The following is a 536,023-nucleotide window of genomic DNA, read 5'->3' on the forward strand; positions in this document are numbered from 1 at the left end:
TTGTGTTCTGGTCTGGACATTTTTTTTCTAGAATATCGGCTTTGCAGTCAGCGTAATTTCCTTGAAAACGTGGTCACTAATTTGTAACTCATCGAACGAAAATAGGTAGGACCATAACTTGGAATTTTGCTGTATCTGGTTAGCGCTGTAGCGTTCTGACACGTTACCTTTCTAACCTGTTTTTTTGCGTTTATTTAGGAAAACTCCATTCTTATGTCAAAATAACATCAATTTTCGTGATGACCGTTTGATTGCAAGTCTGAATCATGTATTTTTGACTAGACCTAGATTTTTGCGAAAAATGAAAAAGTTGGAAGGCTATAACCCTTCTCATTTTTCTCAAAAACGGCAAAAAACGGTATCTCTTAGAATTGATTAAAAATTACACACTATACTCGTAATTGAGTGCTGATTTCAAGGCAGTGATTTATTTTCTCGTCAAATCAGCCATTTTTGAAATATATCGAATTATTTTGCTGTATCACGTTAGCGCTGTAGCGTTCTGGCGCGCGCCTAGTTAACCTGTTTTATACGTTTATTTGAGAAAATTCCACTTTTACGTAAAAAAAATGTAATTTTTTGTGACCAAAGGTCAATTGCAAGTCTGAATCATGTATTTTTTATTTTATAGATCTAGATTTGTGCGAAAAATGAAATACAGGATTCTCCTAATCACAATGCCATCTAGTGGCGAAAAACTCGGATCAAATGAATGAATACAGCGATTCCGTTTCCGTCTCGACGTCTCCGGTTGTTATTTCTGAGTAACACCTTGGATAGATAGAAGGTCATACCAATTGCTCCGTGAATTCCACGGGGCGTAAGGTGTGACTATCATAGAATGGAATTGAATGGAAGTATGGTTCGTGATCTTAATCTTTATAGCTTGGTGTTCTCGAATTTTGACTTTTGAATTTTTATAGTTCGAGTATTCGTTTCAATTTTGCCTAGCCGTTATCATGAGAAACTGATATCCTGTTTTTTGATTTGACAGGTATACATAAGGACTCCTACAGATTTCAAATTAGCTGTCATATGCAGCTGGATACCTAAAAGGTTTATTTACAAGGATAGTTATGGTAACACAAATTCTCAACCATCATTTCATCAACTTTTAATTAGAGGATAAGAAATTTCCTGTTAGGCAACATTGGTGTAGTGAGTAAACATTAAAATGGTAAGTGAGTAGTAGGAAAGTGATATTTTTTCTTTAAAATGTTTTTAAAGCTGGTGAAGAATTGTGATAAGCCTTAATTGATTTTGAGGCAAACCATCATTAGGCAGCGGAATTTGCTTGAGTAAACATTTGGGTTTCTCATCGTTACCAAGCGTTAGTGCTGATGTGAACTGTATCTGCATTGGTGAGTGAAGACACAATCACATTTACAGTGTAGCGCATGTGGGTATATGTTGTTCTGTCTGAATTTACTTTATGGTAGACACTAGCCACTGCGTTTTTGCAATTTTAGAGTTAGTCTATTTCCTTTTTCAATTTCATTTTTTCACCTGTGCAGGAATATCAGTTTTTTTTATTAGTTTAAACCCCATACTGTGTGTTGGTTTAAAAGTCTTACACAGGCTGACGTTACAAGAGCAATTTATGGCATTCAGCTACCTGTCCCAGGACAGCAAAATGTTGACCTTTGTTCCTGATGTAAAAAGTGCCATCTGAAACATATCAGGCAGCCTAGGCTCCCATATGAAACCAAAACCAAGTAAGTTACGGCTTTACTTAACGATGGCTCCTGTATTCAAATTTTTCTATTCACTATTTAGGTAACGTCCATCTAGAAGGCAAACATACACATACAGTAAGTTAACCCGTTGGACGTTGGCTCCTACGCCACGAAAGTTTCTATTATTTTTTTTTTTGCCTTAAGGTATTTTCTTAGCTGTAGTGAGCGGTAAAAGTGACCGAAAAGGTTTAGGAAGGAAATGGTGTTGTGCCTGATATGTGATATCACAACTGACAAGGTAATTTGTTATTTTGAATAAGTGCATCACCAAGAATTTTTTTCTCATTAATGTTTCATTTCTTTCACTTAGACAAAATAATCGTAATGAATCAGGAGAGAATATCGATGGAGACTTATTGGGAAAAAAAATTATATTAGGTAAGGGTTACTGAAGATTTCCAGATTCTTTTGTATTCTCGTATATTATGATATTTTTACACAAAAAAATGAAGTGGGGCAAAAAGACTCCCTTCTTTATCGTGTCCCCGTTTCCCCTTGACTTGTAATAAACCCGTAGTCATGCCGCTAATATGATCAGCAGCAAAGGTTGTGCGTGCGCTGTCCGAAAAGCGCAATGATATTAATGGAGGACTAGTCGCTACCCAAAAATTCCAATCAAAGGTTTACCGCTAGATGTCTATGCATTTTAATGGCAATGGGGGCCATGGCTTTGGCCTTGGTCAGCTGTTTTTGTTCTGTTATTCCTTGCGTGGTAACGTTAACAGGTGGTCTTTCATCGCAAATTGATGGTAATATTGCATCTGTATTAAAATAATCGTAGCGTTTACAAAGTTTTAGTTGCCAAAAGGTTTTAAAAAAAAATGTGCAGTGTGATGAGTGGCGTACAGGTGCGATCACATTAAATACACCATCACTTGGAATTCGTTTATATTACGCGTCGCGCTCAAAGTCAAACGCTGATTTCATTACAAATAATATTTTTCTCCGTCAGTCGACCTGTTTTCTAAATGAAAAATGATCCAAAGCGCTGCTGGCACGCCAGCATTGCCCATCCGTTTCTAAAGTTGTTTCGAAAACTATAAAATCAATGCAAATACTAAATTGATTTTCGTGAATGCTGTTTAATTTATAATGTTAGTTAAGCCTGATTATCTGTATTTCGATTTTAACAAAAAACGAAACATGTTCGAGTTTACTTTTTGATTTACATTTCAATAAAACGTAATCGTCTATACTCTAAATTAAACACTGATTTAAAAAAATAATTCCTTTCCTCGTTAAACCAATTCTTTTTTAAATAAACGGAAGCAAAGAGCTGCTGACGACGCGCCATCATTGTTCATCAGTTTTCTATGTTTATTTCAAAAACTGTAAGCTTTTTGTGAAAACAAACTTGATTTTCGGGATTTTCTTTTAATTTTGAATCGAAATCATGTATTTTTAACTAAATTTAGAATTTTGACAAAAATGAAAAAGTGAGAAGGCTATACCCTTCCCACTTTTGTCAAAATCCGTAAAAAACGACATCTCATGGAATTCGATAAAAATTACCAAGTACACTCAAAATTAAACGTTGATCTCGAACAAAGAATTAGTTTTCTCGTCAACCGAGCCGTTTCTGAATTTAGCGCAATGAAAATGCTATCAGCGAAATAGCTTTGTTCTTCAGTTTTCCGTGATTATTTCAAAAAATTTAAACTCTGGTCTACACAGCTTAACATTGCATTTACTTAAACAATTTAACAATCAACGGTGTATTCTTAAACGTTTGAATTTGTGACCGCTAGACTGCGTTACTGGTTGTTGATTATTTTCAGCAAAAAATAAATAAATGGCCTTACCCGAGGTGCTGAAGAAAAGGGGGTAATTTGAAGATGCGTACCCCATAACAGATGAAAAACAACAGCTATATTAGATCAGTAGGTTAGCGCGCAGTGTTAGAAACGCAGGGGTCATGAGTTCGATGCTGTGAAAATGTATTATTTTCATTAATTCGGACTAAAATCCATAGAATTGAAAAACACCTTCGTCTGCTATGGCTGCAATGGCGGACTAAACGTTACAACAGCTTTTGCTTTGTTAATTTTGTGCATTTTATCGTTGTTTTTGTACGTTTCCAGCTCAAGTAAGTTGAAAATGACCATAACTATAAGGCTGGCATTATTTTTTTTAGCTTAATAGTTAGAAAAACTTAGATGCAGCTTGTTAACAAGGCATAGTAAAGTTGGGCTTAGATTGCAACCAAGAAAAAGTATTCATGTTATTGTAAAATTTAGTCTTTTGTTTCAGTTTTACTTTAAACGTCTCTTTATTCCTCCCCAGAGCATGGAAGTCAAATATAAATGATTGGTAATTTTACCATTGGAGCATTGCTTTCAAATGAGTCCCTCGCAACAGATTGTCAATAGACTCAAAAGGGTTTAGTGAGCTGTTTGCAAACTCAAACTCACTTGGTGTTCTCTAATTATTTAAGACATCTGATAGTTGCACATTTACATGGAGAAGCCCTAGTAGAATTAGTAATATTTTTCACTTTTTAATTCCCCATATGACTAATCTCTAGTAGACTTTCCCTCTAGACGTTCAGAATCTTTATTCAATTAAAAAAGCTCTCAATAACATGATTGTTTGTTAAATGTTAGTTTTACAAGTAGATTGTGAATGGGAAACTGACCGATTTCCATGTAGTTAATTTTTTTTTTCTTTCTTCTCTTTAGCTAATTTTATTTCTTTTCTTTTTTGTAAGAGTTTGTCAGTGTCGGTGACCATGATTATGCTATTTTTCTTTCGTCTGATTTCTTTCCTTTTTTTTCTTATACAGATTGGAAATGACAAAGAAATGAGTTCTGTTCTTTGCCTCTTTTTTGCCTCATCGTCGTCAAGCTGATCGTCTTCGCCGTCTTCGCCTCGTCGTCTTCGTCGTCTTCGCCTCGCCGTCTTCGCCTCACCGTCTTCGTCGTCCTCGCCGTCTTCGCCTCGCCGTCTTCGTCGTCCTCGCCGTCTTCGCCTCGCCGTCTTCGTCGTCCTCGCCGTCTTCGCCTCGCCGTCTTCGTCGTCCTCGCCGTCTTCGCCTCGCCGTCTTCGTCGTCCTCGCCGTCTTCGCCTCGCCGTCCTCGTCGTCCTCGCCGTCTTCGCCTCGTCGTCCTCGTCGTCCTCGCCGTCTTCGCCTCGTCGTCCTCGTCGTCCTCGCCGTCTTCGCCTCGTCGTCCTCGTCGTCCTCGCCGTCTTCGCCTCGTCGTCCTCGTCGTCCTCGCCGTCTTCGCCTCGTCGTCCTCGTCGTCCTCGCCGTCTTCGCCTCGTCGTCCTCGCCGTCTTCGCCTCGTCGTCCTCGCCGTCTTCGCCTCGTCGTCCTCGTCGTCCTCGCCGTCTTCGCCTCGTCGTCCTCGTCGTCCTCGCCGTCTTCGCCTCGTCGTCCTCGTCGTCCTCGCCTCGTCGTCCTCGCCGTCTTCGCCTCGTCGTCCTCGTCGTCCTCGCCGTCTTCGCCTCGTCGTCCTCGTCGTCCTCGCCGTCTTCGCCTCGTCGTCCTCGTCGTCCTCCTCTTCGCCTCGTCGTCCTCGTCGTCCTCGCCGTCTTCGCCTCGTCGTCCTCGTCGTCCTCGCCGTCTTCGCCTCGTCGTCCTCGTCGTCCTCGCCGTCTTCGCCTCGTCGTCCCGTCCTCGTCGTCCTCGCCGTCTTCGCCTCGTCGTCCTCGTCGTCCTCGCCGTCTTCGCCTCGTCGTCCTCGCCGTCTTCGCCTCGTCGTCCTCGTCGTCCTCGTCGTCCTCGCCGTCTTCGCCTCGTCGTCCTCGCCGTCTTCGCCTCGTCGTCCTCGTCGTCCTCGCCGTCTTCGCCTCGTCGTCCTCGCCGTCTTCGCCTCGTCGTCCTCGCCGTCTTCGCCTCGTCGTCCTCGTCGTCCTCGCCGTCTTCGCCTCGTCGTCCTCGTCGTCCTCGCCTCGTCGTCCTCGCCGTCTTCGCCTCGTCGTCCTCGTCGTCCTCGCCGTCTTCGCCTCGTCGTCCTCGTCGTCCTCGCCTCGTCGTCCTCGCCGTCTTCGCCTCGTCGTCCTCGTCGTCCTCGCCGTCTTCGCCTCGTCGTCCTCGTCGTCCTCGCCGTCTTCGCCTCGTCGTCCTCGTCGTCCTCGCCGTCTTCGCCTCGTCGTCCTCGTCGTCCTCGCCGTCTTCGCCTCGTCGTCCTCGTCGTCCTCGCCGTCTTCGCCTCGTCGTCCTCGTCGTCTTCGCCTCGTCGTCCTCGTCGTCCTCGCCGTCTTCGCCTCGTCGTCCTCGTCGTCCTCGTCGTCCTCAGCGTCCTCGCCTCACCGTCCTCGCCTCACCGTCCTCGCCTCGCCTTCTTCGTCCTCGTCGTCTTTTCCTCATCGTCGTTGGTCGTGCCAGTCTTCGCCTCATCGCCGTCAGCGTGGAACATCGCATTTTTGGTATTTTGAATTTTTTGTATTGTTGTATAGTGTATATTTAAAGTTAACCCGTTGGCTGCCACCCATTTTGCTCCCCTTTTTTTTTTAGTTGTAGGGACCGGCGGCGCTGTTCTGCCCCATGGTTGATCACCCATGGGGTGGGGCAGTCGCCTTGCGCCTTAGGGCGCCGTAGGCAATGCACCAGTAGGGACTTTCCCTTGTCGATGCGATGGTGGAGTACCTGGGGTGTGCATTCCCGTAAAGGTCTCCATCGTCAAGTCAGCCCGGACTTGTCTTTGGACAAGTCCCTCTTTAGCGACTGTAGTAGAACAACCTACGGGTTGTAATGGCTTGGCAGCCAACGGGTTAACTTAAGTTTTTGTATGCATTTATGTATTGCATTTATTGTATAACGTGTGATATATTGTATAACATGTAAAACAGTGGTGGAATTGTGGGTGGAGGTGGGACAATACAAAACCAATTTCATTTATATCTTTGTGTATTGAATTTTAGTATCTAAGAAACCAATGTCAAACAAATTAAATTATCATTTAATAATCTATAGTCAACAAGTACTTAACGCAGAATTAAGATTTGCAATTTAAATTCTCAACATCGATATCCATTATCCTGCCACAAACTTTAAATTTCTGCCACTGCAAACTCAATGTTCCAAATACAAACTCAAAGTAATTTTGTCAAATTCAATCCAAGTTTTGCAAATTGCTCTGTTCACACATTTCAGCAACTCTTCACATATGCTTTCTCACCAGTAGGCAAATAGCTTCAAAAACTTTTAAATTTCAATGTAATTCAATTTCACCATCAATGCAAGAAAACAAAGTTAAACAATCTAAATTGTGTTGACAGCCTGTAAACTAAATTCTTGCTCTTGGAATGCTGCCTTCTGGAACCTCACTAAAGAACCAAGGAGTGTTCTGCAATAACAGCTAACATCCCAGAATTCCCATAAAGAGTGTGGGAATAAAATTTTTGGTCCTGGTAAATAGACAAAATAACAAGAGTTAAAGTGTTAATGATGCTTTCTTCCTGTTCTTACCAATGTCTGTTTTTCCACCTTGACCAACTGTTACACAATTAGAAAACATAACATTGAATTAGAAATTAAATTGATTTTTGTAAATACCCTCTGCTTCGTTTTGTCTTTCGTGACGCTATTGATAAGATTGTTGATCAAATGTACCCTGTTGCCTGACACATGCCAGAATGCTTGTATGAGATACGTTTAAATGGAAAGATGCAAAATTTGACGACAAGGCTTCGGCCAGTGGCAAGAACGGATTAGCATGATGACAGGATCAGATCAGACTAAGGCATTCGTGTGAATGGTAAGATTTTTTCTATAATCAACTAAATGTACGAGTACTTAAAAATTGGTAGAAGTAACGTGAAAAGGGCAGTTTCTTTGTTGGTTACAAAGTGCCAAGACCAAGGAATTACAAAAAGACATATTAAAGTAATAAAGCAATTTTAAAAAACCGGACAACGTACAGTGAACCACGCGTAGTTCACAATGGGAGGCGCACTTCAGACGAATAATTATTGCAGTAACGTTGCCAGATTGGGACGAAAAAACTTTAGATGTACTGCCATCTGCTGATCTGCATCTGCACTGCCATCTATCGAAATCTATTTCAGGCCCCAGTGCCCTCAAAATAACAAACTTACTGAAAGGCCACACACCTTTCACTTGAGGACTTGGTTGGCAGCCCACGTTGCTTGGATGATGCAAGTTGTTGCTATGGATGAGGACACATAACAACTTGGTTACTTGCCAGATTTATCAAGTAGTAGAGAGAAAGTGGCATAGTGTTTGCACCCTATCTGGTTTGAGTGTAGGTACTCAGCCATAACAAATTGTCTGGTCCCCATTTTGATTCTGTGTTCTACTTAGTGCCGTTAAGCTCCTTCCCCCCCTTTTTTTTTTTTTTTTTTTTATTTTTAAGTTGTTAGGCGATGTTGATTAGGGCGGATTGTGTTAAGAATTTGGCCATGAGATTTCGGATTTTAAGCTGCGTGTGCGTATCAGCTGTTGGGTTAAGGCCGAGCATTGTGTTCGCGTTAAATTCTAGTTTTTTCTCCAGGCAAAACCGGCGGATTTTTTGGCGGTATACTTCATTTTTTGGGCATGCCGTGCGTTTTCGATGGCTTCGCATCCGAAGCGGCAGTTAGGGTCGGCTTCCGGGTTAATTCTATGGATGAAAGAGTTTAGGTGGTGGTGCCCCGAGCGGAGTCTATGTAGGATGATGCTATTCAATTTCATTTTTGGATTACCTTTTGTGTTTGTTTCCAATTTTACCTAGCGAGGCTGGCTAAGGATTGATACTGCGATACAGGCTTCATGTAAATTTTGGTTGGCAGTATTTTAAAGATCAACTAAATTAAATTCAGCGGGAAATCGAACCATAGACCCAGAAGACCCAGAGAAATCAAACATATGGCCACATTATATACAAACACTAACGTGGATGTCGGGCTTATTTTGTTTTTCTGCTAAAATCTAAATATAGCAACCCCATAGATGATTACGTTGCAAAATTAAATGAGAACCACGAATATCGACTTCGCTTTCACAGGGGACTTGCAGCTAAAATCCCTTTGATTACGTTGGGTCAGCAGCACTATAACACCATCAGTGTAAAACGAATTAGGAACCTATTAATATTTTTTAAGGGAAAAAAGGAATAGTAATACAGCATTTATTTCCTTGTTCATAAAAACGATTATCTAAGTTTTTCATTGTATGGCTATCACGTTGGCAAATTTTACTTAGAATATGAGTGAGTGCTTATAGAACCTCCAAAAAAATATAACGTGACTGCAAAAAACTCTTGGTCATCCTAATTAATACCTTACGGTCTTAAATTTGTGCAAATATAATGGAAGACAAACTCACTCAGAATCGCCGTCGTTCTCAACTAAAAAAACTTTTGGTCCGATCAAAGGTGAATTCCCTTCGAATGACTCGTCTGCTCCAAGAAATGTCTTTCTATACCGTTATCACGACCTGAAACAAATAATGGGTCAATGATAACTTTCCCTCCTCTTAAATAGCGTTAAATGTCGCTTGAAATTATTATGAAATTACAATACCGACAAAATGGTTTTGAGCTTCCCTCCTTTCTCCTGCACTTCATTCTTTATCTTCTTGATCTCTCATTGTCTGCTTATCCAAAACATTCTCGAAAATCTTAAAGAACAGTTCTTCATTGGTTTCATCACAAACGCTTTCTTCTTTGGGACGTGGATTTTCATCCAATAGAAAAAAACTTGCAGCTATCCTATTAGGAAGTGGAATTTTCGTGTCACGCACCACAGTTCCTTGGCTATCCTTACTCCCTGAATTGTTCCCTTCTTTTGATGGAGAGGCTTTCTTTTTCTGTGAATGAGCGACTGCTTGTTTACTAGCCTGGATTTTTTTCCGATTTTGCACCACGTTTGATCCCTTTGCAATTGTTACCCCTTTTTCAACCGGTGGCTTGCATGGAACACATGGAACTTCCCTTAATCGGGCAGCATTTAAGCTTTTCTTCAGATTTTCAATGTTCTTCAGTGTCTTTTTTAATTCTCCGTTTGGGATCTGTGTATGCTGAGCTTTTACATAAAATTTTTTTTTTGCAAGCTTTAACTCCTTAGCTATCTCTTCTGCAGTTTTCTCAAGATTTGAAGACTCGGAAATATTTGGAACAATATTTGTACCGGCCTCTTTTACTAAGGCCTCAGTTCGCAGTTTCTTGACACAGCGCCCAACCATAGTTTTCTTTCCACGATTTTCGGGTGTAGTAATCAATGGAGACTCTTTCTCCTGGGTTTTTGTTCTAGAGCTTTGGATAGTACACAGGGCGGAAGGGGTTGGTGAACTTTTTACAGTAGTCGTAGTTGGAATCTTCTTCGTACAATACTTTGCTGGAGCACTTTTTGCAGGGTTCTGTGCTGAAGGCTTTTTTTCAATGGTAATAATAGGAATCTCATTCGCCGGGATCTTTACTGGAGCCTCTTCCAGACTGGTCTTCACTGGGATTATTTTCTCAGGCGTCTTTACGGCTGTAGTTGTGGTGGGATCCTTTGTTGGAGTTCCTTTGTTGGTAGTTTTAACCGATTTTTTTTTATTGCGAGATTTTTTTTTATTGCGAGATTTTTTTGCATTCCCCGCCGCACTTCCACCTTCAGAAACGTTTGGTTTAAGTTCGATAGTTGGCGACTTTTTATTTTTCTTAGCTAGAACATCTTTAGTGACAATCTTCGTTGTAAGGTTTATCGACGAGGCGTCTCCGGAAGAAATATTTGATAACGCACCATCTATGCGAGTATTTTCAACCTCGTTTTTAGGTATTTGAGCAGGTTTAGGCACCGTCTTTCCCGATTTCACTGCTGGAACCTTTTTGGTAGCAGTCTCCAATGTCTTCTCTCCCAGGATTTCCCCATGCAACATGGCACTGTTTGTGCATGATTTTTTGGCAGCCTCATTCACGGAAGACTTTAGCAAAATATTTGTCGGACAATTTATGGTGGGAAAATTTGACTTAAGCGCGGCCTTGATGATTTCGAATTCTGGTTGGAGTACCGGTAGAGAAAACGTTCGCTTTCCGTTCTGTTCCTCTGCAGTTTCTTCCGGCAACTTTTCATTGAATATTATTGACGCTCCGTCTTTCAGCAGGACTTGAACAATGCACGCAATGTTTCGAGCATCGTCTAAACCTGAATGGGCGCGGCCTTTAAATTCGTATTCCATCTCCTTCATCATTGCAGTTAAGACCGTCTCATTGATAAGATGGGCTCGGTGCACCATATCACCAACTTTGTAAAAATTGCTGAAGATTTTTCGAATATTGACCCAATATTTTCCATATTCCGGGAAGAGAATGTTCGACAACTAAAACAGAATCTGTAAAAACAGCTGCATTTTTGGTGCAAATTGAGAGAGCTCCTTACCACACATTGCCTTTTCAGGAAGTGACCCATATCCTTTGATCCATCAGTGACAATCGCAAAAGAAAATTTTGAACCCAAATTCTTCTTTTGTAACCATTCATTAAAAGAGGCAAAAGTTTCAGGAAAGGAAGGTGCTTGATCCACAATGTCCTGAAGGAGGAAGTTGTCATTTCAATTCAAATAGTTTCCATTTGTAATTTTAAATCAATTAATTAATAATATAATATTTTCTTCATAGATATAAAAAAGTTTACCTGTGTGATTCCTGTAAGCTTGGTGCAATAGTCTGTTAGTAACGGATGCAGTACTGGGCGGCAATAGGATTGAAATTCATCCTCCACTTTCCCATTTTTGCAATTTAACAAAACTGCTGGAAACTCAATTATTTCTTGGTTTTCTGGCCTGGAAACAAAGATCTGAACAATGAATGCAAGATTACTGATATATATATATATACTTACTTGATAATCTTATGCCCGTCACATGTTGCTTCGAAGTCAATGACAACATAGAAATCAAAGATGTTTTCTTTTGGATAATCTCCATGTGCATTTTGTTTTGTTAGACTCTGGCACATGTTTAATCGTTTAACTAGAACTTTTCTGCTCCCTCTAGTGTCCAATTTCAACCTTTTCAGCTCTAGAATAAGCTTTTTTTTTGAGACTGCTTGACTATGATGTTTTACTGAAACACTTTTAAGTGTTTTAACCATGGTTTTACCACTTTGAAGTGTTTTAACCATGGTTCTACCACTTTGAAGTGTTTTAACCATGGTTTTACCACTTTGAAGTGTTTTAACACTTTGTGCTAAATGGCCAAAATCTGTTTCTTTTTTATCTGTCTGGCTTAGGCTGTTTGGATTTCTAATATCATCACTATACACATGCATTGTTTAATCTTTCTGTAGGAGTCCTTGTGCAGTGACTATAAACACAAAAATGAAACTGATGACACTCTAACTCAATTTTAAAAGATTTAAATGTACAAACCTACGGTACAAAAATGCAGGTATGTTTAGTACTCGAACTACGCCGGTCTGATGATGAAACAGTCTTTCGTATTCATACATTAGTCAGCAAGATAGGGAAAAGCTAGAGATTTCGGTAGGCGGAATTGCACAAGGAATCCGACTTCCGACCTTAGTCCAATCGATTCAAATTACAACACCATTTGGCAGGGCTTCCACATTACCATTGACGAAAACGCTGTGGCGTTGCAAGAAAACCTAAACTAGGGTGTTTGTTTTTTTTTTGTAAAAAACCCTAAAAAAAAAAACTGACATTTTTCTTAAAAAACCCTTGAAAGTTGTTTCCAATCTACATGATGTTTTTTGTTTGTTTGTTTGTTTAGGTGCTGCAGCTGCTGAACGCAATGCTGCCTTAAGCTCCGTTGGAGATCATATAGACCACCAAGTGAAGTCTACATGAGTCATGATGTAAAACTGTAAACATATTTTGGTAACACCTATTACCCCCCCCCCCCGAATTCTGGAGGCCTCTAGTGACCTAAAATGCTATTACCCCTAGAATTCTGGGGGTCTCCAGTGTATATTTTTCATCCCCACATATTTTCCGTGATCAGAGCCATATTCTGTGCATGTTGCCGGATGGGAAACATTTTGATTAAGTTTAACTTAATCCAGAAACAAAGTCGCGGTAGGTAGGCGGTAGACCGGTAGTGGCGAACTCTGTTTTAAGGTTCTATGATTTTGATACAACGAAATAATAAGAAATAAATACAAAGCTTAAAATTACAAACTTTGTCACCGATTGGCCATTACTGTTAACGTGTTAACTTAACATTGTTAAGTTATTCTTACGTTGAAAAGTAAACAGTAAGAAAATTGAACTTCGAGTTTCCAAATAATTGATGATTAGGAATGATTGATATTTCTGACATAAATTCAGCCTTCTATAATACTGTGAAATATTTTCAGTTTATCACTTTATCTCATACAAAAACAAAATAAAACTTCCAGCAGACGACGTCTAGTTGTCAATCGATCTAAAGGGCAGCTCAAGGTGAACGTGAACTTCACACGACATTAATTTTCGTCAGACTCGTACCGGTACAGATTCAGTCTCTTCCAACATCTCTGTAAGGACAGTTACGTATATCCGTTGAATTCATAATGGCACCCGAACGCAAATTCTTTGTTGGCGGAAACTGGAAAATGAATGGCAACAAGAAAGAAATTGATGGAATCATCGCCTTTCTAACTGCTGGCCCTCTTGATCCTAATACAGGTAAATTAATAAATTAATTGCAATACTTGTGTTATTGCAGATGGATTGATTCTCTCATAGAATTGGTGTGTGGTGTCCCATCTTGTTACTTGGAGTACTGTCACCAGAAACTTCCAGGCACAATTGGAGTTGCTGCCCAGAATTGTTACAAGGTTCCTAAGGGTGCTTTCACTGGTATTTTTCTGTTTCATTATTCTAAGTATTGTATAAATACTATTATTAAAACTTGCCTAGGTGAAATTTCACCTGCTATGATCAAGGATGTTGGTGTAGAATGGGTCATCCTAGGCCACTCAGAAAGAAGAAATGTATTTGGTGAATCTGATGCTGTAAGATCCCAGCTTAAATTAAGAGAATCTACTTGTTTTTAATCTTAATGTGAATGTCTGGATATTGTAGCTTATTGCAGAAAAAGTTGGCCATGCGCTAAGTGAAGGCCTGAAAGTTATTCCTTGCATTGGAGAGAAACTGGAAGAGCGTGAGTCTGGTAAAACTGAGGAAGTTGTTTTCTCCCAACTGAAAGCAATTGTTCAAAAGATTCCCCTAGATAAATGGGAAAATGTGGTTATTGCATATGAGCCTGTTTGGGTAAAGATATCAATTATTGATTGCACCTACAACTCACATATAATTGTTGCCTTTTTGTTAACAATTTAGGCTATTGGAACAGGGAAGACAGCTTCTCCTCAGCAAGTATGTAATTTGTTTCTGTAGGTTATGTATTCTCCTTCTAAATTATTTTCTCGTTTTTAAGGCTCAAGAAGTCCATGGAAAATTGCGGCAATGGTTGTCTGAAAACGTGAATGCCGAGGTTGCCCAAAAGGTTCGAATTATTTATGGAGGATCTGTTACGGCTGAGAATTGCCGTGAACTGGCCAAAGAAGCAGATATTGATGGTTCGCTCGTAGGAGGAGCTTCACTGAAACCTGATTTCATTCACATAGTCAATGCCAGCCAGTGAAACCTGAAGTCAAGAAATCGTTTAAAAGATTTCTATTGTGTTTTTTTTTTCTCCAGGTAGTGGAATGCTTGATAAACTCCTTAACTTGATTTCTTCTTTCATGGCTTTCCCTAATCGTGTTGGTGTTCCTTTTTTATGTGTTCGTTAATAGAAATATAGGATATGAAAAATAACTACCTGCCACTAGTCCTTCATTTTGGTAGCAGAAATTTAAGAAACTGTTAACAAATTGCATCATTAATCACATTCTTCCTAATTATTTACATGGTAAGAAATTCTCGCCGTTGAAACTAAGTTAAAAAGAAAAAATTTAGATTTCGGCCTGTGTTTGAGGACGAAACAGAATCCTATTAGTTCTGTCTAGACATTAGGTTTGTTTTTCACTCCTGTAGGCAAAACAATAAAAAATGTACGGTTTTTCAAAAACAATTAAATGAAAAATCTTCAGAAAGTGCAAAGATTCGAATCTAAGCTTGTCTGCAAACTAAGAACAATTTCATTCGTATTAAACTGTACAAACGGTAAACGGACAGATAGGAAATCAACCGCCATACATTTAAAATCGTCGGTAACGGACATGGTTTTAACACCTTGAGTGTAAAAGGGATGCAAAAAAATTTCGTTACTACAAAAATTTGATCGTGAATCACGTCTAGAGGATGTAGCTCAAGGCTGATTATCAAGAAGAGAATTTTCAACAGGAGCATTAACATTGCTTTTTGAAATATTAGTTTCAACTGTTCCCGTACCACGAGAGAGAGACAGTTGCCGTAAAAACTTAACATGTCGCGGAGTCAACGTAGGTGTTTCTGGGTCAGGTTTTTCATTTTCTGAATGATGCGATTCTGTCAAGTGAAGTAGAACAATGTTATGCTTATATTTACAAGTCTTTGTGTCATAAATACCTGTCTCGCTATCCTTCTCGGTAGTACTTTGCAACAATTCGTCGCTGCTCGTATCATCCAGCACATTTCCTACGCGGGCACTAGCGCCTAGAAGCACACCCGAGTTGACGTCTTCAATCGCTTTGCGCAACTAATGAGATGAGATATTGAATTATAACCAAACTTCTTTACCTCGTTTAATTATCAATTAGATTCTACAGTAAAAGAGTAATTACCTCTGTAAGAGAAACAATACCAACCAATTTCCCTAGAGTAGTAACATAAGCGTGATGGACTCCAAGCAGTGAAAATATGGAATGAACTTTTAGTAATGAGGTCCGTTCAACCAACTGGAATGGGGCAGGATCGACTGAGCACTTTTTGAAGTCTACCGGCTTCAGCATTTCATTTTTCTCCCATTCCGCTTGTTCGTCAGGAGACATGTCAGCACCGTGCTCTTTGGCTTTTAACGAATAACTTACCTGTAGATGCCACAAGTTTCGAATCATTTAAAATCAGTTTTTTTTTTCTACCCAAGTGAACAAAAATTCCAAATGAAAAACAAACTTTTCGTTTGAAGTGAGGTGGAATAGGTGGCACCGCCGTCATGCTGCTAAGGAAACTGAAATTATCACTGTCTCCAGAATTTGATTGCTTTGATCGGAGAACGGTCTCAATGGCGTTGCGGAATTTGCTATGGAAAGCAGGGATATGAGTTCAAATAGATAATAGAAACCCATCAAATACGATACCTTCCCTCAACCCCAGTCACGGTGGAGTAGGTTGTGGGTGTTGGGAGCTCAACGGAAGAGGAATGTTTGCGTTCTCCGTTAGGGAAGGTAAATGAGCTAGTCCTCTTGAGAATAGATTTGATAAGTCTCTGAGGTGGCGTCTTGAGATTCTATCCGATACGCAGCGTTGCAGAAAGTCATGGAAAAACAAATTAAAACAGCAACATTAGATGAGTAAAGCGTGCTAGCAACATTTTTGTCCTACCGTTGTCGCCTCTTCTTTATCATCGGGTTCGACAGTAATTCGAGTCATTGCCAACGGGTCAAAAGATAAAGAACATGCACTGGCTTGTCGCTGTGGGCGCTCTGACGGCTGCGCCGTTTCGATATTGGAAACAACGGCTGTAGCTACGTTAGGCGATGTGATTATCTCAAAACGTGATATTTTTCGCCGGACAGGCACGGTAGGCTGCTGGGACACAAGTTCGGATTGAGGCATCAGCTGTGTTGGAGGGACAATAACAGACTCGGTGGATAGCAGAGCCATTTTAGCTTTTCGACGAAGTTCTTTTTTCCTAAAAAATTAAACGATGAATTTGAGAAGGCGCGTTATTTGCTGTCGTCCTAGCACAAGGGTTTGGCCGACCAATCATAGCCAAATACTGGGCCAGTCATATGTGAAAGTACAGAGGACTAGTTGCTGACGATTAGTAAAGTGAAATTTTAAAAGAAACTTTAACTGTGCTGTTTCCAACATTACTTTGCTTCTACAAAACGCTTGGCAGCGACCTCTGCACGACGCTCGGGCCCGATCTGACGTTCTAATAACGCTAGTAGTTCTAAGCGTTGAACAGAGCCAAACAAAATTTTTTGTTCTGCATTAGAGAAGAAAAAAAGAAGACAGTTAGAATACAGTGCTCGATGAAAAAGTAGCTGATTACCTGTGTCGCCCAGCAGAGGGAACGAGCGGATTCCTTGACTGTTTCCAATTATATTCTTCAGCTCACCGTATGTAATTCCATGCCAGATATACTTGACATTCCGGTTCATAAAGTCCTCAACGCAGATGCTGTGAATAGCTATATAACGTTCAATAAAAGCATTTAAGTTGAATTTAGAAAAAGAGTAACGGAGAGGCATGTTGCAATACCGCTTCTGGATGGAAGAATATTAGGAAGATAAGGCAGCTTCTTGATCATGATAATTGACTCGTAAAGTGATGGTTGGAGGAGAGTGGATATGGCATTGGACACTATAACGGCTACAAGGACGGGAATGATATGCTGGATTTGCCCAGTCATCTCTGCGACGACCACGCTAATCGAAACCGTATGAGTAACGCCGGCCGAGAAAGCTGCCGCACCAACAATAGCGTAGCCTCCTAAATTGGGATATTGTGGATCAAGTCCTATCATTGAGCTGAATACAAGATCCTACCTGGTAAAATAGGATGTAAGACTCCAGCAGTGCGGATACCCTCCGGAAACCATAGATACATAGCTTCACCTATGATCCTTCCAAACGCTGCCCCCACTTTAAAAATAGGAATAAGGCTGCCCGTAGGAACAGGCAATGTTGATGCGAGAATACTCAGAAAAAACTGCAAGTTAAAAAGACGTCGTTCTTTGTTATCAGCTTTCTTTGAATGATTCCAAAACAAATTGAAACTTACGTTGGCCGCCATGAAAATTCCAAGAGCTACAAAGAGGTTCGTGTTTGCCACATCCCAGTGCGAGAGTCTATCAACCTGCTCTACCGACAGGTCATCGCTTAGCCAAGTGAAATTGGCAAACAAGGCACCGACCTGCTGTTTCGTCGATAATGTCGTGGCCAAATAACGCCCAAAACCCGAAGGGTAAAACAGCGATGCAATAAAGACAGACACCAGACTCGGATAAATGAAGCGGCTGCAAAGGATAACAATGGATGTGAAGAGAACAATGAGACTTTGAAATGAATAAAGACGAATGGAAAACACTTACTTGAATTTGAGGAATGTGCTAATCTTTTTATTGTTGCGCATAAAAAGAACATAACGTCGATGAAATAAAACAAAAACGGCTCCAGACAGGCCGCCAAACACCCTTTTGATTGAAATTGATGATTATTTCGAACTGTAACAAGTGCGGCAACTAGTTGGCTAGAATTGTAAAAGGTCACTTCTGAAAACTTACCCAACAAGTGCAAAAATAAATAATTCATGAGGGTCATATGGGAAATCGACTTGAAAACTGGTAGGAAAGACTGTCGTAAGAGTTTCTAAAATCGCAATAAAATTGTGTTATGAAAAACCAGTTAAGCATTAGGGGGGCAAATAATGATTATTGATTTTTACGGTACCTTCTGAATTGGACCAATAAGCCTACATAAAAAATCAGATAAAGTAGATTATAAGGGTCGTTAAATAACGGATCATCATGAAAGAAAATCAAGATGCTCACCAAAAGCCGAAACATGAGGGCGCTAAAGACGGCAGAGAAGAACCCGCGCCTTATCAATAGAATTTTAAATTAGTTCGTTTACCTTTCCAGGTTAGTCATTAGTATTCTATAAAATTTACCAGTAATTTCGGATTGCAAAATACACGGAAGTGACTTCAATGCTAAACAGCACCCCTATCATTTCAATCAGGAATTATTTTCAAACCGGTGAATTGATTATGGCGCAACAAATGGACAAAACACATTTCGCCAATCGATTTCCTTACCTCCTATGGGAGCACCAAGGCTGCAGGACACGCCCACGGCACAAGCAGCAGCTAACATATCAGTCTTTCGTGACTCGTTCTCGTAAATTCCTTTAAAAGAAGACAGTAGTTGCGACAAAAGTGTACCAACGATACTGCCGATATGGACAAGTGGACCCTGTTTAAACCGTTATAATTTCGTATTCTGTGAAATCTGGTTCAACTGCAAGCAAAAAAATGATATACCTCTTTTCCTAAGGGCATACCAGAACCCAAGGCAGCAGTGAGGCCAACAGTTTTGGCAACAAGAGTGCGAAATGTCAAATATTCTTTAAGGACCACGCCTCGCATGATAGTCTTCATTTCGGGAATCCCTGAGCCTGAAAGAGTTCAATAAATGCCGCCATGAGAATCAGAGGTTGTAAAATTTCGCGGACTTCCATCCAAAGATGAATGATCAAGATGAAAAAAAGCGTAAATACCGACAGCCTGGGGTGAAACTATAAATACGAAGCCAGCCGCAAATAGAACGAGGGAGATGGGCAACGTGATCCAGGCCAGGTATTGAACAGCGGGATGAATTGTAAATTCATTATACATCCAAAGGCGAGCTTTGGACGTCCATAAAAATGAGCGTTGTCATAAAACAGACGGTGAGTAAGCAATTTTTTGTTTTAGCTGAACCTACCAGTAAAACACATGTAGATGCCCAAGTCCATGGTAAAACTGAGCAGAGCCATTATTATGCCAAGTAGGGCAAGGAAAGCCCAATCTTCTCCTACTTTTGCGAACGTTTTGCTCCAAATGTATTTGAGCACTTGGAGAAAACGTGCAAACCACTTGCCATAATGAGCTTGCAGTTCCTTACTTCGTATCTTGGCTCCGGTGACGCTCTTTTTTTCACGCCGGCGGATCTGTTGCGCCTGTTCCTTGGCGTAGTCGGCGAGGCTCCTCGAATATTGGCCATACATCTTTTTGAACAATATGCAACAAAAAAACAAACACGTTATTCATGACACCCTACGGCTCTTTTTACTTTTTCTTAGAAAGGATCATAATCAAAAGAAAAGGGCTAATATAACTGTATTCTTTCCGCCAAATTTGATTTCACCGGTCAACGGTAAAATCATTTCTGCTGTTAGCCTAGATATATGATGATTAAGTCGAAAGTCGGGCGCATGCGAGAGTTCATAATTGACGGTGAAGCCATGAAGGAAAGCGTTTGAAATTGAATATAACAGAAGATAAAGTAAGATCAAACCAAACAAAAAGAACTGTATGAAAGCGCATTGTAAAGGTTCCCGGAAATCGTGGTTTATCATTTGTGAGCGATTCGGTATCACACCACCTCCACCACCAGGAAGGGAAACTCGACGCCGTCGTGTGCATGAACGCAAACCGCTTAAAAAAATGATTCACAATTGATGACGAAGAGTGGCGTGTCGTTCACTAGACGAAGGCCAAAACAAATTATGCCTGGTCACAAAATTGTTCCTATACACCATTCATTTCGCAACTCCTTGTATTGTTCGATGTCGTGTTGTCACATTACAGCCCACGTACCCAAAGGAATCGATTAATTGTATAACTGCCACCCGGTTATTTATGATAACCTTCAGTAGTTCCAGTATCAAGTTCGAATAAATGGGGCGTTGTCCCTAGGTTTTCTTTTCGTCCTATCCCTCTTCACTTTCATTCTTTTAGTAGACAGGTAAATCAGAACAAGGTTATCTTGATCTAAATATCTTGGTATTGTTTTGTAATGCTTACAACGCCTGTTAAGGCATTTGTTTTAAGCTTCTGGTTTTAAATTCAGATAGAGGAAGCGATGAAGGGGAAACCTGAAATCCACGGTCCAGATCTTCTGGAAACTTCATAAATATTTTTCTTTGTACTTTTCCCGATTCAAGGAAGGTCGGATCCTGGTACGAGAAACAGGAAAACACCTTGCATTGCGGTTCATGGGTTTCGATTACAAGATATACATTTTTGGAAATTCCATTATAATGAGTAAGTGTACTGTGACGGACAAAACCCGAAATCTTCACCGCTCGTCATCTTCGCATTACGGGCTTCCAACGCAAACAGTAATCCCAAAAATTATGGGTTTAATGTCCACGCGAGCCGCAGGTATTGAAATGAGCAAGCCAGAAAGTCAATAGATTTAGATTGTGTCGGCTCTCTTTTCGAAAGGAACGTAACGAGCAGTTGCTTATCAGTAGAATGATAGATATCAGTCTAGTTTGCCAGTGGGAAAAACGTGTAACGAAATAGTTTCATTGCACCAAAACAATGGGGATGCAGCAGTACAACGGATTAGCGTCTGCAACGGGTTCGCTGTTCTCTCATTTCGATACAAGAATCATCTTGGCCTTCAATTTTTATCTTATTGAATTACTTTGCAGGAAATGTCAGCCTTACAGAAACACCCGGCATTGAAAATTCAACACACACAATACAGAATATCCGCCATTAGGGTGATAACCTCTATATTGTGGTTGTGGTTTTCTATCGAAGTATCTAGGACAAATTTCGAAAAAACGTCTAAACTTACCAAAGTTGTCTGGTAGCCCATCTCCAGTACATTTTTATTGTCGTTGCTTGCCACTTCTGCTGACGCCATTTTCATGTGTTTATTTTTTTTTTTTTTTAAGAGATTATTTTCACTGTTTATTTATTTTCCCCCCAAATTCTATGGCGTATGCACTGCTATTAGAACGCGAGGTGTATATGTTGTGATAGACGATTTTTGGCCGTGAAAAATGCTCGGAAAAACCACAAGATTTTGTTTTTCACTGACAGTCAACAAAGGAACAAAAAACCAAGGTCAACAACCTTTCAATAGCACTCTAGTACTTTATTAAACCCCCTAAGCAATTTTGTATTTACTTACTAATGATGCTAGAAATTGAGAACGAGGTGGGCACAACCCACCAACTAGAGCGCTCGGGCTCGACTGACGAAAGACGCCTGAGTCACTTGGGTCCAACGACATGCACATGGGCCCCCCCTTTCGGGCAGCCGCACATTTATTTCCTTGAATTGCACCTATGGCCAGACATTTGACCACCCCTGGATAATGAGCGATCAACGGCCAGGGGTCGGGAAGTATCAAAGGTGAAAAAGTCTCGTCTATCACGAAAGATTTTCCAGATATCGAATTTTTCTGACCGATTTCTATTATCGTCTGCTGAAAACATTTAGACTTTGCTGCCTTTTTACGCTAATAAATTACGAGAAAAACATGTCAGGTGCAAAGATAAAATGGCACATAAAGGACTGATAAACATAAAAGAAAAATCTATTCGTTTCGTGAATACAAATAAAACAAGGAATGAGACATGAAAGACAATATAAATGGTACGAACTTGACATACCAAAACAGCTTGCTCGTGAAACGAGAGGTCAACTCTTGGTAGTAAACAAGTGGTTTAGCTTTCAGGTCAGGGAACAAAAGAAATTGAAAATGACAAAAATCAAAAACGGAATGAAAGCGTGTTGGTCATTTTTAAATTCTACTATGACGAGTTCTGGTAGAATAACTGAACTCTTTGCATTACGAAATGGCGGCTGTTGAGATTTCAATCAACAAACGTTTAGAAGGGGGAAAATGAGGTATTCATTGAAAGAGGACTCTAAAGCAATCTACACTTTGAGCAAAAAGGGAACACACAATGGTATTTACGTTTTAGAAAAAGGCGAAATTAAATGCAATTAGCTTCAGATGGTCCATTAAGAACACAGTCCATAACACATGTTAATACTGATCCACGCCTTTTTAGTCCTGTTGCAATCTTCATTGCAATCAAAAATATGAAAGTTTGGTTTCATTTTACAACTGGTTTAATTACTATTAGTGTTAGAAAATTCTCCAGTCCTACTGGGGCATGCAAATCCACTGGGCACAATCAATTTGATGCTGTTGTCCTGCGGCAGGATCGTTGATGCAGTGTTCTCTACGTTGACCGACACAGCTGGCAGTTGATGAACATCAAATTGCACCGGAATCACAAAGGCAGATGAAGGTGATTCGTCTTGGTCCGTCTCGGAATCAGAATCCGATACTCCGGGCAAATCGGGACCTGTGCGTACCAAAATAACGTTTTTGTGGTAAGAATTTTTCCTTTTCTTTTGCAATTTTCCCAAAATAAAAAAAACAACAATACGGTTGTTCGCCTTGTACCTGTTTCAAGATCTTTCGGAGCGCCCGGGGAGACACCTTGAAGATCGAATTCGCTGTTGTCCCCTTGGCTACTAAAACTATAGCGGTGAAATGCTAGAGACACACCTGAATTCACGTCTTCTATAGCTTTACGTAACTAGAATAAAAACCAGAAAAAGCAGGCTTTAACAAATAGCAATTTTGGCTTGAATCAAACAAAAGACTCACTTCTGATAAGGATACTATGCCAATGAGCCGGCCAATCGTCGTAACATAAGCGCGGTTGACGCCCAATAATGAGAACATTGAATGGACTTTGAGCAGTGAGGTTCGTTCAACTAGTTGGAAGGGAGCAGGGTCGACGTGGCACATGTGGAAGTCTACTGGTTTGAGCATTTCGCTTTCTTCCCATTCTTTCTTCTCTTCGGGTGTCATGTCAATCGATTTATTCTGCATAGACCAACAATTTATAAAATACTGTCTCTGTAATATGAAACAACAACAAAAAGTCTCACCGTTGCACCAGCGTTTTTGAACAAATTTGGACTATTTGGTGCGGATGTGGCAGCAATAGAAAAATTAAATATGCCTCCATTTGCAGTCGATTTGCGGATGAAAGCGCCTATGGCTTGTCGGAATTTGCTGCGCGATGAAAAATTCATGAGAATCAGCTTTCGGCGATGAATAATGTAAGCATACTGACCTTCCTTCGGCCTCGGTTATCGTTGAAGTAGGAGTTGTATGGATCGCTTGTTGAGACAATGTTGGCCGACCGGAACCGAACCGATTAATTTTTTTCAGAATTGATTTCCTCGGTTGCGTTTCCTACAATGAAAATGGGGGAGACATTTTAGCGACGCTTAAATAGAGCAAATCAATGGGTCGATGCTACTTCATCTGTTTCAGTGGACTGAATGGAAACGGGAGTTTGCGGCTCGGGTAACGGCAATAACGTGATCAGCTGGAGTTGCTGAAGTTGGTGCGATGAACGCTGAATTGCAATTTCGGTTGAACCACTACCCAAATCATCCGTCGCTTTCACAACTTCGAACCGAGAAGTTTGTTGCTTGGTGCAATCCTGCGTTGGCGATTCTTTCTTTTTATCCAGACGACATGGTGGGGGATCAAGGTTTATCGGGATAACATGACCGCAGCTCCTGCACGAAATTACAACATTACTCCGTGCTTTCTTTTAAATTGGACTTGTTCCAGCACGATCTCACCTCGCCTGAATTTCAATTTGTCGTTGCGCGGCCACTTTCATGCGGCGTTCATGCCCAACGTGACGCTTTACAAGCTCGATCAGCTCACCGCGTTGAATTGATCCAAGGAGAACCATGTTTCCTGCAGAGTTGAAGGAATCATGATTATGGGAAAATTGCTAAATATTCAGGAAGTAACAAACTTGGGTTGTCCACAAGCGGAAAAGAGCGGATTTTCTGTCTTTCCCTTATAACGGCTTTCAGCTCTGCGAAAGTCATGCCATTCCAAATGTACTTGATGTTACGATTCATAAAATCTTCGACGAAAATCTCGTAAGCAGCTGTTAAGGAAAATCAGCTGTTATTTTGATCGAATTTTCAACTTTTCTGAACGAAAAATACCACTGCTGGAGGATATGATGCCCGGCAAGTAGGGCAGTTTCTTGATCATGATAATTGAATCGTAAAGAGATGGTTGTAACAGAGTAGAAATGGCATTAGAAACCAAGACAGCCACTAGGACAGGGATGATGTGTTGGATCTGGCCAGTCATTTCGGAGACAACAACGCAAATCGAGATGGAATGGGTCACGCCAGCCGAAAATGCAGCAGCTCCTACAATAGCGTATCCTCCTGAAACGGGTGAAAAGCCAACGGTTTAATCTCCATTTTGCATACAATTCTCGAACAGGCGAATACTGGACTATCTCATTACCTGGGAGGACAGGTGATATGATGGATCCTATACGGATACCTTCGGGAAACCAGAGATGCATAGCCTCGCCAATGATACGCCCGAAAGCTGCTCCTATCTTAAAAATTGGGATGAGACTGCCGGATGGGACTGGAAGGGTAGAAGCTAAAACTGTCAGAAAAAACTATGAAAACAAACAACCGTTAGTTTCCTGTAAATTATTCGTGTGTAGTGTTTAACGCGAATACCGTTGTGGCCATGTAGATCCCAAGCGTAACAAAAAGATTGCTGTACTCATTTGTCCAGTGAGAAACAATTTCAGATTGCTCTGCCGTCAAATCATCGCCCATCCAGGTGAAGTTGGAGAACAAGCTCATAATCTGTTGTCTCGTCGTCAAGGTTGATACCAAGAACTGTCCCAAGCCCGGCGGAAAGTACAAGGTTGCGATGAAAAGCGAAACCACAGCCGGATAGATAAAACGACTAGTGGGATCGAATGAAACAAAAAGGGTAAGTCCAAAGGAAAGGCGAGTTGTTTGTTGTTGATTTTGGCAATCAGAGACCAAACGTAAAATAAGACGATTCAAAAAATAATGCGACTTACTTCTTTTGAAGAAACGCACTGATCCTTTTATTTTTCCGCATGAATAGGACGTACTTCCTGTGACATAACACAAAAAGGGCTCCCGATAAGCCACCAAAAGCCCTAATGTCAAAATGCCAAAGAGGTCGATAAAATTATGTGCAATGAGATGATAATGAGGTGTTGACTATAGCAATAAACATCAATTATCTCACCCAATCAATGCATAGATAAAAAGCTCGTGGGGATCATAAGGAAAATCAACTCGAAAGTCAGTCCGAAACATTGCCGTCAAGGTTTCTGTTTGTTAAAAATAACAAATTAGATAGGAGATTATTCATTAATGTTAATATGGGGGAAAATTGAAGGAAATCATGGACAAATTTTTTTTTACCTTCTGTCTCAAACCAGTAAGCCTGTATACAAATAAGGAAAATAAAACCAGATTTTAGTGAACGAGCCAATTAGAAAGAATTTTAATATGAAATGCATCGTACCAAGAGCCGAAACATGAGAGCGCCAAACACTGCGGAAAAGAAGCCGCGCCAATAATTACGAATGGCGAAATAAACGGACGTGACTTCAATACTAAACAGTACCCCTATGAGAGAAATAAAAAAAAAATTTATGAATAGGAAAAAAACTAACCTGACCCAACAAAGTTAATTACCTCCAATTGGTGCAGCAAAATTACAGGACACACCTACAGCGCATGCAGCCGCCAACATTTCGCTGTTTCTCGACTCGTTTTCGTAGATTCCCTTGAAAGACGTCACAAGTTTTGACATGAGTGTAGCCACGATACTGGCAATATGTACTAGCGGGCCCTAAAAAAAAATATCAACGATTATTCTAACGGTAAAATGTTTAAACTACTAAAAAATAATTATACCTCTTTGCCTAATGGCATGCCACTACCTAGCGCGGCCGTTAAAGCTACAATTTTCGCCACTCCAGTGCGGAATGTCAAATATTCTTTGAGAACGACACCTCGCAGAATAGTTTTCATCTCTGGAATTCCGGAACCTGAAATAAATTAAACAAAATAATTTGCTTTTAGCAAATGAATCGTAAGTTAAGAGAAAGTAAAAATTACCTATAGCTTGTGGAGCTACCAAGTAGACAAATCCAGCGGAAAAGAGGACGAGGAAGACGGGCAAACAAATCCAAGCTAGATAGCGTTCGGTTGGATGCGTAGCCAGTTCAAAATACATCCACATGCGCGCTAAAAATTAAAAAATTTAGTAGCCCTGGTTAAACATTTTTTTGGAAGAGAATTAACTTACCCGTGTTGCATAGACTGACTCCGTAATCCATGATGTAGCTCAGCAAAGCCATGATGCTACCGAGGAGCGCCAAAAAGACCCAATCTTCGCCGATTTTGGCGAACGTGTGTCGCCATAAAAAGGATATTAAACGGAAGAATCGCGAAGTCCATTTGCCTTGATAAGAACGTAGCTCCTTATTTCTTATCTTTTCCTCCCTTTTGTGATTCTTTTGCATTTGGCGCAATTCTGCAGCTTGTTCGCGGGCGTATTCACCCAAACTCCTAGTGTATCGACCATACATCTTGGCATAGCACCAAACGCCACGATCAATTAAATAAAAAAACGAAAACGAAAAAAATTACGGTTTAAATGACTAGGCAGCAATCAGTGCGAATCACAAAAGTTTAACAATCTTCGTACTGATGTTCAACTTCAAATCAACTCTTGCATTTATTCAGTTTTCCCTAGACGACTCGTCTTCACTTTCGTCCAATCAGACGAAGAGTCACGATGATCTGTGACAAGTGTTGATGGCCTCATCGTGTAGGAGGATGTGAAGTCATCATTCAAAGCCCAAGGACTTGTAAACTGCAATCGATCTGAGCTGCTCTACTAGCTGTCCAATCGGAGAGCAGCGTAAACACAACTCATCTTCCAAACGCCCTCCCTCTTTGCTTCCATCAGCAGGAAGACGGAGGAAGAAGGATCCACGCATACCCCATAACACCGATACCAAAAGTCATTAGCCCTCAAAAAAAAAATAGACTGGGGAAAAGAAAAGGGTGTTTTGACCGCATTATCGGGCAATTGCAGTCAATTGATTATGTAATAGCCAGGAAGTAGCTTGGTTTTCAATAACGATGGACAATAACCTGGTTAATGATGAAGTAATAATGGATGAAATGTCCAGCCAGTTTAATGAACAAAGTCGCCTCTGTGTGATTTACGAGCGGACGGTAACACGAGGAGAGAATGAAAGTTATTAATGTCTAATGTGGTAATCAATTTGTCCAATTATATGGGTTTGCTTTTCCTTTCGCTGTGAAGATAGTCACTTTGCTTGTTCTGGTTTGTACCGGCTTTTTTCAATTTCTTTCAATGGGAACTGAGAAAAGTGCATCATGCATGATGAGATCTCGAGAATATGGTTACTGTTTGTAAACCAGCTTCTACGAGAGCAGTGTACGAGAGAGAGACTATCATCCGAGATCTTGTTTTGGGATAACGCGTTCATTCATCATTTCTATGGCCTTTCGTTCCACAACAGACTGAGATACACGTGTATCTGAATCGGATTGAACCGGTCAAACTTCATTCTTTGTCTACTTCCCATGCGATCGGCGTTGGTAATAAGATGACACACAATACCCCGTATCGTCTGGCCAACTGCTTGGCCACCCAACAAAGCATCTCTCTCTAGCTTACAGACTGGGCAAAGTATGTGGGTAGAACAAAGATTTCTTTTACACTGTTTGTTAAGTGTGACCCCAGGCTAATGGGAAATAGGCCGAAGTAAAAAGAGGGGTTTCACGAAAGGGTTTTCCCCATGTGTTTTTTATTTCCTTTCTTTGACCGCAAGGACGTGTATAGTTTGAGGTTAACAATAGCTTCTGCCACACCGTTGGATGCCCTTAGTTATACAAGAAAATGGGGTCGTTTTCACTTCTAGCTTGCGGCTAAGAGGGGAAAGCAGCTAAGCCTTTAAACTGGCGGTGACGGCTAAATAACTAACGCATAGATGTGGAGTATCAATGAACAAAGAGATAACTGGAAGAAATAAACCAATCGTGAGATTAAATAATTCCCTGAAGACAAATGCTGTAAAGTTCAATGAACTAAGGCAATGGGCGTTATTTGGAACCTGTCAGATTTCTCTGCCTGCATTCCCTGCACAAAAAAAACAACACAAAAGGCTATGACAGTCAAGCAAGGTCGAGCCGATCACTGTCCTCGAGCATCTTTGTGTTCTTCGTTTGGCAAGGCCAAAACTAAAAATAAAAGCACCTCGACGAGAGGGTCATCGAGAGGATTGGGGGAGTTCGACACTGAGCTATCGCTATGTTTTACCCTTAAACTTCTAGGAAACAATGAAACCGCTACTTCAGATTAACATGCGAAAATACATCTAAAGGCAATTAACTACGAAGCTATTTAAGCTTGGTAAGCTTTTTGTTCTCGATGACAGTTGACAAGTTCAGACCCTACATTATCAACGTTTGTTGTCCTAGCCGACAAAAACAGTCTTACTTCATTCGCAATTGTAAGTAGTACGGGCCCAGTGTAACATAACAATTAAGAATTTCCAACTTACCACAGTTGTTTGGTATCCCATTTCGAGTTCACATGTTTGTGGTTTGTCGTCGGTCGCCATGTTTTGAAAACCAATGTCCTTGATTAATTGTTTTTCTTTTCGTTAACAGGCTAAATGAAGAAACAGTCGAAACAATTGAATTTCAGTATTTGCTTTAAAGTGCAAACACTTATTGAGTTTCAACCTTTTCCCCACAGCTGTATCCAAAGCGAGACTGAGGGTTAGAGACTGTTGCTTAGCCACTATACACTACTAGTCTACTACCCTCTTTTCTTTTTAAAAGAATTTGTCTGGGCGAGTTCAAGTGCCATGGAGAGGGGGGGAGGAATGGAAGGTGCAGGGCGCCACCTTTACCCCACCAACAGGAATGACCCGTCTACGATAACAAACTCAAATCTAAATATACAATACACAAGACCTACCTCCCCACTTACGTACACAGCTCCAGGGCTAGAGATCTCAATCCATTTTAGTATACATCAGACATCGACATTGACGAATTTATTGAGCCTCCCTAACAGCTTTTTTTTCACAGTGTTGTCTGCTATTTAATGTTTTGAAATGTAGGGGTGGTAAGAAACGCAAGTTCAGCGAACTTACCAGAAATATATGGGCGTAATTTTCGAGTTTATCACCTTGTATACAATTTCCTGTTATTAGCTGACCTAGTAATTGAAATCCTAGCAAAGTTCACATCATAATGGCATTGTGGCTTTAAAAACTGCTAAAAAGCGAAAGATCGACCTAATTTTTCGTCTGCCGACCTATTGAAAAACGATCCTCTCCAGCTCGTATGTTATGCAACTCGTTTGTTTTACGAAACAACACCACGATGTGGAGAAGAATGCACCACATCCAGCACTTTTGTTTTTGTTTACGAACACGTCTTGAGAGCGCAACGTAACACATATGGTGTTCTAGTGTAATCCAATATCCTTCACATTTCCGAATAACATGCTGCATGTCCATTCGGAAACAAAACATCTGCTGATGGGGTTTCTCGGTTGAAAAAGAACAATCCCTTTGCCGAGCACATTGGAAGGATGATTTATTTGCCAAAATTTTACACCGGTGGCGTACATAATTTGTATAACACAACTGGAAATCGGTTATTGGAGAAAGGAAAATCGTTAAATGCCAGACGGCAGACGTTAGAAGAGGAAAAAAAGACATTTCTTTATTTCGTGAAAGGCGCGGTCTATTTAATATATGTGTATGGGTTGTTATTGCGTTGTTAAAATCATTTGTATACAATCACTCTATACCAATCACATGTACAAGAAAGGTCTAAATCCTTTTCGACAAAAATTCTACCATACTCACAAATAGCTAAACTGTAGGGGCAGAAGAAACGGATTCGAGGTTCAGAAAAGATCAGGGAATGAATTATGAGATGCGTCCCCATAGAAATTTTAAAAAAGGCTCTTGTTTCGTATGGGTAAATCCATATACGAGCATGCTGCTGGTCTTTTCTTTTCGAATCGAGCATGTATAACGTTCTACACTACTAAAATGATACAAATTTAATACAATTGTGATACATCTTTTAAAATTTGCGAGGAAACAGCCAGAAAATATTAAAAAAGACTTTTGTTTGGAGTCTATGTGGGATGGGTTGGTCGAGGGAAAGATTAAAACATTGAAGAATAACAGAGACAAAATACAAGCACACGTTCCAGTTTCACGAGGTTCAAAACGAATACGCACCTACATAAACACACACACACACACACATCTATCGGGAATAAAGTTTTGTTTTTTAAAAACAATTAAATTGGCTACGCCGCATTGATTTCGTTTGGATTTTCTGAAAACTGGGCGCATGGTATTTTTTAAGACACAAAAGGCAAGGCACTGTATCTTTCTTCGTTGATTCAGTCATCTAATTCGCTTCTGGCTATTCGCTAGGAATAATACCGATACACCTTATTACTGCTGCTTCTATAGCTAATCAGTTGACAAACATTACAAAAAGGTGTTTGGTAATTTAAAAAATGAAAAAAAAACGAGTTTTTTAAGACTTTCTTTCGGTTTCATCAGCACCATCATCCGAAGAGCTAGCACTAGTCACCCGCAGTTTGATGCTGTTATCTTGCGAATCGCTTGTAATGTAAATGCCAGTTGATCCATTATCAGATGAGGTGTCTGTGACCATAGAAGAACAAGTAGCCGTGGATGGCACTACCGCAATTGAATTGCCTGGACCGACAACGTAATCTGTATCATCAGAATCCGAGTCGGAATCGTCGAAACCAGGAGGCTCAGGTCCTAAAATTTTACAAGAAAAACGTTGAAAATGAGAACTCGATGATGTGCTTCACATGCATACCATGTTCAATATCGATAGGAGCACCAGGTGAAACGTCTCTTCCGTGATGAATGGGTTGACTTGGCAAGTTGTGGCTGTGTGGGACGATACCTGAGTTGACATCTTCAATGGCTTTGCGTAACTTTTGGGACAGGACAAATAAATAAAATGAATTCCAAAATTAAAGTCAAACGCCTGATTTTCTATGGAGTTTGTCGTACCTCTTTAAGTGAAACGATTCCCATAAGCCTGCCAGTAGTGGTGACATAGGCGTGATTCACGCCCAACAACGAGAACATGGAGTGAACTTTGAGCAGCGAAGTACGTTCGACCAACTGGAAGGGAGCAGGATCGACGTGCAATTTCGTGAAATCCACTGGCTGCAACATTTCGCTTTCTTCCCATTGTTTTTGCTCTTCCGGAGTCATGTCGATCACCCTCTCTCTCGGCTAATGCGAAACAATCCAATACTTATTAGAACACTATGTCAGCATTAAAATGTTGAACTTGGTATTACCAGCGTGACCTTCTTGTAAGGCGTGGGGCTGGTTGGCAATGATGTTCCACTACTGTTGATGCCACTGAAATCGAATTTAGACGTATCCAACATGGTCGATGATTTTCGAATGAAAGCTCCAATAGCCGCACGGAATTTACTACTCCCCCAAAAAAAACGGAATCAATTAATTTTTCTTTGGAGAATAAATTTCAAATAAAAGTACTAACCTTCCTTCAGCTCCGGTGACGGTCGAATAAGGTGTTAACGTAGGGGTGGCCATCGGTCCAGCAAACTTCAAAGTTTGAGAATTCGTTCTCTTCAGAATGGACTTTTGGGGACGACTGCCCAAGGAGGCTCTCTGTAAATCATAGCACATTCAATTAAGTATATCATAATCATCTTCCCGATTATGTTTAAACAGAGAAAAATTCTAACGTACATCCTCAATGTCAGCCGATTGGATGGAACTGGGCGTCATGGGTTCCGTTCCAGGCGATTGGTTATCGGCAGCGTTTGCCATTTCTGTTGCCTTGACTACTTCGAATCGAGACGGCCGTCTTTCGGCGAGTTTCTTCGTTGGATCTTCGACGGCTGAAGAATCTGCGGGTGGTGCTGGAAGTGCCAAGCTGACTCTGCTGAACGGTGGGGGATCGAGTTGCAACGAGGTCATGGCTTCCTCGTACATTCTGATTATTTATCGAAAATGAACAGACGTTCCAGCTAACAAAACACAACAATCTAGACTACCTGACTCGTGCTTCTTTTTGTCTTTTAGCAGCAACTTGCAATCGTCGGTCACGACCGATATGTCTCTCGATAAGGCCAATCAACTCTGTTCGCTGGATAGAACCGAGCAAGATCATGTTGGCTAGGAGAACGTAAAAAGAAATTAAAATCCTCATTATTGCTGCCGATATTCTGAAACAAGAGTGTATAGCATACTTGGGTTATCGACTAGAGGGAAGGCGCGGACGCGGCGGCTTTCTCTTATGTTGTTCTTCAGTTCTTTGTACGACATGCCGTTGTAGATGTACTTGATATTTCCAACCATGAAATCCTCGACAAAAATGTTGTAGGCAGCTGTTGAGAGAGTCAGAGCAGATTAGGGCATTCTGCGCCATGTAATTCAATAGAAAATGCATACCACTGCTGGAGGAGATAATGTCTGGCAAGTAGGGCAGTTTCTTAATCATGATGATGGAATCGTAGAGAGATGGTTGCAGTAGCGTCGAAATGGCGTTGGCAACCAAGACGGCAATCATGACGGGAATTATGTGGCGAATCTGGCCAGTCATTTCTGAAATGACGACGCAAATCGAAATGGAATGGGTCAAACCGGCAGAGAAAGCTGCAGCTCCTACGATGGCGTAGCCTCCTGCAACGATTGAAAGTATTTCGTCAGATTGGCCATCATCATTGATTACAACCGTTGGCTACACGTACCCGGCAAAATGGGCGACAAGGCGCCTCCGATACGCACACCTTCCGGAAACCAAAGATGCATAGCTTCACCAATCATTCGACCAAAAGCCGCTCCCATTTTGAAAATGGGAATCACGGTACCGGAGGGAACGGGCAACGTGGAAGCCCAGATGGTGGTAAAGAACTAAAAAAAAAACAAACAAACAAAAGACAAAAAAAAAATAGTCGTTTTATAATAACCACAAAATGATTGGCAAATAACTGCGAAAACACTTACGGTGACCAACATGTAAAGACTCAAGTTGACAAAGATGCTGCAACTTTCCGTGACCCAATGGGAAACGATTTCGGCTTGTTCTACGGTCAGGTCATCACTGACCCAAGTGAAATTGGAAAATAAATGCAGAATTTGCGTGCGAGTGGATAGCGTCGAAGCGAGGAACTGGCCCATACCCAAAGGGAAGTACAAGGTGGTAATGAAGAGCGACATCAGACCAGGATAGATGAAACGGCTGCAATAATTGAAACGACGAACGTTTGCGTTAGATCCTCAAGAGCCGAAAAAAGAATGGCTTACTTTTTCTGCAAGAATGAACTGATTCTCTTGTTCTTTCGCATAAACAGGACATATCGTCGATGGAACAAGATAAATGCTGCTCCACTCAATCCACCAAATGCACTAGAATCATGAAATTAAGTTTGTTAACAACTGCATCGAGTCAAAGTAAAATGAATCATTTTTTTTTACCCGACGAGAGCGTAGATGAACAGTTCCTGAGGATCGTAGGGGAAGTCAACATGGTAATCGGTTCCGAAAATGGCAGTTAAAGTTTCTGTGAAACGGATGATTCTTCATTATACAAAGAAAATCGTGGAAACTCTTAATAAAACTTTTACCTTCATTAGAGAACCAATAAGCCTGTTTAGAACATGGGAAATTTAAAAAAAAAACTCGTTAAAATAATGTAACGCTTGCAGCAATAAAAATGTGTTACCATCAGCCTGAACATGAGAGCGCCGAAAACAGCGGAGAAGAATCCACGCCAGTAATTACGGATGGCAAAGTAGACGGAAGTTACTTCAATGCTGAACAGTACACCTGTTGTCATTCAATTAAATCGTCAGCTATCGAAACTGGATGATACTACGTATGCAGACTGACCTCCAATGGGAGCGCCGAAATTGCACGACACACCCACAGCGCAAGCAGCGGCCAACATTTCGCTGTTTCTCGATTCATTTTCATAAATTCCTTTGAACGACGTGACCATTTTGGACATGAGGGTGGCTACAATACTGGCAATATGCACCAGCGGACCCTGTGCGATCCCGAATAAAACATTGATAAGCATCACTTTCATCTGAGAGGGTCTACGAAGCCGTTTATTACCTCTTTACCCAACGGCATTCCAGAGCCCAGCGCAGCTGTGAGTGCTACTACTTTAGCGACTCCAGTGCGGAAGGTTAAATATTCTTTCAAAACAACGCCTCGCAAAATGGTTTTCATCTCAGGAATCCCCGAACCTAGAACAGAAAAAAGAAAGAAGGAAAGATATGTAAAACAATTTTCAAAATATGGGCCAGGAATAACCGATGGGGATTGAGCTGCACGAAAGGCATTGTAAAGTACGTATATAGACACCCCACATCACAGATGGAGGAAAATCGAGTGCATCATCAAACATTGAAGATTGACGTGACAATCGGGGCTCTCATTTTTTTTTCCTTGTGCGAATTACCGTACAACACCCCGAGATACAAGCTGATAAACGATGCCGACACTACATAGTACACGCTACCGTATCCCGTTGTAGATCCAGTTTGAAGCGGAAACACAAAACAGACCCGTTATTCATTTTAGTGTAAATATTCCGCGTCGGCCAGGATGTGAAGAAAGACAAGATAAAGAGGAGAGTAAAAGAGTGTGTGTGTGCAGCACAATAACATACCGATGGCTTGCGGTGCCAGGATGTGAACGAAGCCGGCCGAAAACAGGACGAGAAAGACGGGCAAACAGATCCAGGCCAGGTACTGCAAAAACGGATGCGTCGTCAAATCGCGATACATCCAAACGCGCGCTATCAAATTGAAACGTTTTTGATTAATTTATTGACATCGATTTGAATTGACAAAAGAAGGAAATGATGAACTTACCATTGTTGCACATGACGATACCGTAGTCCATGATGTAGCTCAACATGGCCACAATAATGCCGAGCAATGCGAGGAAAACCCAATCTTCTCCTATTTTGGCAAAGGTATTTCGCCAAATGAAGGAAATGAGCCGAAGGAAGCGTGAAGTCCATTTGCCGCGGTAGGTGCGCAACTCTTTGCTCCGCTGCTTTTCCTCCTTTTTGCGTGTCTTCTCGGCTTCGCGAAGCTCGGCCGCTTGTTGTCGCGCGTATTCTCCAAGACTCCGCGAATAGCGTCCGTACATCTTGTTTTAATTTGACGCATCGTATCAAAATAAAAGTATACAAGCAAAAGATGCGTTATAAGTCAAATGACGACAGCAGGGCTCAAATAATTCACTGGGTATGAACAAAAAGAAACACTTTTTGCACGCGGGCCAATTGCAGGTTAGGACGTGAGTAACATTCCAAATGCAGGTCATCGTCATCGAGGGGGGAGGGATAAAATGCGACCACTAGTGAACACACAATCACCACACGATTGAGGGGAAAGCATAATCAACCGAGTTCCAGCAACTGCACATCGTACTGGTGTTGCATAAAACTTTCTCAACAGCAGCACGAATCACGAATGGTCTGCTAGCACAGTTCAACGTCCGGTGAAAATGTTTTTGTCATCAGGAAGACGAAAACGAGTCCTCCATTCAGGCAGAGCCAAAAAAAAAAAAAAGGGACATAAAAACGATAGCAATTCATCAGGGGAGGGCATTGTCATGCAGAAAGTACCAGCGTAAAAACGTAGTTAAAGTTGGAGTCGATATCAATGAGTTCGGGATTCCGATTCATTACGTCGCACCTCGGACTAGGCCACATCGTCTCTTTAGACGATGATCGGCCTCGAAGCAAAAAAAAGAGCCGGACGATTGAACTTCTTAGCCGCGTGACACACGTACTCAGACTGCCTAACTCGCAAGTTCCAGTGAAGAGACCCCCCCTCGTTTCTCGCACATTAAAAAACAAGACAACAACACACACACACACAAAAAAGTTCGCCAACATCCGAAAAATCAAACGCGCGATCTATGGACACACGACACGCCATGCTAAAAACCTCAGTGTGTGACGGGCGTCGAGCCAGCGCGGTTTAAAATTAGGTTTTGGAACTCCCGCAAGACCTTCGAACGCGAAAACACACACACACACACATCCTCGGAAATGTAAGCTATAGGATTTTAACCAAAAAGATGGCCGATTTCGTCACACAGAAAAACATTGCGGGACTAAATGGACTAAATCAAGAACCTCTCGCGATCGTTCAAATGTGTGACGCAACGCACCGGCCAACGACCGTTTTATTATTCATATTTACCCAAGTACAAACAACTTTTCTATATGGGAATCTTTTTTTACATTTTTTTTCGGGTTAATTTAGAACTACTAGTCGGCAAAACGTCTTTTCACGCCACGATCGATCACATGTGAAGCGTAGCGGGATGGAATTTGACGACAGATTTTGGCGACATATCATTTGAATCGAAAGAGATGATAGCCAATATTATTTATCCTTGGCTAAAATTAAAATCTCAAGACATTTGGGTTAAAATAAATTGAAAAAAAAAAAATTAGCGTAGACCTTGTCCTATGAGACTTTATTCCACTAGTAAAAAGTACTAAGCGGATGCTGTTTATTTCTGATCATGGAGCTGATACACATTCAGCTTTAGGAGCTAGGCCAAGCCCCAATGACTAATTAAACAACAACTATTAGTGAAAGGTGAACCCCCCCAGGTAAATTGCCTTTTTTTTTTGCGTGTGTGCGTCCCAGACAGGTAAGTTCACCTCGATATTTGGATTGACCCTCGCTATAATTTCTGCACGGCCATTAAAACTAATTTTACGGGTAGCAATACTTTCACTTTTTTTTTTTTTTTTACTTGCGAATCATCGTATAAAAATAAAATTCCTTCGATGACGTTTTTCCACCTTGGTTCTATTTACACGCGAATGGCACATAGTTTTTATGCAGTCACTTGCAAAGCAGCCTTGATAGCTGCCAGCTAGTGCAGTGTACCCTGCACTCTCTTCTAAATAAGGATTTGTTTCTAATCTTTCAAAGGGCTTGAAAAACAACAGAGAAACTAGTTTTTAGGCAAGAAAAAAAATGTTCCGATTGTTTTCTTCAGAATTGTTAATATAAGGTATCGATGTCAGGGAAAGATGTCTGAAAAATTCGAAACTAGAAAGAGAAAAAAAAAAAGATGCAAATTTTTGTCCTGGCCCACTAGTCAGCGGGACATTTTTCTCGAGATCTTAACTGTCAAATTTGGCATCGACTTCTTTAAACCATCCAACGGTACACGCAATAAAAACGGTGCCAACCCCAAAAAGCCAGATGGGCGCATATAGAAAGGCCTCGGTCATTTATATGGGACAAGGTTAGGCCATTCGTACTACGTGGAAAAACACAACAACCTTACGAACAAGCAGATGGTTTCAAAATATACTAACAATATTCCTTGACCAATTGATGATGGCTCTCAGAATTCTATAGCTCTTGTATAACAAGAAAAAAACTTTTTAAAAATAGAGTTGGGGGAAACCTTGACGCTATTCATTAAAAAAGAGTTATTCCAAAGCCCCAAAATGGTGCCGTGTGTTCGTGAATCTGTTTAAGACATCCTTCTTTTTCCTTTTGTGGTAAAATACATATTTTCTAGGGTAGACTGAAAAGAGCCTGAATTGAGAAGCGTGCCGTTTTATCCCACAAAAAGATGGACTGCTGGTGTTGTTTTCCGCTTTCAGTCAATTATAAATCATGCTCAACCACGTCTTCACCTCTCAGCAGATTATTTAAATAAATAAACTAGATCACAGTTTTGAATACATGACGTCAATGCACTCGAACCGCATTCATCGTCCGGGTCGGAAAAACAAAAACAAGAAACGGAAACACTCGACCGCAATGACTCAAGAACGGGGAGAGGAAGTTCGATAGACGATGTGGACAAATATGTACACGGAGTGCCCTACACACACACACACACACACACACTGAATAAGGAGCCTTCCTGCTAGCGGAATCATTTCTGTCTTAATGCCAAGCAAAACACAAGTATATGATTGGTTGCCCGCCCATATATCCTGATTAACTTGACTATGGGAATTTCAAACGTCGGGATGTTGTTCATTGAATTAAAAAAGGGCTGTCTGTTCACGAACGAACGAAAAAGACTAACGGCTTGAGGCGATGGGGCGGAGTGCTTTCTTCTTTAGGATTTCCCACATGTTGCTCGTACAAACACGAGCGCTCGTCTCTTGTTTCGTCACCTGCTTTATGGGGGAAAACCTCTTTTGTTAGCAGGTCGAATGAGAGCACGCCAAGGTCTTTTGGGTTTTTTGCTACATTCTATACAAGGTTGCCGCAGTTCGAACAAACCGGTTCTTAGGACGTACAGAGAGACTTGCAATTACTGGTTTAAATTTTAAAATGCAAAAACCTTCTATAATTTACGTAAGGTAGATAATATCGGCCGTGGTTAAGGACTCGATAGCAAAGTTGAATCAAGAACAAGGTAAACCTTGACGTCTCCCGCGTGACAATCGCGAGACTTTTACAATGGCCATTCACGTTATTTTACGTTTTGTGAAATGTAATTGAAAGCTCGGGAAGGATGCAAAAAAAAACAACAACAAAATATTGGAACCAAGGCTGGTGGGAAGAGGAAGCTTGACGAAAATGGAAATCGAAATGTTTGGCTAGGCTAAGAAAACCTGAATGTTTGTCGACATCCAAATAAAGGGGCCTTACTAATTCCTTGTAGAGAAGAAAAAGCCTCGGAGAAAATGTTGGCAGAAAAGACACATGTCAATCGTGCTATTCAGATTCCTTTCTGTTTTTTTCTTTGGGTCTCGTGAATCGGCGGATATTCGTATTTGAATACTTGGAATTAGAAATTCATGCCAGAAATAAAAGCGTCAAGAGTCCTGCCCAGACCTTGACTCAAGACTGTTGTTCTTTAAAAAAAAACCCGCCAAGATACAAGACAATCTAAAAAGCCCTGCTTTCCTTTTATTGCGTTTGCAGTTGCGGGAGGGGGGGTGAAAGGCAAAGAGACAAGTCGTTTAAAGAATGGAATTATCTCCGGATATCCCATTGAGATATTGGTAGGTCCGGTTTGAATCTACACAGTGGGATGCGTTAAAAGTTCACGGTCAACTTGCACGCATTTGAGCTTTAATAAAATATCCTTCAGGAAATGTGCCATTACGTCGTCGGGAAATTCCATCAACCACAACATGAAAAAAGATAATTCCATGGCCGCCAGTCGTTTTTCCGCTAGTGTCTCTTCCACGTATTACATACCCACCAGCGGTTTCTTCTCGAAGAAATTACAACTAAAACTACTCGACTGAATACACGCAGAACGATAATAATGTAGAAACATTGTAAAGCAACAAAAAGAAAAGGATATAATCCCAGAAAAAAATATATGTAAATAAAAAAAACTACCCACAAAAAAAAAAGGGCCAATTCAAAGTAGGTCTTCACCAGCGGGATTCCGCGCGTTCATGGCACCGACTGGTACGCCGACTCCCGCAAACACGCACAGTCATACAAAGAAACGGGTTTTTTCTTTCCAAAAGGGAGAGGTTAGACGCTTAATCAAACGGACAGAAAAATAAATGATGAATGTACCTCGACGCTTTGATTTGTAAAGTAATACTTAAAGAAAAACCCCATAGATAAGATTCTGATCCGGTTTCGTCAGCACCTCGTGATGTGTTTTATTTACTGTCTGCTATCAGAACGATGGCGATTTTCTAAAGCTGTAAACAAAAACAACCGTGATTGTGCTTTTTTCCTCGGTTCGGCAATTTGCTTCGTGTAGAGCACATCTCCTATTGGGACCTGCGCATAATCAGCGCCCGACCTGCAGCAGCTTTTGAATAAACATCAAGAATCGTCCATTTCACAGACAACGACTGAACAAAATAAAATAGTGACCTTAATTTACTATGACAGTGTTAACAAAAATGTGGGATAATAGTCCACTTTAAGAAAAAATAAAGGGCGCTTTCTCCTTCCAGTCCAACTTGTTTCTCTATAAAGATTACACGTTTTGAAAAAATTCACGACTTTCCGTTTCTAAAAGAGAAAAAAAAACACAGTTGATCAGGAGAAAATGGTGAACTTTCTCTCCTATTCCTTTAAATAGATTAATAACATTTTTTTCTGTATGGCGGACATTCGCAACATCTCGAAAAAAAAAACTTTCCTTCCCCAGGAAAAGGTTCCGCATGGCTGGTCATCCATCAGAGAGAGAGCCGACATTATGCCCAACAGATAAAAATTTACCAGTGGGCCCGACTGCTGTAGTGATGAGAAAGTTTATATTTTTGCACAAACATCTTTTCCCTCCTGCCATGTAATCAACCAGAACCCATCCCGTTTCATTTGAATAATGCATTACGCAATAGCCTTCCGCTTGCAACAAAACTGACGCAACGCCGAAAAAACCTAAAGAAATTGAAACCCTTTGGCTAGGCCGTCTTCATAGCAACGAGTGAAAGTAAGTGTTCTCTGATTGCCCCCCAAAAAGGATGTGAAAAATAAGGTGTCGGCATCCGCGAGGCGTCTGCCTATACATGTGTAGAAAAGTTGTTTCAGGCGAGTCACTGCCCCCAAAGCGTGAATCAATGCAACAGCACGCGTGTAAAGTGCTGAAAAATGTTTTTTAAGTTTTAAAAAATTCTAATAGAAAAGCAAAGGCATCACAGTGAAAAACATTTCGATTGGTTGAAGAGAGAAAAAACATCCGAGTGAGGACATTTAACGATGACGTAACTCTTGAAATTGTTTGATATCTACGATTTAAAAAACGCCCAATAATGGGAAAATGTCCTTAAAGAGCTGACGGCCGCCCGTTAGCGGCATGTGTCCGAACGTCACGCGCACAAGTGATAAGAGTTCATCATCACATGATCTAAGATTATTGTTTTGATTACACAGTCTGTTCAGACTGAAAAATAAAAGAATCAGGTGTCTCCCGTTCGTGTGATGCTCGCTTACAATTTTTATCGCATCGTGCTTTAGCGTGGCCGCGTCACGCGCCCAATCGAATTCTGTGCAAGAAATGATGAAGGGATTAAGCGTACACGGTGACCCCGCCCCCTACCCTATCTACTTTTGATAAATCAGGTCAATCTTAAGACTCTCACATGTTTAATTTGAATCACGCGCTACGTGATTACTCGTGATAATTGGGACAGAAAAAGTGCAATTTCTCCTCGCAAAAAAAAAAGGAAGATTGAATTCACTCAACTCCATTATCTGGTCATGACTAAGGAAAACTGTGTTATAGAATTTTAAAAGCTGTTTAACACATAAAAGAATTTTTAAAAATAAAAAAAAGGAAGGCGTTTTTGACTTGGCAACAACACGATCACGACGTAAAACTTCACCCACCTTCAACCCTGCGGCATCTACCCCAAAATGTGACCACTCCTGTTAGCTGCGAAGCCCTGCGGCTGTTGTGAACGTCAACAAGGTGGCCGCCACTTTGCTTTTCTGTACCTTTCTTTCTATTTTGCATAGTCGTACCTGGCACGTCTAACTCCTTTTGGCCGTGAAATAAAAAATTCTTAATTGCAGGTCATCGGCACCCGAAAGGAAGCAAATGTTTCCACCCCAAAAAAGGATTCTTTTCTGAATACATAAGGTCAAGTTATAAACGGAATACAATAAAAGTTGGTTCAACTTTCATGTTTATAACGGGCCTTTTTGTTAAACACCTGTTAAAGTTTACATAGCGACATGCAAAGTCACTCGTTTAGCAATTTCCGCATTCGCAATCGAAACGCAGCAAGGACTTTCTAAAACGATAAATACTTGGAAAAAAAGAGCATTTAAATCAAACTGCTTTTGAAATAGTCTCAAGGTCGACTTGTTGATCGAATGGCATTGCCTTCGAGATTTACATAATACACAATAACCAGGACTTGTACTATTCACAGACAAAGACTCGATAAAAAAAACCAACTGAATAAACAATCCGTCTTGCACTCACCAGCGTGTGTTGATAGCCAAGTTCCAGCTCTCCTTGAATCTGGTCGGACGTCGCCATTTTTGGAGGTTGCCTGTTATCGTCGTTCGCCTTTCAACTTTTCTTCTCGGGAAATTTCAACTTCCTGATGTGTTTTTGAGGCTACGTAACTCAATCGACGAGATGACAACACATCAGCAACACACAGAATCGTCAGATACGCCCGATCAAAGGCGTCTATCTCAGGATTATCAAACGGGATACCAAACACAGATGGCGACTATAGTTGACCAAAAAAAAATGAAATAAAAATAGAAAACGGGGACAAAAGGAAGCACACAATTAAAACATCGACTTTTTTTTCTTTTCTTTGTTCCTAATTGTCTTTATTGCGGAATGGTCGTACGTGTGTGTGTGTGTGTGTGTGTGTGTCTGCGAGCAGTGAAGGAGAGCAACCAACTCCTCTGACGGTTCCCAGCTGACTGCCAGGGTACACGCGAGACACTGTGTTTCATATCGCAAACACCCAACTCGGCAACTCCCGAACCGGCTTTTTATTTTATTTTATTTTTGTTCTATCAAGAAAAGACCTCTTGTCGTCACCCAACCACCCTCTTTTTCTTTTGTTCTAGACCCGGGATTTATCTCCCCCCTCCCCAAGTTTTTCCGTTTCAATCACACTTTTCCACAGACAAATGACAAACAGCAGATTTCACTTTTACGATGAATTCATCACCAGGTACAGCACCTGACCTACTCTAGTCAGCCGACTATCAAATGTTTTCCACTTTGTCGCCATTTCTTTTTATTTTTTTCGTCACAGCTGACCCACCTCTCTTTTCTATTTTTCTCTGTAATTCAATCGCATCTGGTGTCATTTCACGACAAAACCACGTTGGGCTTGCATCGAAAGCCGAGTTCAAAACACGAATCCAAAGCAGATAGAAAAGCACAAAACTCGTGATTATGTGACAACGAACTCAAAGGCGTACACATTTTTTAAAGAAAACGAATCACGATACGTTCAAACCTCAGATGGCTTTTCACTACATTATGTTTTGTTCCTGGAAGGCAAGTCGGAATGGCGCCGAAAAGCAGAACATACGTAGGCAAAAAAACGTGGCTTTTTCTTTGTTCCAACATTCACGTTTAGAAATGAAACCTGGGGCATTTTTCTTTCTGATTTCAAGAGGAAGAGTTCGCACACGGGTGCTTCGAAAGAAATTTCTAGAACTTCGACCTTGCCTTAGTGTCTCTGTAGTCAAACGAAAAATTGAGAAAAATCAGCGAAAAAAACAAGTTTGTTTTCTTTCCATCAGTCAGTCAGCACATTACGCTGCTGCTGTTATCGCACGTTCGATATAACACGATCGTCTTCCATTTTTGGCCGTGACTAAGAGGCGTATTAAATACCACGTGATTGTTTGTGAGTTGGGGTCAAATTTCAATTGATATACGTTTTGCTTGGAGTTTGGGAATGTTTTCAACTATTCGGTCAATATACCATGGCAGACAATGCGTTCGGGATTTTCCTGGTTGCAAGTTCGTGTATTCTGAGGTAGAGCAAAAGATTGGAAAGAAGGCCAATTTTGACAGAGTGTTACTACGTTTGATTTTAGTAGTTGTGGCTGGCCTTGAGCGGGGCGTAATTCAATAGACCATAATAGCTTTAATTACATCGCCTCAGGTAATAATTCCTCGGTATTTCTATTGTGCTACGCCAGCTGAAAAACCTGCACATCAGTTGCTTAACAAACCAAAAGAGAACCGAGAAGTAGAGGAGACTTATCGTCCGTGTTGTTTGTTTACCAAGAGTATATCTCCGTGGTCTAACAACCTGTTTCGCCACCTGTTGAATCACGACGAGAGTTACCATGTGCATCGAGTTATTTGAATCTGAGGAAAACTGACAGAACTGACCCTGTAAGCCTAATGAATAAATAGGCAGCCAAAAGAAGGATGACGGGCTTCTCAATTACGACATCTTGTCGTTGAGTTCCATAGGTTCAAGGCCAGAACTGACGTCACGATCAAAAGGCGCGAGAGCTCGAAGATTTCATACCACAAGAGTACACGGCCACACGTGTGAAGGCCACGAAAGTGAGGTGGTGATTAATTACTTTCAGTCTGCTACTGGGTAACTCAGATGAAAGGGAGACATGTAAAAGGACAGCAGCGACTTCAACCTTTTGGTTTCAGGTCGCAAATTACAAAATCGTTGGAATACTTTCCATTTTCACGGAGGAGGTCAACAAAAAAAAAAGACAAAAAACATTGAAATGGTTTTGAACAGTTTTTTCGCATGATGTCACAGGAGCAACAACATGTTTCTTCAAACAAGTTGCATCACGAAGCATCAGCTGAGTGTACGTAAAAAAAAAATCAAACATAAAATGTCTTTTCCATATCTCAAATCATACTAATATTTGACAAGAGAAATGTTGTCGTTCTTGAAAAATCCGTTTTCACCATTCAACTTGGATAGATTTCCGGGACTGTCAATATACCGAATCACTTGAATCAACAATTTACTTACAAGGATTTTTTTTCCTGCATTGCCAGCCTTCAATCTGTCTTTTGAATGTCTTTTCTAGCGAAAAACATTGATCTCGAACGGTTTTGTCATTCCTTTTGTCAAACCACGTGATTTATTTTTAGGAGACCCCATTTCGGTTCTGACCTATTTTCGTTGGAATTTAATGGAACTGTAGACTTTACTAGACCTTATATTGTCTAGTTGCCATTCGGGACGACTGTCCTTTGATAACACGCGACTACCGTTTAACATTATGTAACGATGGATCGAAACACGAGTGATACATGGCAATTTTACATGTGGGAAAACAGCAATGACTTTTGTCAAAGTTGGACCCGATCGAATAGAAGACGAGGACATTAAATTTCTTTCAAATATGAACCCTCGGTTTCGAGATAAGCTACCGACACAAGCTCTGACCTTTAGCACAGAAGTACCACAACGTTCCCAATGTCCCCTCGAATATGAATATGGCTGATTTAGGATAATACGCAGCTTGTTTATCATATAGAGATTTACACGGGTCAACCAGTTACCAACCTCCACTGTGGAAACTGAAAGAAAGTTTGTTTTGAAAAGCTGCTGAACCAATTTTCTTTGCTTTGAAATGTTCCAAACTGAAAAGCTATTTTGTTCCAAGAAAAGAATAAAGAGCAAATAATACTATAGTCTAGCTGATTGCCCCATGTTGGCTACTATATCCATAAATATCCGGATAGATGAGACTGGGATTAAATATTAGTGCTTTTAAGGATAAAGGCAAATTGGCTAGGCTCTAACGAAGATGTAACAATTGATACCATAGGAATAAGAGTAAATCCAGTCAGCGATTACATCTGATACGCTGCGTTGGTGTAGATAGTATTTGTAGAGATAGCCGCTTCTGACAAACAAGGCGCACAGATAAGGCAAATGCGCAAGACGTTTAGTAAATAATATATTCCGTGCTGATGTCCGGTTGATATTTGATATACCGTTATCCATAATACAAAAAATGGAAATCAAAGAAAGTCCTGTATGTAGTTGCAACTAGCGTAGATGTTTTTTAAAGGCTTCGCGGAAAATTGCAAAAACTATGGTATGGTATCCGTTGTCGTTAATGATTTTTTCCGCTTTACTTGAAAAGATTATGAAAGTGTTAAGGGGAAAAAAGATACATAGAATTTACAGCAAATTCAACGAAGATCCCCAGCAGAATAGACGTGGTGTGCTTGTAATTAAAAAAAATTATTGATCCCATCGTTCGTTCGCATCTTCTCCATCACTGAATAACGATTTAAAGTTGCATCAGTTAGCCACCATTGATTTTAAAACAATAGGATACCAGAAGATTACCTTCTTAGCCGATTTCTGTGGTGATTTTTGGGGCGATTTTGTTGTTACCTTTGTTGCTTCCTTCTTGGGTTCAACAACAGGTGGAAGGGCCTCCTCCCAGTCATCCTCATTGCTACTCTCTGCTTAAGGAATAATTAACGATCTACGGGTTGCAGTTAGTTAAACCCACTTACCTTTCCCAGGCGATGTACTCCCACTTTCACCTGATCTTGAGACCAATACCATATCACCCTTCTCCTTGCATTTCAGTTCGCCTTTATCGTCATTCGACAGTCGACCTTGACATTCTTTCTCATATTCCGCCAGTAATTTACTTTGAACTTCTTCCGGAATTTCTTCCGGGGATGTCAAGGTTTCATCTGGTTGAATCAAGATATCGACTTTTAATTGTGAGTTACGGGGATGGTATCTTGGGTGTTGTACCGTCATCCCAGTTCAAATCATTGCCCTTGATGTCGGCTTGGGCACGCACTTGAGCCTCTTTTCTTATGATTTGTCTCTTGGTTTCTTCCTCCCTCACAACGTGAATACGGAACAAGTATCGAGCCCAAAACATGGCCTCAGACACCTATGTAAAACAATAACATGTATTCTGACTACATTACTTTTGGCTATAGCTTTACCTTAGAAGGGACGAGAGTTTCAAAGTTGTGACGTAGTTTTTCATTATTAGCCAATAAGGCGGCAATGTCTGCTTGTTGCGATTCGAGGTTCAAAGACTCTTGCCATGCCTCAAACTCGGTGGCATCAGGATCTACCAAAAATGTCGCAGGGTCGCTACCCAATGTATAAATGATGGCTGTTAGACGGTCTAGAAATATAGGTTCATCATCATCTTCTGGAGGAATATAGAATACATCAGAAACTTGGTTGAGGAAAGAAGTGACACTGCGCTTTACAGTTGCAGCAGTTCCGCTTGAATCATCAATCTGAAAACAAAGGAATTGTAGAGGCAATGTGTGTACAGTAAATGACAACAATACCTTTAGTTTCTCTTTTAACGCAGAAGCTGTGGTGCTTACTTCTTCTGATACAGTTTGGGTGAATTCGTCAAAATCTTTTCGGACATAGTCATACACCTCGACAGACTGCAAAAAGTGTACATTAGCCATTGCATAACATGAACTATATTAAATAATACCTTATCCTTTGCAGTCTGAGCCAATTCATTTACATCTTTTCTCACTGTGTCAAATACTTCTGCTGACTATATTATTAAAAATAAGTTCAAGAAATAAATATTACATGTGATAAAATCTTAACAAAGAAGGCATGAAAATCAGATAACCTTATTTTTTGCAGCCTGCAGCCAACTGGATCCCCACCATGAATCACTTTGGGGGGTAGCTTCAACAGGTTCTTCTCTGAAATCACGCAAAGTAATAAAAATTCAATAGGAAAATGAAGGAACTTTGCGTCAAATAGTACAATAACACAGTTAAAGGTTGTTTACTTGGGTATGTCTGGTGCTTCAGCCATTTCCTTTGCCACGTTCGTACTTCTGTGTCTATGTTTTTTTCCGAGACGAAACAGAAAAAAGAAAAACTACCGCCAACGCCACCTGTCGTGCTAATTTATCTTTAACAAAAAAAAAGTCGTTTTTCAAATCAATCCATTTTCCACAAACAGTGAAAAAAGAAAAGAAAAAACAGAAAGAAAGCTAGTAAACTAAGGAGCACCTTCAAACTTGACAATTAGCTCAAGTTTAAGTGGCAAAATGCTGAAATTTTCCTGACAAAGTTTCTCAAAGTTTGTAGCACCAGAGAAGAAGGGATTCTGATTCCCTTCATCTCTGTGTACTGTGTAGCACTAAAAACTAAAATGTTTCGTCGCATTGTCGAGTGATATTCGTTATATTCATGGGGATTAAAAGCGATTTTGAATAAAAATTTGTCAGAATTTGAAGTTGGTTTCCTTACACTATCACAATTTTTGCAGCTGGACTGCTTGACCCAACTTTGAGAATTTCATAGCGAACTTTGGCGTAAAGTTTTTGGTCCAAACCTTCGATGCAGTTCACATTCATCGTGAGAATCGATATATATCACTAACAATGTAGTACGTATGTATTTTCCCCGATGTTTACTGTTACTCGTTAGTATATTCGAGAATATATGACCAGTACAACAGACAACGGCCGCTAACCTCTTGCATCCATTAAATGTTCATAAAGAACTAAAACATTCAAGTTGAGGTGCCCAAATGCAATATGTCGCAGTTGTTGCAACTGTTATAACGTTCCACATTGTAAAAAGTAATAATCTAAGTATACGTTCCGTCTCTCATGTTAAATATATTTAAAAGTTATGAACAAGAATTGCCTAATTTCATTAGAGTCGCACACGACAGGGTAACGAAGAACTGTTAAATTATGTAAAGGAGAACCATCAGCTCAAACAATGCCACGTGTAGTATAGTTCACCTAGCGCAAGTGTTTTGTACCTTCTACCAGCATTCGTTAGCACCACTTTCATTTTGAAAGAATATCCAATTCTATTTCTACAGAAAAGTAAAAAGATTATTTTCAATCCAATTTTGCAGGCAATGGACACTTTGGCGTTCGTACGAAAAACAGGGGACATATCGAAATCGACGCAAAATGTTCAAACTTTTAGAAACGAAATTGCGCACCGATTCCACGTCATTGCGCAAGACTACCGGGCCGTTTGCTAAAAAGCGGAGAAGACGGACAACGAGCTGCCAGTTCGACGCTAGGCGAGCGTCGAGACACACTTCACTGGTGGTTTAGAGCTGACTTCCGAACCTATAGTGCATCACCAAATGATGGCAGATACAAACATTGTTACTCCAAGTTCCAGTTCACTTTATTCTACACGGCTTCCGTGAACTTTTTAACGGACGGCTAAAATCCCCCCCCCCACAGAAAGTTTCTCGAAAACGCCTACATAAACTTTTCTTTGCTGCAAAGAACTTGAATTGTATCGCAAGTAAACAACAGTAAGTATGTGTTATTTTCGGGTTTACCGGCTTTACTTATTTAAGCATCGCATGTATACCAGTTGCATACTGAAAACAACTGTTTGCCAGTTTAAATGTTCATGACCAAAGAAAGAAGGTATGCGTCAAGATGCTGTTGCTTGCCACCGAGAGGACTGGATGATTTCCAAGGATCCAAGACCAATAATTTGTATTGACAACAAAGTGGAAAACTCGAAGATCGAGTATCTCTTTTTTGCACCGGCCAAGTTATGGCAAGAAGTCGATCGAATAGCACTTTTTGGTAATCGATAAGAACCGGTTACATGACTGTCGGCCATAAAAAACCGCTCAAGAAAAAATGTGGAAGACCACAACTTTCCAATTGGCTTGCGGCATCCTAGATGAGGGTCCAGCTACTATTGATGCGCAGAGTAGAAAGCAATCCACATCAATAACAAAATTATCTAAGTGATCAAATTGTCATAATAAAATATCTTGTAAATTTCTGATGGCGTTCATCATTCAGCGGCGACATCCGTTGGCCAATCGAGCGATTGAACACGTTCTTTAAATGGAATGCGAAATGCGACAAAACTTGCGGGAAAATTTGAAACTGCGTTTATCTCCTTAAAAAGATGTAGAAAAGACAGTTGGCTCTTTTCGTTAATGAGAACGAAAAGCTACACGGGGCGTTGTCGTGTCTGTCTTATACGACTTTGTGGGGTGAGTCAAGGACAAGATCACTGTCTTGTTGTATAAAAGAAAACCATCCGACACCAAACAGTACGGATCCTAACCGATACGAAGATGCTGACTCGAGCCAATATCATGAGCTGTTTCTTCGAACACTGCATCTGTTTGCTTTGGTGCATCAGTAAGCGATTAAAATCAAACGATTCCGTCGGCGTGCAAATTTACTGTACATTTCTTCATTGTCCTCTTTTTTTTTATTGCTCCTGTTGCGTTCGTGATCCACGCGTAAACAGGACAACGCCTTCGGCTTTTTATCACTGGCTGTATTGCTTGTTGGCCACGAAAAGATTCATATGAAGGTACTCTGCTGTGCCGTCGTGATCTCAAGAGAAACGATGTCAGCGTCCTGTGTATTCTATTACGCTTCCCCCGAATTCAATCAACGCGCTTTCCGTCACATTCCATTTGCCCATACAATAAACAGTCGGTGCGTCAGAGGCTGATATCACAACTTTCTTTTCAGCATATCATGCGTATTATGTCTGAAAAACAGCATACGGTAGGTCATAATGGATATCTATTGTAGCCAAATGTACGCGTCAACAAATTCAGTTATATATATAGTGTGAGAATAACAAGTAGACGAAGAGAAGGTTGTGAATAATCTAATATATAGAGGGAAATGTTAAGTTAAATTGCAATCCTATTTCCTTTGCACGTAGACTATACATCTCGCTGGAGAATTGGTCGGACATCAGACGCATGATAAATGTGATGTGGTATTATATACAAGTTAGAGTCAAACGACACAAAGTTTATATATTTACAATTTCCTTTTTGTTCTGTTCGGTTGCAGAATGAAATGAAAACTTGTTTGTTGGCGAGAAACTTTGGCAGAAATTAGACGTGAATTTCAAACTTGTGGCGCAATTTAGTAAACCCTTGACCAAAATATGTTTTGTTTCGTTATCAGTCTTTTCAGTGTCGTTATCAGAAAGAAGCATAGTAACTATGCAAAAGCAATTTGAATACGTGCCAACTGCAGTCTATTCTGCATCTGCCGATAAAAACGAACGCGCAAGACACAATGCAACCAGCTGTTCCCTCAAAATAAAACGCCCATAATTACCAATTTTCCATTTCTTCATTTACTAGAATGAGAAAAGAATGCAACTTGCATTTATGTAGGCAAGTCTTTCCTACTATATACATAACTTAATCTTGTTGCTGACGTGCGCTAGAGTCTCACCATCTTGAATGATGACCTTGCCTTAAATTAGAGGTATTCACGTCAACTGCGTGAAAAGAAAAACTGATGAGAACATGACGTAGTTTTATCAATTTCATAACTCGGTTACTGGTGGTATCGTTTTCAGCATCACAAGTTGACTGATAACCCCCAATTTCAACTAGTTGGCTCTTTCAGCGAACGGTTTTGCGGTCCTTTCCAACATTCTAAGAAATAGAAAAATTAAACGGATAGAAAAACAGGTTTTCCTCAAACAAGAATGCGTAAACAGATAAAATAGCCATTTAACCACTTGACTAAGTTAGCGCGCAACGCGTGCTGACATAAGCTGCGCGTCCGTATATATGCCAGGACGTTGAATGACAACGTTTGAAAAATGCGTTAGTTTACTTCTACCAGCTCGTAAAAAAATGCTCTTCTATTTTCTAGAACTCCTTCAAAACAGTAAAATGTCTTTTAATTCTTTTTTTCTCCAAGCAATTTTTGATATTTATGCACAGCCGCTAAGCGGAACGAATGGCCACGTTTATTGTGAGGCATGGACTCTGCAATGTCGAGGCGGCGGGACCTTAACGGTGCGTGAGTTTGCTCGGCAACAGCACCGTCGATATAATCGCGCACAAGCCTTCAGTCGTCACTCTTTGCTTCACTGCATTTTTATATATTTAAAAAAAAAAACCGTATGTTTTTGTTTTGGATTTTCTTTTTTCCCATTCCGGACGTGGATGGATCCTAGTGGGCGTGGCTTGATGGAAAGAGGCCTTCTCATCTCGATCGTTTCCACATTTTCCCTCTGCTTTCTTGGAAGCAATATACCGATCTGGCAAAGCACACCAGAGTTAACGGATCATGAAGTTGGCGGAAGTCACACTAGCTTTCGATCGTCGAGCAACGTCTCCCATACCCAGTTTGGCTTTGATATAGACACTACGATCGTAAGCTCAACTCGTAGCCTTTACAGTTCCACAACGCGTGCGATACTGGACGAGACGTTATGGCTCGTGGCGTTATTCTCTCTGTATTTCCACATTTGATTCTTCGTACAGAATAGCCGTTTCATGTTACACGTTGTAGTTTAGTAGTTACCAGATGTCGCTGGTTCGTCAAAGTGATCAGAACTTCTGTCAACGTAACTAATACCACACAGACCTTGTCAGACGGCCTAATTATGCAACCAGTACGAGTAATTCATCTTTTAGCTATAAGTCTTGAGTAAAGATGCCCAAGGTTACATTTTTTTTGAAGAGTCACATGACAGTCGTACGTATGTGATTATGACGTAGACGTGGTAGATTTTTATAGTGATTCGAGAATGACTGAAATAATGAGCTCGTAATTAGCATCCAGACGGCCACATTTTTCAAACAAACTCCAATAAAAAGAGAACAGATCAATTGATGATTATAAGAATGCCAGACAGTTACGCCAATGGCGAACTGTGGCATAAATGGGGAAACACCTGTTCGCGAAAAGCGACCCAAAAAACTGCTAGAAAAAAAAAGAATGTCGTCGACAGCTTGTTAACAAGTTATTGACATTTGCAGACATAATGCAGGAATATGTAAAAAGTTTCACGAGGCTTTAAAAAAAACTGTCGCTTCGATAAAAGATACAGACTTTGTGAAATAAAAATATTTTCGCAATATGGACCGCACCTGGCGCCAGTATAAGGTGGACATTTAGTTGGCAAAGCTTTTTCCACGGATAAGTTTTTCGCAGTTTGTGGTTGGTTTTACAGTAGTGTGGTGCTGCACTGCCGCATAAAAGAAGGACATCAACATCTATCGTAATGAGTGAGAAAGTTCATTCGAGCACAGGTTATGTAACACATCGAGCACCTACGATGAACGAAAGCGTTCGTGCCCGATCGTTTGGGGCACAACGATCACGCAGTCGAGCGTACATTGAACCAGATGCGAGGACCTGATGCACTCACCGGTACATATTGAAGCTATGAATACTATAGTTGTACTCCAATGACGTCACCTCTAGCCAATAATCCGCGAACAATGAAAATAATAAACAATCCGCTACTTTTCAAATATCCGTCATAGTGAAATGCATTAGATTCCAAGAAACGAATGCATGAGTTGCTTAGATCGATACGGTGCGCTATCCGGTAGAAAAAGAGAAATGCGGATCCCCCCATGTGTCCGGAAGTTTTCGCGCTCGCAACGTGAGTTTCCTATATACTCACGTATTTATTTACGGGGAAACCAGCAGTGCTATGCCAAATAAACACTTAGTTCTTAGAAGATTTTTTTGTATCAAGCACAATTCTTTTTAATATTAATGTGTAAAGCCAAATCAGATATAAGTGTATAAAATATTAATTAAACGCAATGCCGTAATCTCCTCGTAATACTCACCATGATTATTTTTTTAAACGTGTTTTATTTGATTTTAATTATTTCAGTTGGGGAGGGTTAAGTCAAGGGAATCGCAAACAAACATAAAGCCATCAGATTAAAAGCGAGATAGCAAACTATAAATATTTTGTGAACGCCCAATAAAATGCGAGAAAACGACGCAATTGCGTGAAATTCCAGCATCTCGTTTCTTCGTGTTATCAGCCGAAACAGAAATTGAACCAAGCGCAATAACGTCTTGATTAATGCTCGTTTTTGTAAGTGCCTGTACAAGAAAGAGGGTCAGAGTATTTCCTTGTGAAGGAATTCATAAAAAAAAAGTACATTATCTGCTAGAAATGTTTCGTCATTCATTAACACATTTACCGTATTACGAAATAGGGACTACTTCTCTCCTTTCGGGCAACTACTGGCTTTTTCGCGTGAAGTTGGCGATCAAAAATCGGCAACACTATGCTGCCCGAAATACTTCATGTGGTGATGATTGCAGCCAGCGTGACCTCGACAATGTCGATCCAAGTAGAAGGATCGGTTTGGACGCCATCGACCGGCAAATGTCTCACTGACGAACAACTAGGTAAGCTCCACCTAGAAACAATATTTTGTGTTACGCGAATATAATTGGTGCCCAGCCAACTTTTACACACGGTCGATTCAACTCTGTTTCGACAGCCTGTTTTCAACAGCGTCGTGCCCTAACTGATCGAATCAAAAGTTGCCTACATTTCTTAATCCAATAAAATTCCAAACCTATTTTTATAGCCCGGTATTTAAAGTTAAGCCATATTTTATCAGAAACATGAGAAGCTTGCAAAAAATAAATATTATCTTGAGCTGCTCGACAAACGTTGCGAAGGATATATTAGCCCAGTTGATTTATTGCGGATGGCCGCTGCCAAACAAAAAAAATAGTGCGGCTCCGCTGGCAAAACAAAAATAATAATAAAGAAAAGGGGGGGATGCAGAGGATCGAATAAATGTCAGCAATCGTTAAAAAAAGATTTATGATTGATATACTTGTTCTTAATGACCTCTCTGCGCTATTCATATGTATACAGCGGCGGTAGGGCTCAACACGGCGCAAAAACCAGCCCGTTCATTTTTGCACGACAATAAAGCACTGGAACTGAGACTGGAAGCATCGGACAGAGTCACTCACCAACTATCGACTGCCGTGTTTGCCATATTCATCCGGGAAGTGCTCGGCTACCGGAGCGTCACCATAACTAAGCGGCGCGACGCTTTCAATGTGTCGGCCGTGCTGACACGTATGACAGGATGCTCCAATCCTATCAAGTTTGTTCCCTCTCTTTATTAATTCAAATTTTACATTGATTTTGCATGATAAGCAGAATGATGACGTTATTTCTACGCGGGGGAATCCAAACACTGACGATTTCCCATACGTTGAAAGGGACATAACATAACATTCTATGATATCGAAAAGGTCACAAGTGAAGCCATAATACATCCATAGCTTACAATTTGCGTAATTGACACACGGTAATGGATCTTCTTTCACTATGCTCCGTCAACTACTATAACATTCCCGCCTATAAGCTTTGAGGAGGAAGAAAGGGATTCACGAAAGAGCTAATAGATCACAGTAGACAATGAAACGATAAAAGAACAGCGAAAAAAGACGTAAAAGACACCCTATATCCACTCCTGTGCGTGTAAAAATAAGCAAGAAACAAAAAAGAATGTAGTTTTTAAGCTCAAGCTTAATGGCAATAAAAAGAAGTAAATAAGTGAGTATTCACCTTGACATTTCTCGGTGAGACAACTCCCACTGAAAAGCTGGTTAGAACTGGAACCCCAAAAGTATCTACCGTAGGTTATGCCTTCACTTATAGATAATATGGGCTCTATTATGGTAACCATCAGCGGAGAGACGCTTGATAATCAGGAAATAGGCCCAACCAATTAAATACGCCCCTTTCTTTTTCCTTGTTCACATCTTTCGTAGCGGCAAATAAATTTAGTGCAACAAGAAGTCAACGGGTAGGATAGCGTCCTAATCGCATTAAAAAGTTTCTACGTATGGATCATTAACGTGTCCTTTCTAAACGGGGTCCATTCAACGGATCAATGCGACGATCTTTCCTACAAGTCACACGTGTCTCTAATGGTAGCGACTCACTCATGTATGGCGCATCTAATGGAAAAATGCGATGGCACATGCTTTACACTGATGGAAGACGCTGATGCAAGTGAGAATGTTGAAACTGATTGATTGACGATCGGTTAGGAGTTCAGATGTCAATTAGGCTGGCACAGCTCGGCGTCGGTGGAGCGTAATATTGCGGAATGGGAAACCACGTCCAGCTGATGCTCTTATTCCACCAGTTTTGTGTTTAAAGGGGATTTACTTTTAACGGCACATTGAAATCGAAAAAGAAATAGATTTAGCTGAACCCTAACGTTTTATTATTCGCTCGGAATGGAAGAATAACAATAACAATTCGACTGTAGTTGCGATTCGGCCGAGTTGCAGTCGGAATCGTTCGTGCCGGAGACAATGATCAACCTGGAAGTGTGGGTACCACTCGGATACAATATGGAACAATGGTCGGATACCGGAAACTTGGAAGAATGCGGTCTATTGGGACCTGGTGGAAGGTATAAGCTAATATTTACTACTTCTATAGTTGTATAGGGAAGATAAAGGTTTTTGATCTGTTTTTGTTTTCAACATTTTCATTCGATGTTTAAACACTTTTTCAAAAATTGGGAAAACGCAGTTGTCAGGCGAAATAGCGTATGTGACTTGTAACAGAAATAGAACGGCTGCTTGCGCTATTACATAAACTATCGAGAAAAAAGATGATTCCCCCTTATTCGAACAAGATTCCAATGTTTGACGTCATTCGATCAACTCTTCTCCGACGTGTTTACCAATGCAATGTTGGAACACTTTTGATGTGTTTGTTTAGGTTCGGTTGGTTCATGCCCGAGTGGACGAGCCATCGTATTCCGATTGCCGATCACTGGCGAAGTCTTCAAGATCCGGAGATCGCATCGCATTTTGACGTCGACATCCAAGAGATGAGCCAATTGGCCGAGTTCACAAAGGATCCTTCCACCGGAAGGTTCTTTCATTTTTAATTTTTTTAAATTCAAAGCTGCAAAGTATCAAAAAAATAAATACTTGAACTCGTTCATGATCGAATTTGAAGGTACTATTGCGATGCCAATTATTGCGACAACGGCGTTTTCTATCCCGATTATTGTCGACCCGACATTTACGGAAATATTCCACCTTGCGCCGTCCTTCTAGCTGAATATCCAGGTACAAAATCTGAACACGCTTATCGCACAATTGAAAAATAAGCAGCATAAATCCTTTTAATAGATTACATGGGCTTTTTGATCAAGCAAATTCCCTCGCTCAAACTGCTAGTCAAAGTCGTTTGGCTGGGACCCAACGCCGATCGAGTTGTTCGTGATTTCGTCAGTGACGTCAAACGACGCAAATCCGGACGTTCCATTCTGTTTTTCGCGTGGCGTCCGAGCACCATTACCGAGAGCGATGATTTCCTCAGCTTGTCTTTCCCACAGTGTGAAACTTTGTCAACCCCCGATAGCGGTAAATTGAATAGTGGCATTACTTATGGAGGCAAGCGTAGGTTTCCAACCTTTCTGACTAAATGATGATTCTATTCTTATTGATTAGACATGAAATGTGCCTACGAGTTCCAGCGCTTCGAAAAGGTTGCCTGGTCCTACCTAAAGAAGGGAGCCAAACTCGTCTTCGAGGTAAGAAATCGAAATTTTGTATCGAATTTTTACGTGCCATAGTCCTCCAAAGACTTCCATGATCAGACAGACAGGCATCAGACGATAATAATTTGTGATCGACAAAAAAGAAGCGAATTTCATGCGCGTGTCAAGGTGAACGAGTGAAAGCGATATACACGATGCAGCCTTGCACTGTTTAGGTATTAGCGCCCTATTCAGTTCAGCTAATATTGAGCCTCGCATCACAAATTCGGGCTATTTAGTTCCCGGAATAAATCAATAGAGCACTTGACGTTAAAGTGCACCTTACCGAGAGAACAAAAAGTTTATTACGCCACCAATCCAGGAAAAACACTGAATTTTCGAAATTGAATTACGGGCAGAAGCGAAACTGAACGAAATTCTTTTAACTTTTACGTTGGTAGGGTAAAATGGAACGGCCCATTTGTCATTTTGTCAATCGTCTAGCAACTTTTCTGTCAACAGTTGTAGTTCTTTCCTATCTACCCACACAATAAATCCACTTACTTTTTTATTTTGTTACATTATTTCTATATTATTTGAGAGGAAATAGAGTGAGGCGCGGGAAGAATCTTTCATACGCCATTGACCGGCGTTCCGATTTTTTTTTTCTTTCTTTCCAGAAAACAAAAAGTTAATGCTTGTTAATATTGACACAGCTGCGAGATTGCTGGTGTGGTCCGTACTTTTTTAGACAAGATAATCAAGTTGGCGCTGTATTTTTGACCCTTTCTTTCGCTGCCAGCAGCACAGTGGAAGTATACTGTCAAGCAAGCTCCAACAGCTGCAACTCTCTCTTTGTATGTTGAGCGGCTAGTTGAAGAATGGGATTATATCTCAAAAAGAAATACTAAAGATAACAAAGGTACAACAACAACGACGATAAAGCTTTTCACTAGAACGGCATAAAGAAAGCGGGCAGCCCAGAGGCGGCCATAAGAAAACAGGATCAATGATATTCTGCATTACTGCGATTCTTGGTTTAGGTCCCCCCGACCCAAGTGAGGAAGATTGTAAAACTTTGTGAACCACTTCGTTAGAGAAGGTTTTATTCTTAAAGCCTATAGAACCGTTTCAGGCCCGACCTCGGAAGATGGCCGCTTCTCTGTTGAATAATCCAACAGCGGTAAACATTCTGCGCTAGCGACGCGTCCCACGTCAGCAACTTCTCAGCCCATATCCCTCATTGTTCAGCCTAGACAGCGTATACACGTACAAGATTTTTTTTATCGCTCTTTTCAGTCACATTCGCCATTTTTTTTTGCGCAAAATAATTACAAAGAAATCATTATTCCGTTTTTGTAGCCATCGACACGGTCGGTTTAGCACGTCCTCTGTGAAGGCCATAACTTTCATGAAAGAGTTGACTGGGTTTGCTTACTAAATTTTCTTCGTTCAGCACGGTCAAATTTGAAAGATTCAGAACGCTGATAGTGCACGAATGGGTTTATTCGCTTGGGATTGGCAGAATGCAATAACAAATCATAAAATTAACATCGATGTTTACATACATTTGGACAACGACGCAGACACTCTAGGGCACCCTATCTGATCCACAGATCGATAACATTCTCAGTTGATTAAGCTAGTTTACTTGATGAGTAAGATTACCCAATTAGAAGCGGGTAATCGTAAATCTTATTTTTGTTTGTTAACAAACAAAAGAACAAAAACAAAAAAGGGCATTTATAGAAGTATGTTACTGCGTAATTCCCGGATTAAGTGCGCTTGTGCCAATGTCATGACAAAGTCGTTATGGAAAGGGCGTTCTCTAGGATATGAAACACCAAATTCTAATGGTAAAAAAAAAAAAAAAAATTCACGACCTTTCTCTTCCGTCGTTCAAAAACATTGGCACTAAACAATTACAAAGCAATCGAAAATTAATCCAGATTTTTCTTTTCTTGGCATCATTAAACGCGGAACTCTCATGGAAGTTATCGAACAATGACAGTGTTCACGAAGCCAGACTTTAAATTGGCTCGAAACAAACTGAAACAAAAATTAAATTGCCCTTTAACGATGCAAAGATCCCCGCCCTCTTTGCCCAGAAATCTGGAAGTGATCCCAAACTATTAATCTCTTGGCTTGTCTTCTCTGAGTGCTGAGAATAAAAACAATCTATTGTATATCACCAGTTTCATGTAGAACAACCTCTACTCTTTTGTCCAACCGTAAATCAAGCTAAACAATTAAAATAAATAAGTGCACTTGTCAGCGAGTATCGTCCGAATGCTGTTGGCTACCACCTCGATTTTTTTTTAAATTGCCCACTGTCATTTTCTCCAAACAAGAGAGAATGTTAACGAGCTCTTTTGATCTTGTCGCTTCCCATCCGTTTTTTGACAACAAAAGGCTCTTCAACGGGTCTTCTTCACCCAGGAAGAGTACACGGCCATGTTGCGATTGTACAATAAAAAACAGGAAGAAGAATCGCAAGTGGACAAAATTGCTTGCGACTGGATGAAAGACAATCCGCAAGTTTGGTCACAATGGAAACCCTCCGATTTAAATGTCAAAATGGAGCTCTACATCGGTGGGATCTTCCCTATCAGCGGACCGTCGTACAAGAGCGGACCCGGGATGGTGCCAGGTACATAGCTATCGATATATAAAAACTTTGCCATTACGCGAAAACCGTTTCGCTTGGTCCGTTGCAACTAACGAGTCCTTGCGGTCCCATCTAGCTGCCCAAATGGCCGTTGACGCCATCAATCGGAACGAGACCATCCTGAGGGACTACGATCTGAAATTGCTCGTCGCCGATGGCCAGTGCTCAGCCGACATGGTCATGAAGAGTTTCATTGATTATCTGCGCTTCAAACACTTTAACCGCATGGTTGGCATTCTCGGTATCGTCAAAATCCTTCGCAATTTTTAGTTTTTCCATACAATCGTTCGGACGTTTTGCTGGGGGGGTGGCATAATAAATTTTCCAACGGGATTTCAGGTCCGGCGTGTTCCGAAACGGTGGAATCCGTGGCGGGAGTTTCAAAACGTTTCAAAACGATCGCCATCAGTTACAGCGCTCAAGGATCGAGTTTCTCGGATCGGGACAAGTTTCCTTATTTCTTCCGCACGATCGGCGAGACGGGCCAATTCAAGTTTGTTTCCTTTCTTGATTAGTTTAATTAAAGGTGTTTTGACGACACCGAATCCAATCGCGTGGACAAATCGATAACAAGAAATCAGTCGTCAGCAAAAATCTTTTTCTCTTTTAATTCTAACGGCCTGCAGATACGTCTTTTTAACTCTACTCCAACAACTTGGCTGGAAACGGGTGGGCGCATTGATGAGCGACGGCAAAAAGTACTCCGATTACGTGACCACTGTACAAGATTACGCAGAAAGTAACAAAATCACGTTTGTTACCACACGTAAAATAACGAGCAGCTCTTCACTCGAAGTAACAAATCGATTATTACGAACAACAAAAAATGGGGATAAAGAAATAAAAAAATAAAAAACGAAACGTTTTGATTTCTTTGGGTGCAGTATTTAAAGGATCTCAAAGCAAAAAGAGTCAAGATCATCGTCGGTGAGTTCAATGAAGAACGGGCTTGCGAAGTCATGTGTCAGGCATACAGACTCAACATGACGGCCAGGGAGGGCTACATCTGGTTTTTACCAAATTTCAATTCTGAACTCCTTCAGGTATAACAGTGCGAAATTTCACCCAATCTCAATGTCAATATAATCCAACTTGGCTTTTTCTTTTCTTTTTTTTTTAGAGTTTCAAGCCTCTTTGGTACGATGTCGACCGACGTGTCAATCAATCAAATCGCAGTTTGGAAGCTATTCCGTGTTCTACCGAGCAAATCATTCGGGTACGTGTCTTGAAATGATTGCATTAACGTTGATAGAAAATGTAACTGTGGGGAATCGGATGTCAGGCAATTGATGGTCATTTCTACATGACGTATTCGAGTTATGCACCAAACGAAAGTCTCATGCAAGAAGGGACGAACGTCAGTGACTGGCGAAGGCGCTACGAGTTCCAGTGCGCCCGATTCAACACATCGACTTCGGAGTATGCCAGTTACATCTACGATTCCGTATGGACCTACGCCTTGGCCCTGGATAAATTACTGAAAGGCAACGAGTCGCTAGCTGCAGACTTCCATACCGATCACACCACAGAGTTAGTACACAAGCAAGCACATAAGTTATGATAATGTTATGGGCTTCTTGCAATCGTAGACCTTTTTTCCCCGTCCATGTGACATGTTATCAAACACTCCTGCCCCTCCCATGTTTTGCGTGGTTTTCATCCGTCACAAATGTTTGACCCATTTTTCTGGGTCTAACCACAAATTCCGGTGACAGTTGAAGAATGGAGAAAGCCTGCAAACAAACAATTCGGGAATGGCTGTTTCTTAGTACAAAATACAATACCCGTCGGAGCCGGTGATTTACGGGATCCAACCCACCCCCTTTTTTACAGCTCTATTCTATTTCTTTCGACTGGCAAAGTGAAGACGTTTTAAACAAATTAAAACAACAATTTTACAACAACTTGATGCAAGTTACATTTTACTTAAACGTATAGACAAAGACATATTTCTTGCGGTTTCTTATATTCCCACGACGTATCTTTCATTAAATCCTACATGCTTTCCATATATTGTGCAGGAAAAAGTAATACCCTAACCCTCTGTCTGGTTACTTTTTTCGTTGAGGCTTGTCACGATCGTCGAGAACAAAGAGCTCTTGAGCCCCTGTTGGGCTTTTTCGCATTGACTTTCAAGAGGGACGCTACTCTTCTGATCCCCAGGCTGAACTAAGATAAATACGGCGACTCGAATAGCATAGATCCTTTTTGTTTTCCTACGATGGCACATGTCATCATACATGATTACAATAACGCACCTTATTTTATTAGCCCACACAATTAGGAATTAATGGGAACTTCGCATAACAATCATTTATCGACCTGTTTTTCATATTTTTTTTATTCAATTTTTTTTTCATACAAAAATTCAATGGATTATTTGAATGGAAGGAGTCTGAGAAGAATCATCAATGAGACGGATTTCATTGGTGTTTCCGGAAGACTGAGATTTACTGGCGGGCTGTCTCGCCATTCTGATATCAAAGTCTTCCAATGGATCAACAAGTCAAGTGAACTTTTAGGCAGATTCCTGCCCGTCGTGCGTTCAAAATCATCAAAGTTAAATACGGGGCATTCGTGAGTACATCACTCCGCATGAGTTCATCCATGGTCAAAATTCCACACAACATAATCGGCTTGATAAATTTAGAAACTTCAATAAATCGCTCATCAAGTGGCTGACATGGGACGGAAAGCAGCCGGTAGACGACCCGGAACCTGGAACCAATGTTTGCGTTTTGGAAGGATTGGCACATTTGTTAAATGTCGAATGCGAAGCCGCAATTGTCGTCGCCAACATTTTAGGTTTCGGGGTGTTCGCCGGCTGCCTCGTCGGTTTCTTCTTCGTTTTCAAGAGACGCTACGAACGAAAAGTGGAACAGACGGAAGAAAGAATGCGCGCGCTCGGACTTCTTTCTTCCGGCACCCTTCTAACACTCGACGAATGGGAAATACCGCGCGAACGGATCGTCATTAACCGCAAGTTGGGCGAAGGCGCTTTCGGGACTGTCTACGGTGGCGAAGCATTCTTCGATGACAAAGGATGGGTTAGCGTAAAATCTAAAATTTTTCGTCCGTTCTGCTTCTTTAAATCGATTGATAAAAAATTCATTTAAAAACAGGTTGCCGTGGCCGTCAAAACACTCAAAGTGGGTTCAACTGTCGAAGAGAAACTGGACTTTCTTAGTGAAGCCGAAATGATGAAGCGCTTCAATCACAAAAATATCGTGCGCTTATTGGGTGTTTGTACGCGTAACGAACCCGTTTACACAGTCATGGAATTCATTCTCTACGGTAAGTTTTTTTTTTTACGTTATCTATTTCAAAAAAATAGGATCGATTCTTTAACGCGATAACGCAGGCGATTTAAAAACGTATTTGCTGGCGCGACGTCACTTGGTGTACGAAAAAAGCCGCGAAGATTCAGACGAAATCTCCGGTCGTCGGTTGACGGCCATCGCCCTAGACGTGGCTAAAGCTTTGAGCTATTTGGCCGAACTCAAATACGTCCATCGGTTGGTGTCTATCATTGCGTCCGATATAATTCGATCGTCTTTAATACCGTTGTTTCACTGCAGGGACGTCGCATGTCGAAATTGCCTAGTGAACTCGAATCGCGTTGCAAAGCTTGCTGATTTCGGGATGGCACGTCCCATGTAAGTCATAACAATATTTGATTGGGAAAAAAAAAAATACGTGTTTATTAATCTCCAATGCTCCCTATTGGTCAGGTACGAAAACGATTACTACCGCTTCCATCGCAAAGGTCCGTACCATCCATTTCGTTTTGTTTGCTACTCGGAAAGGCTACGTATCCTCAGCAAGAGTCGGTGGTTTTAGCTCTTTGCTGAGGATTCGTGATATCTCAATCAACAAAGCAATAAGCTTGCGTCCCTGTACATATGACTTTTAGCTTTGCTTTGGCAGATATCCGTGTCGGAAAGAGAAAGGCACGTCTTTTCCACATGAGATTGGAAATGGTCGAGTCGCTTACAACTTTGGTCAAAATAACATTGCGTGACTCGCATTCGGTGCCGTGCCAACTTCTTTGTTTGCGCTACTGTTCTTGACATTCAAAACCTTAAATTTTTTTTTTTTACGGACGTGTATGACAGGCATGTTACCCGTGAGGTGGATGGCGCCAGAAAGCTTGGTAGACGGCCTCTTCACGCCAATGACTGACATTTGGTCTTACGGTGTTCTTCTCTACGAGATAATCACATTTGGTAGCTTCCCATTCCAGGGAATGAGCAACAATCAAGTATTGGGGCATATTAAGAATGGATTGACTATCGACATCCCCGATGGAGTTAAACCTCAACTGTAAGATTTGATCTGTAAAAGATAAGAATTGCTACAACAAATTCACGTTGCTTTGTACTTTATAAAACAAGGGAAACTCTATTAAAATCATGTTGGCATCGGACACCATCCCTAAGACCTCAAGCGGCCGAAGTGGTTGAATTGCTGACCAATAACACCCGGTTGATCCAGCCATGTGTAGGCATCCCGTTATCATCAATCCAGATAGAGGGGAGCAATTCTTTAGAATTACAATTACCCGCTGCCGTCACCGTTCATGGCTGTCAAGTGCGTAAATCGAATTCCGGCGGTAATAACAAGTTGGGTTCCAGTAGTTTGGCCAGCAAGCTAGCTTCCTTGGACCTATCTCTGGGCAGTGGGGGTGGTTCTGCCAATAACAGCGATAGCCTACTCTGCGATCCACTCTTGATGAATCCGTATCCTGCCTCGCATTTCGTTACGCAGTACATCACGCTCCAGCACAGGACTTCGGGCGAACATATATACATAGCGGAAACACGCGAAAATGGGTCCAGTCAGGTTTGAAAGGAATTTAATAAACAGCAAGGGTTTAACTGATTATTTAATACCTTTCAAGTCATGTCTAAATTTGTATACTCCGTAAGCTCGCCTAAAGCAGCAAATTATCGAATGTATATGTGATGCACGTCTATTATTCTTGTTTCTTTTCAATGTTTGCAACACATTAAAATTGGGGCGCAATCCGCGAATCGATATACAAGCCCCAGCAATGTCTACGTAATAATTGTTGCTGATGAATATACGCATTGTTCAAACGATGTACTTGGTATGACTTCCTGAAAGACAAGAAGAAAAGAGTGTGAAGAAAAGTAGTGGTACTTGACGAGAAAAAACCCAAAGACACGAACCTTGAGCAAGAATAGCACCGCTTTGTTTGTTGATAATCTGCACGTTTAAAAAGGCCAAATTCTTTCCCACTTTATCGGTGGCCGCCTTTACTAGGATGTGATCACCGATTTTGGCTGCATTCAAATACCTGGCGATATCAATCGTACATCACAAAATATTTTTTAATTTCATGTGATTCGACTATTGAATAGGAAACTCCTCGAAAGTACTTCTTACAATATCGTGCTATCGAAAAAGAAAGCTTCAATGCTACGCAAGTGTGTAACGCGTTTTCATCTTAGAACCACAGACTTAGAACCTTGATCACCCAATTGATGATTAGCAACCACCGCATTTCTGAAGGGAAAACAAAATCACACAGTCCAAAAATACGATTACCACAGTTCAAGCATGCGCTGGAGTTTTTAGAGGATAATATAAAAACGACGTCCGAACGAAGCTTGCAAAAAAAAATAAAAGCGTGGTGCAAAACATATAGACCACTGACTAACTTTGCAGAGAACACAGCTACGAGTAGCGATGGACAGTAACGGTTAAGTTTGAGTGATAACATATGTTTGTTGTTGCATAGTTGAGAAAAAGAAAGTTCTGTGAAGAAAAATTTGTGAGGCAGAACATCTGACTGAAAATGAGATGTAAGGCTTTGCCTGATAACTTACGTCATGTTGAGGTTGACAGACACACCAGGGACTTGTCTTGGATGGGTTAGAAGAGCCAATGTGGAAACAGAATCAACAAGACAAGCTGAAAAGCCCCCATGAAGCAGGCCCGCTGGATTTGTATGTTCATCTTCAACTTGAAATTCTACTTCACATGTTCCTTCACCTCCAGCTACAATTTTGACCTATACATTTAAATTCATAATTCAATTTAAACAATTTTTACCACACAATTTAGCAAATTTTTAAAACCTTTTGATAGATCTTTTGATCAAAACCTTGTCCACTTTTCACCCGCTGTAGCCAAATATTTCGAAGTAGTTGCAACGTATTCTTCTGACACATTGTGGTATTTGATATAATTGATAGGTATGTTTTTTTTTCAACTATTGTTCTGTTTTAAAACTTTAGACACTGTTTATCTGATGTTTTCTGTGTCTTGTGTCAATCTTTATCACTATAATTTTTGTTTTTCGTCCCGTGGAAAGTCAGGAGCCTTATTGTTCTAACACTAACCCAGATAAATTCAGAAATGGAAAACCATACGTCGAAACTACTGCTCGGGATTTGAAAAAAAATTTTCCACTAATCACCACGTCACAACCAACCACGCCATCGATAATGGAGAATGGAGGCGGGAGAAATTTCACGCTGGCGTCTGCTACAGTCTAAAATAGTTCTATTTTGCGGAACGTTCTGCGGGCGCGGAAACTAATTTGTAAATAAGCTTAAACCTAGAATTGGACTTTTCTTACATGGCACTTATTACGAATTTACGATGTGGCCCATCAGAGTGGGGCATACCCTTTCAAGTTTGTGATTTTATAAATATACACCGAGATGACTATGATAGTGCGATGCGCACTAACAATGCAAAATTTATTTACAATTTTCGTTATTAAGTCAGACGTAAGATTTACATAGGGCTACGCAATGATCGACGCCGAAACAAAATTTCTTTACGTATCCTGGAATATTTACCTAGAAAAACAGTCCCAGTTTAAACAAGAAGTTTGATACTTGATCATAAGCAGTCAGCTGATGAAAAAACAATTACCTTAATTGGGAAAAATTGATTATCTAGATGACCAAGACCAAGGGATCCGAACCTATTCCGTCCCCAGATGTAAAGATCACCGTTATTTGTCACGGCAGCGAATTGACTTAGTCCTCCATATATGGATACTACTTTGCCGTCTGGATTGAATTCATTGCAGCCAAAAAGTGTTAATGGGATGGCAGTCGGTTCCTGACTTTTATCTACCACAGGTCCCTTACCAAGGATACCATAGCCCCAAACAAATACTTCCCCAGCATCTATTAACGGGAAATCTGTTATGGCTTCTAAACAGAAAAAAGTTATGGGTTCGCCATTTCATACCGTTTAGTATTAAACACGCAGTGCCAGAAGCCGCAACATCTACAATTTTCCCAAAGATCTGGGGGAGCGGTAAATAACGTGGGGTATGCAACTGCATTTCAGATGTGGCTAGCCGTAACTGGCCGTATTCAGAATTTCCCCATCCGAAAACCTGTCCCTTATCTAAAATAAAATAGTAAAAATACCATAACCAGCTGAGGCAAGAAAAAAGTTGTCAAAAGAATAATTTACCATTAAGTGCTAGTACGCAGTCGGCACTACATGCCAGCTTAATTATGTTTTCTCCAACAATATCTCCGACGCACTTGGTAATTCGATCCGTATTGTTGTAATGACCTACGCCGGTTTGACCGTCTGCGCTCCAGCCGCATGACCACACTGAACCCTGATCTGTAACAAACATTCTGAAAAAAACAGGAGAAAAAAAAAATAAAATGTACGTATATATCTTTAATGAGGTGAACGAATAAATGGAAAAAAGATGAAAAGAAGATTTACGAGTGATCTTGCCCACAATAGACTTGAGAAATTTTGTCATTGATCACAATTTGATGTACTGTTGACTGCCGTTGATAATCTTCGTCTTCTATTATATGCCGACCACATTGCCCATAAGCATTATTTCCTAGGGTTAGAACACCGGCTTTCTCCGTTAGAACAAGTGTATGGGCCCTCCCGCATGCAATTCCAGTGATGGATGATTTTATGTTGGGCAGGTGAATTGGTACGGGTTCTACAACCAGTTCTAAAGGGTGGTCTTTCCTTACCGCGTGATAGCCTGAAACGATAATCGGAGGTCGAGTGTAACTTGTATACACAAATGAGGATCCATCTGGATTACTAACCGATTTGTGAATCTGTATTAAGGCCAGTTCCAAAAACTTGGGAGGAAGTCGTCTTCTTTCCTTTTGTGATAAAAACTGTAAATCCATACCCAGCAGCAATATCTGTAACCTTAACAGGGCGGTCAACAGAAAATGTTTTGCTAAATTGCAGAAAATAAAATTTTGTTTGTTGGGGACTTACGTCATTTTCTTCAGCAAATCCTAATCTATAAGGTCTATGCATGTACTCAACTGGCCTCCGAGCCTTGTGAATTGGTTTCAAAAACTGCCTCTCACCTAAGGCACCATGTTCAGCCAAACCCCAAGTGAAAACTCTGTTTCTCTTGTCGCTTTTGGCAGATGCATACTGATAAACTGTACATCAAAATACTAATAATGACCAAAGTCACATTCTTCGAAAGCGTCTTTCTCTTTAAATTATTATTTACCTGGCAATGATTCCTCATTGTTTTTGTTTAAAACTCTCTTGGTAGCTTTTGTTCTGCAAAACCTAAGAACGGAACTACCCGTAAGTGTGAGCACCGTTCGGGATGATATTCCTATCATGTCAAAAATTCTTCTTTTATTATATGGCAAAAATCACGGGATGTATCTACTTTTTTAATGATTCTGGAGGATGGACTACAAGCATGTAAATGTAAAAAACGCACAAGTAAACAGCATGAAAAAAAATTTTCCTAGCAGTCGACACTTCCGTTTGGCGCAACTGCAACATCAACATCAACACAGAAAAGCATGCAAACACCATTATCTACTATCTAGCGGTAATCACATGTCTTATATTATATGTAGTACTGAGGTCGTTGTGAGTGATATCCAACGGAAATAGAAATACGGTTATATTAATAGCAACAAATACCTTCTATACAGACATATAATCGTGTATTCTACATAAATATACCACCATGGCAGTGTCAAGACAAAGCCAGGTAACTAAACCTTCTTAACAACCGTTGTGTAACCAAGTTTGAGAAAAATCTAATTTTTTATGAGTCACCAGATAGACGCTGTCGAATTAGACTCAGAATGTTACCAACTTTTCCAAACACAGCTAAACCAGTCTTTTACACATTTACCGGTATAAAAGGCACTTTTATTGTGTTCCCTACTATAATATGGAATATAATTTTTTTTTTCTTCCATCTGTTAGATAAACATCCTAAAGAGAATTGAACCAGAGATTTCAGCATTGCTGAACCTTGCTGTTTATGTGGTAAATTTATGTTACTTCCTTTCCTTGTGAATCTCTCATCCTTTGTGCATCTTTATGTAGGTCCCCCTTTATACAACTTCTAGGCTTGTGAGCCATAAGCTATTGGGCATTGAATATAGTGAAAAAACAGCTAGTCCACTATTACAAAATAAATGGTATGCTTACAGCTTTGCCATAGTTGGAATGAAGTGGATATCCCAAAGATGGAGTACATTATCACCACACATTTTAAATGAGAGCATGATGCAACCAGTAAGTGAATAGCTGTATACTGTCTACTTTACAGTTCAATTTAATTTAAATAGTTGCTGAATACCACACATGCTGCCCAGTTCCTAAGTTGGTTGCATTTGTCTGCAAAAATAGCCAACCTACTTAACAGCTTAGTGTTCCTGAAGCAAGGGCTGTACCCTACAGTTTTACACAGGGTTTTAAACCTTAGAACCAAACTGACTGATCCAAACCAGCCAAGGTCTACAGACCTTTCTACTTTAACAAGGGAGTTACTGTGGCATTCATTTGCTGTAAATAACTAGTTTTTTATACAATACCAATATAAATAAGTTTAATAAACCATGTATTCTCTTAGGAAACGTTGATGTTTGTATTGCCCTTAGTTAATGTCCATCGAGTTAAAAGCTGGTTCTCGCGAGTGGTTAGGCTGAGAGATGACACTCAGGCAAACATGGAAGTGGGAAAGAATTCACTGTGTGCTGTGTGCAACGAAGTGCCCATTATTCCTCAAGAAGCTGAATGTCACCATACATTTTGCTACTACTGCTTGACGGTAAATCTTAAAATAAATTTTCTGATCCGAGAGTAACGTTTGGATGTAATGCAGGCAAATTTAGAAGCTATACCTGAATATACTTGCCCCCTTTGTTCGTGCTTTATCGGTAAGGGGCAGAAGGATGTTTAGCAAGCGCAGTTCAAGAAAAACTAATGGTTGCTGCAACTTATTATGCACGGAAATGAATGTGATACAGAAAAACTGGGTTTACGAAAATGATAGGCATTACCAAAATTTATTTTACTACGATCACATGGGCGGCAAACACTTCTATTACGTTGCCTATATGTTTAATTTTTTTTCAAAACGAATACAACAAATTAAGTACAAAAATGTAAAATGTTACGAGGAATTTATACACGTTAAGATAGAAAACGAACGGAATGAAAATCTGTGCATTAATTTATTGATTAACGACTAACACAGCAATGACTATGTAAATGACGGTTTTGAAACGTGATTCAAACGAAGAATTGGGAATGTGTGTGTGCTGAATGCGAAATTTTTACGCCGCATACAACTAGACGTCAGAAAGTTATTACGGTTTAAATAACGATCCTAAATAAACTAAAAACGATCCTAAAAATAAACGAAAAGATTACGAAGACATATAGTTTTCTACGATCAAAGACGAAGAAAAATTTACCTTCCTTAATTATCACAGAGAACGCTTTTTTTTATCTCTGTTCTCCATGCATTTGACAACAATCCGGTCAAATTTGAACAGGTAAAAAGCGGAAACTAGACGAACAAGTCCCATTGAAAACACCTAAATGAAGTGCCAGTAAAATTAAGATTGTTTTAAATTAAAAAAAATTAATTAATCGATGAATCATTACATCTTTTTTGGTTTATGCCTACCTGTATGAGTAAATCAACGAATGAAGTAACAGGTGACATTCCAGCGCAAACTGTTGACTGCAGAAATCCTTCCAACCCAACCGTGCTGATAAATTTTCCTTTCTGTGTGGGATATAAAAAATCTCGTTTAGAAAATCAAGTACGTTAACGTTCACATGGCTTACCAAACTGTGATCCAGTAAAAGTTTTGCGACAGTTTCAGGCGAAAATAGCCCAGCCGATTCTGAAATAAGGCGAGTCTCTTCGGGCTTATCTTTGTTTTCTTCGGCAAAGCCAGGCGTGTCCGTATCAGGTGGGAAACTGACAGTAACCGTCAAATTATAAGGTTTCAACTAAATTTATATAGGCAAAGATTCTGTTTGTTATTCAAGCTATGAAAATGCTCTGCACTACTTAGAGCAATCACCTCCATGGCAAGCGCTTCCGCCAAACCACGTAATGCAAATTTCGATGCCGCGTAAGCAGCAAATCCATAAATGCCGCACAAACCACCTTGGGATGACACAAATACAATGGACCCTTCTCTTCTCCCTTTCATTCCACTAATGACAGCTCGTGAAAATTGAGCTGCTCCAAGGTAGTTGACAGCCATTAATTTCTAGAGAACAAGTTTAGATTTTAATTAAGTTTCTCAATGGCAGAAATGGTGTTGATGGCTACCTTCATTTCTTCTACAGAAGTATCTTCAAAGCGTGCTGCTTTAGCATAGCCAGCACAATTAGCTAATAGAAATAGGGGTCCTAGTTCCTCTTCTGCCTGTAGTACTGTGCGTTCAACTTGTTCATATGGCCCACTCACATCAGCTAGGTAGTAAGACCATTAGTTACAGCAAATATTTAGTTAATATGTTAGATTACTGGAAAAACATGACACTTTTTGTTCAGCAGCAGAAGCAAACTTTAAGATTTCAGCTCTGGCTTCTTCAAGAAGGGCTGGGTTTCTTGCAACTAAGGACACGTGAGCCCCATTCTTCGCACATTCTATCGCTAAATATTTTCCAATACCACTTGAACCTCCAGTTATCTGTTGAGAGAAAAATGTGTATTGCCCATCAAAACGATAATGGACAGATCTTTACCATAACATGTTTTCCTTTAAGACTTCTAGGTTTGGCAGCATAAAATCCAACCCAAGTCCCAAATATTAGGGCAATACCGGTCACTATAACGAACTCAATCGTCATAAGATCCCAAATAATATGTAGCATTTTTCTTGTATAACTACCAGAACAGAACAGAATTAACCGCTGAATCAACGATTTTATGAGGAATTAAATAAATAAACTCGGAAGTGGTTAAGAGTAGACAGATGCCCCTTCTGCCCGTTTTGCCCTTGCGCAGTAAAATATTTAATTAGTATTTAAGCAAGATGCAAATTTCATTTTGCGCGATTTCTTTTTTAATGGATGTAATTGAACCCGTATCATTTTCTAAATCATTCTGTTAATCTAAGCGATTTTCAAAAATTCAGAAAATTCCTGATATCTTTGAATACTTTCTACAAGATGTCACTTTCAACAAGGCTTTTTTCGTCCGTCATGGTGAGTGGTGTTGGTTTATTGATAACGTGATAACGTAATCAAACGCAAATGAACCGAACTCGCAAGTGTGGATAGCTCCCAATGGATCATAACAGCCTGTTCTTCTAATTAATCACAATGAAGAAACTTAATTGGAGTGGTTTAGACTTTCTACGAAGGGATCGAGGAGCGATCGCTCGCGAATCGAGCTCTAATACATCAACCCAATTAGTGACCAATCGATGGAGCTCTGAGTCAAAACTTCACATGACGGACACAGTTTCTCAGAGCAGTGGTGATCTAAATCAAGAGAAACCTCTCTCTAATAAAGGCAGGTTAAGTTTCAGTGATCTTCTTAGGCTAAAAAGAAATCCAACTGCACAGGGATACTCAGAACCCAAAACTAAATCCAGCTTACTTGACACATTGAAACGCAAGTTCAAGATTGCACGAAGTGAACACTCTCGCATCAGACAAATGAACAAGAGACACAGTTTCTCCCTTTCTATTTCATCCATTGCAGAAGAATCAAGTGAGCGTGATTCATTACAGAAGAGCAAAACATTACCCACTGTTCAACAAAATTGTCGGCTATGTGCTCTGCCTAACTCTGTGAGAAGTGCAAGAGACAATTATTGTGCTATTCATAATCTTGATCCACTCTCAGAAAATCAAGATGATAATAATGACAACAGCTTATCAGTAGCTGTACAAGTAAGGTTCTTTTTCCATTAAAATAAAATACCTCATCAATGATTGCATCATATATATCTACAGGAAGCAAGGCCACCTCCTGTCAATGGCTCAGAATCTTTATATCCCATTAGTACTGCAGAAACCGAAATGTCCTCACATAGTCCTAGAAGCGCGGTGGCACTAACCACAGCTGCCTCCAATAATAGTAACTTAGCCTGGGAACTCTTCAAATTGGTCAAATATGGATGGTATTGGGGGCGAATGACTCGGGGAGAAGCAGAGCGGAAGTTGATAGATCAGCCCGATGGAGCCTTTCTGGTGCGTGATTCGTCCGACGATTGTCACCTGTTGAGCTTGAGTTTTCGTTCTTATGGGCGAACGTTGCATACACGGATTGAGCACACTAACGGCTACTTCAGCTTTTATGCCTACCCAGAGGCCGAACAGCACAGTAGTGTCGGCCAACTTATCGAGCACTTGATGGATACGTCTCGTTCTGGCATCTTTTGCTATTCTAGGTAATTAGTAACAAACAAATTATAAATGTTTTTTGCAAGCTTCATCAGAGTGATTCAATTGATTAAGGTCGCGTTCTCCTGGATCTCCCTCCTACCCCGTCCGATTGACCAAGCCTGTATCGCGTTTCTCAGAAGTGCTACCATTGCAGTACATGTGTCGCTTCGTCATTCGCCAGTACGTCCGGATGGATCATATTGAAGCTCTGCCTCTGCCCGAGTCCCTCAAATCTTTCATCGTTCGGGGCAATTCGTAAATATGAAATTCTCTCACAAATGTCAAAGGAGTGCCTCTCCATTATTGGAGAGCGGGAACTAAACATGCTGTTGATCGCATTTCGTGGATCTATGCGTGAACCGGATAATCAGTATAAAATATATATATATATATATATTCTAATACAGTGTTTTATGCTGAAAACCACAGCGTTTTATTGGAGATTTCTAGTTCTGCAGTTAAAGTCAGAAAGCGTCAAAAGTTAACCCTCTAAATAAGTTTGGATAGAAAGCAATACTGGGTCACCATCAAGCCTGCTAAATGAAGACATTGGAGATGGAAAAATTGTGAGAGAACACCCTCGTGCTGATAGCGTCGTACACCTTCTTTTGTACACAACTACACAATGACATTGACTATAAAACGGTCAACTTAAGGCTGAATCGAGAATAAAATTCTGATAGAAAGAAAGGGAGGAATGATCTGTTTCTCGGAGTGCAACGTTAAACGCGCCTAGCATTTGACGGAAGTGTGGAGATCCCACAATTTACTCAAACTCTCTCAGGCCCGATACTGAGTTTTAGCAAATAGCCTTTTAAGATACTGTGAACACGACGAAAAGACATCACAGCTGGACCAGGGTCAGGTATAGCGACGCACCATCGAGCGTCGAATGGTGGTGGTGATCGTGCAGAGGCAAAGAGCATGTTTTCCTTTTTATGGCACTATCGGCCAGCTCCGCCTCATCGGCCAGCAAATATTCGCAATAGAGGCAATTCACATCGCGGTTTCGCGTGTCAATTGTTTCGATGTCCGCCATTTTCTCTGGTTGTTTATGTCATGTTTTGCGTTGTTTGTATTGGCTGAAAGTGCTATTTCCCAATACAAAGTGGATTTTGTGAATCAGTGTTTAATTTTTTTCAATTTTTTTTTGTGTCAGTTAATTGCTACGTATCTTGGTTAGTATGTCTAGCAATTTCTGTTTCCAGATCACATTTCTTGTATTTTTAAAAAAATCTTTTCTGTAGGGCTGTCATGGGTTTTCAATATTGTTGTGCCCCGGGTTGCAAAAACAAATAGCATTAGAGTTTGTAATGCACATTTTGTTCTAGGTAAGTCTCGACAAATTTATTAATAGTGAATGTGTCTATCTAATTCTTCTATTTGAAATCACACAGGAAAACCTTTTTAGTACACTGGAGAAACACACCCAGACTGGGCCCCATCCCTGAATCTTGACAAAGTGTATGTTAACGCTAAGTCAGCCATGGATAGAGAGTCAAGAAGAGTAATTTTAAATTTTAAAGAGGTAATACAAATTATGAAGTATAATTTATTCATACGTTATGACAACAAAAAGTTATGTGTTATAGTAATGTTACAAATAAACAAATGAAGAGTAATAACCTTCGCTTTCATCAACAAATTTTTGTTTTAAACACTGATTGCACAAAATGATCCAATTCCCCCATCGATAAATCTCTTGTAGGTCTCAAGGCCCTTGTAAGCCTTTAAATCTTCATGCGTGTATGGAGACTTGGAACATAGCAGGTAATTTACAAAATCAAGATTGGTTACCAGTGGCATTTTTCCTGCGATGCTAAGTCCATTGCACCAATACTCTTCGTGAATTGTATAGGGGCAATCACAACCTACTATGAATAGTTTTGCTGCATACTTACGTTTATCTTCTGACAGCCCTATAGAAAAAATTTTTTTAAAAATACAAGAAATGTGATCTGGAAACAGAAATTGCTACACATACTAACTAAGATACGTAGCAATTAACTGACACAAAAAAAAATTGAAAAAAATTAAACACTGATTCACAAAATCCACTTTGTATTGGGAAATAACACTTTCAGCCAATACAGACAACGCAAAACATGACATAAACAACCAGAGAAAATGGCGGACATCGAAACAATTGACACGCGAAACCGCGATGTGAATTGCCTCTATATAGCAAACCGTCCGACTCAACGTCATCGGCCGGTTCAGCCTCCTCGGCCGGGCCAGCCTCACCAGCAGCCTTCCGTCAACGAGATTCCCTACGATAAATAAATAAATAATAATTAAGAAACAAAAAACAATGAATGGAATATTTTTGGACGTAAGTATTTTATACTACTAATAATTTTATAACATAGTTTTATTAATGAATTTTCTTTTCTTCACTTTTTTTTTATGGGTTTAGGTTCCATGCGATTTCCGGATTTTCTTTTTTTCTTCTTCTTCTTTTCTTTATGATTCAAATAAATTCAAAAATTATTTTATCCCTTTTCTAGTCCATTCTGTTGTTTACCCTAACACGTCACACTCAGTAGCATGGTATAAGAGCTTAATGGTAGGGACACTCCTATCCCTGAAAAGTGTCGTCGTTTTCAGGAATGTAGTTGGCGCTGCTAAACAACGTAGTCGAGATTGTTAGGGAGGTATAGGAAAAAAACATGTTTTTCGATTTTTTTTTTAGTTGTAATGTTTTCATAGCTACCGAAATTTTATTCCTATAGAAAATAGCTTAGTCTTCCAACCAACACTTCAATTCCATCTTCAACATGAATGTTTTCAAAACTGTGAGTATTTCAAGTTTCCTGTCATTTTTCTTGACTCTTTCTCACTGCGTTTCCTTTTTTCTGAACAAAAAAGCTTGTGATTTCTCTTGGGTTATCTTTAATCTTTATTGACTGGCCCAATATAAAATATATCTGTATCATGCAGCTTCATTTAGTACGTGGACGGACCAAATATCACGTTTTACGTTGTTAATTTCGTTTCTTTTTTTAGATGTTCGTGATCTGCGCTGTGCTCGGTGTGTCTGCCTCCTGCTCAAACTCGTACACGTCGCAGTAAGTCAAATAATTCTCCATTTTTACTAGTAAATTTCACAATTTTAATAAATTTTTCTCTTTAAAAATGTTTTTAAGATCTTCCCCTGGCCAGGGATTGCAGGCTGATGAGAACAGCGCTGGTCACGGCGGAATGACCAGTGAAATGTCATCATTCGCCAGCCAAATTCAACAAGCAATGACGAACAGCCAATTGTTATCAGCTGACCAGCCGGAAGCAAGTCCAGTCGTTGGACAACAGAGACCTGGAGCCATGTTTGCTCCTGCTGCTCCAACAACTACTCAATATCTGTGTTCTTGCATCACCATTAACCCAGTAGCATCAGTTCATCATGCCCCAGCATCGACCGATTCGTTTAACTCCGGCGAAGCTTCCGCTGCTCAGTCTGCTCCTGTCCATTCCTGTTCTTCCGGGTCGGCCGGCCCCCATAGCAGTGACGATTGTCCTCATCAACATACTGCCCAATCATCGCCAGCACAAGAACAGTATGCTGCGAATAATGGAGGCTATTAAGATGTTTATTTTGAGATCCCGACATTTAAGTTTGTAGCGTCCCTGTTTTTTATCTTTGTACTTTTCTATACGATTACCATAATAAATTTATACCTTTAACATTTGCGTGTGGGTCTCCACGCCTTGCAACAAGCATTATAGTTATTAAGTGTAGACGTAAACTTTATACGCTGAAGAGGGGATGAAATAATTGAACACAACGAAATGGGTATGGTTTAAAAATTTAGTGTATAAACGGGAATTTCATTAACTCATGTCCGAAAAAAAAAATTTACCTTTTACAAGCCAAATGTTAAAAAAAAAAAAAAAAAAAACACACAAAGAAAAAAAAGCTCAACCAACACTCAGGAAATTCCTTGCTATGCCCAGCTCTGTAAAAAAAATCCCCATAAAGGCAACCCGTTCAGAGTAGTGAGTTGACCACATATTTCAGTGGCCATCTCACCGCTCTTGATACTTAGCCAATACAGGTTAGCAAGGTCCCTTGTAAAAATAATCCCCCATAAAGGCAATCCGTTCAGAGTAGTAGGTTGACCACATATTTCAGTGGCCATCTCACCGCTCTTGATACTTAGCCAATACAGGTTAGCAAGGTCCCTTGTAAAAATAATCCCCCATAAAGGCAATCCGTTCAGAGTAGTGAGTTGACCACATATTTCAGTGGTCACCTCACCGCTCTTGATACTTAGCCAATACAGGTTAGCAAGGTCCCTGTTTGTTGTGTTGACTTTTAACTTCTCCCATCGTTGTGTTACCATCTGTTGTTGGACTTCATGTTTCCACGAGCCGACTGGGATCTGACACCTGAAGCTTGATGGTATGGTTTCATCCCGTGTTTCCATCGACTAGGTCGTTCTCGATCAAAGCCCTGAGAAGGTCTTTCTCCCAAGCGCTGAAAGACAGTCGGCTTGGCATGATCCAGCACGATGGGTGTTCTATCCACGCCTTTCTCTCCCAAACGGTCGAAGACAGAGGTCCGTTTCACAGACACTGGGTGTTCATCGAGTCTGTTATTCCGTACCTTCACCGTTCGTACGTTTGAGTCACTGGGAGTCGCTCCGATTTGTACCGAGAGCTCAACGGACAGAAGCTGTTGGGGTTGCTTCTGCTTGATTGTGACTTCAATGTTCGGTACTGGCTGAGACTGCTTGTTGACGTTCTTACGGTGGACGGAATCACAGCCAATCTCAGCGCCTCCCGTGTTGGGTGGCAAGCGGGTTGGAGGGATTGCAATTACCGTCCGACAAACTCTTTTGCTCGAACCATGGTCGGAGGACTCGTCGTTCTCGGAGGCAGACCTTTTGCGTGGTGGTTCAGCTGGGCGAGATTCTGGAATAAATGCAGACATCTTTTGATCCCTTTCACATGTTCCAGAATGGACGCTGCCCAGGCTCGTTAAACACCTCCGCTTTCCTCTCCTCATCATCCTAACGGCTACAAATGCTGACTCTTCAGTTCGTTTGCGCTTAAGGCAGACAGGAACGAGCGAAAGTCGCTCAAACAATAGACACAAGAAGTCCATTTTGAAAGTACTTGAAAAGGACAGTTCAAACTGAATATTTTTATTTCAAGTTTCGGATCGACTATATGGGGGGAGACCTGAGGGATCCTGATTGGAAAGTACGATTTCGCCACTTTTCCCATTATTTTTAAACAAATCTGATTTTGAAGACATATCCTATTACGAAATAATTGTAATTTAACTAATAACGCATATAGTTCAATAATATTTATGGTTGGCGGAGATATAGGCCCGGTCGAAATAGGCCCCGACGAAATAGGCCCGGCAAATAGGCCCGGACGAAATAGGCCCCTACGAAATAGGCCCACTTTAAAAATATTTTTAAAGTGGGCCTATTTCTCCGTCAAAGTGGGCCTATTTCTCCCAATTATTTCTAAGTTCCATTAGGTACTCTGAAATATTTTCATAAAAAAATTCGACCTACTCTACATGAGCGAGAAGGCGGAATAATCTGCGAGAGATCCGCCACCGTATATATTCATTGCCGTAGCTCAAACCACGATGAGTGATTTCACACATTGCCGTTTCGTTTTTCACATGTTAGGCAGCTGATTCCCGTCTTTATTTTTTGATGAACGTATTCCCCTTGATCTTAACTGTAAAACTCATTTGTTCAAACGTCGTTTTCACTTATTAACTATCGCTAATTTAAAAAAATTAACAAATTTCCGTGTTTTCTTCGCCATTTATTTGTTCCGTAGCTCGATCCCCCCTTCAGCGGCTCAGCCTTGAACGCGTCTCTCCCCTTCAGCGGCTCAGCCTTGAACGCATCTCCCCCCTCTACCTATGCCAATGCCAGTACTCAGGTGAAGTAGGAAATGAAAATGTTTGATGAAATAAATCTTATAAATCTTACGGATTGATTTCAAACATATCCATAACAATTTCATGTTTTTTAAAGCAACAAACGCATATCACTTTTAAGTTTCTTGTTTTATGGGGCTGACGCGAGGTGCTGCTCAAGCCGGCCAGAAGGGTGGTCGAGCGGGGGAGGCTGCACGCACTCATGGGAGAGGGGTGAGTGAAGGGGGGTTTACCTGGGCCATACCATACACTCCCATGTTTTCCCTTCTCCGTACATGTCAACGGGTGGTCTAGTGGTTAGCAACTCGGGGTAATAATCTCAAGTGCCGGTGTTCGAATCTCGGCCATGTCGGAATAGAATTTAATTTACAAAATATTTTAAAAAAATTAATAGCTCAACAGCATAAAGCGGTGTGGAACTACCCTGGCGAAATTGATCGTTTTTGGTTTTTTTAATTGATAAAGAAGAAAGAAATATACAGCACGAAAAGAAAATTTCTATTATAGTTGAATACCAAATGTGGTTTTGAAGATTTCCATCTATCGGTGATAGTGGCGTCAGTAGCGTGGTTCAATAGCGTCATGAAGATGGCGTCATCTGCTCATCGTCAACTTCAGCGTTTAATTTACAAATAAGCAATAGAAATCTTATAAAAAAATAAAAATAGCTTCAACATGTGTACATTTTATTTTTAATCATTTTAAAATTTGAATTACAATTTTCGTTACATTTGATCTGTAAGAATTCAATTTTGAATCATTTTCATTTCAAATTGATTCACACACATAGCAGACGCCAACACATCAAGCGTCATCCATAGCGTGGTCTATGGTGCAATGCTATCGCTGGAGTAAGTTGTTTACCTTCAATTCGGGTATGTTAGAGAATTATATCATGTTATTTTCAATCTTAAGTTGCTACTATTGTAATTATCAACTTGTGTGAATAGGTAGCGTCATGATTGGACTACCCTGATGGCGTCATGATCGCTGCTGATTGCCTTTCAAATAGGTTTTCAGCATTCTACTTACAACTTTGGCATAGAGTCACATATTTCACAATCCAACATCAATTGGTAGCAACAGCAGCCCTTCTCTCCATCATCCAGAAGGGTCTGAGATCAGTGTTGGAGATGTGAGTGACAATTTTAATATGATGAAATTTATCTACCACCAAATTTTTACTCGTGTATGTTTTTGTTTTTCAGGATGGTTCGGAACAACCCATGGAAAGCTTATCACTCATTGATGCTGTGATGCCTGATGTTGTTGCAAGTCGTCAACAGCAAACACAGAACAATCAGAAACCACAAGTGGTAAAGACAGAACCACCAAATTCCAATGGAGATGAACCCATGCATTCCTATCGTAAGATGGTCAATACTTTTCTTTGATCCCCTGAACTACTTACTTATTTTCCCTTCAACTATTTAATGAAGGCTGGGAAGAGGAAACAGGAGTAGAGATACCTGCCAGCAAATCAACTGTACTACGTGGCCATGAATCTGAAGTTTTCATCTGCGCCTGAACCCAACAACTGATTTATTGGCTTCCCGCTCAGATTGGGAACCTGAATGCTATTCAGGTAACCAGTGCCAATACATTTTATACATCAATAAAAATAAGATAATATGTTTTAAAAATCAGTTGAATGTTAAATTTACATTTCATCATCGCTCACAAATGACATGTCATAATTATCTATGTTTTCATCATTGGGTCTTGTCAAAATACTATCAAATCAAATGTGTCCGATCCTTTTCCTGATGATGAGACTGACGATGAGCAGATGACGCCATCTTCATGACGCTATTGAACCACGCTACTGACGCCACTATCACCGATAGATGGAAATCTTCAAAACCACATTTGGTATTCAACTATAATAGAAATTTTCTTTTCGTGCTGTATATTTCTTTCTTCTTTATCAATTAAAAAAAACCAAAAACGATCAATTTCGCCAGGGTAGTTCCACACCGCTTTATGCTGTTGAGCTATTAATTTTTTTAAAATATTTTGTAAATTAAATTCTATTCCGACATGGCCGAGATTCGAACACCGGCACTTGAGATTATTACCCCGAGTTGCTAACCACTAGACCACCCGTTGACATGTACGGAGAAGGGAAAACATGGGAGTGTATGGTATGGCCCAGGTAAACCCCCCTTCACTCACCCCTCTCCCATGAGTGCGTGCAGCCTCCCCCGCTCGACCACCCTTCTGGCCGGCTTGAGCAGCACCTCGCGTCAGCCCCATAAAACAAGAAACTTAAAAGTGATATGCGTTTGTTGCTTTAAAAAACATGAAATTGTTATGGATATGTTTGAAATCAATCCGTAAGATTTATAAGATTTATTTCATCAAACATTTTCATTTCCTACTTCACCTGAGTACTGGCATTGGCATAGGTAGAGGGGGAGATGCGTTCAAGGCTGAGCCGCTGAAGGGGAGAGACGCGTTCAAGGCTGAGCCGCTGAAGGGGGGATCGAGCTACGGAACAAATAAATGGCGAAGAAAACACGGAAATTTGTTAATTTTTTTTAAATTAGCGATAGTTAATAAGTGAAAACGACGTTTGAACAAATGAGTTTTACAGTTAAGATCAAGGGGAATACGTTCATCAAAAAATAAAGACGGGAATCAGCTGCCTAACATGTGAAAAACGAAACGGCAATGTGTGAAATCACTCATCGTGGTTTGAGCTACGGCAATGAATATATACGGTGGCGGATCTCTCGCAAATTATTCCGCCTTCTCGCTCATGTAGAGTAGGTCGAATTTTTTTATGAAAATATTTCAGAGTACCTAATGGAACTTAGAAATAATTGGGAGAAATAGGCTCACTTTATAAATATTTTTAAAGTGGGCCTATTTCGTCCGGGCCTATTTGCCGGGCCTATTTCGTCGGGGCCTATTTCGACCGGGCCTATTTCTCCGGCTTCCATATTTATTCATTTTCACTAAGATTTGAAAGAATTAATAACAAATGAAAATGCCACAGTACTCTTAACAAATGTTGAAACGACCGGTTAGAAAACAGAGGGCGTAACGCTCATTGCTTTCGTGCGAAGCAAGACCCAGATAAAGAAAAAGAGAACATTGATGACAATTTCAACTGTTTATTTCGTGGCAAGATAAAACATTTCAGTCTCAAAATATGCCTCTTCAAAAATACACCTGGTTTTATGGCCGATGGGTGTAGTACAATACAAGGTCATTGCAAATAATTAGATATAAAAAAACAATTTACTTACCATTCCTGCGGAGTCTTTATGGTTGTGCAATAAAGACAAAGATCCTTTCCTTCGAACTATACAGATAGCCAATCTTGGCACAGCAAACGAAACACAAGTTCTAACAAACAGCAATAACAATTCGTCGCGAATTTGTTCAAGTAAATGTCAACAAATTAAAAAAGGACTGGAAAGAACCATAGATTTAAAACATGAGTTTTTGTTGGCGTAGAGCTTACAGTGCTTATCGGGGTTACATGTTCTCAAAAAAGAATAGTACGCGGTTCTTATTTCTCTAAATGAAATGCCAAATCCAATGGCATTTTAAATAAGGGTTTCGCAAAATCGTTTCGCTATTTAGGTTGCCTTTAGGCGATATTTGAGTGTTTCGCAACCCATTGCCTGGGGGCTGTTTCGCACAGCGTTCCGCGTTTTAGTCGCTGTTCGTTTCGCGTTTCGTTTTCGCGTTTTAGGGATGCCCGCTTACCGCTCCAAGGATACGGCGTAATACTCAGCCGCCAGCCCCTACCTCAGTTGTTAGTTTACAGTAGTTGTTGTTGTTGTATGTTTCAGCTTACAGTTCTGTTGAATGACAGGTAAACCAGATTAAATAATAAGGAAACAAGTAAAACCAGGCTGTAAACAATGGCTGGGAATTTCTGGCAGAGCTCACACTGGTTAGTATAATGCTTTACAAATTTCTTCGTGAATATTTGTCTGGTAATTCATTTTGAAAAATCACAGTCAACAGTGGTTACTAGATCCTTCTGACCTGGTTCGAGAACGGCAAGTGGATTTTGCTGTCGTAACAGAAGAAGATTATCAAAAATTATTCATATTCTTCAGTAACTGTAGGTTATTTTACTGACCATAACATTACCAATGCTAAGTAGTTCCATTTCAAAATTAGTCATCCAGGTTCTCGGAGAGCATTTGAAACTGAAACAGCAAGTGATTGCAACTGCCACTGTGTACTTTAAACGTTTTTATGCAAGAAATTCTTTGAAATGTATTGATCCACTATTGCTTGCACCTACTTGCATATTATTGGCTTCAAAAGTGGAAGAATTTGGGGTAATTTCAAACAACAGGCTCATCACTACATGTCAATCAGTTGGTATGTGAATCACAATTTAAATAAAACAAACACTACATTTTAATTTTTTGCCAATTAAATAGTCAAATCTAAATTCAACTATGCCTATCCTCAAGAATTTCCTTACAGAGCAAATCACATTCTTGAGTGTGAATTCTATTTATTGGAAAATATGGATTGCTGCCTTGTTGTCTACCAACCTTATAGGTACCAGATAGCCTTGTATTACTGCTAAATTATTTCTTTTATTTTTGTTTCTTTGAACAAATGTTCTCAATGAACTCAACAAAACTGTTTCAAATGAATCTGCAGGCCACTTGTCCAGTTTGTTCAAGATATTGGGCAAGAAGACCTTCTTGGATTGTCCTGGAAAATAGTCAATGATAGTCTAAGAACTGATATTTCACTCTTGTATCCCCCATACCAAATTGCACTAGGTTAGTTTGATTCTTTTGCATTGCGTGTTCCGTTCTGTCCTTGATCTTCATTTTTTTTTTCTAATAATTTAGCCGCCATGCAAATGGCATGTGTAGTGCTTCAAAAAGACGGCAAAAATTGGTTTGCGGAAATTGCGGTTGATACAGATAAAATTCAGGAAATAACTCGCCAAATACTGGCGTTGTATGATCTTTACAAGACGTATGACGAGAAAAAAGAAATTCAGGGATTGTTGGCGAAGATGCCAAAGCCGAAATCACAGCCAAGTCGGTAGGGTATTTTTTTTTTAATATGCTAGTTCCAAATTTTTCCCACTTATCACATTGCAAAAAATAAAAATTCAAAATGTTTAATACACTGTGATAACTATGTAGGCCTCCCTCGTCAGCACAATCACAGGATGGAATACAGGGCACAAATGACCAATCCATGGGTGTGAACAACTGATAGTATTCTAAATTTTTTTAATATTGCAACACAAAAATTGTGTTATGAACAATTATTTAATACATGTTTTTTTTAACAAAATGAGAATGCAATTTCTCTACCCTAGTTAACAGACAACAACAAGGCAGGGAAGATGCACAAAAGTAACTGAACTGAAGAAACTTTGTAACTCACAGCGCTGTTACTTTGTTGAATTTTCCAGCGTGCTACATTTTCATTAGGGTTGCCTTGACTACCATCAAACCAGATACGCATGCAGGGTTCAGAATTATCGGTATACTTCCAGGAATGATCCCAAACCTTGTGCAAAAAATTTGTTTGAATACAGCGGTAACAGGAAAACAAAACCTTATTCCTTACCCGTTCACAGAAATTAGACGAATTTTGAAAGATTTCTGAGAACGTGCGACATTCTGATTCAGGTCGGCAACGATTGGTCCCATTTATCCATTCGAAATTCAGTGTCCAGTTGTCTGTACAAGTAAAATCATCCTTGCAAGCTTTAAACCAATCATCACAGTCGGTAGCACAGAGAGGCACGCCTAAAAATCTTTCTCGGCGCATTTTCATGCTTGATACCTAGATCCGTAAAATACAAGACTTTTTTCTTAGATGTTTGACATTAAAAAAAAAATTATTTGGAAAATTAGTATTCAGAATGGTATCTCAGAATTGTTAAATTCTGGTGAGATCCATGGGAATTTCCTACAGTCTATTGTTTTTCAATATATTTGATGTGCTGTTGAATAATCATCAGTATGAACAACTTTCTACTTTGAACTAGTCAAATACCTTAGAAGAAGGTATTGTATATATTACTACTGGTAGTATTTATTTCATCTATTTATATCTCAACCTACCATCTGAACCCATGGACCAACGTTAGGGGAACATTCGTAAAAGCACAGGTCTTGTACAAAATGTTCCAAACATTTGTTTGACATTTTCTTGTTTGGACAGTGGTTGTAGTTAAAGCCGTACATTTTCCCTCCGTGAGCATGAACAGTCGTATTTCCCGTGCAACAAGAATTGTTTTTCCATGGTGAACACTGAAAACAAAATGTAAGAATGTGCTAGTAAGAACAGTAGCAAAATGACGAAAACTTGGGTTACCTGTTGGTGTAAAGAATCTTCCGGTCCAGGCTCTCGTTTGTGATTATTGCCATCGATACAGGAATTCACCAATTGCCTCTTATCTTTTATGCTGATTTGACTAAAAACTGAACTAAGCAATCCTAATATAAGAAAAAAGGTGACGAAATAGTGTCCGGCAGTTCTTTTTTTATGGGAGCGCATGGCCAAAGCCAATTGTCTTCTGCTAGAACAGCACGTCGTGAATGGCGGTCCGTCCACAGTCCTCTTCTCAATGCGAATGATCGTTTTCACTTTTCGTGCTACACTACGAACAAAGGGAAGGGTTGTGGCCTTCGGCTCATTTCAAAACGCATCGGCTAGGATGTATGTTAATTGAGATAATAATGAAATCACGCCAATGTCATCACATCAGCACCGCTTCAAGTATCAAGTCACGTTTCATCGTATGCGCCTTTTGGTTTCCCTTTTGGTTTTGTTTCTGCATTTGTTAGTCACATCAAAGTTTTTTTTCGTTAGTGAAAAAAAAATTACAGAATAGAGCGTTAAATGAATATTCTTAAGGTAAGTGTGCAATGAAACCTATTATAAAATAAATTTCGAACTTTGGAAAGCTGATTCTTTAGTTGGTCTGGTTAGAACACATGTAATCGGATGACATACCTATGCATGTCAAAACAATAAATGCATTCTTTTATACAAATCCGTGATCAAAAGTGTTAAAATAAACTAAATTAAATGAGGGTAACGATGGTTTTTTCTAAAGAAAACGGCAAACTTGAAAAACTTGAATCGTCGAAAGTCAAAGATTCAGTCAGTAGATGGCATGCTGGTCGTTTTTCGACGTCACAATATGGCCGTGGTTTTCTAGAGAATGTTTTCCCATTCATCAGAAGAGAAGACATTTTCTGGTTTACGGTTTGTTTGCGTGATTATCCAATGCAGATTTGCTTATCTGCTTGGTACTCATTAATTGTCTCTAGATTGAATCCCGGTCGCCGGAGTCCCTCACGACCCATAAATATCGATTTTCGAAAAATCCTATATTCAGCTAACACTGACTAGTGTAAAATTAGGGAGTGCGTTTCTCTTGTGAAATCAATCAAAAACCTGGTTGCTTTCTCCGGAGAATTCGATTTGAAAAGTACCCTGAAAAAAAGAAATGTCTAGGCATGAAGGTAAGTTCAATAATAAATAAACCAAACCTTTTTGTCTTTGTCAGAAATTTCATAAAGAACAAATTATTTTAAATACTATTCTGATTATCAGTTTTTCATACATAACAATTCTTAGTTAACAGCATACTTGAGGTAATAATTTTCTCCATTTCTATTTAGGTGTCAGCTGTGATTCTTGTATCAAAGGAAATTTTAGGGGTTTACGGTTCAAATGTTTGATATGCTATGACTATGATCTGTGTGCAACTTGTTATGAAGCAGGAGCAACGAACACACGCCACACTGCAGATCATCCCATGCAATGCATACTCACTAGATCAGACTATGGTGTGCTATTTTAGTTTAATGCATTATTTATTTTTAGTTATTCCAATCATGTTTTTAAACAGATACTTTTTATGGAGGGGAGTCAATCAGCTCAGATACAACCCAGTCTTTCACATGTCCTTATTGTGGCAAGCTTGGATACACTGAAACAGGGTTGTATGATCATGTAACAGCAGACCATACAGAGACCCCTTATGAAGTGGTAAGTCATTTTCTAAACAAGGTTTTAGCATTTACCTTCAATATGGGAAACTAAAATTTGGATTAGGTATGTCCCATATGTGCGTCTTTACCGGGTGGAGAGCCAAATCAGGTTACCGAAGATTTTGCTGCCCATCTTACCATGGAACATCGTGGTAAAATTTTCGCCCACAATAAACTTTAAACCCATTTATGTTACCGATTTTTACATTGCCAAAGGTGGCATTATTGGCAATAATGGTGTTTTACGAGAAGAAGAACCAGGAGGAATCGGTCGAGGTGTACGTCGTATTCCGCATCCAGCTCGTGGATCATCTGGCCCCAGAACACGAAGACCTAACATGCACTTTACGTAATTAATATTAGAATATGGTGTAGAATGTTCCCTTTGTTATCTGTAGCTTTTCTTTCCTTCAAATTTTTTTCTTAGTTCTACAGGGTCTGTTCTGACATCGTCGGGAAGTACGCCTGGATCTAACTCCAGTTCATCGAGAGAGCGGGATCGGGAACGCGAAAGAGAGGCGATGGATCCGATAGCCGAACTTCTCTCTCAACTGAGTGGGGTACGACGAGGACTTAGTGGTGTATCTGGTGCTTCCGGACTAGGTAGCGTTCTCGGTTTGGGCGCGCTAGGATCATTAGGTGGAGCTCTGGGCTCACTAGGAGGTAAGAGGTCTATTGTAGGTTTGTCCCTATATATTTTTTAAATATTTCAAATGATTTTTTCTTCAGCCAATTTAAGTGGTCCGTCGCCTGGGTCCTCCAGTTCTGGCTTGCCAACACCTTCCGGCAGAGGAAGACTATTAGGATTAGTTGGAAGAGACAATGCGGGTACGCGCATCTCACGCATTCTAATTGCAACAGTTTTTTTTTTTTTATGTTTGATTTTCTAATATCTTATTGATTACTTTCACCAAATCATATTTAATTAGCATTATTATTATTATGCTTTATGATGTAGGAGCGTTTAGTGAATTAGTCAGTAACGGAGCAAGTGGACAGTCCCAGCCGCAGTTAGAACGACATCAGGTATGAATTCTTCCATATTATTGATGATGGTGATGAAGATTCACGGTTTGTTACTTACTTGTTTGGATGGTTGTAAATAGGCGCTGAGACTGCCACGGCGACAGACACAAGTCATATCAGCACCATCAACGTTCTCATCAACGAATGTTAATACCGGTGCGGCACCTAATGGTTCCGGTTCTGTTGTACCCACCAACATTTCAGTCGGTAGCCGCGATTCTACGAGCAATTCCCATTTACTCTTATCAAGGTGTGTTTATTGTGCAATGTAGCTTCACAGGGTGTGCATTATATATGTGTTAATTTAGGTTGGGAAATGTACTAAAAGACGATAGGAAGGAGTCGAACAGTAAAACCTGTCAGGATCGAAGTCTCTTTATACAGGATCTAATCCTTTCAACTCTAGCTGCTGGATTTGAATTGGACATTGACAGAGATCTGACCACTCCTTTGTCTAGTGTCGACCTATCTCGGGATGTTTTGCCTACTGATCCTCCTCCTAAGAATGACCTTACATCGACAAGGGGTAGCCCTATTTTGAAACCCCACCAAAAAAGAGATTCTTATTAACGTTTTAATATTATTTAGCGAATCATGTTGGTGGGGCACCTGTGACATCGACCACAAGTACTACACTGGGCACAGTGGGAATCTCTGCCGCCGATACTATGGTTGTCTCACCCTCAACGTCAGTTACTGCTGCGTCCGCTTTCCCAGAAGGTTCATCCAACAGTCGACCTGCAACTGTTATTAGTAGCTCTCCATTGTCAACAAGACCCAAGCAAACGGTTCATCACAACGAACCGAAAGGTAACAGATTCATTGATAAACAGCGTACACAAAGGTATTCATAAAATAGTTTTTTTTTTATTAAACAGGTTCTGGTAACTCAACGTCCACTGTAACTGGACGACGAGTAACTCATCACCAGGCGCCAACTTCGAGTATGCGCGTCTCCAGTGCCTCTTCTTCAAACTCGTTATCGTCATCGTCTCGGCCGCCTGTTCACAGCTCGACTGGTGGGGTCGGTAGTGGGTCCGTCGGCTCTATGGTTCGATCTAGAAGTCATGGCACCAACGGAGCTAGTGGGGCGACTGGGTCTAGCACTGGAGCGCCCAGTGGATTGTTAAGAAAGCCTGTCCGGCCGCAGACCAGTCATCCCCCGCCTCCCCCTTCCTCTCACTAATGTATTGTTTTCCGATATTTGCTTTTGTCTTCGTCTGAGAATCGTGGGCGAGGGTAAAACGGATGACCAAGAAAGTGTCCAAGAAGATATCCGTCGCCCTATTTGGTTGGTAATCTTTAAACCCTGTCCGCTACCCTTCGCACTCCTCTGGAAGTGCCTGACTGGAACAAACACAAACTGACGCTAGACTTCTACTGTGCGAATAGAGGAAAATGGAGACAGAAATAAGCAAATAATTAAAGTTAAAGAATGATGATTGTTTGGATCTTTTAAACTACGGAAAAACTGTTAGGGCCATTATTATTCAGTGTGATGGCTGCCAAATGTAAGAAAATGCCCTATCCCACCTTCCGATAAACCTGTGAAGGATTTGGATTGCAGCAGCCGTGTAGCATATATATATTCACAAATAAGAAAGGAAAAAAAAAAAAAAAAAAACGACAGCTTTCAAGATTTTTTCTTTTTCTCCTTTCATTTCTTTACTTTATTGATAAAGAAACTTCTTGATTTCTTATGTTACTAATTTTACTGCGCTAAGCTGAATGTTGATTTGCTTTGTAGGTAACGCACTCTAAGTTTTGTATCTGGCTGTTTTCCCTTTTTTTTTTTTTTTTTTTCTTTCAATTTTTGCTCCCATTTCACTTATGCATAAATATTATATTATACAATAGGGAATTTTCCGGGCCTTAATGTCTTCTTTCACAACCAGCTGCTGGCTAGTCGAAGTGTAGAGAGATTGAAGGAGGCGAGAGACAGAGGAAAGTTCTATGAACTGATATTTTGGAAAATGAAATGTTTGTTAATCACAGATACACACGCAAACACGTGCCCAACTTAGCCGTCAGACGCTGGTCTTTTACACCTGGCATTGTTATTATTATTAATTTTTTTTAATAAATATGATTCCCAGGATGACACGTCGGACTGCCATCGATTCGAATCGACAATTGAGTTACTGAATTCTGATTGACCGATTCTTTTCTTTTTGAATTCGTCTCCTCTTTTAAATTGTATATCCAGCAGATCATTGGCATTAAATTATGAAAACTCTGTTTCCCAACGTCATCAAAACGGTCTTTCTGTGTTGATCATTTCTCCATCCTTTGAGCCTTTTTACTGAGTTTGTTCCCTGGCGACCGCCTCCCCATTTTTCTCCTTCCCTTCCTTTTTTTATAGTGGAAATAATTTGTTTCATTGAATCGATTGTATTTGCAGTCCATGGCGCGCATAAATGTAATTTCTTTAAATAGTGGTCACATGATGGATTGCCTATAACAATAAATTCATTCATCTAACACTTGATGGCTACAGTAAGTGGAGTGCGAGGTGCGAACTAGAAGAACGACAAAATTATTCATGATCCTCTCAGTTTCTTTGTTTCATTGAGTGAAATTTTTTTCGCCACTGGAGAACTACACAAATGGCGGTTTCAAATGGCAAATGCACTAGAAACGTCACCCAGCATTACACTTTCGGACAAACTTTTGATATAGTGACTGGTGTGGTTCTTGTCCAGTTCAGCTAGCATAGCCACGTTGAAGTAACTCGACTTCTCTATTTCTGAATTTGTACTTCTCATTAATATGGCGTGAAATGACTTTCTATTATCCCTGATTTACTTACACGCCGTACTGTATCTTCTGATGCAATTGCAAAACTTCTGTTGGACCATGGTATGTTGGTATGAGGCTGTCCCACTGCCGTCATCAGAAGAAAAAATGGCAAAATAAACGACTTACTTTAAGTATTTTTAAGAGTAAATGTTGTCACCTTCAATTCCTTCCAATGGGAGCCCATCCTTGAATAGGATAAATAATTTTTACCTTGAAGGAGGCTTATTAATTTATATATACGTAAAAAAAAAGAAAGTGTCGGGCTTGTTTTTTAAGTCCGACTTTTTTGTGTTAAACTGGCTTCAAATGTTGAATTCGATTAAATTTGTTATAACCCAATTTGAAAGCTGTTTTTGTTAAAATATAAATTTTTCTGTTAGTTGAATAGTAACGTGAATACTTAGCAATCGATGTAAAACAAACAAGTATTTCTGCAAAATCAATTCGTACACGTCGGGTGTTTTATTTCTTTCTTTTTTTTTTTTTTTTACATCCGTCCCGAGAATCATCACATACTGATTGCAATGACGACTAGCACGTTAAACAAAACGTTTCATAAAAGTTAAGTTCAAAACCATAATACAATTCCGTGAAAAAAGATCGGCGCAGGCTAGATTTCAGTTAGAAGACCGGGATTCTATCGCGAGGAGTGTAGGCCAGGTCATCATCCAAGGTAAGAAGGGTCTTGAAAAGAAAAACATTATGCAGTATGTGTTCAGAGGAAATCATGGCATATCTTGTATCCAAATCTGATTGTTACCATGAAAGAGAAAAACAAGCTGGCAGCCGACAAGAAATGCCAAATGTCATGGAAATCGTAGAAATTGAGAATCGCACATTCCTGATTGAAAACTCGCGATTCAGCAGCACGTTTCTGTGAAGCAAAACATTCAGTGAAATGAAAGCTATTAGTTCAAGAGGAACCGACGATAAGTAGCGGTGAAATTACCCTCCATGTAATAGCCTTGTTGATGAAAAAATACATTGCAGCACCCCACGAAAGTGAAGCTAAGCAAATGTAAAATACCGCCTGACACAGAATTTTCTCCCCATGACGCAATTTCATGATAATGTAGAACAAGGTGTACAGCATCAGATTGGTGATGAAAATCGCCAACATGTACGAAGCGAAATCCGGTGGACGTTCCATCAATCCATAAACCGCCAACCCGACGTTAGTTAAATTTCCTATAACCAATAGGAACATGCGATCGACGTACATTGGTCGAAACCACTACAATCGAAATGAAGTTAGTAGAGCCTAAAACGATAACTCAAATTCAATAAAAACTTTTTACATTCGATGGCCCTGCTTGGAAATCGTTCCAAAAGATCACGTAGATTCGTTTGAAAACGCCTAAGTCTGTGAAAGAAAAAAAATATTACACAACAACTTTCGTAAAGTTAGAGACACGTTTACATACTTAATTTCCATCTTCCCATATAATATACTTGGGCAGATAACGCTACGCAAGCCAGTAGATGAATTGCAGAGAATATAATTCGGAATGCCAAATTGTCTTCAAAAACAGAGACGACACCGAGAAGCACAACGAAAGCAAGAACGGAAAAAGCTGCATGAGCTTCGGCGTTGATGTCTGGATGTCGAGTTTGGTAGATTTTCAACATACACAGCATGCTTATAACATACATGAAAGTGGTATCTATTTAAAAAAATTTTATAAAATCAACATTTGCCTAAGCATTAGGAATACAGTCGGGGGTATTACCAAATTGATAGTTGGCATGCGTCGGACAGATGTGGTAACAGGCACTTAGTACGCCTTCGACCTTTTCAAAATGTAATACCAAGTAAAAGTTATAAGAGCATTATCACACAGGTTTGTTGAAATATGACATTGCTGCCACTAAATTTGATAAAGGACAAGGAAATCAATACCATTAATGCTGTTCCCATGGCATAAAAAAGGCCGTAATGTTGAGGGATTCCATAAAACTGTGGGATAAAACACGATACAATAGGAAAGCTAATTTGATATCAACAAACATTATTTACCTTTTCTAGCCGATCGTGATTTGCTTGTGCTTGTCGCCTGAGAACATCTCGGCGAGCGGTATTAATGATGAAAAGAAGGCCTAGTAGGACGTAGCCAAGATTTGAATACACATGGTTAAAATCCGTCAAATCTCCCAAAGGATGAGCGCAGAGGAAGTTAAAGTAGCACAGGTCTTGATCACCCGTATCGTTTAAAACCTGGATTTAAAAAAAAAAGGGTAAATGAAATGGATGGTCATGGAAATGGTAGGCTCATAAAATGGTAGTACTTTTTGGTAAATGATGACAAGCTGCAAAACTGGCAGAGCATAAAATACCGCCACCTGTTCAAATTATATGAGAAATACATAAAATGTAGAGAGTCATTCTTACATCATTGAAATTATGGAAACCCACAATCAGCAAATTCCACATGTAGAGCTGAGACTTTTTGCCGTGGAATCGAGACCCTTTGTGAGATAGGTCGGCCACGAAGAGAAAGGTTTTGGTCCGTACAACATTTTTATCACTGTACGCATCAGGCATAAGATCAATATCAGTAATGTCCAGTGACGAAGATGAGCGCGAAAGATTTTCCGATTCCAAATCTCTTACAACAGGAGCCTGACCGACGATCGCTATGAGATAAAACAGTTGAGATTGATAAAGCTACAGAAACCAATTCGAATTTTGAACTGGAAATTCAAAATGCTTACGAGTAGAAATGGACCCATAACGCGAAGGCCTATTTCGTGCTTCAAGCAAACTTGGTTCCAACACATCGGGTATAGTGCTAAACAAGATAGACCACGAAAAAGTATAAAGGATTACCATAACCGATAACATAACCACAGAAATGAATTACTTTCTGCACGTGAAACAAAAGGCAACAAAAGCCCCAACGTAGAAGAGAGCGAATATCCCCAGGACTCCTATAACGGCGGCCATGAAATCAATGTAGCTAACCTGACATCCGACGGAGAATGAACGAAAAGTCTGCTGAATATTATTAGAATTTAATTTTTTGTTTTACCTTTTCATGAATGACAAAATGAACAGTTTTCTGTCTCAATGGCGGTGGGCGGTTCCGTTTGCCAGTACATTCATAGTCGTCAGCTTTAGCGACAAAGACAAAGAAAAAGCCGAAAGGAAATCTTTCGCGCTGGAATAAAATATTAAAATTAGCTTTCTCCATTCTATTTTAAACTTGATTGCAATAGATACGTCTTTGAAACACCACTTACGCTTATAGTCATTCCGGTTTTGTTCATAAGTGTCTGCCAAATTCCATCATACTTTAGATCATGGTCCATGTCGAACACGGGACACTACATTTAAAAATACGATACGTTTGCAATTCAGCTAGACTATTGACCAATGAGGAGAAACTTTTAATACCGTTAAGTTTTGGACCGAGACTGACATACAATAATCATCGTCTGACGTAACCGTAAGTAGTACATTCGTAACACCTTCAGGAAATAGGAACTGGTAATACTTCGGCTCAGAGGCCGTCAACGCAACTGTGTGATTTTCGTCCAACCTGAAAACACAAATAATTTGGTGTGAGTTTTCATTGGTGAGGTCACGGCCATTTTCCTAAGGAACACATAGACCTACCCGACAACGAAGTCTGCGATAGGAGAAACAGAAGCAACAAAGCTCAAGTTTTTCGGATCTGACGTGGATACTCCGAGGAAAAATTCGTGTTGTACACTTACGTTATGTTTTAATGGCTCAGTGCAGAGCTGACGGCTCACGCTGCTGTACTCTTGCCTAGGGGAAGATATTGTTTATGCCTTAACAAAAACATCAGACTAGTACCATATTGTGTGACATACCATCCACTTGCGGTTTCAAGCAAAAGCGGGAGTTGCCAGGATAGAACTGCTTTTTGTTGTCTAACAACTACAAGAATAGGGTTTTCTCTGAAAGCAGCTTGGCTAGTAACTTGAACAGATAAGGCTTGGTTTTCCAAAAGCTGAAAATGTGTCAATGAGAATTATCTGTAACTATAAGGTTATTTTTGATAAAACATGTTTCATACATACATCTTGTGTGTAGGAATACTGGAAAATGTATTCCAGCGTGGAGTTGACAGCAAAGCTGTATTTTTGATTGAGTTTTGCATCTATGACTCTGGTATGAACCTTTTGCTGATACCTTGAGACCGAGTTTGTCTCGTACCTCAAGTCTTTTCTGACAACAGAATGACTGTTTCCTTGTTTAAAATAAAAGTATCTCATGTGGTGATTCTATTTCTACTACGAATAAAATATTTTAAGAAATAACCTACGTTTGAAGGCGTATTTCGCCCTTGCAAGACTGTCGATTTGGAGTGCAGCCAAGTAAGTGCCTAACAAAGCGGCAACCAAAGCTGTTATCGACAACAATTTAATTTTTGTGGTTATGTCCATGCTTTAATTCTTTAAAACACCGAGCAGTACTCGATGAATGACAGGGACCACAAATGAATCATACTATTTAAAACGTCCGATAAGACTGACGATTTGGACATGAAAAATACCTAGAAACTGCAGACTGCAAAACTCTGGAACTGTTTCCGTAAACAACGGCATCTAACGGTGAAAGTGCTTACTGCTCTTTGGTCAAAAAAGAAGGGATTTTCGAACAGAATTTGATGTGTATTGGTGTGGATACTTGAGAACAAAAAAAAAAAAAAAAACACAAGAAAAACCAAACTCATTTATAAAACTCGTGCTCAGCTTCATCTTTCTTAATGTTATTTTTGTATCCCTTTTCAAAGTCTTTCGCCAATACGATGTAGCGGTTTTCGCGAACTGCATGCATACCGGCCTCTTGACAGATTGCGTTAATATCTGCACCAGAAATCTTGTCCGGCCTGGCAACGAAGTCTTCTAAATCCACCTCGTCGCTCAGATTCATCTTGGCTGTAATCGTTGCGAAAACTAACCGCTTTTGACGTCTATCAGGCAATGGAAATTCTATTTTGCGATCAAGACGGCCAGGACGGAGAAGTGCAGGATCCAGTGTATCTGCTCGGTTGGTTGCCATAATGACCTAAAATTTGTCATGGAATTTAGTTTAACTTGATGAAGTTCGAGCAGGTGGTCTTACTTTGACGTTAGTGGTCTGGTCAAATCCGTCCATTTGATTAAGTAATTCCAATAGAATACGTTGAACCTCCCGATCGGCACCGGTCTGAGCATCAAAACGCTTCGTGGCAATGGCGTCGATCTCATCAATAAAAATAATAGCTGGTGCATTCTCTTTTGCAAGGCGGAAGACATCACGGACCATACGGGGTCCTTCACCCAGATACTTTTGAACAAACTCTGAGCCAACCACACGGATGAAGGCCGCTGTTGTATGATGTGCCACTGCTTTGGCCAACATAGTTTTCCCACATCCTATGTAAAGCAATAACAATCTTGTGTATAATGAACATTTATACACACTACGGTTCTACTTGTTACCTGGGGGCCCATACATCAAAACACCTCTTGGAGGATCAATACCGATTTGCTTGTAAAGCTCAAAGTGTGTTAATGGGAGCTCAACTGCTTCCCTCATCTCTTGTTTTTGCATGTCCATTCCACCAATGTCAGCATAAGACACATCAGGTTTTTCATCTGGAAAAAGAGAACAGAATTTGTAAAAAAAAAATTGCCTAGGAGGAGATGAAAACAATGTAGGACAAACCTGCTCCCAGCATAGAAATAGATGAATCTGCTTCTGGTGGAAGTACATCGACAAGAGCATTGCTGTGCTTGTGCAATGCAACACTTGCTGATGGTTTTAACAGTTCCCTATCAATAGTTGAAAGAATTCTGACAAAGTAATTGGACCCAGTTGTGCTGCCTACAATCCCAGTGTTCTGATCAACAGCTTCAAGAAACTGTCCAATAACTAAAGGTACACTTTGAATTCGTTTCACTTCCTCTTGAGCGTGTAGGTATTCCTTCTTCAAATTTCTTTGTTCATCTTTAATGTAGGCTTCTTGCACAGTCAATGACTCTAGTTGCATTTGCAATTTCTATATATGTACATATATATGTCAATTTGAATGAAAATGTCAAAGTGTGGGCTGTAAGATCTAATACCTTGTATTTAGTGTAAAGATCATCGATGTCAAGTGCTTCATTGATGGTTGGAATTAATAAATTGACGTTCGGTTTCAAATCAGGAATAGCTTCTTCCTACATTGAATATATTCGTACGTGAGTAGCAATCGTTTGTGATATTACTATATCTTTTTAATTCAACTAAATTGAATATTTACCGTTCGCTCGGGTACTATTACACACATATCCTCCATGACGATGACAAGATGTTTCTGCAGCGCTTTACAGAAACAGAAAAAAGCCGAATAACTACCACCACTGCATTGCCAGATCGAGTTAAAAACATTACGCAGTTTACTCGATCAATCGCGCAGTCCAGACGCCAGAGCGCGCCCAGTGCCAGCCAGCCAATTGCCACATAAATAACTTAAATTTAAAATAAGAGCACAACTGGCATAAGAATTATTACGCTGTTTAAGAGTTTAACAATATATCATTTATAAAGCTGATCGTGCGAATAACGTTCGGATTAACTGCAATTTCGTATTCCATGTCACAAAAATGTTCAACGTTCTGTTTATTTTATAAAGTTCTTTTTAAAATGTATTTTTTGGTTCAAAAATCAGACCTAGAATTTCTTTTAAAATATGTCAAATCAATTCCGAAAACTAGAACGCTGTAAAATCGTCAATCTTATTAATACAAATTACGTAAGGCGAAATAATTCTTGATTATATAAGGCAACATAAATTATTGTAATATAACTCTTCATTTGTCTTGCAATCTTATATGGTCACTCGGTAATTTTTTAGGCATTAAAGTAAGACCCAGTCTTCATCTAAATGTAGAACTTCATAGCGTTGTCCTTCGTCGCTTTTCAAAGGGGATGATGTCAATAATTGGTAAACCTCCCCGTTGGAGTCCAAAACCCATAATTTGTCATCGATAGTAACTAAAATAGAAAGTAATCGACATTATTGATCTCTGAATACGCAAGGTAAACGACCACCTACCAGAAATGTATCTGAATGAGCCGGGTATCAAACACCATTTGTTTCCAAAGTGATTTTGCTGTGAAATACCGCTTCGGCGAAAAATAGAACCGTCGTTCGTCAATGCCCAGATGGCGTTCCCACTATATAAGAATACATTTTTTAAAGAAAAAAAACGATAGACATTATATTTTAAAAAATGATTTGCAAAACTAATCGAATTTAGTTTGTAACAAGAGATGTTAGCAACCATTAGACATGAAATTACCTGACAGCGAGCTGAGTAGCCTCGACACCATTGACAAGGTTCCATCCCGTGCCGATGGGTAACTGGCGTGTTACACCTTGTCTGACGTAGACGCAGCCGTTGTTGTCCAAAGCCCACACGGCCAGACTGGAAGAAACATGGATCTAAAAGGCGAATATCAGCAAGCGATTTCTTTTTAACTTTAAAGCTCTATCTACCACCTCTTTAAAAGATATATCAAGTTCATCAACAGCAATCCAAGCAGGTGCCAGAAGAGTGGGAGGTCCATTATCACCGGATCGAAAATAGATTTGCCCGTGTTGATCACAGGCCCAAGCTAATTCAGGGCCTAACGACACGTAACGCAGTTTGTTGCTCGATTGGAATTGGGCGGTGGATAAATTGACCCAGCCGCTGCCGACGGGATTCAAATTCTTCACACGAACGAATATTTCTCCGTCAGTAGTCAACAACCAAAGTTGATTGCCTATAACGGAAAGGTGACGGATAGGGCTATCTGTCGGCAGAGACACCTGTTCTAATTGTTCATCGCCGTAAAAGCAATACAGCCGTTGCTTGTCATCGATTAGCCAAACGACGCCCACTTTATCTTCATGGTTGAACCCGTTCGCGCTTATTTTATGCCATGATTGAACATCGTTGTAATAAAGCCCATTGGCCCAGGCGAATTTTTCCCAAGAGTATCCTATTTGAGGAAGAATGTCAGATATACCCGTAAGTTGGTGAAAACTCAAATTTCGGTTTTGTTTACCTATTAAATTTTGAGCTGTTATCAAGAGAGAAGATCCAAGAAGCGCCAAGCAAATCCGTGAATTGGTCAAGGCCAGTTCAAAGCGAGAGCTTTGACGTTTGAAAATGGACGAAACGTTGAGCCGATAGGCACTTTTAAGCTGCCATTCAGGTGGTAAGACGGAAGACACCTGCCACCATCGCTTGTCATGTGCAGTTCTGAAGAACATTTGCTCCGACTGATTAAGAGCCCATAAATAACGATCGGGACTCAGCGCCATGGTTACTAATTCTCCAGGAGTATCTTGACGTTGCCAACCGACTCCCATAGGTGATTCATTGCTAATTCTTGATCGACAGTATAGAGCTCCGTTGGTCAAGAGGATCAAAACAAGGTCGTTGTGACAACGAAGCTGCGAAACGGTACCCGGCACATCAACTAAAACCATTTTTTTAGGAGACTTGACGGATCGGTAACTAACCGATCCATTAGTATGTAGCATCCAAATATAATCATCCACGGTGTCCGAGGAAACCTACAAGACACAGAATTTGACGAACTTTATGAATGTTTAAATATATTCGTAAAATGCTAACATTTTTACCAGCTGAACTATGCCAATGGAGGAAATGTAGCTGTCTAGCGCGTTCCAGTGCTGTGCAACTGGACAGTGTGGATTGACAATCAGGCCTTGGTAAGCGGTACCTTTATAAAGTCTCCAAAGCTGCTGGCCAGAACTAGAAACCGCAATTTGGCTAGCGGGTGTTTCAATGGGTAACCAATCCCTAGCCTGAAAGGAGGACTCTGTTGACTGGTAATAAACATATTTGTGGCTGTAGACGATGACGACATAGTGCTGACTTGCCGACACACTTGTCACTTTTCGCTTAGCATCTATTGGACAAATAATCCATTCTGACAGTTCTTCCTGTTAGGAAATAAAAATAATGTTAAATTACGGGAATTCTTTCGTATCAGCAATTAAGGTCTTTCTTACGACTGAAATATTTTCATAATCTCCACTCGAAACAGCCAGATGACTGGGTGTTGATTCTGTGCTAGTAGGTATTGAATGCGGGTTGCTCTTGTCGAGTGGATCTTCATTGGCGTAGATACTACAGACATTATCTTTTGAATCACTCTCGAGCTCTTCATCAATAGAGGAGGTATCCTCTGAAACGGGGGCTGCGACTTCCATTTCAGAATCAGTAGGTTGGCCCATTTGTTCAGTCTCCACAACCTGTTCTTCATCAAGTGGAGCTGGTTCGTTTGGACTGTTGATCACCTGATCCAAATGTAACAACTGAGCAAGAAGTTCATCTTTCCTTTTCAGCTCTTCAAGAAAATCATCTTTGACAACAGGAGGAGAGGATGCATTCTCCAACCAAGTCTCCACTCCATTCACAGGCGTAGTTTCACATGGTTCTACGAAAGGCATCACTTCATCTTGAGCGTAAAATTTTCGGTTAAGTTTCAGCTTTCGTTTCCGACCAATGTACGACCCATAGACCAATTGTTCCTCCTCTGGACAAATAGATCTTTCCATCGGTGAGGCTTGGCCAGACGACCCGTTTGAAAGTGGAGAATCAAACTGATTCGATTCCGAACGATTCATTCCTTCCGTTTGTGACATGGGTGAGGATCGTTCTACCGATGAAGTTGGACTCGGAGTTCGCGTACGATTTAAGAAATGAGGTTGGATCGGTTTAGGTGGTGCGCATCTGCTGATTGGTACCGTTTTCATGTCATTGAAAAGTGGAGCTAACGCATTGGATAGCGACTCTATGATGTACGGGGCTGTGTTTGTTACGGGAACGGACAACGGTTTGATCTCGACATCGGATATTCTGTTGGCTAACTTGGTAATGGTTGACTGGAACGTCGGTTTGGTCAACGGCAATTTATCTCTCCAGCCAGAAAGTAGGGATCGGTCGAGCGTGGCAGACGAAGACGAAACAGTGGGGGATCGGTCGGGCCGGTCGGAAATGCGGATCAAAATGCGGTTTTCTAGCAAAAGAAATATCTCGTTGTGGAAAATGGCTGCATGCCGCAGACTTTTGGGATTGAAACGACTAGAACAAAGGACGGACACTTGTCCCGATTCGTCACCCATTCGACCGGTGTCTAAAATGAAAAGGCTAGAGGGGCTGTGAGTTAAAACAAAACCATTGCTTAGACAATAAACGGGTCCGAAGTGGGGGTCTTCCACGTTGCGATACTCTTCGTGAATGGATAATAAAATTAGTTTGGAACGCGGTTTCGACAGGGATTCTTTGAATATCAAAGTCTGGCGGACGGACCCTTGACAATCGGAGAGCCAAAGGCGAGTTCCTGGGCGGGCACTGTAGATTACCGTTTCGTTTCCAAAATAGCCAAAATCAGCTCCAAATGGCGCTGGATTTTTACGATCTTGAAGACCCACTTGACTTTGTTTCGTGTCGTGGGCAACAATCTCTGCAACCAGCGTTCTTTTCATAGAAGAAACTAGGACAATGTTGTTTTCTAGTGGGTGAAATCGGAGTTGGACAATAGAAGATGGTTCAAGCAGAACTTGTTTGATTGGACGAATGATGTTGTGCTCAAATTTGCTAAGAAAAACTCTTCCTTCTTCATCACCCGATAGTAGATGAATTCCACTTCCATCCCAACAGAGCGTAGTAACAGAGGATTTATGTTCACCACTGAAAGCTGTTATCTGCATTACATAAGTACAAATTTTAAAAAATGACTGCAAGCAACATACACATATGATACTTACAGGGCTTGACTGCACAGCACTTGTGGAAAATATGGCAACTGTTCCTGCAAGATTGCCAGTTGCCAGGATTTCTCCATATTGACAAAGGGTAATAGCTAAGGCTGTAATAGGTATGAATTTGTCATCAACACTTCTTCTGTTTACACTATGATTGCTGCGACCAAACCAAAACAGAACTCCCGCATTAGAGCCCAATACTATCGAATCACAACTTATGGTGACACAGGTCAGAACAAGTTCTTTGGACACAAACCCTTGGTGAAACCTGGGAGGAATCTTTTCAATTAAATGAGAAAGAGGAGCCCATTCTCTATAAACAGGGTGATCGGTCGGTCCCTCTTTATGTTGATTTTGCGATGCACGTTGTGTAATACCGACGATTGTTCCACTCATGCTGTAGTCTTCGCTGTTCCTAAGTGAACAGCCTAAAACCAACCTTGTAATCAGGAATCTTCAGTAATCTTGAAATCTGTTTTCAGCAAGTCAATTTTTAGCACTGATAAATTTTTCCGTGCCAAACTGTATGAGTCATTTCTAGATTGCGGTTCTTTTTACACTACGTAATATATAAACACCTGTCAAAAAGAAAAGTAGTCTGCTAGAATAGTTACAGTTTTTGACGTTGAAATCGAAATCTACTTGTGTGATATAACGTCTGAAACAAAATTTAAAAAAGCAGACCTAGCGAAAACCTTTCAATTTTAATTTTACTTGAATTCTTCTTTACGTTATTGTGAAATTGTTGTAGTGTAAATATGGGCATCTGTACTTGATCAAGAATTCCGCATGTTCCGTGAACTTTTAAAAGGAAAATAACGTTGGAAATGCGAAGTGTTCATTTGTTCGAGCCCGAGTGAGAACGGCTTGATGGATGGCATTAATTAATAAAGCAACAAAAACAGTTTCCTGATAAATGGAAGAACATGTGAAGGCAGGAAAGCTTAAAAGAAAGATAAAGAAGTGGGCGGTGCATATGCGACGACGAAGAAAGGGTCCGAACGTTGTATATGCAGTGCAGTTGGGTTTTTTTTCTTTTTGTGCGAGCGGATCGCACATGCTCGATGACCCAGACAAAAGCTGCTGCTGAGGGGTTTCAACTTGAAAAATGAGAAGGGGGTGGGGGCTGTAACTTCCTCTTTTTTTTCTCGTTCCCTGGAATATATGCAGTACCACCAGTGACTTCGATCCGATCTAGTCGACACTCTTGTTGACTCTCGGTTTGAAAATAGTTGATTTTCCTCCTCCACGCACAAAAGGTAAAGCCACAAAACAATCTACTTTGAAAATTTGCATTTTAAACATTTTTAAAAATTGACATTGAATTTAATTAAACCGGTTTAGTTGCACATAATGGAACAAAACTATTTCACCGACGATCCTCTGGTTGCTTACAAGGCCAACTTAGCCCAAGTTCTACATTGTTTACTCTGGACGGATGAAGGGGAGGAGAACAGAAGAGGAAACGATTCCGGTGTTGTTGAGTTGTTGGCTTCCACCCTACGGCTGCATCTGCGCAAACAGCAAGCATTCAACGAATACGTGCAGCAAACATCTGCCCGGCTCGTGGCCGTTGACGTTCGTGATAATGACAACAACTTGCCTACCATTACGACTAACACAGCAATCCAGCGCCAGATTGCCGCCGTGACTGATGATGATGACGACTTGATCCGACGTCGTCGGTTGCTGATGGAATGCTTTCAGGGCGTCAATCTCCATTACTCGAGTTACACCCAACAACGTCCCACGCCTCCACCGTCTCCTACACTCAGTCAAATTGGGCCTAGTCTTTGATTAACATTGTTCTAAAATTCACGACGTGTGTATACGAGTGCAATTATTTACGTTTACTTTCATCATTTTGAATGTCATCGAGTACCCTAGTCGTTGTCTGCCATCTTTGCCATTATCGAATAATCGATTTGGCAAAGTCTCCAATAACTCAGTTGAAACTGTTCAGTATTTTTAAAAATCGTGAAATGCACTAAAACGAGAAAAATAAAACACAAATGATTTGTATTGCCAGTTTGGAAGAAGGTAGGGTTTGAAAAATGACTAGAAAAGGCTGTCGGTCACAAAAGATTTCAAAATTAGGTAATTAAAAGTGAAACGAAATTAAACGTTCAAAATAAGGAACAATTGTTTCAATTCTTTTTTCCTGCTTTTTTCTTTTCGTTGTAAAAATTGCACTGGTCGTCGTCAGCGACGTATGACATTTCCGAAAAAGATCTGCAACTGAACTGAAACTCTGCAGATCTTTCCTGATACCCATACAAGTCATGGAAGAGAGTCAGCCATGATGGTGTTCACGGAATCACGTTATTCGACGACGGGCCGGGATTACTAGCGACGTGAGATCGGCGGCTGTCCAGGTGCTGCTGCAATTGCTGGATAACTGGATGGTCGGCATTCAGTTTTTCTTCTTCCATGAGATAGCGGATCGCCTCTTTGCTGCAATACTCGTAACCTGCCAAAGTGGCGTCACCATGACCAATCTCATCATCTTCCGAATCGTCTTCTTCGTCGGAATTGTCACTGCTGCAATCGGATTCCGGTGGTGATGGAGGACGATGAAGCCGACTAGTCTCTTCGCAAGCGAATGGACGAACCAAAGCCACAGCTAAAGCCCCTGGTCCCTGCTGTCCACCTGGAGCTGCCTGATAAGCGGTTCGATGAGGGTTCAATCCGTGATCAGCTACCTCTGTGTTAGTTACAATTGATGATTTTGAAATCAGATGATGACATCTGCTATGGCTTAATATCTAGAAACCAACAGAGCAGATGGTTGCCTTTCGAGGAAATCAAAACACTTACCTAAAAGAGATCGAACTCGACGTGTGTCTTGCTGACCAGAAATGTCTTCTCCTTCCTTTGGTCAGGTTATTTGGAAAAGAAGAAAACATTGAATAGGGTTGACGTGTTATTATACTGAATTAAAAACGATGAATAAGAAGACGATTGTATATTTACAGACAAATGGCGTTTGCGACTTTCCACTGTGGGTGCGTTATCCATGTTGACTTGAAAGTCTGTCGCCAGTGAGTTCCGAGCGTCGTTTGACCACACGATGAAAAGTTACAGACGGTCTATAGTATGTCCAGTGAGAAATGGAGACAAGTCAAATTGGGGGCTACGGAGCGGCAGCAGCGCAGTATCGCAGGGCACAATCACATGATTCGTTTAAAGATGGGCATCACGTACGTTTACTATTGCCCGAACTTCCGGTAGGACAATATCACTTGCTACACGCGCGCTCGAGTTTCACTCAACATTCACTTCAATTCGATTCATTAATTGTGAAACTTTTAAAGCTTTGATCTTGCAGTAATCCTTGATAATATTAAAACGGGAGACACGGAGTTTCAGTTCTAGTTGGGATCGGACAACATAAGCTACTGGTTCTTCGGCTGTTGTTGAAGTAGGGGAAATCGTTTGAATTGCTCCCCGAAAAAGAAAAAAAAAACAGATGGGGGGGAGTCGAAGGGGGCCAAAGAGGATGGGGCAGACGGCAGGTGTCTCGTGCTAGAGGGGAGGCCGCAACTCCCTCTCGGTATATAATCTCTTCTTTCCCCTCTCCATCCACCCACGGTACTACACTTCAACCTACACCGGTCTGGGAAAAAAAAAAAAAGAGAGCCCTTCCCCCCGGATGGCTCGGATCTTTATTCATCGACACGAGCTGCGTTATCGATTCGCTCACGATCTTCTCATTCCAACATAAACTTTGATGTCCTTAAAAAGTGCTGTGAGTTTTCTAACAAAGTTTCTTTTTCAAAATACCAGGAATGATCTTCCAACTGTTGAACGCCCTTCCAAAAGTTCGCTGTGGTGGGCTGCGTTGGATAACGAGTCTGAATTGGACATAACAATAAGCCAACAACTTCAGCAACGCGTAGACAAGGCAAGTCAAACTTTAGAACACGAATTGCCCTCCACTCAAAGTTACACTGCAGTACCATAAGCGTTTTGTAGAACTTTTGCTTTGTTTGGAATGACATATACACACACTATAGGTATCATACAGTATACCTCCGTCAGTAGTGTATACGTTTATGTTTATATGTGTAAGTGTTAGTTCCATATAAATATCCTTCCGTCCATCTGATGAGCCATAATGAGGGCCGGGTGGTTTTTGCCAGTAAAGAGCCGCAGTCCTCCTTTCGGTCTTGCGAGAGCAACCAAGCTTGCAGGTTCGGAGCAGCTGCCACTGACAATTGTTCCGTGAGCAGAAAGGCAGGCAGCAAGCTAAAAAAGAGAAAAAGGGGGGGAGGACTTCATAATAAAAACGAATAGGGGGGGGGAGGCATTCCATTGAGTAGCAGCTGCCTGCCACGCGTTGCATTTGATTGGAGGGTACAGGGGCGTAAAATGGAGGAGAAAGACCCCCAAAAAAATAACAATAAACGAAAAAAAGGTTTAAAAAAAAAAACAGTGGCATTGAGGAGGGGTCAAGTCGAACCTCCTACGCTAGTCTACTGTCTAGCGTTTTGATATTTAGATGCGGTGTATATCCTTTTAACAATCCAGCGTTCGTGCATAGATCAAAGCAGCACGCGGACTGCACGGCTCAGCGCGCATCCAAAGTCTTCGTGCGGTCGAGCGCATTGTAGCTGGCGCGCCAAAAAAGAAACAAATGAACTTTCTGTCTTTTTTTTTTTTCAAAGTAAAAACAACTTTCAATGCTTCATTTTTATTTTATTTTTTTTAATGGTTTCACCGAAAATTCTAGTGAACAAGAACCGTGAATTTTATAGAATCATTATGGTAGACCGTCGTCAAAAGACCTTGGCTGCCATTAAAATACCAGCACCGAGGACCATTTGTCTTTATTCAACAGCCGTGAAGTTTATCTGGGTTTTCTTTAAAAAAAGGGATATAATAATTTGAAAAAAAGGCGACTGACCGGATCGATGGTATTGATTAAATTGCCATAAACTTAATCGTACCGATAGTTTTATTCAATGATACAGCATATTGATTGTCGTCGAAACATTACGCCATAAAACGGCCTTCCTTTTAAAAGGGAAAAAGATAAATAAGTGGGTAAGATAACAAGGTAAAATACTGTGCCTAATAAAATGGAGATGGGCTTATATACTTGGCCGCCATTTTGCAGCCACGGGAGATATAACAAGGATATCCAATTACCCATCATACAGCTCTAGCTTATATAGATAAATGTGGCAGTCGGTATATACAGTCAAGTAGAGATGTATAGTGATGGACGTGAGCAGTGGTAAGTAGGCTGGCTTGATTGAGGTAACGAACAAAACTGAGTCAAAGGAGGTAAAATATATAGCGTGAGTGCCAGCGTATTTTACTCGGACAAACAATAATCATAGATCTGTAGACTATATTAGAGGAATTAAGGTCAATGACGTTATGCTCTTGTGTATGTAGAAAACGATGTTTAGACTATATATAGTTATTCTTTGTCATTTTTAAACAGTTCACTTATGTACTTTGGTGCATCAGGATAGGCTACGAAAATAAACATCCAAATGGAGGGGACGACACAGAGCTCGATTGCGTGAATAAAAGGAGTCGATGGACCCTGTCGGTTGTTGTTGAATGTCATGGACACAATGAAACCTAACAACCTATACGAGAGAAATAGAGACAAATTAAAGTTTGTGTGGAAAAGAGATCGAGAAAACGGGGGAAAGAGAGAGTCGGGATCGGATGGATTTCCATAGGGACTTTGGGGGAAGGAAATATATGGAGCGAGAGAGATCTATTGTTATTTAGACTGATGTCATTCACTATATATAGTGAAATATTGATCCGCTAAATACGAGGTTCCAACGGAGAATATCAGCTGTGTAATTAAAGGAGATCAACATAATTATACGGCTCCCTCATCACGGGCGGAGAATCATTTCTCTATTCAACGACGAAGAAGACAATATCGCGCCTGTCGTTTATGTAGATCCGAGTACTGCGCCTATCGTCTTTGTATACGCATCTACCTCACTTATTTTTCATTCCATCATTCCAAGACTTTGAAAGGTCAATCAATACGAAAGTAGCCAAACATGGAAATGAAATTCACGCTCTGCACTCATGTTACAGTCTATAAATGTAGACTGCGTCATGATGGGAAGTAGCCAGGCAAGATTTCGATGACGTTAGTCTTTCTGTCGTAATGGATTCTGCTTTCTAAATGTCAGTATACTCTACATATCGGTTTTTACCTTTTAACAATCCACTTGCAGCAATGGAAATGAGGGTAGATAGATGAAACAAGCCAAGTGCAAAGTAACTAGGTCGAGCTCTTTAATCATCACGTCCGGTTCGAAGAACTTTTGCTGAGCAACAATCGAGTCCTCTTCTTAATGAAATCTTCTGACTTTTAACCTTGTTCAGTTCATTAGTAGAATTTTATTTAAAAGGATTTGTATCTTCTTACAAAGATCCAAAAGCGGAACCTTTACGACAATCTTGTTTATATGTTTGATACACTTTACATCGGTGATATCGCATCTATCGCCCTGATGGGGTTTGAATTAAAAATCAACGACACCCGCCGTAGTTGTTCATGATCAACGGCAGAATTAAGTGTCACTTATTCCTTTATTTCTGTCTTCCTTCCGGCTACGCTTGAGAAATTTATGAGCGGGGACCACGTCGAGCAAGTAAATCATTCAGAACGCCACTGGTGCTGCGGCTCTAAATTTACAATAAGCCCCGCTAGTGCGACACACTACGTGTTGCAGAGGAAATAGAGGCTCCAGGAGGAACAAAAAAAACAAACAAAAAAAACAAAAAAATGCGTAGTGATAATCAAGAACAGGTTGAACAGACACGAACACAAGCCACGAAGGCATATGTGTTTTGCATGGAAATTGGTTTCAATATTAAGTATAGTGAATTCTATAGGCCACCGTAAAGTAGTAGCTGTAGTATTACCGCTCCCGAAATAGATGTAACAAACTATCGGGAGCGAAACTGAATCCATTTGGACAGTTCTGGCCGTTCGGGATGTCAGGAAAAAGTTTTAGAGAGCACACACGATATCCTCTTATTCATCTAATGGATCTATAGTTTTCACTCAGGTAAGTCTTCCTTTATCTTTTTTTTTTTCTTTTGTACTCTTTTGATGATATCGAATTTTTTCCTCTTTTTGTTGTTTTCAATTCCATCATCTGTTAAAAAAGAAACTTAAAGCACACCACCTAGCGGCGAGAGTTAATATCTTTTGCTTAAACTGTCATGCGCAAAGCAGACGAACAACCTTTCTTCCGGAGACGTCCCACCCCCATTGCACACAACACACGGATGAATTCACATAGGACTGTAGTTGTCGTGTAGAAAAGATAGAAGAAGGGCGTCGTGTCTATTTTGCGTGATCAGAGTGGTGATGCAAAGCTGAAGCTTCGTGTGAAAAGGTGTTGAGCTTCTCATTATCGTATTGGACCAAGACTTAACCCTCTTGTCACGAGGAATCGAAACCCAACAAGATAAAGAAACCTACGATAAACCACACTGCCCAAAAGCAGTGATGGCGAATTTTGCTTACACTTGTGTTTTGGCTTCATTCGTACAAACATTAACCCATGACTGTGTAGCTAGAAATCAACAGTAGATTTCTGCTCTCCTGGCAGCTTCAGCTTCTCAGCTTGGACCCAGCGACCACATCCAGCCTGGCTCCCATCGCTTCCCCTCCCTGGGTGGTTTTGTCCTGTGTGAACTCTGGAGGGGGAAGTTCTTTTCCTTGTTCTGATTTTGAGCAGCAAACTTCCTGCTGTCAATATTTCATCCACGAATGCCCTGAAAGGTTGCCTGTGAGTGTGTGTTGCATATTCGCAGCACTGCAGAACAAACATAGGGGCATCCCCCATTTCGTAAAGCTGGTTCAGCCACTGTGCAGGCCTTTTATCACGCACATCAACTTGGAGTGAAAGTGAAAGTGCGGTTGTGGTCGGGGCCGTTCATCCTTACTGTAATTTCACTCCTTTTTTTGGTTTTTTTTTCTTTTCTTTTGCATTTTACTGTTGTCGTCGACCAGTGCTGCCATTCGTCTTTCTATCGTGGCCAAAGCAAAACGATCAAATAGAAGGAGGAAATCGTAAAATAGGTTTATCAACAGTTCGGTTTTCCTTTTGCGGTTGCTTGAGAATCGGCGTGAAAAGATTCCGTCCGAGAAAACGGAAACCAACCAAGGCTTTAATCGCAGCCGTCAAGTATCCGGACGGATCCAACAAAGTCTACGGGTTGCCACTGGCCGGAGATTCCACAGCACAAAATCGGTCGTGAAAATAGAAAAAAAAAAAGAATTGGGCGAGAAAGAAAGAAAGAAGAGACGTCGAAATCAGTCGAGGCGGATTGGATCGACCAAATCTGCGGTCATCCTAATTGCGCGTCAGCTGCATGTTTTTCCAGCACGGCGCCGCCATGAAGAGGTTCACATTCAAAGGAGTTTTGGACAATTTTCGGCAATCGGTGAGCCAGCCGACCAAATCTGAGCAGCCCGAGCTGATCGAGACCCTTAAAACTGAGCACTGTCAACTTGCTAGAGTGAGTTGTTTCTTTTGTTTTTCTGCATTTCTTCTTTTTCCAATCTTCATCTCGTACATTTTCATTTGAAATGCCTTTCCCTCACGCGTTTGTTGTTGTCGTTATTTGTTACTGTCATTGCCAACTCGCCTGTCACTCGGAAGCAGCATTTTTTGTGTGTGTTGTCCTCGTAACGTTTTGCGATCCCTCCTCTCGTCTGGCCACGGAAAACTTTGCTTCCAAGTTTTCAAAGAAGCAAGTGACGATCGACTCGACCCGTGATTGAAACGATTCATCCAGGCAGGGCTTGCTCACGGCCCATCTCTTTCTCTGTCTAGCTGCTTCGATCTGATGCCTTTGGCCGTTTTCTTTTTTCTTCAGGCCCGTCCCAAGTGTGAGATCAGTTGCGTCGGAAGGCCGAATAATCGATGAAAAGACTAGCCATGTGGCGAAGTCAAGTCACATCCCTCTCCATAAAGTCGAAAGAAAAGTAAAAGATTTCTCATGTCCGTTTCTATCTTCATCTCGCACTCATTCGCTCGTACCATTTTTTCCCCTTCATTCATTTTCTTTTGTTTCGACTTCCTTCCCGTTAAAAAAAAAATTTAGCCCTTCCGTTCCCATCGTTTCGAGCCATTTTCTCTCTGTCTTTCCGGAATTAGACGAAACAAACGGATTTTTGTTGGTTTCACGCACGTCAAAAAAGCTGTCGATCCGGGGGATTTTTAACGCGCAACATATCCGCAGAGTTTGAGCGGCGTGAGTGGGTAGGATTCCCGTTCCCGTCGCACACAATCGGAAATTACCAGCAAAACGCTCCTTGGTCCGCTCGCCTTTTCTTTTTATCCGGCACGCCATCGCGTGACGCCACAAACGCCGTGCCACTGCCGCAAGTTTTCCAATCGATTTGCTTGAATTAAAATCAATTGTTCAACTTTGGCCTGATGTCAATTGGCAGTTAAATGTTTCTCATTGAAATTCAGAGTCGTCGTTGAAGAGGGAATGTTGAAGGTGGTTCGTGGTTTTAAAAAAAAAACAAAACAAAAAAACAAGATGTGTGGCTCCAGGCCACGGAATCGATTGAATCATCTGGTTGTTTGACGAGTGGCAGAAGGAGGGGGTGGGAATTCAAGGAGGCCGTTCGGAACGGTAGTTGACGTAAGCAATTGACGGCAGTCAGGTCAATTGCCTTTTGTTTGTTTTTATACAATCAATTGGAAAGGTTAAGAGCTTTTGGCGGCTGGGAAAAATGTCGTGCAACAAATCAAGTTGTCCCATTTTTGTTTTCCCCGAATTTTTTATGGCAGGTTTGACCTCATTTTTCTTCTCTTTTTGTTTTGTTTTGCGGAAATGAGAATCGTTTCCGGTCTATACACCATTCTGTTCAGTCATTTTCGCAGCATACAAAGAGAGAAAGTCATTGAAAGCTGGTCGTACTTCTTCTCGTTGATGGCCGACACCTCGCAGTATAACTTATAGGATCGAAGCCAATAAGAAAAAAAAGCTTTGGGCTGGGCCTTTGGTTCGGCGTTCGAGAATCGACCATTTCGTGTCGAAAATGTAGTCGATCGACGCTATAAATCGGCAACACGTCAACTGTTATCGTTGGACTTTTCCTCTCGAAATGGGCGCAAAACCTTTGAAAACAATCGGCGTGTGTACGCACCCGACTTTGTACGTGTTGCAACGTTCTGGCGGCTACTCTGACTTTGATCTCTGACATGATTTTTGTTTATTTTTGGTTTGCGAAAATGTAAACATATTTTTCTTGTGTATGGGCCCACCGTGTCTAGCGACGCTCTATGGCCATACACACAGACATCTAAATCGAAGAGAAAGAAAAGAAACGTAGTCGATGTTCTTCTTCTTTTCATCCCGCCCTCCTTTTTTTTGGATTCCGAATCATAACCTTGGCTACGTCTTCTCCTTCGCCTGCCAGCGATCCTTATTGATTTCTGCGCGTTCACCATGTCACATGCGCTTGTTGGGCGTTCTCTACGGTGTTGTTGTTGACAATGTTTCTTATTTGTTTTGTTTGTTTCTTTTCTTTCTTTGCTTTCCTCTCCTCCTTACACACATCTCTTGTCTAATTTATGGTGTATACAAACATTATTCGCAGACGGCCCGTCATGGCTTCCCGCATCAACCAACCGCCTTGGCTTACGATCCTATTCAACGGCTCGTCGCTATTGGAACCAAATCCGGCGCCATTCGAATGTAAGTCTTTTTCATTTGTTATTTTTTTGTTGATTGGTCACCGACTTTGTTGTTGTTCTTGTTGTATCTAACGTAAGAGAAAAGAGAGGGCAGGGGATCAAACAAATGATGGAAGAGAAAATCTTGAAATCCACGGCCCTTCACCTCGCGTTTCTCGTTTTAGGGGCTAGCCAACAAGATCAATTGATTACCGGTGATGGCCTCCTTTGACATTCACTACATCATATGGATATAGTCAAGTCCAGCGCAAGTGTTGGGCAATTTTTTTTTTGCTCAGCTTTAATCGATTGAGTTTTCTTGTCGAATCAGCTCGTTCGGCCCTTTTTTTTTTTTTTTCTTCTTTTCTTCTCCCTTTTTGTTTGTATTTATCTGGTGCGTGTGTGACTCGCTGGTCTGAGGACGTGTCTAGCAAGTTTCCGGAACCCTAGAGTGGAGACGGGAAGTATCCGTGTCTTGATTTGATCAGGATCACGTCAACTCTCTTCCGTCCCTCCTCACACCCTCCTTCGTTTTCTTTTAGCCTATCAATCACGTTCTATTGCCCCCTCCATCTTTTCTTATTGTTGATGGTGATAACGAGGCCGATTTTCATATCAAATAGAAAATTCCCTTTTTTTTTAATTTTTTTGTCTATTCAAGAACACGTCCATGGTCGTGAGATTAGCGCGAATCAAGTTTGTCTTCCATCACCCCGTTTGGGTTGCCATCTTTGTTTGAAAGGAGCGAAGACGAGCGTCAAGAATGTGGCCCCTCATCTTCTCCTTTACGATCTTTTTTTGTTGGCCTGTTGCATATCTTTTTGAAAGCCCAACTCGGCTGGCCGTACAGACAGACTCGGCTGCACAGCGAGACTATAGTCTAAACTCGATCGATACGTGGTCGATCTCTTGTCGTGTGTCCTCTTGGGTTGTGCTTCTGGCTCTTTTGACAAGAAGCTGGTGGCTAGAGTTGAAAGTCCTGTCGTCTTCCTTCGATGTTGGCGACGGCTCTTTGTGTCTGTGTGTATAATGCGACAAGTTGCCTGATCGATCCTCTAACGGCAAGCAGAAGGAGCACACGCACGCCGGCAGTTGTGTGTAGACGAATATAAACGAGGACTTTTGCCTTCAGCTCACTTTTTCTTCTTCTTTTGGTAAGAAGTTCGGCGGTACGAAAACCCCTCGGGTCGATAACTCTCTCCTCTCACGCCAGACCCCCTTCCCCCCCCCAAAAAAAAAGCAGTTTGCGCTCCCGAACTCACCTCCTTTTCTCTACTTGGCAGATCTTTCTCCCGACATCTATCCGGGCCGACCTCGCTTTCTCGTTAATGCCATTCCGCTTTGCTAATTCTCTAGGCTTTGACTTGATTCCCCCCCCCCTTTTTTTTTTCCTTTTTTCTTGATTATGAATGACTATGCCCCTTTGCCGATGGTTCCTCGCGTGCAGCACAAACTTTCTTTTTCCCTTCAACGATATCAACTTAAACCAATTGAATTTTTCTTTTTTTTTAGAAGCGGATACGGTGAGCTTTATTGGCTCTTCAAGAGAGAGAGAGAGAGAGAGAGAGAAAAATTAACATAAAGTAAGACCAAATCAAAAATAACGGGGAGGAGGTTGGTAGAAGTTTTTGTGCGTGCGTGTGTAATTGGTTGCAAAAGCAAAGCGTTCGCTATTCGGCTGGCCCGCTTGATAGGCATCAGGTCTATATCAGGAGGCTTTGTCAATAGTGAAAAGAAGCTCGGGGTGGATCGGCTCAAAGTTTCTGCCTTGGCAGATGGGGATCTATTACGACAGTAAGCCGCTTTCCGTTACAGATGCCAAGATTTTTCTCCCTTTCTCTGTGTGTGTGTGTGCGCATAATGCGAAACGGAGCGATTATAAATTCGATGGATTTATTTAGGCGTGTCACTTGTAATTTAATTTTCGGCTGGATTTCTTTTTAAAAAAATGATTTCAATCATTTAGGACGATCTTTTTGTGTCAAGTTTGGGGACGTCCATGAATGCCTTTCGATGTGTGTGGGCCCGTGTCACGAGACGAGATGCTACGTGCGTTTGTTTGCGCTATTGTCACGCGGCCGCGTGAAAGAAGGGAACCTAGTCGAGTTGAAACGATGTCTTTCTTTCGCTCCTTTTGTTTATGCAACTCGCATATTCCTGCCTCGGAGCGGGCAGGATGTCGATCGATTAAAGGAGGAGCTCCTATAGTTTTACATTAGTACACTACATGGCGAGTATATCAAGGAGCGCGTGCCTTTGCGCTGAAGGCCGCAACAAAAGAAAGTAGATGAGCACCAAGAGGAGAACGGCACTATCAAAAAGAAAGGAAATGGCTATTATGAACGACGGTTTGCATTTATGGCGTACACACACACACAGACACACACGACGGGAGAGACTGAGTGACACGCTCGGCGCGTAGTAGACGTGCATTATGGATTCGCGTGAGCCTCGGGAGCAGTAGAAGAAGCGCAACGCCTTTGTCTTTGACGAGTTGCAGACGTCAATAATTCCTGTGAGCTGTGTTTAGTGCTTTATCTCTCAATCTCGTAACTTATTCCCCTTCCTGTTTTGTTTTTTTTGTGTGTGTGTCTTCCCGCGTGTTCTACGGACGTCAATTACAAAAGGATTGAGCGAGGGGGGGCCAAAGGCAAACGAAACGACGACACGAATATTTTGTTGGATACTTTGAATTGTGTGTCCTTATTTGCTGTTCCCTTGATATCCCTGGGCAACTGAAAGTTTAAGTTTTTTTGGATTTTTGAAAACGTAACGAGCTGCTTGAATATCACCGGGAGATGCACGGCGGGGAGCGAGTAAGACGAGAGAGAAAAACAGTTTTTGATGAAGATCCTCTTTTAAGTAGCCTCTCTTTGCGCAAACTTTTGATTCCGTTGATTTTTGCTGATTGGTTGACGAGCAACTCGTGCGATGGCGTTCCTGCATGTCTCAACGGCAAGAGCCAAAGACGAACGCATCTCAAATAAATGGGTTGGCGACACAGGTTGTTTTGTCTGTTATTCTTTCATCCCTTGCTGTTGTTGTTGTTGTTGTTGGCTTTTGTTTTGCTACGTCCTCTTACTTGGCAATCGAATGGACGATCCATTTGCCATGCGATAAGAGAGAGAGAGAGAGAGAGAAATAAAAAATATAGATATATTCCGCATTCCGGAGCTCTCGTTTTTTTATAGTCAGCATCCATCGTTTCTAGTTTGTTTTTTTTGTGAACAGTTGGCATATATACAACAGTTAGTAAAAGGGATAGACGTCCGTACTTTGGCAGTGGGCGTGCACTCTCCATTCTTCTGCTTGGCTGCGCTTCATCATCCATCAGGATGTTTTCCCGATGCGTTTCTGACTCTCTTTCTTTCTTCCTTTCCGATTCGCAGTCACTCCTATCTATCCCCTTTATTTTATATATATTTTTTTTTTTTTTTACTTTTATTTCTACACATATTCCGCACACAGTTTATTATACCGCCTCCGCTAAATCTTTGGTGGCTCGCACGCCCACCGTAGCGCACGACGAAGGGGCTCTTAAATCTAAACATTCGGATCTTTTTATGATTCGCGTTTTTTTTTTTTTCTTTTCTTCCGTAGCGCCGGAAGAGTATGCAGGAAATAAAAAATGATATCTTTTTGCCAGTTTGATCAACAAGCCCGTTTCTTTTTTTTGTGTGTGTGTGTGTGTGGATGATGTCGCAAAGGAATTGAGACGTTTTTTTAATATTTTTTAGTGGCCGGATTATTGCATATTTTATCCGCTTCTGTTGTCATCTAGGGCCGCTGCCTAAGCGTGTCAGTGCCTTGTTTACTAAGCGGTCACCAATCGATCGACTATAGTCGCTTAGTATTCTGCTGAACGATGGAATAAATATTACCAAAAACGGAGTTGGTGTGTCACGGAGCTCTCGCCCCGCTGGATCAGCTCTCTTGATGCCATCCGAATGGGAAAACAACGCAGGCTGGGCCAAAAAAAAAAGAATGTACAACTCAAATGAAGAAGAGAGGCCAACTCAAAGAAACCCCACAGAAGATTTGTATCGATTAGGCCGACGCGCGTGTGTGTGTGTGTGCAAAGAGACAGCAGCAAAGAAGACACACGTTGACTCTTTTCTTTTAGGGGGGGTCCCTGGATGGCCATAACGGCAGTCCCTGCGCCCGTCTTTCCATTATCTTTTGACTGGTCGTCTGTGTGCTTTCTGTCTATTGCTGCAACCCACTCACAAACCCCCACTGGCCAGCGATCAGAGTCGTTTGGTGCCCCGCCTCCCGTTGTCACCGATCACAATATCTTCGTTGTCTCTTGACCGCACTAATCCCAAAAGCGCCACACCGTCCCTTCCTCCTTTCGGTCAGCAGCGATTCTATTTGATTCTTATTTTATTTCTTTTTTTTTGGGGGGCGTTTGCGTTTGCCGGGCTGAGTTCTTGCGGTGCAAACTTGCACACGCTCTGCTTTATCTCGGCCGATGTATTATGACGTGAGAGGCTTTTGAGCGCAGGAGATTGAAGGGCAACAACTTTGGGGTGCGCACACACACACACGTCACCACGGTTGCCTGCACTAATCAATACTCGTGCCCGTGTGTGGACGTATCGTGTTGATGGGAACGTCAAGTCTATTCCGCGCCCAAGAACAGAGAAAAAAAAGAGGAAAAGTTAGTTGTTGTTGTTGTGGTCTAATGAGACAAACTAGTCCGGCACAGTTTTCAGTTAGGCCTTTTATTTTGTGATTGGGTTTTTCTTTGCTAGCGTCAGGTTTCGTGTTTGCGTAGAAGGAGAATGTAAACGTGTTGGGTTGCAGTTGTTTGATTGGTAAATACTGCACACGACGACGGGTGCTAATCTCGTTTGCTCAACAAGAAAATCCAATCAAATAAAGGAATCAGATTGTTGACAAACACCCAGAAACGACAGAGTGTTGGATTCTCCCCTCTCTTTCGACCCGTTTCCAATTGGCAAATGTCTGTGTGTGTGTGTAGGGGTGGCTGGGCTGTGACATTGTTTATCTAACAGACAGGCACACACGAAAGAATTGTTTTTACTCTCATTCTTTGGGTGTCGTGTGTACTCTTTGACGTTGGCGCTGCAGCTTGGAGGTGAATGTGGAGGATGTGTCCAGCAGCTACGGTCCTCATCGATCCCTTTTCGCCAATAGTTTAGCGCCACGACGAATACATACAGAAGAGCCACGCATGTAACCAGATCTCATCATCGAGTCTGCGGCCATGATGATTGCAACCAGATCTTTTCTCTTCTTCTTTTCTTGTTTATATGCCGTTTCCTCCTTTCTTTTTTTGGTTCTTCTTGTTTTCGTCCTCTTGTTGTCGCAGTTTCGCTACAGAGACATCATTGCCAAGTTGATGAAGAGAGACGACATGCGGTGCACACAATATGTATTGTACAACAAGTTAATTTGATCAAGAGATCCTCTTCAATAAGACGCAGTGTCCTTTGCCTACAAGTCGCCATAACAAAACAAAAATAAGGGGGAGGAGACAGAAATCGTGAATCATCAAAGCTCTTTGATGCCAACACAAAAAAAATGAAAGATGCACATGACACTAGGCAGATGCGCATAATAATCCACATGCGGATCTTGTAGATATTAAAATAGGGAAAATGAAAGGATTACGCATTTGGTTTACAACAGTGCACCGGCAGAACGTTATTACATTGAGCAGTGCAAAATAGACAGTAGACCCACTGTATATGTACATGCCATAGCTACTGCTCGAAAAAAAAAATGAAAATAAAAAGATCGATATTGATCCATTTGCGTATCTAACTGTCCCTACCCCTCCAAAAAAAATGCTGTAAACTGGGCATTTCATTGATTTCTGTTTATGTACTTTGGGGGCACAATCGGATTTGCGTGCGTTGTGCGGTCTGGCTGAAGAGGAAGGTAAAATTCTCCATGTACGTACTACATCGAGTTTTATTATCTAAAAGGTGAGGCTACGAGAGAGATACGAAAAGCCGAACATATAAAGAGAAATATCTTATCGGGAGGTTTCACGGTTCGTTGATTAAGCAATCGAATTATTACGTATAGGGATTTGCGCGTTATTCCAGTCGCTGGACGAGGGGAGGTTCAAAACGAAGGGTTTTTTCACGTGCATCCTTTTGATCGATAAATCATCATCGCTTTCCAATTATGTTGTGTGTTATATTTTGAAATGTTGCGTAGAAATAGCCGGACGGTGTACGAAGCAAAGAGAAAGGAACAAAAAAAAACAAGATGAAAGTGCAACGCATTTGATGGGTTGAGTTTTAACTACACCATCTCGTTATTCCGGCTTTTTGATTTCACGATGATTCTCTCGACAAAAATGGGACACGGCGCGCGGAATTTCGTGAGTGGCCAACTCAACCAACTTCACTCGTCTTTTATCATTTGCAGCTCGTTATTATTCAGCACTTTCTCTCTCGATGCTACGGTTAATGTGTAACAACTGGAACAAGACGAGTCGTCAAGTCTTCAGTGGATTTACTTGCGTCCTACAATGTCCGTTTCGTTGTTGTCCACTATTCCAGACTTGGCAGGCCTGGTGTGAGTGTGCAGGTCCGTCACGATCCGGTTCCTGATCCGTCTGCGGCCGGAAGCGGCACTAGAGGAGGTGATGTCACAGGGGCGGCGGCCGCGTCCGTCAGCGTTGGAGCCAGTGGCGTTACGGAAGTTCCAGGAGGAGGGCCTGGCAGAGGAAGCAATGCCGGACTAGCTTCCGGATGTGCCGGAATCAATCAACACCCGGGTGTTTGTGCGACAGGTCCAACCAGAGACTCGAATACGTCGGCGTCTGTTGGCGGCGGCGGCGGCGGCTCTTCTTCCGTACTGGGCGCTGCAGGTGCCACAGGTGGGCACATTGCCGCGGGCAGTTCAATTCCAGCCGGCCAGTCGGGCAACATTCCATCAAATCATGTATGCAAATTTTTTTCACTATCGTTTCATTACGTTTTGCATTTCAACTGGACATTTATTTATTTATTTTTTTAAAGGCTTCCGGTGGAGGACATCATCCGCCACACGGCGGATTTTCTACGACAGGTCCGGCCGTCATCCAACTGCAGTTTCTAATCAATGAAGGCGCTTTGGTGTCGGCCACGTCTGACGACAGTCTCCACTTGTGGAACATCCGTCAGAAACGTCCGGATATCGTCCACACCTTGAAATTCCAACGTGAAAGGTACGTCCCGCTCGCCGATCAAAACAAAATGTTCTCAAATCGACAACGCCATTTGTTTCGATCGCCGACTCGCCATTCTTGCGTGACGCAATCGAAACGGATGACATTCACGCACGACATTCCCCCTGCGGACTTGTTGACGTCACGGCTCCCGCGCGCGCTCTCTGCGTGTCTTTGGCTCGTGGAGACGCACAGACGGGCAAGACACAAAGTGGACGACGTACACGATCATTGATGAACATTGGATTTTAAAAAAAAGGGAGTCGTGTTGCGGGAATAGAACAACAATTTTCACGACAAATGTTTGGTTTTTTATTAAATTGAATTTAAAAAAAGAAAAAAGACGCGGGTTAAAACGATTGCGTCACTGCCATCACTTTCGACTGGCGCTACTCTCCACCCCGTCCCGTTATTGATCCAACGTACAAAACATTTCTGCTGATTTATTTTGGATTCTTTTGTTGCTCCTTGCTGGCACACAAGAAATCGTTTGATGGTTCAACAAAAAGTAGCGAGAGAAAAGACGTTATGGGGAATGCAAATTGGACGCGCCGGAGGAGAGTGCCACAGTTGATGATTGGCTCCAGTCCTTTGAAATCCCCTTGCATTTTCCTCCTCAAAGTCGGGGTGGGTAGGGGTGGGAGAACACGAATCCCGTCCACCTTTTTCACGTCGTTTCGGCTTCTTTTGATGTTAACGTTGTTTTACCCGCAACCTCTGGAAACCCCTTCCCCCCGCACTCACCTTTGACTCGGATTGGCTGACGCTTTAAAGAAAAAAGAAAAGCCAACCAAGTTCAATCGAAATGTAAACCTAAACCCCACCCCTAGTGAAATGAAAGTTCAAGTTTCTTTAATTGGCGTCATCGACACGTGGCGAAATCGACTAAAGAATCGGATGCCATTTGTTGACGTTCTTTTTCTTGTCGTTACCTTTGACACGACGAACGCGCGTCAAGCCGCAAACGACAAGCGCACGTGTCGTACGCAGCCAAATCGATCGATTCAAAAAAAATTGCTCAAATATCTTTCTTTCTTTCTTTTTTCTTGTGTGTGTGTGTGTGTGTGTGTGTTGTGTGTGTGTGTGTGTTGTTTTCGCGTTAGGATTACCTGTTTCCACCTGCCGTTCCAGAGCAAGTGGCTGTACGTCGGTACGGAACGCGGCAACGTTCACATCGTCAACATTGAAAGCTTCAGCCTATCGGGCTACGTCATCAACTGGAACAAGGCCATCGAATTGTAAGTCATCCCCACCCAATTTTTTTTTTTTTAATTATTTTGGACTGACGTTTTCAGTTGTCGGGCAATGATTGTGAGTGGACCCACCGTCAAAACGGGAGCGACACATCTCGTTTGTTTACGTCCATCTCATGTACTAAATACATGAAACGATTGGCGTTTGGGACGCATTTGAGCTCGCGATAACAACAAGGACATTTTTTTGGCCCTGCATCGCCGGCCCAAGTTTATTGAGGTGGACAAAACGAAAAAAACCGAGCCCATCAAGGGTCGATTCTCGTTTTGCCCGGCTGCAATTCCCTGCCGTTGTGTATGTACCGTAAACTTACGGCAATGAACATCCCAGGGTTCTTTTTATTTATTTTATTTTATTATTTTTTTGGGGGGAGGGGGCCGTCCTCACGATGGCAGCCATAACGGTAAAGGCTAAAGAGAGAAACGAAGGGTGGGTGGGCGGCAGAGAGCCCCTACCATCACCTCAATAGATTCGCCTTATTGATTTTTTTTTTCTTTCCCCGGTTGCCCCCCACCCCAGTTCCCTGCCGCCATTGCTATGGCAGCTCCCGGAGAACAACCCGGGAGCCGCTCTTTAGAAAAAGGGCGAAAGTAACTTTTACATGGCAATAATAAAAAAAAAAATCAAGAAAAAAACAAAAAAATGGGGAAAGAAGGTGGAGAAGTGCCTGACGATGGCGTTTTTTTTTTGGGGCCAACATCAGCTGGATCATATTGGCCTATTTTAATATCATCGTCTTGATCAAGTTTTCCTTCGTCCCACTTTTTTCTATACACATCGTCGAGTGTTTTATTTGATTATTTATGATTTGAAAAAGCTTCGTCGTTAGTGCGAGTCCTCTTTTATTGGCGACAACTTTGAGGCAAGACGTCGTGAAAAGAAGTTCTCACCTCTTTGATGTCGCATTTTTTTTGATTCCGGCGTTATTCTTTTTGCAGTCAATGCGCAATTGCATCCGATCGAAAGTGTTGGACCGTGCCGACGATGCGCCAATGGGACATTTCTCGATGATTGAGATTTGACATGTCAGTTTTTCCTTCGTCTTGCCTCTCGACGTTGTCTGCATTTATTTCGTTTTCAAATGCGACAAGATGTTCACCTTTTGTTCTTTTCATTCTAATTCAGTTTGGTTTTTTATGTCTTTTTAAATTTGGGAAAATTGCATCAAAGACACGTCATAATTCATTCACCTTTTTTTTTTCATTTTTCTGATGTAAGAGGTTAATGGAAGAGGCTATTATTATAATTAATATTGTATTGACTAGTGCGACAGCGTCGAGCAAACTCTAACGGCAATAAATGGCGCAAGTCTGTAGGGAACTGGTGTTGGACTTGGGTTGGCTGTAAGCCGGATCGCTGCCAGCGGCAACGTACGCCCATCATGTCGATGAATAATGATCGATCTTCGCTAATGGATCGAGTCAACTCTTTTTTTTTTTTTATCGTTCGTTCGTTCGTTCGTTCGTTCCACCACCTCCGGAGTGACTCTTGGGAGATTGGGACCGGCCGACGGAGCTGTGCCAACCAAGTCTCTTCTTTGCCCAGTTAGGTTCGGTCGGGGAACTTTCAACGAAAAAAAAAAAGAATCAAATCAAATAAAAGGGAATAGATCCATTTGAGGTTTGGGCGATTCTTTTGCAATCCAATCTTAGGATCCCTAAGACCCTCGGTCATCAATTCTCAGAGTCCATTTGCCACGTCGTCCGCGTCCACCACGGAACCGGACAAGGAACTGCGATTCTCGCCAAACACCTGGCCTTGGCATCCTTCCCCACCTTTTCTTTTTATCTTTTTCTCGTTGCTTTTCCCCCCCATTTCATTACGAACGATCGTATTTGCTGGGACACTGCATAGAGATCCAGTCTTTAATTGGATCGACTGTGGATGGGCTCGGCGGACGGGCAACTTGATTAACTCATTGGTCCAATTGTTTTTTTCCTTTTTTCTCACTTTAACTTGCGAGAGTTTTCTCCGTTTCAAGCTCTTCATCCTATCGACTAATTCGATTGTTTTTTGTTTTTTTGTGTGTTGCGGCCGTGTCCGTTTCTAGATCGTGCAAAACTCATCCGGGGCCCGTCATTCACCTCAGCGACTGTCCTACAGATCCCAGCAAGGTGAGTTGAACAGCAATTTGCATATTTTCGCTTGATTTCTCAGTTCAGTGGATGATTTCTGTACTATGTTTTCGACGAACGAGGAGGAACAAAGTAGACGTGCATCGTCATTTTTGCTTCCCCGCCATTGATTTCACTTCCGTTTTTTACGATTGGCGTTTTCAATTGAACTTGCGAATGCGTTCGCTTCTTTCCCCATTTAAGGCACGCGTTCTTTTTAATTTTATTATTTTTCTTTTAAAATAAAAAGGGCATCCTTACTTGTGTTTAGTTTTTGTTTTTTATAAAAAAAGAAGTAGAAAAATTATTTATGATTCCCGACCCTCCGTTCGGAAAAATTGGGAAAAGAGCGAACATGTCGCCGGTTGTCCGAATCCATCAACTTTCCAACAAAATCTAAGATAAAAAAACCCGAAAATGTCGAGTCTTTTGAAGTCATTTTTCTTAAAAGAATCCAACATTTTCTGTTCGCATGTTTGACGTCATCGCTGTTCTTCACTGGTTTAAGAAATCTTTGAAATCAGCAGAGACGGAAGAGGTTGACAAACGATATCCAAGTATTTACAGTTCAAATCGTTTACCGTTAAATCAATAAAAATTTAAAAATTAGAAATGAAAAATCGTTTTTTCATTTGGTTAAAATGCCGGAAGGGAAAAAGAGAATGGCGTGCAGAATGGCTATTCTCCACGCGGGGAGGAGCCCATTGTTCCACCATCTGCGTGTCGGGCAAGTTTTGTGTTTTTTTTCTTCAACAATATCGATTGACCTACTACAACTGCGTTGATCCATCGTTATATAATTCCAGCTGCCATTCCGTTAGCCTATACACTATCCGTCTTGACCTTCTTTTGTATCGCGTCGCCTCCTTGTTCTCTCTCTGTGTGTGTACTCACTAGAGCACAAGGAGAGAAGCTCATTAATCTCGGCAGAAAGGTACAGTTGGATTGGAACGAAAGAGAGCTTTCCAATAGACGATCGGAACCGGAGAATTCTATTCTCTTTTTGTGTGTGTGGAAGGGGGTAGGGCAGGTTTCCAGTCTCGTATACTGTGCACCGTAAATGGATGGTCGACTATGTAATCCGTCGTGAGATGATGATACGTCCAACGTAGTCGTCGATTGTCATTAGACGCGTGCACAAAAATGAAGCAAGACATTTATGCCACGTCGGTTCGCTTTGTTGATCATTTGTTTTGTTTTTTGTGTTACGTTTTTGATTACACGGAAACGACAGTTGCTGATGGGGTTCGAGTCCGGTCTGGTGGTCTTGTGGGACCTTCGAACCAAAGTGGCCGACGCCCGTTTTTTAGCCAACGAGCCGCTTCGTTCCGTTTCGTGGCTGTCGGACGGCAAGCAGTTGATTAGCGCTCACACTGACGGATCGCTGCACACGTGGAACGTCAGAGCTGGCCCGAGGCCGGCTCCTGTTTCTGTCACCTATCCGCACGGTACGTTGTTTCGCATTCCGTGTTCTCGCTACAAAATGGCCACGCCTTTTTATTGCACTTTTCCCGTTTCATGGAATTCTCCTTCCTTTTTTTTAAATTTATTTTTGTAGCCAAAGGAGGTCGAGAAGGCAAACCGGAATGCAAAGCCATTCAGAAGGTCGAATGGAAATCATCATCGAGCGGGTAAGAATTCATTTGTTTTGTTTCATGTTGTTCGAAAATGTTGAAATCATTGGCCCCAATCGTCCAGGGATCCATTTGTGATTTTTTCGGGTGGTTTGCCCATCGATCGACCGGGCCGGTCGTCCAGCATTACCGTCATTCACGGCCGCAATACGACAGTCTTGGAAATGGAGCACAACGTCGTCGACTTTGTCGCCCTTTGTGACACTCCCTGGACCAGCGGTCAGTTTTTTCCTTCAGTCCAGTACATTGAAAAGCAATCCGAGCATCAGTTCTTTTTTTTCAAATCCCGTTTTGAACAGCAGAAGAACAAGATCCGCACGCCATCATTGTCCTGCTGCAAAATGATCTAGTCATTATAGACTTGCTGAGTCCCGGCTTCCCCTGTTTCGAGAATCCCTATCCGATGGATATCCACGAGTCTGCCGTCACGTGCTGTCTCTACATCGCCGACTGCCCGGGTGACTTGATTCCGGCGCTGTACTCGGTCGGCGCCCAAGGCCACAGCGGTTTCAGCAAACGGGAATGGCCCATCAATGGTGGCCAGTGGGGATCGTTGGCCCCGAGCTACGCAGAGATGATCGTCACCTGGACATGTGGACGGAACGGTCAAATTCTGGGACACGTCGTCGCTGTCGCTTCAAGTCCTTTATCGATTGAAGACGAGCAAAGTCTTTGAAAAATCACGTACCAAAACCCTGCGGCCAGACGGTGAGCTGGCCACGGCCGTTCTGGTTGGCTCCCAGCCGGGCAAACAGCACTTGGCCATCAAACAGTTGGCCATGTGCCCCGAGAATAGATTGCTGGCCATTGCCGGAGCTTCGGGCCACGTCATTCTCTTCAAATTCCGGCGCCAAGAAGTTAGCCAAGAAACAATTGTAAGTCGTCATCAACGCTTTGACTTGACTGCATTTCAATTTTCATTTCTCTTCTTTTGTTTGGATTTTGTTTTTTTTTCTTTCTTGAAGGTTCTGGGCGTGCCACTCTTTTTCGAAAATGCTGAAGAACCTCAGGGGTCGCCGTCGTTTGGTCCAGGAGCGGCTAATTTGGAATTTTGTCTAAGAAAAGTCCGTTTTATTATTTTTTTTCTTTCTCTCTCCAGCCAATGATAATCAAATTTTAAAAAAAATGAATGAAAAATGATTATTGTTTTATAAATGATTTGTGTGCGTGTGCGCGTGTTTAGGAGCAGCCGAATCCTTTGAGCGTCAGGGGAGGCGTCTACCGCCGTCCGCCCGGCTTCCAAGTCGACTTGGTCTGTCTCAGCTCTTGGATGGATGGAGAAGCGCCTGGATCTATCACCGCCCTCTCTGTCAACTCGGCTTACGGCTTGTATAAAACAAACACAAAAACCCCCCCCCAAAAAAATTCATTTGCCACTTTTGCTCACACCCATTAATCCAATCTCCTTCTCTTGTTTTTCCAATTGAATTGCAAATGGGTGGTTTTCCTATTTGCTAGAATGGCCTACGGCAACGACGGCGGACTGGTTCTCGTCGACATCATTCAAAAATCCGTTTTGCTGAGCATGGCGTCGGTGGACCTTTACAGCTCGGCCGATCCGTACACGCGACTTCCGCGATCGCCCAAACGACCCACAGATGGCGTTAGCAGCCGTGCCGGCGAACTGGACGACAATTCGATCCGTTCACCTTCTTGCGATCAGGTAAAATGTGAAAGCCAAATGAGGCAAAGATAAGCAACTTTGTCAAGGACGAACTGCGACGAAGCGTAGCACAACAGCTCGTCTTGACATAGTCATTCGATTTTTAAGCTTGTCGTCAGTCCAGTTGAGAGGATAGCGGATGGTGGGTGGGTGGGTGGGTTTTGGACAGGGCCGGTGACAGTTAATCAGAGTTGTACACCAAACACATTCGCCCCGCCCTGAAATTAGAACCAAGTTGTGGAGCACAGCGTCGATGAAGTGGACGCTGTCAAGAGCGTGGAGTGTCTGGAAACGGAAGTGGATCGCGCCGTTGAAGCGTCGGCCGACGACGAACACAATCAGCCGGAAGCGGCGCTGACGACGGAGGAGGAAGGCAAAACGGAGAATGGCGGCGGTGGCGGTGGCGGTCGTGTCCGCAAGAAGAAAAACTTTAATTTGAAGAAGCAATTGTCGAAGGCGGACACGAAACTGCGCGATCTCTTCGCGCCCGTCAGTCGCCGAGGATCGGGGGCCAGTACCGGAGCCGGAACGGCGTCTGCTGCTGGAGGACTGACGTCCCCGCATTTGGCCGACTCGAAGCCCGTCTCGCCGCAGGAAGAGCAGCAAGCGGCTTTCCATTTCCCTGAGCCGGCCGACGGCAATGCAGCCGTTCCGGCCGAGCCGCTCGATAGCACAGCCGCTGCCAAGGCCAGTCAAGACATTGCGCTCTTCGATCCGGATGGGATTCCGATCCGACCTCCGCGCCGGCTGAAAAAATCGCTCAGCGCCGCGGCCACGCACCAGAAAACGGGCGGCCATCGCGATTGCGGATGGAAGCGGACGTGGTATTCTAGCGATTCAGATTCGACGGCCTTGGCTCCACCCGCGCAGATCCACGTCCTCGATCTGCGTTTCGACGCGGCCGACGATTCCTGCCACGCCGGATTTTTGGATAACCTCGTCAGGAAATTTAGTAAGCTCCTCCTCCTCCTCCTCTTCCTCCTCCTCTCCTCCAGTTCCTATGAAACAAACAAAAGACACGCAATTTTTTGTTTCTCGTCTTGTCCCTCTACCGGTTAATCAGGATCCACTACATTGGCCCCTTTTTAAAAAAACTCAACACAAAACAACACACTTACACTTACAAAGTCTGTTATTTTGTTTTGGAACGCTTTTGTTTCTCGTACACAACTAACCGCGGTGATTTGGCTTCCGGCTTCTCCCCTTTTTTTTTTTTAATTTTTGGGATATATTTTTCCTAAAGGGGGTGATGGTTAAGTAATGCGCTTGTGACGTCATTATTTAGAATTTAAATAGCTGAACCTAGTGAGTTCCCCCCCTTTTTTTAAAAAATTCCTATTGTACGTCGTGTTGTTTTTTTTCCTCATTTTCTGTGATCGGATGCGTGTTTTGTTTTTGTGTGGAAGCATTCCGCCGATTTACTTTGCTGCAGTAGGTCGCTATAGTAGGTAGTTGAAAGGGAGGAAAACAAATGAACGTAGGCAAATGGATAAGATTTAGGTCATTTAAATTTAAATATAAAAAAAGGATTTGAAAAAGAAGAAAAAAGAAAACAAAAAGACTTGGAAACAAAAAAAAACGGTGGCTATTTAACAGAGTCGGAATGGATCGTGCACGTCTCCGACTTCGGCAGCGGGCAACTACCGGGGCAGTCGAGCCGGACTGGAGGGCTCGTCGGGCCTCGGCCACCGAAGTGGCGGCGGTGGTGGTGGCGATGCGACCAGCAGCGGCGGCAACCCTGGTGGTGGCGGTGCGTCGTCGTCGTCCTCGTCTTGCGGCGCTGGCGGAGGGAGCGGCGGAACGGGTCGGAGCGCGCGGCCGGAATGCGTCCGTCGATCCAAGTCTCAAGGTACAGGTTCGCATCAGAGCTACCGCGATCGCTTGGTGCGCAAGATGGCCTTCAATTCCTCTTGCCCGGCTAACGCTAAAGAGGAGGAGGCCACCAGTGTGACTAGTTTGATTTGCGGCGCTCCTCCTCCTCTTGCTCCTCCTCCTCCTCACTTTCAATGCGGGTTTGAATCAGTGGATCATTACTACGGACACAACAACGGCAAGTTGCTGGATCACGGAGGCAGGGACGAGCCTACCCAGCAGCAGCCGGCCACTCGCCGCAGCCTGCTTCTGCTACATCACCGACACCAATCAGCCTCCTACACCAGTTTTGGTACTAACGTCACCTAGCACACCACATACCACATAAACACACATAACTTTGTATACTTTACATCAAGGACATTTTTTCTCATTTTTTTCATTTTTTTTTTTTTATTTTTTCAAAGATAAAAACTTGAATTTCTCTTTGATCTACTTTCGTCATTGAATCACTAACGAAACCAACACTTTTACATTTTTTTTATTTTTTTTTTCAAATTCATTTCATCAGATTTCCTCGATTTATTAAACTTAACTAAAAAAAGTTTTATTCATTTTAGCTTTTGATTTGAAACAGGAACAACATGTTTTGCTCCGTTTAGTTATTTTGATTATTCATTTTTTTCAAATTTTTAAACACACATTTTTCATTTGTTTTTTTCTAATTGAGTTGTTACACCGGTAATATCATCACACTCAACATTACTTTTCTCTCTCTCTCTCTCTTTCTCTCTCTCTCGTTCTCTTTTGGATCTCTCTCACTCATTTTCTTACCAAAACAAACAAAAACAAGAGTTCTCTATCTTTTGGAGTACTCAATTTTCATTGTCACCAACGAACCCCTCTTTTAAAAAAATCATTTAAAAAAAAAAAGAGACGTCGTATTTCTTTTGTTTTTTGTTTTTTTTGGCCTGTCTTTTTCTGGTCATCTTCTATCGTCGTTTGCAGCTTCCCCCCCGTACCCCTTGTGACACACCAGCTCGATAAATCACTTGCCTTTGCCTTGACATCCATTCTGACAGGGGAGAAAACAAAAACAAATGAAAATCCAATTTGCAGCCACCGGTGATGAAGTTCGTGTTCCACGTTTAACCGCTGCACGTATTTCTCAGCATTGCCCCCCACCCCCTCCCCTTCGTCCACCTTTTAATTTTGCCCCCCCTACTACCTCCACAGAATGCATGTGCTATCCTATCCATGAGGATCGTAAATTTTCGAATTTTCAGACAGGATCAATAGGACAGCCTCTTTTTTCTTTCTTTAAATTTCTTTATCGTTTTCGGTTGTTATGTCTTGAAACGATACAAGGTGCATTTCAAAATCGATCTATACAGAAGTTGGTTTTCCTATGACTTTCGAGAGAGAAAGAGAAAAAATGTAAGACAATCGATTTGATTTCAACAATGGGTGACGCTACTGCCTCAAACTGCGTGTCGTGTAGCGAAAATATGCGTTTTCATCTGTACGCCTTTTACTTTGATTTGAACGTTTTGTGGGCCAGGGGATTGGCCATCCGCCCATTTTTTCGTGTTGGAGCTCATTTTCCATCTCAGATTTAGGATGTATTTATTTATCTGCTTCTTCTTCTTCTTCTTCTTCTTCTGTTTGATCCGCCGTTCTACTCGAATGAGGCGGATCTTTCTCTCTTTCAAATGATTTCGATGTTTCTGGCTATTGTCGGCGGCTCAGTTTTCTTTATTTTTCCATATTAGCCTATGCCCATTTTGATCGTTCAGATTCTTGCTACTCGGGCTCTCAGCATCTTTCCTTTTCATTGGTTTTTCATTTCGTTTCTTGCTTCGTCTTTCCTTTCTTGTTAGTTTTTCTGCGTGAATTATAGAGTGCAGGTTGGAATTAATGAGCGCCAGTTGCGTGGGTGGAAAAGTAGTGGATAGAACCTATCGATATCTATAGTTTGAATTGTGGTTTCAACTTTCAACAACAACAACAACATAACGAATTTCGCTATCGTCATTTTCTACATGACAATCGCTGTAATTTGCCTGGCTCCTGGAAATTCTCTACATGTCTAAACCCCATGATGCATCACATTCGCACGCGTAATTCTTAATCAAAAGCCTTTATACGCACATCACTGGAATGAAGCTTTGCTGCATGTCTTTGACTGGCTCGTCTTTCTCTATTTGCAGATTGTTTTGTTTGGTTTTTTTGTTTTGTTTCGTTCCTGGACGATGTTGGCTTTCGTGTGTGCAATGAATCCATCCATTTTAACATTTTCGTGTTGCCATTTAAAAAAGTGTGGGCACTGTGTTCGATTGCTGTGTAAACCAAGGACATTTCTTTCTCTCTTTTTTCTATCTTTTCTGTCCTTCTCTTCTTCACTTCAAAATTGTCGTCTTCTTCGACCTGTTTTCTTCGCTGTTTGACGTTGCAGAAATATCACGAATTTGCGGTTTGATTTTAGACAAATCGGACATGGCGTTCACTCGTTCAAGGAGTTCCAGCACATCCAGTTTGGAGAATCAAACTAACGAGGCCGTCACGACTCTCACCTTTGCCGATACGTTGGCACGCAAATTAGGTTTGACTCTTTCTTTGACTCGTCCCCGACACGAACTTGTTTACATGTTCACACTCTCATTGAATCTCTTGTTGGCTAAAAACAGACACGGCCGTTTCGGCTTCGTTGTGGGTCGGTACCAGTCAGGGTTCTGTTTTGGTTATCGTCATCAATTTGGCCGCACCGGGAGAACCTCGCCTTACTCAACCGGTTATGATTTCGCCTAGCGGTAAAAAAAATTCGTGAAAACCCCCGAATTGAACAACAAAGTCCTATAATAACGAAGCATTTCAATTGAAAACAGGGAGCATCTTCCGAATCAAAGGCTCTATGCTGTGCGTTGCATTCATTGAACCATCGGGCAGCCTCATCTCGAACCCGAGTGAACCGTGGCGGGACGAGACGAAAGAGGCTCGCGATCAACCGTCGCGCACCGGCGCCGCTGGCGGCGTTGCAAACGACGCAATTTCCAGTGACGACCAGTACACGGTCATGGTGTCGGAGAAACAAGCGCGCGTCGTCTCTCTGCCGTCGCAGACGTGTCTCTATCGCGTCAATCTGGCGCCGGCCGAAGGCGCCTTCGCCGTCACGGCCAACGTCGTCAATCTGAAAGGTTTTTTGTTTTTTTTGCATTTTGTTCGTGTTCTCCTAATTCATCCGCGTGTTCCTCACTCGTTTTGGCTTTGCAATTTTATCGTAGATGGTCCGTGTTTGGCCACCTTCTTATCCAATGGCCATATCCAAGTATTTAGCTTGCCCAGCCTTCGACCGCTTATGGATGTCGAATTCACTCCGTTGGTCGAGTTAAGGTACACGCACAAACGCCAGCCACACTCTCAATTTATTGCTGAGTTTGAGTGCGTTTGTTTCTATTTATATTTACGATCGTTTGTCTTTAGCTTCCAGACGAGTCGGCAGAATTTGGTGGATCCCATGTTAAGCATTTGGGCGCATCAACAGTTGTCCGTCAATGAAGATTCCGACAAGTGCGTGACACGTACTGTACATTTATTCATTTAAGTGTTAACCGAGTTCTTTCAATGAGCAGAATCGCAAGAAACTTCCGCTTTTCGTCGCACGGTCACGGCATGTACTTGTGTTCTCCTTCTGAAATTGAAAAATTCACCATCTCGTCGGCATTTGCGTAATTATTGCGCAATTATTATTGTTTATTTTGTTGTTGCCGTCATTGAATATTTCCAATGTCAAACTTTTGATGTTTTAGGTCAACATTGGGGGATTTAATGGGCGAATTGTTTATGCCGTGTGAAATGCCCGAACCACCCAAAGAAGGATTCTTTAAAGGCCTATTCGGTGGAGGAGTCCGTCCGTTGGATCGAGAAGAACTTTGTATGTATTTTGCGAAATCAATTCTTCATTTTCATTTTTTTATTCCCCTCCCTCCAATTCAAGTACATCAGTCATTCTCATCATTTGGTTTCATTTCATTTCCTTTTTTTTTACTTCAAAGTTGGCGAATCGACGGGCAAAGCTGGCCGGGGCGTTGCTCGTCACATCCCTGGACCTGCAGCCAACCTGGAGAATTTGACTTACAAGGCCGGTAGCGTAGCAGCCGAAGTGCAAAAGACACGCCAAGCGCTAAACGAACGTGGCGACAAGCTGGGCATGCTGGAAGATCGCACTCAACGGATGGCCAATGAGGCGGAAAACTTCTCGAATGCAGCCCACCAGTTAATGGTCCGTTGCCGTGAACGCAAATGGTATCAACTGTAATTTTTAGCACACAAACAAACGAGGACTGAAATGAAAAAGAAAAGAAAAAAAAAAAATGGTGAAGAGATGAAAAACGTAGGCCAAAAAGGGGGAAATTGCAAATGTAAAGACGACAAGTCACAGAAGCGGACATCTCCATCGCACAGCGTCCCGTCGGAATCGGATGATGTTTGTTGTTGTTTTCTTTCTTTCTTTCTATCTCTTTCTCTCTCTCTCTCTACCTCTTTCGCTTTCTAAACTTTCTTCGTGATTGGAAATGAATTCATTTGAAGTTGTGAATTCTATAGGAACAAAGCAAAAATTCAAATGAAATCGTACTAAAACCGAAACACGGTAACAGCAATCTGCTTTTCGTGAACTTTTTTTGGCCCTTCCATTGTGCGGGGAATGAACTAATGCGATGTTGCCACTATACACCACTCACTACATGCAACTACTCCTGTTTGAGCAATGGTACATCATTTCAAGAAAACAAGGCAACCCAAATCTTATATCTCTTTCCTTCTCTCTCTCTCTCTGTCTCGCTTTCTTTCACACTTCAAAGCAAAATGATGAGTACTTCTTCCAATGCAACGTCGCGATAGTTACCCCTCGTTTTCTTGTTTGAATGTTGTTGTTCCAGTCTCTTTTCGGAAGCAGAAGAAGGGCAAACTAAGCTGGAAAATATTCTATTTATACATATAGATTTAGAAAAAAAACATATTCGTTATCTACCCCCATTCGCGCTACCCCCATATATATCGATTTGATAGGGAGAGAAGAAGAAGAAAAAAAGATTTGAAAAAAACAAAACAAAAATATTCCCAACCAAACAAATCTTTTAGATTCTTTCGGCACAATAACCTTCCATTCGTTGACTGATGAAAACCAAAACCAAAAAATATAAATATATATTACATGCTCGTGTTGTATTTAGGCAGCCCCTCCTTTTTGGCTACCCTCCATGCCATTGGAAGGCGTAACAAGAGCGTACCAAACAATTCACTAGAAATTTGTTTTTATTCGTTGGTTTGTTTTCGCAGCCCGTCGTTGGATGTAAAGCAACACATTTATCGGGGATCGTATAACCTTGTTGTTGTTTTGTTTCATTATTTTTTTTTTTTGGATTTGATTTGTTTACGTTCCTCCCGCCCCTCTGCCCTCCCCTATTTGTTGGTACACGCTCGGGAGTTAATATTGAAAGTACTTTTTTTTTTTCTGACGCTAGTCTTTCTTCTCCTCTTTCGGTCTTCTTTGCCTCAATACTGTCGGCGATGAAGAGCCGGTCGCGTTGTTGTTGTTCACTTCCTTTCATGACATCCTCTTTCCTCCTTTACTGCTGTCAACACCAGAGACTTAATTGAATGTAGCAGGTCATAACAAAAACTGATGGGTTGTTCAAATTTTCCCCTTGTTTCTAGAAACTTTATAGCGTGTTTAATAAAACGGAAAAAAAAACAAACAATTAATAATCACTAACAATAATCATGACTAACACGCACAATCGTTTCATCGGAGACAATCAATGAAATCACAACGCAATTTGGATTCAAGAGCAAGCACACACTTTAACGCTTATCACAAAGACATAATCATCGAAGCAATTGCGTCGTTTTTGAACGAATTAACTTTGCGCTGTCTCGCTTCGTTTGACTTGCTGGTTAAGCATAACTGTTAATAATACGAATAATCAATTTCGAAAAATGAGTGCAATTTTGTTGTTGTTTTTGAAGATGTGCTAATAATGAGGTAGGAATGGGCGATACTAACCGAACAGTAACATCAATCAAATGTGCAAGTTAATACAAAGTGCCTCCAATATTCAATCGTACGCGATCGGAATTGAAAAGACCACATTACCCAATCAACAGGAACGGATTCGGCAAACGTAAGGTTCTGTTGAATCGAGTCTTGGTTTCTTGTTGGCGCTCACCGTTAATTGATCGAAAATTTCCTGCAATTCAGACGTAATTTCGTTGCTATCCGGCTCGCCTTCTGCGCTTAATTTTTGCAACTGAAACTGGCGGATCCATTCCGTATCGGCAAGTTCAGTCTGCGTCACATTAGGACGCTTACGTTTGGCTGCCAGTCGTTTGGCGTGCGTTACACTGGAATCGCGTCGAACCAGAGATCGTTGTCTGACGCCAGGCAAAATCGCAGCAGCCGGGGCTTCAGATTTGTCTATTGTTGTTGCGTCAGAAGGTTGGGTGAAAACCTTGCGGAGACGAGTGAATGCTTTCTTAAAGTGGCGTTGAATTTGAACCATTCGACCACGTCGTTCAACTGCGACAGGCATCGGAGGCTGCATGACGACATCCTGTCTAACAACGATGACGTCAGACGACGTGCTCTGTCGTCTGGTTAGTTCGGCGCTGAGGTTCGACCAAGGCTCATCGTGGATAGAAAGGGGTCGTATAATAGCCTCTGCCGAACTGAAATCGACTTTCTTCTTTGGCAGTTCGATTAGTGGTAAACAACCTGCAATCATCAACATTTCTGGTAACGTATTTGTTTGATTTTATCTTATCTCTACTTTGTGATGACGCACGTTCAATCTAAAATTAGCAGCTGACGTGAGTTTGTCATTATCGCCAACGGTCTAATGTTCGCTGTGAACTTAAGACATTTAAGGGAGAGGGGGGGAACAGGTTTTCATCAACAGGTCATTTTTAAGTTTGTTTTCGGTTAAGAACTTTATTCAAGGTAAGAAAGTAGTTTGGCTTCTTCAGTCAACATTGTTTCCAAAACTGGCTACATACATAGTCCAGCAAATAGTCAAGATTCGTCGAGTTACGAGCACTTGACTAAATATCAATTTTGACGGGCGAAAAGTGTTTTCTAATCAGCTGTCATATTTGAAAGAAAGCATCGTGTCTATGTCTATCATGTAGAACCAATTCACTGCCTACTCGGGAGATTCAATTAAAAAGCACTTACTGGTGGTTCCACTTGATATGGCGGCCAATCGGTTATAACTGACACCTAGTTTCACACACTCGGTTGTTCCACATTCTCCGAATTTCGGTGATCTTGGAGATAACTTGGGTCGCGATTCGCTCGCAATGTTCGAGTAGCTGCTCATTGCTTGTGCCTCTAGATTGTCCACAAGTAACAAAGACAAAAATAAAGGACAAATGACACCAAGATGTAGTACGTACTTTGTGACGCGTACGGTTCTGGACTAAAGCCGCTCCAAGAATGATGAGATGATGGAGGAGCGCGCCAAGATCTTGTTATTGTGTCGTATACGCCTCCGGGAGACCCGTTAGCCATGAGCTCACGAATATGGTCCTCTGCCCTATACGGTCGGAATTTAATCTGCGACGGTAGCGGTTACCTAGGCGTGTTGATTCGCACCTGGAACCGTTATCTTATTGCATCTGCTTCGATATACAAAGGGGGAAGTAGGGAACTTTTTTTCTGCTTGATTCACTTACCGAAATGTATTACGCAATAACTTTATCAGCTGTTGTGCGTTTTAATTTTCGTGAACGAATGCGCTGCGGCAACGCATCGTTTATTAAAAGATGTGGTTGCGGTATAAATTTATCTTTGTTTTGAACCAAATCAACGGAATTATTTGCTAAAAATCGAGCACAATAGGACAAGTCACGAGTGATGCAATATGGCAAACACGCAAATGTATATACGAGCTTGAATATTAGCTTAATGGAATGCAGGTTAACGCCAGTTTGACAGTTTGACGACAACATCGTAACAGAGACCAAAGACGAGATGTTTGACGTGGCAAATTTCTCATAGAATGGTCACATACACAAAGTCAAAACGTCAAAACCTATTCTACGGGGTACGCAACCTCGTAAAGTCACGTACGTCAACGTTTTATGGTTTCTGATTTGATTCAACCATTGCGATTGAAACACAAGGAGATTGGGATAAGTAACTAGCTCACCTTTGGAATGACTCGCGAACTACAGAAGGTATGGTGGTTAATAATTCTGGAACAAATAAGAATTGAGAACAATGGGAGGGTCAGATACAAATACCTGCAAGGCAGGGAAGGCTTTGTTGCTTTGCTGCTCTTGTAAAAATAGGGGTCTGTTTTTTTTTTTTTTTTATGTATCTTTACCAGTCTCTCATTTATGTAATGGTATATTATAGTTTCACCTTCTTTAGTTATTTGTTTCACTCGATCAACCTGCCCGGTCAGTGGAAAGCACTCGAGTCGAGCGAAGTTTCGGTGCAAAACAAACACCTGTTAACAGTAATAAAGTAGCAGACGTCAACTGAAGTACCTTAGACCTCTGAAGGTCATCGGCCCTAGGTAACGTTATTTTGTCGTACGATTCCTGGATGTATTTTATTGGGCTTCTTTGCAGTAAAACATTCTTACGGCTTCTAGATAGCCTGCTAACGTCGCAATGTCGTTGCTGACGCATATGGTTAACAGTGCACTTTCGGGTAAAACTGCAGTCCAGTTGGGTGTTTCTGTGCGCCTCATTGCGTTTCACCGCCCTTTGCCTCAATCTATCGAATCTGACGGTCGTTTTTGCCTTATCATACCCGGTGTTTGTGGTTAAGGAGATAAACGGCCAGCCGAGATTTCGACATTGTGGTTAAAGAATGAAAATAGAACAGCTTTGGATTTTAGTTTCCCACACAACTATTTATCTTGTCACCTGGAATTAAGTATAAACAACCAGGATTATAAAACTCTTTGTGTTGGTTTATGACTAGTAAATCAGTGTTTTATTATTTCTATAGAAGGCCCTGAAAAGAAGATATGGATGTACCCAAACAGAGAAGTAAAGCAGCGACAAAGGTGAGCTTTGAAAGCTCGGATAGCCAAGAGAGTTCCTCTGCTTCTGAGGATGAGCTCGATTCACCCTTTCAACAAGTATTCGTGTACACCACCTAGCCGACAAAATATTAAAGGAATGCAAAAAAGGAGAGAGCTCAGGATACTGAATTCACCCAAATTGTCACTTGAGAAAATAGAAAAAGATAAAAAGGAGAAGGCAACATCAACTACACACAGATGGCAACAAAGAGAAACCAGCAAACAAAGAGTATCTGAAAGAAGGCTGAAATGGATCACATCCTCTGACAATGAAGGACCCATGAGTATGGGGGAATCGGCATTCTTGGATGGCTATGCAAGTGAAGATGAAGGGAATTCAGATATTAATACTCCCAGCAATCAGGGGATAAAGGTATGTACGAAGGTGTTCATTATCGACATGTAATTATCCAACTTCATTCCAAACAAGGTTGAAAGTCGCAATCGATTCATGAGTTTGTGTTCCCGTCTAATCAAATTGCCGCGCAAAGTGAAGAAAACCGATTCCCTGCAACAGAGCAAGCAAATCATATCATGCCAGAGCCGGACAGAGTTCCAAAATTATTTTACAAATCTTATGAAATCGTCTAGTACCACGGAGAAAACAACCGTTCAGGAAGCTCAAGAAAAAAGTGAAGAAGAACTTTTGTGGCAGAGTGAATTAAAAGGTAAACTTTTCATTACAGTTTAAATAATCCGCTTGTGGAAGGAACTGACGACTGCTCTGGAAATCCTTGATCGGACGGGGCAGATCTCTTGTGGTTGGAATTGCAGGCTTGGATATCTGACAGAACTCCGCAAGAGCAGGATAACTATCTGTATGTTCAACGTAAGAAAATTCCTGATATCTTAAAGAGAATCATGGAATATCGATTCGAACCTTTTTACCCCACTTCGTCGAATAATTCGCGGTTCAGCGCTTCTGGGTCGTTTCAGGAAGCAGTAAGTAACCCAGTTCTCTTCCCAATTTTACCGATCTATTGTTTTTTATTTTTTATTTTGCCTCGTTCAATGTCCACGTAGTTGGAATGCCCTGGCTGTTTGGACGCTTTCTGCGAGACGTGTTCTCTCAACCAGAGCAAAGCATTGTACGAAATTTCAGCGTTGCTAAAAGAACTGGAGATCGTGGAGGAGCTCTACCCTTCTGGCCGCGCATTGGGTCTCGATTATCCGCTTTACAGCAGCACAGAGTTTAATGATCGGCTCAAGGCAATTCTGTGTTGGTACAACGTGACTTGCTTGCTGCAACTGAAGATCGATATCATCGGTCATATGCTCATATCCCTTGGCTCGAAAGGGCTTCCTTGGCCCACGTGGCCAGCATGGCCAATCGACGATGGTATATGCACAAGGGGCTTCTTTTATTTAAAAGATTTCCGCCACCTTAATGCTCGTATTACTATCATTTCCCATTTTGGTTTGCCTTTAGGAGACAGTGCCAAAGAGGAAATCGATATCGACAAGGAAAGACATCAACTTCCTGAATTGGATGGATATAATAGACCAAACAGGGATGAAATGCAAAGCCCACCGATTATTTTAACTAAAAAGAGACCACTCAGAAGAGAAAAATCGCGAGTTCAATTTTTCATTCAACATGATCCGTCTGCCGCCAACCGAATAAATGACCATCATCACATGGAAGATAGCCCAACAGAATCCTGCAAGAGCGAATATTCTGGAAATGACCTGCGTCAGTTACTTTGTTAGGTCTGATTTTCCGCATTATATTAAACTCTACATTGGAATGACAGCGGAAGCCGACGCCGAGCTCAAGCACGAATACATTACGGAACATCATCTTTACAGGGACGATGCATATATTCCCTGTTCCAAGCCGGAGCATTTACGCCTCGACAGTTTTGGTGCAACATCCGAGACAGAGTCAGAATCTTACAAATCTGGAGGACTGGAGACCCCAGATGGCCGTTTACTTTACAGACACTATATCGAGAGAGCTTTGAAAAGCAAAGGGCTACGCAAAATGCTCCGGTATGTTTCGTTGTTGATTTTGAAAGTTAGTTCATTGAGAATGAATCCTACCTGTAATTGCTTTCCAGTTGGATCGTCATCATCCATCGCGTCAGCATGATGAGAGCAAAAGAATCGTTATTGAAACCGGATCATTATAGGGGTAGTAGTTGCTCCACGTCTCCTTACTTGTATGAAGAGTCAGAACCAGCGGGGGGCGATCGTCAAGCAATTTCACTGGAACTCGGGGAACTCCGTCGCTACGGAGCCTGGTCTGAAGAGATCCAGTCGTTAAAATTGCCTCAGTATCGAACCCTCTACCTCTTTCTTTGCCGAATGCCAATGGATGTCATCAGGGAATCTTTATGCATTCGCTTGGAACAGAAACCGGCTGAGCCGTCCGCACTCAGTATTCGCCAATTGATGCAGGAATTCAAGGTATGATTTACAAAGTGCAATGTTCGACGATTCAAAACATTTCTTCTTTTCCCAAACACAGGAAGGACTAAAAGTGGGTGTAATTTGCAAGCAAAAATATCGAAGGGATGTGCATTCGGTTATGCCGACTGATTATGATGTATCACTGCATAATGCCTTAGAAAAGGAATTCAATGATATTCTGAAGTTAACACTAAGCGTGAGTGCAATCCGTTCAAACGCGTTGTAGCCTTGTATTCATTTCTCAGTCAACAATTCTTTATTATCTCAATTAGGTTTATCTAGATTATCTAAAACGATGGGTTTGCATGGGATCACCGACTAAAGCAATACAGAAGAATGTCTTGGAATCAGAATGGAATTTCACACGGTCCGTGTGTTCAGAAATTCCCGGCGGCGAAATGTTGGCTGGCAACTCATTTTGTGCAATCGCTTCCTCGATGTTAAGCTCAACGGGTAAATACTTGCGTGACGGAATCAGTCGCCGTATGGAATTCCAATCAGACACTAGCGGTTCAGAGACAGATGAGCGCTCGGAAAAGTATGATTTCTTTATATGCTGTTTAAATACTTAAGAATAGCGGTGCATTGATATGCTTCTTTAAGGGACATGGCACTCTCTATACTGCGGCGAATTCAACGAGTTCTTTCAGAAGCCCGTGACCAGTGTCTGAAAGCGGTTTCAGTTACGAAAATGATTCGAAGAGATTTGGAAGTAGCAGCTGAATTTGATATCAATGTGCCGATTCCGGAACTCCTGGAACGTCTCGCCATTACTGGCCACGTCCTTCTAGTTTTACCACATAATGACAACTATGCAGTTTTTGTTCCACGTTTGTAGAATCATGAGCTCGTTCCTCTATTGCTTCTAACATTTTCTTTTTTCGATTTCTAGAAAGCCTTCGAAGTCATAGAGAATATTTGCATTGTCTTCTGGATCTTTCCTCTCGATCGGAGCCACCTCCGCGGTCCAGCGACGATAAGGAAGAATCGCTTCCTTGTTATTCTCAAACCAGTGAAGACGATGCAGGTATAAGAAGGTTCATTTTATGCCACTGATACGTAACCTATTCTGATTATGTTTTTGTTAGAAAACGAGGGTTATATGATACTACTTCAGACACAAACTGGCGATGGCGAAACAATTGAGACTCTGTGGAAGGGGGAAACAGTCCGCATTCATGTAACATATGCCTCTTTTCTGAATACTCAGTTCTAGGTGTAACATCCTTTTTACATTTCTTAGAACCTCAGAGACGATGCAATCCTGCGTTCTCATGTCCAGCGAGAAGTGTTACTGCTTATTGTTTTCAACGCTATTCATCTGTCGGCTAGGCGTCGCGAGGTGCAGGAGACACTCGGCCCTGGTCTTGAATTAAGATACGAGAATAGGCCATCGAATTACGTTGTTGCTGAATCCCTCCTTCAACTCAAGGTTGTATAGGGATGCTAATGCTAAATCAACCAAAAGTATTCAGTGACATTATTTTTCATAGAATGAAGTTATCTACTTGAGCCAAACTATTATTCAATCCATCGAAGATGTGATTAATAAGTGCAACATCCAGTTTTTGAACGTACACCTTCTAGACCCAGTAGAACAGGCACCACTAATAAGCCGATGGAAGGAAGTTGTTCGCCATTGTTTCAAATTGGGTTTCGAATTCAACAAAGATGTCTTACGTCTCGTTTCTGGAAAACCAAACGTTGAGCTAGCTCTCAATGTGGTCAAACTGGCTAACCTATGGATGAGTTTTACTGTGAAATATAGTGAACGCGGCCGTGGACTTAGACCCAAATGGGCTACCCAGGTATGTTTTCGTGATGGAGTTCGATGTGCGGGATAAATTAAAAATTTTCTGGAACATCAAGGGACTAGAGTTTCTTGTTACCGCCTGCGAATCGGACATTACTTACCATCTCTCCGATGAAGAGTTTTGCCGACTGAAAGAATCAGTCAGCCAATGTGTGCATCACGTCATTGGCTCACTGGATCATAGTTCCAAAACGCAATCTTTGTCTCCAGCTATCCGTCGGTTTTCCAAAAGCTCGAGTATGCCTAATGAGAAGTAACTTTATGTAAATGTAATGATGTAATCACGTTTCTTTTTTTTTTAACGTAGTGCCGGTCTTCCCAAACAGTTTATCAGCAGACTCCCTTTCGCCTTCTTTAAGCCCCATGATGTCGAGAAAGATGTCGTTGAATATTTCTAGAGAAGAACTGTCTATCTCGTTTTCTACTCTACCTCGAAGGGATTCCGGTAATAAAGGTCGTGTTTCTCAGTAGCTATTTAAATTATATTGACCATTGAATTCGTTGTTTAGCAAATGACATTTTGCCGTGGAAGCAGCGCGTAGGCCGCTCCATAGACCTAATCGAATCAGCGCGTGATGTTGCATTGGAGGAGGCTACATTGATTGGGCGCGTGTCCCGACAAACTAAAGAAGCGAAATGGCATATCCGGCTTAAAAGTGTGCAGTTCTCATGGCAACGTGGGGTCAAAATCGGTAAGCTTTTGATTATTAAACCCTTTCAAACGCGATATGACCTTTCAGGTACTGGCGGGTGCTGTGTATTTTAATGTTAAATTTGGGTTTCCCAGTTAGGTTTGTAAGTAAGAAGACTAGAGGGGGTAGTCGTCTCGCGTTGTCCACCTGGGCCAGCCGGTTGGCAGTTGTAAAGCTTCTGTTTTTATGGCGGATCATTGCTCCATTTCTTTTTTCTTCTTTGACTTCTGGCCTTGCTGATTTGGTAATTTTGGGCCAAAAGTGAGTCTACCTTGGTTACTAGGTGGGGCTGGCACTTGCGGAGATCGAGGTTTCACAGTAGTTCCAGTCACTGCACCGAGTCCCACGGCGTTGAAGTAGGGTCGAATCATCATCTTGGACCTCATCAAAGAGTATTGAGGTCCTTGATAGTCGTACCAGTACATCCCTTTATATTCAAACTCTTGGGGAACTGGGCCGTTCAGATACTGCCCATTTAGATTGCTAAATATTACCGTAGAGTTGTGTTTTTTTAATGTGCCATGTTTAGCATTAAGAATCAAAACTACCTTGTATCGCACCCTCGGTACCACCAACCACCGGTGTGATCACGGGCGCAGTTGCCGTCCAACCATTGATCCTGATCGTTGTCTGCCGTAGAGAACTTCATCGACGTGTGATAGGAAAGCGAATCACCCGCATCGCCCTCGTAAGTTCCCAAAATTCGAATGTCGTAACCTTCGGTGTCAGACCCAATAGCAAAGGCGGTGTAGTGGGCCGTGGCGTGATTCAATCCGAAATCCGTCAGCTCAATCAACAGCTCGTAGACCTTTTGGAAATTAAATGATGTTATCGTGGTAAATGATATCCGTTATTCAGTTGTCAACTCACTCCTTGATTGGTAATCATATGGATTTTCTCGAGACCCAACCAGAATTCGGTAGCCATGTTACCGAATCCATGTTTATAGTCGGACCATCCTCGTAGAAAATTTATTGAGCCGTCAAATCGATTCTGGATGACCTGTTAGAGAAAGAGAGAGAGGGTAGGGGATAAGCCCTTGTCATCAAATAGCCGAAAACGAATGCCATACTGTCCATCCACCTCCACGAGTTTCCATGTCGCATTGAACGAAAAAAGGAGCCGACGAGGAAAATGGTTGAATTCGCTGGATGCCTGACTGTAAATGGCGCCCACCTTTGCTGAGCGCATCCTGGCAATCACGCGGGAAAGTTGATTGCTCTGTAAGTGAGATTGAACGAATTTCAGATAGTTTGGGAATTATCTTCAACGATTGATAGTTATAATTCTACCGGGAGAAAGGCAAACGCCATTAGGTTGTATAAAGTGAGAGAGAGATCTGGCCGGTGCAGAGTCCTGGCTCTTGAGAGTTGTAATTCCACGCTGTATATCCTGTTTTGTGGCGAAATCCTCGCTGCGTCGCTCAAAAGTCCTCAAGAGATTATTGAACATTAGCGAGTGTATTGTTACTATTAATATTTTCTTTTTAATTCATTTTTTAAAGAAGAAACTACTTCGTCAAGTTGGCCAGAACGCTGACGTTCTTGTTAATGAGGGCCAGCTCCTCCCGTAAACCATTGGCCGTCGCTCGAAGGCTGTTCATTCCACCCAAAAGTACTTGAAGACGCGGGGCTGGAACTTCGCTTTCTGTCACTTAAAAAATTGCACATTTGTTAATTCAACTATGTATTTTCCCTTTTTTTTTTTTTTATCGTTGCTTGTTGTCTTGCCCCAACACGAGAATTGTTGCTTACTTCTAGCTGACATATGGGCCCCGCCTGATTTCGTTAGAATATGTTTGAGCTCAGTTTGGCCGGCGCGAACAGCAATCGATTCATCGCGCACGACGTCCAATAGGGTTTCGATTCGCCCAACATCGCTTTCTAACTGCTGTAGTCGTCGGGAAGTGTCGGCCGCCAGGTTGCGCACCGTGTCTCCCCGTTCTTGCATTTGTACTTCGACACGCGTTAAACTGATTTTCCGATAGTTTCGTTTAAGTCATTCTGATCATGGGATAAATATGGAAAGGCACTCACCGATAGTCAATTCCCTCTAGTTTGCGTAATGTCTGTATTTGCAAAGATTCAACCGACGACATCCGTTCAGTAATGCGCTGAAGATGAGCCATTATACGGCCAGTGACGAAGGATGGCCCAGCTTCGTCCGCAGTTCCTCCGCCGGTTACCTGGAAAAGATCCCATATGCAGTTCTCTTGGCTTTGAAAGTTTGAAATTTGGAACAAGTACCGATGGCGGTGTAGCCGTTGGCATTGTCACCGTCGGCCATACTAATCCTGGTTCGTGTTCAACGTCATTCAAGATTCCCCCAGCCAATGTCGGAGTTGTGGGCGTGGCTGAAATTCCTACAACGTTCGCTGTGAGAGACAGTTGTAGCATTTTTTTTGTTTGTTTACGTTATGTGTTTACTCTGAAAACATTTTTATTCTGGAACTCACGAGCCGGTCGCGGAGCGATCAAGTTGAAAGGCCGTAGTCTGCGCACGTCATCCGTATCGAATTCGTGATCCACAACATCAACTCGACTTTCTTCAGAACTTGTCCCGGTTTCATCGTGTTGTGCTTCGATTCCAACGATATTGACACTGAAAAGAAACAATAGCAAAGCTAAATGTATTGCCCCGCTGCTGGTGTGACACGCCAGCGCAGCAGAGGAGCGACCCATCTTGGGGACTGCCGAATCCCAACTAATCGCACACCCTTTTAGCTTCAAGTTTCTCCTTGATGTTGTGGCCAGTCTTCCATGCGTATAGACGCTCATCGCTTATTTTGTCTTGTCATTTGAGTTGATGGTCTGGCGGACTATTTCGAGTATTTTGTTTAAGATTCTCGGTGCCAGTTCAAAGGTTGTCTAGTACGTCAACCAACGGCGAACCAGTCGACAACGCCAGATGTTTGTGTTACTTATTTACGTTTCTTCTGACGAGAATGGGCCTAAACAACACGCTGGGTTGCCAGCCCACAGCCGAGCGTGGCCAGCGGGAAGCTACCGAAAGCGTTCGGTTAGCTATTTGCGTCTCCCTAACAGTTGGGTCCCTCTGTAGAAGAAAGGCTATATTTACCATCACATTATGCTAGAAATAGCTATTTCAGTTACGAGAAATTCAAGTTGATTTCGTGTTTTCTGTATTTTTAAAATTGTCAGGACAAGGCCGTTTTGGAAAGGTGTACGTGGCGGTCAACAACCAAACGGGTGAACTCATGGCTATGAAAGAAATTGCACTACAACCCAATGATCATCGGACCATCCGCAGTGTAGTGGATGAATTGCATATTTTCGAAGGGATACATCACCCGCATCTGGTTCGTTACTATGGCCTGGAAATTCATCGCGAAGAAATGATTATCTTCATGGAATTCTGTCCGGAGGGGACTTTGGAAAATTTGGTTGCTTCGACCGAAACAGGCTTACCTGAAGAACTCATTCGACGTTTCACTCGCCAACTTCTCGAGGCCGTCACCGTCTTGCACGAAAATGGAATCGTGCATAGAGACATTAAAGGTACAATTGCCGACGTTCGCCATGACGAATAAATGCGAGTTAATCTGTAACTTGTATTTAGGAGCCAACATTTTCCTTACTGACGTTGGAAACTGCTTGAAATTGGGCGATTTTGGTTGTGCCGCCAAAATTAAATCACAAACGACTATGTTCGGTGAGCTTCAGGGCTTTGTTGGCACTCAAGGTAAACGAATTTGATACAGCCCTATGAATGGCAAGATTAATCGTTATAATGTGGGTTTGCTTAGCGTTTATGGCTCCAGAGGTTTTTATGCATACGATGACGGAGGGCCACGGGCGTGCAGCAGACATCTGGAGCGTGGGCTGTGTCGTCATAGAAATGGCGACAGGAAAAGTAATACGATTCAACAAGGATATTCGGAAAACCCATCATCGTATATTTTACACATTTGCAGAGACCGTGGTACGAGCTAGAATCCAATTATGCTATTATGTTCAAAGTTGGTATGGGGGAAGTCCCTTCCCGCGCCACCTACGCTTAGTGAGGAAGGCCAAGCGTTTCTTTCCCATGTTCTCCAGCACGATCCAAAGCAGAGAGAAACCGCAGCCAATTTGCTTGAACACAATTTTCTAAAAGTAAGTGAAACATCTTTTGTTAGCGGTGCCTGTTGCCTACCACCATAGTTTTTCTTTTTTATCTTCATAAATTGTTGTTACCAGGTATATCAGGAGGACGACCCTTCCTACTCTGCAGTGACTCATCATCTGGTTTCTAGTTTAGCGAAACGTTAATGGTGCAACCTGCAATTCTTAAAAACAGAGTTGTGATTTTGTGAACAACAGAAGTTCCTTGTTTTGTTTACATTCCTCATATTCTATTCATTCTGACACCTCTTAAATATTTTGTCAGTTATTGGTCATTAAACTTGGATAGCGTATCTGTCCAATCCAATCTCTTACGTAACAAGAGCAATACAAACGAATTAGCTAAACTGCAAGTAATCGTTTAACATTTACCGGTTTTGTTTAATTTTTGGGTTTTGTTTACCGTATTTTAGTTTTGCGACCGCCATACAGTATACATTACTTATAAAGGACAAGTAATTCAGATTTTTACCAACTGGCTGCTCGAGTTGATCGATCGATAGAGATTCTTCTAACGGAGTAGACAATAAACATTGTATATTATTATTATTAATATTTTAATAACCATTCTACTAGCTAACACATCATAATCGGTCCAACTATCTGGGTTCTGAGGTTGTGAACCTGCAAAATTATGAGCGATGGAGTTTTTCCGCGAACAATTCTTATCATGGTGGTGACCATGGGCTGCCCACATAAATGTGCCAACAAACAACGCATTTGGCCGTATCACAACTAAAGTTTTGTCAAAATTCGCACGCAAAAACAATGCGAACCCAAACGTGACATTCACAAAATATTTCACTGGCCAAAGTTTTTGGCTGTTACGTCATCCAATGCCTAATAAGCTAAAACATGAAGTATCCAGGAGTAGTCAGCTAGTCACGCTGCAAAACAAGTTGATCTACGCGTGTTACCGTCCAAAGATGGCGTTGCGGCTATTCGGTACAAAAACGCCAGTACGGTCCGCTATTTGACATGTCAGTAAACTAGCGCTTGTCAAATACCGAAGCATACTGGTGATTTCGTACGAAACAGCCGCAGCTCAAGCTCTCTCGTGCAATGGTCCTGTTATACTTCATTGGCTAAACCAAAAACCATGCAAAAACTGTGAATCTCGCGTTTCGCGCCTCAAAAGAAGCTGCCATCTAGCGTAATTTTATTAACGTGTACCTCTGCAAGCAGTTAGTAGCGTCTGCAAGCACTTGTCCAAACTCCAAACGAACTCTGAACGTGTCTGTTAAAACGTGTTTCCACTTGTTTCTTCACAAAATATCGTCAAATTGGTATCTTCATCTGTAGAAATGTCTAAAAGGCGCATTGAAGTCGATGACAAGCTCAGTAAAAAATCGTAAGTTTTAGTTACCATAGCACGCTTTGGAGAGAAATCCATAATTTTATCATTCTACAATGCACAAGCATGGTGCAGTTTAGCATCTTAAACAGAATCATTTTTCATTTGCTTAAAAACGATTTTCTTTTCGTTGTAGTCGAGCATCTGGTGAAAGGAATAGGGATAATGACGTTGATAAGGAAAAGTAAGCCGTGTGTTTGTATATTTTTTAAGTTTAAGCCATTGTTCTTATGGTTTTTTATTTGTTCATACAAGTCTTTTTGTTGTGTTACAAAATTCTTTTCAACAATCTTTTTTTCTAGGAATGTTATAGAAACAAAGCCCAACATTTCTTCGGCAACAACTGTACCAGCAGCCAAGCCAGGACTAACATTAAATCCACTTACAGGTCTACCCTACACACAGAAGTATGTGTCATCTACAAGATATTTTTTTAAATTTTGTTACTATTTTGTTAATTCTTAAACCTCTGTTAGGTACTATGACATTTATCGGAAACGGATTGCACTTCCTGTGTGGGAATATAGAGACAAGTTTTTCGAGTTGTTGGAAAACAATCAAACTATAGTTTTAGTTGGTGAAACAGGATCAGGAAAAACTACTCAAATTCCTCAATGGTAAGCAACTATTACATTCTAATAGACCCATATTTTAACTAATTTTGATTTCTGACAGGTCTGCTGAGTTTACTCGGAAATTAGGAGTAAAAAAAGGAGTTGCTTGTACTCAACCACGCCGAGTTGCTGCAATGTACTAGATTTTTTTGTTCTGAAGCACCATTTCTGACAATTTTTACCATTTTTGTTTTCATTCTAGGTCCGTGGCTCAACGTGTTGCCGACGAAATGGACGTTGTTTTGGGACAAGAAGTTGGTTACAGCATCCGTTTCGAAGATTGCTCCTCACCTAAAACTATACTCAAGTACTGAAAATTTGTGCGTTCAAAATTTTATTTCTAAACATAATTTTGTGTATTTTTAGGTACATGACCGACGGTATGTTGTTGCGTGAGGCTATGTCAGATCCGCTGTTAGACTCATACCAAATTGTCTTATTGGATGAAGCTCATGAGCGCACACTTGCCACCGACATTCTTATGGGTGTTTTAAAGGAAGTCATTAAACAGCGCCATGATCTAAAATTAGTTATCATGTCTGCAACACTCGACGCGGGAAAGTTTCAGTCTTATTTCGACAACGCCCCACTGATGAATGTTCCCGGTCGGACACATCCCGTTGAAATCTTTTACACACCAGAACCCGAACGGGACTATCTTGAGGCTGCTATTCGCACGGTTATGCAGATTCATATGTGTGAAGATATCGTTGGTGATGTTCTTCTGTTCCTTACTGGTCAAGAGGTTAGCATTTGATGATGTGAGATATTTGATCAATTGTTACATGTGTTTTTATGCCGTGCAGGAAATCGATGAAGCGTGTAAGCGGTTGAAACGTGAAATTGACAACCTGGGACCTGAAGTAGGAGAAATGAAATGTATTCCTTTGTATTCCACGTTGCCCCCAAATTTACAGCAAAGGATTTTCGAGTCAGCTCCACCAGTCAGACCCAATGGTGCCATCGGTCGTAAAGTGGTTATTAGCACGAATATTGCCGAGACCTCTCTTACTATTGATGGCGTTGTTTTCGTTATTGACCCTGGTTTTGCTAAACAGAAGGTAAAATTCAAACTCTTTTAGAATAATTAGTCTTTTTAACACTATATTGGTGGTTGCTTTATCAGGTGTATAATCCTCGCATCCGCGTTGAGTCCCTACTGGTTTCTCCCATCAGCAAAGCATCAGCCCAACAACGTGCCGGTCGTGCCGGTCGTACTCGACCAGGAAAGTGTTTCCGTCTATACACCGAGAAGGCATACAAACAAGAGATGCAAGATAACACATATCCAGAAATTCTACGCTCTAACTTGGGATCCGTCGTGATTAATCTGAAAAAATTGGGCATCGACGATTTAGTCCATTTTGATTTTATGGATCCTCCAGGTGCTATTTTCTAGTTTTAGCACTCTCTATATGGCTCTAACGTTTAAAAATCTACAGCTCCTGAGACTTTGATGAGAGCGCTGGAGTTACTGAATTATCTTGGAGCTTTGGATGACGATGGTAATATGACGGAACTGGGAGCTATCATGGCGGAATTTCCTTTAGATCCTCAACTGGCCAAAATGTTGATTGCCTCTACCGAATTCAATTGCTCCAACGAAATTCTTTCTATTACTGCTATGCTTTCCGGTAAGGCGTAATTGAATTTATGTATCTTTCTATAATTTTATGCCAATTGAACTTTCATAACTGGAGGTCATAGGGTAGCTTGCTTAGCATTATCTGTTGTTTCGTTTTAATCGTGGTGTCAGTGGGTTTGAGTTGTTCCTTCTAGGACGAAGGACACTAACGTACTCTCCCAGTCACCGAGTGTGGACACTTTAGGGGTATAGAAAGGAGTAGAAAGGATAGGCTCTTTTATTGTATCCTCTTGCTAGGTGAACAGAACTAAACATGAAGGCGGGACGCGCGGGCTTCCCATTTTTTGGTCTCCTTGAAATGTGGGGCCCCACTTCCGTCTCTTTCTCTTTTTCTCTCCAATTTTTTGCCATCACTTCACTTTCTGGATTGCTCTACATTGCCGACATCTGGATGCAGTCCCACAAGTCTTCATGCGCCCCCTGGAAGCAAAGAAAGCTGCGGATGAAGCTAAGATGCGCTTTGCGCACATCGACGGTGATCATTTAACTATGTTGAACGTCTATCACGCATTTAAACAGAACATGGAAGACCCACAGGTACTATTTTAGTCCGTTTTCTCAAACCAATTGATAATATAATTCGTTTTTTTCCCCAGTGGTGTTACGATAATTTTGTAAATTACCGTTCAATGAAATCGGCAGACAATGTGCGGCAACAACTTTCCCGCATAATGGATCGTTTCAATCTAAAGCGAACTTCCACGGAGTTCACCTCAAAAGACTACTATGTTCAATATTCGGAAAGCGCTCATTAGCGGTTTTTTCATGCAGGTAGAAAGAAATTTCTATTTTTTCCGATCAACAATGATTTTACTGAAGTTTTGTTCGTTTTACTTAGATTGCCCATTTGGAACGCACAGGACACTACCAGACTATAAAAGATAACCAAGTTGTACAATTACACCCTTCTACGTGTTTAGACCACAAACCGGAGTGGGTTATTTACAACGAATTTGTTTTGACCACTAAAAATTATATACGAACCTGCACCGATGTCAAACGTGAGTCAGAGGACAATGTATTCGTCCAATTTTGACAAAGTTTATAATCATTTTTCCTCACAGCGGAATGGCTGATTAAGGTTGCCCCGTCTTATTACGATATGAGTAACTTTCCGGAAGGTCCGGCAAAAAGACAACTTGAACAGATTATCAACCGCCTCGAGAGTCGGGAATATCGCAATTGAAAGGTAGGTGATGATTTATTTTTTTTTTTTGTGGTTCATAAAACTAAGATCCAGTTATTTTTACAAGGTTTACAAAACTATCTGTAAAATCGACTGGCCATCAGTTTCCATTCACTGAATAGGGGAAGACATTCCGGCTTCTTTCACCAAGATCAGTGACCGCTTATTCTAATAATTAATTTTGAAACAAAGCAGTCGAGTATAATACTTGTAATCTTGAATGAAACATGCCCATGTTGGATTGATGTTAAACCCTGAAATGCTGAAATGACACAATATATGTGGTGTCATTTCTTCCAGTTTAAGTTTTCAGCCCACTGGGCTTTTCGTAAATATTTTATGATTAGTTTTTCGTGAATTGTTCGGTTAGGGCAACTAATTTCGCCATGAACTTAGCTTCTTCTTCTTTTGTTGAGCGCGTCCACGCCAATGGTAAGTGAGTTGGTACAGGATGGCGATCTGTAAGAAAAAAATTACGACATAATTAACAACTGCCTTTAATCGGATTCTTTCTCCATCACAGCGACTTTCACTTGCTTCTAACTACCCAACATATTGTACTGTTAATCCCTTTACGTCCCAAAAGTTTGCATCTCTTTAAGTCTATCATTAATAGACTCACCCTCAAAAAACAAACCAGATGGGAATTGTAAAGCCGCTTCAGATATAGCCAGCCAGCTTGCCGTGTCAGCTCCCTTGCTCTGCGGTGCGAAGACGGTCTTTCATTTTCTCATAGAACTCTGGCATCGAGGATCGAACCGCCGGAGTCTAAGAACATAAAAATATATGAATTAAAATTTTTTTGGATTTGTTAAAAAAATAATAGTGATTACATCAGCCCACCTACATTCGAAAAAAGAAAGAATTAGTAACGTGATTTTTAAAACAACTGGTAAATTTTTATTAAAAAAAGAATACCCTGGATGCATCGCCGAAAAATGAATATTTGGATACTGTTTGGCATACTGCTCCGTCATTACCACCTAAACAATTCCAAAGAGTGATAATAAACCCCATTACAGAAGTACCACACATTCATTGGTTCCAACCTGCTGTCGTTTGTTTTGAGCGTAGGCCATGGTTCCATCAAATTTCTTTTCCTTTTCTAATTGCCAATCATCGACATTCAGCTTTTGAACCAGCATCCCACCACTGGATACAATTATCACTCGGGGTTGCTGAGCTCTAATTGAAACCATAATTATTATACACAAATCTCTTATATTAATGTCTTTTGATTTTATACTTGGATAACAGAGGAATAAGGGATGTTGTTAGCAAATGGGTCCCTAAAGTATTTGTTGCAAAATTTTTTTCATTTCCATTGCTATCTATTTCTCTGTTGTTTATCATACAGCCAGCATTGTTCACCTGTTACCCAAATATGTAAGTACAACAATCTACAAACTACTATTATCATAGCTTACTAAAACATTCAATTCCGTTCCACTTTCAACAAACCTCCTACCAAATTCAACCACACTTTTGGAATCAGAAAGATCAAGTGAATGAATATGGATATTCTGAAAAGAATACATGTTTATGATGTATAAATTTAACTTGATCTTACAAGATGAAAATAACTTACATTGTTCCCTGATGCTTTTTGAATTTCGGTCTGTGCTTCTTGTGCGGTTTTTTTATTACGGCATACAAGATGTATGGTTCCTCCTCTCTTGGCTATGTCTAAAGCAATACATTTTCCAATGCCACTGTTGCCACCGGTAATCATGTACGACTTTCCTGAACAATCAACATTCAGATCGAGGTCTGCAGGGTTAAAATTCTTACTAGCTGACTCATATCCCCCTCTAAAATTAAGTTTAAAAACACATAAATATTATATATACAAACACAAAACACATTTAGGTGTTAGAAAACATTCTTACTTGGTATAATCCCTCAATCCTCTGGCAAACCATACGGCGTTCCTATAGAACGACATTTAAAGAATTTTTCAGATTTTAGTGATGTGAGAGTGAAGATGATTCCTTCCAATTCTGTAGCAAATTCTAAAACTGAGATCCCCTAAAAGATAGCGAGCATTATGTAATGAAATGTCAGCAAGACCCAGATAACAAATAACAACTTGATTACACAAAAAAACAAAAATAAATAATAAAAAACTCCGATCTACCGACCGATAGACGAGTTACAGAAAAGACATCTAGTGGTTGAAAATTCAACTACTTAACGAATTTAGTCATCCTTAATTGCTATGTGATTATGGGCGTGAGTGAGTTTACACATTTGTTACGTTCCCTACATTTTGTATTTCAAAGGATTAAAAAAAAAAAAAAGTGGTATGCTATTTTTAATTGAGTTAATCCATTGTTCTGTCTGTACTGGGTGACAAACATTTCACACTGATTTTTTTCCTTCATGTAACAGTTTACCTTGTCATCATCAAATCAAGTTAGTAATCAGATGATTTTGGGCAAGCTATTTCTGCCACTTGTCATCTTGCTATTGCAAAGTGAGAGGATTAACATACTGCATGCCACTGTGTACTAGACATCATACTTTCATTGCTATCGAGGTCATGATTCTAAACACACAAGGTATACTATAACACAATTTAGTAAACTAAAACACAATTACCTAAATTTTACACTGTTTATTTGTTCGCTCTACAGTGTATCATTATTTTTCATCTGTTGAGTGCAGCATATCCTTATATGTTGGGAAACATCCACTTTTCCATCATCAAACAGTCAACATTCCATACTCAAACATCTACCAATCCATCACTCTTCCAGAAGCTGTCTTCTCAGTTACTTAGCCAGCTATAAATATGCATAGGTTTTGAGACCATCACCACCTTTTGGTATTTTAAGCTTCCATGTTGTGGTTTGTGGAGCATTGCTGTATTGTAACAAAAAATTCTGTGATATGACTGCAAATATTAATATTCCTTCTAAGAAACACTGGTGTTTCGACAGTTTCGACACCAGTGGATCACGTACGTAAGTTAAACTGACTTTATAATCGTTGTATCAGAAAAATTTAATTTTCCACCTAAGAACGCTTACTTCTTTTTGCCTAATTTTATCTGTTTAGAACTGTTTTTGTCTACGCCTCCACCTCATCGCTGTCTTCTTCGACGCCTTTACCACATCGCTGTCTTCATCTACGCTGTAGCCTTCGCCTCATCGCTGTCTTCATCTACGCTGTAGCCTTCGCCTCATCGCTGTCTTCATCTACGCTGTAGCCTTCGCCTCATCGCTGTCTTCATCTACGCTGTAGCCTTCGCCTCATCGCTGTCTTCATCTACGCTGTCGCCTTCGCCTCATCGCCGTCTTCATCTACGCTGTCGCCTTCGCCTCATCGCCGTCTTCATCTACGCTGTCCCCTTCGCCTCATCGCCGTCTTCATCTACGCTGTCGCCTTTGCCTCATCGCTCGCTATCTTCATCTACGCTTTCACCTCCGCCTTCGCCTCATCGCTGTCTTCATCCCATTGCCGTCTTCGATCCATCTATCCGTAAGTTCTATTCTGTATTGCATCGTGAAATTTTAAAATACTAAAATATTTATTTTTTTTATAGAAAAAATCCATGGCTTAGTTACACGGAAAAGAGGACAAAAAAAAGGTGCAGCTCAGCAGACAGCCCACGGCGTCGGAAGGAGGCCTCAGTGGAACGTCGCTCTGGTATTGTTTTGTTTTGCATTGTAGTGTTTAAGTTAACCCGTTGGCTGCCACCCCGTTTGCGTCCCATTTTTTTTGTAGCTTGTAGGGACTGGGCGCTGTTCTGCCTCATGGTCTATACCATGGGGGGAACAGTCGCCAATGCACCTAAAGGCTTTGTGCCTTTAGGTGCTGTAGGCAATGCACCAGTAGGGACTTCTCTTTGTCGGTGTGGTGATAGATTCCTGGGGTGTGCATTCCCGAAATGGTTTCTATCACCGTGCCAGCCCGGACTTGTCTTCGGACAAGTCCCATCTTGGTCGGGGATCCTTAGGACGCGATGTGTAGTAACTGTAGTTTAAGCAACCTACGGGTTGCATGGCCTGGCAGCCAACGGGTTAACTTAGCATATGTGTTTGTATATTTGTGTATGCATGTAATTTTTATGAAATGTGTTATGTAAAATAGTGGTGGAATTGTTGGGTGGAGGTGGGACAATAAAAACAATTCAAATTTAATTTCCTCATTTTATACTTCATTTAACAATAAATATGTTTTTTAATTATAAAAACTTTTAATTTGAAAACTCCTTTTATCAATCTGTTTCACTAAATCTCGACCACTCGATTCAGAATGTCAATAAACATCCCTTTTTTACAATCCAATAAAGAAATTTATTATTTTTCAAAAAATAAACCCAATGAATAAACCCCAATTGTCAAAGGATTTTTACAGATTTAATTTTTTAGTGACTTTCACAATGAGACAAACTCGACTAGTCAGTAAAGAACAATGTCAAGACCAAAATAATCTTGAACTTTTCATTTCTTGCATGTGAGCTAATAATTCACCAATGCAAGAGTAATACTGGAAATCTTGTATTAAACTGACAACAGAACAATGGTGGCATTCCTTTCTGTCACAGAATGATTCTGCTGCCACCACAATACATCAGGTACATCCCGAAGACCTGAAAGTACAATTACAAAAACTTAAACTGTTAACAATAAATTCTAAATCACCTAATGGCACCTCCAAGAACCTAAGAGATCTAGATAGGGAAAAAGATCATAAAGAACTACTTCCTTTATAATCAACTATGGTACCAAATGGGTGCATTAGACTAACGAAGAGGAAAAAACGTGCTAGCAAAGCCAAGCCATGTTCCTTCTTTAAAAATTCAAATTAAATACGGTACAATGTTTTTTTACATGGATTTTTTGTCATAATACCTTTAACAACTCTGCATTGATTGAATTAACAATATCCAGCTCAAAACACACGAAATCGGTGGTGAAATTTCAAGAAGGTTTGCTTTAAGCATCCATCCTCAGTCCGACGCCACGCGAAATAGAACAGCTGACGGAACAGCTGACATGCCCATGAAAATTCTTCGGAGTTGATTATTTCTCCTCTAGATGTCTTAAAAATATGCAGCAGGAGTCGAGGCGCAACCCACTTTGAAAACCCGGCATCAATAAGGATTCCGTTTCTTCACAATATAATTAGTAACCTGCATCGAGAACAGATAATATAAAATTAGAATGGAAGTGTGAATATAATAAAGTAAATAATAAGTCAGGCAATCCCACTTTTGTTCGTTTTGTAGGTGTTTGAACAGGCACCACGCGTCTTTCGTTAACTTCGCTCTGGAATTGAAAGATACTTTTTATTATAATTTTGAAAATATAATACACCAATGTCATGAATTCCAGGTATGGTACAGTGTGATGCCTATGGTTCTGTTTGATGGCTGTTCCATTAACACCACCTTACATTTGTTATCTGTGATAAAAATGAAGATTATAAGCAGCATATATAGAAAAAGAAGAGTTAAATATGCTTCCACATTTACTTATGGCCTGTTCATACTGTGGATGGTGCAGTCCTGAACATCAATTATGCTGGAAACCCATAAGAATTCACCAATCAGATGAAATATCTTAAACACAAATGTGGAAACCCAGTCTGAAAGATGACTGTTGAGCTCACTCCTTGGTACACATGAAAATAATGGAAAAAAACAAAACATTCAAGTAATTCACGTAAATTACAATCGGAATCCCACTACCTTGTGATTAGGCAATCATCATGGCCAATGTGATTCAGCAATATTATGATAATATCTGATAAAAAAACCTGTAACAATGCCTGCTAAGGACTCAATTGGCCCCAGTTCTTGGTTAATAGAAGACAGAAGAAGAGCAGTAGATAAAGAACATTTTTCCAGGAGCAATTAACTTTTGATTCAGATTAGTGGGTAGCATCATCAACTTCCAATGACATCAATGGGCTTTGAGGACCCCCACATCCTCTTTCTGGTCAGAGCCCTATAAATTCACTGTTGATCACAGCAGGGGTATGACCTACTAATTATTATGAGTCAAGGGGAGACAGGCCACATAAAAGAAGGTAGCCCAGTAATACACTTACATCTCTTTATAAGAATACCTCAATGTGACAGAATGTAAATGGTGGTGGCAATTTCTGGACACACTTCCAGTGGTTATCGGTTTCAGAACATCCTTCCTCAACCAACCCAACCCTTTCCAAACAGCTGCCATTATTAAACTATACAAAGAAATATACACTATACACTATACAAGAAAATATACACCAAAACTTTTTATTTGGAAACTTAAAAAAATCTAATTAACTTCCGACAGAAGCTTTCACAAGGGAAATTTGAATGCCAACCTCAGGATTGCACAATTTATAAGATGAATCATTAAATTAATCATAAAAGAAATTTATTTACCTGATAGACATGTTGTTGTTCATGTAAAAAAGTAATACAGCAAAGAACCAACTCAACTTGTTTTCCAAGGCTATATCCACTACCAGCTTGCTTTGTTTGTCTTAAATCAGTAGAATTTTTAGCTTCTCATATGCGCAAACGCGAATCATCCATCCAGTAAAAGAGTTTAAATCATAAGCTTTACTGTGAACATTTTTTAATGTAAACCACCTGAGTTGTGAAAGTGTGATGAATGATGACATGAAAAGCACTAAGCCACGGAACTCTAGTACCAAAACTTGCTACAGGTGGCGCTGAAGCAGTGATAGCGCTGTACAGGTAATTTGAAAAGTAAAATCGCCAATTTAACTAGAAAACTAATAACTTTATCGAAAGTAGCGTTCAATTTTGACTGTACCATTAAACTTCTGTCGAATTTGAAGAGATGTCATTTTTGGCAGATTTTGACAAAAGTGGGAAGGCTATACCCTTCCCACTTTTTCATTTTTGGCCAAATTTCAAATTTTGCTTAAAATACATGATTTCGATTCAGAATTCATTGAAAATAACGAAAATCAGGTTTATTTTTCTATTGGTCTTATAGTTTTTTATTTAAACGTTAAAAACCATAAATTAGGTTGGTGCGCTAACAGCACTGTTTTCGTTAATTCGAAAACCGCTGGTTTAACGAGAAAACCGATGACTAAAATGCAATGCTTAAAATATACGATTTCGATTCAGAATTGAATGAAAATCACGGAAATCAAGTTTATTTTTCCATTGGTCTTGTATTTTTTTAACTAAAGGTAAAAAACAAAAAATAAAGTTGGTGCGCTAACAGCACTTGATTTTCATTTATCTTAAAAACCGCTGGTTTAAAGAGAAAACCAATAACTTAATCGAAATCAGCGTTCAATTTTGACTATACTTTATAATTTTTGTCGAATTTCAAGAGATATTGTTTTTCGCAGATTTTGACAAAAGTGGCTACGCCCTTCCCACTTTTTCATTTTTAGCCAAATTTTAAATTTTAACAATAGACCTTTTATTCCTACCCAAACGCAAAAAAAAAACACCGATTTAACATATGTCAAGCCCAGTCACAAGCTCACAGTCACATTCTATGTTTCCCTCCCATCAGGACTTTGCAGAAATCATAAAAAAACATGTTTTTTTTTAACAGCTTAGTACATGAGAGAACTGCAAGTTTCGTAGGCTTTTTTAAGATTTACAAGAAGAATGGTCGTAATATTTGTGTTTCTAACCGTCACAATAAATAAAAATGAAGAGGTTAACGCAGACGAGAGAAAAAAACACATAAAATAATGGGTATTCATATAAATCTCTTGTTATCAAATCGTACATACTTTTGCTTTACTTCAATTAACTGTGTCTCAAATATGAGGACCACACACGATTGCAAACAGGATCGAAGTGCGGAAACGAGACTTCGTTGACCTAGAAACTATTAGAAAAGTTGACATCCAGTAACCCACCACATACGATCATTTTTTTAAATGACCAAGTGAAAAATACGCATGGCGAATAATAACACAAGTATTCAAATGAGTGCCGATTTCAACAGAAAATTACCAATGACCACCAAATTTCGAATTACTATAGAAAAGATATTAAATGATTAAGATTTGTAGCTGTTGGCTAAAGTCTTTGCTGCTAAAAGCAGGATATCGCGACGAGAGATTCCAGTTAGTGCAATTTGCCACTCTGTAGCAGGGACCTAAACGGACAATAACAGTGACGATTATTAGTCGCTTTTAAGCATTTTAGTGATTAGCTGATTAGACGGACTAAACAAAAAGGTAAATTACATTAAATTCTTCAGCAACCGCTTGTCCGACAGTAACGGCAAATCCAGACTGTCGTAAGGGATAAGAGTCGGTTGTACAGTTACGCATACGTGCAACTGCATTTGCGGGCACCATTAATGGCTGAGAAAACACCTGTATTTAAAAGGTCATCACTGTCTGCTACATGTCATTTTTTCAGCACAACTTTCTATATTACGAACCTGTACGCTAATATTGCGAACAGGATCCTCCAGCAGGAGACAGTTCATTTCGAACCAACTAGAAAAGACAAAACAGTCATGGTAGCAAAAGTAAAGCAAATTATAAAGTTTCGGTTCAATCTTTCATACTTGTCACTGAAGAGTTCAACAACGAATCCCTCAACTGATACAACTGGCTGTTGAGGTGGAACGCTTCCACTACTTCGTAGATTCTGGAAAACATACATGATTTATACTAACTTTTTGAACGACGGTATTGATTTTTAAAATAACATACGGCAATTCTTTCCTGCGCAGCTTGCAACGCACTGGCAAATCCCACTGGCTGTGCTGCTGTGCCAACACTTTGCGATTCATAACCTCTGTAAATGAAAAGAGGTTTACAATCGTTCTAATATCAATGTTTCGGTATTTATTTACTTGACAGTTGCTTTTCCGAAAACTGTCTGGAAAGCTTCTCGGACTGAACTAACTTTCAGTTCCTTTGTGGAGGCTACTGCAATATCAATGTCACCTCCAGAATCTAAAAACAAAAGATTTTGTTATTAAAAGTCACAAAATCTAACCACAAATGTCAAAACTTACATATAAACTCCTTCATTTGAGGGTCTAAAGTGGTAATCATTGTATCTACTGAACTTCTAGCTTTCTCAGCCACTTTAGCAAGAATTGCTTTTCCAGGCATAGCTTCTTTCATCCAGCCAAACAGACCAGAGCCTTTGCTTGGTTGTTCGTTTAGAGGATCAGCAATATTTTTCTCATGTGCCGCCAAAGGGCTTTCTAGGACACAAATTTCCAAATCAGAAGTTGCAGCTGGAACATTATGGTGTGTTTCACCAACTTCTGTGATTGGTGATATGGGAAGCAGAATTGGAAGATTTAAACTCTGAATAGTAAAAAATAAGAAAATAAAAAAAAGTAATGTTTTATGCATTCTGATTATTTAGAACTTACAGTTTGTGACTGAAGTCCAGACTGCCCTGTAAAAAACTGAGAGTTTCCTACAGTCGGGGTGCTTGTTGTGGGAAACAGCTGCCCGGCAGGCAAAACTAAAGGAGGAGGTCCAGCCATCAAGTTAAGAGGAAGACTTGTTGGTGGATTAATCCAAGCAGGTAACGGAGTGGGACCTTCGTTTATGTTGCCTTCCTTTGGTTTGTCAACTAATTCGAATCCATTTTCTCCATCCTCTTGTTGGTTTAATCATGTTTTTAACAGTGTGACGATCGGTCCAGTTTCATAGGAAAATCACTTAAGAAACCTAAAGACCTTCCGAAATCAAGAAAAAAATCGTAGGTAATAAGTTGTATCTAGTTGGTGTGGCAAAATAACATACCTTGCTCCTCCTGACACCAGATAAACAACACGAATACAAATTCGACCAACGTCATGAAATTATTTCAAGCTTAGGTATCGATAGATAAATGCGATACCTCAGGTATCAGGTTATTCGATACAAGGAACCCATTCTTATGCAACGTGTAGCACTGTAGCTTGCGTTTAACTGCCATTTGAAAAGCGATCGTTTAACGAAGTACAGATTATAAATAAGAATTGTTATATGAATGTTAATTGGTCTTTCCAGTTACATGAGGGGTCGTTTCTGCAGGCCTTCACAAAATAACTAGCGTGTAATATTCCGCACGTCCTTTACAATTCAAGAAATGTCATTTGAGGGCAGTTGAGTTCAGACAGGGCTGAATGTAAATTATGGTCCATACATAGGTAAGATCCTTTTCAAATGGCCTCTCTCGTCCCCGAGAGAAAATCAGGTATGAGTCAAAGAAATGACTGAGTTCATGAAATATTGTGCATGGGATTTTGCCTTGAGAACAAACAGTTATATCTTTCTGAATCTGTAAACGATTTTTCTTACATGTTTTCTTAGGAATTGAAAGAGATTACTAGTTAAGCAACGATGTCATTTGAAGACATCGCCAAAATCCGTTCCTCCGCCTGCTACCAAGCTAATAGGATTATTACCTATTCGTCTTTATGCGGAGAATAAAAGATTCTTTTCGTTGGACAAATTAAAGTGTCATCTTTATCATGAGAAGCGCTTTTGTAAAAGGATTCGAAGTAGCTCGAGCAGTAGAAGCAAACCGTCTGAGGACACTGGCGTTTGACTTGAACGATGAAGTCATATAATTACTTTTTTAAAGGACATTGGATCGAATCGGTTTCAGTGGATTTCGTCGTCTTATGACGTTGAAGTCTTTGTGAAACAACACGGGGAAAAGGAAGAAATGAGTAGCTAATACATACAGTGTGTCTCAGCAGTAATCTGGTGTATAATTAACATGTTCTGACTTTGCTTATTTTGTTTGAATGTTGAGGTCACTTACACCCTTTTGTCGTTTACACACATATGCAGGACGTGCCAATAAATGTGTACAAAAATAATGAAACAAAATCTGTTAAAACATAGCACTTGATGTAAAATTAAAATCGACCTCTATTCTGCATTAGTGTAATCCTTAGATGGAGACAGAAATGTTGCTGCTTCCATTGCTCGAATGAATAAATGTAGCAATACATAAAAAGGCTCTGGGAAAGGCACCCTCTAGAGAATAAAAGCGAGGAGTCTAAGGAAAGACATCAAAAATGGACATAGATAAAAAGAGACTGCTGGATGACGATGGAATAGCTATGTGCACAATGTATACAGTAAATATCTAATCGAAAGTTGGTCCTATATATTTTGCATGTATGTTTCCGCTTTGAGATTGCATTTCATATACTTACGGTGAAGTGTTATTTGCATTTCTCTGTCCTGGTGCCGTCCTTGGGAGCCTATAACAACCAGCTGAGCGCACATTTAGAGACGCAGAAGTACGCAGCGTTAATGACACTCGTTTTCGCAGGGAATCAACGCTCAACACTTGCATTTGCTTAAAGCCTTTAGATCATCTAACGCAGCTAAGATAAAATCAGTATACCGGCTTCTATTATTCCGTCCCGATAAAAGGAAAGATTGTCTTGTAAATTTTTCAGAGCATCAAGATCGAATGCCTTTTTCCGCAACCGCTTTGTCGTTTGCCATTCGAAAGCGGATCATTCTGAAGTGAGTGCGAGTGTTTTTGTCTTTACTGGCAATGTAATAAATGATGATGCCACTTTGTGCGTCCATTCATCTCAAAGCGCTTACAGCCATTTAAACAATATGATCGCAAATAAGTAAAGATCTATCAGCACCTGACCATTATGTGATGGTCGATGGATTGGTTTTATTTTCTGGGTTGGTTGTGCATTTTGAGATCACAATATACGGTCACTATCGGTAGACATTTTGCAAGTAGGCTATTGGTTTTCCTCGTCCCATATTATACCGGGATGCTTCTTTAAAGGTTGTGGTTTCTGCTTTCCTCTTCATCCATAAACGAAGCGCAGCATAACTGCCAATATGAAAGATGACGTCGACTTCAACGATGGCCGGATTGAACTTTTATTGGCCTTTTCAAACATCGTTTATCTCCGAAATACGATATATATGCGTATATAGGAAACTGGATTGAGAGCGATTGAGAGCTACATATAGCAAGCGAATACAGAATCTAATTTGAGTGGCACTCATGTCAAGCGACCCGTCAAGAAAACTCGGAAAACTAACTAGATATTATAAGATTAAAAAAAAAAAAAAAGTAAGTGGCATCGATTGGTGGTGGTGGTGGGGGGTGCGTTAGAGACACGTCACTTAGCGAATATTGTCGTTATAAACGAAGAAGAGAGGGGAGCATACATAAAAGGCTTTATAGTGAAGTGCGTCAAAGATCATCGGGAGGAGAGGACAATGGGACTCGTTATGTCAGTTGCTGATGTGATCCCAATATAGGCTACGCAAAGTCAATTTGGATATTTTAAGATGATTTATTCTTATATTTCTATGGTGGACGAAACGTCAGTTTATTGTATTATGTGTCGCTAATACGATTTACATTTGCTGTCTCTACATGTATACACAGCGTCTTTAAATATGTCGTACATATAGAAACGCATTTTGTGGCTTATTTTTTGACCGGTCGCATCGCAGTTTTTCTGTTATCCTATTGACGTGTACGTTTATTGCTTCAGACAGCTCATTTATTCAGTTTTTTTCTCCATATTTTGATGACATGACATACAGCAAAAAATAAATAAAAAGCCTCTAGTCCATTTAGGACTAATGATAAACCGATCAGAAACTTGACGCCTCGCGTCGTTCGATATTTCGATCAGCTCGTCTTTCACTGTTTGCACTTGATGTCTTCATCACTTTGAGCTGCAAATCTATCGCTTAATAACTATAAAAATATATGGATACAGCATGTACATTGCATCAGATTCTATACTTTGCGTTTTGTGAGCTTCAAACGAAATCGCGTCTATGCAAAATAAATGAAGAACGAAGACAAATCAAAGACCAACTTCAAAGAGTGACCCTTTCTTTCTTTTTCGCATCCCATCAAAATGGGTGACTAGAATAATAATGAAGTGGATGCTTTATCCCAAATAATGGCAACCTCAAAAGATCTCTTCCGAATTTGGTTCGAAAAACATTTGTGTAGAAAATGTATAGCTCAGGCTACTAAAGAAAGCGCAGCTATTACTATAAATACACAGCAACAGCACACAAATCGACAATCGGATATTGCGCATCTGCTGAATTAGATGATGATGATGATGAGCGGCAGATTGAATAATAACTTAATAAAACGTTTTCCTATTGAAAATATGCTGTCGTTAATTATAGATCCTTGGTTTTCCTGTCTACGTCATCCGTGACGCATGCATGTATGATTGCATTCTAAGCTGTTGTTTGCAGCACGCATCTAGTCTTGCATAAATAAGTACTTGATGGCTGCCGTTTTTGTTTTCATTTACATTCCCAACATACATCCGTTGGTTGACTGTCAATGGGTGTGCGAATAATCATCTTTTTGTCATTTCCCGTCCGAGAATTCCAGGCAGCAGGGCTCCAGCACTAAATGGAAGTGGATCTCGGAGAATGGCGCAAGAAAACAACGGGAAAAATATAGAAGTATACTTCATATATACGTATAGAGAGCATGTTTGGCTTTTTAGCCAAATATTCGCACGAAAGAACAATGATGAAAAAGTATATTACTGGCTTACGTTAAACTTAAATAAAGTGAAAACAGTTCAGCAAAGCAAGGAACTTGATCAACTTGTTTGCCACTAATCAACAAAAGGTTAAAGGTAGGCATCTGTTACACACAGTTGCGCACTGTAGGCTATATAGGCTACTATATCGCTTAATACAACAGGAACTGCATGGGTTGTTTCAATTGCGTATTTTTTTTTTCTAGCCATAAAAACCAAACGAGCGTGCGGGAAATTCTTTATATTAAAAAAAAAAACAAAAAAACAAAAAAAACGGAGCTTTTTATACTCGCCACGTCTGTATTATAACGAAAGTGAATTGTTAGTGTCATTCACCATATGGAATAGGCTGGCCCGGTATTTTATGGAGCATAACTTGATTTCCCATTTGCTTTGTTTAGATCGTTCATCATTTTTTGCGTCGAGGAGCAGATGTCATCCAACAATTCATATTTTCTCGTGTTGTTAAAAATATAGTTGAAGGAATTATGACGGCAACCAATAAATCTTTGAGCTTGGTAGATGGGCATCGTCTATTAATAAAAAAACAGCAATATACAGCTCTATATATAAGGATATTTCGTCGATTCGCTGGCAATAAAAATAATATCTGATGGTCGTTTTGCAGTGTTACCTCTTATTATATTATCATCTGTAGGGAAAAACGGCGTAGACTGCAATACGAGCGCCGCTAAAGCCATTCGTTCAATTTCGTACATAAATATCCGCGTCTGCTGCTGCGAGGAATTCCAATATCAAAAATTCTCAGATATCTACGTTCACATGTTTTACATGACCAAGAAGGATGGGCGGGGGCGTAATCTTTCTATTGCTGTGCGTGCGCTTGTCGAAACTGCCTCTGCCAGTATTATTATAGACATGCACATGCCTTATACTCGATGTATATAGATATATAATAGCAATGCAGTTTTCCCTTGTTTAAATTCCTTGCATTTTTCATAAAGCTCCATACTTTCTTTTCCCCCCCGTCTATGGTGGTTGGGATCAGTCACAACGAGCATATCCCTTCGTCGGAAGAAGGAAAAGATTGGCTTTTTATTGCATTTCTTAAACGATGTAGTAATCGCAACAACTATATAGCTATTGATACAATTAGACTACTACATGATTTAAGAAAATTCCCCCATCGACGATCGAAGTTAGCAATAGTTAAACTGCAAATACAATCACTGTTTTGAGATAGAGCCAGTGTCTCAGAGTCCGTATCGCGATAGTATAGCTGTAAGTTGACCTAATTGGTCAAGTCAAGTCACGTGCGATGGTGGTCGGTTTGATACGAGTTCGATGCGTGTTTGAAGAGTCCTAAAAATAGTCCATTAAGGAATGAGAAAACCGTGGTTTGTTATAGGGTATACTGAAGACTCTTGTCACGCCAAACATCTTCGTGCGGCCACAAAGAAAGATCAAATTAGGGACATTGGGTACGACACTGAGACAACGTATACCGATTGATACTCTATTGTTGTATACATCATTTCGCGTCTTAGTATATATAGAGGTAAGGATATGAGACACAAAAAGGCTAGACACCATGTCAACGAGTCGAAGAACCCAAAGCCCTATAGAATATCTAATATGCAGACTTGCTGATGGGGCACCACAATTGCGGGGAAAGGTCATACACAGCACGTAGAGACGAACTTTTACTGATGGACAAGAATGAAGGGATATAGTATATCGACTCACTTTCAAGGCAAAGGGCCACAATCTATTTATAATGTGCTGAGATTTAGTCTACACCAATAGACTACTATATGAAGACCATAAAAAATGCTAAAAGTTGTTGTCTCTTCAGTTATCACAATCAATTCAATTGCTTTACAACCTCTTTGAAAGATTTATGATTGGCGCATTAAAGTCGAATTTCACTTCACATCACAGCCACTTTGATAAATGTTGTAGGCTACTATTGGTTTTCTTGTAGGTGCTGGAGCTCATCAATGGAGCCGCGGTCACGCGACAAATGGCAGTCAGTGAAAGAGCAAGAGGATTGATTGATGAGCGCATACCAAAATATATGCAACGCATCTTCGATTATATAGGATTCCTACACATTTAGACTTGCGATGACGATGCACCTGTCTACCATATACTGAACAAGAGCTTTCTATTTTTGAAAGGGACTTTATACGTTTAGCGATGCTATATACCAAATCACGCCATTTAACATTATCTTATATTGTTCTTCAATAGGTTACGCACGTTCGTCATCAAGTTTGACGAATTTGAAGAAACTTGATTTCAAGAATCAAGTGTAAATATTTCAAGAAGTACAAAGCAAATATGAAGCCGATTTTCTTTCATTAATCTCCGTCTACAGTTTATTAAGACGAGGAGTGGCGAAAATGCTACCATTAGACTCGTGTCAATTCTTTTGATTCTTCTGTCGGTGCAATAGATCTGTGATGTCAACCACCGAAGCGTGTCGAACGTGCAGCAGAGGAGTAACTCAACAAACAAAAATGGATTGCGTAACACATAAAGATGAAAAAAAAAAAAAATGAAGATGTAATTTACGTTCCATGAACTCTGGTCGCTCGTTCGTTTTCAACATCGTTTGAAAATGAGTTGATAGTGGAGGACGTGCTCCTGAAGATCAAATGTCTTTGATGCTTCCTGTCATCATGTATAGCTGATGAACTTCATACTCTACAGCATGCAGCAGCTAATGAATATCCACTTTATTGATGCCCTACAACTCCAATCTTTTTCACAATTTTCTTCCTCTTTTCCTTCTCATAAGCAACCCCCTGTATTATGGTCGTCGTCACTCTTAGCGCATCGTCATCCCCCACTTTGAAATTCAAATAGGTCAAGAGAAGGATGGACGTGAATTTCATAACACGCAATAGATTTGACAGCCTGGAATAGATAGCAAACATATTTAATTAGGAACAAGAATAACACTGGACACATATTCACGTGAAAGCTCTCGTCCATTCGGGGTTGAAACGATGTAGTATGAAGTAATCCAAAAAAATTCTATCGGGAACAATGACTTTGAGAGGAAATAGAGGAGATTGCAATCATTTTCTATCTCTCTTCCTCTCTGTATTACGTCCGTATATAATCTATAAACATTTCGTCCGTGACTCTATATTTATTAACGGGCAACGACAAAGTCAGGACGACTGCAAAGATGGCCACCATACGGCTGTTTGTGACAACGATTTGTGACCAAAGCAATAAGGAAATGAATAGGCAGCTATTTCACAGACGGACAATCGCTATCGATGTGAACTGTCTTGCAGAAGAAATAACAACTATAAGTAATCAAAATATATTCGTTGAAAACCGTTCAAGTATTTGATCAGTTTTCGTAGTGAAATGATAGTGGGAACCGGTTGGTCTTTTATTTTATTCTAAAAAAAAAACATGTTAGCATAGCATAGCAATGGGAAATTGAAAAAGAAAAGCGTGTTCATGTCGCAAGCAAAAAACCAATAAAAAATAAAAGTTTTATTGGCTTGTTCTATATTTCTCTGTCTATATATACAAATGAATAACATGGAATCTGTATTCTTTCTTGCCCCCTATATATATATTTGCATTATACGAGCCAGTCATGGCAAACAGATATAGGGAGGGCCAACTCTACACTTCAAAAACTAAAAAAAAAAGAGAGACGGGGTGAACGAAAACGATTTTCGTGGCGTTCAAGTGGATTCGCCCATGTGGAAAAAAAAGGGGGCCAGCATCAGCAGAAAGAATGAGAATCATTTAAAGCGATTGTCTTATATATAAAGTACAGAACAAAAGACAAGCAAAAGAAAATGGTTGTCGTAAAAAATAAACTTGCGGTTTTATGGCCGGGCCTTTTGACTGCGTTGACAAGTGACGGGTAATATCAAATCATTTTTTATTTATTTTTTTTTGTATTACTTAATATTTATGACCTACAACCTATACGACGCACCCGTAATAAACCAAGAAAATGGGATGATTTACTAATATACACTGATGAAATGACGGAAGTATTGAAAGCCAAAACCATTCAACTGCCCCCTATATACGTTTCATAAAAGAGGCAACCGCGCAATTGTACATATGGAAACGTAACCGAAGAAGCAAACAATTTAGCACAAAATCTGATGACATCTCGAAAAGAAAAGAAAATATATTTTATCTTGATAACGTCAGAGATATTGGAACCATACGTCTTTCACGGAGAAGGGCATTTAGGTCCTTCATCTTTGCCCAATCATATACAGCCAGTTGTACGTACTCGTTCGTAGTATATGGACACTGACACCAACTATCAAATAGGGCAAGCCAAACACATATACACTGATCTAGAAAGCGTCAATAAACCGAATCTTGGTCACATTCGTTGCGTTCGATTATGTTGTTTTTTTTCAACCAATGTAGAAAAAGAAATTCTTTCGTGGTATATACGTACACACGTGCAAATAGAAAACTAACAGTCCTTAATCAAACAAAGATGGATTCTATCTCTGAGCTTACCTTGGTTCACGACGCAGGCTCGTTCACCTGGACTGCTTCAGTTTGACGTGAATTTGGCCAGCTGCGACGAGGTGATCAGCTATAAAAAAAACCGTGTCTCTTAACAGCTGGTTAAGTATATAGAACTAATGAATCACAACACTTGGGCTTTTCAATTGTCTGATACTAGGCTCATTGGAGGCACAGAGAAATAAAGAAATTGAACTGATGTTCTCAGCTGTGCGGCACAAGTGTCGGCTCAGTGGAGACTGTTGGACTTTTTAATGTTGGAGGCACAGGCTGTGGAGTGAGGAACATAAAAAAGGGAGGGAAGTGGCCATCATAGATATTTAGTTACCCTTCCCTTCCGTTTTGATATTTTCTTGGAACTGTCGAAACAAACGGTCAATTAAGTACCGGTGAGATAAAGGGATAGACAACTACCTGCAGCAATTGTATACAGGTGGCGCCGAAACACAAAAGCAGCCTGAAATGCTTTACGTCGCTCATTTGTAAAATGCTGTGCATTCAAAAAATCCTTATTTTTTCTTTCATGAAATGCCCCATACGTGCATAGTATATAGACTGACGGGCGGGTATGATTCTATTTCTAAATAAGAAGATAGCGCTGTGTAGGCTACTAACCAATACCGTATCGAAATGTTTAGCTAATGAGCTGAAACAATAAAAAGAGGTCCGCATCAGCCATCAGTATGTCAAGCGCTATTAGATAAACCGCAATAAAACACGAGACTATAACAATGACGTCTTGATTGCTGTTATTTCTTCGAGGTGTTGAGCCCTCTAGCAGCCTGTCGTTTTTTAAGCACATCAGGGGGCTCCATAAATATATCTGGTCCTATTTTTGCCCGTTTTCTGTTCCCACAATAATATGCTCAAGTGTTCTGTCTAATAACGTCAGCACCAAATGTTCACATCCCGGGATAGTCTACTTATACGACTTATTCTAGCTTGAATGGCAGTAAAATTTATCCCGACTTTGTCGGAGTAATCCCTCGCTATATTATAAGCTCGATGTATCAGCCATCTCGTTACCTATATTTAGTTGTATCTATCTTATAGCCTCAATAATACAAAGACATTAATTCTCATACTTTTAGAGCAGATATCAAAATACGACGATGGATTATAGTGTTGAATGTGTGTTGTATATTCTGTTGTAATCAGACCATAATCAGCAAAGGTTATAGAGCCTATACCAGAAACAGCCACATGTCGTCCATATACGCAAGAAGAGTAACACAAAACTTAAAGAACCTAACCCATTTGCTAATACATATACGTTGATTACAAAAAGCTCGGCAATAATCACGCGTCTTATTAGGAGCTTACGTACACGATGAGGCACTGATGCAGCTATAGTATAAATAGCAACAGGGGCATCAAACTCTTAAAGAAAGAAACTATTCAAATATTGATCTTATATAGACTATACTGTATATAATAAGCATTTAGCAAGAGAGAGGCAAAGTATAACGACGAACAACTATATTGTTGTCAACAAACGATGCACGTTGTGCGTTCTGATAAAAGATGGCATGTGAATATATGGGGAGAAGCGGAAAAAATCTATACATCAGCGCATCGTCACACGATGATGATGATGTGCCAAAATAGCCCCCATTGCCTTTTGTTAGATTGCTTAAGCCTTTGGTTAGCAAAAGATTGAATGGGAACATGGAACAGCAGCTTCTGTTGTTGGCATCAGCGAAGACGCTCGTCTATATCCAAAGGTCATAAATAAGGCAGAAAATTTCAATGGAAAAATTTCAAGTTTTCTGCCCGTCTGTCTACACAGAGTCTGTGAAATGACAAGCGCTTGATCAATGAAGTGAATTTCATGAGAAATCGATAAATGACAATCTAATAGACTTCACGATGGTAAACACATTTTTTTTTTCACAATACAGAGAAAATTCAAAAGGAAACTGCAAGTTGGGTACCGTTAGTTATATAACAACGTAATGATCGAAATAAATTTGTTTTTCAAACCCATCATTGAATTTCTCTTCTTTAAAAACTGTCTATAGTCGTCTCTATTGAATTCCATATCGAACAATAGCCAACGTTCGCCTATACATACTATACACCTTATGACCTAACTCTTTCGTGAGCCGCTATAGCGCTATCTAAAAAAAAGAATGGCTCTAAAATTAAACAAAATTGTTTCTGCGTGTGTCATTACAGTTTATCGAACAGGGCAGCCGCTATAGACGATCTGACAGCCGCACAGACATCTTTTTTTTTATTTATACAGTATATACGTATAGGCTGTAGTTGAATGTTAGCCTTGTGCAATCTGATATTTGCTGCTGACATGGCTCTCATTTTATTTCCTTCTCTCTCTCTCTCTACATGTACGCTTCTGGTGTACATGGTCGGTGTAATAGCCAGCATTTATACTGGCTCCACCCTTATATAAACGAGCCTGGACTCGAGCAGATTAGAGATTCAATACCTTATTGCTTCTCGCTGCTATATAGCAAAAGCGAGAGTTGGAATGGCGAGCAGAGAGACCCAGTGACGTTACTTTATTCAAGGCCTATAGACTGCTATACTGGCACCACACAAGCTGTTTCTGCTGAGATGCCCTATATTGGTGTGTATGTACGCCTCTCTGCCAGCGTTTGCTCTATTCACATCTATAACATGACCCATCATATCTATTCTATAAATCCTCCATGTAGACACTGTCTGTCGTCCTATATTTCTCATATAGAGCTTTATGTATTCGATTTATATCAATATAGAATAACCTAGATGGAGTGTTGGCTTGCTCTTGTTTGATACCGCGCGTCTCTCTATATACATAGTATTAAATGATTACATATTTTTATGCGATGTTGCGTGATGGGCTCTTTTCCTCATGTCGTCCTTCAGTTGCTGATGCTGCTGAATAGACAGAACGCGCGCCGTATTTCTATATACTGCGTGGCTTTGCGCGTGTCTATATATCTATTTCTATGATGGACGTACACGAGCAAAACCAAGAGAGAAGAGGCTATCAAGAGTGGGGCAATGACGTCGTATAGAAGAGATTTAAATGGCGAACTCAATGCTCTCACATCAGTCGATGATTCAGATAGCAATGATTAGACTCTTATATTTGTTATTCTATATCCATTCGGTGTTGTGGATCAACTTATTGGATCTGTTTTTCTTTCTTTCTATGTGTGTGCGTTCTCGTCCTTTTGTCTCAGCGTCATGAATATCTACGTCTTTGATTATTTACAATCACTGCCTAGTTTTTTATAAAAAGCAATCTCGCGTCACGCATTTGCCTTTTAAATTTTAAAGGCATCGATTTTGTCGTTGGCGACGACCAATTGAATGAATGGAAAATGGATGGAAATCAGCGAACGCAACAGAGAATCGCAGCACATTTAATTCTACATAGATCAAACGTTTTACCTATATTAAGCACGTCTTGATGCCGAATCCAAAACAGACGAATGAATCTGCTAAATATATAAGCCAACCTGACTGTAATGAACTCTATATATAATCATCTCCAACTTAGATGTGTTTATATACTGAATTTCTATATTTTTAACGATGCCTAGACTTTGTGCATAATATTGACGTTAATCTATGCCGTTAAGCTGATGGCGATGGATGCGTATACAGACCATCACACATCAACTTTGTACTTGAAGCTTTAGGCGAGAACCTGCAGCAATGCACATTTAACTTACAATATATACTCGGAACTAGATGCGTAACGCACAGAAAAGAAAATGGTATAGAGGTATAACTCTTTCATGAAAAGCCAATATGCTATATTATAAGACATCCGCAAAAGATGGAGAAAAAAGGCATCAACCGAACGCCTAGTATCGAAAAATTGCTTTCGTTTGACGAAAGATATATAATAAGATCTATCTAATAAAAAAAAACAAGCTTACTTTTATGAGTAAATTTAAATTCTTGATTGTGTAGAAGCGAATAGTTTCCTTTATTTTCGTCCAAATGAAAGAGAAAAAACACGTCGACATGTATATGATGAATGTCCTGATAAATGATGTGGGATAGTCTTCACCAATCTTAACGCGAATTTGCATACAGCAAAAAGTCAATAATAAAAGCCACCAGCAGAGGTAATATACACGAACACGCAGCATTGTTGATGGCCTCAAATTCTGCGTAAAGTCGCAAAAATAAATGGTTCATCAAAATGTGATGATGGGGCACTACATTGAATGGAGCTGACGCGTTATATACGCACGAGCAGCAGCAGTTGCTTCAATAGATTTAACCATATATGTATCAAGTTTTCTATGCGAACCAACGTAGGGTATATATATATACATATATCAAAGCTTATATTGATGCTCCAAGAGTCTATAATCACTATATACGGACAAGACTACACAAACAGGAGCAGAAGAAGGAAAGCATCAGCAAACAAGAGACGCATCAGAGTGACACTCAAGTGGACCATTAGCTTTTAAAACAGTTAGCTTGTATATAGTGTATATATATAATAGGCTACGCTTAATGAGGTCTGTAGTTGAAAGGTGTTTTTGCATATATATTTGACGAGGCGATAGGGAACAAAAAGATGAGGACAAAGTGAAAAGAATCGATCGATAGATGCGTATGGTGAAGGATATTATTTAGGAGACCCGTATATAATGTCATAACGTGTACAACTGTACGTATATAAGAGAAAAAGTGGCATCAGGAAAAGCACAAATCAATGTTCCTTGTGTTGGCCGGCATCAGAAGAGCCAATTCTTTCCTTAATAAATAAAAAAACGCTCGTCGAATATAAGACACAGGAAAAGAACTGTCATTACTTTACACCGTATACAAAGTATTGGAACAATAATTTATATATACTGTATATATAGGAAGAACATTACGTTGTATAGGAAGATGTAACGTTTATAAAAAGTATGTAGCGCTACAAATGAAATGTGTACCGTAGATAACACACGCATAGATCCTGCAAAATTGGCCGACGTCGTGCTGATATCGATACTTGCTCTGCGCTCTCTGTCCGTATATGTATGGAGCCGTTTAGACTTTTATCTGTTTCTTATATACAGCAGTATACGTATAATACGTAAAGTGCAAACGTTGAATCAAACAGTTGGTGTGTCTGTGTATCTACGCGATGCGAAATGACTTTATTGCGGATTAAGAAAGAATTGATTTGCGTCACCACCATCGCCTTGTCCTGCTGTACAGACGAACAGAGTAGCCTAGTCTATATAGGGGAAAACAAGGTCTATTTTCAAAATGTGGGGCAAAGCCATAAAATACGGATAAATGCTGTCAATCGTATCGATTGTTGACAAAGCCATTCACATCTAGACGGGATTTTTTTTTTTTTTAATAGGGACGAGTGCGTGTTGGGGCGGGGTGTGTACGTTGAAAAACTGCGAAATAGAATCAAGAGGAAAACATAATAGGATTGTTGTTGGCTACAGATAAAAACCTCCTATACGTATATAAGGGATTGCTGTATATGTATATACTACGCTGGATCTCTAAAGCATTTGTTTCTTGTAAATAGAGTCGAATTTGGATCACGAGTTTTTCTGAAGTCGAGTGGAAAGGATTCGACTGATTCTCGTCTTGCTCCACCCCCAGGAAAAACGTCTAGAAGAACAAAAAAGAAGCAACAATGTACACAAGTAACAGCTAAGCTGAAAATAAGCTAAACAAAAAAATACGAAACAAAAACAAGGAATCTTAAGGAAAAAGAAATAAAGAAATCAAAAGCAGATGCTGACGTCATTATATATGCCCATTGGCGAGTCATATGTTATTGTTGGTCGGCATCGGAAGGCAATGAAAGAAATAGATGTCAGCAAATCGCTCCCCTGGCATTGGTAAAGAAGAAAAGCAGATGAACAGGCTCACGAGCTTGACAATTGACACGACGTTTATGCAGCCCTAGATGGCCGTTTATTATTATGTACGTATATAGACTAGATTTTTGCTGATGCCCGGCTGTCACTTATTATATGATGCATGCTGTTCTGTGTATATTAGCTCTATACCGATCAACTGCCTTTCATTTGCGCGGAGCGTGCATAAATGTATTGATGTGTACGCATGCCTGCGAGGTATATCCTATATAATATACAATACATATCTATATATATCGTGATGGAGCCTTTGGTGCTGGACAGCTGACGATGGCCTAATGATGATAGTGTTTTGTTCAGGTTTCTTTCGTATGGAAGGACACGCCCTCGCCCGAACGTCAATTTGACAGGCGTTATTCTTTTCAGATGGTATAACGAGTTGTTTCCGATGAAACGGCAAATATACTTTTACGAGGGTGTGTTTGATTTTATTTCGTTGGATGACAATTGGAAACGAATATCTCTCTATAATAGGTCAGTATTAAAAACACTATATGACATCTCCTGTCTCTAGACGGCCAGGAAATTCATAGCTCTTAATCATGCACATCAGCCTAGAATTCACAATTTCATCCCTTCACCCGTTCAAATATCGAACGACGTTCTTGCCATTTTTGGAAGAAACGACGGAATACGAATGCGAAAAAGTCTGCATATGATGGCTATTCACGTTAGAGGTGTGTTTATGCAAAGCGATGCGTATATAAGAATAGAATAGAGAGCGAGCAGCAGGCGTATTATATTGTACGGGTGTGGTCTATTAGCAAGTCAAGACGAGTCTGCTATGCATCACATTCGAATCCGATTAGGGACATGTACGCGGCATCTACTCACAGAATTGAGAAAAAATTTTTTTTTTCTAATTTTTTAACAAGCTCCTCAAAGAACCGACTCCTACACATAAGACCCTTTTAACAAACTATACATATAGAAAACGATGAATCGAAAATTCATTATTGAGTGAATGTGATGCGTCATACGTATAGCCATTCAACACTATAGCGAATCACTGCCGGATGCGATAAAGACAGCACGTGTATATTTAACAAAAAATATATCTAAATAATTCTGTAGACATGTGACACCTCATGCGGCAATGCTGTTCTGTATTATATACCTTCCTTCTTTTCAACAACATCCGCACAGAGAGAGAGAGAGATTACCAGTATATACCAGAAGAAATACACAAAGAGCAAAGACCCTGCGGTTGCTTTTTCTTTTTTTTTCTATTATGCCGTACTGTACATACAAGTCTGGCGGTGGCTTTAGACATGTTATTTTATATTTTCGGGTGATGCGCACTGGCGTCGCACTCTCTACGCCCTTCCCCCTCACCGAAGAGCCGACAACAATCTCATAAGAAAGCCGAGTTTGAATGCGCTGCGCCGACTAGTCGTCGGTGAATCGCCTTTCGGTCATCATCATCGCTCCTCGTTTGCGTCAGTTCTTTTCCCCCCTCCTTCCGAACGCGGTCACAGTCGCGTTCAACGCTGTCGTTTACAACCGTCTCATTTTGCGTGTGTCGCTCTTAATACATTCATTGTACACTGGACGTGTTTGATGGCTTTCTGCTGATTTGAGTCTCTAATATCAAACAGCCCGTCGCAGACAGAAGAAACGAACTGACTGTATACTAATATCTACATATACACTCGTGCACAGGATATAATGTGGCCGTCGTCCAGCGCAAGTTTTGCTTCGCTCGAAAATTTGGTTTCGTCAATGTCCGTGTAGCTGATAGATGGTTGCGTTGGGCCAGTGACCAGGGCCTTTCTTAATCCCGTTGTTTACTTTGTCGTGTGGCTGATTCGAGTGGTCGACAATTTTTTGCTGGTGATAAGCGGAAAGACATTTCACCCGTTGCGGCTCCAAAAAAAATGCTGTGTACCATCAGTTACGCAGCAGTTGGAAATCGAGTAATGCGCTTTATATATTCGATATGTATAGAGGTTTTCATCATATTTAGCTGCCGATAGATATATCGATCGCATTTCAAGATTTGTTTTGGGGTTGGCAGAGTTTTGGCCGGCAAGGCACGTCGGCAGTATCAAGGCCGGGGAAAAAAGGAAACAAGGCATGTATATAACGGGCAGAACAAGCAAGTCTCGGATTATATAAAGAACAAGAGCATCTGAGCAAGAAAGTGCACTACAGCACAGCCTAAAATATTAAATGAGGAGATTGAAAGAAAAAGAAATCAAAGAGAAATCTATTAGGGATGTGGCCCTTGTTGCCCCCTTGTTTTGGATCTCTAGTCGAAAAAGATCGGAAAGGAAAAAGGGGGGGTGGAGGGGGGTTTTTTTTGCCCGGGGGGGGGGGGGATTTTAAAAAAAAAAGATGCGTAATATGTTATGTTGGGTTGCGTTCTATCTAAGAAACCAGAAAAATTCGCGTGCATTTATGTCGATCGTTTATGCGCGTTTCCCTCTGCTTGTAATAACGGAAAGGCTATCGCGTGCAGCCTTCAGCACATGCGAAAGAATTTGTCTGCCCTAGAATTTCTCTCTTTTTTCTTGACATCGACACTACCGTGGCATTTTTTGCCCCTTCGTCGCTAAACAATATATAGAATTAAATCAAATTTTATTACGATATATTCTACTGCGTGTATGCACAGAGAGAGATCTAGATTTAGTTTAACTTTTACACATGTATAATAGCGAGCGCGTCGCAAGAAGAATATATAGAAAAGGCCGTTGTTTGGATATCTGTCTTTATCTATACATAAATGCATCACCAGTTTCCTTTTACATTTTCTTCTGCAAAAACAGAGAAAAACAAACCGTTTTTATTTTCTGTTGGGCGTGATTTTGTCTCTTAGCCAGGCGAGTTGTATCGCGTATATTGTCCACTATATATACGTGCCAATCGATAAAAGACGCACAAAATAGAGGCTCACGCTAATAATCAAACGTTCGCCTGCGATGCAGACAGTTACGTACATGGCGAGAACTCCATCCAAGCATCCACAAGATTATCTGTTCGGCTACAGCAGGGGCGGAAACACACAGCAACAAAATATAAGACAATCAAATCAGGTCGATGGATTCTTGGAGTTTTTGTACCAACGCAGAACGCACAACCAATACGAAGCATCTGCCTTAGCGGATCAGCTCCGTCTTAATGCGACTATATAATGTATACGTGTTAGTTGATGCCAATTTTCGTGAACTTTGACTATAGAATGAAATGATAAAAACAATTTAAAGTAAAATTCGGCTTCTTCACTCACTCATTTCATTTGCATAGACGTTTAGGGGGGATAATTGAATTCCACGCATAAGGTGAAATGAACAAAATCCGTGTAGCTTTAGACTATATTGAATTGGGTTTTGAATTGGGTCTCATTTCCATGTTTCTTGATAGGTTTGAGGAGCTGGCGGAATTGAGAACAAGTCCCAGCTATCGCTGAAACATCCCGACTGTCCGTTCAGTTCTGTCGCCCGTCAGCTGCTCTTCCGTTCTACCTCGAAAGAAGGTCTCACTTTGACGCTTCTTTTGCATGTTTCTTTTCAGGTATGTTGACTTTCATCTGTTTTGTTTTCTTTCAATCTTTCGACGATTCTTTAATATACGTGTAGTTGAAGACGTTGACTTTAAACATCGTCCCGCTCGTTAAACAAATGAAGAAATGTATACACTGTCTTGCATGATGTAATCTAACAATCAAAAGTCGCCCCAGTAGAAAGATGAAACGTCACCAGAGAGTTTGTGTTGCTGTCGCTTATTATACCAGTGCTGTAGATAATATGTATAGACCTATTATACAGGCGATGCATTTGTCTAAAACACGTATAGCCTACACTATAACACACATAGTGTCAAAGAAGTCAAGAATATTTAGAGGTTATGAACTCTACATGTTGATCCCAGCTGAAAAGTCTTTCATGTTTACAATGAGAAAGGATGCGAAAAATATAGAATGCACAATGCAAAGGCAAATAGGATGCGCAAGGGAACCACGGCGTGTATAACTGTGTCTAATCAGATGGAATAACAAGGCGCATCAGAAGCTGCTGGAAGAAAAAAGTCTACTTTATTCCGTTGCCTGTTCCAGTTTTTTTGCTCGACAATTCACGCGACAGCCGCGACATATAGTCGCTTGCTGATATCGTATATATTAAAAGATGAAAGAAAAATAGAATGGAACGTTGCGAAATCTTGATTCAGCTGCCTATTATAGACTATATATTTATATAAAGGATCCCTTTTTTTGATTTAACATCTACATATTTCTAGAGATTGAACCTATTTTTTGATGCGCATCAATAGCTGCTGGTTGCGGGCCATTCAATCTGGCGCTGTCATCTCGATGGGTTAGCTGTTCTTTGCTATGTATACGTATAGGCTACACAGAATGAAAAAAAAAGGAAATATTTTGTGGAAAGACATAAGAAGAGCCAGGAAAGAAATGACAAGAAGAAAAACTAAAAAATCGAAGAGAATCTGCTGGTCTATATAGCACAGATTTTCATGAAGCAAAAAAGAATAGAGACAGCAGACTGACCGACTATATGGCCCTTACGTATTTATAAGAAGAAGGGGAAAAAAAAGAGCCAAATAAGAAGAGGATGTCGGACACACGCGCGCAAAAGTCCATTTGGGAACGGAGCCAAAAGAAACATATCGTCATAGAATAAACGCGTAGACATCAAGCTCTATTTGCTGTAGTGTATATATAGAAAAAAAGTGTCGCAGATGGATATATACCGTGAGATATCTCGAGTCGCATCTACTGTGATGAGGCCATTCCATTGACAGTCGCAATACATTTCTCTGTGTGGAGGTGCGATTAGGTGCTGTTGCTGGAACCACCTGATTTTGGGGCACAACGTGAACTATATACATCTGGTCGTTGCAAAATATACAAATGTTGTAGGTATAGACATTATTACAAATCATTTATGAATTCTTGCTGGGATTTCTCGCCAGATTACCAGCAGGTGATGCGTATTGGATAATTTGCTTTATATACGCTGGTATTGATGGAGACAAAAACAAATGTTATTTTGGTACATGTCATAGTATAGGAGTTAATAACTGACGAAGATGGCCATGCAAACGTCTTTGAAAGTCTATATAGAATATAGGTATAATTGAGTTCGTCTTGGATTGATGAATAGAACCTTTTCTTTAAGGTATACAGGATATTGAGACATGTCCATCCTATATTATATATAGGACAATAGACTGGGTAGCACACAAGTTAAAGATGAAATGTCTTTCATCAAACATATTGGCCATCACTATACATCAATTCATGTCGGAGGCAAGCCATCTTGTGTATCCTCCCAATTTTTCTTATATTTTATTCAGACGTTTTATGTAATATAACCCATCTGGATCTTTATATACGCTAGTCTATACATACACACAGCTTATATACTGTATATACTATAGATATAGCGTGTATAATAGACAAGATGTGTCTCCATCTATAACAAGCGATCTGTGAGTCTTCGTTGGATCACTGACGATGGCTAGTATATAGACTTAATGGATCTAAATAAACAACGTGAAAGGTTTTTTGGTGACCATTGCCGTCAACCAATGCCAAATATATAGGTAGATTTCAACTGAACCAATTGCTATATTGACATATAGTGTATATGGCTCTTTATATACAGAAGCTTCAAATAATAAAAGGTTTGGCTCATAAAGGAGAAAAAGCTGCAGTACACACAAAAGGGACAAACTGCTGTGACTCATATAATATGCTTGGGCCCTCAATTCCATTTTGATTGAAGCGATACACATGCGAGAGGCTTCCCCGATATAGCTAAATCATTTTTGTTTTATACAATTTACTGCCCGATATCGAAAAGAAAAATGAAACCTCATTGGATTGGTTATTCCCGATGACTTGCCGCTGCAACCCTGACTATACCGACCATCCATGGAAAAAAATCAATTGCGTCTTTGGCGATGCTCATTTCTTTGAGTGTAAATGGATGACCTTTGAGTATCGATATACAGAACACTATAGTCAGATAGCCGTTTTTTTCCACGACAGTTAGATTGGGCGTCGAAAGAACAAAAGAGGATCAAACACCTCGTCCTGTATTTATCGTCTACATAGAAGACAGGTGTTGAAATCCCAGAATGGCGTTCACCATTAATTATCTGTTAGCAGGTCTGACCATTTATAAGCATATTGAATAGACATGTTGCGTATGGGACGGCAAAGAGGGAACCAAAAAGAGCATCATTAAACCTCATTAGCCTATAAGATTTGCTGCTTTTTAGATGGATATTGAATAAGCCTATATAGATCTAATATCAGCCCGTTGCTGTATACAGTCGTGATGGATAGGGCAGATCTTATACATAATATAGCTGTATAGCCTATAGCACGTCAACACGCTTGCCTTTCTTCGCTTGTATTTTTTCATTTGTGTTTTGTTCCATTGTAGACTGACTATACATGAAAACTAGGGATCGACAAAAAAAGGGAAATAACAGAAAGATCACATCATCCATTTTCACTGTACTCGCGTGATGGTTTTCTATTGCTAATGTAGCCATCGCTGTTGTATGTGCATGTGACATGTGTATACAGCAGTAACAAGGTTACTTGTGCTGTTGGCGTCTCTTTTATCTCAACAGCATCTAGTGATGAATGACAGTTGGGATATGAGAAATTAAAAGGGGCTTTTATTATACGTGGAGTATTTTTAGAGACGACCGGATCGAACGACACAAACCAAAAGCTAACTTTCAAGCAAAATAAGCAAATAAAAAATGGATGAATGAAGGCTTCATCACTCGTTTCGATGAAGATGATATACATCAAATGCCAAAATATAAAGGAATGTTTTGCATCGTCCTCTTGTAATATTTGGGCAGATTGAGAGATTTGGACAGGTTTAGACTAGCTGATGTGCTTATATAGAGCTAATAGTCTAATTGTTTTCTTGTTGCTGCTGTACTATTGGGCTATAGTGCTAGTGTCTTTTATTCCACATAGTTTACGGCTTGGGGAGCTGATAAGAAAGACATTAGCAAACTGAAAAAAATAGGAAACAGTATTAGTTTTTCGATGATGAAAGAAAGTGTGCTGGCTTATATACATGAACACACGGTGAGAAAGGGGCTATATCAATTAGGCCACATACAGACAGATCCACTCTATACTATTCAGGATGGATATGATGAATTACTTTTGTTCTCCTTTGTTGTCGGCGCAGCTGTAAGATGGCGGCTGCATGTTTTCCCATGATGGATTCAAAAGTTTTCAATTGAGGTTGCAATTCGATACATTGAATCAAAGTGAATTTACAGGTTGTATATCGTCAGCACGTTATTTTCAACGTATATTAGATTGCTGCCTTATATCATATTACGTTATATATAGTAGAATGACATTAAAGCAGTACAACCTTAAGTACAAATTGCATTCAAACTAGACCTATACTTCGGATCGTTGTGCATCCTAATACAGCAGCATTTGAGGGATTTAAACTTGATCACCTTCAGACTTTATTCCCGGAAAACAGATGGACGATATATATGTATATAGGCCTATATATACGACGGTATAGACAAGTAACACAATTTTTTCAGTCACTTTGATCATCTCTGAGCGTAGAAAATTGAATGAGAACACAAAATAAAAAAGAGTAGTCTATTGAATGCGGAAAAAAGCTGTCGTTCCATCTTGTCAACAGGCAGGTTTTATCCTCCTATCTAGTTGTTAAACATTTTTACAAAGCATATACATCAGTTCGCCGAAAACACGCGCATGTATATATTCTATAATGTAGACGTATTACACGGCAGTTTTAGCGCGTGAAACAGAAACCTGACACTTTGCCGCGACTCCGTCTAAATGGTTCAGCAAAGAAGACGTGCTGAAACTATAGTTGCTCCCCTATATACGTTTTCACGCTCATGTGGATGTGTGTATATACATTACAACGATGTCAACATCGTCGACAGCTTTACATATACACAGCTCCATACGTAATTGTATATTGATTCAATTATGTGCGTCGAGCCATCAGGCGGCGTGTCTGCGACTCCATGGAAAAACACCGAAAATGGATGACAAGGAAATTGTGTGCAAAAGCCAGCCAAGAAAAGGACGTATCTTCTGTATAGAAAGTAATGACGAAAAAACAAAAATGAAGTGTTCGTCAGCAACCCACTCGTCCAAGATGAAAAAAAAACCTTGCCAGTTAGCAACAGCGCGGGCAAGAGTGGACCAACGAGAAAACAGTGCGCTATATAATAGACTATATAGAGTTGATATAGTCCTGCTGTGTGTATATGTATAAAACAATAGGCTATATATACAATAACATGCAACTACATGTATAGAAAACGCCAGCCGGAAATAATAAGTGTCTCGTCGGGTTGCGGGACAAAAAAAGGGGGAAAATATCACGCTGTATTTGAGAGGGAGATATATTAGCAGTGACTGGAACGCCAAATGGCCAAAAGAAGAAAAGGAGCAAAGACTATAGCACAGGATGTTCGTATATTTATTATCATGTAGAGCCATCCACATTAGCTATACATGCACAGCTCTTAATATTGATGTATATATTAGTGAACAGCCAACTATAAGGGTAGAATTAGCGAAAGTTTCCTTGATGACAGGATTCGAAGACGCTCGAATGGACGGACCAACACTCATTTAAACATTTAACCTTTCAAAAAGGAAATTCCTTTCTTGTCTTACTGGAACGAGTGATGTCTAATCGTTTTGTAATGCAATCAACTCGTTTGATTCTCCAAACGTGTATATGTATATGATGGACTTCCGCGTCAGAAGCGAAAAGGAACTGTTGACTCTGTTGTGCTATTTGCATAAACTAGAGTCTACATTACGTATCCGTATGCACATAGAAACACATGTTTCAATAGAAATACAGATATATTCTAATTCATGTTCTTTTTCGGATTTACAGTTGACAACAAAAAAATGGGTTAAGCGAAGAAACGTTTATGAACGAAGACGAACCCATTTATGAAGTGTCTATACGTTGATTGACTGTCTCTGATTTGTTTGCCGTTCCCTAAACTTATCCACGTCCCTCCTTTAAAAAAAGGGGGGGGGGGGTAACTTACAAACGGAATTTATCACACATTTATGTCTCGGTATGCGTGTATGTAGATTTACAAGGGATTTAAAAAAAAGAGCTTCCTGTTAGCTTATTCCGTGTGTACGTACGTCCATCAAGAGCGTGTGGGGTTGGTGTATACAAATGGTGCTGCTGGGTATGCAGAAGTGTACATATATATCGTTATAAATGTCCAGGGCGCAGTGACAGATGACAACTCGTCGGGCGTGGTGACGTGTTTTTATTGATTTACGATTCTATATAGGAAAAGCGCGAGAGACTGGAATGAGAGTCTCATTCGGCAGTAAATACATTTTCCCTTCTGGGCGACGGCTATTACAGATATAGACCTGAGGCAATAGAGATGCTGCTGATGCGCTCGCTGATGGATAACTCATTGATTTGTCAACTTTTGTCCTTTCTTCTATACCGATCGACGGCGTGATTTAACCAGATTTTTAGAAATGGCTTGTAACAGAATGGTCCCCAAACCGCGTTATTTAGTTTCATGAAATCTAACGAGCGTTGGACATTGTAAACCAATTTATTAGCAACACATAGATTGGAAGTTGTCAGATGTATGATGGACATTTTCTCCGAATACGCTGCAGGCTTACATCATGCGTCATAGAAAACTCCTTTTCATTAAAGATCTTTATGCTCGGTTCTTTTTTTTTTTTGGGAGGGGGCGAATAGTGGATGAAATTTTATTTCAGGAAGTTGATTGAAAAGAAAAGGATTATGTATCAAATTTATCTATAGACTACGTGGGCATTGAGAACAAGTTTATATATGCGCATTAAAGTCTAGAGATATAGAGAACATATTATGAGACTTTTGGCGTAGGCTACATCGGCTCTCGACCAAAGACTCTGCATTGATTTCTTTTTTTCTCCATCTTTCTCTTCGAAACACATCCCTCTTTGTTTGTCTGTACAGTGATATGGCAACATGAAACACACGACTCTTTATTTTACTTGCAGCACCTATTGAAATTCAAGCGAGCAAACATTAAGGAAAAAGTTGCAACCTCCTCGCAACATCCATTCATTGCCTTTACATATATAATCATTTACTGCTGACGTCTTTTGTGCCTAATATGCATATACGTCTTTTATGCGACCATTTACGCACATTTGTCGACTGCTGTATATGTATAGTAGGTCTATCCTATATAACTTCAATTAGAATTACACTTGAAATGTATAAAGGCAGGCGGCTCGTCTGCTCGGTTTTTATATTATAGAACTAGCGTTTAATTCAACTGTTTGTGCGCATGAAACTGCGCGTAAAACTAAGGCATCGTTATTGTTAGCACAGCGTGCACAAAAGTAAACACAGGCAACAACTTTTTAGATGTATTAACAGTTGGTTTGTTGATGCCCTCTTTTGATATCGAGTTTGTTGACATTTAAGGAAAAGTACACGACGTATCGACTGATGTAAGATGTGAGTAGAGGAAAAAGTTTGAGACAATGACAACCAGAGTCGATATAGATTGGCTATAGGTGTATATATATACATGGCATGTCTGCCATCGATGTATAAATGGGAAATGTTCAGCACTCTCGGCACGACAGCAATGCCAAAAGATCGAATTTCATTGGGGCAAAAGGTCTCACGAGCTGCCTTTTATATCGACGCTCGGTGTCAATATATCGACGTTCGTAATGCAATAACGATATGTTGTCTATATAGATTGCTGGAAAGAAAAAAGATCTTTTTATGTGTTATATAAGGCAGCGCTCGGTGTATTTGCGTGTTGTTGTGTTCAATAACGGCGTCTGTGAGAATTGCACGACGTCCTTGACGTTTTTTATTGCTATAGACAAGAGGCCTAAATATAAGTTTAGACTTACGTAAAGATTAACTATAGATTTTGGGTTGGATATTGATTTGGATTTTCGGTTTTTGGCCTTGAAAGTTGCTATACTGCCCATCATCCATTTTCGTTGCTAAGCGACCTACGTTAACAAGACAGTATTGTTTTAATCATACGACTTTTGCTATGGTTAGATTTCCAACAACAACAAAAATGACGAGAAACATCAGTCATGTTTTCTTGCGTAACCTTGTTGTCATTTCCATTGGCATCGGTCCAATGCCCAGAAATGAAAACGTATTGTCCTTTGGCTGCAGATCAAGGTCGGTGTATTAGCGCAATATTGTTGTCGTACTAAGATGATCGCGAAAATAATTGAAAAAAAAAACGGTCGTTAAAAGATTTGCATTTTCTCCGCCCGTTGCTGCCCTTCATCGAGACGGATCCCTGTATACATATGAATGGAACAAATCGTGTAATAACGGCATCCGGACAAACAGCTATTTCATTCAAACAAATTGATGTGGGCCACGATTGTATTAGAAAAGGCGATTCACTCGTGGGAAATGAAAACTATTTAAAATCTTGGACAACACCTTTAAAAAAATATCCAAATCCATCCCGAATCCAACGCGGGATGTATCCCTTTTTTGTCCTTAGCGTTTTGCCTAATTTCTAAAGAGAGAAGAAAAGCTGAAGCAAATGGCTTTATAATGCAGACGCAGCTATCGCGAATAGACGTCTCCTTGTATCGGAGAAAAGCCAAAGAGAAGCCTATGATGTGTAAAATATTCATGTAAAAAGGACGAAGTGTTATCAGGGCTGTTCAGAGACTCGTCGTATACGCCAATCCTGAAAGGCGCTAGGCTACTGTCTTTGTCTAAATGGCATGTCCTTCTTTCCTTTTATATTATTCACAGCAATTCGTTTTCCATTTCAACATTTGCCTGTTTATTCTTTTTTGAAAAATATCTATAGAAATAGGCAGAAGGCAGCGTTTTGTTGGCTATTGCCATGCACTTGTCCAAAATATCTAGTATATAGCTAGCCCTTATATAGCGTCCGTTGCTTTGGATGTAGCCTAGCAACTGTTGGACAGTTATATGTTTCCATCACGCTTGTGTGTCCACCAAGTCCAGCAAAACATATATCTAGGGCTCTCCAATCAGAATAAGTACGAGTGCTTGGATACACGACATCTCTTTTTATTTTAATCCTGCGAAGAAGCTGCTGCTGCTGTGTGTATAACGCACAGCAGCTATACATGATGGACGTCTACCGCAGTAATCAGTTTTCGAGTCAAAGTCTACGAGATGTATATATATGTACGTCTTTCAAAAGAGGCTATTTATAACTGACGAAGTGACGAATTTTTTTTAGGGGGGCAGTCGACTTTTCTGCGGTTATATGTCTGATAACTTTACATACTAGATATAACAAGTTGTAGTCTATATAGACACGGCAATATTCGCGAATAGAGCAAATTGAATTCGGTGGTTTGCGATGAAATCCTTTTGCAATCCATCAAGGATTTTTCTGATGCCCAGTCTGTTGTTGTATGTATAGTTTCTTTTATTGGTCTAAAGTGACTGGTGACAGTGAGAAATATGCGTCGCTCTCACTTTGCGCTATTATTTCAAGTCGGGGTCGAGCTGAGACACAAAGACAAATGCGACACATCAAGTCTCTATAGACTTGACTATATAAATTAACATGGTGCCTTCATAAAGCGTTACGTGACACAGAAGAAGAATTTCCTTCTTCATCTTCATGACTCTTTGAAGAGGTCAGCTACAAATTGTTGCGCATTTTTGGTTTGTTGCAGTAGCCAAACAGTTTTCTTACCCCCTGAAATCGTCTTTAAGTTATATCGACTTTACGTTGACGTATTCATTCCCCGAGGAGGCAAATTTTGGCCTTTTTTCTTTTATTTTTACCGCAATTTTCACGTCATCCGCGCCATCCGATCGGATTACAAACGCAAAAAAGTGAACGGATCGATAGTTCCAGCCTCAAAGATGGCAACTGCACTATTTTGCATGCATATATATGTACTCAGTACGTTGTTGCATGAGCGCACATCTGAGTTACGTCTCAGATTGCATATGTAGATGATGGGCCATCATTGGCCTCACGAATGATGGCGAAAACAAGTCGGCAGTTAAAATATTGTACGATAATTGGAAATGACACGAGTTCGTCATCCCGCGCAAATATCACGCGTGTGCATAGTCGATTTCGTTCGATTTATTATACAGACATGTATATAACGATGGGTTTTCTGATGGCTATATATATATGTATAGATGGTGTCTCTGGTTTGTTATTGCTATTTAAACATGGCCCAGTATTTCCAGGGAAAAATCTTTTAATCCTCCAGTTTATTGCCATCGTCAATGCGGGGGATCTTGCTGTTTTAAAAAGGAAAAAAAAAACTATTTGCGTGTGTGTGTGTGTTTAGGGAAGAAAAGAAAAATTGGGATCTCTTTTCGCGATAGAGACGCAGTGCACACGCAAAGAGAAAAAGCGGAAGGATGTAATGCCGAGTGTGCCGAGTAAACATGTTGTATATATATTTTTTTCTTTTCATTTTCGTTTTTTATTTTTTATTTTTCGCTCTTTTCTCACTGCGGCGCCGATGAGGTAATACGAGGATCGAAAACACATTCACCTACGTCTATATTTGCTCAGTGTTTCTATGTGTGTGTTTGCACAAAAAAGAGGGGACTAAAGTGGATGGCACTTGGATACATGGGCCATGTCAATATACTTTGTGTCTATCGCGATGTGTGTGTGTGTGGAGGGGGAGGTTTCATGAATAATAGCCATCAAATGTGTTGGTCTTTGATGGATCATCACGAACGAAAGTCCAGCAGCCCCTGCATCTGCGTCTATCTCTTATATAGTTGATTTACTTTGGCACGAATCTTTGATTACCCGTAAACGCAAGTATAACTCGCGTATACGTTGGTTCCATCAGCGTGAAACGGCCATTGGAAAAGAATTTGAAAACTGCAAGACTAAGAAGTCTAAGAAGTCTTTTTCATTCATTGTTGCACAGACAGCCAAGAAATGGTCAGTCACTGTTGTTTTGAATACCTCCATTTGCAATATAGCTATTCGTATGATTTATATCTCATATTTAGACTAAATAAAGCGATATACGCGTAATAGCTGTCGACATTATTCACGTATCCGCGACCTGGTTGTGTGCGACCCTTTTTATTGCATCTCATCAGTCCACCGTTGGATCTCTTGCCAAAACATGTAAACAAACAGTTTGCCAGATTTGAAAGCCGCAGGGAATGATGGAATCCGGCGTACACTGCATCGTTTTTCTTTTTTTTTTTTTTTTCAAAACTGCATAATATTGGAAATGGGAAGCATTTAGGATTACCAATACTTTTCTTTTTCCAAGCGCTATATCCTACCTTATAAGCCGTGGACGGAGTCTAAACTTTCTGATACATAATCGAAAATCGGGAAGAAAAGGAGGCATGGCTAAAGTCAGCGGCAGGCTCCTTGTACACTTTCCGATCGCCCATAACAACGTGGATGTTGATGCCGCTTACGTCGACTACATAAGCCCATATAAATATATAAGAAGGTGTAGTATATACAAAGAACGACGTCAGAGTACCGCAGGGAGAACGGATCACAAGGGGACACACCGTATCTATATAAATACAGGATATAAAAGAGTGGAATAAGATTTTGAGAAACATTCGCTACATCATTGCAGCAATGGAGGATATAGAGAAGAAACAGGTACTAAACTAGGAGCGACGTAGTGGGATTGCTCATCCCCCTCTGGGAACGTTGGCGAAAAACAGACGCTTCTATTGCTAATAGGCACAAGTGCGAATCGTGTTGACACAGTTTGTTGCAATTCTTATTGTGTCCTGTACAAGTCCCAACTCCCCCCCCCACCCCCTTCTATTCAACGTGGTAGGAAATCGATTTCTTTAGCTTGTTCATGTTGCCTTTTTTATCGAGCTGTTAAGTGCCAAGTTGCGAGTAAAGTGCCAATTCAACGGGCCATTCACGAAGGGCCGTGTCTGTAATTGGTCATCTATGCAGACCGTAAAAGAAACGAATATAACTTGTTTTATAGTTTGGCCAGCCAAGAAAAGAGAATTTCATTCTATACATTATTATATATAGGCACCAATCACACAAACATGAGAACCAATGTTCTATTGCGAATTCGTAGAAAACATAGTCTATATTGTAGTGAGGCCTAAACCAATTAAACAATTAATGCCAGAGTTGTTCTGCTGTGCGCTGGCGGAATGATGATGCGACCGACTTGATCTCATTTCCGCGTTTTCACACTAGAAAGCCAAAAGAGGCATCGTGAATCATTTCACGAATCACGTGACTTCCTATGTCGCTTCCTCTTTCAAAAAGACGCATTTATTTTCGGTCGTTTCTCCCATCAAAAAAAAAAAAACCAACTTGCGTGCAGCCACAATGATTGACTGTGCGCTACGAATCTACTCATCGAGGCCAAACGTTGAATCCAGCGTATATAGGCCCCTCTTTTCCTTCAACACGTGTAGGTCTATACCTAATGATTGACAGCATGTCTTTTTGACTATGCGTGCGTCGAAACAGAGAGGAAAATGTTGTTTTGTAGCTATTCAAATGATCGTTGAAATGAAAGAGACTCGCCGACTATGCTTTTGAACTTGCAATCAAATCAAAAGATTTTGATTCCAATTGGCAAACGGTGATGCTGACATGGTCTCAACACTGTATATCACACAGTGTAAATAGCACTTGTGATAGATATATATGTATGCTTCAACGTGATTAGCCTCGTCGTCTAGTTTTCATTCCTCTTTCATTTTGTCTGCTGCTATATGAAAATGATGGATTCAACTTTCTTTGATCTATACACTGCGCAAATGTCTGCATAAATAACATATTCAAATCGGCTTTATTTTGCCTTTTTCCCTTTTTTTGTTCAGCCCTTCATTTTTCCATCGAGGGAATGGCGTAATTGATTCGTGGCACACCCTTTAATCTGAGCAATATATCTTGGGAACGCCAGTAAAAAGATTGGAAGCATAATACCTATCTATACTTTTCCCGGCTTATTACGTTATCTAAATTGCGGGAAAATGTGTAAAGCAATTCTGCATGTACAGATTGGTAGTAATGTGGACCATTTTTGATCAGCTCAGATATTATAGTCGATCAAATAAGTTAGTTTAAAATAGACAACAGAACACCAGTCCTTTATAGGATAACAGCTAGTGCATTATGCGAGCCAGTTGCGGATTGCGTGGATACGGAATGATTCGATCGTCTGTCAGTTTCCTTTTGCAAAAAGAAACGTAGTACCTACAAGAAACGGCAAAATTTGTATGTGCCGCATATATATTCAGGCAAGTGAGGGCGAACGAAAAGGAAACAGTCAAAAGCTTTAGCTCCCCTTCGCATGACTTAAAATCAATAAAGTGTCTCACTTCCAAGGAAGAGAAATAAAAAACGATCGATGGCGTCTCTCCTTTCTGACGATATACACTCGCACAGTTTGAAGCGTTTAGATTCTTGTTGCTGTCCGCACTTGATATTCGTTGCCGTTCTTGTTGGTTTTTATTGTTACAAAAATATTCTATTTAAATGTACACAAAGGTGGTTCGTTTTCTCCCTTTTAAAAAGAGGAAACTGCCACATTCGCGAATCCGCTCTATAAGGAACTAACCTATTTAAGCGAATGTAACACAAAGGACATACAGCGTCCAGTTCTATGTAAGCCACATTATGCGTGTGTGTGTGTAAACCGGCGTGTAATACGCGAACACAGCATTTTATCCTCGAGGTATTTTGGCCCATATTTGCGTATTGTGCAAGCGAATAATCTTGCCTTCCTCTTTGTTGACCGTCAGCTGTTTATTTTGGATTTTTTACGGCGCATGTTTTACTGCAGCCGAATCCTTTTCAAGTACAGAGTTCGTTTGATGTTTTCTCTGGCTCGTGTGGGTCACCGAGTATTGTCTTTGATTACGATTTGAATGTTCAATTTCCGTGTCAATGTTTGTGATATATACCATTTCTCGATTTTTGTGTATTCTGGCTGACAGGAATAATGCGCATCCATTCTGCTGTCGGGTAGAGCCATCATCAGTTGCAATCATGAAACCACTACAGCCGCTTAGCACCGTCTTCCTTCTTATCGTGTCCATCGTCACGTTCGCCTCGTCTACCATCCGTAAGTTTAAACTCAAAATATGATTTCCCCTTCAACGTTATTGAATAGCGATTCAGCAACGGCTTTCTTCATTCTATGTATAGTATAGTCTATACCTATAGTAGTTAAGCAGACTCGATTCCATCTCAAATGATCCATGCTTTCGGGCTTGTGCGTATCGTTAAGAAAAACGATATTATTCTGACCCATTTCCAGCATCCGTTGTTTACATCTTTTTTGTGTGCCCCCTTTTTTTCTTTCATCTTCATCAAACAGAACAGTGGCCCGATGATCTATTCACATAAAAATGGTTTTGGGTGGAGCAAATGGTCGACAGAAGATGTTGCCTCGAATATGATGGATGTAACGCGTGAGCTGTACATGCCTAGCTGCTGATGCTCTTTGAATTCATGACTTCTTTCTGATTTTTGTTGTGTGTATGTGTGTGTGTGTGTGGATATAAACGTCCCTTCTTTTGCCGTAGCGTCTGCCAGCGGATTGCGTGTGCCCGATTGACGCGGAATAACGTCGACTTAATGTTGCGGAAAGAAAGGCACAAGAAAGAGAAAAAAAAACCCTCCAATGCGGAATAATAATAATAGTCGTCATTTGCGGCTGTTGCTGGATGAAGAGCATTTCATTTCAAGCGAGAAACGGCTTTTTCTTTATTTATATACACACAGTGAAAAAGAAATATAGAACAAGGCAAAAAAAAGGGCGGACGGCATCACGCACAGTAGCTAAAAGGATACATACATCCAACACACACACACACACACACACAAAAAAGGAATGAGCAACATGAATAACAGCCGAAGAAACCATGCATCTAGAGAGGCTACAGCAATGAAGAACGCAGTGGGTTGGCAACGTTTCAAGAAATGTCGTTGTTGTTTCTTTGCTCGTGTCGCGCAGCATTGACTGGATTGCAGAGGCGGCTGTATCAGGACACTGCCGCATTTATTTTTTTATTTTTAGGGCGGCTGTATAGAACGGGCTGACTTCTCGTAACAGCCCAAGTTCAGCACGATAAAGCAATCCTTCTTTCAAACATGTATATCCACTAGTGTGTATATATATCCCTGTCTGCGGCTTAAACGATGACAAGGTTAACGAGGGGGGCTCTTTTTCTTTTGCGGTAGTAGTCAGTTGTTTGTGAGCACGTCAAAAGTAGGAAAAGAAAAGGCCATGTGGAGTGGCAGAGTTTTCTTTTGAGATGGTCCGTATCGTTTCCAGTTGGCTCCAAAGTGAATTAGGCGAGTCTGCTGGGTCTCAAACAACGAAAAGGGGAGCAGTTCAGACATTATTGCAAATTGTCAGACTGTTTTATCTATTCGCCGAATCAATTTCATTGTGTCTTCTGTACGAATGGCGACCACTCCATCAAATTGGTGCAGTACCAAAATATGGCTGTGTTTTATTATGCAAGTCTGCGTATCCGTTGACCGCTTGAAAATGTCATTTTCCACTGTTTTATATACGTACAAAGAAAGTCTATTGTGTGTGTGCCTGCAGTGTATCGTAACAACCAGCAATTGTAGATATACGTAGACAAATAATGCGATTACAGGCAAACGGGTATGTATACATAAAACGTCAAGTCAATTCATTGGCTTCAAGAATGAAAATGAATGGATCTAATGGCCCTGAAATGCATTCATAATTGTTCGCACAAACAGACTGGCACACACAGCGGGAGGTCGTGCAAAATCATAAAATATAGACGTGAGTTGTCCATATAGAAGACGTATACGTCTAGAACGATGCAGCACGAGCCTTGTCCTGTACACATTGGGGGTCTTCGTGTCCTTCACGTTGCTGGGGAAAGAAAACCAATCGGCCAGCGAGAGAATGGTCCATAGCTAAAGAGAATTTGATTGGGTTGCCATAGCCCATCAGTTTTGACAATACCCTTCTAACTAGAAAAAACTAAGGCTATCATTCTTTTCTGATATATACTAGAACATGCTTATCGATACGTACACTTGAAAGCTATACAGATTGGCTAAGAGATTCGTTTGGCAAATGTGTTTAGATGAAAAAGAAAAAGACATTTCGAGTGAGTTGGGCATTGCTGCTCTCGCACTCACGGCCGAGGATTATGCGTCGAGTGTACAACGTTCAGACGATAACGACGGAGGTGGTACTAGTCGACACACTATGACCGATGCAGCGGCCATTAATTTAGCGGAACGGTCGCCTCGTTTTGAAGATGCATCCGGTCACGCTAACGTCACCGTTCAATTGGGTGACACGGCCTTCCTCAACTGCAAAGTCTTGGATCTTCAGGATAAGACGGTAAAACCGAGCGCATCTCTATTCACGTACATGATTGACTTTTGTTTTTTACAACCTCATTGATTGTACATTTGCAGCAGGTGTCGTGGGTGCGACGTCACGAACAAGAACTTCATTTGCTGACAGTCGGCATGCAAACGTACAGCACCGATTCGCGATTTTCGCTTCATTTCCAACACCCCAACGACTGGCGACTGCAAATCAAGTTCGCTCGGCCTCGTGACGAGGGCATTTATGAATGTCAAGTTTCCATCCACCCACCTCGCATCTACACGGTTCGACTCATCGTCGCAGGTATCGCCATTACCGTTACCGTTTTGCCTTTCTATGGTCTGTGTGTTTATCAGTACTGCTGTATATAATACCCTAATGTGCTTTATGTAACTGGTATATGTACACTGTGTACAGTATATATAAGCTCTTTGGTAACTGTTGACTGGCCATAGAAACGTCGTCCTAGCACGCACGCATTATGTCGCCATGGTGACTCTGCACACGGCAGCAGCCGAGAAAGAGTCCAACTCATTTTCGTGTAACCTGAAAATGAAGTCACGCCCACTGTCTGAGGCCGAAATGCAATAAGGTCGAACTAATGCCTTGCAAAAGTGGCGTGTTCAGAAGGAGAGGCAGACAGTTACTGTAGACTATAGTCTATATTGTAACGGGTTACGACGAAAATGGAGCTTGTGCCAATTAACGAGTCGTGATTGCTACGTGTTGTGCGTAACGAGGGAGATGGCGCCGCGGCGCTTGTCATGATTGCACGCTGCTAATCACCTCGTAACGTATTCAATAATGAGTAAGACTTTGATGCCATTTTCCAGTTCTACCCGACGTGCTGAGACGTTGTTACACGACGCAAGTCAACTGAAAACGGAGAAAAGAAAAGTTTAGATGCTTAATAAAAAAATAAAATGGAGAAGTTGATTGACTCGGTACCGCATGCCCTTTGCGGTGCAACTTTTTGTTGCGTCTCATCATTTGAAATATAAAAGGTGTCCGTATATCCACGTGAATCATTCCGATCGATATAGACGGCATCAATCAATTCTGACATCCATTTCAGCTTCATTGTAGATGTTCTAATAGGGCTGGAAAAGAATGCAAAAAATCAAGTATACATTTTTTGGGGGGGAGGGGGGGGGGGGATGTCACGTGTAATAAAGGCGGACTTGTTAATTTCGTTTTCATTTCCTGGCAATTTCATTATGCGGGGAGAATAAGAGCGTGCAACGTGCGCCATACACATCGCAACCAGTCTGGATATGCCTGTGATTGAAAATTCTTTTGAAGGCACAGTTCGGTTTGTGGCGTCGTTGTGATTTTGAATCGACGACACAATATACGCCGTTTTGCTCGGCTATACTATATGTATTACTGGCGTACACGTGTGGACGAGACTATCCAGCCGTCTACGTATATAGAAACGGGGACATGGAAATCATTCAAAAACAAGAAGAGCAACTTGCTTTTCTTGATATTGTGCAGTCCGCGCCCTGGCGTCGTCTTGCGCTTGGCTTACATTCAATAAGAAGCCATCTCGTTACTTTTGCTTTTCTTGCCTTGTTTCATATAGGTGACGGTTGCTACGTGCTGACTGACTCGCTCTTTCATATACATGTCTTTGATCAACCAGCTTCACTTAGTCTATGAGAAAACTGGGAACGAGTTGTTTAATATGTTTGATTATATGTATTGGGGACAGTCGAAAGCACTTGGCAACGGCTGAATATTTGCTTATGCTGGACGTGAAATTGCGAAACGCTCGTCTAAATCAACGATTCATTGCATTATGGATTGACATTGAAACTCGAGTCACGCGACTCCGCACGACGCAATTCGCCCTTGTCAATTCATCAGCATTCACGCAAAAATGACATCAGATGTATCCAAACAAGCCTTGAATTTGAATTATATTGGGTGCCGATAAAAAGAAAAACCATTGAAAAAACGTAAAGAGCTACATAGTCGGACGATAACATCTTCAATCAAATGTGATTTCGTTGTTGTTATATTTCTCCTATATCCAGCACGTACAGCAGTATAGACAGGGACGAAAAGAAAGGATCAAAGATGTCAACTTTTGTTGTTTATTTTCCCCCTTCGTATCAAGGCGAAAAAAGAGTTATAGTTTGAAAGCTAGTTCTTTATAGATGGTCTTGCGTGTGCCTTTCAAGTTTCAGCCATCAAATAAGCTTCCAACCTCTCGCCTCCTATGTTGCCTATATACTGCACATACTTCCGTCGTCTATAAATATTCCCCTTTTGGATGCCGTGCAACGACATCTTTATTTCTTATTTCCGTCTCCTCTTCTCAATCGTCTTTGAATTCGTTGTTGACTCCATCCAGCGCAAAATAGTCGTCTACTTCTACTTTATTGGCGGCCTAATTGAATTTGCTTCAGGTATCTCGTGAGTTGCAAGTCGTCCTGGCCCGTCATGTGCTTTTCACGAAAGGCAGTGAACATTGTCGCTGGTTCGACAGCCACTTTGGTCCGACTGTTTCCACTTGTCAACCGATTGATTGGATTGACAGTGTGTATAGACAATGCAAAGACATTTCACACTTTTCTTTCTGTACAGCAGCGCACATTTACTTTTGGCAATGACTTTTTCTCGCAGCACTTTGCGTCGCAGTCCCGTTATACTTTATCTTCAGTCATTTCTGTGAATTGTTTTTTTTTTTTCTTTTTGCTTTTTATGCACTAGACGCGGTAGACGAGCGTGATGGCAAAATGTCGACTCGTTTCCTTTCGGGATGGGACAAATGATTCTCAACTTTACACTTAAATAATAAAAAAAAAGGGCCTTGAAAATGAAATTTTTAGTTTGTTCAAGATTGACTTCCGTAAAAGCGTCAATGGTTGCTCCTTCGGAAATCCTCCTCTCTCCCTTCTTGCCTCCATCTTTGTATATATTTGTGTTTGTTTCTTATATTATTTACAGTATATGCTGTGCAAAACACAGCGGCGTTGGTTGCCTCTATACAGATTCCATATCTATATAGAGATTTGCACCACTTGTGACGCAAACATCTGGTGTTATTCAATTTCGCCCGTGTTCCCAGTGTAAAGACTGCAGAGTTTGAGAACGTTCTCAGCCCTTGCCCCGTCTTCCGTATAAGCTCCTTTCGAATCATTTCAATATTGGGGTAGCCACCGAGCTGTATAGGATCCGTCAGAGGAATCAAAACCCAATACGCGATGGCATATCAATTGTTGCGCAACTGGGAAGAGGAGGGAAAAGAGGCGCTTTCAATCAAAAAAATGAAATGGAAACTTGTGATATTGAACAAGTTGCGTGTGCATATTTGATTTTTCACCAAGTAGAACTTTCGTATTATGATTCTTAAAACCATCTAACGACGTATTGATTCCTTGTTTTTTTTACCCTTCGCCAACGCCCCCAATGATTAGTACCGAGTGTGGAGATGGTGGACGATCACGGCCGCGTGATTGAGGAGAAAATCTACAAGACGGGCAGCACGATCGAGCTCAAGTGCGTCGTCAGTAAAGTTCCCGGACCCACTGCCAACATTATGTGGCGTCACGGGCTGCGAATACTCAACTACGACACTTCGCGTGGCGGCATCAGGTGAGCATTTCCCCCTCTGCATTTCGTGCCGCTTTGCGTTCATTCTTCTTTTGACTATGTACTTCATTTGTTTCATTTGTTGTTGATCAAGTGTCAAAACCGACCTGTTGCCCTACGGCGCCGTCAGCCGCCTCTACATCGCCAACGCCAGTCAACGCGACGCCGGCAATTACACGTGCAACATCTCCGAGTCATCGTGGACGACGGTCGTGGTCCACATCCTGAACGGTACGCGCATGTAAAAGACACGCAGCACAAAAGAGCGAGCACAATAATGGGATGATACCTCATAGTGCAATTTGACGTCGAATAACGTATTGTCTGGCGAGCTCTCTGCCTTTGTTTGCTTTCGTCCATATTTCGTGGATCAAAGCAACAGGCAAAATGATAATGGAGAACAAACAACAACAGCTTTTCTAGACACATTATTAATATGTTTGCCCTTGCAGTCTGCTGGAGATATAGAGTCTCTCTGATTATCTGCATCATGCTACAGCCATTTTAATTCTTGCACGAATGTTCATGTCTGGCGCTCTTCCAGTGTAAACGGATGAAAAGAATCAAGTTGTTAGAGGGGGCCAAAAGCGGAAAGAAGAGAAGGATTCGGCAACCCGTCGCCTTGTTGACGCTATTCTACTTTACTGTAACAATCACCGACTGACTCTTTTTTCTTTCTTTTCTGTGGGCTTTTCTTTCTTTGAAATGGCACAGGCGAACATCCAGCGGCAATGCAGCACGGCCAGTCGTCATCGTCGGAGAGGAGACCGCTCGTCATATCTATGCTCGTTGTAGTTATGGCCTCATGGTTCTTCATGTGGAAATGCTCTTTTAGCCGGTAACCGCGTTTCCCCACCAGAAAGAAGAAATGTCCATCGTTTTGGCCGTCAGTGCGTGCCCGACGGTGAAGCAACAACATTAAGCGACATGACAACAAAGAGAGACCACACACAGTGCTAAGAGAAAGGCAATGGAGCTCAACCCCCCAAAAATCGGTTCATAATTCATCGAGGCGGGAGACGCGGCGACGTCAGCCGACCGTAAAACCACCGCTGAACAAAATAAACGAATCACACGTGAAATAAACCAGAAATATGTATACACAAACAAGGCTCCTAATATACCTACAGCCTTGATGATGAAGCCAAAAATTTTGATTTTCTGGTCGGGAAACAGCCATTTCTATTAGTGATTCGAAGAGCTTCAATTGTACGGACTGCACTCGATGTACATATACAACATTCACTAACCCCTTCCCCCCAAAAAGATGAATCCATTCTTTTATCAACGCTTCATTTCGTTCATAGTTTATAGTGGACGTGGCCAGTGAGGTCCGAACGTATGTGCTGATGCTTTTACAAAGTGCGATGTGCGCGATATAAAGACTTGAAAAAAAAGAAAAAACCGAACGCCATCGGGCTGATGATGATCCTCGCGTTCAACTCGAAAACAAATTGGAATTCTGTTTAAGGGTTATGGAGCGTGCGGGCAAAGGCGTATCAGCAGCAAGACTGGGTGCACATCCTCCCCCTCTTCTTTCTTCAGAAAATAAAATAACGTGAACGACGGCCGATCAATAAGCGAGTAGAAGATTTCCTCTCGTCCCGAACGATCGTGTGCGACGTCGTCGCCGTTATCGGAACGAAGCAATGCAACATGCTCGTTATATTCTGTAGGAAAATATTTCAAATAAAAAAGCCGCTAGACAGTGGAGGGAAGAAGCCGCTGTTTGCAAAATCAAATATATTCAGCCGAAGCAAAATCGTGTAACAATCACGTCCTCCGTGTGTGTGTTGGCTACCCAATTGTGACTATCGATGTGACGAGAATGCCAGATCAGCCCATTGGGGAAAGCCCATTTGCCAACATTTTGAAAGGATAGACAACAAAAATGGACCTCGTTTGACGCGATCAATACCGTCACGCAATCAACTGTTTTCTATATCTGCCAGACACACACACACACACGTGTTTACTACGAGTTCATGTCAATTTTTCCTGTCCTTGTTTGATTGTACAGCCGAGAACGATGGCTTCATTGCCTTTTTCAATTGTTTTTGTTTTATTTTCACCGCTGTATTCAGTTGTTTTGAACTCAACGTGGTCCTCATTGCAGCACGTCCTTGTTTTCCGTATAGAACAAGTCCTCCACGTACTTGCTTTCCCCTCCGTTGATTCGCGGTTGCTGTTCTTAGGAACGAGCAAATCACAAACACAGCAGCCGCTTCAGGCTCTTGTACAGCGCTCTACGAGGCCATGCGGATCTGGATGGCCGGATGGCAAACCAGAAGCCTATTATACAGCTCCGTCTAAACTGTGTGTCCATGATGGATTGGCTGGATTGCATCAATTTCGCAGCGGTGACTTCATGCAGCCACTGCACACGACCATACAACAGCATGTCCTCTTCACAATATATTATATTCACCGACATTACACAAGAGCCGCTTGTTTGAAATTCATGTTTCCCCTTCAATTGTTTGCCCTCTTGCAAACCGACATATTTGTGCTGTGGACCTCTTGTCGTCGCTAAGTGGACCTAGCACCAATACATTACAGCACGCCGACTATACATGACGTGCAGACTGTCGCTAAAACAAGATTCGCGTGCGTGCCGTGTTTTAACACACACCCTGCTGGCTCTCTCGGTATATATACATACATTCACTATAATGTGTAACTCACCGTTTTGAAACCAGTTTTTTTTTTCTTTCTTTCTTTATACTCACGATTGGCTCATCAAATTGTCAACATGTAATAATAAAAAAAAAAAAGGTTTTAAAAAAAATTCTATAGACATAATGTAAAGCCGTCCGCTCGCGACGTCGACATCCATTTTTGAATAATGTGTTTGGGTTTGTTGTCTAAACAGTCTTATATTATACTCGTACATATATTACTGTATGCGTATAGGAATAGCAAACTATACGAAATGGCGTCGATATTTGTTTGACACCTTATATACTCAATAAGATAAGAATTTGAAAGAAAAAAACGAATTGTGTATTTTACATTATTCCAAAAGACAAATCGGCCAAAAATTCTTAGAAATTATTCATTTTGATATTATTGTCCCATGTCAACCATTTTTTTTTCTAAAAAAAAAAAAACCAAAAAAAAAAAACATACAAACAAAAAAGCCTTCGTCAGTTTCTGGCAGATGAATGGCGTGGACGAAAAACCGCAGAGACACATCGGATTGAAACGACGAACGGCTGTATTACACAAAACCGTATACTATACAATCTATAAAATCAATTTGATGAATCAGGTTTGATGACGCGTGTGACGCAACCAAATGTAAACCCACAAATCACATTTCGTTTGAGGAGAAACGATAGAAATCAAAGCAAACAAACTGTGGAAAAATACATGGGTCACAGATCTATAAATACCAAACTAGTGCGCACACTTTTCTTTTGCAGCCCCGTTAATGAAATACGCCAAACTTTTGTGTCGCAAGTTTTCAAAAGAAGATGCAGCTCCCCACCGCGTTAACCGAATTTTTGCCCAAGTTGTCGATTCTCTTGGCCGTGCTGGGCAAAAGTGCACGTCGCCACATGACGTATAGTTTATAGTGATGAAAATATCTGCTAAACTCTCATATGGCATGCAAGGCTCGTATAAGGAAGGCCCGAAAGTAAGACGAGAGGCGAAGATTGTGCGTGGGATGTGCATCATTCTTCTCTCTATCGCGCTCTATCGTTACACGCATTAGCTGCAAGTCTATTCATGTCAGACATCCGATGCCTTCGTGTCTTATACTACACCATTTGTTTGAAGTGGAACACCCGTAGAATATAACGTTAGGGAGACATTTAAAATAGACTCGACGATGTTACATCGATCTGATGCGTAGATATACAAGACACATACGAGTATATAGAACGGGTATATAATACGTCATCATCCATCTTTCTTTCCTTACATTTTGGCCACTGTCTGTGTGTGAGAGGCTTTCTCTTGGGTGTTTACGAAAGAGGAAAAACGGCTGATTGTCTCTTTTCTTCTGTCTCTGCAACAAACACAATGCGAGCAAAACAAACAAGTAAACAAAACAAACAAACTATGGCACAAATAAACACACGGTTGTAGAGAGAGACGTTACACGCTCCGATGCGGGCATCTCCAGAGAGAGATGGTCATTCGTGTGGCTCCATGTAATGTTTTGCTCCATTTTCTGCGTGTCAGTCGTTGCATCTCTTCATCCTTTTTTTGTTTTTCTTTATTTTTTTTTTTTTTGTATTTTTGTTCTGGTATTGCCGCTCGATTTTATACAACTTGCACCGTCGTTAAACATTTGAATCGTTCAAGCTGATCGGTTACATAGAAAGAGCAAAAAGAAAAGGTCGTGAATGCAACGAAATGCCGAACGTTGGATGACGACAGTCGAGCCCTAGTCGTCAATTTTCCATTTAAAAAACAAAAGAATGTCCTCGATGTCCTATAAAAGAGTGGAGCCATTTGCATGCCAGCCGAGAATGCTTACTTATTAATACTTCAATAAAAATTCTCCCTCAAAGCCTCTTGATGCCAAAGATTTGAAGGATTCATTTCTGTCTTTATTATCGTACCACTCAAAAGCCTCGATGAATAATTTCTGATGAACGTCATCGTCAAACGCCAAACCGTTGCGAATGTTTACGACCTGAGGGGGATCAAGGCATTATGACGCAACATGGAAATGCAGTATACTGTATATAGATATGTATACTTTACAGCCGTTACCACAAGACCGACGATGGATCGATGCAGCCGTGCGAATGCACTTTACATTGTTCGGCAGAAAAGAGGAGAAACGAGAGTCACGTTCGCCTTATTTCGAATGCAGAAATTCACCTTCGCCGTTGATTGTATCACGCCGCTTGCGACATTGTTTCAACACTAATGATTCTTGACTGTTTGAAGCAGACGATGCGACACACTTATACCGATCAGGTCATCAACTGCCTATGACAGCGCGTCGGAGATTACATTATCCGTATAGAGAGCCAATTCATTTGGTCGCCATGTCTTGATCTGTTCTGTCTTTTATATGAAGCAGTCTATATACTTTGTCGTGAAATTCGATTGCTATACCACCAACTTCTCTATAGTTTATATTATCCTTGGCCAAGGAAACCAAAAAGAAATTGGCATGCCCTCAGTCATCGCTTTAAAAAAAAATAAAACGTTAAGTGAACACACCGAGGCCGAATAAATTTCTTTAAAAAACAAAAAGGGGCAAAAGACGAACGTTTGTTTTGTTTTTTTCATTTCCGAGTGGCTGATGGCCGTTTGCCAAACGAGAAAAAAAAAAAGTCACTATACTATGCATAGAGTTTATTTGTATTTAGACGTGCACCATGTATATACAGTATGTATGTACATAATCAATCACTATGGCAATCGAATGACGTTCTGTTCGGCAAAAGAAAAGGGCCACACACACACACACACGCTGCATTGCTCTTGCTGTTTGACTTGCACGCCACGCAATAAAGTTTTCTTCTAAAGTCGTTACATGCTGCGCGCTAAAGTTGACCGTATATTCGTATAGAAAACAACATGCACTACACGAAGGTAATGGATCATGGCGCTATAACATTTTCATGACCACATATATCGCCATTTATTTTAAAAATATGCATCTAAAGTCTAACGACTTGATGTACAGTATTATATCCTATAGCTCATATATAGTATATAATACGTCTTCGGTGCTGGTGCAAGAGAAAATGACCAACAGGGAAGGATCGACAAGACGAAGGAGGAGGAGGAGGATGGGTTGTCGGAGATGCACACACCCGCAATGCAGTTCGCTCGAGTCCAGGCCAGCCAACTCTCCACTTAACGTTGATTATCTTGACTGTTGGTCTTTAAACTTCTTGATTGGCAATTGCTCTCCGGTTGGAGTGTGTGTCTAAATTATTCTTACATAACCACACAATGTCGGTGCTGGCATATAGACTTTAGGCAATTGAATGCAGCTATATTGACCAAAAGTTTAGACCAAGTCAAGGACATTAGTCTGTATATACAGTTGACTCTTTTAAAAGAATGGCTCTGTAATTTCAAGCTTTATTATCAGTGGCTTCATTTTTGTTTCATTTAAAAAATAATAAATATCCAACGGTGACAGCGACATTGTCCCAATAAAATATTAAAAAAAACAAAAACAAAAAATGAACAATATTTCATTTCCATTTTTTCCAGTTTGTGTAACAGCCGAATGGAAATAGAGCACTGCACGAGGCTGTGTTTATGCTGATATGCATGCTTCGTTACATTGTCGTCTACACGACTCTCCTTATATAGCTGCTGGCCTGTCTATATGGGCTTTGCGTGATAAAACTTTTCAATACGTCTCCCTCTGGTCCGTTAAACTTTAGAGCTGCACCAAGTAACGCGCTCTATGTGAACAGCAAAGATCAAAGAAGAAAATCAACATTTTTTTCCCTTTTGTTGTTGTTGCCGGCCGTTGTGCGTGAGAGTGGATATATAGGGTGCCAATGTCGGGGGTGTCTTGAACAATCGTACATAGATGCCTGTCGTGTGTACTGGTGGTTGATACCAAGGGGTTCGACACTCAAAAAAGGACTAGAAAATGAAAAAATTTGATGCGCGGGAATCAGTTCTACAAATAAAAGAGAAGAAAAAGATGCTTGAAACGCCCCAATATGATATAGTCCAAATGAGAAAAAAAGGGGAAGTGGCGACTAAAAATTTATTTTTCGTCACTTTGAGAAGTAAGAGGTAAAAAAGTGAAAAAAAATTGAAAAAAGTGAAAAAAATGAATCTTTTCGGAAAAAAAGTAGAATTTTCGCATATTTGGTTTGTTTCAGTTGAATGTAGACTACTTTGTCGTGCGGTTCTGAACACCTGTATCTGCGATCTAGTGCCAAGAGTGACGAAAATGGGGGAAAACTGTGTTTTTTCTATTCTGCATACAGAATTTGACATAAATGTTACCCCAAAAATCAAGTGCATATTATTAAAGCTCGGTTATAGTTCTTTTCGTACTTTGGCTCGAATAAATCCCGATTGTGCTGAATTAGAACATTTTGTAAGAACAATCCTTGCTGATGTAGATTACGTTGCTGACTTACCCGAAGCTGAGAAAGTCAGCATTTTTGGAGAAATGTTTGCAAAAATTCCTTCGAAGTTTAGTTTTATGCCAGGAGAAAAAGCTTTAATTGCTGATGTTGTTGACACTGCTCAAAAATAATAACAGCGCGAAGTCAAGAAAACTTTTCCTATGACATTTTACCGTCATCAGGACGCAAAAGAAAGAGAGTGTCTACCTTCAGTTCATCAGAGTCAGGGAGAAAAAAAATAACAGTGCTGATGGCTTGGCTGATATGCCTGTGAATGGAGGATTACAAGAAGTTAGCCCTACTAATGTTCTTCCCATAGATTCTGTGATGCGAGTCGTAAGTCGTGCTGCAAATGTTTCAGAAGGCCAAAGTGATATGACAAACGTTACGTTAGAAGGAACACTTGAAGAAACACAAAATACTACACGCGTGATAAGACGAAAGGGAAAATCGTTACAGGAATACTTATTCAATTGGATTTCAAAAAGCAAACTTCGTGATACGTGGGATTTACCGTCTATTAAATGGACGATTGACAATCATGAAAGCGAACAGCCTAAAATTACTTGTTCTACGTGTAAAATAGCGCCGTTTAACGTAAATGGTGACAAACATGTCGGCTGGAAATTTTCTGCTTATGTGAATCACATCAATAATTTCCACAAAAGGAAGCACGGTCATGATGCTACAAGTCATGGGGCAACCCCAGGAACCAGTGGTCAAAGTAATCAAGCCCAAATTTCACAATCACAACCTAATAGACTTTGCTCCGGAGCATCTTCATCAGAAACTGTCGGGTCGGAACCTTCTAACTTGCCTTCTAATGAGAGCCAGGTTTTCAGTAACGGACAGCAGTAGTGAGTCGTACTCTGTCCAGAAAACGCAATCAAAAGACTCAAGCTCAAGAAGAACATTGCTTCAACGCTTGAACATTCAAGCTAGCGTTCAAATTAAAAAAAACCTGGTGGATATCGTTACGACAAGGATATTGGACTATTACATTTTGCCATGTACAGTTATATTCAGGGTGGTCGTAAATTTTATGAAGTGTTAAGTGCTAATTTTGAAGGAATATTTCCTAGTTGCAGAACTATTGAGAGAAAATTATCCTCGTTTCACAAATCAGTACCCGAAGGAGAAGTAAATGTTGCGTTACTTAAAGAAATTTTGGATAAACATAGACTGCCACCAGTCGTTTCCATTGCGGAAGACGGAACAGCCATCGTCGGACAGAGAGAATACGATAAAAGGACAAACAGAGTCATTGGATTTAGTCTTCCGCTGCGATGCAATGGTATTAATTTTCTGTTCTTTTCTATGTATTATGAATGTTTTCATTAAAACTAAATATTCGCAGGATTTCCCGATTCGCTAGCTTCTTCTGTCAGGACCGCCGAGGATATTGTTAATTTATTCGAAAAATATGAACGTGCAGCTGTGGTTATCACTGTTATGGCGCAAACCATGGATGAGCAAATCCCGGCTATCCGGATTGCTTCTTTCTGTTCAAACAACAGATTTACGGCAGACGATGTTAAGCACAGGGCTAATTATATTGAAGCCGAACTAAACAAGTTGGGAATCCGAATGCTTACATATTCCGCAGACGGAGACAGTAGAGAAATGAAAATGATGCGCCAAGTTTTGAATTTAGGTGCGCTTCCCCCCGTCTCTCACGACAAAAAAAAGGCAGAAGCGGTACGGTATATAAGTAGTTATTTTAAGAAAAGTAAAATAATGTGATGGCAAGTATTTTCTCTTTATGCAGCACAACAAATAGCTGACGAAACGGGTTGGCTACTGAAACGACAATGGGATTTTTTCGCCGCCGATGTAATAAACAGTGCAGTGCCAGTACAAGACACAGTTCACATAGGTACAATTCCGAACGCCGAACATTTTCTTAGTATTTATAATGCAGACGGAGCTTATTTTCAATTGTTCGCATACAGGCGCAAAATTTCGAACGCGGTTACTGAAAAGAGACCGAGCTACATTTCTCACAATAGGTAAAGGGATTGCTTCGGTGTCTGACCTTGAACAACTCTTAACAGAAGTTACCAAAGGGCAGCACCACTTAAAAAATGGTGATCTAAATTTGCACGACAAAATGAATTACGATGCTGTAAGAAGACTGTGTGACCCTTGTGTCACTGATATTCTGTGCGACAAAGTAGCAGGTATAACTTTTTTATAAAATCATAGTTAGAAAATAGAAAATTGTGAATGGTCTGACGTCAACTATATATCTTGTTGTATGTATATTATTTCATCAGGTTCAGAAGTAACGTGCTTCTATCTTAAGCTAATGAGACTAATAACAGCAAGTTATTTGGATAAAAGCTTATCACCACTAGACAGAATATATGGAATATGGTATTCTTGTCTCGCTTTACGGTATTGGCGACATTGGCTTCAAGAAAACGGATACAAACTAGATATTAATTTCATCACCCTCAACGCGTACATGTGTGTTGAGATAAATGCCCACTCCTTAGTCCTCATATCAAGGAGACTAAGAGAGAATGGAACTCCTCATCTGTTTCGGCCGTGGCATTTTGGGAGTCAGAGCTGCGAATCTTTTTTTCGACTTGTCCGGTCGTTGACTTCAACAGAATCGACCCAAGTAAATTTAAGTGGAAAAGGTTTTTTCAGTCGTAGCGAGAGAGCGGATGCCGCAAACCAACTTCTGGGAGAAGGAGAAAACGATGGAGTTTATTTCCCGAGGTTTACTCATGCTTTTGAAGACCAGAGCCAAGACGATGGCAAAAATATTTCTTTCAATCTTCCTTCTCATTTACCCTCCGATGAGGAAATCGAACGTATAATTCGCAAGGCCATGGTAGATGTTGACCATCAGTTTCAATTATTAGGTAAAAAAATTCTCGAGACAATAAAACATTTTGTAATATTCTTATATGATTGGATTTTTAGGTGTGAAAATGAGAGGAAAAAAGAAATTTATGTTCAATCAAGAACTAGTTCAACGAATCAATGTGTCTCGAAAAGATAAGGAACACCCTGCAGCATTGATTGATAGCAACTTGCTGTTGGAGTTGGATGACTCCGGTGCAGAAGAAACAGCGGTCGAGGAAAACGTCCAGCCATGTCCTGACGCGGGTGATGAATATGACATAGATGTACTGAAGTCTCTTGGAATGGCCCAGCTAAGAGATTTTTCTCATTTGGTTTCTCGCCAGCTTGAGTCTAGCGCTTTTGCTAGTATCATTTGTAATAATGGATCGCAAATTGTCGTTAAAAAAAGCGCGGTCGTGTGGTTTTGTGAAAATTCAGTTCGGCGATTAAGCAATGATCGCACTTTACGAGTCATGCAGTTGGCAAATTTTTCCGAAAGAAGAAAATTAAAAATAACTTCTGTTTCAACTCGAAAAGTTGTACAAATTGGAGACTGGTGTCTTTTTCGGAATTTGGAAGGGAATGGTTTTTTTTTGGGGCGAGTTCTCTCTTTTGCATACTTTAACAGCACTAAAAAATCTATTTCCATGTTTGAATGGATAGTTGATCAAAAAGACCATGAGGTTGGGGTACTCTGCATATGGTATAAACTAGATATAAATCAATCTATATTTTCGGGAAAATTAATCGAAGTACATGTCCATCATGGTTTTCACCCTTGTGTTTCGTATATTTGTAGTTGTCCTTCTCCAACATTTACGTTTGATGCCCAAGGTTCAAAACAATTGTTTTTTACCAATGCAACAGTTAACCAACTATCAAATTTTCTCAAGGACATGACATTATCAAGGGACTAAATAAACTATTCCGACTCACTACACTTCAGCTGGTCTCTTATTTTAAAACAAAAAAATTAGAAAAGTGAAAAATAGGGGGAAAAGCGAAAAAAAGTAAAAATGGAGAATAAAAAGTTATTTTCCACTTTTTGGGGAAGAAGCTGGGAATTTGGAAGACAAAAAGTGGTTATGGAAATTTTTGGAGGCAAGAAAACAATAAGAAAATCTGGTAAAAGAGGGAGGAAAAAACCGTTTCGCGCGTTTTTATATTTTTTTTAGGGACATGCGTGTGGGTATTTTTTGAGTGTCGAACCCCTTGGTTGATACTGATGTGGCATTTTTTCCTTGACAAAGACGTAGAAGTGGAATGACAGTGATGCGTTCGCTTGGCTAGAGATCCGTCTTGTGCACAGATGTCGGACGTAAATGTATATATATAGTCGTCACGTATAGACGCAGTGCGATGTGAGAGGGCGGTAACCCTATCTATAGAATAACTCTGTTTGGTGATTGCTAAATCAAAATCAAAAATAGAAAAACGAGAAACGAGATCGAAAATGTTTTCCCCTTCGACACAGTTGAACAATTATATTTCATTTTGAGGCTATATAAAGCATCACGATGCCGTCAGTGGATGTCTCCGCCTTCCGCTGTTGGGATGGTGTCGAAGCGAATCAATCGAATCGGAAGAGAGTTTTCGCAATTTTCCGCCATCACTTGGAAAAGCATCAGAAATAACCGCAACAGCCGGAGCGTTCTCGCTGCAGCAAGGCTTTTCCTGCACATCAAACGATTTATCTACCTCGTCGATTCTATATATATTCGATACGGCAGCCACCCTTCAGACGGAGCCAAAGAAACTCGATCATTATGTTTCTTGATCGTCATCGCGTTGCACGTCCATCACTTTATCGGCCAGCGGAATGTTGCCATTGTATAATTGGAACACAACTATATACGCATCCACTCGCTCGATCAACATTCAGTTTCAACGCATAAGAAAAGATGTAACGCTATAAGCTGTAAAGAGCTGTTTGACGATATCATAGAAATCGTATACACCGTCTGCTCCGATTTCTATTGTGGATCGAGTTGAATTTGACGAGGAATCGGTTGCTAAACGAGTGTCTGAAAATCCAGGCCAAAAAGGATTTAGCGCACAGACGTCACAAGACCCTGAAGGGCGTTTTTCTTTACGCACATCGTGTGAACGTTTGGGACCGTGGTTCGCCCGTAGATTCCGAAACGCCCACCCCAAAGACGTCACACCATAATCTTGACGGTGTGTGCGCGTAACAGCACCGTACTCATTCAATCATTTTCAATTGTTTTCGAGTTTCTCAGAATTGATTTAAATTAAAAGCGAAAAATGTCATTAGCCTATATACCTAATTGCTAAACGGCTTTTGACGCCAGATCGTTAGGTCCCTTCACACGTTCTACCATAATATCTATTCAAACAAAACGTCTTCTTTTTTGGATACACCGACTCGTTCGAATGTTTACGAATCCCAAAGTCAGTTCTTAGTTGGAATAAAAACACGTCATTAATTCGACTTGCTTATATGCCATGTAATTTACTAATGAACGTCAGCTGCCTGAAACTTGTCCTGGTACAAAACGTTTGTCTCCTTTAACGTTGAAATATTCGTGGAATTTATTAATTTTTCGTTCATCATTACTCGTTTCTGACGGTGTAGACAATCAAGTCAATTGACGACTTGCTGTGCGTTATTTTTTTTTAAAAGGACGCCCTTGTTGCATGTGACAACGTTTACATTTTAGAATGAGCCAACCACGGTGCACAATATTCAGTCCCTTTAAATATGTAAAGCGCCAACGATTACGACGCAATAAATGTATTGCGTATAGCTTCCGATTAGTGGTATATACACACGAAGACGTAAAGTAGGCAAAGGGCTGATGTTCTTAACTATATAGAGACAAATAATACAAACGAGGATGGAAAAGCATTAAAAAAAAAGAGGTCCAACTCTATGGAGCGCAGTAGATCAAAACGTATCATTTCAAGTAGCCGTCACTGCCGTCAGTTACACGTTGTACATACATGCATCAGTGCTAAAGTTACAATAAGCCCCAATACATTATACCGTCCGGGAGTCCCGTGCTGCATCGCCCTTGCCCTTGTTGTCCTGTTGTGTACAGTTCCACTGGGACCAACTCTCCACGACCTCCCCCCCTATTTTAAATGACATGTATACAGCAGCACGTTGGCTGCCGTGTGTGTACACACTATATAGTCTATTGGCTGAACGTTGGAAGGTGAACATCAGCCCTAGCGATTTTTGGCTTTCCATTACATCGTCTATTCTTTATAGGATACGACACGCTTGCCCTGGAATACTTGATTCACAGCAGTTATATACACAGCACGTTTCACCATGAGAAACACGGATTTTATATAAGTCTCCTTGCGGACCCGTCGCTTCACATAGGCAAAATAAATCCGCTAGGGGGATTTCAAGGAAACGATGATGCCGTGTAAAAGAGAAGCAAAAATGGATGCAGCCGCGTATATATACACGTTAAGGTGATGACGAACGAGATGAAAAGGCAAACGAAAAAGACCATGTATTGAATAACAGATATACACGCAGCGCATATAAGCCAAATGTGGGTCACACGTTTAGAAATAAAGAAACAAAAACAAACAAACAAGGCAATTGCTGACCATGCGACTGCCAATCGAAACCGTCAACCAGTTTTCCCGGTGGTATACCAGACAAGGAACAATACTGTGAATAACAAGCCCGACTATTTCAAACGTCGAGCGGCGTATAGGCCCCAAATCAAATAATCATAACATTTAGGAGAAGCGCAGTGGATAATAGCAGCATCAACGGTGTAACACAATTCGTTGTTTCCATCACGAAACGACGATTTTGAATTTCGCGCACACATTTCGGTTATTGGCAAATCAATTTCGAAATGTCTTTCCGACGACAACAAGAGAAAAATATTTTTTTTAAAAAAGGAACTTACTTTAGGAAAAATACTTCAAAAAGAAAGGGATAAAAAGAAAGAGAGAGAGAGAGGAAAGAAGGATATCGTGCCATGTTGGCGGCAGCGGAACCGAACTCGTCGAGTTCAATCAAGTTACGCCATCTAATATGCTGATGGATGAAGACGAGCTTTCGGCAACTTTAATCACAAATCGAAAGCTGCTGCACGGCAAATGATGTTGCTGATGCACAATCTTCTCCCTTTTTTTTTTATTCTTCCCTTTCTTTCATTTTTTTTATTATCGTGTCTCTTCATTTTAAGATATAAATAGGAAAGAGAGGGAATCGTTTTGGCTCGATGCGAGCTCCAACTCTTTCCTCGCCTATGCTGGCTTTAACTATCCTTTTTGTTTTTTTGTTTTGTTTTTTTCTGGGGGGTTCTTTCATCGTCATAGTTGCTCAACTCATCAGTCTTCTTCTGATGCTCTCTCTCTCTATCTATACATTGTCTGTGACACGTAAAACTTGTGCGAGCCCAGCAAAGAAACAAAAGAAATGGAGGATACACTTCAATCTGGAGGGCGTGTTATACAATCGAATTCAAAGACAATAATCAAGTGCTGTGTGCCGAGAGCAACTACAGATAAACAGATATCTTTGACTGCGTGCTGCATGTGAACCGTTGGCGGCTATTCACCGTGTTGCTCTTTGCCAAATAATATAAGAAATACACAATAAATAGAAAGAAATGGTGTCGACTCTATTCACAGACGCTCGTCGTCGACTCGACATCCCCCCCTCGTTTTTATCGCGCACTTTGTTCGTTGCAAAGTGGTTAACTATTTGCGACGATGCAAATTTGACGCAACAGAGAAAGGCCATCGTCTTCAAATTCCCGCTCTTCTTTTTTTTTTCTTTTTCTATTATTATTCCATTTCCAACTTCTCGGCGTCGTCTTGACAACTCGCTTCCTTGACGCTTCTTCCGGGAAAGCATGCGTCACTCGAGTGAAATGGAATCAGTCAAAGGCGATGCGAATAAGAAAAAAAAAGGAAAGGCACACATTGTTAACAACTTGTACAAAATGGTCAGGGCTGCGGCAAGACACACGCCAACGAACTTGCCTTCTCTACGCATATCTTTTTTTTTCAAAGATTTGGTTTTTTTTTTAGACATTTTTGCTTCTCCCTGCATACGCGGCACTAAACAGCCAATGGGAAACGAGGAGGGGTTCTATATATGTAAAGAAAGAAATGCTCGTACAATATGCATGAACGGTTCTCTACAAGCGTTCCTCTTATTCCCCATGCAACAAAAAGAAAACATTTAAAGACTACAAAAGTTGTCGATTTTTTTTCATGTTTTATCTGGAAAATGCATTTCGTCTTCTCCTCTGGGGGGGATAGACCTTGACTTTATTGGCCTTTTTTTTAATTTATTCCATCCTCTTTTCTTTCAACAAAAAAAACGACTGCTCGGACGGATGTGACCCGATCTATACACAAAAAGTCGACTCTTTCCTTACCTTACCTACCGTACGTATGTAAAATGGAGGAAATGGGATGAATGCACTTGACGCACCGATCAACTATTGACTGTCAAAATCGGTGGGTTCCTCTGTTCAATTTGCATCCGCAATTAGGCAGGAGCGAATTGTGAATGCTGTTTCATGAAATGGATGCAAAAAAGCTGGAAATGTCCATCACCAGATTTTAAAAAAGAGCGCGATTGTTTAAAAGCCACTGCAAGGCGACAAGGATGAAGTGCGCATCGGCCATTCTTCAAACAGGACCGAGGGATCCGAAAATCATTTGTCCTTGCGACAGGTAGAGAGAAATGACGATGACGACGATGACCAGGACGACGAGGCAAAGCAGAAGGAGAAGGCAGCAGCAAAGTCGACGACGTAGTTTATGGCTATCGGAGCGACGTTGAAGCAGAGCCTCTTCGACGCCATCCAGAGTGAAGTCCACGCACATGGACCTTTCCTGCTTTCCATTCATGGAAGGAAACAAATGAATAAACCTTTAATCAGAATATACTACAGGTATCGTAAAGCAGAATTTACATCGTTGGTTGGCCGCATTCAAACCAACACATCCAAGCCCCCACAACCCCCCAAAAAAGCTCAACACGCAACGTTTCATTTGCTCCGTCAGCTTGAACCACGTCGTGAAATTTATACAATATAGGAGAACGCTGGTTCACCAGCAGTTGAGACTCGAGGCTATTTGCATTATTGCTGACGATATTTGAGCTATATATTGATTCTACACACATCAGTACAAGTCAACTGTTTCTCTTTGTCTCTCTCTCTCCCTCTATACCAGTCTAATTCTATATGCGCAGCTCTAGAGCAGCTTAGAATCAACGTACTCTGTCCAGGGTTACACCCACCGCCCATCACCTTGTACTTATTTATGTATAAGTCGGTAGAAAGCGCAGAGAAATAAGAGCTTTGAGCTTAAGACACAGCAACGTATGGAGCTGCACCAGTGGCTGGGGGCCAAAGCTCTAATCCGATCGAACAGCGAAGACAGCGCCTGAGTAGGTCATTTGGAGCTTCAACTTTGATTGCGGATGCGTGTTCTGATAGCACAGGCAGCCATATTAATGGATTCATCATCACCCCCACTCTCTTATTTGGCCCTATTTATTGAATCAATTTTTTCTATTTTGCTAATAAACGTCACCCTTTTATTTATTTATTTTTTAATTATTATTAGCGATTTACGACCGTAATTAGATTTCTTCTTTTCAATTTAAATTGAATTTTCTCAAAGTGATATACGGAAGAGTATATTATAGTCCCTTTTTTGTTTGCGTGCGGATGCTTGAGTGATGCAACGACCGATCCAGTCCCGTTACGCCATGTCACAAAGTCTATAGTGCAGATTTAACACAAGTTGACATCCACCTAGATGGTTTGCGTCAAGATTTGCGAGACTCTTTGAGGCAGCGTGACGGGTATCACGTGAATCTGACAGTTCCACCCAACAGGATAATATACAGGAAAAGCCAGGGTGACCATAAGGGAACCAGACGTCACATCCTGTTGATTTTGAAACTTTTATTTTTTTGTTTTCATTTCTTTTTGACACCGTACGCGCATTGGGGAATAACGCAACAAAAAATACAAAAAATAAAAAAAGTCGACTTCCCAGATGGCCATTCATCGATTAGGAGCCATTCAGGGAATCAAGTTTTGTACAGGTCGATATATACACAAGTCGTGCAAAACACAAAGTTTCAGTATAGACGACGACCAGTGATGATTCATCGATGGAATCGACAGACGCTGTAACTTTGGATGAGGCGAACAATGGAACAAGCAAAGCATAGTCTTTTTTCTTTTTTCCTATCGTGTTTCCTTTTTTTTCGATGTGTGCAATGTACGTCAGACGCCGGAAACGGACATCAGACAGTACACAGAGTCACAGAAGGCGACTTGATAAGTTGATTGCAAGACGTCTTTTCTTATTATTATTATTCTAGTTTGCCTCCATTTTCAGGGAAAGACGGCAGTAAGGGGTTCGTGAACGAGACCGGCCAAAGCAACAACTGAAAATGACAAAAAATGAGAAGATTTGGTCAAGCGAATCGGCTCAAAGTCGCACGACGTTGCGATGCGTGGCCACCGCCGGCCGCCGCGCGCCTCATCCGACCAGAACGGACATTGTCAGTATTTAAAATAATGGAATATAAAAAGGAATATAACATTTTATTTTTAAATAAAATTTCTGCTGGCGTCGAGCTCAAAGAAAACTCGAGCGACGCAAACAACGGTGTCAATGTGCGCACCTCACTCATGAGGAACCAAGGACGAATACGGCTGGCAATGGACGTCATAAAACCAAAGCTCCCTCACATCATCATTTTTTTTTTGCTCTTTTTTATTCACAACATCTGCTCTGTTGTGAATCTCTTTGTCTCGAATTTTCTTTTACTGCTCGATATAATCATTTATTTTTTTGTTGTTTTTTTTCGTTTTTTTGAATTCCTTCCCAGGTGTGGCCTTCGATTTGATCATTCACGGACATGAAATTCGAGTTGGATGACGATGGAAATTTCCAATTCTGGCGTCGACATTAGGTGACGCTACGTAATAACGATAATTAGAGCACACTATACTTTGAACTAGTTTTCCATTTGAAACGGAGAGAGCGAGACAAAACGGTCGTTGAATACAGGGCTGTGTAACTGCGCGTGTCCTCACCATTCACGGTCACCAGAAATTAAAATTGGTTGGCCAGAAATATGCGGATGGAGAAACAAACATTTTTCAAATTTGGGTTCCCGAAAAAGAAACAAAACCTCAAAGGTCCGCCTTCCGTGTCCGGCCTGCGGTCAGCCTCAGCAACTCGTTTTCTTTTTTCTTTTTTTTTATCTTTTTAGGGACGCATGGCTGATTACGCCAACACCTGTCTACTCTTCACTTTATTTCGTTTTTTTTTTTTAGATGTTTCTAGTGGTGGTAATGTTTGTTTATTACATTCCAAGAAAAGCCACTTGCCTTTTCAAGTGACATCCGGCCAGTCTTCCCTTTTCTCAATTTACCAACTTCGTGTACTATTTGTTCAAAGAAACAAAAGATAACTGTCAATTCCAGTGAGTTTCACTTTCACCCAAACTCGCCGCTTTTATTCCAACGTCAACTTCTTCCCAGCGCATGCTGTTCACTATTCTCAAGCAAAAAAAAACAAACGACGGAAGCTAAGAAAATAAACCTGCCAATCGAACACGTTGAAAGTCTCGTCTTCAAAAACTGAAAGTGGGGAGGTGTCAGAGGCCGCCGATCACCTCCCAATAGATGGCGGCCAGCTATACGCACACAACAGGCAATCACGTCCTACGTGACGCTTTTGCAAGCCAATAATAAGTGCAATCAAGGTCAACTCTAAAGAGTTATTTAAAGGCGATTTTCTTCTGTCAACATCTTTGCAAAAGAAAGAAATGAAAATCATTATTTAGTGCCATCAGCGGGACGAACGCGAGGGGGAAAACGACACACGAGTGTACAGCGTTGAGTAAACACGACACTATAAAGCGGATAAGATGAGCGGGTGCGATGAAGTGAAGCCGACGAGAACCGATTTTCGGCTAGTGCTCTGCAAAGTGTCACTATACCCCGTGTCTACTGGAAACAAGAGAAAAATCTCAAAAGTCTATACCGAAGAAGAAGGACAAAAGCCAAGGAAAAAGATGAAGAGAAGGAGAACAAACGAGACGATAACTCGACGTCTGGCTGATGTCAGGACTAGATGACACCTCGTTATAACCGTATAGTATATATATAGAACGCAGTTATGAAATAATAGGCAGAACGCATGGCGAGAGCTTGTCCCCAGCCGAAGATGCTGCGCTTCCAGCATGTAGTTAAAGAAGTGGGTGCAGATAATAATAGGACAGCCAGGATGAGGAACGAATACAAGAGCGCAATTGTATATATCTAAGGAGAAAAAAAGGAGCCAAAATATCTAAGAAAATAAGAGCGCAGAGATGAAGAAGATGAGTGAGATGTTGGTTGGCTGTCGCACCAATTACAGCCAGTGAGAAAGAGCTGACAATCCGAAGATTTAGTCGATCGTAACGCAACCGAACGCAACCCGAGAGGCGTCGAGTAATTCATCAACTGCGATTGTGTTATCGTCTTGCCGTTTATTAAATGCGACGAGGTTCGACGGCTGGATATAAAATCAAATCTAAACGAACGTAACCAGGAGATGGGGAAAGAAAACAAAATCAAATACAAAAAATACAAAAAAACGGAGGGACAGTGCACTGAAATTGATCGATGGCCAACGGCTTTTGTACTTTGCAACAATAAGCGGACGGGGCGAGAAAAAACTCATCTTCGCCAAGTATAGCTCTTAGGTTCACATGCCTGTCAAGAGCAATTCAATCTGCAACGTTTTTTTCCTACAGTATATTATCTACTAGACTTTCTTCCAAAAATGTACTATTTTCACCCGGCCGCTATACTCTTTGATTCCCTCTCTCTCTTTTTCTCTCTTGAATCCTTCTCAACGCAACAAGGGATAGGCTTCATCAGAGAGGACGAACGAAAGGGATGGGGGGGAAAATGGATCATTTATCCATTGTCCATGGCCCATGGCCACCTTACAAAGGAGCCATCGTCGGCCGCACAAAACCTCGAGAAAATCAATCCACCCGCTAGTTGGTTCGATCGATGCTGGCCGTGTCGTGCAGAAGAAAAAAAGGGGGGAAAATAAAAAGAAAAACATCGATAAGATGCCATAACAAGATACGGGTGCATGAGCACACGTACTGCGAAGAAGAAGAGGAAAAAAGAAAAGATTTGGCAACGAGAAGCCACGCCTTTTATTGTTATGAAAGCGGATGGGAAACTGCACGGTCGGTCGGACGCAGATGGCCAGTGAGTTTAGTGGCAATGAAAGTGAGCAAAATATCACACACGCCCACCCAAAAAAAAACAAAAAGACGGGGACGAGTGAGAATCTGAACTCGTAACTTACTGGACAGGCGGCGCCGTAATTCGGATGCAACTGTAAATTGTTGTAAGGATCCAATCGGATGGCGGCGGCCGACGGTCGACCCGTCGAAGAAGAACTCGCTCTCGTTGTGCTGGCCTCTTGTTGATGGTAGTGCTCCCATGTGGACACTTTCTGGCCTCCGTCGTTGGCACTGCGAAACGAACGTCAAACGGAAACACAACAAAGCAAAAACGAATGAGAAAAAAGGGGGATCGTGAGGCGACGCCAGACGGCCAAAGAAAAAAACAAAAATGAGACACATTGTCCAATCAGTGATGGCAGTGGAAAACAATCTTGCCGAACAGGCTACACATTATATACTGTCTAATTACTTGCGATTGTAGTTGTCTAATTGCGCTTGCAGATTGTACGAGTAATAGCCGGCCAGGCGGCCTGAACGTGCGTCCGCGTTGACCGACGGGGCCGGTTGCTGCTGGTAGCGGTGCGGCAAATAATGCGGATTGAGCTTCAACTCTTCGATGATGTCCGGGCAGCGATGGGCATGTTTTGTCCTTCTCGCTGGCGGTGGTGCTGCCCGACATACTCGCGACGCTGCTGCTGCTGCTGGCGCTTCCGGTGGAGATGGTCGATTTGGTGGACTGCTCGTTGTCAACCGTGTCGGCTGAGAAGGTGACCCGCCTCGATCCGGATCCGGACGAACGAGACGACGAATTAGAAAGTCGATCGTGTTCAAATGGATCGGCGTAGTTGGTCTGACGAGCGTACGGCATGCACATCCGGTTGGGTGTCACGCCGACGAGGACTTCATTATCGTCGCTAGTAGCAGTTCGGCTCTTCGGTGATTGTCGTCGGATGATAGGTGCCGGCCAAATAGGAGAACGGGGACGCGCCAGGGCAAAGTTGGCCGCCGTTGATTCTCCTGTCGTTGATCGTCATCTGCGGCTGCTGATGGCCGACGCAGAAATTGACGTCGCCATTCTCGGGGACGTAGAGCTGATCGAGTCTGCGGTTGAAAAGCGACGCCGCCGCCGCCGCATCGTCGTCGTCGCTTTCGGTCAACAATTGACGACGCGAATGCTTGTCCCATCGTTCCTTCATCATGGAAATGCGTCGCGCGATCGAACTGCCCATCGTGGCCGAGTCGTCCTCGTTTTTGCTGGACGATTTGCTGGATGATTTGCTGGACGAGCTGGCCGGATAGGAGGTGTAGGCTTCGGGCGTCGATCCACCGCACGAAGGCTGGGATGCGTCGCTGTTCTTGTTACTCAAGGCCCGCGACACGGTGGCCACCAGCCGACTTTGGCTCATCGTCTGACTCAGTTGGCCGATTTCCGATAACTCGGCTGGCGTCATCCGGATTTGAATGCGGCAAAGCTCTTCCTTGTTGCATTGCTGCCCGTTAGGACGGGCTGAAGAATCTGAGGCCGTATCGTCGTCTGTCGATTGGCCGTCATAGCTGGTCATGACGAGAAGCGAGTGGGTGACGATGGAATCAAGGCCACGATCTTCATCGTCAGCAGAGGCCACTCGGCCGGCGGCGTCCGCCCTTTCGTCAGTCGGCGCAGCGATCAGAATTTGCGTCACGTAGTTCTCGTTTTGTTGGACGATGGCTGAGGTGGCGGCTTGATGGCAGCCACGACGGCCGCCAATGGCTGCGCTGACGCTCTTGGACGGCCACACCGGATGCGGTACGCTCCTGTGACAAGTGGACGGATGATCGTTGCTGATGGGAGGCTGTTGGCCGTGCTCGTCCCACTCGTCGACAACGGCCATCGGTCTCTGCTTGGACGCTTCATCGGTTCCGGTGCTGCTCGGCTTGTTGTTGTTGGCGCCCGCCACCGATGCCGGCATGCGGATGCTGGTGACATACAGCGAGTCCTGATGCAGCAGATTGGCTTTTCCGATTCGCCGCGGTATCGGTCCGGCAGCTGCGATCACATCCGCCGTCGCTTTCTTCGACGCGGCCGATCGATCCAGTCGCGGCCCTAAGACGAACTGACGTCGGTAATCACTGGCGGCACTCGACTCGACCGAGTTTTGCTGGTAGTGACGACGCTGATTGTCCACTAGGTGACGCTGCTGCTGCTGCTCTTGTTGGCTACTTTGGTTGATGACTTGATGCTTGGGATGAGGCGCGCTGCTGCCGCTGATCTTGGGCCGGCGTTTGTCCGCATCGGCAGCGCTTTCGTAACCCGACGAGCTGGGCGTTTGGCATTGTTCGCTCCGGTTTGACGAGCGACTGTCATCCATCAGCCGTTTGTCACCTTCGCTTAACTTATTGGTCGCCATCGTGTCTTTGGTTGGCGAGTCGACAAATAGCGGGTTCATCCTGTAACACAACGGCCGTTCGTTATCTCCTGAACAATCTGATTCTCTGCTGGGGACGCGTGGCTGCGATCGATGCACAACCAACGCCCAACAAACACACACATTTTCTCTCAGATGTATTACGTACTATATAGTAGATACTATATACTATATACTATGTAACAATCAACACTACAGTTACCTATACAGATGCGCTTATTCAGATGCGCTTATTCAGCATTACCTGGTAACCGAGTAGATTTGCTCCGGTTCAGATTGTCGTCTCAGCGCCGCCGCCGATTTCCTAGTGCGTTTCGTATCCGAGAGGATGGTGTTGACGTTAAGGGTCGCCAGGGGATCGTCCGTAAGCCAAGCAACCGGCCGATTGTCAATGGTATTCGATGTCTTATTAGACCTAGACGCAGTCGGGGGATCGTTCCCCTTTGGTGCTGCAATCCACTTGAGCATGGCGTCCGTCCTTTGATGACTGTCGACTCACAACGGCAGGGCTTAAACCCTACGATAAGCAAAATGAGTTGCAATCAAACAAGGATAAACCAACAATGTCAGGGACGTTGTTTTTTCTTCTGCGGCAACACAATTGAAAGTCAATCATGCACGAAACACGAAATTAATTACAAGGGGTGAAATTGATGTTTTTCCTTTTTTCCCCTTTCAAAAAGGGTGTTTGCTTTTTTAAAAAAAAAAACTATAAATTATATGTATTCATACAGTTTTCGGTCAACTCGTAATAACACTCTGACGTGCAAAGAATCAAAGTAAAAAGAGGTTTGTCGTGAATAATCCTCGTTTATCCGGTGCACAATCAAGTACGTTGGTCTTTCACATTTCTTTAATAAGAAAACTCGTATTCTTCTGAGCTGCACGTGTTGACTCTATGCCATCAGATAATATTTCGGTATCATATTATAGTATAGATTCGGAATGATTCGAGTACATTAGATGTAGCCTATTGTTATTAGATCTGGTTTCAACCTTCTTGCCTTAAGCAAAACTACATTCTTGCAGTCGGTTCTAACCTTCAACGTATCAAGCTCACAGATATACAGTATAGTCTAACTATATGCTGCAGGTTGATTTGAGGAAAGAAGATGAACAAGATCTTCGCATTCCTTGATTCCATCCGATGGAATAAACTGCAGCAAACTTGGCCGGATGCAAGCCAATCAGTAAAACAAGTCCGGAAACCGTCATCGGTCGAGAAATGGCTACAACTGCGACTCGAATCCCAATTGGAATTCCTCGTCAACACAACCACACCCAATCTAATATGGTAGTACATGAATAGAGTTCACGTATATTAGAGAGGGATGAAATAGGAGAGAGAGAGAGAGAGAGAAAATGCTGCTGCCTCACATTCCTTATTTAGACGTCGTTGAGAAACGTCGAACGACGCGATTGAATTTCTAGCGATTCTCATCTCGTCTCTCGTTCTCTGTAGAATGCCCCGTCGTGTATAGCAGCAGGGAAACATAAACCCTATAGACGCTCATTCTTTTCAGATGATTGCATTCCGAATGGACGGTGAAATGATAAAGACGTGGAATTCGCCGTCTCGCAGTCTGCGTTTCTATGGCCACTGGTTGATGTGTTGCCAAGTCTTGCAGGCGAGACGCGCACAGCGGAAGGCAACAGGCATTTTCAAAATCAATAGACGAGAACATTGGCCAACCATTGCATTTATCCTGTTCGTCTACAGCTCGAATTCACTTTCACGCAAGAGTTGCTTTGTCCTTAATCTGCTAGACCCTTTCCTTTCGTTGTCGACCATCTCGCTGTGTTGACGCCATCATCAACTCTGGCTGATAACATAATCAAGCCAGCTGCTACCTATAGCTGCCACCTCAACCCGACAAGACAAAAGGCGCTGTATATTTTACGCGGAAACGAGTGGAACATGGAGCGAAAAGGTGTGTGCAATAAGCGCACCTTTTGTTTTCCCCTGTGTGTATACAGTGTGGTACCGGTACCCCACTGTATACCCGGTCCGGTCAGTCGCTAAAAGAAGAAGAGACACCCCTTTTGCCAGCTGCTTCCTACACCCTAAGGCCATACCTCTTGTTATGGTAGACACCAACTTCACCTGTAGATGCATAGCTGAGTATTATTAGTGTGTGCAGTCTGCCTGTCTATATGGTTAGAGTGCGCACAATATAATTTGGCCGCTTCCTTTCTCTCACAAACCTCTATCCATCCTCCCTGACCCATTCCACGCTCATCCCTAGTAGTCGTCGTCGTCGTCTCTTTCTGGTTAGACTTATTCTTTAAGTCGACCTACTTTTTTTTCCTTCTTTTTTCCCTTTCAATTGTGTTGTCTTGTTCAGTTATCCCAGAACTTACTACCTTTCTCTTGTAGGCCAAAAACTTGTACTTCCTCTCATTGTTTTTTCTTTTCTTTTCTTCTTCTTCCTAACTGTTTGTGATTGATGCCAGTCTCAGTAAATGCATGCACGACAACTGATTCTCCAGCAAAAATAGTCTGCCACTCTATAATCCGTGGAACTAATTAAAAAAAGTAATTGAATAAAAAGTTTTGTTTGCGATGGTTTAAGTATCGGTGGGGGTGACAACAGCCAAACTCTCGAATGTTCGGCAGACGATACATTCCGATGTGCTTTTCTTTACACGTTTCTCACGCCTGTTGACGTCACTGCTGTACAGGTGTGTTTGGAGGTATATGGTGTGCCATTGATCATGTCCGCTGTTTGAATCAGTTTGAAGCAGTTCTCAACCAGGGCGACATCAAGGAGCCGTGAAAGGTAATATATGACATGCACGGCAGACTTATGCTCTCCTTTGCACGGCTGCTGATCTAATCTCGCACGCGAAAATGGTTTCAAAGTCTACGGTAAGTTGTTCTACATTGCCACCATTTCAATTGCTGTGTCGTTCATCGCGGGACTGTATCGCCAAGAAATCAACTCTGAAACGCGCTGGCCGGCACCGAATTAAAGTCTAGCTGCTTCAACAAGCTGATTATTTTTTAAAATCAAGTTGTTTTTGCACATTGTTGACAGCAAAAACCATAAAAATGGGGACTTTTTCTTATGACAAAACAGAGCAGATACACCGGTTTGGGGGCTCAAGAGAAAAGCACGCCGAGTATTTACGTATATAGTTTAGTGGAAGGGCAATCACGTGCAAGAACAAAGACAAATCTCTAGTATTAAAAATCCTTTGATGTCCCTTGTTGTAACCGTCGTGTTTACATTTGTTTTAGGTTTTTTTCTTTTTTTTCCCTTCTATATAAATGCCACTCGGTATCAATTAATCAACCAACTGTCCGCATTGTTCCGCAATCTTGACTTCCCGGAATGATATATGTATACACTCCGGCTGGACGCCATTCCGGCTCCTCGAGTCGTCGTTTCAACGTCACCATCTCGCACACAGTTTACTGTTTGGCTATTAAAAATCAAATTTGAACAAGACTTACCTTCATTCTCTCTATAGCGTATTTCCAATAAGGTATTGTAATAATCCAGGACTTTGGTGAGTCAAACTATTATTTCTTTTTTTTTTTTTCTAAAAGTCAGCCAGCACGAGATTGAAAGAATAATCCACCGGTGGGCGAACAAACAACTTCTGCTCGCACATCCAAATAAAACCCCCAATTATATAGCGGACATCACTGGGCCGGAAAGGCAGACTCCTGCGGCTATGTGGTAAGCGGAAGAGAGGGAGGAGGGGGTGCTATAGTTGTGTGCAGACGAAACGTAGAGACCCGACTGATGTTGTCGACTATATTCACCCGGCTGGTTATAGAAGAAGAAATATATTTAAAAAAAAAAAAGAAAAAACACACCGGACCTTTTTTCTTGAAAAGAAGTAAACAACAAAAAGAGAGGCGGCTGTGTGATTGGTCAGCCCTTGAGCCCGGCCTTAAAGTCTTCCTCTTAATATTCGTGGGCGGAACAGGTGGTTTTTGAGGAAGTTCTTCGTGGAAAGTAGGTTCCCCCGCTGATGGTATTGTCTTTTTCGTTTTTTTTTTTTTTCGCTCGTTTCCCTTTTCCACCTTCCCTTTCCTTCACCCCCAACCCCCTTTTTCTGGATATCGCAACGTGAGCGCGGCTCTCTTTTATAGCAAATCAACACAATCAAGTTTTCCCATCTTTGTTATAGCGAGACGATCGAACAAACGAATCACACAAATCAATGTATATATATACGTATATATAATGCAGGCGATTGTGTTTGCAATTAAATGGAGTGGAACAACAGTCTGATATTGGGCGGGCTGATAGCAACAACTTTGATCCGGTACCTTGAGCCAAAGGTGAACTTTATTATCTTTGACTCCCTTTCGCTTTTCTTTTTTGACATCAAAACATCAAATCTCATTAAAGGGTTCCCTAAAGTCTAGAGAGGATTTACTCCCTTGCCCTCTTTCTACGTTTCCTCAAGAGGGGGGGACCAACTTTTTGAATACGAACATTAAAGAACTAAGGGATCGGCTAAAGTTATACAATACAATTAGACTGCATGAGAGACTATACAACACGATGGATATATAGACAATAGAAACTTGCCAATAATCATGTGATAGACACTGACTCTGTATATTCTACGAAAGATGGTTACCGTGGTTTCCTTATTGTCGTCCTAATCATCAGTTATCAGATGTGCGACGTTGTTCTGTAAACGCTGCGTCAAATCGTCAATGCTAAACACTTTTGCTGCTGATGCATTATTGTCGATCGTTATCGTCAGTGCCGAGGTCCTTCCTGTTTGTTTGTTTGTGGTTCGCCTATATATATAATATAAACAATAACATCACACGAAGCTCGCCTTGCCCGTCAGTCTCTCACGCCAGGGAAGCGTTTTTTCTTTCTTTCGTGCTGGACAATCGTGAACGAAATTTGCGCCTCGAATTCTTCCCGCGCCATCGTTTTTGGGTTTGTTATTTTATCTCATTTTTCCTTCGGAAATGAACGAGTGGGGACGGTTAGACAAACGCGAGAACCAAGTCAAGATCGTCGTTTTCTGATTGTTTGGTCATTTTCAATTGTTCAAACGAAGCGGTGGCAACGCGTTTTGTTTTGTTTTTTTCAAGGTGCATCTGAGTTTCGAGTGTTGCGGTTCGGCCGTTTGACACGTAAACAGATGACATCACGTGTTACCGCCTTTTTGTAGCCTAATGCTAATCGATTTGGCATCAGCCTCGGTGTAAAATCGTAATTCAAGGTCCCACGCACGTTACGTCGTCAAGTTTAAAATAAAAAATACAACAAAAAAACCGCAAAAGGGGGAGGGGAGAAGCCCTTTTGGCAAAGACGACTAGGTCGTCTGATTGTCCACTAACACACTTTTTTATTTGCAGATGAAACAAATATTGTGCTTCGTTCAGAGTTAATGGCGTATTGAAGACCTTCGTGGCCGGCTCAATCGGCCTTACACAACGGTAGCCCGCACTATTATCTGAGGCCGAAACATCCAAATAATTAATAAATATGTACATAATGCAGCCCACAAGCTTATCGTTCGCTTCAGTTATTGTCACTTTAAATGCTCTCCGGTCTCTTTAGTGGGTTTTTCTTTTTCGGTCTACGTTATTCCTTTGCTTTGATGGAGATGATCGAAATGTATAATTGCTTCACGGATCTTAAACTATGAGTCATTCGGTGTGTACATTTTTTTTTTTTCATCAAATTATGTTTAACTGGGGTACAAACAATTCAACAATGTCTTCCAACTGAGGGCAGAAATTAGCGTTGGGCCACAAGCCTCCATCTATAACGACAAGTAAAGCACTCGTGTGTGACCATTGAGAATGCAAATGTGCGGAAGTAAAAAGAAAAAAACTAACAAAACAAAACAATACAACAAACATGGAATATAATTGAAAAAAATAAAAATAAAAATTTTTGGTTCTAAGATCCGGGATAGAGCGACAAATGGAATGACTATCCGTCCTTCGATGCTTTAGTTATCCAATTAGAAAGTAAACGAGCAATGAGACCGAGTAAATGATTTTTCTTTTTTTGTTGTTGTTCTGGCACTCGTTGTTGTTTCAAGCATTTAAAGCCAATCTATATATACTAATACATCCGTATATATCGCGCTAGACCTTTTGTTTCGCAACAATAAAAACTCGCAATAAAAAAACAAAAAGGCCAATAAAACATTTTCTTTTCAATGCCGACGTTTTAAGCTGTGCTGTTCTATATATCGTCGACCCTACAATTGATTGTGCTTGCCATTTGATCAGAGCCGGCAGCTACCGGTGCCGATTGTTGCAATGAAATCGATCAATTCTTTATTCTTCTGCGTCTATATTGCATTTATCTTTTATGCGCACGAACAACAACACGATGTACACAACCGTCTGTCTTGTATCGCATGCGTAACAGCCGACTGATTTTACAGGGCAGGTGCAACTATACGAATAGCTATGCATATGGCGGTGAAGGTGATCGGTCGTGCATGGCTGAAGGCCACAGTGGCGACTTCACAATTTCTCCCCTTTCCTCCGATCTTCCTAAATAGTTTTGACAATCTAGTGCACAAAGTTGCTGTATATCTCTATTCCATCTATATATTTCTGCTGGATTGTGCAGCACATCCAGGGGCTGTAACAGTGACAGTAATAGAGACATTGTTCTACGAATTGGCACGGTAGGGACATTCGAATTTCAGACGATCACATTCAACTTTCAGATGCTGACGAGCGTGCTGTAAAAGAAGGAATGAATTTCGTTTCTCCAAAGTATTTCCACCTGATTAAAGATTTTGACTAACGCCGTCTCTATATTATCGTCATTCATTGCAGTGACTTGCATTCACTGTGCTGACAATTCTTGGCCGAAAAGAAAGAAAAATTCTGAAATTACAATTATACGCACTTCATTGTTAATTCTACTAAAACCGAAGTTATCTGCCAAAATCTTCAGGTCGTGACAGCACCGGATTGCACGAGCTACAATGAAAATTTCGGGATGGATGGGCTTTATCCATTTTTTCTAGTCGAAAATTCTATAATGACAAAGGGCCTGCTTTCATGTCTTGAGTCGTTGTGAAACTTTCTTTAGTTACGGATCTAACAAAAATGTCTTTGATCCTTGAGCGAGAGCTCCTGTCCTTCCAGCGCTGCTGTCGCGCAAGGATCTGAGCTTGACGCACTGCTTGAAAGTGAACGTCAATTCGCGATAGCGCAATCCAAATAAATCGCCAAAGGGACAATATCACAACTTTCAAGTTGCTTGATGACACCAAAAATACGTTTCCATTCGGAAAATGAAAATTTTGCGAACGGCTATTACAACAGCTTTCCAACCTGTGAAACACACGTACATATAGTAGACCTTAATAGCTTAATATAATTTTTGTTTTCTTCGCGAATTTTTGTATGCCAGTGAGGCGTCGCAAACCAACGGAAAAGCAATTGAACAACTCGAACAAGGAACGATGCATAAAAAAAGACAATCAATTGAAATATGTACTGTAGAGTTTCACTTTCACCCTCTCCTCGAGGCTCTTTTCTGTTTTCGTTTCCCTTTACACACCAAGAAAAGGTAAATGACGAGGAAACTACTCTTGCGTAACTAACTTGTATTTGAAACTCAACTGTGCTCGACCACAACGGGGAGAAAATGACAAAGTGAATACAAAACAAAAAGAAAAGCGACCCATAGTTTCTTCTCAAAACGACCATCGGCTTGTTGCAACGAACCAGTTTTCTATACAGTAGATCTACTACTCGCGCTGGCTATATAGATACCAGTTCATGCAACCTGTTCAAAAGCAAATGCGAAAGCAGCTAGAAGAACGGTCTCTGTATAAGGCTAACTAAAACAGAGGCCTCTATCGGCTATACAGCACCATCGCCATCGTTCAACAAAACAATGGCACCAGCTCTAGGTGGCGGAAATAGGCGATATCCTTCTCAAAATCTGATTTCCCTTTCATGTTTTGAGGCGACAAACGAAACTTTTCTTTTTCTCAAACATTTGTTCTTTTGGGGTAAGAAGAAGAAGGAGACTCCATAGGAAATGATTAGGGCAGCTTACCTTGATGTTATCGTTGGAACATGTTGAACGTGAATCACATAGTTTTAGCGCATTGACGAGTCAATGGAAGCAGATAATAGCTCCGAGTTTGAGAAAAAGGAAGGGTCAGTAATCCATGGACAAAGGTGTCCGTTTGCGGGATGGCACTCAGCAGGAGGAGGAAAGTTTTGACTCTGCCATTTCAGTCGAACAGATCTCGAAGACTGGATAACTCTAGCTATATCGAAAGGCTAGCAAGGCAACTAGATCAAACAGGAATGTTGTTCAAGGTATCAAACCCCATCATGCATGCACTCTTGCACAGAGCTATTATATAGTCAAGCACGATGAACGCCTAATGTTTTTCAAATGACCGCAAAAACGAACGACCCTGTACTACTACTGAATATACGAACCCAATGTCAACTATCGGCACTTTGCACACCAACGACATAGAAAAATGTGCGTTAAAAAACAGCTTATCAGACCGTTTCTCACTTGCAAAACGCCATAAAGTATAGGCTGACGACGTGTGCATTCACAAAACAGACGGCAAGGCAGCGAATTTGTTTAGCTTATCAACGATGGTAGACTATATAGACTGCTGGGCAATCTGGCGAGCCAGGTGGTGGCCGGAAACTAGTGCGTCTACAAACCGACTAAACAAACCCATGAGGGTTCAATGTAGGCTACGTGGGGAGCAGGCTGCCGTCACGGGCAGGTGATCGAGAGGTGTGTGTGTACTTGTCGCTGCTATTCGACACCGACAAAACAGAACAACGAAAATCAACCTATCCGTTTCTTCCCATAGCACTGTCTCTTCCGGTAAGTCTGTACTCTATCCAGGTGAACAGCAAACTGACAGAGAAAGAGAAACTTGATGGGCTTTGCTTATTATTCCTTGTCGTTTTCACTTTTTGTTTTTTGTTTGTTTCGGGAATCTGCTGCGTTGGTTGGCGTATTTCCATCACCCTGTATTGCCATTATTTTTTTTTTAATATCCCCCCACCACTTTGGATCATGCTGTGATGCCCAACGGATTCAAGGACGTGCCACAAATGAAGGGGAAAACAAAATAAAGAAAAGAACCAGTTTGGCCCGGTTGGATTGCTCCAGCATCTGCTATTCGCATTTCTTCACATTTATATGGCAAATAATATAGTCGATATAACATGACAAACGATACGCATAGCTCTTCATGGAGTCAGGACATTACCCAGGACAGAAGTGAAAGTTTTTTTTTCCATGGGATTATGCTGGACTTCTGAAATTCACTGTTGTCATTCGGGACTTTACTGTGCGTGTCGTCACGTTTCTCTGACGACCCTTGGCTTGGATCTCACAGCTTGATTTTGAGCTTACGTCATCCCAGACACTATAATTATCCAGACGCCATTAAGGCTATCACTGTGGACGTAACACTTGTGATGCAACACACGTTTAGCATTTTTCAAAGTAAGTTATACCCATTAGACGATGAATACAACTAGTTTAACAAGATGTCTTACTCTCCACGTCATTGCTCATGAAAATGGGAGAATTGTCTTTTGATTACCTGACTGGTTAATTGGTTATGTCGTTAGATTTTTGCAAAGGTATGACAATTATTTTTTGCTTATCATTTTTTAAGCGAAATAAAAGTTGTGCTTAAAATTTTGACTCGGAATTTGATAAAACTTAGTCTATTACAATAAAAATTGAACGCTGGTTTCGGTAAAATCTTTGTTTTCTCATTAGTCGCGTATGACAATTATTTAGTGTCATTTTTTGTCCCCACACCCGCATTTTATCCGTCACTCAACCTTGTAACCCAGCTGTATGATAAATACCCAAGCAATTGCTATTTGCTATTTTCTGATGCTATTTCTAAAAGTTAAAGATATTTTGCTAAAGCTATTTGTTATCGCTATCCTTCCCAGCCATGCTACCATCTAGCGCTAGATGATACAAACTGAATAGGCAACGCCACGTTGAAAACGTCGTATTATTTTCTGAAGTATACCCGACGCCATTATGACTGTTGGATCTCTCTGAAAATGTTGTTCAGGTATTTTTTTTTGTTTTATTAAGATTTTGGTGAGTTGTTTAAATCAATTTTTCAGAATCTTTGTGTTATCTTCTTGACCAAACCACTTTCGTTTTTACAATAATTTTTTTTTCAAAGATGTATTGACACTTCCATATCTTGATAAATGAACAAATTTTGTAATGTGTCTGCAACTGTGCTGTGATCTCGAAAAGAACTGTGAACATTCAATTTCAACGTAAATTAAAATATCCTGTTCTTCAATTTTTAACTGATTTCACCAACATTTAAATGCTCACCTTATTGTTGAATAATTGTTCGTATTTTAAAGGCGTCAGTCAACCTTAGGACAGCCATGTGGTCCTTTCATGTTAAGATTTTGCTTTGCTTGTCTGCTGTTTCCTTACCTGGTAGTAATGGTATCAATTTTTAGCATTTCCTATTTCCGGTGACATATATTTGTGGGAATTTTGATTTTGATCTGTCGAAGTACTTCACCAATGTGCTTGCTAAGGAGTGGGATTTAGATAAGAGTTCTTGAATGATCGGTTTCAGTGTCAAGCTGGATCATTGCTTAATGTGAACATCATTGTAAAAAATTGAATGGGAAAAAATGGGATTATCAAGTAACATGTTTAACCTAACCTAACATGTTTTGCTAGCAAACTTTGTTTAGCATATCCACTCTTAAGTTTTGTTTTAATTATCAGTTGGAACAATTAAACAAAGGTACTTTTAATTTTCAGGTGATGCAAACGGGTATACAAAAGATGAAATATGATATTGGTCAGAAGCTGAACATATTAAGCCAGGCAGGCATTCCCAACTGGAGTTGCGAAAGTCAGTGGAACGATGCTCGTTAGGTGACGGAGAACAGGATAATTGCACTTCTACCGTACGATGAGTAATCAGTTGACGAGAAGGTTTAGGTATCCGAAATGCATTAGCTGCAATTCTTTGATTCACTAAAATTGCCTTCTGCGTATTTTCCTTTGAATCCAAATGTAGAAAGTTGACAATTGTTCACGATGTAATACGTTTTAGAGTTGCATCGGTTTGGTTCATGAATGTAACGTTCTTTTTTTTTTTTTTATAGAACGGGGGGTTTTTGACCCCATCGGGGGTTTGGGGGGAACCCCTGGATGTGAAAGGCCTTGACACCAGTCGACACTGAAGCCTAGAACCATGATTCACCGATGAAATGTGGAATTCCCGGTTTATCAAAAACTTGCACCGGACAGCTATGGTATTTTTCGTCTATTTTCTCTAGTAGTAGTGTAATCCATCAAATCTTTCCCCTCCAACTTGTACTTGATTCGTTTCCCGAGTAGAGAATCGATTAAGCAGCGTCTTGACACTAGATTACTGAACCATTCATTGAAAATGATAGGCAGCTATTCAGGTTTGCCCAGCTCTTGCCATAGAGACTTTTAAATGCACGATAATCTACAAGGTGTATCTGTGGCCAAATCTACGGAATTTTGTTGCTAAGAATCCGAACTCGTTTCGTAACTGGTATGGGAAAGATTTTCCGCGTATCTGCCATTGAAGGGACGATATCTTCCTCAAAATGTTTCGACATTCGGGATAAATCTGGTTTATTCATTTGGGTGGTTTTTACAGCTCGCAACCTTGCCTTCCTTTTCTTCCTTAACGAGTCTTCCCGTTTCTCGGCTAGAGCTGTCTCGTCCTAAAAAATGTGTTCTTGCTCTGCGTTGTTAATAGCAAGGCAGTCTCGCATTTTTCATCGATCGCCCATAATCAGCTCTTTCCTGTTCGCTTTAATTCAGCAATTAACAAATTGCTCTGACTGGGTGGAAATTCGTTGGAATAACGCTTTGATAGTTGAGCTACTCCGTTTGGATTTCAGGATTTGCGGTGGTTATCAAAATTGAACACTGATTTCGATTAAGTTATTGGTTTCCTCGTCGAACGTATGAAACGCCAAATTACCCCTTTTATTTTTAGCACCCCAGGAAGTTCCATTATTTTTTTTGTGCTAGAAATAATCAGGAACAAACAGCGTCATCTAGCGATACGAGAAATTATTATTACTATCGATTCAAATTTTCCTTTAAAGTTTTTTTTATCGATTTAATTGTTTCCAATAGACAAGCAGACAAATTTGTGACAGTAGATTATCGAGAAATTTGTTGGAGAGGTGTTAAGCGGGAAGCTAATAAATGTTAATTGCGTTCCGTTTTTAACATTCTTTTGGCCACTCGTTAATACACTGAAATTTGCAATTTTTTCGTAACAACCTGAGGGACAGTCTTTTTCACGACACACTATTGTTTGGAGGTTTATTTTCACTGGACGTCATTTGAATGGTACAGTACAGTATATTTGCTAATTTACACGTTATTTCTTTCAGTTTTTATTTGCTGTCATACAATGTTTTCATATTTTTAGGTGCAGTTCCTATCCGCAGCCCTACAGTTTCCAAAAATAGGCAGTGGAAAAAATCTGCTCATTGTGCTGATCTGCATAATGATTCATGTAAGCAATCTTGAAATGATCTATCAACAGTAATTCTGGTTTATGTTTGGCTTTCACATGCAAATCTGTGATAAATATTTATAATAGCTGAACTGTTATTGAACCTAGGACTACACATTATTAAAAGATAGCTGTGTAGCTGTGGACTTCCTTTAGATGACGTAAATATTTTCCTGCTTCTTGGAAAAAGGAACATAAGATGTCTTGATGCCAATCAAGTGTTTTTAAAAGATTTTTAAGGTATTTGACAAATCTGTAATCGTGTTAATAAAGTGACTTTTTTGGTATTCTTAAATTAGCAGGATAAACCTAAAGTTGGAGGACAATACATCCGTTTCCTGTTATTAGTTTTGTAAAACAAATGGTAAATTGGTAAAATGAAACAACACATGACCCTATTACTTTAGATGAATTGTTTTTACAAGTGGAGATTGATTCCACAATCTTCATCCTCCCAGGCAGTCACCCATCCGCAAAGCCATGGATGATGGATGATATAAAAATTTATTGATTAAAAAATTTATATTCTAGGTTATTGGTTGCAGAGTCAGAGACTAATGTTTGGAATCTGAAATTCTAGCCCTCAAAATTCCAGCTGCCCTTCTGCTTTAACAAGGGTGTAAAGCAAATATTATTTCAGGAGGTAAACATTGAAATCAAATCAGACATTTTTTTAGTTGGCTTTTTTGCTTAATGTTATTGTTACACTTAACTTTTGAAAACATGGAAGTGTCTACATATGTTCAGGGTCAAGTTAATGAAATGGTTGAGCAAAAAATGAATTTTACATTACTTTTGAACAGGTCCAAACTCAGTTTACGAAGCAGATGCCCCACTATACGACAGAGCAATCTTTACTTGTTATCTTTTAGTGCCGGGAATTTGTTATGCATGCAATTACTCATCAAGGAATTGGGTAACCAATTCTGTTTTATCAAATCTTTGTTATTCAAATTATTTCGCAGCAGTATATAACATGTCGGAAATAACAATTATGTCATAAAATAAGTAGAACGCTTATTATTTTATTTTGTCTGTTTTTTCGTTCTTTTAAGGTGAAACGGTGGAGAGAAAAGGTGTTTGCGAAGAAGGGCAATTCGAGATCCAAGTAGAAACGGAGTGCCCACTGTTAAAAGGGTTAGAGACTCGATAAATGGCATTACTGACCCAGGGTGACGGCGTAGACAAGGTTGCAGAAAAACCTTGGTCATAATATTTCCGCTATTGCTGATACTGAATGCCGTCTTTACGGAATCCAGTTCCATGATTTGACTGAAAACGGTATGTTGGTTTCCTTTCCATTGAGTGCGAAACATTGATCTTAATTGCTGGTGTAAAACTACAGGACGAAAAATTTTGCATAACTTCGTGTTCAACATTTGTGGATTGCAAGGATGTTTCACATTGGAGAAACGCGAGCAACAGTGTATCGATTACATCCGGCGTACGGTTCCTAGGAGGTCGTCATTATTTTATACCAAGTCGGGCTCAATCTTCGGGTAATTTGAGATACTTTTCTGGACCGTTCAGAATCTTATGATTGGCTAAAATTTGAAACGAAATTAATTGATACGTCGTCCTGTCACATCTCAAATTCTATGGTTTATAATTCTTGTTCCATGACCGAGTTCTTTTACAGACAGGGGCTTCTCATTTCTTCTTCATACCAGCAATCAGATTTTATGTTTCGAATGGTTTGAGGTTGTTAAAGCAAGTTTGACTTTCTACGATGCTTCCACCAACGTGCATGCTCGCAAAACTTTGTCGTTGTGTTGGACTGTTAATCCGGAAGAAAAACGTTGAATTATTGGCGATACCCCGATACGTTTGTCAAAGTTGCAGGTAGAACGGCTAACAATTTAAATCTCACTTGGGATAATCAATTTCTCGGACAAGATTTCAACCTTCTGTTTTTTTCATGTATTATATTACCTAATGTTCAGTGTCATCATATATGAAAATATTGCAGGTACTTTGAGACCGGATTTAATTTTAGAAATTTAACTGAATTTTAACATTTTGAAAATGTGGTATATGTTCACAAATATTTAAGATCTATTCAGAGTGATACCATAAAGTATGGCTGTAGAAAAGGGTACTTAGGCTTCTAAAAATGAAGAACAGCTCTGACGTCTTTGGTAATTGAAAAAGGTACTGCAACGAGAAGCGTCACATGACGGTTTTAAGGATGGACTCTTTAGTTTGCTTTACCTAATGATTCTTTGCCTGTCAGTGGCCCCCAATCTTTAATCTTAAAACCCAGAGGTTTTCTTCTTTTTTCAGGGGGATTGATTGGCGATACTTGTTGTTGGAACCATGAAGATTACCAAAAGATGGATAAATCGAGGGTTATAAAAGTATAAAACTGTAATTTCTCATGGCATTTTGATTTACGCATGCGCGACAGTTCGTGAGCAGACGAATCATTGAAAGAGCCTTGCGCAGTATAGCTGCATACAGATACATCTAGATACTAGTAGAACCCGAAAAATTCTTTTGACAAGTACTGCCATATTTTGGTTGCAGGTTTTCACTAAATACCAAGTAAGTAAGGGGTTTAATCGTGTTAAATGTATGATTTTTCGATTCAAGTTTATTTAGGTGTCAGAACTGAAATTGTACTTTTAGAACTTTTAAAATACCGCATAGCTTTTTGCTAACAATAATTTGCTTTTACAACTATCAAAATCTTGTTAACCATTTAAAGGAACAAAGCTCACTTTTTAGATTTCTGAAATTTCAACTTCTGGTTTTACTTCCGGTTTTTAAATGTCAAATAATTCCTTATTTGTTGGTCTGTCAGAAAAAATATTCATATTTTCGTGATCCTCGTCAAATTTGGGATCGACTTCGTGGGTCAGCTCAAAATACCCGAAAATCGTCAAAAATCGCGATTTTGGTCAAATCCGACTTCTGGCTAAAACCACGTCATTTCAACCCCAAATTTGATAAGGATCACGAAAATTCTACTCGTTTTGTTATGGAATCACTATTTTCGGAGATAGTGGCTACTTCCGGTTACTTCCGGAAAATTTTCGTGACAATCTGCAAAAAGTAAAAAATGAGCTGTATTGTTCTAACAATTTCAAACACTTTTCTCGCATGCGTTAGGGTGTGGCTGCTATTATTCCGTGTCTTTCTTGCTTTCAACACTACAGGCTGATCCTACGAGCTACGACAGTTTTACCCATAAAGGTTTAGCGTCTCGTGTTGCATCTTGCATCTAGTAGTTGATAATCTAGGATAAGCAAAATTCAAGCATGTAAAAGCAAGTATTGTAATTATTTCAACATTCAAAGTAAAATATTATTTTTGGTTCTAGGTGGAAACTCTAGATGGCGCTGGTGTGAGTATATTATGAAGATTACGAGTGACAAGTTAAATGGATGTTTCTTACGTTATTACCCTGTTTTGTGTTTCAAAGGATTCTTTGTAAAAAAATTTACCGCATGTTGTTATCTATTCAGTACTCAACGGCTCCCGGTGTTCGCGAAGTTCCCGTTAGCCTTAGAAAACAAAAATCACGCGGTATTATCATAATTGAACACTGATTTCACTTAAGTTATTGGTTTTCTCGTCTAACCAGCCATTTTTTTAAATAAACAAAAATAAGTAGCTGATAGCGCACCAACTTTGTTTTTTATATTTAGTTAAATTGGATTTCTGGAATTCGATGAAAACTGGTTTGTCGCTAGATGGTATTGTGATCAAATACATCTGGTGGACAAATTTTGAACTTTTATCATTGTGATGTATTTTTGCTGCTTGATCATGAAGAATGGATGGTGTGTGTGTGTGGATTATGGTCCGTATTCTTTGTGTTTTCTTAGGATTATTTAGCTCAAATCTTATGGTATGTTATTAGTTTTCAGTATATCCATTGCTGTGTATTGGAATGGAAAGTTTTTCAACTGATTGTATTTTGTGTAACAGAGTTGGAGGAAGATCAATGCCACATATTCTGTAAACTGGAATACCTCCAATGGCTTCAAGTAGTATTTGTAACCACAGCTGACTGTTACAGTTTTGTGATACATCCATTTGACACTGCAAAGTGTTCCTCTTCTTTATGATGCCAATGATCAACATCATCACTTCGGCATCCAATTTGGCTCATCTCCAGTTAGCCAGCCATCGGTTAATTTCATCACCCCATTTTGGTATGGAGTTACTTAGTTGTCCAGTATTGCTTTGCTGTGATAGTAATGATATATTGTAGGATAGGAAAATGTTCATCTATGTATTGCTGTGAAATTGCCGTTCCTAACTTTATCCAGTCTTTACCATCCATAGACTTAATATGTAAGTTGAATTGCCTTTTCTTTGTTCTGATTACATCAGCGGTATTCAATGCACATCTAATAATATTTCATCTCTTTTTCAGTATTTTAAACTCTTCATCCCTGCACTTTCCGTCTTCGTCTGTGTCTTCGGTTCATCGTTGCTTCGCCAGGTCTTCGCATCGTTTCCGTTTCGTCGCCACTTTCTCCATTTTCTCATCGCTGTTTCTTGGTCTTCGCCATTGTCTCATCGCCGTCTTTGTCTTCGCCATCGTCTCATTGCCGTTTTTATATTCGTCGTATCTTCGTCCTTCGCAACGATGGAACAATCAGATCCAGAAAAAAATTCATGGTGATCAAGCGTGACCTCACCGTGGAACTTCTCGGGTATCGTTTTGTTTTGTATTTTTGTATTGTATAGTTAACCCGTTGGCTGCCACCCCGTTTGCTCCCATTTTTTTTTTAGCCGTAGGGACCGAGCGCACTGCTTTGCCCCATGGCCATGGGGTAGGGCAGTGCTCCGCCGCAAGGCGGTTAGGCAATGCACCAGTAGGGAATTCTCTTTGTTCGATGCGGTGATGGTTTCCTGAGGGTGTGCATTCCCTGTAAAGGTTTCCATCGCCGTGTCACCCCGGACTTGTCTTTGGACAAGTCCTCCTTGGTCGGCGATCCTTAAGACGCAAGACGTAGCAACTGTAGTTTAAGCAACCTACGGGTTGCATGGCCTGGCAGCCAACGGGTTAACTAGTTTATTGTATGTGTATGTATGTATGTATTTATATTTGTAATTATATATGTATTGTGTTGTATGTAAAATAGTGGTGGAATTGTGGGTGGAGGAGGGACAATAAAACAATTCTTTCGTCAAATCTTTTATTTGTTATTTATTGGATCCGCTTTACAAGTTATGAAGACAAATTACTTGCATTAATAATGCCTGCTAAATTGTTCTTTTAACCATTATAAGCAAACGAGTGCATTTAAAAAAAAAAATGTGCATAAACTCCCATTCATAACCAGAAAAAAACAAACAAAGAAAAACGAGCGCTTCTAAACATTATTTGGCAAAATAAGCTGCTCCCTTTGGCAAAACAATCCACAAACCGACTGTTGTACGAATAACTATTTAGGTGTTGCAACAGGAATTTTCGCGTTCGGTCGCATTGAAATGGATTCACAAGATACCAACAGTTCCCAAAAGATAAATTTATTTTACATTGTCAATATTATTATTTCAGTAATTTAGTACCAGTGGGACGAATTTCACTTGGTTACAACATCAGCCAGGAACGCCACTAAGACTGGATACGGAATGATGCAACACCTAATAGCGACGAATTTCCTCAAAATAATTTCTTCGGATTGGTAAGTCACCTCACCCCTCCAATTCAACAAGTAAAATGGGAAAAATTAATTAATAAAATAAGAGAAATTTGTCGCCTCGGTTTCGTAAATACTTGATCTACTTTTTACTTTTTAGAATAATCAGACCGAATGGGCATAACTGAAGATTCCATACAGTTGAATAAGAAAAATGATATCTTTTCTTATTAACTTCACCAACTTGCTGTATCTTTGATCAAGTTACAAGAAATTGGATATTGATCAAAAGGGAATACAATTAACTCTCAACCTATACATTACGTAAATGCAGAGAATTGGTAACAGGAAAGAACCTCAGGAGGTGTTCAATGTAAGCACATCCAGCAGAAGTCCTACTGCAACTAGTTAACACACATTCATCTTGCAGCAAAATTATTGATGAATACTAGGATCATTTTGCTATTAAAGACTTCTGTTACAATTCAATTTAAAAAAGAGATCTGGTTCTACTAGATAGTGCTCCAGTAAGGTGAAGCAATTTACTGAAACTTGTTTGATCATCCATCAAGAGAATGAAAAATTTTACCAAAAACATCTAATGTAAAACAAGTTGGGAAAATTTATCCAAATTGAATCACCAAAACCAAGCAATTTTGACACCAATGGTCCACATGCAAGTAGAAAGAGCCCTACAACAAACAGCACTGAAAGGAAATCATGATTAGCTTTTCTGATGTTCATCCCGTTTTGAGGATTGCCTATGATAAGACAAGAAACAGATTGAGGATCGGTACTGCAACAAAAGATATATGTAGTAAAGAAATCACAATGGAAAATGATGTTTTAATTGATAATTCATGTAGTATATTATAAATTAGCACTGGTAAAACCTATTTAATCACGTGCAGAGCATGGCATTTGATGATTCAGTTGGTTCAGCGTGGCAGCCTGGTGGTTTAGCTACTCTCACGGAAGTTTTTATCTACGTTTTGAAGTTAAGGGGAATAAATTAGTGTGATTACAGAAAAACAGTAAAGATGTATTTTTAAAATGCGTAAATGAACTTCTGAAACATACGGAAACCTATGTGGTTAAAATCTTGATACAAATCTTACAACACTACCTTCCCTGACAACGTCAGAAAATGTTCACTTTACATCTGTGGAGTGGCGCCCTCTGGTACAACGCTGTTGCCAACGCCACCTAGTAAGCAAATGGTAACGGCAAATTAAGGCGTTTCGAGAAATAATAACTTTCATTAGGCTTATATCCTTTAATAAACCTGGTGGTAATTAAAAGGTATAATAGAAAAAGCAGGAAAATTGCAAAAGAGAAAAATGTACTGGTAAACATGAAAGGTATGCTGAGAGTAGGACTTGAGACGGTTCCCCAATAGTCCGCAACGAACACCACAAGTAATGTTACCCATATCTATACTCTACTTTGTTGCTATTTGTTTTTGCCGCACCAAAATCACTTCCTCGATTAAGATTATCCTCGCAACGGATTGACTAAAAAGCTCCCCGATTGGCGCGGGGCCGAGCGCTAGACACGAAGAACGAAGAGCCCTATCGGGATTCGGGAAACTTGAAAACAAAAAATTGCTTGAGGTGTTGATTCCTAGATGGCATCGGCGCTTCGCCTATTTTCCCTTTCAAATGAAACAAATTTTGAAATATCTCGTTAATATATCCACTTTAAGTATTGGAATATTTGATTAGTCAAAAATTATTTGTTAATGATTTAATAATTAGTATAATACTCCCGTAAAAAAATCTGACATAGGAAGCGCACCGAACGAGAACGAGTGCGTGTGCCGTCCTTCAGTTCGAGTTGGCTACGTTCAAGCATGCAGTTGCCGATTCAGATTCAGTATCGTTTTCCGTAAGCCAAGCAGACGAATTCCGTGCTAAAGGAAACGTGCTGAGTAGTTTTCTTTGACATCTTATTTTCGAAGACTTAGTGAATTACGTTAATCTCAAAACAATATCAACAGCACAGAAAATGGTACTCGCGTGTTTTCATTTGCAGCACAACAATCTTTCGTATGGTCTGCAGAATACTTTTCAACTTTTAAATATTGACTACTTTTTACAGCCCAAAACAAAGAAATTCATCGACAAGAAAAATGCAGTGACTTTCAATTTGGTACATCGTAGCCAAAAGGATCCACTCGCAGCCGATGAAAAAGCACCACAAAGAGTCCTAGTTCCAATTGGTTTAAAAACAGAAAAGAATGCAGAGAGCTCATCATCCTCAAAATCCATGGTGAATGCCATCCAAACAAAACTTAGGATGTTGTGTTATTTTAACAAGTTAACTGTTCTATTAGGAACCAGGAAATCAGAAAGAAGAATTGGCTAAACTTGGGATATACTTTGATGATGATTACAATTACTTACAACACTTGCGTGATGTTAAACAAACAGCAGAGTGGGAACTTGCAGAAGATAATAAAAATTCTAGAGTTTGGAAAGCACCAGTTGTAAAAGGACTTTCAGTAATTTTATAGACCACTCATTCCCAATTTTTTTTTGTTGTCATCATTATTTTCATGTTCCAGGATCACAAGTACAAATTGACACTGCCCTCTTCAGTTTTTCAATCTGAAGTAGAGGAAACAGTAGGGTTGTTAAACAGGGCAGCTCCACATTCAGGTTTTTTTTTTTTCATCTAAAGCTCAAAATTTTGTAATGAAATTTTGGAGATAACTTCCTCATACTTTTAGGACCAAGGCCAGACTTGGACCCAGACATTGTTGCAGCTATGGATGATGACTTTAATTTTGATGATCCTGACAATGAACTAGAAGATGATTTTGTTGTATGTGCTAATGGTGTACCTTCAGATGCTGAAACAGAGTATTTACTAAAGGCATGCTTTACATGTTCTATTTTTGTTTGATTTCGCAAATTTCTTTGATAGCGAAGATGACGAAGATTCCAACACTGAAGGCGAAGAAGAAGAAGAAGACGATGATGATGTGTTATGTGACATGCGAAGCGACTGTGGACAGCGTTCGCCCGACAATGACGATAATAAATCGCGCTTTACAGAATATTCCATGACCAGTTCTGTTATTAGAAGAAATGCTCAGTTGTCCTTGTTAGATGACCGATTTGAGCAGGTATTCTTTTTCCATATGAATGTTTTTCCACGTATTCTTGCAGACTCAGTCGTTCATGCCCTGCTATTTTGTAGATGATGGCCCAATATGACGACGAGGAAATGGGCGCCTTAGACTGCGAAGAGATCGAAGGACATATCACCTTGCAAGACGAAGAAGTCTTGAAATTGGCAGAAGCATATGAATACGGAAAAACAGAGGGCATTCGGCTAGGTCGCGAAATCGGAAAAGTGGTATGTTTTGAAATCCCTTCGTAATATCTCCAGACAATCTATTACCTTCCATGTTGATTATTGAAAACTAAGTTGAAAGCATTCCGGCTTTTTAAAATTTACTTAATTTTTTGGATTAGGCAAGAGAAGAGGTTGAGGGAGCTGTGGAAAGATATTTGGAAAAGTACCAAAGCGATGAGGACGAAGACAGCAGTTCAAGTGAAGGTGAACAGGAACGTAAATGGGACTGCGAGTCCATCTTGTCCACCTATTCGAACATCTACAATCACCCAAAACTTATTTCGGAGCCACAGAATTCCAAAGTTATAAAAGGTTTAAAAACGTTCGACTATGGTAAAAAAGGCAGATCATTGATTTAGTTGTTTTCTTGACAGTGTGCCCTAAGACGGGTGTTCCACTTAACGTACTCGGTAAACCTGGTTTGACGAAAAAGTTTTTAGATCAGTTTGATCAGGAAACCGGCGTGTCAAAAAAGACCTGTGCTGAAACGCAATCCATTATTAGCACACTGTCGGCCATATCCATTCGGCCCAAAGATGAGACGCCAGAGCAGAGGACCGAAAGGAAGCGGCTCGTGAAAGAGTACCGTCAAGTAAAAACAAACTATCGTAGTTATAGTTTTTACTGTCTATTATGTTAATTTTAATTCAAAATAGGAAAGAAGAAAGGAGAAAAAAGCTAACGCGCTAGCTTTCAAAGAGGAAAAGAAACTACAAGAGAAACAAAACATTAACAATCGTAAAAATGTTAGCGGAATCAGATTGTTGTAGGATTTTGTTAAATACAACATGTCTGATACTGGCATTATTTGTAAACGTTCAATACACTTTTCAGCATACATGTAACGCGTTTGTATTCCACTTGCTCGACCAACCGTGCTAGCGATATACAAAAGAGACGGAATGACATTACCAGCCGTCCAAAACGTTGTTAATGAAGTATGCGGTAATAATTGGTTTAAGGAAGGAAAAGGTTGAAAGGTTTGGAAACATCGAGTGACGACGCTGAAGAGTGGAATGGTTGACAGGTAATAGCATACTAAACGTGACTAGCACAACGCAATCCAATTCTATAAGTAATCTGAACAGCCAGATAAATGACAGGTATCAACGACATCCATAAAATATTCAAGGAATTCGAGTAAATCGAAAATTTTAAAAATTTAACTAAACGTTTAGCCATTACCCGCAACTGCCCATTCCCTTTCATTACACATATAATCTAGTAGAGAGTTGAAACAGCGCTTTCTCTACTCCCAGCGTAGGGCAACTGACGAAGCTTCATTGAACCATCAGAGCCACAAGAAAAGAGACGCCCTGATGTGTCCAAATGTAACTATCGGTAAAAAAAAAAAAACATTAGCCTTTCGAATATCAAAAAGACGATAAAACCTTGATAAAGTCGTACCTGATTCACACCATTTCCTTGACCCATGGATCGGAAAAAGGATGAACGGGAATGCTCAGCAGGAAACGCATAAAGTAAATGTTGGGTGGCAAGGCTCCAGACCTTTGAATCATTAGAGTAATCAAGTTGAATCATTGGATAGATATTCAGAAATATATACCTTGATATCACCGTCAGCAGATCCAGTAGCAAAAAACTCTTCATTGGGGTCCAACGCCATGCATTTGACTGCAACTGAAGATTCGTGCGCCGTGAACTTGTGACGCAGTGTTCGTTGTCTTAGATCCCACAGGCAAACTACCCCTTTACGTCCAGCAGATATCAAGAGTTGATGCTGAGACGCGTAAAGCAAACTAGTGCCCCCATTCTCATGACATACAAATGCTGCAAATGATTTAAACGCAAAATTAGGTTCAAACATTATCCATAAATATCAATTGCTATCGATTTACAATGAATAACTGCCTTGCGTTGGGGCATCAATGTGTCCCATAAAACGACATTGCGGGACTCCGAACTGTGCCCGGTGGTGGCCAATATACTTGATGAACCCAAAAACACAAAATCCGACGTCCCCTTGCTATGACATTGGTGTGACTGAAAACAGACGGTAAAACCCGTTACACAAATACAAACTTAGAGACCAGTTTATCAAGTAATGATTTAAAAATCTTACAAAAAATGGACGATGCGGCGCAGAGCCTCCTCCAAGCCGTAGTGTCCACAAGGCGACATGACCGTCTCCGTCGGCTGCACCAAATTTGTTTCCTTGGCTATTGAAACGAAGACGATTCACTTTTGCATAAGTTCCAGGAGTCCTAGGTTGACATACAACTCCGACATGACCCCATTCCCATATGGACACGGATCCATCCCCTTGACCAGCGATATCTAATTCCAGAGCAAATTATGACATATAACAAGGTCGTTGAATCGTTTAGACAAACTTACATAGTGGAAGTAACGGGTGGGCTGTCATTCTTCGCACACCATCCACCTTGTGTTTCCGCAACTATTGGTAAACAATGTAGGATTTTATTAGCTTATTTTAAAAACTCACTTTGTTCCTGGTCGCTTTAGACAAATTTAATGAAGGCGGCATGTCAGTGCGTCTGTAAGTTGTTTGTTATAAAATTGCACACACACAACCAAGACGAAGAAGGGAAAAAGCACAAAAGAAGGTAAGCTGTTACCGGTGTTAGTAGAAGTTTGCTTCGCCGTAGCACCAGCTGAAAAAATGGCGGATGTTGCGAACCAGGGAATGTTAACCCCTTCGGCTGCGTGAGGGGAAGGAGAGTTTAACCAACATTTGTGGGTAGAATGGGATAGCGACAGATTTAAAAAACCAATCCAAACCAAATCCAAAAACACATAAAGGGAAGAGATGCGTGTCCAGAGGACGAATAGAAAAGATGACAAGGATCAAAGGCAAAGGGATAGAAAAAAGTTGAAAGTAAGCTTTTGTTAGTAAGTACGAAGAGATTTCCGACCAACAATGTGAAGCCAAAGCTAGCCAAGTGACCCTTAAAAGTAATAGACAGTCGATAGCTAATCGAATCTTTTTTTCCTTATGTACTAAACGGTCTTAAAACAACGACTCTTTTGTCACACACGGTATATGTAGTATATCTAGTGCATTAACGCTTTAAGACACACAAAAATGAAGAAAACTACGCCGCCTTGTGAGTTAAATGTGGTTTAGGAAACGGCTGCGTGTCAAGCCATAGAACAGTCTGATTTGATTATTCTTACCAAGGTTGTTCCACGTCCAGTCACTGGTAATGTCGGACCTCCCGGTGGGACCATACTATTCGATGCTGACGGGGCGTAGCTGGGAAAGTGGGCTGTGCTTGCAGATCCAGATATTCCTGTTTGTAACGCACACGCAGGTTAGTACAACGTTTATGACACGACAGCGACAATAGCAAAAACAAACAACCATTCATTTGGTTCAGCAAGTTGCGATCGCCCGGAGTCTGAACAACCAGGTAAGAGGACGCATTACTGTCCGGATCCCTATCGAAGAACAATTCATAAATTAGTTGCATTAAAGCCCGTCATACGGAGATCAGAAGCTGAGAAAAACAAACATACCTATCCAGACCAAGTAGGTCCAATTCGCATTCGTCTTCCAAGACGGCCGATTGCATATCTAACAACGGGGTAATATCCAACTCTTGAATTTCTTTTCCATTTGCCAAAGCAAGGACTCCTCCATTAGTCTAAAAAATATATGGAATTAAAAATGACTTTGTTGTCCTCCGATCTCATACGATACTGCATTTTACGTACAGAATTGATGCAAAACGCACTGATGATGTCTTGATCTTTATGAATGATTCGAACTGGATCCTGTAAGCGATCTGTACCTCCTCCCGAAATGGCTGTTATGGTATCAGTTGTAAGATCATCTGAAGACGAAGAAGAAAAAAAAAAACGAAACTTAAAACTTCGACGATTACGCAATCCCCTTATGCAGCGAACATACCCTGGCAAACCACATCTGAATAAAGAGAAATGGAATCGGCGTTGTTAGCTCCGGAACTATGAGGCGCTCCATGTTTTTTCCCAAAGACTAGACGGATAAAAATATCTTGGACTTTCTCCTGACGAACCAGGAAACACCAAAGACGTCGAATGGGTCGTGCGTTTGCTTCTTTAGTTCTAAAGCAGCAACAAACGTATACAAAAAAAGTGTAAGCAGTTCGAGGACAAAGGACAAAAACTTACAAGAAAGGGGTATTGCTGGGATCCAGTATACTTCGGTACTTCAGAATGGGTGGCCCAGTTGTTGCATTTTCTACAACGCACCCAGGTATATAATTAGGAGGAGGTGGCCCAGCCGCTTCCAGCTGTCTCTGTAGCCATGCACACCATTGGTGCATAGTTCGTGTAACGGCATGACTCAAAGGACTAACGACGGGTAAGTCTGATTTGATTTTAAATAAAAAATCAAGAACAAACAATTATGAGATATAGCACTATACAATTAAGACAATTAAAGAAATCAAATACCTGTAGGCTCAACACCGGCTACCCTTAAGAATTCCTCCATCTTTCCAATACATAAACGGGTCACAGACAAACGTATTGCATGCCAGCTGATTGAGTCGGCTTTGCTGTGCTCGGAATCCCCTTTTCAAACGGAAGAAAACAGATTCAAATAGAACCAAGTGTCCCACCACTAAATGTGGCAATGGTACCTGAGTTAGCGCCTGTTTTTTTGGCAGCTGCCCTCTTGCTGCTATCCAGTTCCTCCCAGAAATCATCGTTGTCGGATTCGTTTTCACCGTCCGCTTCGGCATCCACTTCATCCTGAATCAAAGATTTTTTTTAAATGTGGCTTTATATGGTGATTTTTGCAAATCTTTGTTGATATACCACGTCTGAAGCAGAAGAATCGTAATCATACGAGACTTTCTCGACAGGCAAAGTAGGCTTTTTCATCAAACAAGCCACCAATGACAATTTAGGAGCAACAAAGACTTCTTTATAAGTAGGCATATCTTCGCTGCCCTGTGGAAGAGACGGTTTCCTAGACGACAAGCTTCCCATCGATGTATTTGCAGCAACTACCAAGATCACGAGAAATAGGTTTTTAACGTGCAATAAGTTATTGGCATCAAAATATTTTACCCGAGGTCAGTCCACCTCCCATGGAGGCTGGAGTCCCAATTTGCTGCAACAGTTTGATGTGTAAACGAACTCGCTGCTTGGCAACATCCATCGTTGAAGTCGAGGGGGATCCGGGTGGCTGGGGTGATCCCCCATCACTAGAGGTTCCAAGACCTTGTGAGCCCTGCAGCGTGGACGTCGAGGTTGTAGTGACCCTGACTAGCTGTTTGGCACCCCCTCCGTAAATAGATCCCCACATACTCTCTGTCGGTTGCAAGCCGGCCAATCTATTGAATTATTATCATAAAAGTATAGGTTTTTCTAAATCATTCGTTTCAGTTTAAGTCTTACCGATAAAGGACATGTGAATCGCAGGCCGCCATAGAATAACACAATAACGAAACGTAAATGGCAACAAAAGCTTCACACAACAAAGTCAATAATCTTGGTGCGTCTTCATCCTTTTCGCGGGCCAGGAGGGCACGCAACGACGTCACGCCTTAAAAGACAAGACAAAAAAATGCATTACAATAACTGCTCATCTGAATAAATTATGACTAAATCTTATTTTCCGGAAATTACCTGGCCATTTTGACGGACTACTAGCAGGCTGAAGCTGAGGCTCTTCGCGCTTCACATAATTTTTTACACCAATGTTATGCATTGCACGGAAAACAACAGCCAATCGAGCAAGTGGTCCGACTGAGCCTTGCTGTTGTTCTTGTTGCTGTTGCTGAAGGCTCCATGCATCAGACGAGCAAAGGGCTTGATAGAGACAAGCAGATAAGGCCAGCGCCAGGTCGCGAATAAGACTCATCTAGTATTTCATCTAGAGTCTTTAAAGGCATTCACATTTGAAACGACGAGAACCAAACCTGTCCAAAGCTGATCTTTCCGGGTACTGGGACACAGCTCAATCCAACAATTGATCGTAGCAAATCCCGAATTTGGCTCTGTACATGCAGCAATGAAAAGTCATAACAGGTTGCCGTCAACTGTAAAATTTCATTCAAGAACGTACTTCTAAATGACGAACAGGATCCGTTGTAATGATTTCTGTTCCCGCAACACTAGCAGCTAAAAGCGGAAGACTTGTCGGATACGCCAGAGGAGAAGAAAGTTGGGGCTGATTCAGATTCAAAGCTGAATCGGAGCCTCCTTAAATACAGAAATAATAAGCAAAATATTATCCCAGTCTAAGTCATCAAGTCAAAATATTCTGCTGTACCTGTGGAAAATCTTCTATCTTGTTGCAACTCCTGCAGAAGAAGGATAAGTTCCATGCGGACAGATGCAAGTCCTCCTCCTTGTGATCCATGAATACTGCAATAACTCAATAAGGTCCTCACCAGCAGTTCATTGGCTATAAACGAGTGTAGAAGACGAACTTGCAAATTTGTTGCATGAGAAAATACTAATTGGCTGCATACCTTTTAACCATCGTCTTCTACGGTTGGTTCTTTTCACCTTGGCTTCGAGATCCAATTTTTCTGCTAGCAGTATCTCATGTAAAGTAACTGGTTCATCTGCCGTGGTTGGATTTTTGTAGGAGGACGGAATGGCGGGCAACAAGCTAGGCTCGTCCTCTTCATTTCCACTACCAGATACCGGGATGGGGGCATAATTGCAAAGTTGCTGTAAAGCCTGAAGATTTTGAAATTATAAATCAAGTGAAATCTACGACACCCTGTCAACCGTTGAGTAACCTGTAACTCTCGATCCAACCAAAGGTAAAGTTGAAGCCTCAACTGACCACCATCGACTTCAAAACCAGTGGCAAGTGTTGCCATTTCTCCCATTAAAATCTTTAAACACGCGATGAACTTCAGCTGTTGGGCCATGATGTCTAAGCCACCAGACTCCGAGTCCGCTTCCAGTTTCGGCTCGGAAGGTATCACTGGAATCTCTGCAGTGCTCATTTCTTTCATTGTAATGCCCCCATCAGAGCAGTCTGTATCAGTATCCTCCTCGTCACTCCATTTAAGCTCCAACGTATCGGATTTGTTGCCGATGGGTTGTCCCCAGTCAAAATCACGCGTTTCGGCACTCGGGCTAACAATTAGGAGCGGAGTCGACCAATCCATGCCTTCAGCTTTCTCTTGAACAATCTCGCACGTATTCTCTGCAAATGTAACAGATTTATTGGTAGTTGGGGAAAAAACGAAGATAAAGACCGAATTATACCATCGGCTGCGGCAGCAGAATCGGAATTTTTATCCGCTTCACTATCCGGCTGTTGAACATGATCGGGCAATTTGGATAACACCTCCAGGGCTAGAGCTGGGCAACCCGCGAGGAAGTGGGCATGGGCCGTAGTGAAATACAAACGCCGTTCAAGAGGCGTTATCCACTCTTGTAGAAGGTAAGTCTTGTCGACACTGATGGCACCCACGCCTGCCAAATGCGTCCGTTTATTAGCAGATTGCCCTGAACATTTCAAGATCATAGTTAAGAAACTTGACAGGCAAAAAATGCAACAGTTACCTTTGGCAGACAGTGCCAATTGTTGTCGAATAATAAGGGGATGATTGCGAAGATAGATGTAGAAGTTGAAAACACTTGGACTTGCGATATTTTGTGACTTGGTCAACTCGCCCTTATCACCTCGTCGCTCCAACAGCGTACTTAAACTGTCCGTATACTGGGCCAGTAGCCAATAGGACATGGAACGCAGGAAAGGATCCGATCCTGCCGAAGCGGCAACCGGTTCACTACTCTCATTAAAACCCAGCACATGATCCTGGAGCAGTTTTTTAAGTCCGGGAGGGACGGACTCCATATCCCCTTCATACAGTCGGGTGATAACGATGGCTAACTGAATATCATGCATACGGCTTAAGCAAATGTCAATGGCATCTAAAATGAAGGAAAAACGACGTATTTAAGATTTGTAAATTTGGTTGGTACCAAGTAAATGAACGCTACCTTTTAATGACCCAGCCAAGAGGAAGAAGGCAACAGCATGATCGAATCGTTGTTTTCCCAGTAGGGCATAAGCGTTTTTCAATGCCGCTTTACGCCATCGCTCTTCGGTAAAATTGTTGCTAAAAAACTGCGTCATGCGTTCATTTTGCACCTGTCGGAAAAGACCCCATACCAGATTTTTCTTCTTCATCGCTAAATAGTAAATGGCGGCGTCCAATGGATCTCCTTGGCTTTGATAGGCTGCTTTGGCTAGTTTTTCAATACAGCGACGCAAACTAGCGTTATTTCGCATCCACCATCCGAATCCTAGCTCGCGGTAATCAGCCCACGTGGGATTTGCTACAATAACAAAAAGGAGTCATATATTGTCGTTGGAAATTAGTCAGCTAATTCCTCAATTCCTTACGTTTGGTAAAGGCTGGAAGCAGCTGTAAAAGTTCTTCTTGTGCTTCCGAGTGGAAGGCCCACGTCAGCAATGCACTGCTAATTCCTTGTTTCTTTAGAGCAGCACGTTGGACTGGTGGTAAGAACCGCAAAAGGTACGAATGATGACGGGCAGCCAGTAAAAAGCGTAGTCCACAAGAATCCAAGGATGATTCTGAGCCTGGATGTGACGGACCTGAAGAAACTGAAATTGAAAACTGCACTAGACACAATTTGCTTCAATGCATTTACCACTTTTGGACGGATTCTTCGTCGCTCCAGTTTGGATTGTACTCGTGACTAGATGAGTAGCACTGCATGATGCCAACGTATCTGCCAGAGCCAACAAATGCATCTGGTCAACGCTGCTCAAACCTGGGAGCTGAGTATGTGTTAGAACACTTGTCAGAAGAGCGGCTTGCCGAGTGCCAAATTGAAAATATTGCTGTTGCAAATGCTGGGCACCAGAGTCTCCGCTGGCATTTTTGCGTTTGTTCTTTCGCCTCGGTGGACTTTCGCTTAAAATCGTGTCTAAATCTTCTTCTTCTTCCGCCTAAAGAAATAAACTTTCATTATCACGCAAACTAAGCAAACACACACACACACACACACAAAATAAATAAAAAATAAACGGTTGAAAGTTACATGTGTTTCCAATGAAGGGTGGAACAAAGAGTCGGTGCCAGATGTCGTCGGATCACCTAAATTTGTTGACTGGTCAGCTGCTAGAAGAAGCCACAGGGGAAGTGGTGGTACTGCGCAAATTTCCGTGTAATCCAGAGTCAGCTCTTTAGGGACAGCTGAAATATGTAGATCAGCGGTGATTTTGCACGTCTCGTTGTCCGGACTACTAATGGAAAGTGTTCGAGTTCTAGCCCAGTGTTTGGCCGACTCTTCCACATCTTCGTCGTCTTCATCGTCGCTCTCAGCTCCACGATGACCAGAAATGCATCTCACTAAATGAGCCAAAATAGCTTTGACCCAGCGGATTTTTCCTGTTGTTTTCAAAGGAAATGATTACTCAACTACCACTTGTTCAGTCGCTATGAAAATATTTTACCAGAATTCAGAAGCTCCATGAGTTGCTGTGGGTGGTATTGCGGTAAAACTGGGCAAGCAATTTGGCTGGCTTCAAATAGTCCATAGCTGGGCAAGCAGTCTTGCAGTAATGATACTGTGGGGCTGCTGACTGTCGTACTTTGGTCTTTTTTCTTTTTTGGAGTGTTTACGGTAACCTTCTTCACATTGCTGGACCCTTGGGCAGCTACTAAAGCATGCATTGAACTGGCCCTAGGAAGCTGAGCCATACTTGGCGCATAAGTGACGCGCCCTTCTTTCGCCAATGTATGCAATTCACGATCAAGTACATCACGGTCCTCTCCGACATCGTCGTCATAGCCAACACTACCTGCTTCAGTATCACTGTCCACATCAGTACCACTTTCATCTCCCAGATGTTCTGATGAAAAAAGCAAATCATTTGGTAATTAATGGATTAAACAGGACGGGGAAAAAACGAACAGGAAACGCTGGTATTGCATACCTTGGAGAGAAACAGGGGAGGCCACCGAAGCTCCAGCGGATCCATTAGTGATTCCACTCATTGTGTCTTTCCACTGAGAATAGATTTGCATTTCATTGTCCATTCCGACAACGAAAATGCCATCACGAACCCAAGACAAATGCATTGGCAATGGAGGCAGTCCATCAGCCGTTCGCAGTTCAAGAGAACGTAAACGTAACCATCTGGAATCAGTTGAAAAATGAAAATTATCCTTTCTTTCTCTTTCCTCTACCAATGTATCGAACCTGACGGTAACATCATCCTGGTTGAATGAGGATGTTTGCGATGTTTGCCTTGCTAATTTGTGATTCTTGGCAATTTTCGAATTATTGAATCGCTCCTTAACGGCTGGGCTCGAAACAGACGTATAAAGTAGCACTCGATGTCCAACCTAAAAATGGCCTCGCATGAAGATTTTTAGGTCAGACGCGTGGTTCGAACTTTTCCTTAAACTTATTATATAATATATATTAGGCAAGTAAGAACATACGCCGACAGTAAGGATGTGAGATCCATCTTCTTTCGAAACCCAGTCCAACTGCACTAGATTTTTTTGAGTTAGTGGGCACACATTTCCACGATGTTCGATAGACTTCTTCAACGTCAATATTGTTGCATAGCTAGGTACTGATAAAAGGCCTATTCGAAAAAAAAGAAAAGGAAAAAATAAAATAAAATAAAATCACTTATCATAAAATGATTGTAAAAAAAAACCTTCAGTTCACACTAAAATACCTTGAATCTTAGGCTGGATGCGTTCGAAACAACCGCCATCGTTATCCTGACTTTCTAAATCACTGTGAGACAAATTCTTTGTTAGCGTTTCGATACCAACTTGTCGTTTTTTCAACCAATGGTCGCCTTCTTCTTGCAAATATGCCAAATCAATATTGGGATCAATAGCAGGCAAGCGAGGAAGGCGGATATTCTTCAAGTATATCACATCTTCTTGAACCCATTCAGAACCTTGCCAACAAAAGAATGCGTCAGTTGACTGACTAGACTACTGGCTTCAAATACTCTATCAGAAGACCGAAAAGATGAGTCTTACCTCCAGTTGATTCACATTCGTATATAGCCACCACAAGGTCAAAATACCGGGTATCAACTTCTCGATTCTTACTATCTTTAACAGATTTCCCTTTAAAAGATTTTCCATTCTTATAGGCCACAGCAATACGACCACTGTAGGCTACTGAAACAGACAATGGCCTCCCTGCAAATGATAATGATGCGGTAACACCTAATATTGCATGTCATTTAAGCCACATACCTGAAATTGGGAGCAGTGATGTACCTTCTTTGCTTATCATCTGCCACTCTTCCCAACGAAGATATTCTTCAGGGGATTCTTTTGACTTGTTTTCCGTTACTAACTTACACCGCCAAAATCTAACCGTATTATCCGTGCAAGCGGTGACCATTGCATACGGAGCGAAGCATGCAGGGTAAATGGAAGCGGAACTGCACACAGGACGATTATGTACAAATTATAAACAACAAAACCACCCAAAAATATATTGAAATCACCTTAAATGACCTGCCGCGGGAGCCGCATGAATAATACCCACTCCATCAGGAAGCGGAAGACGTTGGGTGCACATTTTGATCGTCTTCATTGTGACATTCGGACCAGGTGGGCGTTTCTGAAGCGGGCTCGCCAATCCACCTTGTTCTTCGTGGCAAGACGAAATTACGAGTTTCCAAACATGAACGACAGTAGCTCCTATATTTTTAAAAATTTCAAAATTTAAAGAAAAGGATGAAAACTAAAATTACTTCTTATTTATAGAATAGCATGGCGATTGAAAGAAACGCGACAAACCTTCACATGCATCTGAGGAACCACCATGAGACGGCACATCCAGAAAGTCAAACGACTCGTTTTGCTTTGCTTCCATTTCATTTTCTTTTTCAACAACCACAACGTAAAAAGGTTCGTTAAAAGCTAACGACTCTTGAAGGTCTACAACAGCTGATTGCGTCACTTCCATAAGACTCATTCTGGAAGTCAATGGCATCTGAGAAAGTGGTGCTAAAGGTACAGACCGAATCGGCTATTTGAATACAGATCGGTAATGAAAAATCCATTAAAAGTCGAATTTTACTTTTTCGCTGCGAAGTTGGGATGACTTCGGGAATCGTTTGATGGGCAGACTCAGCGACTGGAATGTTTGAAGGAGTAGCAATATTGCTTATCAACTTGTGACCGGTAAGCAGCTGCTGTTGAAAAACATGGAGGAACTGAGTCTGTTTCCAATCATGATCCGCTTCCACCATAGCATCTAGTTCTAAAATGCATCCTGGACGAGAAGTGGACTGTTCGGAAACAAGCCGTACAAGTGTACGATTGCCCAACATGAACTGCCGGACAGGCGACTGAGGATAGAAAAAGAAATCAATCAGGATGATCTTACTAAACTAGTTCAAATTTCCATGTGTTTACCTCTTTATCGAAGGAAGTGTTAAAAGGATTGTTTGGTCCTAAAGTTGGCGTTATTAGAATCTGGGCTAGGAGTGTTCTGGCATCAATAACAGCCTGTGAACGTAATAGAAGTTAGCAGATGCTACGCATATGCCGTTAACAAGCAGTGTTTACTTGATAAATCCGCAAACTCGATCCATCGGATGCAACAAAACAGGCGCTTGCAGAATTCGAATATCCACCTAACGATGAACTGCGACGAAAAAGAACATAAGCACAACTTTCTTTTTTACATATGCATTCTTATCACCTTGGTAAAACTGTTGGTATCCAGGCAACAGATGCAAAGGCAGACATTTCGGGTGAATTAATCCGAGCCAGTTCCTTCACTCCACCAGACTTGCCAAGTGGACCAACCGTTTCTACTTTCCACAATATAAGCTCACTGCAGTAGCCTTGATTTGCCTGTCCGGACTCTCGTCTTTTCTTTTGTGTCGTGCTACCAAAAATTTCTCTGTCTAAATACCAAAACGAAAGTGAACAGAAACTGTAACATCTAAGAATTAAGGAAACATTGCATTTAGGTTTGTTCTTACCATTAGGATTGTTGATGACATTATGATGGGAAGTGGTCAACAGTAAAGGTAGAACGGGATGGCAAGATATGCTGTTAACTCGAAATCGATGACCCGATATTCTCGTCATGTGACTGACGGATAATACTTGCGTGAACTTGGACTGATCACTAAGGGCTAAATGCCAAAGATTAAGAGTTCCATTGGCATGCTTAGTAACCATGGCCACAATTGGCGAAGATGAAGCATGATAAGGATTTATTTCATGTTTTTCCTCGCTGGTGGCTGATGGACCCTCAGCACTCTGAGGGGCTGGACCACAGCTGCTAGAAGCACGATTCGTCGACTGTGACTCTTCGTCGACAGCAGCATCTTCATCTGCCACGTTGGCTGAAGCAACGGGCTGAGGAGATTGTATCGACTGGGGACCTTCAAGGTGCAGCAAATTACGTAAATCCAAAATATGGAACGGGTTGAACAATGCCAAATGGGTGCTCAACGTGGAAGCATCGCCAAGTGGTACGGCGTTGGGTAATCTCGAACTAAACGAGACCTGCGCCTGCCTGAAGGAGCCTGGGTTGTACTCGTCTAACCAGTCAACCAACCTAAAAAGTAGATACGGTCTTATTATTTTCCCAACGCTTACAGCGAAAATAATACGATAATTACCAAACAAGGTACGACCCGTCTAATGGATGTACGGCATACAACAAATCTGGACTATGGTGCCAATCCTTTAACAAGGTTTCAATGCGATGATCTAAGGCATCTCCAAGCGGAACGCCCAGTCCTAAAAGCAAAAGTTATACTTCACCTTGTTTTCATTTTGCCATAATACTAACATGGTACCTGTGACTCCTGTGATGTCGGTGTTCATTGAATATAGAGACGCAGTGTTACTCATGATTTGATCTGGATGGAGTCCGGGGCCAGCATGAGGGCTTGGCAGATCAAGATTTTTTCCCTGATCCGGCTCGGTTCGTAAAAACTTGGCCAAATCACCAGTAGTAGCTCTCAGCTTCTTCCGCCTAAGGAAATCCACTTGTGGTTCAGGATCTTCACCTCGATCATCTTCTGATTCTGCAGCACCTAACCCATTCTGAAAACTCTCTTCACGGCCAACTGCTTTCTTACTAAGTTCCTATTAAACGGCAAAATCAAAATGCGAATAATTAAATAATGTTTTTTGGTTAATTCAGAATCTAAGTTTTTGCCTGTAGGATGTACTCAGCTTGAAGCGTGAAGTGCATTTCTTTATTGTTAAGCCAATGAACTACAAATCCCTTGTCATTAGCTGATCCTCCCAAACTCGGAACTAGTGGGATATCTTTTGAAACCAATACAATAACATATATAAAAACGACAAGTACAATAAGAAAAAAAAAAAATTTATAATAATACCGTACCAGTCTGTGCATTGATTGTGGCCGCAAGATGAAAGTGTAAACCGTTTGCTTGACCAGTGCCATGAATACCATAACTATGATAATCATGCACCGAGTATGTGGAGAATAATGTAGGTATTGTCATGGCTTTATTTCCCTTTTTTGGTGACTTTCCCCCATTTTCCTGTTTCAGTAGCCGCTTAAGTTGAAAGCAATGTCTACAATCAATTGATGAATCAATCAGTCTTCAGAAAAAGATACGGCAGGGAGCGGAAGAAAAAAAAATTATAGTTTTTACCTCATGTGTTTCAAACGTTGCATAAATTTGTGTTTATGGCGATGTGTTCGAAATCGTGGGTTTTGGGATGCCAATGGATCGAAACTGTTCATGTTTACTAGGCCATCATCGGGTAAAACAGTTTCAACCCATACACGGCATATTGAGTCCTCGCAACTAGTGACCAGCATGTTGGCGACACTCCCTCTGCAAATTTGAGTCAGCAACATAGATGGATTAGCTACGTCGAATCACCAACCACTAAACAATAGATTGGCGTACCGTGGCATGTACTTTGATGTCCTCCTCCATTCAATGGAAACTACTGATGCTGGATGACCTAGATACTCGAAAGCATACTTTGTTGAATTGTCGTTGCAGGTGGGTGAAGCTGCTGCCAAATGCTCCATGCTTTTCGACGGGAATAACACTACGATCGAGTGAAAGCAAATTCATTATAGCAACTTACGTGTAAAAAAAAAAGGACTACAGAATAAGTGGATTGATATTTGAAACTTACAAGGCTTATCTTGATACCATACTTTAACCAGGGGATCATTCATTCCAGCGGTGGCAAAAAGAGTTCCATCAGGCGAGAAACACATTAACCGTACAGGTGTAGCGGTGCGCGTTTCCCACGCGAGTTCGTAGCAATCACTCGCGTCTAAACATAATTTTAGAAAATTAGCAAGCGCACAGCGTTTTATGTTTATACCGGATGATCACCTCCCGTTTGAGGGCTTTTAGGCCAAGTTTCTTTTGCTTCAGTAGACCTAGGGTCTCTTTCCTCCTCATCCGAATCCACGTCATTGCCAGCACCCAGTTGAAATGTAGCGCTCCTTGGGATATGTTTTGAATAAATATCTTCTTGACTTTCGTTCGTTTCTTTTGATGCCCATAGCTGCAATAGCCGACCACCAAGTAGGAGGCGAGTTCCCTCGAGGTTAAATGAAATGGCTCGTACAAAATATTCCGTTTGAATATTGCCAGTTTCCACCCAGTGATAGTCCAGCTTCTAGATAATGGTTGTGTATAAAAATCAGTGTAAGTATACCAAACATTTTATTAGCAATGTTAGCCACTTACATGGGTGCTATTGTGATGAACAAGAGGTGTGGGTTCAAATATTTTAACTTTGTTTCCGTACGCAGCAGCTATCTTTCCTGTATCTGTGCTGCAGTCAATACAGCTGATTTGCACATTTTGGTGACAAATCCCAGGAATGATTTGTACCCTCTCAAATGTGACAGATAATACAACTATGTTGGAACCTGCTGCATAGGTAACAAATGGAATGCCCTCAACACTTCCAACGGCAAAACATCTGTCCCCAGCATTGCAGGCTCCGGTTAAAACTTGATGAAGCTTCATTTGAAAACAATCATATCGACGAGCAAGTGGCTCCGAGTGAAAAACTTTACCTAAAATGTCAGAGAAAAAACAAAAAATCACTCCTTGGAATTGGAAAAATAAAGAAGATTGTGAATAAGAAAAATTTAAGGAGGCAAAATTTTAGGCCAGAACAGGGGAAAAAAATGACGTTAGAGTTCAATTATCAGCCACCAAAATGACGTCTGACATTTTCATTGATTTCCTCGAGACTGATTGAACGTCACGATTTCCTCTACACTTACACTACGGGATACGTTAGAAAAAACTGTTTTCTGTGACAACATGTCCTGAAAGGAAAATTACTTACAAACACAAAAATTTTTATATTTAACTCCAAAATATCCTTTAAGTTGCAGACAGTAGATTCTGACTAAAGCACATAAGCAGTCTGCTGGTCTACTCTTTCCCCTAGCGACGAGTCAGATGATCAATGGCAGGAAGCCCAAGGGCTGGAATGAAATTGGTATGTCCTCCTGTATTGGAGAGGATTGCTTGATCCACAAGAAAAGGCAAGGCCGCTAGGGAAGACTATGAAATTATAGCTTTACGTAATAAAGTCTTTGTTTTAAAGAATTTTTTCGGTTGAAATTTAACAAAAGTCTTTCCACTTGCCATGTTGCCAAAATAAATTGTATTTTAATGGGGAGAATCACACGTAGTTGGTGCCTGGTGATAATGAAAGAGGAAAGCAATGCACGAAACGTATTTGGCGCGTCGAGAGGTTTTCAAACCATGTACACCATGGCACCGAAAACTAGTTTGGTTGCACAGATCGGTTGTGTAATCTGCACAACCGGATGGCGCAATTTCCAATACCTTGGAAAACATATCTTTAAAAGTCCCCCTTATGTTTCCGTGTTTCAATGAATTCTTTAGGGAAACAGAATTTCCTACAATGCATTTACCCGTAATTACCTCATTAGCTTTGTTAACAATCAACAAATGTATAGCATAAGTTTGCAGCAATCGCTATTTTCCGGCACAAATGGTAATCCTGTGTCACCGGGGGAAACCTAAATAACTCTAGATAGAAACAGGAATGTCTGACTTTATCTTTACTACTTTTGACCAGTAAATAATAATAAGTCTTTAATTTGGTATCCGTTTTGTCGTTTCTTTTGTTCTGACCGGTTTTTGCCGTTCCTCGTTAATGGTTTTTGCCCTCGTGATTTTGTAAGAGTTACACGACTCAGTAACAACAGTCGACGCTAGATGACGTGAAGATCCATTTTCTTTTTTTTTTGTTACCTTTTTTCATTTTAATCGGACAGGGAGTCACGGACAGCAAAATGATTAAGCACATGCGATTTCGATCTATCGGATCGTGCAATGTGCCATTGCACTCGTTGGAATTCTCCGTAATAAAAATATTTCTTATCAACGGTAGACTTCATTCAGTTAGTGGAAAGGAATTTAGGATTTCGTAGCCCTATCAACCAAGCAAACTGGTCATTTTCTCTTTAAATAACATCTTTGACCTTGTCACGGTTTCAGTGATTGATCCAAGCTTGTCAGAGGAATCATCGATGAAAAGATTAAATTGGCCCTATAAAAACCTTCAAGAAATACCAAGAATTGTAGTACGCGTAAATGCAAACTAATCGTAATAAAAGAAGAAGGATTCTCAGTAGGAATTTTTGTTTCCGGAAAAATTCGTTAATTACGTTTGGATGTGTCTTAATGACCTTGGATAATTCGCTAAGGTACATCTACAACAATCAATCAATCGTTTCATGAGAAAGAAAATGCGTCACTGCGTTTCTTATATTTTTCCCCGGTCGTGAAAATGTAATATCGTTCCAGACATGCATTCCCCCAAAAATACAAAATAATAAGAAATAAAAGAGCTATATAGAGAACAAAAAAATAAATAAATAAATAAATAAAAAAAAAATACGAGCAGCATGGTAGATTTGGCCCTGATTGCGATTCACGGGCGGAATGAGCATTTCATCGATACGATTTCAATGGTCTCGTTCAGCATAGTTCACGCTCGTTGCTGTGGCCAACCATTAGCCAATCACGGTTTGCCAATTTTCTACCACAACTCCATAGGTGGAAAAGGACGAGAATTTCAATGAATAAATCCGCCGTGATTCACTGGAAACGATCGCTTGGTCCAGCGTTTATTCCATAACGTCCTTTGCAGCACGTCCTAATTTGAAACATGCGATGCTGGCGTATTGCCGCTCGAGTGGGGCTCGATCGATGCGCAGCAGTAAAAGAGTGTACAGCATAGCTATTAACAATGGAGACAATAAATCACTATCACCAGGTCGACTTTCAGAGCGATTGTCGACGCACAAATCAGATTCTTCTTCACGAGCGCACGACAGGCTTATTAATGCTCGTGTAGCTTAACGGCACGATGCGCGTATATATATGCGTCTGTAATAAAATGGTCTGTAACTGTGTCGTCTCGGCGGCGCCATCGTGCCATATCGCTGAAGTTATAGACAGTACCGTCTGCAAATGATCTCGCATCACTGAAACTTCCTCTTTCAAAAACATTTTCGATTAAATGACAGCTGGTTTAATCGTAGATACCAAAAATGGATTTATTTTTAAAGCCCCGCCACATCAGAAAAACAACGCGTGCCTCTATATCCTGGTTTTCAACACGTCTGCGTTATTTAAAACAAAAAACAAAACAAAAACAGACAATTTCTTTTAATAAGGTGTCGATTCGGACATGTAAAAATGTTGAGTTGTTCTTCTTTTTATAAATCCGCTGTTCAACAGGGGCTTGTCCGTTGTGGTGAATGGATCATTTGGTTTGCATTTCAACCCGCATTGCGCCATAATTTCCTCGCATAATTTGTATGTGCGAAGATAATGTTTGACGCCAAAACGAAATCAAAAGTCGCCGATTCTAAACGAGATAGGCCGAAAGGGTTCGGGAAGGGCTTCTATGCGAAAATTAACCGTTCAAGAGCTCTTAATAATATGTCTATATAGGAAAGAACACTAACCCATTTAATATAATGATGTATTGTGTAAACGATTGGGTCGCAGAAAGTATTTGTTGCAGATGGCAGAAAATGGAAAAGTTTGTTTCATCCAGCGGATCAACTTTATCGCGTGGATTTGTTGACAGTGGGGGGCTGCGAATGAATTACTGCCCTATAGGTTTTATGGTTATGCCGAGGACGGCGAGGAGGTCATGCTGATTACGGGTACCTATAGAATAATCCCTTTGTGGAACGGGCTCTTGTGGTGACTATACGAAGATCGCCCGGAAGTAGATGTTCAAGAAGCAAATTGTTTTGTCATTACGGTGCGGTCGTGTAGACTATATAGGCTATATACCAACGACATTGCTGCAACCTATAGAGAGTTGTGTGTATACTAGACTATACTCAATTCCGCTAGGATAAAAGGAATTTTATTTTTTTTACGGTCATGGCCTCCAGTTACACCGTAGACAATTACAGCGGGACAAAACGGTTTCGTGCTGTCGTCACCCGTTTCATCGTAACAAACGAAACAAAGGTGAGCCATTTCTACGGAATTTATACCACAATAAGATATGCTTATATATCATCGCCCACATATAGCTATACATTTCTTTTCAAAGGTCCTATCCCTTAGGTTAACAAACTTCCGATACTGATTGTGTGTAGACGTTAAGATTTTAAGATATTCCGCCATCTTACTGAAAAGTGCGTGATGGCTTTTTCCTTGATCTCGGTTTTCCTGTTCCTATACCACTCCTATAAGATTAGCATCCGGATGTGACTATATAACGTTCTCCTCCTACATTCACTGCCGAATTCACTTCAGTGGTGTTTTAAAAAAATGAACCGTGTTCGTGAATGGTTTGTGTTGGGTGAAAGGCACGGTTGGCCAAACCTTTCAGCATCAGGGTTCGTCTCGAACGCGGACATTGCCCAACAATAAGTGACCATCGTATATATCCTCCGACTATAGATCACAGAATCAATTCAAAAATTCTATACGCTGTTTAGTCTCATGATTTAGTCATCGTGTTTTTTGTTTTGTTCTTTTTTCTTTCCTAACGACCAATTTGTGTGATATAAAAATTCTATGCAGATGGGCGGAATAAAGGATTGCGTACCGTTCGACAGGAACTGCGCATTCGAACGCAGCACGCAGTTCCCGTTTGTCGTCGTCACCATGTCTGCTCCTCTCACGCGGAACAAACTTTTGGGCACGGGTTCCCCCGGACTAACGGAGGGACGTCATCGTCTTCTTAGTCGTCTTCAATCAAGTTTCATTGGGCACAATCACGCTTGGAAGGATTCGCCACGACAAAAGACACGGTTGCGTCTTCTTTCTTTTTCTTTCTGCTGACTGACGCAGCGAGGCTTGAACGGCAAGAAACGCACAGACAAAGGCTTTTTGTTATGATACAGGCACATAATATATGAAATGCATGCCTTCATTCGCAGAACGGATCATTAGATGTGGTCATTATATTACAGCTTGACTCGTATTTCTTTTGATTCAAGATTATATACACTGTGGATTCATACAACAGTCGGTGGTCAAGTATATACATGTACCGATGACGTTCGTGGATAAACTATACACTCCATCTTTCAGGTCGGCAAAACATAATGCAACAGGATTTTCCCTCTTGGAAAACCATTGCTGCCTCTCATGGTTCTGTGCTATATTATATAGCCCATTCGTTGAATAGAAATACGGTCTTACCACCAAAACTATACTGAATATTTAATACAGGTTTATGCGTTTACTAATTCCAATGCTTTATTAACCGCGCCTTTTTGCATGTACGACATATTTCATTAGCCATCAAGTTATTCCCATTTGTAATCTGACCTATCAAGAAATTGCTGAGCCGATTTTTAAATATAATTAGTAAATTAACATATACTTGTTTAAACAAGGAAAATCGCTGCCTCGTGTCTGTAGACAAGTTTGTCTTTCAGAGTAAAAACGTGTCGCCTTTCACCGGAATTCCAATAATAAACATCAGCACATAGACATTGTAGCTATACACATTTTACGCACCTGTTACCACAACAATGTTGTCTCGGCTATGGCATACTATATATGCATCATTATTTGAAATTTAGGCGTGGAATTTGAAATTTAGGTCTGACTGTGTTCGTCGTCTAGACTATAGTTGACAGCTTGTGTCAGATTACATTGTCGACGCGACAGTTCAATCAAAAATGGAAACTGTCTGTATACGAGTCGTATACAAATTGAACTTAATCTGATCGAAATTCGGAGAGAATGAGAAATTGAAACAATCTTATGACTGAAGACTTTAACAAGCATCAAAGTATAGAAGTAAATGATGCGACACAAACGGAAATGTGACTATAGTGAGTGTTAACCTGACTATACCTTAATTCGTTTACTTTGCATCCTCCTACCCATATTGCATTCCGTGCTATATACGTTCCGTCGAGCGCTGTATGGATCATTCGACGTGATAATCCATTTAGACGATATAGCATCATTGACGCTATATATATGAAAATGAGATCTATCAGAGACGAATTTGAAATCCCTTTGCCCATCATTTAATCCAAATCGCAATTCGAGTGCTGCTGATATAAACGAGAAGAATAGAGAGTTAATACTCGTCTAATTCATTTTTCCGTTTACTTTGTACCTTCATCTTCTGTATATTCTCCAGCATGACGACGATGAAAAGTTGAAACATTTGATGATTTCGTCTCAATTGGCATTAGGAAATTCATGGCACTTCCCGTGTGTTTGAAGAAGAACTGCTGTGATAGCCTAGATCTATCTACATCGCCTCTATGTATAGTGTATAGCGTAGTCTACAGCTTTTATTCAAATACGTTGAAATAACACGACGAAAGTGCTGCTTGGCAACTCATCTCTTTTGAAATGTTACACACAAGAAGAGCGCGCGTGCCACCTCACTAAGCTGCTTTATCGCAGAACAAGGACATTGTTTCTCAGAACTATTGCATTTTAAATAAAGGTTAAAAGACCACGGGTAAAGCTTTATGCATCAATAGACTTTTGTAAGGGCACATCAGCTGTATATCTACTCTATATAGACTATGTGGCTATGTAAACATTACAGATTATTCATACTAGGCTTCTCTTCTACTTTCGAGATGGAACGAGATTTTGAAAGCCTCCTGTCAAACAACATGCAAGAGACTCTCCAGTTTGGATTTTTTATAATTGAATCGAATATTTCGACGTCGTAAAAACAATCTCACGAATTGGATGTTCAATCCAACTGATGTATTTTTTTCATCTTACTTGTAACCGGTTATTCGTTTGTTGGACACCATAACCTGCTGCGTGCTAACAATAGACTGGGATTCAACTGAAATTAGAGTCATTGAATGCTTAGATTTTCGGTTCTGAATCGCTGGCACAGTTTCGAGCTTTAACCGTTGGTATGGATTCGGTGAACTACTGACGTTGTTTATTTGTCGTTCAGCGTGTAGGGCTAGTATATTAAACCCACGATGGCCGTTAATTGCTTTTTGAAGAGGCGATAGATCCCCTCGACCAGCTGCATCCCGACCCCGTCTGTTTCTTTCTTTCAACACACACGCGTATATACCCAGGAAAACAGCCGCGGAGCAGAGAGAACGGGCCAAAAACATGGCCAGAACAACAGCACCAACTGCATGTGTAAGCTATAGTCAGTTGTTTATATACCGGTATACATGTATATCGGGTGGATGCTGCTCGACGTATAGACTTGCAGCAAACACGTATATAAGACTGACATTCAAGGCCAAAATAGATACACAGTTGCGGAGAAAAAACGAAGCGAACCAAGAGGAATTAAAGGGAATATTTCACAAAGAGAATGCAATCAGTTGGCAAACGTTTAACTCTATACGACGCGCTCGTATTAGACGAAGAAAGACGGGTTCTATTATTATTATTATAGCTGTCCTATCACATGCGTGTATAGACTATACAGCAGTATTTCTTTAAATCAAGTCTTCAGCATGTTGTATGGTCGGAGCGCTTAATGAGCACCGCTTGATGGTATATTCTTTTCTCTTTAGCAAAGCAAACTTTACGGGATGTTTAATATGCTCGTCATGTTGTATTCTTCGTGCCGGCTTGAAAAAGTTAGGACCACATTTACGAGCAAAAATGACGACGGGCCAAAATGCGCAACAGACCAAAAACTAAGCGAAAAAACTGAATTATTATGCACTCAATACCGTTAAGTAATATTCAACCAACATCAGAGGGGGAAAAAAAATGATGCAAATTCAAAGATGTCCAATAAAAGTTTAGACTCTGATGGTTATAAGTTACACTATGAGGGCGGACGAGTCGATGGGCTGATTGTTTTTCCCAAGGTTTTGGCAACCTTTTGTGTTAAAACATGTAAAAACCAAATCTCCAATGCCCACGTTGTCTATATACCCGATGGTATTGAATAGTCCGCGCGTGCTAGAATGACCTCGATTTGTTATGCTCTATAGAAGAGACGCACACGCATAGCCAGCATCACCTGTCTGCCTCTTTTAGGGGGACTTTGCTGCTGTGCTCCTAAGCCTTAACTCTATCATACCAGCGAAAAATCAATAATCCAAGGTGCACGCCTTGCATCAGCTTGAAATAATGCGCCGTTTTTTTGTTTTTTTTGCTCTGTTCATGGGTACATGTTGTATATATTTATAGCCGTCAAGGTATAGCATTGTTACAGGCCATCTCACAACGCCTATGACACACGTAACGAGTCAAAAGTCTATTCGAATGTCAATTGCACGTAGCCGTGCAAAATGTACATCACAGCACAAGAAGGGGGAGCTATAAGTTCAACTCAGCGGTGCATGGAGAAGATCAACAGGTCATGTGCTATTGGGGGTTTTCTGTCTCGAAACATCTGCCGGTCGCGTGCCCAACAGCAGGGAGATGTGGGGGGGTTGATGGTCGAGGTCGAGGGCCAAAAGGTGGTAGATGGACCGATGAGGGAAAGCGACCATCTGCAGCTTTAAAAAGAGAATAAGCTTCGGTTTGGAACACATGCAGCACGTTGCATATGCTCGTTTTACCTATCCCTTTCTTTTTTGAATGTACGTACGTACGTGTATACTTGATGATGGAGAAACGACTCTTGTAGCGGGCTAGATTCGATAGAACATGGCCACATTTTGTGTGTGTGTGTGTGTCCAGTTCAATTAGAAGCGATGGCCCGCAGCTTGCCGCCACGAGCTCTATGCATTCAAATGCCAACAACCACACGAATAGCTTTAGATCGCCATTCCTGTTTGATTTTCTTCCACTTTCTTTTTTCCAGGGCTAAAAATCTAATATTTTCATTTTAAGGTCAATATACTTTGGTTCTATATTGTATGAAGACCTTGTGGGACAGTTGGCCACGTCAGCGAATCAACAGCGATTAGGAATCGACTTTAAATGTGTAGGAGGGGAAACACACAGCAGCAAAACGGCAAAGGAAAACAGGGACGATGAAGAAAAATACGTAGCTATACACCTGGAAAAGAAAAAAAAAGGCCATTTAATGGCCACTAATTGACTTGGCAGCTGCCAGCTCCTTGTGCGCTGCAGCGTTTAGTCTTGCCTCTTTTGCAGCACGTACGATATATACGTAGTAACGTAGAGGATAGTCGATGCAAGCCAATGGTTGGCATCTACCTTCATTACTGTTAATCATTTCGAAATACACATTCACTTGGATTAGGCAGCCGCCTATTTAGAGTGGCCCATAAATGCATCAGCGTTCTTGGAAGATGTCAAAATGCATATTATCAAAGTTGATAATCTTTCATTTTTCCTGCGACACGCCAACCTGAAAAATGAAATGAAAAATGAACGACCAAAGTCACAACAACAATTGTAAGAAGGAGACACGAAGAGAAAGAAAAAAAATAAAGGCTGAGAAGAAAGTTGTTTGTTCCAAGAAAACGGTGCCTCGTCTGTGCCTGTTTTTAAAGGGCATCAAGTGTCAAATGGATGAATCACACGTGAAACACAACTCAACTCTACAGGGGGGAATGCACGCACCAATATTAGGTCGTGATCTCTTTAAGATACTGCACGTATACGGAATAATTGTAGTTTAAAATCAGTGGAGAAGAAGGACGATAGAGTTGACGTGCAACAATGTTGTCCAACCAGTCTATATTAATACGTAGTCTAACAGTTGAGAAATCGATAGAGATAAACGGTGGATATACGGAGAAAATGAAACAAAAGAATAGCGCATTTTGTGCTGGCCACTAGACTGTTGGTCAGAGGTTTAGTTTTTGGTTCAATGTAGAAACAATTTTTAGTTAGTAAGAGTGGCCAATCGGGCCAAGTCTAAAAGCGCAAAGAAATTCAACCGATTGTATACGACGAATAAATATCGTAACTTATTTAGCTATGTAATAGGAAAAGATTTGAACGAGCGTGAATAGTATACGTCTAGATCACATACTTCCATCATCCCAATCGATGGCATAATTTGTTATTCTATGCGGGGGCCCTATAAACAGCTATCTCAATTTAAGGTGCTATTCAATGTTTGTCAAATAAATTCCTATCAAAGCTGGAGCTAATGATTGTTTTTTGGCCGTTGGCCCGCTCCACCACAAGTTTCTTCTTTTCTATAGACCAAACTGCCTGTCTCGGCAGAAGGGATGCAAATGGCTGCATTATACATCCAGCCGGGAAAGAGGCAAACGACGTGCGACAGCTGTTTGGTTCGGCACCAAACTCAACAGACATCAGCACGGAATACAAAAAAAAAGGGGGGAGCTCAGCACACGGGGGCAACAGATCCTGCAGACTGATGTGTGTCGTGTCGGTGTGTGTGCAGTCGAAACGCATAGGGCCCACAACGAAATAGAAGGAAAGATAGGAGTCCTTTATTGAAACTACAATAGGAAAAACTTGAACGTGGAAAGCGAGTGAGGGGACCAATCACAACGAGAGGGGGGTGGGGGAGGTTTTTTTTTTTCTTTTTCTCTCTTTCATAAAGGTAGTGGCATATGTAGTATTGTAGAAGGGTGTGTAGGTGGGTTATGTAGAGAGACACACGTCCTACGTTATCCCATTAGGGTTTAGGTTTGCTGCTTAGTTTGCCCTTCCTTCCAATAGTTAGATATCGGCTACCTTCTCCCTACATATATTTAATGCCACTCTAGAAGTCGAACTCATTTTCGAGTAAAACTTCGAGCTCGACAGACGTGTGTCGTGGGTCGTCACGCTTGTTTAAAATTCAATTTTATTACAGCAGCAGTTCTAGTCAGTTTAGAATCGCCGATTGTGTAGTTTTAATTGCGCCTAACGTCAGCTTTAAAAAAAGACTGTGACTCATCGTTGATGAAAGCAAAAGACAAAATGGATTACCCAACATTTGGTATACCTTGGAGCGTATTCAATCAATATCACATCAGGTAAAATTGAATCTATTGTGATTGATGAGCGACGGCAATTTGAATTGAATGCATCATTCCAACAGGGGCTATGCCGATGATAGCGGGAGCGTGTGCGGCAGCAGCACGACCAGCAGTCCTCCACTTTCGCCAATGTCGCCCAGTCCCAGTTTAGCCTCGTCCAACGATAGTGGTAAGTTTAATTCTTATCAAAATGAGCGTTCAACTTTGAGCTCTTTTCACCCCCTCCCCACACATCAAATAATGAATGCTTAGATCTTCTTTAATACCACAGTGTGACGCTATAAATGAGTTGTGTTGATACATTGATTAACTTGGCTGACGTCAGACAATGCGTTGCTGCTAAGTTTAGAAGAACCAGCCCAGAAAAAAAAAACAAGTCTGAATACATTGGCGCTTCGGACGTTAGTCTTCGTGGGGGCACGTGTTTAATATTTCGCTTTAAACCATCAGGCGGTTGCGGTTAAAACAAATGACTGTAATCAGTTTCCCCTGCAGGGACGCGCTAGGTGCGAGAATGTCTTTGATGAAGCCGAGAAACAGGAGTAGGTCACGGTCGTTTCTTTGACGCAAGGTTGTGCAAAAAGTGGGTATGTCGACATACAGCACGACATGTCGTACATTTTGGCTTGCCAATCTCGTTTGTGTTTTGTTTTTTGTGAGTCTGTCTCATAGACGCCAAACTTTTTCCTTGTTTTTCTGGCATTTTTCTTTTAAAAGGAAAATTGACAAAAAAGGATATGGAGAGTGTAGAAAGACAACGACGCCCCAGTGATGACAAAACAACTGGAATGGATCAATAGAAATGGCCGGAAGTCTTACGACTGCCATTGCTGTTGTAGCTAGTAGATCTATTATAGCTATATAATATAGGACACACGTTTCCATTGGTATTCATTGATTTTTGTTGCATACAACCCAAGAAACGTACACGACTCGCATCGATCAACAAGATTCGTTTCCCACTTTTTCTTTAAAAAATAGGTTTCAATTTTCGCATTTCCAAACACTACCGGAAAATGCGTTTGCGTATCCAGCCCATCGCGTCACGATCCCTTTTCCGCTTGACGTCGTCTTTGTTGTCTTCTCTTGGGGCACTCGTCTTCTCATCACCCTGCCCCGTCTCGAATGCCACGCCCCTTTTACGTCATGTTCTCCTCGTGACCAAGGTTACACGTGTATTAGGTCTTTCTAGCGTGCTGCACCACCTTGTCGTTCTTATAGCGTCAGCTCATCTTCGAATTCGAGCCGGTGATCCTTAACAACGCCCCATCGCCTCTCGCCCCACCCAAGTCACCCAACGTCTAGGAGACAACGGACGTCATTCGAATAGGGAAAAGTGTGGACATGCAGACGAGGACACGCACATCGTATACGAGACGAGCACACAATCATGATCGAAATGCAGTTTGACGCTGACGACATCACGACGCAAACCCCGACGACGTCAATCGATGACGTTCCTTTGCAAATAGTCAACGCTAAAAACGAAATGACGATTCACAATCCGTTGCAATCTCCTATTCCACTACTGTTCATGACATCATCGATCTCGTTTCATGCGCTCCATATTCCATTGGCGGATGACCACGTCTCATTTGCATTCAACTTTAACGGTTGCTGCCTTTTGATGTCGTATTAGGGCGTCTTCTTATTCGTCTATAGTTCAACGGACACACATTTTCCTGTGTGTCGCACACACGCAAATGACGCCGAGCGTCGTGTCTACGTGACATTCGAAGCGTCTAATGCAACAGTTGTGTATCGCTTACGTTTTCGCAGCTGCACGCTCAGATCGTCTGTTTGCATTTTCGTGCGTTACGTCCTCGGCGCTGCTGCTGCTGTGACGTCTGCCGTTGCTGACGTCCTTCTCATCGCGGTGCTTCTTTGTCGCCCGGCCCTAGTAACGTCGTTCACCGACCTTTCCCTTGGCAACAGGTCGTCTCTTATCAACTGATGTGCGGCGGGCATCAACTCTAATGCAGCCCTCTTAAACCTGTGCTTTGTATACAGTGTGTGTGTACGTATACTATATGCATTTTCGGCATGCTGGATCGTGGTGTACGATCGATCGTCTTTCGGCCTCTATTTGATCTCGTATGCACAGCGAACAAAGGCAGAGCGTTATAACACCTAATTGCGATCGATCTTTATGTATAGGGTGAGAAAAAAAATGATCTGAAATGTAGGAAAAGAAGGTGAATTGATATCAACACGTTTCAATTGGCTTAGCCGGAGAAACAGTGTTAGAAAAGAAAACATTCGAGTTGCTGACGGTCGGCGGTGATGGAGGGGATGTTTTCTGCTCATCGACCTTAGACGACGTCGATGAAGACGACGACTCTTGTGCGCTTGTGCAGCCGTCGTCTTGTACGACGCCGACGCCCAGTCTTGTAAATACATGATGCACTGGCTGGAAACGCTATATAAAAGAGCCAGCTGCTGCGATCTTGAATGCGACAGTTTCATTTGGACGTTTGTTCACGATTGTCGTGCATCGCCTTCCAGCAGGAAAAAAGTACACCTATTTCTACGCGAACAACATTTGTCGCTTGTGCGTCTTTGTCGGACGACGTCTCGTAGTCGCCACCGTCTCGATATCGACTGGATTTTCTTTGCTTGGCAGTTTCAAATAGAGAAAAGATGAGAAAGTTTCAGCGTTTGACACCTCGGCGACGATGTGGTACGCAAATCAATACTCACCTATTGCTTTCTCAAGTTAAATTTCATGTTTATTCTTAGTTTTTAAGTGTATGGGAGGGGAAGAGGGGGCTCTTAACTGGTTTAACGCACCATTTAGCAGCTTTTCGAGAGCGTGTCACGCGGAGCATAGACGCTGGAAATGCAAATCTGCCAAGCTAAAACTAGTGGCAAGCGGTCGCTGCGTTTGTTCGTCAAACGCGCGGATCAGAATGTGTTCACGTACGAGTAGAAGGCAAACGGCGTGTGCATCACCTGGCTCAAGTAACTGCCAACTGCAGAGGTTGCCTTTTGAAAGGCGGCCAATGGTAACAGAGATGATGCCGCCAGTTATTGATTGCAAGTGCTGGGGAGTGGCGGCGGTGAACGAGACGCACACGCACGCAAGTGTAGAGGAAAGAAAGCAGAGAGAGAGAGAAAGGGATGTGTGTGGGGCTGGGCTGGGGGCTGGAAACGAAGAAAAAGATGATCCGCTGAGGAAGGATCTGTTTCTACGGTGCAGGACTCTTTGGCGTTTCAGCACCGTTATCGCATAGAAGCCAATTAGCAATTTAGGCCACCTACTTTTAATGAGAAAAAACACGGTGCGTGGGTTTCTGTTTCCCCCAACCGATCGCTTTTACAAATGTACGCCAAAACGATAGACGCGCAAAACTTGTTTGTCGATCGTCCCTTTGCCGTTCATTGCGACTGTCTAATTGCAAAAGTTGATGCTCCAAAATGAATTTGTTTGTTTGTGCATTTGTAGAAGAATCGTCTTCGTCAGGCTCGTCGTTTCATTTCTCGCCGTCGCACCACAATGAGGGCGCCAGTTCGCTGTGCCATCAAGTTCCCGCTCTGCTCGGACTGGACAGCTCGTCGACCGGCCATCAGCAGACGACGCACCGCAATCACCACCAAGTGTTGGTCACGGCTAGTGCAGCATCGACAGCGAGGAGCCGATTGGCCCATTCGGCCGGCGGCCAACGCAACAAGGCGACCAAAGCCAACGCCAACGGTTTCTACAAGCGCTTGATGGAATGGCTGAGCCGCAAGAAAACGAGCCATCGACGCTACTCGGAAGTGGTGGTCGTCGATGGCGTCGCATCGTCGGCAATGCAGCACTGCTGCAGTCAAGAGTCGCTTCACGGTTTCATGGCGGTCGCCACGGCCGGACGCAACCAATCGGCACCGATGATTTTCGACGTGACTCGGCCCGCTCGTCCGGCCGCGGCCAACCCTTTCACGCGTCCGCCCATGGCCAATCCCAGAATCGAAGAAAGATCGTTTTCGTCGTCCTCTTCCATGTCGCCGTCGTCGTCGTCGCTGTCGTCGTCGTCGTCCTTGTCTTCGGCCTTAGCTCCTCCGCCGCCGCCATCTGCCGTCGTCGCATCCTCGTCGCCATGGACGCAACGTGCCGCCAGCTGCGCGGCGGCCAACACGCGCGATCGATTGGAACTGCCGTCTGTTGGCGAATCTCGTCTCGGATTCGAGGCTCCTCCGGCGACGCCTACGTCCAGCTACAGCCAAAGCGGAATCATCACGACCCACTTTGATAAGCAGGAAATGCTGCTGAACGAGACGGACAAGGAGATCGACGCCGAGTGGATCATTCCGTGGAGCGACATCCAATTCGGCCAAGTCATCTGTCAAAGAGGTTCCTGCACCATCAACCGGTAAGCTTGCACCTTTCAGTTGGACTTGGACGTACGTTTGCGTGTATGGTGTCGGCTTCGGTTGATCATTTTCGCATTTTGAAATTCAATTTCGAACGCGGATCGCCAAAAGAGGAAAGTGGCACGGTGACGTCATCATCCACCAATTCAAGTTGCAAAGCGACGTGGAGGTGAGCGCCTTCTGGTCGGACGTGCAGTCCTTGTCGAAGCTGCGTCACGAGAACTTGCTGCTGTTCATGGGCATCGCCATCCCACCGTTGGGCACCAGTTACACGATCGTCAACAGCGCGCCGCGCGGCGTCTCCGTCGCCAACTTTCGTCTCGGCCTCAAAAACGGCAAACCGGAAAGGATCGGGTTAGTGTTTCGCTCGTATACTGCAATGACCAATGACCAATGTTTTGATCTTGTACCTAAAAAATGAACAGGATGCGTGCGGCTGTTAGTATTTCGAGACAGGTGGCGCAAGCGACGGGTTATTTGCACGCCCGCGGCATCATTCACGGCAAGCTCAATCCGCACAACATCTTCCTCGAAGGCGACAATTACAGAGTTAAACTGTCCTTGCTCGATCACGGGCTTGTCGACACCGTTGCCACGCAGTAAGTTTCATTTTGCTTTGTTTGATGGATGACGCGGTCGTTCTTCATTTCAAGTGTCAAATGAATAATCCAATCCAATCCGATTTATCCCATCTGCTGCGCGTTCCCCTTCCATCACGTCCAGAATCAATTACGGCTGTATTCCGAAAACGCAAGTGAGCTACTACAGCCCTGAATTGGTCCGATCGATGGTCGTTCAACCGCCAGAAGTTCATTTCACGATTCAGAGTAGCAAATTCAGTGACGTCTATGCTTTAGGGTAGGTCTCGATTCTCATTCTGCTTGCATTGATGTCAGAACATTTTCTTTAACTCGTCTGCTCTGTCAATTGTGCTGAAAAGTGTACTTGCCACATTCAATTACGTCACACTTTCCTGCATTCAAATAGTAGACTATACTAAGATTTATTCGTTCTCACAACATTATATAAAGCTCTTTTTGCCATCTTCAATTCGACCTAGATTTCTTTTTTTTTTTCTTAAATATTAACATTTATTATTATCATTTTATTTAAATGATGCAGGTCTTTTATGTACGATCTCATTTCCGGTAGTCCTCCGTTCCACCAAGAGCAAGTGGACTCGATCCTGTGGCGGATCGGCACTGGCCACACGACCAGTTTGCAAGACGTCAAATGCAATGCTCGTCTTAAGGTACTATACAAACAAATTCTATTACACGGCCAATAAATAATAAGCTCGTCACTAATAATACCAAAAATCTAAAAACAAAAAAAACAAAAGGCTTTGATGACATGTTGCTGGGCGTACGATGCGGCTGAGCGACCCAGCTGCGTCGAAGTGGTGCGTCGTTTGCAACCGTCAGCCCTCCTGTGCAAATCGCATTCGTGTTCAGAGCCGGAACGATTAAACCGACTCGGCCAGTGCAAACTAGCGTGCTAAACTTCTATTCTCAACATCTATATATTTAATGACACAATCGTACAGCAATTGCCCCCCCCCCCTCTCTGTGTTGTGCATCACACATGCAGGCCTATACGTATTGCGTGCTTGTATATTATCTACGTGTAACCGATGTAAAGTAATCGATTCCTCGCTTTTTTTCCGTTCTTTTGGATGGTAATAATGACAAACGGTAAAGCATCTTTGCGAATTCTATAACCTTATCCGTTATATTTGTACAAGCAGGGTAAATATCTAATAGTGAACTGTTTTCTGTCCTCTGATGCGTGTGCGTGCTGCGTAATACTCTGTGCATTACACCATTTGGATGTAAAATAATTTCTAATGCTGGCTTTCATTTTCTCTCGTGTTTGGATACGTGCGACTGACTCATTAACTATCTTCAATACGAAACGGCATTCGAAGAAAAGGAGGGGAAAGGAAATTTCTGGATTGAGCCCGTCGTCAACGCATCAACCGGACTGAGAACGTTCGCCTTCAAGTTGGCAAAGGGAAACAGCAAACAAAAGAAGACCAAACAATTCCGTTTCAGAATAGGTGAAACGATGTGAGGACGTGACGGCTGTTCACGGTATAAAAAAATGCGAAGAAAAAAATTAAAAAAAAAAGAAAGAGGCGCGCGCGGTCGTGACCCTTTTCTTCGTCGTTCTTCTTCTTCTTGTTTAGAGAGGCGTCTCTCGTCTTCTTCCGCATTTTCTTTTCCTCTTTCCCACGACGATGTCGTTACAACACGATACGTTTTCTTCTTCTCTTTTTCTTCACGCTGCGTCTGCGTCGATCTCTCACCTGGCCCCGATTTGCAACAAAATCGTTTCTTTTTTTTTGGGGGGAGCTCGTTAATAACTCAGCGCTTTGAACCTTATTATATTGTAAGCGCACGGCGAATACATCTGGCGCCCATCGTCTGCCGCAATCATTCAGACCGACTCTATATAGAATGGCTGTAGAGAAAACGATTAAAGTCGATGCAAAGTATTGCCCAATTCGCGCAACAGTTTAAAGATAAAATGCTCTATGGTTTTCTGGGTGAGTTTTTGTGTTCACAATAGAATAGCTGTGAGAAGAAAATGAAAATCATTGGCTCAAATCAAAAAGGGTCTACCAAACTCTTGGATTTCCTTTTCATGTCGCAGTCTACTTGCGTCTTTATTTCGGGAGGGGGACGAATCGGTGTGTATGTATATAGAAAAGTATAACACGTGTGCAATCAGCATCGACTGGGAAAAGAAACACGAAAAAGTGGGGGAAAAGAAACGAGTTTTACCTGGAAAAAATGGGATTTTTTGGGATGCGCGGCTGAAGAGAAAATGTGCCGCTTCTTATGATTGCACAGAAATGAGAAAAAAAGTTGAAAAAGTAGGCGAAGAAAGGGGAGAAATAAAAATGCATTTCGAATTAGGAAATGTTACACACAAGTCTTATTTGCATACGTGAATGATTCTGTTGTTGTTGTTTTTTTGTGCGCTCGCACACATCCAAAAAAGTTGCAAACAATTTTGACAAATCTTGCAAAGATGGAGGCCAATGAGCCAACTGTTTCTCAAAGTTATAATGCAAGGCACAGGAGGAGGTCGTCTCCATATTTGATTAACATACAAGAAAAGGCAATAAGAAATGCGGGACTGGTGATGTCTAATAATCGGGAGACTGCCAACAAAGAAAAAAACCCAAACAAAACAAAGATAGGGAAGGAAGACGTGACGTGGTTTATACCGCCAAATACGAAAAAAGGGCAACAGCAGAGCAGGCGGCAGGTAAAAAATAGTTGCATAATATGTATAATAATACGAGGGGAGGTTCCTTTTGTGCACACACTCATAAAAATTAAGGATATAAAAGGGCAAAAAGAAAAGAATGAAAGCAATAAACTTGAAATTACGAAGAAAAAAAACAAAAATGATGACGAGGCGAAAACATGTCTGACAGTGCAAGTGGAGTTCACGTGTTATTAATAAACGAAATGAGCGATCGCCAAAAATGGGCAAAAGAAGGGGAAAAAAAAAAAGATTTTAGAAAAAAAAAAATGGATAGCGATGAAAAAGCGCATCATTTCGTCGTGGCTGTTGCAATTCAAAAACAATTTGCGCTGCACACAACTGGCCAGTAGACGGACGAAGAAATAGGAATTTTTCTATTCATTTTCATTTGATATTATTTTTGGAAAGTAATTAAATCGTTTTTAGTGAGGGCGAAATTGAAGCAACAAAAAATAGACGGGAAAACAAATCAAGAAACGAAAGCAAAAACCAAAACGAAGAAGCTGCTCAGTGGATATTATTGGATGACACGGTGTAGGCGGAATATACAATTAAACATAACGGGAGATGTCTTTTCTTTTTCTTACTTGCATCGTCGTACACTTCACGCCTTCTCCTCGTTTCCTAATCATTTTCCAGTTTTTGTTTTGTTCTTCTTCTTCTTTCTTTTTTTTTGGGAAGCAATTTCGTTTGAATCTCATTCGAGATGAAAAGGTCAGCTGCTACACGACATCGTACACATCAGTTGGCTTATACTATATATTTATAATATTCATATTTCATGTTTTCCTTTTTATTTATTTATTTTTTTTTTATTTAATTTTTTTTTGTGGTTCTCCTTTTTATTTTTTCCCGGGTACCTTCAAGTTGATTTGTTGTCTTGTTCTCGTTACGTTGCTGCCCCTTTTTGCCTCTTTTCACTTAATGTTTGAAAACAAAAAAAAACAGAAAAAAAAAAAACACTTTTGATACAAGAGTTTTGTGTGTGTCGGCTCGCGCCGGTCACGTGCATGGCCGTCAATCAAATGTTTTCTCATCAAGCCAAGGGCGGAAGATGGGCAGAGTGGATGGGTAGTGGGCGCCTCGTTTCCTCCTCAACGTGCCGTCATCGCTTCGCAGCGGGTACGTGGCCAACATGATGGGTAGCTGCAATTTGATGGGCTTCTCCATGCTGTGCGGCTCGATTTGAAACTATGCAAGTCGTAAAAGCAAGAAAAATATTTTGAAATAATGAATCCCCCCGTCAACGTGTTTCGCTTTGTAACTCAAAATTCATTATTCAACGCGTTTTTTGGCTGTCGGCTTTCCAATTGTTGCATATAGACAAACGAAAACTTACAAAGACGTCGTATTGTATCCGGATGATGTGGCAGCCTCTCAAATTGGTCGGCGGCAAAGGTGGAACGTACAGCTGCTCGTTTCTCCAGTCGTCCGTCTCACCGGCCTTGATTTTGCCTCGGTTCAATGAGGCCAGTTCTCGAGTTTCCGTTTGCACCACTCGGTTTTTCGCCATGTATTGAATAGTCTAGACGTATAGATTAAAATTTCGAATGCGTGATTAGCGTACAGGCCGTTGCAAGACTCTTGCAGCTTGAAAATCTATCAAACATTTGTGGAATCGAATAGTTTGCACTGAATTGTACTGTGCTGTGAACCCGTTTATTGCATTCCGCGTTTCTTTATGAATATTTAATCGGCCCCCTAATAGTTAAAGCCATTGATCTCGTAAGAGAAGCTCTCCGAGGAAAACTCTCTTGCGTCAGTATACGGATGTCATGCCCATTTCATTTTAGAAAAATAAAGAAAAGAAACAAAGAAAATGTACCTCTGTTAACGAGGCTTTGGTCCGTTTAATGGTGACGCGACTCTGATTGTGAACCGAGGCCCAGATGCCGATCGTTTCGCCGGGGACGTAACCGCCGCGATCCAGACGCACGCGGCACGACACGGGACCCGAAGTGAAGCAGTTCAATCCCAATCGGTGCTCGATCTCACAATGGAAAGGTTGCTGAGATGGGGTCGACCAAGCCAATATGCAAACACAGCGGGAAAATGGCACAATAAATCGACGTTAGTCAAGACAGACGAGAATACAACAACTTGCGTCTACATTTATAACAGCACGTAAGGCACGATATAGTGTACTCTGCTTAAGAGTGATCGTGTGTGCGAGAAGAGACTCTAACAGCAGATCCTCGGGTCGGATGAGCAAACCCTGATGTGTTTGCGCTGTTGTTCACGATTTTCGTGAGTCAACCCGTTCCAACTGGGTATGTACAACGTGAAATTTCAAATCGACGAGGCATACAACACGTACGGTGCGCACACACGCCACTGCTATAATTACCGTCAATGCACAGCATTCATTATTGTCCTGTTGAGAATGCCGACCCGTATATTAGCGCCTCGCCCACACCACCATTCCTTTTCCCGCTTGCACAAATGATCAGTACGTACACCATAAAGTCAAAGTGTAACACGACATGTGCGGGTAACGGCTTACTTCCTATATAGTCTCAAAACGCATCATTTTTTTGGTGTGCGCGTATCCCACACCAACTGTCAGTGAACGAAACGAATTGCATTTCGACTCTCATCGTGTCGCATCTCCGCGTAGAGCAGCAGCCACCAACACCGAAATGGATGGCAACCATTGCCGAGTTGGCCGGTCGATGCGCGCTATTTTGGCAACACAAGTGCAGCACCGAAATAGCGACAATAAAGGTACGCTATAGGTTCACCTGAATAAATCTCAAGTCTCGTCGCATTGATTATTGAATTGGTTCGATTCGTCTCCCTGCGTCTGACGCTGTTCGGCAGCGCCTGATTGTGCGCGCGCATCTGACTTTTCTCTTTCTTTTTCTGGATGTTGTCTTTGTCGTTAAACAATGGCGGAAACAGGAAGCGAGCCTCGCAGGACATGGAATAACAGAAGCTTTTTTTGATATTTCCAGCTACGCCATAGCCGTAAGAAGTGAACGCCTACGACATGCGGAAACAAACGGCTGCTATTTGCAGCGTTTTTCGAAACAATTATCGTCGCCAATAATCACATCGTGATGATGGTGGACAAAAGAGGGGACGGTCAGCATCACTCGAATTGCAGCAGTTGATTGAATGATGGCCCCTGCGACGTTCTGCTTTCGTCTATGTACACAACAGCCCAATCGGCACGGCCAAGTGGATTTTTCGGAAACGATACATCGAAAAGAAATACGCCGATCAATAACAGCAGCACCGCTTCATATACAGACGGGGAATATCTTTTCCACACTGCAACGATATAATAACAGACTTTTACGCAAGAGGTCGGTCCATCTTTGCACAACGGAAAAATGGAATTATATAGCAGACAGACAGACACACACAAAAAAGGAATGAACGTCTTTTTGATACACGTTCCTTGCTCTTTCAGGTATTCAATGCCCATAAAAATTGGAATGGATTTATGCCTCATATCACCATGGAGAATTCGATAGATTTAGGAAATAATCTCTTTTTCTTTCTTTCTTTCTTTCCTTTCAAAGTTGACTGACCACTTGGAACAGCAATAGCCACACAAGGAGAGAAACTTGCATTCTCGTTATTGCCTCTATACATTAGAAACCATCATTTGTAATTGAAGGACGACCACGGGTTGTATAAAATCAATGGCTATAATAGTATTCATTAATAAGTGAGAAATAAAGAACCTGTTGCTGGTGTCTTTTTTCTCACATGGAAATGCTAATCGAACTGCTTACGCCAAAGTTTCCTATTGAGCATCTTTGGTGCAATTGAAGCGGGAAAGGGGAAAAGCGAACAACAAAAGACTTGTTTTGTCTTCGTCACGTATGCAGTCGGGATGGTGTCACGCTGCGGCCTTTCTGTGTTCTGTGCGGCGATGCACGCGTGCAATGTCTATATACAGCAGGCGGCCATCGCTTGTGATATTGCCCAGAACTAGACTGGACTGCTCACATTCGTCTTCAGTGATCTCATAATATGTCTGCTGTACACTATTGCCGCTGCATAATACATCAGAAAGCATATGCATATTGCAACACGTCATTATCTCTTTCGTTTTATTCTTTTGTTTTATGCATATACATGGTGTATAATAGTACCATCATCCGACTCGCCATCAATAACTGCGGCTGACTGAACTGTATACAACTGATTGGGCGTTTCTTTGACGGCGACATTAACCGATCTCTTTGCCGAATACCCCCCCAAAAAAAATGGCTGAAAATAAAAAGAAAAGAAATCAAGGCGAAATCTGTAAATAAATGCAGTCGAGTGAACGCAGCAGCAGGAGCTACCGTTGCATAAATAGCGGATTGATACGGCCAGCTGGCAAGAGCAAATGCCTTTAAGAGAAAAAGAAATTAGAAGAAGAAAAAAAGGCTTTCCGACCGACCATTTCATCCGGTAGCAGCAGGAGCTGCAACGGCTCCTCACCGATTCACCGATTCACCATAGCAACAAAAACATGGAGCGACGGATGATAAGAGAGCGTACATGTTTTTATAAAAGATATATAATCACGCACAGATAAAAAGAAGGGAAAAGAAAAAATGCAGAAGAAGAAATAACAGCCGCGCATTGTGCACAGTTCTGCAAAGCGTATTGAAACGACGTCATCACCCACGAGATTTCATCCAACCGATTAACGAGAAGAGATGCAAAAAGAATTTACTCCCTTCCTTAGACAGCAACACAAAAATGGCCAACAGATAAAAATAAGACACGAAAAAAACAGAAATATCTAAACGATTGCTTGTATGGACCTGTAACGGTTAGAATTGGCACAACGTCCGTCAGTCTGGCGTCAAAAAGGAGACAGATGTTGTTGTTTTTTGGCCGTGCCGTTATTACTGTGCGGAACGGATGCGATGCAAAAGGCAGGAATCTGAAAGACCTCGATCGATCCGAATCGAAACTGGCAGTTAACAAAGAGGTAAAACGACATGGCAATTCACGTGCGACGACACGAGAAGGCTCTTACGTAAAGCAAGTTCGGCCAGCCGAGCATCGATGAATAATAAATGAAGCCTATATAAAAGAAGGGGACGCTCGTCTAGCGAGTCGCCTAATATGAAATGGCATTTGCAGAAAGGGCAACGATGCCGCCACCGCAGAAAACATGTGCCGTCCTGCTGCCTATATGTGGCTGCAATTATATTTCAATTGAAAATGTATATAGGCGTTCACGGATCATTGGTTTCTGTGGGTGCCGGAGAACGGACGCTGAGAGGGGGGCGGCAAACAGCTCTCGTTTTCACGGTTAAGTGTACAGTCTACTGTGTTCAGTATATATGTAGTATATATGCAGCATACAGCGTCTGTAACCGACAATTAGGCGATGAGACGAGGGCGTCGCTGGTACGTTGACGCCGACGGGGATACACCTTTTCCTCGGCCCACTCGGCTATATTTTCTTATTATACATTATAGACGTGTAGACTATAGCGTTGGCATATGAGCTGACTTGGTTCTAATCTATTGGCCATTATTAAGTAGAGCCCGGTGGCTGCTTTTTATTTAGACGTCTACATATAAGAAAGCCGAAAGGTGCATTACTTACAGCTAGTATGGGCGGTTCCAAGTTCAGATCGATGGGATTCATCACGATGAACACCTGTTGGTTCTTGTGCAGAAGACCGGCGGGCTCGCGGAACGCCTGTTGATTCACCGTATCACAAACAGATGCACACACACAAAAAAACAGAAAAACAAAATAAAACAAAAAAACAAAATAGGAGAAATGCCATGTTAAAACCAAGTTTTAGTCCATAAACAAAAAGTGTTGTGAAACGACGACGTCCAGCCCAGTAATGGATGACTTTTAAAATGTCGGGCGCATGTTTTCATTTCAAAAACACATGGCTGCATTGATTACAATAATATGATGGATTTCGTGGACTGATATGGAACGCGCCATCATCATCGACTGATAGCTCCCAAAATGCCTTGTCCTAAACGTCGATCCATTGAAATAAATCAATCCAAAATAACTCACCGCTTTGCAATAATACTGGACCCATCCGTGTTTACCGAGGAAGGTGGACGGCAGACCTAGCGGCAATCCAAGTTTGAAGGGGAAACTGTGGATTCCAGGTGAAAGCAGAACAGGTCCTTGTCCTGGTAGAGCAAATGAATCGAGACAATCGAGTTGTTTTGTTATTTGATATGACATCCTATTACGTAATACGTATATACTGCTACGTAGCCTACATTTATATGTCCATCACGTCGCTTTAGCCGACCAAACAGCAAGGCAGACGGCAAACAACTCGGCTAAAGACAAAGCGCGTTTTTTTTCGGGCAACAAAAACACGTCCAACTGTTTGGACGCGTTCAATATAGCCCATTATTCCACGACGTGGACGGGAAATTTTGTTCTTGCGTCGTGCAACTCTTGCGGTCAAAAGATATTTTTTTTATAAATGGCTCATCCGGTGTTGAACTCGATTTCCCCTGGACCCCACTCGTTCGGTTCACTATAACGTCTAAGCCGTAGATAGTCATTGACCAAGTGTTGCGACGTCACTAGCCTACCATCTCATCTTAATATTAAACAACTCGACATCGTCTCTTTTTGTTTGTTTTTTTTTTGTTTGTATGAAATTGTTGAGCTCGCGATTTCTTTTGTTTTTCTAATATCTACTCATTAGAATATTATTCGTATATTACTGCATTTCCTATTAAAAGCCAGCTCTATACGAACGATGCTCTTCGAGTTTCTTTCTTTTTGTGGGCTATGCCCCGATGATGTCTATACTGCATCAGGTATCCATAACGGAACTTAACGGGTAAACTGCCTTGTTCACGTTGCACGTCATCATCTCTGGCATAACTTTTCCGCTATTATTCGTGCTGATGTGCTGTCTCTCGTACATGGACAGGTGCAATGTTTTATACAGACTCCTGTCTGAATCGATATAGTGAAAAATGCCGTTAAATTCACTTGGAGGCGCACGTACGCCACGCTATTCTATTCTTCAATATGGTCAGTCGCAGCCATTTGAAAATCTCATTTGAAATGTGTTTTTATTGTATTTATAGACGGCGTTTTTATAGTGGCTGGTGGTCGGCAAGAGTTCACGATGGCTAAATGTAATGGAGGGGAGAAACTAAGGCAATAAAACCGAACGATTGGAAACGAAATAAAACTAGAACTTTCTCACACGGCAGTTTCCCATTGTTTTCTTACACCTTCGTTCACGAACAGCCAAATACAATCACCAATTCCCGCTGACCACATTACATTATAACCTACGATGGTTGTATTTACTATCCCTTATACGAGTTATACGTATGATGTAGCTACTTGTTCGAAATGATTTTCATTGAGAATTTTCTATTGACCCAATGAGAAAAGAAGAGCAGATGTAGGGGACGTGCTGTGTTTGTGACACACACACGAACTAGACCGACTGTTGTTTTTTCACGTTACAACAATCCGACAGCCGCGTATTATTCCACATGTAGTACGTACAAGAAATCGACTAATGAACTGGTTTTGTTTTCTGCAACAAGAAAAAGAGAACTGATACACCGCAAAGCATTTCGGACGATCCGGATTTTAAGAAGCGACGGGCGGTTGTTATTGTTGCCACTGCTGTTTGATTTATGAATATGACATACATACTGTGTCTATACTCAATTGAGAGACGGACAGTATATACTATAGGCTAATAGGCTACGTGTATCTCGGTTGCAGCAAACAAGAGATAGAGCAGATGCGCTTTGTTTCACACTTGAAAAACGCTCACACACACTATAGGCTATAGTATATGTCATAGTGAAATCAATTGAAAAAAAGGAACATACCTGGCTCGCCTAGAAGTCGCATACGGAAATCGATGTAGTTTTCGCGGTCGCTGATGTGCTGCCGGCCATTCTTCAACAATCTGACCACTCCCTCACCGACGACATGAAAGAACAAACCTGCGAAGAGACAATGCATGAAAACGATTAGACATCCAGAGTTGTACAAGAAAAGCACGAGAAATAGGACGAATGACGACGATACTCTTATCTCTGATGTCGTAGACTATATACATTCATGCAGAGAGAGAGAGAGATATACGTTTTGCGGTGTACAAACAAAAATGCAACGATGACGACACATTCTATTTACGATACCTGACATGAGCATCATCATCGCTTTTGCTCAGTCCCGTTCCTGTCTAATAGCTCATCCTGTTTTTTTTGTATTACAAATGACCCGTCCGACCCGTTCGTTGCGCGTATCTACTCCATCAATTCTCGGCCCGCCATTTGTCAGCCTGGAATTATTTTTTATGCAGTGCCATATTTGCTTGTTCGCTCGCGCCTCTAGCCGTTTGGGCGCAGCCTTTTCTTTACGACATCATATACTCTTTGAAAGAATTTTCAACGAAAGAGTCTGCCCCGACTGGAGGCAATGCATCATCATGTGCCCGCGCGGGTTGGGTTTTCTCTCCATCTGACCACCTATGATTATGGCTGCAAAAAGGGAATGCATCTGAACAACAGAGAGACGGATAGTTTGGTTTGGTCAGTATATCTGCTGTGACAGCTGTGCAAATCGCGGTACATAATACGTTGACAAACGGCAATAACTTTGAACAAAGGACGCCATCAAGATGATGGCGTCAGTTTTGATTCTATCGCGGTGAATCTCGGGACTCTGAGAATATGCTGATTGAATGGATATAAAACGATTGATCTATGCACGTGAGTTCAGCCATGAGTTGTGAAAACGCATTCAAATAAAAACAACACCGATGGCATCCTCATTTGATTGGCAACGAGACAGAGCGTCGTAAATTGAACTAAAAAAAAAGACGGTTGCGTGCGTATGCTGAACTGAAACGGGAATGGGTCCCGAAAAAACGTCGAAAAACTGATGACAGAGAGGAAAAAGGAATCCCGCAATGGCCAAAGACGTGACGTCACCCTTAACAGGAGGAGTCGATCACGCGGCACGTCGGTCATGTACACACGATGTGCATGTGATGATACACGGAGAGAAACCGCTAGCCACGCCACCAGTGGGAAATTATAGCGTCACGAAACGAGGGGAGGCATCAAGCCACACCAAAAACAACGAACCAAAAATAGTTTCGAGCATGCGTCAATGAGGTTCGATCCCACTTTTAAATTACCAGGTAAACAAAAATTGATTTGAAAAGGTAAAATATTTAGACGTAAATAACAAGACGAATTGGGCGATGTTAGGCTCAACACTCCCCACGCGGGTATCAGTTCAAACCAATTTTATAGCAATTTCATTAAGAAATTTTTAAAAAATAAAAAAAAAAAAAAAAGAACTGACTGGCGTGAATTTCAAACGCCCTGCCGGTCTCGGCCCGCTACAAAAAATGACGCCCCATTCTAACCTTTCAATGACGTGCATCTATGTATGCTGTATAGTCTATACTAATAGATAATCCACATAACGGTGGATCATCGCTTTGAGAATGAAAGAAACAAAAAACGACAATTCATTTCTATATCGAGACTCGTCATAATAAGGACGTGCAGACGAGACATTGAAAATCTTGGCCGCGTGAATAAATCCGTTGGACGTGAATTCAATGAGTCGTGCAAGTCGCCGTTACTTGTGTCCGCATCGCGTCATCACCGAAGCATTCCATCCAAACTGTATTAGCTAATGTTCCACGTCTATTGTGTCGTCAACGAATGACGTTATACTTGCCAACGGGATCTATACTTTGTTCTAATAGATTGGCGTCCTCAAAAATGATAGTCTGATCCGTCAAACGTCAATGAATTAATACCATAGTGAGTAGTGAGAGGAGAGGAAAGAAAAGTGCAATCACCTTTCGATTTATTCGTCATTCTTTGTTATGCCGGAGATGCATGACCTGCTGCGTGATTGCATCATTTCGAAATTCAATGAGCCCTTTGGTATTTGTCGATTTACATGAACGACGAGCCCCGTCACAACGAAACGAAATAAAACGCGAAGAGAGAACGGTGTCGAAGAGTTGCCGATATTGTCGTTCATGCCTCGTTAAAATCTTTGTTCGTACCTGTGTATTTTCGTTCAGTTCTTTTCACGTTAGATGCAGAAAAATATTTTAAAAAACGGAGGAGAAATTCATCACCAACACACAAAAAACGAATAAAAAGTTGGTTGTCAACACCTTTTTTTTTCTTCTCTTCTCTTCTCTTTTCACCGGAAAGCTTTATTAGCTAAATATTGTTGTGGCACACCTTATTCAACATTTGCGGGACATTCTTTCGTGTCAAGACATTTATTTTTATTTTTTGTGTGTGTGATGCCTTCAGTCTATCGAGTTATTTTTCGCTTGGTGGTGAAAAGCGGATTGAAATGAGCCGCGGTCAAACCAATCCGGCAGGAAATGGCTTATTGTTTGTCGAGTTTTTCAAATTATCCTCAAGCGACTTCTTTTCTCCAAAAATGTGTTTTTTATTTAAGGGCTATTGAAAAAGAAGATAATAAAAAAAAGCGGTTGCTTATACATATAGAAATACTTTGTTACACATGCCGTGTTCCGATATAGTACAATACCATAAACTATATAGGATATAACTGTTGATAGTGCGCCGCACCGCCGTGACCACTTTTCCACCTAGTTCGTTGAAACAAGAACTTTGGTTTCCTTCATTTTCCATAGTTTGACAATGAATTGATCGATCCAGAGGGCAGCATGGTGTGCATTAAGGAAGGGGGCGGAGTCGTCATCGAAATCAGGTAAATACACCATTTTAAACGGGACTTGCGTTGAACTGCGCCCAGGTGTGTGCGCTTTGCACACACAGCAATCACGTAATAATATACGAAAGGTCCTCTGTTCATCTTTGCCGAACCTCCCTTTTCTCGTCAATCCGTATTGAAATTTTCAATGTTGTTCTTTTCTTGCCGACTTCTCTTTTGCGCTGCCACATGAAAGGACGCACACGGCCGGACATGGGCAGCGACTCAGTAAGGGGTTGAACATTTCTCTTCATTAACCGCTAGGGTCTGTTTTGTGCACAAAAGAATCAGACGCACTGCCCATTGACCATTGGAAAACGAATTTTCAAAAGTCTAAGTTGTTTGAAAATCCCGTTTCAGGTCAGGTGTATCACATGGCAAGCAAAAGAGTTCATTATCAGCTATAATATTTAAGGACATTGTTTTCGACTTCGCGTACCGTTGCGCCGCAAAAGCCAATGAAACGAAGCGGCCAAGACATTGACCAACCATTCGGCACACGCAGCAACGTTAACGACTCGAATAAATCTACAAACAGCTGCAATTATTTGTAAACACATTTAGCCTAGTACATTGTGGTACGACTGTAAAAAAACAAAAACGCCTGTTCTCTTTGTCACGGAAGCGATCATCGTGCTGCAACATCCAAAACGATGTCTTCATTTTTGTGTTGTTTTCTATACTGGTGAAAACGATAAGAAGCGACGGAAGCCAAAGAAACAATGCAACGTGTCGACGAACGGATTGGACTAAATTCGAAAACAAAAAAGGATGTGGTGAGATGCAACGTCTCTTTACACGCTGCGTGATGGATACATCGCATTTCGCTGGTGCTGTCTACATTCGAGATGCAGCTTGTGTCGAGAAAGAGCTGCTGATGAAGCCGCCCTCTTCTTCCGGCCAAAGCAGACGAGTCTTCTTATGAAAAGCTGGGCCGCAATTGACATGCGTGAAACTCGCCGCAAACACGATTTCGCCTTTAGCCTTTTTTTTTTTCTTCAACCCCCAATGCAAAGTATGTCTTGCTTCCTTCCTCCATAGCCGCTAGTGTTTCCGTCCCATTTCAATAGATATATATACTATTTCCACACACACACAAAATGACGTCATAATGAGCGCGGGTGTTATCCGTTTCGTGTTTTAACTAAAACGCACATATTGTGGAATGTTTGCTGGTCTGTGCTAAAAATAATACCGGCGGTGATTGCCCTCGATAATCACGTATAGACTTGATTGATTGTTCCACAGGTGTGTGGTGGCGGATACGGCCAGTCAGCTGTTATATGCCGTGCGTACAGCTGCACACCAGCCTATAGTGTAGGACGATACGTAAACTGTATATAGCGACTAATTACTAAGGAGATGGATTGCAAGTTCAGAAAAAATTTGAGAAACGAAAATAATAGAAAATGTTGGTTGAGCAAAGAATAAAAAGAGTTCCCGGACATTGTGCCTTATTGGCTCTAGTGCCAAACCCGCACATCCGCGTGATTACCGATTCATGCATCACAGGATGAGCCTTTTGCCAACATCTAGACGCACGGCCCGCTATTTTGTATCGAAGCAACTACATGTACGGCACATTTTCTATTTTTATAGATGTACACCATAACATTCCGTGTAAGTATGTACATACACACAAGAATCTTTTTTTGTTTTGTTTTTTTTCCCCTTCTCTTACCCGGACATCCCGGCAGCAGGAGCAACAACTCCTCCCTCCAACCCATCATCGTATGCTCAACTGTCGGCTGTAGAATGGGCACGCAACTATGCATCGAAGAGATCACACGCACGCAAGCATCGCATCATATGGCAGAGAAAATAGGAAGAAATCGAAGGAGAAACAATTTATCGATCATTGTCCCGTCAGCTTTTTCTAAATTGATCGCCAGAATTGAAGAGGGTTAAACAAGCTCCTCGATCGTAGTATACCTAAGACTCCACTTATCCGAGTCTACTCCCGCCGTAGTACTGGCATGAAAATCAAGTCAGCAGCTATTTCGAATAATTTCAGTTTGGGTGTGTCAATTTTTTGTTGTTTTGAACTGCACGTTTTTGCATGGCAAGAGTTTGAAATGCTGTAGGAAGAAAGGGGGTCGCCAAACACGGAATGATTTAATATTTTCTTACTGTCGATATTAAAACGCGTTACCTATTTCCGATGATGATGACAGAACGGAATAATTTGACACACAAAACACATCGACATTTTGGCTGAAAGTTCTTGCGTTCATTGGCGATGATTTCCATCGTGTCTGACGTTATCGAGAAAAATGAAAATAAATAATAAAAAAAAAAACGTGTGGCTAAAGATCGTAAAAAAAAAGAAAAGGCTCGTAATAATAATCGTCGCTTGAAACGCGTTTGGCTCATTTTCGTGTTTATTTGCGGCCAAACTTTTGACGCGTGTCTCTTCAGTTTGGGCCTATATAAAAATCTGTGTTTCTCTTTTGGCTGGCTGATGATAACGTCATGCGCAGACAGCAGTGGTGCCATATAGTTGTGTGTTCGGTGTGGCGACGACAAGCGGCGCATGAAATCATCAGCCGTGAAATCTCTTTGGCCACGGTTCGTGAATTCTTTCAGATGACATGCGATCCGCTGTTCGTAGGCCGTTCTTTCTTTCGAACGAGAAACTTCAATATGATTAAGGTCGGCAATAGAACAAGAGTCCATTGGAGGCTGATGCGCGTTGCTGGATTCATTTTCACCAGCACTTGGGGCAAGAGCTGAAGCAAGGCCGTGCACAATCTCCCCAACAAAAGAGAGACGGACCATCAAGGCAAAGAAGACACGCTATAAAAGGCACCGTCGACGATCATACAGCAAGGCTGAATTTGTTTTTGCTTTCCTAGTTATTTACTTTTTTCGGGGAGGGGGCGAGAGAAGAAAGGGCCAGTTGGCCACTCTTGCCGGACGCGCTTACGGTTCTTTCCCATCGCTGATGGCTGAACGGAAAGACTCTCATCAAACACCATCCATCATAAGAGAGACACAGACAACAGCCACACACGGCCGTGTATGTATATATATACACGCACAGCACAACTAGGAAAGGAAGAGATGGGCTGCTGGCCAACATCAATACGCCACAAAATGTTTGGCCGCCCATCATCTAAAGAAAGACGAGGGAGGCTCACAAAAAAACCTATTACACAACACGTATGGTACACAACTAATAAGATATGCCGGCAATCAAGGCCGTACCTTCAATAATGCAACCAGAAAACCACGCAATACACGATTTTCCGTTTCCTTTTTTTGTGTGTAGGTCAAACGAAGTTGGGCATTTTCGGGGAGAGGTCGGCCAGCAGCAGCAGATTTATATACACAATGGGCGTTCCATTGGGTCCGTGCATATGTAAAGCCAATGGCTTGTTTGTTTCTACACAGCCTCGCATGTGTCTATTTTTCCGCTTTAGAAGAGAACCAGCGGGTGGCATTTTCTTATTCAAAAATGGCGTTCACGATCGCCATCGAAACGAAGAAATCAACAAGACGCTCAGCCCACATTCCTGCCTGATGATTTCCTACCCCTCATCTATCGGATGTGTACGTCAAACGAACGGCTTTTGTATGGATCCAACATGGGCGGCCATGTCGGGGTATTCAAATGACACATAAAGGACCGTATACACCGCCAAACATCACGTCAGTGTGTACCTTTTGCTATGTGAACTTGACGAAACAAATTTCTCTCGATTCCTTTTGTGCCAATGTTCCCAGCTCGTCCTTAATTTTTAAAAAATATTACGTATACCGGAGTCTATACATAACCTTTTGTGTGTGCACGTTGCGTGACTCCCGGTACCATGCAAAACTGTTCAAAGAAGAGGAACCTACTGTGGAAAAAAGGTTGTGTCGGGATGGATGTGTGACTTATGATTGTGGGCCAAAAATGAAAAAAAAAAAAAACAGAAAAATGTGAATAACCTCCCGAACGGAGGAAATGGTGCCTGTGTAAACTGTGATGTATAGAAAGTTACAAAAAGAAGAAAGAACGAAATGTTATGTAGGCAGGCGGCGGGATCTCTTTTTTGTTTTGTTTTCCCCACCTTGAATGAGATGTGTGAAACCGAATCGTTTGACAAGTCGCCCCGCCCACTCGGGTGACCTCCAAGCGTGACCTGTTGGCAATAACTGGCTAAAATAATACAGCAAAGAGGAAGCGTCGAAAGTGGGGGGAGGGTAAGAGAGGCTACCGTGTATAGTTTGATGACATCATCTGCTGGTGATGTCATATTCTTTGTGTGTGTGTGTGTGTGCCTAGCCGTTTATGACTATGTCATTTAGCAATAGCTCACACACACTATTCGCACGTAAGGTTAAACCTAATTACAGCTGTGCTGATGCATATTCCCTCTTAATGATGGCCTTTGAAAACGAGCCCCTCTTTCGCTTGATTACATAGGCTGTATCATATTTGATGCAAGATGCTGCCTGTTGGTTTTCTGGCCAAAAACACAACGTCTAGAATCAGGCGAGTTTCTTTTACTTTTTACGAGTTCTCTTTTACCGTTAGATCCGTTCAAGAATCTTCTTCGCCCCGACACACACACACAAAATAGGTGGGGAATGCATAACTCACTGCCCCGCTCACTGCCTTATAATGTGTTTGGAAGCCTCACCCCTTTAACACACACAGGTAGTATATGTGTGTGTATACGTAGATGTGCTTTATTACAGTCGAATGGGTTTTTTTTTGTTGTTGATAAAAATGGCTTTTGCCACTTTTCCAGGTGAGGAAAATTGAACGATGATGAAATGCTTCACGTTTTGCATCGCCATTTCTTTACATACCGTTGAATAGTTAACGACGTCGTTATATCGTGCCTCTTCTCTCTACTCTTTGTGTGATCGTTATCGCTCAATGTTTAACTGTTTTTTTTTTTACTGTTTTTTTTTAAATTTGATTTGATAAGAGTGAATCGAACAAATGGGAAAAAGAACTCACCTAGGACAGGCGTTTCATCCTCCAATTCGACGAGGACGCGGCCGCTGAGAAATTGTCCAGGGAAAAAGAGGAGCGACGAATTTTCAAAGAGGATCAGAAACTTGAGCAATTTGCGGCCACCGTGAGGCGCCATGGAACCCACTTCACTAAAGCGAGACATTTCTTGCTCGCTGCTCGCTCCTCCTAGTCGTCGAAACGTGTACAAACTACTGGACGACGCCGTTCTTCTTCTGTTTCTCTTCGGCTGCTGCCTTCTGAATTGATGCGAAGGGGAAAATGGAAGGGATGGACGCGTTGGAGATGACGCGGCACAACGAATTCAAATGCGCTTGGGTTGAATTCTTGCTGCTCCTGTTGTTATTTGTCAGCCGTTTGAGACCAGAATGACGATGGGCTTTTTTCTAGAATCGGTTCGATCAAGGCCGCAAACTTGCCGATGCACCTGCAAAAAAGATAAGATAATGAAAAACACTTTCCACTCATTTCGAATTCGTCGCATAGATGAGAGTCACAGTTGGAATCCGATATTCCCGATCTGACGAGAGCCAATCGAAAGCCAACCAACAACAAAAAATGGAAGTCAGAGTCGGAGAGTCAGCCACGATGAAAATGTCTCTTTATTCAGACGCAATTGTCCGACACGACGAGAGACATTCCATTTACGGAGTGCGCATCATCATCAACAACACGGCACGGCCATACGAAACACGGAGAGAGTCTTTCTCTCCCCCCCCCCCCACACAAAAGAAAACTTGTTTACAAGGACGAAACAAGAAGAAGGATGAAACAAAGAAGAAGAGAAAAATTTTTTTTTCGGGTGGACTCTCCGTGAACGAAGAAAGAAAACAAAAACAAAAACCAAAAAGAGAGAGTGGAAAACACTTTTCTTTTGTCGTCGTCATTTATCGTGTTGCCCAAACCAGTTTCCTGCCCTTTCCACCGGCGGTGTGTGCTCGACAATAATGAGCCGCTCTACACTGAAGACGTAGTGAAAATACGTCTCGTATAGGAGATAAGCGCGCACCGAACTTTCTCTTCTGAATTCCGCATCCCCTTAACAGAAAAAAGGTGTTGCAAGTTTCACGGCATTTGTTTCTTTTTGGTTTTTTTAATTCGCGCTCAGTTGTACAGACGCACACATTGATATACGAATTTAAAAAACCCAAAAAAAAACAAACAGAAAGAGACTGGAGCGAAATGAGAAAGAAATAGCTGTGAGAAAACAAGGCAAGGCCTTCACTTATTTCTCTTTCAAACGGTTGGGTGTAGTTCTTTTGGGTTGCCAGTCGTTCACGGCTGCTGGATTCGGGCCAGGTTATCTCGCCCCGTGGCTGCAGGGCACACACACACACACACAAAAAGCAACCAATAGTTTTCATTTCTTTTTTTTACCTTCTTTTCCAGAAAGCGAGGGGGAAAAGCTGTTGAAGAGAAGAAGGACATGATGGCTGCTGGAGAAGATTGAAGGAGCAAGAAAAGGAGGCCATCACCGTGTGCATAGAGTCGACGAGGGTTTTGCTTTCATTGTTTAGATGAGTCAACCAAGGGCTATGATCGACCCCCAGAAGCAAATTCGAATCGACCGAGGAAAAATGGAGCACGCATACGAAAGTGAACACTCTACAGCGACCCACATTGCAAGTGAACGTGCTTTCGTCTACGTTTTCTTCCAGCGCACTACAGAAATTAAATTAGAAAAAAATACAAAAAAAAACACATTTCCAATTCTAAAAGTCTTCCTTTTTGTGTGTTGTTGTTGTATTTCCCAATTTGGTCAGATGCAGCCGGCAAAAGGCCACCCAACGAGGAGGGCCCCAACACATACCGATGCATTTCATCCGCGTGATTTCTCTACTGCGTCTCTCTCTATGACCGTCAATGCCAACATGAAAAGCAAAAAAAAAAGAAAAAGAAAAAGGAAAAAGACTTTGCAATTCTCTCCTTTTTTTTCCGGATAATTACTCTTTGCGCAGAGGCTGACGTCAACACGCCAACAAGGTCACAACATGTTTTGCTTTTGCTCCCGACCTCTTCTGTTTCTTATACAATTTCTTATACGAGTACAGCACCGCGCTCCACCAGCTTATAATTGGCCGAACGCGGTACAAAAGAGTGCGCGAAAGAAAAGGATTTCAGCTGACGAGCATGTCACGGCTTCCCGCTGCTAAAGCTGCACAGGTGAAATATGCGTTGGCCATCAGGCCGACTTGCTCAGAGGATTTTCTGATTCTCAGTGAGCCCATCCTTGTGCAACGCTGTTCACGCGTGAGCGTCCAGCTGAGCTGCGAATAACCCCGTTTCACATTCATAAAAACGCTGTCTGTTTCCATGACTCACGTTTCTCATCTATTTGTCCGTCTCTTTGGCCGCTCGCTGTCACGGTGGTCGCATTTGCGCCATGGCCATGCACAAGTCGATGCCAGCAATGCGAATCAAATATAGACTCAGAATAGGAAGCACGACACGAAACAGAAACGACGTTGTTTGCTTACCCATGGTGATGAGCAGAAAACAAACAAATTTCGGGAGTGAAACGTTTGAAATTCTTCCTCTTGTTGGCCACTAAGCGAAAATCCGATTTTTTATTCCATTTTCTCAGATGGACGTAGAGTCGAGCGTTTCAATCACTTGATGAACCAACGAGCCACACGTGTGTCCAAACGGCCGAAAAATCTCAACAAAGGTATGACAGTGTGAAGAATTCAAATGACGAAAAGAAAAAACCGATGAGAATTCTATAAGCACCACACGTAAGGTAACACGAACGAGAAAAAAGGGGATTGCCTTTTTTAGTTTTTCAATGGAATGTCTGTCTGTGTGTGTGTGTGTGTGCCTTTGGAGGGAGAGACAGAGAGAGAGAGAAAAAAAAAGGAGAAACGAGAAATTCAAATAATACGGGAGACGTAGAGAATGCCGACCGCACTGGCGCACACTTGCAACACAACTGTGGAAGGCTTTCGGGCCAGGCGTCTCAAGAAGAAGAACGTGTAAAAGAAGGTAAATGGAGAGAGGGTGAATAAGAACAGGAGAAGAAGAAGGAGGAATGAAAAACATGGCTTCCAACCCGTCTCTCTCTCTCTCTCTCTCTCTTTCTCTCCGTGTGGAGAACGTACGTAACGCAACAAGTCAGCTGTTTTTTTCTCGGCGGATGGATAGTGTAGTTGTGTTACATAGCAACATCTAGTAGAATAAGAGACCCCCCCCCCTTTTTATAGATATTTTTACCTTCCACCCAATCATTGCGGTACCTGAGGGGCCACCGCCTACGGTTTTTTTTTTCTTTTTCTTTCTCTATCCGTGATGGTCTTTACTGGAAAAAAAACCGATATACCCTCATCCGCCCACGTTTTGTAATGCATATTGCAATTTCTTATTTAGAAAAAGAAATGCCAACAAATGTAGAAAAATCTGTTTTTCCCTCTCGTTCGAACATTTTCTGATGGAACCAGCAGTTTGTTTCGTATCGTTTAGAACGTGTTTTTCGGTTTCTTTTGGCGGCAATGGATGGCCAACGTAGCGAAGACGAGACGGAACAAATGGATAACAACTTTAACTATACAACCAACAACAAAAAAACCCCAACTACTTTGAGGTAAACGAGCTGAGCAGATAAAAATAAAAGGGAAAAATGTCAACATTAATGGAATCAGAAGAAAACAAAAACAGGACAAACTGGGGACAGGGGAAAGTGTCGATTTTGATCCATTAGACGAACATCAGATAATCTCTTTATTCCCAGCCCCTCTCTCTCCGTGTGCACATGCAAATTGACGATAAAAGGGAGAGGTTCGTTTCAGACACGACAACTCCATCGCTATTTCGTTCTGCAATCGATAAAGGTTTTTTTTGGGGGTTGGATTTCATCAACGCTGCGGCAAGTGGCCAAAACAAAGCGTACATTTCAAGGTTGACTTTTTTTTTTTGGCTGCTGTAGACGATGACGTTCGTTTTTTGGATGATGGAAGCCAGCAGACTTGAGGAGGCCAAAAGGTAACTCTGACGAATCAACAGGAAAAAAGGAAAAAAAAACGACGACGAGAAGGAATGAATAAAGGAGGATGAATCCGCGAACCATAATGTACATCATTAATGATTCATTTAAGAAACAAGAGACGCGTACTAGGTGTATAGTAGCCGTGTCCTACGTTGAACTCGAGATGAAAAAGAAGCACACGCTTCCGGGCTAGATTTATGGATTGAAAAAGGCCATCAACTTGAACAGCGTGAAGGAGAGATGCAATATGGAAACGCCAAATTCCTCATCATCATATCTACTACATATGCCGCTTTCATATCTCAGCATGGCGATCAAAGCTGTGCGCAGAACGAAACAAAGAAAAATGACACAGATTTTTACAGCGCTGACTGATGCGATTCCTGAAAATCAAGGCAACATTCATTTCCTTTAGATTTTATTGCGCAATGTTTTATTTATCATCGCCGTCGTGATGCTTGGCTTTCGGTAGCTGAAAAACGCAAGATGCAAATAACACAGCGGTTAAAAAAAAAAAAAAATACCATGGGCGATCGCCATCGGACTGCGCCATCGGCTGCACGCAACCATCAAAAACATTGAAAAGACCAGTTTTGTTTTGTTTCTTTTCGCCGTTTGATCTTTGCTCTTTTCCACCAAACAATTGCAAGTGTGTGCAAGGAGAAAGGCTTTCTTCTTTTTTATTTTTGTAGAGATTTTTTCTTTTTTACTTGTTGCTTTAGCGGAACACAGCTGGCTGAAAACCGCTCAAGACGATAAGCGAGAAAAAGCGTTTAGCATGTGCAATCAAACTGGCCAAGTTACGAGCGTCCCTGTGAATGAAGAGGCTAAATATATATTCATAAGTTTAGGCAAACGGGACAACTATTCAAAACTCTTTTGGAGAAGAACAGCAGAAAGAATTTCATAAATTATTGATTCCTCCCCTCTTTCACAAAGCTCCGGTAGTTACAGCCGCCATTTCGATGGGATATAATTATGGATCTCTCTTCTTCATCTACAACCGATTTTTATTGGACGTTTTTTTTTTCTTGTTTCTTTTTTAGTTGGTCATGGCAGTTCCTTTGCCCGTCCATTCTTCGTGCAGTTGGACTTGGCAGCCCAAGTCACGCAAAGCAGCTTTGATTTCGACAGTTGGTGCTCGTTGTGTTCGTTTCATCGCCGTTTGTAGCAAATCTTCAACGCCAGCCTCTAACAATATGGTCGTCAAATCTTTCCGTCGTGCCACAATGTTCCGGATTGCCATGCTCGCTTGTCTCTATTTATTGTTTTTGTTTTTATCGAGCCAATCGATAGTTTAAAAAATAAAAGAAATGACAAAAAAAAAACGTTTGATAAATTTTTATTACCTCGACGCCCACTTTTAGTTTGTGGATTTTGAGAATGTCCACCACAAGTTGTCCGAAACCATTGGCAACAAAGGCCGCTGCGTTATCTGGCGTCCTAAGACACAGGGCCCCTATGGCGGCACAGCCCATCTCAGCCAATGCTGGAACGCACTAATCAAAATGTCCATATACCATCATTAGCCAGCAAATATCAGTACAATCTGTTTACAATAGAGTGATAAATCTGTCGGCCAAAAAGGGTTCCCATCTACTAATGACTGTTGTTTCACTCTGCAAATCTAATTCAAGTGTGACCGAACGCAACCCACACTAATTCCCATGTAAAATTTCGTGACGTTGAACATGCCCAAATTAGGTAAACAAAAAAGCAGAAAAAACAAAACAAAAACAAAACAAAACAAAAATTACCTGGTGCCGACCCAACGCAGCGGTAATCAACGGTACGGCGTTGCCCTTGCTGACCTCTCTCTTTACATCGTCGTTGCCAGCTAGGGATTTAATTAGGAAGAAGCTGCTCTCAACCAAATCTTTATCGTCGTAATATTTTGAGAGAACGTCCATCACAAATTCCAGGCCACCCAATTCAACAATCTTTTGACAAAATTCATTCCGAACGGCCAAACGCGATAGAGTCGGCAACAGCTCGTTGATTACCGTTTTTTCCGTTTGGAACTCTGGAAATAGTTGGAAAAAAAAAAGGGGGAGAAGGATAGAGAGAAAGGAATAACATGATATTAAAGCGCAATGGGATGTATAAATATAAAATGTGTGATCAGAGATAATATTATTCTGACCCGATCCCTATATTATTATACCCGTTAGGAGCGAAGTCAGCAGCTCTAGTCCTTTTTCTTGTTCTGCTATCATGCACGCGTAGTCATGGGCTCGTCCGAATTCGACACGGACGTCGTCATCCGACACGACAGCACGAATCAACTGGCAGCATTTAACGACCACCTTAGCATATAGATGGTTAAATTATCTCAACTGACGTACACGCATAAAATTCTTTGAGCAACTCGACAATAAACTTGGACAATGAAACTTGTTTTTTTGTTTTGTTTACATTTTACCTCGGCATGGCTGCGAGAAGGAGGCGATTCGAGAAGTTTACGGATTCGAGCCGCCAATTTAAAGTTGGCCATAAACGATTCACGATTATTTTCATGCATTCTACAACTGTGGCACAACACACTCAGCACTAAAGTGACAGTGGTTAATGAAGAATCCTGTAATCAGGGGATGTAAAAGTGAGGTTCAAACAAGAATTAATTTATGACTTTATACCTCTTCCAGGAGATTGCAGAGTAGCTCGATCCCTTCATGAGTTACTAAATCTGGATATCCCTGTATGAGAGATGCCATGCTTTTCAGACACTGCTCTTTCAATGACAAATTATTCTGATTGCGCTTCAAGCACTGAACGATTATGGGAAATGCCCCATTTTTTTCTGCCATAATGCGATGGGCTAAATCAATGTTGCACTGGGTTTCAAGTTCCCTGAGAAATGTCATCACCTCAGCATCATTGGGTGCCTGCCATTTAAAATAAAATCATCACCGTGTTTTCTATTAAGTAAATGTGCTTGTTGCCTGACAGCATTCTCCAACAGCTTGGATAAATTCTGTAGCGCAAGGACTATCGTGTGAGTTTGGTCTCCTTCGGTAGGTCCATCAGTGACAATGTTAGTGAGATCAACACCCTGCAAAAACATTGCATTCCAATTTAAAAAGAGGCCCATAAATTTGTATGCATCAGAAAAAGAAAAATACTTGTGCTATGAACTGTTTGATGGCATCTTTCCTTGCTTCTTCTAATTCTAAACCAAACTCTTCCACATTCTCTTTGACAACTGCATCAAAAGTTTCCTGAGTTATCACTTTAACCATGGCGAATGAAAATAAAATAAATTGGCTTGGAGAAGAAGTACTGCAACACTTGAAATTCCTGTTTATGTTTTGAGTATCTAGGCAGGCTTAAAGTTGATCCGACATTGGCCTTTTGTGATTTTACTGAAATAAGGTTTTCATGGAAAGAAAATAGAAACTTCAGTGCCACCTAGGGTCGTGTTTTAAATTTGATTAAAATACGCTTGACAAAATTTTATCATCCAGATTTGGCAGATTTGGCAACCACCGAATCCAAAATTACGGGAATGGTACGTAAATTTTCGAAACATTTTTCTTTGTTTCCTTCATTGTTACGCAGTAAACGCATACGATTATGTTGCTGCTTCCCTTCTCTGATCCTCCGTGATGGTCTAACGTTTCCCATATCACGGAATCACGAGGTAAATGCATTTGAAATGTTTGCCATTCGCTTAGCACTAAAAACCGAGTCGTTTCTTCAATTGATTGGGTTCGTCAGCTATAAAGCAAGATGGACCACGTGCTTTAGAGCCGACCCTTGCTCATTTCCAACATGAAAAACCACTCGACAAAAGTCGCCATTCTAAAATGCAGCTGCTTGAATTGATGTTTTCTCTATTCTCCTGATAATGGGTCATGATTTCATTTTCTGTGTGGCACAGACAATGAAGTTTATCAGCTTTTACTTAGTTTAGGTTAATGCTGGTTGTAGTGAGTGCATGTTAAACCCCTTTCTTTTCTATGACATGACTCCGAAAATTCTAAATGTTAATGTAGAATTTGCTATTTGACAACTTTTATGGAAGTGCAGAATGGAACCAGTTGGAAAGTGCAAGAAACAAAAAGTAGCAGCCCATTTACAACTGATTTCCACAAGTATGTATTCTTTTTCCATATTTCTTAGTATAACCAGTCCATCAAGTAATCTGTAATCATTTGCTTTTGCACAGGTTCGATTAGATTCACCCTGGCTTTGCTGCAACGATGCTGACCGTAGCAACCCCATTAACGATGAATTCCGGTCATCAACCACCGCGAGGCAAAGTGCATTGGACGCAGTTTTAACTTCAAAGGTAGGAACAAATCTATTAATTTCTTATTTTGCGTCTTTCGTATTCAATTGCTGTCGAAGATTGTGCCCTTATGTAACGCCGAGTCATTGTTGGAAATGAGGCCTATTTTTTCATTTTTGAACGGAAACCGCAGTTTAGTCGAGTGACATTTGGCTATTTCGCGGAATGGGGCAGTTATTTTCCGTGGACATAGAAACTTTCTCGTCGAGATGGTAGATTTGGAATTTACACAGTTTGGCAGGCGAACATAATCAAATTCGCTGCAGTCTGTTTAAAGTCAAGATTGAGGGGAGGCTCGTGCGGATGCCTTTCGAAGATCAAGGCAAAGATGCAGGGGGTTTTCAAATAATAATATGGTTTCCTGTGCGCGTCAATCCTGTCATTCAAATGTTGTCTGGACATGAAAGCCAAAAATCACATTACCCATATGTGATGATGCTTTAGGCTGGGTGAAAATTCTGCACAATATCTTTTTGAGCAACCTCTCCCCATTGTGTGATGGCTGTCGTTCTCCCCTTTTCGCTCTTTTCTCCATTTTCTTTTTCTTGTTTTGAAAGCCTGGCTCATGTGGCTCCCTATCCTTCGCATCAAAGTCGTCGACGTGTCTAATGTCGATGCAAATTTTTTTGTATTTTAATGCGGTTTAGGGAGCAGCATACTATTGGACTTTTTTTTTCTTTTCATTTCAGGCATGTTGTCATTTCCACTTGCCAGACGATTTTTTTTGAATCTGGCGCCATTCCAAACTTCCATTGGGCAATATTGATTTTTTTATTTCGTCTCGCTAAGAATATATAAGGGAATTTAACGTTATCCTTGTATTTCTATGCACAATCGTTTCAATGCCGCCAGTATATGAAACAGGAAAAAATAATTAAATTTGGAAAACCAGCATCGGCTCGTCTCCTGTTCCAATAGTTTTCGACTTGTAGGCCGTAAATTCATCACTGAATTGTGTGCTCTTCTTTCTTAACTCTCCCCTCCTACTTCGAACGGACTAAAAAAAAAAAAAAAAAAAGTCAACCCGCCTTTTTACTTGCCGTGTCTCCTTTTTCTGGCTCGTTTTAGCTTTTGAACGATTTCAATGGGGGGTCTGGTCTTCGCGAAACGCGGCACAGTCTTTGTGTCAAAAAGGCTGGGCCATCAGACTGGACTGCAAGTTTCTTATTCCTTAACGAAGAAAATGGGAAACGAGCCGACCAACGGGTCCGACTTGTATCGCGTGTCGAGATGCTTTTCCGTTTCAAATTCTCTTTCGCTCCATCATCACCTGACTGACTGACCCCAGCAGTGCCAAGCTTATAATGTGTAGACGGCCAAAGTTTTTTTCTTTTTCTAGTTTCCTACAGTTGGTTTTTGCAGGCACACTTTCCGCCCAAAGCAGGAACAAAAAATGAGTTTAAATATATTAAGAAAGAAAAAAAATTCAGCGGCGGTATGTTCTTGCTTGATGACTTCTGACTCCACCCCCCTATTCAATCACTTGGTTGTCTTCACCAAACTGTTGATGTGCCTACCTTTTTCTCTACTTGCAATCGACTGAAACATTGCTAGTGAACCCTATAATTATCTATGGTTCATTTCGTATTCATGAGGCCTCATTTGGCGACTCCTTATGACTCCTGCAGTCTCTACTTGTAACCATTTTTGAATTCAAAATGACGTTGCCTACTGCTGCTCTATACGGTTAAGAGAAAGCGATTTTGAATGCAAAAGGCATTTCTTTTTTTTTCGTTTGTATTTTTACAACAAGAAAACTGTACATGAATTTTCATTTATGGACACACAACAAAGAAAAATATCATAAAAAGTAGCAAATTTTGAGGGGTAAAAATAATGTAAACAGGATTAGGATTAATTGGGCATGTCCCATTTGGGACTGGCGAGGTCGTCGCTTTCAACGTCTTCAATGTCGACGTCGTCGTGTTCGTTTTCCAATTCATTCGACTTGGATGTCGAAACTGCTGCTGCGACGTTGTTTCTTTTGCTCGTTCGTTTGAGTTCGTGCGTTTTTGAATGTTTGGAAAGGTGATCGGATCGCATGAAGCGCTTATTGCAAACGGGGCAAGCGAAGCGCTTCTCGCCCGTGTGAGTGCGCAAATGGCGTTGGAGTTCGTCGGAGCGCGTGAAACTTTTCCCGCAAAAGAGCCACTGGCAGCTGAACGGCCGTTCGCCCGCGTGCCAACGAAGATGCGCTTTCAGGTGCGACGTTTTTCCGTAGACTTTACCGCATCCGGGAACGTGACAGAGATGCTGTTTCTTTTTGTGCTGACTATTGTTGTGGCCAGTGATGATCGCTCCTGTTCCTGGATCCTGAACATTCAATTTGAAATTATTATCGGTTACCTTCAATCCGCGTTCATTTTTTGTTGTTTTCTTTCGAGCTAAAATTAAAAGATTGGACTTTTAAAAATGTACCTGGCAATTTGGGCAGCGGCATCTTCGGCATCGGCGAGAAGCCAGCGTGGCGTGAGTTTTGAGGAGGGCAGCAGCCACCCGTTGCTGGAATTCGCTGGGATTCTGATGATGAGGCGTCGACGCGCAGGAAGTTCTGCTCGTCTCCAGCACGGACGACGGTGTGGTCACTGGCGATTGGTGCAGGCTGTTGGCCGTGTGCTGATGAGCAGCTAACATTTGGTGGTGGTGATGATGATGATGGAAGGCGTAATCCGTGGCGCTGCACTGGCCGGTCGAACTGGAAGCGGTCGGGATTGCACTGTTGGCCGGTGACCACCAAGATCCCAGGGTCGACTCGGCCTGTTGCTGTTGTTCGTGGTGGATGGGGTGGTGGTGGTGGGGATGGTGGAGATTGTGGTGAAGATTCTGATGGTGCACTGTGTGATCCTGTGGCGGGGTCATAGACTTGTCGACGGGAGATTGCGAGTAGTTGCCCATCATCAAGTTGTTGTTGTTGCTGCTGCTGCTCGACGCTGCCAAAGAGGCACCGTGCAACATGTAGTACGAACTGGGCGACGATGAAGAAACTACGGGGACAACTGAAGTTTCACGATCAGCGGGTGGCGTTAGCGGGAGGTCACGAACGGCCGGGACAGTGGTGCTGTTGTTGTTGTTCATGACGGCGTCACTGTTGTTGTTTGAAAACTGTTGTTGATGTGCGGGTAAGGAGACGTTGACCGGCATCGAAACGGGCACGGATGGCCAGGGGTTTGTTGGTTTGTGATGATGCACCATGTTCGATTCATTGATGGAGTAGTTTGGCACGACAGACGCATGATGATGATGATGATGGCCGTTTTGGTGGTAATTGGTGGCCGCAGGATGATGATATTGCATCGGATAGGATTGAACTTGATGGTGAGGATTGAGACCGAATCCGAACCGATTGCACGGGTGATGCTGCATCATTGGTAACGGCGCGGATGTCTTAAAAAAACAAATCAACATTCTGTTAGTTTTTTTTTTTTCTTTTTCCTTTGGAAATGTGTTTTGAAACTTACCGGATACTGGTGGTGAGAAAAGCCGATCGTGTTGGGTAAGATTGAAGTCATGCTAAATGTTTCTGGGGCTCGAAACAAACTTTGACAAATGTTTTGGAGGGAAACTATCGGAGAAGAATTTAACTTAATTTAATAAAAAAAATATTTTTTTTGAAGTGAGCACTTGGAAGGTCGAAGAGCAACTGATCTTTTCGAGAGGTTGACACTGACTTGATGTACTCTGGAACCAGAGCAAAAAAAATCTGTTCGATGACACGCCTTCCAACATTTTGAATGGCCTCTGCCTTCCGATAGGTAGAGGAGGTGTATAGCAGCAGCCCTATATATTGCCATGTAGTGGTATGGTCGATGTTGGGTCGGCCTGAAAGAGGATGGCCGCTGCTGCTGCTGCTGCTGGAAGGAGGAGGGAAAACGTTTAGGCTCCTATTTTCCTTCGCCCTATATCATTCCTCCACTAGAGTCAAAGAGGACCCCCTTTTTTTTTCTTCACCTTGTCAATAAAACGCTCGCCTCTATATCGGCTCTCGGGTCGAGATCCCTCCTCTACCTCCCCTTTGATGTAAATTCCCACTCGGACGTTTGATGACTTTTTGGTCCGCTCATTTCCATCTTTTCAATTACATTGAGATCATCGGCCTTTTCACAAGTAGATGCCAAAACGACATTGTGTTGGAGTCTATAAAAAAAAGAGAATATTGCGGGGACTTTTAATTTTTCTGCGCCTTTTTATGGTTTTCTAGTGTTTTTTTCTAGCGCAATTTAAAAAAAAATGCAAAAGTTGTATCAGAGAAAGGCTAAAAATAGTTTGTTCTTCCTGGTTTGATTGACATTTTCTTTTTGCTGTTTCTTTCGAATCAAATTTCAAAACTTGCTCTGTTGGATTTCTGCTGAAGAAGAAGAAGAAGAGTTTTCTTTTCTCTCTCAAGAGACATCATGGGGTCTTTCTCGTCCCGCCGTGTCATCTGCAGGAAGGATAAGATACGATGTACAGAGTCAATTGTATTTTTTACGCATTGGATCCGTGTGTCTTTGCTGATGGGGGGAAACCTTTAGTCCGAGGGAATCGTTGACACAAAAGAGAATGTTGGAAGAAACAAGCGCGACTGACAGTTCAGGAATGTTGGGCAATGGTCAAACACCCCCCCTCACAGGAGAGGGCAAACGTGTACCTGTTGTACTTGGATCTGCACACAGCATCATGTCTGCCCAAGATCGAACCGCAGTCCACTGCCCGGATTAATCTCATCTACTTTTAGAAATGCAGTTGAAAGGGTGTCCCCCGTTGGTTTTCTTTTCCAGTTGGTTCCCCCACCAACAAGATGGCCGGGCCGTAGAGATGGATGTTCACTTTGTTCCAATTCGAATGCAGCGCAGAATTGTATCAGAGGCCGACATGATCCTTGTGTAGATTGATAAATAAGCTGCTGCTCTGCTCGTCTCTGTAGAGAACTTGTACTACTCGTCGTATATCAAAAGAAAACATAAATCCTATATATACGTTTGCAGAGGAGGGCGGCTTGTTTTGGCGGATTAACCATGCACCAAATATCTTCACTGCTGGTCGTTTTTCTTGGGGTCATTCGTCTTCCTTTTTTTTTGTTTTCTTCTTTTTCTTTTTGTTTTGTTTCCAAATGAAAACAAAAGCCACCAACAAAAAAGAAAAGAAAGAAGGGAAACGAAAATGGCTAACCACAAAAACCTCATTCTCTCTCTCTCTCTCTCTCTAGAAAAAGAGATTATGTCGGCGTTTCTTATTGATGGATCTGTTCAAGTCTCATTACAATTTCATTTGAATTTAATCCTCTTTACAGCGTGCGTACGAAAACGGCCAACATTCGAGTTCCACCTTCTGGGAATCGATCAATCGTGAAGAAGAAATCAAGCGCTCGTTAACGCCGTTTAAAAAACACAGATCGCGCTAGACTCACGATTCGACGAATCGATAAATGTCGTTCTTATTCAATAGGACAAGGTCCGTTTTCTCCGTAGACATTTCTCTTTTCAAATGATTGTTTCTTCGTACAACAGGATCGATGTACAAAGTCCACAAAGGACAAAGTCCACGTCGCCGTGTCGTCTCTGTCCTCTTCTTCCATTTCGTTTCTTGTGTGTATAGACATCAAGTTTTTTTCTTCTATTTTTTTCTTGTAGAATGAATTTCTTCGTCTTTTAGTTGTTTTTTTTTTCTTTTACAAAAAAAGAAAAGAGAATTCCCTCGCCGACAGACGTGCGTATTATTGGCAGATGGATGAGAGAGGTTGGTACTGGCAGTGGCGGTCGAGATGGTGAAGGAAGGCCCCCAGAAGAGAGGGATGCAGGCACATCCCCCGTCGTGTCGGCTCTCTCTGAGGTGCTAGGGGTCACGTTGATTCCAAATGTCCCATCGACATGTTGCGATCGCCCTATACACTGCCTATACACACACACACACACATACACACAGAAACACATAGAAGACATTGAATGAGGAGACAGGGGGGAACCTACTAAAGAAACAAGCTCTTCTGACTGAAAGTAAAAAAAAAAAAAAACTTAAATTTTTAAGGATTAATTTGGTTTTTTCTCTCTCTTTAATTCTTGTCTCTTTTTTAGCTCTTTTTTAGGATGGAGAAATGGTTGTCGAATTCGGGTTAAATAGTCGTATCTTGGCACCTCTTAGCTCTTCTTCTTGTAGGCTACTTTTCTCGGTTTACCTTGTAAATCGCACTGCCCCGATATCGGTTTTATCAGTTTGAAAATCACCGAGGCTTTATTTTGGAGATTACATGAGGATGAAATGGGCAGCGGCTCGCGTAAAACGAGTCAGTCAAAAGACGTAGTCACTATGTGCGTTAAAGGGAGGCCGCACATGTGAAGCGTATATCCTGTTTTGTACTCAAATCGATGCTTTCATGGCTCGTTTTCTTTCACTTCCTTATTGTGAACGTGCCATTCATCCGCGCTCGTTTACAACGCAGAAACGGACATTTCGGATGCAAAAGCCATACGCAGTTTTGTGTGTGTATTCAAGGAAGGCGCAGTCGTGTAGCGAAATCGGAAGTCATTCCAGTTCCTATATAACCATCGATTGAATGCGTCCTGTCGCTTTTGATGCCCCCCTCCGTCCTTGCTTCTTCCGATGCCGACGTTTGATGGATTTCCTTTGCCTAAGTGATTCCCTTTTTTATCTTTTTTAATGCGGCAAACGATGGCCATGAATTGTACATGTTTTTTTTAAAACGTTTACTCCATACAACGTGTGGCTATTGAACATCGTCCGGTTGTGATTGATGGCAATCCTCATTTGAAAGTTGATTAGTCCGTTTGTTATTCACTGCGCTCTTTGATTCATGTTCAAATGACTCCATCAGCTCGTCCATCGCATCGACGTAAAGCCCGTGTACGAGAACAAACTCTCTTTGCATGGGTTTCGTATAATGAAGAAAAGGGAAAAGAAAAAGTGGGAGGGACAGATTTTTTGTGTGTGTGTCTTCGTTTGTTACATTGCGCTGTATAATGTCTATACGCGTAATACTCTACCTGCTAGGGACTGAATAGTGGACAAGCAGGTCACATTCGCTTCTTTATGAGAGTACCTACGTATACCAACTCCCGGCAGGGGTTAAAACAAAGCGAACCAAACGCCGAAAAAGATTGCCCTCCTTTTACTTGTGCTGTTTTTTTTTGTTTCAATCTTGGGTGGAAGAAGGAGAGTTTATTTCTTTTTGACTTTCTTGTTAGTTCTTACACTCCTACTTTTGCTCACATCTCCTCCTACTTGTGTTTTAAACAATCTGGGAATGAGAGGACGTGTTTACCTTCCGTCCTTTTTTTTTTCTTTTCTTTGTTAAAGTCGTTTTTTTTTTTACTGTTTGGAGGTTGATTTTTTTTTAGCCGTTTGTGCTGTGTGTGTGTGTGTGACCCAACCAAGGATCGGTAATTGTGTTAAATGCATTATACACGCTATAACCGTTTTTCCTTCACATTTTTTTATTTATAATGCTGGCACTGCGTTTGTACCTGAGAATGCACCCCATTTATTTGTTCATAGATAGGCCTATATCAACGACCTGTCGGTAGTAGCTCATACTACAACCGTTCGGCCGGGGCCCCTTTCTTTTTATAGAGTTAAAAATATGGTGCGTCCCTATTTTGAGCATTTGATATTGAAGGTCGTCCGTGTGTTGGTTTCGTTCTTCAAGTAGGCTCGCTTATCTGTCTTAGCTCTAGCTATGCATTCTGACATTTGAAATTCTACGTGTATACGCTCGCCAGCGTTTCCATGTTGAATAAGCCTGTAGGCTGTGTATATTGCTGGTCCTTTTCTTTTTAGCTTATGGTTTCCCCATTCGTTCAGCTGTAAAACTGTCGTGTAAACGAATAACGAGCGACACCTTTTGTTCAACAAAGATTTGCCAGATCCTGTGACTAGAACCTACACCGTTTGACAGAGCCATATTCAGCAACGTTAGGAACAAAACAAACGAATAAAAGCAGAAAAGGTGCCTCTTTTTCTTCGCTTGATTCCCATCGTTTCGTGTTATTGCTTTGCCGTTCACGTTGGCTGTTAAAGGTGCCCATTACACTTTTTGTTCTCCCCCCTTTTGTTATCTTGACGGGTGCAGTTATTCTGTTACAAGTCGACTGAATGTTCGTGGCTATTTGTCAACGACCACGGTCATCATTCGATTCGTCTATTATGGAATGGTACATTTCTTTTTTTCATTCAAGTCTTGTGTGATGCAAATAAGGCTGCGTGTCAAAGCAATCGGGAATGAATCGCTGAAACACCTGTAGCTTCCATTACGTCTTTTGCGTTTCCGTTTGGAAATTTGGAATTTCAATTTGTAAATTCGGAATTTCAATTTGTAAAAAACAAAAAGGCAAATGCTGGAAAATCACCTCTGAAACTAGCCAATGCGTGTACTTGATGCAACACGTTTAAAGGGTATACAATAAACACTGGATAGCGCACCGTCCAGCACCATACACAGTACACAGTACGCATCTATCTATACTGACTCTCTCGCTCTACGCTCTATATAAGCCGATAATAAGACAGTAATGTGTCATGGACTCGAGGGATTTCGTCTCGTGATTTACAACTCATCTGTCTTTGTCACCCATGAACTGGTGGAAACAAGCCGGGGTTCAAACGGTTGATCAACTTGTGTCTTTACTTTTTTTTTCCAGGTCATTTTTTCTTTTTTTTTCAAACTTTTGTTGTAAAACAAAAAAAACAAAGAAAAAGGGGAAATCCTTTAATTTCCTTCTTGAATCGTAAAAATAAAAAGGGGGATAGAAAATAGAGCTAGAACAATGGGGGGGAGGAGTAGGTCAGGTTAGGGTCCTTTCGTCGTTTCCCACTTGAGAATCCCCTCCACCCACTACCACTGTCACCTATATGGAGTAGAGTACGAGTGTCACTCGTACTTAGAACAACTAGACTAAAATTCAGAACTGACCAATAAAAAGTGTTGATTTTTCTTTTCTTTTTAAAAGGACGCAAAATGAAATTACGAGTTTTTCAAAAGCAATTTTCAATCTATTAGAAATTGCACTCGTGTTGTGGATTATGTCCACTTTTATCGATGTAGGCCGTTTTGAAAATGTATTGCATTTTTGTTTGTTTTTTTCGTAGCTTGTCCGTGAGCTTTTCACGCAATCGTTTTTTCCTCAATCGTTTTTTTTTTTTATATTTTAATTTCAAAATTTTTAACTTTTCTCCTTCGAAAAAAAGAAAAGAAAAGAAAAACTGACCGGAAGCAAAACGGAAGCTCGAATACGTATTTAACCAGACCCAACGCTAACTATGTCTATAAATTTGGTATAGCCCTGGTATCTCTTGTGTCTATCGTCCCATGCACACACACACACAGGCCTTAAAAGTTCAGCCCATACGGACTACCTCTCTTTTTATTTTTAAGGACGTGTAACGGTGGGTTTGGTTACGCTGGTTCTACATCTACGAAGGCTGCCATACAAAAAGGGACTTGCTTTATTTTTATTTATTGCACTTGGGCTTTTCTTCTTCTTCTTCTTTATTAAGGGACCCAACTGGAACAGACTCTATGTGACACTCTTGTCCTCTGTACTTGTGGAAGGCCCGGTTGAAGGCCTATCAAATGCCGGGGGTATAGTGTTGCCTTTTTCGACAGCATGTTACCCGTCGATTAAATGGTTTTACAGTCTTTAGGAAAATATGGACACTTGAACGTACGAAATACAGGGGTCCAAAGAAGAAGAAGAGCCATCAAGAGTTATATATATATATATCTATATATATAAAGAGTGTTGGATGGTCGTTTTGTTTTCTTCCCCCCTCATTTCCGATCATATCCGTATATGGTTGTTGCATGTGACCATGCATATAGCACCTCCAATAAAATTGCAATTCCACTAGTCGTCATGAAAAATTTTGACTTGCTCGATAGCGTTAGAATACATCGGATTTCACTTTTCATGTTCAATGTGAATGTGACTCCATTTTGAATAGAGCACAGTGGCTGTGGCGGGTGTGGTCTGTCGGTGTAGTGTTACCATCCCACCCAGCCAAACCGGCCTCATGTGCACTGATCCGTGATCGAAAGAGCAAAGGACCGCCGGGCTGTGCGTGTCTGCATGTGTGTAGCACAATGTGTGTATAGAAAAAGCGTCGCTTGCTGTGTGTGGCGCTTTCGTATTGAAAGCAGCAAACGCTTGGCACGATCGTCTTGAATTTCTACAATTCGACATTGACGGATGAGTTTGAATGGATCGGCCTTCATCCAACGAGCAGAAATTGGTTTGTCATTAAAAGGGTCATTCCCCTCGAACGAGTGTTCATTGTGGCCGATACGCAATGAGCAACGCCACATGTTTTTTCATCTTCGATGGCATATCGATTCCTCGCACGCCACACGCACTTTTTCTTGTCATCTGATAAGCGTAGGCTCAGATCTGGTTTCATGCGAAATATTTTGAGCCCCCCTTCCCTTCCCATTTTGTGTGTGTGTGTGTGTGTGTCCCCCCTTTCCAATTGCGGCATTTAGTACAAGCATACAAAATGTATACTGTGCTTTGTACACGCACCCTTTTCATCCTATACTTCAGGTGCCTTAAACTTGCTAAAGGCACTGCGATGGAACTTCCGGAGGCTGGCGAAAAGAGAATTGCCCCACCGCACGCCGTTTTTTTTTTTTTTCGGTCTTTCCATCACAAGAGTGTAGTAAAATAAAAAAAAAAAGGAAAAACTAAAAGAATAGAAAACACGAAAGGGGGGAAGCGCAGTTTGTTAATGAGTCCTCGTCAAGCCCAAGCATTTACAGTATGGGGGGGAGGCCATTGATTAGTACCATACTCGTTAATCATTCATGGTGAAAAAGAAAAAGGTCAACTGCACATCTCTGGTGTTTTGTGGTGGGAAAGTTTTCTTGATAAAAAAGAAAATCGAATGAATGAAGCTTAGCAGCATTAAAAAGCCAACATGATGCGTACTGTTGGTATATGAAAAAAAAACGTACTGCGTACGTCATTGAGCAATTCCATCTGAAGCATCCGACATTTTTTCGTTTTTTTTATTATTTACTTGTAATTCTTTTGACGCCCATTGATCAGGGGGTTAAGAGGATAGAGAGAACATGTTATACTTGGCTGGTCGTCGTTAACACGAGACTTGTCATCGCCGATACGTCTATGTCATCGTCGGTCGTCCGGGTTCGTTTCCTTTTGTGTGTCTGTGTGTGTATTTTTGGAATTGATGAGACACACACAAGAAAAAAGGGGGGAATATGAAAAGATACTTTCTATATCATCGCCTTCTTTCACTAGCAGTTTTTTTCTTTTAAAATGTCAGAGTCAATGTAATGAAATGTGCATTCCCGTGAGGCGGCAAACCGTGGAGACGGCGACGCCTTTCCGTCGTCTGATGGCGATGACGGATCGGTCGGGAGTACAGGGCGGTTCTCGCTTCGCATCTCTCCTTCATTCGTAATATTCAATGTTCTCAAACACGCTTCTGTTGCCGTCTATATACAACGGCGATGACGCAATCTCATCTTTGAATAAATAACCCGCCATTTTTGCTTACTTTCTACGTAATGCACATGGCCGTTGAAATATGTGCCGCATTCATTTTTTTGTGTGTGCTCATGTCAGATGCAGAAGGGCGTTTGATTATTTGCTTGTATGTAGTAACGACAATCGATCAGGAGTACATTATGTGCGACTGGAAATTGAGGGTTTCATTTCAGTAAGAAGAAAAAGGGGAACACGATGATCACTACAATTTTGAAAAATGTTTGTTTAGAAAATAAATGTTGATTAGAAAAGAAAAAAAATTGGCTACAGGACGACGTCAGGTGATGAAGCGAAAACGGGCAAGTGATGTCAAATGTGCGCTAAATCGTCGTGAGAATGTGAAGCGATGCACTCGCTGACAGCTCCATTGACTCGCTTTTGGTGTATAGAAAAACAACATTGAAATCGTTTAGGATGATGAATCTATTTCTAACGACCGTCTTTAGAGGCTTGGGTGCTTGTCTTTAAACAAAAGAACCGACTGCGTTTCATTGACCGTTTTTCTTTTCAACAAAAATGAATACCTTTTTAGGCGTTCCCACACTCTCTTTGTGTGTGCTCTTTTTATTTTATTTTTATTTTATTTTCTTTTTGAAACGCGCCAATTTTTGAATGCCTACTCAATTGCAGCTCAAACCCTCTCCAGGGTTGACGACCTCGCCGGGATTTTGCGACTCTGTTTCGTTCTCCTCAGTTTCCCCGTTGAAAATGCGCCGAGCTTTGATCAAACAGGTTTCGACATTGTCCCAATTGCCGCTCGTCGCTGCGATAGAGAACATAAAAAGCGGTTGGTTGGGACACGCAATCGATCGATCTATTAATCGTGTCATCGTGCAAGTCTGACCTTCTAACGCCGCCATGAGTAGCCAAAGTTGTAGGAGAGCGCCGACATCGGCTGTCCGTTCGGCCAATGCTAAGCCCTGTTGAGCGCAAGTCTTGGACAACTCTTGTTGCCCATCGGCTGTCCATGAATGAATGATAAGGAAAAAGAAAGAAAAGACGGCCAAGTTGTGAGGCTATAGCATAAACGCATCACATCAGAGTAGCGAACTTTGTATAGGCGCCGAGCAAAACTTTGTGTCTCGTCGTGACTTGATATGAGCAAGTTAAGTTAACCGCAAGTGAATTGAAACTTACCCAAGTAGAGGACGGCTATTTCGATGGCCAAATGCATTTTTTCGTTAGTATTGCCATCGTCTTTGCATTGGCTTTGTTGCTGGCCGTGTAGTCGCAGCAAACTCATTTTAGCTTCGATTTCGCCAATCAAATCCTCGTCTCGAGTCGCCCATCCGCAACATTTGGCTAGAAAGATGTCGGCACATTGCCCAATTTGCCGCTTCTCGATGCCTATACATTAGAAATTCATTATCCGTTTTTCTTTTTTTTTTTTTAATTTGAATTTGACTTAAAATTTGAATTTAAATTAAAAAAAACGAAAACAAAAACAATGGAGAGCGCATTACATTCAGTCATGTCGTCGACCACTTGTCGCCATTCTTCCAAATCCTCGTTACCGTCGCAACATTCGTTCTCATCTTCTTCGGCAGCAACGGCTAGAATTCGCGACACTTCGTCCGATGAGCAGCGAGCGTTCGGCGGCTCCTCTCTTTCAGTTGAGGCTCCCGACGATGACGACTCTTCCTCCGCCAAACGGCTAGTGCAATTGCCACTGCTGCTACCACCGCCGCCGCTATCGCGACTGCTACTTGCGTCTCCTGATTGTTTGGTGTCGCTTGTCGAGTCTTCGGTCGATGTCGTGTTGTCATTTGACGAAGGAATGCGTCGTCGTCGTCGATGATGCTGTTCAAAATAGAAACACCTTTTGAATTGCTGTGTTTCGTGGCTCCATCCAGGAGGGTCGGGGGGATCTGATACCGTTTTGATGTTGGTCCGTTCTTTTGTATAAACAATGTGGAACGGTTGCTGTTGTTTCCAAAAATTCTCCCTTCCCTTCAGGTACTCTAGAGTCTCCTTGGCGTGATGGATGATTTTCAGGCTGGACGCGCTCTGATTGTGTAACCCTGCAGTGCACATGGCCATGTATACGTTTATATACAGCGTGACCAGTGTGTGCAAGTGTCACATTGACCGTATATATTGTTATGGGCTTACATTGTACGTGTCCAGCATCACATAACTTATTAACAAGGCTATACTTTATGTGATAGGGGACTAAAACTGTGTCACAAAAAAATCAAATAAAAGCGCCTACCTGGATTTTCGAGTAACCTTTCCAGGTAAATTTTGTCGACGTGAAGATCTCCGAGCAGAGAAGAGTCTCGATGAGTGCCCTGTCCTGCTGGCCATAGTCGCTGCTCCAGTTGTTGACTAAACTGATTCATTTGGTGGCCACCGGCCATTGAATTCTTTCCGAGTGGTGGCAATCGAGACGACGATCCTTTGGCCCACGTTGTATTTCTTTTACTGCTCGAAGTGGTGCTGCGATACTGCTGCTGTTGATGCAGCGTTGGCGGCTTGACTATCGTGGATCAACCATCGAGTCATTCGTGTGTTGTTAAGGACAATTGATTGCTTTATTGGCTTCTTATTATTACTGTGTACAGTCTAGTACCAGTGTACCTCCTAGAGAAATTTCGATGGCTTCTTGGGCCTTGCGAACACCTTGATGGAACAGCTCCATGTCCGGTCGTTGTTTACAGCCTTTGTGATAAAAGACCAACGCCTCTTCGAATCGACCCATTTGGTAGAGAACTTCGGCCTTTTGATACGTAGCTTAAACAGACATGATTGAATTTATCATTTTGTTTTTTCTTGTTTTAAAAATCAAAGGAAAACGATCGACTGACCTCTAACGTAGGAACTGTCGTTAGTCAGAGCTTCCTCTGCATCGTCCAGCGCTCCCTTGGTGTCTCCCATCTGCAATCGGCAACGGGACCGTGAGCACAAGGCATTTTTGTCTCCCGGTTGCAATTCCAATGCCTGTCGATTCATTTGATTTTTTTAATTTTTTAAATTTTTTCAATGGTTAATTAATGCATGAAAACAGACGCTATTAATCAAATGCGAAAACGTGGATTGACGAACCCCTCGTAATCTAAAAATACAAATTAAAAACAGCTGTAGGGGAGACCTTGTTGAGTAAATTCTTTGCCGTAGCCAATCCACCGATCCGCATCTCGAAATCCGCTTGCGCCAAATAAACTTGGGCCGGACTCTCTTTTGGCAACACGTAACGCCCCCTTTCTGAAGACAGAAACTCGTATTTCGTTATGTCGTCTCATTTGATTTCAATTTCAATTATTATTATTATTTGTTTTGTTTTTTTAAAATCAATGCATTTTTTTTGGGGGGGGGGGGAAGGGGGAATAGAAGCAGTACCGCTTTTCAATTGTTTTTCTAACGTCGTTTTAATGTCCGCGTCTCCTAGGAGGACGGCGGCGGCTCGATCCTTGTCCGTGAACGTCTCGTATTTGATGGGGACGCGACTGTCTGCGTTGTTTGTGCGATTGCTGCGCTTGAAAAAGTTGACCAACGTCGGCGGACCTTGGCCACTCGCGTTGTTTGGCGTCGACTGGTTGTGACTGCTCGTATTGATCGGCTTTCGGCGGGCGACGAGTCCGGCCGTTTTGGCCATTTTCATCACTTTTTTGATTTTGAATTTCGTCATCGACGATGTCGACGACTTTGCCGAGAAAGCGACGGCTGCCACGATGGTCGTCTTCGCCTTCTGCTTCTCCATCATCGATTTCAACAGGGGCATCGCTTTGGTTTGGGGGTTGGTGCCCGACGAGTGCGAAGACACGGCCGAATTGAGCGACACGCACGAACCGCCACCGGCCGTGACGGACAAATTTCCCGGCGGTGCCGTTTTCTTGTGTTTACTCATTTTCAGCGACAAACTGTTGAAAGCCTTTTGGGTGGCTGTCATCGATGGCGGCAGCATTGGCAGTTTGGTGTCGCTTTTCGACACGTCTTTATCCGATGCCTTCTGATGCCTTTGGCTCTTTTCTTGTTTAGTTCTTTGCTCGTCTACTTCCGGCTCTTGGGTCGCTTTACCTGTTTGCGGTGCGACCACCTTTTCTCTGCCGTCTGCTTTGCTCGCCGCTTTTTGTGCATTGGCCTGTTGTTTCTGGTTTCGTTTGCTCGTTTCCGCCGGTGCTGCGCGCGCGACCGGCTGGTGGCCGGCTGATTTGACGACCAGTTTAGCGTCTCTCTGATTGTCCGCCTGCTGGCCGGCTTTTTTGCGAAACTTGATCAGCCGGGACTGGGCCGTCTCTTCTTTCTTATCATCTGCTTTAGCCGCCTCGTTCATTTTCATCGATTTGAGCAAACGATTTTGACGATGCTGGTCCGGCTCCTTTTTGATGTCGGGTCTCAGCTGGTAAAAATCGAGGATGTTGGACGCGCAGCCCAGGATGTTGTTGACTTTGGTGTTGAGCGCCTGCAGCGGAGTGGCCATGGATGTGGGAGTGCGGCTGCGAAACAAGTTTCGGCTTCCAGCGCCGTATCTGTTGGCTGAACCGGCTCCCGAGACGGGCGACGGCGAACGGGCCGGCGTCCAAGGTCTCGACAACTTGCCCAGTTGGACTATGGTAGCGGCCGAGGAAGGACGGGACGCGGCGGGATCGAAGGTGGCCGCATCCGCTGCCATGGCGGACGACGGCCTACTGGCCGGCATGTAGAAGCCCTGGATGCTTGAGCCCGTGCTGGAACGACGGCGTCTATTGCGTCGGCTCTGCTGGCCGTCCGCTAAACGCTTGTTGCTTGTGGCCAGTGAACCGTCTTTATTCTTCTTGTGTTTGCCCTTGTCCTTTTCGTTCTCTTCCTTCAGGTCTAAACGCGGCACGGTCGGCACGGAGTTCCTTCGCTCTTTGTGCATACGGATGAGGTTTGCGGCCGTTTCTTGGCCGCTCATTTTCACGTTGGCCGTGCCGTCGGCCGCTTGAACGACGACGATGTGCGGATGGCGGAATTTCGAGGCTGAATGAACAGCTGTGGCCGTTCTTCTGAATCGTAGGAACTCTATGGACAAGCTTTCTTCGCCTATGCGCTGGATGAGATGCGGCAATGGCGAATCCGGTCTCGAAACGGAAATGACGATGCTGGCGGCGCTGCTGCGTCGAGACGAGTCTCTGGAAGACGAGCCCATCGAATATTGATGATGCGCACTGGCAACGGAGATGCTCATGCGGCGACCTCCGTGCCGGGCCGCGGCCGAGGACGCGGCCGACGAGACTTGGCTCTCGCGCTCTCCATCCACATCCGTCACGGACCGCGTTTTGCGCAAAGAATTGCGGCCGCTGGCGCTGGGAGGCTGCCGGTCTGCCTCAACCTCTTCCGCGTCCGCGTGCTTTTGTTGATGTTTTTGTTTGGTCCGTTTCCCCGACGACGTCGACTCGCCAGGTGTCCGTTGTTCGGCTGCTTGTTTGTTCGATACTCGTTTGTCATCCTTGGCTCTCGGTTGGTCCTGTTTTTGCGACGCATCGGCCCATTGTTGCTTTTGCTGGTCCTTCTTCCATGAAAGGTCTTTTTTCGTACGTTGCGCTTCTTCTTCCTGCTGGGCGTGTTTTTGCCTCCAAAGCTCTTGGGTGACGATGGACGTCTTCTCTCCACCGGTTCCTTCTTCGTCGGCGTCGGCTGAGCTCAAGAAAATGGCCTCGACGCCGCCCAATCCAGCCCCACTATTGCTGCGCGTCTTGATTGCTGATGGCCTATTAGACGACACACCGTCTGGATCTTTCATTTCCGGATCGAGTTAACGTCGAACCTTTTGTGCAACCACTACACACACACACACGCACACATACACCCTGCAGCACTGTGACTAATTAGATGAAAATACGCTGCATTGGGGGCGGTGGTGGCGGTGGTGGTGTAGTGACGATAACAATAGTTTTTTTGCGCCAGTAATTTGCGTATGCGGTAATGAAGGTGTGGCACGGAATCACAAAAGACCGGAGACTATGGAAGCGCTCATTCGATGTCGTCGTCGTTACGAAGGCGACTACAACGGCTCCAAAGCGTTGACGGTGTAGGTGGTATGCTATACTATCCGTCCTGTGCACTCACCAACCAAAAACGATTTTATTCCCCCCCCCCCCCTGTTTTATTTTTTGTTCTTATTCTATTCCATCGAGTACGAACTACGAACCGAGAAGGGGGCAATAGGAATCCACCATACGCTATAACCAAATAACCGTCTGGGGGAGTGGGGGACGAGAAATTGTTCAATAGTTCGACTCAACAATCGTTCGGGGGTAACCATGGCGACACACGACACGAGCACAGTCGATGTTCGATGTGACCCTTGACGGAACTGTCTCGTTGTCTTTAAAAGTCAATAGGTCTTGACCCGTTTTAACATTTCAAACTGTGTAATTGAATGCACAAGACTCTCCTCATTAATTCGTCGATTAATGAATATGAGAAACTAATGAGGCATAATTAATTATTACAGAATGTATCGTTTTATTTATTTCTTAAATTTGATCTGTGAAATAAAATGAAAGAAGAAAAAGCTTTGCGTAGTCGTGCCTAGATGACGCGACCAAAATTCACGACTTGATATAAACCGGCGCTTTCTTTTCCCGATTACAGTTGGCCAGCATTTGCAGATTTTCTTGGTATGAATGGAGAAAATGTAACAAAAACGGCTATCGTAAAGATCAAATTCTTTGGTGTTTTTCCTCTAAAATAAAGAGATTTTGTGACAGAAGAAGAAATAAAAGACGAGAGCAAAGAATCTGCTGCGACAGTAGTTACAAATTGATTCCCCCCAAAAAAAAAGACTTTTTAAATCCATTTCCATTCTTTTCGTGTCTCGCGTGATCTCCCTGCAGACCTATTTGTCGGTGCATTTCTTTATTTTATTTTTTGAAAAGTGAATCTGCTAGAAAGAATGGAAGAATCAAACTCAATCAACGATGGGCGCCTGTCTTTGTTCAAGTGGCACGACTTAAAAATTTCCTTTTTGTTAGTTTCCGGTATAGTTTCTCGAAACTCAAGACAAACAAATTGCCTGTTAATTGATAAAGAACAGCAAACTCTTAACGATGGCAAAGACGCTGTGTTTGTACCCTATACGTGTACACAGTCTATAGAGAGGAACGTGTAACCCAGAGGCACTAATGCAGGCGCAGTTTATGTTTTCGCTTGTCTATCGAGCGACGTTGCGTGACGGAGCCGTTTGTCTTTCTTTCTAATCACGACCCGTTTCGCCCACTATGGTGATGGACCCGCATCCATGTTTAGATTGCAGCGTTTCGGGTTACACACATTTGATTGCCTCGTGCCTCGCTTTTGTTTCGATTCTTTTGTCCTTTTGTTCTGTCCTTTTGTAGCACACAAGCTTTCAAATCATTAGTCTAATTGATTGGTGTGCAAGCGAAGCCGAAAGAGAAGAGCTAATTTCATCAGCTAGCCTTATCTCCCGCCTGCCTGCGTGTATAGCTATCGTCTTTTGTTTCTTCTTCTTCTTCTTCTTCTTCTAGATGCAGTACATGTGCTGTGTAATGTAAAACAATTCAGTCAAGTCGACTGTTTGTCTCTTTTCGCTCGACTGGCGACAGAGATGCATGTGCGGCTCTTCATTGCTGTCATCTCGCTAAACTCTTGAAAGAAAACAACTGCCATGCACAAACGGGAGCAACAGCAATTCTTTGGCTTTTCTAGGGCAACGCTATCGTTGTGTGAATGGAGCGCGTTTCGTCGCTTCCTTGTCAGCGTCGCAACAGCGAACACACCGCATTCATCATCCAATGATTTCAGCTCAGTTGAATTTGTCCTAAACAGAACGTCAAAAGCTTCTTCTTCTTCTTTTTGTCCCCGCTCGCGTAATTGCGGCGCTTTATGACGAGTTTTTCTTTTTCGATTACTTGATTAGTCAATCATTTTCTTACTGGCAACTAATGATTTCAAAAAGGAAATTCGACCGTCGATTCAGCTATTCCCGTTTGAAAAGGCAGTGGCACAAATTCAGATGAAAACTGTTGGGTACCGGTACTTGAACGGAGGGGGGGGGACTTGGCCCAAATCCAACTGCGGTTGTTGCGTTACGTGACTGCCCAGCAAAAGGAAAAGACAATAAAGAGGGGGGCAAATAAAAAAAAACAGAAGAAAAGGTCACAACAAAGTAGCCAAGTATAGAGGTCAAAGTTAAAAGGCTATAATAATAATGTACAGAACATCCGCTAGTTGACACCAGTAGATCTACGTCGACGATTACAAGGATACCCACTATATAATCTATAGCAGTTGTAATAAAAGGTAGAAAGCAAAACGCTTTCAGAGCGGGGGGCACGCACGCCATAACTCTTGGTGCTCTTTGATTCGATTCGTTTTCCTTTTTTCGTTTCGTTGTTGTTGCCCTGCACTTTTATCTCTTGTGGTCTCGGTGCGTGGCGTGCGCAAGAGAACGGAACAAGAATCGCCAAGAACCAAAGAGTCGGACCGTGTGAAAGTTTAGCTTCTGGCCGCCGTGCTGGTCTCTAGATTATATGGCGTTCAAGTTGGCAAGTGAAGTAAGCCCGAGCGTATAGTACACCTCCTTTCTGTGGCTGTGTGGGGGGGCGAGGTGGCGGGTGTAGGAGTAGAGGGCGAGCGTCAACCGTTTGCGCCAAGGTTTTTGATGATGGCACGACTATTTCGTGACCACCAAACTTTTCTTAGCGTTGATTCACTGCATTTGCTGCCAGTCGTTTATCCTCTCTCTCTTTCTCTCGCCAAAGTCTAATCGTATGTGGACTTGGCTCACACTCGCTGCCTGATCAATAAACGAGACTCATACTCTGCATGCAGGAATGCGTCTCTAATAATAGGAGAACTGGAAGAAATTGAATTTTCTTTTTTCTTTTCAATCCATGACATTCGGAGACTGCTGTGGGTATTTCTTTTAAATATCCTCGGCGGATTCTTCTCTTGTAGACGCTTCAGACTTGATTGTTTTCTTTCTAAAATGTTGTGTACAACGTCCTCGATGGCTTCGATCTCGAGGAAATCACTTTGTTTGTGTAATTGATTTTGCGGGAACGAGCAAATTCAATAACCGTTGACAGCCAACGATACGACTCGAAACATTTTCGTAGAAAATGCAAAGTTTAACGAACGATTTTGGAATTTAAAATTAAGAATTTCGTACAGCTCTTTTTTTCTTTCTTATTATATTGATTGAATTGAAAACAAAAATTAAAAGCAAGGCATCGTCAAGAAAACCCTCAATTTCATTTCTAAACTAACGGGGTTTATTAGGTAACGATCTGAACAAAACGCGTTTCGAATAAAAAAAATAGAAAATGCGTTCATGGCCGTTGCGTATCAAACAAAAACGAAAATAGAAAATAGAAATAAATCTTGGATCATGGCAATTTTTGAAGCAGCAGCCGGATGTCTGGATGCGCCAGCCCCCCCTCTTTCCCCTAACAACTTGTATCGATTCCCGTGTCACGGAAACCATAGTCGATTCATCAAATCGAGTACGGTACATCTTCCTTCCCCACTGGAACACACACACACACGCACTGAAAAAAGAGAAAGGGGAGGGCGAAGGCAAATAGATAGAAAAAAAAAGGGGGAAGTGGAAGACCATCAAGAGAGAGAGAGCGGGAGGGAGCGGGAGAGAGCGGGAGAGAACGAGACAAACTGGGGAGGAAATGGAGAAAAAAGAAAAGTCGTTCGAGTGTTTGCTATTGGTTTGTATAGCAAACAGGGGAAATGGACGAGAAGCAATCGGATATCCTTAGTGGGATGCATCGGTTTCACCAGCTCATCGAATCACACCTTCAAGCCGTGCGTGTTTTCAAATTAAAAATGACGCTTGCATCCTGAGAACGGGCCATCAATAACATTAGCATCGCCCACAAAAGAAGAAAAGGAAGCGAAAGGACAGGTTTGCATGGGATGGCAAACTGCCATTGAAAGCACATCGTATGTAATGTAAACTTGATTATACATTGTAGTTGATGGGCGTTGCACTGAAACTGAGTATTTGAGTATGGGCTGGAATTCAGAAAGAAAACGAGTCGAGAGAAGAATGATAGAGTTACTTTTCTTTGTTGGGGACTATGGGGAGGAGGTGGGCGTCTCCTTCTATGTTGCCGCGAATGGCACACAGAAACGGCCGAATAGCAGGAGGAGGAGGAGGAACGTCGTAGATATGGTGCAAATGACAGATTATATTCTCTCTTGTTCTCGTTGGCTTTTGGTGCGCTGACGGGCACCGACGTCAACGAGACGGAGAGAAAAGAACCAAAACTAAAAACAAACTCGAGAGGGACTTTTTTTTCTAACTCGATCCAGCAGCTCATGTTTTATTCGTTTGAATTTGGATTCGTATAAAAATACGGAAGGAAAAGTTATAACAACTAAAATGTAAAGCCCATCAAAGCCGATGACGGGCTGCGACGAACCATCAAAAGTTTGGTCTCTTGTCCGATCGTGCCAGTTGTCTTTCGAAATGATTCAACAACAAAAAATAAATACATTTCCTTCTTTGCTCCACCTCGGAATAAGGAGGAGCAAAAAAGCCTTAAAAGGAGCCAAAACATTACCTTGGTCAAGGCGGATTCTGCATCGCGAAATCTGTAGTTATTTTGGAAGGCCTGCGCTTGGGCCATGTTGGCCGCGTACAGCGTCTTCTTTTCGCGCAATTGTTCAGCTGTCTCTTTGATGGGCAATCCGTCGCCGTCCGTCTCGTCCCAGTGGCCACCTCCGCCGCCTCCACCGCCCCCGCCGCTCCCTGACACGTCTCCGTGGCCTCCACCCGCTCCCGCACCGCCGCCTGCCAATCGGCGGGACAGGATTGGACGCGGATCGCGGTACAAAAATGCCAAAGGGATCGGAAAACCATCGCCACTTTTAGTCGTTTTTTTAGCGCCCACGCCGGCCGCAATGTTGGCGTTCACTTTGCGCGTTTTCGGTTTAACTGCCGGCGGCCGGTTGACAATCAGCGGTTTCTTTTTCTTCACCATTTTCGTTTGCGTTGTCGTTTGCGTTGTCGTTTGTGTTGTCGTTTGTGTTGTCGTTTGTGTCGTTTTCGGTGACGACGGCGCTGGCGGTTTGAGCGCAAGACGCACCGAGGATGCAACAGTCTTGGACGACGCGGCCATGTCCACGCGTCACTTGAAAAAGAGAGCAAAGACGAAAGAGGACGAGCGAAGCGATAGATGACGTCACTGCCCTATTAGAAAGGGGCGAAATAAAAAAATAGAGGAACGCACAGGCCGAATTTCAAAAGAGTCTTGATTATATACGTAGATGGCCTTGTGCTGATCGATTGCGCTTTGCTTTTTATCTGTTCGGACGACGCTATTTATGAATCAATGTTTCAATACTTTAGCGTCTCTGTTTCGCGTTCAACGTAGCACGTCTATAGAAAACGGCACCACTGTTGGCTTGACGTTGGCCACGCGACGTCAATGATGACTGGGAACAAAGCGCTCGTCTACATTCGACGAGTAGCTCCTCGAATCTCGTTGGATATGCTAATTGAATTGCAACGGCAATAACGAGCGAGCGCCAAGGATGATGACGATGAAATCGGCAAAAATCTCGTGAATCGGAAAGATGCGATGACGAGTGTGACGATGTCTCGACTGTGTCTTTTTTTCTTTCTTCTCTTCCCTGCCGTTCTTCCGTCGTGATGACTTGATGCTCTGACGCAGAAATGATCCGTTCGCTTCGGCTAGACGGACGTGAGCGATCAAAAGCCCATGATAGCCGCTCGCTTGCTGATGGCGCATTGCCAAGTTGAACGGTTGCACACGATCGACTGTCAGTCCTGCTGATTCAGAATGTGAAACGAAGAGACAAAGAGGCAGAGAGAGAGGGGGAGACAGAGAGGGAGAGAGAGAGAAAAGAGTGGACTGTTTCGACGGACGACGGGCAAGCGAAAACAGACTTGTCCTTCGACTCTCCGTCTCTGTGTACATTTGGACGAGAAATTTTGGGCTGGCCAGTTCCTCCTTACAATAAGCAAAACGGCGCTTGGCTTTATGATGAACGTCGTTTGTGGGGTGCTGTCTGTCTATTCCTCTCGCGTTTTCATTTCGGCTTGTTGGATAGGGGAAGGTGGGATGGAAAGAGTACGGGGCGGGGGGGTCTTCGTTTACCAAATGTTTTATCACCGAATGCAGCGGGACTTGCGCGTTTCTTCCTTGACACGCCTCGTTGCTCTGCTATAAACTGACCGTAGAGAAACAGCTCTGCCCGAGACAAGGTGAGAAGAAGAAGAAGAAGAAAAGCAAAATGTCTATGATGTTCTCTACTTGTACCGTGTCAGTTCAGGTAAATGGCATCCAGTTTGCGCTGTATCTCATTTCCTGACTGTCGGGCTAGTTCTAGTTTAATGACTAAAGATTTGAGACCACCAATAACCTTTTTTTTTCTTTTTCTTTGTGTGTGTTGCTTATACATAAAACGAGCAGCAAAAAGAAATTTTGGAAAAGAGCCCACCCCCCACTGCTTTTACAGTTCATAAAACAAACAAAAAGAAAAAATTGCGTAATATTCGGTGGTGCAGTGGGCCATGCACATCGTAGGTCACACGTATGGCCACCATTGTGTAACTAAAAGGTTTCATCATCACGGCCGATGTCGGTGATGATGGATGGCAACAACGCCTATGCGTGACTCGACGTGATGGAGCACTGCGTCTGCTCCTGTTCACCACGTACGTATACTCGTTTAGTTTCAGACTTACTGCACAATCAAGGCTATTTATAATTTTCCGGCAGCGCTGGCGGTCGTCATCCACTGCTCTGATGCTGCTGCTGGCGCGTTAGTTATTTACGTCTATCGTTCATTAATGTAGCACGACCTTTTGACATTTGAAAGAAAAGGCCGCGCATTGTTGGCGTCGCCAATGTTTCATTGACGAGGAAAATGAAAATGAAAAAAAAAACAAACAACCAAATCCATTCCATTTGCGAAAGCCATTTGACGGTTCAATTTGAAAGTCATCGTTCAATTTCGGGATTTATTTCGGTTGTTGATATCGGCGCGGAGGCTTACGTAGATGTCGGTGGCTTTGTGCCCCACTTGAATTTTGCGTCACGCGTTGGCCATTTTCCCATGGGGCTTTTGTTTTACAGTCGCCAGCGATTGAGTGTCGTGACTGGAAAGATATAATAATATACTAAGTAACTGGATTGAATCACTTTGCCTCCCTTTCTTTTCCTGTCTCTTTTAAGTTTTTTTTTTTTTTTATTATTATTATTATTTGTTTTGTTTTTTTTCCTATTCCACACATTCAACGTGAAAGGCAAAACACAGCACAAACACTTCCGCGTCCAATAATAACTGGAAACTGATCAACTTTGAAATGCATGCGACTTGCCTTACACCTGATGTCAGACAGGGACAAACAACGACACTTTGATTTAAAGAAGAATTCCGTTTTAGACACACTGTCCGTTCGAAACCATTGCAAAGGCAATGCACGCAGTGAATAAAACAAAGTTAGACGATCGTCCAGTGGCCCGTCTCGGCGTCGTGCAGACAAAAAAAAAAGGCATAAATTCGTTGATTGTATAATTATAGTTACAGGAAAGGCTGGCGTTATTCAACTGGCCTTCTTTCACTTCGTCCTCTTTTTTTCTATCCCCAAATAATTTTGAGCAACCACGTCATCGACGTCGTTGTCGGACAGGTGTAAGAAATGCAAGGCTGCGGTTGGTTGCGTTCTTCGACAAAGTTAGACCTTGTAACGCAAGTGCTAAAAAAGCGTCTCTACATATCCTTCACGACATGCAACGTACAATTCTGGCCTGGGGACTGAAGGGCAAGGAACACGATCAACTAAAAAGAAGACAAAAAAGAAACTAGGAAAGAAAGGATACAGGGTCGTGGGAAGCAAGAAAAATGGAACGACGGAACAAGAAAAAAAAAAAAGTGGATGGCGTGAAGGGAAAGAAAGCCAGAGTCGAAATACTCATTCGATTGATTGCGAGTCACGCTCGAGATCTTCTGTTATCATCGTCGAACATCTGAAATTGGATGGCATCGACGGAAATCGAAACTGGCTCCTTCTTTTTGTTGTGCTTTTCCGCTTCCAGGCTACGCCGCGTGTTACAATCCAGCGCTTGATGTTTTCGCTTGCTACCGACCCGATGCCCACCTCTTCTTTCCGCTTTTGTTTGTTGTTCAGTATAAGAAGAAAAATGCCGATGAAATGAAGGAAATGCAGAAATAGCGCCCAACCAAGGAGAAAAGGCAGCGGAGTTGGAGGAAATGGGAAAAATGATTTCCGCGCGTTTGCATTGGTTTTGACGCCGTTATCAATGTGCTACTGCACTACTCGTATGAATAGACTAGGCGCTCTGGTGAATAACGAATTCCTCTTGGCCAGCGCAGCCTCAATCAATCGCTTTTTATTTCAAGGGGGGGTTTTTCAACCGAGGCCAAAAATTACAGAAAGGGAAATGAGCAAAAGGAATGCGTAATAATATAGGCGAATCGAACGTAATAGGTTAACCGTACACAAGACTTATTCACGTGGTGCCGGTGCATTAAACTGTGATGGATTGCCAGTCTGGTCGTTTAGACGGTTACAAGCTCGATTTCGATCCCCCCTTTTTTTCCTTTTTTTTTTGTTGAATTAAAAGCATTTAGTTGATTCCCAACAGATGTGTACGCTACTGTGTGTGTGTGCGCGCACACACCAAAGAGGTTGGTATCGCAGAGACAGCAACGACGTTACACGCGGATATTTAGGAAGGGTTCTCTAATAGGATTTCAGAATAAATAACGAGGCTGCAGAGAAGATTCCGATAGAATGATCCGCGTATAGAGAAAGGTCGTCTAGAAGGGCTCGTGTAAAGAAAGGAAAAAGAAGAGCTTTGTGTCACAATGGCTAGCAAAGACCATTTATCTTCTTCTGCCACGGAGGCCGTCGTCTCGTTCCGTTCAATCAAACTGCGCAGAATCACGAAAGAAAAAAAAAGGGACAGGAGAGACAGGGACAAAGAAACAACAGCGTACACACACACACACACACATACACACACCGCTGGCTATAGGTTGGCAGGGGTTAGCTAGATAGACTATAGACTACAGAGTATACTAGTACAACTTGTACGTTCTCAAGACAGCGAGGCAATAGCCAGCACATATAAATGATGCGCTTGTCTGACGACGCAGACGCGGCCGCTGCTGCAGCATCATCATCATCAGCGTAGCGAAAGAGAAGCTTGCTCTATTAGATAGACAGAGAGAGAGAGAGAGGAGGGAATTTAAAAGAAGAAAGTATCGCACGTATGCGTATGCCTACCGTATGACCTAACGTCTATATAGCCCAGGCTGTTCTAACTCTCAGATGTGGCCTCCCCCCTGCAAAGAGAGAGAAGCGGAGTTGGATCTTGGCTCTCAGCTCTCAGGTCCCTCTCTCTCTGACACACAGTCGTCGGTGAAGGAGCCAAAAAGAAAGTTGGCTCAGTTGGCGTCTGTGCAGCGTCGACTTTGGTTCGTTCATCGCTCTCCTCTTCCGCTTTTGTCGTCGATTTCCTTGGAGCCACGTCTTGTTTCCGTCGCTTGCAACGCAAAGACTTGCATAACCGAGCGTGGCCAATCAAATTCAACAGCTGTGTCTGTCCTGTCTGTTTTGGCTGCCAACGCCATTGTCAAGAGTGGTGGTAACGGCTGTTGCTGCCACAACCAAGTTCTTCTTTCACATTTTTGTTCGCTTTCGTTTTCTCATTGCCCTACGCGCCGCTTTTGCGTGTTTTGCTTTGTTTCCACTCCCCCCTTGTTATTTTGACGCCGCTTTAGTGCGTTCGGGACGCGCGGATGGCGTGACCTCGCCTTTCCTTCCATTTGAATTTGAATTTGAATTCTTTTTGGGTTGGGTGTGTTTTTTGGTCGGGGTGGTGAGAGGCAAGGAGGGGGAGAAGGGCCAGTTATAGATTGTTGTTACACGCACAGTCAGCAAAACCGTTTACTGTTCGTCGACCGTCTTATCGCCATGCAGACACAATTCGATTGGTGAATCCGAAACAACCACCGTGTATCGCAGGTAAGAAAAATATCAATCATTTCGATGGTCACAGAACAGGTGTGATTGACTGGTGTGTGTGTGTGTGTGTGTCGTTCGACGTGCGGACACGATGTCATTAGGACGTCACGAGAAAAACACAAAACGAAGACGGAGAGAATCGGACGGGGGGGTTTGCTGTCTCCGCAGTGTAGACGCATAAATATCACTTTCCATATCGTAGCCCATTTCCGATGGGTGGGTGTTCGGCTGGGGAAATGCGGGGGAAGAGGACAGGCGTCGAGAGGAGTGACGTCGGCACAAAGTGTGTTTCCCCCCCATCATGCGATAGATATATAAATGGGGTTTATGCCTCTTTTGCCTTTTATTCCTTACACACATAGTAGACCTTGTACGTTCTATACATGTCGTGTGTAGTATAGTATGTTGTTGTGGGTTGAGGGTGTCGGTCGGTCATCTCCTCTCGACCGGAAGGCACGCGCTCATGCCAGTAATCAAGAACCGGACAATCGAGATCCATCATCAATCGGTGTGCCAGTGTATCTCGCCTTTCCTTCTTTTCTTGTTGTTTTTCTTGCACTGCACGTGCCCAAAGGATTTATCTATCAAGTCGTGTTCGATTTTTCAGCTAAACGTCTTTAACGATCACAATCTAATAATTATTTTAACAAGGAAAGAAAATAGAAAAAAATACGCTAATGGTGATGTGAGGAATATTGGCTTGTGCCCAACTAGTTTAAACTTAACTACATAATATAGAGGTGATGAGTGAACAGGAGAGGAGCACTCTTTCAAATTCGATTTTCAGCTTATTGTCTGCAGTGTTTTCAGGTTAGCCAATATTTTGATTAGATTGGCCTTTCGACCTGGCCAACTTCAATCTAATAATGGCGACCCTAACAACTGGCTCGAGTGCATTAGCCACGAGCTATTTAAGTTATACACACACACACACTATACGAAATTGGGTGGCATTGCCAGTGGTCAGTGCGTCTCGTAACAAGATGTGTGGCTCTGCTGCGCTAATAGCCGAGAGAAATGTTCCATTATTATGTATACTATATATAATGCGCGAACGATATGTACACACTGTTGGGAAAGCGGAGAAGCCGAGTTGTGCGCGTTAGCGACTCATCGACTGACGAGCGGATGATTGAAATGCACACACACATTGCCAACGTATTATTGTCTTGAATAGCGCCGGATCGTGATGGTGGGGCGTCGGCCAGGCCGCCCAACCAAGTCGTTATTAGGAACGTACGCAACGTTACAACTGATGGCAAGACTTTGTTTCTTGTTTTTTTTTTTTTGTTCTGTCTGTGCAAAAATCATAGAGATACTAGTCCGCCTTTGCAAACTGGCCGTCCGTGTTGCGGTTTATTATTTCGATGATGGTCTAATCACGCTCGCCTACTCGCTGTTATAAATCTCCTATACTGCAGGCTCCGAAGCGCACAAGCCATGTCTTATTGTACTACTAGATACTATTTGTATATATTATTCATGTTGCTCGTGTAAGATGTACGTCCTGTACGTCTCTCTTTCTCTTACAACAAATGTATTACGCCTGACTGTGGTGTCGTTATCGACTATACCCCATTTGATTGGGTCTGCCTCTTTCATCCGTCCTTGTCCCGGCTTTGAATTCATTATGCAGAAATCTAGTCGAAAAAGGTGATTGAGCGCCACTTGTTTCAACTGATGGGCAACACCTTGCACCCATCCATAGCGATTCTCTGCTGTGCAATTCAATGACGCTGCTATAAATGGTTCGAAACTGTCATCTTGCACGGACTGTGACGGAAAACGAAAAAAAAAACCCCTCTTGCTGCAAATAACTCGCAAGGACGTGTGGGTTAAGTTGTGGGGGCGGGGGTAGTAGGTTTAAAGAAAACAAAGATTTGTCCGACCATTGGACTGTTGCTGTACGCCGTTCTTTTGGCAGCGTGCGACGTGACGGAGGCGGTGGAGCGAACTCAACCTCAGATTCTTTCAATGGAAGATGTTGCCAGCCTCTATTGACGGTTCGAGGGTCGTTGGATTTTTATTTCTTTCTTTGTTTCTCTCATTTTATTTAGGTTATTTTATTTATTTCAAAGCTTCAAAGGGCGGCATGTCATCCTTTTGTTTCACTTTTGGCTGTAATCTTGAATAGATTTCGCTACTCCAACTAATAATTTTTTTTTTTTTTTGTTCGTTTTTTCTCTCTTTTGTTTGTTTTTTTTTCGTTTGGTTGTTGCTCTTGTCATAGTCAACGCTCGCAAATCCTTGGTTATTAGCAGATAAGCCACTGATGGGCTTTCACAGCCAACATAGTCGGTCTTTTGTCTTACGTTACCAACTTTTGTTTCCGTGCCGCCCTATTTTCGTCTTTATCTGCCAACAGGACATAATCGCAATCTGACCCGAAAGTGGCCAACTGTTTTGAAAAAAAAAAAAAAAAAAAATGTTTTTTTCTTTCTTTCTCCTTTGAAGTGTGTTGGTTTTTTTTCTTCTTCTTTGGTCTACCGTGTAAACAATGCACGTTGACGATACACAAAGCCGGTCGGTATTGGCCGTTGCACTGAGCTAACAAGAGGGCTAATGATGCCAGCGCATGTCTTTATTAGTCGCGAATGAAACACGACTCTCTGCCTTTGCTGACCATATCATCACAAGGGCACATTCCTCGCCTTGCGGACAACAACACGCGGTGGCTTTATTTTGTGTCTCTTTGCGTTTGGGTCGTGACTATCGAGTTGTTTGGCCTCTCAACACACACACACACACTTCAAAAGAAAGAAGGCGCTTGCCTATCGATAGCGTTCAGTTCAGAGCTTCATTCTTGTTTTAATATCTTGCCAATCGGTGTGTAATAAAGCGACATGATTAGGCCGTGAGTTGGTTTTGGTGGATCCATTGCCATGTCGCTTTTCTGACTGCGGCTAAAGCGAAACTGTATACCCGACGTCGTTCTCATAGATGATGGCTACTCCTCCTACTTCTCTCTATACGATGAGAAATGCGGCACAGAAAAAAAAAATGAAGAAGAAGAACATCGGAATAGCGACGAGGCAGGGGATAATGGTTCTCATCCGCTTCAGCTGCTGCGATTCTTTGCGACATCCGCGCGCACGGCTCGGCTCTGGGGCTGTTGCTACAGATTGCTTTTTATTGATTAGAGGCTTATATTCAATATTTCAACATGACTAGCATAGTATCACAGCAGCGGCAGCAGCAGCAGCAGCAATAGAGTCATGTGAATTCTGAGGCACATGATGATGTCCATACGATTTTATACCATAGACTTGTAGTATTATTATTTTTTTCATTTCATATGGAGCAGTGACCTATAAAGAACAGCCCGAATACCTTACAACGTTGTCGTTTTCCAATGTCGAAATTCGTTTTCGCATTATCCGCTTTTACGTCTCGTTATTTTCCTTGGTCGCCATGGTCAGCATCTCGTTGACTCTACGTCGCTCACACGCAAGAAAAGAAGGTGAATACGGTGAATATTAGATGATGTGAACTACAACAGCTGCCCAGCAGAAAAGCGTTTTGAATCGCATGTGCAATTGGCAGTCGCCATCGCGACATAATATCGGCCCTAGAGGTTATTGAGTTCTCGACAAGTCTCGTAACGACGGCGTATTTTCTGTTGACATATTGATCTCGTCTCTCCAACGTCCCATCTAAATCAAATCAGCAATCCTCTTGTTATTGGCATGCAACGGCCTCATGTCCCTGTTTTTCTTTCCATCCTTTTTTTCTTTTTAAGACGAAGATGGTCATGGCAACGTGCGTATCCCGGCGCCAATCAAATATCCCATCCAATATTGCGCAACGAGGCGACTGTCATCTCAATCGACAGCGACAAGAATCCCATTGACGAGCGATTTCAAATCGAGAGTTTAAAGAGCCGACACGATTCTGAATGACATAAATGTATATCAACCACATCCGGAATCTCTGCCCGTCCCTCCAGGAAAAAACTAATTCGATATAAATGAAGCCGCGTTCATTCAAATGTTGTAGGCGTTGGCCAGCAACTATTGTGTGCTGATGCGCTCGCTAACGTGAGCTGTCATCCATTGCACGTTTTGTTTTTTTTTTTGTTTTTTATATGGGCTGACTGAAAGCTGTTTGCTTTTTATTTGGTTTTAACTCGGGTGTGAAGTGCGCGCAATACGTTCCGGTGACGATGAAAGTTCAAATAAGGGAACGATCGAGTATATAGGAGCTTTTTATGTTCACGTATGGCCGCCCTTTTTATTCTGAACTGTACGTGGCGTCTTGATTAAATAGCGACAGGTTATTAGATATCGTGATAATGACGTAAAGGAAGTAAAGAATCTACGATAGGCGACAAGGAGACGAAAAAAAGAGAGATGGATGGATGGAAGTCGAGTGCTTGTTTTGAATTGGAGCCCAAGAGGCACTTTGGTGGTCTTTTCTTCAACTGCGCATAGACTCTGCGGCCCGTCGTGTTGGGCCCAGCTCTAGCTACCAAGAATCCGTCAAGACTCTTTTCACTTTCTTCATTAGTCAACAGCTCTACGCTTTGCGGTTGAACGTGTCATCGCAGCTTGTTCTTTGTCCGCTATAAGTGCCGTTTTCCATTTTGTTTTTTATTTAGTGCAATCCTCTTCCTTATTATTATCATTTTTTGATTTCGTATTTCATCATTGCACCAACGGAAAAAGTATAGAGCCATACAAACGAATGCGCATTCCATATGTACGGTACGTCTAAAGCTTTAGCTCAAACACAAAGGTCGGGGCGTGTTCACATTTGGTATTCTATATACCAACTAGTTTAGCTGCGCCAATTTTTATTTATATTTTTCATTTTCGTTTGAGCTGCCGACTTGAAATATAAATGGTGTGCGCTTCTGATGTGCGTCTCTCTAGGTAGCATGTAGAGTGTCCTTGTCTTTTCCCTCTGCCGCCGTTGCTGATGCCCAGTCAGCATCGTAAGCCATCGGGATCCTGATACAACCGTTCCCTCGAGTCCCTTCTTTGCAACCAAATAAAATAAAGATTCATGCGAGATGCGGCCAGCAACGACCCCATCCTTGAGCAACATAGCCCTTGGAGGAATTCTTTTTTATTTTATTTTGTTTTAGTAGGATAGCCTTATTCTCTTAGGCTTGTGCTGCACAGTGCACATAAAGGATCGTTCTTATATTCTGCTTGTAAGCGTCTTTTGCTATTAGCCTAATATGGGTGGAGGGCTTTGCATTGTTTCTCGATTATTTGGTAGTGCCGATTCTTATGATTCAAGCCCTCGTCCTTACCTATATACTGCGCAGTTCTAATTTGACTAATAACTTTGAATACGCCTTCGTGTCGCGTCTGTTGACGAGAAACATGTCGAACGTTGGGAAACGGTTGGCTTCAGACAACTAGAAAATGAAGGTTAACCTAATAGTTTTGATGCGCAAAACACGCTAGCATTTCGCCTAGTCCGACGTATCAAGACACGTCGGATGTTGTCACACTTGTCGTCCCCGTGTAAACTGATGGTGTAGAGAGACAAAGGCCCCTCACATTCGATTTACTATAGACCAATAACTAATACCCATGCGTTTTTGGCTGCCGTGTCATTCAATAATAATGAATGCGACAAAGAAGATGGGAATTGTCTATTGGAATTTCACTATTTATTGACGTATTTACTGCCGTTTCTGGCGAAAGTCGGGACGACATGAATACCTCAACAGCCATCTACCATTTTTCTTGGGGGCTTTCGTTAAGCTATAAATGATGCCCAACGTCAATATTAGAATGACAATCAGAAATCACTTTTCTTTGATGTTCGTCTGTAAAGATTGTCAGTGTGTATTTTATGCTGTTTGTCCACTTGCGTTCAATGTCTACAGCAAAAGAAAGAAGCAATTTCGTTGCATTAATAGCCGAAAAGGCTCATTAATGCCGTGCAAATGTGCAGCTCGTGTCAAACGAAAAGGAGTAGACCAACCGTGTCCGTTTTGTTGACACGTTCTCCATCCTTTTCTTTCTTTTTATTTTTTGTTGCGCTTATTATACGAACGTCGTCCATGTTTCCGACTTTCAAAATTAGCAAAGAAATCGATAAAAACAAACATCTGGAGAAAGCAATCTTCTGATTTTCATCCGCAAGATGGAAGAAATCGCGCCCACCTATTTGTCAGCAATACATAGTCTGCTATTCACGCTAGTTTCAATGCAATTTCTTCTTGCTCTCTCCGTCCTTTTTTCCTTTGTCTCTTTTTCTTTTTCCAGCTTCGTTATTCCGTTCCTAGAAAGCGTTTTCTTCCATATTTCCCCGTCCATTACTTTTTTTTTTTTTTGTCTTCTTCTTTAGATCTCTTGATTCGTTTTATTAGATTTTCCCTTTTTTATTCTTGGAAATGGGGCTGATGGGAATTGAAAAGCGAACGGATTGAAAAGGAGAAACAAACACGATGATTGATTTCATTTGCCAGGCAGAGATCGCAGACACAACGAGAAAGAGAGATGGAAAAAACTAGGTTGCAAATAAAGAAAAGGCAAATGATGCAGAGCATCAAAGTGGAATCCTGTATCGACTTTCACTCCATTCCGCCTGGCCTTAGCCCCAAAAGTATAAAGTTTATAGGGGGGGACGTTGCGAGTCGAGTAAATGTGCGCCAATAACAGAGACAAGATCGCCAATTAAAAATAACGAAACGATCGCTTTTAGTTTGAGAAACAAACAGATATATGGATGAGTCCGTTTGTGCTGCCCGTCGAGTAGGCGGTGGCGGATAGGAACACTATATAGTCGTTGATGTAATCGCCTTGCTCATTACTTCATTCGATGCTGCAGCTATATCAAATCTCCTCCATATCTCATTAGATGTAATGCCGAAGTATATGCCCCGCAGATGGCTGGTGACCTACGATTATATTTTCTCCTTTATGTCGACATTGGTTTGTACTTGAAACAGACGAAGCCTTTGGTTGCATCTTATTTGCTAACCCTTTTTCTTTGATCTTTTTTTGTTGATGTTGTTGTCTTTGCTTCACGTTTATTTTTTTATTTTTTTTTGGCTATTCGTTGTGCCTCTGTCGGCCCTTGTTTATTTTGTGTCTAGTCGTGTTTCCTCTTTGTTCGTTTTATATATACCCTGAAGCTGGTCGTTAATACTCTAGTTATTGCTGGTCAGCGTTCTTTATGTAACAATGGCCTCCCTTAGCTGCATTGCACGGATCGCGCTCGATTCCACATTATTTGGATAATATGGAACGAGCGACTCGCTTTAGTCGGAAAGGGCTAAGAAATGTCCCCGAATTTGCCTTTGAACTTTTGATTTAGTCGGTCGTTGATTGCGCCAACCCTGGAGAAACATTTCAATTCGTTTTCCGCTGTATTCTCCCTTCTAAAGCCAAGCGTTTCCTTTCGATTTGATGTCGCCCATTTTTGTTTTGTTTTTTGCCTAGAAACAAAATCGCTGACGCATAAGCGAAAAGAAAGGCAGCAGAATCGTTGGTCTGGCATGAATTCCGGATGCTTGGCGAGTCTCTATCATTTAGGCATTTGAAAATGGTATTATTAATAATGGCATGGGCGAAATCAATTTCTTTCTTCCTGCTCCGTTGCACACACCAACACTAATAACTTGATCGTTTCAGTACAGAGACGGAATAGAACGAATTGTTGGATTCGAATCAACCAGACAGCAAACCGCAGTCTGATGGAATGGAGATGAAAAAGGAATGCCCAGTTGTATAGACTGTACGGAAGACGGAAGGGCAACTGGCAAAAGAAGATAAAGAATCACGTCATAGGATAGGTTTTATTAGGTGGAACTAATATCTAGAATGATGTGCGCTAGTACGCACTCGAACACGCGTTTCGACTCTCTATATATAGGTCTACTAGATCTCTATATAGTGCTGCTAATAGTAATGCACATGTCACTTTGCCGTCAAGGATGTGTGCGTGATGCCAAACTCTATTTCCCCTTTTTTTCTTTTGTCGCCATTTTCTTCCTTATTTTTCGACATCTGAGCGACCGAATCCACTCGCGTTGCTCTTTTGATTTGCTGCCGATTGCCTCGTGTGATGCGGACGTGGCAAAGTACAGATGTGACAGCTCATCGAGATTGGCTAATAGAATAAAAAGCGAACCTTTTTTATTTTATTTATTTTTTAGGGTCTATTGCGGCTTCATCATCAACATCTATTTATGTTTGTGTGTGTGTGTGTGTGTGTGTGTGTGGATGAGATGGAAACAAGCATCGAAGCGATAGAGGGAATCTAACATTAATAAATGTGTAATTGTTGGTGACGGTGTATTGCAACTGGCAGCATTAGCAGTTGGCATTCACATCTATAGACATGTCTTGCAGCGATAACAGAGTCACATGGTACGCTGATGAACTGCTGCGGCGTCATCCGTCCGTTATAACAGGAGACAATTTGATTTCCTCCCTTCATCGGCCCTATCTATTGCCTGTTCCCCCCCCCCCCATCTCTCTCTCTCTCTCTTTCTCTTCTCGTTCTAGTATATACAGTATATATCCACTGACTAGCTGACATTCATGCCGAGGATGGGAATCTGTAGAACAAAGGGCCGACAGTGCCGAAAGAGATTGAACAACCGAACAAGTTATTGTCTAGAAATGAGGTTGTATAGACTAATCCTTTTGTCACAACATTGACGCCTAGAGGTGCTGGAAACCCATTTTGGATGATGCACAGTATACTATGTACTCTTTTTCTATATGCATATAGCTTAACAAACAGGCTAAATATAGACTTTAGATCCACGCACATTGATAGGCTGTCTAGGTCAAAGACTTTGGTTTTTGTTATTTTGCTGTGCCCAGCAGCTCGCAGGTGATCGCTTGTCTACAGTTGAACACGAGAGAGTTAACACGACGAGAATTGCTAAATGTCAAGAGATTATTGCTGAAAACGATGGTAAAAGTAAGTTAGCGCACGGATCATCTACTGATATAGTGTGATACAATGTGCTTTCAAAACATCGTAAATGAAGAGCGGACAAAGACCAATCATTTAGGAACGTGTTTGCCCAACGGTGTTCAGCTCGAGAGAGCGGGAGAGAGAAAAAAAAACAAAAATAAAAAAGTTGTGTTGGGTTTATTATATGATGATGATGGGCGGATCTCTCTCTCCGTCTACGTTTACGTATATATACAGCAACGAACCGTGAAACCGGAGATCAAACGCCCGTTACCACGGACGCTCTAGATTTCTCAATCTCACTGTTGGTTTTTCTTTTGCCCTTCTATATATTTGCGCTGTAATTGCAGTGGTAACCTTTTCTGAAAGTCTTTCTGCATCGAGCCGGTAACTATCACACAAGAAGAGAGGCTAAAGCTGATAGAGGGGGGAGGGAGGGTGACGCAAATGATCGACTTGAAAGGACGGCGGTTGGGAAACGATGTAACACGTAATAGCTACTGGCTATATATGGACGTTGCTCTGTGCAAATGCTGGCGCGTCTAGGCTACTGTGCCATTTCAAGAGTAAAGCCAAACTTTGGCCATTGAGGCAAATGTCTCAAGCGGAATATTACAACGGTTCGAGCTACTTTCAGCAGTCCCCCCCTAAAGTATATAGATCTTATTGCAATTCAAAAGTACGCGACAAACAAAAGTCGTGCGCAGCTTACGCCGATGCGCACCACTGTGGCCTATAGCCGAACTAAAAATTGTTTTATGCTTGACTATAACCATTCGTACGATGCTTTACCACAGACGGATTGCCAGTTATTTTCCAGTTGACATTTCGTCCGTTGTTTCAGTCACTGCAGCGTAAAACCTTGTTATTAAATAACATGAGACGAGTTTGTTGTATTTGTGGTGAATTCGAAACGCAATCAAGAAAAAGTTCTTTCTCTTTTTTTTCAATTCCTAAGAAACATGGATTATTTGTAATAATTTGTAACAGATTTAACCTAATTTGTAACAAAGAAAAGTATCAGTCTATTATATATATATATATATTTGTAATTGAATTAGAATTTGTAACTAACAGGTCCTTTCCCTGGTCTATTCCACTTGCAAGGTAGGGATGTAACTGGAATGATAGGCTTTGGATTTACGATTTGAACATTATTGGAAGAGGTAGAATTTTCCTCTTTGGTATGAGCAATTGCTTGCTGAAGTAAAGCACTCACGTGGATGCAACTGCAACCAAGCCTGTGTTATGGAAATATATTTGTACAAAAATATTGTTAGTTATGTTGTTCAATCCAAAGTAAGATGATTGACTCACCCAGCTACACAGTCACAGAAAGCGGCAAAAATTTTACCATCACTGAGTAAGGCTGCCCATGGTGTGGCTGGCTTAGCAGATAAAGTTTGTGAATGAGTAATGTGACTTCTGATAATAACAGTTCCATTTGTTAACGGGAAGGCCAGAAGTTTATCACTGAAGGTATTGGTCAAGTACTGTTCTGATGCCAATAAGTTGTTAACCGCCTCTACTTTCTCAAAATCACTGCCACGCCGTTCAACGATTAAATAAAGGATAAGATGATCCCTCGTTATTGGAGGGATGAGTTTCTTAAGGTCACTTCCAGATTTGTATAAATGTAGATCAATTACAAGAGGATCATTACATTTCAGTTCTTCAATTTTTTCACAGTATGATTTAAATTCAACCTCAGGTAAACTTTTGGCTAATTCGGATAGTTTATATGACACTCGAGTGACTCGACTGCCGCTCATTATGAAACTACATCACAGTTTACTTTTTAAAATGAAAACAAACTTGCAGATTCCATGACCATGAGTGCGATCTGTCTGCTTAACGGTAAAGCATCGTACGAATGGTTATAGTCAAGCATAAAACAATTTTTAGTTCGGCTATAGGCCACAGTGGTGCGCATCGGCGTAAGCTGCGCACGACTTTTGTTTGTCGCGTACTTTTGAATTGCAATAAGATCTATAGCTATGCGCGTTCCTGTCGCTTATTATTGTTTAATAGCAGCCTGTAACGCAGTTTGATTGCAGCTTACAGTTTAACCAATGTTGCAAGCTTTGATCACAGTTTTAAAAAAACAAAAGGAGGGGAGGATGCTTCTTTTTGACTCCTCTTTTAGAATGGGGAACGGATTGCTATTGTCTCTTTCGTGTCACGAGCTTCATTTCAATAAAGTGGCGACCGCGAGCCACCGTCAACCTTCGTGTTGCTGGCCAATCTGGCCAAACGTACGCACGCTTGGGCTTATTTAAGACCAACGCTTTTGTTGAACTGAAATTAAGAAAATAAAAGCCATCAGACAAGGCTCTTTGTGAAATCAATATTGTAATAGACGTACATGTTAACGATAGCAGTTACTGACTTTCAAGTATTGTCCAGCTAGGTCTATAAGTGAAAGGGAGGTATCAGCAACGATGTCGTAATGGGAGTTTGAAAGAAAGGCTAGGTTCCTTACGTGTACGGTCTCTTGTTTTAAAACTCTTTTTTCTCTACGTGTAAATGGCAATCGATTTTCACGTCCCTTTCTTCTTTTTTTTCATCGAGAAGACGAATTTTTAGGAGCAGACCCTTTTCTTTTTGGGCTATAAATCAAGGAAGCTAACGAAAGGGATGAAAAAGCGGAGGTGGAGACACATGAATTGATGGGCGTGAGGAATAAGAGAAAAAGATGGAAAGCGAAATCGCCCATCCTTTACGAACAACCTGCAAAAGGATATCGAGAAATGATTTGAAGCCGTGAACAAGAGTGGGCAAAAAAAAAAGTGAGAAATGAGGCCAATCTATAAAGACATCGGACCTGTATTTACTATGTACTATACGCTATACTCTCTATCCGTAAGATGAGGGCGAACGGCACTCGATCAGATTTCTTTTCTGAATCACGTTCGCTGACCACTTTACGTCTCTGTCTACGTTCAATATCGTTCGTCTTTCGCCTTGTTTTCAACGAATCTCTTTGCTGTTTTGACATGAATAAAGCCAACGTTTCACAAGTCGAAATTCGTTTTGTACGCAGACCACTCAAAGACGATGTGTCGATTCATAGAGTATTGATCGCGGTCAACGCGCGGCCCTATATATCGCCGTCATCTCTTTGCAAAGATGGAGCTATACACTCGGCTATTACGTGTCAATGACCGGGAGGCAGTTCGGCCAAAGCTTTGCCCCCCTTTTTCTTCCCTCTCCGATGTGTATGTAGTGCTGGATGTATTTATTTCAAATGCTCAGTAAAAAAACATCCCAGCGTCAAACATATTCTTTGGCTCGTTCTTCGATGCTGAATTTTCGTTTTCTACGTAAAAAAAAAACAAAAAAACCCAACAAAAAACCCCGTTTGTTGCTGCCATCCACATCCTTTGGCTGGCGTTGTAGTTTGAAACTCTTTCCTCTGCGCACACTTGAATACGAGAGTAGCCAAAGGAAAAGGAACTATGCAAACGCCATTTAAAATTCTGATGCATTGAAGCCTTGAGCTCAATGGTCCGTGTATAGGTTTAGTGTATAACGCCGACCAACCCGGCTATATACTTCCAATATATAGCCCGTCTTGTATACGTAAAGTTTTGGCACTGGCACACTATTCTTATCTGCTTTGAAGGACGAAACGAAATGTTCAATTATTTTCAGGGTGTTTGCGCATCATGGCCAGGGACTATGTGTGTGTGCGTTAGCTGTGTGATGCCCATCATGACCGCAACTCCGCAAGCATTATGCTAGATTACGCAGGTCTTGCATATATTGTAGGATGACATTGATCCGCTTTTACAGCTTTGGCTTAATGTTTGAATTTGACGTGTTGACTGTACGTGGACAAACTTGTGGCACCCAGGCATTTTATGACTTTGAGCTGCTGCTGCTGCTGCAACTCACAGGCCCTCCGTATATATTTTCGAGCTCTTGAATCGGCCGCCATCTCGTCGCCAACAGTTCCAACTCTTTTTCTATTTACCCCCTATTTTTTGGGGGATGCGTCCTCCATCGTTTGCATGCTTTGTCTTCGTCATCGGGATACAAGACTCGTCAAATATTTTCTCCTCCCTTTTCGTATTTTCGTATTTATTTTGACAAGAAAGAGTTCGGCTCGGTGGAAAGTTGATGGCGTGTTTTATGATTCCGGACAAGGGCGGCGACGTGCGTAGAAACGAAAACGATGAGCGTGAAAAGCAAAAAGGAAAAAGGTGGAGAAAAGTGTGAGTCCTAGTTGTTCGAACGCGTACTTTTGAGGGAAAAGGGGCGAAAAAACTTGGATGATATGGCATCTCCTGATGCCCTCGCCGTGTTTTGATGATGACTATCGATCGACTCTTGCCCACCACACACATGACTCTTATATTATTTAGTTGTGTTTTGAATTATTCGTAGGATCCCCCATTTCCTTGGTGTACGTGTAATAGGCGCAGCAAGCGCTCCTCGTGAAATCGCGTGAAATTGCATGAAATTGCATGAAATCAGACTGGAGATGAACGTTCAATCCATTGAAAATGACCATATTCTGCCGCCATACGCCTTTGAAAGCTGCCTCTTATTTCATTTGACCCAATCATCGTCGCAGTTTCATTACAACGACCGCACCGGCTATAGTGCGCGCCTTTAACCCCACCGCATTCCTGCTGTGCACAGTACACCGCACACATCACCGGCTGACTGCTTCCGGCTGTTGCGATAGCAGCACGAGTCCGATTGTGGAAAGTGGATGGACGTGCAGTGCACTTGTGAACGCCCCATGCCTTTCCTGCTGCTATACATGAGATTAGCGATCTTGCCTTACTCCACCGCTAGCGAAAATAACCAAAATACGACAAGTAATAGCCGTTCTGCACTCTGTTGGTGAACAAAAAGCTGAGCCGTGCAGGCCGTTGCCTTCGGAAACGCTATACAAATTATCCTATAATATTTGGATGCGTATAATAGAGTCTAGACTATACAATGGATTTCTTGTCAGCATGTTGGGTTCGGTGCCTTTTGTCTAATTATTTTGTTTCGTGCCAGCTGCGCGAAATGGAAAATCTTCAGTTGAATTGATACAGACAGAGACTTTCATCGGCTAACGCAATGGCACGCGTTGCGCCCCTGCGCATAGGAATTTTCTTTTACCTGCGTATGTAGTTTATACATGTATACTGCATGGCTGGGCAAGATTTACATCGATCCAGCGTACCATTTTCTGCTGTTTCCCTTGTCTTATCAACGGCGAGCTCTAATGATCTCCTTTCAATTAACCATTCCTCACTAAAGGGCACGTCTAGGGATAATAGATTCACGTGGGTACGCGTTGATTACGCTTTTGCGCATTTGTCATTTGATGAAGATCGCTAGAGAACGAACGTATACGATCTGATGATGTAAAGAAAAGGCCTTCAATGGGACCTCCCCAAAAAATGGAGACGGAAATATTTGAGGATATTTGGTGAGAAATACTCGGCTGTTGTTCGTTTGACGAGTGCGTAATTATACGTGTACGGGTTCAATGTTCGAGCCCAATTAAGATTTTTCGTTTTCTTTTTCGAATTTAGCGGTAACAACAATAAACTCATAGCTTAGGTCGGCTCTCCTATTTACAGATTTTTGTTTGCTGACTCCACACAACGTTCGGTAGCTCCTCTCCATGCGAACGAAAAATATAATTCTTTATAGACGTCAGTGTTCCATTATCCGACTGCACGCGACTATGTTCATAATGGATTGGCTGTATACTTAAGACACCCCCGCCAATATGCATCATGTACTACATTACAGGGCCTTGTGCCCGATGCCTGTGTGAGCTTATTTATATACAAACAGCGGCATCCGCATTATACAGTGCATTATGTATCTGACTCGTACGACTCTTTTATCCGACAACAGCAGCCACGGCTTTGATGTCTTTTGCGGTTGCAAACCGCATCCTTTCCTTATTAGACATCCCCATTTGTATAGAGGGGCAGATGCCGCTGCTGCGGCTGCAAAAATTAAGACCAAACTTGATAATAATGCACTCGTAGCTAAGCATTCTTTTCCGCTCCAACTATACTGTATTTTGTGGATCAAACAGATGCCTATTTCTGAAAAAAATGTTCTTGCAATGCTGCGATTAAAGATTCAATGCATCACGCACCACTGTTGAGTTTCACGCTACTTGTGATAAAATTGTTTTCTGCCTACAACATTCTTCTTGAGGAAGAGGAGAGGAAAAAGGATTGATGCAGAAACAGAATGCATTTCGATCTATTCTTCTTCGCCTTCCGTTTCTTCAAAATTCCATGCCAACAGCTCAACGCTGTTCATCCGTGCTGAAGAATCCTGTCTTTCCCACGTTAAGATGTCCTACTTATCACCTCTACACTCCAGGCTCTTTCACCTAGAAAGTCAAGCCGCTTAGATAGATCCGCCTATCCAATACGGGTGTTGCACGTCGGTCACAATGTTCACATTATTTGCCGTCTTCATCCAATAAGATTCTTTCTCTGCTGCATCTTTTCCGCAGAGTTGCACCATTTTCGTTTTTGTTTGATCGATTCACAGGCTTCCATGGCTATACATTTTAACGCTCTATTCGTAGTCTAAACATCTTGTGCGGCAAATCTGGAAACAATCGAACCATTGTGCTTCTTCTTGTTTGTGTACAACTTCATCGCTTGCCAACAGTCGTAAGCGAATGTAGTACAGGGCGTCCATGTTGGCATCTGCTACTATCGATCTTAGTCTTTCTGATGTGTGTGTTTGTGTATACGACAGTGTATTAGGATGACTCGTATAGTTCTTCTCACCCAGCATTTCACCTCCTCATCAGTCGTCAGGACGCAAAGTCAAAAGGCCAAGTCAGCGTCTTGTTTATTTGATAAGATTGATCCCCGTGAAGGATTCAAAGTTTGCGCCATAACCATCTTAATCAGTAATTAATAAGGTGGGCGAATCGCCGCCAAAGCTAAGCTGCTGGGCTTCGTATGCTGCGAGCAATCGATACTGTATAGTCTGTTATTATATTATATACAGTATATACGTATGTACAGTATACCAAGTATATGGAAGCATACAAGTAAAAACTGACGGCACTCGTTTCTCTATTTTCTCCTGCCCTCTTTGAAAGAACATAGGATTCAAGCGCGTAGGGGGAATAACGCTAAAAAATTTATGGCCGTGCATGGATTCCATTTCCGAGCAGCGTAACGCACTCGATATCAAATGTCAATGGGTTTCAGTGCAATCATGCGAAATCTATTTGCACCAGCACTCTCTCTTTGTATAATTTCAGCCAAAACTGGGCTAAAAGCCAATGCCTACGAAATGCCAATGACATTTCAAAATAAAACCCGAGATCCAGTTGGTCGCATTGACACGCAAAAAAAGGAGGATCTAAGAGACACTGTTCAGCTGATGTAAAAAGAGTGTAAAAAATAGGCTAGAGAGAGCAAAGTCGACTTTGCAGACACGTGTGTTGTCATGGACAGCAATGATGCCAACTGCTGGCATTGCTTTTAATGTCAAAATAAAAACGACGCCAACTGAGACTAAAGCACAGTTTATTTACTGTACGTTACAGGGCCGTCTATCGAATGACGTGATTGCTACGTGGTGATGGAGTCGTCGACGAATTATTCCAGTCAAATGCAACCAGTTTCGGTTCTGTCACCATCTCTCGAACGTGTCACGCATCAAACAAACAAGTAACACAGCCAACGTTGCCATTTTTTGGATTTCTTTGAAGATGTTGTTATGATTTGATTGACTGCTGCGTCCCTGACAGGATAATGATCTCGTGCAACAGCAGCAGCGGGGCGCTGCTCGACGGTTGTTCGCCAATAGCCGCGTCCAACAACAACCATCAACCAGATCAACAACAACAACAACTATACGACCATCTGTTACGGACGATTGCCATCTCTATCCAGGCGGCTTGTATGCTCGTCGCTCTTCTCTTGGCTTTTCTCGTTTTCCGTTACCGCAAATACAAGGTAAATGACACGCACACTAGACAAGAAGTAGACAGGTCAATATGCTCTAGACGATTTCATATATTCGTTGTGGATCATCATCGACGCTCACGTATAACCTTCTCGTGCGTGATGCAGTAGCCTTGGCAACGGGTAGAAACTTGTAGACGATTGACAGCACACAAGACGATTACGCCCTTCCAATTGTTGATCCCCTCCTCTGCCGCACGTCGGTTGATGTCCCGACAATTGTCGGCAACCGTCATCCATCTGAGGGTGCGCTTATTTTCTATATATTTATGTTTGGCTGGATCTATAGAAAGAGACGATGGTGCTTTGTACAGACCACTGAATCCATCTCGGGAAAAAGTAATAATGAAAAAAAAAAAATCAAAATAAAAAGTTCGTGCATTGCAGCAAGTTTCGGGTGTTGTCGTGGCCGCCATTGGAAATGGTTGGTGACGCACGTTCCTCTTGTCCTTGTGTCGATGGCCCTTGGCTCACTTTCTTGTGCCAGTGATCGCTTTCTATATAGTCTAGACATGATGAGATGCGCGTTAAGATTCTATTCTCGTCTGTGTATCGTGTATTTCTGACTATCTTTCATCTAAACGTAGTTTTAGAACGACGTTATTGCGGCAGGGGTAGACATTGGCGCGTAATTCATTTGATTGACGAACGTCACAATCGTTTTTGTTTTGAATGGAACAGGCTATTGCTGGATCAGCTTGGATTCTGCTGGAATTAATGCTCATCGGTGCGCTGCTTCTCTATTCCATCGTACGTAGATTTTAAAATCGTCTTTGGAGCCCCCTTTTTTTTTTAATTATTTTAAAACTGATTTACAATTGAAAATCAGGTAGTGGTACGCTACTTTGAATCGTCAGCCGATCTTTGTCTGCTGGAGCCTTGGCTACGTGAACTCGGATTCACCTGTTGCTATGGCACAATCGTCTTGAAGATATATCGGTAACAATTCAAAGAAAATAAATAATAATAATAAAAATTAATAATAATAATAATGGTTGGTGCAATAAGACTCTTGGTGGAATTCCGGACGCGTAAAGCCCATCGTTGGGTTGTGCGCGAAAAGGACCTGCTCAAATACTGGGCGGTGATGATCACCTGCGTCAGCGTCTATTTGGCTTCCGGTACCATCTCCACATTGGAACACAGCGATCACAACGAGCACTCGATTTGGAAAGTATGGGATCATAGCGCTGCTGCTGCTGCTAGTGCAGATCAATCGGCGATGATGGATGCGGTTGCTTTTCCATCGGCGTCATCGTCGAACCACTCGCGTTCCACTCATCTGCTTTTCCCCAAGAGTATCAAAGGCACCGGAGAGACGAACAGCGGCCGAGTCGGCGTGAGAGTCCGTGTCGACGGCTCCCGCAACAGCAACGCATCGTTTCTCCTACAAAAGGCTCGTGTGCTGAGACGCGGCACGGTGCTGGGCGGATTCATCGATCCATCACACTCGAATGTAGCTGCGACTGGTCACGACGACGTTGACGCTCTTCGTCGTTCGATCCTCACCGATACGACGACCGAGACTTTTGCTCAGACTGATTTCGATGCAGATAACGATACCCGTATCACTGCTAGCGTATCTGCTGAAGCCAATCAGTGGAACAACGCGACGAACAAGACTGACGTCATTCCCAATTGCGATGTCAACGCTACGCCAGACGGTGGCCATACCGGCGGTAACAGTTTGCTCTACACTCGATTTCAAGTCGATTCCGGTTCTTACTTTACCGTTTGTCGCCAATTGTGGTGGCATTACGTCAACATGGCAGGTAAGCGTCACCAGCGATTTAAAAAAAACTAGCCCAGTAGTTTGTTGTCAAGTTGATTAAAAGAGATGTCGTTTTCAGAAAAGTGTAGGAGACCGGATGATGAAATCTCTTTTGTAGTACATTCAGTAGACTTGGTTGAGTAAGAAACTGTTGGGTTCAAGTCAATTTTTGTCTGTTTTAATTGTTCGTCATTTGCGGATGCGGACTACTATACTACGACTACATAAGAACAATACGAAACATAATTGAACAAAGCCTGGCACATAACTAAAACTAAACTTTCTGTACATATTTCACGTTCTTGATGCAGGTGAATTCCTTTTTTTGCTGTGCGGCTTGTACATAAGTTCGAACGCGCGCAACGCCGCCAGCCATCACGGCGAAAAACTCTGGTAGCCTATTAAAAGCCGATCAATATTAAACATAGTATCTTCTTGTACAGAGTTTCTATAAACATTCGATTTCTGTTGTGTTTTCATTTGCTAGTCTTTTCCTGGCAATTTTGGTGGAATTTTGCGCCTCTGTCGCCTACACAGTTCTCAGTCGCATCGCCTGGATCACTGATTATCCAGATCATCTCTTCTTATTGGAATTTGCCCGCAGTCAGTTAGCCACGACCCTTGTTCTCATCATCATTTTCGGACCGAAAGTAAAAATAGGAAACGTGCACAGTTGTGAGCGACGCATTTAAAGCGAGTCTTCTTTAACTGAATTGGCGTAGATCTTCTTCATCTGCCGCCAATCGTCCAACAAGGATCTTCAAAGGATGCAACATCAAACTAGTCAAATAGAATGTGGAATTGGTGTGCCCGGCGACTTGCTCGAACGCGGTCAGTCTGCTCCTTGCGGGGATTCAAACATGTTTAAAAATAATCCAGCCGACGGTGATGGAGCCGGAACTGATGCGCCGGCCATGATCTCGGCCAATGGGGAAGTCGATCTCGGCAATGTTGACCTGTCACAAATGGACCCTGAAGTCATTCGAGTAAATCATTTTTTGGCCTAAATCATTTAGACATAAAGCCTTTTAACAAATGGCTTTCAAAAACGAGCTCACTTGCTGTGATTTATTTTTATCGATTTATACAAATGTATTGATTGATTAACAGGAAGAGCTCAAAAGGGTCTACACTCAATTGCACGTTCTTAAAATGAAGACGCTGCGCAAAGACAATCCGCACATCAGCAAAAGACGGGGTGGCCGCAAACCTCCTCATCGGCGGTTTTCTTTGCAGGTTTTGTATTTCATTTTCCCTTATGAGCTACGTAGAAATCATGGTGACATTTTACGAGGAACAAAGCACAGACGATAGCTTTACCTATAATGGACAACAGTTGTAACGTTTTTCATTTCTTTCTTTGTGCGTGTTGCAACCTGGATCGCGTCTACAGAGAAGTCGAGTTCAACGAGAAAAGGTATACACAGTCAAGTCATTTAAACATTGTATTTCTAACGGATGCTGTGGGTTAAGAGAATTAACGAAATTGCTCAGGTAGCTTTTGGCCAGCTTAAACGTGCAACCTATTGCATTTTGAAAATATTTTCGTGTGACAACCCACGTCTAGACGTCGAATCTGTCTAGAAACCGTCAACTTAATCCGTCAAATGTTCTAGCCATGTTCCTTTGTTTGACGTTAATAGGACGACATGTAAAATGATACTTTGCCTTCAATCCTTGAGCGTCTCATTGAATTCTTTTTCGAGCAAAGTTAAAGCAATTTGGGTTTTTTTAGAACTCTAGGCCAATCGTCACGATGATGCAGACTGGCAATGTCATGTCATCAATATTAATCATGTTATAGGTTACATGTCTACAGTTAATATCAAATGCGCTAGAGAAACGAGACAACATGTCATTGTCGGATCGATCAAGCCTTTGCTTTTGGACAATCTTGATTCATCTTTTCTTTCTTCATCTCCCTTTGACAGAGCAAAAGTAGTAGGACCGTAAGGAAACCGGAAAATGTGGAGGAAACCGGCGTCGAAGAATCCGTTTGTAGCCTCGACGGGCCCAGTGGCGTTCATCCTCTGCAGCTGACACAACAGCAGCCCCATCACGCAACTGAAACTACCGACCTCTTGCCAACCGAAATCCCTCCCGTTTCAACATTAACCGCCAGCAGCAAGACTTTGAAATGAAATGCAATCATTATAATATGCTCGACGTTTTACTATAGACAAGACGCAACCAATTGATTGAAGTTTCACTGGTCCATTTACTTGGGGAAAAAAAAAAAAAATAATACTAGCCAGCATCTTGATTTATATATACTTGACTGGGTTGGCCCATTTTTTTGTTTGTTGTTTCTCATTCGTTCGACACAATTTCCGATGTACATATAAGCGACGCGAATAAGAATGGAATACCTACACGTACTATAGTCAAACATTTGGTATTGGTACGATTGTTGACGCTTCTCGCTTGCCCACATAATCTCATTACTAATCTTTTGTCTTATTCTTCTGGTCTTGATGGTTCTACCTCGTTTTCCCCCCTCCCCCAATTTTCTGATTTCATGTCAAACTTGTTTCGGTGGATGACATACTGTAACTGCTGCATAATACTCAACGTATATACAATTGGGTGACGTACGATACACAGCATACAGCATGACCCTGCCTGTAATTGCTTCTTACATAAGCATGCGTGCAAAACATTCATACGACGAAGATTTAGCTCAGAATATTGTCAGTCTAGATAACCGATGACACAAGTCCATTTCCCTTATTCTATACGCAATTTCTTCTGATCCAGGAAAACTTGGGTTCCCTCCGCAAAAGAAAACGATTCGACGGCAAAGAGCCATAGCGGTACTATCGAATTCTGTGCGTATCGTCAAATCTGGGCTTTTCCTCCTTTTTCGGGCACGGCGATCTCATCCAAGATTGAGGGATACTCTGTGAACAGTAATATAGCCGGCACGAGCGATAAAGTTGTATTGATATCGCCAGCCCACCTCGGAAAAATGGGAAAATGATTCGATTCTGCTTTCGTGAAACTCTTGGACCTAATGGAATAACCAATTTGATGCCGGAAGACATAGACTTCACGCAGCGCGCCACACCATCAGCACGGCTTCGATCATACACGGCATAAAGCTGGATCAATACTCTGACGAGTCAATACTCGGTGTTTACGGAACTTATTCTTCCAGAGATCTCAAACTCTTGCTAAGAGGTGAAGAACACTATGGCGTGCTCATCATATTTGTGAAGACTGGTATTGTTGTAGAAGAAAAAGATTCGCGTGAAAACGATCGAGGTCAAATAGATAAAACGTTGTGGTTTCTATAACCGCTCTAAATGTTCATGAAACGGAAAGCACATCAACCGCCCAGCACCGTTACTCTGGATAACTTAATGTGAAAAATAAAAAAAGTTCAGAATTGGCGTTTAGTGATTTCAGGTTATAATTGTTTAAGTTGAGAATCATTCATCACGCTATGCAACACGGCAACGCTTGAAAGCTTTCGGGACGTGCGGATTTATTCCGTTTCTGGTGAAATGGCTTGGAACTTGAGGAATATATTCCCAGGACAACAATGTAGATTTGGGTCCCTTTAGATGCTGATAATTCAGCTATTTGTATACAAGCAAGCATATTGCCCATGGGTCCTATGTATAAATTCATGCTACCAACTGACATGGTTTATATAGCACGATAAATGTTTACCATGACAATGGCGGGCATGGTGCGTGAGCTCCATCACATTTAACTTTTAACGAAAGACGAAGGTTTTACACCGACTTGAGCAATACTCATCGCTCCTTCTTGTTTGTTTTTTTTTCAAGTAAAAATTTAATTCAATGAGATTAAACAGCCCTAGTACATGTTTACAAAGTACAAGTTGCAATGATTAGCCTAATTTAAAAAAAAGCAATAATAACTCGCTCTTTGAGATCGATATCAGTCGATTACGTGATTGATTCAAGTCACAACAGGTCCCAATGTGGACTGACGCTATTCTCGTTGCGTCATAAGAGGGGACCGTAGCGAAGACGAAGCAAAATAAGCTCCACGACTGCTGTGAATGCAGCTGTGTTTACATCATATCTGTGTACGAGTGTACCGTAACTGTACGTCTAAGATTTGCTTGGTATCTTTGTTGCCGAACCATTGTTGTTTCCTGTGTCATACGTCTGCTAACCGGCGATTTCACTGGTTGAATTGTCTACAGCAGCTGGGTGCCTTAAAGTTGAAGTTGAAGTTGGTTGAATTGTCTGAAGACATTTGCTTAACACGAACAGCTCGCCATGCCGCGAGCAAAAAGAAATGTCAAAACATTATTGGAAACTTGTCTACAAAACGTGACACGCAACATAGAGGAGTGGTGCAAGCATTACGTCGAGACCTACGGCAAAGAAAAGAAACTGTACCTCTATGTCATTGGTCCATTTGATCCATTGCGTGAGTCACCAAGTACATGGTAAAACCAATTTACCCTGTAAGCCTAAAAATTCTCTGTTCTTTGGCCAGCCTCTAGACTATTGGTTCGGATAATTGACATTCTAAGAGATGAGAAGCGATTAAAGAAGCATCACTTGGAGCTCTTAATTACTCAACAACTCAATGCCTTGGATCTTTCCAAGGAGGGAGATGAAATTGCTTGTCATCTCCGTCTTGCATCAATCAGATGCCCAGTAAGTAATGTATTTGATTCTGAGTTATTCTGTAATGAACAATGTTTTTCTCTTGCAGCAACTGAAAACTTTAAAATTAAATGGCTGTCAGAAAATCTCCAAACAAGTTTACCAGAATTTCCTCCCTACTTTCGAAAATTTACAAGTATTAGACATTTCAAACACTAGTTCAGGTGACAGTTGCTTGTATGTCCTTGGGGCTTACTGCAAAGACTTGAGGTAAACTGTTGCTTCAATTACTATTAATAATGTGAAAACATATCCATTTTTGTTTGTTTAGAGAATTGGATGTGACCAGTTGTCCAGTGACAGATGCTGGTATTAAAGGACTGTGTCTCAGCATTGACGATCTTGGAAAGGAAGATAAAAGACTGGGACAATGTAAATTAATTCACAAATTGATGGTCAGCTACACCAAAGTTACTCAAAAGGGCATCATAATTGCTCTTGAAAACCTACCTATTTTAAAGGTCTTTGAATGTTGTTCTTCTGTCCAAGCTTTGGCAGAAATGCACCTAGCACCGTACGAAGACAACATCCCAGACATAAAAAAATATTCGCTGATTGACTTACATTGCACAAACGAATCTTTCTGTACACCATATAAGAGTGGTAGTCTGGGACTAGCTTCGTTACTCTGCTCGTCTGTCATGAAAGTGCGGATTGTGACGCAAGAAGGATTGACTGACATTGATTTACTTGGACTTCTCTCACTGGAAAATATGCGTGAATTCAGCCTCGGAGGAGGTGAAGAGTGTGAAATAACGTTTGACGGTGGTGTGGCGCCCATTCTGGAAGCATTCGGAAACTCTCTAACCTCCCTGACATTGGCGGAACTTCCCTGCGTCAACATTCGAGCCATCACCGAGTATTGCCCTAACCTTCGCTTTCTGTTCCTGGTGATGAATCATTCGTATACGATGGCCTGGCCAGAAGAAGAGCGGAGGCCATTCAGCCCGAAACCGATCAAAACAGAGCCAATATTGATGAAACTCGAGTCATTGCATCTTGTCTGCGTTTCTCATCTTCGGTCAACGTCTGTTATTCCGTCCGAAAGCCTTCCTTCTCTTTTATCATCACCGCAACTTGTGCATCTTTATGTTAAAGACTGCGTTACGCTCACTGACGAGGTTCTCAAAAAGGCAGCCAATCATTTCCAAAACATGGAGCATTTGGAATTAGAGCAATGCAATTCGATAACAAAATTAGGAGTTGATTCAGTCATGAACGACAGCAATCCTCTCAGAGTGATCAAACTATGGGAATGTCGATCTCTGTCGCGTCAAAATGTTTGCGATTGGAACAAAAAAGCTAATAAGAAGAAATGGCAAGTATCGATTGAATGGAGCTAAAAGCTCCGGTGTCGCTTTGCCATCTGTTTAAAATATCGTTTATCTTTTTTTCGTTAACGATGAGCTAAATTTTATAACAAATTGAAATTTATAGTCCCACGCCCCATTATTCCCATGCAAACAGATATAGCCTAATAAACTTACAATCTAGGATCTCCATTGCCAAATTAATATGGAAAAACTCGTTTTTAAGGTACCAAACGATTAAATGGTTATTCCTTTGATATTAATCATTTGATCTAACCTTATCAGTACGAATAATTTTTCTAGGATGCATATCCTCACGTCGTTCTCCCATCTTGTCTGTCGGTTTTATAAGTTTCCCCATTCCATTTAAGCAAAAATTGGATTGTATATGATGAAAGTAATTCCTATTTGTCTTGTCAAAACTTTAAATCTATAGATTTCTTGACTTTCATAGAGATTGCCTTTTGCTATGTGCTATATTGATGGATCAGTGTCGTAGTTAATTAATAATGTCCTCCCAAAATCTCTGGTCGACTTCTCCTTTTCTTTCAATTGTTCCACGGGCTGTGAAAATGAAGAGGAATCGATTGGACACCACTTGACTATTTATTTTGGTCTCTTTTTAATTTTTAGATTTAGGCAAACCACCAGCAGCAGCACGGACGCGGTGAACGATGAGATGAAAGCGTCGAGCACAAAAGTGCACATTACAATAATTGCAGTATTATTAGTATTATTTTAGAATAGTGGATCCTATCCGAGGAGCTGAAGAACCAAGAAGAAAATGTAAACAAAGCAAGAAAAGCGCAAAATAGCTGTGAAAACATTGACTCAATCTTAGTGATGGCGAATTGGAACCAAAAAAAAGACAAGGAAAGCTGCTTGCTGGTTGCTGTAGCTGTACATAATAATAAGTTAATAACGAGAAAGTGAAGGAGGGCTGGATTTAGAAATCAAGCAATTCACACTTATTTTAAACAGGACCAAAAGGCGAACGCCAGCGAGATCATTGATGGAAATAAACACAGATCGACGACCAACCCACACACACATACGTACGGTAGCAAATGCCGTTATTTTCTTTCCCCTCTTGAAGCTAATCATCTCTCTTGTTGCAGTATATAGGAAGCCTTATTACGTCTCGTCTCATGGCATTCAACAAGCCATTGTCTATGAAATTTCAGGCTGAAAGACTGAAACAGGAGACTATTGGCGGATCGGACCTATTAATTGGCTGCTAATGGTAAAGTGGACGCTACTAGTTTATTCGGAGGTGCGACTCCAGGTTGGCAGCGTGCCAATCGAGATCTGTAATCAATATCAACACACATAAAGAAAAAAATAGAGAGAAGAATTAGTTTAGTGGCAAATGTCATTAATAGTGGTAGCCAAAGTCACCTAATTTGGCCCGCCAACAACGGGTTCATGGCGTACAACCAATCGTAAAGCTCCTTATCCGACGGTGTTTGCATTAGATACTGGCGGTGCTTGGTGATGACGCTACAATGGACAGAAATGAGCGCTAAATGAGATAAAAGACAACAAATGCGGAATCATACCTGAAAACATTGACCATTCCAACATCTTCTTGATCTTCCGAATATTCAACAATAGCAGTACTCAGATTGATGACACCGCGCTCGATGCAATCCTTCTCATCCTTGTAAAGAAGGACATAGGGCCGACGGACAACCACCCAACGTCGAACCCAGCCCAAGGCTCCTTTTTCCAACACGCTGAGTAGACCTCGTCGAGACACTACTGGACTGACGCGCACCTCTTCAATATCAGCCACGAAACAATTGTTGTTGCTGGCGGATGACGCTTGCGGATCCACTGTGTAAGAAGCGTTGGGAATAAAGGCCCGACTCTCTTGGCCTGGTGAAGGGATGTAGAGTACGGGACCGTTACCGGACGGCGTCTCAGGCGATAGCGGGTTGCTGTTGTTGGCCATTATATTATTACTTCCATCTAGTGGAGTAAGCGAGAGCAAGGAAGGATCCTTCCGAATGCGTTTCCCTTGGATTAAGTTGATGTATTTGGTGGATATCTCTCGCTCGCGATCCGTCATCTGCCACGGCTGATAAGGATCAATACCATCCGGTCTGTTCCTGAAATCAGAAAAAAAGGGGAAAAAAAAAACAATGACTCGACTCACTTACACATCGACGGACGGACGGACTTACCCAGCAAGAGGAACAGAGGGAGGCGATGGAGGAGCAGACGGTGATTTTATGACTTCGGTTGTGTGCGCTTTGGCCATCATATTGCACATTTCCTTTTCAGATTTGGTAATATCTTGGCCAACAGATCGCAATAATTTGCTGGAAGCCGCAGCATTTGTCTTTCCATCTAAACCAAGTCGTTCACGCAAAAGAAGCCAATAACGGGTCCGACCAACTGCCTCCAAGCGCGACAACTTTTCCAGCTCCCATTGGTGGTCAAAGATGAGCGAGTCACCTCGGGGACGCCATCCATCCAAATTCTCTTCGCCGCGTACGTAGCAGGCGCTAGTGTCCATGACGCGTCTTTGTCTTCTCTGGATACCAGGACTGCCTGCTCCATTGCCGTTGCCGTGGCCGGACACGCGTCTCATCAGGACTTCGTAGATACCCGACATCCGAGTCGACTCAGAGTGCCGATTTCCCCGGAAGAATTGCTTCAATATCGAACGAATCGGAAGCATTGCTTGAACGGAAAGTTTTATCTACTAATACATTGTCATGATTACCTTTATGGTACGGGTTCCTGTGCGGGCATCACGACCCAGAATGGTGACGCAAAGGTCCTTGGTGATGACGGACAGCTGTTCGCAATTATCCAACTGGACATAGGCCGACATGGTCAAGTAAATGTGCTCGCCGGAAGGCGTGACTCGGTTGAGCAGCACCGAGTTGTGCAACGACGAGTCCCAAGCGGCTTCAAACCGATAGAAGTGGCGCGTGTCACCTGGAAATTCGAGAACTTCGCCAGGGAAGAGGCCCAGAGAGACCACCGACATGTCATTCTCGTAAATTTCATCGACGTTGTCGCATTCGGCTCCCGTGCGAATTCTTCCCACAACCAGTTCCCGAACATCGTTCCAGTTCAGCTCTTCGGTGACCTCGTGGACGAGGGTAATGCGGATACGACGTTGTAGACCTTGGCGGAGAATAAATTCGCTGCGGCACGGCAGATCCGGATTACGTTCCACCATCACCGGAAGGTATTCGCCACTGGAAGCCAATTCCAAAATTTCCACCCACACCAAGAGATCGTGTTTGGCATCCACCTTGGAATAACGTCAATAAAAGGCTTGCCATTATTTGAACTATGTGAAACGTTTTTTTTTATTTATTCATAAATTCCCTTACCTGACATGTAGGACTTGGGGGAAGCAAACCAAACTTGGTGGATCGCAAAGGCTGACTGACGGGCAACAGAGGCGGAAGCATCCGTTTTGGAGGCAGACGACTGCCGCTCGATTGGAGGCCAACTGAATTGACGGCCCTGTCGCGAGAAAGCGACTGTTGCAGATGACCGTAGACCTCCAGGACGAGAGGTTGGCTGCGAAGGTAATCGACAAATGTTTTTGTCACTTTGACGGTGATGTTCTGGACGTGGTAGAAACTGAGAGGAGCGCCATTGCCCCGGTTGGCGGAATTGTTGCGGATCGGTTCGGTCGAAAAGGCCTCGTCTTGATGGTGGACAAAGTGAAATTGACAGAAAATGTCGCTGTACTCCGTGGGAATGTTGACGGCGTGCAAAATGGTAATGCGGAATGTAAAATCTCGCCCGACAGACAAATGCCCGGCCAAGACCGACTCGACATCCTTTCCAACGTCATTTTCGCCAGAGTTGAGTTGCTCGTCCTGACTGGAAGATTCTAATCCGCTGGAATCCTCGCCGCGGCCGTGCCCCTCGACGACTCGACGGCATTCCTCCTCTTCGCCTTCAGCCTCTTTGGTTTGTTGGTCATCCAAGTAGTGCGAAAAAGTTTGACTCTTTTCTCTGTTTCTCTCGGCGAAAGAAATCCTAGCCGACTGTTTGACTCCGCTTGAATAGTCGCCATTCTCGTCGTCGAGCACAGCCTGGACGGCTACCCGAAGATATCCCCTCACGTCGCCTTTCTCGTTAACGATGGGCACGTTGTGAACCAACGGAACAGGATAGAGCAAGCTGCCCAGCAAGACAAAGGCTCGTCCAACTAGCCGGAACCAGGGAAAACGGTCGTAGAAGGGATCATTTCCGCTGATGGTCGAGTTGTCGACCGACTGGTTTTGACTCGCTGGAGCCGATCCGGGAGATTGGCTTGGCGATTTTTCCGCTTCATTACGACACATTTCGCGCATCAGCTCCAATCTCTGACGCAGTTTTGTAAGACTCCAATAGTGAACGGCTCCGTTTTGGTTGTCTTGCACTTCAACGGCGACGATAGTGCGTCGGCCAGATTCCTGAGACCAAGGGTCGCAGATCCTGTGAGAAGAAGGAGTGGACGAAGGCGACGAAGCCACCACGTGGTGTTGATCTTGTAGTTCTCTGGGCAACGGCGAATAGGCCGTATCGGTTAACAATATGAACTGAAACGTCACTCTCTTCCTCAACTCTACCGAAATTGCATTAGCCTCTGCAACGAAAAGAAAGGAATGGATCAAGCGCTGGCCACTGGATGCAACAATACAAGCCCAATTACCTTTCAGGAAAACGGCGTTGCCCCACAGATCATCCCGCAGGGAAGTGAACTGATGAAACTTCCATTTGTGATACCCCCAAGCGGCCATTTGATACTGACGGTCTGTCCAGCAACATTCAGCTTCAAACAGCGGATTGACAAAGATGGCATCATCGATGGCGTCGTCTGACGTGCAAGTGCTGTACAACGACATGGTCATAGTTTGTTCTTCGACTTTGCGCTGAAGGGCATCAATCTGAGCCTCGTAATTTTTCCGTTGTTCAGCGAAAAGCTGATCGGCTTCTTCTTTTTCTTTGCGATGGAGTTCCTCTAGGACCATCAGCCGTTGCTCCATTTCCAGTTTCAAATCGATTCCTTGTTTTTCTAGCAGTTCAATTTGGGCGAAATTCCAATCGACATTCTCCAGGAGAACAGGCGTTTCGGCGGGCGATCTACTGGCTGACTTTGCCGATGCCTCTCGAGGCTGACCTGGATGATTGAACCGGAAGACGTGATGCTTTCCCAAGATGACACGATTGCCCGTTCGTAGCAGAACTGGCTCAGTGATGACCCGGCCGTTCACGTAGCACAGGGCGTCTGGAGCCGGCGCCATTAAAACCAATCCTTCGCGATTTTCAAAGATGCAATGCTCGCTCAGGATGTGTGGGCCGCACAGTTGGATATCTTGCGGAATGCTGGCATCCGTCGACCCGACTCTTGTAATTCCATCTTTGATGTAGTAGAGGAGGCATTCGGACATGAAAGGATCCTCGTTCAAGTTGACTAAATGCGGCGTCTATTATTGGATGTACAAGGCAAAGAGAAACGTTAGTTACACGTCACTTCTGTTCCAAAAGACCCACATGCGATGCGAGTATACCTTTTTGGGTGAGAAAACGCCCACAGTGTCTCCATCTTCCTTGACAGCCACACCCATTTCGGCAAAAACAGCTTCACGCTGTAATCGAATCATTTCCGTCCGCTTCAATTTGTCTTCCCACGTCTCGTTCAATTCTACTCACATCGGGCAAGTTGATCCAATTCAAGTAAACTAAGATACACGTCTGTCTTATAAATAAGAAATTCACCGGCAATCAGCTTCTCGTTTTCTTGAAGCTGGTCGACAGCATCTTCGGCTCGTGACGGAACCGACGCCAGTCTAGGACGTTGTGGTTCGCCTACCGAAGCTGTTCCAGTTTGCCCTTGTCCACCATTCTCCGCTCGATTCTCTTGGATTGCGGAGAAACAAAAGACAATGTGATGGCATTCAGTGAGAAGAGCGTTCATCAAAATGAACCCCAATAAACACAAACAATCCCAGAAACGATTGAAAGCCCCCGAAAGAAGAATGCAACTTATTCGTTTGTAAGCAAAACCGTGCCAAAATGAGTTGCCATCAAATGTGGAGTCATCAGCAACTTACGGTCCTTATTTTCCCTGGTGTCGAGCACCCGTATGATTTGTCCGTCGGGACCTATTTTCCACGATTTTACCTCGTCATCATTGGGAAACATTTTTTTGGTTTGTTTCAATTAACATTATCTTTGAGGATTTACCTTCTTCAACGTCGATGCCTTCAACCCGCAAAAGCTCCCGAAGTCGAGAGATTTCCTCTTTCAGTTCTCGGATGAGTTTAGCGTTTGCATCTTCGTTAACCACTGCCTTACAAACGATCTGCTTTGCTCGATCGGCGTACCTGAGCGTAGAAAGCGTCTCTTCGTAATTGATATCCGCTGGAGAGATGGCAGCTATCATGGCGGTCTTTGAATTGCCCCCGAGATTCTCCCGAAGAAGCCAGGTTAAAACTGAATCACGATATGGAATGTGATCGCCTTTTTTCTTCTTTTTCATGGCCTGATTAATTTTTTTTTTTTTTAAGAATTTGTTAGTCTTGTTTCGTTTAATTAACGAACGAAAATTTCAAGCGGGATTTAAGTTTTTTTTTTTTTACCGTCTAGTTTCCATTTAAAGAAGGAAGCAAAAAAGTGAATATAAAAAATTTTAAACGACGATTATTAACTCGGAAAACTAAACATAGCTTACAATTTCTGCTAGAGCTGAGATGACTTTGCCGAGAGTAGTGAGACTTTTGTTGATATTGGCTCCTTCTTTTAAGCGTGTGCCTTTTGCGCCGGTAGCGTCGGCTCTTTCCGAACCGGCCAAATCCACCAAAGATATTTTGCTGACTTTCTCCGTCGACAGACTTGTTGTTTGATCGAAACGCCGCTGCGTGAAAATCAGCGTGAAAACGGCATGGGATCGACTAGAGGTTTCGTTCATGTTCGTGGCTGCCACTGTCCTGTTGGTAACATTATTCAAACATCATTAAGGAGAAGAGGAGAATACTTTTCCCAAAGACAAATGATGACGGGATTAGTCTTTGACCTGGCTTTGTTGCCTTCATCGATAAGCTCGTTGATGTCGTCGAAACAAGTCACAGCCAACTTGGAGAGATCCTCGACGTACGGTCCCAAGAGAGGGTGTTCACGGACGCGCAAGTTGTTTTTATTTTTGGGATTGAGCAAGTCACGAACGCGTTCGCAATAAATCTCCATATAACTAACCTGCAAGGATAGAATCGGAAGCCTTTAAAGTGAATACGTTTGCAACTTTGTAATTTGAGACAATGTACGAAGAGTGCGGACCTCGACCGAGTACTGTATATCTTCGTTAGTGTCGCTATTGATTCGGCCAAAAAGGTCCATGCATAATTGTGGGATGATTCCTTCTTGGCCTTCTTCCTGCTTGCCCATCATTGTAAACGACTTTCCGGCTCCCGTTTGGCCGTAGGCAAAGATGCAAACATTGTAACCTAAGAAGTTAAATGATTCAATTGATGCACGAGAAGCTTCTGAAACGCGATATCGGTCTACATCCATTCGGGACATGACATTACCTTCGAAGGCGTGATCAAGCATCTCCTCGCCAATGTCTTTGTAGACATTGATCTGCGGTGCAAAGTTGGAATCTTGAGGCTAAAAATAGCAAGAGAAAAAAAAATTAACAATAGAAAATCGATCGAAAATGTTGAAGACATAGTCTTTCCCTCTGCTCGACATTTGCCACCGTCACATCAGGTGGGTCGTACGAGGAGGTAACGAACACTTAGCAATAACTGCCTTGAACTGAAACAGTAGAGACATAACTCACGTCATGCGACCAATAAGAGTAATCAAAGTTGAAGCTTTTGGAAGCCTCCTTGGATCCAGCTGGAACCTTCGGGTTGGTAATGACTGTGACAGAATCATAAACAGTTATGATGACAATATAACAGAGACTTATTAAAGGGCACGACGATGTTCATCCAATTACAAGAAAGCCAAGCAGAAAGAAAGGCGCGTGGGTGGAGAAATACGTCACTTGCTGCCTTTCTTTCTGCAAAGCTTATGTTTTGGCCAAGTAGAGCATGTGTTCTTGGCAACAAGTTTTGCGGTTTTAATGAAAACTAAGCTTATCGATAAATTTTCCTAAGCAACCAACATGGCATTATTGCTTACTTGTGGTGTTGTCGACCATCTCGATAATGCATTTCGAATCACGGTTGATTTCCCGGCTATTGAATGGCCGCACACGAACGGCCACTTTAACGGACGACATGTTGGCTTGATTAACGGCTGCAATCAAAGAAGAAACAATCACAGTCCAGGGCTCGACGCAAGTTCCAGCAGCGACCCTGTCAATCAAGCAAGACGGTAATACAATTAATACAGTGATATTCGCACAAAAGCTTTAAAAAAATCCACTTTTTTCTTTTTGTTCTCTATCTTTAAATGGAGGAGAGCCGCTGCCTAGGGAATCAAAACTCACGCCCCTCCGTCTTCTCTTTTACTATTCGATCGACTTAACAATAGGCAACGCCGGAATGTCGTTTCGTGACAATACGAGACGCAATTCAGTCGCGCATAATAAAGGCTACTTCATTTTTCCTCTCGAAAGAACTGCTCTCCATGCGACCCGCTCGTCTTGCAAGGCAACTTAACATTTACAAAAAAAGGTCTATGTTTTATACCTAATGTGTACAAAATAGCCGAATTCTCAATTTCTATCAATTCCATCGTGAGAGGCGTTTCGATCGTGTTCGTGTAAAGTCATAAAAATGAATGATATTATAAAGGCAAATGATGGTGGGAGCTTACCGGGCTTGGAGATAAAAGTGTGACGTTTAGCTAGTCAGAGAGCTCAAAACATTGATCCATGACACAAAGGATCGATTCTTGCTATAGTCCTTACTTTCTTTTTTAATTCGCACGTAAAATAATCAAGAAGATGGTCTCAAAAAATAAAATAAAACTAAAAAAGATCTGAAAAACTCTGGCTGCCGCTTCAACAACAACGATGATGAAACAACTTACTGCGGGCTGAGACCAATACTGACGGTACCACGACTGTATTCAACTCGGAAAAACCGTTCGTCACCGAAGAGCTGCTCTGTGACTCGGCGATATCGATCGTATGCGCCGACCTGCGCCGTCTGTCCCTCCCCGGCCTTCTTCTTTTGGGAAAATAAATAAATAATAATAACTATAAAAAAAGACCCCATTGAGAGTTCTCGCTGGCGGACTGGCGGCTCTCTAAACGGGTAGACAGCTTTCCGCTCGGCAGGTTTGTTTTACCCTCAATTCAATCCTAAGCAACCTCGTTTCTCCTTTCGAATGTCACATATGCCGTAACATGACGTGGAAAGTGACTAATTCTTTACCCTGGATAATACTAGAACTATGTATGATCGATAAAGGATGGCAAAAGCACAACCTCACACAGAAGCAACTATTGCATCACTTGAACTAGCTTAAGACTACACGTTCCACACTTCGTTACCGCGAATCCTGTAACTTACTAACTAAATTTGGCGTACTTAGATAGAAGTTCGGGGTTGCCGAAACCGTTAGTATTCGATTGTTTACTACCGATACGAAAGGAATGGCCGCCAGAGACCAGCTGAGAGCTTGACGGCTGTGTCATACAAACTATTTACAGGACAAACAAACTGCATTGTAAGAAATGGCCAGCCTACATAAAAATCGACGGACAACGCTTGAACGGATTGAGAAATTTGTCTCTAGAGTTTACTTCACGGACGTCAATTTATATGGTCGTATTTATCCACAGCAAGACAATGTCGGTACGAGAAAAGACTTACATTACTTCGGTTACTACTCTTATGATTCCCCTTTAAAAAACTGCAGATATATTTCATTGGCCCTTACCTCAGAATAAACACTGGAAGACAATTTCCTTTGATGAAGTTGTCAAACAAACATTTACCCCTGTCTGTCTTGGTAGCTGTTTTGGTCCTACATTTGCTACTCACTGGTTTAAGGTGTTGCCATTCTTTCAAAACAATTCTTTTGAAAATTTTGCAAATTTATTAATATCATTTCACCTCTCAACCAAAAAAAACTTTGTTAATATTGTAAAGGTTGTTGTAAAGATTCCTGAATCTTGGTCTGGCAAGGAAATTCATCTCCGATGGAATTCCAGCTCAGAGGCACTACTGTTCAATACTCTTGGAGACCCCCTTCAGGTATAAATCACACCTGCACTTGGTTCTGTCACTGATATATTTTTAAAATCTGTATTATTATTACCCATCCATAATTCAGGGTTTTACTGGGAGTCCTGATCATCAGAAACGAGAAGAATTCATCATCTCAAAATCATGGGAAAGGAAAGAGACAGAACAGGAATTGGTTTATTACATCGAAATGGCTTGTAATAGGTATTTGATTTCTACTAGTAGAACAAGTGAATTGGTAAACATAACTTTGCAAAAATATTAATAAGCATGTTTGGAGCTGGCAAAGGAGGGATGATTGGTAATTAAAATGTTGTAATTGAGAAAAGACATTTCCAACGCACGTAACATTGTGTATTGGTCTTCTGTTGCAGACGCTCCTGATCTCGACAAAAAATATGCGTTAGAAATGGCTAACATTGCTGTATGCGATACGGTTGCATATCGTCTTCTGATAGATCTCGAACTGTTGTTTGAAATGGCCAAAGAACTGACAGATGTAGATGGGAAGGGAGACAGTCGTGGCTATCAAGCTTTGTACGCCGGCAATCAAATTGTAAACGCCATCCAAGCCGATGATTGGAAGTAAGTTATGATATTTCAGATAGATTTTAATACTTAAGAATTAACGTTGCGTGAATTCGTTCAGTGAAGCTCAACGCATCTCTAATGATTTCTTCAAGCACCGGAATGGCCAACGTGCACATGTTATAGATGCAATGGGTCATTGTCACATCGATACTGCATGGCTGTGGCCATACGATGAAACGATCCGCAAGTGCGCTCGGAGTTGTGCATCAGTGATAGCACTCATGAAAGACTATCCAGAAATGACGTTTGTTTGCTCGCAAGTACGCTAACGACATCGATATGTGAACAGGCCTTGCTTAAAAAAAAAAAAAAACAAAAAACAAACAAACAAACAAACAAACAAACAAACAAACACGGATTCACCTTAAAGCATGGAGGAGAGCTCCCGATACTCTTGGTTTTCTTAACTTAAGAGGAATAGTAGCAAAAAAACACTTGGTGTAATGATAGAAAGTTAAGGAATATTCCGACAGCGCTTTTAAGTAAAATCACTTTTCAAGCTAGGCCTGGCCATATACATAATTATATCCATAAATTTACATTTGCTTCCAGCTATTAATGTCGTAAAATAGAAAAAATTTTCATTTTTTAATGGTGGCCATGTTGCGGCTTTTGAATTTAGGCTCAACAGTTCAGTTGGGTGAAACAGCACTATCCTTCACTGTATAAGGAGATTAAACATTTCATCGATCTGGGGCGATTTATTCCAGTTGGTGGAACATGGGTGGAAATGGATGGCAACATACCAAGGTCCATTTTTACTTATTCATAGCGAAATGGCCAAGTTAACATCATCCATTCCCTCCAATGTAGCGGCGAATCATTTATTCGGCAATTTTTGTATGGGCAACGATTCTTTATTAAAGAATTTGGTATGCGATCGCAAGAATTTTGGCTACCAGACACCTTCGGTTATTCAGCACAGACTCCGCAAATTCTGAGGGTATTACAATTGTCATAATGCCAAGATTCGTGTTGTGTATTAATTATCGAACCCATTCGTAGCATGTTGGAATTTCGAGATTCTTGACGCAGAAGCTGAGCTGGAGCCTGGTGAATAGATTCCCGCATCACAATTTCTTGTGGGAAGGACTTGACGGGAGCACAGGTGAGAATTCTTTCTTTCAAAGATTCGTTCTTCGTAATCACGCATTTTTCCAGTTCTAGTCCATTTTCCACCGGCTGATTCGTACGAGGCCAGCTGCAAGTAAGGCTATTGATTAATCAATCGCCGTTTTAGACTCTAAGCCGTATTAATTTTGTAGGGTGAGTGAAGCATTGAAAACAGAACGAAACTTGTTGGATAAAGGGCGTGTGACGAAATCTATCATGCTTTACGGCTATGGAGATGGCGGTGGAGGACCTCACAAACCGATGCTGGATCGCATGGAACGATTAAAAGTATGCTTACGTAATACTTTTTTCTAAAGATGCACACTAGGAAACATTTCGGATTTCACGTCAAGGATGTTGATGGCGTGCCCAAACTAATGAATTCTACACCTAATAAATTCTTTGAGAATTTGGAAGCTGAAAGCTCGCAGCTTTGTCGTTGGGTTGGGGAACTTTATTTAGAGCTTCACAACGGCACGTACACATCTCAAGTAAAGAAAAGTCTTAAATCTTGAAAATACCAGATTTTATTAGGATCTATTGCAGGCCGATATGAAGAAATTCAACCGTTGCTGTGAATATAAATTGCGGGATGCTGAACTTCTGCTGGCTGTTTCATTGGCTTTGGATCGGATTCCGCTTGTGGATGTGGTCGGCTTGCGAACCAACATAGATGAAGCTTGGCGACTTCTGCTAGTGAATCAATTTCATGACGTATTACCGGGATCATCTATAGAATTAGTGCATACCGAAGCCAAGCAATGGTTCCGAAAATGCCTCCGGCTAGCAGAAGAAGTTGCTGAACGCTGCATTGCTTATCTTCAAGGCAAAGCCAACCAACAATTAACTACTCCTTCGTTCATAAACACTCTGCCGTGGTCAAGAAACGCTATAATCTACGAGGAAGAGAAACCGGTTCGAGCCGTCAACGTCCAGCCTATGAGCTGGTGTGTTGAAGAACTCGGGGGTGTTACACCTGTTGTTATAGGTATCTTCTTCATAATTTAAGTTTTTTAAATGTTAGCTAAAGTTTGAAACATTTGCGTAACAGATAAAACAGGGGGAATCTATAAGATAGCCAATCAGTGGTTTTCAGTGGAAATTGATTCGTGTGGCCGTATTATATCCATGATCCATCATGCTAGTGGCAACCAGGTCATTCCCGCCGAATCCTTTGGGAATCAACTTGTTCTTTTTGACGATATCCCTCTTTATTGGGATGCATGGGATTGCATGGACTATCATATAGAAACTAGAAATGTGGTGAATCGTCCTTCGTCCACCGAAGAGGAAGTTCACGTGGAATTGCAAACTCCTCTTAAGGTGACTCTAAAGTGGAGCCAGAGTGTGGGCAAGCAGAGTCGCGTTCATCAGAAGATCCATATCACCGCAGTAGATTGTTTCGTTCAATTCGAAACTCGTGTTGAGTGGTCAGAAAACAGGAAGTTTTTAAAAGTCGAGTTCCCTGTTGAAGTCCACGCTAACCAGGTAAAGCATTTCACCGGAAATAGCATAGAAATATTAAGATTAACTAATTGTATCCCGCAATTAACCATTTGAAACGGGAAAAAATGTATATATTCAGGCATCATTTGACACCCAATTTGGCTTCTTGAGTCGGCCTAATCATAAGGTATACAATTTATTATATGCTGTTTACCTAATTATACTACGAGAGATTACCGTATTTCCTCTCTAGAACACTTCGTGGGATTCAGCAAAGTTTGAGGTTTGCGGGCATAAATGGGCAGACCTATCGGAACCGGCGTGGGGAGTAGCTGTTTTGAACGACTCAAAGTACGGATGGAGTGTCCATGGGAAAACAATCACGATGTCCTTGCTACGGTCACCTAAAGCTCCAGACGCTAATTGTGACATGCACGAACACTTCTTCCGCTATGCGTTAATGCCGCATCATGGTATTCATATTTTTCTTCAGAACTTTCATTCATGTTACTAGCTAAATATAAACTATGTCGCCACAGGCCTGAAGTCGAGATTCGACGTAATCAAAGAATCTTATAACTTTAACTGTGAGATGATTTCAACCAAAAGTGTAAACGACATTAGCGTTTCTGGTTCGTGGTTCACTGTGGATTCGTCTTCCATCGTTCTTGAAACGGTGAAACCCTGCGAACCGATGCTCAATAGTGAGGACGCTCCAGTAAAAAAAATCTTACTTCGCCTTTTTGAATCATGTGGTGACCGGACGCAAGCCAGGTTTGATAAATTCTTGTAAATTAATTACTCAGTTTTAACCTGTCTCTTACACCGAAGAATTGAAACAAATCTTCCATTATTGGATTATACATTATGCAATGGCTTGGAAGAACCAATCGGACCCACTTCATCATTAGCAGCGTCTGCAGAAGGAAAGAAGTTCTTCACTGCCTCATTCACGCCATTCCAAGTAAAAAGTTTTTTACTTTCGTTCTGAAAATATAATTCGTTATAACATGGTGAAATTAAAAATAAAAAGGGTGATGGTACTTTATTGGACATTGTATTTTTACAATTTATTCAAATGACTAGGGTAGTTCAGGGTCAAAATTCTTGCAACATTTAGAGGGAAGTACAGTCCAATTGTAATTGTAGGAATATCTGACGCGTAACTCAGACTGACACAATTTACCCGTCTTTACTAGATTGGCGTGTTTTTCTCGCATTTGATTGGCACTTTGTTTGTGTGTAATGAGATACTTGTTGTAACATCCTCGTGATTTAAATTCGGTGTCAAATCGGACATCGTGAACTCGGTGGATTTTAAGCGGTGAGAGCCAGACTCCTACTGAAACGTCTTCGCTTTTATACTGTTGAAGGAACGGTGCGTTCTTTGCAATGAATTCCACCAAGTCCGACGATAAGATGTAGCCGCCCCCTAACGCGTAAGGAAGATAAGTGTCGCACAGGAACCAATCATTTTCTTTCCATTTGCCTTTCTGAAAGACATTACTTCCACCCTTGAAGAATCCCCAGTAAAGATGCTTTTGAGGTTGTTTATGCAATTGTTCAATGAGAGGAGACATTCTTACAAATGAATCATCATCACACTTAAGCAGAAAACTGAAATTATGGTTCGAGTGGAGCCACTGAAATCCAACCAAGATTTTGCCAGTTAAGCTACTATATGATTCATTTATGGATTCAAGAATAACCATATCATGATAAGAAGAATTTTCCTCAAGCACATTTTGTAGGACATCTTGTGCCAATCCTTTGGAACCCACAACAAAGAAATGCTTCACATCCTTGTGAGTGTTGGAAAGCCATGTATCTCGAACTGCTTTTCGAGTGGCTGATTTAGTTGGATCACTCATGATCAGTACAATCAAGTAAAACTGCTTCTGAGGCGAATCGTCGGATTTTTGGCTCGAAAGTTCACTGGGCACAGATAAGTATTCCGCATTTTTGGATTTCGAATACACGACAACTGCTAGTACCAAAAGGGGTAAGACAAATAGACAACCAAAGCAAAACACATTTTTTACAATACGATTTTTGCTTTGTCGCCAAGCTCTAGCCATAATGATAGAGATTCGAAAACGCATGCACTTGTACGTATTCGCTACAGTTTAACAACAGTCATGGTATTTTGGATATTGGTAAATCAATAACAAAACCTGACACAACAAAAAATTATTCTGTTTACTGTTTACCGTGTAGACTTTTACCCCAGAACTGCTGAACTGACAACGCTGAAAGGATCCATTTTAATTTTTTTTTTCTTTTTAAATAAGAACCGTTGGCATCGTCGCCAAAGATCCAAGCTTTACCCAACCTCTTCAATTTCACCACAACGCCACGACTTACTTGTCAATTTTATTCGTATTCGTCACTTCGGCATCGGCATTAAGTTGGTAAGTTATCAGTCGGCATCGCTTACTTAAGCAAAAATTATGTGTAATAAACATTGAAATTTTATTCATACATATATTTACTACTGATGTGATGTTAAAGAAACCATTCATAATTCCGTGGTTTGCGTAAAAAATAGATGAAAAATAGTAGTAGGGATGCTGTCCAAAACTCCTACACACACATAACCATTTTACTAAAGCAAGCTGAATTTTGGGTTTTCAGATATATTACGCTCTTGAATCATGGCTGATAATGAAGATCTTTTGGATTACGAAGATGAAGAGGCGACGGAACAAGTTGCCGTTGAAGGAACTGGTGATGCCCCGGCAAAGAAAGAAGTTAAAGGCACATATGTATCCATTCACAGCTCTGGTTTTCGAGATTTTTTGCTCAAGCCAGAAATTTTGAGGGCTATTGTTGACTGTGGTTTTGAACATCCTTCTGAAGGTATTTTTATCAGCCTTTATACCAAAAATTCTAGCTATTATTGTTAATACCTTAACCTGGGGCAAATTTCAGTACCACGTATAGTTGTGGTCTTGAGCTGAACTCCAGGAACAAAAATCTTGCAACATGTTTTATATTGCTTCATAATATTTTATGCGCAAGCATTATTTTTGCAAAACATTCTAGACTGACATTCAAATGGTACTATTTTTATTTTCTATTTCAGTTCAGCATGAGTGTATTCCACAAGCTGTTTTGGGGATGGATGTTTTGTGCCAAGCTAAATCTGGTATGGGTAAGACAGCTGTTTTCGTATTGGCCACACTCCAGCAACTGGAAATGGTTGAAAATCAGGTTTCGGTTCTTGTTTTGTGCCATACACGAGAGCTAGCTTTCCAGATCTCGAAGGAATATGAACGTTTCTCTAAGTATATGACTACCATCAAGGTAAGACTGTTCTGAAGCAAGTATATGTCCTTGTATTTACTGAAGTTTATTTAGGTTGGTGTATTCTTTGGTGGTTTAAATATTGCCAAAGATGAGCAAACTTTGAAATCAAATTGCCCCCATATTGTGGTGGGAACCCCTGGTCGCATCCTGGCTTTGGTTCGTTCGAAGAAACTTAACCTCCGCACGCTGAAGCATTTCGTTCTTGATGAGTGTGACAAAATGCTTGAAGCTCTAGGTAAGCAGCTTGTCTCTTTTAATGTTACATTTTGTTTAACATACTTTAAATAAGTGTTCATTGGTTTTCCCAGACATGCGTCGAGATGTGCAGGAGATTTTCCGCAATACACCTCATGAAAAGCAAGTTATGATGTTCAGCGCCACGCTGAGTAAGGAGATCCGCCCTGTCTGCAAGAAATTTATGCAAGATGTAATTAGCCCTTTCTCAACTTGGCCTTTTTCGAATGGAAACGATGGATCGAGCTCTTCCTGCACAATCATCTGTGGTCGTTTGCTTGGAGTCTATCTGGAGCAAATCGTCCCTTTAATTTGCTCTAGAAAAAAACTTTCGCGGGGAAGGTCCGGGGGATAATATTGTCTTGCGTCAAGTCGGGGAATTGCAAGTGTCGTCAACACGGCGACGACATCCTTATACACAGTAGATCACATTCTCGAGCGGATGAACCTCCAATCACAACAAACCGCGCTGTACACCTCCGTATCCAATCTATGGGGACACAGCAATACGACCATCAGAAATCAAAGCATCACCAACGTTTTTGTTGAAGGGTGGTTGGGTGGGAAGGGAAAAAGTCTCGGAGTTTATCGACTAATGCGGCGATCGAGTGTTACAACCTCTGAATCGTGAGCTACGAGAGGAACGACGATTTCCCACTGCTGCGGGATTGTTGGCTATCTGCACCATGTACGCTCAGCAACTGCCGACAGTCTTGGAGTTTAGTGTCAAGCGGTCCGGCTCGCAGCTCGATTCGAAGGCTCGTCCATCTTGAATGAATCCTTCACCCTTTACCGACAAATCTTTCGATGACGTGTCTGGTGTCTTATTTCAATCCCTTCAATATTCCGACTCCTGCTTCAAGTCATTTCTTTTTTTAAATTTTATTTTGTTTTTTATCTTTGGCAATTCCACATTCTTCAAGCAACCTTGCATGTAGCGTTTCTTGTGTTTAACAAAATTTGATCTTGGATATAGCCAATGGAAGTATACGTTGACGACGAGTCCAAACTCACTCTTCACGGTCTCCAGCAGCACTATGTCAAACTTAAGGATAACGAGAAGAACCGCAAACTATTTGAGCTTCTCGACGTACTTGAATTTAATCAGGTGTGTAAATGAAATGGACGTATAAAAGCGATTCATATCTTAATTTGTTATCCTTCAATTAGGTTGTTATATTCGTCAAATCCATTCAGCGTTGCATGGCTCTTTGTCAGTTGCTAGGCGAACAAAACTTCCCTGCGATTGCCATTCATCGTAGCATGACGCAAGAGGAGCGTCTGTCTCGTTACCAACAGTTCAAAGACTTCAAAAAGGTATTTCTTTAATATATTAAATTAAATACAAGTCTAACGATTTGTTTGCAGCGTATCCTTGTGGCAACGGATTTATTTGGCCGTGGAATGGACATCGAACGTGTCAATATTGTCTTTAACTACGATATGCCTGAGAATTCAGACTCGTACCTGCATCGTGTAGCTCGCGCTGGTCGTTTCGGGACTAAGGTAAGAAACTTTTTACACATTTTTGCACGGCTAATTAAAATTCAATTTGTATATAGGGTTTGGGTATCACATTTGTTAGCGACGAAAACGACGCCAAAGTTTTGAATGACGTTCAAGAACGCTTCGACGTTAGCATCACGCCGTTGCCAGATGAGATTGATTTATCGTCCTACAGTAAGTTTTTGCCCATGTTTTCTATTGCTGGAAATACTTAACAACATTTATTTCTACAGTCGAGGGACGCTAGATGAACCGGATGGAGACTTGCGAGCAAGTTGTTTTTTCTTGTGACGATTCCAATGTTTTTATTTGTCCTACCCCGATTGGAAACTTTTTTTAGCCCGAAATAATACAAATCAACGATGAAAATCGATGTATGATTAATACTTGTAATTAATTCTCAATTCATCAATAAATATTTTCAATTAGATAAATTTAAACATGTATTATCATAGGTTTGTATTTGGAATTATTAAAAGTAAATTTGATTAGAGCGGATTAATTTATTTAATAAAAAATTTGACCATCTTCCCCGAATATATAAAGGAAAGTGAAAAGTCCGATATCCAAATTGGTTCTTTTCATCGTACAATGAATACAATACCAATGTATGGAAATTAGTTGTAGTCAGCATTTAGAAAAAAAACACGCTTTCGATAAGTCATACGTGTACTTGTATAAGCAACATTCTCTTGAAGATAACCTTAAATCATTTACGTCTTTTTATCTTCTGCGGGCGAATTCCTGGTTTGGATTGTATAATTTCAGCATACTTGCGTTTGTTGTACCTAACAAGACATTAAAATTCAAGATCACAAAACACATTGGTCAAAAAACTTTTACCTCTGAAAATCAGCATCCGCCATCAACTCATCGACAAGATTCTTTTTCCGATCCTTCTTCGGTACTCTGTCGTGATAAAAGTCGGCATGGCTATCAACCACAGTTCCAACCTGTTCAATTCCATTATTAATGAAACATCCAAACACAGTGATAACATCTATAGCCAAAAACCTGGAAATATTTAGGGACAACTTTCAAATCATTTTTCTTATAAAATTGCTTCGGATTTAAGATGGATCTCATTTGAATGACTTCCAGATCTCTAAGCTTTTCTTCAGTCATTTCTGTTGCAGGAAGATTAAACCATTTACCACCTTTGGTTTTGTCAGCCTCTTTTCTTCTTTCTGTTTTCCTTTGTCGTATGTTTGCACTATACTGAGGAACACAATCCAGCTTTTCAAACCCAGGTTTTATCAGAGATTTTTCCATCAGCTTGTCTGCATTATTAACTGGTGAATTCCCTGCCATACTGTGGTTGTTTGAGACAACAGATTCCTCATTTCCTTTTTTTTTTTATGAGGATTGACATCAATATACACACCAATGTCTTTCATCCCAGTTTCAATCTGACTTGCTAGTCCAATCCTAAAAATGCAAAAGTTTAATTATGTTAGAACCACAGTGGTAGATAACGAAGATTTTTACGACTTTTTTTACCTCTGCTTCCAGTTTCTATTTCGTTTCGGAGTTTCATTAGAATTTACCGATTTCGAAGTCAGAGGAAGCTCTTCGTCAGTTTCCAGGTCTTCTTTGTCGATTGTGATGTTAATTGGGAGCCGAGCAATAGACTTTATAGAATTATTTAATGCCATGCTTGGTTCGCAATATACATCTGTGGTGCCTATCTTCCTCTTGTGTGAGTTGACGCCAGGAAACTGCAGACGAAAAAACAGAACCTTTCCAACATTGACAATCTTCAGTAAACGATTTGGTACTAGCAGAGTAATAGAATACTGGTGTAGCCACGCTTATGGCGGGCCCTCCCATAGCCTTTTTGGCCTGAAAGTCTTTCTGTCCCATAACGAAAGCGCCACAGCGGCTGTGTTGTGAACTTGTGATGTATTACGTTTTCGCTATGTTTTCGCTCATTTTCGTCGTCTGTACTTCAGAAAGTAAACAAAAAGTGGCTTAATTAATTAGTGTGAAAAAATGTATGTATAAACATATGGGTTGTTATAACAATAACAACCCTTAAAACTCAATTCATAGGTGGCAGTTACGGTTATGGGACACTTAAATCGATATCTTGCCTCATTTTCTCACAATCGATACGCGAAATTGGCAACAACTTTTGGGAAAAAATCCGAGAGGGGGAGTTAACATGGCCGTGGCTACACCAGTATTCTATTACTCTGGTACTAGTGCGAGATAGGGCTCGGCCCCGGTTCTCAAAAACCTGGGTTACCCGCGGATCGTCGCCAAAAAAAGTCGCCCATGGGCGATCCGGGTAGCCTATTTGCCAAAATGGGTAGACTGGGTGGATTTGATGGGCAAACTGGGTATACCCACCGCCATCTTGGAAAAGGGCGGCTTGCAAAGCGCCAAGTTAAATTAAAAGGGAGATAAGCAAAAAAAAAAGTTTTTGTGGCGGAAATTCAAAGCGCGTGACTTGATTTCAAGGAAATACCCGGGTAATCGGGTAGGAAATCGGGGCTAACCGGGTTTAGAAACCGGGTAATGGAAACGGTTTTCGAAATTGTGTTACCTACTTGAAAACCGGGTAGGTAGTGGGCACAAAGTCTCAAAAACCGTTACCCACCGGATCTAATTTTTTTGCCGAGAAGACCTACCCATTCGCCCAAATACCTACCCATTGGACACAGTGTCGAGCCCTAGTGCGAGATAGGTGCGAATGTGAGTGCCCTCTGGCTACAAATCAAATTTTGAAAATTGAGGCATGTCTGTGTATCAGAAGTTGACCAAACATAACCATTTCAACCGAAATTGATTTGGTTCAGATTGATCTGATTCAGCTCAGATTTGGCATAAGCGAGTCAGTTTTCATTTTATGAGTAGAATGTTGAGCATTTTCGAATTTCAAGATTTCCATTTGGAACATCCTACTGTCGGAAATACAAATTACTAACACACATTCTCAAAGAAATACATTGTGGTTTGAGGGAAGGTGGTTATTGGGAACCACGCGCACATTACGAGCCTTTAACACGTTAAAATATTGGCAGCTGATGATTATGTTACGCATTTATGTCCCGCAAATTTGTTTTATTTTTTTATTTAAGACTGGTATTGATCTGAAACAAAAAAAATCAATAACACCAAACTCCCAGAGATGGCACTGTAAGCTTATGTTGGTCAATGACTCCATGTGGCTGTCAAGCTTCGTTTTTTTTAGTTAAGACGAAATTCGGTCGTAGTAGCAATTTTAAATTTAATTTACTAGCGAAAGTGGGTCCTTTAACCGCCACTACATTTCAAAGCTTTTACTCAATTCCACATTTTAGATGTCGAAAGGTAATTTTTTTTGTATTAATTGCACGTGACTTCTGTTGTCATGGAATAAAAATATTGATAAAATGAGGAAAATAACTCCTTATTATCACTATCACACTGACTTTTATAAATCTGATAACAGTTGTAATAAAGACTAAAGGGCAATATTTTCATGCAGTCTATAACCAGTCTTTTTGTTAGCTGGGACAATTGTGGAATGTAATGAAGTGAGAACATTTTGTTGTTTTTTTTTTGTTTTGTTTTTTTCCGTTTTGTTTACAGATTTAAGCCTCACAACCAAAGATAAGACAACCAAAGGGAAAGGATGCAGTAATGAAAATCATCAAAGATTGTCTGCAGGAGTTGAAGATAAAGAAATGGATAACTTACGAAAATGGTTCTCAGACAAACTTGCCCTGGGACTGGGAAACAAAGATTTAATGGAAAAACCAAAAGTAACGAATTCAACTTGACTTAGGTTGTGTTGAATAAAAAATAAAAAACAACTTTTTTTGTTGTTTTTTGTTGTTTTTTGTTTTCTTTTCTATTTCTTTTTTTTTAGGTACTCCATACATTGGACTTGGATGGAATAGTGGATTATATTAAAAGTGGAAATGTGAGAAACATCATTACAATGGCAGGGGCAGGGATTTCAACATGTAATCACAACAGAGGCCTTATTGGTAAATATGAACTATGCTGGATTTGTAATATGGCTTCTCATTTTTGCAGCTGCTGGTATTCCTGACTTTCGTAGTCCTTCAAGTGGCCTTTATAGCAAACTCTGTGGATTTGACTTACCTTATCCCGAGGCAATATTTGAAATTGAGTATTTTCGAAAACATCCTGAACCTTTTTTTGCCATGGCTAAAGAACTTTATCCAAAGACATTTGAACCTACTCCATGCCATTATTTTCTTAGGTTATTGAATAAAAAAGGTATTACTGATGTGTTTCGTTCCCTAAACCACGACGCAAAGTTAGCTTTCGGCACATTTATCTTTAGGACTCTTATTGAGACATTACACTCAAAATGTGTAAGTTTACGCTGCTTTAGTGCATTTTTTTTTTCTATTTTATAATAATTTTGGTACGAATTTGTTGATTTAGCGATGCCCTGGAGCGAGTAGCTGGGATTCCAGCGGAAAAGTTAGTTGAAGCTCATGGAACACTCCATACCTCACGTTGCATCAATCCAGAATGCCGTGAAGAATACGACCGCAAATGGATGACAGGTATTCCTGATGCTTGGTCATTTAAAAGGTTTCGCTTTTTAGTTTTCCGGGATTTTAAAGTCTATTATTTTGTTAAACAGAAAAAGTTCTTGCGGATGTAGTACCACGGTGTGAACAGTGTAAAGCTGTAGTTAAGCCAGACGCAGTTTTTTTCGGCGAACCGCTTCCAGAACGTTTTCGTTTGGTTGAAGAAGACTTTCCAAATTGTGATCTGCTAATTATTTTAGGAACTTCACTAGTTGTGCAGCCTTTTTCATCTCTCGTTGATCGGTAAGCATAATTAAGCGCCGTTCTTTTAATTCACTGTTAACACTAAACGGTGAATTTTTCTTGGGGTTTAATCATCTGAACGTCCCAATTTATTTTCGATGTTTCACGTAGGGTTCCGCCTAGATGTCCGCGCCTCCTGATTAATCACGAGGAGGCGGGAAACGAAGACCCAGTTATGGTTGTGCTTGGATTTAGCTGCGGCTTGCAGTTTCATGGTGAGATAGTTTACTAATTATAATAATCGACGGTTCCAATAATCTAGTTGTGAGGATTAGGGGCAGACAATTTCCGTGACGTTGCTTGGCTTGGTGATTGCGATGAAGGATGTTATCTTTTTGCTGAGAAACTTGGCTGGAAGGTAATTTTTTTGTCATTGAATGAAATTGGTTTACGTGTACGTACTATTCATAGTTATCTTCTTTTTTTTCTTGCTCAGGAGGACCTGAAATCATTGATTGAAAACGGATGTCAAAGCGAAGCCATTTCTACGGTAGAAACTGGTGCTGCTGGAAGTACCTAATTTATAAAAAGCAAAGTCCTCGAACAGAATGACTTGTAAACGTCTCGTTGAAGTGCCGAATTTATCTGTGTATTATTGAATATGCTTATGAAAATCTCAAGCTCTTCAAACGAATAGTTGAAAATTCCAATGCTTTACAAAGTTTTCAAACCCCAGATATCTGAATAAAGAAAGTTAAGTGTTCTTAACAATGAATATTTTCGAACAAAGGTTATTTAACAATAAAACTGTCAGTTTTTATTAGTTTCTAAATTTTAGTGCAATTTTTCGTCTCTTCACCTACATGTTATCAGTCGCTCAATCGTGTAACCCAGTTACATCATCACCTCTACAGCTTGTGCAATTTGCTGTTTTCCTATGCTATTTCGATTGCCGGAGAAATAGGACCCAGACAAATAGGACCCGGAGAAATAGGACCCAAAAATTGGCCATGGAGAAATAGGACCCGGTGAAATAGGACCTCTCTTTCTGACTTTCTTTTTAGGGTCCTATTTCTCCCTCCTGTCATTCAAGGCTGCCTATGTTTCACAGCGTTGCTAAACTAATTTTTAAAAATATAATTAACTGAATTACCCTAACCTAACCTAACCTAACCTACCCCACCCCGCGAAACCTTTATATTTTAAAAAATTAGTTTAGCAACGCTGTTGTAGAAACATATATTTGAAATTTGGCCAAAAATGAAAAAGTGGGAAGGGTATAGCTTTCCTACTTTTGTCAAAATCTTCAAAAAACGAAATCTCTTTGAATTCGACAAAATTCACACGGCTTGATCAAAATTATGCGCTGATTTCGATTAAGTAATTGATTTTCTGGTCAAACCAGCCGTTTTTTAAATAAAAGAAAATAAAATGCTGTTAGCTCATCAACTTAATTTTTGGTTTGTTACGTTTAGTTAAAAAACTTTAAGGCCAATTGAAAAATGAACTTGATTTCCGTGATTTTCATTCAATTCTGAATCGGAATCATGTATATTAAGCAATATTTGAAATTTGGCCAAAAATGAAAAAGTGGGAAGGGTATAGCCTTCCTACTTTTGTCAAAATCTTCAAAAAGCGAAATCTCTTTGAATTCGACAAAATTCACACGGCTTGATCAAAATTATGCGCTGATTTCGATTAAGTAATTGATTTTCTGGTCAAACCAGCCGTTTTTTAAATAAAAGAAAATAAAGTGCTGTTAGCTCATCAACTTAATTTTTGGTTTGTTACGTTTAGTTAAAAAACTTTAAGGCCAATTGAAAAATGAACTTGATTTCCGTGATTTTCATTCAATTCTGAATCGGAATCATGTATATTAAGCAATATTTGAAATTTGGCCAAAAATGAAAAAGTGGGAAGGGTATAGCCTTCCTACTTTTGTCAAAATCTTCAAAAAACGAAATCTCTTTGAATTCGACAAAATTCACACGGCTTGATCAAAATTATGCGCTGATTTCGATTAAGTAATTGATTTTCTGGTCAAACCAGCCGTTTTTTAAATAAAAGAAAATAAAGTGCTGTTAGCTCATCAACTTAATTTTTGGTTTGTTACGTTTAGTTAAAAAACTTTAAGGCCAATTGAAAAATGAACTTGATTTCCGTGATTTTCATTCAATTCTGAATCGGAATCATGTATATTAAGCAATATTTGAAATTTGGCCAAAAATGAAAAAGTGGGAAGGGTATAGCCTTCCTACTTTTGTCAAAATCTTCAAAAAACGAAATCTCTTTGAATTCGACAAAATTCACACGGCTTGATCAAAATTATGCGCTGATTTCGATTAAGTAATTGATTTTCTGGTCAAACCAGCCGTTTTTTAAATAAAAGAAAATAAAGTGCTGTTAGCTCATCAACTTAATTTTTGGTTTGTTACGTTTAGTTAAAAAACTTTAAGGCCAATTGAAAAATGAACTTGATTTCCGTGATTTTCATTCAATTCTGAATCGGAATCATGTATATTAAGCAATATTTGAAATTTGGCCAAAAATGAAAAAGTGGGAAGGGTATAGCCTTCCTACTTTTGTCAAAATCTTCAAAAAACGAAATCTCTTTGAATTCGACAAAATTCACACGGCTTGATCAAAATTATGCGCTGATTTCGATTAAGTAATTGATTTTCTGGTCAAACCAGCCGTTTTTTAAATAAAAGAAAATAAAGTGCTGTTAGCTCATCAACTTAATTTTTGGTTTGTTACGTTTAGTTAAAAAACTTTAAGGCCAATTGAAAAATGAACTTGATTTCCGTGATTTTCATTCAATTCTGAATCGGAATCATGTATATTAAGCAATATTTGAAATTTGGCCAAAAATGAAAAAGTGGGAAGGGTATAGCCTTCCTACTTTTGTCAAAATCTTCAAAAAACGAAATCTCTTTGAATTCGACAAAATTCACACGGCTTGATCAAAATTATGCGCTGATTTCGATTAAGTAATTGATTTTCTGGTCAAACCAGCCGTTTTTTAAATAAAAGAAAATAAAGTGCTGTTAGCTCATCAACTTAATTTTTGGTTTGTTACGTTTAGTTAAAAAACTTTAAGGCCAATTGAAAAATGAACTTGATTTCCGTGATTTTCATTCAATTCTGAATCGGAATCATGTATATTAAGCAATATTTGAAATTTGGCCAAAAATGAAAAAGTGGGAAGGGTATAGCCTTCCTACTTTTGTCAAAATCTTCAAAAAACGAAATCTCTTTGAATTCGACAAAATTCACACGGCTTGATCAAAATTATGCGCTGATTTCGATTAAGTAATTGATTTTCTGGTCAAACCAGCCGTTTTTTAAATAAAAGAAAATAAAGTGCTGTTAGCTCATCAACTTAATTTTTGGTTTGTTACGTTTAGTTAAAAAACTTTAAGGCCAATTGAAAAATGAACTTGATTTCCGTGATTTTCATTCAATTCTGAATCGGAATCATGTATATTAAGCAATATTTGAAATTTGGCCAAAAATGAAAAAGTGGGAAGGGTATAGCCTTCCTACTTTTGTCAAAATCTTCAAAAAACGAAATCTCTTTGAATTCGACAAAATTCACACGGCTTGATCAAAATTATGCGCTGATTTCGATTAAGTAATTGATTTTCTGGTCAAACCAGCCGTTTTTTAAATAAAAGAAAATAAAGTGCTGTTAGCTCATCAACTTAATTTTTGGTTTGTTACGTTTAGTTAAAAAACTTTAAGGCCAATTGAAAAATGAACTTGATTTCCGTGATTTTCATTCAATTCTGAATCGGAATCATGTATATTAAGCAATATTTGAAATTTGGCCAAAAAATGAAAAAGTGGGAAGGGTATAGCCTTCCTACTTTTGTCAAAATCTTCAAAAACGAAATCTCTTTGAATTCGACAAAATTCACACGGCTTGATCAAAATTATGCGCTGATTTCGATTAAGTAATTGATTTTCTGGTCAAACCAGCCGTTTTTTAAATAAAAGAAAATAAAGTGCTGTTAGCTCATCAACTTAATTTTTGGTTTGTTACGTTTAGTTAAAAACTTTAAGGCCAATTGAAAAATGAACTTGATTTCCGTGATTTTCATTCAATTCTGAATCGGAATCATGTATATTAAGCAATATTTGAAATTTTGCCAAAAATGAAAAAGTGGGAAGGGTATAGCCTTCCTACTTTTGTCAAAATCTTCAAAAAGCGAAATCTCTTTGAATTCGACAAAATTCACACGGCTTGATCAAAATTATGCGCTGATTTCGATTAAGTAATTGATTTTCTGGTCAAACCAGCCGTTTTTTAAATAAAAGAAAATAAAGTGCTGTTAGCTCATCAACTTAATTTTTGGTTTGTTACGTTTAGTTAAAAAACTTTAAGGCCAATTGAAAAATGAACTTGATTTCCGTGATTTTCATTCAATTCTGAATCGGAATCATGTATATTAAGCAATATTTGAAATTTGGCCAAAAATGAAAAAGTGGGAAGGGTATAGCCTTCCTACTTTTGTCAAAATCTTCAAAAAACGAAATCTCTTTGAATTCGACAAAATTCACACGGCTTGATCAAAATTATGCGCTGATTTCGATTAAGTAATTGATTTTCTGGTCAAACCAGCCGTTTTTTAAATAAAAGAAAATAAAGTGCTGTTAGCTCATCAACTTAATTTTTGGTTTGTTACGTTTAGTTAAAAAACTTTAAGGCCAATTGAAAAATGAACTTGATTTCCGTGATTTTCATTCAATTCTGAATCGGAATCATGTATATTAAAGCAATATTTGAAATTTGAAATATTTGAAATATTCCAAAAATGAAAAAGTGGGAAGGGTATAGCCTTCCTACTTTTGTCAAAATCTTCAAAAAACGAAATCTCTTTGAATTCGACAAAATTCACACGGCTTGATCAAAATTATGCGCTGATTTCGATTAAGTAATTGATTTTCTGGTCAAACCAGCCGTTTTTTAAATAAAAGAAAATAAAGTGCTGTTAGCTCATCAACTTAATTTTTGGTTTGTTACGTTTAGTTAAAAAACTTTAAGGCCAATTGAAAAATGAACTTGATTTCCGTGATTTTCATTCAATTCTGAATCGGAGTCATGTATATTAAGCAATATTTGAAATTTGGCCAAAAATGAAAAAGTGGGAAGGGTATAGCCTTCCTACTTTTGTCAAAATCTTCAAAAAACGAAATCTCTTTGAATTCGACAAAATTCACACGGCTTGATCAAAATTATGCGCTGATTTCGATTAAGTAATTGATTTTCTGGTCAAACCAGCCGTTTTTTAAATAAAAGAAAATAAAGTGCTGTTAGCTCATCAACTTAATTTTTGGTTTGTTACGTTTAGTTAAAAAACTTTAAGGCCAATTGAAAAATGAACTTGATTTCCGTGATTTTCATTCAATTCTGAATCGGAATCATGTATATTAAGCAATATTTGAAATTTGGCCAAAAATGAAAAAGTGGGAAGGGTATAGCCTTCCTACTTTTGTCAAAATCTTCAAAAAACGAAATCTCTTTGAATTCGACAAAATTCACACGGCTTGATCAAAATTATGCGCTGATTTCGATTAAGTAATTGATTTTCTGGTCAAACCAGCCGTTTTTTAAATAAAAGAAAATAAAGTGCTGTTAGCTCATCAACTTAATTTTTGGTTTGTTACGTTTAGTTAAAAAACTTTAAGGCCAATTGAAAAATGAACTTGATTTCCGTGATTTTCATTCAATTCTGAATCGGAATCATGTATATTAAGCAATATTTGAAATTTGGCCAAAAATGAAAAAGTGGGAAGGGTATAGCCTTCCTACTTTTGTCAAAATCTTCAAAAAACGAAATCTCTTTGAATTCGACAAAATTCACACGGCTTGATCAAAATTATGCGCTGATTTCGATTAAGTAATTGATTTTCTGGTCAAACCAGCCGTTTTTTAAATAAAAGAAAATAAAGTGCTGTTAGCTCATCAACTTAATTTTTGGTTTGTTACGTTTAGTTAAAAAACTTTAAGGCCAATTGAAAAATGAACTTGATTTCCGTGATTTTCATTCAATTCTGAATCGGAATCATGTATATTAAGCAATATTTGAAATTTGGCCAAAAATGAAAAAGTGGGAAGGGTATAGCCTTCCTACTTTTGTCAAAATCTTCAAAAAACGAAATCTCTTTGAATTCGACAAAATTCACACGGCTTGATCAAAATTATGCGCTGATTTCGATTAAGTAATTGATTTTCTGGTCAAACCAGCCGTTTGTTAAATAAAAGAAAATAAAGTGCTGTTAGCTCATCAACTTAATTTTTGGTTTGTTACGTTTAGTTAAAAAACTTTAAGGCCAATTGAAAAATGAACTTGATTTCCGTGATTTTCATTCAATTCTGAATCGGAATCATGTATATTAAGCAATATTTGAAATTTGGCCAAAAATGAAAAAAGTGGGAAGGGTATAGCCTTCCTACTTTTGTCAAAATCTTCAAAAAACGAAATCTCTTTGAATTCGACAAAATTCACACGGCTTGATCAAAATTATGCGCTGATTTCGATTAAGTAATTGATTTTCTGGTCAAACCAGCCGTTTTTTAAATAAAAGAAAATAAAGTGCTGTTAGCTCATCAACTTAATTTTTGGTTTGTTACGTTTAGTTAAAAAACTTTAAGGCCAATTGAAAAATGAACTTGATTTCCGTGATTTTCATTCAATTCTGAATCGGAATCATGTATATTAAGCAATATTTGAAATTTGGCCAAAAATGAAAAAGTGGGAAGGGTATAGCCTTCCTACTTTTGTCAAAATCTTCAAAAAACGAAATCTCTTTGAATTCGACAAAATTCACACGGCTTGATCAAAATTATGCGCTGATTTCGATTAAGTAATTGATTTTCTGGTCAAACCAGCCGTTTTTTAAATAAAAGAAAATAAAGTGCTGTTAGCTCATCAACTTAATTTTTGGTTTGTTACGTTTAGTTAAAAAACTTTAAGGCCAATTGAAAAATGAACTTGATTTCCGTGATTTTCATTCAATTCTGAATCGGAATCATGTATATTAAGCAATATTTGAAATTTGGCCAAAAATGAAAAAGTGGGAAGGGTATAGCCTTCCTACTTTTGTCAAAATCTTCAAAAAACGAAATCTCTTTGAATTCGACAAAATTCACACGGCTTGATCAAAATTATGCGCTGATTTCGATTAAGTAATTGATTTTCTGGTCAAACCAGCCGTTTTTTAAATAAAAGAAAATAAAGTGCTGTTAGCTCATCAACTTAATTTTTGGTTTGTTACGTTTAGTTAAAAACTTTAAGGCCAATTGAAAAATGAACTTGATTTCCGTGATTTTCATTCAATTCTGAATCGGAATCATGTATATTAAGCAATATTTGAAATTTGGCCAAAAATGAAAAAGTGGGAAGGGTATAGCCTTCCTACTTTTGTCAAAATCTTCAAAAAACGAAATCTCTTTGAATTCGACAAAATTCACACGGCTTGATCAAAATTATGCGCTGATTTCGATTAAGTAATTGATTTTCTGGTCAAACCAGCCGTTTTTTAAATAAAAGAAAATAAAGTGCTGTTAGCTCATCAACTTAATTTTTGGTTTGTTACGTTTAGTTAAAAAACTTTAAGGCCAATTGAAAAATGAACTTGATTTCCGTGATTTTCATTCAATTCTGAATCGGAATCATGTATATTAAGCAATATTTGAAATTTGGCCAAAAATGAAAAAGTGGGAAGGGTATAGCCTTCCTACTTTTGTCAAAATCTTCAAAAAACGAAATCTCTTTGAATTCGACAAAATTCACACGGCTTGATCAAAATTATGCGCTGATTTCGATTAAGTAATTGATTTTCTGGTCAAACCAGCCGTTTTTTAAATAAAAGAAAATAAAGTGCTGTTAGCTCATCAACTTAATTTTTGGTTTGTTACGTTTAGTTAAAAACTTTAAGGCCAATTGAAAAATGAACTTGATTTCCGTGATTTTCATTCAATTCTGAATCGGAATCATGTATATTAAGCAATATTTGAAATTTGGCCAAAAATGAAAAAGTGGGAAGGGTATAGCCTTCCTACTTTTGTCAAAATCTTCAAAAAACGAAATCTCTTTGAATTCGACAAAATTCACACGGCTTGATCAAAATTATGCGCTGATTTCGATTAAGTAATTGATTTTCTGGTCAAACCAGCCGTTTTTTAAATAAAAGAAAATAAAGTGCTGTTAGCTCATCAACTTAATTTTTGGTTTGTTACGTTTAGTTAAAAAACTTTAAGGCCAATTGAAAAATGAACTTGATTTCCGTGATTTTCATTCAATTCTGAATCGGAATCATGTATATAAAGCAATATTTGAAATTTGAAATATTTGAAATATTCCAAAAATGAAAAAGTGGGAAGGGTATAGCCTTCCTACTTTTGTCAAAATCTTCAAAAAACGAAATCTCTTTGAATTCGACAAAATTCACACGGCTTGATCAAAATTATGCGCTGATTTCGATTAAGTAATTGATTTTCTGGTCAAACCAGCCGTTTTTTTAATAAAAGAAAATAAAGTGCTGTTAGCTCATCAACTTAATTTTTGGTTTGTTACGTTTAGTTAAAAAACTTTAAGGCCAATTGAAAAATGAACTTGATTTCCGTGATTTTCATTCAATTCTGAATCGGAATCATGTATATTAAGCAATATTTGAAATTTGGCCAAAAATGAAAAAGTGGGAAGGGCCTTCCTACTTTTGTCAAAATCTTCAAAAAACGAAATCCCTTTGAATTCTACAAAATTCACAAGGCATAATCCTATTTGAACCTTGATTTCGGTTGAATTATTGGTTCTAGGGGTACTAGGTAGGACTCAATCAAAGTTACAAAGTATCAATCATCAAATCAAAAATTCGAAAATTTAGGAATAGTGTCTACTGTGCGGCAATGCTGCGCTGTCTTTTTGCAGACAAAGTTAACATCAACACCTTAGACGTTCGTCATCCAGTAGGGCACCAAGAAAATCAACAACAACAACCTAAGACGTTTTATTTTGCATTTTTTTAAGAATCTTGATTTGTATTTTTGTAGCACTAATGGGATTTTTCAAAAACTTTATCTAATATGGGTAAAGAAAAGAACTCTAGCAAAAGTAATCTGCCCAAAATGAACCATAATTCTATGGTGCAAAAAAAAAGAAAATTGAAGACTACCGTTATTTTGGTCAATAGCAACACAACTAAATCCGATGGTATAAGAAGTATTGTTGCGTCAACGAGCGGAGGGAGATCATCTAAACAACACCACGATGTTACAACATGCACTCAAGAGTGTCAGCCTTCAAAAAATTCAAAGAACCATACACTGCAAGAGATGCATAGAAATGTGAACCAAAAGCTATCTGCATTTAGTGGTGAAGATGTGATGGAATGGGAGCCAACAGAAAAGGAAGTAATGGAAACTCTTCTTGAAATGCGGAAAGATTTTTCTGCTAGAAAAACCTTTAGTTGTATTGAAAATTCAACCAGAAGGTTGGAACCAAATTCTAATGTTGCTGCACACCTAGTTATTGATACCAACATATTCCTGTCACACTTGCCAATTGTGAAAACATTAACAGAGAACAAGGAATTTAGTTCCAGAGTGCAAATTCTAGTACCGTGGATGGTATTACAAGAACTTGATTTCATGAAAAGCAACAGACAGAATAAGATCAATTTGGAAACTGTTGCAAGAAAAGCTGCAGCCTTTATTCTAGAGCAAATAAATAAAAAAAACAACTTCTTCAGAAGTCAAACACTTACTGAGTTCAAAAATTGTATCAATCTGCTACCTGATGAGAATGCTGATGATAAAATCCTTCAGTGGTGCCTTTACCTTAAAAATGAAATGTTGTCTGATATCATTCTTCTTTCAAATGATGTCCTCTTTTGTGCCAAAGCATCTGCCAATGGAATACAGCCAATGCAGTCAGCAAATTTCATTCAAATATTGCGGCAAATGCTTCTGGTGCAAACCACCTGTGGCTCAGGGCAAGGTCTAACTAATTTTGTGAAGGATACAAGACATTTTTCAGAAGATGCCTTAAATGAGACACCTGGTAGAACAAGTAACCACCAACAAGGGCCTTGCAGAGAAAACAAAGATGTGTGTGCAGCATCATTCCTATATCAATTCGAAGAATGCATTGTGGATTCCATAAGCCAGGTATTGACTTAAATATTAATATTTTAAGCTACATGCAATTTGCGACCTTACAATTTAAACAGCTGCTTGAATATGAGATGAAACAAGTTTACGAAGACATTTGGCACCAGATCGTCTTAATAAAGCCGCCTTGGAACCTTCGTGACCTTCTACGTTGCATAGATAAGCATTGTGTGTTCCTCATCCTAAATTGTCTCCCAAGATTAATTGATCCTTGCCGGATGTAATAATGCCCATTAATCTGAATATAGGGATTGCCGTGTTCGGATACATTTATCCTAAAGACATGCACCAGAAACTGAATCATCTTAGCAACATGTGGAAAAATATAAAAACGAAGAATACTGTGAAGCAAGAAGAACGTGAGATGATTCTCCAATCGTGTATATGCATCTTACAGTTGATACAAAGAACAAGAAAGCAGTTCCATTACACTCTGCAAAAGGCAATTGATGGACTTCAAGTATGGCCACTTTTTCCCATAATAAATCACAAAATGAAAATTAATTTATATGTGCTTCATAGGGTTTGCTACAGCAAGATGCAAAGCTAAACGATGCTTTCATTCTAGATCTGTTTACTCGTGTGTGGGGCCGATTCAACTTTATTTGGTAAGTTTCCGTGGAAGAACGTCAAGTCACGGTTAAATTAAACTTGTTTTGGTTACCGTATATCTTCCATAGCGGAACGCTGTCTGATGCTGTTGGTGTAGCCCATCCCGGCATTCAGTATGAACCCGACTCAACTGTTCCAACTTTTCAAGAAGTTAGGGACGGGTTACAGAAGTTAAAACCTCTTTTGCTTAGAACGGAGGGCACCATGTCTAGGTCTGTTTGAAAACGTTTCAACCGAGCATTCCTTTCATATAGATTTTTCGTATGCAGTTTCTTGCAAAACAGCGGAACCTCTCCAATGTGTCGGGTTACGTTAAGGCAGGACAACAGTTTACTAGATTTGTCTCATTGCATTCTGTTGTCCATCAGCGAGCTCGGTTTACAGGTAGAAGAAACCGCTACAGCAGCATCTTCCTTGAGCCGCGCCATGGCTCACTTCGCATCAAATGCACAGCATAAGTAACCTAAGAAAAACATGGGGTGAAAATTAACAACGTCCTACTTTTTTTAATGTTTTTTCTAAACGATTTGTTTCAGACAAAAAATGGAAGTCGGACTGGAGCAGCTACGAGTTTATATTCGCGTGTTGGATTCCGTTGCTTCCAAGTTGCACTGAGCTGCCTTATGTTTCACTCTTGATTCTTGTACAATTTCATTCATGTTTATTCTCAACCCCGCATACATATTACACGGAGGAAAAAATTTGGAGTTGTGTTCTTTTCCACCTCATCACAGGTTTTCATTTGCCAATTTTGCGGCAACGCTAGGATTGTTAATGACTTCCCCAAGACTGTCCAGCAATTCTCTTCGGTAATCGTCGAAGCCACCTTCAATTTCATTTATGGTTTGATCTTCAATAACCCATAGTTGACAGTTGGTTTCACGGATCAGCCGCTCGTCGTGGGAGACTATAATTACACCACCCTTATAGTCATTGATGGCCTCGGCCAAGGCGTCGATAGATTCGATATCCAAATTGTTTGTCGGCTCGTCCAAAATTAATACATCAGGAGCATTCAAGCAAAGTTCAGCCAAAGCAACGCGGGCCTTCTGACCTCCAGATAGATCTTTATTTTTAATGGTATGTGCATGTGAGGCCAGTCCAAATGAGCCCAACTGTTTTCGAGCTTTTTCGTACGGTAAGTTAAACAACCGCATCAAGTATTCGGATGGAGTTTCCTCGGCCGTCAAATGTTCACCAGAATGCTGATCAAATCTGCCAAAAGAAACACGAACGTGTAAAGTATGTAAACTATGAACAACCAAAAAGCCATCGAATAGCTACCTTCCCATTCGCAGACGATGGTTCTTCCTCTGTTCTCCTTGTTGAGGTGTTAGTTCACCAACCAGTAGTTTCAGAAATGTTGATTTACCAACACCATTAGGACCAACAATTGCGACTCGTGATTCCATGTCTATACCGAAATCACATTTCTTAAAAAGTGGCCTGTTAGCATCATAACCGAACTTGACGTTATGAATTCCAAGGACAGGCGGTTGCAACGGCGGGGGCTCGGGAAAGCGAAATTTGACGACGTAATCCCTAGGTCTCTGCATAAGCTCAATCGGCCCTGTTGAATCATCATCGTTCTTCTGTAATTTGGCTCGATTTTTCTCTTGTTTCTTCGTTAGAGCCTCTTTCTGTTTTTTTTCAGCAGCCTTCTTCGATTGACCCTGGGATTTCAACTCCTTTAGTCTCTTTTCCTGTTTTTCGTAATCCTTGATTTGCTCTTTTCGTTTTTGTAAATGCATTTTCTTAAACATGGAATAATTTCCTTTATAATAAAATAGTTTTTCCATGTCCAAGTGAATAATGTCTGTACAGACATTATCTAAGAAAGACTGGTCGTGTGAGACGATGAGCAAAGTTTTTTTCCAGCCTTGGAGGTAATTATCCAACCAAATGACTGCATTCAAATCCAAATGATTGGTCGGCTCGTCTAACATGAGAAGCGTGGGCTCCAAATAAAGTGCTCGGCCTAGAGAGACACGCATTCGCCAACCACCACTAAAGTTTTTAGTAGGCCGATTCTGCATTTCAGCCGTAAACCCGAGACCAGCTAAAATTCGTCGAGCTTTGGGTTCGGCCGCGTCGGCACCTATGGCCCGCAATTCTTCATAGACTTGGTTTAATTGTTCCGTGACCTACATATCAACAGATATGAAGTTAGAAAGAACCAATGTGCATTATAGTATTTTCCGAATTATCAACCTTTAGGTTTCCTTTGCGTTGTTCTTTCTCTAATTTATCAGCTTCTTCAAGCAATGAAGTTCGTTTCACATCGGCTTTCAAAATGGCCTGAACTGCGGGTGTATCATCCGCGACCACTTCTTGCTCACACAACAAGACATCAATGGAAGGAGGAATCTGTAGTGATCGTGATGATATGTGACGGAGCAAAGTTGTCTTTCCATGTCTTCAAATACAGACCAAAAAAATGCACTTTATTGTGAAAAAATTGTAAAATAACTTACATACCCGTTGGGTCCGACAAGTCCATATCTTCTGCCTTGGGCAATAAGAAGACTTGCATTTGTGAATAAACTTTTTCCTTTTGCAGATATGCTGAAATTTTCCACTTTTATGTCTACAGCATTTTCCAATTGTGCCAACTTTTTATCAGATTGTTGAACTTGGGAAATAGTGAAATTGTCTCCCAATTCACTGTGTCCCAGCCCTCCTTTGCGTGTGATGACATCCATTTGTTTGTCATATTCCATTTGCTTCTTTAATTTCTTCTTATCTTTATGAGAAAGTTTCACTTTTTCTTCTTGCTTTTTTTCAGGTTGCTTTTCACTATCACTGTCATCAGAGACACTGAAATTATCTTGATCTTCATCGACTGCAAGTTCTTTCATTTTATGGTTCAATTCTACATCTTCTCCAGCATTTACTTTCTTTTGAGCTTTTTTCTGTTTACTTTTATTTTTGCTTATGGAAGTAGGTTCTTCAATGACTGGAATATCCTCATCTACCTTTGGTTTGATAATTGGGAGCTGGCTACTGGAATCCTCATCAACAACATTATTTTCTATTGAATTATTTTTTTTACTTGTAGGTTTTTCATTGCTGTTGTCAGAATCACTTAAATCTTCTTCAGTTTCATGCTGTACTTTAGTGAACTTATTAGATAAATCTACAATGTCACTACCATTGTCTTCTTTCGAACCCTTCTTTTTCTTGGATTTTTTGCTCTTCGATTGGCTCTTGGGTACAGCTTCTTCATCACTTTGCTGAATTCCTGAAATTTTTGGCTGTTCATGGGAAGATTCCTCTGCTTCACTATCTGTCAGGTTAACCTTCTTTTTCTTGGATTTTTTGCTCTTAACTTGACTCTTGGGTACAGCTTCTTCATCGCTTTGCTGAATTCCTGGAACTTTTGACTGGTCATGGGAAGATTCCTCTGCTTCACTATCTGTCAGGTTAACCTTCTTTTTCTTTGCTTTGACTTTTTTGGCTTTTGGTTTAACATCTTCATACTCGTCAGATTTGATATTTTTTAGGTCAATCACTTTTGCTGCATCATCATCACTGTTCCAATCATCATCTTTCTTTCCCTTCCCTTTCTTTTTGGCAGACGATTTCACAGGCTGTGCTGTTTCTGCTTTCGAGGGCTTAGGTAGTGATGCTCCTTCTTCATCACTCAGTTCCAATTCAGCTCTAAGGTTTCTCATTTTCTTACTCTTTGACTTTGCCTGAGTTTTAGGTTCTTCTATATCACCTCCAGCATTCTTTCCAGCTTTCCCAGCTTTAATCGGGTCAACCACGTCATCGTCACTTGGCCAATCGTCGGCTTTCTTAGTTTTACCTTTCTTTGGAGGCATTCTAAGTTAATATATTCAAAACTTCTTCTTGATCTTTGTTTAGAAAAAGATGTTATTTGATACCGGGAGTAAAAAATTTTAGCAACCAAACCTATTTCTTTTCGATCAAATGTGCTTTCACCGCAAGAAAAAAATTTTACTTCTTTGTCCGACGAAGGGCACTAACCATATGGACTCCTAGTTAGTCCTTAAGTCGTTACAATCCAACATCGCAGACTACACTTTCTCAAAAGAAATACGGGTAGCACCACAACATAGCAAATGCTGGCAAGGAGGGTCTTCCTATAGAGGACAAGGACATATATGGAACATCCAGATTCCAGATTCACAATACATAGATAGATGGGTCATGGGTGTCACAACTCTCAAAAGTGAGCTAACCGAAAAACAAATATTGCATTATGGAGCAGGCTGCCACCCGGTGGTCGATAGAAGTAACTATCCGAATTGTCATTTATGTCGTTCAATTGCGTAAGAAATCGACTTTTTCATCTGTGTTAAAAAGAGATGGAAATTGTGCGTATGGAGTCATCAAGATATGAGAGTCATAAAATAGACCCCTCGGGGTCTATGACTCTGATCAAGCTAAACAAGTAAGATATAAAAAAGTAGATGTAACTGCCATTAGGTGGCGTAGATGGCCTCTCGGAATGGATGGTTTCCTACCTAAAGTGTCTAGGGAATGTAAATTTTCAAGGCCAAAGAGCGAAGACCCGAAGTTTGACTTTCCTTTGTGAATCATCGAGTCACTTTAAGAAAACCTGAACCTTCCCTCTTGATTTAACTTTGTCGCCCTGCAAAGTTGAAAGTAAACAGGATGAAAGAGCTCTACAATACCTTACCGTTACCAGACGATCGCCCTGTTACTGCTCTGTGTGTCGTAGAAGATCCGTCTAAATGTCCCCATGGCTATTCAGTTGTAGCAAAATCGCACGATCAAGATTTAGATGCAGATTTGTGGAAAGATGGATTTTTTGGCAAACGAATCACGAGATATCTATGCTTGTCAAAAACAGAAGGTCCTTCTGGTTTTGTCATTGACTCTCTGTGTGTCATCAACGACAAAGATGCTCCTCCCAATGGTTACGTCTTGTTGTCAAAAACATATGGAACAGGTATGATAATATAAATTGATCACATTTTCTGCTTGTTTAACAACCTATACGTTTGTAGAGCAACGTGCTTGGAGAAAACGTCAATTAACATACAGGCTCAGTGAAACTAGCTCAGTCTTTCTTGCCATCACTGATATTATAATACTCAGCAAATCTAAGAAAGCACCAGAAGGTTTCACTATGGGTGGAGAAATAAATGGACTGGTGTTATGTTACAAGTCAGCACCTTTACCAGCAAATCCAATGTTAACTAGGGTATTGCCATCTCTTCCATCAGTCAACTTGAAATCCATCCCTACCTCAGATTACACACCTTCTGGTTCAATAACTTCACCTACCCCTTATCCTATACATTCTTCCAATGCCAATCCCATCAAATCTCCAGTAAGACCAGCCCCAATTCCACCCCAGGCCAATCCTTCATCTGATGACAACGTTGCTGAGAAAAATCATTTGGTTGTCATATCTACATCTACACTGTCGGGTTTCACAGGTGGGTAGAACTGATACAAGCAAACAATCTGCTTTGTATGATGCTTTATCATAGAAAACAGCTATGTTAATCTTTTTTATTTCCATGTATTGCAGGACTGGAAGGGGTTCCGTTTACATTGGGGCCCAGAGTTCTAAGTGGAGTGAATCCGTCAAGGTCGAATGGTGGCTTCAATCTCCAAAAAACAGCTCAAGAAATTAACGTCGAGTATCAGTATTCTTTTGCTACCGAGAGGGAAGCTTTGTTACGATTGTGATCTAACTTCTTTCAGCCCGTTAGCGATTTCAAATATCTCTTCCAGACTCTCTTTCGCGTATTCCTTGGTTCTATTCGGTGAATGAACACATAAATTTTTGTTTTCATTCGCTATTCGCAAAGAAATAACCGAAACCGTGGAAGGGCTCTAGCTTTCAGATAGCTGGATTTTGACGCAAGTCCACAAGTAGCTCCTATACTTTGTTTCATTGATTTATGAAAACCTTGTTCTGTTTTTCCGCGCTTCTTCTTAAATCCCTATAGTCTCCCGTCTTTGTTTATTTCAAAACTCCCCTTACACATACAAAACGATATGCCTGCGACGAATTCGTAGAACAATTAATTGTGTTATTCGCTATCTATTCTATCTATTTTCGCCAACATGCGTAATTGCCAAATTTTTCTTGCCTCGGTAAGGCATGCATATTTTACCGTATTGCAACCGGCCAAAATAGTGTTGGTTCGTTCACCCGACTTTTGTTGCACTTTGTTAATGTCTAGAAATGTCATGCCACAAGTGTGCAGTCTCAATACAACCCTTATTGGATTGATTATTTCATCGGCTATTCTAATTTATTAGAGCACAACTGGTAACTGGGCACACTACCACTAGGCAAGGCAATTTATCAACCAGTTCAACTATAACAATTTAAACGGCAATGAATGTTTTTTAAGCGTGTTACTAGAAGTCATGATCGCGTTATTTTCCACGAACCACACCCATTAGTCAGTTCCCTGGTTTGCTGTTGCTATACTGTATAAATACGAGTTCAGCAATGCCCTTGCGTTGAACGTTGTTTTACATTCGTGTTATCAATCGAATTCTCGTTTTTCGCAGCGCCAGGGTACTTGCGACGGGATGGCGAAAAGGTGTGGTCCATCCAAAAAAGGACGAAAGAGACAACTACTGTACATGTAAAAATAAATCTCGTCAAACCAGAATTCAAGGTTATTACGATCCTCTTCTGAAGGATTGGCTTTGGCCGTGAATATTGTAAAACAAGAAAAAAATAAACACGCGGAAGTTAAGTGCAACTCGAGTAAAGGGAGTAGCCACTTGCCCACTGGCCTAATTCGAACGATATAAAATGAGGACCGGAATCTCAATCTGGGCACTTGTTCCCCGCATCTTCTGTCGATTGCAAACATTCAACATGAAATTCTTGGTGAGTATTTTTTTGTTGGTTTTCTCTTTTAAATTGTGCTCAAAGCTAAAATACTGCATTATTTACAATGAAAAGATTTTGAGCGTCTTCTTGGCCTGCGCCTCGGCCCAGTACGCCCCGTACAGCCAATGGTCGCCGTACAATCCCCAGTTTGTGAATGACTTGTACTCGAAGAGCGTCGATTTGAACAAGGACGGCCAACCTGACGTCCCAGTCTACTCCGCTGCTCCCGCATTCCTGCCCAGCAGCTACTACCCTTACGCGGATTTGGCTTCTCGCACTGGATACCCTGCATATCCTTACGGCGCTCCCTTCACCTACCCGTTCGTCCAGGCCACCGCTTCCGTTGCCGCCAAGAGCACTCGCACTAAGCGCCAAGTGACTGTTCTTCCCCACAAACCATCGGAATTTCTCAACGATTTCGTGTACAGCAGCGTCGATTTGAACCAAGACGGACAGCCCGATAACGCCGTATTCAAACGCACCGTTGTCCCCTACACTGGCGCCCGATTCACTCATCCGTTCTACCCTGGATTCTACCCGCACGCCTACCCGTTCAACAACAGATTCTTTGCCTAAGCGTGTCACCAACAGTCCACAGAAACCAGCATCCGAATGAAGCGTTTTTATCTCGTTTTTCTCCAATCGATTACTTTGCTGTTGTAATTCTTCTTCTCGCGAATACAAATTGTGATTGCATGTCTGTCGATTCACACTTGTCAAGGCCTAATTAGATTACATTTAAAAAAAAACGCAGCGACGCGTGGATGAATGCCGTGCTAATTGAATCGTTCTTACCGTGTCATGTTGTGCTCGATTATGCCTTCGTGCAGGGTGTTGAACGAAAATTGGATCAACTCCAGCGGAGACCGCCTGCTGGACAACGGGCTGAACACATCCGTTGGCAAATGCAACATCTTTTGGTGATGGTCGTGGTTTCCATTGGCTTTCGATGTTTTTGTATTACCGATGTTTTTGTATTACCGATGTTTTGTATTGCCGATGTTTTAGCAAAGCAATTTCAGAGTTTACTCGTAGAATTTCCTCATCCTGTTCTACCGCTAGATGTGTTAGTCTCTGTCAAGTGAGAGCAAAAGTGAGCCAAAATAAAGGGTATCAGTAAACAATTCGCCCCAAAGCAATTGTGTCCTTTCGGATACACGAGAACTTGAACACCAACAAATAGTTCACTGCACGTCGTAATACAGAAAAAGACTCTCGATGTCAGCTGACGCAGATGCTTGACGTGTTTTGTTGGCAATTACAACATTCATTAGTCATCTGATGCCGAGTACTCTGTCACTACTTTTCGAGCATCACGAACAATAGCGGACGTCTTGTATGGTGCGTCATCATCGCCGTCTGTTTTGGCTGGCAGCATATCGTGAAGAGCGTAGAGGAGCCCTATGTGAAGAGAGATGGACACTATCAAAATCAACGAACTCTAGGATTCATCACGCGTCTTGATATAAATAGAAGAGTGAATTCTGAAGCTATTAAACCCGGTAGCAGTCTCCAATGCGATCCGCAGGTTGGGCCAGAAGATGATCGTCGACTGGTGGGGCCAATTTACTTGAATCCTGCTAGTTGCTGTTCTCCTCGAAGCCCCACCAATCTGCTAGTAGTCTATATACAAATATGCATGTAGAAAAATCGCGCACCTCCAGTCAAAAGAATTGCAGCTTTGCTTCGTCTTTCTATAGTTGTGTACATACATATAATTGGACACGGTTGGCTGTGTATATGTATATACCTTCAGATAAATAAACGCCGTTGGTTCTATACTAGAAACAAAAAGGGAATCGGTATATTGTTTCGCTCTTACAGCAGCTTCGGCTTATTGAAGTTTTTTTTTTGTCTTCTTCCGAAGAAGAAGACTTTGTTTGTATGGCCTTTGCTGCTGCGAGCGCTCCTGTTTCAGTCCTGTCTACGTCTATAGTTTTTCAACTGCCCTGCTGCGCGCTGCGTGATGCTCTTGCTGGCCCATAAACATTCAAACGAGTGATGCCAGACTTGTTGTGACTCGTCCCGTTCTTCTTCTCCGGCCTTTTGTGTCCTTCTTTCTGTTATGGCAGTAGCACAGATGCATCACCAGCCTTTCGCCATTTCACTTCTTCTTGGCTGAATTTTTTGCATTCGCAAGCAAGACTGCGCATATTGATGCGCCTACTATACAGCCAGCCGCATGGCGTACCTGTGTGTTATTAGGACGAGCCATTAGAATTCCTTCACAAGACCCCGCACAGATGGCACGAAATCGTCGACCTATTGTTTTCGTCCCCCATTACAGTTCTCTTTGCTCTTTGGATAAACAGCAGCTCTCTGTCTCGGGCTGGGTGTATAAGAGATAAACTATGTGCGCGTATAAGAGATAAACTATGAGGCTAGAGGCTCGATAAGAAAACGACAAGGAATAAGGTACGAAGATTGAGCCACGAATTCGGCTGGCGTCCAGGTCTTGTTTGGAACAAGGTAGAAACGTGGCTGCAAGCCGCGCTTTTCCAATGCCATACGTTCTGCGTGCCGATGCAACGTGCTGATATTGGGATGAACGAGCTTTAGCAGCGCACTAGTCAGTCAGTTCTCCCGCCACCACCACCGCAGTAGTAATCCTCCAGACTTGAACAGCTTCTGACCTATTTGGTTTTTGCTGCTTATTTGGCCCAATTTTTTCCATTGCATTGGGGCTTTGACATTTGTGCGTTACCACACGATTTGTGTGCGTCTGTGTGTGTGCGTCTGTGTGAAATTGTCAGTTGAATACAATGGAACCGATCGAAGATGCTCAAACGACTGTAACAGTGGCAGAGGACAAGGCTGTGGCCGAGATCGACACGAACGTTGTTGTTGATGTTGTTGTTGCAGCAGCAGCTTCTGTTGATCCTGTGACGACGACGACGGGACACCAACACCCACGACGTCGACAGTCGTCCATCAACGGTGGCGTTTCGTCTACAGCCACCAGCGGCGCGGGAGGCAAGCGTCTCTCGACAAGATCGACGACAGCGTCTGTTACATCGGCCGGATCGGTAATGCGCCGCTCTTCGTCATCTTCGCAGCAAAAGCCAAATCGGAAGAAAAATGCGGCCAACAGGAGCGCCTCAACTGCTGAAATTGGCGACATTTCCGCCAGAGTTCAACTGAGGAATAAGCTGCTAGAGCAGGGACGAAGGCGCTCATCTGGACACCGATCGCAGTCGGAAATCAATGAGCAACGGCAAAAGAAGAAAACAGGCAACCCGTTGGCAGCCACTGTTACTCTCTCCAAACAGTAAGGCTGTCTGTAATAGTTTATAATTATTAACAACTTTCTTCAACTAAAGAATATACTGTACAAGGGGATATAACGAAAATGAAATGGTTGTCCCAACGTTTTACGAACCGCGGTCGTAGCCATAATAATGTTGACATCATCTTAACGACAGTTGCCGAATCCAAGCCTTGCAGCAAAATTGGATAAAGACTTGATCGAACTGGGTATTGAGATCCCAAACCAGGATACAGGACAAATCCATTAATTCATTCATCCAGAACTTTTGGCATGTCCTTCCATCACGATATGATGTACCATTCGACATTATTTGTCATGTCCGGTACTATAACTAGCTAATCGTCGGAAGCGAGGAATGGATGGTCAGATACATTGGCTACGGGTGGAAGAAAAAAAAGATGATAATACCGTGTGACATAACTGCAATTTCTTTCTCTTTTTCTTTTTCCGTTTGTTGCGAATGGCAAATGATGCATTATGACAAAATTCGATGAAGCGTATAACGAACAGCCTATGACTTGGCTTTCGGCTAGCAGCTCAACCAAGTTGTAGTCCGTATCAGGAACAAAAGATACGTCATAGATCGTCAATGACATGATCCCCATTGGGCCTGTGGGGGAAAATCCACCAATGGTGTGCATGGCGAATTCATAAAAAGTTGTTGCACGTCCAGCCTCTGCTCGCAGTTGCAGAGAATATCAAACAATTCCCACATAGTTGCAAATCTTTGTCGCAAGGGCAGGTAGTTATTGGTCCTGTGCCATTTTCTTCCTGAGAAAGTCGAGTGTTTCATATGTCTATCGAATTCATTCCGGGCTGAAAAATCATTCTCCAAGTCACTTGTAGATTAACTGCTAATGAATTCAATTTGCAACAGTTACGAAGAAGAAGGAGGGGCCGAATCGGAGGAAGACGACGAACGCAAGAGGCGGCTGACGTTCATTTTTGGGATTGTCGGGGCTACTCTGTTCGTCTTGGCCGTCTTGATGGTTGGCATCGGACTTAAAATGAGCTCCAACGCAGGCAATGGCAGTAAGTACCACATCACTTCAAAATAATTCATTTACATTACCATAGCAAAAACATGTTGCGGAATTTGGATTTATGAAAAAATGAAAAGAGAAAGAATTAGATAGACGTCTAGGACAGGCGTTTTCGTGAAAAATCGAGCGGTCGCAAACGGGTTCAAAGGGAAGAATCTAGGGGTTGGCAGAGAAGTAGGGTTGCTCCACTCATCGACTGGTATTGAAAATCCATTTCTACAAGGATCCCCTACATCGAGCACAGTAGACACTTGCGTTTTGATAAGGAAAAGGGACTGAAATGACACCCTATTTTCAGTCACGTTTTGCTGCATTGTCTTTGAGAGACCCATCAAGTGAATCATCTGCAAATCAGCGCCAACTTTATACTCTATATGATCATGGCGCAAGTATAGTTAAGTCTAGAGGTTCGACCGAAGGTGATGTAGAAACGGATATCCCCCGTTTCTCCTTGATACGAACGAGCGAGGAAAAGAGCACGAAAAAAGCAAAGATGAAAAAACACGATGCTTTCAGTCATTTTCTCAATTGATTTAGAGTCCAAAAGAGAAGCATCACTCATTCACTGGACGCTTGCCAGTTTGGAGCGAGCTCAAAAGCGAACCCAAGTTGGACACACTCACAAAAAAACGACAGGGTTTGGGTGGGCATGAAAGGACGAAGGTCTATTCGGAATTGAAGCCGAAAAAACATGGTAAAATTCATTTGACAATAGGGCCATCAAGCGAATAGCTGAATTACAGACTTGTAATAGAATCGATATACAAATGACCTAAACGCATTCGAACGCGAGCCATCACAGGACAGAGCCAATTCTTTCTTTTCCTACAGTAGATGTAGAACGGAAAAGGTGATCTCTTTGTCTGATGGCTGCAGCAACCAACTCTTCCGAGTTCAAAGGCTAAAGCTATTTAGCATGCCAAGTCTCACGCATAAATATCAGCTGGGTTAATATTGCCATCGAGAATATGACACCAAAACCACGATTTGGCCAACGCCCATACACATTTGAATACATCAATAAAATAACAAGCGTCATCTTGTTCATGGCGTGAATAGAACGTGAAACTTCGCTGCCGCATAACCACGGATAAATTGTGGAATTCTTTTTCTTTTTTGTGAGGTAGGAAAGGAGCTCTCCAAATGCATAACGTCACTGTTCTTTTACCTTGAAATTCACGCTGGTGTATCGATTTGCTTCTTTGATTTGCATTTCTCCCTTCAACTAAAAAAGCCTACGTTCAATCAATATATGTGACCAATCGTCGTGCTAAAATCTGTTGATGAGCTCGTTGCAACATTTTAAAAATTCAACTTAAATGTTGGCACAGACGTGAAGAAATTCGCAATAGTCACTTACACAATAGCACGATTCATCTCCATTTAAGCCGCCAAAGTCTCGCACTGGCGCCACCGCCGCTCACCTTTTGTTTATGGCCTGCAAATTGCCACACGGTGTTACACCAACCATTGCTGAAATCAACACAAATGTAAAAAAGAACAAAAAAATGTTTGGCCGACAAACGAGAGACAAAGGCAAAATAGTAAACCAAAAAACTGTAATTACCTGGATATTGTTGTCTGGATTTCTGGGAAGAACATCTTGAAACAGTTAAAGTTACGTCAATGTAAACCATCGCGGTGATGTAACGAAATTGTTCCACTTGGCTTCTTGCTGCGCGCACAATTGTGTGTCGGCCTGTCGGCAGATATTCACCAACTAAACGAGCAAACTTGAAACGGAAAGGGGGGCGTTAAACAAGAAAGAAAGGTGAGGGAACGAAAACAAAATGACCCCAAGCAAAAGGAAAAATTAGAAAGGAAAATGATGACGGATTATTTAACAAGCTGGTAAGCGACCCACGTTGCCATTGAAACAGAAACAAGGCCACGTCAAAGAATTCGAGTTACCTTCTGACGTCACATGTAGTTAACGCTTCAGGGTAACCCATCAGACGTAATTGTTCATGTGTTTCTGGAAATATCCACAAAGACGGGCATAAAAATGACAAACTGCTTCAACTCATTGGTTCAGCTGTGCCAACAGTTGGTCGGAATGACTGATACATGACGACGTTGTCCATTGGCCCTAGAATAACAAAGTTGCGTTATTATTTTTCTTTGTTATGATGTACGCGTCTATAGGTCGTATACCGACCTATTGATTACGGTCGTGCCTGTGTTTTTCCTTTGGCATGTATACTCCATCTAATCAAATCTACGCTGTATAGATATACGCGGTAGTGCTGTAGGTAGCCTATATATTAGGTCCCAGTATACCAGTTTGGTATTGCCTGAAACAGGATTTCATCGACATGATTTCATTCGCCCTAATAGATTCACTTATTGTGCGTTGCTTGGATACCTTTCACGTAGATGTACTATACACTGTAAGTATAATATATGGCGGATTCTCAAGCTAGTCTTGTTACTTACGATGTCCTTTAGCTTCTATACTCTGTCTATGCTATATCCTCTCAGATAGTGCGGCTTGATTTATTTCGTTGAAACTAATGTGCTACAACAAGACATAGTGGACTATGCTTGTTGATATCCATTGATCCACACATTGAATCTACTGGTCAGCATATGCTACTCTCAGTTTTCTTACAAGCTCAAATCAAATTTCGTATAATAAGGATTGACTTTGAAAATTTTAGCGACGGCACGCCTTCTGGCCATACGTCGTTGGGAAAGAAAAAGTATATTAAATACTTATTGGCCAAATGCATCTCACAGACTGTCTTGGTTAAAGGACTGAAATTAATGTTTGCATAGGCAATATATGCAAGACTTGATGGATTCTTATTGAATTTGTCGATCAATCGTTTCATTTTGTGTTGTATACATGAAATCGTTTAGGCTGCCGGTAAACAAAACGTTTCAAGCTAATAGACCTCGATGAGTGGAAATGGAATGGCTCCTATTTTTCTTTGTGTTTTTCGTCTCGGTTCGCCTCGGTTCGTCTCTTCTTTGTTCGGCCGAACAAAAAAATCAATATGCATAAGAACGTCATATCTTTTCTTTTCTCTCTGCGCGTCTCCTCTCGACTTGTCCTTTATTCGGTTATTGGCCGAAAGGAAACAAATAAGGTTCCATTATGGATTCAGCAGTTTGCATTTTACACATTCTCAGCTGCGTCACATGTTGCCCAATACTATGCACGACACATCCGTTCGTTTTTAATCAAAAAGTCTAATAAGCACTTGAACAATGTTTCGTTATTGAGACATTGTTCCTTCTTTTGTACTGAAAGGTTACACAGTTATATAAGCCGCGGTTCTTTTCCACTCTCTTTTTCTTGTGTCCTTTTTGTCTCGTCTATCGCCTCCATCGAGGTGGTTCTTTCACCACAAGATTTGTAAAACTTTGCCCCAATACGTAGCAGAAACAGTGACCTAAACGAGCAACGAACCGACAAAATGTCCGATCTATGCTGCTAGAAGTCGATCGCATTTTCGCTCGGCACAGCCATCACATTTCTCGTTGACGAGCGCTGCGTCGATGCTGAGCTTCGTCCTGGTCACGTTTCAACCTGTTGTCAATATCGCAATAACACAAATGATCGTTGGACAATAGGTGACGCAACGAACACGTGTACACTTTGCACATCGAATAGTTTGGGGATTTACATGATGTTGTGCATTTGTTGTTCAAACTGGTAGCATCAGGCGCGCCATCACTCGGCATCGAATGATATTCTTTCCCCATATTGTCTTGACGAGGCGCCTTCGTGTTATGTTGTGTCAGACGGGACGCAAACACAATGGGTTATATGACACAATAAAATGGCGTAGTTTGTTCAGGATGTGGCGGCTGGTTTCTGAACGTAGACACATCGGAAAGCCAAACATCAGTGAGTAGATGTAGAGGAATCGTCAAACAACAACTCTCGTATCGTACATGGGCTTGCCCATAAAATTCTTTATACCAAACGGGCATAAAGATGTTGTTGTTGAGCTGCGCTGTACGCGGGAATAAAGATCAAATGAAGGAACGACAGATGAAGTGAAAGTATACATGTAGACACGCATAAGGATGTTGTTGTTGTATTGCATTATGCAGCGCAGGGCAGGACCGGAAGGAAGACGAATATCAATGATGGCAGTCGCGACGTTGCTGTTACAACAAACATGGAGATATTGGCGCTTGTGTGTATCCACATTTTCCGTTTGCGTGCCATAAATGTCGCGTCGGCAGCCTCGCGTGCCTCCTAGGCGAATTGTGACGCAATATTTCGCGTGTCTTTGCATTCAATGTTTAGGACGTGTATGATCGACACTCGATTATAAACATGCACCAAGCGACTGTCGACCAACGCCAAACGAATCGCCTTCCTTTCGGCCGCCTATAAAACAACCCCGCGCAGACTGCGAAACGCAAAAATTATTCACGCACATGAGGCAATTTGTATTCACCGCAGAATTGCTGCATGTCATGCATCCTGCCGAGCTATTCGTTTCGGGACATGGCCGTGACACGTATACACCCTGCGCTAAGCTCATGCGCGCGTTTGTACGTACGGCCCAACTGCCCCTTCTTGCTCTTAATGCCTATGGCCTATACTAGATTGGATCTGTACATATAGGTCTTTATGTCCGATATAGAAAATGCTGCATTAACTCATATAGAGGGACGCAAACATTATTAGGTTTTTCTTAGATGGTCCATTGCGATGCTTGCCCTTGCCAGAGAATGAAAACAGACCCCTTCCAACAACAAAAAAAGAGAGAAATAAAAGGCTGGTAGATTGACTTTACCTCGTTTTCTTTTTGTGCAGCCTATATACAGACCTATATACAGAGCCTATATACAGAGCCTATAGACATGAGCGATGCTTCAATACGAAGCGATCCGTCACTGTCACTCTGTCCGTTCGTATAAATCTTTGGCTGACCGTCTGCCTGTTTTGCCTTTGGAATCTTTTCGGTCCATCAGCGTCGTGTATTGGCCCTTTCAGCTTGCAAGATAAACTCCGTCTCCTATCTGACTCCTTCAATTCTCCTTCAATAGAAACGGGAAGAAAAGAGCCGTGTCTGAATTCCCGTCCGCTTTCACTCCATGTGTGTGTGGCATAGACATGCATAAAGAGATAGAAGGCCATGTGGGTGTGATGGACTGCGCCCCAGCTCTTACCCCGAATAAGTGCGCGCTGTGTGTGTGTGTGTGTGTATGCATCGTCTTGTGCGGTGTATGTGTATGTAGTGGCTGCCGATGTATACGCAGTCCACTACAATTGGCACCGACTGGCTGCCAGAAAACGTTTTTTTCTCCCTTCTTCTTCTTCTTCTTCTTCTTCGTTTAGTCTTCTTCTTTCTCTTCTTCTGTTTCGCTCTTTTCTCCGCTTTATCCGTATATCCCCTCCCCAAGTTTCTCCCCATCGGGCGTCGTCGTCGTCGTCGTCTACTATATTTGGTTCTACAACCGACTATGGCAGTCGCGCCTCTGAGACGGTGGTCTTCAGTTTGAAGTCTCGACCGCTGCGCCGACCGGCACCGTGTCGAGGAGCACCGTGCAGACGAAACAACATCATCGTGTTGGAACTACAGGACAGTAGTGGGGTGTCCAGTCTCAGCCGCCGCATTGTTAGACGGTTGACCCCTGCGCTGCTCTCAACTCTTGTCCTTAATTGGTTTTTTCCTGCGTCATCATCATCAGCTGCTCGTGTTCCGTGTCGCTTCATTTAGTGAACAACAATTCAGAGGGGAGGATATTGCGGCATCGCTCTTGATCTCACCGAATGATTTGATTACCTTCTGGCTTCGACACCCCGAAAGATATGCATGTCGAATTGTTAGCGGCTGCAGTGTTCCATTTCGTTGTTTTCTCGTTCCGCTGCTGCGGCCATTGATTGATTGTCTGCACCGAGACGAACAGGAAAAAGACGCGTCATACCAAAACAAAACAACAAAAGAAAAAACAACAACAAAAACACACGCACAGATTACACTTAGTCAACGATGGAAGGCTCGGTGGTAAACGATGCGCAAGTGACGGCCAACGACGCAAAGCTGACGGACGATGACGTCAACCGTCTCCATAAAGAGGAGGCGTCGTCGTCGTCGTCGTCGTTGTCATCGTCGTCGTGTTTGGCTGGCAATAACGAGGTGATACTGAACCACGAAAAACAAGAACCGCAGTCGGCTCCATTTATCGAACAAATCCGACAACTTCCAACGGCTCACGAGGACGAGGAAGTTGGTAATAGCCAACAACCGTCGCTCATTTTTGTCGAGTGCAATCGTCGCCAGTCGATCGACGACGGCCAGCGTTCAACAGTTCAAGTTTTGTCGCTGAACGAACAACAACAGCCACCGCCCGAGATCTTGGTTGCCTATTTGTCCGGCGAGCCGGAAGCCGTGGCTGCCATTGAACTTTTGAGAGAAGCCCAACGGATATGGGATCAACGGAAGCGCACTGTCACACCAGGCGAACGAACGCAGCAGCCAGGCGACATCAACCGTCAACAATCGGCGTCTCCTTTGACGGTCGACGTGGTTGACATCCAGCCGCCGTCGGCCAACAATACGACAGCCACTAGACGCTACAGTCACGAGGATCTGCGAATCGCCTACACCAACATCTCGGCCCAGTTGGTGGCCTCGGAACGGAAGATGATGGACACGTTTAGCGACAGTCATCCGACTGCTGCTGCTGCTGCTGCTGCTGCGCCCTTCAAAGCGACCAAACAGCCAAAGAAGGCCGAATCGCAGCAACATTATCGTCGCAGAGCATCGGCCCAGGCCGAGTCGCTGGCTGGCCAAGCTGTGGCTCGCTATCAGCACAAACAGCAGCAGCCGCAGCAGCCGAGCAAGAAGAATTCTATTCCAGGAACCGTTTCAACATCCGGCGGACGCAGTAGCAATCACAAACGAGTGAACGCGACTCCGCGAGGATCTGTAGTCAGCCAACAACACGAATCGGACGGCATCCAGCAGCATCTCCTACGGCCGCGCTCCAGCAGAGGCTCCGTCGACGTAGTCAGTCAAGCCATGACGACGGCCGGAATGGGGGCCATCAGCACTTCGTCGTCGCGTCGCAATTCGTCGCTGACCGATTCGGCCTATTTGAAAGTGATGACCAACGAATCGATGACGTCTACTGGACGACGGCCGTCCAACCAGCGACTGGGAAGCGCGGCAGTCGACGCCGATGTTTTGCTGCCCTTGGGATCGGACGCCGTCAGTTTCCACCGCGAACAGCGTCGTCGGGCGTCGTCCTCCAAAGCTTCTGCCATTTTCCTATTGTCGCCGACGAGCAAAGAAGGAGGCGGCCAACTGGTGCCCGAACCCGAGGATGAAGACGACAACTCGCCAGAAGGTCGGCGACGTCGCCGAACCATTTCCATCATCGCCACCGTCGGCGCCTTTCTCCTCGTCCTCTCCATTTTGATGGTTACCGTCACTCTGCGACTGGCCACACACATCGATGATCTCGGTAAGGCTACGCACCTAAACTCAATCACGTGACGCGCACTGACGCACTGACGCACTGAACCCGAAAGATATTCGAGTTTGCCAGTGCGCTCAGTTGTTCTTAATGTTAATGGCCGCATATTCGTCTCGCGATAACGCGATAACGCGATAACGCGAGGCGGTCAAGTCTTCATTTGAATATCTCGTCCATCATTTCCGTCCTTTTTGCGAGGGGGAGGAAAGAAGAAACGAAAAAGAAAAAAATGCTCGCCACTTTGTTGTTGGCAAGATGTTAGGGCGCCGGAGCCAAGTCGGTCCACTTTGGCGTCAAGTGTTTTGTCCCGATCGCAGTCTATATTATGGCCTATATCGGTCGATCGGATCTATATCCTTTTCCCTCCCTAACCTCACGCCCTGTTTCTCTATTCTTTTTTCGAAAAGACCAGAACGTACTTTAAGAGGATACGACTTTCGTTTGCTCGCTCTCTCTCTGGCGGGTCTTTTTTCTTTTTTGTTTGGCATCAGCAGACATGGAACAGGAGCGGATCTGCCTCTTGCGCTTCTCAGCGAATCCAATCGACCAGCAATTGCCCGTGCGGCCCGCCATTCCTTAAATATAGTCGGCCCTTTTGCCGCTTTTGCTCTTCAACCGGCCAAGTAATCCGTTTTGTCTATACGTTGGCCGGGCTGCAGCAGATGAGAATTTACCGAGTAGCGAAATGCAAGACCCTTCACACAGCCCAGTGTTGTCTAATGTCTATATATGCTCACTTGATTCCTACCCTCGTTTTCTATATTTTCTTTGCTTTCTTTGCTTTCGTTCTTTCGTGCTTTCGTGCTTTCGTGCGTTCTTTTGGCCGCGTCGACTGCATCCGACTTTCGCTCGTTCGCCTTTAATTCAACTAACAAGAATGCGCTCTATGCTTCCTTTTCTGTTTTTCCTCTTTTCCATGTCCATCCGTCTCTTTCGCTCCTCCCTCTCTTTCCGCGTGTGGCCGTCTGCCGCTCTGATGCGGATGTTTAAACACGGCACCATGTACGTACATGCACCGGCCAAGCGAAACATCATTTCCTAAAGATGAAAAAAAAAAAAAACCCAAATAAAATGGACAGAGTACCGGAATAGAAGGCACTAGTGAAAACAAAACGATCCATTTGACCCTTTTGGCCAGTTCTCTCAACAATTTTTCCTCGTAAAGCGATTGCCCTATCCGATACGCGTAATTTCTATCGCAAACATCGGATGGAACAACCAAATATTTGACTTGACTTTCAAGGAATCGATGATGAATCAGGTTGAGCTCGGCAGCGTCATCGATGCGACTAGTTTAATTGCGGCTGCCGAGCGTGTGCTGAAAGTGGGCGATAACAGCACAATGTAACATAAAGAGGAGCCATCGTTACATATAGAGCAGCCTACATTGATAGTTTCCCTGTAAGAAGAACGAATGCCAAATGGATGGCGATATCAATGTGGAACGACTTGGCAACGCCAAACGAAGCGCCATAAATCGGATGAGCGATGAGCGAACGAGAAAGAGACGAGGGCTGACAGGTGATTTCGATCGGCTCCACCAACTCACGTCGTCCCGCGCGAACAAATTCTTTATTCGCGCGTCATTCAGCCCCATCATTTTCTTCGGTCACGATAGACAGCCAAAGAGCATTAGAGCGGACAGAAATGCGAAGACGGCGGGTAGAGCGAAAAAAATGGAAAGGAGTTTGGTAAGAGTATAGAGGGCAAACACGACTCGAATAATCAATACGCCAGTCATCGTTGTGCGGCATTATATTCGGAAAGATATTGCCCACCGATTTAAACTGTCTAAAGCGGGGCAACATCAGCAGATATGTTTATGTGGATATTCGAGTCACGATGACCGTCGATATTGATCGTCTTTTTGTTATTGGCTCGTTTTGGTCAAAGTCGACTCGTTTCTAGTCTATTTCGGTCGGATGGACAATGGCGTGCTCAACTAGCAAGAATTCCCCTGTTGCAGTTCTACGGGCTTTGATTGACGGCCAGCACGAAATATCACATTTCGAGCTGGTTGCAGAAGAAAAGCGCGAATCAACGGCGAAAAAGCGCCAAAAGAGGGAAGAAAAGCTTGAAAGAAAAGCGGATAAATATAAGATGGAGGGGCTTGTGCGATATCGGCCAGACATGCACACGTTTCCACACGGGCAAGAAAGATGTGCACGCTTCTTTTTTTTAAGATTTGTATGCGAGCTACATCCAACGATAAATTGACATCGCAGCATTCTCTATAAGACGCCTCGCTTTATCGCCAGTGTCGGAAGAAGAAAAAGACAAGAAAACGTAATCCTACATGCGCCGATGGTTTCGCATAATCGCCTGCTGTCAAAGCATCAGAACGAGATAAAATAAAACCGAGCAAATCTGATGTATTCGAAGCTATAATACATCGTCTCAGGACCACCAAGTCGATACGATGTCCCCTAAAAGAGAAATGCTAGGCCGAAAAACAGCAAGAAAAAGGTGCAGTTGCATCTAAATGTGTGAGAATAAGATGAACGTCTTTTGAAGTGTCGAGACTTGCCAAAGCATATCGTCTCGTACGGTACGTGTACGTACAAAATATATAGTCGGACGACAAAACGTTCTTTCCAATTGAGAGCCAAATACACAACTTTCATGCCCGTTCAAATGTATTTTTAGAGAAAGAGGGCTGTATATACTTTGAAACTATCCTCGATCTGCACAACCTTGGGGTTCGGATCAGTTTGCTCAACCAATGGATATTTTTTCCCCTTTGTTTAGTTTACTTTTCCGCTTTGAACAAAAAGTTGTGTACCGTGGCGTTTGCAAAAAAGATTGTAAAAATAAAGGATGGATTTTTATAGTTCCCTGATCCACCACATCCTCTGTGTCTCCATCAATAATCTTTAGAAACGTCGCTACGCCTAGCGATGTAATTTACCGTCTGCTGCTTGGAGGCATCTCAATGATAAACGACTGAAATGGAGCCAATCGACGCATCGTGATATAGGATTAGATATGAGACTTTGTAGGCCTTCATATCGATTTGCGCAAAAATGTTTTGAAATAACAGGATCGAATATTCAAAGCTCCTTTCATCGACCGACTTTAAAGCGATCCAACACTCAGTTCAAACCAGTAGTTTGAGCAAGATCAAAGAATTCCGCTCAATGCTTAATTAACCTTTCAGACTCGAAATTGTCTACGCCAAAGCCATTTACATAACGAGAACTGTACAGCTGGATAATGTTATGATAATTAATAAATGTGTCCTTGGTTGGATGTCTTCAATAGACAGTCAAGAAAATCGACAACCAAAGTGCTGCTACATGTCACTTAAAAGTTGGCACCAGCACCAACTGTATGCAAAACGAATCCTCAGCGTCATCTCTTCTGTCTTTGTCGAAGCTTTCACCATCGCCTGCCTCTTCATAACTCGATGTGTCCCACTCTTCATACGCCCCATATTTTCTTCCACAATAGACTTCCATGTCCCATCTCTGTCAGACGCTGGATGCAGCCATTGTGCAATTACACGAAGGGTCTAGGATCTGAAGCGACAACTGCACACCCACGATAATCGATCGAATTTCAACTTGGTTGATATTGCCACTCAGAGTAAGCAAAGATAAAAGAATTAAACTGCGGCATTTGAAATGCAAGTCGCGTAGAGTTGAATCGCACCGCGTTTGCCCGTCTACTCCGCCATCTTGTTATTAGATTTAATGGTCAACGAGACATCACGGTCTATATAGAATTACCTTAGCATTATTAGTCAGCATGCAGCCTAATAATGGATAGGATCCAGGTTCGAGTTTCAGTGCCACTGCGAAGCCCAGCTCACTTTCAATGCCAATCCACGATATATGCAGAGAGGACAGATTCGGGCTCGACTCTGGTTCCTTCCTTTTGATGTCGATGTTGATGTCGACGTCGTCGTCTTCGGTGGCCACGCTCGGGTCGTTTGCCAAAGTCAAGTTTAGAAATGAAACGCTGGTTTAATGTCACATGTCCCAAAAATAATGAGCATTAAGAGCATATACTTGATTTGATCAGCGATGACGTTGACTTGATCTCAAAACAAACAGCGCACGTCTCCCTAACGCGCGTATCAACAACAATCATGGCAGCTGAGCCGTGGCAAATAAGACATGCTGCATAAACAGCAGCTTGCGAAAGAGAAACCAAGTAAGAAATCTGCATCGTTAGCTGTCAAGTAGACTGTGCGTGAGAGACATAATGCAATGGATGCAGCCATCCTTGATACGCACCAGGCCCTTTCCACATGGGCCCTGCTGTACATGTCACACATTCCCATACGAGATACAAAGACTCGACACTCTCAGCCGAGCATCAGTCCCGTTCCCAGCAGCACTTACATTTCACACATCGAACCGGGGGACACGTAGGCGCAGCGGACACACACTCTGCCGTGTAGTTTATACAGTGTGTGTGTGTGAAAGTATAGTTTTGCCCAAGACGTCGATGTCTGTGATGCTGCTGCGTCACGCACACACTGTCAAGGCGCTAGAGGGCAAAAGAAAAAGAAGAAGATAGCAAGGAAAGGGCAGGATTCAAAGAAAAGGAGAAAAGAGGGCAGAGAGAGAAGGAGAGAGAGAGGAAACATCAGCAGAGTGGTGATAGCGTGTGGTGGTGGTTGGCCAGGTGAGCTCTGTCGTTGTAGTAGAGTTTTCAGTCGTTGTAGCAGACTCGTAGACGGTGGTCGTGTCGTTGTCCTTTCTCCAATGGCCGACTCCATTTGAACATTGGTCTCCTATCTTCTATTCATTCGCATAGCGTAGAACGTGCTCAATCACCGCACCATCTCCAAGTCTTCAGTTTTTTTTTTTCGTGTGCTGTGTCTCGAGTAGTTCTTCCTATATTGTCATCCATCGTTCGTCAGAAGACGGAGACACGGGGTCTAGATGAAAGTGATGCGCATCTTCGAGTCCATCGTCCGATAATCCAACAGCGTCGTCTACTCGGTCGATTTATTGACGCACACCTGGTGTCGGGGCTTCCAAGTCCATGCTCGATAATTGGTTTTCCTTTGCCCCATCTGGTTGGAACTGACCCATGTCTATTTTATTCGGAACTTGTGCTCACTAGACCATCGCGCAGCAACAGTTGCAGTTGTCATTTCTTTCATCAACTGCTGACGGGGGCTAAAGAGTCGCCCCCCCGAAAGGGGCGAGTCTATCAGGTCCGACATTTTGGACAAAGACTCGATGATCAAGGAGTAGACCTTGGCGAAAGTGAAAAGAAATGAGTGGCTCACAATTGCTAGTGTCATGTTAATAAATGTCGAAATTACCGTTAGGCTGCACGTTGTGATAGGAAAGATAAGAATCGCCTGCGACTTGGGAAGAGTTTGCGAACGAGGCGGACGACGCAAGCGCGCCGCCGAGAAATCAATGGCCGCGACTGTTGATTGGATCGGGCCGGTAGAATAAATTCTTCTGCTATGTGCGAACGGCCATCACCTTTCTCCTAATGAGTTACCGACGAACACGCCAATAATGCAACACTATTGACTGCCCCAGAATAAAAGGCCAGACTTAATAAATCTGAAAACAGACAGACGAAAATGAACGTTTAAAAGACAAAAAAACAAAAACAAAAAGGGAGCAGGTAAACTCGGATGGATGAGGCCTTAAAGTAGAGCCTCAATCGATGAATTTTGTGTGAAAATTATCGGAAATGACGAATGAAACAGAGCGGAAGAAGGAACTGGTGGGAGAGCCGAGGTTGAGCTACGGGGCAAGCGGAGCATCCGCCACATCCATAGCCACAAGAGCATCCGGTGCGGAACTCATCCGCCAACTCTCCTACCACAAATTGAATCATTATTATCAGTCGGATGAGACGCTCCACCAGTTTTCCGGCACCGCCGCGGGGGGCAAACGCAAATCAGGTAACAACCCATCGGCCACGTCGTCGTCCATCGTCAAACGCTTTTCAGACAATCAATACGACTACCAATATCAAAAGCATCGACAAGCATCAACTGCCACTGCCACCGCAGCAACACGTCCGCGTCTACTCCGCCAGTCGACGACGCATTCAGAATCGGTGGCCGGAACGTCATCCGCCGCTGGTGGACACTGCAATCGTCGACGCCTGCTGGCCGACACCAGAGAGCAACGCAGTTGGCGTTCGTGCGACGCCAGTCATCAGGATGCGCCGCCCGTCGCAACTCATCTGCTAGGCGGCTCGGGTGGAGTCCGCGCTCGCCACGACTCGGTTGCCAAAAGTGATGACATGACGCCGTTCCTCGATTTGTCTTTGTCCTCTAGTTCCATGCATCGACAATCGGTTACGCCGAAACCGTCGCCGGTCGGCAGCCATCAGGGCCGGCTGGACAGACATCAGGCGAAAGCGGATGAACGCGACGATGACGAGCAGCTGCGGAAAGTCGAGCAAGTGCTCGACGAGCGAGTGCGATACACGAAACGGCCGGCAGAAGGTGCCAACGGGCTGGACGAGGATTGCGTCGTGCTGCCACCTCTAGCCGCAATCGGCACGCGTTTGGTGGTGGCCCGCAAAAACGCCAACCCGGAGCTCGTCGTGTTGTCACCTGAGCCAATGCTGGCCCAGGCTGGACTGCACCAAGCGCCCAAATACGAAGTGGTACTAAGCAACGACGTCCCATTCGCTTCGACAGCCAACAAGAAGAAGAAGAAAGTCCGTCGGTCACGGGCAACAGCTGACGGATCAAAAACTGCGTCAGTCAAAGTAGCCGCATCCGCCATCGCCGCCGTGGCTGTGGTCACAGTTGGGGTGGCCAATAAAACTTCATTCTCGTCTTCGGATGAAAGCAATAATCCGCGCCGCCGTGCGCGCGGCATCGTCATCCTCACCTCCGTCTTCCTCCTTTTCACCTGTCTCTTCATGGTCGGCATTACGTTGCGATTAGCTCCACTCATTGACGACCTCGGTAAGAAACGAAATAAAAATTGAACTTGTTCAGTCGCAGATTGAAGATTTTACCTGTCGTCGTTCAAGTCAACAGCATTGGGTTTTTATTTTAGCATTGACGCAACCAACCAAACTTGTACACGTTACGTCATTGCAATTGATTAAGGCATTTCTTGAAATAATGCTTGTCGGATGAACGTCTCCTGGCTATCATTCGCAAACAGCTGAAAACGGTTTCAATTGAAAATTCGTCTACTTGTCGTCATAGCAACTGTCGGGTCGTTTTATGCAACGCCGAATTGATTTCTTAGCAGACTACAGTTGCCTAGCGTTTGTCAAGACAGGTTCATAGTTTGACGTATTGAATCTATATGCATTGATTAATGTCTAGCAAAATCGACTTCCAGAAAAGGGCCATTCTTCCACACAAAGCGTTTGACAATCATATTGTAAAATTGGATACCCTTTCGAGTTGAATACGTCCAAAAACTAGAACAATGGCCGGTTGAAGATGTAGCTACAGGCTTGTTAACACCGGCGCCAGATCGCTGTATGTCGGATGAACATCCCAAGGTGAATTTGTTTGATCTGGAGCAGAAACAATTGCATCTTGAAACTGCATACTATACTGAATGCTCTTAATCTTTTAAGCTTTGAATGAAAACATTCATTAAACTTTCAAATCGAACGTAAATCCAGCACTCTACAGCGATGCGATTTCTTGTCCATGTAGATTAAACAAGTCAGACTATTAGAGTTCCCGTCCAATGCACAAGCCACGAAAATTCGATAGCAGATCTAGTACTTAATTCCAGTTTACTATGAGAGATTCTACGTGCAGAGAAGACAATTTCAAAGCAATGTGCCGTGTTTCCTTGACATTTCAAGTTTTCACGGTCACAAGAAATGAAACGTTACCTTAATTGAAGGGCGTGTCTCTCTCTCTGTGGACGTGACGATCGATTGAGATCTGAAAATTCAGGGTCGACGTCTGGAAACCTTTGGGAGTTCACTAAATGGCAGGATATTCATCAAGTTAGTGTCTAACAAGTGACTGTGCTGTGAATGTTAGTGCACAGAATATTTAAAGTTGACGGTTGAGTCGTTGCCCCAGTTCTGACTCCCAGCTGTTGCGTGTGCTGCACTACCTAGGACTAATCCATCTGGACAGCTTGTGAGCGGCATTTGTTTTTATGCAACCCGAGGCGTTAAATACTTGGAAACGGCAAAGATTTTTTGTGGTGAACGTCCCCCTTCCTCCATTATTGCTTTATAAAATTAGATACCCCATCCTCCGTGCACTCATTACCTACTCTCCTTTCCTCCGACTAGTTTCGTCTTGCATAACCACCAGAGGCACCTGTGGGAATGGCACCTTTTTGCTGCGATAAACTCTTTAAAAGTTTCATTTTAAAGTTTTACATTTTACAAACAACTACCGGTCTGATTTTCACAATTGGATATACACTCGACCTATAAGAAACTCTTCAAAAAATAGTCTGCGCACTGAGACTAGTGATGGTCCATTAGTTTTCACTAACTTTATATTTGTAACGAGTTATTGCTAGGAGGTAGATAGGGGTAAAGTACACTTGATTCGGCAACAGTTGCCATGACTTCCAGTTCAACTACTTTTCATGTCAGCTCGGTTTCAGCTAATAACTTTTGGGAAAACGTTAGGAACATAAATTGAACTATAGAACATGTCTGTATATAACTCGTTGCTATAGGCAAATTGTTTTTGTTTCCTCAGTAAATAGCGACAGCGAGATCACACGAGTGATTCTTGTCACAGCCTCAGTCATGGAAACACGTCACGACGGTAGTACGCGTGAAAGACTGGAGTGGCACTGATGCAGCCCCGTTTTGACTCGCTAATCATCTGGCATTCTAATAATTCAATCGGGAATTTGTCCCGATGCCAGAGGTGAAGGTCAAAGTACTAAGGCAGCACGAATATCATCAGGGTCATTGCCTATTAATCCAAAATGTTTGTTTGTCGTCTAGTGTGTACAAGTGGCTACGTTCATCTTCAAAAACTGATGTGCAAAAACAAAACCCATTGACCTTTAGTTACTGGCCTCTTTCACGCAAACCAAAGAACCTTGAACGTACACGCCCCAATGTTCTAATTGCGCAATATCGACTTTGAAATGCAGCAGGTGGGCTGGACGGTCGCAGCCACGTTGTCAATGACAGTTGTCAGCTATATATTGGTTCAGATTCAATAAATCCAAATTGATGATTTGAAATTCTGACGTCGATCTTGTCAGGAGAATGCCGATCATGCTCTGAATTCGTGTCTGTGTACACCCTGCACGTCAGTTCTTTGTTCGTCATTTCATCGAAGAAAGGATCGATAAAGGTATTGACGAAAGGATTTTTCCATCATGACGTCGATAAAGAAACAATGCACGCTGCCGAACGCCGAAGTTTAAAAGTCCTACGTACACATCTACCCTCGTTTTTTAATATTTTATTCATACGTCCCTATCATAGACATGGAGAGGCTAGACAAAGAGAGACGAAATCAAAAACAAAACCCAACCGTATAACTGAGCAAAAGTTCAGCGTGACTGCGGTACAAGATCGCGACCGTCACAAAGACAGAACTGGAGAGGGCGACGACTATCTTGTCTGATCCTGTGCCGTGCAGAGGAGAAGAGAAAGAAACTGCGAAAGAGGTCGATACGATTCGCCAACGTCAGAGAGATACACTAGCGCGTACAATTTATGAGGGCCCGGTAACCATGGCAACAACGACTCCCGTCGTCAACTTTTCTCGCTTTCCGACATTCCCTTATTCGCGTCGCAGCTGCAACCCTTTATTGAGATTTTCAAAGGAAACGTGAATCGTTGAATCCACTGATGGCCGTGCAATGAAAATCCACGTCCGATGTACACTCAAACGAACCAAAGTTTCAATGACGTTGTAGGCTGTTGTTGGTGACCTTAATGGAACTCTCGATCTGGTCCGAAAAATATGCCGACAAACATGTTTTTGGCGACGTGTTCAACATCACGTCGTTTTCTTGGATTTGGATGGCCGGTGACTAGTGGACCAAACGCGCATCACGTGGGTCGTCTGTCTAAATTTAAATGTCCCATTACAGCGATCGAGTCTGTTTTTTAAATTGCACTCGTGACAGAATAACTCGGGCGCGAGATGCAGCGTTTAAACCTAATGCAATCCACGTAACTCATCGTCAGATTGGCCGACATTATGCCAGGGTTAGAGAGCACATCCCATACGTGACGGTAACAAGTCAGTCCCGGTCGTGACTCTTGCCGACGTGATCTAATGAACGATTGCTGTCGGCAGTATCGAACGCCGTCCTCGCCATTTTCGTGTGTCAAACCAAAGGGATGAGCAATTCATCGGGGAACAGACAAAAGAAGTGGAGCGAAATGTTTTCTAGTGGCAGCGATCGATTCGATTGGAGACGCTGAATTCGAATCTTGTAGCACGAACCAATGGCAAAATCCTTTCAGTGTTATACCTTTCGAAGAGGAGGGCATCTTGAGCTGCTGCCGATGACAAATGATGGCCAGCGTCGTTGCAATGTTGCAAAGGCTAAAGGCGTCGTGATGATAGCTGATTGTCCCTTGGCCTTTCCATCTGTTATTGTTTCACGTGCTGTCACAAAGTCCATTAGGAACTGCTAAAAGCGACGGATCGATGAGAATCCTTACAATGAGGGCAACACTCGCTCAACTGCCGAGTGCGATCATTAACAACAAAATAGGTAGAACAAAGAAGAGCGTGAGGCCTCCTTCAGTAGATATATGTAAACAAGTTGCCTTCCGAAATTCGTTATTCTGTGCACTATAGCCTAATACATATCATATAGCGCATTTATGATTCAGCACAGAAATATGGGGCGTCTGGATGATGCAGTGCTGACGTATAGACAAAACAACAAGATAGTTTCGTAAGACTCGCTGGGATTCAGCATGTCGGAATGAAATGGTGGCAAATCTGAGGCTCTTCATTCCACACGTTCCACTTTATCCATCCGATTGGTGTCTCGTCCCATGCTTTAGCTGCATCCAGCACAGCTGGTGCATCAGCGGTCAAACAAAAGCGGCTAAAAATGAAAATACAAGACCAACCGGATTCCCCCTCCCGTTATTTTGTTGTTGTTGTTGTTGTTGTGTCTTTATTTGTCTAAAATCACGAATCGCCAACTGCAAGGGCACTCGGCACGCCAGCTGATATTATAAGAATAGAACCTGCGTACGTGTTCCTGCACCCGCCGCATCATGGCTAATACAACGAAGGAAAAGAAGAGGAGAAAACGAAACAAAAAATCCCGATGGGCTGTTGTTGTCTGCACGCGCATCCAGCAGTCACGGCAAGCCACTAGCGGTAAAGAATGAAACGAAACTATCCGTATAGCCATCCGAATAGATGGATACGAAGAATAGATGACTATACGGATAGAGAGAAAGTGGGAGGCTAACAAGACCGCCCTGCTCCTGTACTTTATACTGCTGTGTAGCACACACACACACACACACACACAAACGATAGCATCCTGGTCGTCGTTCGGGACCCCCTCCCTCTCTTTTTTTACAGATGGGACTCGCAGTGGTGAATGTAAGAAAGAGGGCGATATGAGGAGAAGAGGTTTTCAGTTGAGCGGCGGCTTTCCATGAGTGCGCACGCGGATTCTCCTCCTCCTCCTCCTGGTGGACGTCGTCTCTTCCCGTCCTCGGTTTCGTGAATTGCATCGGCCATTTGACTTCCATAGAGTGGACGTTTATCCTTTTGCATTGATGTCCTGCCTCTATTTGATCCGCTCGAGTCCGCCGTCGTCAACGAGCAAAGTCCCCCACCAACGGGCCAATAGACCAACAGATTTGTTCGGTCCATCCGTTGGATCCTCACGGGCACTCGGAACTGGTTTATTGCTTTGCAAGCGAGACGTCATAACGACGTTTTCCGATAGTGGTGCTGCTGCCGAGTCTGGTCGGCCACAAGATTGCTGGACGGTGCGACTGGAGAGTTGTTCCGGTCAAGAGGCGAGGCGTGCAGGTGTCGCTCTCGTTGAAGCCACGGCCTGCGACGCTTCAGCTGCCAATGTGTTGGCGAGATCGTCCAACTCGACGGATCGGCTCCTTATCCAGTCAGTCAAGTGGTTCACGTTGGCTCGTTGCCTGTTCACTTTCATGCAGAACTGGAGCAGCCGTGTCGGCGTTTTATTGGTTCCCCATAGCGGCCGTGATTTGTTGGCCTATCCGAGCGACGCTCACCGTCAGACGCGCTTAATGGTGGCCGCTTGCGTGTCTCTTCGCGTCCTATCGTCCCACTGGTCGCATTTGCCAGTCCGTTTGGCCCTCACTCCGACTCCGCGTGTGGAACTACAGAGCTGCTGCGACGGATGACTCCATCCTCCTATAGTATCGTAGAGACTGAGCTGCCTTTAGGGACTCTCTCTTTCATAGCTCGCACTCTATAGTGTATATGCGTAGATTGTACTGGTGCTGATCAAACGAATAAGAGTGACACAGTGCGCAGAGGAAACCGACTCTAAATGACAAACGGACGACAAGAGTCTGCGACTAGCAACGAGATGAGCGATTTCGCCTCCGATTGCAATCAATGGGGTCGTTACAATGTCCATTACCTGGAACCGGATGGCGAACCGGAGAGGACCAACGGCAGTGGCAGCAGCATCAACGTAGCCACTGCTTCTCCAGCACCTGCTGGTGGCAACGCCGTTGATCATAAAAGTCTTCGATCGAAACCGTCCAACGGAGGCCGGCCTCGTGGCGACGACCAGTGGACCGCCGCGCAGCATCAAACGACACGGAAGCGATGCCGGAACGCGTAGCAAAGGCGTGAAGAATCGCAATCGCGTCAGTCGCCGACAATCGGAAGGTCCAGCCGGTCCGATGGCTGCTCGTTGTAAATTGCAACAGTCGTCGGCCATGCAGCAATGCGGTGACGCCGGAGCCATCCGACTTGGTTCCAGCGCGAGTTGCCTCGAGCCATGTTTGCGTCTCTCCATCATCCACAGGCACGAGAACGACCTACGCAAGAAAAGGGTGGCCTTTAGCGACGCGCCGGCCGTCGTGTGGAACGATCCGCCAGTGATCCTCTTCTCGGCTTCGACAGCAGGAAACAACAGTGGCCGTCATCCGGCCACTCACTCTTCCGCGCTGGCCTCTTATCACAGAAGACATTCGTACCCGACCAACAGCTTACTGGCAGCCGGAAACAACGCGGATGGCGACGCTTGTCCGACCGCGCTGAAAGACGGCCACAGCGAAGAATACCAACAGCAAGACCAGGGCGAGGAGGTGTTGACTCCCAAAGAGCGACGTCGCAGGAAAGTGGTCATGGCCGTCGTGTGCACCACGTTCATCTTACTGATGGCCAGCGCCCTTTTCGTCCTCATTTCACTGTTCCATGCGTCGGCCATTGACGAAGCCGGTATTTATCTTTTCTAGCCTCAACCTTGATCTGTTCCGATGAGCAGGTGCTGCACGTTGCAGCGCCACACCAATCGAGTCATGTTGCACAAAATTGGCTGTTGGAAAATAGCGTTGCCGAGTTGACTGAATGTGCCTTCGAACCTCTAAACCAAAGATGCGTTTCCTCGAAGAGATTGCATTTTCCAGTTTGATCTCATTTTCTGTAAACAGCGCGGGTTCGTTTTTATCGTCTCCCCAGTCGAGCTAATGTGAAAGCTACACACACTGCCGACTAATAGATAAAGAGCCATCCACCACCACCACCAAGTTTCGAAAGTTAATTGAACATTTCCCCCCCTCCCCAGAAAAAAAAGACGTTTCAAGATGACGTCACTGTCCTTCACAACATGGGGCAGCCTTTGAATGATAGACGAATGCGTTTGGCCGAAAAACGCGTGGCCACACTGCACGGGAGGGATAAGAGAATAACACGAGAGACGGAAGAAGAGGCTCTTGTATAGAAACGAAACAATAAATTGTTTATTTCTTCTACAAAGTCTTGAGCGTCCACTCGCTGGCCGGCAAACGCACATCTTCATCGTACCACCGAAAATACTTTTAAACTTTTTTGTTTTCTCTGTCCGTCGGGCGCCCTAAAAATAAGAACCTACAGTTCTAAATATACTCGTCATTTATACACATGCTGCTATTACTGCGTGTCTCCTGACCACCACTTTGATGTCGGGTGCACACAGTTTTTACCGACCGGTGCCGCAGCTTCTGTCATCTGTTGGCTTTTTTCTTCTTCTTCTTTTCAGCACTTGACGTGATTAGCAATCCTTTCCTAGTTGGCCTATACGCTATACAAGGATTGCCTTTTGTACTCTATGCAGGGGGAAGACATTATCTAATGGGTTTCCATCAAGTTATTATTAGTGATTCAATTACCCATTTGATAACATCATCCAATTATCTGCGGTCTTGATTCAATTCCAATTGATCAAAAACTTGTTTGATCCAACTTTTGTTGTTAAACATATCCAACTTGGGTTTTTTAAAAAAAGACGGTCTCTGTTACGCGCGCACCATCATTCATGGAGAAATTCAGTATACACTATTATATAAGGCAAGCTAAACTCGTTCGGATGGCTCGATGCACTCAGTGACCGTCATTTATTCTGTCTGGCCGTCTACCAACTTTTTTTTTCCGACGTCGAGTCATTGATTGTACTTGACGGAAACCAAATAGCTGCCCATCTTTCGTCGTGATTGCCCAAGACGTACTACATGGACCTGGCATTCAACGCTGAATACATGGAGCCATGATTGGAAAATTCGCCGATGAACGCGCCTAGTGTCTGTTCCTTATTGACGTGCCCCTGTAGAAATAGGAGGCCCGATGCCGTCCTTTTTGATGCTCTCTTATCGATTGCTCGAAATAGACCATCATTTTCTTTGGTCATGGGAGATGAAGTGACTTTGCGATCGACTAGCCCATTTGAATGCGCTACGGACGATTCGGCGCTCTGCTATGGACCTTATTCCGCACGGCCAACATTCGTTCTTGCCAAAACGGCAGTATGACACCACGATGAAATAGTTTGTGTTTTTACTTTGCTACAACAGACGACGATCTAAATATAAGAAAGACGTCGGCGGTGTTCGCATAGTTGCTAAGCAGATTGGGTTTCAGCGCTCGTACAGCAGACAACTATAACGTTCTAAATTCAACCGTCCGTAAATGGGGAAACGGGCACAGATTGGCCGTGGACAGCAAAAGCGACACGACACCGAAATATTAGAAAAAAAAAAACAAGTTTTTTAAGTGAAAATAATTCAATCTCTTTCACCTCTCACGCTCCATTCACCAGTGAACCGGCGTTTGACGAATGCTGTGTGACGAAGCCGTTTTTAGAATGACGGTATGTGTGCTGCTGCTGCTGCTGCACGAAATGTCTTTCAACGCAAGGCGCCTACGCGATTTCGTGTCCCTTGTCAGGCCATCGATGGCCAAAAGATGACGAATGGGCGATTCCCTGAGAGTTCCATCCACATCAGTTTACACGTTGTGTAAACGGCATGCGTTACGCTCGATGTTTGGCTCATTTCTACGTTGAATTAAAATGTTGCGATTGTGTCTGACATACGCCGAATTCACTACGTCCGTATTCAGTGGGTCGGGCCGGACGTACTCAACCGAGTTGGACCATCCAGTGTGACCTACATGGTTGGCCGTTCCCAGAATAGAGCAGCTGTTTGTTCTCAGGCGACACGGTGCAATGATGTGCCGGACTGCGTGTGATGGGACAGTGCGTCACCGAAACGTTTAGATTGGGACGATGCATTTTATGCAGGCATTGGCGGATGCTGCGTTGCCGTCCTTTCTCTCTGTATGTCCTGGCTGATTCGCTTTAAAAAATATGATGCAAACAATGTCGCCGTGTTCATCAATAACAAAGTAGAAAAACGTATTGCATATTTTACCGGCCATCTCTTTGTTGTTTGTCGACTCGATTCTTCTGTCCAATCCACTTGGCATCCAGCCGAGTGTGCTGCGGTTCAGCCGCGGCATATGAGTGAAAGCAGTACGGTATAAATCAGTCCATCAACTTCCTTCCGTCTCTGCCGTTCGCGGTCTTCGGCGCACTGGAAATCTCATTTCCTCCTACGCCGATGGCCAGCAGATTTTATAACTTAAGACCGTCTCGACGTTTCTCCGATTGTACACACACGGTGCAGCGTGCTGCAAGGGATTATCACACGTGGCCGTTGCCATGTGAAACGGCCTCGCGACTATAAGGCGGGCCATGGCGTGTATCCATCGGTCATCGACTTCTGGTTATCGTCTGCTGACCATTTCCTTTTCTAACCGATACCGGCCATATTGCAGCCGGCAAAATGCCAAATGGACGGCACTAAAGTAGCACGAGACCAATGTCGATTATTTCTATACCTTTCGATGATATAAATATGTATTTGCACTTACAATCGTGGTGACTTGTTTCATCCCTTTTTGTCTCTCTCGTTCTAGTGCGCAAAGAAAATGAATTGCAGACGTTCACTTCCGTTTCAAGTAACGGGGACATGATCCAGATAAACGGGACGGCATCCAGTAACGTTTTCTCGCCGCAACAGACGGGCCAGCTGGGGACAATTTTGAATTCGACGACAACGGCGGCAACACCGGGCATCATCGCTATACTGGCAGCGTCAAATAGTTCGACCATGACTTGAACTACCAACAGTCCAAGATTAGACATAGAATTAACGTCCATTGCTGCCAGGAACGTTCAATGAGAAAAACAAATAAAATCCAGCACTGTCATCGTATTACGTGAATTGAATTATCAAAACAATGAAATGAAGCCAATTCTTAGATAATTGATTGTTAAATTTGTTGATTTCATATAAAATTTACAGAGTGACAAGACTACAGCTAATCCATCAAAAACCGAGTCACGCTATTTTCTTCGTCTCAATTTGTTCTCTTCCATATATGCTGTTATTTATTGAATTGGAAATGCATTTGTCGTAATGGCCCTACTCGTCTCTGACGTAAAAAAAAAAAAAATACCTTCTCTTTGTTGTTATTCTCGTTCCCTTTTCCATCATCCACCATCCGCTGAAGATTTTGCATACTATTGGGGTCAATCGATCAGAAGATTATCGGAGCCAGCCGGGAATGATGGAGCTGCATACACTTTCATCCAGCCACTGAAAAGAATGGAAGAAAATTAGAGGAAAAAAACAAAAATTCGTTATTCGTTTGTCGCAGAGTTCGTTTGTATAACCTAGTCGTTGCCTGACGTTGTTTATTTGTAAAATACAAACCATTTTACCCCCCAGTATATAAAAAGAAAAACGCCTACTGGAACGAAACAAAATGAACGAAGAAGGAAAAGAGGGGCCGAAGACGGAGCTGAGCTTTTACTGTGTTTGTAATCAGTTGGAAGTGATGGCTGTTGGTTTCGGTTTGCCACGCTGTTGAGTTGTGTCTGCCGTTATTCGGGCTCAACATGAAACGCGAGGAGCGGAACAATACGATATACAAAGACTACACGTACTGGCGGCTGGATGTTGTTGCCATAACAAAACAGCACAGACTAACAATTCACTCTCTCTGTGCCGTTTCGACGCGCTTTGAAATAAGAACATGTCGTAACGAACCAAAGACTTTGTACCTTATGTGAAACGGCGCATAAGCGAACAGCAGAAGAGTTCCACAAACCAATTCAATGTCATCTTTAAAGGTGAGTGCTCTACTACGACATCTGGGGAGAATCAATTTAGCATGCACCAATTTTAAGCGTATCGATCGAGACAAGCAAAACCGGCCTTTGAAATAATATCAGACAGTCGGAAAATAAGGTTTCATTGCCCATTTCTCATCATTTCCCTCCAATCCATTCATCCCTCCGGAACCGGAAACGCATCAGCCTCCAACTCAGTTGGGAATATTCACTCATACTTACTAATCAACATCCGGTCTGTCGAGAAACTCTGAAACGAATCAGTGTCACACCGAGATTTATGTCTTATACACATCCAAAAATCGCTATCCTATATACGTCGGTGCGACAAGAACATCTGCGCTTGGATGCCATTTCATTTCCGGCCGATGCTGTGATCAGTCTATAAGCTCCCTCGCTTTCACCTAATGAGGCAGAGCACAGAGCGGAACGGATTGCTTAAAGGCTGTCCCGCTAAATTCCCGCGCGTACGTGACCGCCTCGTGTCCATTTCTCAAGTTTCAAAATTTCCCCTGGGATAACGAAAGACATCAACATAATTTAAGCAATAAAAAAATATCGCCCAAATGACGCGAAGAACTGGAATGAGAAACTAGGTCACCTTCTTCTTGCATCTGCGAAGAAATATTAATGTTTCGAATTTTGCCCGTCGGTTGGTTTTTAGGTCTACCTTGTTGTTGTGCATACTGAAAACAGTGCCGATTCTGTAGAACGACTTGTACGCGTAATGGACGTTGTTCAACCGACTGTTGCACGGCGTGTCGGTCCAGTGGTCTAAATTGTCTTTACAAAATGGGAAATTCGAGGATGAAATTGGAACGGTTGCTTCATGTAGCAACAACCACTTGAAGGACCTTTCTATTTTCCGAACTTATTTATGGGATGTCTAAATATAAACACAAGCATAAAATATATATACCTCGAATATTTGGGTCCGACAGACTACTTGATGACAGCCGTAAAACCACGGCAAATACGGAGATCAAAGTGACTATTCGTCCTCTGGTCTTTCTTTTGCGCAAGGTGGTCAAGCCATTTGGGAGCGTGTTGTCAGTCAGCTGGATTGGCAATTCAGAAACTTCCTGTCAAGACACACACTATTCCCTGAACTGAACAAACTTCCATTATGTCTTCTCAACTCCTCAAAAAGCTTGTTAAATGCAGATATGAAACAACATTTCCAGATTATGCTTAACGAACAACAAAAATTTGACACTTTTAACGAGATTTGGGCCGATTTCATTATTTTGGACTGCTCCAGACTTTTTCAAAAACCCTATAGATGGGTTTTTTTCTTAAGTAGTTGCCTTCATCAATGATGAGGCATTTGCCAACTGGGACACTATGGCTGGCTGCGACCTCAGAATGATCGTTTTTGAACATTCACTGCACCGTGCACGCGAACTGTTTACAACAAAATTTGCTAGGGGGAGGGTATTACCTTATCAGCAAGTACGATTAAGATGGGCCTTCGGTCCCAATAGGCTGAAAGAGATGCGGCGAGAACGTCATCAGGATTGAGTGATGCTTATGGCAGTCTCTTAACAAGACATTTTTACTGTTCGCGAAAGGAATTTTGAGTCTCCACCTTCCTAGGGCGTGTTCCAGAATGAATTACTAATTTGGTTGTCGATGCGAAATAAGCCTACCTTTTTCGATGCTAATGCTGCATCAGTGCAAAAGAACACGACCAGGGATTTGATGACGTTAAAAAGAAAAAGTGGTGTTGTGACTTCGGATGTCAGCTCTGTTAATAGCTCAGCGACAGCCAAAGTCATTTCACCTTCCAATCGCGTACAAAACAGGCCACGGTTAGAACCGCTGAAATCCCTGTCACGCATGGCATTTTGAATAGGCTCAGTTAAAGCTAAGAGTGATCTTATTTTTGAAAGATATAGTATCAAAAGGATTTCTTACACATGATGTTTGTCTGTGTAGATCTTCAGGCTGATTTCAGGAACCTTAAAGGACTAGAGGAAAACCCATTGACCAATGCATCCTTGGAAAAGCACAATCGAGTGTAGAGATGCCTCAACAATCAACAACCACTGAAACATTGTTTGGGTGCATATGTAATACAATTTAGTGGCCCCCAAAGAGACAATCCAGCAGACCCTATATCTTCTTGCATCCATTAATGCAAGAGAAATTTAAGCCAAATTTATTAGAAAAACCAGATGTTTTTTTCTTACGTAGTTTTAGATTTCTTTTTTGCAGAATGCACCAATTGCAAATCTTCCAGGATTAAAACACCCATTTCGTGCTGATGATTTTTACCATCCTGTTTCATCCTAATGCTTCTGTTCAAGAACTTGAGGCATTTTCAGCATGAAACACATTGTGTGTCCTGCATTCAGGTTTAAGAAGGATTACATGTTTAGTTTATTCAAACACCAAACCTGCTCGTTGGAACTCAAAAACTTACCCAGTGGTACAGAGTAATACACACCACTTACAAATTGTACGGTGTGGTTGTATGGAAAAATACAAAAGCAAAAGTGTTCAAGTTGGAAAACCAAACAAACTATGAATTTCCATGTTTCCCTCTGACGCTGCCCTTATCAAGGATTTTTTGCAGCATTCCACATGCCATTTTTGTTTGAACTCTATTAGTCAATGATGATTCTAAATAAATTTGAAAACTTCTGGCATGCAATCGAATCTTAACAGTTCAGACGAGAAACGCAGCCCAACAGATTTTTCAAGATTCAACGAAACCAGAGAAGAATTTCACGTGATGTCTTTCTCTAGGACGCGACAAGAAATATACCGTCGCTCCTTGCGAATTTACAATGGGTGAAGCTTTGCACGCTAGTATACATTATGTGCAGCCACAATTATGAGACCTCTCGAATTGGCGGGAAATTTTTGTGCCGCTATTATTTCTGTTTACGCTTTGATATTCCTGTGTATGGAGAATATCTTCTTTGTTTTTAGTATGCGAGAAAAAGGGGGATGGAGGTGGAAAACAAACTTTTGCAAACAGTGGCACAAGAATTTTCCCGCCATTTGAAGGGGTCAGATATTTATGAAGAGTTGGAGATTGGGACGACAGAGGGCCTCTTGTAGTAGCTGTTAAGAGCCACTGCCAAACTGGCAATGCTGTTAGCAGACAACATAATGAAAATTTGTACACAAAGCAACAAAAACGGAGCAGAATTAATTTTTCGCTTCGTTTTCTGTAAAAGTTTCGATATCGCGTTTCCAGCATGTCTGAAGACACACAATCATTACAATGTTCTCTTCAGCTATACAAAACTCAGGTTCAGACAATATAATTTTATATTCAATATCAACTTAAATTTTAAATTGATTTAAGAATACAGCTCAAGCAAATCCATGATGCATTGCTGGTCGCGTCAGAAGAACAAAAAGCGGATTTGGAACAAGTTGCTAAGGATTTGGAAGAAATCATATTGCTGACGGAAACGAGCCTTTCAACCACAGCAGCTCAAGAGAGTGATGCCTCTGATAGCCAAAATGAGTCAAACTTGGAAGTCAGTTTTCCTCTAAAGTGATACAAATTGAATTTTTAGTTTAAGAGCTTTTCTTTATTTCTTCTTACAGGAGGAGCTTACAGCATTAGAAGGAGTAAAATGTAAAGTCCCCTTCAAATATGAATGGGGTGGAATTGGGTATCATAATGCTATTATCCTTGGCTCAGAGTTAAATGAAGATGGTCTGGTGTATGTAAAAGCAGTTTTCATGCATCCCACTAACAAAAAAATGCAGCCATGTCCTTACTATCTCGAAGGAAATTGTAAATATTCAGATGATAAATGCCATTATTCCCATGGCTATGCTGTCAGGCTTGATGAAGTGCAAGATCTCAGGTATGACTTTTCACTGGAAATACAAAATACTCTAATAGAAATTATTTTATTTGTTTAACAGTGATCCAGATTATAGCCAAATCATTGAGGGATGCATGGTGTTGGCAAAATATAAAGATGACCTATGGTACAAGGGAAGGGTTGAAGATATTATTAAAGGAACCGAATTTTCAGTAAAATTTCTTCATTGCAATGATGTCCTCTTGCTTAATCTGCACTGTGTTTATCCACTTGGTATAACCTTACTATACCCTTGCCACAAAAATATAGTTAACTGGTTTTGATTTCATAAGAGGAGCAAGAAGAAGATTCATCTTCGGAGTTCAGTACGGAAGAGGATGACGATGACTCGCAGTTCACTTCAAAATGCCTAGAAGCGTATAATACCGGATGTGCTAGAGGAGCGGGTGTCGAGTCGTTTGGATTATGGGAACAACACACGCGCGGAATTGGATCTCGGTTGATGGCGAAAATGGGCTATGTCCATGGTTCTGGGCTTGGAAAGGAAGGAGAAGGCCGAATCGAACCAGTCGAAGCCATGGTTTTTCCTCCTGGCCGATCACTCGGTAAAAGGCATTATTTTTTTTCTCTTTTTAGAGATTCCGGAAAATTGATTCGTTATACCAGATCTTGTTTTTGTCTTCTAAAGATCGTTGCATGGAGCTGAGAGAAGAAGCCGGAAGTTTGAATATGCTTTCTGTAGAAAAGCGATTGGAACGCCAGAAAGCCAAAGCCGAGATTCGGTTACGTCAAATAGCAAACGCGTCCGAACGAAAAGCGTCCGTTTTCGATTTCATCAATTCCAAGTTAATCAAAAATAGCGGCCCTCATTCCAAAGAAGGTATATGATTAGTAAGAAAAAACTGTTTTATTGGTCACCCGTCATACTGACCGAAATTATCTAAACATGTGAAGCACCACCTGGCACTTCGTCGTCGCGGCCGAGGACGACAAAGTTGGGTCACTTAACTCGTGAAAAACTAAACGTTCACAGTTTGCAGGTTGGGGAAGAAATCCGCAAGGCTGAACGTGATATCGCCAAATTAAAGCAGTCTCTGCAACGTCAAAGCGACCGAGGTGACCTAGCATCTGTTTCACAAATTCGACTGAGGCTGGTGGACAAAGAAAAGGATTTGGACCAACTTCGAGCCTCTGATCGTCATATAGTGAATGAGCAAAAACAAAGAAAGAGCTCTTCTAAATTAACTATTTTTTAACTAACCCATTGACCGCTTTCGTTATAAATAAGACAGTTTGGATTGCACACCTTGTTGATTCACTTTTACAAGTTGTCTCATTGAACCACATCATGTTCTCAATCGTCTGGTTTAATATTGTGTATTGGTTAAATTCTTTTAACAATCTAGTGTGTAGACGAAACGACTACGTCACAATTCCAGTTTAAAGAGGATATTTTTTCTGTTAATAACACGAGGATTTTAAATCTAAAATGGATTTCACTTGTGAGGCACATTGTTACCGCCGTTTGAATGCAATGTCGTTTAACGTATTGTGGTTGCGATTGTTGATTCGCGTAACAGCCAGTGGTTCAAACGCCCGACGAAAGATGGCAGACGTGGAACCGCTTAATCACATAAAATTTAAAGTTCAGAAATTATTAAAATTTGAACTTGCTCTGGGAAGCTATTCGAGTTTTTGGTTTTCGCTTTAAAAGGAAAGAGTTTTTGCAACCTTGGCGTAATCGCAGTAACCTTGTGTTCATTTTGCATCCAAGACAGACCGCAAAAAAACAAAAAAACAGAACTGAAAAACAACCACTTAAGGAATTATTTACGAATGACAACATAATTTTTAAATATAGCTCTTGTTTTTGCTCTGGCACTGTTGGCATGGAAGAGGAAGAATGTAATAATAGACTAAAAATTTCTGGTATAACGGATGAAACAGCAATAAAAGCAGAAAAGAACAAGAGATGGGTGACAAAGGGGAGAGAGGAAGAGAAGCATGCCATTAATCCATACCCCGGAATGTCGTTCATACTAAGTTATTAATACAGCCTTGAAGAAGGATGTGTTTGGGCATAAATCGGATTGCCATCAACCAACACTCGTAAACATGCATTGTTAAACGCCAATATCCTGATCTCATAAAAACCCTTTGCCAACAACAACTCTGACAAAAAGAGACAAAGTTGTTTCCGCAAATGACGATAATTGTTACTTGGCTTTGTAAACTGCTTGTTATTTTTCTTGAGATCAAAGGGCAATGAGGAGGGGGAAAAAATCCGGTATGCAACTGGTATTTGCTCAATGTGCGTATAATGGCAGTATCAGGTTTAGAAAAGCTCACGTAGGCGTTTTAACAGGACCGACCGCTCCACGTTCGACATCGAGCGCGTTTGATGCGCACGGCACCACCGTACGTCAATTACATCGTCTTCCCATGCCGACTTTGGCCAATCCAAAGATCAGGGTTCTGCGCCCGTTACGACTCGTATACTCCAAAACGACTAATTTCTACCCACCGAATACATGTGAATCGCAGTAGAATTCCTAAAAAACTCACCGACAAAGAAACATGTGTTGCTAACAGTTAGGTCACTTTCACTTCAGTTCTGCGTAATTAGCTTTTTTTAGTAGCACAAACGTTGATCGAAGAAAATTTCATAGTTATCCGAATGCGTTCGATCTCGCGTTACAGTGGCGTTGGTATACTCGTTGTGCGCACGGCACGTCTGTTTTGCGCCCGGCACGTCTCTGACGTCAGCAGCTGTGGGTGCTAGCAGAGTCTTATTATAACAAAACAGAAAATGTGTTAGCGCTGAGATAGTAGGAAAGGGCGGAGAGTGTGCGACGGGTGGTGACTGAGTTGGTGATCGGGAGTGGTTTATCCCCCTCCACCGGACAGACTCGGGGCGTCCGGTGGTAAGGGGGAATCAGCTGATGGGAAATGGTGAACCTTAAACTGCAAAACTATTTTTCGACAAGATTTCGTGTCGCGAAGGGGAATAGAAATCCAGGATATTCACGATAGGCCCATTTTCTACTACATGGAAATACGTGTAACTGATTCTACAAGTTCCACAAATTTTGCATTTTCCAATTGGCTCATATTTTTAGCTAAAGGCATGCAAAATGTCCCTAGTTCAGCCAGCTGTTTTTGAGTTCTTAAGAACATTTTCGTTTTTTCCTATAGCCATGGGGGGATACCAAAAGTTAAATATAGACTCTTTTCCTGTGTCGTGTGTAATCGATCGCTTATTAGGTGTCGATAGCGAGTCATTTGAATGTAATGGGACGCACTGATCCTCTTTCGTCTTGAAAATAAAGGCTCATTAATACGCGTTCGAAAAAGACGAGATGTCCTCTGAGGTAGATTAACCTGTTGTTATTGGGCATGATTAGAGAAAAAAGAGCGATAACGTTACGTCACGTGCGCCGCTACAACACCCAACGATATAAAAGTGCCGCATGGCTCTACCGATGGGCGTCACTACTTGTCTTCTCCTCTCCAGCTGACTGAGAAATCGTTGGTTAGACCGAATTCGGTAGCCAACCGTGCAACATTGAATATTGTGAACTATAAGGTGAGATTGCACTTTTATTAACTTCAGTCTAAACACAATTTCTTGTTTCAAACAGCGTTAAACCCAGGAAATATTACGATGATATTTAAATCGTAGAAAGTGCATCTCTTTCGCGCAATGTTTTCCCATTTGAGCGAAAGTTTAAGAGGGGGGAGGGAGCCCTTTCACTTTAGTCCCCTGCAGCAAAATTTCCACACTGTTGTTTGAAAAGTGAAACGGGGAAAACCATGTTGTTGCGCTGAAGTTGATGTTATTCTTCCTGAATTTCGCATCTACTCTAGTTGTTCTTTTCAGTTCGTTCTCAGCGTTATTCCAACAATTTTTTTATTAGACGTAAGCGATTTCGGTTAAATCACGGTTATGTCATACAAGGTTGAACGGTATTGCGGCTTAGGTAGTAATGTATTTAATGTATGTTATGATTTATTTTTCTTCCTCAGTTGCCAACCAGAAAAAAGAAATGTCACACGATCACCATATGATGGGTCATGATGGACATGATATGCATGCTGCCGGTATTGAGACGACGACCATGCATGATCACGCTGCGATGATGAAGGAAGCTACTACTGTACATAATCACGGTGACGGAAGTGGCGGAATGATGATGATGATGCAGGTATACATTGTTTTGATTTATGGAAATGCTTTGATTTCTACTAGAATGCTAACGATAACTACGTTTATGCAAATTCGCTAGATGTACTTCTATGCCGATTACACAGCTGTTGTCCTATTCAAACAATGGGACATTCAATCTGTTGGTGCCATGGTGGGATCCTGCATCGGAATTTTTCTCATGGCTATCCTTTACGAAGGATTGAAATACTTCCGGTAATCATTATTTGCCGTTTTGGCTCTCGATCAGCCGGATCTTTATCTGACCTTTTTGTTTTTTCCTACTCAACTGTGTAGGGAGTACCTGAGTCGGAAAAATTATGCACCTGTTAATTACAACAATGTTAAAACACCCGAAGGAGGTAGCGAAGCATCTAGTCAAGTGAGAACGCCAATGAGGTACATCAGGCATCAACGTAATTTTATTTCCCTCAATGCTAAATGAATTATGTTTTCTAATGGCGTTTAGCTTCAAGACGAGTGTGACCAGTGCGTCCCATTACATTCAAACGGCCTTACATCTTTTGCAGATGATCATCTCCTATTTCCTCATGTTGATCGTGATGACCTACAACGTCTGGCTCTTTATCTCAGTGATTCTGGGCTGCACCGTGGGCTATTTCTTCTTCGGATGGCGAAAAGGATTTCTTGTTGATATTACAGAACATTGCCATTAGGCATAATTGGCACAAGTTGATGAGAGTTGACCTTTACTCTTTTTCCACGAACCAACGGGATCAAGTGTGTGTACATTTTTTCACGTGGGATTTATTGTGTTCTGTTCCATCGCGTTGGAATTGTGAACGTTGTTACAAATGATTCTATAGTCCGGTGTATGATTTGACATTCAATTCGAATAAATGAGATGTTATAGCAAAATAATGGCTAAGTTGTGTATGTAAATGAAAATCCACATTTCAGAAAAAAAAAGTGATAATAATAAATCCAGGGACACGACAAAATATCATTGCCACAACGTGTCAGTTCTCGCACAATTTTGAACAGGAATTCAGCAAATTTTATTTGTGCTGTTTTTATAAGGTTATTTTTTTTTCTTCGGTTTTCTTTATTTCAAATGAATCATAAGAGGGCAGATAGAGATAGAGGAAAAACATAAGACTTGAAGTAATTTTTGTCATCTTTTCTTTTTCTTCACATTTTTTGTTTGTTTTCTTTTTGTTTTGGATAAGTCTACACTGTCAACGAGTACTCATGACGTTTCCAATGATGACATTCCGTGGTTTCAGACAATTGAGTCCTACGTATTACATAAGTATTTACATTCGATTACACTTAATTATAATAATAATTAAAAAAGGAAGGGAGGTGTAGAGATGAACGGGGTGTGGAGATGTTGGTGGTCAGGGGAGTCCTTGCATTGAATTCCAATTGAATAATAATTAAAAAATTATGGTTAACTTAAATCTATGATGAGGGGGAAGGGGAGGGGTACAGTTGTCTTTCAACATTTGATTCCACTGAAAGAGAAAAGACACGGCGGAGATGAAGAAGGGAAAAAACGAAAATAAGATATAGAAAAGATGTCGCATCATTATTGAGAGGGAAAAAAAAAAAAAAAAAAAATACAAACGAGGACACAAAAAAAGAGGGAAAAAAAAAAAAGAGAGAGAGAACAAAATATGTAACGAAACAAGTTTGTAATGGTTGAATGGCCAGTACACATAACAAAAAGTTCTGAAGGGTAAACTCGGCGATCCGTCTATAGCACTAGACTCGTTCAGATTTTAGAGCAATTCCTCAAACGCTGCCATCAAATCGCTTTGGCGATTCATGTCAATTTGGCCAGCCAACTGCAAAAGAAGGAAAAAACAAAAACAAAACAAGAAGAGTTTAAGTTTAGCTACCCCCGTTACGCAATAGGAAAATGTAGGTTTCTGGACTTACGGCTTCTCGCTTCCTACGCTCTTGCTCCCTCAGTCTCTGCCTTTCACGCTCTTTGTCAGCATTCGTTGAAGCGCCACCCATCGGCGGAGCTGAAGAAGCAGGGCTCGGCGCCGATTGTCCTGAGGAACAGAAATAAAAACAAGAGACCGTTAGAGTGGCTCATCAATAAGCGGTGAAAGTTTGGCCCGAAATTCGGAGAAGAAAAAGGACGAAATAGGATGGATCATATAATGCAGGAAGATAATAGCACACCTTTAGGAGACGGCGAAGGAAGAGGAACTCCTCCACCTACGGCTGCTGCTGGTGAAGGGGCCGATGGGGGTGTAGGGGCGGGTGAAGTACGATGTTGCTGTTGGGCCGACACGTGTGAGTGGTGTGTTTTGTTGACGACCGACGAAGAAAGCTGTGGCGGCGGAGCGACACTCTGCTGAATTGGACTCAATCCCGTCTTTGTTGGAGGTGACGGACGAGCTTCATCTTGCAAACCAATGGCCACTCGCCTGTCAACACATTTAACGGCAAACAAAATTCAGTTAAAGGTTAGTCCAACACTCGAGAATTACTAGCAAAAGACATTGCTTGTTTGGCAATACAGACCTAGCATTCTCTAAAGCCTCTTCTTCTTCACGTTCACGCCTTCGATCAGCTTCGGCCCTCATCCTTTCCCTTTCTGCTTGCTCCTTTTGCTGACGACGCATCTCCTGCTGTTCAATCAGGGCCTTCTGACGAGCCTCTTTCTCCTTGGCTTGTCGTTTAAACATCTGAAACGAATCGCCAATGTTGGACGACTTTGAAGAACCTGGCGGGCCACCTTGGCCGGAAGAGCCAGCTAGAGAGGACCACGAGCTGGCGTTTCGCACTTGAGCCATGGCGGCCGAATGAGACTTTGGTTTGCCACCGGAGACGGGCATCGACATTGACGGACTCGATACATTAGAGGTAAGAGACATCGATTTGACATCACCAAGCGATTGCGAATGGTGAAGCGGCTGTTGCTGTGGCTGCGCCATAGAGTTAAAAAGATTGTCGCTCGGTATTTGCATCATGTCTTTTTGGTGCTGGTCAAAATCGTTCATGGGAAGATCCATCCGAGCCTGGAAGTCATACTGTCCACCCGAAGACGTCTGACCCAGCGTTTCCGACTTGACGTGCACCATACTGTTGTGAGCCGAAGAGCCCGGTATTCCAGCGTAGCCAGCGGCCTGTTGCTGATTGATCTCCGACTGTCCGTTAACGAATAAATTAGGCTGTTGGTGGTGATGGTGTTGCTGTTGCTGCATATCAGCCATAGATGGCAATGACGTGCCAGACGGCGGACTAAAGAGGCTGTTGGAACCTGGAGGCAGGTTGGATCCGGCATTTGCCAGAGGTCGAACTTGTTGCTGTTGCTGCTGATGTGGCAGCGACTGTTGTTGCTGCTGAGTTGGCTGCTGCTGCGGTGTCATCACTGGCGGTAGTGGTGGCTTGAGCGTTCCCTGGCCAGCATGTGAGTTCGACTTTTGAGCTGACGACTCCATGAGTGAGGGCAAATTATTATTGGCAGTAGCAGTAGAGTTATTGGTATGGCCAGCAGCGCCAGTCATGTTGCCGGGACGATTGCCGTGTTGGTGGTGAGCCTGGTGATGAATGTTACCAGTCGATGGATGCGCCCGCTGACTACTATCGCCCCCACCCTGATTGTGAGCACCTTCGTTTGTTGGCCAGCTTCGGCGAGGCGTCACGCTCATTACGTCCACCACCTTTTTTTTAGGGCAGAAAAAGCAAAGAAAAACGAAAACATTAGTTAACAAGACAAATTTCCAAGACAAATACAACGTGTTACCTCGCCCTCGGACTCCTTTCGCTTGGCCTTGCGCTGTTGCTGCTGCTGCTGTGCATTTGTTTCTGAAAAAGGCGGGGTAGGATTGATATCATCGTCACATTTCATTACATCCACATTTTAAAAAAAAAATAAACTTTTCTGTTCTTCCTCTCCCACAACCCCAACCCGCAAAAATTCTGACAGCTCTAAAAGGGAGCCAAAACTTTCAACTACTTAGGGCTGGCGGCAAAAAATAAGTTCTATAATCTACGGATCAGTATCAGAGCGACCGAGTGCAGAATGTGATTCCATCACAGAAAAAAAAAAAAAACCAACAGGAAAAAAGAGCACAATTTTCATCCGCAAACAGGAAGATGATGATGAAGGGCAAAGAAGAAAGTAAAAAGAAAGAAAAAGATCAATCAGCAGTTGTGAGACATGAAAGTAGCGAACGACCTTTTTGTGTGTGTGTGTGTGTGTGTGTGTGAATGTGTCGAGTTCAAAGAGCTCTTTTTTTAAGGGTCGGCATGGATGAGTTATCACGTGTTTGTTTTACACTTCGTTTATTGCAAAAAAATTTTGTCGATGACCTTACACAGTGTTGTACGGTATACATTGTACGATGTACGGTAAACCATGAAACAGAGGAAAGAAGAAAGAAAAAATAGGAGGTGGTTATAGAATTCTTAAAAACCAAAATGAGTTTTTAAAAATGTAAAAAAATTTTTGAATCCGAATAACAAAAGTGGTGTGTGTGTGTGTGAAGACGAGGGAAGAGATGTGTGAACGAGACGATGACAACATTTTACAGGTGAGACGAAAAACTATTCATTGTTACAAAATATGGGCGAATGAACCACAGAATCTTTGAAGCCAGAAAAACAGGCGGGCGGTTCTCTTGGGTTAACGGGAGGAATTTTGTTTCGAGATAGAATTTGCTTTATGTCTCAATCACGCGACGACCACGATTTAAATATTTTTTTTTGCGGCAAATTTTTTATTGTTTAAGTACGAAATTGAGGGAGAGGGGAAACGACGTCTCGCATGAACGTTGGCAACTTTCTACGTCGACGCTAGCGAATCAGATTAGAAATTTCAGAAAAGAAAAAAAAAAAAAAAAGAACAATTATCAAGTCCGGACAAGGGATGGGGATTTTTTCTTCTTCTTAAAGAGTTTTTTAACCCCATTTTAAAATAACGAAATGGTTTTCACTATAGTTTAATTATTCTTAATTGTTCATCTTTTCTCCAAGATGGAGGAGAGGTCAGGAGAGGAATTATGTACAAGTTCAAACGTCGTTACTAACCTCCATGCAAAAACAATCAGACAGGGACAGAGCTGCTAATAATATTCTCGTCCGTGTCTTATTTCACCGTTCAAATCAAGAGGACAGTACAGTCCTCAAATACAATAACTAACAAAAAACGACGGAATTAAATACTCATTTTTTCAGTTACTTTCTGTGGCAGTTTGTCGTTTCAAAGAAGAAGAAGAAAAAAAAGAGCTCCCCGAACGCTTTCTCTTCTTCAAATTTGAGCACTCGAATCTCAAGAATTTTTTTCCGGTAACCTGAGACCCAATTCGAATAGAAAGAAAAGGGAAATTCGGGGAGAGTGTTGAGTGGTACGTGGCAGCCAGAGAGAATGCCTTCCTCTACAAGAGCCAATAGTTTAAGTGAGGTCGTTTGTGAACGCCGTCATCGGAATAGAGAGAATCGTCGAGTGCTGAAAGCGTCTTGGAGGCTCTTGTTTGCGCTTTTTTTAAACCAAAAGAATCGAATTTTTAAAAGAAAAAAAGAAAAACATTCGGAAGAAGTGAGGAGGGAATAGGCCTGACGAACCTCAAGTCACTCTTCTTCATGATGACGCACGCCAGCAAGAATCATACGTCAATCACATGTTTTTCTTTCCCTTTTGTAATTGGTTTCCCCTGAAATTGTAGGAGAGTGATTCTGACCCGACAACTCACGTCACAGGCGTTTCAGGTACCAGACTTTCTTGTGGATTATCAACGTGACAAAGACAAAATCCACTAGTCCCAAAAAAAAAAAAAAAAAAAACGAGTTGCGGAATGGATAATAAAGAATCCGTGTTAACGAAGAGATCGCCGCGATAACAGCAAACAAAACAAAAATAAAAGGGAAACACGTGTTTCACCTTGCGCAACAACGGAGGGGGAAATAATAAAAATAACAGAATGTTTTAAATGTCTATGCGTGATAATGACACAAGGTGAATAAATGGTAATGAAGAATGAGATAGGAATACCGAAAAATTCAAGATCTTTCAGTGTGTGGCCAGTCGAAAGAGAACCCAAAAAGTAGGAAGAACGAAGAAGAGAAGAAAGGAAAAGGAATTAAAGCTCGGATCGAGCCTCCAAAAGACACATTCTGCACTCGCGGCTTTCTTCTTTTTCAGACACACCGTTTACACAACTGCCCTCAATCTCTAGCATGTTTACTGGAGACCTTTAATCTTTAACATTTAGACTGGCTTAAACTTGGTTTCATTGATGATTTAACAAATGAAGAGCTTTGTAAACTTGTGGCAGTTCTTTAAACGCGCGGTCGCTTCTGTGATACTGTGTGCGCAAACCAGAACGAGAAAATGTGAATTATTCTTAAATGTATCACACTTTCACGCGCTTTTCACGCATGCTTACGTTCCAACTGACTACCATGAAAATGGAATAAAGAAATAACGGCTATTGCTTGGTTGAAATGGAGGAAACTACCACAGTAGAACGTAAAGGGGGAAAAAAAAAATAATTAAATAAAAAAAAAAAAAAAAAGGAAAAGAGAGGTATGTGGGAGGGCTGAGAGGAAGAGGATGAGAACGTTCGGTCTTTCAGTTTAAGACGGAGAAGTGGGGCTAACCTGCTTCCGAATCCGATGAATCGGAAGAACTCGAACTCGAACTCGAACTGCTACTGTCGGAATCGGAGCTGCTCGAAGACGAAGACAAACGGGAAGCAGCACCGGCTCCTGCGGCTCCACTACTAGCACCATCGACGGCTCCTTTAGCTTCTTCTATAATAACAGTACATGTGCACAAGATAGAAATGAAAAGAAATAAAAGGAAAAAATGAGTTCCGATGTCAATATTAACCGATATTCATTTATACGGCTAAACGTCAAGAATTAAGCCGCAACATTTTGTCATTCGGTAGAAAGTGGTGATCCCCAACCAACACACAAAAAAAGGCAGCATTTTTAGATCGCTCTAAATGTCATAAAAAAATGAAGAAAAATGAAAAGTTTTAACCTTTGCGATGGACCTTCTTGGCTGATCCCAGTTTTCCAGTCACGTCTTGCAATCTCTCATTTAGCTCCCGTTCTTTCTCTCGCATGGCTTCGTCTTTCGTCTTGCCAGCTTGCTTTTTGTCTGCCAGAATGGATTGCCCATCGATTACATTAAAGATCGAAACGAATTGTTAGCCTTTAACGAAATTAACATACAGTATGGTTTACGCGGCTTCTTGCGTAAACACGAGGCTACGTAGGATTCAAGCTCTCGGAGCGTGGAGGGTTTGAGTGTTTCAAAATCGATTTCAATCTCATCAGGGTTAGAGTCGCGTAACGATGGCTCTCTTGATTGGATAATGTGAACAACCCGACCGAGCTTGTCACCTGCAATCGAGCAAATATAAATTTCACAAAACGTCACTCAGTTTTCAAATAAAAGCATCAAGATTAACAGAGATAGCATAGAGGCACGATCCATACCTGGAAGCTTGTTGATATCCAAGCTGAGCTGTCGCTTCTCGTCATACGACATAGGCTTGGCATTGTCTTCGTCTTCCGAGTCGAAAGCACCTGTGGGTGGAGGGGCAGGTTTCTTCTTGCCAGGCGGTGCCGAAGCAGCCGACTTGGACGTTGAAGACCTCGGTTTCTTGGGTTGACTACCGGCATTAGCACTCACCTGTTGACAAACGTAAGAGTGTGAGCGGTTGAACAAGTAAAATTCTCTGCAGATCTCGAAACGTTAAGGTTGGAAATTACCTTGGACGGTTTCATTTGTTTGCCAGTCGACACCAACTTGGATTCGACCATACCCGGCATTCCTGGCATGGGCATGGTTGGCAGTTTCATGTCTCCCAAAGGCGCCATGGAATTCTGCGATGCCATAGAAGTAGGCGGTCCAGACAAAGGTGCTGCTATGGTGTTACTTTCAGCCACAGAAGCCGTTGGCGGTCCCGCTTTGTCTTTAATGACATCTCGTTTGAGATCCTTTTTGGTCTTTTCTCTCTTCCTTCTCCGTCTGGCACTATCTTCCATAAGCGATCGCAGTTGTTCCTGCATAATTCGAAGCTGCTCTTGGAACTGCATAAGCTTCCGATCTCGTTCGTCGTGTGCGCTATCGTCACTGTCCGAACCGTCAGAGTCGGATTCCGAGCCCGATTCTAAATCAGATCCCGAGGACTTGTCATCACCTCCGATGGATTCTCCTTCCACGTCGGGCCCATCGTCGGGTATTTTGGCGTAGCGCATCTCGAAGACGTCTTGAAGTTTCCTGGCCATAGCTACAACGTCATGGTCTGGCGGGTTGTATTTATAACAATTGGTGAAAATCATTCGGACATCGCTGGCGAATTCCGCCGCCGATCGGTATTCCCTTCCGTCCATTTTGGCCTTGACCGTTCCTAGATCCATTGGCTTCTTGATTATGTCATGATAATCGTGAAGCCCGAGCAACCCAGCGTCAACTGGTTTGTAGAAAGGCCACGCATAGCCAGAATGTTTCTTTGAAAACAGTTCTTTAAGAATCTCGTTGCAGGCCTTTGTCGATTCACGCAGTTTGTCACGCGGCTTCGAATGGTGTTGGGGTAGCGTGTCGGGCAAGTCTTTGACCACTTTCTTGATCTGTCGTCCAGACTCGCGCCGTGAGGAGATCTTGGCGACTTTGCCAGCGCTGTGCAACACCATGCCGCCGGGAGAATCGTAAGGTGTGCTGGAGGTCGGCGTCGTCGTATCGGCCTTTCGTTTCACGCCTTTCTTCACTTTGCTCGGATTGTGGTTACCCAGCACTCCAGCTCCATGTAACGAGGAATCGTGCATGCTCAACTGTCCGCTGTCAACCAAACCTGGGGCTGACGGCCCCTGATTGGAAGGGAACCCCCCAGCGCCCATAGGCGCGCTGGGATGCGCAGACGGCGGATGGACTGGGTTGACCGGACCTCGGACGGGCATCGTCGGAGCCGGGGTTGGAGTAGGTAAGGGGGTCTGTACAGGTGGTAGAGTTGGGGCGGGTAAACTGCGCATAGGAGGTGGATGTGATGGCATTGATGGGACAGAGGACGTTGTTGAGCTGCTGCTTGTATTGTTACTCATCGTCGTTACGATGGGAGGCAAAGGCATTTCAGGACCAGGATAGTACGACCCTCCAACCGAAGGAGCCGAAGAAGGAACTGGTAATGATGGCGGTCCTATCAGTGATGGCCCACCCATTGCATTGTTCATGGTTATACCTATTTGAATAAGGCAACATTCACATCACTACCTTAATTCTAGGAGAAAAGCGGATTCCTTACCTGCAGCTATCTGGTTTAATCCTGGTAATATGATTTTGGTAGACCCTGGTGGTCTTCCCCTGATGGGTGCTTTTTTGAATTTGCTAGCCTTGCCTGGAGTTGATTCAATTTCAATCTCATCCTTGGGCATTTGAGCTACTTTTGTCAGGAAAAGTTTTTCCAGGGTCTGAGCCATCAAAACCACATCTTCTCCAGGTTTATTGTACACGTAACAATTGGTAAACATTGTGTTAAAGTCCTGAATGCACTCTTTGGCACTCCAATAGTAATTATTTTCGAGTCTCTTTTTAACAGTCCCCAGATCCATTGGGTATTTAATGATTTTGAAATAGTCCTGAGAAGTAGTACATTTTTGTAAGTCTAATCAGCATGAGCAAGCGAAAGAAAGAGAAAAACTGTCTTGTTGACTTACGGGTAAGCCAAGTTTCTTGGCATCAACAGGTTGGTGAAAAGGCCAAGCAAAAGAGTGTTTCCACACTGCTTTCATGACAAATTTTTGAATGTACTGGAGCTGATTGGTGCATCTTCCAGGACGATTAGGAGGGGGGACAACAGGAGGCTGTACAATCCCGTTGATGGGTTCAAGAATTGGTTCCTCTCTAGGAGGGGGTTCAGGTCTTGATATTGGTGTAGACATCTAGAGAAATGGAGAATTCTGATCAACCTGTTATAGAGTAAGAATGGGGAAACAAGAGAATCTTACCATTTTGTCATTCTCCTTGGTTGATTCTCCTTCACTCCGATAAGACATGGCAAATCTGGAAAAGGAAATAGTTCCAGGGTTAAGAAAATTTTCACAACTTAATCACTATCACTCATTTCACAGTATGCACATGAACACATCCTGTCAGGCAAACTAAATTCCATCAACATTGACAGTTGTGGAGGCTTGGGGCAAAGTTTTCAACCTGAAGCTTGGGTCACTGATCACATACACAGTCACATACACAGGAGGAGGAGGAGGAGGAGGAGGATGATGAAACACTAGATTTCTTTAAGATTAAAATAAGGCTCTTTCACACCAGAAGAAACTAACGACTCTTTCCTAATAATCACAACTGCAATAGCACTCTTAATAAAGAATACCAAATCGTATGAGTAAACTAGCCCCAAACAACGGTTGGCTTGGACGACGCATACTACGCGAAAGCTTGGGGTCTCTTGTGTGCAGGGGCGGGATAGTATAACGAAATCCACCATCAAGTGAAATTCACGTTTATTGCTATTCGAAAGATACAAAAATTATAATTGTACCCATCAGAGGATTCTGAAGAAGGCCGATCGTACGGGTGGGGATGGCCCTCCTGCTCCATGATACGACCGGATAATGAAACCAATTCAGATTTTTTAACACCAAAGCAATGGCGACGACACAACCGTCATGGCGGTAATGGCCGCCTTATTCCCAAAGAAAAGAAGTAGTTCACCCTTTTGCCGCCAGTCGCCTCCAAGCTGAGAGGTAAAGAGAACGGTGTTGCCAAATAAAGACTAGGAAATGTGTCACATTCCAATTTGTATTTCTTTCTTTGTTTATAAATCCCAGCTCATTCCATTCAGTAAATAAACACGAACTTATATCAAGCTATTATTACAATTCATAACTCAGTCTTTCTAAGTTTGATAATAAACGACTAACACGATAACACATAAGAAAATGAAAATAACAGACGTAAATGTTACCGAGAGAACAAGTCACAAATGCATAAACAGTCAACAGTTCTGGTGTACACAAATCATTGTTATAGATAATCACGAAAAGTTACTCCAAAAATTGCGTTTAGTCGTATCGTCTATGACCCGTTCAACTCGAGAGAAAGGACGATTCTGGGGGCTTCCACTGCCAATTTCAACGTCGGCTCTCCTTCCTGTATAACATGAGCCCTGAAGCTAGTTTTAGGTTCTTTTTGTTGGCTTTCAAAGCGACATCTCTTAACCGATGCAATCAGTGCGATTCAAGAGTTTTATATTTTACGTAGAATGCCTGAAATTAAAACTAACCGAAGATCTTTTAACTAACACTAACTTTTCTTATGATAATGCATGTTTCAAAGAATGCAAATGATTAAATAAAATATATTTACATTTAAGGTGACATCTAGGAATAATAAGGAGGCACTCCATGGAATTGAATAATGGTCCAATTGTCTTCACTCCGCCGGATCATCATGCCCGAAGTACCGATCATGGAAGGACGTAGACGTAATACAATATCGGATAGAATGAACCACGAACTGATAGGTTGCAGGGTAACTTTCGTTGTGTGAAAAACGTCTTAAACAAAAATGACATCAAATGTAACATCTGTTCGCCCCATGTTTGTCATACAATTCTGAAAATGAGATTGGATTACGTTAAAATGCTATGGAAACTGGCAGGTTTGATGTCCATGGATGTATATCCATAGTCAGGCACTTAAGTTCACAAATTACTAAATTAATTTTAGTCAATAATCCCAGTTTAAAATATTGTGTAAAGCCGAGCGAATTCAACAATCGGGAACAGCTCTAGAAAGGTAATGCTTTTGAGAGTTTCAACCTAGAAGAAACTCTTTGCGTCGACGCTATGCAAACAGCAAACTCCAGGTCCATTCTAAGACTGAACAGAAAATGAAACAAAAATCTGCTTATTACAACTCTGTTGATAACAATATCCTTTATCTTTGCGTCTATTCGTTTAGCCCTCTGGTTTAGCTTGTTTTCTTTCTGAATTTTTCTGTTTTTTTTTTTTTACTATTTAGATCGGTTTAGTTGAAATGGCAACACTGAATTTTAAGAAATTTGATAAAACTTGACTGGGTTGTACAACCTCATTCACGCAAAATGGTAGTTTAAATAATCTCCCCGGTAAGATTTGTTTACATGATAACACGAAAAATTGCCCTTTAAGAGTCATACGAGATTTGTATACTGCCTAAATGGCAAAATCTCTCAGTTTTTCTCAGTTTCTCAGCCAGTCAGGCCAAGTTGCAGAACCCAACCAGACCTCTCTTTTTAGTTCTAAGATTTCCCGCCAGAAATTACTCGTTGACAAACGAAACTTCAAATGTGTTATTGTTTCGTGCCTTATGCAAGTGCTTGGATATACTCGTCGTATTTCAAATTCTAAATTCTTACCGCATTGCTTTTCCATCATATATCGCTAAAAAAAAAGCCGGTTGACGTAAAATGAAATTACCTGCTCCTGTTTTCCAATCTTCGATACTACCACAACTTCCTATTCATAGTGATTTCCTTTCAGTGATTAGAAAGAAGGAATGCCTTTTTGTTTACAAGGCAAAAGCAGTACGATCATAATGTGTTTTTTCCCCCATTAGGAACGCTTAGCATAATGATATTTCTAACATAAACAGGTCTCTACACACAAAGATGTTGCTTCACCAAACAGCCCTAAAGTAGAGCCAGAAACACAATCCAAAACTTTACAGTTGCAACAAGAAGTTGATATGGTGGGAACCCCTCTGGAATGCCCATTTGATTTAGATGTGTTGAAAATACAAGATGAAGATTTCTACTCAAAAGAATCAATGGAATGCTCTCATCATTCAGAGCTTAAAACTTGTATTTACAAACCATTTTCATCTTTTGAAGCAAGGTATTAAAAAGCTTTATGTTTTCAGTTCTGGTTCCTTATGTTTTTATCCACTCCTTTTTATTTTTATTGTTATTTATTTGTTTTTCATAGAGGGATACTATCTAACTTCATTTTTGATCCCTCTCTCCAATCTGCTTTACCAGTCTTCTGCTTGGCAGATGCCGAAGATGGGGAAAGAACATCAGTCTTGGGCATTGAGAAGGGAAGAAATAATGAATTAATTCGTTACAAGATAACAGTAGCTGGTCCCATCACATCAACAGATCCTACCATCCAGTTGGATCATTTGAAATCAGAAATGGCCTTCTTAACAAATGTTGAAGAGGTGGGAATATATCATATTTTAACTGAATTGACGTCAACATAATTTCGTCGCTTGTGACAGTTTTCAACACGGGCGGTTGCTACGTACGAAGCCTATCGGGGAGTTAATGTCAATTCCGATACAGATACGAGTGAGGCATTTGTCCGACTGGAGTGTTCTTGGAAGAATCCCTCAAAAGTTCTTGAACTCCCCCACATAGCTTCGCAAGCTAAAGTCGTAAGATGACGGAATAGATAAAAAATTCTTAGCATTAGCAATAAATATAATGTTTTACCTGTTTGAGAGGTGCGTGTCCCAGTTCACTTCATGAATTGTTTCCACCTAAATTCAGATAATCCGCCCATTACCCGGCGAAACCTGCAGCGGAGCCTACGAGATCTGGCGGCAATTGAACACCCTTCAGCACTTGATCAAGGGATTGGAGTCGCTCGAGATCGTTTGGTTTGTCAAAGCATCACAGAAAACGCTAAGAGAAGAAATAGACAAATTGATTGCAGCTTTTTGCAAAGACGATACCTACCAATTGAAAGGTAATTGCTAGTTTTTCTAGAGTCACGAGGCCTTGTGACGAACAATGAATCCCTGTGAATACGTTCGGTCCGATGCACACCAGGAGTCTTAATCCGTGGTTTTCGTAGTTAGTGTTTCTCTGTTAAAGCTAAAAGCAATATTATTTCATAGAAAAAGTTGAAGTCGAGGAACTTTACGACGAACAGCTGATTTACAATCGGACACCGATGGATTTCATAGATCACTTGTGGGAATTACTATCACGTAAGATCAAAAGTCTTTTAATGTCTCTATCAGTTATTTTTGTTGATTGCTCTTGAAACGTCGATGTAGAGAACTGCAGCAGTTTCAACGACTTGTGCCAAAGTTTGCAGTACACGTTGCAGCGCGCCAAAACGGATCACCCAATGGTAGTGTACTGTAACAACAACAACAACAACAACAACAAAATGTCGTTTATCTTCACGTTAACTTGAATTTTGCCAGGTATTTTTCGATAATCCTACGAAATTTGGAAAAATGTTGCGCCAGAACGATGCACCTCCTCAGTTAAGCGGTATGGAACCTGTTTCTCTCCTCATCGAGATGGGCATCGAGAAGTTGAAACGCGATTATCTCTACATCTTTAGTGGTAAGCAGGGCTTAGTAAAGACGTTGTTACATGTAGCAAAGAAAGATGTATCGACAATTGATTGCAGGCAATAACCTGGTAGCCGAGCGTGTGATCTCCATGTTTTTACCACAAGATGGCACCTCATACATCGATCAACTCAACTGCCTAACATCAATCCAGTCGGCTGTTGAGGTTGTTGCGTTGTGCCACAGGGTACTCCAGCTACCTCACTTGGCTCTTCGCGATGTCGTCACCCCCCTACTGGAACACTTTCGCGATCCTCAGAATTTCGGACGAGAATTCTCTTTTCAGCTGGGCGTTTGCCTCCTAAAAGGCTTTTTCCAACGTCAAGAGTAAGAATAAAAATAATAAGTTTATTTATTGAAGAAGAAGAAAAAACAAAAACAGACTAGAACTCCGGGCCTGTTTTTCACGCTCCCTTCTCTGTACTTATCACAAGCAGAAAACTAAGACAAAGACGTTGTTTTTCTCCTGATCAAGGGGTAATAGGGAAGTTTTGGAATTGGATGCAAATCCAGCTGTCTCATTATAGTGCGGCGAGAAAAACGAGATAAGTTCATGGCAGTGCATGCTTGTCTTGTGTCAGGTTGATTGTCTTAGAAACGAGCGGTATTTTTTTTTAAAAAAAGGGTTCACCATACACCTGAAGTGCGCTTGAATTTTGTTTGAAGTACAACGGTTGTGTTTGTGCAGGAGCGGCTCGTCGGTGGAGAAATGGCGCGTGGAATTCACCTCGTCGAACGATTGCCATCCGGTCAAATTGGCTTGTCAACTGACGGCCACTCACCTCCTTGATGCTTCGTCTACAGGTAGATAGGATCATGATGATCTAGACAGCGGATAGAGACGGTTAAACAAAAAGAAAAGAAAATGTGTGGCCATCATCACCATCTCAGCGATGGATTTCTTTGTAGAATCGGAAGCTTTATTTGGTTTGTCACTTATATCTGCGCCCGATTTTGAAATAGGTGACGGGGAACGTGTTGGCGAGCGGCGCTACAATGTCGAGCGCTATCTCTCCAAAAGTGATACGCTGCTCGGCTGATGAATGGAAGAAAGCAATCGAAGAAATGATACGATCGCCGTCGCAATTGAATTGGACCTCTTTTCTTGGCCCCCTTGTATTCAACCCCTGTTTACCTTTTTGTTATTTTTCATGCGTTGCTAAACGCGTATGTTCGAGAGGAAATAAAACGTTCAGTAAAGGAACGAAAAACACAACAGCCAGTGGGAAAAGTGAAGAAAAATAAAAACTCGTCATTTGTCCCTGTCATTTTTTGTATGGGTTGATAAAGCATGGGCGATGTTTTTGCACACATTCAGTAGCGGGACAAGAGCGAAAATGCACCGACCCCAAATGGGCGCGGATGTGTGTAATCCCATCATGAGGATGGTTGGATGCCGGCGCTTGTGTCCACGTTCAAGCTACTGGAAGTGACTCGTCTACTATAACAACAACACAAAAAAAGAAGAGCTTCCACTATGGTTTATTTGAGCTACTGCTTGTTACAATAGTATTAGCATTGTTGTCGTTTCTTCCGACCCCTTTTTTTTTTCGTGTCTTGCCGTTGTCAATGGTGACGATGCCATTGATGAGGGGGAAAGGGTTTAGATACAATAAAAGTTCTGTATCTCGGTGTGTCTTTTATGATTATTATTGATACGGGGTGATGTACAGTAGGTATATGGTGCCAGGTCGATGGAGTATGATGATGAAGCACAGCCGTTCTCTTTTCGTGTTTTTCCTTTTTTTTTCCTTTTATTATTATTAAAGGTACAAATCCTTCCAACCCCCTTTTTTTTTGCCTTTTGCATTCTATTTTCTATACTGTAAAAGTATATTCCTTTTTTTTTATGGTTTTATGATGGAGCGAGAGGCCAAACACGGCCCCTTCCTTATGCGAGTTGCTACCAAGGTTCTATTTGGCTCATTCCCTCGAAAATAGGTGTGCCAAGTCGTTTGTCGTACAACCACCAGCAGCACCTCCGTATCCAGCACCTCCTTCAAACCCCTTTGAAGGCTCGTACCTTTGACGATATTGGCCCAACCGGGGCCATATACCTGGGGTACTTAACATCTAGCTACGTAGCAATCTAGCAAGCACTACAAGGCAGCAGTCTACAAGTTTATGACCTGAGCAGAAGCAGAAGAAGCCGCGTGCCGTTTAATGAGAAAAAGCAAATGATCCACATCGAATCTCTTCTCTCATCCGGAAGAAAGGGCACACAGGATAGGGAGTGCTGGGGCATACTCACAAAAAAAAGCGGCTATCGGCTATATAGTGCTACCGTTATTAGACTACTGCGACGGCTCTACCTGATTTTCTTATTTTTGTATACAAAGTGTATGTACAAAGCCCCAAACACAATCAGCCCAGCATTCCGGAATACCTCCGAGTTAATGAAATATGGACATGCATCTATGGCCAGCGATGAAGTAGAGAATAGGCTGCAAAGAAGAATCGCAGCACATCGGCACAGTTTGTACTTGCGTAGTAGAGCGAGACTTATTTGCGTGGAGGACAGTGCTGGCCAGTCAAATAGAAATCCATCTCATGGGATGGTCGGACGCGTCTTTGTTATCCCCACACTCGAACAACTTGCAGGTCAATTGATCAGTCTAGACAAATCAGAAATCGATAGGTCCTCCATCTAATCCTATTGTTGGAGAAAGAATAAGAGAGAGACTTCATCTTTTATTCGTCGGTATAGCTACACCAGGATAGCCTGTGCAACTGTGTCTTACCAAATGTGCTGGCAAACTGAGGCAAAATAACGTATAGACAATTTCTAGTTCATTAACGAGAGACGACCGGAAAACAAACCAAACAACGTGACGATTTGTTAATCGATTACCCGAGAACCAGCTTACTACCGGAAGGTACTGGCGCTATGCAACAACAAAAACTAAAAAAAAATATATATATTATGTGTGTCGCGCCAGTACATTCCAGTAGTAAGCTGGTTCTCGGGCAATCGTGGCCGAGCTCTAGTGACGATGAAATTTGCTCGCTTTTTCATCCGTTTTGCACGTACAGCTTTTTTTGTTGTTTAAAAACATGCCTCTACGTGTCTAGACACCTATTGTCTGGAAGTAATCCCCGATGTTTATACACCACCAAATGTTTTTCGCCATCTCGCTGTATAATATAGTGATCACCTTACATATCCCAAATGACTTGGACATCCATTTGGGAAGGGGGGAGTGCAGGCCCATCGATAAACAATACGTCCAGCCCAAATGGACAATATAAAGCTCTGAACTGATCGACTTGAATAAAGTCATGGAAGTGGGGGGGAAATGATGAAAGAAAAAAGGTCTGGTCGAACGTCGCGAGCGGTTTGACTCTTTTGTGCTCAATGAGTTATGAAGGCTGTCTGAGACGATCAAATCTGGTGGCAGACAGTTGACCTTTACCTGGTTAACCAAAATCAATAATAATAATAACAATAAAGAGAATTAAAACGGCGCCACGATATCCTGTACATACGGAGATCAAAAATTATATCTTTGTGGTTTATCCTACACGTTTATACACATAGACCTATAGTAGCCTAGACTACTACTATATGTCTATAGATTATTGGGTGGAGCTGACGCTATACACGTTGAGTTAGAAAAACTGCCGGGCGGTCCGTTTGCAGTGACGTCCAACTCTATGTATATCATTCAACAGTATAAATAACATTTTGAGATATTCATAAAACGCTCTTTCTTTTTCTATTTCACTTTCTTGGATAATGTTTCCCTTTACTGCTCTCGGCTGTGCCGTTGATTTAGATTCCATTGAAAACTGAAAATAGACAGCGGCGGTCCGGCGGCCGCAGCGATGAGAAATGAAGAACCTGCTGATGGCGATGATACTCAACCAAACAGATGGTCGTTTCTTCTATTTTTCCCTCGTTTTTTGGACTCGGCAGAGCCGGCCGACGATCGTCGCACCATTTCTTACGAAAAACCATTGCCAGTGCCTCTTATTCTTATCTTTTCATCTTGATTCTTGGCCACAACTTTTTCTTTACGGTTAACACTCTAAACAGCGCAGTGTTTATGTAGACTCGCTATGACATGGAGACCAACTCCATTGGTAGGTCTACATCAACAAGCTGAAAAAGCAAACAATTCGAACAAAAATAAATGCGACCATAAATACATCGATAAAGAAAGGCTCTTGTATAATCTTTGTTGTCCTCTCGACTAGGCTACGTACAGCAAGTCTTTTATGCCATTCAGAAAACCACCGCATCGCACAACACAAGCAGCTCAGTTGAGCATCGAAAGAGCTGAAAATAACTGGCACTGCATAAACAAGTCACCTTTGCCTCTATGTTCAGCAGAGTCAACATGCTGTTCGGTGTTCTCTCGCAGCTGAATGTGCAAGAGGCTCGAATCAAACAAACAAACAAAACCCGTAATCGGCTGATAAAGTTCCACATAAATCGCCGAGTCAAACCATCTACACGCATAACATCGGCTCTCTGAACCTGAACCTCAACGTTCAGGTACACACACACTGTCTACAACTACAAGGGAGCCGACTAAAATATTGTTCTGTATTATAGGACAGGTGTAGGACGGTGTAGAAACGACCATAAGTTAGGCCTATTACAATTGCAACATTTTCAGCTAAAATGATGTACGAGAGATATTTGGTGGATGAAAGGTACACGTATGCCACTAATACAGTGACGGGAACAACTCGAGCGAAAAAACCTTGTCTCGAATGGCACTTGACTTTAAGCCAATTTTATAAAGCTATTTTGGATATGCAAAGAATTTCGTTTCACCTGAACTATGGAGGGAAATCCGAGGGCGTATATATCGGGCCAAGAAACAGGTATAGGGATATAACAAAACGTTTTGATGAAACAAAAGCAATGCATTCGGCCTCTCTTGTTTTTGTTTCATTTGCTCCGACATTCTGACCCAGCCCACTCTAGTTTTTTCTCGGAATTAGACAATTGCCGTTGCTATCCACAAACAGCCAACGAGCATCAAATCGAATTCGACTTGAATTGCATTACTATTCAGTAGATGATGCGCTTGCACAGCCCCAAACAAGTGACGAATCGGCTTTGGAAGTTTCATGACACTGGACGACACTGGACAACATTTGGAAAATCGAACGAGTTTCTTGTTGTGTCACACGAAACAGCAAAAGGCAGAATTGATGAAATGAATTTCAGCAGAGACGGGACACTGTCGTTTATCATCGCTCATCTTGTCTTTGTTCTGTTCTGTTCTATAGATGGGCTACATTTACGGTGCCGAGGGCATGTATATACGTGGGACAAGTGCATCGTCTAATGAACAGACTTTCGGATTGGGCTGAACGGGCCAGCCTTTGGCTCGTAATTCCAATTTTTGTCATCGCAAGTTGACAAGCGTGGAGAAGGAGAAAAACGAAATAGTCTCGCACAATGCCGCCCTTTTTCTTTCCTCTTCCATCCACCACCGTTTTTATACCTGCTGCATTATACCCAAAAAATAAATGTATATATACTTTTCCACTGGTGTCATCTTCTCTCTCTCTCTCTCTTTTATCGGTTTGGTGACCGAAACGAAAGGGATGCAACACCTCTCAGACATTCAGTCTATTCACGAGACGGATAATAGACTGATGTGCTGCTGCTGCTGCTGCTATTGAATAAAAACTATTTATATACGTGTAAGATAGAAGAGGCAACATGAGGTGACCGTTTATGAGGGTCGGACGAGATCAAATGGAATTAAATGCTTTTAAAAAGCAAAGAAAAAAAGGAGTTTTTGGAACACCGGGAGTCGTGGAACGTATTGCGCAGGGAGGGCGCTGACTAGACAAGGTAGTAGATACACGCTGGGGCGCCAATTCAAATAAGATGTCGCACGTATATTATCTTTAGGAACATTGCGCCTCCTCGTTCTTTCATGTGTGTGATGTTGTTTGAATTAGCGTCGCCATAGTTGTGTGCGTGCGGTCTCTCTCCTGGCCATTTATTTCCTATATACTATCGCCGGCTTTTTTTAATTGGATATCACCTGTGTGGCTCTTCCTCTCGCTTGAATACATAATTAGCCATCCTCTCTCTCTACTTCTGAGAGAGATGCACTGAGACGAGATAGACGAGCCAGCAGCCAAGATGTTTGGGTGCGCGCTTCGCTACATGGGCCCACAGCGCCTAAATCTGCGCTGTTGGACAAGTGCCGCATTGTATTGGCCGGCAACGGAATGAGACAGAAAGAGATGGAAGATTTTTTGGAAATAAGAAAGAGAAAAAAGAAGGGAGGCTTATAAAAAGACAAGTTGACCAAAAAGATAAGTGTCGTCTCTTTGCGCCGGCCACTGATGAAAATGCGGCGTATCGAATGCGATGAAATAGACGGCCGCTCGCTATACTTTTACACGCTGCATCACGTGTTATATGGGCAGTGGGAAAGAAAAAAGACGACCAACTCATGTGCTGTTTTTTGTTTTTGTTTTTCCTATTCACCTTTTCGGTGCTTTGCAGATAAGGACAGCAGCACAGCAGCAACAGTTTTCTCTTTTTAAATTAAAAGAGTGCCGACTAAATGAGGTTCGATGCTGGGGGGGCCGGATCATCTTGTCTTTTGACTCGGCTCTTTATTTATTTTATTTTTTGGTTTAGTTTATTTTAGTTTTAGTCTCCAAATCTCTTTAGCTCATCTGTGTGGCCGAAATGTTTGTCCATGTGAAGCGTTTTGCATTTTTGATGCTTCTGCCGCTGTTCTTGCAAATTCGGGGTTTGCAAACGAGTTGCTTTGCTGCTCTCACTCGATAGTTGGTCGTCTTCCTTTCCTCGTATCTAAAAGCCCCGTGCCTCCTCATTATACAGTACAGTAGTACATGCATGTATAGCCGTACCTTAGGATAATTCGCCCGATTATATGATGAGGCGGTGGCGCATCTACCTGTTGGTTTCATCCTTTTATCTTTAAATTTAAAAAAAAAAAAGAACAGTCGTGTACATTTTCGACGATTGTGCACATCATAGGCCTACGTCACGTGGGGCTGATGCAAACTCTTGTACATCTATGCGTCAATGGGCCGTTGTTTTACTCTAGTCCCTATCCATATAATAATGTAGAGCATCAGGAGAGGGAGAAAGGGACTCTTGACGTTTGGTCTTGTTCTCTCGCGGTTTTGCTTCGTTTCATCAAAGGCGTGAAGAGAATCGAGGGGAAGATGTTGGCGACAGGCCAGCACCAAAACAAGAAGAGCAATTGCTTCCCCCATCGACCACGTGATCAAAGGGAGGGAGGGAAACAATGACGAGACGACAAGCAGCAAAGGCATCAGACAGTATACTACTGTATAGAGTCGTTTAATTAGATGTCGTCTAGTCAGTCTGGATTTTCGCTTCTCCAGCCAATAGGAAAGTCCTCCGGGGAGGCGGTCGAGGTGGATTTGCGATTGTTTTCATTCCCCAGTTGATTCGCTCTGTCTGGACGTGCCGCCTTCTACCTTTATTATATATAGCTCTTTAATATTAGATTGTTTTTTTGTTTTTTTTTTTAATAGTTAAGCTTTGCATGGACATGCCTGCGCTTGCATCTATATACATGTACACCTTTATTATTATATCCACTTGACGCATGCACTATTCTAATGGCCTAGCGCAAAGCAATACGTAAAAACCGGTAAAAAGAACAAGCACAACAAATATTGGCTTTCATTTGAAAAGCAAAATGCCCAAATCGACAGAGCCCCTTCCTCTGTACCTATCCTTGGGGCTGTAAATATATATATATAGATATTTAGTGCTTACAATAATAAAAGAATACAACACTGCGGCCTGAAATGTCGACAATCTATTTGGCGAGTTGGCTTCTCCGTTTTTCTTCAAATAGTTTTATAAAGGTATAGATGCTTGTTTGCTGGACAGTATAGACTTTGCATTGGCAGGTTGAATGAAAATGTGGAAAAGAAAAGGGGGGGAAAAAAAGAGAATTAGGGAAAAAGGAAAGCCATGAAAAGAAGAGAAGGAGAATTGTCCCTCAGGTACGCCCTCTCGCTCACAGCAGGAGGCTCTCGTCCTGTCAGATTGAAAAGACATTTATCCTTCTCGCTTTCTTCCATCTTCTCCTCTTTTTCTTCCCTTATTTGCCTCCCCCACCGTCTTTTTTTCCTTTTCTTTTTTTCTGCATTTTCTTATTTTTGCAAAAGGGAGGCCTCAGAAGAGGCTCTTCAAGAGTGTCGCACCTTTTAATTAGACCTGGCTACCATAGCTTATACAGTGAGAGCCCTGGATATATAGTAGCTACCAGCTTCTTTGCCTATATGATATATAGGCTATAGCTATACTATAGAGCAGGGGCACCACTAACAAACGTCTATATAGGACAAACAAGGAGCCCCGTATCACTTTGGCATGGACGATGAGCGATGGCGAGATACACCAAGGAACCAAACGAAGGCAAAACGGGGCCTCTATTGATACCGGAATCTATTCTGCTACAACGGGCTCGATATTTTCATTTTTGGCTTTTCACTTTGTCCGTCTTTTTATATAATAGAGAGCCATTGTCCGGCATTCATTTGTTGCTTGTGTTGGCTTCTTGGGTATATGGTCAATTGCCATTCAGGGCTCGAGTGGCAGAGATGTCAGCCTCTCTTTGATTTTCGATACATGCGGAAATGAGTGACTTTAGTTCACCTGCCTATGTTTAAGAAGCAATTTGAACCTCACTGACATCTATTCAAATTGAAACAAACAGCACATTCCAAAATAAAGATATGCAGTAGATTAGAGTGAAACATTCAGACGTCACCTAACACAGAAAAATGAAATGGCTGTACTATTGTAATCGTTGCGTCATTGCAAATGGGCGAGGTGCACACCGATATACAGGTGACACGTAAAGACATACCGGCCTGTATGTTTTAACGAGAACCTACGTCGCCAGCATTAGGTTATCCAACTGTATCCGTGACATCTATACCTGCTGGATGCGATTCGTTTGAACATTGACAACTCGTGTGAGTTATTGGTTCATTTCCTTTCCAAAGAAGCATCATTAATAATTCGGTCCTCGTGTAATGCTGCTGTGCGCCATTTTTAACGATCATTTGTCGTCATCAGTTCAGCAGTCAGTTCAGCAGTCCGCATGTTTCCGTTTTCCGATTCTTGTGTTCCAGTGCACTTAGGTCTACTAGTAGGCTATACGATTCTTCACCAGCCCAGTAGACCCAATATACGTCGATGGAGGATAATATGAATGTTCCCCAAGACACAATTTAGGTCATACTTTCCTGAATGCTCCATATAATACCGACGCACCAAACCTTCCACCAAATAATACCATCCCAGAGTCAGAGTGGGTGTGAGATCACCTGCTGTTTCGTCGGTGCATTGTGTCATTGTGATCTTTACGATCCACTTCCAGGTCCGTCTAAGTGCTGTCCAAACTGAAAAGCCAAACTGCCAAACGATATTGGCTGTCGTGTCATCGCGCCGTAATGGCCTTCGTCTTCCGCCTATACGCACACTTCAACATTTTTACCTTGGCCCTTTCAATCGTGCTTATGTGCCGTGTAATAATGAACAGTTTTTGGCGGGCCATCGGTTCTCAGGCAGCGGGGGCTTTCACTTTGCTATTACCAATAGATAGGGTCGTTCTTCATCCCCAAACCGGTTTATATACGCATATATATACAATCCATTTGTGCGCAAACGCAAATGCCGAGTAAAAACCCTCTGTTTATAGGCTAATATTCAACGAAAATGAATGGAAACGTAACTCGGCTCGTTTTGTTTTGTTATTTTGTGCATTTCCTTGAGCAAATCATTTCGAAACGTCCAGAAAAAAAAGGGCCTTATACAATTTTTCAATGTACACGATAATTTATAAACAAATTTGTGGTTGAGGTATACTATTAACAGCGTCCAATCAGTCAACGAGGAAGGAGGAGGGAAGACAAAAGAGAAAAACGTTCACTGGAAGCAAAAGGTCGAATGGCTGCTGCCACTGCCCGACGAAGGAAGAGATCCGGCCGATGAAGGCTGTTGAAGGCTGAGACCGCCGTAATGGTACGGAAGCTGCTGGTTGTGCGCATGTGGCGAATGATGATGTTGAAGGTCCTGACTGCAACTGCTCGCGTCCAGGCCGTGCTGCTGCGCGGCCGAATGGGGCGGCCGTTGGTGGATGCGGCTGTGCTTCTTCAGGTGATCGCGACGGCCGAATCGTTTGGAACAGACGGCGCACGCGAACGGCCTCAGTCCGGTGTGGATGCGCTTGTGTCGAGTCAACTCTTCGTTGCGGGTGAACGTCTTGCCGCACGACTCTTCGTCGCATTTGAAGGGTCGTTCACCTTTTTTTTTGTTTTTGACAAATCAGAACAAATTGAAACGGTTAATATCAATCGAAATGAGATGGATCAATCAAGGGCAAAGGCTAGCAGTCAGTGGAGGAGGACTGACGGTGAATGGAGTGATGAATGATACCTGTGTGACTGCGAACGTGTCCTTTGAGTTGGCCGTTGTTGCTGAAGGCCACCTGACAGTGCGGGCATCGGAATCGCTTGGGTCGCTGCTTCTTGCCCGACGGGTTGTGATGCTGGTGGTGAGCGGAGGAGGAAGACGACACGATACCGGCGCCGGCAGCCGACGGATAATGGTGTTGAATCAGCGGCTTGAATCCGGCCAACTGGTAGAGCTCGCCAATTTCATTGGGGCCCATACCCAAAGCGGCCAAACGGCTCGGATGCAAAGCCTCGGGAGAGGCTTCCAACGAGGCCAGGAATCGTTCCATGGACGGAGCAGCTTCCGGCTGCAAGCCGTGCCCAAGCAAATGATGATGGCCGCCATGCTGTCTGTGCAGCTGATGGAACGAGTCGGTCGCAATCCATCCGGGAAGAGCCGAAAGGAAAGGCGACGACGGCAAATGGTGCTGGCCCAGTGACATCATGTGAGCCGAATAGGCCTGGTGGAGGGCCGAGTGAGCCGATGGTGATGAAAAATCCATCCGGTGGATGCTGGATGTGGCTTCTGATTCGTCGCACGACGATGAGCCGGACGAGGACGAAGCGCCGCAAGGCAAAGGCGACGACTCTGGAGAGCAACAGACAACCAAAAGCCGGTCGTGTTGTTCCTCCTTCAAGAGGACGGGCGGTGTAGGCGATGCGCGTTGGCCGCGTGCTCCGCAATCGGAATCCCACGGCCGGAAGATTTTCTCACTTTGCGTGTTGCACGGAATGAGCGTCATCTTTTCTTTTTTTCTCTTGTTCTTTTGGTCTTTTGCTCTTGTCGACTATGTCCCAAACGCAAATTGTTGGCGAAAAAATTGTTGACGAAAAATAAAACAAACGACAATCGAAACAGACGGAGCACGGAAGGAATTCAAGTGGACTGGACTCGACGGCCAGTGGACTGCCAATGTTGATGCGACTGGACGAGATGACCGACTTTATATAGGCGAGGCCAAATGGTCCATCGAGGCCATCCACACCGAGAAAAAGGGAGGGCAGTACTGGAGGCTCAGTAGGAGGGGTGAACCCGAAAAAATGGGAGGAGGCACAAAACGAAACTCGATTTCAGATAATATACGGAGAGAAGACGAGGGGGAAAAGAAAGAATATCACTCTCCCTATTATTTCTATAGGGAGAGCGAGCGAGGTAGAAGGCAGACGGGCTGCATGTTTGGCAAGAGATACAACAACACGTCTAGTGTCACCTTCTCTTTTTGCGCCTCTCGAGCTGGAGGCCCGAGTGGTGGCAACCGAGAGGCGCTGACGGGCCTCCAACCAGAGCCATCCAACGCCCTTCGCCAACAAAACAAAAAAGGGGCTTACGCACGAATGCTCAGCCGAACTTGCCCACCCGACGCTGTCGTCCAACCGGGCCTTCTTTCCTACTGCCGCCATTTTTAGCGCTCCAGCCCAAGACCTTGCGTTTGGGTTGGCCCTTTTCAGCCCCTCCCTCCCCATCATCCAACTCATCCTCCATACAGGGAAGGCAAATCTCGGCCTGTAATAGAACAGAAGGGCCATTTTCGATCGTCGTCTATCTGTTCGCATTTGATCATTGCGGCCCTCTTTTTTGATTGAATGGATGAGCTGCGGATGCGTTTTTGTTGACGACGAGTTATAGCTCTTATAGCTCATGGGGTTGAAATCGATGGATCGTTGACGACCCCTTCTCCCGCGACCTGCAATAATTGAATTATGTTTTTTTTTTTTTTTTTCATTAGAATTGCGAAGGCCAATCCATCAATGTGTCTGTTCGTCAAGCCCCTCGGATCATCGATCGACGGGAAATGGTTTTTAAATAAAACGTGCAGTGGGATGAAGGCTCTTTGTTCATTGATAGTCGTCCAACTACATTAGTTCTCAACATTTAATTAGTCGACATTTTAAAAGTGAATTGAATCCAGTATTGGCCAGTGCTGGCAGCTGGGAATTCGCCTCCAAAAGTAGAGTGAAATTCCAAGAATTTGAAAAAAAACAAAAAAACATGTGGGCCACCATTTTCGGATGAGATGTTGACTGGGAATTGCAGAATGCGCACAGGGAATTATTCTTGTTACCAAGTGTCGATCCGCTTGTGTTCAACGCCATTATGTAAGGCCCTAATACGCGCGCACACATGCAGCACATCATGAATAGCGTATGCCTTTTTGTACTGGCTCTCATTGCATTTGAATCGATTTGAATAAGCCAAGAAGCGAAAATGTATATATCATGCGCTTGGCTATAAGACACGATGCATGGACGCATCAGCTGTTGGGAAACACAGCCGATCCGTTCGTTTGAATCGCTGAGGCGGAATCGGCCGAGGCCAACTCCGCATCGCAATCCATAACACACAAGAATATAGAAAAGTTGATGGACGAGGACGTGGCTTTAGAGAGACACCTCGTGCCGCTCTCGTTATCTGTTTGTTTTCATGTAGATGTTGTATACTACGAATTCGATTGTTGGGTGTATGCAGTGGTTGGAAAACGACGGAGCCAAAAGGTGACCGCGTCTTATCGGAACAATTGCGGCACACGGCCCTCGGGTGGGGTGACCTCTGACGTGTCTAAACGACAAAAGGACTTTTGGTCTATGTGCTCTCCTTTTTTTAAATTTTTTTTCACCCTATAAACAGACGTAAGAATGTCTGGAGTTTTTCTTTGTGTGTGTGTTCAGCGACAAAGGACAAAGACCAAAGAATTTTTGTGTTTAACTTGCAACACTTTCCGACAGAGTCAAGAGAAATGTCAAGACGTTTTGTCCATATGTATAAGGCCTCGTATGAAAAAGAGGTGGTTGACTTATTTGTAGTGCATGAAAATGAACATGGAATAATGGGGATATGACGAAATTCAATTGAAAAAACGATTGAACAAAAAAATAAATGACGAGGAGGGAAGGACGACGTTTGGCGGGATCGATGATGGAATTGAAAAAAAAAAATAGAAATAAATGAGCTAAGGGCTTTGTAGTGCCATCTCTCAATTGATACAAGCCACTGCTGCGAACACGTCCATATGGTGGAGTGCGCCACTGCGATGGCTGGGCGGAGACCGAAACGTCACGATGCGACGCCCAAAGAAACTCCCCTCGCAAAATATATTACACACCTCCCTTGTGCTGTCCTCATCGTTGAAAGGGAAAGAAAGAAACGTGAACGAATAGGGCGAGTGACTGTTGATGCTCCTCTTTTCATTTCGTCAATGGATTTACACAACCGCGAGAATGGATGCAAGGGCGAAATCGAGAGAGACGTTTCTTATATTTCGGTAGAAATGACATTGTTGCGTTTATTCCCCGTGCGTTTCTAGCTGCTCTACTCTATTGGTTGATGTACAGCGCCCGTTTCTCGTTCACCAGCATCACGCTCGTGTGCAATACATAACCGAGAGGGTACAGAGGCCTGTTCCATCAGCGAAACGAGGCGCGTGTACGCGTGTTTTCGATATTTGCTGGTGTTGTGTTATTGATCATTCAGCACCAGCATCCTCCCTCTAGTCCCTATAACATTTTCTATTGATATAATAATACATTAGGGAGCGCTTGCCTCGTCTATCTCTAATAAAGCAAACGTCTATAAGTGTATGCCATGCTCAATGGAAGAGCTCTCCTTTTATTTTCCATGCGGATGCGTTTAACCCCTCAGTCTCCCCCTTTTGATCCCATCCGGCGTCCAATAAGAATCTGTTGCCTTCCTCTATTATTATTATTATTATTATTGCTGAGGGTGGCCACACGAATGGGTGTGTTTCGTCGATGACGAGGGCCCACATCCCATCCCAGCAAACAGCGAGCGACCGCAAACAACATGGCGATGCTCTTTTGTCTGTCATGATGTGCTGGTGGCAGCCGCGAAACCACTCCAACGTTCCTTGTGTTATGGAAATTTTCAGACCCTCCTTATATAGCCAGACAGTTTCCCACTTTGATTCTATTAGAGGACAACAACAACAACAATACAAAGGGATAGGGAGCCCTCTTCCCCCCTCCCCAAAAAAAAATTAAACAGGCGGGAGAATTGCACAAACTCACGGCTGAAAAAGAATAACGTCATCTCGAAAAAGGAGGGAGGGCGACCTATTCTATATGCGTCCTGCTTATATCTCGTATTCAAAAACTCAATACTTGCATTTAGTGTATAGTTTATACGGGATGCCACTATCATATCTTGGATGCACGCAGCTCTGTTGAATCCATCGAATAGTTTCTGGTACATCTATCGTATAAGTCATCGCCACGTCACGCCATTTTGGCTCCCCTCTCTCACGTGATGTTTCATTTTCCTCTTTTTCCCCCTGCACACTGACGTTTTTCGGGTGACTTTGAACCTTTCGCCGTTGCGTATATCTATAGGGTTTTTCATGTGATGATGCGAGCATCTTCATTTCATCGGTTCAAAACTATACGCCATCAATGGTCGTCGAAAAATGGAAACCATCAGGTCAATGGTCAGCCCATTTTCCCCATTCCAAGGGCTTATAGATCGGAAATAATCCACTGTCTACATGTGTGTATGTGTGTCAGAAGACACTTTCTGGAATCAGAGTCAATTTGAAACACTCGAAGAAGAAGAAAAGAGAAAAAGATAAGCCGATTAGCCGACCGCTGCTCAAAGCTACTGCTCTTTATGAACTGGTCCTACATTCACATTGGTCTGCACAGAAAAAGGTCAATAAACACGCGGTTTGACGGGGCATCACATGAATCAAAAAACACGAAAATGAATCGGCTTATCCTGTCTGCGACTGTGTCAATCGTCTTCCGCCGCCAATTGAAATTGGAAAAGAAAATCTGTTGGATTGCATTTGTTAACCGCCGTTTCCTATCGCTGCCAAAGTCAATGCGGCTAATGGCTCGACGAAACGATTTACGGATATCCGTGCAGTCTCCATCGTATATAACAAACAGCAGGTAGGCCTAGATCAAGACATTACAGAGACCGACGGTGCGCCTCCAAATAGCCGAATGCAATCGATGAATGCAATTGTAATTAGCCTTTGTTATGCTCAAACAGCGGTGGGTGCTGTATATACTATACATCACAATATGAGGCTGTAGGCCTATTATGTGTCTACGTTTTTTTGTTTGTTTCTCGCCGAATTGAATAGGCTGTACTCCACTTTTCTTATGTATGTATAATAAAGACGTTGCCTTGGTTGAATTCGGAAAAAAAAGAAAAGAAAGGTGCCGCACCGGAAAGATTTGTTCTCGCTTACCATTCTTCAGCATATTCAACACGAGCATGGCCACATTGACCAAGGCCGACATCGGTTGCAGCACCTTTTTAAGCGCCTTGAAAGGAAAATGACGAATAGTGCTGTACGGACCAAGACCGGCCTTCCATCTATACACTAGTCTAGAAGACTACATACAAGTGGATTGTTTAACGTATGTCGGCACGTCTCTCTCTATTTTTCAATCTGCGCACCTCAGCCCGTGCAGACAAGACGCAAGACAAGACGTTTGAAACGTTTATATATAGGGGGCGAAAAACGCGGCAATCGGCTGCCGGTTGAACAATCTGACCAAGAAACTTTGCCATCATCTACTGTATATTTGGTACAAAAGAGGAGAACAAACGAGCAGTTTGACAAAAGAAGGCAAAAAGCCAAGAGGCAAAGTGCCGTCTTGGTCGACTTTTTTGAAGTGAACAAAAAAAATAAGTTGCTATTCTAAATGGAATGAAATGAAACGAAACGAAAGAAGAAACGTGGCGGGACATGTAGAACACAAACGGAGTACTAACATCGAAATGAGCAACGAAAAGAAAAGGTGGACAACAGTCGTCGGCGTTTTCTAGTGGCTGCACACACACACACACACACACACACACACACAGTGTGTCCTTTTGTGTCACTTTCTTGCTTGCTCTCCTTATTTGGCTTTATCTGCTGTATCATTGTGTGTGTTTCTACAAGTGCGTACCTCGTCCGGCTATCCGCCATATCCGCCAATGGATCTCCCAAATCTTGGCTTCTCATCTCCCTCTCTTTTCTATAAGCTCTGCTTTAAGATCGGACAAGTCCACCCCCACACCCACACCAACCCCCAAAAAAAAAGGAAATTAAAACCAATGCATGTATACGTTTATATTCTCTTCTTAAACTACACACGAAAAGCCAAAAGCCGTCGGCTTCTCTTGTCTTTTTTTTGTCAAAAAAAGGTTAGGCCACAAGAGGCAGGGAGATGAAGCGGAAGCCCCCCTGCCTGCCCTATCCTGGGCCTATAAGCTCATATAGAAAATGTATACGTCGATCTGTACTGTATACAGTTTGTCGTAGAGATGCCGACAAGCTTTTGCTTCTTTCAGGAGGCAATGATTTTCTTTCTTTCTTTCTTTCTTTCTTTTTTATTATTTTACGAGTTTTTTTTTCTTTTTTTGAGCGCGCTTTTCCATACGGAGCCAACAAGTTTGGCCTTTTTTGTTCTGGCTGAATGCGTTAGTCGAACTTTGGCTGAAAGAGTCATACGGACACAATTGTCGGTTTTTCAATTCTCCTCATTTTTTTTGTTGTTGCTCTTTTGATGTTTTGCAAGTTCCGTTTCGGCTTTTTTTTTTTTTTTCACCTTGTTTTTTTAGTGTGTGTGTGTGTAGTTGGTGTTAGTAGTAGCTATTGGGCGGCATTGTGTCCACCGTCGATGAGTGAGCCAGCAGAATACGAGGCTTGTCAGCAGCTTGTGATTATTAGGCCTATAACCGGAGCATTCAGTGGCGGCAGCTGTCAAAAAAAAAAATGAAATAATAAGGTAACGGTAGCACATCGCCGTGTGTTCAACGGAGCGCATGGATTCACAACTAAAACACAACGTTGGAACCGAAGGAAAACGAAAAATATAAGAATGTAGACGTTCTATCGTTTCTCGGCCGTGCCCTTTAAACAGATTGAACGAAACGGAATGTGCAATTGTGCGGGCAATGATGGATTGCATTCCGTACAATCTGTGACTTCTGCCTAAATGCCATCCTCATCACGCATGAGACCCTTCCATCTGCATACGGGGTGCGCAGCACTATTAGGCTATTATCAAGTTTCGAGTCGGCAAGACTGGAATCCGCCGTGTCCAACTCGATCTATATTGTTGTGCGTATTCTTTTATTTGGCGATTGCTGAGCGTTGGCTACTGATGTTTAAAGCATTGAGCCATCGGCCTGACGAGTTGATCTCATCTCCTTTTTTTTTCGTTCTCAACTGCTGCCTTGATGGTTTTCGTTATAATAATAAAAAAAAAAAACAACCACTTTCATTCATCTTTTGTTCACTTTTCCCCCCCTCAATATCCAATCGTCGGTGGTTTGAAAAGATGCGCCTTTTTGATGAGGTCGTCCTTTTTTGAACAGTCAAAGATAACCCCGCCTCTTCGATTCGATGGGCATAATGCACCGTGACCGGCAGCCAACGGCACATCGTCCGTGTCTCTCCATTCAAACGACCAACCATTTTTGTGTAGAGGACGAAGGGGAATCTTTCATCTCTTCATGAGCGACGCAAATGTTGTTAGCACTTGGAAAGTGTCGATAACAAGGAAGATATGAACTGCTTGATGGGGCGTCCGTGTCCAAGTGCCGAGTTGAAGAGTCACACCAGGAATAAAGACGGCACCGTCACTTAACCAATTCCGCACGGTTAATGAATAGTTTGGCGTTGGCATAGACGAGAGGTTCTAAACACACAGAGAGTCCATATCGTCAATCGACGGCCCTGGAATTCCCTTTTTATTTATTTATTTTTTTTCCAGTGGGGGTTTTATCTGATTTTATTCGCTCCCGTCTCTCCTTTGTATGTGTGCCATTCTCCTCGCTCTCGCTCTCGCTCTTTCAGCAAACAGGGACAGAGAGAGAAACGAGAAGCAGAACATCACGCGACTGCGATCCATCAGCCATTACTTATGGATGAATGAAAAGTGTTGGTGTCTCTATCCACTCGTCCTCTTGCGTCGCCGTCGCTCTGTGACCCTGTTCATGATGTGCGTCTCTTGTTCGCCGTCCTACATGGCGGCCAGATGAGCATCAGGCCACATCATTTCAGCTTTTTCTTTTCTCTTGTTCACGCTTTGTTTGATAGATCAATATTGGATCGGCCTCTCTCTTCAACTACATCCATACGGAGAGGCAACACACACAAATCAAGTCTTGTGTCACGTAGAAATGGAGTTGTTCTGTACAACATAATCGATAGACACAAATAAAGAAATGGCGCGACCAGCAGAAGAAAAACCTTTTGGCTTTTGGTGGATGCCGACTTCGGCGGGCGCATTCCTGCGAATTGGCCACCGTGAACATTCCGCTCCTACCTGCTGTTTGCTTTATTGATTGTGCATAGCTTCTGCTTCACACCCTCGCGCCATTACAATAAAGACATCTATATCTGTACAGTCTACTTTTCAACGTGTTTTCACGGCGCTTTTCTAATCCGTCAATCTAGAAAAGTAGCAGCAAAGGTGACAAACTCTAGAGAGAGCAGGGAACAAGAATTCCAATAGCATTCCTGATTGGAGGTGCTTTCCCCATTTTTTGTTTTGTTTTTTATTGTTGTACAGCTCCACAGGCAAGACACGAGTCGATTGCAAATTAGTTTGTAGCCGATGCAAAGTGTGACCGATGTTCACAATCAATCCATCATTTGTGTAGATTATTGCAGATTGCTTGTATATTATGAAACTAGACGGAGACAAACGAAATTCTTTTTCAGCTTTTTTGGGTGTGTGTGTCAAAGTGGGGCCTTTTACGGAGTTAAACAAAAGGTCGGTACGTTTTCCTTCTAAAAATGGGTTGCCAATCCTTTCCGTCGCATTCCGAGAAACAAAACGAAAAGTCCTTGTGTAGATGCAACACAAAAAAAGGGAGGAGAAACAAAACGGCAAAGTAGTCGTGGGAATATCGTAGGATGGGCAGTTTTTTCTTTTCTTTTTTTAGAAATGGAGAGAGAAAAAACGTTTCGTTACCGTTACCCCAGCACACACATCGTCATAACTATAGGAGACATCGTCGATACAATGTCGATTTCTTTGCGTGTTTTTAGACGCTTCATTTGAGTCAATTGACTAGTTCTGTTCTATAGTTCCGTCTTTTTTTGCTCGTCCCAAGAACATAACGACAAGTGGAAGAAAAGACCATCAAACCAACAGCGGCACGTGTCGCATTCGCAAGAGACTCTCTTTGGAAATGCTGAAATGAATGCGGAGAAGAGGGAACGGAAATCGTCCAGGAGCCCCGTTATATCGACATTCATGTTCTGGGGAGGATGTCGTTTAGGCTGGCACACAATGACCTATAAGATGTAAAAGCTCGGCCAAAGCGCATTTAGTGGATTGGCGAAGCCTAAAATATGTGCGCCCTTTTGAAATCGGCTGTTGAATCAACGAGAGAATGCTCCGACGGGCGCGTGATGTCACACGCTTATAAACACAACACACAAAGTCTAAAAGTGCGCTGGCTTTTTCTCGTCACCGGAGAGACGAAACCAATAAGTGACGAAAAAGAACCGGAAAGTAAAAACGGTCGCTGCGCAGTGACACACACTTTTATTATACGAATCACAGGCGCTTTTCTTCAAGTCTAAGTAGCCCGAAATAGGTTGCTAGACTATCTATAAAGATCGATCCTAATAGAGGATGTGGACGTTAGGACAGGGACGATGAGGCAGCTGATGATTTTCTAGGATTGCCCCGACTATCTGTACATAACGCTGACGTCTACTAGACTATTATATATGACATAACCGCATTTACGGCCCCCTTGGCTCCGCAGAGTCAATGCGCGTTATATACAACTAGTCCGGGCTATATAATATATATCTGTGAACGGACGCCTATATCCCACTCGAAAGTTATATTTCTGCTCAAGTGTTGATACCCTCATATACAACTTGCATTAAAAAACACAACAACAGAGGAAAAAAAAAAAGAAAAGGTAAAAATAAAATAAATATATTTTGGATAGAGGGGAAAAATAAAAGAAGCTTTGTAGACATGCACACCTGGTGGTGGTTTTTGCTGTGGTATATTGGACATGTAACAGCCGAGGTGCCCATTCTCTCTTTTCATACTATTTATATTTTCCCTTTTTTCTTCTTGGCTTTAGGGGACCCTATTGGGCTTTTATTTTGCTTGTTGAAAAGAAGAACATCAGGACAGCTCCGATAACGAGGACTAACCAAGCGAAGATGAATAATGATCATCAAAACGTTGCGCAGCACCTCACGGGCGGTGATTAAAACGCCGCCAAAAGACTTTGGCCGCTTGCCGCGCCAGCAATTCAGCACAGACGTTTAGACGTACGAAAATAAAATGAAAAAGACGAGCTTTCTCATTGATTCGGCTGATTCTCTTAAAAAAAAATAAAACGATAAGAATCGGCACGAGCTTTTTAAATTCGACCATCATCGACTATAGCAAACACGAAAAAGGCAAGAGGCTTTGCATCAGAAATGACCGTGGATGGATTTCACCTTTGATACACACCGTTCCGTGACAATTTGTTTAATCGAGCGATTAATAACCGTCGATGAAATCAGAGGTAAGAGCTTAGAGACCCGTCTGTTGGTCGAAAACTATTTTCGAGGGAATCCGCTCAACTGCATGTCCACTCATCGAACATATACGAAAACAAAAACAAAAAAATCAGCTGGAAACGGAACGCGGCAAAGCTATAGACGATTTGGAATGTCATTCATTGTTTTCGACATTGTATGAAGCTGAATTGGATTTTTGTACGCGCGTAGAGGCTTTCGCAGCATGGAGCACATACGTCGGCTCTACGTGTCAGCCCCATACAAACGTAAAAAGTCATTTAGAATCAAGGCGAGTATTGAGACGCGACATCAGGTCAACTGATGGACAATAAGAAGACCTGATTCTATTTTTACCAGCACAAACGCATTTCTAACCAAAAACACCACAGGACCGCAAAGAAACCCTCTGTTTCTCATTCATGAAAAGGAAATCTAAAAAACACAGAATAGGAGATAAGGAGAAAGCCTTTTATTTTCTATATCTTCTTTTCTTTCAGACTTGACCGTTCTACTATAGACACAGCGCCAGACGATCCCGCTTCCGCCATCGACTCATATCGACGTGTGCGCTATTTCACTACCACCTTCGTTTCTTCCTTCGTTTCAAGACACCACCCAATGAAAAGTCGGGCTCGCCACAAGGCCAGTCGCTATTCAAAACTTATGCTGGCCTATAATTGTGGGCCCATAATAAATCTAAATTTTTGTTTTATTTATGGATGCTATACAGTATACACATCTTTTGTATATAAGCAGCCCGCTATGTATAGACTCTATCGTTGCAGCAGATCCTATATAAAAAATGTATATACATATTTCTAAAATAGAAAAATACATTGAAAATCTGCTGGATGTACGCAGCAGGCCCCACCCCATGATGGCCTCCCTTTCCATTTCTGTTTGTCTATACAGTTCCAAGCGTACGTGTAGCGACGCTGCTGAATGGGTGAGAACACAAAATAAACGAAGGACAGGGGGGGTTGATGGATAACAATAGACACCAGCGTTTGATTTCGGTTGGTTGATTTCATCCAATAGCCGACGACGAATAAAAAGTGCCGCGTCGTCGCCTTATTATTTTACTCAATTTTTTTCTACTATTAGATATGATGAAAAAAATAAGAGATGCGCATAAATATAGAATATACAGTAGACGTGTTGTTAAGCACAACGTAAAAAGGCGCATCTCTATCCGGTCCGGCACGGCAATACCATCAGCAGATGAATCCGTGTTCAATCTATATGAACCTATATAGTATGATGATAAACGTACCAGTAGCTACCTCCTACCTCGGACGACTTGGAGTTGGTATACATGTTATCCACCCGTTCCGGTAGAGCCTTATTCGGACTCAGCACAACATTTACAAAATGGATTCAAATTGTATTGTGAAGTAACTAGAACCGAAATGTGTTCATATTTATCTATAATCTTTCAGACTCATTTTTTGTTTTGTTTCTGAAATAATTTCGGTCATTTGCCGGAACTCTTATATAATAACGGAAACTCGTACAATCAATTTGGTGTAACGTCCTGTGCACCTTTCTCCACGAGTTCTCCTATTCTTCCATTGCATTCTAAATCATTTCTTTATAGCAGGCCTATCCGTATCTGTTTTATAGGCTTATAAAATGGACACAACCTAAATAACCTCGGCATAATCAACTGGCAAGACCTTGAGTTATATTTCAGTTGTATGACACGCGAAGTAAACGCGACACTTGGTAAATTTGAATCCGGTAATACATGAAAAGGTAGTATAGCCTAAATAGGGCTTTCGAGATGGAAACTTTGCTTCTTTATATTCTATATAGGCCTAAACTGCGCATCGTCCATTAAAGGCATAGGTATAGGCGCTGTATTGCCCATCTATTGGTATAGCTAGGCATCTAGAGCTTATAGTCTGTATCGACGATATATACGATCAAATTGCTTTCGGGGCTGATCTGGTGAAAAGCTGATGCACTATTGGGATTTTATTGCCAAGTGAGTTCTCTCTTGGGCCCCAACGAACAACTAAAAACCGAAGAAAAAAGGGGTTGACATTCAGATAGCTCCGACATCCGTCCACAGGCTCGAGCACGTCAATAGAGGCGGCAATTCTCATCAGCATTGAAGGCGCCAAGATAAGTCTGCCCATTTCGCTGGAGTAAAAAAAACAAACCTCCAGCAGTAGAGTAGGTCTATACAAGGCCTACGTATATAATAAAGCCCCATCATAAACCGAAGCAAATGGCTCTGCTGCTGGCAAGAATGTACACGTCCGGCCCGCGCTTATACTCCTTTTATTGTTTGACAATATAGCGTTTGGAAAAGTCTTGTCCAGGCACACGGAGAACCTCTCTGAATTAAAAAGCTATTAGCATATGAGGCATCAGGCCTACGTATAGCCTTGGTCCATAGCTGGATCTCTCTCTGGAACGAAAGAGGGGAAGCAAGTTATTGTGGCACGTGAATAACTTGTGTAGGCTTAGATGTACAGAAAAGGATTTGTGTTCAAAATCGGCTTTTCTATTTCATTCTATTATTAGCTACAAATCAATTACCTTTTACGAGTGTTGATGTGCTTACAGGGTATACAAACTGTCGGATCAAACAACTCTGTACATTTTGATGGATCATTAAAATCAGTCAGCAACAGAATCATCACGATCAAGAGATCTGCAATGAAAAAAAAACAAGAAGTGGATAAAACAGCACGCAAACAAAGCGAAAGAAAACGAAAACGTTGTCTGTTGTCAGCGTTTCTCTATTTATAGTCATAAGCAAAAAGGAAAGCTTATAATATTGCAGCTATACTGCTGGTCGTCTCTTGTATTCGACTAGCTAAACTCTATTGGAATTCTCCGAATGAAAAACGAATTTAAAAGCGGTCTTGTACATTAGTCCTGTCAGATGCTGCCATTTAGACATAACTGGCCAAATATATACGAACGAGGGAGAAGCTTTAAAGTGGGACAGAAACCCAACAATGTAGTCCATAGCAACTCTCGTAGCGGTGGGTCTCTGCTGTTGTACTGATCATTTCATTCTTGCTGTTTAAATCATATCCACAATAATCACAAACAATCAATAAGCCAGACGGACCTCATAGGTTCGCTGTTGTTCCGCTGACACAGGCCGTGTGCATAAATATATCAATACACAGCAGCAACATGGCAACGGTAGCGCTTGGAAAAATGTCCTGTGATAACTCAAAGTGGGCCAGCATTATGGATTGTTGGGGACAATGAATAAAGGCAAAAAGGGGGGGAGGACAAGAGCCTGCGAGAGAATTTTGAAGCTGGGCGGAAATAATAGAAGAAGAAAAAAGGAAAAAAAAAAGAGTTTTTCAAGAGGTGTGACAGCAGCAGAGGAGTGGGGCTGAAAAGGATCCACTTTTGTGGTTGTCAACGACAATAGAGGCAGCAAAGATAATATAAGAGCACCCACCTCTCTATGCTGTGTTGTGAGCGTGATCGCGTCAAGAGGCGCCGTAGGGGATCATCTCTCCTCCATTGTAGATCCGCTTCGTCTTGACTCTTTTGGCTTGTCTTGACACACCCCAACGCGTACACGGTAGCCCCCGAGAAGTCAGCCGCAAACTGCATCAGCCATTTTTGAAGAACGGCCTCTGCAGGATTCCTTTTTTTTCTTTCCTGCATTCATGGAAACTCTTGCTTGTTGTTTAGAATACATGGAAATACGACGTGCTCACCTTGCCATGACGATCCTCTGTGGATAAAACCACCCATCACGAATTTCCCCTTTCAACTCTTGGCCACTATTCTTTGCGGCCGTTTTATACGTATGTGAAATATGGACATGTGCAGCAGTCTATCCTTTCTATCTATTTTTCATTCTTCATGGACGATGCTAACTCATTTCGAGATATCAAAACCATAAAGGCAATACATGCCAACTGGCCGTCAAACTGGAGAAGCTGTGGGGTGCACGCGTCTAGTACGTGCGCTGCATGAAATAAAACAGCTGCCGAATCTGAAAAACAAATGTAAATAGTTGTTGAAATGACAACATCATCATGCAAACGTTTATGCAGTGCTAATATAAGAAAAAACCTTGCATTTATTGTTTTCGGTTAGAAAATCTAAAGGTAAACAGTGAGCTTATCGATGGGTAACTTTCAATCAAGTTTATCTCATTTCTACATGTGTATCGCATAGGGATAGATATTTGCTAGTTTCAACCAACCAACCCGCAGACGTTATATCGCTTTGGGCATTGTTGGGACGTTACCTGTTTGCAGGGTGAATGGCTACAGTAAGGTAGACTACACAATTGATTGATGAATCGGTGGATGCAATGTGTTGTCGAGAGGACAAGGCCGCAACGGTGTAGGGAACAAGAGGATGGCCCAGCCGGTGGGCCGTTGGACCTCCCAGAGTATAGCGCCAAATTTTCGGTCGTTTCCTTTTCCTATGACGCAACACATTCGATAACAATAACACGTTCTATACATAAAAAATCCAAATCAAACAAGAGGAAAGGAAACGGCGCTGACGAATTGGCCACTATTGCGAGGCCTATTCAATAAAGAATAAAGAAAGGAAGCCAATTCGATGAACGACCATGGTATCTTACTTGATTTGTAACAGTTGCTGCAGGAAGGATCCCTTGCTGCTGTTGTCTGCCACGGAAAAACTGGCACATCGTTCGTTACTTTTGAATGGCAAACTTTAACATGTTGCGATCAGCAGTCTCCCATTCAACTGCTGCTGGTTTAGGGGCTCTGTCTGATATCAAAAGACGGGCAACGGCTTGCAAACCTCCTCACTGCTATATCAAAGAGTTTTTTCCCAATTGACTGGATTCTGTGGATTCGAAATGGAAAGGAAACTTTCATTTCCTTCCGGACACCCACCAAGTGGCCACGAGGACAAGGTTACTTCCTCCTGTTTACGTCTACAAATATATTATTACCTCCTTTTTTTAGTTTTCTAGACGAAGTATTTTATTAAAAAGAGAATACTGATGTGTTCGTCTTCTCTTTCTTTGTCCAAACGCCAGAAATGGTAGATCAACAGTCGGAACTTCTGAATCAAAGGAGACGTATTCTAAGTGTGATACTCGCGTACAACGTGAATCTCCATTTCGTTTGGCCGAAAAATGAAGAGGAGACGGTACCACCAAAGCCATTGGTGTTGGCGTGACCATCAGCGTATCCAATTTGTTTGGCTGATGAAGGGAACCTAGACGACGACAGAAACGAACGCGTTAAGTTTACGACTCAATGATAATAGTTAAGTGAAAAATTTGCTAGAGTCAGAAGTAACACATCAACATACTGCTCAGAAATAATGACATCACTTTCTGAAATGATGGCTAAATCTTTATATTCCCAACAGTCTCCAGCAAACAGGGCCATCTCATTCCTTTCGACAATGCTATTGAAAATCAAAACTATACAAATATAAGACCTTGCACTTGGTCCCCTACAAATATTCTTGTACTGCATTATAAAAAGATAACAATTAGGTGTACCCCCAAAAAGTATGTAGCCTACATCAACCTTACAAATGACAGTGAGAGTTCAATTCACACCAGTTGTACAAAGATCATGATTATCTCTTGTATGCCATTCAGACCATTGCAGCAAGTGCAGTTCAGACAGTGAGTTAAGTCAAAAACAAGATTCCTAGTACGTCCAACGTAAATGACCGCCATTCAGTATGCACATTGTTTATTTAGCAGTTTACCTGTACGTAGAAGTCCATTTTCAGGGTTCGCGTGTTGCTCGAAAGTTTCATGAAACGACAACAAATAAAACAAAAGATTAAGCACTATTTCAATTTTTTGTTGTGTCATAGAGAATAGGAAAATTTTACATTCACCACGGTCGTATTCTCAGATAATGTCAGAACTCAGAAGTCAAAAAGCGACATTTAAATCATGTTTTAGCACTAACGTCGTCTGCTTATTTTAATAAGTTAAGTTAAATGATTTGCGGTTAACGCCGGTCAGTCGCCCTTGAAGATTTATATCGAATAAAGATTCTTTGGTAATAACAATACTAAATTTCTTTTGGCCAATTAAACATGGGAAACTGCATTTTAAAAAAAGAAAAAATGTCTTAAACATAAGTAAAATTTTTTAATAATTTTACTCGCGGCAATGTTCCGCGGACCGGAAATCCGCGTAGCTTAGTCACACCCTCAAAGTCACCTGACTTAACCTTGCCTCCGTCTCCAGCTCGCCACACGGGCCACAGCGCCAGCAGCCGGTGTCTGACTTTGTTTAGCTTCAGCCGTAGCCACACGGCGTCCATGCTGGCTGATCCTCATTTTGAACAACGTGCTAAAGAAGTTTTCAGGCGCTCGCATAAGTATTAATCTTTTTAACTTTACAAGTTGTCTCTTATAGTCAGGCTACGTTTGGTAAATTCTAGTAGGCAGCACGCTGATTTTTCTGTATCGGAAATTTTGAAGTTTGTGTTCGCTAAATATTTCTAATCGTCACTCTTAGCCTTTCGGTGGTTCATGAAATGCAAGGACTTAGCTATCACCTTAATCTACCTGCAGACCTTGTAGTGGTAGCTTTAGTTGATGTGTTTTATGGGTCCTTATAAATTCTTTTGTGAAACCTGAGGTGTGTTAGCTCAGACGGGGATTGTATGGTTGATTGCTGGTTTGGATGAAATGAAGCCATGTATAACTAATGCTGTTTCACTTAATTTTAAATAGAAACCTACAACCGTCAACTAAATGAAACAGAAAATCATCAATAACCCTCATAGCCTCACCATTATAATGAAAAGGTTACTTGTTAGGTACCAGAAATGAAAGAAAATTTAAAGGCAAATACTCACCTTGTATTTTAAAGGTGACATCTTCAACTCTAGTTACCTATTTTACCGGCATCAAGTGGTAAGTTGTTCCTTCTTTGATACTAGATTTCAACAGCACCAACTTTCTTTTTGAAGTAGAACGTCTTCCGTCTGCTTAAATCGATGGAGGAAGACATTGGCGAAGCAAAAAACGGTATGGCGATTGCGGCATGTGCTGGAGTTGGAGAAGCGCTAGCTCACATCACATATAAGCGAAACTCTGCGCCGACAAGGGTACGTAGGTAGCAGCGAAAGACGTAGTAATAATCCAGATATCTTTTTACGTGCGCCTTTGGTTGCCAATGATTTTTCATTTTCGTTTACAGGGAGGCCAATCAAAGCCAGAGTTTTGCATTGCGGAGCTTTACTGATGAATTTGGTCAGTACCAAAAACTAGCAAATGGCGGTCTCGGTGGTGGCCAACACGTTACCAATTAAACAACAATTGCCCCTTATACAGCGATACATCCAAGCACAGACTGCGTGCATGAAAAAGGTCAGTGGATGCTTTGGACGTTTCGTCATAAATTATATCAGGAGTAGTAACGGGGGTACTATTTTGTATTATCTGGGGAGAGCTTGAGCTACCGTGCGGCTGTTCCATACGAAATCGCTAGTACGCTCCGCTATTTGACTTGTTTAGGAGCGTTAGTGTGCCAACAACTCATCAATTACTAGAGCACTATTGCGGTCCGAAACAATTTTAAATACCGGAGTGTTATAATTTGGTATGGAATAGTCGCAACGCCATCTATGGAGCTTAACACGCGTAGCTCCAGGGGTTTTGCAGACGTTACTACTCTTGGTTCACTTCAAGGTTTCGTCGAAAAAAGTCATTAAAGGAATGTTATGATTTGTTTCCACAATTGAAGGTACGAAACTTTTGCTGAAGTGGTTCCCAAATCGCGTAAAATTTCGGCATTTTTATTAATAAAACTAGCTCAATGTAGCTTCAAGTATTCATTAATTATTATGTTCTAGGTTTATTTATTCTTGCCTCATGATTGTGCACACCGATTGTTTATCTTGATGAGGACAAACTGTACCAAAAACACTCATTTAAGTTCATTCGAGGAGCGATCTGAGGTACTATGTTGCAGGTAGCCTAACAGGATACAATATTGGAAAGGAACATGTTAGAATTAACCATTTAACTAGCAGTCAAAACTACAGGACTACAGAAACAACGGAAACTGGTGGCCGAATTTGTTGGTGTTATTAAACTCATGTTGAAAATGTTTGGCATATCGCTGTTTCTCACTTAGCAGCAACAAACACTAGATGAAGTATCTGAAACGGAATTCTACGTTCCAACGACCTTCTAGATAACGTAGCTGGATCAGCGTCGCAGCGGGTGAGTAGAGGATTTGATGGCTTCAAACAAGTTCAAGAACTCGCCACAGAATTGGAAGCAGGCAGTCTATTTGCCTGGCCAACGTTTTCCCAATGGGCGTGGCCTTCCAAGTTCCCTCTCATACCAGATGCTCACCGAGACTCAGAAGCAGCGCCCGATCGTATCCGCCAACATCTTGCTCAAGTTGCGACTGTCTTGCTGATCTCGGCCAGAGTGTTTTTCGATCGGTAATATTCCGCGCCAATTGTTACCTTTTTCCAAAATTTAGTTATTTTATTTTCATGCAGCATAGAAATGAAAGCATTCTGTGAGGCCAAAACCAAATCGATGGGATAACCTAAACTCCGTCTGATTTTGTTACCTCACGTCGTGTATGGGGATTGGCCCATGGACAAACCACTGGACATTTCCCAATATGCCTTAGTAGGTCGTTACATTGACAATATCCATCCGCATTTTAACAAGAATTATAGTTCTGGATGGGTTACAATCTCTTTTACCCTCATAGCCGATCATGGATTGGGGGGAACTCATAGTGGAGTCATCGTCGATGTTCAAACGAGAATGTCACTCATCCCCGTTGGTCCTGTCCGTTTGCTCTGTCATATCCCTTTGCTGATCCTGGAGTACCTTTGTTACCAGCACATTTTCGAAGTGACGCAGTGTCAAAGGGTAAAGTGATTAAATTTAAACTACTCAGTTTATAGCCAAATAAGTTCTTAGAGAACAAAGTGGATAACAAGTGTGAAAAATTTCATGATTTTTACAGTAAACTGGTGATCTGTACGAGTGGCTGTTATCGTTCTCTTTAATTTCGAACGTGAAACACCCGATATCCTTACGGTTGATGCGGATGTTGACGTGTTTGACTTGGCTTTCAGAATCGTCTATGACCACCAACAATCGGTCCCCGACAAAGCACGGAAGTAATAGTTCTATAGTGCATTTAAGCAACTGTCGTACCAAACGGTGTGCAAGAAATTGGAACATTGCACTCATTTCAAGTATTTGACTTTATAATCTGACTGTCACACATTGTATAACAACTTTAAACGATTTCTGTTCTGAAAAAATAATTATCCAGAGAAATTTATCAACTTGAAAAAACTTTCCTGGGAAAAGAAATGCTGAATGCACACATCATGTGTCCCATGAAATCTCTGAACAACTAGTTTACGTAGGTGATTTGAATCAGCCATCCAAAAGGTAAGCTAACAATTAGAAGTTCATCGAAACAGAAGTTCTAATTATGTTCTTCTTGACTTGTTTTAAATAGGTCAAATCAATAACATTTCTGTAAATGTTATAGTGATCAATTGAGTTCAATTAAGCACCATTTCTCTTATTCATCTTGCAGCTGCAGTCGCCTTAAAGGTGTTTGGATTGCTACCTTCTAAAGGCAATCTAATTTCAACGTCCATCGATTCAAGACCATTATGGAAGGTGAATTTCCATCGGTGGTCAAAGCGATACGTTTACCGTCCATCGTAAGGAAATAGGTGCTAAATTTCCCAATTTCAACTGAAAATGTCAGGTATTTCCCCAATATCGTATTCATTTCGGTATATTGCCTGGCGTTAATTTCTTATGCAGAAAGAATCTGCTTAGTTGGTCTATTCCACGTTGATAAAGGGCTTTGTAAAAGTGCGGTTTTTTTCTTTTTCCATACATTTTCGTCCCCTACAGAGACAGCGTGGCTTCGTAGCAACCACTTATTATCAACTCCTGATGCAAAGGGGGAAAAGTCCAATTCTCAAATGGGTGTGTGGTGTCCAGCCGATTGCAGTCTCTAGACGAAGACGATGTGGTGAATTTCCAGGTTAGTTTTCATATCTGGGTTTTACTCTTTACAAAGCCTTAGAGTTGTGCTCCCTCGTATGAAGTATCCAATTAGTTCCTTTGATTATTGAGCGCTTTCCTTGGCGATTTGACAAACACATATTTTAAGTTAAGGCTTATTCATTATTCAATGGTGACAAAGCACAGATCTATCATTCATGGCGTGATTTCCACCACGCTATTGTCAACTGCGTCTCTCAGTTAATAGCCTACTCGCTTGACATTTATGGTTGGCCATTCGAGGTGATTTTAGTTTTTCGACTTCTGTCGATGTCATGCTTTGGCTAGGATCGCTTTATAACATTTTTTTAAATAAGTCAGCTGCATAAGATTCCCGCACCTTGCCGTCAATTGCTACACACACAAAACTACATCATTAGCGGAAATCTAAATTATTGTAGTAAATTCAGAATTACGTTGCATGTTGATCGGATTGTCTCCGATTACGTTGTTATGAATTTCAAGTGGGTTGGAACCGTAGAGATGTTTTCCATTCATAGCCAAAGACTAGGCCTAGGGAGAACACTTCGCTCTTGACCGTGCATCGAAGCATACATTCCGTTTGCGCGTTTGTCAACTGTTTCAGCTGCTCGGGTGCGAATCAATTTCTTGTTCCTTTTACTCCATCACTCAACGTGTACGTCTTCCTTCGCTTACGGGTCTAGACAGTCCGAAATCAGCCCATTTGATTATTGTCTCTTCATTTCGGCTAGAACTCCGCATAATGAGGGCATGGCTAGGTTTAATATTTCTGTGAATGAGATGTTTTGAATGGATGTGTTCGAGACCTAAAGCTAATTGGCGAAAAACTTCGATTTGACGTGGCACAGGTCTGTTGTATTTTCTGGGATCATTCGACTGTAGAAACAGCTGATCTAGTGAAGCAGCGCACAATTCCAATGCAAAGTACCTTTAACACGCCAACGAAACTGATACAGTTTTACTGTTTAAAATCAGAAAAAATATATTTACCTGAAGTCGTCATCACTTTCACAATGCAAAGTTTGACAACAATTGGGTGGTCTAGCGTCAGCATAGCTTCTTTTTCTATTATGTTGTGATAGATTGCAATTCTTTTTCCTGCGACTGGACGGCTTTTAAACTCGCCTCTGAACACGGAGCTAAAGGCCTCCATTCCTAATTCAGCCCTACGCTCCAACTGAATTTCGAATCCTTGCATATATTTCAAAGCCTTTTCTGGGTTGACGATTGTGTTTTGTTCGGCGTGCACGTCTATTCTGGGACGAATTATGGCTTTGATGTAGTCTTCAAGCTGAACAGAAGAAGATAAGCTCTCATTTTTCATTACACTTTCCAATTGTGTGATGACTTCTGTCGATGTCATCCTTTCTCTGGGTTCGTCTACTAACATTTTTTCTAGTAAGTCATCGGCGTAAGACTTTCGCGATTCTCCGTCAATTTCTATACACATTAAAGCAATGAATTGAACTATTGATCAACAGAAAGCAATGGTTGTAGTACGTGTCTGGAATTACTATGTTATTACTATAACTCCACCGTTGGTCGAGAAGCTTCCCCCTTTATTCACTTCTCTGGACAGCCCAAAGTCTGCCCACTTGATTGTTATCTTGGCGTCTTGGCCGGCGCCTCGCACCGAGATAAGGATGTTTTCCGGTTTAATGTCTCGATGAATTAAGTTCTTCGAATGGATGTACTCGAGACCTAAAGCTAATTGATGGCATGGGCGGTCCTTTGTATCTTTTGGGGTCATCCGGTTTCAGGAATAGCTTTTCTAATGAGGTCACACACAATTCCAATACGTAGTGACTGTTAAACGGGGGTGAAATTCTGGCGTCAAGGTTTTGAAAATAAGAAAAAAAAAATAGCCTTACACGAATTCTCCTACTGTTTCACAATAGAGAAGCTCGACGATGTTTGGATGACCTTTCAAATTTTCCATAACCTTTTCTTCGCATTCTTTGACTTTTTCTCGTTGAACTCTTTTCACTGCGCAATCTTTACTATTACACTTTCCTCGATAAACGCCGGCAGATTTACCTATTCCTAGCAGCTCAGGGCGGTAGAACTCAGTTTTCCACATAGTATCGAAAGACACGAACAAAAATGGAAGTTTCGGAATGTGCAAAATAGCTGACGTCAAATGCCACCAATGTACAGTTTTCGGATAGTGCGATTGCGTTTACCTTCTTCCAGTCCTTGAAGCAGACGGCCAACGCCTTTAGTTGATAACGAGAGAGACTTGGGGATTGGGCATACGACGCGTCAAGGACGTTGCCGTGCGTCAGGGTCGACACCCTAGCCAGAGTAATAGAATACTGGTGTAGTCACGCTTATGGCGGGCCCTCCCATTGCCTTTTTGGCCTGAAAGTCTTTCTGGCCCGTAACGAAAGCGCCACAGCGGCTGTGTTGTGAACTTCTGATGTATTACGTTTTCGCTATGTTTTTGCTCATTTTCGTCGTCTGTACTTCAGAAAGTAAACAAAAAGTGGCTTAATTAATTAGTGTGAAAAAAAGTATGTATAAAAATATGGGTTGTTATAACAATAACAACCCTTAAAACTCAATTCATAGGTGGCGTTACGGTTATGGGACACTTAAATCGATATCTTGCCTCATTTTCTCACAATCGATACGCGAAACTTGCAGCAACTTTTGGGAAAAAATCCGAGAGGGGGAGTTAACATGGTCGTGGCTACACCAGTATTCTATTACTCTGCCCTAGCGGTGTTGTATCAAAGCGCAACAGCCGCTTCGATCCCAACCCTACTCACCCGATAAAGGAGTGAAAAACATCTAAGAGGGGGAGGGGCTTTGATAACATTTTGCATTTTAGCGCCAGAGGGAGCGTGGCACTTCCCAAAAAGACGATTTTGTTTTTTCCTCCTCCTCCTCCTTTCCCTTGTTCTTGTCGTCTGTAACTGTGGACACGTGAGAAGAGAACAAAGAAGACGGGCAAAACTCGGAAGGAGAAAAGTGGGAGAAAAATCCAACCGAAATCACGACATACAGTGCTACCACTACGTGCTACAAGTCTCAAGTCACCACTTTTTTGTGATCTTTTATTGTTTCCAATTTCGCTTCTGGCAACGTGGTCGCTTGTTCGCGCACCACGCTGTTGTCTCTGGTGGCGGTCCAGCCCAGTCCACATTTCCACAAATATCTCAACGATTGTAATGTTAGAGCTTGTGCCCGACGGAGATGTGTATCTGTCCTCTTCGATAGCTCGCGAGACCTTTTCTTATTCTTTTACCAAATAGAAGCAGGTTAGAACCTTTTCTTTTACGCTGCTAATGTCGTAACTTTTAAATATTGCCCACGTTTTATGCTTTATTTTGTTTGATCGCCATGAACTGTTACGAAAGATGTACAAGTCGCAGATGATTTTGGTGAATTGGTGGTCTCCTATACGCTGAGATTAATTGTACCACCCCCTCTTCCATCCAAACCCGACATTTTTGTAGAGCAAGAAACGCCAATTTTTAAGTTCTCTCTTTGAAGTCTATCATATTGAGGGAATATAATTCGTCCGTTTCACCACTCTCCATAATCAATTGAATCTATCAGTCAAATCATTTTACGCTCGCTGTTTGTATTTTCCCAGCAGACTGTTTATATCCTCATATTGGAGCAAAAATGAAGTAAGGTCATGTAAAGGATGACGTGCAGATTCCATGATGTTCAATACGCTGGGCCGGTACTCGGGTCTGACACCAGAGGGGGTGAAACAATTCGTTATAGAATTCTGATTTTAATCACTACGCATAATCTTAGCTTCATGACAAGGCACGGCAGTCGTTTCATTTATTAGTGTAGTCTTTTAAAGTTTGTCGAAAAAAATTGGCTTTGAGGTATTTTTAGAGCTGCCTACTCTGAATTGCCTCTAGGTCTTTGAATAAATAATGTAATTGGTCCATTTCACATCCATTCCGATCCATTCAGTAAGATTGTGACCGCGCAGCTTATAAGTTTCAGCTTGAACGCTTTGGCTACAAAATGAGGAGCGATTTCCGTTTGCCGTTGTCCTCTGAACCAAGTCGTTGGATTAATAAGCGAATTTGAGTTGGTTTCTACTTCATTTGACTCTGACATAATGGCTATGCATAGTAATGACTGAATTGCCGCCCTTACCTTCCCTTTTGTGTCTACATTTCTCGATCATTTTGCGCGTGAAATGTTTTGGCTTTGACTTCAGTGTAGAAATCGCCACGAGTAGCCTAACTGTCACCGTTTCAGAAGGACTTCTCTTGCCTTTTGTTATAATTACCCAAGTTAACAATTGCATCGATCATTTTGTCTGGCTTCCTTTCCGTTTTGCCACTTTTTGGGATTTCAGATTTGTCATTGGTTATTTTTGATTCAATTTGGAAAACGTTTTGTTAACGTTTTTCTATTTTCCACCTTACCAAATGCGGCGACGTTCTAATAGAAAGATATCGCGTACCTTTCTGTTTCGTGTTGCTGATTTTAAACTGGGTCGCTCTTTGATACCCATGCGCATATAACACCCCATTACTCTCCTAACGTCTTTTGTTTCAGCTAATCTCGAATTCTTCATCAACCATAACAGAAATATTACCCTGTGAATTACACTTTGTTTTGTGATGTTGAGTAGGCTTGTTGCTATTATGCTCTGTAACATGTTGGTGGACGTGTTGTCTTTCTTTTTGCAATTAGCCTAGAAAACGAAAGTCTCCCGGCAAGTCGAACCGTTTAAAGCTTAGCCAACTTTTCATAATTCCCTTTATTTGAAAAAAAAAAAACACACGCAAATATATCCAATGATAATTGTAAAGATAGACAAGGGAATGGTCGTAACGGGACGAGGAAGACAACTAGATCTTATCTCATGCAATTGTAAAGGCAGCTCATATGGTTCCAAAGATTTCGTCCACGTTGTGTTCAGAAAGTTTTTCATTTCTCCGACTCAAATCGACTGCACTCGATCCATCGTTGGTTTTTGCGTTCAAGTCGATGCCGAGTTCGATCAAGACTTTAATTGCCTCGATTAAGTGGGGGCCTGAGTTTTCGGAACACAAAACATGAAGCGCATTCCATCCATCGTTGGTTTTTGCGTTCAAGTCGATGCCGAGTTCGATCAAGACTTTAATTGCCTCGATTAAGTGGGGGCCTGAGTTTTCGAAACACAAAAGATGAAGCGCATTCCATCCATATTTCTGCTTTGCGTCCTTGTCGATGCCGAGTTCGATCAAGACTTTAATTGCCTCGATTAATTGTGGGGTTGAATTGTAACGACACAAAAGATGAAGCGCATTCCATCCATCGTTCTTTGGGTTCAAGTCGATGCCGAGTTTGATCAAGACTTTAATTGCCTCGATTAAGTGGGGGCCTGAGTTGTTGTAACACAAAAGATGAAGCGCATTCCATCCATCGTTCTTTGGGTTCAAGTCGATGCTGAGTTTGATCAAGACTTTAATTGCCTCAATTAAGTGGGGGCCTGAGTTATTGTAACACAAAACATGAAGCGCATTCATTCCATCGTTGTTTTTTGCGTCCTTGTCGATGCCGAGTTCGATCAAGACTTTAATTGCCTCGATTAAGTGGGGGGTTGAATTGTAACGACAGAAAAGATGAAGCGCACTCGATCCATCGTTGGTTTTTGCATCCTTGTCGATGCCGAGTTCGATCAAGACTTTAATTGCCTCGATTAAGTGGGGGCCTGAGTTTTCGGAACACAAAACATGAAGCGCATTCCATCCATCGTTGGTTTTTGCGTTCAAGTCGATGCCGAGTTCGATCAAGACTTTAATTGCCTCGATTAAGTGGGGGCCTGAGTTTTCGAAACACAAAAGATGAAGCGCATTCCATCCATATTTCTGCTTTGCGTCCTTGTCGATGCCGAGTTCGATCAAGACTTTAATTGCCTCGATTAATTGTGGGGTTGAATTGTAACGACACAAAAGATGAAGCGCATTCCATCCATCGTTCTTTGGGTTCAAGTCGATGCCGAGTTTGATCAAGACTTTAATTGCCTCGATTAAGTGGGGGCCTGAGTTGTTGTAACACAAAAGATGAAGCGCATTCCATCCATCGTTCTTTGGGTTCAAGTCGATGCTGAGTTTGATCAAGACTTTAATTGCCTCAATTAAGTGGGGGCCTGAGTTATTGTAACACAAAACATGAAGCGCATTCATTCCATCGTTGTTTTTTGCGTCCTTGTCGATGCCGAGTTCGATCAAGACTTTAATTGCCTCGATTAAGTGGGGGTTGAATTGTAACGACAGAAAAGATGAAGCGCACTCGATCCATCGTTGGTTTTTGCATCCTTGTCGATGCCGAGTTCGATCAAGACTTTAATTGCCTCGATTAATTGGGGGCCTGAGTTGTTGCAACACAAAAGATGAAGCGCATTCCATCCATCGTTGGTTTTTGCGTTCAAGTCGATGCCGAGTTCGATCAAGACTTTAATTGCCTCGATTAAGTGGGGGCCTGAGTTTTCGAAACACAAAAGATGAAGCGCATTCCATCCATATTTCTGCTTTGCGTCCTTGTCGATGCCGAGTTCGATCAAGACTTTAATTGCCTCGATTAATTGGGGGCCTGAGTTGTTGCAACACAAAAGATGAAGCGCACTCGATCCAATGTTGGTTTTTGCGTCCTTGTCGATGCCGAGTTCGATCAAGACTTTAATTGCCTCGATTAATTGTGGGGTTGAATTGTAACGACACAAAAGATGAAGCGCATTCCATCCATCGTTCTTTGGGTTCAAGTCGATGCCGAGTTTGATCAAGACTTTAATTGCCTCGATTAAGTGGGGGCCTGAGTTGTTGTAACACAAAAGATGAAGCGCATTCCATCCATCGTTCTTTGGGTTCAAGTCGATGCTGAGTTTGATCAAGACTTTAATTGCCTCAATTAAGTGGGGGCCTGAGTTATTGTAACACAAAACATGAAGCGCATTCATTCCATCGTTGTTTTTGCGTCCTTGTCGATGCCGAGTTCGATCAAGACTTTAATTGCCTCGATTAAGTGGGGGGTTGAATTGTAACGACAGAAAAGATGAAGCGCACTCGATCCATCGTTGGTTTTTGCATCCTTGTCGATGCCGAGTTCGATCAAGACTTTAATTGCCTCGATTAAGTGGGGGCCTGAGTTTTCGGAACACAAAACATGAAGCGCATTCCATCCATCGTTGGTTTTTGCGTTCAAGTCGATGCCGAGTTCGATCAAGACTTTAATTGCCTCGATTAAGTGGGGGCCTGAGTTTTCGAAACACAAAAGATGAAGCGCATTCCATCCATATTTCTGCTTTGCGTCCTTGTCGATGCCGAGTTCGATCAAGACTTTAATTGCCTCGATTAATTGTGGGGTTGAATTGTAACGACACAAAAGATGAAGCGCATTCCATCCATCGTTCTTTGGGTTCAAGTCGATGCCGAGTTTGATCAAGACTTTAATTGCCTCGATTAAGTGGGGGCCTGAGTTGTTGTAACACAAAAGATGAAGCGCATTCCATCCATCGTTCTTTGGGTTCAAGTCGATGCTGAGTTTGATCAAGACTTTAATTGCCTCAATTAAGTGGGGGCCTGAGTTATTGTAACACAAAACATGAAGCGCATTCATTCCATCGTTGTTTTTTGCGTCCTTGTCGATGCCGAGTTCGATCAAGACTTTAATTGCCTCGATTAAGTGGGGGGTTGAATTGTAACGACAGAAAAGATGAAGCGCACTCGATCCATCGTTGGTTTTTGCATCCTTGTCGATGCCGAGTTCGATCAAGACTTTAATTGCCTCGATTAATTGGGGGCCTGAGTTGTTGCAACACAAAAGATGAAGCGCATTCCATCCATCGTTGGTTTTTGCGTTCAAGTCGATGCCGAGTTCGATCAAGACTTTAATTGCCTCGATTAAGTGGGGGCCTGAGTTTTCGAAACACAAAAGATGAAGCGCATTCCATCCATATTTCTGCTTTGCGTCCTTGTCGATGCCGAGTTCGATCAAGACTTTAATTGCCTCGATTAATTGGGGGCCTGAGTTGTTGCAACACAAAAGATGAAGCGCACTCGATCCAATGTTGGTTTTTGCGTCCTTGTCGATGCCGAGTTCGATCAAGACTTTAATTGCCTCGATTAATTGTGGGGTTGAATTGTAACGACACAAAAGATGAAGCGCATTCCATCCATCGTTCTTTGGGTTCAAGTCGATGCCGAGTTTGATCAAGACTTTAATTGCCTCGATTAAGTGGGGGCCTGAGTTGTTGTAACACAAAACATGAAGCGCATTCCATCCAGAGTTGTCTTTTGCGTTCAAGTCGATGCCGAAGTCGATGCCGAGTTCGATCAAGACTTTAATTGCCTCGATTAATTGTGGGGTTGAATTGTTACGACACAAAAGATGAAGCGCATTCCATCCATCTTTGTTCTTTGCGTTCAAGTCGATGCCGAGTCGTATTAAAGTTTTGATTTCATTTATAAAATCCGACGTTGGACTCTTATCTGCACACAGCCGAAGCAGTTTTTGTTCTCCTTCTTTTAGCTAAATGGAAAAAATGTGTTAGAAAACTGAAATTTCATTGACGAAGAAGAACTTAAACTTGTAACGTCATTACTTGAATTTTTATGGATTGAAGTTGAATAACGACTTCTTCAGACGTGATTCTTGTATCAGGTGTCTTGGACAACATTTTCTTTATCAAGTTACGTGCCCAATGCGATTCGTGAATTTCTATTTTTGTTTAAATTGAAACATTCAATTATTTTTCTTATGTAATATATGATCTATTTCAAGAGGTAACTTACGATTCATATTAACAGACTTGTCATTCATGATGTTACTCGTAATTTCTAAATCATTTTCACCGTAGATATGACTTCCTTTCAAAAGAATATAACCGAAGACGAGTCCTTCTGCGTAAACGTCGCTTTTGATGGAGCCTTTAGTTTGTTTAATAATCAGTATGTTTTTTCCGGAGAGTATTTCCAACTCTTCGGGAGAGAACCAAAGTGTAGTCCCTCTGATTCCACTCATTTTATATGTTCCTCGTTCACTCACTTCTCGGGACAATCCAAAATCAGCCCATTTCATCGTTGTCTCATTGCCTTGGTCAGTAGGTTTCACAGAAATTAGAATGTTTTCCGGTTTAATGTCTCGGTGGATTAGATTCTGCGAATGAATATATTTGAGACCAGAGGCTAACTGGGAGAAAACCTCAAAATTATTCGGTAACATAGGTCCTTTATATTCCCGAGGTTCGTCCTGATTAGGGAACACCTGATCCAAGGATGCGTCGCACAATTCTAAAGCAAAGTAACTGAATCGCAAAAATCGTTAAAATCATATGGAAATTCTCTTTTTAATTCAAAATTATCTCGTAATAATCTTACTCGAAGTTGACATCGCTTGCGAAATGAAGGAGTTTAACTATGTTGGGATGGTCTAACTGCTTCAGAATGTTTAACTCTTTGTCAACTAGTGGTTTTCTGTCATCTCTCTTCTCAATTCTTTTGACTGCTATGCTTTGGTCTTTATATTTACCACGAAACACTAAGCCGAAACCACCACTCCCCAATTGATCACTGCTGCGATTGAATTGGATGCCATCTACGTTTACAGGATTAGTCGATGACATTTTAAGCGTAATTGCACACGAGACTAGCAAGACAAAAACTTGTGCGAACTACTATTGAGTATAATATTTTGCACGGGAATACCGTTTGACACTGGACAACCCTCACTTGCAACACGAAATCGCTTTGAATTTATCAGTCAGCTTATCTGTCTGTCATGCATAAAATTTAACTTACGAGTCCAATGCAGATAATGATCTGTTATCGCGTCGTCTACCTGTTGATCCGCGTGAAATGTCAGTGAGGTTGTTTTGTGTGATTCTTATAAAATTTCTTCTGATCATTTTTACGGAAATTTTTTTGGTTGACGAGAGCTTGCCAAATGATTTTACATCGAGTTAATAATTCGCTCAGTGTGCATTTCCAATCGTTTATTCTTTTAATGAGTTCTGTGTATGAAATGTTTTATCTTGGATAGCTTTATACTTGTTGCGCTCTGCACGCGTCATCTGCACGTCTTTTCACTGACGACCTCTATGCCTTATCATATAATTTTCTCATTATCTTTCCTTAAAAAAAACAAAAGAAATAACAGCAGAATGATCAATATAGCCTCATTTAAGCTTTTCCGCCTTCTTTTCTTTTATATCGGCTATACGTCATTTCTATGATGCATATAATTTATTTATCATATTATATTTCAAAATAATGTAAATGTAGTATTGTTTAGTATTGAAATACACGTTGTTCTGAAACAGACCTGCAAAGAAAACGATAATTGCACCAACCGAAATGCAACAGACGAAAAATAGCGGATCGTGCTGCAGTGTCCATCTTTGCAATAGTTGCTGTTGGCGACGCCATTAGGAATAGGTAAATAAACAACTTGATATTACAACTGTTTTATGCACTACGTAGACCCGTTGGAAATGTCGTTGCTTAAAGCCGCGTACGGATTACAAAATAGGCCTATTTGATGCGTTCCAAATAAAACTCATGCATTTTGTTTTGTGACGCTGAATACCTTAGACATACTGCGCATGACAACATATATATTAAAGGTATAGCAATGCTATCGCAGCCCAAATCGTTTTCCCTCGAAATGTTTAACTCTATTTTCGTATTTTATTTTCCCCTTCAGTTTATTCGCCATGATGACCAATATCACTAAATCCTGAATGTCAGAAAGTGATTCGTCTTACTTCGTCTTCCACACGGTTATAGAGCTTATCTGTTTGGCTGAAGCAAACACAAACTTAACGTTCTGTCGGATTGCTACGCGTTGGTTCTTCAATTTGTGTGCATATTGCGCAGTATTTATTGACAAGTTGTTTACCTCAGTAAGTAAAGATAAAATTGGAAATACGTTTCGTTTTCTCTTGTTTTCTTTTCACATTTGTTGGTTTCGTTTCCTATCTTTACTTTAGTCTTCGTTGCAATTGCATCATGGAATAGGATTGTGTTGTCCAAACCTCACCTGGATTACACATGCCTCACAGGTGAAATCATCGTCTTGAACTCTTGACAAACAAATGTTTGTTATCAGTGTCATCGTCAAGTCCACTCGGCCTACAAGTCCTGAACGGCTTTACGAACGTTTCCCAGGCCATCTAGTGTTTGTCAGTGACGCCATGTTGACGCTAAACATTCTGGGATCGGGCAAAAATGGCGTTGTATCGACTTAAGTTACCTCATCACCGAAAAGAACAAACCATGCTTCAATGTTTAGTTTTTCAGTACTCGAACCACCCCCATTTAACCCCCAACGTATGGTGGGATATATCAAAAAGTGTATGAGGGGCAATAGGCGCGACCTATTAAAAATTCATTTTCCTACCGTGTCGTCAGGTAACTGAGGCCAGGTGGAAATTCTGCATCAGTTGCTGTGTGATGCTTTCAGGACCGGACAGCTTGGCTGTCTGTGACTTGTTTCCTAGGTGCCGGAATAGGATTGAACATACGCCGCTGCATGTGGTCGACTGTTGCTGACTCGCCCTTCTCCGTGGTAGTGACGTGGAAAATAATACCGTGTCATCTGTGCTCCTCCCCATTACCTGCCTCGCCCTGCATCGCCATCACGTCCAGCAATCTAAACAAGAAGACCAATTACTCCACTCTCACTATAGTCCAAGCCAAATTTTACTTTGTCCAATTCTGTATGGCGAATCGCAAGCCCAATTGTTTAGCTGTTCTCGGCTAGGCTGTCTTTCGGTCGATTGGTAATATTCCGCACCAAATGATAACCTTTTTCCAAAATTTAATTGAATTTTTGTTTTTCTGAATGCAGCAGGAGCATTCCATGAGGCATTCTGTGAGGCCCAAAACCAAATAGATGGGACAACGTATACTATGCGAGTTTGATATTGGATCTCTCTCGATTATGCTGTTTGCGATGCCGATCTTGTCAGTATTGAAACTATACAGATAATTGCCTTTCAACAACATTTAACATATTCAAAGACGAGGCCTAGTGCAAAGATGTCGCTCTTGACAGAGTATACCTCGGCATTTTTTATTGTCATTACCATCGACATTTTTTCCCTCTTTTATCGTGGCCTCAGTTCTTCGGCAGCTTCCCAGCGTTTCCGTTCCTACGACTCCATTGTTGGTCGAAAAATGTTTTCCCCCTTCCCCCCGTCGTCTTGGCCGGCGCCTCGCATCGAAATCAGGGTGTTTTCCGGTTTGAATGTGTCGATGAATGACATTCTTTCAATGGCTTTGTTCGTGACCTAAAGCTAATTTGAGGGGGAAATGGTGAGATCATGTGGTATGGGCGGTCCGTTGTATCTTTTTGCGCCATCCGGTTTCAGGACCAGCTTTTCCAACGAGGCGACACACAATTTTAATCCAACGTAGTTACTGTAAAAACGGAGGACGGAGGGATGAAATGAGAGCGTTTTGCTTGTGAAAACAAGACAAAATAACTCGACACGAATTGTTCTCCCCTTTCACAGTATAGAGAAGTTTGACAATGTTTCGATGATCCTTCAACCTCTCCATAACTTTTCTCTTCGTATTCTTTGACTTTCTCTCGTGAAACTCTTTTGACTGCACATTGGCGACCGTTCAACTCTCCTCGATAAACACCGGCAGATTTCCCTATTCCCAACAGTGCAGTGCGGTCGAACTGAATTTCCTCCAAAGTATCCAAACAGCACACAAACGAAAAAGGAAGTTTCGGAATGTGTTTAAATAGCTTAAGCCATCAGTGTCCAGTTTTCGAAGAGTGCTGTTGCGTTTGCCTTCTTCCAGTCCTTAGCAAACGGCAAACGCCTTTAGTTGATAACTCTCCTGATTACAATACTTTAATAACTGTTTCTCCTCTCGGCTTGGTTTCCCTCAAGCTCCTTTCCTTTGATAACGTTTCGCATTTTTTCATCCATTTGCCAAACAGACAACTTTTTCTCCTCCTCCTTGTTCTTGTCGTATGTAGACACGTGAAATAAGAACAAAGAAGGCGGGGGAAACTAGAAAGGAGAAAGTGAGAAAACTTTCAGTGCCCCTACGTCCCAAAAAGGCACTACTAAACAGCCCACTACATTCCCTAATAGTCCACAAAAAAAAGACGCCATTGTCTTATTTCGAAGGGCTCGGCTTGTTCCCGTCTATAGTTGTCTTTCGATACAAAAGCATTTCGAATTTCAGTGCGGATGACGTTGAAAAATTGTTGATGGGTTGTTCATATAAGAGTTTCAACACGGAGTAGTCAACCCATTAAATCTATGGCTCTATTTATTTTTATTTCTCTCTTTGGTGCTTTTGTATTGTTTCCAATTTCGCCTCTGGCAACGTAGTCGCTTGTTCGCGCCATCCACACCCACCTTATTGTCCCTGGTGGGGGGTTGCATTTTCAAAAGTATCTCAACGAGCAACGACAGTGAATCAGTGATTTTAGAGCTTGTGCCCAACGAAGATGTTCATCTGTCCTCCTTGCTAGCCTGTGAAAGCTTTTCTTATTCTTGGATGAAATAGAAGCAGGTTAGAGCTTTATTTCACGCTACTAATGTGTGCATTTTCAATGTTGCCCACCTTTTATTTTGTTTGATCGCCAAATTACGAAAGATGTACAAGTCGCACGGGGGTGAATTGGTGGTTTGAACTGTACTGCCTCCTCCCCTCGAATCCCAATTTTAGTAGAGCAAGAAGCGCTAACTTTCCAGTTCTTTCTTTTCAAGTCTATCCTATTGAGGGACTAATCCGTACTTTTTACCACTTTCCATAACCAATTGGATCTATCAGTTCAAAATTATTTTACAATCGCTGTTTGTATTATTTCATTTCCGTACTGTATAGTCGTATATTTGACCAAAAATGAGTCAAGGTTACTTACGTGATGACGTGCAGATTCCATTGTCTTCAATACGCTGGGCGAATACTCGGAAATAACTCGGAACTAACAGGAGGGGTGAAACAATTCGTTATGAAATTATGATTTTAATTAATACGATTTCATCTTAGCTTCATGACAATGCATGGCAATTGCCTTATTGATTATTCTAGTCTTTGAACGTTTGTTAAAAATATGCGTTGATCTATTTCTAGAATCACCTACTGTGAATTGTCTCAAGGTCATTGAATAATTAATGCAATCGGTTCATTTCACATCCATTCAATATATTAAGATTGTGACCGCGCAACTTAAATTTCAGCTTGAACACTTTTGCTAAAAAATGAGGAGCGATTTCCATTCGTCGTTGCCCTCTGAATCAATAAATTGCATTAAATTTCCTTTAAACGTGAGCTTGTTGAATTATTTTGGCCCTCGCCCTCCTTAATTTGACTTTGACAAATCTCAGTTCCAATGATGGCCATGTGGCTATGGCTGAAATCTTCTCTCTTGTGTCTGCATTTCTCGATTATTTTGGGCGTTTAATGTTTTTAATTTGTCTTCAGTGGTAGAAAAAGCCACGAGTTACTGTCAGCGTTTCAAAAAGACTTCTCTGGTCTTGTCATAATTACCTAATTAACAATGCGCACCCCATTACTCTCCTAATGTCTTGTTTTCAGCCAATATGAAAATTTTAAAACCATAATAGAAAATATTTTCCTGTGAATTATCCTTTGATATGTGATGTTTGATAGACTTGTTGCTATCACTGCTCTTTAGCGTGTGGTCCTTCATTTTGCAATATGCAAAGAAAAGGCGGTCTTTCGCCAACAAGTCGAGCAGCTTAATGCTTACATTTGAAAATTCTTTTTATTTGTGAAGAAACAAAACATTTCTAATGATTATTGCAATGATACACAACGGAATAGTCGATAGGGAAGGATAAAGACAACTAGATCTTAGCTCTTGTAATTGTGAATGCAACTCATCTGGTTCCAAAGATTTCATTCACGTTGTGGATAGCAAGATTTTTATTCCCCCGACTCAAATCAAGTGCACTCGATCCAGCATTGGTTTTAGCGTCCTTGTCGATGCCGAGTTTGATCAATTCTTGAATAGCCTCGACTAAGTGTTGACTGGAACTGTTTGATCACAAAAGATGAAGTGCATTCCAGCCCTTGTTATCCTTTGCGTCCTTGTCGATGCCGAGTTTGATCAATTCTTGAACTGCCCCGATTAAGTGTGGACTGGAACTGTTTGAGCACAAAAAATGAAGTGCATTCCCGCCGTTGTTGTGCTTTGCGTCCTTGTCGATGCCGAGTTTGATCAATTCTTGAACTGCCTCGACTAAGTGTGGACTGGAACTGTTTGAGCACAAAAGATGTAGTGCATTGCAACCATCTTTCTGCTTTGCCTCCTTGTCGATGCCGAGTTTGATCAATTCTCTAATTGCCTCGATTAAGTGTTGACTGGAACTGTTTGAGCACAAAAGATGAAGTGCATTCAAACCCTTTTCCGTCTTTGCGTCCTTGTCGATACCGAGTTTGATCAATTCTTGAACTGCCCCGATTAAGTGTGGACTGGAACTGTATGAGCACAAAAGATGAAGTGCATTCCAGCCATCTTTCTGCTTTGCGTCCTTGTCGATTCCGAGTTTGATCAATTCTCTAATTGCCTCGATTAAGTGTTGACTGGAACTTTTTGAGCACAAAAGATGAAGTGCATTCCAACCCTTTTCCGTCTTTGCGTCCTTGTCGATGCCGAGTTTGATCAATTCTTGAACTGCCCCGATTAAGTGTGGACTGGAACTGTTTGAGCACAGAAAATGAAGTGCATTCCCGCCGTTGTTCGCCTTTGCGTCCTTGTCGATGCCGAGTTTGATCAATTCTTGAATAGCCTCGACTAAGTGTGGACTGGAACTGTTTGAGCACAAAAAATGAAGTGCATTCCAACCCTCTTCCGTCTTTGCGTCCTTGTCGATGCCGAGTTTGATCAATTCTTGAATAGCCTCGACTAAGTGTGGACTGGAACTGTTTGAGCACAAAAGATGAAGTGCATTCCTGCCGTTGTTCGCCTTTGCGTCCTTGTCGATGCCGAGTTTGATCAATTCTCGAATGGCCTCGACTAAGTGTGGACTGGAACTGTTTGAGCACAAAAAATGAAGTGCATTCCAACCATCTTCCTCCTTTGCGTCCTTGTCGATACCGAGTTTGATCAATTCTTGAATAGCCTCGACTAAGTGTGGACTGGAACTGTTTGAGCATAAAAGATGAAGTGCATTCCCGCCGTTGTTGTCCTTTGCGTCCTTGTCGATGCCGAGATTGATCAATTCTTGAACTGCCTCGACTAAGTGTGGACTGGAATTCTTAGCGCACAGAAAATGAAGTGCATTCCCGCCGTTGTTCGCCTTTGCGTCCTTGTCGATGCCGAGTTTGATCAATTCTTGAATAGCCTCGACTAAGTGTGGACTGGAACTGTTTGAGCACAAAAGATGAAGTGCACTCGATCCAGCATTGGTTTCTGCGTCCTTGTCGATGCCGAGTTTGATCAATTCTTGAATTGCCTCGATTAAGTGTTGACTGGAACTGTTTGAGCACAAAAAATGAAGTGCATTCCAACCATCTTTGTCCTTTGCGTCCTTGTCGATGCCGAGTTTGATCAATTCTTGAACTGCCTCGACTAAGTGTGGACTGGAATTCTTAGCGCACAGAAAATGAAGTGCATTCCAACCCTCTTCCGTCTTTGCGTCCTTGTCGATGCCGAGTTTGATCAATTCTTGAATAGCCTCGACTAAGTGTGGACTGGAACTGTTTGAGCACAAAAGATGAAGTGCATTCCTGCCGTTGTTCGCCTTTGCGTCCTTGTCGATGCCGAGTTTGATCAATTCTCGAATGGCCTCGATTAAGTGTGGACTGGAACTGTTAGCGCACAAAAGATGAAGTGCATTCCAACCATCTTTCTGCTTTGCGTCCTTGTCGATTCCGAGTTTGATCAATTCTTGAACTGCCTCGACTAAGTGTTGACTGGAACTGTTAGCGCACAAAAAATGAAGTGCATTCCAGCCCTTGTTATCCTTTGCGTCCTTGTCGATGCCGAGTTTGATCAATTCTTGAACTGCCCCGATTAAGTGTGGACTGGAACTGTTTGAGCACAAAAAATGAAGTGCATTCCAACCATCTTCCTCCTTTGCGTCCTTGTCGATACCGAGTTTGATCAATTCTCTAATTGCCTCGATTAAGTGTTGACTGGAACTGTTTGAGCACAAAAGATGAAGTGCATTCCAACCATTTTCCGTCTTTGCGTCCTTGTCGATGCCGAGATTGATCAATTCTTGAACTGCCTCGACTAAGTGTGGACTGGAATTCTTAGCACACAAAAAATGAAGTGCATTCCAGCCCTTTTCCGCCTTTGCGTCCTTGTCGATGCCGAGTTTGATCAATTCTTGAACTGCCCCGATTAAGTGTGGACTGGAACTGTTTGAGCACAAAAGATGAAGTGCATTCCAACCCTTTTCCGTCTTTGCGTCCTTGTCGATGCCGAGTTTGATCAATTCTCGAATGGCCTCGATTAAGTGTTGACTGAAACTGTTTGAGCACAAAAGATGAAGTGCATTCCCGCCGTTGTTGTCCTTTGCGTCCTTGTCGATGCCGAGTTTGATCAATTCTTGAATAGCCTCGACTAAGTGTGGACTGGAACTGTTTGAGCACAAAAGATGAAGTGCATTCCAACCCTTTTCCGTCTTTGCGTCCTTGTCGATGCTGAGTTTGATCAATTCTTGAACTGCCCCGATTAAGTGTGGACTGGAACTGTTTAAGCACAAAATATGAAGTGCATTCAAGCCCTGGTTCTTCTTTGCGTCCTTGTCGATGCCGAGTTTGATCAATTCTTGAATAGCCTCGACTAAGTGTGGACTGGAACTGTTAGCGCACAAAAGATGAAGTGCATTCCCACCGTTGTTCTCCTTTGCGTCCTTGTCGATGCCGAGTTTGATCAATTCTCGAATGGCCTCGATTAAGTGTGGACTGGAACTGTTTGAGCACAAAAAATGAAGTGCATTCCAGCCCATGTTATCCTTTGCGTCCTTGTCGATGCCGAGTTTGATCAATTCTCGAATGGCCTCGATTAAGTGTGGACTGGAACTGTTTGAGCACAAAAAATGAAGTGCATTCCAGCCCATGTTATCCTTTGCGTCCTTGTCGATGCCGAGTTTGATCAATTCTCGAATGGCCTCGATTAAGTGTGGACTGGAACTGTTAGCGCACAAAAGATGAAGTGCATTCCAACCCTTTTCCGTCTTTGCGTCCTTGTCGATGCAGAATTTGATCAATTCTTGAACTGCCTCGACTAAGTGTTGACTGGAACTCTTTGAGCACAAAAGATGAAGTGCATTCCAACCCTTTTCCGTCTTTGCGTCCTTGTCGATGCCGAGTTTGATCAATTCTTGAACTGCCCCGATTAAGTGTGGACTGGAACTGTTTGAGCACAAAAGATGAAGTGCATTTAATCCACATTGGTTCTTTGCATTCACGTCGATTCCAAAGCGAATCAAGTTTTGGATTTCTCTTGTTAAATCCGACCGAGGTTCACGACTTGCACATAGCTGACGCAATTGTTCCTCTCTTTCTGCAAGCTGAATCGAATAAAGGGACATTCATGCAGATGATTGCTTGACTTGCATAAAATTTATAATACCTTGTCCTCGATAGATTTCAGTTGTTCGACTACTTCTGCCGATGTCATCCTTTTGCTAGGATCATTTTCAAACATTTTCTGAAGTAGGTTATTCTGATAAATTTCGAGTAATTCACCGTCAATTTCTGGTAGCAAGAAATAAAATTTTAATTAACAGAGCAACAATGTTTTGCTAATATATTGGGAATTACTCTTCAAGTTGATCGGTTGCTTTGCAATTACGTTGTCGTAAATTTCTCTTTCACTGGAACCATAGACATGTTCTCCTTTCAAGAAAAGAAACCCAAAGACAAGGCCTAGGGCAAATACATCGCTCTTGACTGTTCCTCTAAGCTTTTTTGCCTCTTCTGCCTCTTTTGTGTTATTGCTTATCTTCAGCACCTCGGGGGCGTACCAATTTATGGTTCCTCTTACTCCAGACCACGAGTGATTGCCTTCTTCATCTACGAATTTGGACAATCCAAAATCAGCCCATTTGATTATTACCTCATTGCTTCGGCTGGTAGGTGCCTTTGATATGAGCACGTTTTGCGGTTTTATGTCTCTGTGGATTATTTGCTTCGAATGGATGTGTTTGAGCCCCGAAGCTAATTGAAGAAAAACGTGAATATAACGTGGCATAGGTCCGTCGTATTTCTTGGGGTGATTCGGCTCCAGGAAGAGCTGATCTAAAGAGGCGTCGCATAATTCCAATACATACATCCTGCAACGTGCCAAAGTAACTGATGTAATTTTACTTTTTGAAAATAAGACAAAATAATTTCACCTAAAGTCTTCATCACTGTCACAGTGAAGAAGTTTGACGACGTTTGGATGATCTAACGCTCGCAAAGCTTCTTCTTCTTTTTCGTTGACGAAACGTAGTTCAACTCTTTTTACTGCGACTTCACGGCCTCCATACTTTCCTTTAAGCACATGACCAAAGCCACCTCGCCCTAAGAAAGCCTTACGGTCGAACCAAATTTCCATTTTCTTCTTATTTTTTATATCCAAGTAGTAAAACATATTCCATCCGTAGTCGTCTTCCTCAAACGGATCAATTCCATACTTCCCCAAAATTGTAATTACGCTATTCAAGTCTGATTTTGAATTGTATCGAATCAAATAATGGAGTGCATTTGATCCATCTTTTGTCTTCGCTTTCGGATCGATTCCCAGTTTCATTAAATTCTGAATTGCGTCGATTATGATTCCGCTTGAATTGTATCGACACACGTAATGTAGGGCATTCAACCCATTGTAATCTCTTGCATTCACGTCGATTCCGCTTTGGATTACGAGGTTAATTGCTGCAATTAATTCATAACTTGAATAGTATCGACACAGAAGATGGAGTGCATTACTTCCATCATTGTCCTTTACGTTAATGTTGATTCCAAAGGGAATAAAGTTTTTAATTTTTTCTGATAAATCAAATCGAGAATCATGAGCACATAACTCAAGCAATTCTTTTTCTTTTCCAGAAATCTAAATTGCATAAATTTTGTTTAGATGATTACTTGACTTGCATAAAATCAATCAATACCTTATCCTTGATGGTTTTTAGTTGATTAACAACTGCTGTCGATGTCATCCTTTTATTGGGGTCGTTTTCCAAAATTCTTTTAAAAATCTCATCCTCGTAACAGTCCTTTAATATGCGATTCATTTCTATTATAAAGCAACGAATTCTTCATTTACAGAAAAGGCATTATTGAAGTCGTTAAATAGGAAATTACTTTGCATGTTGATGGGATTTCCGTTCGTTATGTTTTCGGTTATTTCGTCTTCATTTTCCATGGTACCGTAAAGATGTTCCCCATTCAAGAACAGACTACCGAAAATGAGTCCTTGTGCAAAGATGTCGCTTTTGACGGTCCCTTGATACTTGTTTCCGAGCAAGTTGCCACCCAATTTCAGCAACAGCAACTCTGGGGCTAACCATGCATTGTTTCCTCCCACTTGACTTGTTATCTTTGCTCGTTTACTGGCGTATCTGGTCAGTCCAAAGTCTGCCCATTTGAGAGTTATCTCATCTTGGCCAGAAGGTCCCGCCGACATGAGAACATTTTCTGGTTTGATGTGTCCATGAACTAAATTCTTTGAGTGGATGTGTTCGAGACCTGAAGCTAACTGAAGCAAACTATCAATATGATGTGGCATAGGCCCATTATATTTTCGCGGGTCATCCGTCTTCAAAAACAGCTTATCTAACGAGGCGCCACACCATTCAAATGCATAGTACCTTTTAAATGGCAAGAAAACAAAAAAAATCATTATTGCTATCCATTGCTGTTTAAAACAAGACAAAATATTTTCTTACCTTAAGTTGTTGTCATTTCCACAGTGAAGAAGTCTGACGACATTCGGATGTTCTAACTGCTGCAGAGTTTCAAACTCGTTGCCAGATGATTGATCCGTGCCTTTGGTCAACTCGATTCTTCTTTTTATTGCTACCCTTTGACCATTAAATGTGCCACTTTGCACTGAATCAGAGCCACCTTTCCCGAAAAAATCTTGGGGATCGAACTGAATGCCGTTGATATTTCCAGTAAAACTTGAGGAAACAGGCGAGGACATTTTCAGTTAAGTTCCACCTAGCGGATATCAAAATAAGGAATTTGGCAAACTGCTGTGTGGAAAATGTGATTTGACACCTAACAACCCTGACTTCAAAGTTGAATCGCTTTGAGGTTATCTGTAAAGCATCAAATAAATTCAAAGTCTAATGCAGATAACATATTACCGTCTTCTGGTGATCCGTGTGCAATGGCAGTGACGTATTTTCTTGAAGTTTTGCCAAATTCTTTTTTTAGTAGGTCGAATTCGAGGACACGCACAACTTGAGAAATAGAACGAGTTACAACACGACCATATTCGACAGTGACCAAATAAGGAATAACTGTGCAATTTTCTTATCTAATTATTTTGTTTATGAAGGAAGATTCTTTACTTTGGCTATACTTTCCGTTCAATGTTCCTAGATGAAAAACGAAAAAATAATGCGAATTGAGGCCACAATTCACTTTTTGAAATGTTTTTTTTTCTTCCAATTGCTGTGTAAAATGGTGAACGCGATGATAACAACTCGACTGTCTATGAGCTGAGCCACAACTGGAATTTATTTTCGGGGAGCGGAGTATCTTCGTCTCTCAGTTCTTTTTCCTCTAGCTCCTCCCATTTTTAAACATTTTGCATTCTAGCGCCAGAGGCAACAGTGTATATTATTTCAAATGGACTTCGACCCTCTTCTTTTTCTCCTTCTCCTTTATTCGTGTTTTCATTAGTTTTTTGTGTACGAATATCAGAGAAGGGAAAACTTTGGAAGGAGAAACAAGAAAGAAAAAGAAATAAAGACACATGCGAAAAAGCCATAAAGGCTCGGCCCGTTCGCCGTGAAATCGGGGACACCGAAAAGAGGACGACCGGGAACACTCGGTTGCCAAACGCTACGTTCAAATATTCGATAAAAAGGTATCACGCGTTGGCATTTTGTCTAATGCCTTACGTAAAAAACAAACAAAAATCCATGTCACCAAGTTATGACTCTAGTTATCTTTAAATGTTTTGGTTAGTTTTCTCTCTCACGACCGTATAGACCCTACTTCGATGGTGAAATGTCAATTTCATTTTTCTTCTATACCGTGTCTAACATGCGGTTTACTACTTTCCTAGAAAATGCGTGAGTCATTTCCTTTTTAAAATATACGTTGAAAGTGGGTTAGCTTTTACGATATCTCCAAGCAGGAAACGTTAGCTTGTGTTGTCATTACTATATACAAAGCTATTTCCGTTCTGTTTTTTTTTTGTTTTTTTGCGTCTTCACAGATGTGTTGCAACAAAGAGGGCTCATGATTTCTCGTCGTCTGCATTGTATAAAAGGTCTACCGTCGAGGGAAAAAGAAAACACAATAGACAACTTGTAGATGGTTAGAACGGTTTTGCTGAATTATTAACCATCCATATAACATTGGCTGTTTTTTTTATGTAGACTGCCATACAGTGTAGAACAAAGAAATCACCTTCCTTACCGTAATTTGGCTGGCCTGCTATCACCGGCGATACTATCGTTCAGTACGCAGTAAATCCTTATTTCTGACTTTACCCGTCTTAGTCGCAAGATGGCGTTAGAAAGGAATCATCAACCAAAAAAGCAAACTATTTTTTACATCGTTCTAATCTGAGGATAGGTCTGGCCCCGAAACTTCAATCAATCAATCATTTTTATTTCAAACATTGGTTGAATCATAGACTACAAGGTAAAGACTGAACTCCCCTATAACCCTCCACAGGCGATGCTTCTGCATGCCGGTAGGGGTCAGGCCGTACCGGTTAACAAGGCAATTTACTCGTTCCCCGTTTCCCTACTGATTACGTGCTTCACACACACGCATTTTCGGGTATATGGAATTCATATTGATTTTTATATTTTATACTATAATTTTATATAGCCCTTCCACGTGTCTCTTGAATTTTTGCTTAATTTTACTTGCAAATTCGGGTGTAGAAAAAAAGTTTTATGTGACCATCGTTTCTCATGAATATTTGGATTTTTAAATGAAATCTTGAAACACTGTTGTGAATTTGTAGGCGTCATTTACATTGTTTACGTTGTGGTTTTTCAAGGATTATGTTGTTCTGTGGTGTTCAAAATAAAACAAAAGGTATTTAATTAATTTTGGTTATGAATCTCGCTAGGCGATAAATGATAAATATATGTGATAATTCGATTCTTGAGTGATCAGAAGTCAGTGTTTAAAAGGTTGTCAGTCACTGAATAATACATACATCTTGAACATATTTTTAAATTTTTATGTCTTTTTATTTATTTCATATACTAAAATATTAATATAGGGCAGATACAAACGGCGAAATTAGTTGTATCAAATGAGTGTAGTTTGTAGCTCGCGCCTACTACCTTCTGTTGAAATCGAAAAAAACAACAACCAGTGTTTCACGATTTCTTTAAAACGAAATATATTCAAGGGAAAAGGGGGTCACATAAAATTAATTTTTTCTACACCCGAACTTGTAAGTAAAATTGAGCAAAAATTCAAGGGACACGGGGAAGGGCTATTCAAAATCATGGTATAAAGTAGAAAAATCAATATGAATTCCATATACCCGAAAATGCGTGTGTGTGAAGCACGTAATCAGTAGGGAAACGGGGAACGACTAAATTGCCTTGTTAACCGGTACGGCCTGACCCCTACCGGCATGCAGAAGCATCGCTTCGGACGATTCCTCTCGGGCTTATGGAGCCGATCGCTGTCTTTACTTCGTAGTCTATGGTTGAATGACGAAACGCCCCATTGACAAATTTCCGATGACATCTTCGTATTTGTTTTAAATGAACTAGCACCAGTTCTGCATGGAGATGGAAAATTCTAATGCAATCCAAAAACCAGAATGAATCAAAGGTTTATACACCAAAAACCTGTGTAGAACATATGGTATTGATATGAACTGCATTTTACCACAATTCGGGCTTCCTGTAATACAGGTAATGTGTGGAAGAAGATGCACATTTATTTCTGTATATGCTGAATTTTTTCTTAAATTGTGACTAAGAATTTTCTTTTAAGGTATGGCTGGGATAGCGAGACCAGCAAGACTTTCAATGAGAACAGAGAACAAAAAGTGGGAGGAACATGGCTTGTGTCTGCTAAATGTGTGCTAGTAAATGCAACTATTGGACTTCCATGCATATGCATCTTTAACGTTCACTTATCCATCTTTCATCATGTGTGATGAAGCTTTTCCATCTCAATTAACACATCTGGTTGAGCATTGAGAGGTATATATATATATACATGTGTTTGGACACTAATTATTTCTCTAATCATGCAGTTAGTGGTGAATTTTTCTATGGTTTAAGTGAACCAATTATACCATATAGCTGGTCGGGCAAACCAGGCATCTGTCCAATACACATCCAATACCTCTTGGCCTTGCCCCAAGCTGTGGAAATTGTTCTCGTAGGAGCTAGTTTATCCAGCTTTAATACCAACTACTAAGAAATGCACCTGTTACCCGAACCATTGTTCACCGTTCCAATAGATGAAACCGACATTGTAATAACCATCAAGGGTACGACCGGCGGTCGAATCTTGATGGGAGCGAGACATGGTTGCATTTACGAATTCTTTTTATCAGGTATTACTTAAAAGTAAAGATTGTTCTCCTACAATACTAATTAGATTGTAAGTTCGCAGGCCTTTCGCTCGTCTCACGACCGGAAAAGGGAACCATTAAGATGTACGATTTAGATACAGACGGGCAAGCCATGACTCGGGTGACAGCCATCGGTATCAATACCATCGTCCAGTCTGTCGCCAATATTGCAGGTATTGAAGGAAATGCTGCCAATAGAAACGAAATTACTGAGGAAATTTTCCGTCAACAGAACGGCGGATCGTTCCAGTTTCCGACCGTTGGTTGGTATTGAGCCCATCGAGTCGAGCGAATCGACCAATTTGCATTTGGTCGCAAATTAATGCCTCTGTTGTCCGTCTGTACTTAAACACTTTGTCCTGACGTACATTCAGCGGAGCTACGCCTTCTAGCCGCCTGGTGACGATTTAGCTGTTCCAAGTACGTCTACCGCCTGGTTACGCGGCCAATGCGTGGGAATCACGTTTTTAACTACCATCACAGCATCAGGGAACGATGTAGCCAGGACATTGTCCAATTTAAATTTTCCAGCTGCCCAGACATTTTCAGAGACGCAAAACACGCTGGGGTTGGATGGAAAGAGATGGTCATTGGCAGAAGTTACTCCTACCCTCCAAAGACAAATCGATCCGTCAATCTTTGCCCCTCCAGCACCTGAGCCTTCACTAATTGTAACGTAACGTGCTGTGGGACCTCGAAAGTTCATTTTCCTGAAGACGCAATGCTGCCACGTCGTCTCCCAACTTATGCCTGTGGATATTCTCCATCAAATACTGTTTGACGCTTCAGGGCCGGACAACACGGCCGTTCGTGCTTTTTTCCAGGTTTTGCGAGAAGAACAAGCCTGTGCCACTGCCCTGATTTTGGCATGTTCGACGAGCATTCAGGACTCCCAGCTGGCTGACTGGGCTGCTCTCGCCTTCTTTCTACTTGGTGGCGACGTAAAAGTCTCTCCGTCTCATCCGTCTCATCTGGCTCATCCCATTACGTCACCCGCGTCTCCTTTTGTCGTCAACTCGCCCGCTCATCTGAACAGTACACCTAGCAACTTCCACCACCAACAGTCGCATTTTACTTTTAGTTCACCTGATTCTGGAGGAGTGGGGGATTCAACCCAAATGCCATTTTGACTCCCCAAGTGCAACCTCACTCGCCCCATTCGAATAACGTGGTGACTAGCAGTGGTGGCGCAGAATTGACCGACTATCAATTCTCTGGTCGACATAACGGACTTTACCTTTATCTCGGACGCATACTGAGGCCCCTTTGGCTTATGCCGCTGGCCAGAGATGTAGGAAAGCCCCATTAGCCGTTGCTGGACAGTGTCGTCAACAGTGAAGAGTTTTTAACTGTTCTGGGCCAACTGAATGCTCTTAAGGGATTCGTTCATGTCAATATCCATCAAAACGGTCCGCAGAGTTACCAGTCCAGTGAGATGGGCCGCCTTCAGGTAAACTGGACATTTTTCATAGATGTCCAACTGATCAGTTATCATTCCTTTTGTTTAATTATTAATATTTTAATTATTATTTTTATATAAATTAAAATTTGCAGGATGCTCAAATGCAGGAGAGAAAATCCCTATGGCCATGAAACAATTTTTGGATCATACTGTCGAAATACTTGCTCTCTGGAAAGTGTTGTGCGATCACCAGCTCCATTTGCTCGGCTGAAATGCGGATGTCACTCAAGACAACGTTGTTCCGCGACCTCATTCTTTCCGGTTCTGACACCTGCATTGGGCTGATCAACGCTCTGATTCATCGATACTTGGATGATGCGGCCAGTACGGACGCCATCAGTGAAAAATTGAGACAGGTCTGCCCATCTCTCTACCGCAATGAGGTAACTGTTTACTTGCCAATGAAACTGAAGCAAAATTGTTAACTAAATTTTCATTCCTTTTTAAGGATGCTCTATGCACTAAAGTCAACGAGCAACTTCTCAAGGCTCGAACGAACACCATGAGCCGCATGGACAAGGAGCGTCTGCTGCAGCAAACGCTGGAAACGTGCAAGCAGATTCCGGCTCGCATCAATTTGGCGCATGTTTGCCAACAGTTGTCCGCTTGTCAGTACTTCGGAGGCGTGGTGGAGCTCTGCTGCGTCGTCGCTGAGAAGCTCGACCCTCAGCACCGTGCCCAACAATGCTACAGCGGCCAACAAGAAGATCCTGCCGCTGTCGAGGCGCTTTTGGCTCGTAAAAATTGCTACCAGCAATGTGCCTTGTTTTGCAGAAACTCTACACGGCCGCTGCGTGCCATCCTCAGTCGCCCAGCGTGCCCAAATCACCCGGTCCGATGGTACAAACGACTCCACAGGGATACGAGGAGGGACTAAGCCCATTAGAAGCGCAGCGGTTGGCAGATGAAACTCTTTCTCTTGCCTTGCAATCGGATGATGAACTATGTCATGTTGCCATTTTCGATTGGTTGACGGACAACAAGTGGGACGACAAGTTGTTGGAAATTTAGTCGCCCCACTTGGAGAATTACCTCAAGAGGCAAACAGTTGGTCAGGTATGATTGAATTTATTGATGTGTATAAATCGGGCCCAAATAATTAGTTCGAATCCGTTTTTTCTTTTCTTTCTAGGTTGGTCAACAGCAGCAAACAGATTTAGTGGCAAAATACGATCTGTTATGGAAGTTTTACGAAAAAAGTGGCCAGTTTATCGCCGCTGCACGAGTTCTTTCCCGTCTAGCTGATGCCCATAGCACGGCCATAAGTCTTCCGATGAGAATAGAATACCTTTCGCGGGCCATTGTGTGCGCGCGAGCGGCTGAGACGAGCTCCTTCGGTAACGCCGTTCAGGGCCAGTTCCTCTACGAAATGGAGGAGAAAATGGACGTGGCTAAAGTCCAGTCTCAAGTGCTGGAAGCCGTCTCTCGGTTGCCCAGTCGAGATGCCGACACCATCAGCCGTTTACATTCCGACTTGCTTGACGTGACTCAACTATACGAGCAATTCGCTGAGCCATTGGGTCTGTGGGAATGCAAACTGGCTATTTTGCACTGCGCCAATCATTACGACTCGGCTCTGGTGACCAGCATTTGGCAAAATATTATCAATGCTGAAGTCAAGAAACTGAGTAGTGCCGACACTGAAACAAAACTGGCCACCCTGGGTAGCAAAATGAAAACGCTAGGTCGAACTTATGCCCAGTCAGAGCAATTTTTCCCTTTGGAGTTCCTCGTTAAGACCCTGGAAACATATTCAGTTCGCTGGAATGGCCCACCAGGTAAATTTCAATTATTTTTATGTTCTTTGAAATGCATTTTGATCAATATTTTTATGCTTCATTGCTAGGCTGGGCCGTTTCCATCATACTGACAGCTGGAGTATCGTTCCAGCGTCTTTTTGCCGTTTACAATCGCCTGTACGGCGCAAAGGATGTCGTTTGGCAAGCTGAAGGCAAACCCAATCACTTGCTCAAAGTGCTGGCCGACATGTTAAATCGGCTTGTTGATTCATCTACTGGAGGCTTGGCAGCCCTGGTGCCGACAGCCGATCGTCGAGCTCTTATAGGACAGTGTGTCGAGGCCGTTGGTGTCTATTTGACGGATCTATTTTGCACGACTCACGCCACATCACCTGCCCTCATAGCCGAATTCCGTACTTTACAAGGCAAATTAGAACTTTTGTAACGAATATTTTAAATGCTGTTTTTCTCCCCCATAGTTGTCATTCATCCCCTATTCTTTTTTCTTCTTTTCCGATTCTTTGAAGCAACATTTTATTTCTCATTTTCGTGAGCCCTGTATGTGTGAGCGAGGGCGAATTCTTGTTGTCATCTACCATACGCCTCAACTCTTAATCCAATCCACCGATCATATCAATACATACCCAGCATTGGGTGGCCATTCAGACAGAACGTGGTCACTTGGGAGGGAAACATTTTTGTTAGATTAGATATAAATAAACCTTGCAACTCAATAAATCAACTAAAGTAAAATGCAGTGCGCAATGTAATCGACAAAAAGTCAATTTGTTTAAAGAAATGTTTGTCTCTTATATTACCCATTCTTAAAACATGTTCATCCCACAACTTACTCACTTGGCAAAAGTTGGTATTGTCATTGTTGGTATTGTCGCGGGTGAAAAGGGATATTGGTTATCTCTTCGCAGAGATGAGTCATCCGCTCCTTGGACAAAGCTGCGATCGTGGTGAAGAAATTATCGGGAGAAGTCCGCTCCAAGAAAGATACGCAGATATGCAGTCCGGAAGGGGAGTAATTCGCGCGACGGTATAAAACGCTGCCCTGAATCTGCGTTAGATGAGTCTCCATCGGGTGAGCTCCCGGAGCTAGGCTCCGTAGGAGTAGTTCCCTGGAGTCTTCAGACGCTCTCCGAGTTTGGTATGGTCATCCCTTATTGTTATTAGTTAAAAGTGAATAATTGTCTAGATTTAAGGTCATCACTACTTGTATTGATTTATGTTCATGTGACACAATACAAAGCCAGTGTGACAATTGGTGGAGATACAGTCCGTTACCCGTGAGTAACAAAATCGTGCTTTAAGTGGCAATTGTTAAGAACGCAGCTCGTTACCAGTAAGTGACGAAGTCGTGCGGCAGTTGTGGTTAGCTGATGCCGACGAAGAAAAACCCACGACTACCCAGTTGCCCAAGAGACCCCAGCCGACGATTACACCCACTTCAAGAACTGTCAAGCGCTCCCGAAGAGGCTTTACTCACCCCAGACTCATCATCGGAGAGTGGAACTTCCGTTGTTGGTGAAGCCCAAACTCTTGAAGGGACCATTTCAAGAGAGCCCCTAATTGAAGAAGCTGACAGCCAAGGCGAATCAACCGAGGCTGAAGATTTACACTCGGATCCAGAAACCGAGGTCGTGTTGAGAGCCGCAAATCCAGTTGTTCCAGTAGGCGGACAACAAGTTATACTGCCAACAGGGCATATTATACAGCAGCAAAGACAAGCTATGACAGCTGTCAGGAAATTCATCAGCCCGCCCATATTTCGAGGTGGTCCCGATGAAGATGCGCGCCAATGGATGGAGCGTTATGAGACGATTTCTTCCCACAACGGATGGGGCGATGGTGAAAAACGTAACAATTTCAGCATGTACTTGGATGACACGGCAAGGAACTGGTTCCTGTGCGCAAGAGTCCCGAACGACTGGAACGACGTTGCGGCTCAACCTGCGGCAGGAGGAAACCCTGCCACGCCTGCAGTTACCGGTCTTCGTTCGATGTTTTTAAAAGAGTTTCAACCTGATAACTACGGTCTTTTTCAAGAGACAAGGCTAAGGAGCAGAACACAAGGAATGGACGAACCAGCCGTTAGGTACTATTACGAAATCCTCAACCTTTGCAGAATGGTCGATCCAAATATGACGGAAGCACACCGATTGGAACATCTTTTTCGAGGACTTCGACCGGCTCTTCTTAGAAAAATCTATCCGATGAAACCAAAAACATGTGAAGAATTTTTGACACTGGCAAAATCATATACAGAAGCATCGCTCATGTCCGAAGCAAGAGGATGGAAAGACGCAGCAATGGAATCACAGAGACCCCCTGAGCAGTTACCGAACCTTTCCGTCGTCTATCCAGACCAGCAGGCAGAATTTATGAAATCAATGCGCGAATTAATCCAAGAAACCTGTGAGAAATTAATGGCAAAGGAGAAAAACGAGCAAGGAAAAGCAAAAGTATCCTTTAACACTAAGGGACGTACCATTGATGGTAAACCGAACTGCTTCTATTGCAAGAAGTCCGGACATATCGCCCGGCACTGTTTTAAAAATCCGGAATCTCCAAATTACAAAGCTCCGAAACTGGATGGAGCATCGGCAGCGACGCCAACGGCGAACGCAGCAGTTAACCTGGCGACTCAAGATCCTAACGAGCAGGAAGAAAAGCACCTATTAAATTTCGATGGAACAAACTTGATTAAAGAACCTGTGTTTTGTGGTGAGGTAAAGGCAACGGCAGTAATTGACACTGGTGCTGCTGTGACAGTGATCTCTCCCGATTTATTGAAGAAAACACAATTCATTCAGCAGCCATGGGATGGTTCTGGAATTATCCTCGCAAATGGATCACGAGTAATGCCCCTTGGAGCAGCCGAAATTCTCGTGACGCACAAAAACAGATCTGTGAAAGGAAAAGCAATAGTTATGGCAATGTCAGGAATGGAACTGTTAATGGGAAATGATTTCCTCGCACAATTTGGATCGATACGGATTAATTACCAGGCAGAGAAACCTCTTCTCACCATGGGTGATTTTCCGCTTGCGGCTATCTCTCTTCCAGCCGAGGAAGAATCTGAAGCCCCCGTGTTAGTGTCTAATGAACGTCAGGAAATTCCTGCGTATTCAATTAAACCAGTTCCAGCAAAAGTGTCGAGCAAAATGGAAGGTGCTTGTGTCTTGAAACCTTCGAATTCGCTTATGGCAACAACAAGTCTGTCTACGGGACACGCCATCGTGCAGAATGACCTGGAAAATATTCCCGTAGCAAACCTGTCCCCCAAATCAGTATGGCTGGAAAAAGGTGTAACGCTTGGTACATTAGAAGAATTCCAAGAGGGGGAAAACGCCGAAGAATCTAATGAAGCTTCAGGAGAAGTTACGGTGGAGAAAGTAAGTCAAAAAGAAGAAAAATTATTGGATAATTTGAAAAGCAAAATCGGAAAAAACCTGGATGAAAACCAGAAAAGTGAGGTGTTGAAAATCCTTAGAAATTCCATCAGTTGTTTTGCCTTTGATGAAGATGATTTGGGACACTGTACGTTGGTGGAGCATGACATTAACACTGGAGTTAACCCTCCAATTCACCAGCTCCCTTATAAGAGTGCCTGGAAAGAACGAGCAGTGATCCAGACACAGGTGGAGGGAATGCTACGTCAGGGAATAATTGAACACTCGGACAGCCCTTGGTCTTCGCCTGTAGTCCTAGTAAAGAAGAAAGATGGAACTTGGCGTTTTTGTGTGGATTACCGCAAACTCAATGCGGTTACCGTAAAAGATTCCTATCCACTGCCTCGGATAGCTGATACATTGAGCCGCCTGGAGGGCGCTACAATTTTCTCCAGCATGGATCTTCAAGCCGGATATCATCAGGTTCCGGTTACCAGCAGAGATAGACAGAAGACAGCGTTCATAACGGCGGATGGATTGTATCAGTTCCGCGCTCTTCCATTTGGATTGACCAATGCCCCGGGCACCTTTCAGCGGGCAATGGATATTATTTTGGCTGGACTTCGATGGACGACGTGTTTGGTGTACCTAGATGACGTCATCGTCTACTCAGCAACGTTTGAACAACATTTGGAACGACTTCAATCAGTGATGGATTGCCTTGCGAGAGCCAATCTGAAACTGAAATGGTCAAAATGTTCATTTGCCGAGAATAACCTAAAAGTATTAGGACACGTCGTTACCCAGGAAGGTGTTGGCCCGGACCCTGAAAAATTAAAGGCAGTGGAAAAGTTCCCATGCCCGGCAGACGGTCACTCGACAGCAAACAAAATCAAACGAGTGCAAAGTTTTCTAGGATTGTGCTCCTATTATCGACGTCACATCCAAGATTTTGCAGCCATTGCACGCCCGCTCACATCGCTAACAAAGAAAGACATTCCATTCATTTGGGGAGTAGATCAAGTTAAAAGTTTCAACGCTCTAAAAATAGCACTTACATCGGCTCCAGTGCTCGCTCATCCAAACTACGAGTTGCCAATGGAAATTCTACCAGATGCCTGTGGTTTTGGAATAGGAGGTGTGTTAGCCCAACGCATCGATGGAGTCGAAAGACCAGTGGCATACGCAAGCCGATTGCTATCTAAATCAGAAACGAATTATTCAATCACGGAAAAAGAGTGTCTTGCATTAGTGTGGTGTCTTACCAAGTTCAGATGTTTTGTGTGGGGCTGCCAAGTGAAAGTGATCACTGATCATCAAGCATTGTGTTGGCTAATGAGCAAACGGGACCTCGCTGGACGTCTAGCACGTTGGAGTCTTTCACTGCAGGAGTACGATATAACTATCGTATATCGTAGTGGAAAGGTTCACGACAACGCCGACTGCCTATCACGAAACCCACTTCAGCAGGTGGAAGAAATGGAAGATGACCGTTGCTTTATCGTGGCAGCTGTCGGATCGGAGGCATCGGACATCCTTTCTCTCGAAGACGATGATTCAGTCGTCAGCAAACAGAGAGCAAATCGTGAGTGGAACGAAAAAATCTTGAATCTCCAGGAAGGCAAGAAAAGAGTGAAAAACTTTGTGCTGTGCAACGGAAAACTTTACAAAGAAACGTTTAAGGGTGGAAAAAATTACAGAAGATTATGTGTACCCGCGGATTTTCGCGAAAAAATTTTGCAAGCTTTTCACGATGACATTGTTTCCGGCCATCTAGGCATCAATCGAACTCTCCAGAAAATTGGTAATAGATTCTTTTGGCCCAAAATGAATCTTGACATAACCCGCTACGTTCAGAGTTGCGTGAGCTGTCAAGGAAGAAAAGGAGTTCCAGACCGACCTCCAGGATTCCTGCAATGCATAAAAGTAGAAAGACCTTTTGAGAAATTGGGTATGGATCTGCTAGGTCCATTCCCTTTGTCTCATAAGGGTAACAAAATGATAATTGTTGCAGTGGATTACCTTACTAAGTGGGTCGAATTAAAGGCTATGCCAACCGGCAAAGCAGATGACGTCGCTGAATTCTTCGTTAACCAAATTTTCCTACGCCATGGAGCTCCAGAACAAATCATCACCGACCGAGGAAAATGCTTCGTGGCTGAATTAACCCAAGCGGTGGTCAAGAAGTTACACACCAACCACAAGACGACATCCAGTTATCATCCTCAAGCGAATGGGGCTGTGGAAAGAATGAATCATACGTTAGCAGCGATGATTTCTATGTATGTTAGTACAGACCAGCGTGATTGGGACGAGACCCTGCAGTACGTGTGCTTCGCGTACAACACAGCTAGGCAGGAATCCACCGGATACTCTCCATTCTTTCTCCTGTATGGACGCGAGCCGAAATTGCCAATCGACTTGGAGCTGGGTGCTGATGCAAATCCATTACCGTCCGAAGATGACGCCACTTTAGACTACGCTGATCGCCTATTGGTTGAATTATCAACAGCAAGAGAAATAGTGAAAATTAGAATGAAGAAGTAAAAAATAAGCAGAAAGAAAGGTATGACTCTTTTCACCGGGAGTTATCCTTCCGAGCAGGAGATTTAGTGCTAGTCTACAAGCCATTTAGAAAAGTGGGAAAATCCGAAAAACTTCTCCATCGATGGTTAGGACCTTTTAAAGTGTTAAGGAAAACCACACCGGTGAATTATGAAGTAATATCAGCAACGGGACGAGGAAAAACGGATATTGTGCACGTCATCCGTATGAAGCCATTTTTCGAAATTCCCATAGAGTGGCAACGACCACAAGAGATTCCTCCCAGCAATTCAGAGGAAAACGCTGGAAAAGAACAAAAGGATAAAGAAGCCGAATCAGAAGATGTACCTGTTGTGGCCAATCCCCAAACAGTAGCAGACGACGAGGGAACACTTCCCGCACATCCCACAGCAGACGGCGTTACGGTAGTACCTCCTGTCCCGGCCGGAGAAACGCCGGCAACAAGACCCATCCGTAATAGAAGACCACCGGCTAGGTACCTAACTTGCTTGGTCCCATTCCTGATGCTCCTGGTAACAATTACTAGCCCGCCAATGGCCATGGCCCTTATCCTGCGGGAAAATACAATCTTCAAGGAACATGTAGATGTCGCTTTCAGTGAATCAGCATGGACAATTGTTACGGACCTCGATTTAGGACCGGCTGGAGCAGCAATGGCTTATTTGCAGCAGAAAATTCTCCAACAGCAAGCAGTGGCAGAAAAATGGAGGCTGACTGGATCTCGACCTCAGAAAATAGCAGCCAAAAGGATGTTCAGCAAGTTAAGAAGCTTCACAAAGGACCTGGAAAGCGTGACTGAACAATTAACGACCGTGAAAGAAGCCCTAAACACCAACCCGAGAAACCGACGTAGTCTCATCGACGGAGGCGGGTCAGCTCTAAAGTGGCTTTTTGGTGTTTCAACGCAGCAAGACCTAGAAGAATTAAATGGTCAAGTGCAACGGGTTAAGCTAAACCAAAAGGAAATGATACACATTATGGAAAAACAAGCTACTGTGCTGAACGAATCACTGTGGGAATCCAGAGCCAATGCGCAGTTGATCAAGGAACTCCGAGGACAGTTCGCAAACCTGCAAACGGTTACGGCGCAAATTTTAGAATGGAATTCAAAATTGGAAGAACTTGACTTAGACCATTTTGAGTACTTCTTCCAGCTAGATGACACCTTTGAGGCAATGTACCAGATCCTACAATGGTTACACCAACTCGCTGACAGCCTCAATATTGGATTCAGCCTATTAGCAAATGGACATTTAGCACCACAAATCATCGCTCCAGCAAGATTCAATGCAGTTATAAAAAATGTTAACAGACAGTTACCTAGAGGATGGTCCATTTCCAGCGATGAGTTTTGGGTCGCTTATCGAGAAGCCACAGTCACGGTGGCAGCACTGGAACATCAATTCAGAATATTTATCCAAGTTCCTATCTTCGATCACGCTCAACAATACAAACTATTTCAAGTTATAAGCCTGCCAGGAGCGGCAGATAATGGAACGCATAGCGTGAGCTTCAGCAACTTACCCGGCTTTCTTGCAGTGGCCGCCGACCTCGAGACATTTTTGGAGCTGTCCAAAGATGATGTCCGGGAGTGCAGCAAGATCGGCCGGCCGTTGTGTAAATTCCATACGGGCATCAGCAAAAGAAACGCCCGCAAGTCTTGCGCCATAGCGGTCTTCATGAACGACGTCCCACGAATCAAGACGCAGTGCCGGAAGAAATTTGCAGACTGGCGAGGACCCGAAGCGGTGTACATTGGAGCGAACCAATGGGCATTCTCGGCGACGAAATCACACGACATCGTCTTCTCATGCCCAGCCAATGTCGGACAACCGCCCCTACGAACAGTTAAATTACCAGCAGTTGGAATTTTTGAGGTACCTTTGGGATGTACAGCGAGAACGGAGGACTGGGTATTTCCAGCCAGCATGGAGGGAAATATCGAAGCGCCAAATTTACAAGCTGCGGTTCTACCATCGGTCAATGTCTTCTCCCAGGATCCGACGAGCAACAGCAGTAGGCGGCACATCGTCATCGAGATTCCGCGGGGGAATACAAGCTCCATCGACATGATAAGCGAATTACTCCAACGTAACGACCGCGCCAGGTTGGCAGCGGAAATGACGGGAGAACAGATCCATAACCTCGTGGCTGAAGTGGACAAACACACTGATGCATCTTTTGCCCGATATCCCTATGAAATGATAATAGTAATGTTAGTACTAAGTATAGGAATAGTATTTTTGAGTTATAAATATCACTTACTGAGTGAACGCTTAGCCGCTCACGAACAGCTCGATGTGGTCAGTCTACCACCCGGAGACCGCGGGAGGGAAGAACTAGAGATGCAAAACCTATAAAAAACTTGTCCTTTCAACCTATTAATTGTCTAGGGTATAATTAGCTTATTGCCTAGTAGAAAAAACAAAAGTAGAAAAAGTTCTTTCAAAAAACAAAATGTATTAAAGAGTTCATGTAAAATACCAGGATACACAGAATTAGTTAGTGGCGTCTTCCGACCGCAAGGAATTCAGCGCCTCCAGCGCCCCCAAGCGAGCCTCCAGTCGGGATTCCACGCTAGAGTACAGGATCTCGGGGTAAAAATCCGAACGTCGCGAATGAGGATGGTAAACATCCTCACCCGACTCCATCCACCACAGAAGCCGCGCGTAGTTGTGGGAATAGAGATCACGATAACGGGCGTAGCCAGGATACGTGCTAGATGGGGAGAAAAAGAAAATAAAAAGAAAAAAAAAATGTGTCCAAAGCAAATAACAAACTTACCTGTAGTAAAAGTCACCTAGCTCCCAAACTTCTCCAGCAAAGGGAATGAAGTCCAAACAGGCATCCGTTTCCTTGGCATCGATTAGAAGCGCCTCGAAAAGCTTCTGGTCTAACACATCCAGTCGGCAGTGACGGCTCACAGGGTCGCAAAACACAATTTCGGCGAACCGCACAACGGCAACGTCGAAATACCTCCGGTTCTCCAGAATTTCAGAAAAGGTGAACATCTTGGAGGACCTGTATTCAGCAAAGACCAAAAAACTACTGTGCCGGCAGAAGGATGCACCCGAGTTTTATTCAGTTTCAATAACCTTCACGGATCAAATTATTACCTATCAGTTCCAAAATTTTTTTTTTCCCTTTCAATTTTTATCGGGGTTATAGTTAGCGTTAACAAGAGTGACCTTCCAGCCGTTATCACGGGTAGATTAGTACAGTCGGGTCGCCTGTCTTGAAGAAGGGGGACCTGTCGCGGGTGAAAAGGGGTAAACATTATCTCCTAACACAGATGATTCACCCGCTCGTTGGACTATGTTGCGAGCGTGGGAATGATTCATCTTCAGTTATCTGTACTAAAGAAGATACGGAGACATGCGCTCCGGAAAAGGGCGTATATTGTATTTCGGTATAAATACCAGCGTAAAATTCAGTTAAAGTGTAGTTCCCTGGAGTCTTCAGACGCTCTCCGAGTTTGGTATGGTCATCCCTTATTGTTATTAGTTCAAAGTGAATAATTGTCTAGATTTAAGGTCATCACTACTTGTATTGATTTATGTTCATGTGACACAATACAAAGCCAGTGTGACAATTGGTGGAGATACAGTCCGTTACCCGTGAGTAACAAATTTGTGCTGCTTTGTGGCAATTGTTGAAGACGCAGCTCGTTGCCTGAGAGTAAACGAAGTCGTGCTGCAGTCATTGTTAGCCGATGCCGAAGAGGACCAACCCACGGCTACCTAGTTGCCCAAGAGACCCCAGCCGACGATTACATCCGCTTCGAGAACTGTCAAGCGTTCCGGACCATTTGACCGAAGAAGCTGACAGTCGGGGTGAATCAGTCGAGACTGCAAGAGGCTTAGACTCGGATCCAGAAACCGAGATCGATTTGAGAGCGGCGACGAGTCCAGTTGTTCCGGCCGTGGGACAACCATTTGTAGTGCCATCAAGGCATATTGAGCAGCCGCAAAGACAAGCTATGGAAGGTGTCAGAAAATTTATTAGCTCACTGATATTCCGAAAAAGTTCGGAAGAAGTTGCGCACCAATTGATGGAGCGCTTTGAAGAATATTCTACCCACAACAGATGGGGTGATATTGGAAAAAAAAATAATTTTGAAAAGTATTTTGATGACGCCGCCAGGAGCTGGTTCAATTGTGCAAGGCTCCCGAACGAGTAAATGGTAAATCTCAAACGGCCGGAAGATATGCGATTGCAGCGCCTCTTCCATGGCCGAAGGCATTCGGTTAAAATTAAAAAAAAAAAAAAAGGAAAATCCTTAAGACTATCCGGGAAATACAAGAAACATTTAAACAAGTAAGCGCAACCGGAAAGAAGAAAAACGAAGGAGTAAAAGTCCCTTATTTGCCAAGAGGACGCAAGCTGATTTTTAGTCTCATCAACCTTCGTGGATCGCAGAAGATTAGTACAGTCGGGTCGCCTGTCTTGAAGAAGGGGGACCTGTCGCGGGTGAAAAGGGATATTGGTTATCTCTTCGCAGAGATGAGTCATCCGCTCCTTGGACAAAGCTGCGATCGTGGTGAAGAAATTATCGGGAGAAGTCCGCTCCAAGAAAGATACGCAGATATGCAGTCCGGAAGGGGAGTAATTCGCGCGACGGTATAAAACGCTGCCCTGAATCTGCGTTAGATGAGTCTCCATCGGGTGAGCTCCCGGAGCTAGGCTCCGTAGGAGTAGTTCCCTGGAGTCTTCAGACGCTCTCCGAGTTTGGTATGGTCATCCCTTATTGTTATTAGTTAAAAGTGAATAATTGTCTAGATTTAAGGTCATCACTACTTGTATTGATTTATGTTCATGTGACACAATACAAAGCCAGTGTGACAGTATGTTTCTCAACATTGTTGGTGCACTTGAATGGTATACTTCCTAGCATGTTTGGAAGATCCTGTGGAACATAACTGTGAATCTAACCACCGAATTAGGCGTCGGTTGCCATAACATTCTAGCATTGCCTTCCTATATCCTTCCATTGTCGTCTGAGGGACTATTTAACTCGTGCAGTTATGTTAATGTGTCGAAGAAGTAGAAGTGTTACAGGGGTCATTCGTAGCTCAATGGTAGAGCATCGGATCGCTATGGTGGAAGACTTGGGAGCAATTCTAAATTAAATAGGGCATAGGTATCAGTAAAGTTCATGGTTTGTTTGCCAACGAATTTATGTCTTTGAACAATTTTCCTAAATATTGTAGTTATTTAAAAAATGGGGTAGTGCCGGGTCAATTAAGGGTTTAGAACTTCTGGGTTGTTTTGTCCCAAAGGTTGCAAATTATTGTGGTGTTTGCTGTGTGTGGTTGGTTGGTTGGTTGTGCAGCAAATGAACTCATTCATGTGGAGATGGTGGCACAGGTTCAACTTCATTCAGAGTCTACTAGAAAAATAGAAGAGAAAACGATATTTTGTAGCGTAAACATTTAAGATCAACTCAATGAATTTGTTTATTTCTTATAAAAACTTCATAAGCTGCAATACTTTGAGTGTTACTGACTCACCTTTGTCTATAAAAGAAATCAAGTAACTGCAAAGAAAAATAAGCAACATGATATTATTTGACATATTAAGTGAAGAGTTTCGCATTTATCGATTTGTTTTTCATATTTTTCCTTATCATTGCTTACTTTTAGATGTCCCATAACAATTAACGCGTTGAAAAATAAGAACAATTTAAAGGCCATGTCTTTTTTAGTTTTTTCAAGAGAATCGAAAAACATCGCAATTCTCCCTCTGGTGAGGAATCCTGTCTGTCGTCCCTGACGCGTGACGCCTGACATTTACATCTTTGACTGTGATATATCATGGTAATATGTTTATCTAAAAGCAGAGAGATTTTGTGGCATTGCAGAGAGCGAATAAGCGGAATGGAAAAATAGGTACAGTTAAATCCTTAACTTGCTAAAACGTTCAATATTAAGCACTTTTATTTCTTCTGTATTCCTGATGCAAGGTCAGATGACTCTGGCAAGGTATAGCCTAGAATAGATGCTATTATACCATGCCTGATGCATGATTGTTGCAGCCTCTTCAATTGAATGAACAATGACAAAAGTTACAAAGACAACTACAATCCTACAGCATCGAAAGTGTTAGTAAGTAAAATAAAAGCATTAGATTTAAAGTTACAACTTGAAATCTTGATAAAAGAGTATTGTTTTCAGAAAGAAAAATTGCTTACCATTTGCTAGCTGGCAAATATGGAATTGGGATCTTGCTTAAAAGTACTTGATACCTTTTTCATGGGAAACCTCATTTCGCATTCTTCTGCCATTTTGATTTACTTTTATCAAAGTGTCAACCATTTTTTAGTCTGTAGACTGACAAATTCAGGATGAGTTTACTTCCAAGCATTGACACAACATACATCTCCATGTAAAGTCTTAATTAACATCAATCCATTTTATGTAGGAGTTGATTTTTAATTTTTGCTTGACAAACGGATAAGTTGAATGGTTGAGTATGGTTGTTGCCCAGCAGATTAAAACATTATAGTTTTGGTCGCACCTATTGCCCCTCAAAATTTTGAGGGGTAATAGACTTTTCCTATAGTTTTTATTAACATTTACTAGACAGAAAAAAATGTGTTGGTGAATGTCGTCAAGAATGCAAATGATTTAGTTAATTTACTGTGGTATCAACCTAATCAAAATCTTCATGTAAGTTCAAATACTTCCTTCCTCCGAAATTGCCTTTTGATGCACAAAGCATGTAGTGTGATTTGATTTTTTTTTTTTTAGATGTGAAGTGCTTTCAGACTTCATTGGTGCTGAATTTTTGAGTATATTATCACCAGAATGTCATACAAAATAACTTGGGCAGGTAAATCCTTGTATTTTGTGTTTTAATTTTAATCACTTATCTATATTACATGAGCAAAACATATATTGCCGAAAGAAAACAGATACCTTTGGTCAATGGTTACACCAAGGGCAGTGAATGCATTTCTCTTTTCACCATTGGTCAGCTGACTTGCCTTCCCAGTTGCAATGAAGAAGAATGACTAGTCAAAAGTATTAAAAGGTAATAGCTTATTGTGTTTTCCTATTGGTATCTCTTAAAATTCTGATGTTATTGAGTTTTTCTTGTCATGCCAGGTATTGTGATCAATCAGATATTGATTTCCTAGTTGCATGACAACTGTGGAAGTTGTCATACAACTATACAGCTGTATTCACCTGTTTGTTGACAAAGTGTTAAATTTTGTAGGCTGTAGGCCGTACTGATCAAAACAAATTTAAACAAACGATCATTTTTTTAACAATCATAAAGGAAACAAGCAACAGTTATGGTTCGTTTGGTTGGAGCCCTTTGTCAACAAAGGGAGAGAGGACCAAGTCAAACGTATCCGAAAGGTACGGGGTTACAAGATGGAAGCTTAGCCACGGTTTATTGTCAAACAAATAGACACGGCTGTCGGAGCCCTTTGTGCGCAGGGCATTTGACGAACCGGGCACTCAAATGACGCTAAAGACTTTTCACTTGAGGTCTGGTGTGGCTGGTGTGGCACCGATGAACCTCACACAGGTAGTTTCTAGGTATAAAAGGAATTTTCTTCAAAAGATGTTGAGGCTTATGTATCTATTTGCAGGAACTTTCTGGATTAAGGAAATCATTAACGCCCTAAAGGCCTTCAGTACACCTGTTATCTCCACCCAGCTTCTAATTGTTGACGACCCGGAATATGCGCGACAAGTTAAAGGAAGGATCAAAAACAATTTTCGGAGAAATAAATTAAACAATTTTTCGTTATTAATATTTTTCAATTGTCTTTTTAGGTGACGGGATATTTCGATGAAGTATAACTGCCTGATGATGTTTAATGTCGATTAAATTAGACATTAACCGAATCCGCTTGCTAAAACTCGAGGTGGCTGCAAATTCTATCCAGTAGAGGTAAAAAAAGTTACACTTGCAAACTCTGAATTAATTTTTGATTGATTTTTTTCCCCAATTTCCAGCCTCTGTATACATGTAAACTGAAAATAAAGCCTGCTTTCATCGAAGTCATTAGTGAACAATACAAATTGTAAAGCTGTGCTCCATCTGCAAAATCGTCAATGTATCTGTGAGGCAGTACCTCAAAGAACAATTGCCTAGGGACTTCATACAGGTAGGCCTACCATTACAATTTCTGTAACCAAACCAGCCTTTCAATTTGCATCTTGCTTCAGGGTTTGCCAACTGCTAGCCGAGCTGTCATCAACATCGACGATACAAGGAAACCGCATAGATAGTGTGTAGGTTTTGATTTCTATATCAGCTGCAGCAATGACCATGACTAACATGTGGAAATGATAGCAAACGGCGTAAACATTTTTAGAAGAAAACAGAAAGTTTTCAATTTTTTTTAAATTCCCAATGTCAAGGTTTATCTGTTAACTGCTTCAAATTGGCTCAGAATTAGGCAGCAATTTTGGAAGTTGTTGCTTTCTCAGTATGGTAAATATATATATTACTACTGTAACAGTTAAAAACAAACAAAAAAATTGCATGATGCATGTGATGAAAGATCACTAATGAAAGAGCTTGTCTTAACATTTAACTTTAAAGATACCACTTTCACATGCACAACACAGCCAATGTTATCCTTATTCATTCTCAGTTTGATATTTGGCTATCTGTTTTTTGTTTTAGAATGAGCTTCAATGTTGGTGTTGCAGGTGTTACCCATGTTACGTTGACTGTTTGGATTCCTATTCATTAACATTTCAAAACCAAATTCATCTTCTTAAAATTGACTTGTAAGTAAAAAAGAGGCTGTTTTATAACTATGTATTATCTATGTAACACTTTTCTATTCAATAGGAAAGGATTTGGATCATTCTAGGAACATATCTATCAAAGATGCAAAGCTCTAATGGGATTAATTTATCCGTCAAGTACGTTTTCATTTGCAGTCTGTATGTCCTTTCCGAAGGCTCTGCCAGAAGAATATGCTAAATAATGAATTTATGAATCGCGTAAGTTACACGAGCAAGAATTTTTATGCCTAACGATGTTTTATTTTCTTAATATAGATTAATGATAAACTTGGATCTGAAAAGGTTCCTTGGTTGGGGCGAGACACCGAATAAAGTTTAATGATTGGATGCACTACATGGAATTTCCATACTTTATTCACAGTACCGTTTATAACGGTATTTCATACTTAAAAAATTGAAGTGCATATTTGGGCTCCCTTCTTTTCTGTGGCCCCGTTTCCCCTTGACTCATAATAAGCCCGTAGGGGGTCATGCCACTACTGTACGGTATATATAAAAACAACATATATCGAGGTTTGGAGGGCTCTGGCCGGAAAGGGGACGTGGGGGTCCTCATAGTTCGATGAAATGCTTATGGAGGGCTATGTCGCTACCCACAAATCCGAATTAAAGGTTAATCGCTCCTGTAAAAATGTTCCAAATCTTCAGCTCTTCTTCCGGCTTCTCTTAGCCAAACACTGGGTAATCTCCCCGGTGAGTCAATTGAGGCAGTGTCTCCCCCTGCCTTGGTTGACAGCAACTTTTGAAATGGTTATTTTGCCTTTTAAAAGTTGCAAAATATTCCATTATGTAGAGATATGTCAATACAAATTTTGTTATAAATTAATTTTGAAAAACTTGTCTTTCATACTTTCTTTGTGTTCACACTATACATTACTGACCTTAGCAATTTTTTCTTTTAAGGATTGGACTCTCAACATTGCTGAGATCGACACTGATGTGCAGTTCTTGTACTTTGAAATATTGTGTCTTTGAATTATCACCGATTAAATTCCAATCCTGGAGATGGTAGTTTGCTGATTTATTTAATTGCAGAATGATTTTGTATTCAATCTTTATTTATATAGATTTAACAGATGTATTAGAATGTTTTCACAGTGATGAATTTAACTCGTTCGGGTATCGATCCCCAAACTTTCAGCGTTCATTGCCGATGCTCAACCGTTGAGCCATGAGTTACATTTAAATTTGCACTAATATTAGAAGGAAAAAAAAAAATGCAATTTTTATAGGCTAGTAAAACTATATGCTAACCTGAATAACTTGCATTCAAGGATCATAGCTGTTTGGTAGGACGTTGGATAATGGATCTTAAGGTATCGGGTTCAACTCCCGGCAGAAGGTTAATAAATTTAATGTGAATGTCAATTTCATTGCATTTCTATAAGATGGATTTACATGTTAATAAGAAATTATCTTGAATCACGCTGCAAATATTATTCTAAGTCCACATTTGTTGATCTCAATTAACACAAAAATATAGAATACTTATTAATGTGAATTATGGCTCAGTGGTAGAGCATCGGCATGGATCGCCGAAATTTAAGGGTTCAAATCCTACAAGAGCCGAAAGAAGTACTACGATGATTAAAAGATTCAGTTGAGTGACTATATGTTACAATCTTATATACACAAAATATTGATCAAGCAATATGTGTGAGATATCTCGACAGAGGATGCCAATGGCTAAAGTACGTTGTTAAGTGTTCAAGTAATAAAATACGCAATCACACCGATAAATCAAAATAAACAATTTATTAAGATTTTTTATTGGATATTATATTAAACATTGCCAAAATATCCGTCCCATTACTTCGTAATGGGGAAGTTTCTCGACCCGACTGGCAGACGTGGAAGATTGGAAGCCCAGGACATCGGGAACCTCCGTGGAATCGAACCACGGACCTTGGAGCTGCTAGGCGGATGCGATACCTTCCTGGCAACCCCCCCTATATCCCCCCCATTGATATTTGATCCCCTATGTACAACTTTGCACAGTTACCTTAATGTGTTGAAGACTTAGATTTCTCAGTAATATGTCTCATAGCTCAATGGTAGAGCGGTGGACTGGAATTCTCAATACATTGGGTTCGAATCCCATTCAGGTGTTGTGAAATTCAGTGTCCTTGATGGATTACACGTATTGGCATATAAATTCCAAGTATGTCATGGTGAAGAAAACTGTAAGTAAAATTGTTTTTTATTTAAGAGTAAGTTTATAAAGGTAACTTGTTCACACTTGTAATAATAGTTTAAAGTATCCCAAAGTAAATTACTAAAACGCTTATAAACTGACGGTGATAACGTCAATAAAGTCAATCAGTAAACATATTTTGTAATTTTTACCTTTGATGGTATTTGATCCACAAACATCCAGCGGTACAATCCGATGCTCACCCATTAAGCCATGATTCGCTCATAAACATGCACAATACCTTCTTGTTGCTTATAGGCAACACTTTCCCACTTGTAAATTATTGAAGTGTAGTCGATGTAAACGAAATAATTACCACAGCTAAGTATACATTTACATTTTCTTAAATTATTGTTAGAATGAGGAAATTCATTCATTATTGATAAATGGCGCTTTATAGTTTTGTGTTTTACCTTGTCTCAATCGTGGTGGCGTAGTGCTTGTGGGTCATCTTTTGAGTACTGTATAGATCTTTGTTGCGAAACGTATCGCCCCAAGTGTCTTAAAATAGGACTTAATATGTAAATATCACTAGGCGATATCCAACTTCAGGTATTGTTCCCAAACATGAATGCCTAATCAAAACGAAAAAAGTCTCCAACACTTAGAACAATGACACGACACATGCAGATTTCGCTTGCAATCTTCCAGCAGTTACTCGCACTTGAAATTTACTTGACACAAAACTATTAACCTGTTGCAATACCAGCGAGTTGTCAAACGTTCGCAGATCGACATGCAATGCTGTGTTGCCGCATCGCAGAAAGGTAAAACAGAAATCCCTGTTCAAACTTTCAAAGCAGAGTCATGGAAACCGATGGGTTCCATGACTCTGTTTCAAAGTGAAAACATTTTCTTCATACACATATTATTGGCAAACGAATTCATGCATTAAAACTAATTAAGGTTGTTTTTTATCCGCCATACGTCACAATAGAAAATTTGCAATCGCATTTTTAAAATGAAATAATAGAGACAAAACCATGTGAATGGTTCTGTAAAACTGTTTCTAGTTCAGTAATCGAAACTAGGAATGTCAGGATAGTCGTCTCCGCTAATCTTCCTGCATGCCAAATGGCGGATACATGCCAAATTTCGATCATGGGCTCATCACGTTGTTGGAGTACATCATGTCGTAAGGGTTCCTCATCCTGGGATAGCGTGACGGAAGGACATAGGATTCATAGGATGATCCAAATTGAGAAACAAATCGACCTCTTCGAGTGCCATATTCTTCAACGAGGAAATAGCTACTTCGCCTGCAAGGCCCACGTGTGAACGATTTATAACAGCTACCTTCAGAATTTAGTGTTGACTTCCAGTAGATCTGGCGACCGTTGCATTTGCTTACTGGGCAAGGCGAAGGGCGACAGGTGCCATAGTCGTTGGTATCCGGCTCAAGCCATTGGCCATGATCACAAGGACCCTTTGTCATAAGTGACACAATTATTTAAAAAAAAAAAAATTAAACAAGTGTTTTGATAAGACGAGCATCAAGGACATACCACTGGCCATTAAAAGATCTAGACAAGAGAAAAAAACCTTGGCGTAGATACGGTGGCACCTATCATCTACCTTGAATAAGAGCTGATTACGATCGCGGCATTATTACGACAACGTCTAAATTGCGAATCTGTTGTACAGTATATTGCAGAAAAATGTGGCGGTTTTCCCTATGCTTTGTTTGCCATACCCGACACATTTTTCTGCAACCTCCTGTACCTGAACACCGACAGTGCGAATAGGCAGTAGCGTGGCAACATACTGGTTGCGACTAGACAGTTCTCCCAGAACAAGACGTTCTTCTTCCGACGTCACGATTTCAATCCGATTGAGCAAGGCATGTTCCTTGGCTGCTATGTTGGCATAATGGACCATCGAACGAATCATCACTTGCGTCTCATCGAAATTAGCTTCCAAGAACGGCTCTTCGGCGTAAATGATTCAAATTGACAAGCCGGGACCAGGAAACGGGTAACGTTCCAGTAATTGTGCGGGCAAACCCAGCTCACGACCTAAGGCTCTTACTTCATCTTTAAGGAAGTCTGTTGGGAAAAAATGCGAAAAGATTAAAGATCTTACTGGATTGTCATAACGCAGGAAAAACCTTAATGCAAATACCTTTAATAGGTTCTACTACACGGCCGTGAATGCGAAATTGACGAACCATTTCCGGAATCGTTATGACGAGTCTTCATGGCAACCGTGCGCGAAGAAGCCATATGGAAAGCGGACTCAATTAGATCCGGTCTCAAAGTACCTGTAATATTTTCATATGTAATGACATTGAATATTAGGCAATATAATACAAGCAAAAAAAAAAGAAAGAAGGTTGATACCTTGTCCGAGAAGTAGATTATCCCAAGTTAGATTTAAATCGTTAGGCGTTGTATTTGCCATTTTGACAAACGTATCGTCAATAATTCGACGTTTTTATTACCGATTAACAGTGAGACATAACGACAAAGTTTGGCGGCCATGTACATCGTAGAAAGTCAGACTTGCTTAACAACCTAAAACAATTTTAAACCTCAAATCTGCTCGCTGGTATGAAGAAGAAATGAGAATCCACTCTCTGTATAAAAAAAATAATAATAAAATCGGTCATAGAACAAGAATTATAAACCGTAGAATTTGAGGTCTGACAGGACTAAGTATCAATTAATCTCGTATCAAATTTTGGCCAATAATAAGATTCTGAACCGTCCAGAAAAGTATCTCAAATTACCCAAAGGGTGAGCCCGAGTTGCTGTAAACTAGTGCCCTCTGGAATTGAGGGGCAATAGACTTTTCCAATTAAGAAATAATGAGTACTGGAACAATCATACTGCCATAACACATTTAAATTTGGATTATCAAAATACCTAGTTCAGCTCGCCCTTTGCCTCGGATGCTTATCAGTGTAGAACATATTTGTAACTGCTTGGTGATCAGGAATGTAGATAAACGCCCCCTTGCGTATGCTACTCAGGCTACACAGTAGACGCAATAACGCATAAATCCTTGGCGGATTAAAAAACGAAACTGTTGCCTGAACAGGCGCCCTAGAACTACCACCACCAATCTAGATTTCTGGAGAAAAGAAAAAGAAAATGGAGAAATAAAAATAAAAAAAAAAAAAAGAAACAAACAATAAAGAAAATAAAAAAAACAGTTAGAACCTTTAAAATTAAGTATCATAACAAGGACAAATATTTACCATAGGAGTTGTTGAGCTAGGCACCTGCTTAAGTTGTTTGATTTCACAAATTATCATTCACATCCCTGCCATTACTAAAGCAGACGTTAGATGATGTTGGAACCTACTGCTTTGTAAGCTGCTACCAATCCTACATAGACAACCAAATGGGGGTTTCGTGATCGTCATAAAATCGGAGATTGAAATGTCGGGCTGTTACCTAAAAGACATTTTGTCCGCCGATAGAAATTGTGGAAAATGTCAGGCTCCACAGATCAGAAAAATACAACTCCGTAACATGCAAATAAATCAATTTGAAATATTTTCCTTTAAAACATACAGAATAATAAAATCTTTCACAAATAGCACATTAAGATTTGATAGCATTACCCAATGGAACACAAGAGTTCACCAACTTAATGCACAAGGATATTGCCCGTTACGACTCCCGAGCTATGACGCAGCAAAGAATCTACCTATAAAAAGAAGAAAAAATAAGTTATTGGTAGACAAAGTCCTGATTATCGCCTAATCCCCGAAAAAAAAAACAACAAAAAATTCGTGGCAATAAAGAAATGGACGAGTTAAAAAAAAAAGAAGCACGGTTTGCACGATGCATCCTACTAAAAAATAATAAACCATTATAACAAGGATGAAAGACAAACATTACCTATTTCCAAGCGTGCACGAAAAGATTTTTTGTAATGGCAAAAAAAGCTTACCTAAACTATCCCACAATTATTGCCCGAACATCCTCTTATGCCTGTTGATAAACTGTACCAACATACAGACTTCATGTGAATGGACAATCACCATAAGTGAGTTGTAACATTGGCCTATATGTGGTAACATTTCGCCCTTAGTTGATGCAATATGCACAATGGCTTCATTTCCTGGTGTTAAAAATAAAAGGACTATTGAAATATCATGTTGTCTAAGAAAGACGGTAAGTTCAGCTAACAATACTATTTACGATCTGACATACTCAACAAGAAGTTCCAGAGATTTTCCATTTACATGATGTGGAGATATAGCAAAGGCTAATGCTGCTCTAAAGCCTGATAAATATTTCCACCACTTTTTTCTATTGCACTATTGTAACTGAAATTATATATTGGCGGCAGACGTACCATCCACCATGTTGTCCAGTCAACGATTCAATCGTCAACGTGGCTGTGAATTCGTTCACCAAACGGACGCTAGTCGTCGTCGTTGCAGTTGTCGGTGCAATCACTTGGCCATCTTTCGACCAGCTGACGAACAACGGCAATCCACCTTTAACTACGGCGCATTGAAGAGCCAATCGCTCGCCGGCATTCAACATGGCCGAATCGCTCATTGCCATTATATGAGGCGCATCTGTATCCAATATCGTTTTTTTTTCGTGTTTTTTGTTTTGTTTTTTAACAAAATTCCGGCGACCGGAAGCAACAACAAAAAAAACGTCGAGAAATTTCTAAATTTATCCTTCCTACCCACTTAACTCATCTCCTTTTTCTTGTTTTTCATAAAAATAAAAGGGGAAAGACTTAAATTGGCTTCTGGCTGCTGGATCGATATAGTCGGTCTGTCTCATTTGCTTTCATTGCTTCCTTTTTTTAAATTTTTTTCTGCTTCCAGACCGGATAGAAAAGCGCTGTTGACTTTCTCATCATCAAAGAGTATACTCAGCGACCGAGCAAGTTTACAGGGCGGAGGGGGAAAAGAAAAAGGCGCCGAGTCAATATTTTCGCAAAGCTGTGAACAGGAAAAAATCAAACAAAAGGTTATCTTTTAAGTTTAGTTTTTTCTTGCCGAGGGTCTATAATTTTTACTCTTTCTAATCAACTCGAGTGTCATCATTTCTTCTAAGAAAATGCGATAGAAAAAAAGGACTACTCGAATTCTGGTTGATTTTAATTTAGCCTTTGATTATTCATCCCTATTAAAGGAAAAGCCAAAGTTTCCAGATAAAAAGAGGGAAAGAAAAGGACTGAAACTTACCGAGGATGTTGAGTTGAAGTGACTGGCGAGCCGAGAGTCCGTTCTGGCCACGCACCTCGCAACTATAAAGACCGGCGTCGCTGCTCTTATCCAACGGATCGATCGTCAAACTGCCATTGAATTGAAGTAAATATGCAAATTGGCTGAATGCTCTACGCGACCCACTCGATTCTCCGATACACACTGTTCGCACAAACGCCACAAACGCCTTTTAATTGAACAATTACAAGAAAAACGTACGGTACCTATTGCACGAAAACTCACTTTGTAATTGCCTCCGTCTTCGACTCGGACGTGGGTTATGTTGAGATGAGCCACTACAAGATCGTCGTGACCCGTTTGTTGCTGCTGGCCGAGGAAATATCGTTCGGAAACGGGCGATAACGGAAACCCGTCCAGCGTCCAAGTGAAATGAGGCAGCGGAGTGCCAGAGGCCAAACATTTCAACGAGACTGAACTTCCCGGATGTACAACTTGCCGACTGAACGTTTCTTTCAAATGAGGAGGAAATGCTCCAATGGCCAGCTGGGCCGATGCTTGGGCCCAATCTCCTTCGTCATTGGATGCCAGGCATTGGTATATTCCCTCATCTTCACGTTGGACGGACGAAATGGATAACTGGACCATATCGGTGTAGCCGTCGTCGCCGGATGAAGAAGAAACACGACCACTATTACCCACCAAGAAGCGCTGGCCATCTTTGAGCCAACTGACAACCGGCCTAGAATTTTTTTCCAGATTTTCAGTTAAGTTGTTATTCCATTTAACAAGACATGTAAAAATAATTGAGCTGGGACTACCGGAGAAATGACACGTGATGGTGACGGACGTTTCTGGATCGGTGACTTAAATGTGCTGTGCATTCTATGCGGCGACGACGACGTTCAACGATTCTGACTTGTAATTTGACACGAAAAATGAGTTCGGTACGTGATTCGACTAATCCAATGGAACTGTTGACGAATCAAATGTAACGGCCCTGATCTTCGGTGACGACGGAAGCGATGAGTAAAGTGCCACCAATGAGGCGATGACGCCCAAGTCCCAGCACTCCATCACGATGCTCTTGCGTGGCAGCTGATGTCACCAGTGGCAACAACAAATTGCCATACTGAATCGTTAGACTTTTGTACCATCTGCATTGATCAATTTATGGTTACGTACAATTGTTCAGACAAAAGAACTGGAGTGAATAAATAGTTACTTGATTTTATGCGGAAGATATCCATGAAAAACACAAGGTAAAACGGAATCTCGTCCACGCCAAACTTCGAATTCGATTCACAGTTTCTACAATGACTTGTGCCATCTTTGTCCTGGTTTCTAGGATACACGTAAAGGTCATGTTTCTCAACTGGAAAATCAATAATGATCACACAATCAGATACCTTGACTGAGGATGATTCGTCCAGCAGTGAAACTGGTCATTGTTTGCCTGATGGGCTGGACGAGAACTCGACAATGATACAAATGATTCTCGTCGCCTTGATGCGCAGACAAAACTTGCAAGTCGCCATTGGCCAACATCACGTGACGTTAATCTGTTTAACGAAACAAAAAATTTTGAGTTTTTCATGTTGTTTCTAAATCACTTTAATTGCTAGAGGCATGGAAAGTGAACACTGAAAACCAAACTTTTTCGAGGAACTTTTCCAACTTTCACAAACTGTAGTCCATTTGAGCCGTTGCAACCTCCGTCCCATGCCGACGGTTGCCATTTCTGAATAAACGTTGACTCGAAAAGAAAAGAGATTGCCAAATATGCAAAGGCAGCAGATTTGAGTTCAAACAAAAGCCAGGAGTAAAGATATTTTCTACAGAGGAACAATTAAATCTTTTTATTTTAAACAAATATTTACGTATACTAAATCAAACAAAGAGGTCAAAACTTAGAGGATAATTTCATTCTGAGCCTGAGAAGAAGGGTGTTTTTTTTTAAATTGCTCCTTTGGTCAACGTGACCCGTATTACTTCATTTGTCGATCGACAGTTCGCGAGGTGACACACGAAAATGCAATCAGTCATTTATTTCCACTTGGCATAGTCTACCTTCATTGGAAGTAAGAAAAATGTCGTATCGATTATCTTGAATCTAAGAAGTGATTGTAACATAATCACCAACATAATCAGGAATAGAGCAACGAAAAGCAGCCATACTGCCCCGACGAACTCGAGGATTTTCCACGTTGACCTCGAATGGCGTCCAAATTACTTTTGGCACTAAAAAGTAAAGTATGACGATTTTTGTTTGGTTTTTGTTTCGTTTTAAAAGGCGAATGTAATTTTTAGTTTCCCGAGACTAGTCCTGCATGGACGCGCACAGGAGTGGAGAGGATGCGAACAATGAAATTGGCTGCCAAAAGCCTGTAGGGGGCAGCGTGAACGTCTGGTCGGAACTGCTCCGGCCGGAAGGTGTGCAAAGTCAAACTGATGCCATTAGGTGATAACGTGATTAGATTATTTGTCGTTGCAGTTGACACTGCAGACGTAGAAGATGATTCGACTGTATTCCACATGCCTCTGCCTGTCGCGTTGCTGCCTAAACTTTGGTGATAACTTTGCAACCGCCGCTGTTTCAAAGTTCAGTCTTCAACTTATTGCTTCTAATTGTATTATTGTCTAAATAATGCAGCCTATTTAGAATAGACGGCAGCACAATCGGACGCACCAGTTGAGACTGTTTTACACACACATTAGGAAATTTGCCGTTAATTAGGAATGCATTTTCTTTCTGTCGCTGGCTAAATAGACTTGATGAATATGCACGAAAATTTGACGAATCACGTCAATCGAAATAGAGTTGTGACAATCGAGAATGACGAGTGCCATGGTTCTTGGCTGGCAGCTATTGCTGATGCTGGCGATAACGTGAGGTTGACTTCGTCCATGTTGTCGGACGTTCCGCGATACTGACTACACTTTTTCACCGTGTGCGGCTGATGGTTGCTGTTGCAGCAATGTTTGTGGATGAACGTGCCGCTCTCCTTGATGACGATGAGCACTGTTTGGCAATACTATACAATTCTATATTCGTTTTGTTTTGTTTTTTTCTTCTTCTTTCGATACGAAATGCACAGACAAAGCGCATCTACAGATTCAACTCTTATCTCGTGCTGCACTATTTAGTCCTCACAGCACGTGGCACGTTTGTTTCATACATCTAAACGTACAAGCCTGTTTATATTAAGGTGGCCGCCGACGCTGCTGCTCGGCATATTATCGATTAGACTCGCTTCAACGTTCATAGACGGAAGCTGTTGCTGCTCTCTCGGACACGTCCGTTTGCTCGCATATATTGAAAAACTCGGCCAAAATAAAAATAACCAATATACAGTTGCGATATTAATCCCTGCTCGTGCTGCTGTTACTCCAGGCCAATATGTACGAAAACAAGCTGATGGACACAAAGAGCTTAAAAGATTTCGAGACGCGCTTATATTTCCTTGTTCACGTTTACTTAGCTGTCGTTGACAGGTCGTCATCTGTAGAATAGCATGTGCATCGACGAGATTTTCTTTCTAAAAGTACAGCGATTCAAGAAAAGAGAATTACATCGTGAATTATAAATGGCCTGTATACATTTCCGACGGAGCTCGATGCTATGCCTGATAGGATTAGATGTCATACAAAAACATGCGACACTTTTCGGTTTAAAAAAATTGGCAGTTGCATTCACAGCCTTCCATCAGCATCAGTCGAATTTCTTGTTGGACGCACTGGCGATAAAAGGAAGAGGCAAAAAAAAACTTGTATATAAATTCGACTTGACTATTTTATTACCAGGCATTCATAGAGCATTCGACAAGACCGAGATACGGGCTTTACTGTACAATCGATGCGATGCTGTTGTTATCAACTTGGAATAAATATGAAAGAATGGTATCAAGACTTACCAGTGATCAGCATGCCACAATTGAAGATGAGAGTAGTGGTGTTTAATCGATATGGAATAAAGACTAATAGCCTAAAGCCATTGATTTGGTATGGCTGAAAAGAATGAAATGAAAGGGACCTGGGACGTGATCATTGTATTTAAAATGTTGATTTTGCATTTAGTACAGCAGCTACCTGATACATTTTCCTCAAATTTGACGTGACAATTAACAAGTTGTTTCAGTAGTCGAATTTTATTGAAAAAGAATTATTGGAGAGCAGAGTCGTAGCTCGCTACATTGGTATCGCATTGGACTGCGATGCCAAGGGTAAGCTGGCCCCTGGGATCAAATCCGGTGGGCCCGAATTCCGACGACTGGGCCTTAAACAAGAAACCCTGGCGATCAGGGGGTTTCTTTCAACAACTTTTAGTTAAATGGGTTTTGTCTAAAATTTAATTTTAAGAATTTTGAACCTAGCCAGCGATTTTTTGGAGCAAAATCCATTTCTTAAGGAAAGTTTTTGCTTGTTCAGGGGTCGCCGACTGTTTTCCAGGGTGAACCCGTTTGTCTTTTTTTCTATTTGCGTGATTTCCGTAAATCTCTGTAATTTCTAGTTTTTCCCAAAATAACGTAAATTTCCGCAATTCTCGTACTTTTCCCTAAATTTTCGCTAATAATTCCCTTTTTTCCGTGATTTCCCTCTTTTTCCAAAATTTCTACTATTACACTCCGGATAAACCAAGAGAAAATAAAATCAAATTTTTAAAAAATGATTTCATTCTATTTTATTCATAATATCAAGCTACATTTATTGTTAAAAAATGGGGGCAGGTGGGTAGAATAAGTATAGTAGGGGTTGTAATCGGGGCAATCGGGTCGAAATACTCGATTGATTAGTTGTAATTATCGGGTTGCACATACCCCGATTTAGCCCCGAAAGCCCCACCCCATTGCCCCGAAACGTGAATCGCGATTGACACAAAAGCACACCGATATGTTCGTGGTTGATCCTAGTTGTTATATCTTAGTTGTTTAATGATAGGGATCATACGAGACGCCAGATTTAGTCCATTCTTCCTCAAAAGACAGAAAAAGTCCAATTTGAATAAAAAAATAAGCAATTCTAGATTTTTTATAGTGCCCTTTTCAAGTATTTACGTCGTCTGCTATATTTAATGTCTAGCGACCACAGAGTTGCCATATAACTACACAACAAGAGAATGCTCCCAAATAATGTCGTTTTGTAAAAAAAATATACGAATTTACCAACAGTTCACGAGTAATTCACCTGTAATAAATCTGAATTTGTTCAAATGAACTAAATAATCATCCAAAATATTTTATCGGACGTTCTAAGGACACTTAATATTATTTTTGTAATTTCCTTAAATTTCCATGATTTGTACCCTTTTCCCGCTCTTTCTCATGGGGGTGAACCTCATGGTTCATTAGCGTGATGGAATTTGTATGTTATTATTTTATGTTGATTATTACACTAACATAGTATTGTTATTTGCTTACGGTTGAGGATCTAAGGCGGGGTTTGTAAACTCGAAAAAATATTCTTACACCCCAATATTTTAAAGCAAAAATTATGAAAATTACCAAAAAAATGAAAAAATATAAAATATCTTTAAAAATATTTAAAATCCGCAATAATTATACCTAATAAATTGAAATTCTCACACGGGTGCAGTTATGACCCTAACGGAAAAAATTAAAATAGAAGAACCCTACACTCTAAATTTTTGGTTTCTACCTTTTCCTACTTTTCGGCCACCATGCGTAGTAGAACGAAAAAGGTAGAGAAATGGTAGAAAATTTTGTTTACTATCAGCTAGTAGGGAATGGAAGATGATCTACCATATGGTAGACAAAAGCGTGTCTACTATAAAGTAAGAATTAGCAGACGAAAACGCAAAATCACAACAAAAATGGAGGGGCGATTCCCACGTAAATATTGCACTTTTCGTTGGAATATAACATAACAAAACTTGGGAAGCAAACAAAATTTCTTCTGATGACTTACAGATAAATTTTACTTCCCCTTTAAATGTGTCATATTTCATTTGCTTTTATACAACTATTTCCACTTTCGTTTTTTAAATTTGTTATTGAACATTAACATTTTCTTTGTTATTTTGAAATATTTGGATTAAATTAGCGATTAAAAATGAAAAAGATAGAAATTATAGTTTAAAATCAATACATAATTATTAAAAGTAGGATTTAATATTAACACATACTCAAATGTCTTAAATGTAAACATACTTTAGTTTTCAGTCAGAATTTTTCAACTGAAGAAGTTCTTAACTGAATCCTGGAAATAGGAAGAAAATTGTGGAACCAAGTATATATTAAAATAGCTTAGTGGTTAAGGCGGTCGACTGCGAAAATATCAGTGATGTGTGGTCCCGTGTTCAATTCGCACCGAACACTTTTCTTTTTGTCCGTTTTAGTCAATGGTAGACTAGTCTACCATTGCAAATGGTAGGCAGATGGTAGAGGATCTACTTTACCCTACTTTTAAAAAATCGACGGCTTTCCTCTTTCTTTCTTTTTTGTTCTGTTAGTTTTATTTTGTTATTTACGAAACGACTAACATTTTCTGCTACCCCAATATTACATATTATCGAAAGTGGAAGCAAGAGTGCGAAGGCAATTAGAACATGGGGTATCGAGTCTAGAGGTCTGAAGTTCAAGTCCCGGCGCTGATTTGCATTTATTTTACAAATAATTGAATACTGGGCTCTTTTTTAATAAAAAAATATGATAAAATATAAAAAATTCAAAAAATATTTAAAAATACATTTTTTATTTTTTAATGCGAACACGTACGATTACGACGAATCGACAACCCCAAGAGTTAAAACTGATTTTCATATTTAGCTAATCTGGATAATTGCAAACGTGGCAGCGGGCGCTTCGCGCCCGTCTGCCGCAAGACGTCACCGTTGATTATTTTGGTTCAGGTAAATTGTGAATCTGACTCTAGGGCTTCATCGGGAAGGAGGAGGGGAGCTCGGCATGCAAATATTTTCAAAGGGCGGCTAACGGTTGAGGAGTTATAGCTAATTTTCATATTTAACCGCATTTGCTAACTTTTGCATGCATTTTAATATTTAAATATCAAAGATTCGTGAGAAATCAACATTTTACTACAGTGAGAACTTAGGAAACCTTATGCAAAATAGCTAACTTTTGAACCAAAAATCGTAGAGCAACAGGAATGGTCTAGATCGACGCAGAATATCAAAATTAGTCGAAATAACATCATTTTCAAACTTGTTTGTGTAAAATTTTGGAGAAAAAGAGATAAAACCGATAAATATGATTTTTGAGGAGGGCTCGGTTGTGTTGCAATAAGGATAATTGTAAACGCGGCAGCGGGCGCGAAGCGCCCGTCTGCCGCAAGACGTCACCGTTGATTTTTTCGTTCAGGTAAATCGTGAATCTGACTCGAGGGCTTGATCGGGAAGGAGGAGAGGAGCTCGGCGTGCAAATATTTTCATCGGGCGGCTATCGGTTGCGGAGTTTAAGCTAATTTGCATATTTAGCCGTATTTGCTAACTTTGGAACCGTTCCTGCTAGAGCAACGGGAATGGTCTAGATCGGCGCAGAATGTCAAAATTAGTGAGATTCTATGCATTTATTCGATGAACTCTGAATATTCGTCGGCAATAGCCATGTTTCTATGATGAGAACTTGTGAATGCTGCAATGTGTTCTTCAACTTTGAACCTGTTCATCCTAGGACAACGGGAGCGGTCTAGAAAGATGCAGAATTTGTTAGATAATACGTTCCGATGTATTTCGTAAAGATATTAACCGCAGTTTTGGCGTAGTAACGAGTTTTCTCTCGGAAATTCGCAGTGAAATTTTTCGTTCAGGTAGTTCACAATTCCAACACCAGGGTAGTGTGGGCCCATAGAGAAGAGCTTGCCACATAAATATTTCCTCGAAGCGACTTGTAATAGAGCCACAAAATCGATTTTTCTGAAAATTCCGGAGTCAAAATTTTCATTCAGGTAAATCATAAATTTGACGTTAGGAAAATGTGGGGCACATAGGGAGGAGCTTGCCACATAAATATTTCCTCGGGGCGACTTGGTAATTGAGCCACAAAATCGATTTTCTGAAAATTCCGGAGTCAAAATTTTCATTCAGGTAAATCGCAAATTTGACGTTAGAATAATGTGGGCACATAGAGAGGAGCTTGCCACATAAATATTTCCTCGGGGCGACTTGTAATTGAGCCACAAAATCGACTTTTCTGAAAAGTTTCCGGAGTCAAAATTTTCATTCAAGGTAAATCGCAAATTTGACGTTAGGAGAATGTGGGGACATAGAGAGGAGCTTGCCACATAAATATTTCCTCGGGGCGAATTGTAATTGAGCCACAAAATCGACTTTCCTGAAAATTCCGAGCCGAGTCAATTTCATTCAGGTAAATCGGAAATCTGACAGCACCGCACGGTCGGAAAGCAAAAGCAGTTCGGCACATAAATATTTTAATCGTGCGGCTTGCGGTTGAGGAGTTAAAGCGAATTTTCAATTTGAGCCGCATTTGCCAACTTTTGAACCGGTACATGCTAGATCAAAATGGGAATGGTCTAGATCGACGCAGAATCTCAAAATTAGTCGAAAATCTAAAATGCATTTCAATATTTAAATATCAAAGATTCGTGAGAAATCAACATTTTACTACAGTGAGAACTTAGGAAACCTTATGCAAAATAGCTAACTTTTGAACCAAAAATCGTAGAGCAACAGGAATGGTCTAAGATCGACGCAGAATATCAAAATTAGTCGAAATAACATCATTTTCAAACTTGTTTGTGTAAAATTTTGGAGAAAAAGAGATAAAACCGATAAATAGATTTTTAGGAGGAGGGGCCTGGTTGTGTTGCAATAAGGATAATTGTAAACGCGGCAGCGGGGCGCGAAGCGCCCGTCTGCCGCAAGACGTCACCGTTGATTTTTTCGTTCAGGTAAATCGTGAATCTGACTCGAGTGGCTTGATCGGGAAGGAGGAGAGGAGCTCGGCGTGCAAATATTTTCATCGGGCGGCTATCGGTTGCGGAGTTATAGCTAATTTGCATATTTAGCCGTATTTGCTAACTTTGGAACCGTTCCTGCTAGAGCAACGGGAATGGTCTAGATCGGCGCAGAATGTCAAAATTAGTGAGATTCTATGCATTTCATTCGATGAACTCTGAATATTCGTCGGCAATAGCCATGTTTCTATGATGAGAACTTGTGAATGCTGCAATGTGTTCTTCAACTTTTGAACCGTTCATCCTAGGACAACGGGAGCGGTCTAGAAAGATGCAGAATTTGTTAGATAATACGTTCCGATGTTCGTCAAAGATATTAACCGCAGTTTTGGCGTAGTAACGAGTTTTCTCTCGGAAATTCGCAGTGAAATTTTTCGTTCAGGTAGTTCACAATTCCAACACCAGGGTAGTGTGGGGCCCATAGAGAAGAGCTTGCCACATAAATATTTCCTCGAAGCGACTTGTAATAGAGCCACAAAATCGATTTTTCTGAAAATTCCGGAGTCAAAATTTTCATTGAGGTAAATCATAAATTTGACGTTAGGAAAATGTGGGGCACATAGGGAGGAGCTTGCCACATAAATATTTCCCTCGGGGCGACTTGTAATTGAGCCACAAAATCGATTTTTCTGAAAATTCCGGAGTCAAAATTTTCATTCAGGTAAATCGCAACTTTGACGTTAGAATAATGTGGAGCACATAGAGAGGAGCTTGCCACATAAATATTTCCTCGGGGCGACTTGTAATTGAGCCACAAAATCGACTTTTTCTGAAAATTCCGGAGTCAAAATTTTCATTCAGGTAAATCGCAAATTTGACGTTAGGAGAATGTGGGGCACATAGAGAGGAGCTTGCCCAAGTAATTGTAATAAATAGGGGGCACAAAAATCGACTTTCCTGAAAATTCCGGAGTCAAAATTTTCATTCAGGTAAATCAAATCTGACAGCACCGCACGGTCGGAAAGCAAAAAAGCAGTTCGGCACATAAATATTTTAATGGTGCTACCTTGCGGTTGAGGAGTTAAAGCGAATTTTCAATTTGAGCCGCATTTGCCAACTTTTTGAACGCGTACATGCTAGATCAATGGGAATGGTCTAGATCGACGCAGAATCTCAAAATTAGTCGAAATCTATGCATTTCAATATTTAAATATCAAAGATTCGTGAGAAATCAACATTTTACTACAGTGAGAACTTAGGAAACCTTATGCAAAATAGCTAACTTTTGAACCAAAAATCGTAGAGCAACAGGAATGGTCTGGATCAGCGCAGAATATCAAAATTAGTCGAAATAACATCATTTTCAAACTTGTTTGTGTAAGACTTTGGAGAAAAAAGATAAAACCGATAAATATGATTTTTTAGGAGGGGGGCTGCGTTGTGTTGCAATAAGGATAATTGAAAACGCGGCAGCGGGCGCGAAGCGCCCGTCGCAAGACGTCACCGTTGATTTTTTTTCGTTCAGGTAAATCGTGAATCTGACTCGAGGGCTTGATCGGGAAGGAGGAGAGGAGCTCGGCGTGCAAATATTTTCATCGGGCGGCTATCGGTTGCGGAGTTATAGAGCTAATTTGCGCATATTTAGCCGTATTTGCTAACTTTGGAACCGTTCCTGCTAGAGCAACGGAATGGTCTAGATCGGCGCAGAATGTCAAAATTAGTGAGATTCTATGCATTTCATTCGATGAACTCTGAATATTCGTCGGCAATAGCCATGTTTCTACTGATGAGAA

At 41.7% G+C, this 536,023-nt stretch overlaps 60 protein-coding genes, 23 long non-coding RNA genes, 1 other non-coding gene and 1 pseudogene across 179 annotated transcripts in view; 40 read left to right on the forward strand and 45 right to left on the reverse strand.

Moving 5' to 3' along the window:
• LOC116915953 overlaps nt 1–2,617 on the forward strand; it is a 3,214-nt gene extending 597 nt beyond the window's left edge. For 2 of the 4 annotated variants that reach the window (XR_004390349.2, XR_006643149.1), the window contains exons 2-8: nt 1–105; nt 632–857; nt 995–1,177; nt 1,228–1,715; nt 1,777–1,811; nt 1,881–1,974; nt 2,047–2,617. The exon at nt 1–105 is cut by the window's left edge. This is a non-coding gene — a long non-coding RNA (uncharacterized LOC116915953). Of the gene's footprint in view, nt 106–631; nt 863–994; nt 1,178–1,227; nt 1,716–1,776; nt 1,812–1,880; nt 1,975–2,046 lie in introns of all 4 variants that reach the window. The other 2 variants (XR_006643150.1, XR_004390348.2) reach the window with 2 other exon arrangements.
• A 4,260-nt stretch (nt 2,618–6,877) lies between these two features.
• On the reverse strand, nt 6,878–12,501 carry LOC116915955. Of its 10 annotated transcripts, none has more exons than XR_006643562.1 (9): nt 12,029–12,500; nt 11,501–11,963; nt 11,294–11,441; nt 11,040–11,189; nt 9,201–10,980; nt 9,004–9,114; nt 8,382–8,762; nt 7,147–8,299; nt 6,878–7,085 (listed from the first exon to the last, which is right to left on the reverse strand). XR_006643562.1 is itself a non-coding variant. In XM_045169700.1 (7 exons), the coding sequence occupies exons 2-6, from the start codon at nt 11,926–11,928 to the stop codon at nt 9,241–9,243; spliced, it is 2,406 nt and encodes an 801-aa protein (XP_045025635.1). In that variant the 5' UTR covers nt 11,929–11,963; nt 12,029–12,500; the 3' UTR covers nt 8,793–9,114; nt 9,201–9,240. The 10 variants fall into 10 exon arrangements, 3 of the variants coding, with proteins under 3 accessions (XP_045025635.1, XP_045025634.1, XP_045025633.1); XR_006643566.1 differs by having other exon boundaries at nt 7,147–7,415; nt 7,474–8,762; XR_006643563.1 differs by having other exon boundaries at nt 7,147–7,173; nt 7,234–8,762.
• A 538-nt stretch (nt 12,502–13,039) lies between these two features.
• On the forward strand, nt 13,040–14,419 carry LOC116915967 (triosephosphate isomerase). The gene is made up of 6 exons (XM_032921140.2): nt 13,040–13,285; nt 13,346–13,459; nt 13,520–13,614; nt 13,685–13,873; nt 13,943–13,978; nt 14,040–14,419. The coding sequence occupies exons 1-6, from the start codon at nt 13,171–13,173 to the stop codon at nt 14,244–14,246; spliced, it is 756 nt and encodes a 251-aa protein (XP_032777031.2). The 5' UTR covers nt 13,040–13,170; the 3' UTR covers nt 14,247–14,419.
• Nucleotides 14,249–21,489, reverse strand: LOC116915958 (chloride channel protein 2). The gene is made up of 21 exons (XM_032921128.2): nt 21,102–21,489; nt 19,236–19,518; nt 19,030–19,158; nt 18,794–18,927; nt 18,569–18,725; nt 18,422–18,476; nt 18,303–18,351; nt 18,202–18,223; nt 18,036–18,120; nt 17,844–17,945; nt 17,534–17,768; nt 17,299–17,461; nt 17,012–17,242; nt 16,803–16,940; nt 16,622–16,736; nt 16,127–16,436; nt 15,883–16,031; nt 15,698–15,824; nt 15,367–15,612; nt 15,152–15,281; nt 14,249–15,091 (listed from the first exon to the last, which is right to left on the reverse strand). Exons 1-21 carry the CDS (start codon nt 21,174–21,176, stop codon nt 14,913–14,915), a joined length of 3,114 nt encoding a protein of 1,037 aa, XP_032777019.2. The 5' UTR covers nt 21,177–21,489; the 3' UTR covers nt 14,249–14,912.
• A 343-nt stretch (nt 21,490–21,832) lies between these two features.
• Nucleotides 21,833–29,090, reverse strand: LOC116915960 (chloride channel protein 2). Its single transcript, XM_032921132.2, has 21 exons — nt 28,952–29,090; nt 28,768–28,877; nt 26,475–26,757; nt 26,285–26,413; nt 26,081–26,214; nt 25,859–26,015; nt 25,686–25,789; nt 25,583–25,604; nt 25,404–25,488; nt 25,210–25,311; nt 24,854–25,088; nt 24,627–24,789; nt 24,314–24,544; nt 24,115–24,252; nt 23,933–24,053; nt 23,602–23,866; nt 23,413–23,534; nt 23,225–23,351; nt 22,938–23,159; nt 22,731–22,866; nt 21,833–22,629 (listed from the first exon to the last, which is right to left on the reverse strand). Exons 2-21 carry the CDS (start codon nt 28,825–28,827, stop codon nt 22,391–22,393), a joined length of 3,075 nt encoding a protein of 1,024 aa, XP_032777023.2. The 5' UTR covers nt 28,828–28,877; nt 28,952–29,090; the 3' UTR covers nt 21,833–22,390.
• Nucleotides 28,876–29,398, forward strand: LOC116915969. The gene is made up of 2 exons (XR_004390360.2): nt 28,876–28,987; nt 29,051–29,398. It is a non-coding gene; the product is annotated as an uncharacterized LOC116915969 (long non-coding RNA).
• A 400-nt stretch (nt 29,399–29,798) lies between these two features.
• On the reverse strand, nt 29,799–42,696 carry LOC116915959 (chloride channel protein 2). 3 transcript variants are annotated; one of them, XM_045169697.1, is made up of 21 exons: nt 42,578–42,696; nt 42,196–42,451; nt 35,151–35,433; nt 34,946–35,074; nt 34,387–34,520; nt 34,159–34,315; nt 33,992–34,095; nt 33,894–33,915; nt 33,745–33,829; nt 33,574–33,675; nt 33,274–33,508; nt 33,018–33,180; nt 32,719–32,949; nt 32,517–32,654; nt 32,322–32,442; nt 32,014–32,260; nt 31,802–31,932; nt 31,593–31,731; nt 31,297–31,524; nt 31,097–31,217; nt 29,799–31,035 (listed from the first exon to the last, which is right to left on the reverse strand). In XM_045169697.1, exons 2-21 carry the CDS (start codon nt 42,250–42,252, stop codon nt 30,782–30,784), a joined length of 3,081 nt encoding a protein of 1,026 aa, XP_045025632.1. In that variant the 5' UTR covers nt 42,253–42,451; nt 42,578–42,696; the 3' UTR covers nt 29,799–30,781. The 3 variants fall into 3 exon arrangements, with proteins under 3 accessions (XP_045025632.1, XP_045025631.1, XP_045025630.1); XM_045169696.1 differs by having other exon boundaries at nt 42,196–42,669; XM_045169695.1 differs by lacking the exons at nt 42,196–42,451; nt 42,578–42,696 and adding an exon at nt 35,915–36,328.
• Nucleotides 40,693–41,897, forward strand: LOC116933308. Its single transcript, XR_004400033.2, has 2 exons — nt 40,693–41,676; nt 41,781–41,897. It is a non-coding gene; the product is annotated as an uncharacterized LOC116933308 (long non-coding RNA).
• A 756-nt stretch (nt 42,697–43,452) lies between the features above and the next one.
• LOC116915957 (receptor-type guanylate cyclase gcy-5) lies at nt 43,453–64,768 on the forward strand. Of its 5 annotated transcripts, XM_045169693.1 has the most exons (24): nt 43,460–44,537; nt 48,584–49,000; nt 53,675–53,870; nt 54,352–54,589; nt 55,769–55,915; nt 56,230–56,385; nt 56,473–56,585; nt 56,649–56,882; nt 56,970–57,052; nt 59,411–59,648; nt 59,743–59,907; nt 60,006–60,159; nt 60,293–60,461; nt 60,551–60,709; nt 60,787–60,882; nt 60,949–61,196; nt 62,058–62,243; nt 62,317–62,713; nt 62,789–62,960; nt 63,028–63,181; nt 63,245–63,322; nt 63,398–63,432; nt 63,782–63,989; nt 64,061–64,768. In XM_045169693.1, exons 3-24 carry the CDS (start codon nt 53,747–53,749, stop codon nt 64,512–64,514), a joined length of 4,008 nt encoding a protein of 1,335 aa, XP_045025628.1. In that variant the 5' UTR covers nt 43,460–44,537; nt 48,584–49,000; nt 53,675–53,746; the 3' UTR covers nt 64,515–64,768. The 5 variants fall into 5 exon arrangements, 4 of the variants coding, with proteins under 4 accessions (XP_045025629.1, XP_045025626.1, XP_045025627.1 ...); XM_045169691.1 differs by having other exon boundaries at nt 43,454–44,537; nt 62,317–62,719; nt 63,028–63,322; XM_045169692.1 differs by having other exon boundaries at nt 43,456–44,537; nt 63,028–63,322.
• LOC116915963 (BSD domain-containing protein 1) lies at nt 45,632–47,620 on the reverse strand. Of its 2 annotated transcripts, none has more exons than XM_032921136.2 (9): nt 47,496–47,620; nt 47,331–47,406; nt 47,184–47,249; nt 47,026–47,130; nt 46,666–46,971; nt 46,466–46,610; nt 46,216–46,401; nt 46,043–46,161; nt 45,632–45,971 (listed from the first exon to the last, which is right to left on the reverse strand). In XM_032921136.2, exons 1-9 carry the CDS (start codon nt 47,519–47,521, stop codon nt 45,969–45,971), a joined length of 1,032 nt encoding a protein of 343 aa, XP_032777027.2. In that variant the 5' UTR covers nt 47,522–47,620; the 3' UTR covers nt 45,632–45,968. The 2 variants fall into 2 exon arrangements, with proteins under 2 accessions (XP_032777027.2, XP_032777026.2); XM_032921135.2 differs by having other exon boundaries at nt 46,043–46,164.
• LOC116915968 (acyl-coenzyme A thioesterase 13) lies at nt 64,623–66,153 on the reverse strand. Its single transcript, XM_032921141.2, has 4 exons — nt 65,771–66,153; nt 65,519–65,703; nt 64,859–64,986; nt 64,623–64,786 (listed from the first exon to the last, which is right to left on the reverse strand). Exons 1-4 carry the CDS (start codon nt 65,861–65,863, stop codon nt 64,761–64,763), a joined length of 432 nt encoding a protein of 143 aa, XP_032777032.2. The 5' UTR covers nt 65,864–66,153; the 3' UTR covers nt 64,623–64,760.
• Nucleotides 66,154–66,359: 206 nt separating this feature from the next.
• LOC116915961 (RCC1-like G exchanging factor-like protein) lies at nt 66,360–68,315 on the reverse strand. Of its 2 annotated transcripts, none has more exons than XM_032921133.2 (8): nt 68,173–68,315; nt 67,926–68,098; nt 67,745–67,853; nt 67,398–67,677; nt 67,131–67,303; nt 66,900–67,061; nt 66,576–66,835; nt 66,360–66,499 (listed from the first exon to the last, which is right to left on the reverse strand). In XM_032921133.2, the coding sequence occupies exons 1-8, from the start codon at nt 68,288–68,290 to the stop codon at nt 66,422–66,424; spliced, it is 1,353 nt and encodes a 450-aa protein (XP_032777024.2). In that variant the 5' UTR covers nt 68,291–68,315; the 3' UTR covers nt 66,360–66,421. The 2 variants fall into 2 exon arrangements, with proteins under 2 accessions (XP_032777024.2, XP_045025636.1); XM_045169701.1 differs by having other exon boundaries at nt 67,926–68,113; nt 68,173–68,296.
• A 96-nt stretch (nt 68,316–68,411) lies between these two features.
• Nucleotides 68,412–70,126, forward strand: LOC116915965 (peroxisome biogenesis factor 2). 3 transcript variants are annotated; one of them, XM_032921138.2, is made up of 8 exons: nt 68,412–68,508; nt 68,615–68,673; nt 68,745–68,822; nt 68,895–68,957; nt 69,018–69,209; nt 69,263–69,481; nt 69,547–69,744; nt 69,799–70,126. In XM_032921138.2, the coding sequence occupies exons 2-8, from the start codon at nt 68,650–68,652 to the stop codon at nt 69,874–69,876; spliced, it is 852 nt and encodes a 283-aa protein (XP_032777029.1). In that variant the 5' UTR covers nt 68,412–68,508; nt 68,615–68,649; the 3' UTR covers nt 69,877–70,126. The 3 variants fall into 3 exon arrangements, with proteins under 3 accessions (XP_032777029.1, XP_032777030.1, XP_045025641.1); XM_032921139.2 differs by having other exon boundaries at nt 69,290–69,481; XM_045169706.1 differs by lacking the exon at nt 68,412–68,508 and having other exon boundaries at nt 68,515–68,673.
• Nucleotides 70,127–70,136: 10 nt separating this feature from the next.
• Nucleotides 70,137–71,895, reverse strand: LOC116915964 (3-ketodihydrosphingosine reductase). Of its 3 annotated transcripts, none has more exons than XM_045169704.1 (8): nt 71,687–71,895; nt 71,466–71,631; nt 71,269–71,411; nt 71,015–71,206; nt 70,773–70,940; nt 70,609–70,710; nt 70,394–70,516; nt 70,137–70,267 (listed from the first exon to the last, which is right to left on the reverse strand). In XM_045169704.1, exons 1-7 carry the CDS (start codon nt 71,813–71,815, stop codon nt 70,406–70,408), a joined length of 1,011 nt encoding a protein of 336 aa, XP_045025639.1. In that variant the 5' UTR covers nt 71,816–71,895; the 3' UTR covers nt 70,137–70,267; nt 70,394–70,405. The 3 variants fall into 3 exon arrangements, with proteins under 3 accessions (XP_045025639.1, XP_045025638.1, XP_045025637.1); XM_045169703.1 differs by having other exon boundaries at nt 70,137–70,305; XM_045169702.1 differs by having other exon boundaries at nt 70,137–70,326.
• A 231-nt stretch (nt 71,896–72,126) lies between these two features.
• On the forward strand, nt 72,127–73,759 carry LOC116915962 (suppressor of cytokine signaling 6). Its single transcript, XM_032921134.2, has 3 exons — nt 72,127–72,841; nt 72,905–73,341; nt 73,409–73,759. The coding sequence occupies exons 1-3, from the start codon at nt 72,266–72,268 to the stop codon at nt 73,593–73,595; spliced, it is 1,200 nt and encodes a 399-aa protein (XP_032777025.2). The 5' UTR covers nt 72,127–72,265; the 3' UTR covers nt 73,596–73,759.
• Nucleotides 73,760–74,868: 1,109 nt separating this feature from the next.
• LOC123470080 lies at nt 74,869–75,379 on the reverse strand. The gene is made up of 2 exons (XR_006643570.1): nt 75,321–75,379; nt 74,869–75,255 (listed from the first exon to the last, which is right to left on the reverse strand). It is a non-coding gene; the product is annotated as an uncharacterized LOC123470080 (long non-coding RNA).
• Nucleotides 75,380–75,852: 473 nt separating this feature from the next.
• Nucleotides 75,853–77,021, forward strand: LOC123466460. Its single transcript, XM_045169707.1, has 4 exons — nt 75,853–75,990; nt 76,069–76,131; nt 76,343–76,404; nt 76,483–77,021. The coding sequence occupies exons 2-4, from the start codon at nt 76,114–76,116 to the stop codon at nt 76,916–76,918; spliced, it is 516 nt and encodes a 171-aa protein (XP_045025642.1). The 5' UTR covers nt 75,853–75,990; nt 76,069–76,113; the 3' UTR covers nt 76,919–77,021.
• Nucleotides 77,022–80,025: 3,004 nt separating this feature from the next.
• On the forward strand, nt 80,026–80,600 carry LOC123469959. Its single transcript, XR_006643249.1, has 3 exons — nt 80,026–80,119; nt 80,195–80,379; nt 80,453–80,600. It is a non-coding gene; the product is annotated as an uncharacterized LOC123469959 (long non-coding RNA).
• A 103-nt stretch (nt 80,601–80,703) lies between these two features.
• LOC123469960 lies at nt 80,704–81,599 on the forward strand. The gene is made up of 2 exons (XR_006643250.1): nt 80,704–80,829; nt 81,034–81,599. It is a non-coding gene; the product is annotated as an uncharacterized LOC123469960 (long non-coding RNA).
• A 1,386-nt stretch (nt 81,600–82,985) lies between these two features.
• LOC116915973 (cyclin-C) lies at nt 82,986–84,539 on the forward strand. Its single transcript, XM_032921145.2, has 7 exons — nt 82,986–83,154; nt 83,222–83,328; nt 83,388–83,594; nt 83,657–83,780; nt 83,886–84,010; nt 84,083–84,281; nt 84,386–84,539. Exons 1-7 carry the CDS (start codon nt 83,123–83,125, stop codon nt 84,456–84,458), a joined length of 867 nt encoding a protein of 288 aa, XP_032777036.1. The 5' UTR covers nt 82,986–83,122; the 3' UTR covers nt 84,459–84,539.
• LOC123470238 (folate receptor alpha-like) lies at nt 84,459–85,841 on the reverse strand. The gene is made up of 4 exons (XM_045170302.1): nt 85,572–85,841; nt 85,319–85,507; nt 84,819–85,037; nt 84,459–84,758 (listed from the first exon to the last, which is right to left on the reverse strand). Exons 1-4 carry the CDS (start codon nt 85,752–85,754, stop codon nt 84,561–84,563), a joined length of 789 nt encoding a protein of 262 aa, XP_045026237.1. The 5' UTR covers nt 85,755–85,841; the 3' UTR covers nt 84,459–84,560.
• A 548-nt stretch (nt 85,842–86,389) lies between these two features.
• Nucleotides 86,390–90,768, forward strand: LOC116915972 (E3 ubiquitin-protein ligase KCMF1). The gene is made up of 12 exons (XM_032921144.2): nt 86,390–86,728; nt 86,888–87,055; nt 87,118–87,257; nt 87,324–87,411; nt 87,476–87,608; nt 87,687–87,922; nt 87,989–88,087; nt 88,218–88,285; nt 88,366–88,535; nt 88,594–88,811; nt 88,874–89,095; nt 89,164–90,768. Exons 1-12 carry the CDS (start codon nt 86,713–86,715, stop codon nt 89,469–89,471), a joined length of 1,866 nt encoding a protein of 621 aa, XP_032777035.2. The 5' UTR covers nt 86,390–86,712; the 3' UTR covers nt 89,472–90,768.
• Nucleotides 90,769–91,523: 755 nt separating this feature from the next.
• Nucleotides 91,524–95,638, reverse strand: LOC116915971 (SID1 transmembrane family member 1). The gene is made up of 19 exons (XM_032921143.2): nt 95,377–95,638; nt 95,132–95,301; nt 94,922–95,061; nt 94,701–94,856; nt 94,479–94,623; nt 94,325–94,408; nt 94,114–94,242; nt 93,946–94,046; nt 93,797–93,873; nt 93,498–93,718; nt 93,371–93,424; nt 93,102–93,299; nt 92,985–93,041; nt 92,815–92,875; nt 92,509–92,748; nt 92,383–92,447; nt 92,034–92,318; nt 91,845–91,958; nt 91,524–91,768 (listed from the first exon to the last, which is right to left on the reverse strand). The coding sequence occupies exons 1-19, from the start codon at nt 95,495–95,497 to the stop codon at nt 91,706–91,708; spliced, it is 2,481 nt and encodes an 826-aa protein (XP_032777034.2). The 5' UTR covers nt 95,498–95,638; the 3' UTR covers nt 91,524–91,705.
• Nucleotides 95,639–95,704: 66 nt separating this feature from the next.
• Nucleotides 95,705–97,503, reverse strand: LOC116936742 (26S proteasome regulatory subunit 6B). The gene is made up of 6 exons (XM_032943910.2): nt 97,345–97,503; nt 97,166–97,261; nt 96,765–97,098; nt 96,539–96,694; nt 96,180–96,472; nt 95,705–96,122 (listed from the first exon to the last, which is right to left on the reverse strand). Exons 1-6 carry the CDS (start codon nt 97,378–97,380, stop codon nt 95,784–95,786), a joined length of 1,254 nt encoding a protein of 417 aa, XP_032799801.2. The 5' UTR covers nt 97,381–97,503; the 3' UTR covers nt 95,705–95,783.
• A 169-nt stretch (nt 97,504–97,672) lies between these two features.
• Nucleotides 97,673–102,666, reverse strand: LOC116917792 (tectonin beta-propeller repeat-containing protein 2). Its single transcript, XM_032923388.2, has 8 exons — nt 101,875–102,666; nt 100,114–101,811; nt 99,721–100,044; nt 99,138–99,651; nt 98,587–99,071; nt 98,387–98,529; nt 98,140–98,261; nt 97,673–98,078 (listed from the first exon to the last, which is right to left on the reverse strand). The coding sequence occupies exons 1-8, from the start codon at nt 102,265–102,267 to the stop codon at nt 97,942–97,944; spliced, it is 3,816 nt and encodes a 1,271-aa protein (XP_032779279.2). The 5' UTR covers nt 102,268–102,666; the 3' UTR covers nt 97,673–97,941.
• Nucleotides 102,667–103,873: 1,207 nt separating this feature from the next.
• On the reverse strand, nt 103,874–105,284 carry LOC116917793. Its single transcript, XM_032923389.2, has 3 exons — nt 104,845–105,284; nt 104,689–104,743; nt 103,874–104,575 (listed from the first exon to the last, which is right to left on the reverse strand). The coding sequence occupies exons 1-3, from the start codon at nt 104,887–104,889 to the stop codon at nt 104,181–104,183; spliced, it is 495 nt and encodes a 164-aa protein (XP_032779280.1). The 5' UTR covers nt 104,890–105,284; the 3' UTR covers nt 103,874–104,180.
• A 3,833-nt stretch (nt 105,285–109,117) lies between these two features.
• LOC116917027 (syntaxin-binding protein 5) lies at nt 109,118–134,346 on the forward strand. Its single transcript, XM_045169937.1, is given in 23 exon segments — nt 109,118–110,391; nt 112,490–112,587; nt 119,105–119,489; nt 119,567–119,754; nt 120,858–120,992; nt 123,059–123,122; nt 124,357–124,570; nt 124,681–124,753; nt 124,821–124,975; nt 125,056–125,342; nt 125,344–125,631; nt 125,722–125,820; nt 125,940–126,085; nt 126,215–126,419; nt 126,648–127,371; nt 130,717–130,833; nt 130,919–131,041; nt 131,117–131,425; nt 131,513–131,621; nt 131,712–131,798; nt 131,861–131,956; nt 132,038–132,162; nt 132,284–134,346. Coding segments are annotated over 23 exon segments (4,437 nt in total). The 5' UTR covers nt 109,118–110,244; the 3' UTR covers nt 132,547–134,346.
• LOC116917030 lies at nt 133,920–136,096 on the reverse strand. 3 transcript variants are annotated; one of them, XM_032922381.2, is made up of 4 exons: nt 135,963–136,096; nt 135,684–135,882; nt 135,463–135,618; nt 133,920–135,003 (listed from the first exon to the last, which is right to left on the reverse strand). In XM_032922381.2, the coding sequence occupies exons 2-4, from the start codon at nt 135,796–135,798 to the stop codon at nt 134,390–134,392; spliced, it is 885 nt and encodes a 294-aa protein (XP_032778272.2). In that variant the 5' UTR covers nt 135,799–135,882; nt 135,963–136,096; the 3' UTR covers nt 133,920–134,389. The 3 variants fall into 3 exon arrangements, with proteins under 3 accessions (XP_032778272.2, XP_032778273.2, XP_045025875.1); XM_032922382.2 differs by having other exon boundaries at nt 135,698–136,073; XM_045169940.1 differs by having other exon boundaries at nt 135,684–136,073.
• A 231-nt stretch (nt 136,097–136,327) lies between these two features.
• Nucleotides 136,328–146,720, forward strand: LOC116917026 (mitogen-activated protein kinase kinase kinase 4). The gene is given in 26 exon segments (XM_045169936.1): nt 136,328–136,466; nt 136,663–136,810; nt 136,889–137,175; nt 137,232–137,699; nt 137,757–137,994; nt 138,078–138,268; nt 138,350–138,665; nt 138,756–139,019; nt 139,081–139,318; nt 139,387–139,735; nt 139,797–139,934; nt 140,011–140,276; nt 140,342–140,568; nt 140,631–140,765; nt 140,827–140,918; nt 140,982–141,170; nt 141,232–141,546; nt 141,608–141,788; nt 141,859–141,996; nt 142,061–142,243; nt 145,405–145,761; nt 145,823–145,945; nt 146,010–146,116; nt 146,178–146,246; nt 146,248–146,358; nt 146,443–146,720. Coding segments are annotated over 23 exon segments (4,641 nt in total). The 5' UTR covers nt 136,328–136,466; nt 136,663–136,810; nt 136,889–137,175; nt 137,232–137,357; the 3' UTR covers nt 146,515–146,720.
• Nucleotides 142,293–144,967, reverse strand: LOC116917029 (fibrinogen C domain-containing protein 1). 2 transcript variants are annotated; one of them, XM_045169938.1, is made up of 10 exons: nt 144,699–144,967; nt 144,490–144,617; nt 144,280–144,428; nt 143,998–144,215; nt 143,758–143,890; nt 143,536–143,675; nt 143,316–143,464; nt 143,114–143,245; nt 142,792–143,051; nt 142,293–142,726 (listed from the first exon to the last, which is right to left on the reverse strand). In XM_045169938.1, the coding sequence occupies exons 1-10, from the start codon at nt 144,922–144,924 to the stop codon at nt 142,438–142,440; spliced, it is 1,824 nt and encodes a 607-aa protein (XP_045025873.1). In that variant the 5' UTR covers nt 144,925–144,967; the 3' UTR covers nt 142,293–142,437. The 2 variants fall into 2 exon arrangements, with proteins under 2 accessions (XP_045025873.1, XP_032778270.2); XM_032922379.2 differs by having other exon boundaries at nt 143,758–143,896; nt 144,699–144,966.
• Nucleotides 146,139–147,382, reverse strand: LOC123470153. Its single transcript, XR_006643672.1, has 2 exons — nt 146,992–147,382; nt 146,139–146,878 (listed from the first exon to the last, which is right to left on the reverse strand). It is a non-coding gene; the product is annotated as an uncharacterized LOC123470153 (long non-coding RNA).
• A 153-nt stretch (nt 147,383–147,535) lies between these two features.
• On the forward strand, nt 147,536–151,471 carry LOC116917028 (putative pre-mRNA-splicing factor ATP-dependent RNA helicase PRP1). The gene is given in 16 exon segments (XM_032922378.2): nt 147,536–147,718; nt 147,858–147,905; nt 148,024–148,128; nt 148,198–148,338; nt 148,397–148,471; nt 148,538–148,642; nt 148,702–149,080; nt 149,142–149,396; nt 149,462–149,720; nt 149,778–149,969; nt 150,378–150,517; nt 150,577–150,711; nt 150,713–150,751; nt 150,819–150,981; nt 151,045–151,169; nt 151,234–151,471. Coding segments are annotated over 15 exon segments (2,205 nt in total). The 5' UTR covers nt 147,536–147,671; the 3' UTR covers nt 151,167–151,169; nt 151,234–151,471.
• Nucleotides 151,362–153,276, reverse strand: LOC116915322 (dehydrogenase/reductase SDR family member 12). Its single transcript, XM_045169939.1, is given in 10 exon segments — nt 151,362–151,625; nt 151,789–151,861; nt 151,863–151,934; nt 152,000–152,009; nt 152,085–152,149; nt 152,216–152,351; nt 152,413–152,537; nt 152,594–152,689; nt 152,755–152,977; nt 153,056–153,276. Coding segments are annotated over 10 exon segments (972 nt in total). The 5' UTR covers nt 153,112–153,276; the 3' UTR covers nt 151,362–151,509.
• A 782-nt stretch (nt 153,277–154,058) lies between these two features.
• Nucleotides 154,059–155,311, forward strand: LOC116915752. The gene is made up of 4 exons (XM_045169299.1): nt 154,059–154,128; nt 154,227–154,303; nt 154,378–154,649; nt 154,714–155,311. The coding sequence occupies exons 1-4, from the start codon at nt 154,059–154,061 to the stop codon at nt 155,153–155,155; spliced, it is 861 nt and encodes a 286-aa protein (XP_045025234.1). The 3' UTR covers nt 155,156–155,311.
• A 344-nt stretch (nt 155,312–155,655) lies between these two features.
• On the reverse strand, nt 155,656–157,900 carry LOC116915753. 13 transcript variants are annotated; one of them, XR_004390273.2, is made up of 6 exons: nt 157,762–157,896; nt 157,552–157,673; nt 156,865–157,364; nt 156,649–156,787; nt 156,386–156,578; nt 155,656–156,306 (listed from the first exon to the last, which is right to left on the reverse strand). It is a non-coding gene; the product is annotated as an uncharacterized LOC116915753 (long non-coding RNA). The 13 variants fall into 13 exon arrangements; XR_004390276.2 differs by having other exon boundaries at nt 155,656–155,963; nt 156,026–156,306; nt 157,552–157,894; XR_006643667.1 differs by having other exon boundaries at nt 156,865–157,162; nt 157,227–157,364; nt 157,552–157,893.
• Nucleotides 157,901–158,853: 953 nt separating this feature from the next.
• On the reverse strand, nt 158,854–161,004 carry LOC116915754 (protein PRRC1-A). The gene is made up of 9 exons (XM_032920881.2): nt 160,893–161,004; nt 160,514–160,825; nt 160,145–160,445; nt 159,980–160,082; nt 159,837–159,921; nt 159,689–159,771; nt 159,560–159,617; nt 159,360–159,491; nt 158,854–159,268 (listed from the first exon to the last, which is right to left on the reverse strand). The coding sequence occupies exons 2-9, from the start codon at nt 160,628–160,630 to the stop codon at nt 159,170–159,172; spliced, it is 978 nt and encodes a 325-aa protein (XP_032776772.2). The 5' UTR covers nt 160,631–160,825; nt 160,893–161,004; the 3' UTR covers nt 158,854–159,169.
• Nucleotides 161,005–168,134: 7,130 nt separating this feature from the next.
• Nucleotides 168,135–169,395, reverse strand: LOC123469961. Its single transcript, XR_006643252.1, has 2 exons — nt 169,142–169,395; nt 168,135–168,969 (listed from the first exon to the last, which is right to left on the reverse strand). It is a non-coding gene; the product is annotated as an uncharacterized LOC123469961 (long non-coding RNA).
• Nucleotides 169,396–176,419: 7,024 nt separating this feature from the next.
• On the forward strand, nt 176,420–201,394 carry LOC116917982. 4 transcript variants are annotated; one of them, XM_032923610.2, is made up of 8 exons: nt 176,420–176,936; nt 178,387–178,536; nt 192,000–192,127; nt 194,142–194,404; nt 194,482–194,698; nt 197,821–197,998; nt 198,090–198,226; nt 198,710–201,394. In XM_032923610.2, the coding sequence occupies exons 2-8, from the start codon at nt 178,523–178,525 to the stop codon at nt 198,835–198,837; spliced, it is 1,065 nt and encodes a 354-aa protein (XP_032779501.2). In that variant the 5' UTR covers nt 176,420–176,936; nt 178,387–178,522; the 3' UTR covers nt 198,838–201,394. The 4 variants fall into 4 exon arrangements, with proteins under 4 accessions (XP_032779501.2, XP_032779502.2, XP_032779500.2 ...); XM_032923611.2 differs by having other exon boundaries at nt 178,387–178,498; XM_032923609.2 differs by lacking the exons at nt 176,420–176,936; nt 178,387–178,536; nt 192,000–192,127 and adding an exon at nt 193,227–193,497 and having other exon boundaries at nt 194,485–194,698.
• A 3,894-nt stretch (nt 201,395–205,288) lies between these two features.
• On the forward strand, nt 205,289–208,867 carry LOC123470161. The gene is made up of 6 exons (XM_045169989.1): nt 205,289–206,365; nt 206,429–206,769; nt 206,840–206,947; nt 207,024–207,251; nt 207,348–207,944; nt 208,006–208,867. The coding sequence occupies exons 4-6, from the start codon at nt 207,182–207,184 to the stop codon at nt 208,842–208,844; spliced, it is 1,506 nt and encodes a 501-aa protein (XP_045025924.1). The 5' UTR covers nt 205,289–206,365; nt 206,429–206,769; nt 206,840–206,947; nt 207,024–207,181; the 3' UTR covers nt 208,845–208,867.
• A 2,531-nt stretch (nt 208,868–211,398) lies between these two features.
• Nucleotides 211,399–228,989, reverse strand: LOC116917134. Its single transcript, XM_045169987.1, is given in 7 exon segments — nt 211,399–213,774; nt 218,284–218,452; nt 218,634–218,804; nt 218,806–219,086; nt 219,088–220,591; nt 220,814–221,086; nt 228,597–228,989. Coding segments are annotated over 6 exon segments (2,556 nt in total). The 5' UTR covers nt 221,038–221,086; nt 228,597–228,989; the 3' UTR covers nt 211,399–213,567.
• A 281-nt stretch (nt 228,990–229,270) lies between these two features.
• Nucleotides 229,271–236,713, forward strand: LOC116917135. The gene is made up of 12 exons (XR_006643703.1): nt 229,271–229,400; nt 229,622–230,622; nt 231,348–231,530; nt 231,698–231,847; nt 232,713–232,931; nt 233,014–233,100; nt 233,209–233,340; nt 233,400–233,464; nt 233,632–233,743; nt 233,904–234,016; nt 234,156–234,381; nt 234,446–236,713. It is a non-coding gene; the product is annotated as an uncharacterized LOC116917135 (long non-coding RNA).
• Nucleotides 236,714–236,800: 87 nt separating this feature from the next.
• On the forward strand, nt 236,801–238,249 carry LOC116917138. The gene is made up of 4 exons (XR_004391026.2): nt 236,801–236,953; nt 237,034–237,260; nt 237,320–237,402; nt 237,485–238,249. It is a non-coding gene; the product is annotated as an uncharacterized LOC116917138 (long non-coding RNA).
• Nucleotides 238,250–240,707: 2,458 nt separating this feature from the next.
• Nucleotides 240,708–242,903, forward strand: LOC116917137 (protein LTV1 homolog). The gene is made up of 9 exons (XM_032922510.2): nt 240,708–240,971; nt 241,036–241,203; nt 241,267–241,360; nt 241,432–241,564; nt 241,629–241,830; nt 241,905–242,063; nt 242,183–242,375; nt 242,438–242,655; nt 242,720–242,903. Exons 1-9 carry the CDS (start codon nt 240,708–240,710, stop codon nt 242,831–242,833), a joined length of 1,545 nt encoding a protein of 514 aa, XP_032778401.2. The 3' UTR covers nt 242,834–242,903.
• Nucleotides 242,900–258,575, reverse strand: LOC116917136 (dmX-like protein 2). Of its 3 annotated transcripts, none has more exons than XM_045169990.1 (54): nt 258,359–258,575; nt 257,746–258,080; nt 257,386–257,674; nt 257,180–257,323; nt 256,942–257,089; nt 256,681–256,866; nt 256,404–256,600; nt 256,212–256,324; nt 255,847–256,138; nt 255,667–255,787; nt 255,019–255,602; nt 254,733–254,940; nt 254,597–254,675; nt 254,444–254,536; nt 254,106–254,376; nt 253,823–254,032; nt 253,528–253,723; nt 253,271–253,461; nt 253,049–253,213; nt 252,733–252,963; nt 252,488–252,636; nt 252,243–252,388; nt 251,977–252,179; nt 251,494–251,892; nt 251,079–251,428; nt 250,686–250,986; nt 250,417–250,629; nt 250,011–250,349; nt 249,570–249,941; nt 249,270–249,512; nt 248,792–249,207; nt 248,516–248,729; nt 248,314–248,448; nt 248,107–248,243; nt 247,961–248,038; nt 247,668–247,902; nt 247,437–247,584; nt 247,107–247,372; nt 246,855–247,042; nt 246,674–246,785; nt 246,486–246,605; nt 246,201–246,399; nt 245,959–246,134; nt 245,763–245,881; nt 245,565–245,692; nt 245,410–245,486; nt 245,223–245,338; nt 244,664–244,747; nt 244,422–244,482; nt 244,147–244,361; nt 243,923–244,067; nt 243,631–243,854; nt 243,471–243,572; nt 242,900–243,398 (listed from the first exon to the last, which is right to left on the reverse strand). In XM_045169990.1, exons 2-54 carry the CDS (start codon nt 258,028–258,030, stop codon nt 243,285–243,287), a joined length of 10,527 nt encoding a protein of 3,508 aa, XP_045025925.1. In that variant the 5' UTR covers nt 258,031–258,080; nt 258,359–258,575; the 3' UTR covers nt 242,900–243,284. The 3 variants fall into 3 exon arrangements, with proteins under 3 accessions (XP_045025925.1, XP_032778399.2, XP_032778400.2); XM_032922508.2 differs by having other exon boundaries at nt 246,852–247,042; nt 258,359–258,571; XM_032922509.2 differs by lacking the exon at nt 244,664–244,747 and having other exon boundaries at nt 246,852–247,042; nt 258,359–258,568.
• Nucleotides 258,576–268,045: 9,470 nt separating this feature from the next.
• On the forward strand, nt 268,046–274,605 carry LOC116917047 (kinase suppressor of Ras 1). 2 transcript variants are annotated; one of them, XM_045168786.1, is made up of 8 exons: nt 268,046–268,409; nt 268,475–268,581; nt 271,858–272,764; nt 272,877–273,119; nt 273,191–273,364; nt 273,489–273,623; nt 273,888–274,017; nt 274,108–274,605. In XM_045168786.1, the coding sequence occupies exons 1-8, from the start codon at nt 268,336–268,338 to the stop codon at nt 274,264–274,266; spliced, it is 1,929 nt and encodes a 642-aa protein (XP_045024721.1). In that variant the 5' UTR covers nt 268,046–268,335; the 3' UTR covers nt 274,267–274,605. The 2 variants fall into 2 exon arrangements, with proteins under 2 accessions (XP_045024721.1, XP_045024722.1); XM_045168787.1 differs by lacking the exons at nt 268,046–268,409; nt 268,475–268,581 and adding an exon at nt 270,853–271,092.
• Nucleotides 274,606–275,653: 1,048 nt separating this feature from the next.
• Nucleotides 275,654–294,664, reverse strand: LOC116917050 (arrestin domain-containing protein 4). 2 transcript variants are annotated; one of them, XM_032922405.2, is made up of 8 exons: nt 294,205–294,664; nt 291,713–292,154; nt 283,860–283,976; nt 282,046–282,167; nt 281,611–281,706; nt 277,870–278,052; nt 277,384–277,569; nt 275,654–277,235 (listed from the first exon to the last, which is right to left on the reverse strand). In XM_032922405.2, exons 2-8 carry the CDS (start codon nt 291,870–291,872, stop codon nt 277,062–277,064), a joined length of 1,038 nt encoding a protein of 345 aa, XP_032778296.1. In that variant the 5' UTR covers nt 291,873–292,154; nt 294,205–294,664; the 3' UTR covers nt 275,654–277,061. The 2 variants fall into 2 exon arrangements, with proteins under 2 accessions (XP_032778296.1, XP_032778297.1); XM_032922406.2 differs by lacking the exon at nt 294,205–294,664 and adding an exon at nt 293,105–293,501.
• A 1,706-nt stretch (nt 294,665–296,370) lies between these two features.
• LOC116917049 (armadillo repeat-containing protein 6) lies at nt 296,371–299,102 on the reverse strand. The gene is made up of 8 exons (XM_032922404.2): nt 298,829–299,102; nt 298,654–298,758; nt 298,343–298,591; nt 298,129–298,284; nt 297,871–298,012; nt 297,464–297,729; nt 297,056–297,205; nt 296,371–296,964 (listed from the first exon to the last, which is right to left on the reverse strand). Exons 1-8 carry the CDS (start codon nt 298,943–298,945, stop codon nt 296,749–296,751), a joined length of 1,401 nt encoding a protein of 466 aa, XP_032778295.2. The 5' UTR covers nt 298,946–299,102; the 3' UTR covers nt 296,371–296,748.
• Nucleotides 299,103–299,221: 119 nt separating this feature from the next.
• Nucleotides 299,222–314,409, forward strand: LOC116917051. 2 transcript variants are annotated; one of them, XR_006642933.1, is made up of 4 exons: nt 299,222–299,346; nt 299,736–299,800; nt 299,875–299,997; nt 314,283–314,409. It is a non-coding gene; the product is annotated as an uncharacterized LOC116917051 (long non-coding RNA). The 2 variants fall into 2 exon arrangements; XR_004390996.2 differs by lacking the exon at nt 314,283–314,409 and adding an exon at nt 300,687–301,677.
• LOC116917048 (transcription factor Sp5) lies at nt 301,717–303,792 on the reverse strand. The gene is made up of 3 exons (XM_032922403.2): nt 303,456–303,792; nt 302,416–303,381; nt 301,717–302,310 (listed from the first exon to the last, which is right to left on the reverse strand). Exons 1-3 carry the CDS (start codon nt 303,504–303,506, stop codon nt 301,852–301,854), a joined length of 1,476 nt encoding a protein of 491 aa, XP_032778294.2. The 5' UTR covers nt 303,507–303,792; the 3' UTR covers nt 301,717–301,851.
• On the reverse strand, nt 311,584–318,196 carry LOC116917044. Of its 2 annotated transcripts, XR_004390994.2 has the most exons (11): nt 314,832–318,196; nt 314,584–314,696; nt 314,300–314,432; nt 314,073–314,225; nt 313,705–313,971; nt 313,368–313,513; nt 312,956–313,292; nt 312,630–312,839; nt 312,337–312,453; nt 312,017–312,255; nt 311,584–311,954 (listed from the first exon to the last, which is right to left on the reverse strand). XR_004390994.2 is itself a non-coding variant. In XM_032922399.2 (10 exons), the coding sequence occupies exons 1-10, from the start codon at nt 317,194–317,196 to the stop codon at nt 312,113–312,115; spliced, it is 3,984 nt and encodes a 1,327-aa protein (XP_032778290.2). In that variant the 5' UTR covers nt 317,197–318,196; the 3' UTR covers nt 311,584–312,112. The 2 variants fall into 2 exon arrangements, 1 of the variants encoding a protein (XP_032778290.2); XM_032922399.2 differs by having other exon boundaries at nt 311,584–312,255.
• Nucleotides 318,197–326,780: 8,584 nt separating this feature from the next.
• On the forward strand, nt 326,781–348,702 carry LOC116917046 (probable G-protein coupled receptor 158). The gene is made up of 12 exons (XM_032922401.2): nt 326,781–327,456; nt 343,895–344,018; nt 344,099–344,306; nt 344,997–345,065; nt 345,145–345,254; nt 345,324–346,087; nt 346,398–346,479; nt 346,574–346,736; nt 346,809–347,072; nt 347,197–347,322; nt 347,480–347,503; nt 348,018–348,702. The coding sequence occupies exons 2-12, from the start codon at nt 343,930–343,932 to the stop codon at nt 348,225–348,227; spliced, it is 2,109 nt and encodes a 702-aa protein (XP_032778292.2). The 5' UTR covers nt 326,781–327,456; nt 343,895–343,929; the 3' UTR covers nt 348,228–348,702.
• Nucleotides 337,222–338,264, reverse strand: LOC123469651. The gene is made up of 2 exons (XM_045168790.1): nt 337,666–338,264; nt 337,222–337,589 (listed from the first exon to the last, which is right to left on the reverse strand). The coding sequence occupies exons 1-2, from the start codon at nt 338,118–338,120 to the stop codon at nt 337,406–337,408; spliced, it is 639 nt and encodes a 212-aa protein (XP_045024725.1). The 5' UTR covers nt 338,121–338,264; the 3' UTR covers nt 337,222–337,405.
• Nucleotides 348,703–350,035: 1,333 nt separating the features above from the next.
• Nucleotides 350,036–352,234, forward strand: LOC116916449. The gene is made up of 4 exons (XM_032921704.2): nt 350,036–350,496; nt 350,566–350,729; nt 350,788–350,948; nt 351,010–352,234. Exons 1-4 carry the CDS (start codon nt 350,343–350,345, stop codon nt 352,079–352,081), a joined length of 1,551 nt encoding a protein of 516 aa, XP_032777595.2. The 5' UTR covers nt 350,036–350,342; the 3' UTR covers nt 352,082–352,234.
• A 401-nt stretch (nt 352,235–352,635) lies between these two features.
• On the reverse strand, nt 352,636–362,014 carry LOC116916445 (kinesin-like protein unc-104). 7 transcript variants are annotated; one of them, XM_045168783.1, is made up of 19 exons: nt 361,907–362,014; nt 360,197–360,372; nt 359,850–359,932; nt 359,596–359,674; nt 359,345–359,511; nt 359,085–359,263; nt 358,743–358,998; nt 358,651–358,653; nt 358,256–358,553; nt 358,123–358,173; nt 357,788–357,928; nt 357,580–357,713; nt 356,721–357,495; nt 355,402–356,654; nt 354,780–355,319; nt 354,235–354,707; nt 353,608–354,159; nt 353,447–353,548; nt 352,636–353,356 (listed from the first exon to the last, which is right to left on the reverse strand). In XM_045168783.1, exons 2-19 carry the CDS (start codon nt 360,294–360,296, stop codon nt 353,275–353,277), a joined length of 5,268 nt encoding a protein of 1,755 aa, XP_045024718.1. In that variant the 5' UTR covers nt 360,297–360,372; nt 361,907–362,014; the 3' UTR covers nt 352,636–353,274. The 7 variants fall into 7 exon arrangements, with proteins under 7 accessions (XP_045024718.1, XP_045024719.1, XP_032777583.1 ...); XM_045168784.1 differs by lacking the exon at nt 361,907–362,014 and adding an exon at nt 361,452–361,517; XM_032921692.2 differs by lacking the exon at nt 361,907–362,014 and adding an exon at nt 361,052–361,254.
• LOC116916446 (alpha-mannosidase 2C1) lies at nt 361,597–366,412 on the forward strand. Its single transcript, XM_032921700.2, has 19 exons — nt 361,597–361,821; nt 361,886–362,019; nt 362,119–362,223; nt 362,303–362,418; nt 362,484–362,515; nt 362,589–362,799; nt 362,864–363,065; nt 363,428–363,555; nt 363,619–363,748; nt 363,811–363,913; nt 363,967–364,012; nt 364,071–364,206; nt 364,272–364,409; nt 364,465–364,906; nt 364,970–365,406; nt 365,504–365,551; nt 365,618–365,837; nt 365,904–366,138; nt 366,196–366,412. Exons 1-19 carry the CDS (start codon nt 361,701–361,703, stop codon nt 366,353–366,355), a joined length of 3,144 nt encoding a protein of 1,047 aa, XP_032777591.2. The 5' UTR covers nt 361,597–361,700; the 3' UTR covers nt 366,356–366,412.
• LOC116916453 (beta-1,3-galactosyltransferase 6) lies at nt 366,406–367,614 on the reverse strand. Its single transcript, XM_032921708.2, has one exon. The coding sequence runs from the start codon at nt 367,464–367,466 to the stop codon at nt 366,447–366,449; it is 1,020 nt and encodes a 339-aa protein (XP_032777599.1). The 5' UTR covers nt 367,467–367,614; the 3' UTR covers nt 366,406–366,446.
• Nucleotides 367,615–367,630: 16 nt separating this feature from the next.
• LOC116916451 (ATP-dependent RNA helicase WM6) lies at nt 367,631–370,786 on the forward strand. The gene is made up of 10 exons (XM_032921706.2): nt 367,631–367,775; nt 367,999–368,223; nt 368,450–368,670; nt 368,725–368,908; nt 368,982–369,100; nt 369,884–370,015; nt 370,078–370,224; nt 370,276–370,413; nt 370,470–370,587; nt 370,647–370,786. The coding sequence occupies exons 2-10, from the start codon at nt 368,019–368,021 to the stop codon at nt 370,658–370,660; spliced, it is 1,278 nt and encodes a 425-aa protein (XP_032777597.1). The 5' UTR covers nt 367,631–367,775; nt 367,999–368,018; the 3' UTR covers nt 370,661–370,786.
• Nucleotides 370,787–371,064: 278 nt separating this feature from the next.
• On the reverse strand, nt 371,065–372,189 carry LOC116916454 (deoxynucleotidyltransferase terminal-interacting protein 2). Its single transcript, XM_032921709.2, is given in 5 exon segments — nt 371,065–371,201; nt 371,257–371,366; nt 371,428–371,754; nt 371,757–371,841; nt 371,914–372,189. Coding segments are annotated over 5 exon segments (756 nt in total). The 5' UTR covers nt 372,069–372,189; the 3' UTR covers nt 371,065–371,122.
• A 1,369-nt stretch (nt 372,190–373,558) lies between these two features.
• Nucleotides 373,559–375,927, forward strand: LOC116916452 (NAD-dependent protein deacetylase sirtuin-2). The gene is made up of 10 exons (XM_045168789.1): nt 373,559–373,728; nt 373,990–374,162; nt 374,270–374,366; nt 374,440–374,646; nt 374,714–374,744; nt 374,818–374,942; nt 375,023–375,212; nt 375,324–375,427; nt 375,488–375,570; nt 375,649–375,927. The coding sequence occupies exons 1-10, from the start codon at nt 373,719–373,721 to the stop codon at nt 375,730–375,732; spliced, it is 1,104 nt and encodes a 367-aa protein (XP_045024724.1). The 5' UTR covers nt 373,559–373,718; the 3' UTR covers nt 375,733–375,927.
• Nucleotides 375,928–384,083: 8,156 nt separating this feature from the next.
• LOC116916472 lies at nt 384,084–386,644 on the forward strand. Its single transcript, XM_032921723.2, has 7 exons — nt 384,084–385,326; nt 385,389–385,497; nt 385,578–385,789; nt 385,852–385,937; nt 386,010–386,153; nt 386,211–386,399; nt 386,478–386,644. Exons 1-7 carry the CDS (start codon nt 384,244–384,246, stop codon nt 386,554–386,556), a joined length of 1,902 nt encoding a protein of 633 aa, XP_032777614.2. The 5' UTR covers nt 384,084–384,243; the 3' UTR covers nt 386,557–386,644.
• LOC116916471 (ATP-binding cassette sub-family F member 1) lies at nt 386,586–389,987 on the reverse strand. 3 transcript variants are annotated; one of them, XM_045168793.1, is made up of 5 exons: nt 389,857–389,987; nt 388,420–389,786; nt 388,153–388,357; nt 387,226–388,085; nt 386,586–387,156 (listed from the first exon to the last, which is right to left on the reverse strand). In XM_045168793.1, exons 2-5 carry the CDS (start codon nt 389,763–389,765, stop codon nt 386,670–386,672), a joined length of 2,898 nt encoding a protein of 965 aa, XP_045024728.1. In that variant the 5' UTR covers nt 389,766–389,786; nt 389,857–389,987; the 3' UTR covers nt 386,586–386,669. The 3 variants fall into 3 exon arrangements, with proteins under 3 accessions (XP_045024728.1, XP_045024727.1, XP_032777612.2); XM_045168792.1 differs by having other exon boundaries at nt 388,420–389,789; nt 389,857–389,978; XM_032921721.2 differs by having other exon boundaries at nt 388,420–389,979.
• A 341-nt stretch (nt 389,988–390,328) lies between these two features.
• Nucleotides 390,329–392,182, forward strand: LOC116916476 (multivesicular body subunit 12B). Its single transcript, XM_032921728.2, has 3 exons — nt 390,329–390,880; nt 390,939–391,373; nt 391,469–392,182. Exons 1-3 carry the CDS (start codon nt 390,583–390,585, stop codon nt 391,627–391,629), a joined length of 894 nt encoding a protein of 297 aa, XP_032777619.1. The 5' UTR covers nt 390,329–390,582; the 3' UTR covers nt 391,630–392,182.
• A 510-nt stretch (nt 392,183–392,692) lies between these two features.
• LOC116916479 lies at nt 392,693–393,493 on the forward strand. Its single transcript, XR_006642935.1, has 2 exons — nt 392,693–392,794; nt 392,870–393,493. It is a non-coding gene; the product is annotated as an uncharacterized LOC116916479 (transcript).
• On the reverse strand, nt 393,435–417,003 carry LOC123469655. Its single transcript, XR_006642936.1, has 9 exons — nt 412,361–417,003; nt 409,839–412,030; nt 408,286–409,769; nt 399,267–402,967; nt 399,020–399,197; nt 398,676–398,841; nt 398,469–398,581; nt 393,593–394,420; nt 393,435–393,520 (listed from the first exon to the last, which is right to left on the reverse strand). It is a non-coding gene; the product is annotated as an uncharacterized LOC123469655 (long non-coding RNA).
• LOC116916474 lies at nt 402,964–421,710 on the forward strand. Of its 3 annotated transcripts, XM_032921726.2 has the most exons (3): nt 402,964–403,732; nt 403,766–404,545; nt 420,894–421,710. In XM_032921726.2, exons 1-3 carry the CDS (start codon nt 403,069–403,071, stop codon nt 421,094–421,096), a joined length of 1,647 nt encoding a protein of 548 aa, XP_032777617.2. In that variant the 5' UTR covers nt 402,964–403,068; the 3' UTR covers nt 421,097–421,710. The 3 variants fall into 3 exon arrangements, with proteins under 3 accessions (XP_032777617.2, XP_032777616.2, XP_045024729.1); XM_032921725.2 differs by having other exon boundaries at nt 402,964–404,545; XM_045168794.1 differs by lacking the exons at nt 402,964–403,732; nt 403,766–404,545 and adding an exon at nt 410,225–411,461.
• LOC116916480 lies at nt 417,766–425,086 on the reverse strand. 9 transcript variants are annotated; one of them, XR_006642944.1, is made up of 9 exons: nt 424,538–425,086; nt 424,305–424,459; nt 424,030–424,233; nt 423,762–423,942; nt 423,554–423,704; nt 423,032–423,221; nt 420,849–421,576; nt 418,576–420,777; nt 417,766–418,515 (listed from the first exon to the last, which is right to left on the reverse strand). It is a non-coding gene; the product is annotated as an uncharacterized LOC116916480 (long non-coding RNA). The 9 variants fall into 9 exon arrangements; XR_006642937.1 differs by lacking the exon at nt 417,766–418,515 and having other exon boundaries at nt 419,455–420,271; nt 420,347–420,777; nt 424,538–425,082; XR_006642943.1 differs by lacking the exon at nt 417,766–418,515 and adding an exon at nt 422,335–422,895 and having other exon boundaries at nt 419,455–420,777; nt 424,538–425,082.
• A 128-nt stretch (nt 425,087–425,214) lies between these two features.
• LOC116916475 (zinc finger CCCH-type with G patch domain-containing protein) lies at nt 425,215–427,209 on the forward strand. 3 transcript variants are annotated; one of them, XM_032921727.2, is made up of 7 exons: nt 425,215–425,375; nt 425,439–425,609; nt 425,680–425,945; nt 426,007–426,179; nt 426,239–426,511; nt 426,595–426,786; nt 426,861–427,209. In XM_032921727.2, exons 1-7 carry the CDS (start codon nt 425,322–425,324, stop codon nt 427,160–427,162), a joined length of 1,431 nt encoding a protein of 476 aa, XP_032777618.2. In that variant the 5' UTR covers nt 425,215–425,321; the 3' UTR covers nt 427,163–427,209. The 3 variants fall into 3 exon arrangements, with proteins under 3 accessions (XP_032777618.2, XP_045024731.1, XP_045024732.1); XM_045168796.1 differs by having other exon boundaries at nt 425,218–425,375; nt 425,432–425,609; XM_045168797.1 differs by having other exon boundaries at nt 425,218–425,375; nt 425,432–425,609; nt 426,947–427,209.
• Nucleotides 427,210–427,267: 58 nt separating this feature from the next.
• On the reverse strand, nt 427,268–428,451 carry LOC123469656. Its single transcript, XR_006642946.1, has 2 exons — nt 427,426–428,451; nt 427,268–427,364 (listed from the first exon to the last, which is right to left on the reverse strand). It is a non-coding gene; the product is annotated as an uncharacterized LOC123469656 (long non-coding RNA).
• A 267-nt stretch (nt 428,452–428,718) lies between these two features.
• On the forward strand, nt 428,719–430,989 carry LOC116916477 (high affinity copper uptake protein 1). Of its 4 annotated transcripts, XM_045168799.1 has the most exons (6): nt 428,719–428,967; nt 429,311–429,492; nt 429,933–430,111; nt 430,193–430,326; nt 430,408–430,509; nt 430,580–430,989. In XM_045168799.1, exons 3-6 carry the CDS (start codon nt 429,953–429,955, stop codon nt 430,785–430,787), a joined length of 603 nt encoding a protein of 200 aa, XP_045024734.1. In that variant the 5' UTR covers nt 428,719–428,967; nt 429,311–429,492; nt 429,933–429,952; the 3' UTR covers nt 430,788–430,989. The 4 variants fall into 4 exon arrangements, with proteins under 4 accessions (XP_045024734.1, XP_045024733.1, XP_045024735.1 ...); XM_045168798.1 differs by having other exon boundaries at nt 428,719–429,492; XM_045168800.1 differs by lacking the exons at nt 428,719–428,967; nt 429,311–429,492 and adding an exon at nt 429,672–429,825.
• On the reverse strand, nt 430,990–440,760 carry LOC116916470 (bromodomain-containing protein 4). Of its 2 annotated transcripts, none has more exons than XM_045168791.1 (14): nt 440,601–440,760; nt 440,050–440,104; nt 439,759–439,983; nt 439,347–439,680; nt 437,818–439,283; nt 437,542–437,737; nt 437,275–437,445; nt 437,081–437,200; nt 436,693–436,842; nt 433,838–433,899; nt 432,613–433,754; nt 432,268–432,515; nt 432,016–432,134; nt 430,990–431,921 (listed from the first exon to the last, which is right to left on the reverse strand). In XM_045168791.1, the coding sequence occupies exons 1-14, from the start codon at nt 440,657–440,659 to the stop codon at nt 431,856–431,858; spliced, it is 4,413 nt and encodes a 1,470-aa protein (XP_045024726.1). In that variant the 5' UTR covers nt 440,660–440,760; the 3' UTR covers nt 430,990–431,855. The 2 variants fall into 2 exon arrangements, with proteins under 2 accessions (XP_045024726.1, XP_032777611.2); XM_032921720.2 differs by having other exon boundaries at nt 436,693–436,845.
• Nucleotides 440,761–442,296: 1,536 nt separating this feature from the next.
• LOC116916473 (protein zwilch homolog) lies at nt 442,297–445,679 on the forward strand. Its single transcript, XM_032921724.2, has 11 exons — nt 442,297–442,627; nt 442,696–442,937; nt 443,028–443,262; nt 443,323–443,478; nt 443,594–443,792; nt 443,944–444,036; nt 444,106–444,182; nt 444,259–444,403; nt 444,471–444,738; nt 445,100–445,215; nt 445,375–445,679. The coding sequence occupies exons 1-11, from the start codon at nt 442,511–442,513 to the stop codon at nt 445,449–445,451; spliced, it is 1,725 nt and encodes a 574-aa protein (XP_032777615.2). The 5' UTR covers nt 442,297–442,510; the 3' UTR covers nt 445,452–445,679.
• On the reverse strand, nt 442,992–443,673 carry LOC116916481. Its single transcript, XR_004390664.2, has 2 exons — nt 443,537–443,673; nt 442,992–443,470 (listed from the first exon to the last, which is right to left on the reverse strand). It is a non-coding gene; the product is annotated as an uncharacterized LOC116916481 (long non-coding RNA).
• An 8,467-nt stretch (nt 445,680–454,146) lies between the features above and the next one.
• On the reverse strand, nt 454,147–455,792 carry LOC116916483 (zinc finger protein 358). Its single transcript, XM_032921732.2, has 2 exons — nt 454,850–455,792; nt 454,147–454,716 (listed from the first exon to the last, which is right to left on the reverse strand). Exons 1-2 carry the CDS (start codon nt 455,607–455,609, stop codon nt 454,340–454,342), a joined length of 1,137 nt encoding a protein of 378 aa, XP_032777623.2. The 5' UTR covers nt 455,610–455,792; the 3' UTR covers nt 454,147–454,339.
• Nucleotides 455,793–467,049: 11,257 nt separating this feature from the next.
• LOC116916343 lies at nt 467,050–471,277 on the reverse strand. 7 transcript variants are annotated; one of them, XR_006643836.1, is made up of 8 exons: nt 471,066–471,274; nt 470,339–470,558; nt 469,951–470,271; nt 469,606–469,785; nt 469,067–469,347; nt 468,802–469,007; nt 467,916–468,030; nt 467,050–467,784 (listed from the first exon to the last, which is right to left on the reverse strand). It is a non-coding gene; the product is annotated as an uncharacterized LOC116916343 (long non-coding RNA). The 7 variants fall into 7 exon arrangements; XR_006643838.1 differs by lacking the exon at nt 467,050–467,784 and having other exon boundaries at nt 467,840–468,030; nt 471,066–471,273; XR_006643839.1 differs by lacking the exons at nt 467,050–467,784; nt 467,916–468,030 and adding an exon at nt 470,655–470,753 and having other exon boundaries at nt 468,038–469,007; nt 471,066–471,275.
• A 263-nt stretch (nt 471,278–471,540) lies between these two features.
• Nucleotides 471,541–487,170, forward strand: LOC116919405. Of its 2 annotated transcripts, XR_006643833.1 has the most exons (14): nt 471,541–471,691; nt 472,050–472,232; nt 472,292–472,426; nt 472,519–473,064; nt 473,174–473,773; nt 473,834–473,969; nt 474,055–474,218; nt 474,316–474,550; nt 474,631–474,752; nt 474,904–475,080; nt 475,233–475,365; nt 485,650–485,952; nt 486,033–486,231; nt 486,319–487,170. It is a non-coding gene; the product is annotated as an uncharacterized LOC116919405 (long non-coding RNA). The 2 variants fall into 2 exon arrangements; XR_006643834.1 differs by lacking the exons at nt 485,650–485,952; nt 486,033–486,231; nt 486,319–487,170 and adding an exon at nt 484,189–484,294 and having other exon boundaries at nt 471,542–471,691.
• On the reverse strand, nt 475,488–477,678 carry LOC123470197. 3 transcript variants are annotated; one of them, XR_006643843.1, is made up of 5 exons: nt 477,239–477,678; nt 476,868–477,173; nt 476,358–476,807; nt 475,802–476,295; nt 475,488–475,739 (listed from the first exon to the last, which is right to left on the reverse strand). It is a non-coding gene; the product is annotated as an uncharacterized LOC123470197 (long non-coding RNA). The 3 variants fall into 3 exon arrangements; XR_006643844.1 differs by having other exon boundaries at nt 476,882–477,138; nt 477,239–477,677; XR_006643842.1 differs by having other exon boundaries at nt 476,882–477,173; nt 477,239–477,677.
• LOC116923738 (CBL-interacting serine/threonine-protein kinase 15) lies at nt 480,090–484,953 on the reverse strand. Its single transcript, XM_045170181.1, has 5 exons — nt 484,709–484,953; nt 484,124–484,635; nt 483,934–484,049; nt 483,006–483,860; nt 480,090–480,367 (listed from the first exon to the last, which is right to left on the reverse strand). The coding sequence occupies exons 1-5, from the start codon at nt 484,951–484,953 to the stop codon at nt 480,233–480,235; spliced, it is 1,863 nt and encodes a 620-aa protein (XP_045026116.1). The 3' UTR covers nt 480,090–480,232.
• Nucleotides 487,171–490,069: 2,899 nt separating the features above from the next.
• Nucleotides 490,070–498,005, reverse strand: LOC116933411. Its single transcript, XM_045169300.1, has 13 exons — nt 497,921–498,005; nt 496,636–497,773; nt 496,213–496,486; nt 495,629–496,134; nt 495,436–495,560; nt 494,677–495,377; nt 494,102–494,613; nt 493,911–494,035; nt 493,594–493,848; nt 493,273–493,341; nt 492,397–492,564; nt 491,893–491,949; nt 490,070–490,338 (listed from the first exon to the last, which is right to left on the reverse strand). The coding sequence occupies exons 3-13, from the start codon at nt 496,467–496,469 to the stop codon at nt 490,204–490,206; spliced, it is 2,910 nt and encodes a 969-aa protein (XP_045025235.1). The 5' UTR covers nt 496,470–496,486; nt 496,636–497,773; nt 497,921–498,005; the 3' UTR covers nt 490,070–490,203.
• A 1,904-nt stretch (nt 498,006–499,909) lies between these two features.
• Nucleotides 499,910–504,021, forward strand: LOC123469942 (annotated as a pseudogene).
• A 7,638-nt stretch (nt 504,022–511,659) lies between these two features.
• LOC123470094 lies at nt 511,660–512,245 on the reverse strand. The gene is made up of 2 exons (XM_045169801.1): nt 512,015–512,245; nt 511,660–511,948 (listed from the first exon to the last, which is right to left on the reverse strand). The coding sequence occupies exons 1-2, from the start codon at nt 512,239–512,241 to the stop codon at nt 511,729–511,731; spliced, it is 447 nt and encodes a 148-aa protein (XP_045025736.1). The 5' UTR covers nt 512,242–512,245; the 3' UTR covers nt 511,660–511,728.
• A 2,126-nt stretch (nt 512,246–514,371) lies between these two features.
• Nucleotides 514,372–515,004, reverse strand: LOC123469770. Its single transcript, XR_006643123.1, has 3 exons — nt 514,867–515,004; nt 514,741–514,766; nt 514,372–514,619 (listed from the first exon to the last, which is right to left on the reverse strand). It is a non-coding gene; the product is annotated as an uncharacterized LOC123469770 (long non-coding RNA).
• Nucleotides 514,980–515,409, forward strand: LOC123469769. Its single transcript, XR_006643122.1, has 3 exons — nt 514,980–515,118; nt 515,193–515,334; nt 515,390–515,409. It is a non-coding gene; the product is annotated as an uncharacterized LOC123469769 (long non-coding RNA).
• Nucleotides 515,410–516,527: 1,118 nt separating this feature from the next.
• On the forward strand, nt 516,528–517,133 carry LOC123469943 (DNA-directed RNA polymerase III subunit 1-like). The gene is given in 4 exon segments (XM_045169301.1): nt 516,528–516,594; nt 516,647–516,681; nt 516,683–516,766; nt 517,068–517,133. Coding segments are annotated over 4 exon segments (252 nt in total).
• Nucleotides 517,134–519,749: 2,616 nt separating this feature from the next.
• On the reverse strand, nt 519,750–527,117 carry LOC123469634. 14 transcript variants are annotated; one of them, XR_006642917.1, is made up of 18 exons: nt 526,748–527,094; nt 526,564–526,682; nt 526,160–526,495; nt 525,624–526,080; nt 525,360–525,542; nt 524,507–525,113; nt 524,362–524,453; nt 524,099–524,269; nt 523,767–523,852; nt 523,597–523,703; nt 523,523–523,527; nt 523,398–523,471; nt 523,063–523,270; nt 522,538–522,985; nt 522,320–522,458; nt 521,704–522,243; nt 520,351–521,624; nt 519,750–520,185 (listed from the first exon to the last, which is right to left on the reverse strand). It is a non-coding gene; the product is annotated as an uncharacterized LOC123469634 (long non-coding RNA). The 14 variants fall into 14 exon arrangements; XR_006642914.1 differs by having other exon boundaries at nt 521,704–521,773; nt 521,964–522,243; nt 523,398–523,527; nt 523,597–523,852; XR_006642906.1 differs by having other exon boundaries at nt 519,751–520,185; nt 523,398–523,527; nt 523,597–523,852; nt 526,748–526,900; nt 526,995–527,117.
• Nucleotides 527,118–527,267: 150 nt separating this feature from the next.
• LOC123469635 lies at nt 527,268–528,022 on the forward strand. Of its 2 annotated transcripts, none has more exons than XR_006642919.1 (4): nt 527,268–527,419; nt 527,490–527,591; nt 527,649–527,771; nt 527,833–528,022. It is a non-coding gene; the product is annotated as an uncharacterized LOC123469635 (long non-coding RNA). The 2 variants fall into 2 exon arrangements; XR_006642918.1 differs by having other exon boundaries at nt 527,490–527,586.
• The last annotated feature ends 8,001 nt before the right edge of the window (nt 528,023–536,023 follow it).

Source organism: Daphnia magna, linkage group LG2 (assembly GCF_020631705.1).
Source record: "Daphnia magna isolate NIES linkage group LG2, ASM2063170v1.1, whole genome shotgun sequence".
Taxonomy (NCBI): Eukaryota; Metazoa; Arthropoda; class Branchiopoda; order Diplostraca; family Daphniidae; genus Daphnia; species Daphnia magna.

Bases quoted from the DNA above. Each gene is read 5' to 3' on its own strand.
- LOC116915955 (XM_045169699.1), bottom strand. From the start codon at position 11,928: ATGCATGTGTATAGTGATGATATTAGAAATCCAAACAGCCTAAGCCAG. The intron at 11,442-11,500 runs GTAAGTATATAT...CTTTGTTTCCAG, and splicing joins GACGGGCATAAGATTATCAA to GCCAGAAAACCAAGAAATAA. The intron at 11,190-11,293 runs GTAAACTTTTTT...TTCCTCCTTCAG, and splicing joins AGCTTACAGGAATCACACAG to GACATTGTGGATCAAGCACC.
- LOC116915967 (XM_032921140.2), top strand. From the start codon at position 13,171: ATGGCACCCGAACGCAAATTCTTTGTTGGCGGAAACTGGAAAATGAAT. The intron at 13,874-13,942 runs GTAAAGATATCA...TTAACAATTTAG, and splicing joins TTGCATATGAGCCTGTTTGG to GCTATTGGAACAGGGAAGAC. The intron at 13,979-14,039 runs GTATGTAATTTG...CTCGTTTTTAAG, and splicing joins AGACAGCTTCTCCTCAGCAA to GCTCAAGAAGTCCATGGAAA.
- LOC116915958 (XM_032921128.2), bottom strand. From the start codon at position 21,176: ATGAAAATGGCGTCAGCAGAAGTGGCAAGCAACGACAATAAAAATGTA. The intron at 17,462-17,533 runs GTAAGTTTCAAT...TTTAACTTGCAG, and splicing joins GAATTTTCATGGCGGCCAAC to TTTTTTCTGAGTATTCTCGC. The intron at 16,737-16,802 runs GTAATCAGCTAC...TCTCTAATGCAG, and splicing joins CCCTCTGCTGGGCGACACAG to AACAAAAAATTTTGTTTGGC.
- LOC116915960 (XM_032921132.2), bottom strand. From the start codon at position 28,827: ATGGCGACCGACGACAAACCACAAACATGTGAACTCGAAATGGGATAC. The intron at 25,790-25,858 runs GTAATTAACTTT...TTTCTCTCATAG, and splicing joins TTTTGCTGCACCAATTGGAG to GGGTACTGTTTAGTATTGAA. The intron at 23,867-23,932 runs GTGAGATCGTGC...AATTTCGTGCAG, and splicing joins CAAATTGAAATTCAGGCGAG to GAGCTGCGGTCATGTTATCC.
- LOC116915959 (XM_045169695.1), bottom strand. From the start codon at position 36,187: ATGTTGGCGAACTTTTTTGTGTGTGTGTGTGTTGTTGTCTTGTTTTTT. The intron at 34,521-34,945 runs GTATGTTATTGT...TTTCTGTTCTAG, and splicing joins CCTGGCACCGCAAGCCATCG to GTTCGGGGATTCCTGAGATG. The intron at 32,655-32,718 runs GTATGCATTTTC...CTCTCTCAACAG, and splicing joins CATTATCTCCTCCAGCAGTG to CTGCCTACAACATTTTTGTC.
- LOC116915963 (XM_032921135.2), bottom strand. From the start codon at position 47,521: ATGGCTGAAGCACCAGACATACCCAA. The intron at 47,250-47,330 runs GTTATCTGATTT...TTAATAATATAG, and splicing joins TGCAGGCTGCAAAAAATAAG to TCAGCAGAAGTATTTGACAC. The intron at 47,131-47,183 runs GTATTATTTAAT...CACTTTTTGCAG, and splicing joins CTCAGACTGCAAAGGATAAG to TCTGTCGAGGTGTATGACTA.
- LOC116915957 (XM_045169691.1), top strand. From the start codon at position 53,747: ATGCTGCCCGAAATACTTCATGTGGTGATGATTGCAGCCAGCGTGACC. The intron at 56,586-56,648 runs GTACAAAATCTG...TCCTTTTAATAG, and splicing joins CCTTCTAGCTGAATATCCAG to ATTACATGGGCTTTTTGATC. The intron at 59,908-60,005 runs GTATCGTCAAAA...ACGGGATTTCAG, and splicing joins CCGCATGGTTGGCATTCTCG to GTCCGGCGTGTTCCGAAACG.
- LOC116915968 (XM_032921141.2), bottom strand. From the start codon at position 65,863: ATGTGTCAGAAGAATACGTTGCAACTACTTCGAAATATTTGGCTACAG. The intron at 65,704-65,770 runs GTTTTAAAAATT...TTAAATGTATAG, and splicing joins ATCAAAAGATCTATCAAAAG to GTCAAAATTGTAGCTGGAGG. The intron at 64,787-64,858 runs GTTCGTGTCTTT...CTTGTCTTTCAG, and splicing joins CGGTGCTATTCTTGCTCAAG to GAAGTCATACCAAGTACATC.
- LOC116915961 (XM_032921133.2), bottom strand. From the start codon at position 68,290: ATGATAGGAATATCATCCCGAACGGTGCTCACACTTACGGGTAGTTCC. The intron at 67,854-67,925 runs GTAAGTCCCCAA...CGCCCTGTTAAG, and splicing joins GATTTGCTGAAGAAAATGAC to GTTACAGATATTGCTGCTGG. The intron at 67,304-67,397 runs GTAAATCTTCTT...TGTTTTTTTCAG, and splicing joins TATTGTGGGCAAGATCACTC to AATGTTTGTTACAGATCAGG.
- LOC116915965 (XM_032921138.2), top strand. From the start codon at position 68,650: ATGGCAGTGTCAAGACAAAGCCAG. The intron at 68,823-68,894 runs GTATAAAAGGCA...TCCATCTGTTAG, and splicing joins AGTCTTTTACACATTTACCG to ATAAACATCCTAAAGAGAAT. The intron at 68,958-69,017 runs GTAAATTTATGT...ATCTTTATGTAG, and splicing joins TGAACCTTGCTGTTTATGTG to GTCCCCCTTTATACAACTTC.
- LOC116915964 (XM_045169704.1), bottom strand. From the start codon at position 71,815: ATGCTACATATTATTTGGGATCTTATGACGATTGAGTTCGTTATAGTG. The intron at 70,941-71,014 runs GTGATTGCTCTA...ATATAAATTTAG, and splicing joins CGGAAGCGCTTGCCATGGAG to TTGAAACCTTATAATTTGAC. The intron at 70,711-70,772 runs GTAAGCCATGTG...TATCCCACACAG, and splicing joins TTTTACTGGATCACAGTTTG to AAAGGAAAATTTATCAGCAC.
- LOC116915962 (XM_032921134.2), top strand. From the start codon at position 72,266: ATGAAGAAACTTAATTGGAGTGGTTTAGACTTTCTACGAAGGGATCGA. The intron at 72,842-72,904 runs GTAAGGTTCTTT...ATATATCTACAG, and splicing joins GCTTATCAGTAGCTGTACAA to GAAGCAAGGCCACCTCCTGT. The intron at 73,342-73,408 runs GTAATTAGTAAC...CAATTGATTAAG, and splicing joins GGCATCTTTTGCTATTCTAG to GTCGCGTTCTCCTGGATCTC.
- LOC123466460 (XM_045169707.1), top strand. The intron at 76,405-76,482 runs GTAAGTCAAATA...AATGTTTTTAAG, and splicing joins TCAAACTCGTACACGTCGCA to ATCTTCCCCTGGCCAGGGAT.
- LOC116915973 (XM_032921145.2), top strand. From the start codon at position 83,123: ATGGCTGGGAATTTCTGGCAGAGCTCACACTG. The intron at 83,155-83,221 runs GTTAGTATAATG...GAAAAATCACAG, and splicing joins TTCTGGCAGAGCTCACACTG to TCAACAGTGGTTACTAGATC. The intron at 84,011-84,082 runs GTTAGTTTGATT...CTAATAATTTAG, and splicing joins CCCATACCAAATTGCACTAG to CCGCCATGCAAATGGCATGT.
- LOC123470238 (XM_045170302.1), bottom strand. From the start codon at position 85,754: ATGCGCTCCCATAAAAAAAGAACTGCCGGACACTATTTCGTCACCTTT. The intron at 85,508-85,571 runs GTAACCCAAGTT...TTTTGTTTTCAG, and splicing joins AAGATTCTTTACACCAACAG to TGTTCACCATGGAAAAACAA. The intron at 85,038-85,318 runs GTAGGTTGAGAT...TTACGGATCTAG, and splicing joins TTGGTCCATGGGTTCAGATG to GTATCAAGCATGAAAATGCG.
- LOC116915972 (XM_032921144.2), top strand. The intron at 87,923-87,988 runs GTAAGAGGTCTA...TTTTTTCTTCAG, and splicing joins AGCTCTGGGCTCACTAGGAG to CCAATTTAAGTGGTCCGTCG. The intron at 88,088-88,217 runs GTACGCGCATCT...TTTATGATGTAG, and splicing joins AGTTGGAAGAGACAATGCGG to GAGCGTTTAGTGAATTAGTC.
- LOC116915971 (XM_032921143.2), bottom strand. From the start codon at position 95,497: ATGGACATAACCACAAAAATTAAATTGTTGTCGATAACAGCTTTGGTT. The intron at 94,624-94,700 runs GTAGGTCTATGT...TTGTGTTTTCAG, and splicing joins ATCGCAGACTTCGTTGTCGG to GTTGGACGAAAATCACACAG. The intron at 92,319-92,382 runs GTAAAAAGTTTT...TTTCGATTGTAG, and splicing joins TCCAAGCAGGGCCATCGAAT to TGGTTTCGACCAATGTACGT.
- LOC116936742 (XM_032943910.2), bottom strand. From the start codon at position 97,380: ATGGAGGATATGTGTGTAATAGTACCCGAGCGAACG. The intron at 97,099-97,165 runs GTATTAGATCTT...GTACATATATAG, and splicing joins ATCTTTACACTAAATACAAG to AAATTGCAAATGCAACTAGA. The intron at 96,695-96,764 runs GTTTGTCCTACA...CTCTTTTTCCAG, and splicing joins TATTTCTATGCTGGGAGCAG to ATGAAAAACCTGATGTGTCT.
- LOC116917792 (XM_032923388.2), bottom strand. From the start codon at position 102,267: ATGAGTGGAACAATCGTCGGTATTACACAACGTGCATCGCAAAATCAA. The intron at 99,652-99,720 runs GTAAAAATGTTA...TGTGTCTTGTAG, and splicing joins CCATTGGCATAGTTCAGCTG to GTTTCCTCGGACACCGTGGA. The intron at 98,079-98,139 runs GTAGGTGGTCGT...TTTCTATTTTAG, and splicing joins CTCATTCAGATACATTTCTG to TTACTATCGATGACAAATTA.
- LOC116917793 (XM_032923389.2), bottom strand. From the start codon at position 104,889: ATGGATAACGCACCCACAGTGGAAAGTCGCAAACGCCATTTGTCT. The intron at 104,744-104,844 runs GTAAATATACAA...ACCTGACCAAAG, and splicing joins GTCGCAAACGCCATTTGTCT to GAAGGAGAAGACATTTCTGG. The intron at 104,576-104,688 runs GTAAGTGTTTTG...TAACTAACACAG, and splicing joins TCGAGTTCGATCTCTTTTAG to AGGTAGCTGATCACGGATTG.
- LOC116917030 (XM_032922381.2), bottom strand. From the start codon at position 135,798: ATGGCTAACGGGTCTCCCGGAGGCGTATACGACACAATAACAAGATCT. The intron at 135,619-135,683 runs GTACGTACTACA...TGGACAATCTAG, and splicing joins AGAACCGTACGCGTCACAAA to AGGCACAAGCAATGAGCAGC. The intron at 135,004-135,462 runs GTAAGTGCTTTT...TGATGATTGCAG, and splicing joins CATATCAAGTGGAACCACCA to GTTGTTTACCACTAATCGAA.
- LOC116917029 (XM_032922379.2), bottom strand. From the start codon at position 144,924: ATGGGTCGCTCCTCTGCTGCGCTGGCGTGTCACACCAGCAGCGGGGCA. The intron at 144,618-144,698 runs GTGAGTTCCAGA...TGTCTCTCACAG, and splicing joins GATCGCTCCGCGACCGGCTC to CGAACGTTGTAGGAATTTCA. The intron at 143,897-143,997 runs GTAAGCAACAAT...CAATTTTTTAAG, and splicing joins GGCCCATATGTCAGCTAGAA to TGACAGAAAGCGAAGTTCCA.
- LOC116915752 (XM_045169299.1), top strand. From the start codon at position 154,059: ATGACTGCAAATATTAATATTCCTTCTAAGAAACACTGGTGTTTCGAC. The intron at 154,129-154,226 runs GTACGTAAGTTA...TTATCTGTTTAG, and splicing joins TTTCGACACCAGTGGATCAC to AACTGTTTTTGTCTACGCCT. The intron at 154,304-154,377 runs GTAGCCTTCGCC...TCTACGCTGTAG, and splicing joins TCGCTGTCTTCATCTACGCT to CCTTCGCCTCATCGCTGTCT.
- LOC116915754 (XM_032920881.2), bottom strand. From the start codon at position 160,630: ATGGCTGGACCTCCTCCTTTAGTTTTGCCTGCCGGGCAGCTGTTTCCC. The intron at 160,446-160,513 runs GTAAGTTCTAAA...TTTACTATTCAG, and splicing joins CTGGACTTCAGTCACAAACT to AGTTTAAATCTTCCAATTCT. The intron at 159,922-159,979 runs GTAAATAAATAC...TTTCATTTACAG, and splicing joins TTCGGAAAAGCAACTGTCAA to AGGTTATGAATCGCAAAGTG.
- LOC116917982 (XM_032923608.2), top strand. From the start codon at position 193,323: ATGGTCCGTATCGTTTCCAGTTGGCTCCAAAGTGAATTAGGCGAGTCT. The intron at 193,498-194,141 runs GTGCAGTACCAA...AAATGTGTTTAG, and splicing joins GCGACCACTCCATCAAATTG to ATGAAAAAGAAAAAGACATT. The intron at 194,405-194,481 runs GTAAAACCGAGC...GTACATTTGCAG, and splicing joins TGGATCTTCAGGATAAGACG to CAGGTGTCGTGGGTGCGACG.
- LOC123470161 (XM_045169989.1), top strand. From the start codon at position 207,182: ATGAATTACGATGCTGTAAGAAGACTGTGTGACCCTTGTGTCACTGAT. The intron at 207,252-207,347 runs GTATAACTTTTT...TTATTTCATCAG, and splicing joins TCTGTGCGACAAAGTAGCAG to GTTCAGAAGTAACGTGCTTC. The intron at 207,945-208,005 runs GTAAAAAAATTC...TTGGATTTTTAG, and splicing joins CCATCAGTTTCAATTATTAG to GTGTGAAAATGAGAGGAAAA.
- LOC116917137 (XM_032922510.2), top strand. From the start codon at position 240,708: ATGGTACTCGCGTGTTTTCATTTGCAGCACAACAATCTTTCGTATGGT. The intron at 240,972-241,035 runs GTGAATGCCATC...CTGTTCTATTAG, and splicing joins CATCATCCTCAAAATCCATG to GAACCAGGAAATCAGAAAGA. The intron at 241,361-241,431 runs GTTTTTTTTTTT...TCATACTTTTAG, and splicing joins CAGGGCAGCTCCACATTCAG to GACCAAGGCCAGACTTGGAC.
- LOC116917136 (XM_032922508.2), bottom strand. From the start codon at position 258,030: ATGAAGCTTCATCAAGTTTTAACCGGAGCCTGCAATGCTGGGGACAGA. The intron at 256,867-256,941 runs GTACGCCAATCT...TCAAATTTGCAG, and splicing joins ACATCAAAGTACATGCCACG to AGGGAGTGTCGCCAACATGC. The intron at 255,788-255,846 runs GTACCATGTTAG...TTTTGCTTTTAG, and splicing joins CGACATCACAGGAGTCACAG to GACTGGGCGTTCCGCTTGGA.
- LOC116917047 (XM_045168786.1), top strand. From the start codon at position 268,336: ATGAAAGCAAAAGACAAAATGGATTACCCAACATTTGGTATACCTTGG. The intron at 273,365-273,488 runs GTAAGTTTCATT...CATCACGTCCAG, and splicing joins GTCGACACCGTTGCCACGCA to AATCAATTACGGCTGTATTC. The intron at 274,018-274,107 runs GTACTATACAAA...AAAAAACAAAAG, and splicing joins AATGCAATGCTCGTCTTAAG to GCTTTGATGACATGTTGCTG.
- LOC116917050 (XM_032922405.2), bottom strand. From the start codon at position 291,872: ATGTCTCGCTTTAGTGAAGTGGGTTCCATGGCGCCTCACGGTGGCCGC. The intron at 283,977-291,712 runs GTGAGTTCTTTT...GTCTCTTCGCAG, and splicing joins GGATGAAACGCCTGTCCTAG to GTTTGTTCTTTCATGTCGTC. The intron at 278,053-281,610 runs GTAAGTAATGCA...ACCCCATCTCAG, and splicing joins TGGAACCGCCCATACTAGCT to CAACCTTTCCATTGTGAGAT.
- LOC116917049 (XM_032922404.2), bottom strand. From the start codon at position 298,945: ATGGTTAAAGTGATAACTCAGGAAACTTTTGATGCAGTTGTCAAAGAG. The intron at 298,592-298,653 runs GTCAGGCAACAA...TTTAAATGGCAG, and splicing joins CCAAGCTGTTGGAGAATGCT to GCACCCAATGATGCTGAGGT. The intron at 298,285-298,342 runs GTATAAAGTCAT...CCCTGATTACAG, and splicing joins TCTGCAATCTCCTGGAAGAG to GATTCTTCATTAACCACTGT.
- LOC116917048 (XM_032922403.2), bottom strand. From the start codon at position 303,506: ATGACTTCAATCTTACCCAACACGATCGGCTTTTCTCACCACCAGTAT. The intron at 303,382-303,455 runs GTAAGTTTCAAA...TGTTTTTTTAAG, and splicing joins TTTCTCACCACCAGTATCCG to ACATCCGCGCCGTTACCAAT. The intron at 302,311-302,415 runs GTACATTTTTAA...TTGAATGTTCAG, and splicing joins GCCGCTGCCCAAATTGCCAG to GATCCAGGAACAGGAGCGAT.
- LOC116917044 (XM_032922399.2), bottom strand. From the start codon at position 317,196: ATGAAAGATCCAGACGGTGTGTCGTCTAATAGGCCATCAGCAATCAAG. The intron at 313,514-313,704 runs GTAGGCGCTTTT...TGTGCACTGCAG, and splicing joins AAGGTTACTCGAAAATCCAG to GGTTACACAATCAGAGCGCG. The intron at 312,256-312,336 runs GTCAGACTTGCA...TCTCTATCGCAG, and splicing joins ACTCATGGCGGCGTTAGAAG to CGACGAGCGGCAATTGGGAC.
- LOC123469651 (XM_045168790.1), bottom strand. From the start codon at position 338,120: ATGAGCGGCAGTCGAGTCACTCGAGTGTCATATAAACTATCCGAATTA. The intron at 337,590-337,665 runs GTGAGTCAATCA...TCCATAACACAG, and splicing joins TTCTGTGACTGTGTAGCTGG to GCTTGGTTGCAGTTGCATCC.
- LOC116917046 (XM_032922401.2), top strand. From the start codon at position 343,930: ATGGAGTCGTCGACGAATTATTCCAGTCAAATGCAACCAGTTTCGGTT. The intron at 344,019-344,098 runs GTAACACAGCCA...CGTCCCTGACAG, and splicing joins GTCACGCATCAAACAAACAA to GATAATGATCTCGTGCAACA. The intron at 346,088-346,397 runs GTAAGCGTCACC...TTCTTGATGCAG, and splicing joins GCATTACGTCAACATGGCAG to GTGAATTCCTTTTTTTGCTG.
- LOC116916449 (XM_032921704.2), top strand. From the start codon at position 350,343: ATGCCGCGAGCAAAAAGAAATGTCAAAACATTATTGGAAACTTGTCTA. The intron at 350,497-350,565 runs GTGAGTCACCAA...TTCTTTGGCCAG, and splicing joins TGGTCCATTTGATCCATTGC to CCTCTAGACTATTGGTTCGG. The intron at 350,730-350,787 runs GTAAGTAATGTA...TTTCTCTTGCAG, and splicing joins TTGCATCAATCAGATGCCCA to CAACTGAAAACTTTAAAATT.
- LOC116916445 (XM_032921692.2), bottom strand. From the start codon at position 361,239: ATGGGGTCTTTTTTTATAGTTATTATTATTTATTTATTTTCCCAAAAG. The intron at 356,655-356,720 runs GTAATTGGGCTT...TTTTCGTTGCAG, and splicing joins CAACGCCGTTTTCCTGAAAG to AGGCTAATGCAATTTCGGTA. The intron at 354,160-354,234 runs GTAAGTCCGTCC...TTCTGATTTCAG, and splicing joins CCCTCTGTTCCTCTTGCTGG to GAACAGACCGGATGGTATTG.
- LOC116916446 (XM_032921700.2), top strand. From the start codon at position 361,701: ATGGCCAGCCTACATAAAAATCGACGGACAACGCTTGAACGGATTGAG. The intron at 362,800-362,863 runs GTAAGTTATGAT...GAATTCGTTCAG, and splicing joins ATCCAAGCCGATGATTGGAA to TGAAGCTCAACGCATCTCTA. The intron at 364,013-364,070 runs GTAAGGCTATTG...TTAATTTTGTAG, and splicing joins TCGTACGAGGCCAGCTGCAA to GGTGAGTGAAGCATTGAAAA.
- LOC116916453 (XM_032921708.2), bottom strand. From the start codon at position 367,466: ATGCGTTTTCGAATCTCTATCATTATGGCTAGAGCTTGGCGACAAAGC.
- LOC116916451 (XM_032921706.2), top strand. From the start codon at position 368,019: ATGGCTGATAATGAAGATCTTTTGGATTACGAAGATGAAGAGGCGACG. The intron at 368,671-368,724 runs GTAAGACTGTTC...AAGTTTATTTAG, and splicing joins AGTATATGACTACCATCAAG to GTTGGTGTATTCTTTGGTGG. The intron at 370,016-370,077 runs GTGTGTAAATGA...TCCTTCAATTAG, and splicing joins ACGTACTTGAATTTAATCAG to GTTGTTATATTCGTCAAATC.
- LOC116916452 (XM_045168789.1), top strand. The intron at 374,163-374,269 runs GTAACGAATTCA...CTTTTTTTTTAG, and splicing joins ATTTAATGGAAAAACCAAAA to GTACTCCATACATTGGACTT. The intron at 375,213-375,323 runs GTAAGCATAATT...TGTTTCACGTAG, and splicing joins TTTTCATCTCTCGTTGATCG to GGTTCCGCCTAGATGTCCGC.
- LOC116916472 (XM_032921723.2), top strand. From the start codon at position 384,244: ATGGGTAAAGAAAAGAACTCTAGCAAAAGTAATCTGCCCAAAATGAAC. The intron at 385,327-385,388 runs GTATTGACTTAA...CAATTTAAACAG, and splicing joins TTGTGGATTCCATAAGCCAG to CTGCTTGAATATGAGATGAA. The intron at 385,790-385,851 runs GTATGGCCACTT...TGTGCTTCATAG, and splicing joins AGGCAATTGATGGACTTCAA to GGTTTGCTACAGCAAGATGC.
- LOC116916471 (XM_045168793.1), bottom strand. From the start codon at position 389,765: ATGCCTCCAAAGAAAGGTAAAACTAAGAAAGCCGACGATTGGCCAAGT. The intron at 388,358-388,419 runs GTATGTAAGTTA...CTGTATTTGAAG, and splicing joins GGACTTGTCGGACCCAACGG to ACATGGAAAGACAACTTTGC. The intron at 387,157-387,225 runs GTAGCTATTCGA...TTCTTTTGGCAG, and splicing joins CATCGTCTGCGAATGGGAAG to ATTTGATCAGCATTCTGGTG.
- LOC116916476 (XM_032921728.2), top strand. From the start codon at position 390,583: ATGAAAGAGCTCTACAATACCTTACCGTTACCAGACGATCGCCCTGTT. The intron at 390,881-390,938 runs GTATGATAATAT...ATACGTTTGTAG, and splicing joins GTCAAAAACATATGGAACAG to AGCAACGTGCTTGGAGAAAA. The intron at 391,374-391,468 runs GTGGGTAGAACT...CATGTATTGCAG, and splicing joins TACACTGTCGGGTTTCACAG to GACTGGAAGGGGTTCCGTTT.
- LOC116916474 (XM_032921725.2), top strand. From the start codon at position 403,069: ATGGAAGGCTCGGTGGTAAACGATGCGCAAGTGACGGCCAACGACGCA. The intron at 404,546-420,893 runs GTAAGGCTACGC...CTCTCGTTCTAG, and splicing joins CACACACATCGATGATCTCG to TGCGCAAAGAAAATGAATTG.
- LOC116916475 (XM_045168796.1), top strand. From the start codon at position 425,233: ATGAAAATTTGTACACAAAGCAACAAAAACGGAGCAGAATTAATTTTT. The intron at 425,376-425,431 runs GTTCAGACAATA...AATTGATTTAAG, and splicing joins TTCAGCTATACAAAACTCAG to AATACAGCTCAAGCAAATCC. The intron at 426,787-426,860 runs GTATATGATTAG...AAACATGTGAAG, and splicing joins CGGCCCTCATTCCAAAGAAG to CACCACCTGGCACTTCGTCG.
- LOC116916477 (XM_045168798.1), top strand. From the start codon at position 429,953: ATGTCACACGATCACCATATGATGGGTCATGATGGACATGATATGCAT. The intron at 430,112-430,192 runs GTATACATTGTT...CAAATTCGCTAG, and splicing joins GAATGATGATGATGATGCAG to ATGTACTTCTATGCCGATTA. The intron at 430,510-430,579 runs GTACATCAGGCA...AATGGCGTTTAG, and splicing joins CAAGTGAGAACGCCAATGAG to CTTCAAGACGAGTGTGACCA.
- LOC116916470 (XM_032921720.2), bottom strand. From the start codon at position 440,659: ATGGAGCAGGAGGGCCATCCCCACCCGTACGATCGGCCTTCTTCAGAA. The intron at 439,984-440,049 runs GTAAGATTCTCT...CCATTTCTCTAG, and splicing joins CCAAGGAGAATGACAAAATG to ATGTCTACACCAATATCAAG. The intron at 433,900-436,692 runs GTTAGCCCCACT...CGCCTTTTTCAG, and splicing joins TTCATCGGATTCGGAAGCAG to AAACAAATGCACAGCAGCAG.
- LOC116916473 (XM_032921724.2), top strand. From the start codon at position 442,511: ATGAAATTACCTGCTCCTGTTTTCCAATCTTCGATACTACCACAACTT. The intron at 444,404-444,470 runs GTAAGCAGGGCT...AATTGATTGCAG, and splicing joins TTATCTCTACATCTTTAGTG to GCAATAACCTGGTAGCCGAG. The intron at 444,739-445,099 runs GTAAGAATAAAA...GTGTTTGTGCAG, and splicing joins GGCTTTTTCCAACGTCAAGA to GAGCGGCTCGTCGGTGGAGA.
- LOC116916483 (XM_032921732.2), bottom strand. From the start codon at position 455,609: ATGACGCTCATTCCGTGCAACACGCAAAGTGAGAAAATCTTCCGGCCG. The intron at 454,717-454,849 runs GTATCATTCATC...ACAAAAAAAAAG, and splicing joins ACACGTTCGCAGTCACACAG to GTGAACGACCCTTCAAATGC.
- LOC116923738 (XM_045170181.1), bottom strand. From the start codon at position 484,953: ATGTCATCGACTAATCCTGTAAACGTAGATGGCATCCAATTCAATCGC. The intron at 484,636-484,708 runs GTAAGATTATTA...TTTGCGATTCAG, and splicing joins GCAAGCGATGTCAACTTCGA to TTACTTTGCTTTAGAATTGT. The intron at 484,050-484,123 runs GTAAGTTACCTC...AAACAAAAATAG, and splicing joins CAAGTCTGTTAATATGAATC to AAATTCACGAATCGCATTGG.
- LOC116933411 (XM_045169300.1), bottom strand. From the start codon at position 496,469: ATGTCCTCGCCTGTTTCCTCAAGTTTTACTGGAAATATCAACGGCATT. The intron at 496,135-496,212 runs GTAAGAAAATAT...GCCATTTAAAAG, and splicing joins GGAAATGACAACAACTTAAG to GTACTATGCATTTGAATGGT. The intron at 495,561-495,628 runs GTAATTTCCTAT...GCTTTATAATAG, and splicing joins AAATCCCATCAACATGCAAA to AAATGAATCGCATATTAAAG.
- LOC123470094 (XM_045169801.1), bottom strand. From the start codon at position 512,241: ATGTTCACCTTTTCTGAAATTCTGGAGAACCGGAGGTATTTCGACGTT. The intron at 511,949-512,014 runs GTAAGTTTGTTA...CTCCCCATCTAG, and splicing joins CTAGGTGACTTTTACTACAG to CACGTATCCTGGCTACGCCC.